This window comes from Loxodonta africana, chromosome 7 (assembly GCF_030014295.1).
Source record: "Loxodonta africana isolate mLoxAfr1 chromosome 7, mLoxAfr1.hap2, whole genome shotgun sequence".
Lineage (NCBI taxonomy): Eukaryota > Metazoa > Chordata > Mammalia > Proboscidea > Elephantidae > Loxodonta > Loxodonta africana.
Genome location: NC_087348.1, coordinates 91,880,899 through 92,449,030, shown reverse-complemented (window position 1 = coordinate 92,449,030; position 568,132 = coordinate 91,880,899). Strand labels below are relative to the sequence as shown.

The 568,132-nt window shown below is 41.9% G+C and overlaps 8 protein-coding genes across 15 annotated transcripts; 4 read left to right on the top strand and 4 right to left on the bottom strand.

Moving 5' to 3' along the window:
- Window positions 1-8,924: 8,924 nt before the first annotated feature.
- LOC100659194 (olfactory receptor 2AT4) lies at window positions 8,925-9,905 on the top strand. The gene has a single exon (XM_010599641.3). It carries the CDS (start codon window positions 8,925-8,927, stop codon window positions 9,903-9,905), a length of 981 nt encoding a protein of 326 aa, XP_010597943.1.
- Window positions 9,906-24,384: 14,479 nt separating this feature from the next.
- LOC100659475 (olfactory receptor 2AT4-like) lies at window positions 24,385-25,872 on the top strand. Its single transcript, XM_003420085.3, has one exon. It carries the CDS (start codon window positions 24,432-24,434, stop codon window positions 25,395-25,397), a length of 966 nt encoding a protein of 321 aa, XP_003420133.1. The 5' UTR covers window positions 24,385-24,431; the 3' UTR covers window positions 25,398-25,872.
- Window positions 25,873-93,978: 68,106 nt separating this feature from the next.
- Window positions 93,979-111,992, bottom strand: NEU3 (neuraminidase 3). 2 transcript variants are annotated; one of them, XM_010599579.2, is made up of 3 exons: window positions 111,661-111,992; window positions 106,204-106,415; window positions 93,979-99,088 (listed from the first exon to the last, which is right to left on the bottom strand). In XM_010599579.2, the coding sequence occupies exons 1-3, from the start codon at window positions 111,722-111,724 to the stop codon at window positions 98,009-98,011; spliced, it is 1,356 nt and encodes a 451-aa protein (XP_010597881.1). In that variant the 5' UTR covers window positions 111,725-111,992; the 3' UTR covers window positions 93,979-98,008. The 2 variants fall into 2 exon arrangements, with proteins under 2 accessions (XP_010597881.1, XP_023394709.1); XM_023538941.1 differs by having other exon boundaries at window positions 106,204-106,365.
- A 9,081-nt stretch (window positions 111,993-121,073) lies between these two features.
- SPCS2 (signal peptidase complex subunit 2) lies at window positions 121,074-140,397 on the bottom strand. The gene is made up of 5 exons (XM_064288690.1): window positions 140,265-140,397; window positions 129,601-129,684; window positions 128,839-128,998; window positions 127,059-127,194; window positions 121,074-121,374 (listed from the first exon to the last, which is right to left on the bottom strand). The coding sequence occupies exons 1-5, from the start codon at window positions 140,376-140,378 to the stop codon at window positions 121,188-121,190; spliced, it is 681 nt and encodes a 226-aa protein (XP_064144760.1). The 5' UTR covers window positions 140,379-140,397; the 3' UTR covers window positions 121,074-121,187.
- On the top strand, window positions 140,276-199,267 carry XRRA1 (X-ray radiation resistance associated 1). Of its 3 annotated transcripts, none has more exons than XM_010599580.3 (19): window positions 140,493-140,737; window positions 143,273-143,328; window positions 146,560-146,657; window positions 150,579-150,763; window positions 154,126-154,197; window positions 158,191-158,263; window positions 161,510-161,607; window positions 166,793-166,926; window positions 178,376-178,504; window positions 179,381-179,598; window positions 182,142-182,182; window positions 184,643-184,768; window positions 188,871-188,964; window positions 189,743-189,861; window positions 192,796-193,137; window positions 197,255-197,450; window positions 198,201-198,316; window positions 198,522-198,627; window positions 199,023-199,267. In XM_010599580.3, exons 3-19 carry the CDS (start codon window positions 146,564-146,566, stop codon window positions 199,265-199,267), a joined length of 2,388 nt encoding a protein of 795 aa, XP_010597882.1. In that variant the 5' UTR covers window positions 140,493-140,737; window positions 143,273-143,328; window positions 146,560-146,563. The 3 variants fall into 3 exon arrangements, with proteins under 3 accessions (XP_023394710.1, XP_010597882.1, XP_023394711.1); XM_023538943.2 differs by having other exon boundaries at window positions 140,494-140,737; window positions 184,679-184,768; XM_023538942.2 differs by lacking the exon at window positions 143,273-143,328 and having other exon boundaries at window positions 140,276-140,737.
- A 4,350-nt stretch (window positions 199,268-203,617) lies between these two features.
- RNF169 (ring finger protein 169) lies at window positions 203,618-339,928 on the bottom strand. Its single transcript, XM_003420038.4, has 6 exons — window positions 339,412-339,928; window positions 296,070-296,143; window positions 262,509-262,655; window positions 234,772-234,890; window positions 210,857-210,956; window positions 203,618-210,432 (listed from the first exon to the last, which is right to left on the bottom strand). Exons 1-6 carry the CDS (start codon window positions 339,911-339,913, stop codon window positions 209,248-209,250), a joined length of 2,127 nt encoding a protein of 708 aa, XP_003420086.1. The 5' UTR covers window positions 339,914-339,928; the 3' UTR covers window positions 203,618-209,247.
- An 18,385-nt stretch (window positions 339,929-358,313) lies between these two features.
- Window positions 358,314-395,897, top strand: CHRDL2 (chordin like 2). The gene is made up of 13 exons (XM_064289513.1): window positions 358,314-358,741; window positions 371,919-372,031; window positions 375,510-375,603; window positions 377,598-377,740; window positions 382,585-382,678; window positions 382,984-383,158; window positions 384,329-384,521; window positions 386,327-386,495; window positions 387,484-387,678; window positions 390,346-390,519; window positions 391,562-391,616; window positions 395,063-395,155; window positions 395,807-395,897. Exons 1-13 carry the CDS (start codon window positions 358,660-358,662, stop codon window positions 395,895-395,897), a joined length of 1,671 nt encoding a protein of 556 aa, XP_064145583.1. The 5' UTR covers window positions 358,314-358,659.
- POLD3 (DNA polymerase delta 3, accessory subunit) lies at window positions 386,379-495,735 on the bottom strand. Of its 5 annotated transcripts, XR_010322491.1 has the most exons (15): window positions 495,476-495,735; window positions 494,103-494,158; window positions 488,158-488,260; window positions 481,630-481,669; window positions 480,259-480,391; window positions 470,701-470,956; window positions 469,437-469,509; window positions 464,574-464,739; window positions 461,836-461,942; window positions 454,960-455,072; window positions 452,828-452,906; window positions 447,670-447,950; window positions 438,134-438,281; window positions 434,538-434,835; window positions 419,744-434,440 (listed from the first exon to the last, which is right to left on the bottom strand). XR_010322491.1 is itself a non-coding variant. In XM_010599581.3 (12 exons), the coding sequence occupies exons 1-12, from the start codon at window positions 495,533-495,535 to the stop codon at window positions 447,748-447,750; spliced, it is 1,389 nt and encodes a 462-aa protein (XP_010597883.1). In that variant the 5' UTR covers window positions 495,536-495,735; the 3' UTR covers window positions 438,298-447,747. The 5 variants fall into 5 exon arrangements, 1 of the variants encoding a protein (XP_010597883.1); XR_002783644.2 differs by lacking the exons at window positions 419,744-434,440; window positions 434,538-434,835 and adding an exon at window positions 386,379-386,473; XR_002783643.2 differs by having other exon boundaries at window positions 419,744-434,835.
- Between the last annotated feature and the right edge of the window lie 72,397 nt (window positions 495,736-568,132).

Below are 568,132 nucleotides of genomic sequence, written 5' to 3'. Positions count from 1 at the left end.
CCTGCTGAAGCCTGTCCACCATGGGTAACCCTGCTGGCATTTTAAATACCGGTGGCATAGCTTGCAGCATTGCAGCAACACACAAGCCACCACACTATGACAAACAGATGAGTGGTGGCCAGTGAAAACCTTATGAATAGCAATAGAACATTGTCTGGTATAGTGTCAGAAGATGAACCCCTCAGGTTGAAAGGCACTCAAAATATGACTGGGGAAGAGCTGCCTCCTCAAAGTGGAGTCACCCTTAATGACGTGGATGGAGTCAAGCTTTTGGGACCTTCAGTTGCTGATGTGGCACAACTCGAATGAGAAAAAACAGCTGCAAACATCCATTAATAATCAGTACATGGAAGTATGAATCTAGGTAAATTAGAAGCCGTCAGAAAGGGAATGGAATGCATAAAGGTGGATATCCTAGGCGTTAGGGAGCTGAAATGTGACTGGTACTAGCCAGTTTGAATCGAGTGATTGTATGGTGTACTATGCTGAGAATGTCAAACTGAAGAGGAATGGTGTTGCATTCATCACCAAAAAGAATATTTCAAGATCTATCCTGAAGCACAATGCTGTCAGTGATAGGATAATATCCATACATCTACAAGTAAAACCAGTTAATATGACTATTATTCAAATTTATGCACCAACCACTAGAGCCAAAGATGAAAAAATTGAAAATTTTATCAACTTCTGCAGTCTGAAATTGATCAAATATGCAATCAAGATGCTTGATAATTACTGGTGATTGGAATGTGAAAGTTGGAAAATATGGCCTTGGTGATAGAAACAAAGCCAGAGATCACATTATAGAATTTTGCAAGACCAACAACTTATTCATTGCAAATACCTTTTTTCAACAACATAAATAGCGACTATACACGTAGACTTTGTGGATGGAATATATAGGAATCAAATCATCTACATCTGTGGAAAGCGATGATAGAGAAGCTCAATATCATCAGTCAGAACAAGGCCAGGGGCAGACTGAGGAACAGACCATCAATTGCTCATGTGCAAATTCAAGTTGCAGCTGAAGAAAATTAAAACAAGTCCACGAGAGCCAAAATACAACCTTAAGTATAACACACCTGTATTTAGAGACCATCTCAAGAAAAGATTTGATGCATTGAACACTAATGACCCAAGACCAGAAGGATTGTGAGATGACATGAAGAAAGAAAAAGATCATTAAAAAGACAAAAGAAAAAAAAAAAGAAAAAAACAAACCTATTGCCGTCGAGTCAATTCTGACTCATAACAACCCTACAGGACAGAGTAGAACTGCCCTATACAGTTTCCAAGGAGCACCTGGTAATTTCAAAATGTCAACCTTTTGGTTAGTAGCCGTAGCTCTTAGCCACCATGCCACCAGGGTTTCCTTAAGATAGGAAAGAAAGAAAAGACCAAAATGGATGTCAGAAGAGACTTTGAAACTTGCTCTTGAATGTAGAGTAGCCAAAGCAAAGGGAAGAAATGATGAAGTAAAAGAGCTGAACAGAAGATTTCAAAGGGCAGCTTGAAAAGACAAAGTAAAGTATTATAATGATATGTGCAAAGACTTGGAGTTAGAAAACCAACAGGGAAGAACATACCATTTCTCAAGGGGAAAGAACTGAAGAAACAAATTCAAGCCTCAAGATGCAATATTGAATGATTCTGTGAGCAAAATATTGAACAATGCAGGAAGCATCAAAAGAATATGGAAGGAATACAGAGCCACTGTACCAAAAAGAACTGGTCGACGTTCAACCATTTCAGGAGGTAGCATATGATCAAGAACAAATGGTATTGAAGGAAGAAGTCCAAGCTGCATTGAAGGCATTGCTGAAAAACAAGGCTCTGGGAGTTGATGGAATACCAATTGAGATATTTCACAAATTGAATGCACTGGTGGAGGTGCTCACTCCTCTATGCCAAGAATTTTTTAAGACAGCGACCTGGCCAACCGACTGGAAGAGGTTCATATTTGTACCCATTCCAAAGAAAAGTGATCCAACAGAATGCCGAAATTATTGAACAAAATCATTAATATCACAAGCAAGTAAAATTTTGCTGACAATCACCCAAAAATGATTGCAGCAGTACATCAACAGAAATTCAAGAGAACTGCCAGAAATTCAAGCTGAATTCAGAAAAGGACATGTAATAAGGGATATAATTGCTGATGTCAGATGGATCTTGGCTGAAACAGAGAATACCAGAAAAATATTTCCCTGTGTTTCATTGACTATGTAAAGGCATTGGACTGTGTGGGTCATAACAAATTATGGATAACATTGCAAAGATGGGAAATTCCAGAACACTTAATTATGCTCATGCAAAGCCTGTACAGAGACCAAGAGGCAGTCATTTAAACAGAACAAGGGGATACTGCACAGTTTAAAATCAGAAAAGGTGTGCATCAGGGTTGTATCCTTTCGCCATACTTATTGCATTGGTACGCTGAGCAAATAATCTGAGAAGCTGGGCTATATGAAGAAGAACGGGGCATCAGGATTGGAGGAAGACTCATTAACAACCTGTAATATGCAGATGACACAGCCTTGCTTACTGGAAATGATAACTTAAAGCACTTACTGATGAAGATCAAAGACTTCAGTACGGATTACACCTCAACACAAAGAAAACAAAAAATCTCCCAACTGGACCAATAAGGAACATCATGATAAATGGAGAAAAGATTGAAGTTGTCAAGGATTTCATTTTAATTGGATCCACAATCAATGCCCGTGGAAGCAGCGATAAAGAAGTCAAGCGATGTGTTGCATTGGGCAAATCTGCTCTAAAAGACTTCTTTAAAGTGTTAAAAAGCAAAGAGGTCACTTTGAGGACTAAGGTGCACCTGGAGCAAGCTGTGGTATTTTCAATTGCCTCATATGCATGTGAAAGCAGGACAATGAATAAGGGAGATCAAAGAAGAATTGATGCCTTTGAATTAAGGTGTTGCTGAAGAATACTGAATATACCATGGACTACCAGAAGAACAGAACAAATCGATCTTGGAAGAAATACAGCCAGAATATTCCTTAGAAGCAAGGATGGCAAGACTTGGTCTCACATACTTTGGACATGTTATCACAAGGGACTAGTCCCTGGAGAAGGACATCGTGCCTGATAAAGTTGTGGGTGAGTGAAAAAGAGGAGGACACTCAACAAGATGGACTGACACAGTGGCTGCAACAATGAGCTCAAGCATAACAACGATTGTGAGGATGGCGAAGGACCAGGCAATGTTTCATTCTGTTGTATGTGGGGTTGCTACGAGTTGGAACTGACTGCACGGCACCTAACAACTACAACAAGAATGAAGTAGATCAGTCATAAAAAGATTCCAAGTCTTAGTATTAAGTAAAATATGTTATGCAATAAATACAAAATGATTTATCTTAAAAGAAAAACACAAAATAAAATCATGTATTTCTCTCTACACTCTTGAGTGCATGCACGCACACACACGTGTGTAAAATGCTTACAAAAGGTCTGAAAGGAACACACCAAACCAATAATAGTGATTACCTCTGGGAAAGGGAAGGCCGATGTGAAGAGAACTTTTACTTTTTATTCCATAAAGCTCTGTACTGATTTAAATATTTTACAATGAGGACCTATTTATTTCTTGTGAAATTTTAAAGAGTGTATTTAAATATTATATGTATTACTGAAAAAGCTACAGAGGCAGACGTAGAGAGCTATGGAGACCACCGGAGAGAATCAGGCAAATTAAGGCAGGAAGAGTCTATGACTCCTGGCTTTTGCCCTGCCCCGGATTGGGGCATAGAGCTCCATCCACCCTCATATTCTTCCTGCAAAACCCTCGTAGGCTCCTTGCTGCACAACAAAGGTAGTCTATTACATTCATGCAATAGGATTTTAAAATCAGAGCTCTCATTTATTAAGTGTTTAATATGTTGCAGACACTGAACTAAGCACCTTAGACCTTCTCAGAAGCCCTGTGAGATAGGTAGTATTGTTATACCCATTTTACAGATAAGGAAACAAAGGCTAAGTGAGATTAAGGGACTTGTTCAAGGTGACAGAGCTGGAAAGCACTCAGGCCTCAGTCATTAGGTGATGCATTGCTGAAGCAGAATGAAGCCTTGGGTCCAAATCCCAGCTTTGTTACGTTTGTAACTTTGGGCAAGTCACTTTACTTCCCTAGATCTCGGTTTCTGCAAATGTAAAATAGTAGGAACAATCCTGACCCAGCCTGTCTTTCCTGGCTGTTTTGAGGACCTGATGAGGAAACAGGAATAAAACTGTTCCATTGGTGGTAAAGTTCTGGGACCCATGAGGGCTGTTAACAAAGCTGTTCTCATTACCATCAAAGCCCAGGGCTAAATGCACCATGTTCCCTGCTTCCCCCAAACCCCTGTCCTAGGAATTTGTTCTGACTGGCTGGTGGATGTGGGGTCCCATAGGAAAGCCAAGTTGAGGGAGAGCGTCCCAGTAGGCCCAGCTGCAGGGAGAGGCTTTAGAGTTTAATGGGCTCAGCTTCTACCTAGCTCTTCCTACCAAGGCCATAGGAGACACCAAGGTAGACCAGGCTTGGCAGGTGAGCTGGGCTGGAGATGCAGCAGCCAGAAGCAGGCAAAGGCTGGGATGAGGAGACAGGCTCAGGGAGGCCAGGGGCATGTGGAGTCATGGTTGGGGCCTGGGAAGACACAGCTAATGTGTGAAAGGCAGGGACCCAGGATCCAGGTTAGTTAGCTGGGCATACCCAGTTTGTGTGACCTTGGGTCCAACATGCTAGCAGGCCTGGGCAGGACTGTATAGTCGCAAGCAAGAGGCAGATGATCTTGGAAGAGAGTTTCTCCAGGGAGGCAAGGCTGATGATTGTAAGAGAGGTAGAAACATTTAACAAGGCCTCTGTCAGCACTGTAGAGTCACAGGTCAGGGGGGCTGCAGTTCAGAGGGAAGGGATTTGCCCAGGATGGAAGGTGGCAGAGTCAGGGTGGGAACCCAGCTCTTTATGACTCCAAAGTTAATGGACCTAAACTCTATGCTTCACACATATCTTGTTCCTTTTCTAAGGGAACAGTGCAGGGTGGTAGAAATAGCATGAGAGGAAGAGCATGGATTGAGTTTGTAGTGAGTCTTATGTGACATAATGAACGTGAAGAACCAAGCAGGCAATTAAAAAAAAAAAACAAAAACCTCTTGCCCTCCAGTTGATTTTGACTAAGCAGGCAATATGGGCTTAAAAATGGGAAAGCCCTTGCTCTCTTTCCTTACAGGCATGGACCATGTGACTTCCATCTCTAACCACTCTGCCAAACACAGAGGCGACAGTTGAAAATATTTATTGATCTGGAGCAGATCCTGTCTTTCAAAGCGTCCATTCCACAGTTGGGAGAACTGAGGCTCAGAGGCCCAAAGTCACAAGCAAGAGAGTGGCAGAGCTGGTCCAGGAGCCAGGAGTCTGGGTTCCCAGGCCCAGGCGCAGTCGTTGGCAACAGGCTGACTCCAGGACGAGCCCTCTGCCTTCACCACCTACCAGTCTGCTTCTGTGACCCTCAGTTCTTCATTTGTTGAAAGGGTGTAGCCACACCCTGGCAGAGCTGTAGGATGAGATGAGAGGAGGCACAGGAAGTTCAGGGTCAAGTTGGACATTCCCGTTATTGGTTTTTCTGCCCTTCTTTCTCTTCCACCAGCACTGTAACTGGCATGTAGATAACCCAACAGGGAGACTGCTACCAAGGAAAGGATTCCTTAACAATACAGTCATGTGTGGCTTAATGTTCAGGATATGTTTTGTGAAATAGGATTTTCATGTGATTTGGACATTGTGCAAACACAGTATTATATGCAGGCAATACCAGGTTACATGCCCCACCCTGCCTTGCTGTGCCGCTAGCCTGAGGAACAGGAGCAGCCCACCGGCAGCCCCGTCACAGCCTGCCTGACAGACAAAGCCCATGAATTGTATCCACTGTATACAGGAGGCCAGTCTTGCAAGGTGTGCGGCTGCACACTGGGCTGGATCGGGACTTTGCGCATGTCTGGGTGCAGGGCGACAGGCGCACGGGCGCAGAGAGATGTCTCCAGCGACCGGGTGGGAAGCGCTTGTGAGGGCGCAGGGAACGCAGCTGGCAGTGGCAGCGCTGGCTGCCCAGCCCTGTTGGTGTGGCCCCTTCCTAACCATATGCAGCCGCTGCAGATGGCCCGCTGGGCCAACTCCCCTGTCAGGAGCCTATGAGCCGAAGCAGTCTCTGCCCTGTGCCAGAAGTGAACGGAGGCCCTGGAGGGATTGGGATGTGCCCTGGAGCAGCGGGCTCCTTCGCTCCTTGGAGTCTTTAAAACCATTAGAGGGAAATAATAAACAAAAGATCTGCTTTCCCTTTAAAAAAAAAAAAAAAAACCTATGGCACCACGGACATATATTTGGTCAAATGTTGCCCAAACGGACGTATGTGGCACACACCTGTACCTTTACCAACAATAAACCAAACCCAGTGCCGTTGAGTCGATTCCGACTCCTAGCGACCCTATAGGACAGAGTAGAACTGCCCCACAGAGTTTCCAAGGAGAGCCTGGAGGATTTGAACTGCCGACCCTTTGGTAAGCAGCCGTAGCACTTAACAACTAAGCCACCGGGGTTTCCCCTCTACCTTTAACCTGTACCTTTAAAAAAAAAAAACCCTAAATATTAAAAACAATATGTAATTAAAGATAAAATCACTTGTTCTAAACAACAAAATAAATGCAAAGAAGTCCAGAAAGTTTTTAAATTTTCACCATACGGCTATATCAATGCTTTTTTAAAAATCTAAATACTAAGTTCTTTCACAAACACTTTTGGGGCTCTTATTTGCTGGTACCCTAAGCACATGCTTAGTTTGTTGTTGTTAGTTGCTGTCAAGTCAATTTTGACTCAGGAGAGGAAAATGCTTCAGTTCCTTTGGGGTGAACACAAAAATCTCAACTGGTTGGTCTGTCCTGTGGCCCCCAAATAGGTAAGGCAGGCTGGGTCATTCCTGAGTCATCCCCAGCTCAAGGTGAGTTGCTAAATTCAAGCCCCACTGATGGCCCAGTTTTGGATCTGTGACCTTGGGCAACTTCTAAGCCTCCCTTCTGTGACCCATCTGCATCACAAACAGGTTGTACTTAAACTACATAATTGCTAATGGCTCCTTCATCCCAACTTTACGGTTCAGCAGCAAAATGAGGCAAGTTGGGAGAGCTGCATTCTGGCTCCTGTCTCTGGACTTTGGAGCACTGAGTTGCTGGGAGGGGTGGTGGTGTGAGGTATTACTTAATAGAAAGCAATCAGTCCCCATGACTGCCCCAATAGTGCTCCTTGGTCTGATGGAGCCATAGACACATCGATCAGCAGGGACAACCCAGTGCGATCATAGTGATGTCCTTATGTATGTCTAGTAATTTTTATTGTGAGCTAAACATTATTTATAATAGATCTATAGAGGCCCTAGGAAGCAAATTTCACTAGATAATACTTCTCCCTTTCCTCTGTTAGAGAGGGTCAGGGGTTGATCGCCTCAAGCCAATCAAGGCTTGACTTAGATAAGGGCTGAGTTTCAGTTTTAGTAAGATTTAGTCTAAATTTGACTTGTCCTTTGTTCTTAAGGTATAGTCTTCCTGGGCTTTGGACTGTGGCCGGACTGTTCTCTGTCTCCTCAGCCCTGAAAGATTGTGGGAGATTTGCTTCTATCCTTTAGAGGTTTTGAGCTTAGGTCTTTAGTGCTCCTTACCTCCATCTCCCAACCACACACAGCTTCAAAAATTTGGAGAATTTTTTGATGGAAAGAGCAGGGTGTGTTTGAGGCAAGCCCTCTCTCTTTCTAGTCTCTTAAGCCTCATGGGATCACAGGAGGTTTTATTCTGCCTTTTAGAAGCCCTCAACCTAGCTCCCCAGCCTCCTGGGCATAGTCCCAGAATTCAGAAGATGTTCCGTGGGAGAAACTTGCTGTGCATTTAGGACTCCTCGAGTTTCCAATCTGTTTTGCAAAATCTTTTCACTACCAAAAGCTTGATGGTTTCCCTTTCTCTCATCCATGTTCCTCTGCCTGGGCCAAGTCCAAGTCACTTGATAGCCCCCAAATCAGCAAACATTCTCAGAGAAGAAAAGAGCTGGTAATTGTCAGTTCACTTTGGCGGGCTCCCCTATTCTGGCATTCCATTGGTCTCATCCTGTTGCTTTCATGTTTCCTCAATTTCTTTTAAAATGTGATTTGTGTAATTTATTCCAGGTATTTCTCCTTGTTTCAATGAAAGAGTTTGGCTACCATGACCTGTTACATCCTATTCAGGAGTAAAAATCCAGACTCCTAGTTTAAACAGAGTCAAGAAGAACCACAGTGGCTCCAGGCATACAAGAGAGAAAGAAGATTAAGAAGTATGTGAACAGCGGCATATTGCAGAGAACTTTGGAGAAAGCAGCCCTTCCAAAGCAACTTGGTGGAACTTTGAGTAAGTGTAAAAGCAGAGACAAGTGCTTGAGAACTTGATTTAAAAGATCTGACATTCCAACCAGACAGTGTGGGACCTAAGATGAGGACTAGCAGATGTGTTTCCATAGCACTTTTTACAATCATAATTCAACAATCAACTGTCTAAATCTGGTTTTTCCAGTAAAATGTCAACTCTAAGAAGATAGGAATTTTGCCTGCTTCTCTTTCATCACTGTATCCCCTGAACACAGAATAATATCTTCCATTTGGTAGGTGGCCAATTAACATTTGACAAAAGAAGAGAAGTAGAAATTTTGGGTTCACCATGTGGTAGACATCAATACCACAACTCATCATCAGTTCTCTGGAGTCGGTTGTAAATAATTATGTTTATATTAACTATACAGTAAATATTATCAAATTCTCATTCCAAAATCTTTGGTGTATGTGGTTTCCAGATGCTCCTAGGGCCCACATGTCCCAGCTACCCATCTCTCAGAACTCCAGTCCTGTCTCACCATGGAGGCCACAATCTGTAATGGATCAGTGGATGCCTCACCAGTCTTCTACCTGGTGGGCATTCCCTTTCTTCCAGAGTCCCTCTTCCTCCTTGTGTTTTTTATTTTCCTCCTCTTCTACCTTCTTATCGTTATGGGTAATGCCCTGATCCTTGTGGCTGTGGTGGCAGAGCCCAGCCTCCACAAGCCCATGTACTTCTTTCTGCTCAACCTCTCTGTCCTGGACATCCTCTTCACCACAACCACTGTCCCAAAGATGCTGTCCCTATTCCTACTTGGGGATCACTTCCTCAGCTTTCCTTCCTGCCTAGTGCAGATGTTCCTTTTCCAAAGCTTTACATGTTCAGAAGCCTTCATCCTGGTGGTCATGGCCTATGACCGCTATGTGGCTATCTGCCGCCCACTGCACTACCCTGTCCACATGACCCCACAGACCAATGCTGCACTGGCAGCCAGTGCCTGGCTCACCGCTCTCCTCCTGCCCATCCCAGCAGTAGTGAAGACCTCCCAGATGGCATATGACAACATTGCCTACATCTACCACTGCTTCTGTGATCATCTGGCTCTGGTCCAGGCCTCCTGCTCTGATACCACCCCCCAGACCCTCATGGGTTTCTGCATCGCCATGGTGGTGTCCTTCCTTCCTCTTCTCCTGGTGCTTCTCTCCTATGCCCACATCCTGGCCTCAGTACTTTGCATCAACTCCCGAGAAGGACGATCAAAAGCCTTTTCCACCTGCAGCTCCCACCTCCTGGTGGTCGGCACCTATTACTCATCTATTGCCATAGCCTACATGGCCTACAGGGCTGACCTGCCCCTTGACTTCCACATTATGGGCAATGTAGCATATGCTATTCTCACACCTATGCTCAACCCCCTCATCTACACCCTGCGGAACAAGGATGTCAAGGCAGCTGTTACCAAAATTGCACGTCTTAAGACACAGGCTGTGATAGGAGCTCTTGGTTTTAGATGCAGCTAATTATGCTCTCACGTCACCAATTAAAGTGCCTAGCACAGAGTAAGAACTCAATAAAATTGTTGTGAATAAATTAATGTAGAAGGGTTTAAAAATTTAGTTAGACAGATAACTACAACAGTTGTTCCCATTCTTTGGTCCATGATTTTCCCACTGGTGCAATGAAATAATGTTAATCTTTACTCTAAAGGAAATATTACGTTATTGTGCAAAAACTGCCTCTTTACTAATACCAGAAAACTTTACAAAAATTAAAAAAAAAAAAAACCTTTGGAAGTGAAAACAAATAAAGACATCACAGGGAAAGGGCAAGTATTCCTAATGAATAAAGAGCTCATAATAATTTAGAAGAAAAAGACACCCCAATATAAAAATAGGCAAAATATATGAACAGTTTTTTTTTAATGCAATGGTCTTTAAATGTGAAAAGTTACTGTCTATCATATAAAATGAATATAAATTAAAAGTACACTGAGATGCCATTTCTCATCTAATGAGATTGGCTAAAATTCAATAGTTTGACAACATGCAAGTGGGAAAACAGAACTATCCTAACCTGCTTGTGAAGATGCAAACTGATTCAACCCTTTTGCAATATATACCCAAAGTACATACATTTACATTTTGACCCAGGACTTTTACTTCTGGGAACCTATTCCAAAGATACACTGGTAATAATTCATTGGGCTATTCGTCCGTCAATAGGGGGCTGGTTGAATAAACTATAACAATGTACAGTGCAGTTATAAAAAGGGGATGAAGGAAGGAAGCTCTTTATAGATTGATAGGGCATCATCTCTAGGATATTGCTGTTAAGAGCTTGTTGAGAAAAAGCAAGCTGCTGAACACTGTTTTTGTAAGAAGAGATAATTTGTTTAAAGTTTCAAGAAAAAAAATAGGATTAAACTCCCAAATTCATAAAGATGGTTAGCTATAAGGAGAAGGAGGAAATGAGGTAGAGGAGACAGGGATAGGAGCAAGATTAACTGGAATGTACATTCTGACTTGAGATGTATGTAAATTTTTACATAATTAAAAGAAATCAAGAAGGAAAAAAAAAACCTAATTTAAAATAAACAGAAATATTTGATCCTGGCTGTCTACCAAGTTAGTGGCATGACCACACAAAAAATTACGCTAAGCGACTTTAACACAGTGCTTTAACTGTACATCCTGAACCGAAAAAAACCCCAAAACTCATTGCCATCGAGTCAATTCTGACTCATAGCAACCCTATAGGACAGGGTAGAACCACCCCATAGAGTTCCCAAGGAGTGCCTGGTGGATCTGAACTGCCAACCTTTTGGTTAGCAGCCATGGCTCTTAACCACTATGCAACCAGGATTTCTAAATATTCTGAGAGGGGTATGTTAGAAAGAGGGGGAAAAAATCAGAAAGTCATCTTAAACATCATTGAAGCATCTGTTAAAAAAAAAAAAAACTTTTAGTTTTACTTCCTTAAAGCAGATTAGATACAAATTAACACATTTCTATAACCAGAGCCATTTGTTTAACATTTCTCCAGTTTTTCTGCTAATGTCCTCTTTCTGTCCCAGGATCCAGTCCAGAATATTATATTGCATTTAGTCATTATGTCTCCTTAGATTCAATTCACTGATCTTTTTCTAACTTCTCAAGATAAAAGTCAACATTATTGATTGTCAGTTTTTACTTTCATCATTCTATAAATTTCCCTCTGAGTACTGCTTAGTTCTTAGTACTGCTTACTTCGTCTCACATATTTTGGGCGTGTTGTCAGGAGGCATCAGTCCATGGAGAAGGACATCATGCTTGGTGTCATGGATTGAATTGTGTCCCCCCAAAATATCTGTCAACTTGACTAGGTCATGATTCCCTTATATGATCGTATGATTGTCTACCATTTTATCTTCGGATGTGATTTCCCTATGTGTTGTAAATCCTAACACTATGATGCAATAACTTGGATTAGTGGCAGTTATACTGATGAGGTGTACAAGATTAGGTAGTGTCTTAAGCCAATCTCTTTTGAGATATAAAAGAGAGAAGCAAGCAGAGAGACATGGGAGTCTCATACCACCAAGAATGCAGCGCCAGGAGCAGAGCACATCCTTTGGACCTGAGGTTCCTGAGCTGAGATGCTCCCAGACCAAGGGAAGACTAATGACAAGGACCTTCCTCCAGAGCCGACAGAGAGAGAAAGCCTTTCCCTGGAGCTGGTGCCCTGAATTCAGACTTCTAGCCTCCTGGAATGTGAAAGAATAAGCTTCTCTTTGTTAAAGCCATCCACTTGTGGTACTTTTGTTACAACAGCACTAGATGACTAAGACATTTGGTAAAGTAGAGGGTCAGCGAAAAAGGGTAAGACCCTCAACGAGATGGATTGACATAGTGGCTGCAACAATGGGCTCAAGCATAGCAACGATTGTGAGGATGGCACAAGACCGGGCAGTGTTTCGTCCTATTGTACATAGGGCTCCTATGAGTCAGAACCAACTTGACGGCATCTAACAACAAGAGTTAGTACTGCTTTCGCTGTTTTATCTCGCAAGTTTTACTATGTCATATTTTTATTATCATTTATTTCAAAATATTTCAAATTCCCTCTGTGATTTCTTCTTTAATTCATGGATTATTTATTGTGTTGCTTCATTTCAAAGCATATGCAGATTTCTGTTACCTATCTGCTTTTTATTTCTGGTTTATTTCCACTATGGTGATATAACATACTTTGTGTGGTTTTAATTCCTTCAAAAGTGTTGGAATTTGCTTTAAGACCCAGCAGAAGGCTTCTTTTGATAAATAATTCATGAACATCTGGGGAGGGGGAGAGTACGGTGCAGTTTTGAAGTGGTGTATGCTATGTATGTCAATTGGGTCAGGTGTGTAAAATTGTGTTGTTCAGATCTTCTATATCTTTTCTGATGTTGTGTCTGCTTAGTGTGTTAAGAGCTCCAACCATGGTTGTGGATTTGTTTTACTTCTCCTTTTAGTTCTGTGAAATTTTCATTACATAATTTGAAGCTATGTTACTAGGTGTGTATAAGTTTAGGGTTATTTCATCTTTTTATTTAATTGACCTTTTATTTTTTTTTTGAAATGTCCCTTTATCTACTTCTTGCCTTAAATTGTATTTTATTTTTTATTATTATAGTTATTTCTTTTGGTCATTATTTTTATGGTATATCTTTTTCCATTATTTCAATTTCTAACATTTTGTGTCCTTACAGTTAAAATATTTATCTTATAAACAGCATATGTCTGTGAGTTTTCAAAAATCCACCTTGACAATATTTGTCTTCTACTTGGAGTATTTATTTTGTTAATCTATTTTTTTTTTAATTCTCAGTTTTATTATTCCTTTAGTTACCATATAAATTTTTTTAAATGCATCCTTAAATTTATTAGAGAAAACAAAAGTTTATACTTTAACCATTTCCCAAATAATGCAAGGGCCCTAAAACAGTTTAATTTCTGTTACGTGCCTCCTACCCTTTGTGCTATTGTTGTCATATATTTTTCTTTTATAAACTTTATATACCCTGCAAGGCATTATTATTATTGTTATTTTGAATAGTTGATATTGACTTACTTACCTTCTCTAGTGCTCTTAATTCCTTTTTGTAGACTCAGATTTCTATCTGATGTCATTTTCCTTCAGACTGAAAAATTTCCTTTAGTCTCTTTTTATTGTGCAGATCTGCAGTTGACAAATTCTCTCAGTTTTTGTTTGTCTGAACAAGTCTTTATTCTACCTCTTGTTTTCTCTAGATATAGTTTTTTTTTAAATCAACTTTATTGAGGCGTAATATCCAAATAATAAAATGCACCTATTTTAAGTGTACAATTTAATGAGTTTTAACAAATGTGTATACCAACAGAAGCATCACTACAATCAATAAACAGAATGTCTTCATCTACCCTGTTCCCTTGTGTCCCTTCCCAGTCAATCTCCTCTCCTACATCTATCTACAGGTGAACCCTGATCTGATTTCTGTGACTATAGATTAGATTTGCCTTTTATAGAGTTTCGTATAAGTGGAATCATGCAGTAGACACTTTTTTGTGTCTGGTTTTTGCCCCTGATGCTTTTGAAATTCATCTATGCTGTTGTATGTATCAACAGTTCATTCTTCTTACTGCTAGAATTATTCTCTTGTATAGATACAATGTATACATATTCATTTACCAGTTGATGGATGTTTGGACTGTTTCCAGTTTTTGAATATTTAAAAATAAAGTTTCCAAGAACATTTTTGTACATATGTTTGAAGGTATGCTTTCACTTCTTTTGGATAAATACCTACAAGTAAAACTGCTGGGTCATATGGTGTTTGTTTAATTTAAAAGTAACTCTGCAACTACTTTCCAATGTGGTTTGTACCATGTTACATTCCAGAAAGAATGTATTATCATTCCAGTGGCTCCACAGTCTCATCATCAACTTCGTATTATCACTCTTTTTTTAATTTTAGCTGTTCTGATGAGTGTGTAGTAGCAGCTCATTGCAATCTTATTTTGCACTTTCATGATGACTAATGAATTGAATTGTGTCTCCCAAAAATATGTGTATCAATTTGGCTAGGCCATAATTCACAGTGTTGTGTGATTGTCCACCATTATTAAGGAAATGGCTCACGCAGTTGTAGAGGCTGGAACGTCCCATGTCTGTGAGTCAGGAAGGAGGCTTCTCATAGCTGCAGGGGCTGGCGAATCTAAGATCTGCAGGCAAAAGAACAGGGCTGTTGCTTACAGGCTGTGAAGACTGACAGATCCCAAGATTGGCAAGCAAGACCACAGGTAAACTGCTGGCTGAAATCCCAAGAACTGGAGGTCAGACAAACAGGAGCCAGCTGCAGGATCCAGAACCAGCAAAAGCCCCAGCAAGGAGAGAAGGAAGGGCTAGGCAGTGGAGGGTGGAGAGATGAAGGCTAAGGGGGGCTGTGAGCTGCCACAGGCCCCACTCCCACCATTACCAACTTACAGCAGATTCTATCATGGGGGTGATCACATATCAAATTCCTGCAGGGAAGTGATCACAACATTATAAGACTGCCAAAACACTGAGAATCACAGCCCAGCCTAAGTTGACACATAATCTTAACCATCACACTATTTCTCTCTTCTTGGTTTTTGCTCATTTGGTCTTATATTTTTGTTTTGTTTTTTGCCTTGCCTCATACTTTTTGATTGGATGCTGGAACTGAAGATGAAACATTTAAAGCTGTGGGTGATTTATCTTCCTCCAAAAAGTGTTGTTGGCTTCTAGCAAACAGAGTACCAGTGGATCATCTTTCTTGTGTGTTGGTTTTAGGCTACATTAGACCTATATTTGCCCTTACACTATTAGAGTTTAGCCCTTACTCATAGACTCTGGCATTTCCAGAGTCTCAGTTGAAATCATGGAGTGCTTACCAAGGCCCTTCGCTTGGATGGGTCTTGAACTCCAAACTCTGGCCCCACAATATCATGTGACTGCTAAAATCTTTTCACAGCTCTTTAGTCTTCCAGCTGCTGTATTATGCTGGGTTCTTGAAGTCTTTCGCTGTGCATGAACACCTTATGAGTTGGTCAATGACTTGGAGAAAATTTGTGTACAGATTTTAGGGTTCCTTCTCTGGAGTACCCTCCACTCCAGGATTTACCCCTCAAGTTCTAGCCACTTTGGCAATCAAAACTCCAACCTCTGTCTCTTCAGCCCAATTTGACTGCTTTTTCTACTTGGGCTCTAGTCTCCCATCTTGGGTTGAGAAATGCCCTCAGGCAAAACGCTGCGGTCATGTGGAGCTCACCTCAAAAAACCCCCTTCTCTCAAAGATTGCAGTCCTTCAAGGCCTACTATTGGTTGTCCTCTGAAACTATCAAACAGTTGTTTCACATATTTTGTCCAGTTGTTTCAGTTGTTTTTGGCAGAAGGATTAATTCCAAACAGGCTACTCTGTCATAGCCAAAATTTAAAAGTCCTCTTTGAGTTGTTGAGATAACATACACTATTATTTTAGTGCACTGTTCTGACTTATTTATAATGTATTCAAGGTTGCCAGTTTTTAATGGGAACAAAGCAAAAGTTGGTTCTGCAGCAGGTATATGCTTTAAGATAAGCTACTTGAGCCTGTGACCCAGTAGAGGCAATGGGGTATAAAGTGTTGGTGGCAGAGATGGATATTGTATGGGGCTTCTGCAAATAGTTCTTCAAAATATGCTGTCACCACCCAAAAGTGAACTACTGTTGCATTACAGTCCCATTCAGGAAGGCCCCAAGAGATCCTAAAGAAGGTAAATCTTTCTGGTGGGCAGAACTTTGGGCAGAACATCTGGCTTTTTACCTGGTAAGTTTATCTCAACTGGAAGGTGAAATGACAAGAGGTATGGATCTGTATCAGTTTACGGACAGTGGCTAATGATTTTGCTGTAGATACTCAGGAACTTGGAAAGAACAACATATAAGGATTGGTGAAAAGGAAGTCAGAAGATTTAACATGGTAGACCTCTCAGAATGAGCACAAATTGTGAAGATATTTGTGTCCCATGTGACTATTTATGCCCTCCGGTAGAAAACTGAGGTCCTGTAGAGCTCACTTGATGAACCTCCCTTCTCTCAAGGATTGTGGAAAGAGCATCCCTTGCAGAAAAGGCACTCCAAACTCAGCAAGAGTAAGCAAAATCAGGTGGACAAGATGATCCATCCCAGGGATATCAGTCAGGCTCGTTCTCAGGCACCCCAGTTTTTGCTCAGTGGATTAATAAAAAACTGGCCATGGTGGCATGAATTGAGGTTATGCATGTGCTTATTAAGACTGATCTGGCTATTGCTTCTGCTAAGTACCCAGTAAGCCAGCAACAAAGACCAACACTGAGTCCATGACATCAACCATTACTCAAGAGAATGAGTAGCTACTGGGTGGCAGGTTAATTACACTGGACCCTTCCATCACTGAGGGGACAGCAATTTGTCTTTATTGGAATAGTCACCTTTTCTGAATATGAATTTGCCTTGCCTGCTTACAGTGTTTCTGCCAGCATCATCTTCTACAGATTTAATAAATGCTTTATGCATCAAGATATCCCATAGGACCATAGCAAAAGAAGTGAGGCAATGAGTCTAACACTCGTAGCATTCACTGATCCTATATTGTGCTCCATCACACAGAAGCAGGTGTGTCTTAGGCTGGGTTCTCTAGAGAAACAAAACAAGTGAAAGCTCTAGATAGACAGACAGATTTATCTCAAGGAAATGGCTCACATCATTGTAGAGCCTGATGGGTCTGACATCAGGCTGGAGGCTTCTCGTAATTCACATAGCTTCAGGGGCTGACGAATCCCAAGATCGGCAGGCGATACAAAAGGCAGCTGGCTCAAGTCCCAAGAACCAGAGGTCAAATGATGATGACCCAGATGCAGCATCCAGAGCAAGCAAGTGAACTTTGCCAGAATATCCATACATATATTGGATGCAGGCCACACCCCCAAGAAAACTCCCCTTACAACTGATTAATCACGTCAGATAACAACAAGAAGGATGAATACATCATTACATAACTGCCAAATTACATCATTACATAACTGCCAAACAACTGAGAATCATGGCCTAGATAGGGGTGAAGGGGATAATGATTTTACTGGAGATGGTGGCTTAGCAGACAAACATGGAACTAAGAAGGCTGGTTCTGTTGGAGGAGTGATTTAATGGAATTTAGGGGCTCAATGTCCCCAGCTTCCTGATTATCTGACAATATGTCCCCATCCCAAGTTTCAGGATTCCACTTCTTCCCAATCAATGCACTCACTTTAACTTCAGACAACTCTTGAGTTTGGCAACTGAGTGGTGTTTTAATTCAGCCACTCTTACAATAAGACTCTGGGTTTGGTTTTTGGGAATATCAGTTCTGTTACTAGAAGAAATAAGGCTTTCAGAGCACAAGTGGGAACTTTGAGGTCTTTTATGTGGCACTTGAGCTGTGATTTTGAAGCCTTGAGCTCATCTCTTTCTTTCACTAGTCTTTATAGAGAAAGTAGGACCAACCAACCAGCTTCCCTGTACTTCTCATTCAGACATAATTGTAGAAAAGTATCAAATGTGCTCATCCATACTTGATCTATTGGTGGTGAGCTTTTGTGTATTAATATTGTCATCTGTGATGGTTAAAGTTGTATGTCAACTTGGCTGGGCCATGATTCTCAGTGGTTTAGCAGCCGTATGATGGTGTGATCACTTCCACCATGAGATTTGATATTATGTGATCGCCTCCATGATGGCATCTGCTGTGAGTAGCCAATCAGTTGAAAGGGAGTTTTCTTGGGCATCTGGCCTACATCGAATATTAAGTGGACATTCTGGCAAGGCTTGTGGGCTTTTGCTTATTCTGGATCCTACAGCTGGCTTCTGTTCATCTGACCTCCGGTTCTTGGGACTTAAGTTAGCAGCTTACCTGCAGTCTTGCGTGCCTCTCTTGGGATTCGTAGATCTTTGCAGCCTGTAAACAGGAGCCCTGCTCTTTGGCCTGCCGATCTTGGATTTGGCAGCCCCTGTGGCTTTGTGAATCAGGAGAAGCCTCTATCCTGACCCAGAAACTTGGGCTGTTCCAGCCTTTACAAGCATGTGAGATGGTTAATCGATACAAATCTCTCTCTATATATAAATGTTTATATGCTTTACTGGTTTTGCTGTTCTAGATAATCCAGCCTAAGGCACCACCTCACTCCATAAATTAGCAGTGCCCTCTTTACTACTGGAGGCAGAATCATCAATGCCTTAACTAGTCAGACTTGAGAACCAGTCTAGAAAACTCATCCTTATGATTTTGTTTCTGTAGAATCACTCTCGGTACCAAATGTCTTAGGCTGGGTTCTCTAGAGAAACAAAACCAGCGAAGTGTATATATGTATATCTGCATATATATACAGAGAGAGAGAGAGGGAGAGAGATTTATCTCAAGGAAATGGCTCATGCCATTTGTAGAGGCTGGCAAGTCCCAAGTCTGTGGTTCAGGTGTCAAGCTGGAAGCTTCTCCTGACTCACGTAGCTGCAGGGGCTGACAAACCCAAGATCAGAAGGTAAGAAGGCAGTCCACTGGCTCACAGACTGTGGAGGCTGATGAATCCAAGATTGGCAGGCAATATGGCAGGCAGCTGGCTCAAGTCCCAAGAACTGGAGGTCAGATGATGACAAGCTGGATGCAGGATACAGAGCAAGCAAGTGAGCTTTACTAGAATGTCCATATATATATATATTAGACACAGGCCACACCCCCAAGGAAACTCCCTTTACAACTGATTGGTTAATCACATCAGATCACATCATGAAGGATGACTACATCATTACATAACTGCCAAGCTACATCATTACATAGCTGCCAAACCACTGAGAATCATGGCTCAGCCAAGTTGACACACAAACTTAACCATAACAAGGTGGCCCAATAAATTGGAGGAATGGCCTATTGAAGACTCAGTTTTAGGTACTTGCTGGATGACAATACTTTGCAGGGTTGAGGTGCTGCCTTACAAGTTGAGATATATACTCTTAACCAGCAATCTTTACATAGAGCAGCTTCCTGCCTAGTCGGAAGACATATATCTGGAAACCAAGATAGGAAGTGGGAGTGCTTCTTCTCAATACCCCTAATAACCCAGTTCCAAAATATGTACTTCCTTCTCCTGAGTTTGATATTGTGCTGGTTATACGTTTTAGTTACAAAGAGTGGAATGCATCTACTAGAAAAATGATTTCATTGAACTGGAAGCTGAGATTGCTGCCTGACCTTATGGGGCTCCTCATGCCACTGAATCAACAAGCAAAGAAGGGCATTACTAATATACCCAAATTAGAAAGAGGAAAAAAGTTTGTTGCTATATAGTTGGAGCAAGGAAAAGTATTTCTGGAACTCATTGCATATTAGTACTTCTATGTCCAATGGTAAAAGTTAATGGAAAACCAGCAAACCAACACAGAAGGATCTTAATAGTTCCAGACCCCGTCATCTTGACCACAATACAATACTGTTGTAAAGGTCAAGGCACTGACCAAGGAATTGAGTCTGAATTCCAGCTCTGCCTCTAGTCACCATTGTTAACATAGGCAAGTTATTTCACTTCTCTAAACCTCATTTCTTTCTCTTGGACTTTCTATATCCTCGGTTATTACTTCCTGTCTTCTCTACTGTTGTGAGGCTCAGAATAGAGACTACATCACTGATGTAAAGTTCCGGACTTTTGAAAGCTGTTAATGATGCCCTTCTCATTACCAGCAAAACCCAAGGGCAAATCCCACTCCCTCACATACATGTTCTAGTAGATGCTTAGAAGTTGATCCCTGATGGGTGGTGGGTGTGGTGTCCCACAGGAGTTCCATCCTGAGGTAAGGTACCCCAGGAGCCCTGCTGAAAAGAGGAGCCAGAGGGTTTAAGGGGCCATAGCTCATGCCCAGCCTGGTTCTTCCACCAGGCCTCACACAGAAACATCAGTGTGGACCAGGCTCAGCAGGTAAGCTGGCTGAGAATGGAATACCCAGAGGTACGCAGCAAACAAACCTGGGGTTGAGAGATAGGGGCAGGAAGGTGGTGCAGGATCCAGAAGGATGGATTGGGTATGTACAAGATGATCCAGGTTGGCTGTGCCTACATGGGCTGGGAGGTCTTGAGCCAGATACCCTGGCAGGCCAGAACAAGGAGTGTGCTCACAGGCAGGATTCAAATGGTTATGGCCAAGGGCTTCCCATAAAAAGGCAAGACTGCTAACAATAGTAATCACTGGAAACACTAGCAAATATTGAGTGCTTACATGTTCAAGGCTCTGGTGTGAGAATTATTTAGGTATTCTCTCCTCAAAACTTAAAAAATCCTATGAGGTCACAGATGACCAAAAAAAAAAAAGACTCAGAGAGGGGACAATGACTTGCCTAGATCACATAGCTAGTAGGTGGGAGCAGGGATTGGAATCCAGTTCCTCCTGACTCCCATGTCCACACCCGTTTAACCTAATGATGACATAGTGACAGAATGAAGGCAAAGAACCTGGCTTGCGGCAGTGGTCACTAAATGGGAGAGCCCTTGCCCTTTCCTTTGTTGTTTGGTGCCATGGAGTGAATTTCCAACTCAGAGTGACCCCCACAGGATGTTCTTGGCTATAATCTTTATGGAGGCAGATTGCCAGTTCTTTCTCCTGCAGAGGCTCTGGGTGAATTTGAACCTCTACCCTTTCAGTTAGCAGCTGAGCACTTAACCATTGCACCATCAGGGCTCCTTGCCCTCTCCCTTAGGGGAATGGATATGTCATCTGTCTCCAAACCTCCACACTGCCAGAGGGGACACTAACAAAATTGCCTGTTGAATTGGAAACACTGCAGAGATCTTTTCCTCCAAACCGACACTGTACAGATGGCAAAACCAAGGCTCAGGGGCCCAGAGTCACACAGCAAGTGAGTGGCAGAGTTGCCTTAGGAGCTAAGACTCTTGGTCCCCAGGCCAGGGCACAGTCATTTGCAGCAGGCTAGCTTCAGGCTGACCGTTCTGTTCTCACCTCTTACCAACCATGGTGTTGGACAAGGGACTTTCTTTCTCTGACTCCTCATTTGTTGAAGGGGCATAGTTATGCCCTGGCACAGTTATATAATGAGATGAGATGAGGTATATAAAGCTCAGCATCAGGTTGGGTATTCAGGTTATTGGTTTTTCTGTCCTTCTCTCTCCCTCACCAGCATTGTATCTGGCACATAGACAATCCTAACAGGGAGGATCTTCTGGGGCAGATTCTGTCCCCTGGGAAATAGTGCCCTTCATTGCCTAAGCACAGGGCTGCATTATTCAGATGTAGTACGTAATTCAAAAGAAAACAGGAGTACTAACCTGTAAAAGAGCATAAGAAAGTCCAGCCAAATTCTGATAGTCCTCATGATGGATGGCTGGAATGGTGTTTTGCAATACCAAAGGCTAAACTATTTTGGAAAGTATTTTTGGTGCCCCTGTTTTGCTGGAGAGCCAAGCACATGCTTGGTCTGCCTGTTCAACAGTCCAGCACCGCCTGACAATAGAAATCCATGTGCAATCTCCCCGCCCGAGTCTCAGCAACCGTATCACCATCTGTAAAGCAGTGGGGTGGGGAGGGAGGGAGCTGTACTTGATGGCCTCTAAGGGCCCTTCTGGGTTTGGCCTTCTGAGCTTCTGCCTCTCAAATCCCCCAACTCAGCCTAACCCAGGAACTGTCAGTCCTTGACTACCCCTAAGTACAGCCATGTCCAGGGCAATGTGATTTACATCCCTTTGGGCATGGAAAACTCCAGTGACTGAATCTCTCAGGATGAGGTTCTGGTTATCTGTGGGATAACCCTCTCAGTTTGTGACAAAGCAGGTTCATTCTCTCGTCGAGCCCTGGGGCTGCCTTCTGGGATATTATCTCACAGGAGCATTCATATTACCAGACACCAGCTCCCGGCCACCACATAGAGACTCAGGAAGAAATCTGAACTTTAGGTTTGTCTGATGTCAACTGAAAAGAAAAACCAGAAAGGGAAATAAAATCCCAATATTTTCCTTCTTTGGAAACTTGAACTTCTGGATTCTCCAGGTGTCATGGATTGAATTTTGTCCCCCCAAAATATCTGCATTTTGGCTAGGTCGTGATTCCTAGTATTGTATGATGGTCTATCATTTTGTCATCTGTTGTGATTTACCTATGTGTTGTAAATCCTATCACTATGATGCTAATAAAATGGATTAAAAAAAAAAAGCAGCACTTATATTGATGAGATCTACAAGATTAGATAGTGTCTTAAGCCAATCTCTTTTGAGACATAAAAGACAGAAGCAAGCAGAGAGACATGGAGATTTCATATCACCAAGAAAGCAGTGCCAGAAGCAGAGCACTTCCTTTGGACCCAGGGTTCCTGCACAGAGAAGCTCCTAGTCCAGCGGAAGATTGAAGAGAAGGACCTTCCTCCAGAGCTGACAGAGAAAGAACGCTGACGGAGAAAGAACGCCTTCCCCTGGTGTTGATGCCCTAAATTTAGACTTGTAGCCTACTAGACTGTGAGAGAACAAATTTTTCTTTGTTAAAGCCATCCACTTGTGGTATTTCTATTATAGCAGCACTAGATAACCAGGACACCAGGAAACATAATACAGGAGAAAGAGCCTGGTCCTGGGAATCGAAGACCTGAGTTCTAGTCTCCCGGCCAACTGAGTGCTTGACCTGGGAAAGCCCCTGTCCTTTCTGTGCTCAGCCTCTGGCCTGTGGGAGGAAAATCCACTGGGCTTGGGGGAAAAAAAAAAAGTTGTTCCAGTTTTTTACCTTAGTGGTTTATGGCATGAGAAGTGTTTTGTTAGAAGTGTGGGAAATTACAGGTAATTCCAGGAAAATTATGGGGAAACTGCTCATGGAATCATTGGATTAACAAAGCAACAATGGCAGTTACAGATGTCAAATGGACTTGGCCTGATCATCACTTAGTCTGAAGGATAAGCCTACAGTAGAGGGTGAATCAATTCTTTTCCTCAGCTCAAACTCCCGGGTCTGTGGATTGAAAGCACTCACACATGATCCCTCCCGGGCGGGATTTTTTTGCCTTTGAGTAGCTACTGCAAGCAGATCTCCAGTTTGTCTTTATCAACAATGATTCCCAAGGCTTTCTATGGCACTGTGGCTCCTTCTGACCTGGTAGTGGGCATAAAATGGTTAAATAGGCATATCTGGCTGAGCTGCAGGAGCCAGTAGGGAGGAAAATACAAGGGAGTTACACAAAGACTACCTTGGTTTCTCTGCTGCTGCCCAAATGTGGGAGAATCCATTATCGATTCAGATTCTAATCAGGAATGACTCTTCCCTCCAAGGGCATTTTTAACATCACTCCCTTCACTGACAAAGAGCCGCACACCCAGAGACAGTATACAGAGAACTCAACTTAGATGGAGACAGGCAGAGCCACTGCACCAAGCAAACAAGACAGAAAGGAGTCATTCCTGATCAGTAATCAAGGTAAGCAGATAGCATGTTGCAGGAAACCTTGGAGAAATCAGTCCTCCCTAGCAACATGGTGTCACTTTTTAAAAACTTAAAGCAAATGTTAAAAGAGACAGGAGTTTAGGGGCCTGGTTTAAGAGGTCTGACATCTCAAAAGGATACTTTGGGACATGGAAAAGAGTACAAGCAGAAGTTCTTCTACAACACTTCTCACAGTTGCCATGAAATAATTATGTGACTCGTTGCTTAATGTCGTTCTATAACACTAGAATTTCAGCTCAGTGAGGGTAGAGACCTTCTCTGTCTTGTTCAGCTTCACTATTATATGCATAGCACACAAGATATGGCTTTGTATATTGTAGGCACTTTTCACATGCTTGATGAAAAAAGGAAAGAGAGAATTCTAACATAGGATGAAGAATTCAGAGACAGGATGGAGCCCATCATCTGTCCCCCAGAGTTGGTTGTAAATAATTGTGGCTACATTAATTATACAGCAATCATTATGTAATTCTCATTCCAACCTCCCTGTTGTTCTGGTTTCTAGATGCTCCTGCTACCCATCCCTGGATTTTAATTCACCTGCTTTAATTCACCATGGAGACTATAACATGTAATGGATCAGTGGACTCCTTGCCTATTTTCTACCTCCTGGGCATCCCCTCTCTGCCAAAATCCCTCTTCCTTCCTATCTTCTTTGTCTTTCTTCTCCTCTATCTGCTCGTCCTGGTGGGTAATGCTCTGATCTTAGTGGCCGTGGTAGCAGAGCCCAGCCTCCACAAGCCCATGTACTTCTTCCTAATTAACCTCTCCACCCTGGACATCCTTTTCACCACAACCACTGTCCCCAAGATGTTGTCCCTGCTCCTACTTGGGGACCACTTCCTCAGCTTCTCTGCCTGCTTCCTGCAGATGTACCTCTTCCACAGCTTCTCCTGCTCAGAAGCCTTCATCCTGGTGGTCATGGCCTATGACCGCTATGTGGCTATCTGCCGCCCACTGCACTACCCTGTCCACATGACCCCACAGACCAACGCTGCACTGGCAGCCAGTGCCTGGCTCACTGCTCTCCTCCTGCCCATCCCAGCAGTTGTACAGACCTCTCAGATGGATTTTGACAACATTGCCCACATCTACCACTGCTTCTGTGACCACCTGGCTGTGGTCCAGGCCTCTTGCTCTGATACCACCTCCCAGACCTTCATAGGCTTCTGCATCGCCATGGTGGTGTCATTCCTGCCCCTTCTGCTGGTGCTTCTCTCCTATGCCCACATCCTGGCCTCAGTACTTCACATCAACTCCCATGAAGGACGCTCAAAAGCCTTTTCCACCTGCAGCTCCCACCTCCTAGTGGTTGGCACCTACTACTCATCTGTTGCCATAGCCTACATGGCCTACAGAGCTGAACTGCCCCTCGACTTCCACATCATGGGCAACATGGTGTATGCTATTCTTACACCTGTCCTCAATCCTCTCATTTACACCCTGCGGAACAAGGATGTTAAAGCAGCCATCACCAAAATGGCATACGCCCAGGACTCAAATCATCCTGGGAAACCCTGATTCGTAGGTGTAACTTGATCTGCTCACAGACACCAATAATAATAGAAGGAAATGTGGAAAATTCAGGCAGCTAGGTAATTACAAGGAAACCCTGGTGGCATAGTGGTTAAGAGTCATGGCTGCTAACCGAAAGGTTGGCAGTTCGAATTCACCAGGTGCTCCTTGGAAACCATCTGGGGCAGTTCTACTCTATCCTTTAGGGTCGCTATGAGTCAGCATCGACTCGATGGCAACAGGTTTGGTTTTTTGGTTTTTAGGTTGTTACATTTCTATTAATTCAAAATAATTTTGATTCTCAGAGATTCCAAGTACTTCACTAGCAAGAAATTCAGTCTTTTTCTCTTGGGTCTCTTAAACACTTTTGAAAATCTCCAAGATTGCTGACATAATTGTGAATCAGCTTTGTCCTTTTTGGTGCCTATTGGTGGACTGGAAGCTTAGAAACACCCCTCAAGGAAAAAGTCTGAAACTGGTAGTATCTCAATCCTTGTTGCCTGAAAATTCACTGCCCATATCAACATTTCAAGGAGCCTTGGTGGCACAGTGGTTAAGAGCTCAGCTGCTAACCAAAAGGTCAGTGGTTGAAACCCACCAGCTGCTCTTCAGGACAAAGATGTGGCAGTCTCCTTCTATAAAGATACGCAGCCTTGGAAACTCTATGGGGCAGTTCTACTCTGTCCTACAGGGCCACTATGAGTCGGAATGGACTCGACGACAGTGGGCTTGGTTTTGGTTTGGTCAGCATTTCAATGCTACTCACACAGGAAATTCCTCTTTGCTATCCAGACTCTCATGGAGTCATCAAAGAAGAGTATACCCTCTCTCTAGGTAATGCTCAGGCAAGGGGTGTCCTTTAACAAAACTATCTGGTCCCCAAAGCATCACAGTCCTTTTAATTTTCAGCCACACTGTAGTTTCCCCATCTGTGACACTGGGTGGCTAAGTAGGAAAGTTTCCCCTTATCAGTATGTCGTGCACAGGGCCACCACTCTTTCTCAAAATATAGTCCTAGGTATTTCTCTTTCTGGTTTTAGCTACTAGCCTAGGCTCCTTATTCTCTTCCCCTATGACAAGTTTCCTCTTGAAGACTTGTCAGATTTGTCCAGCCAGGGACATGTAGAACAGCGAAAATGTTTGGGGGGAACCTAAGTGACATATATCTTCATCTCTACCTCTTCACAGAAATTCCCTTTCCAATTTCTAGGGTCTCAGTTATTGCCAATCAAGGCATTAACTTTAACCATCTTCTCATTTCATAAAACACAATGTAGCTGGGAATTTAATGATATAGTTCAACAAAGGATCTGATGTTTCTGGGCTCAGCTTTCAGCAATCCCAGAGATCTTGCTATAGTTGGACGGGGCTTCTTGAAGCAGAGTTAAATAAAGGCTCTGAGTTTCCTTGTTTACTGACCCTGGGCAAGTAGGATTGGAACTCATCTTCTTTCACCTAAACCTTATTAATTCTGCAGTACTTATACTCCTCAGTCCCTTGAAATAAAAGTCTAGGCTTCAGTGGGACCACAAACCTCAAAGTCTAAAATAGACAACTTATTAAGTTGCCTTGCCCCTGAGTTCCACAAACTATTAGAATTTAACCTAAAAATATGGAAAGAAATTTTTCTTTGCTCTCTATTCCACTACCACCAAGTAAACAACTCCCAAAGTACTCCATGGTATTACTGAAGTCATGTTTTGTGCAACCACACTTCTGTATCAATTTCAGTTTTAGGACTTTGGTTTACTGTGCCCCTGGATCAGCCTCATGACATCCTTTCATCTTCAGTTCACCTTCTAGATGGAACAATGGATTAATCACATAGACAGTGAATTGTGGATACAGATACGGAATCCCAGGCTAGTTCTACCCTCACTTCTATTTTCCAATCCTTTACATACCCTGGGCTTCCTAAACCCTCATCATAAGTAGGATGAAGTAATAATAACAACAACAATAATTAATAATGTCTTTCACCTGCAGCCTCACCTGCTAATTGGCACAGCCCCTCAGTATTTCTTAATTTAGAAAATATTGCTACGACTCTGATTAGTTCATATCATAGTTTTACAGCAGGTCATAGGTCACAGGTCTTGGAGTAGCCTCAAGGTTGACCATCCTTTTGTCAGAATGTCCACTCAGCAGAAGTATGGAATTCAATCATATGGTTTAACAACCACACCTAAAAATCTGTGGGTGCGGGTGGAGCAGTTTACCTTAAACAGAAAAATGGAAGAACAGTTTTTTGAAACCTGATATACTTAGCGGGGTCATATTACCCATGTGAACCTCAGTATCCCTATCTGTAAAACCCCTCAAATATTTATTGTGAAGATTTGAGTGTGACTGGTTAATTTCTTCTCTTAAATATCTTTGGACTACATCTGCTCCTCTCCATCCTCACTTCCCCCTGCTGCAGATGTCATTGCCATCTCTCTCCTGGATGAGAATGGTCTCTGCCTGTGTGCCCAGCCTCCATTCCATTTTCCATAAAGTGGTCAGAGTGGGCTTGGGCTTTCTGACATCTGAATTTGGTCACATTACAGCCCTTAACAGAACTTAATGACCTAGCCCCAGCTGATCCCTTTGGTCTCAAGTCTTGCCATTGCCTCCCTCGTTGCAATTCTGAACTTCTTTCAGTTTCTTAAACACACCAAGTTCTCATTTTCACCAAAAACTCACTCTTTTCATTCCTGAAGAATTCTTCCTTCTTGTCCATTTCACCTGCTTAAATCTTATTCAGGCTTCACCTGAAATATCACCTTCTCTGGGGGCCTGCCCTAGCCACATCCTGAAATGTGCTCCCATAGCACTTTCTTCTTGGACCTTAGAAGAGAGCTCAAAGTGCACTATACTCATTAGTCTGTGCAAGCCCCTTGCTTGTTTTGTTTATTTTTCCCTTTATTCCCAGTCCCCCAATTCCCATCCCATTCCCCTCCTCCACTTAAGCATACATTCTAATGTGTTGAATGTATGTTCATAAGTATGAGTGTTTCTTTATAAAACATACAGTGTTCGTGTGGGTGCTTTGATTTTACATAAAAGGAATTGTGGTACATGTCTCATTTTATTTCTTTGTTCACTGAATTTTTTTTTAAATCTAACTACACTGATATTTGTACATCTAGTTTCATTGGTTTCAACTGATGCTTAAATTTCTATAGTGTGATTTCATCACATTTTACTTTTTTATTCTCCTATTACAGGACATCTAAATTACCTCCAATTTCTTTCTACCACAATGTCTTAATGAACATCCTTGTACATGTCCCTTCATGAACTCAAGGAGGATTTTCCCTAGACTATTATATACCAAGGAATGAAATAGATTAGTCATGTTGTTGTTGTTGTCAGGTATTGTCAAGTCAGTTCCAGCTCATAAGGACCCTATGTAAAACAAAACAGAACACTGCTGGGTCCTGTTCTATCCTCAAAACCGTTGCTACATTTGTGTCAATCCATCTCATTGAGTGTCTTCCTCTTTTTCGCTGATCCTCTGCTTTACCAAGCATGATGTCCTTTCTTCTCCACGGACTTGTTCTTCCTGATAGTATGTTCAAAGTACATGAGACAAAGTCTCACTATCCTCACTTCTAAGGAACATTTTGGCTGTACTTCTTCCAAGACAGATTTTTTCATTCTTCTGGCAGTCTGCGGTATAGTCAGTATTCTTCACCAACACCATAATTCACATACATTAATTCTTCTTCAGTCTTCTTTACTTATTGTCCAGCTTTTGCATTCATAAGCAGATTAGTCATTGTTGTTGTTGTTAGGTGCTGTTGGTTCCGACTCATAGCAACCCTATGTACAACAGAATGAAACACTGCCTGGTCCTGCGCCATCCTCACAACTGTCGTTATAACATTTATGTATTATTACATGCATAAATGTTACTTAGCTAAATGCTTTGAGATTGTTTCCCAGAATGGCACCATATCCCGACATCCTCACGAACATTTGGAATTATCCAACCTTCTAATGTTTCACCATTGTTATCAGGCTAAAGAGATAACCTCATTCTGTTTAATTTGCACCGCTATGATTACTAACGAATATAAATTTCTCTTTAAAAAAAGCAACTAGCATTTACCCTTCTGTGAACTGCTTATTGAAAAATTTTGCTCATTTCTTTGGGTTTCCTGTTTTATTTTATTGCTTTACAAGACTTTTATATGTTTGTTCCTTGTCAACTTTAAATACTACAAATATCTTTTCCAAGTTTGTAACCTTTCCTTCATTAGGCAGAAATCTTTAATTTGATATAGTCAAATTTATCACATTTTTTACCTTATGGTTTGGGGCTTGTAGCCACTTCTCATCCTTATGTCACCCAACACTTCCTTTCATTGGTTTCATATTTTTATTTTCCACATTTATATCTTGAATCCTTGTGAAGTTCATCCTTGTTTAAAGTGTAAGATGTGAAATGTGTTTTCTTTTTCTTCATATTGGAAGCCGTTTCTTTCCAAATCCATTTTTTAAAAAACTATTCTTCCCTCATTGTTTTATAGTGCCATCTTTATCAAGTCCCTGTCTACTTCTGATCTATTCTGTTCTATTATCAATTTGTCTGTTGTTATGCCAGTACCATACTATTTTGATTTTTGTAATTTAGTAGTATATCTTTTGCACGCAAAAGCTGGACAATGAATCAGTAAGACCAAAGAATTGACGTCGTTGAATTGTGGTGTTGGCGAAGAATATCAAATATACCATGGACTGCCAAAAAAATGAACAAATCTGTCTTGGACGAAGTACAGCTGGAACGCTCCTTGGAAGCAAGGACTGCGAGACTGTGTCTCACGTACTTTAGACATGTTGTCAGGAGGGATCAGTCCCTGGAGAAGGACATCATGCTTGGTAAAGTAGAGGGTCAGCAAAAAGAGGAAGACCCTCAATGAGGTGGATTGACACACAGTGGCTGCAACAACAGGGTCAAGCATAGCAATAATTGTGAGGTTGGCACAGGACCAGGCAGTGTTTCATTCTGTTGTGCATAGGGTCACTATGAGTCAGAACTGACTCAATGATACCTAACAACAACAACAAAAAAAACAGTATATCTTCATATTTATCTGATACAGGAAGTCTCTCTCCACCTTCTATATATTCCAAAGTTGACTTAGCTTTTCTTTTTTGTCTTTACTCTTCCATTTAAATTTTGGAATAAGTTTGTAAGTCCCTCAAAAATCTGGCTGTAATTTTGTTTAGAATTGCATTATGCTACCCCTTCCATTTGTTTGACACAGCTGCCCATTTATTAAAATTTTCTTTTATGTCTTTTATTCAAGTTTTCAATAAATATCTTAGTCATCTTTGATAACCACTGCCACCAAGTCAATTCTGACTCATAGAGACTCTACCGAACAGAGTAGAACTGCCCCATAGGGTTTCCAAGGAGTGGCTGGTGGATTTGAACTGCCGAACTTTTGGTTAGCAACCGAATGCTTAACCATTGCACCACCAGGGCTCTATAGTGTAAACTTTATCATGTGACTATTATGAAAAGATTTTTTGAACAGTGGGATGCAGACCCCAAATTCTCATAAAAAGACCAGACTTAATGGTCTGACTGAGACTAGAAGAATCCCAGCGGTCATGATTCCCAAACCTTCTGTTGGCCCAGGATAGGAACCATTCCTGAAGACAACTCATCAGACATAGAATGGACTGGACAATGGGTTGGAGGGAGATGCTGATGAAGAGTGAGCTACTTGTATCAGGTGGACACTTGAGACTGTGTTGTCATCTCCTGTCTGGATGGGAGATGGGAGGGTAGAGAGGGTTAGAAACTGGCAAAATGGTCATGAAAGGAGATACTGGAAGGAGGGAGCAGGCTGACTCATTAGGGGGAGAGTAAATGGGAGTATGTAGTAAGGTGTATATAAGTTTATATGTGACAGACTGACTTGATTTGTAAACTTTCACTTAAAGCATACATAAAAAATTTAAAAAAAAAGATTTTTTTATATTTTCCAATTGTAATACTATAAATTAAAAAAATGGTTTCTAACCAGTATAGACATTTCCAATCTTAGCCCTTTATCACACTGAATTGTAATTACCTTGTTACTTGTTTGTATCCTTCATTAGACTCCAAGACATGTAAGGATAGAAATTGGGTCTATCTCTTTTATCTCTGTATTCCCAGCACCTTTCATAGGGCTTGGCACACAATAGTGCCTTAATAAATAATATAACCGCTGGCACATGGTGGTCATTCAGCATGAATTCCCTCCTCCTCTCTGAACAATCATCTCATCAGATGCATATTGTATAGATGGATATACTTATGCCCAAAGAGAGAGAGGATCAGTTTCTCAAGAATCCAGAGTAAATTAAAGAAAAAACTGGAGTCAGAGCCCAGGTCTCCTGGTTGAGATCCATTTCATTGCCATTAAGCTGCCTTTGCTAATTGCCTTATTCACAGCCTCTATTTCAGATGCTGTCTCCCCAACCCACCTTGCACTCCCCCACCTGATCCCAGTATGTTAAAAGCCTAACGCCCTCACTTTATTCCTTGTTGAAGATCTTGTATTCCCCCTTCAGATCTGACACTTCAGATCTGTATCAGCTTCCTTATTTGATTATGCCCCCTACTTTACTCTTCAGCTATTTGCTTCCCTCAGTTCTGCTTCATCTTCTAACTGTACCTGTGTCCTGTCCTCATCCCCCAAGACCTGGAGGTAGAGACCAAGTGTGATTCATCTGAGTCCTTGCAGCCCAACATGGCGTCTCATTCAGAACCAAGGCTAAATCTTGTGATTGAATAAACTGTGGATAGTAGATTTTCAATGGCTGTTGGTTAATTGGCTTTCCAACTCTGTTCATTTAACATAGATATTTCTTGGATTAATTTGTTGGTGACTTCCAGGTTTAAACAACAACAAAAAAAAGGAGTCTCTGTTCCCAATACCTAAATGGAGGAAGATAATAAATACATAAGAAAGACAAAGATTCATTTATCATAAGACAACTTAATGTCCTTGAAGTAGAGAACCTAATGAATGTAACAGAGAAAGTATTCAAAGACAAGTAGCAAGAAAATTCCCTGAAATAAAGAACTAATTCTGAAGCACCAAAGGACGCAGCATATTCCAAGAAAAAATGGTGGAAAATTAACACCTGTACATACTTGATTAAGTTTATCAAATTTCAAGGATAAATAAAGAATATTTCAAGCACCCAAGAAGAAAAGGTAAGCCTTGTATTTCTCCCCAGCATGATTTGATGTCACACCATGATGGAACAATGTCTCTGAAGTGCCAAGGAAAGAAAGTGCGGTGAAAAAAATATTATTCCTAACCAATATGTCATTCAAGCATAAAGGCAACAGTCAGATACTCTCAAACATTAAGGAACTCAGAAAGTATGGCATCCATGAGTCCTTCATGAAAATCCTACTAGATAAAGAAATTCAGACAACCAAAAGATGAATCCAAAAAAAAAAAATTATGGAATGGAGAAGCAGCGATAAAAGAAGGATGAAGGGCGCTAAATAATCTATTTAAATGTAGAACTAAGACTAAAGAATACTGGGAATTATAACACAGAATAGAAATTAACGTTATAAAACTGTCAAAGTAAAACTAATGTTATAACTAACATTTTTGAGGACTGTAAAAAATATAAATTTTGCATTATGAGAACAGAAGGAGTTCTCTTACTCATGACACTAAAGGTCATCTTGTTCAATGTCGTTTGAAAGCTATGCACTGCAATGAATAAATAACCTTTTACCTAAACGATAACCTTTAGAATAGTTCATTTTGTTACACAAAATTGTTTCTAGGTGGCCAGGCTCACTGAAACCAAAGAGGCTAGTTTCATTATTTATTAACTCTCACTTGAAACTTATCTTTTCAGAAAACAACCAAAATTAATGAATATATCCTGTTGTCAAAACTTTTGGGGTCTTGTAACCATGACTCATGATTACAAGACTTGTGATTGTCTCGTAATTGTTTAACAAATTTTTATTTAAACGTGAACAATATTTGAATGCATAATTTTTTTTAACATAAATCTCTGTCAATCAGAAATTTTGGTCAAAGTTCCTGATAACTTTCTGTATATGCACTTTAAGAATCCTGATTAATCAGTGCACTCATTTACTTGGTAAACGAAGTGTTGCCCAGTTGTGAATTGTCTGTTAAACCCACACAGCAATCTTTTAATGGTGTTCGAGTTGTTTATTTTTTACAAGACTGAAGGGAAGTGAGAGCAAGTGTATGAAGTTAATATCTTCTATAATTGAAATGAGAAATTAAAAAATAATGACTCCAATCTCTTAATATTTTTCATAATCTTTTTTTTCATAATTTTGATCCTTATTTTAGGAATTAATATTTCTTCACCTGAAAATACATTTATCAGATGTTCTTCAGTTACTTCACTTCCTTTTTCTTCTATTAAATTCAAATTAAAATTTGTTTATATTTTTAATGAGACTTGTATGTATAATAATAAAAAATAAGAGAAACTTCATTTTGAAAATAAATAACAGGGCTCTGACCCAGTCACTGAACTGGTCTGGCTTTCCCTCATATGTATGGTCTGATATTACTAAATCGATGCCTCCTGGGGAAAATAAGCCCATAGACTAAAATAGCAAGACATTGGAGGAGAACAACCACGTAAGACAAAAATGATATATTGGTATAGTGAGTAGAATGGTGGCTCCCAAAAAAGGTAAGTCCACGTCCTAACCTCTAGAACCTGTGAATGTGACATTTTTAAAAAAAGGTCATTGCAGATGTGATTAGGTTAAGGGTCTCAAGATGAGATCATCTTGGTTTATCCAGGTGGCCCTAAATCCAATGACAAGTGTCCTTATTCAATGAGATGGATCACTTTTGTGTGGCCTATCTCGCCATGGTCTTGTAACTCTCCTCCAAATGATTGGGCAGAACTGTGTGTTAGGGTAATTGTGGCCCACCAAAGGGACTGGTCAGTTTTCCACCCGATTGGATTTGAAATGAACCACCCCAAAGACAGAAAAGAGAAGATACCACCACCACCAAGGAAGAACAGCCAAGAGCCAGCACCTCCTTTGGGCCCAGGATCTCTGCACTGAGGAGCTCCTGGACCCAGGAGACAGAAAGCTATAACACTGAAGGCAGGAAGAAGCGGCAGCAAAGACACAGCAGCAGAGACTCAGCAGCAGGAGATGGAGTGTTGGGCTTCCCGGCCCATGGAGAGAGAAGGCTGAGTGCCTTTGGGCAGAGGCCAAGGGCCAGAGAGAGGCATGCCTATAAGCACTGCTGGGAACAGGCTGTCGTAATAGAAGAACTGTATTCTGAGTTTTCCAGAGTCTGAACTATAACTGATACTTCCCTAATAAGCCCCATAATCATGAGTATTGTCTGTAAGTTCTGTGTGGCCATTGCAATGAATTATCAAATCCAGCAGAGAATTAGAGTGCCGTGGGGGTGGGGAAGACAACTGGTGTCAGAACTGGTAAAGATGGCATAGGGAGAAGGCATGTCTGGCCTCTGCCTCTTAGGAATCAGCCTCGGGCTGTTGATCTTGATTCTCCTTCCCCCATGCAAAGTTAGAGGAGGTCAGACACCACCTCCGTGACATTTTTACACCTTATAATACACAGAAGAGGAGAAGTCCATGTGAAGATGGGGGCAGAGATTGGAGTTGTGCAGCTACAAGTCAAGGAATGTGTGCAGCCACCAGAAACTGGAAGAGGCAAGGAAGGATTCTCTCCTAGAGTATTTGGAGGGATTGCAGCCCCGACAACACCTTGATGCAGGCTTCTGCTCTCTAGAACTGTGAGAGAATACATTTCTGCTGTTTTAAGCTACCAAGTTTGTGGTAATTTGGTATGGCTGCCCTAGGAAACTGATATAACTGGGTTACAGATTCCAACAATAGCAAAAGTATTAAAGAAGTGAGACCAAGAATTAAAGTTAGCTTACTAAACATATTTATAATGATGAGGTAAGACATTACCAAAGCATAACACAAACAAGGAAACACAGGAAAACTCCAAGCAGCAATAGTAAGGATGAAAATGTAATAGTTGAAATTAAAAAAATATATATATATGAAATTAACAGAATAGATACAGCTGAAAAGTAAATTCACAAATTGGAAGACCAGATTGAAAAAAATGCCTAGAACCAAAAAAGGACAAAGACAAAGAAATGTTTAATATTAAAATATTTTTAACATCCTTAGCAATGTAGAGAATTTAAACAGAGAATAGCAAATTATGATAAAAAACCAAGTAGTAATTATAAAATTGAAAAATACAGAAATTGAAATTAAAACCCAGTCAATGGGTTTAGTGAAAGATTAGACAGCTGAAGAAAAAGTAACTGGACTAGAATGTAGATCAGAATAAAATATTCAGAATTAGGCATGCAGCAACAAAAGCTTAACATTGCAAAAGAGAGTATAAGAGGTTTATGGAATGGAGAAAAATGATCTAACACATATTTGGAGCCCCAGAAGCATAAGAAAGAAAACATGGAGAAGAAGCAGGATTTGAAGAGCTAACGATTAAAAATTTTCCAAAACTGATTAAAGACATCAAGCCATGTATTCAAGTAACCCCATAACCTCTAATCAGAATAAATAAGCCTATCATAGTGCAATAGCTTTGACAACTTCAATCTTTTCTCCATTTATCATGATGTTGCTCATTGGTCCAGTTGTGAGGATTTTTGTTTTCTTTATGTTGAGGTGTAATCCATACTGAAGTCTGTGGACTTTGATCTTCATTAGTAAGTGCTTCAAGTCCTCTTCACCTTCAGCAAGGAAGGCTGTGTCATCTGCATAACGCAGGTTGTTAATGAGTCTTCCTCCAATCCTGGTACCCCGTTCTTCTTCATATAGTCCAGCTTCTCAGATTATTTGTTCAGCATACAGATTAAATAGGTATGGTAAAAGGATAGGATGCTGACGCACACCTTTCCTGACTTTAAACCAGTCAGTATCCCCTTGTTCTATCCAAACAACTGCCTCTTGATCTATGTAAGTGTTCCTCAGGAGCGCAGTTAAGTGTTCTGGAATTCCCATTCTTCGCAGTGTTATCCATAGTTCGTTATGATCCACACAGTCGAATGTTTTTTGTGTAGTCAATAAAACACAGGTAAACATCCTTCTGGTATTCTCTGCTTTCAGCCAGGATCCATCTGACATCAGCAATGATATCCCTGGTTCCATGTCCTCTTCTGAAACCAGCCTGAATTTCTGGCAGTTCCCTGTCGATATACTGCTGCAGCCATTTTTGAATGATCTTCAGCAAAATTTTGCTTGTGTGTGATATTAATGATATTGTTCTATAATTTCCACATTCGGTTGGATCACCTTTCTTGGGAATAGGCATAAATATGGATCTCTTCCAGTCAGTTGGCCAGAAAGCTGTCTTACATATTTCTTGGCATAGATGAGTGAGCACCTTCAGCGCTGCATCTGTTTGTTGGAACATCTCAATTGATATTCCCTCAATTCCTGGAGCCTTGTTTTTTGCCAATGCCTTCAGTGCAGCTTGGACTTCTTCCTTCAATACCATATGCCACCTCTTGAAATGATTGAATATTGACTAATTCTTTTTGGTATAATGACTCTGTGTATTCCTTCCATCTTCTTTTGATGCTTCCTGCATCATTTAATATTTTCCCAGTGGAATCCTTCACTATTGCAACTCGAGGCTTGAATTTTTTCTTCAGTTCTTTCAGCTTGAGAAATGCCGAGCGTGTTCTTCCCTTTTGGTATTCCACCTCCAGCTTTTGCACATGTCATTATAATACTTTATTTTATCTTCTCAAGATGCCCTTTGAAATGTTCTGTTCAGTTCTTTTACTTCATCAATTCTTCCTTTTGCTTTAGCTGCTCGACGCTCAAGAGCAAGTTTCAGAGTCTCCTCTGACATCCACCTTGGTCTTTTCTTTCTTTCCTGTGTTTTCAGTGACCTCTTGCTTTCTTCATGGATGATGTCCTTGATGTCATTCCACAACTCGTCTGGTCTTCGGTCACTAGTGTTCAATGCATCAAATCTATTCTTGAGATGGTCTCTAAATTCAGGTGGGATATACTCAAGGTCATATTTTGGCTTTCATGGACTTGGTCTGATTTTCTTCAGTTTCAGCTTGAACTTGCATATGAGCAATTGATGGTCTGTTCTGCAGTCGGCCCCTGGCCTTGTCCTGACTGATGATATTGAGCTTTTCCATCGTCTCTTTCCACAGATGTAGTCAGTTTGATTTCTGTGTGTTCCATCTGGCAAGGTCCATGTGTATAGTTGCTGTTTATGTTGGTGAAAGAAGGTATTTGCAATGAAGAAGTTGTTGGTCTTGCAAAATTCTATCATTCAATCTCTGGCATTGTTTCTATCACCAAGGCCATATTTTCCAACTACTGATCCTTCTTCCTTGTTTCCAACTTTTGCATTCCAATCACCAGTAATTATCAATGCATCTTGATTGCATGTTCGATCAGTTTCAGACTGCAGCAGCTGATAAAAAATCTTCTATTTCTTCATCTTTGGCCCTAGTGGTTGGTGCGTAAATTTGAAAAATGGTTGTATTAACTGGTCTTCCTTGTGCGCGTATGGATATTATCCTATCACTGACAGTGTTATATTTCAGGATAGATCTTGAAACTTTCTTTTCGATGATGAAGCAACAGCTTTCCTCTTCAAGTTGTCATTCCCAGCATAGTAGACTATATGATTGTCGGATTCAAAATGGACCAATGAGCAACATCATGATAAACAGAGAAAAGATTGAAGTTGTCAAGGATTTCATTTTACTTGGATCCACAATCCATGGAAGCAGCAGTGAAGAAATCAAAAGACATATTGCAGTGGGTAAATCTGCTGCAAAGGACCTCTTCAAAGTGTTGAAGAGCAAAGATGTCACCCTGAAGACTAAGGTGCGCCTGAGCCAAGCCATGGTATTTTCAATCACATCATATGCATGTGAAAGCTGGACAACGAATAAGGAAGACCAAAGAAGAGTTGATGCCTTTGAATTGTGGTGTTGGTGAAGAATATTGAATATACCATGGACTGCCAAAAGAACGAACAAATCCATCTTGGAAGAAGTGTGGCCAGAATGCTCCTTAGAGGCAAGGATGGCGAGACTGCATCTTACATACTTTGGACATGTTGTCAGGAGGGATCAGTCCCTGGAGAAGGACATCATCCTTGGCAGAGTACAGAGTCAGCGGAAAAGAGGAAGACCCTCAATGTGGTGGATTGACACAGTGGCTGCAACAATGAGCTCAAGCACAACAACGATTGTAAGGGTGGTGCAAGACCAGGCAGGGCAGTGCTTCATTCTGTTGTACATAGGGTCGCTATGAGTCGGAACCGACTCGACAGCACCTAACAACAACAAGTACAATAGCTGAAAACTAAAGGCCGATATAAAATCTTAAACAGCCAGAGACGAAAGTCAGATTGCCTTCAAGAACAACTTTTATACTAACAGCAGATTTTTTAACAGGAACAATAGGAGCAAGATACTGTAATAGTGTTTCAAAGTGATGCTAAAAGTTGCTTATGCATTCAGGAATCTCAATGCTGTTAAAAAGGACTGCTTTCAATGGCCATTCTGAATTAACTACTTTCCTCACTGTCCTTTCCTGTAAATCAAATTGGTCAGCATTCACTCATTCAGCAAACAACCATGAAGAAAAAATCTATGAGATAGGCATAGGAAATAGATCCTGTCCTCGTGGAGTCTACATTCAAATTAGAGCACAGACAACAAAAAAAGTAAATAAATAAACAAGATAATTATAAATATGAAGTGCTATTACTTAAATAACCCACCAGACACTTAGGTTGAATTCCCAGCTCACTGTATAACTCACAGTATAATTTCAAGTAGGTCATTTTCACATTATGGGCCTCATTTATTTCTCTGTGGAAGGAGGATACTAATACCTGTCGTACATTTTCAGGCTAGTGAGAGATCAAGCTGAGTTGTTGGAGGGAAACACACCCATGGTATGGCTGAGGAGGGAATACTCACACTCAGGACACAGTGGGAGGACAGTGTCACAGATTGAATTGTATCCCCCCAAAATATGTGTCAACTTGGCTAGGCCGTGATTCCCAGTATTGTGTGATTGTCCACCATTTTGTCATCTGATGTGATTATCCCATGTATTGTAAATCCTACCTCTATAATGTTAATGAGGCATGATTAGAGGCAGTTATGTTAATACAATTAGGTTGTATCTTAAGCCAGTCTCTTTTGAGATATAAAAGAGAAGCAAGCAGAGAGACATGGGGACCTCATACCACCAAAAAAGTAGCGCCAGGAGAAGAGTGCATCCTTTGGACCCAGGGTTCCTACACTGAGAAGCTCCTAGTCCAGGGTAAGATTGACGACAAGGGTCTTCCTCCAGAGCTGACACAGAAGGGAAGCCTTCCCCTGGAGCTGATGCCCTGAATTCAGACTTCTAGCCTGCTAGGCTGTGAGAGGACAAACTTCTGTTTGTTGAAGCCATTCATGTGTGGTATTTCTGTTAGAGCTGCACTAGGTAACTAAGACAGAGAAGAAGGAACCAATATCACTGAGCACTAGCTCTTGGCCATGCACTGTTAGGGGTTTTAGGTTGTTGTTGCTAAGTCTCACAACTAACCGGCCATATAGAAATTTCTGTCTCCATTTTACAGAGGAAGAAAATGAGGCTCTGAGAGGTGAAATGACTTTACAAAGTGAAAGGAAGACGATTTAAGACCAGATTTCCCTGAATCCAAATTTGCTGCAGATTCAGACAATCAGTCCTTTTATCCTGAAGATCCGGAAGACAGAGCTCAGGGCCGCTATAGCCTTTAGAAAGTTAAGGGTAGGCTATCCCAGAAAGGAAAGGATCAGAGATGAGAGACCCTAATTCTGTCTACAAACTGCTCAAGTCTCTAGCTGACTCTCAACCAGGAATGTGTGGGGCAGAGTCAAAGCAGCATGCAATTAAGTCTAAAATAACTGAATTTATGTTTGAGTTGCTACTCACTGAAGGCAAGACAAACCTTACAGTTTGAGCCCAACAAAGTTAATTGCCTGCTTAAAAAAATATATCAACTGAATGATGTTGCCAGGAATGGAGGAGTAGACAGCTCCAAGGATCTATCCCCCCACTGAAGCAACCACTAAGCTGGTGAAAACTGTCAGAACAAACTTTTCTGGAACTCTGGAAATAAAAAATTTTCAACAAACAGGAGAGGACTTAATGAAGAAAAAAGTGCTAAATTTCAGCATTTAAAGAAATCTCTGTCAAGTCACTGGCTGACTGCTGAGCTAACAGAATGGAGAATTCAGTGACTACCATGACAAGGAATAGTCTTTCCAAAAAACAAAAAGTTGGAAAAATTTACTAAACTAATGGACAGTTGCATCCTACTATATCCAATAACAGCAAACCCTTGGGAGAGGGAGGAGAATCTGATTTCCAGAGTTACCAAATTAAAACATTAAAAATGTCCATTTTTCTACAAAAAAAAAAACAGGAAAGTATTGCCCATTGACAGAAAAATAAGAGTGAATATAAACCACCCCTGAAGACATTGGACTTACTAGACAAAGACTTTAAATCAACTATCTTAAACATGCTCCAAGAGTTAATGGAAACCTTGGACAAAGAACTAAAGCAAACCAGTAAATTATGTCTCAACAAATAGATTACTAATAAAAATATAGAAATCATAAGAAGAAACCAAATAGAAATTCTGGACCTGAAAGGTATAATAATTGAAATGAAAACTCACTAGAGGGATTCAACAGCAGATTTAAGCAGGTAGACGAAACAATGAGCGAACTTGAAGATAGGCCAATTAAGATTACCAATCTGCGGCATAAAAAGAAGGAAAATGAACAAACCTAAGAGACCCATGAGACATCATCAAGTGTGCCAACATATGCATTATGGGATTCCCAGAAGGAGAGGAGAGAAAAGGGCACTGTCCTGGTTATCTAGTACCGCTATAACAGAAATACAGCAAGTGGATGGCTTCAACAAACAGAAATTTATTCTCTCACAGTCTGGCAGACTAGAAGTCCAAATTCAGGGTGTCAGCTCCAGGGGAAGTCTTTCTCTGTCAGCTCTGCATGAAGGTCCTTGTCGTCAGTCTTCCCTTGGACTGGGAGTTTCTTCATGCTGGAACTCCGAGTCCAAGGGATAAGCTCTGCTCCCAGTGCTTCTTTCTTAGTGGTATGAGGTTCCCATGTCTCTCTGCTTGCTTATCTCTTTTAGATCTCAAAAGAGATTGGCTTAAGACACTATCTAATCTTGTAGATCTCATCAATACAACTGTCATTAATCCATCTCATTAACATCAAAGTGGTAGGATTTACAACACATAAGGAAATAACATCAGGTGACAAAATGGTAGACAACCATACCATACTGGGAATCATGACCTAGCCAAGTTGACAGATATTTTGGGGGACACAATTCAATCTATGACAGCAGAAAGCAAATTTAAAGAAATAATGGCCAAAAACATCCCAAATTTGATGAAAGACAAAAATCTACACATCCAAGAGTCTCAAAAAACTCCAAGTAGGATAAGCTGAAAGAGACCCACAACAAGACACATTAAAATCAAATTATCGAAAGACAAAGAGAGAATTTTGATAGCAGCAAGAGAGACTTGTAACTTGTCCTGTACAAAGGTTCCTCAGTAAAATTAATAGCTGATTTCTCATCAGAAACCATGGAGGCCAGAAGGCAGCGGAATGAAATGTTCAAAGTGCTGAAAGAAAAATAAATTGTCAACCAAGTCTTTGTCATCTAATTCCAACATCTTGGTCATCATGAGGTTAATCTCCATTGACTGAATTTTCTCTCAAAATGGGTCTCACTTTCTGGGATCTTTTTTTTTTTTTTTTTGGTCTGGATCTTGGATGTTGTAAATACTATATTGTGGAGACTCTAAATTATGTTGTATTCCTCCAAAGAGGATTGATTTTTTTATTGCAGTAAAATACACGTAACATAAAATTTACCATTAGTGACATTTAGTACATTCATAATGTGTGCAACTGTTACCACAATCTAACCCTAGAACATTTCCATCACCCCAAAAGAAATCTAAACCAAAAAAAAACCCATTGCTGTCGACTCGATTCCAACTCACAGCAACCCTATAGGACACAGTAGAACTGCCCCATAAGGTTTCCAAGAAGTGCCTGGTGGATTCGAACTGCTGACCTTTTGGTTCGCAGCTGTAACTCTTAATCAGTATGCCTCCAGGGTTTCTAAATCTAGTGCCTATTAATTACTACTACCCGTTGCTGTCTAGTCGATTCCAACTCATAGCGACCCTATAGGACAGAGTAGAACTGCCCCATAGAGGTTCCAAGGAGTACGTGGTGGATTCAAACTGCCCACCTTTGGGTTAGCAGCTGTAGCACTTAACCACTACACCACCAGGGTTTCCACCTATTAATTAGTAATGGCTCATTCTTACCTTTTCCAAGCCCCTGACAACTACTAATCTGCTTTCTATCTCTATGGATTTACCTACCCTGGACATTTCATACAAATAGAATTATACAATATGTTGCTTTTATGTCTAGTTTTTTTTCATCTTGTTTTCATGTTCCATCCTTGTTATAGCATGTATCAATCTTTCATTCCTTTTTATCGCTGAATAATATTCCATTGTATAGATATAAAAAAGAAAAAAAATCTATATACCGCATTTTATTTAACCATTCATCAGTTGATGGACATGTGGGTTTTCCCCCACCTTTTAGATGTTGTGAATAGTGCTGCTATGACCATTTGTGCACAAATTTGTTTGAACACCTGTTTTCAATTCTTTTGGGCATTGAGTAGAATTGATGGGTCATATAATAATTCTGGAAACCCTGGTAGCATAGTGGTTAAGAGCCGCGGCTGCTAACCAAAAGGTCGGCAGTTCAAATCCACCAGGTGCTCCTTGGAAACCGAATGGGGCAGTTCTACTCTGTCCTATAGGGCCGCTATGAGTTGAAATCAGCTCGATGGCAATGGGTTTTTTGGATAATAATTCTATTTTTAACATGTTGAGGAATTTCTGAACCGTTTTCCATAGTGGCTAAACGTTTTACATTTTCATCAGCAATGTATGAGTGTTCCAACTTCTACATATTCTTGTCAATGCTTGTCATTTTTCACTTTATTAAATTATAGACACTTTGGTGGGTGTGAAATAGTATCTTATTGTGGTTTTGATTTGCATTTCTCTAATGGCCAGTGATGCTGAGCAGCTCTTCATGTGCTTGTTGGCCATTTGTATCTTATTTGGAGAAATGTTTATTCAAGTCTTTTGTCCATTTTTTAATTAGGTTGTCATTTTGTTGTTGATTTGTAAATAATTATATATTCTGGATAGTAAGCCCTTAACAGATACGTGGTTTTAAAATATTTTCTCCCATTCTGTGGGTTATCACTTCATTTTCTTGATTGTATCCTTTGAAACACAAAAGTTTTAAATTTTGATGAAGTCCACATTATCTATTTTTTATTGTTGTTGCTTGGGCTTTTGCACCATATCCAAGAAACCATCACCAAAGCCAGGGTCATGAAGATTTACCTCTGTGATTTCATTTAAGAATTTTATAGTTTTAGCTGTTACATTTAGGCCTTTGATCCATTTTGAGTTAATTTTTGTATACAGGAGGTCCAACTTCATTCTTTGGCATGTGGTTATCCAGTTGTTTCAGCACCATATGTTGAAGAGACTATCCTTTCCCCATTGAGTAGTTTTGACACCCTTGTCAAAAACTAATTGGCCAAAGACATATGAGTTTATTTCTCGATTTTAAATTCTATTTCATTGGTGTATATGTTTGTTCTTATGCCAGTATCACACAGTTTTGATTACCATAAACTCATAAAGTAACTTTTATTTTAATATTTGTAGCAACTTTTGATATTGGGAAGTGTGAATGATCCAACTTTGTTCCTTTTTCAAGTTTATTTTGACTATTGGGGATCTCTAGGAATTCCATATGGATTTTTTTCTGCAAAAAAAAAAAAAAAAAAACACAGACTTTTGATAGGGATTGGATTGAATCTGTAGATCACTTTGGGTAATATTGCCATCTTAACAATATTAAGTCTTCAAATCCATGAACATGGGATGTCTTTTCAATTATTTAGGTCTTCTTTAAAAATTTTTTTAGCAGTACTCTATAGTTTTCAGTGTACAATTATTGCACCTTTTTGATTAAATTTATTTCTAAGCATTTTATTCTTTTCAATGCTATTGTACATGGAGTTGTTTTCTTACTTTCCTCTTCAGATTATTCATTGCTAGTATATAGAAATACAACTAATTTTTGTGTGTTGATCTTGTATCTGCAACTTTGCTGAATTTGATTATAATCTCTAGTAGTTTTTTTGTTGCTGCTGATTCTTTATGATTTTCTATACAGAGGATCATATAATCTGTGAATAGATGTAGTTTTACTTTCTCGTTGATTCATTAAGACTGAACTCACAGCCAACAGCACTATATGCCTGAAAGAAGCTCATCTAACATGTATTTTCTCCATAAGCACATGACAGTTGTTTTGCAATTACAAACACTAGACAGCACTTCAGTACTATGCTTGAGGACCATTTTAAACAGCAAAATTATCAATTAAAAATATGGAAACATGGCACTAAATAGAGTGTGAAAAAGGACACTTATTTACAGCATGAGAGCTGAAACAAGAAGGCAGAATGTCACACAGTTTGACCTCAGCTGGGAACATGTGCACCAGGTGATTCAAATTCTTTGCTGCTCTGGGCATTGTTGAGGAAGTATAATTAAAAACAAAATCTCCTGCCAACCCAGACAAACTCTCCACAAAAGTAGTAGAGAAAGAAAACACTTTTATTATTGAATATGCATTAAGCCAGAATATGATGTGCATTGCAGGCAATCTGCTAAGCAAATTGCAAAGACAGAAAGGATTTTTATCCTTTTATATAGCCAAGTGTGGGGGAAAAAATGTGGCAGTCTGCTCCCATAAAGATTTACAATCTTGGAAACCCTACGGGGCAGTTCTACCCTGCCCTATAGGGTCGCTGTCATGGATTGAATTGTGTCCCCCCAAAATATGTGTCAATTTGGTTAAGCCATGATTCCCAGTATCGTGTGGTTGTCCTCCATGTTGTGACTGATGTAAATTTCCTATGTGTTGTAAATCCTAATCTCTGCCTCTGGTTAATAAGGTGAGATTAGACTATGTTAAAGAGGATTAGGGTGGAGTATAACACCCTTACGTCACATCCCTGATCCAGTGTGAAGGGAATTTTCCTGGGGTGTGGCCTACATCATCTTTTATCTTATAAGAGACAAAAGGAAAGGGAAGTGAGCAGAGAGTAGGGGGAGCTCATACCTCCAAGAAAGCAACACTGGGAGCAGAGCCCATCCTCTGGACCCAGGGTCCCTCTGCTGAAAAGCTCCTTGACCAGGGAATATTGATGACAACGACCTTCCTCCAGACCCAATATAGAACAAAAGCCTTCCCCTGGAGCTGACACCCTGAATTTGAATTTGTAGCCTACTAGACCGTGAGAGAATAAATTTCTCTTCATTAACACCATCTACTTGTGTTATTTCTGTTATAGAAGCACTAGATGACTTAGACAGTCACTATAAGTCAGAATCAATTCCATGGCAATAGGTTTGGGTTTTTTTGGTTTGTTTATTTTGGTATATAGCCAAGTAGATGCAACCCATTTCATGCATGTCTTCAAGATAAATGAGAACTAGTTTTCAAGTAAGAGAACTTGACAGCATCATTTGTCACACATAGTTCATCCTAAATTTACCTGGTAATTGGGATAGCCACATGTGTTTGCTAATTGTCTTTACTCAAAGAAAAAAACAAATATCTCGTATATTTATGACTAGAGGTAGGTTTTCAGCTTGGATCCACATGCCAGCTGAAGTTAGATGCCTGTCTTCCCAGAAAACTGGGAGATAGAGGTGTTATCTTCCTTGATTGGTTACTTTCAAAGAGATGGCCTCCAGGTCCTTGAGGAAACATTCCTGGATTGTAAAATTGGCAAGAGGCTTTTCAGCCTTTAAAAACAATTGCATACATTTCAAAGAGGCAGTGAAAAAACATAACTACAAGTTTTCCAGAGTAAAGGCTCTAAGAAAAGGAAAAGTGGAAGCTTCTTCCTTTTTTCAACAGGGAGAATTAAATTTTTCTCTTTTTTCTTTCTTTCTTATTTCTAATTTGTACTTGCCCTCACAGAATGTCCACAAATAACTGCAAAATTATCATGAGTACCAATTTTGCAGGTTAAAAATAAATTTTACTGAGTAGGTAAATTTGCAGAAATGAAATCTGCAAATAATGAAAACATATGAAAAAATTATCAGAATTATCAGAATTAAAGAAAGAAATATACATGTCCACAATCATACTAGGAGATTTTAACACTCCTCCTTTAACAGTTAAAAGAACAACTAGAGCAAAAATTAGTAAACATAGGTGATCTGAACAACACTATCAATTACCTTGACCAAACTGATACTTATAGAAGACTACACCCCACATTGGCAGAATATACATTCTTTTCTGGTACATTCATGAAGATAGACAAGTCACAATAAATCTTAAAGGATTGAAATCACACAACATATGTTCTCTGACCAAGCAATGAAATTATAAATCAATAGCAGTAAGATATCTAAGAAAACATCAAGTATTTGAAAATTAAACAACACACTTCTAAATAATAAAAAAAAATACATAGGTTAAACAAGAAATCACACAGGAAATTGAAAACATTTTCAATTAAGGGACGGTGAAAACAAATACCCAAATTAAAGTAAACCCAAAATAAGTAGAAGAGAAAAAATAATAAAAGTAAAATTAGAAATCAGTAAAATAAAAAACACAAACAACAAAAAAATTAAAAACTAGTAAAACCAAAAGTTGGTTCTTTGAAAGATCAACAAAATTGACAAACCAACAGCTAGACTGATCAAGGGAAAAAGGAAGATGAGCACAAATCACCAAAATCAGGAATGAAAGACGGGATATCCTGTGGATCCTATATATATTAAAAATAAAATAGGAGAATATTATGAACATACTTAAAAACACAATTTAGTTGATGTGGATAAATTCCTTGAAAAATAGAACTTAACCAAAATTGACAGAGAAGAAATGAAAAATCTGAACAACCCTGTATCTATTAATACAATTAAATTTGTTTTCAAAAACCTTATCACAAAGAGAACATCTGGTCCAGATGGTCTTAACAGTAAATTTTATTAAACATCCAAGCAAAAAATAACACCAATCTTGCACAAACTCTTTTAGAAAATAAAAGAGGAGGAACACTACTCAACTCGTTTTATGTGGCCAGCATAACCCTAATACCAAAATATGACAAAAACACTACCAAAATAAAAAATTACAGACCAATATTCCTCAAGAACATACACTTAAAAATTCTTAACAGAATACTAGCAAATTAAATTCAACAACATGGAAAAAGGGTATTATATCATAGGGTTTATTCAAGAAGCGCAAGGTTGAGTTAACATTTGAAAAACTAAAACAGTGTACTTCACCATAATAACCAATTAAGAGAGAAAAACTATGTGAACATCTCACTAGATGCAGAAAAAGCATCTAACAAAATCATTATCTGTTCAATTCTCAGCAAACTAAGAATAGAAGAAAACTTCCTCCATGAAAAAAAACTAACAACTAACATCATACTTAATGGTGATATACTGAACATCCTTCCCCCACTAATATTAGGAACAAGGCAAATATACCTGCTCTCAACAATTTTCTTCAACATTGTACTGGAGGTCCTAGCCAGTGCAATAAAGTAAGAAAAAGAAATAAAATTCTTAAAGAGAAAAAACTAAAATATTTCTCTTTGCAGAAAGCAGGAGTGTTTAGGTAGAAAATCCTAGAGAATTTTTAAAACACTCACAAGAACTAATAAGTGAATTTAGCAAAGTTTCAAGACGTAAGATTAGTATGTAAAAAAAAAAAAGTTATATACTGGCAGCAAACATCTGGAACATAAAGTTTTTTTGATTTATTTATGATAGCATTAAAAAACTAGGAAGATGTGCAAGACTTTTACCCTGAAAAATACGAAACATTGCTGGGAGAAATTAAAGAAGACATAAATAAAGAAGTACACCACATTTATAGATTGGAAGCATTATTAAGATATCAAGCCTCTCCAAACTGATCTATAGAGTCTCACAATCCAAATCAAAATTCTTGCAGGCTTTTTTTTTTAGAAATCGACACACTGATTTTCAAACTTAGAGGGAAGTGGAAAGGAACTAGATGAATCATAGAAATCTTTTAAAAGAAGAATAAATTTTGAGGACTTACAGTGTCATACATGATTTCAAGACTTACTGTAAAACTACAGTAATTAAGATACAGTAGTATTGGTAAAAGGCTAGAAATATGAATTAAAAAAACCAGAATTTCCAGAAATAGATTTATACCTATATGGCCAATTGATTTTCTACAAAGGTGCTGTTATGAATTGAACTGTGTCGCCCCAAAAGTTATGTTGAAGTCCTAACTATTGTACCTACAAATATGACCCTGTTTGGAAATAGGGGTTTTCTTTTGTTATGTTAATGAGACCATACCAGAGTAGACCGAAATCTAATCCCTTCTGAGTGATGGCTTATAAAAAGAGCAAAATAGACGTAGACACACACAGGTGAGACATCATACGACCGTGAAGGCAGATGTATCTGTAAGCAGCAAGGAAACAACAGAAACTAGGAGAAAGGTCCACAGAAGGAATCAACACAGCTAACACTTTGATTTGGACTTTTAGCCTCCAAAACTGTGAGATAATAAATTTCTGTTCTTTAAAGCCACTGATCTTGTGGTATTTTGTTACAACAGCACCAGATAACTAAGACAGGTGCCAAGGCAATTCAGTAGAGAAAGAGAAGTCTTTTCAGTAAATGATAATGGATCAAATGGATGTCTATATGGAAAAAAAATACTAAAACTTCAACCCTTAACTCATACCATACACAAGTTAGCTTTAAGTGGACCACAGATCTAAATGAAAAAGCAAAAAATTTAGAACTTCTAGGAAAAAACATAGGAAGATACTATTTTGCAAAAATAATGAGGCAAATGTTTCTTAGATAGCATGGAAAAAATTGATAAATTAGACTCCTTCAAAATTAAAAATGTTTGCTTTTCAGAAGACACCACTAACAAAACAAAAAGTAAACCACAGAAAAGGAGAAAATAGCAACCACACATGCAATTATCAAAAAATATTGGCAAAATAGATAAAGAATTCTTACAACTCAAAAAACAAAACCTCGATATGAAAAAAGGTAAATACTGGAACAAGAATTTTACTGAAGAAGATACTTAAATGGCAAATAGGCATGTGGAAGATACTCAAAATCATTAGTCATCAGGGAAATGCAAATTGAAATCACAATAAGATAACACTATGCACTCATTAACCTAAAATTAAAATTAGGCTATGTATAGTAAAAGGAGTTCCTGAGTGTCACAAACAATTATGGGATTGTCTATAAACCAAAAGGTTGTTGTTTGAATTCACCCAGAGGCACCTCAGAAGAAAGTCCTGGCAATCTACTTTTGAAAGGTCACAGCCACTAAAAACCTTATACAGTGCAGTTCTACTGTGAACACATGGGGTCACCAGGAGTCAGAATGGACTCAGTGGCAAGTGGTTACGTGTAATAAAGGGGTAACTCAGCAGGCGGGTTGTCCAAGCCCTCCACATTTCAAAGGTCTTCAGGACTGGCCCTTGATCAGCTCTTAGGAAATAACCTCTAAGTCCTTGAAATATTCTGCCTGATAGAGTGTCTTTTTATACCTGGGGCCTTGGGTCACACCAGGTAGTTTATACTAACAATGTGATTTATGGTGAACACCTGTTTTTGTTTGCCTGGGGCCCTCGTCCCTGGGGCATCCTATATTGGTTTTACTTCTGGCGGGTTGGAGACTGAGTAGCTGAGATCAGTCGTGTGGGTGCTACAAGCCTATCTGACTGACACCCAATAAAAATCCTGGACACCAAGACTGGCGAACTTCTCTGGTTGGCAACACTTCACATGTGCTGTCATGCATTGTTACTGGGAGAATTAACCACAGTCTATGTGACTCTTCAGGGAGAGGATAACTGGGAGTTTGCACCTGGCTTCTCTTGGACTCTACCTTATGCACCATTTTCCTTTGCTTATCTGAATTTGTATCTTTCCACTATAATAAATCCTAAATGCAAGTACAATAGCTTTTCTGAGTTCTGTCAGTCCTTCTAGCAAATCATCGAACCTGAGGCTAAAATTTAAAAGACTGACAATGTCAAGTGTTGGTGAGAATCCAGAGCAATTGGAACTGTCATCCATCGCTGGTGATAATGTAAAATAATACTACCAACATGGAAAACTGCTAGGCAGTTTACTAAAAAGTTAAACACCATACAACCCAGCCAGTCCACTCCCAAGTATTTATACACACATCCAAGAGAATAAAAACATGTCCACACAAGAACTTTTACACAAATGGTTCATAACAGCCTTATTCAAAATAGCCAACACTCAAAACACCCCAAATGTCCATCAATAGGTAAATGCATAAACAAAATGGGATCTATTCATACAATTAGAATACTACTCAACAATAAGAAGAACGTACTATGGAAATGTGCAACCACATGAATGGATCTCAAAAGTATTATGTTGAGTGAAAGAAGCCAGACAAAAAAAGAGTACATGCTGTATGATTACATTTACATAAAATTCTAGAAAGTGCAAACTAATCTACAGGCAGAAGCCAGAGCACAATGGTCCTCTTGTGCCTAATGAGAAGCTTAGAATATTACTGCTGTTGCTGTTGTTAGGTGCTGTTCAGTTGGTTTCGACTCATAGCAACCCTACAACCCTACGTACAACAGAACGAAACACTGTCTGGTCCTGTGCCATCCTCACAATTGTTATACTTGAGCCCATTGTTGCAGCCACTGTGTCAATCCATCTCGTTCAGGGTTTTCCTCTTTTTCACCAACTCTCTACTCTACCAAGCGTGATGTCCTTCTCCAGCGACTGATCCCTCCTGATAACATGTCCAAAGTACGTGAGACATAGTCTCGCCATTCTCGCTTCTAATGAGCATTCTGGCTGTACTTCTTCCAAGACAGGTTTGTTCATTCTTCTAGCAGTCCATGGCATATTCAATATTCTTCACCAACACCATAATTCAAAGACTTCAATTCTTCAGTCTTCTTTATTCATTGCCCAACTTCCACATGCATATGAGGCTACTGAAAACACCATGGCTTCTGTCAGGTGCACCTTAGTCTTCAAGGTGACATCTTTGCTTCTTTAACATGTTAAAAAGATCTTTTTGCAGCAGATTTGCCCAGTGCAATGCATTGTTTGATTTCTTGACTGCTGCTTCCATGGTCATTTTACTAGCTCTTTATATTTTACAAACACACACACACAACTCACAGATATGAATAGCAGAGTATGGTAGAAAGAGCATGGACTTTGGCATCAACGGGTTTGGATCCCAGCCTTTGGCTTTGTAGCTGAGTGACCACATATAAGTCGTCATTTCCATTCTCTGAGTTTCTATTCTCTAATACATAAAACTGGGAAAGCAATTCCTATTAAAAAAAAAAAAAATTCCTCTTACCTAGGGTTATTTTGAATTTAAAATGAGATCTGCTCATTTCCAAGAGAAATGAAAACATGCCAACACAAAAATTTGTACACAAGTATTCATAGCAGCATAATAGCCAAAGAGTAGAAGGAACAATTCAGCTGTTCACCAACCGATGGACTGATAAACACAATGTGGTATATCCAAAAATGGAATAGTATTCAGCCATAAAAAGGAATGAAAGACTGACACATGCCACAACATGGATGAGCCTTGAAAACATTGTGCTAGCCAAAAGATGCCAGACATACATGACCACATATTATATGACTCTATTCATATGAAATGTTCAGAATAGACAAATCTATAGAGACAGAAGGTAGGCTGGTGAATGTTTAAGGATAGGAAGTTGAGGGGAAGAGGACAGAGACTCCTAACGGGTATGAGTTTTTTGGGGGGGATGATGAAAATATCCTAAAAGTGACTATGGTGATGATTGTATAACTCTGTGAATATACTAAAAACCATTGAAGTGTACACTGCACATGGGTGAATTGTATAGTATGAAAATTATATCTCAATAAAGCTGTTTTTAAAAGTGAGATCGTAAGTGTCAAGGTCTAGCCTAGGGCCTGGCCCCTAGTAAGCACTCAGCACAAAGCAGTTACTACGGAGGTAAGGGTGGTTTCTGTGATGATGATGATGATGCATTTCATAGATCACAGCACTACAGTCCGGTTCTCAGGCGATGAAAACAGTTCTGTGATTATCTTTACACTTGTACTTTTCCTGTAAATGGACAGGGGACCTCTACGGTCTACCAGTCCCCCAGAGGGACCCAGTCCAAAGGGAAACAGATGCGCCTGCCTTGAGCACATGCCTACCTCCCCTTCCCCCACCTCCCAAGCATCCAGTTACCCTAATTGGCCTCCAGAGGGGAAAAAGATTTCATTGAAGGGCGCTAATTAATCCCTAGGAACCTGGGTCCCAATATTCTCCTCTTACCCCACCACAACTCCCCAGTTATTCATTCCAGACAAGAAGAAAACTTTGCAGACTCCCTAAGGAAAGAGAGGCCTTGGGAGGGGGCCACATGTGTGGTCTATGCTGACTGTAGTAATGAGGCCTCAGAAGACCTTGCCTGATCAAGGCAGACCAAGCACTTGGAAACTTAATGCTAAATGCCCATCCCTAGCCCCTGTGGAGGGAGCTGTGGATGCATGCCCACACTCACATTTGTGTTCTCATCTGGCTTCTCCATGGGCAGGCAGCGTAACTTTGGCATCACTGTTCACAAGCACTTTATGTCCCATGGTTCTGCAGGCATGGTCAGTGTCACTGCCCTGGCAAGGTGTCCACCCTGGGGGTCCTGCTTTCACAAAGGCCACCTCACACACTCCTGTGAAGGTTTAGTCAGGTGCCAGACAGGCCACCTTGTCTTCCTGGGGTGTCCACAGTTTGTGACCCCTAGCAGAGCTCTTAGCACTGCAGGCCCTGGAGAAGAACTGGTCATGGATCTATCACTCTTCCTGGCCGGACCTCAGATCTGGAAAGTGTGGAAGCTGGATCTGAGATAGAAAAGGCCTCCACCTCTAGTTCTACCCTACTATGGTCTTTATTCCACAGTGTTCTGCAACGTATTAATAGCTGTTATTAAAATAATGGGTTCTGTAGTCAAATAAAATTAGGAAACATTGGGTTAAACAAAAGTATGAGGTTTTCTTACTGTAGAACTCCTAGAACTCCTTTACTATGCTGATGTACGTTGTGGATCTCTGAAAGGGGTAGGTATGCAACAGCTCCTAAATTTGACTACAGAATTTTTTATCTCCTGAGTATTTTATGGAACCGGTATTCTGTGGAATCACTCTGGAAATTTCTGACCTAGATTTCAATCCACATGTACACAGTACAATTGGGGGGGAAAAGCGATTTAGAGCTTCACTGTACACTACACACCAAAATAAACCCTATTGTTGTTGTTGTTAGGTGCTGTCTAGACAGTTCCAACTCATAGCGACCCTATGTGCAACAGAATGAAACACTGCCTGGCCCTGTGCCATCCTCACAATTGTTGCTATGTTTAAGCCCGTTGTTGCAGCCACTGTGTCAATTCATCTCATTGAGGGTCTTCCTGTCTTTTGCTGACCCTCTACTTTACCAAGCATGGTGTTCTTTCTCCAGGGACTGGTCCCTCCTGATAACATGTACAAAGTATGTGAGGTGAAGTCTAGCCATCCTTACTTCTAAGGAGCATTCTGGCTGTACGTCTTCCAAGACAGATTTGTTTGTTCCCTGGCAGTCCATGGTGTATTCAGTATTCTTCGCCAACACTATAATTCAAAGGCATCAATTCTTCTTTGTTCTTCCTTATTTATTGTCCAGCTTTCACATGCACATGAGGCGTATGAAAATACTACGATTTGGGTCAGGTGCGTGTTAGTCCTCAAGGTGACATCTTCGCTTTTTAACACTTTAAAGAGGTTTTTTGCAGCAGATTTTTAAGAGGGTTTTTGCAGCAGATTTGCTCGATGCAATACATAGTTTGATTTATTGACTGCAGCTTTCATGGGCATTGATTGTGGATGCAAGTAAAATGAAATCCTTGACAGCCTCAGTATTTCTCTGTTTATCATGATGTTGCTTATTGGCCCAGTTGTGAGGATTTTTGGTTTCTTTTTGCTGATGTGCAATCCATACTGAAGGCTGTAGTCTTTGATCTTCATCAGTAAGTGCTTCAAATCCTCTTTGCTTTCAGCGAGCAAGGTGTGTCATCTGTCTATCACAGGTTGTTGATGAGTCTTCCGCCAATCCTGAAGCTGCGTTCTTCTTCATATAGTTCCAATTCTCGGATTATTTGCTCAACATACAGATTGAATAAGTATGGTGAAAGGCTACAACCCTGACACACACCTTTCCTGATTTTAAAACATGCAGTAATCCTTGTTCTGTTTGAATGACTGCCTCTTGGCCTGTGTACAGATTCCATATGAGCACAATTAAGTTTTCTGGCATTCCCATTCTTTGCAATGTTAGCCATAATTTGTTACGATTCACACAGTCAAATGCCTTTGGTCTGGAAACTCCACTGAAACCTGTCCACTATGGATGACCTTGATGGTATTTGAAATGCTGGTGGCATAGCTTCTAGAATCACAGCAACACACAAGCCACCACAGTACAGCAAACTGGCAGACGAGCAGTGAGTGAATTAAACCCTAGGTGGATTAAATAATTAAACATGAAGACAAAACTATAAAAACTAAAGGGAAATATCTGCCCAGACTTTGGATTCCCAGACGCTGGCACTGAGCCTAGCCCACTGTGACCTGTAAATATTTGTGGAATGAGAATAGGATTTATGATGGCACTAACAGACATGTGATGTTGTAACATTCCATTTTACTTCTTAAATAGGCTGCTTCAGCTATTAGACTGACAAGATTCGTTGTGACCATTCTCCTCTTATGAAATTATATCTAGGAAACTAGTAACCTCATGCCTGGAAAAGCTCCTGAATGGTGGCACTTAGTGTGATCATCACATTGGGACTTCTGTTCACTGTTCAGGCATAAAATAGTATTTGATGCAAAATAGTGGCTTCAGATCTGAACTGCTGGTTCTAGGAGGTGGAGAGGGACCTGAAGAGAACATTCCAGGCCCTTTCATGCTATTAGGACATAGTCCTTCTGATCAGGACTCATCATCTTGGAGGGCCCTGTGGAGGGTCCCAGAAACAACCCATGAGGACAGGGGAATTCTATGCCCCCATCTGGCCACCTTCACCACTGGGCACCCAGGACCCTGGACATCATACATCCTTCATCCTAGAAAAAAAAAGAAAAAAAAATTTTTTTTTTCATCCTACTGGCCAAAAATTCCTACCAGTTCTGCCGCCTGTCATCATCCCTCCTTTCCACTCACCACCACTGCCACAATTTAGCCTCAACTTCTCTCCCCTCAAGCGGCCCTGTCTCCTACCTCTTGAGACTGAGAGCTACTCATGGGCAAAGACCAAGTGTCCACAACACCCAGGAGAGGACCTCATATTTCTGCAGGGTTGGCTATACCTGGACAGGATCCTAACCAGAGATGGGTATCAGATCAGAGTTGGAGCTTCATTGAGGTCAGGCTCAAGGGTGCACAAAAAGTGCAACTGGAAAAGGTGCCTACACAATATCATGAAGCTGTCAATGGCTAAGACTTGTAACTTTAACACTGATCTCCAGGCTGGGTGGAAATTCTCTCTCCCAAGCCCCAAGCCCACCTGACTAATAAGAACTTTCTCAGAAGACATGTCAGCTAATCTCATCTATCATCTTCCTATGGGCAGAAACCAGTGACAAAGGTATTGTTGGGGTAGGGCGGTGAGGGAGAAAGGTCTGTCTCTCTGGGCCCAAAGGAACAGAGATCATCACCAATTGTCTTTTGAGTCCCCAACATATGGAGGCTTGGCAAAGGAGGAGGACTTAGTGAGTGTTGGATGGAAATATGGCTTGATGGATGGCTTGATGGCTTGATGGATGGATAGATGTGTGAGTGAGTGAATGAGTGGGCAAATAGGTTAATGAGGTGACCTCAGGATTGGCCCAGGTCACTCCCCTATGAGGAAGGCCACTTTCTAGGACTCTCCTAGCCACCACCTCAGTCACCTAGGTCAAACCTAGGCCTTACTCTTAACTTCAGTTCCTCCTTCCAACAACCAGCTGTTCATCAGGGGTTGTACATAACTGTTAGAAGATCTCTCAAACCCATAATATTCTCTTCATCGCCATGGCCTCTGCTCACGACCTTAAATCTTATTATCTTTCTCTGGGATCATGGCCCCAGCCTCCTCCCTGGTCTCCCTGTATTTTGTGGCTCCCTCCAATTCACCTTTCTTGCTAAAAATTAGAGATCTTTCTAGAACATAAGTGTGACCATGTCGTCTCCTGCATGGAAATCTTCATTGCATTCCCATTTCTTATGAAATAAAGTCTGAGCTCCTTGGCCTGGCACTCAGGGCCCTCTCTGGCCTGGCTCTTGCTCCAAACAACTAATCTACAGGTATTCACATATTCTAGGTCACCGGTAGCCTTTACTGCAACCTTTATGTAAATCCCCTCATGGCAAATTACTTAAAAAAAAAAGCCATCTCTCCTGGTGGATGAACTAGAAAAAGATGGCATTGAGAATAGATACATCCAGATGTACATACATACACACATATACAGAGAGAGAGAAAGGACTTTCTGAGTGGAGCAAAGGTTGGATGGGTGAATTTGTGAAGTGCACAACTGTGGCTGTGGTCCTATTGTGAAGCATGCACCATTGTATAGGGAGGGATTAGGAAGGTCCTCTCTCTAAACTTTGTGCTCCTGCAGGGTAGACCGTGACCATCCCTCTTAATTGAGCACAAGCCCTTCTCAGCAGCTGTTCCCTCTCTGCCTCTGCAAGACCTGGATGCAAGTCCCCTACCCGCTACTCCATTGCCACAAAGTAGAAGTAGTATGATATGCCTGGAACGCTTCTGGCTGGGGACTTGGGGACTTGGGGCCTTGGATCCTGGTCTCAGGTCCAACCTTAATATGCTGTGTGAACTGGACAAATCCTACCCTTCCCTGGGCCTCAGTTTCCCCATCTGCACTCTCTAAGGATTGTTTTTTGTGCACTGGGAGTGGTCCAAAAACCACATCATCTGATAATCAATTGAGCCTGGAAAAAAAAAGTCCTGGGGGGCCCCTGTCTCTCTCCTAATTTCTGCAAGGTGATGCTAGGCCCAGGAGAACACACTGCAGGGAACCTCAACTTCCCCTGAGAAGTCCTCAGGCTTCAGCTGAGAGAGAGCAAGGTCTTTTGCCCAAGCCAAGCTGTCCCCCAAAGGAAGGTGTTGTTTTAGGAGGAAGTGACTTCTCTGTCCCTGGGGTGTTGGCAGGATGTTGCAGAGGTCCCTGAAAGATAGATGCTCACGAATCCTTGTTCTTAGCTGCTTTGATTCCCTCCTAAGCTCAGGAATGTGGACATTGGCCAGGAGGTAAAGTTCAGGGGCCTGTAGCCCTTCATGGATCAGAACCAGCAGGCAGCCCAACGAGGGTGGAAACTTATCAAAAGAAGCTTCTTCCTTCTCCCTAGGTCTCTTCTGCTGAGCTATCTCACCCCCTTGTCCCCAAACTGAAGGGAGAGGTGGGAGAGTCATGGTGTACCCTCTTGCCCAAGGTCCTGGAGTGTTCTGTCTTTTCTGCAGTGCTATGCCAGCTTAGTGCTTCCTACCCCAGATAGCAGGCACAAAGCTCTGTACTGACTTTCTATGTGACCACTGCCCTTCTCTGGACCTCAGTTTTCCCATCTATATAATGGGGGGGGGGGTTTATAAGAGGTCACCTCTGAGTCCCCTTTACTCAGACTTTCTCTGGTCTTCAGCAGCAGGAAGGAGAACAGCAGCATCATTCACCCCTGAGACCTGGGGACTCCGTGCAATAAACCATCTGTGGGGCTTGGACTCCTGGAAGCTGCTGGAGAACAAGGCCTAGGCACAATGCTGACTCTATCTCCCACTGTCTTCAGGGCCACAGGGCCTTCTAGTGACCAATTTGAGAAGTGGTCTCCCAAGTCTGGCCACGAAGCCCTGGTGTCAGAGCTGGCGAGAGGGCAAAGGGGAGGTTTCTGGAAGAACAGCTCCAGCAGAGGCACAGAAGAGGGCAGTAAAAAGGCCAACCTGAATGGTGCAGACACTTGTGGGAGCAGAATGAGTTGAAGAAGAGACAAAACAGGGCCAGCTCATGAAGGACCTTAAATACCAAGCTAAGGAGCTTGACTGAGGGCAGTGGGGAGCCCAGGGAGGTTTTGGTGCAATGGAGGAGCATGGTCATTAAACCACTTTAAAAGGTCTCTCTGACTGGAGTATGGATGGTGGTTTGAAGGGGGGAGGGGCAGGTGTAGACTGGAGACCAGCGAAGAGGCTACTTCACTGGTCCAGGAAAGAAAGACAAATACTGAGGTGAGGCAAGTGGCCATAATCAGGGTAGACGGAGAGGAGGGATGGACTGGAGGACATTTAAGGGGAGAGAAGACAGACCTTGGCAACTGGCTGCCTCTGGGTTGGAGGCCCTGGTTGCCTCATAGACCATACTCAAGCCGTGTAGATAGGAAAGCTGAGACCTAGAGATGGCCAAGGACCTACACAAGGTCACAGATGAAGACAGTGGTGAGGCTCATTCAGAACCCAGGTGTCTTAATCATCTAGTGCTAATATAACAGAAATACCACAAGTGGATGGCTTTAGGAAAGAGAAATTTATTTTCTCACAGTCTAGTAGGCTAGAAGTCCAAATTTAGGGTGTCACCTTCAGGGGAAGGCTTTCTCTCTGTTGGCTTTGGAGGAAGGTCTTTCTGGTCAATCTTCCCCTGCACTAGGAGTTTCTCTACACAGGAACCCCAGGTCTAAAGGACGTGTTCTGCTCCCAGTGCTTCTTTTTTGGTGGTATGAGGTCCCGACTTTCTGCTTGCTTCCCCTTCCTTTTATCTCTTATAAGATAAAAGGTGGTACAGGCCACACCCCAGGGAAACCCCCTTTACATTGGATCCGTGATGTGACCTTAGTAAGGGTGTTATAATCCCACCCTAATTCTCTTTAACATAAAATTACAATCACAAAATAGAGGACAACCACACAATACTGGAAATCATGGCCTAGCCAAATTAATACACACATTTTGAGGGGGGGACATAATTCAGTCCATGATACCAGGCCTCTTGGCTCCCAGCCCAGGACCCTTTCCCCACAGCGGCACAATAGAGGTAGAACTGTGCAGATCTCAGAGAGCCTTGCCTGCCAGGCCTGGGAATTTGGATCATTTCTATGAGTAATTGGGAGCCATGGCAGGTTCTTAATATTTAGCAGCATTTCTTGTTTCTTTGCCTTTTCCCAAAAGGGAGTATTCTAGTGCTGTTGCTAAAATGCATTTTTGAAGCTAAAATGCTTCTAGGCCAACTGCCTCAACGTTCATATAGAAGAAGGAGGTGTCCTGTCCTCTTTACAAGGTGGAAGCAGAAAGCCCAGAGAGGAAAAAGGGATTCACCTAGAAACTCACAGCAAGTCAGTAGCCCAGATTTTCCCTAAATCCCAAAACAGCTCTCCCATACCTTGGTAATAAAACCCAGAAACAAAAAAATTACGCACCTGGAAAGGGAAGGTCTTGCCCAAGGTCATTACAAGCGGGTGACAGAAGCAAAAGCTTGGTCAGACCCCTGGGGCCAGTGCAGCAGCCAGCTGGCTGCCTTGCCTCCCCTTTCTTGGGCTCCTCTCCACAGCTGCAGTTCTGTGAGGAAGTCTGTGTCCTTCCTCCCTCCCTCCACAGTCATTGTGCCCCCATCTGTCTTGTCGGGGGCCAGGGCTGGGACATCTCCAGGCTGCCTTCAATTATGAGCCAATAAATATGAGATGTGCTCTGAGATGAGAAGCTGCTTGGGCCGCCAACCCCCACCCCGCACCCCACCCTGCCAGCCTCTGCACCAGGGAAGATTGGATTTTGTGTCGTTCATTTTTTATCTCTAGACCATGTCGGATGGGGAGATACAGGATGTGGGCAGTGGATAATTTTATCCTTCCCCCACTTATTGAGTGCAGGGCTGCGATAGGGTGCGTGATATCCTCATGTTGCCTGCTGCCCTCGCATGTGGAGCTTCCCCTACCCCCAAGCCGCCAGCCCTGGCCCCTACTCTCCACTGGGGGGAAAATGACATGTGTAGAGGAAAGAGTCCTGGGCAGAAAGACAAGAGACTTGGGTTCAAGCCTTGACACTACTGCTGACCCACTGTGTGACCTTGGACAAGTCTCTGAAAACTTCTGGTGAGCCCATTCTCTTCACCAGCCCTGTGCAGGCAGGGGGGGCCACAAATAAGAGCCAAGCCTGCTCCCTGCCCTCAAGAAGTTGACTCCAAGTAAACAGAATCTCACCCTGAAGGGCTTGCAGACATTGGCACTGGGTTGAAAGGATGAAGGATTAGCCACGTAGGATGTGATGAAAGGGAGAAAGGAAAGACATTCAGGCAGAAGCAGAGGAAACAATTTGAGTGAAATGTAGCAGAAGGGAGTGAAAGGCCAAAATATTCTTAAGGACCTACACATAGGCGTGGGGTAGAGGGCAGATGGTATATGGGGAAAGAAGAGTTTTAAACAGGTAAGTGTTATGATCAGATTTGCATTTTAGGAAAATCTGACTACTGGGTGAAAAACAGATTTAGAGATGGGTAATGGAGTGTGAAGGCAGGGAGTCCAGTGAGGAAGCTGATGCAATGGTCCAGGAGAGAGAAGATGATGTCCTAGATTAGAGTAAGAGCAGTAGATTCAGAAATAATAATAAACATTATCATTAACATCATTATAATGGATACTGTCATTAAGTGTTTTTATGGGTCAGGCATGATGCTTGGTATTTACATCATTGTTCCAATCTTCACAACAACTCTTCAAAGTAGGTTGTTATCCCCATTTCATAGGTAAGAAAATTAAGCCTTGAGTGAACTAAGAGAGTTGTCCAAAGTCAGAGGCAGGATTTCAAGCCAGGTCTGTCCAACCCTAAAGCCTCTACTCCTACTGTGTTCTAGTTTCTGAAAAGGAAGATGTGTTTTCCAGAGGTACTAAGGAGGCATAGAAACCATCTGATTTTTGTGATTGCTTGTATGTGGAAAGCAATAGACAGAGAGGATTCAAGGATAACGTGCAGGCTTCTGGTCAGAAAGACTGGGTAGATAGAGAGTATAGACAGGTCAGGTGTGGGAAAAAGGGATGAGTTTGATTTTAGCCAGTTAAATTAGAAGGTAGTTGGATATCTGGATCTGAAGCCAAGACCTAGGCTGCAGATTTGGGAGTCGTTGACAAATGGGTAATCACAATTATGAGAGTGGATTAAGTCACTAAAGGCAGTACACACATTAAATGGAAGATCAAGGCTGGAACCTTGGAGAACTCTAATCTCCCACTAGAGGATGAACAACAGAATAACAGTGAATCACAGTGGTACAATGTGAAGTCAGCCAAGGAGGAATGGGACTATTTCAAGAAAGTCAAGGAGTAAGTGATCCCTTATGCTGACAAGTGGTCAGTAAAGTGAAAGCAAAAAACTTCCCCTGGGCTTAGGGACAAGCAGGCAGCAGAAGTGCTCAGCTGGGAACTCTGGCAAAAGCAGTCTTCATGGGCTCAGTGTTCCCAAACACTTGGAGGTGATCTACATCCCCCTATCCATGGCCCTGAATTATCTCATGGGTGAGTCTTTTGACCCTGGCACACTAGTGACCCCTATTCATTCCTATTCAGGTGAAGGAATAGCAGTATTAGGGAGACAGCAGAGAGGTGAGAAGGGAAATAAAAATAAAAGAGTAAGAGGAAGACAAGAAATGCATATAGACTGATAGGTAGGCATGATAACTGAGACACCACTAAGGAGAAAAGAAGGAAACTTGTTTTGATGTTGTTTTCAAATAGTTGTAGCTACCAAGAAAAAAGCTACAGCCCACAATTGCTGAAATGTTAAATGAGTGAAGAAGGGTAAGAACTATGCACACCAAATGAAATTGAACAGTGCAAGTACCAGTCTGTTGCTTTGAAGGACACCTTGACTGTTGCTTTTATACTTGAATGACACCTTGGCTGGGTATAATATTACAAAGCATGTGAACAGGAAAGTAAAACTCCAGCTGGATACAGATGACTCAACTGAAGTATCATTATCAATTGAGTTACAGCAAAGCACTCAATGCTTTTTTTCCTTTTTTTTTTTTTAATCTTGATTTAAAAAATTGTTGCAAAATCATCAGAACTATAAGATGTTTTACAATGTACATATCTGATTTCATGTTTGGTTGGCAGTTTTTTCAAGCTGTTCATGGGCATAATTTTTTCCTTCATATGGTTAGGTGAAGTTAGAAACTTGAACTCCAGTTTGAAGTGGGGCGAGGAAGTGTAGACAGAAAGTGGGGACACTCTTTCAAGAAATTGGGCTGTGATTATAAGAAAAGAAAGAGTAATGGCTTTAAAGCAACATAGCATTGAGGAAGGACACTTCTGAGGTGGAAAGTCATAAACATGGTGAAAGTTAATTGGAAGGAGCTGGTAAAGAGGGAGAGCTTAAAGAGTTGAGGTGGCAACCAACAGAACGAGTTCCTGGAGGGAGTGAGCAGGAAATTAGCCCCAGGGCCTTGAGCACTCTGGCCACTGCAGTATAGTGGTTAAAAGCTCAGGGTCTGCAGCAAGATGGCCCAGATTTGAGTCCTGGCTCCACCAATTTGGTGAAATTTTGGTCAAGTTACTTAACCTAAGGCAGAGGTGTCACTTCCTTATTTCCATAGAGTATTATAAGGATTAAACAAGTTGATACACGGAAAGTGCTTAAAACAGTGCCCAGCACATATTAAGTGCTCAATATAAGTTAGTTATTAGTAGCCAACGGAGAGTAACTGTTAGCTAATTGTAAAGCTATAGATAAGGAGAAAATTATTGGTGTGGCCTATGGAAATTCCACTTGAAAGGGAAAAAAAGATGATAGAGCTCATGCCAACAGTTTTGCTCTTGAACAAAGGATTTGGAATCAGACAGAGCTGGATTCAAGTTACTTCATCATGCTAATCCTCAAGAAACTTCATTATTCATCTGGAAAAAAACTCCATCTCAAGGGAAGATTGTAAAGAATTAATAATATAAATGGGTAAATCACTGAGCATAAGGCCAGGCACAGAGGTGCTCAGTGAATAAATAGTAGCTATTTATAACTACTACCACTCCCTTTCCAATGACATAGACCTTGTTAGGAGGTTTAAGTGTAAAAAGTATTTGCTGAGGTATGGGGTGAGGAGTTCTGGAAGCTGTAGAAGGTTTGGATGGGAGGATCACCCCACCCAAGTCCAGGCTGGCCAAGGAAGGGAAGAAGGCCAAGAGAAGCTGCAGGGGGATGAGGAGGATCCAAGGCCAGAGGCCTTTGAGAAGGCAAAGGGAAGTGGGAAGGACCAAATGGAGGGTCTATGACAGGAGAGGAGGATTGCTGAGTTTCATTCAGTAAAATTTTTCTGAGCACTCACAGTATGTCAAGCGCCATGTGCAGCACTTTATATACATAAATTAATTCAATCCCAACCCCCATCCGTGATCATGGGCAGACCATAAATGGTTCTACAATCTCTGAAAAAGTTGGGCAGGAAAAATGAGCAGGGCCAATCAGATTCCCTCATGTCATGCTTGTGAATTGGGAAAGATGGGGAACCTCAGGCAGAAAGAAGTGGAAACTACATGATGGCCCAGCGGGAGGAACCATGGGGTTGAGTTATAGCCATGAGGGGCCACATGTAAGTTCAAGTTGTGCTAGAGCAGAAACTCTGAGGAAGCAGAAGCTGTGAGTCAGGGAGAATAGGCGCAGGGGAGAGGGAAGGAAATCAGACTATGAGCAATGGGAGGTGAGCAGAGCAGTTGAACAGATAGCAACAGAGACACTTTGACAAAAAGAGAGGGAGAAGTCAGGCCCAGAGTGGCCTCTGTTCCTTCCAATTTTTAGGTTTCAATTCCAGTCCTTATAGGTGGCTCCTTTCCCAACTTCCTTTTGTTGGGGATTAGCTCAAATGATTCTCAAGTGGTTTTCTAAATGGGCTCGAGTGATTTTTTTATTCTTTGTAACTAAAGAAATCTAAACGTAGTATATTCCCATTTTGCAGATGAGAAAACTGAGACTGAGAGGGAGGAATGATTTGCACAAAATCACACAGCTGGCTAGCTAAGTGGCAGAGCTGGAACTGGAATCCAATAGTCTTTCTACAAGGCCCATTCATTCTCCTTCCTTAGCTCCGAGCAAACCAGGGCTGCTTCTCTCCATGCCCAGCTCTTACCTTCAGGCCCTGTTGCCCCTGAGAGAGCAGGGTGACAAATCTCTTAAAACTCAGAGTCCTGCCAAGTGGGAGTAGAGTCAGATGCCAGAAAGAGACTCTCCTAGTTGGAAGGGTGGCTGGACTCAGGACTGATTCCCAAATCTGCCCTCTTTCTAAGAGTCTTTCCTTGGGATCCCCCAAACCGCTGTCCCTTTTTGGTTTCCCTATCCCACTGGTTTTTTAAATCCCACTGGAGAGACTTGGCATTCATGCAGAAAATGCCCACAGTAGCTGGGCATCAAGTTTTAGGGCTCTGGAGAAAGGGTGAAGCAGCTTGCAGGACCCAGGCAGGAGGGACTAGGGCCAGACCTGAGCAATGAGGATGAGAATGAAATTTCCCCTAGAGTAGGTCCCAGGTCTAAACAGGGCCTGGTAATCTCCTTGGATCCTCACTAGAAAAGTTAGCACCATCATCCCTAATTTACAGCAGGAGAAACTGAGCCTCAAAGAGATTCTCTTTTCCAAGGCCACATAGCCAGTAAGAGACAAAGCTGAGATTTTCCTCTGGCCTGCAAGTCCAGGCACCTTCTACGGCTGTACCCACCCATCTTTCTCCTGGATCAAGCTTCACTCAGAGATGTGCTCTCATCAGGCTCTGCTGCGCAATGGCTATGGCTCTGGGCCAAGTCACCTCCCTCTCTGGATCTCAGCTGAATGGGGATGGGTCCACTAGAAGATTTCTAAGGTCTGCCCACCTACTCTTCCAGTGGGGTACAGTCTTTCCACAGCTAGGCGTCATCCAGGCCACCACCCCACCTCCTCTCCCTAATAATTAATCTCTAGCCAACAGTCCCAGCTGCAGTGCTTTCATCATCCAATTACCAGAGTTGCTGGCACAATAAATCTTGGTCACACAAATGCAGGCAAATCTGCAGCTATTTTCATGCCCATTACTGTGCATAGGCCTTTGGGACTCAGGCCCATTTGCCTTTCTGACATTCAGTCCTGCCCCTGACCCTCTATCTTCCCCATTTTCTTTCATTTCTAATTGGTAGCTGCCCCTATCCCCTTCTATCCCTACCATATCCCGAGCACAAACTCTCCCCTTTCTCTCTCCTCTGTGTAGGCAGTGAGGCCAAGGTCAGAAGGCTCTGTGTGACATTGGCCAAGTCAATTCACCTCTCTGAACTTCAATTTCTTCACCTGTAAAGTAGAAATAACATTATTGACCTCACAGGGTTTTGTGAAAATTAAATAACTCAAGAGTGGTATACACTTCACTGGTGGTGCTTAGTATGTTTGTTGGTGGTTCCTGCTATTTTTCACTAGCTTTAATGCGTATTAGGAAAAAATATAGCTAACATATCAAATATGTGATTTTATGAATATTGTTTAGCATTTTATGAATATTATTGCTTAGGATACAAACAACGCCCACGGAAGCAGCAGTCAAATCAAATGACATATTACATTGGGAAAATCTGCTGCAAAAGTCCTCTTTAAAGTGTTAAAAACAAAGATGTCACCTTGAGGACTAAGGTGCACCTGACCCAAGCCATGGTATTTTCAATCGCCTCATATGCATGCAAAAGCTGGACAATGAACAAGGAAGACCGAAGGAGAATTGGTGCCTTTGAATTATGGTGTTGGCAAAGAATATTGACTATACCATGGACTGCCAGAAGAAAGAAAAAATCTGTCTTAGAAGAAGTACAGCCAGAATGCTCATTACAAGCAAGGATGGCTAGACTTCATCTCACGTACTCTGGACATGTTATCACGAGGGACCAGTCCCTAGAAAAAGATGTCATGCTCAGTAAAGTAGAGGGTCAGCAAAAAAGAAGACCCTCAACAAAGTGGATTGACACAGTGGCTGCAACAATGGGCTCAAACATAGCAAGGATTGTGAAGACGGTGCAGGACCAGGCAGTGTTTCATTCTGTTGTACATAGGGTCACTATGAGTTGGAACCAATCTGACAGCACCTAACAGCATAATAACAACATTGCTTAGGAGACATGAAACTACATATTCACATAAAATATGCTAAAGAAATTATTAAAATAATACATGGATTTACCAAAAATCATGGAGGAGGCATGTGACAGAAGCTCGAGAAATCCTAAAATAATGACTGTGTGATGCTTGGCTTCATAAATATTTTACTCTCCGCCTTTCACCTTCTCCCTTCCTCTGCTCCCCCCACCCTCCACCTGCATACCTCCTTCCTGTACAGAGGAATATGGGGAACTTCAGTGGCAGGAGACTGGTCCTGCTATGAGAGGCCCACCAGATCTAATAAAAGAGTAAGGGAAAAGTCCCCTCAGGGCCCTTCATTCATGTGATGAACCTTCCCTGAGGCCTGTTGCATCCAGGCTCTGTGCTGCATGCTGGGGGCGCAGAGCTGAAATGACAGGCCTCTGACCTCAGGGAACCCCCAGCCTCCTCGCTCCTGAACTGAACCCTTTCAGAGTCCTGAACGTAGCTGTCATGAAGTCTGAATGTAGCAGAATGTACAGTAGGACTTTCTCTGAGGGCTCAGATTTGTGGAAATGTAGTGAAGGCTCAAAGCTGAGGAGAAGAGGCTCTAAGACCACACTGGGTAAAGAAAGACACTAAGTTGCTGCCCAGGACTTAACTCAAAGACAGCAGAACAGGCCTTATTACTATCACGGGCACATGCACACACACGCAAACACACACACACACAGACTTGGGAGAGAAACGGGGAGAAGTCAGTAGTGACTTTGTGAGGACTGCTATGTTCATGCATGGTGGAGAATGGGGGGTATTCCAGAGCTCATCACAGAAATGGGGTACCTGCCAGAAGGAGAATCTAGCCTATTATATATAGTTGGAAAGCTTGCTGAGCTGGGAACCCACAGGCTCACTCTACGGCTGCCACTGAGCAGCACAGAGATTGGGAAGTGGCTATCCAGTGGCAGGAATCCCACTGAAGGGATCCATTTTAGCCAGGAGGGCTTCTAGGGAGCATGGTGAGGTGTAGCAGGAAAGAATTCAAAAGACTCCCTCCCATTTCTTGTTGGCCATAGGTAGGCAAGGAAGACTACAACCGTTCCGTGGATCCATACAAAGAAGCTCTCAAGTTAAAATAGGGGTAGGAGGCTTGGGGCTGCTCACATGGCCTCAGGACCCAAAGAAGGGTTGGGCCATGGTCCTCCTGTCCTCCGGCAGAGTCAAAGGAGAGGGCCTTGACAGCAGAGGGGAAAGAGGTGAAACTAAACTCTGTGCCAAGAGAATCATGTCCACAGCCTCCCAGTTAACAATAGGTCAGCAAAGGCCACTAGTCTCAGATGGAACCAGACTGAACCAGATCCTGTGCTCATGCACACACACAGAGCCTCTTCCTCTCTCAAGTCATCATCCCTCTCAGGACACCAGTTTCCCTTTGGGGACAACAGAGTTAATAAATGATGCCTCAGGTCAGCTCTGAAAGACCAGGCAGAGCTGTTCTGTCACCAACAACAGACACTGCCATTTACAATTCCAGGTTGCCTGTGGCATGCAGGGAGCTGGGGGAGATTGCCATCTGGTGGCCATTGTCGGTAGTGCCATGGAGCTACAGGCAAAGCACTGGTCTGGAAGTCTCCAGGCTTGGACAAGTCACTTTGCACAGAGCATAGAATGAGGACTTGAGACATCTTAAACAGATACTAAAGCAAAGGGTAACCCCCAGAAGGAAGGAGGGCCAGAGGAAGCAAGGATTTCCACGTTATCCAGAGCTCTGATCGCTATGGGCCTTGTGACGGTTAAGGTTGTATGTCAGTGTGGCTGGGCCATGATCCTCAGTGTTTATATGTGATCACCCTCATGATGGGATCTGCTGTGAGCAGCCAATCAGTTGAAAAGGAGTTTCCTTGAGAGTGTGGCCTGCATCCAAATATAAGTGGATGTTCTGGCTTTTGCCTGCACTGGATCCTCTGGTTCTTGGGACTGGAACTAGCAGCTTACCTGCCGATCTGGGGATTTGATCTTCATAGCCTGTGAGCAAGAGCCCTGCTGTCCAACTTGCCAATCTTGGGTTCACCAGCCCCTGCAGCTACGTGAATCAAGAGAAACCTCTATCCTGACCCATGGACTTGGGACATTCCAGCCTCTACAATCGTGTAAGCCATTTCCTTGATACAAATCTCTCTCCATATATATTTATACACTTTACTGGTTTTACTTCACCAGGGAACCCAGCCTAAGACATCTGGAACTCAGAGGGGTTCTAGAAAAGCAAAACCGTAAGGATGAGTTTTCTAAATTGATTCTCAAGTCTGGTTAGTCTTAAAGATGTTGATGACCCTGCTTCCAGCAGTAAACAGGGCACTGCTAACCCATGGAGTGAGGTGGTGATACAAATACACAAAATATCACCACCAACAGAACAGGTATTGGTGAAAGGCGAGGCTCTGAGTGAACACATGTATGATATTTTTCTAGAGTTTTGTCATAATGAGAAATACAAGGATTGATCCTACTTTTGCTAGACAAACTGATAAAAGAAATGCACTCAGGGTTTCAGATTTAAAGCTCAAGTGTTGCATAAATGACCTCAAAATTTTTCCACTTGTGCTTTGAAAGAAAACTTTGTTTCTTATAGTAACAGAGCTGATATTGCCAAAAACCCAGAGTCTTATTTTAAGAGTTGCTGAATTATAACACCTGCTCAATTGCCAACCTCGAGAGGTGTCTGAAGTTAAAGTGAGGGCATTGATTGTGAAGAAATGAGATCCTGAAACTTGGGATGGGGACATATGGGCAGATAATCAGGAAGCTGGAGACACTGACCCCCTAAATTCCATTGACTCGCTCCTGCCAACAGAACCACCCCATCTGAAGAGATTACTTCATGTTTGCTACACCACCCTGCGCAGAAAAACCATTAGCCCTTTTACTAAAAAAAAAAAAAATGAGATTAGCCCTCGCCCAGCTGCCTCTAAAGAGCGTTTGCCTGAATCATTACCTGGGCATCATCTGAGGAAGATGCTTTACAAGACAATGCTGAATGTTCTCAAAACAGTTCCCCACTACCAATTCTGGCTTCTAGACATATACCTAGACTTAAGTCTCAGCAAGCCCCAAAAGGTGAAGTACAAAGTGTGACCCAGGAGGAGGTACGCTACACTCCAAAAGAGCTGCTTGACTTTTCTAATATATACAAACAGAAACCTGGGGAATATGAGTGGGAATGGCTATTAAGGATGTGGGATAATGGTGCAAGGAACATAAAGATGGATCGGTCTGAGCTTATTGATATGGGTCTACCTAGCACAGATTCTTCATTCAATGTTTCAGCTTCAGAAGCTAGGAAAGGATGTAATAGTTCATTTGGTTCAGTTGCTGATGCATGGATTGTGTGATGGCCTACTCTAAATCGAGTTGAAGTACCAAACCTGCCTTGGTGTAATGTAGAAGAAGGTATTCAAAGGCTTAGGGAAATTGGCGTGCTAGAATGGATTTATCAGGTTAGACCCACGGGCCCACACATGGAATGCCCAGAGGACACACCTTTTACCACAACTGTGAGGAACAAATTTGCGAAGGGAGCTCCAGCACCCTTGAAGACTGCTATGATTGCTATTTTATGTAAATCATATTTGACAGTGTGAACTGCCCTAACTGAATTAAGACTCTTAACTACAATGGGGCTGATTGAACCTTGTGGTAGCAGGGGCCAAGTAGTAGCACTCAATCAACAAAGACAAGGTGGGCATGGCTACAGTAATAGACAGCAGAGTCAAAGTAGTAAACAGAATAGTCTGACTCATGTGGACTTATCGTGTTGGCCAATTAGTCATGGTGTCCATAGGAGTGAAACAGATAGGATATCTACTAAGTATTTACTTGATCTACACAAACGGATGAATTCTAGGTCAGGTGAACAGCAGCCTAACTCAAATCGCCAGAACAGAGTCACGATCTCTCAATCAATTCCCAGACTTGAGCAAGTTTAAAGACCCATAACCGTTGAATGAAGGGGGGCCGGTTCCCTTGAGGAAAGACTCCAATACACTGCGAAAAGTTTATACTGTTTATCTCTCTCCCAGCCTTCCCCAAAGGAATCTATGGCCTTTTATGAGAGTGACTATTCATTGAGGAAGAGGAAATAATCAGACTTTTCAGGGATTACTGGATACTGGCTCTGAACTGACACTGATTCCAGGAGACCCAAAATGACACTATGGCTCACCAGTCAGAGTGGGGGCATATGAAGGTTAGGTTATTAATGCAGTCTTGGCTCATGTCGGTATCACAGTACATCCAGTGGGTCCCTGAACCCATCCTGTAGTGATTTCCCCAGTTTCAGAATGCATAATGGGAATAGATATATGTAGCAACTGGTAGAACCCCCACATTGGATTCTTGGCAAATGGAGTAAGGGTTATTATGGTAGGAAAAGCCAAGTGGAAGCCGTTAGAACTGCCTCTATCTAGGAAAATAGTAAACCAAAAGCAATACCCCATTCCTGGAGAGACTGCAGGGATTACTGCCACCACCAAGGACTCGAAGGATGCAGGGGTGGTGACTCCCACCATATCTCCATTCAACTCACCAATTTGGCCTGTGCAAAAACAAAAAAACAAATGGATCTTGGAGAATAACAGTAGATTACCAAAAACTTAACCAGGTGGTAACTCCAATTACAGGTGCTATTCCTGATGTAGTTTCATTGCTTGAGCAAATTAATACATCTCTTGGTACTTAGTATGCAGCTATTGATCTGGCTAATGCCTTTTTCTCCACACCTGTTTTGAAGGACCAGTTTGCCTTCAGCTGACAAGATCAGCAATACACCTTCACTTGCCTATCTTAGGGCTACATCAACTCTCCGGTCCTATGTCAAAATTTAGTCCACAGGGAACTTGATCCCCTTTCCCTTCCACAAGACTTCACTCTGGTCCATCACACTGATGACATTATGCTGACTGGACCTAGTAAGGAAGAAGTGTCAATGACTCTGGACTTATTGGTCAAACATCTGCATGCTAGAGGGTGGGAAATTAATCCCACAAAAATTCAGGCAACTTCCACCTCAGGGATCCAGTGGTGTGGGGCATGTCGAGATATTCCTTCTAAAGTGAAGGATAAGTTATTGCATTTGGCTCCTCCTACAACTAAAAAGGAGGCACAATACCTAATGGGCCTCTTTGGATTTGGGGGGCAACATATTCCTCATTTAGGCATGCTGCTCTGGTCTATTTATCAAGTGACTCAAAAAGCTGCCAGCTTTAAATGGAGCCCAGAACAAGAGAAGGCTCTGTGACAGGTTCAGGCTGCTATGCAAGCTGCTTTGCCACTTGGGCCACATGATCCAGCTGATTCAATGATGCTTAAAAGTGTCAGTGGCAGATAGAGATGCTGTTTGGAGTCTTTGGCAGGCCCCCATTGGTGAATCACAGCAGACCCTTAGGATTTTGGAGCAAAGCCCTGCCATCCTCTGCAGATAACTACTCTCCTTTTGAGAAACAGCTTTTGGCTTGTTACCGGGCCTTAGTAGAGACTGAACACTTAACCATGGGACGCCAAGTCACCGTGAATTTTGAGCTGCCCATCATGAATTGGATGTTGTCTGACCCACAGAATCATAAAGTTGGATACACACAGCAGCATTCCATCATTAAATGGAATGGTATATGTGAGATCGGGCCTGAGCAGGACCTGAAGGAACAAATAAGTTGCATGAGGAAGTGGCCCAAATGCCCATGGTCTCCACTCCTGTCACGTTACCTTCCATCTTCCAGTCTGAACCTATGGCCTCATGGGGAGTTTCTTATGACCAGTTCACTGAAGAAGACAAAATTTGTGCCTGGTTTACAGATGGTTCTGCACAATATGCAGGCATCACGTGAAAGTGGACGGTGGTAGCACTACAACACCTTTCTGAGGCCTCCCTGAAGGACAGTGGTGAACAGAAATCCTCTCAGTGGGCAGAACTTAGAGCAGTGCACCTAGCTCTTTGCTTGGAAGGAGAAACAGCCAGATGGGCAATTGTATACTGATTCATGAGTTGTGGCCAATTGTTTGGCTGGATGGTCAAGGACTTGGAAGGAACATGATTGGAAATTTGGAGATAAGGATTTATGGGGAAGAGGTATGTGGATAAGCCTCTCTGTATGGGCCAAAGAGGCAAAGGTACTTGTGTCTCATGTGGATGTTCACCAAAGGGTGAACTCAGCAGAGGATGGTTTTAACAATCAAGTGGATAGGATGATACATTCTATGGAAACCAGTCATCCTCTTTCCCCAGCTACTCCCATCATTGCTCAATGGGCTCATGAACAAAGTGTTCATGGTGCCAGGGATGGGGGTTATGCATGGGCCCAGCAACTTGGACTTCCACTCACCAAGGCTAACTTGGCTACAGCCACTGCTGAGTACCCAATCTGCCAGTAGCAGAGATTAACACTGAGTCCCTTATATGGCACCATCCCTCAAGGTGATCAGCCAGCAACCTGATGGCAAGCTGATTCCACTAGACCACTTTCATCATGGGAAGGGCAGCATTTTGTCCTTACTGGAATAGACACTTACTCTGGATATGGATTTGCCTTCCATGAACACAATGCTTCTGCCAAAACTACCATCCGTGGACTTACGGAATGCCTTATCCATCACCATGGTAACCCACACAGCACTGCCACTAATCAAGTGATTCACTTCACAGCAAATGAAATCTGGCAGTGAGCCCATGCTCAAGGAATTCACTGGTCTTACCATGTTCCCCATCATCCTGAAGCAGCTGGCTTGATAGAATGATGGAATGGCCTTCTAAAGACACAATTACGGCCCCAACTAGGTGACAAGTCCTTGCAGGGTTGGGGCAATGTTCTCCAGGAGGCCGTATATGCTCTAAACTGGCATCCAATATATGGTGCTATTTCTCCCATAGCCAGAATTCATGGGTCCAGGAGTTAAGGGATGGAAATGAGAGTGGAACTGCTCATTATTACCCCTAGAGATCCACTCACAAAATTTTTGCCTGCTGTCCCTGTGACCTTATGCTCTGCAGGTCTAGTGGTCTTAGTTCCAAAGGGAGGAATGCTCCCGCCTGGAGATACCTCACTGATTCCATTGAACTAGAAGCTAAGATTGCACCTGGCCACTTTGGGCTCCTTATGCCTCTGGATCAACAGACAAAGAAGGGAGTTACCATATTGGCTGGTGTGATTGATCCTGATTACCAAGAGGAAACCAGATATTACATAATAGATGTAAAGAAGAGTATGTCTGGAATGCAGGAGATCCATTAGAGTGTCTCTCAGTACTACCATGCCCTGTGACTAAAGTCAATGGAAAACTACAGTAACCCAATTCCATCATGACTACTAATGGCCCAGACCCTTCAGGAATGAAGGTTTGGGTCACCCCACCAGGTAAAGAACCACAGCCAGCTGAGGTGTTTGCAGAGGGCAAAGGGAATACAGAATGGGTGGTGGAAGAAGGTAGTTCTAAATGCCAGTTACGTCCACGTGACCAGTTGGAGAAAAGAGGAACGTAATTGTTATAAGTATTTCTGCTTTGTATGTGTGCATCAAATATTTTTGTTTTCTTCACTTATAAAATATAAAATGTAAAAAGGGCTAGTGTGTTTTCAGTTGTATGTATGTTAGTTGTATCATGTTAGGCACAAGTATGGCTTTCTAATTGTCTTTATTCAGAGATTATGTATGGTTTGGGGAGATGTGTACAGATGCCAAGTTGACAAAGGGTGGACTGTGATGGTTAAGATTGTGTGTCACGATCTGTCTATATGCTGCCTACAAGAGACACACCTTAGACTTAGAGACACAAACAAACTAAAACCCAAAGGATGGGAAAAAATATATCAAGCAAACAACAATCAAAAAAGAGCAGGAGAGGCAATATTAATTTCTGACAAAATAGATTTTAAAGTTAAATCCATCATAAAGGATAAGGAAGGACCCTATACAATGATTGAAGCAGCAATACACCAAGAAGATATAGCCACATTAAATATTTATGCACCCAATGACAGGGCTGCAAGATACATAAAACAAACTCTATCAGCATTGAAAAGTGAGATGGACAACTCCACAATAATAGCAGGAGACTTCAACACACCACTCTTGGTGAAGGACAGGACATTCAGAAAGAAGCTCAATAAAGACACAGAAGATCTAAATGCCACAATAAACCAACTTGACCTCATAGACATATACAGAACACTCCACCCAACAGCAGCCAAGTATTCTTTCTTTTCTAGTGCACATGGAACAATCTCTACAATAGACCACATATTAGGTCATAAAGCAAGCCTTAGCAGAAGGCAAAACATTGAAATGTTACAAAGCATCTTCTCTGACCATAACGCCACAAAAGTGGAAATCAAAAAGCACGGAAAAGAAATCAAACACTTGGAAACTGAACAATACCCTGCTCAAAAAAGACTGGATTATAGAAGACATTAAGGATGGAATAAAGAAATTCACAGAATCCAATGAGAATGAAAACACTTCCTATCAGAACCTTTGGGACACAGCAAAAGCAGTGCTCAGAGGTCAATTTACATTGATAAATGCACACATACTAAAAGAAGAAAGGGCCAAAATCAAAGAATTATCCCTACAACTTGAACAAATAGAAAAAGAGCAACAAAAGAAACCCTCAGGCACCAGAAGAAAAATAGAGCAGAACTAAATGAAATAGAAAACAGAAAAACAATTGAAAGAATTAACAAGACCAAAAGCTGGTTTTTGAAAAAATCAACAAAATTGATAAACCATTGGCCAAACTGACAAAAGAAAAACAGGAGAGGAAGCAAATAACCCAAATAAGAAATGAGATGGGCAATATTACAACAGACCCAACTGAAATTAAAAGAATCATATCAGATTACTATGAAAAATTGTACTCTAACAAATTTGAAAACCTAGAAGAAATGGATGAATTCCTAGAAACACACTACCAACCTAAACTAACACAAACAGAGGTAGAACAACTAAATAGACCCATAACAAAAGAAGAGATTGAAAAGGTAATCACAAAATTCCCAACAAAAAAAAGCCCTGGCCTAGACAGCTTCACTGCAGAGTTCTACCAAACTTTCAGAGAAGAGTTAACACCACTACTACTAAAGGTATTTCAGAGAATAGAAAAGGACGGAATACTACCAAACTCATTCTATGAAGCCACCATATCCCTGATACCAAAACCAGGTAAAGACACCAACACACAAAAAAATTACCTATATCCCTCATGAACTTAGATGCAAAAATCCTCAACAAAATTCCAGCCAATAGAATTCAACAACATATCAAAAAAAATAATACACCATGACCAAGTGGGATTCATACCAGGTATTTTATGCAGGGATGGTTCAACATTAGAAAACCAACTAATGTAATCTACCACATAAACAAAACAAAGGACAAGAATCACATGATTTTATCAATTGATGCAGAGAAGGCATTTGACAAAGTCCAACACCCATTCATGATAAAAACTCTCAGGAAAATAGAAGGAAAATTCCTCAATATAATGAAAGACGTTTATACAAAGCCAATATCCAACATCATCCTAAAGGGAGAGAGTCTGATGGCATTCCCCTTGAGATTGGGAGCTAGACAAAGATGCCCTTTAACACCACTCTTATTCAGCATTGTGCTGGAGGTCCTAGCTAGAGCAAATAGGCTAGATAAAGAAATAAAGGGCTTCCAGATTGGCAAGTAAGAAGTAAAAGTATCTCTATTTGCAGATGACATGATCTTATACACAGAAAACCCTAAGGAATCCTCCAGAAAACTACTGAAACTAACAGAAGAGCTCAGCAGAGTATCGGGATACAAGATAAATAAAAAATCAGTTGGATTCCTCTACACCAACAAAAAGAACATCGAAGAGGAAACCACCAAATCAATACCATTTGCAGTAGCCACCAAGAAGATAAAATACTTAGGAATAAATCTTACCAGAGAGGTAAAAGGCTTATACAAAGAAAACTACAAAACACTTCTGCAAGAAACCAAAAGAGACCCACATAAGTGGAAAAACATACCTTACTCATGGATACAAAGTTAACATTATACAAATGTCTGTTCTACCAAAAGTGATCTATAAATTTAATGTAATTCCAATCCAAATTCCAATGACATTTTTTAATGAGATGGAAAAACAAACCACCAACTCCATATGGAAGGGAAAGAAGCCCCAGATAAGTAAAGCATTACTGAAAAAGAAGAACAAAGTGGGAGGCCTTACTCTACCTGATTTTAGAACCTATTATACCGCCACAGTGGGTGGGTTATACCGCCACAGTAGTCAAAACAGCCTGGTACTGGTACAACAACAGATACATAGAACAATGGAAAGGAATTGAGAATCCAGACATAAATCCATCCACATATGAGCAGTTGATATTTGACAAAGACCCCAAAGCAGTTAAATGGGGGAAAGACAGTCTTCTTAACAAATGGTGCTAGGATAACTGGATATCCATCTCCAAAAAAGTGAAACAAGACCCGTACTTCACACCATGCACAAAAACAAGCTCAAAATGGATCAAAGACCTAAATATAAAGTCTAAAATGATAAAGATCATGGAAGAAAAACTAGGGAAAACGTTAGGAGCCCTAATACATGGCATAAACAGCATACAAAACATTACTAACAATGCAGAGGAAAAACTAGATAACTGGGAGCTCCTAAAAATCAAACACCTATGCTTATCCAAAGGCTTCACCAAAAGAGTAGAAAGATTACCTACAGACTGGGAAAAAGTCTTTAGCTATGACATTTCAGATCAGTGCCTGATCTCTAAAATCTACATGATACTGCAAAAACTTAACTACAAAAAGGCAAATAACCCAATTAAAAAATGGACAAAAGATATGAACAGACACTTCACTAAAGAAGACATTCAGGTAGCTAACAGATACATGAGGAAATGCTCACGATCATTAGCCATTAGAGAAATGCAAATCAAAGCTACAATGAGATACCATCTCACTCCAACAAGGCTGGCATTAATCCAAAAAACACAAAATAAGTGTTGGAGAGGCTGTGGAGAGATTGGAACACTTATACACTGCTGGTGGGAATGTCAAATGGTACAACCACTTTGGAAATCGATTTGGCGCTTCCTTAAAAAGCTAGAAATGGAACCATATGATCCAGCACTCCCACTCCTTGGAATATATCCTAGAGAAATAAGAGCCTTTACATGAACAGATATATGCACACCCATGTTCATAGCAGCACTGTTTACAATAGGAAAAAGATGAAAGCAACCAAGGTGTACATCAACATATGAATGGATAAATAAATTATGGTATATTTACACAATGGAATACTACGCATCGATAATGAACAGTGATGAATCTCTGAAACATTTCATAACATGGGGGAATCTGGAAAGCATTACGCTGAGTGAAATTAGTCAGTTGCAAAAGGACAAATATTGTATAAGACCACTATTATAAGAACTCGAGAAATAGTTTAAACAGAGAAGAATATATTCTTTGATGGTTACAAGAAGGGGGAGGGAGGGAGGAGGGGAGAGGGGTACTCACTAATTAGACAGTAGATAAGAACTACTTCAGGTGACGGGAAAGACAACACATAATATAGGGGAGGTCAGCACAACCGGACTAAGCCAAAAGCAAAGAAGTTTCCTGAATAAACTGAATGCTTCAAAAAAAAAAAATTTTTTTTTTCGAAGGCCAGTGTAGCAGGGGCGAGGGTTTGGGGACCATGGTTTCAGGGGACATCTAAGTCAACTGGCATAATAAAATCTATTAAGAAAACATTCTGCATCCCACTTTGGAGAGTGATGTCTGGGGTCTTAAACACTAGCAAGCGGCCATCTAAGATGCATCAATTGGTCTCAACCCACCTGGACCAAAGGAGAATGAAGAACACCAAGGACACAAGGTAATTATGAGCCCAAGAGACAGAAAGGGCCACATAAACCAGAGAGTACATCAGCCTGAGACCAGAAGAACTAGATGGTGCCCAGCTACAACCGATGACTGCCGTGACAGGGAACACAACAGAGAACCCTTGAAGGCGCAGGAGAGCAGTGAAATGCAGACCCCAAATTCTTGTAAAAAGACCAGACTTAATGGTCTGGCTGAGACCATGGTGGTCATGGCCCTCAGACCTTCTGTTGGCCCAGGACAGGAACCATTCCCAAAGCCAACTTTTCTGACAGGGATTAGACTGGATAATGGGATGGAGAGGGATGCTGGTGAGGAGTGAAATTCTTGAGTTTCAGGTGGACACTTAAGACTATGTTGGCATCTCCTGTCTGAAGGGGAAATGAGAGGGTAGAGGGGGGTAGAAGCTAGTGAAATGGACACGAAAAGAGAGAGTGGAGGGAGGGAGCGGGCTGTCTCATTAGGGGGAGAGCAATTGGGAGTGTGTAGCAAGGTGTATATGGGTTTTGGTGTGAGAGACTGACTTGATTTGTAAACTGTCACCTAAAGCACAGTAAAAATTGAAAAAAAAAAAAAAAGATTGTGTGTCAACTTGGCTGGGCCATGATTCTCAGTGTTTATATGTGATCACCCCCATGATGGGATCTGCTGTGAGTAGCCAATCAGTTTGAATGGAGTTTCCTTGGGAGTGTGGCCTGCGTTTGAATATAGGTGGACATTCTGGCTTTCGCCTGCACTGGTTCCTGCAGCTGCCTCCAGTTTGTCTGATATCCGGTTCTCGGGACTTGAGCCAGCAGCTTACTTGCCCAGCTTGGGATTCATCAATCTTTAAAGCCTGTGACCAAGAGCCCTGCTCTCCAATCTGCTGATCTTGGGTTCACCAGCCCCTGCAGGAAGCCTCTGTCCTGACCTACAGACTTGGGACATTCCCACATCTATAATCCCATGAGCCGTTTCATTGATATAAATCTATATATATATTTATATGCTTTACTGGTTTTGCTTCTCTAGAGAACCCAGCCTAAGACAGGCCTGTTCTGGGAGCCTAACTCCCCAGGTGGGAAGGACTGACCACAGCATTGTTTGTTCACACCCACCTGCCTGAAGCTCCTTTTGAGTCTTGAGTCCTGGGCAGAGCTATGCAAGGTCTGCAGTCATCTCTGAGTCCTACTGCTGCTCAAAGATGCCTCCAATTTCAGACCTTCTGTCCTGCTGTCCCCGGACAGTCTTACAATCACACAACAGGTCCAGATTTCTGAAAACAAATTCAGATCCAATCTCCTTTGGTAAAAGAGACTAACAAAATGGGCTCCCTCCTCTATACTCAGCCCAGGTGATCTTCTGAGGCTTAGGGACAGGGTCACTTGCTATCTACCTGCAACTGCCCAACCTGCCTATCATTTTAACTCACTCATTCATTCAACAAACTCTTTCATTGCTCCGCCCCTGTGCCAGACCCTAGGGTGGGCACAGCGGACACAGGATAAAATATGGTCCCTGCCTTGAGGAGCTCACAGTCTAGAAAACGGCACATATACAGAAGTAGAACATTTCACACAGAATATTCAGTGCTGTGCTAGAGGGTGGCAGTGGGAGTTCAGAAGTGGGGTCTATCCTGATCTGGGAGTCAGGGCAGGATCCTCAACAAATGGGGCATTTAATCTAGATCCTGAGGGAGGAAATGGCATTTTCCTAGCAGAGAAGAGGGAAAAGGAGCATTTCAGACAAAACAAGCTGCACAGACATAAACAGAGGCATAAACACTGTGGCCTGTTCAGGAATCTCCAGTAACATGTATGGAGGGCCGTTTTGGAAGACGGGGGTAGAAAGATAGACTGAACCTTGAACACCAAGATAAAAACTTTATCCTGTAGATGAAGGAGTCATTAAATGTAGAGAATGGGCTGGAGAGGTGTAACAGGATGCAGGAGGAGCAGTTAGGAGGCTGGCTTGACAGTCCTGACAAATATGATGGGGCCCACGGCCTTCCCTGTCTCTAGGTCCTCCTTCGCCAGTAGTCAGGGCTCCTTAGTGGGTCACTGTGGTTCCCTTGGACATAAGAGACCCCTCACTGCTTAGAATCACTGGCAAACTCTGCCTCCCAGGCCAAGTGGCCCTGCCCAGATATGAGCGTGGGAACAAGGCAGGGAGGGAGAGAACAGGATGACCCTCTCTGTTCCAAGTGCATCACATAGACGCTGTCTGAATCTTCTCAACAGCCTAAGAGGTGTTATTACGCCCACTTTACAAAAGAGGGAATATAGGCTCTGAGAGGTTAATAAATTGCACAAGGTCTCATATAACTGGTGGAAAAAAAAAAAAAGGAAGGGAGGGTGGAGGAAGGAAGAAAGGATGGAGGTAAGGGGGAAACAAACTAACAGTTGAATTCAGGACATAGACTCTTACCTCTGCTCAATGATTTGTCTCGATTCCCAGTATAGAGCTAATTTTTGGATACTTTTGTTCTATTCAATAAGTGACATTCTCTAAATGCCATTTAACTGTTTACACTTCCTGCTTTCCAATCTTTTCGTAGAAATTTTTACTAATCTCCACCCTCAGATCACAGGTTCCGTTGTCAAGTACAGGGGCCTCTTTTGAGATTGTTCTAGAATACCCCATATTTAGGTACAGGGCAGGCATACCCCAGGCCCTCAGTGTGGGGATCTCAGCCCTGATCAACCTCTCTAGGATTCTGAGGAGGAGTGCCAGCTCTTGGCCCCAACATCCTCCAAAGAAGTCAAGTCCTGGCTCCCCAGCCCAGAGCCCTCAGGCAGCCACTATCAGCTCAGACACCCAAACCCAGGGTTTCCCATGGTTGGAGTCCTGATAGTGCAGTGGTTAAGTGCCTGGCTACTAACCAAAAGGCCATTAGTTCGAAATCTACCAGCTGCTCATTGGAAACCCTATGGGGCAATTCTACTCTGTCCTATAGGGTTGCTATGAGTGTGAATTGACTCAATGGCAATGGGTTATGGGTACCTTGTGCTAATTAGAAAAAGCTGCCTCCCCTGAGTAGTTGCAGCCCTATTGTTTTAGTTACCTAGTACTGCTATAACAGAAATACCACAAGGGGATGGCTTTAACAAAGAGAAATTTATTCTCTCTCAGTCTAGGAAGCTAGAAGTCCAAATTCAGGTGCCAGATCCAGGGGAAGGCTTTCTCTTTCTGTAGGCTCTAGGGGAAGGTCCTTGTCATCAATCTTCTCCTGCTCTAGAAGCTTCTTAGTGCAGGGACCCTGGGTCCAAAGGATGTGTGCTCCTGGCTCTACCTGCTTGGTGGTATGAGGTCCCAATGTCTCTCTGCTTGCTTCTCTCTTTTGTATCTCAAAAGAGATTGACTTAAGACACAACATAATCTTGTAGATTGAGTCCTGCTTCTTTAACGTGACTGCTACTAATACCACCTCATTAATATCATAGATGTAGGATTTACAACACAGGAAAACCACATCAGATGACAAAATGGTGGGCAATCACACAATACTCTGAGTCATGGACTAGCCAAGTTGACACACGCTTTGGGGGGACACAATTTAATCTGTAACACCTATACATACATGGCTTGGGAGCTCCATGCTGCCTTGCATTTCAAGCCCCACCTGCACCCTTGGCAGGGCAATTTTATACAGCAGCACTGCCCAAACACATCTAGCTACCTGAGCTCCTGAATAAGTGTGTCTGCAGCTCTGGATCCTTGTCAGCCTCCATCCAGCCCAACTACAACTGATGAGGCTCTGCCCCACCTCCTGACTCTGGGCTTAGTGTGAAGACTGTGCCCTCCCATTCATAACTCCTGAGGCACTGGGACACTCATGGGCCTGGGAAACAAACATAAAACTTATGTCCCAACCCTCATCCCTACCCTCCTGAGAACTGTAAGGTAACTGTTACCTTTCTCCAAGGGAGAATCTTCCCAAGCGAAGGACAGTTGACACACCAGACTCTGCCTTCAAAATTCATCTTCCCCTTTAGGTCTTAGATTGTTGCTGCCACCACCATGCTGACCTTTGGGGATCTCACTCTTCACGTTCAAGGGTCCAGGCCAAATGTGCTTACCCAACCATCCCTTAATGCTGACAACACAGACGGTGCCAGGCTGGAGTATTCAAACCCGCTCTACAGATGGAAAAGCACCCTGTGCCCAAGCTGTGGTGTCACATGAGATGGCCATGAGATTTGGCAAAAACCTCAGGAGGAGTCCCAGGCAGTTACCATGGCATGGGAAAAGTTGAATTTCTGATTAGGAAATTTGGGAACAAATTAGATACCTGTTTGGGAATTTATTCTTGACCCCACATGGGCATTAATAGTAACAGTCTCTGTTCCTTCTACCTCAAGGGGCTGGCAAGAGTGTGAGTAGGAAGTAGGAGAGAAAAGTACTGTTACATAGTGCTACTGAAAGAGTGGTTTGTGGACCTGCAGCATCAGTACTACTTGGGAACTTACTTGTTATTAGTTGCCATCGAGTTGGTTCTGACTCACAGTGACCCTATGTACAACAGAACAAAACACTGCCAGGTCATTTGCCATTCTCACAATCGTTGTTACACTTGAACCCATTGTTGCAGCCTCTGTGTCAATCCATCTCTTTGAGGGTCTTCCTCTTTTTCAATGATCTTCTACTTTATCAAGCATGATGTCATTCTCTAGGGACTGATCCCTCCTGATAACATGTCCAAAGTATGTGAGACATAGTCTTCCATCCTTGCTTCTAAGAAGCATTCTGATTGTACTTCTTCCAAGACAGATTTGTTCATTCTTTTGACAGTCCATGGTATATTCACCAACACCACAATTCGAAGGCATCGATTCTTCTTCAGCCTTCCTTATTCACTGTCCAGCTTTTGCATACCTATGAGGCAATTGAAAACACTGTGGGTTGGGTCAGGCACACCTTAGTCTTCAAGGTGACATCTTTGCTTTTAAACACTTTAAAGAGGTCTTTTGCAGCAGATTTGCCCAATGCAACATATCGTTTTGATTTCTTGACTGCTGCTTCCGTGGGTGTTGATTGGTGATCCAAGTAAAATGAAATCCTTGACAATGTCAAACTTTTCTCCATTTATCATGATGTTGCTTATTGGTCCAGTTGTGAGGGTTTTTGTTTTCTTTACGGTGAAGTGTACTCCATAGTGAAGGCTGTGGTCTTTGACCTTCATCGGTAAGTGCTTCAGGTCCTCTTCACTTTCAGCAAGCAAGGTTGTGTCACCTGCATATTGCAGATTGTTAAAGAATCTTCTTCCAATCCTGATGCCACGTTCGTCTTCATATAGTTGAGTTTCTCGAGTTATTTGCTCAGCATAGAGATTGAGTAAGTACGGTGAAAGAATACAACTCTGATGCATACCTTTCCTGACTTTAACCACGCAGTATCCCCTTGTTATGTTCGAATGACTGCCTCTTAATCTGTGTAGACGTTCTTCATGAGCACAATTAAGTGTTCTGGAATTCCCGTTCATTGCAATGTTATCAATAATTTGCTATGATCCACATAGTCAGTAAAACACAGGTAAACATCTTTCTGTTACTCTCTGCTTTCAGCCAGGATCCATCTGACACCAGCAATGATATCCCTGGTTCCATGTCCTCTTCAAATCTGGCTTGAATTTCTGGTAGTTCCCTGTCAATGTACTGCTGCAGCTGCTTTTGAATGATCTTTGGCAAAATTTTGCTTGCATGTGATATTAATGATAATGTTTGATAATTTCTGCATTTGGTTGGATCACCTTTCTTGGGAACAGGAATAAATGGATCTCTTCCATTCTGTTGTCCAGGTAGCTGTCTTCCAAATTTCTTGGCATAGACGAGTGAGCACTTTCAGTGCTGCATCTATTTGTTCAAACATCTCAACTGATATTAAGTCAATTCCTGGAGCTTTGTTTTTCGCCAATGCCTTCAGTGCAGCTTGAACTTCTTCCTTCAGTATCACATGTAAATTCTCTGGCCAGATCCCACACCTGCTCAATTAGATTCTCTAAGCTGGGGCCCAGCAGTCTTTTTTTTAAAACCTCTCCAGGTGATTCACATGTACATGTAAGTTTGAAACCCACTGCTTAACACTTTGCACACATGATGGGTTAGTGTTATTACTATAGGAAAAATCATAATCATCATCATGGCTCTATTTTTTGCACACCTACTATGTGCCAGACACTTATCTTTTATCTAAGTACTAGGCATTTTAAGTACTTTCTCTCACTTAATATTCACAACAGCCCTCGTTTTAACAGACAAAGAAACTGCCCAAGTCATTTAATCTCTTCAAGGCTCAGTTACTGAAATCCTAGAGATTTAAAAGAACTTTCAAAAGGTGTAATAAGGCACAAAGTTAAATGCATGGTATCAGCTCTTTTGTACTCCATTTTGGTATACGTTTTGTAATCATTGGATTTATATGTTTTATCTACTATTTGTAGTGTTTGAAATGCTCAAAGGTATCAGCTATACTAGACTTATAATTGGTGTTTATGTTTAAGGCAGTTTAATCAAATCTGTACTCATGTCTAACTACTTAAGGTGTTCAGTGTTTTACTGGATGAATTTAATAAATTAGGCACGGATGCTTTTGTAATAGAGCATATTCTCTCAAGTCCAAAAGCCCCTCAAACATTAAGCAGTTGAATAAAACATAAAAAATAAAAAAGACATGTTAATGTGGTTGGATCGCTGAATTTCTTTTAATGGTTATGTAAATTATTGTAAAATCATTTTTAAGAGGTAAACTATCTCTGAACCTCATTTATTCTTTTACCACTAAATGAGTCTCAGTGTTTTGATAATATACACCCATTTGAAACATTATTCCGCCATTAATTTGTTTTAAGAAAGCAGGCTATCATACTCACAGAACTTGAGAAGTTACACTGAAATATCTGGTCAAATTCGGTAGTGCCTTAAGCATCCCAATGGAACCAACAAAAAGTCAAAGAAAAACCATGAGTCAAGTTAAAGCCATCACCTCATTTCATTTAGGTAAATATTTGTGGCTTCTTCAGCTACAACTTGAGAATAACCTCAAGGTGTTTTGAAGAAAGGATAAGATGTGCAGTGACAAGCACTGGAGCTAGTGTCGGACAGTGCTGATTCTGTGCAGCCCAGCTCTCCCACTTAATAGCTGCTGTGTAACACCGTGGAATAAAACCAGTTGTGGTAATCCTGCCCTGCTTCTCTCAACAGGTGACTGTGTTCAAATGACGATGTGTGAAAGTGCGAAGGATTATTTTTTTTTAATAATTTTTATTGAGCTTTAAGTGAACGTTTACAAATCAAGTCAGTCTGTCACATATAAGCTTATATACACCTTACTCCATACTCCCACTTATTCTCCCCCTAATGAGTCAGCCCTTCCAGTCTCTCCTTTCGTGACAATTTTGCCAGTTTCTAACCCTCTCTACCCTCCCATCTCCCATCCAGACAGGACATGCCAACACAGTCTCAAATGTCCACCTGATACAAGTAGCTCACTCTTCATCTGCATCTCTCTCCAACCCATTGTTCAGTCCCTTCCATGTCTGATGAGTTGTCTTCGGGAATGGTTCCTGTCCTGGGCCAACAGAAGGTTTGGGGACCTTGACCACTGGGATTCCTCTAGTCTCAGTCAGACCATTAAGACTGGTCTTTTTATGAGAATTTGAGGTACGCATCCCACTGATCTCCTGCTCCCTCAGGGGTTCTCTGTTGTGCTCCCTGTCAGGGCAGTCATCGGTTGTGGCCGGGCACCATCTAGTTCTTCTGATCTCAGGGTGATGTAAGTTTCTGGTTCATGTGGCCCTTACTGTCTCTTGGGCTCATAGTTATCATGTAACCTTGGTGTTCTTCATTCTCGTTTGATCCTGGTGGGTTGAGACCAATTGATGCATCTTAGATGGCCGCTTGTTAGCATTTAAGACCCCAGACGCTATATTTCAAAGTGGGATGCAGAATGTTTTCATAATAGAATTATTTTGCCAATTGACTTAGAAATCCCCTTAAGCCATAGTCCCCAAACCCCCGCCCTTGCTCCACTGGCCTTTGAAGCATTCAGTTTATTCAGGAAACTTCTTTGCTTTTGGTCCGGTCCATTTGAGCTGACCCTCCATGTATTGAGAATTGTCCTTCCCTTCACCTAAAGTAGTTCTTATCTGCTAACTAATCAGTAAATAACCCTCTCCCACCCTCCCTCCCTCCCCCCCTCAAAACCACAAAAGTATGTGTTCTTCTCAGTTTATACTATTTCTCAAGATCTTATACTAGTGGTCTTATACAATATTTGTCCTTTTGCCTCTGACTAATTTCGCTCAGCATAATGCCTTCCAGGTTCCTCCATGTTATGAAATGTTTCACTGATTCGTCACTGTTCTTTATCGATGCGTAGTATTCCATTGTGTGAATATACCACAATTTATTTACCCATTCATCCGTTGATGGACACCTTGGTTGCTTCCAGCTTTTTGCTATTGTAAACAGAGCTGCAATAAACATGGGTGTACATATATCTGTTCGTGTGAAGGCTCTTATTTCTCTAGGGTATATTCCGAGGAGTGGGATTTCTGGGTTGTATGGTAGTTCTATTTTTAACTTTTTAAGATAACGCCAGATAGATTTCCAAAGTGGTTGTACCATTTTACATTCCGACCAGCAGTGTATAAGAGTTCCAATCTCTCCGCAGCCTCTCCAACATTTATTATTTTGTGTTTTTTGGATTAATGCCAGCCATGTTGGAGTGAGATGGAATCTCATCGTAGTTTTCATTTGCATTTCTCTAATGGCTAATGATCGAGAGCATTTTCTCATGTATCTGTTAGCTGCCTGAATATCTTCTTTAGTGAAGTGCATGTTCATATCCTTTGCTCACTTCTTGATTGGGTTGTTTGTCTTTTTGTGGTTGAGTTTTAACAGAATCATATAGATTTTAGAGATCAGGCGCTGGTCGGAGATGTCATAGCTGAAAATTCTTTCCCAATCTGTAGGTGGTCTTTTTACTCTTTTGGTGAAGTCTTTAGATGAGCATAGGTGTTTGATTTTTAGGAGCTCCCAGTTATCTGGTTTCTCTTCGTCATTTTTGGTAATGTTTTGTATTCTGTTTATGCCTTGTATTAGGGCTCCTAACGTTGTCCCTATTTTTTCTTTCATGATCTTTATCGTCTTAGTCTTTATGTTTAGGTCTTTGATCCACTTGGAGTTAGTTTTTGTGCTTGGTGTGAGGTATGGGTCCTGTTTCTTTTTTTTTGCAAATGGATATCCAGTTATGCCAGCACCATTTGTTAAAAAGACTATCTTTTCCCCAATTAACTGACACTGGGCCTTTGTCAAATATCAGCTGCTCATATGTGGATGGATTTATATCTGGGTTCTCAATTCTGTTCCATTGGTCTATGTGCCTGTTGTACCAGAACCAGGCTGTTTTGACTACTGTGGCTGTAGAATAGATTCTAAAATCAGGTAGAGTGAGGCCTCCCACTTTCTTCTTTTTCAGTAATGCTTTACTTATCCAGGGCTTCTTTCCCTTCCATATGAAGTTGGTGATTTGTTTCTCCATCACATTAAAAAATGTCATTGGAATTTGGATCGGAGCACATTGTATGTATAGATGGCTTTTGGTAGAATAGACATTTTTACTATGTTAAGTCTTCCTATCCATGAGCAAGGTATGTTTTTCCACTTAAGTAGGTCCTTTTTAGTTTCTTGCAGTAGTACTTTGTAGTTTTCTTTATATAGGTCTTTTACATCTTTGGTAAGATTTATTCCTAAGTATTTTGTCTTCTTGGGGGCTGCTGTGAATGGTATTGATTTGGCGATTTCCTCTTCGATGTTCTTTTTGTTGATATAGAGGAATCCAAGTGATTTTTGTATGTTTATCTTATAACCTGAGACTCTGCCAAACTCTTCTATTAGTTTCAGTAGTTTTCTGGAGGATTCCTTAGGGTTTTCTGTGTATAAGATCATGTCATCTGCAAATAGAGATAATTTTACTTCCTCCTTGCCAATCTGGATGCCCTTTATTTCTTTGTCTAGCCTAATTGCTCTGGCTAGGACCTCTTGCACAATGTTGAATAAGAGCGGTGATAAAGGGCATCCTTGTCTGGTTCCCATTCTCAAGGGAAATGCTTTCAGGCTCTCTCCATTTAGAGTGATGTTGGCTGCTGGCTCTGTATAGATGCCCTTTATTATGTTGAGGAATTTTCCTTCAATTCCTATTTTGCTGAGAGTTTTTATCATAAATGGGTGTTGGACTTTGTCAAATGCCTTTTCTGCATCAATTGATAAGATCATGTAGTTTTTGTCTGTTGTTTTATTTATATGCTGGATTACATTAATGGTTTTTCTAATATTAAACCAGCCTTGCATACCTGGTATAAATCCCACTTGGTCGTGGTGGGTTATTTTTTTGATATGTTGTTGAATTCTATTGGCTAGAATTTTCTTGAGGATTTTTGCATCTATGTTCATGAGGGATATAGGTCTGTAATTTTTTTTTTGTAATGTCTTTTTCTTTTTTTACCTGGTTTTGGAATCAGGGATATGGTGGCTTCATAGAATGAGTTAGGCAGTATTCCATCGTTTTCTATGCTTTGAAATACCTTTAGCAGTAGTGGTGTTAACTCTTCTCTGAAAGTTTGGTAGAACTCTGCAGTAAAGCCATCAGGGCCAGGGCTTTTTTTTTGTTGGGAGTTTTTTGATTACCATTTCAATCTCTTTTTTTGTTATGGGTCTATTTAGTTGTTCTACTTCTGATTGTGTTAGTTTAGGTAGGTAGTGTTTTTCTAGGAATTCATCCATTTCTTCTAGGTTTGCAAATTTGTTAGAGTACAATTTTTCGTAGTAATCCGATATGATTCTTTTAATTTCAGTTGGGTCTGTTGTGATGTGACCCATCTCTTTTCTTATTCGGGTTATTTGTTTCCTTTCCTGTATTTCTTTAGTCACTCTGGCCAATGGTTTATCAATTTTGTTAATTTTTTCAAAGAACCAGCTTTTGGCTTTGTTAATTCTTTCAATTGTTTTTCTGTTCTCTAATTCATTTAGTTCAGCTCTAATTTTTATTATTTGTTTTCCTCTGGTGCCTGATGGATTCTTTTGTTGCTCACTTTCAATTTGTTCAAGTTGTAGGGACAGTTCTCTGATTTTGGCTCTTTCTTCTTTTTGTATGTGTGCATTTATCAATATAAATTGACCTCTGAGCACTGCTTTTGCTGTGTCCCAGAGGTTTTGATAGGAAGTATTTTCATTGTCGTTGCATTCTATGAATTTCTTTATTCCCTACTTAATGTCTTCTATAACCCAGTCTTTTTTCAGCAGGGTATTATTCAGTTTCCAAGTATTTGATTTCTCTTCTCTAATTTTTCTGTTATTGATTTCCACTTTTATGGCCTTGCTGTCTGAGACGATGCTTTGTAATATTTCGATGTTTTGGATTCTGCAAAGGTTTGTTTTATGACCTAATATGTGGTCTATTCTAGAGAATGTTCCGGGTGTGCTAGAAAAAAAAGTATACTTTGCAGCAGTTGGGTGGAGTGTTCTGTATAAGTCTATGAGGTCAAGTTGGTTGGCTGTAGCAATTAGGTCTTCCGTGTCTCTATTGAGCTTCTTACTGGATGTCCTGTCCTTCTCTGAAAGTGGTGTGTTGAAGTCTCCTGCTGTAATTGTGGAGGTGTCTATCTCACTTTTCAGTTCTGTTAAAGTTTGTTTTATGTATCTTGCAGCCCTGCCATTGGGTGCATAAATATTTAATATGGTTATATCTTCCTCGGCAATTGTCCCTTTTATCATTATGTAGTGTCCTTCTTTATCCTTTGTGGTGGATTTAACTTTAAAGTCTATTTTGTCAGAAATTAATATTGCTACTCCTGCTCTTTTTTGCTTATTGTTTGCTTGATATATTTTTTTCCACCCTTTGAGTTTTAGTTTGTGTCTCTAAGTCTAAGGTGTGTCTCTTGTAGGCAGCATATAGAGAGATCGTGTTTCTTTATCCAGTCTGAGACTCTCTGTCTCTTTATTGGTGCATTTAGTCCATTTACATTCAGCATAATTGTAGATATGTGTTTAGAGCTGTCATTTTGATGCCTTTTTATGTGTGTTGTTGACAATTTCATTTTTCTACTTTTTTGTGCTGAGACGTTTTTCTTTGTAAATTGTGTTTCTCTTTTTCGTAGTATTTGACTTTATGTTTGCTGATTCGTGTTAGTTTAGGTAGGTAGTCTTGGTTTTTATTTTGAGTTATGGAGTTGTTATACCTCCTTGTGGTTACCTTAATATTTACCCCTATTTTTCTAAGTAAAAACCTAACTTGTATTGTCCTATATTGCCTTGTATCCCTCTCCATATGGCAGTTCTATGCCACCTATATTTAGTCCCTCTTTTTGAATATTGTGATCTTCTACATATTGACTTCAATGATTGCCTGCTTTGAGTGTTTTGTTTTTTTTTTAAATTAATCTTAATTTGTTTTTGTGATTTCTCTATTTGAGTTGATATCAGGTTGCTCTGTTCTGTGACCTTGTGTTGTGCCGGTATCTGATATTATTGGTTTTCTGACCAATTTCCTTTAGTATTTCTTGTAGCTTTGGTTTGGTTTTTACAAATTCTCTAAGCTTGTGTTTATCTGTAAATGTCTTAATTTTGCCTTCATATTTCAGAGAGAGTTTTGCTGGATATATGATCCTTGCCTGGCAGTTTTTCTCCTTCAGTGCTCTATATATGTCATCCCATTGCCTTCTTGACTACATGGTTTCTGCTGAGTAGTCTGAACTTATTCTTACTGATTCTCTTTTGTAGGAGACCTTTCTTTTATCCCTGGCTGCTTTTAAAATTTTCTCTTTATCTTTGGTTTTGGCAAGTTTGATGATAATATGTCTTGGTGATTTTCTTTTTGGATCAATCTTAAATGGGGTTCAATGAGCATCTTGGATAGATATCCTTTCGTCTTTCATGATGTCTGGGAAGTTTTCTGCCAACACATCTTCAACTATTCTGTGTTTTTGATATCCCTCCCTGTTCTGGGACTCCAATCACACGCAAGTTATTCTTCTTGATAGAGTCCCACATGATTCTTAGGGTTTCTTCATTTATTTTTAAATTATTTTATCTGATTTTTTTTTTCAGCTATGTTGGTGTCAATTCCCTGGTCCTCCAGATCTCCCACTCTGCATTCTAATTGCTCGAGTCTGCTCCTCTGACTTCCTATTGCATTGTCTAATTCTGTAATTTTATTGTTAATCTTTTGGATTTCTGAATGCTGTCTATGGATTCTTGCAGCTTATTAATTTTTTCACTATGTTCTTGAATAATCTTTTTGAGTTCTTCAACTGCTTTATCAGTGTGTTCCTTGGCTTTTTCTGTAGATTGCCTTGTTTCATTTCTGAGGTCATCCCTGATGTCTTGAAGCATTCCGTAAATTATTTTTTTATTTCTGTATCTGGCAATTCCAGGATTGTATCTTCATTTGGGAAAGATTTTGATTCTTTCGTTTGGGGAGTTGTAGAAGCAATCATGGTCTGCTTCTTTATGTTGTTTGATATCGACTGCTGTCTCCAAGCCATCACTAAGATATTGTAGAGATTTATTCTATATTTGCTCACTGAGTCTTTTTTTCTTTCAGTATACGTAGACGGGCTACTAGATTGCACTGTTTTGATTGTTGTAGCCCTTGAATCACTTATGTCCTATTACCAGCTGGTTTGGGCTGTTACCAGATATATAAGCCTGAGTCCATTCACTATTCTTGAGTAAAATCTGATTTTGGGTCATCAAGTGTGTGGAGCAGACTGTCACCTATCCACGTAGAGAAGTAGTGGTGATAGTTGTGTGCACCAGATTCTAGTAGCAGCAGGGGTTCACACTCCAGGGGGGGCAGGATGCTGACAGTCTTCCTCCAAGTGCCAGTGAGGTAGGTGTGTCTCTATTCCTAAAGCACCTTGGTCGGTGGGCTCTGCAGCTGTACCTTAGGCACCCAATGCAAGTATCTCTACAGATTGGTAGGTGTCATCCTCCTTAGACCCCTAAGGCAGGAGGCTAGGTGGTCTGGGGGGAGCTTCAGCCCTCAGTTCCCTGTTGTGGGTCAGTGAGGGCTCCGTTGAATATGCAGAGATATCAGACCTGGGAAACTTGTCTTTCCAGTAAATCTGCTAAAACAAATGCAGTCAGATCCCTATCAGAAATGACTTTGCATTATAATAGCCACCTTGTTCCCTGTAGGGATGAAAGCCCAAGACTGTGGATCACATATGCTTGGCTGGAGCTGGTTCTGTGTTTTTAGTCCAACTGGGGAAGGATTTTTGGTCCCTGGGTTTTTTTGTAGCTGCCTCTCTCAGGCCAGGAGAATGGGTTAGGAAAAGACCAAAAAGAAAGAAAAACTGCAAGCAGTTCACTCTCTGGCTCAGGAAATTCCAATGTTAATGAAGCCGCCTGGGAAGGGGAGGGGAGGGTTCAGATAAATAGGAGAGAGTAGCACCCCGAAATATAGACAAAGTTACTTATCTTGCTTGGGATGACTGCTTTATCTGAGATTCCCGAGGGGGGCACATTGGCTGTGTGTGCTGGCTGGGTAGAGATTGCCCCCGAGGGTCAGGCCCGCGTCCCGTGCTTGCGCTGCCTCAGAAGCCGCGGTTAGTTCCTCCGCTCCCAGTCCAAAGCCCAGCGCCAAGGTTCCCCGGCTGGGACGCCGCACTCCCAGCTCCAAAACCAGTCGCTGCCTCCCCGTGACTTCTCCTGTCAGCCGTGTTGCTGCGCTGCCCGCATGCACTGGCTGGGCTTCCCCTGAGGTCAGTTCAGGGCGCTAGGGCTGTGCCCCGTGTTTGTGCCGTCTCAGGATGCCGTGCTCAGCTCCCCTGCACCCAGTCCAAAGCCCGGCGCCAAGGTTTCCTGACTGGGATGCTGGCTCTAGGCTCCGAAAACAGTCACTGCTTCCCTGTGGTTGTTCGTTCTCAGTCTCTGTCACTCAGGTCAACTCTTTAGATCTGTGTTTGATGGTCAGGGTTCGTAGATTGTCATGTATGTGATTGATTCACTTGTTTTTCCGAGTCTTTGTTGCAAGAGGGATCTGAGGTAGCTTCTACCTAGTCAGCCATCTGGGCCCCTCCTTCAAAGGATTATTACTAAGTTTTCTAAAAGTAAAAGTTCTTATGGAAACCAAGATATTGCCTCAAATTCATTTTTGGAAAGAAGTTGGGTACAAATTAGGTATAGCTATTAGGATAATAATCGTCTTACAGTTTCCTTAACAACAATAACAGCAACAAAACCAGAAATCACCAGACTTAAGCTCTTTATTTATCTTCCTTGTTCCAGAGTCATGGTAGCTTTTACGATACAGAGAGCATTACTGACACTTGGTATCAGAGAGCCAAGGCTTGCTTTGAACACACGAGCCCCAGCAACTCCCTTCGAGTCGTGGAGCAGTGGCAGTTATGGAAAAACCATTCAGGGACAGAGGAGACAAACCAGGGAAATGAGAACCCCAGACCTCAGCTTGGTTTTAGGCATCCAGGCAGACCAAGCTCAAGCCAGAAGTACTATAGCTGACCTGGAAGCCGGCCAGCACAGAAAGCACTTATTTTGGGGTGAGTGCTAGGCAGGTTTGGAATGCTGTACAAACCATAAAGGGATGCAACATCTTCCTCCTTGGGGTAGAACTCTCCCTGGCCTCCATAATTAGATCCAGAAGGTTAGGGTCTTTGACTCACTCATTCATTCAGCATATCTTTACTGCTGTCTATTTTGTGCCAGGCCCCATGGTGGACAAAGACAGTAATTAGACTCAGTCCTTACCTTCATGGAATTTTCAGAATATGATAAAGAGCAGAGATAAGTCATTGTGATTCAAGGTAAAAAGGACAGAAAGGAGTCAGACAGCCTTGGCCCTCAATCAGTTCACAGCCTAACAGAGGGCTAGAGGCACAACACAGACAACAACACAGGGTGGCCTGTCATAAGTATCAAGGAGAGGATTAGACCGTGCAATCTGGCAGTAGAGACAAGGGTGACCTGACATCTATTTAAATAATGCAATGGGAAAAACTCACAGCCTGCTGGATAAGTGAGCAGCCCAATCTGGCCAGAGTGTAGGTTATCCAATCCTACCACCCTGGGGAGGAGGCTGCGCAGCCTCAGATTGACCTAAGTGGGTCTCTTGGGATACCCCTCCCCAAACAGGCAAGGTAATATGTCTCTAACCTATGGCTGCAGCTGTATGATACCCTGTGGACATCTGAGGAGAGACCAGTGACCAGGAGAAACAGGTCCAAATAAACCATCCAAATAACAAGGGTCTGAGGTGAATATTAGGAGCTCAGGAGTTAGGGAACCAGGGAGCATGTGCAGGACCAGCAGGCTGAATGGGTCAGGGAAAGTCTGGTCTGGGTAAATACCAGTGAAGGCTCCTACTACCTGTGCTTTTCTGTACATCTATATGTGTGTGCTGGACAGATGTAAGGATACAAGGAGCAGGATGTGTGGGGAGCACCTGGGAGCAAAGGACCACAGTCTGTGTAGTCCTCACTCCATTCCTAAGGGTTACAGGCCTCTTGTCGGCATTCCTCTTTTCTTCACAGCTGCCATCACCTACCATATCTTTTCCATTCTACCCCTAACCTGACGGTGGCTGAAATGGGCTCGGTGAGGGTACCAGTATCCTGGTATAGGCTCCTGGGCCCTGAAGGCCTTGGGTAACTGGCACAAACAGGGCTGCTGTGCCCACAGCTCTCTTTGTTGGTCACCTGGAGAAAGGACAAGTTGAGCCAACTTAAGGCTAGAGTTGGGTAGGACCTTCTCTGCAGGCCAAGCTGCTGGCCTGTGCAAGCTTCTCTTCCCACAAGTTCCAGGGAACAGCTGCAACCTGTTGTCATTTCTTCTTCACAACAGCCACCACCCACACCATCTCTCCAGCTTAGGTTTCATGTCTGTCACTTCCTTTCTCTCCCTGAAGATGCCAGGATGCCTATCTGCTCTTCTTTTTCTTCACAGCTGCCATCACCCACTGTGGTCAACTAGTTGTCATATTGGATTTTCCCTGTCCTCTAACTTTCTTTTCTTACTATTCCTGAAATAAGCACATAGGCCTTTTCCCTGTTAAGGGTTTCACTGCTATTCATTAAGGAGGAGCAAATATGAGGCAAGGGGGAAGGAGTAAGGGATGGAAATTTAGAGATGGATGAGATATCTCATGAATACTGGTATTAGATATCTCTGGTCCACACTGGCATGACTGAGGTCCTTTTCCTGGCTCTCTTCTTGAACAGTCCCAAAAAGGTCTTGATATTCTCATTCTCTTCATCCTTTAGCCCTGGTTGTAGAACTTAGCCATCTCTCTGTTCCTGTCTCTTTAGAGTATGATGCTCAGTAAAGCTTTGCTGAACAAGGAGTTTCTACTATTCGGGAGGGGACTGCCCTTTTAATCCTCTCTCATTCCCCAATTCCTCCCTTGCACCACCAACACTGTGCACCTCCAGCTGATTGCCAACTTGACCGAGGTCTTCCCTGACAGTGGGCTTCATATAAGGAAAAAGAGGGAAGTATTTATACATTATTTCACCCAGCAACTTACTGGAAGGTCCTACATGCCAGGCTAAATGTAAACAGCACTTTGAGGTAATGGGGAGCTACGGATAATTTTCAACCAGGGAATGACAATAAAAAGTACCTTGCATTATGCACAGGCACTCAGGAAATATGTAGAGAAATGCATACATCAGTGAATGAATGATCATAACTGTGTATGGGGAAGATCACTTTGGCAATATATGAAAGGCTAAGGGAATTTTAAAAAGCCATGCTAAGCCACAGGCTTATGCAACATGCTGAAGTAGGTGCAGTTAATCTCTACTTGCTTCCTATAAGACCCTCCCCCATCTTACTGGTGCAACTGCAACCTCTAGCCTGCTAGACTATATTCCACTACTAAGACTTGCTCTCTGTGGTCATTACCCAGTTTAAGGCATTATCATCCTAAAATAGGGACAAAAGAGCTCTCCTACCCAAAGGAATAAATCTCTCATGATAGAATTTCTATCATAAGAACAATCTAAAATAGGAGCATCCAATCTAGTATCATCTGAGAGACCTAGCACAGGCTAAGTTCAGGACCAAAACTATAAGACAAAGAGGCAAACATACCTCACAAACAGTGATTTCAATAGATCAAAAAGAACAGGCCCAACTCAGAGGCTTGGGTTCCAGAGACCTTCCTAATGGTAAGGCTGAAGAACTTCTCCATGGATTAAAGAATGGCTGGGGGAGGACAACATTCTAAACTTGGGCGAAACTGCACAGCCTGGACAAGCCCTTCGGCAGGTGACTCCGGTCACGCTGGAAATGCAACAAAGGCAATGACAATAAGTGCCACCATCACCCCAACATCTACAAACTACCACACCAGGGGTATTTTCTCCCTCATCCTACCCTATAAACTGTAAGCTCCTTGAAGGCAAAGGTTGTGGCAAGTTTTGTCCAATGTTTTAAGTCCTTCAGGAACCATCCAATAATGGATCTTCAGGTTCATCTTTCATAGCAGTGATGCCATCAGAAGAAACAAGCACCATTATCAAGTACCACTGGCACTGAGCTGCTCATTTTCTCCCAAGGAAATGATGCATTCTGGATGAGGAAGGAAAGACTGAGCAGAGCAGCAAAGCTGGAGGAGGTAGGTGACTTCATCATTCTACTATTCTGCCCAAGTCCTCTAGGAGAGAGAGCCTACAGAGCTCTGAGCATGATTAGTAGGGTGTAGGGGGTTTTTTGTTGTTGTTACTGAAAACAGAACAAATTATCCAGATCTTCCTTCCTGCCATGACACCTCTTGTAATCTCACACTTGGATAAAGCCAGAGTCATTTGAAAAGACAAGTCCTCTGATTTCCATTTGAGATCAGAGTCCTATAGGCAGCCAGGATTTGCTAATCATGGAGCACCCAGGTACTCTGCCTCTCCTAGGGATGGGAAGAAAAGAAATCACAGAACTAATTCTCTCATTTTATAAATGGAGATCTGAGACCCAGGTAGGTCAGGTGATATGTCCAATGCCACAAAGCAAGTCAGTGGCAGTGTAAATATCATATCAGGATCTCCCAACTCCCAGTTCAGTGTTCTTTCCACTGCAGTAGCTATGGTAAATTTTCCATTTTGCTCTTTGGAGGGGGAGGAGTGGATACTCTGTGCCAGGATAGGGAGCAGAATATTAAGCTTTTGGATTCTCTATAGACTTCAGTAACTTCTGTTATCTTGGCCTCCATTGTCCCGGCGTTGGTTCCCACTCCCTTCTACGAGTCGGGTCCTAAGAAGTCAATTAGTCTTGAGCTGGCTTAGGGTTCCTACTAGGGCTGGTGCTGTTGCCTTGCACGTGGCCCAGGATCTCACGGTCTGTAAACAGACGAAAGGCAATCTGCTCATACTCCCGCTTGATTCCACACTCAAATAAGCACCCAAACAAGCCCTCCTCATCCACAGCAGCCATATCAGAGTAGCCACAGGGCCCACAGTGCAAGATCCAGGGGCGGGACCAGCAGGCGGCCTCCAAGGGGGCCTGGTTGAGGTAGATGCCTAGGTCGACCCTCCGTTTCTTATTAGTTGGGTGTGAGTACAAGAGCCATGATTCCGACAGTGTTCCAGCTTCCTGCTCCAGCCTCAGTGAGCTGTCTTGTGGAGGGCTCTGCTGAACAAAGGCAGCATCTTTGCCATTAGGGTCCTGGCAATCATGTGGGATCTCCGTGGGCCAGAAGCTCACCACGCTGCCTTGGCAGCCATGTGGGGGCTCACAGAGCTGTTGGCTCAGGGCTGATCTCTGAAAGCATTCCCCATGGTCAATGCTGACAGCCTCTGCCCGGTGTCTATTTGGTGTCCGGGCACTGCAATACAGCACCGAGTGGCCAGACCTCCCAGTCACCTCTGCCACCTCGCACTCCACTGTCGCCATGGGCCTAATGAGCCTGCCATGATGCCATGTGACACCTAGGTCATCACTGTAGATCATCAGTGAATGAGGTCTGACTTTACATGGTAGCCGGAAGCAAAAAAAACAGTAAGGGATGTAGTAGGTGTATGCAGGGATGACCAGCCTTCCCGACTGTAGCTGGATGCCGTGACCTGGGCCCACAGCAAATGTGGCCCAATGCTTTATCTCTGGGCCAATGACCTCCTCAGTTATGTCCCTTACCTCGCTCCATGAGCAGCCAGCATCCTGACTGCAGATGAAGCAGAGGCGGGCAGCATTCCTGCCTAACACAATCTGTTGCTGCTCGGTGACATGGTCCAACACACAGATGAAGAACAGGTACACACGGCCTCTCTTCCTCTCCCACACAGGACAGGGATTCATAGTCCGGTGCCCAGGTAATGTAGCTTTCATTAGTGACTCCAGGGGCCCCCACTAGACAAGAGGAAGAGAGAACATGAGTGAGAGACTAATAGGAAGACGTGAGGCTCGTTAAAAGCATTAGTACTTTGAGATAAGAAAAAAAAAATGAAATCTATAAAACCATTAAGGGCCAGGTAGTCAATAAGTTCTCAGATATTATTAAATGCCTCATGAAGCTGGAAAGAGGCAATGCTAGATACTATACGTGTTGTCCCCTGTCTGGAATGCTCTTTCTCACTCTATCTGGACTCCCAATTCAGCCTCCAACATCTAAGTCAAGAGTAACCTCCTTTGCAAAGCCTTCCACAAAACTCCTCCCGTCTCCCACTGAAGGCAATCAGTTGCTTCCTCTTTGTACGTACATTTAGCACTTACTATATACCATTGTGATTTTTTTATGTAACTGTTCCTTCCTAGACTATGCACTTTTTGGGTGTAGAGACCAAATCTTACTAATTTTTTATCTTCAGCACCTGGCTCAAGACTGAAACTAAATAAAGATTTTTAGAAAGAAAAAGAATAAAATTAAGAAGAGCAAAGTAAACCAAGGTGGGCAAATAGGGAAGTTTTAGGCAAATAAAGGGAATTTAAGATAGATTTTTTTTTTTCCCCGTACTACCCCAGGGAGGCAGTTCATAACAGTGTCATTAAAAGCTGAAGTGTGGAGTCAGAGACACTCTGGCCTCAAATTCAGACTCTGGCTTCATCACTTACTGTATCCGAAAACCAAACCAAACCCAGTGCCGTCGAGTCAATTCCAACTCATAGTGACCCTATAGGACAGAGTAGAACTACCCCACAGAGTTTCCAAGGAGCGCCTGGTGGATCTGAACTGCCAACCCTTTGGTTAGCAGCCATAGCACTTAACCACTACGCCACCAGGTTTTCCACTTACTGTATAACCTTGGGCTAAAAGTTACTTAATATTACTTTACCTCAATTTTTCATCTGTGAAATGAAGACTTATTTAATAGCATCTTTGCAAAGAAGGTGTTGTAAGGATTAAATGAGACCATGCCTAAGCACACACAGCACAAACAAAGGCCTAGTGTTGTGTGCCATCAAGTTGATTCCAACTTGCAGTGGCCTTACAGGACAGAAAACTGTCCCCTAGGGTCTCCAAGGCTAGAATCTTTATGGAAGCAGACTACCACGTGTTTCTCTTGCAGAGCAGCTGGCGGGTTCAAACTGCCAACCTTTTTGTTAGTAGTCAAGCACTTAACCACTGTGCTACAAGAGTTAATCTCCTTAACATATTAAAAAAAAAAAAAGGCAACTAGAAGTAAGAAAATTTCCAGAAGCCCAATAGAAATGAACAAAGGTCAAGATCAGACAATTCACAGAAGGAGAAAAAAACAAATGCAAATATGCTCAACATCACATATAAAAGAGAAATGCAAATTAAACTGACAGCATTTTTCACCTAACAAATCGGCAAAATCATAAAGTTTGACAACACTCTCTTGGCAAGAATGTAGAGAAGTAGGCACTCTTACATATGAGCTGGAGTGCACAATGCTTAAACCCTTATGTAGGATCAAAATTACAAATGCGTTTATCCTTTCCCAGCATTCCCAACTCTGGGAATTTATCCTAAGATATATTTGCTCATCCAATTAAGTATATGCAAGATTATTCACTATAGAATTGCTTGAAACAGTAAAGTGCTGGGAACAATATTGGTCCCCATAGTGAAAACACGTAATGCATGGAGTAAAAAAGAAAAAGGAAGCCCTCTATATATTGATCTGGAAGGATCTCCATAATATATTGTTAAATGAGCAAAGTGTATATATGTTACTTTTTGCATAAGAAAGGCAGAGGAAAGAGACTTTCAGTTATGAAAAGCTAGGTAATATGGTCCAATCCTTCCACTGAGAACTAGAAAAGATGGATAAAATATTAAAATGAAAACACAAACCTCTACCTGAAAGCACCAGAGAACAAACAAGGCAATGTAGAATGACAGGCCAAGAACTGAGAGAAGGTCATTCAGAGAGGTCAATCTGGTATCTGCAGTCCCTTTTCTCCTCGGGGTATTCCTATTGTTCTTAGCTGCAGTACAGTCTGGCCTCCCCTCCCTGCTCATGGCAACCCGTGCACAACAGATGGAAACATTGTTGTCCGTATGGTTTTCATTGGCTGATTTTTGGAAGTAGAACACCAGGCCTTTCTTCCTAGCCCATCTTAGTCTGGAAGAACTGCTGAAACCTGTTCATCATCATATAGCATCATGCAAGCTTCCACTGACAGAGGGATGGTAGCTGCATATGATGCACTGGCGAAATCAAGCAGGGTCTCCGGCATGGAAGCGAGAATTCTACCACTGAACAACCACTTCCCCCAGGGTATCTCTACTAATTCTCAAAGAGGCAACTGAAAGGCTGAGAAGCTTAGCAACTCATCATTTGAAAGCTTTATGGGCCTAGTGTATGTTATACAACCCTGACGCACACCTTTCCTGACTTGAAAACAAACAGTATCCCCTTATTCACCATACTTATTCAATCTGTATGCTGAAAAAATAATCTAAGAAGCTGGACTACATGAAGAACACCACATCAGGATTGGAGGAAGACTCATTAACAACCTGCAATACGCAGATGACACAACCTTGTTTGCTGAAAGTGAAGAGGACTTGAAGCACTTACCGATGAAGATCAAAGACCACAGCCTTCAGTATGGATTGCAGCTCAACATAAAGAAAACAAAAATCCTCACAACTGGACCAATAAGCAATATCATGAAAAACGGAGAAAAGACTGACGTTGTCAAGGATTTCATTTTACTTGGATCCACAATCAATACCCGTGGAAGCAGCAGTCAAGAAATCAAATGACATGTTGCATTGGGCAAATCTGCTATAAAAGATCTCTTTAAAGTGTTAAACAGCAAAGATGTCACTTTAAGGACTAAGGTGCACCTGACCCAAGCCAAGGTGTTTTCAATCACCTCATGTGCATGTGAAAGCTGGACAATGAATAAGGAAGACCAAAGAGTTGATGCCTTTAAATTGTGGTGTTGGCGAAGAATATTGAATATGCCATGGACTGCTAGAAGAACGAACAAACCTGTCTAGGAAGAAGTACAGCCAGAATGCTCATTAGAAGCGAGGATGGTGAGACTACGTCTCACATACTTTAGACACGTTATTAGGAGGGACCAGTCCCTGGAGAAGGACATCATGCTTGGTAGAGTAGTGAGTCAGCGAAAAAGAGGAAGACCCTCAACGAGATGGATTGATGCTGTGGCTGCAACAATGGGCTCAAGCATAACAATGATTGTGAGGGTGGCGCAGGACTGGTCAGTGTTTTATTCTGTCGTACTGAACAGTTCGCTCTGCTATACTCATAGGGTTGCTATGAGTTGGAACTGACTCGATGGCACCTAACTGCAACAACAACATGGGGCTAGTAGGACAACTGGAAGAGTTGGTAGACTCTCTAAGCTTTGAATTCAAACCATAAAGGGCTAGATCCTACAAGTAAGGATGAAACTGAAGCAGACCAGCCCTTACAGGAACCACTCTAGAAAACTGGCATTAATCTTCTGAAGTTAAATACACACATACCCTATGATCCAGTAATTCCACTCCTAGATATATACCCAACAAAAATGTGTGCATATACTATGAAAAACCACGAACAGGAATATTCATAGCAGCATTATCCATAATCATAATAGCTAACCCAAATATCTACCAACAGTAGAATGGACAAATTGTAGAATACTCATAAAATGGAATATTATAAGACAATGAAAACAAACACATTACAGCTGCACACAACTTGCATGAACCTCAAGAATACTGAACAAAAGAAACCACACATAAAAAATACATACATTAAAAGCAAGCAAAACTAAGCTTGTGGTATCAAATCAGGATAGAATTACCTTTGGGGAAGGGAAAGGGGGCATAAGAGAGGCTTCTGAGGTGCTGGCAATATTCTATTTCTTGAGCTGGGTGGTGATTTCACAAGCGTTGGCTTTGTCATAATTCATTGAGCCGACATTTGTTTTGTATACTTCTCTATCATATGTTATCACCTCACATTAGGAAAAGTTTTGAAAAGAAGTAATAAAAATATATACTTGTATTTCTTTATTAGGAGCGCTGGTGGCGCAGTGGTTAAGCACTTGCCTGCTAACCAAAAGGTCAGCAGTAAAGATTTACAGCCTTGGAATACCTATAGGGCAGTTTTACTGTGTCCTATATGTCCCCTGTGAGTTGGAATCAAATCGATGGTAATGAGTTTTTTATTTCTTTGCTTCTGTATGAAGCAGCACTGGAAGGATACACAAGAAACAACAGTAACTATAGGAGGTAGAAGAATGGGAAAGAGATGTATACCTTTTCGTATTGTTTACATTTTTCAGCTATATGTTATGTGTTATTTTATCCAAACAAAAAAGAGTAAAAAAATTTTTTTTTTTATCATTATTTAATTACTGCATGAACGGACAAAACAAATTACTAAGCAAAGCTTAGATCACGGACTGTCAGAGCCATAAGAGACCACAGGGATTACCATTGCTAATTCCCACATTACAGAGAATTCTCCTCTTACGTCTTCTGGATAAAGGCCATTCAGTCTCTTGTTGAACTAGTCTAGTGACAGGGAGCTCACTACCTCTGGGGCAGCCCACTATGTACTAAAATGCCTTGTGCACGGTAAACACTTCAAAATATGTGATAAAGCCAACTTAATTTTGGGGGGCATTTAGTTTTGGGAAGTCATAAGCTCAGTCATCCTTAGTGGCTGAGGGAAAAAAATTATTTGGACCAGATATGTCTAATATAAAGTTGACAAGAAGCTGGAAGAAACAGTAAACAAAGTATGAAAGCATTAGGATCTAAGATGATCTCGACCAGGTGGAGCAATGGGACATATCAGACAACCTCAGATTTGTCAGGAATAAAATAGGTCTTGGGCTTAAAAGCCTGAATGAGGAAACCTGATTAAACAACAACAAGTGTGAAAAAGACTTGGGGGTTTTAGCTGACCACTGTTCAGTATTCGTCAACCGTGTTATGTAGCTTCCAAAAAAGTAAATGCCACTTTATCTTAACACCACTGCCAACTGCCTTCAAGTCAGCTCTAACTCATGGCAACCTCATGTGAGTCAGAGCAGAGCTGTGCTCTAAAGGTCTTTTCAATGGCTGATTTTTTCAGTGGATCACAATTCTTCTCTTCTGAGACATCTCTGAGCGGACTCGAACATTAACGTTTCATTTGGAAGCCGAGCGTGTTAGCCATTTCCACCACTCGGGGGCTTCTACTTTACCTCGGGCCGCTTTAGAAGGATGCATGATAGGACAGTCCAGACATGGCTGAGCTGGTCAGTTCACCCTTAGAATCCTAAGTTCAGTTCTGAGTACCACACCTTGAAAAAGGACACTGACATTCCAGACCAGGTCCCAAGGACAGTAATCAAGTTTTCAAGGGACCAGAAACCAAATCAGGATTGTGGTCTGAGGAACCACTAAAATAAGTGAAGCTATATTTTTATTTAGGCCAGCAAATAGAATACTCAGAGGGCATGAACATAGTTTGGGTACTTCAAAGAGCAGTTTTCTAGAAAGCGCATTTTACATTACGTATAGATCAACTGTCCCAGTAGATCTCTCAGTCTAAAAAAAAAAAAAACTTTAACAGCTGGCACAGGATTAGGGTCCTCATTACTGGCAGTGTGTAAGTACGCCATTTATGGAAAATGACTAATGTGGAGTTCTGACTATGTGTGATAACTATTATTTATTACATGTGGCAGATGATGAAACAAACAGTCAAGTATCCAGGTCACACGGCCAGTAAACTGTAGGTCTTCCCTGACTCCAGACCATGTGTTCTTAACCACTAAGCTATTAATACCTACAAATGGAATATAGAAGATTTCTATATTGGGAAAGAAGTTGGGATAGATAATTTTAAGATTCTACAATTAAGTAAATCTGAGAATAAAAGTGAATAAAATAAAGAGAAGACAGATGAGCTAAATTGGACAAGTTTGTGAATGTGTGTGACTACTAGGTAGTGAGGTTATGCAACAGGTGTGGTCTGATAAGAACTGCTTAATGGCCCAACTGTCTGTGGTTGAAAGCAGGGAAACACGACCACAGGCAGTATCTGTCCTCCAAAAAAAACCAAACACGTTGCTGTCGAGTCAATTCTGACTCATAGTGGCCCCACAGGACAGAGTAGAATTGCCCCATAGAGTTTCCAAGGAGCGCCTGGTGGATCTGAACTGCCGACCTTTAGGTTAGCAGCCGTAGCACTTAACCACTATGCAACCAGGGTTTCCAGTATCTGTCCTGGAGGAAATGAAAGAGCCTGAAGTCCATGCTCCCCTTGGCTGCAGGACCGGTCCTCTATGGAAAGTCACAAGGAAGACTCATGACAAGCTAAGGTAAAAGAGGGGCGACCGGCGATTCCCAAAGCAAAAAAATTCCCCACAGGGAAATGTGAGCCAAATTGTCATTAAAAAGCAAGGATGGGGTTGCTGGCAAGGCCCACCTTCAGCAGAATAGCATTTGCACTGTAACAGCAGAACAAGGCATCAGCTATGGATTTGAAGCTTTAATGGTGAGATTTCAGACATCTGTAGGTAGAAGAGCAGGGCAGGTTAGGGGGATTAAAGTACTTATTATAAAATCATTTATATAGCACTTCAAAGTTTACAAAAGACTCTCATTTGATCCGCACTGCAACTCTGGGAGATACAAGAAGGCAACGTGAGAAAAATGGAGTACCTATGTCACAAAGTGGCTATGAGGATCCAATGAGATAACACGTATAAAATGCTTTAGTGCAGCCCCTGACACACAATTGCGTTGTGTGTGATTCCAACTCCTAGCAACCCTATAGGACAGAGTAGAACTGTCCCATAGGGTTTCCAAGGAACAGCTGGTGGATTCGAACTGCCAACCTTTTGGTTAGCAGCCTGAGCTCTTAACATTTCGCCACACAATTAGCCCTCAGTAAATGAGAGCCCTTGTATTTACGTTTCCCACCCCCTCTTCAGCTCTCCACACAGAGCTTTTCTTGCGCTGAAGGGCAAAGGCACAGACCTTGAGATATTCTAGACAGAAAATGACGTTCTGGCCCAAAAAAGGGATAAAGAGTCACCTGTACTAAGTGCCCGGTCCTCAACCCTCGCCTCAGCACCAGGTGGAGAGCATCCTCATCCCTGCACGTGGAGCGCTTCTCTGCAAAGGCCAGGAAGGTTCGGGCAGGGGGGATATAGAGCAGGGCTGGAATCCGGTAGGTGATCCCTCCCTCGTCTTCCTGCTGGAACAGAGGGCTGTTGAAGGAGCATGATGTCACTTCGTCCATGACCTCTGCAAGGACAGGAGGCAGCTAAATGTGCGTCCATACCTAAATGCCAGCTTGCATACAAATTCTATCATTTGACTTCTGCAGACCTTAAGGGAGGCACAGGTGTATTCAAATGTTTATTTTTTTATGCAAAGGTAACATCATGTTCCCAATAACTCAAAGCAAGCAGTATACATTCTCATTTAAAAAACCTATCCTCCTGACTCTGTGGGCATCCTACACAGCCTGTGTCAGGTGTGTCTCCCTCCAGAGAGACTGAGCGTTTGCTTCTGCCAAGCATTCCAGGTATATCACCGCCTGGGAGGGTTTCTAATTTCAGTTACTTGTCTTGGGGTTTCTAAGCCATTCAGGTAATGTAAATATAAACTCAAATCCATAAAAAGGAATGCCTGTGGCTAAGAATGCTCAGGGGAAACTTTTTTCCCTCTACTAGAACCTAGGCTAAGAGGCAATCTTCTTTGTCATCTTCCTGAGTCAGTAGGGGACTTTTCCCCCCAGTTCATCCTATAACAGAGGGTGTAGATTTTCAAGGAACCTAGCTTCACGAGGGATCTGTTCCAACAGAATTCTAACCCTTGTGGGCCTGTGGCTTCATTTGCTGTAGCAGCAGGTCTATTAAAGCCCAAGCTTCTAGGTAACTGAGACTAGCAAACACTCAAGGGATTTGAGGTCAGACTGAAGTGCTAACTACTCTGGTTTTCAGTTTGCTCTTGGTTCCTAAACCCCCAAGGATTTCTCTTACTTTCTTGCAAATTCAGCTATAAAGAACTTCGTTGTATTGAATCCATTACTTTACAGGTAGCTAGCCTGCCACAGGGGGACAGTGGTTAAGAGCTCAGGGGCTAACCAAAAGGTCGGCAGTTTGAATCCACCAGCCACTCTTTGGAAGCTGTGTGGGGCAGTTCTACTCTGTCTTATAGGGTTGCTATGAGTCGGAATCAACTCGATGGCAACAGGTTTGGTTTGATTTTGCACTGTAATGCTGACAATGAAAGTCTCCAGGTACTCTTCTTTAGAAAACCAGGTGGTCTACTTCTCAGAGGCCGAAAAAGGGAATCAAGCCAGTGACAGACAGACCCAGGTTTAGAATTCTTTTTTTTCCCTCAAACCATCTGCTATTCAAGTCCTATCTTACAACCCATTTGTAAAAATGATCAGGCTGCAATAACTAGGTCTATAAGGCCTTATTAATTCATTCAATAAATATTTCTGAGTACTCAGTGCTGAGGAGAAGAAGAATCAGCAGTCCCTACTCTCAAGAAACCCACATCCTAGTGAGGGAAACAGACATATACATGGACAACTATGGCGTAATAAGTGCTACTTTAGAGGTAAACACAAGAGCATGTAGAAAATCAGAGCATCAGGGTAGTAACTGAGTCAAGTGAGCTTCTGCCTCATTGTCTTATACTCTGCCTGGAACACTCTTCTCCCAGACAGCCACGTAGCTGGCTCCCTCACCTCCTTCAGCTTTGTTCAAACATCAAATAATCAGTGAGGGCTTCCTTGACCGTTCTCCTGCCCTTTCTCTGCTCTTTTCTCCATACCACTAATCACCATCTGTTACCTTATACTTGTTTTAATACAAACTACAGAATATTCAAGCTCCATAAATGGCAGGGACAAGTCTACTTTACCACTATACCCCTAGAACCAAGTTGATTCCGACTCATAATGACCCTATAGGACAGAGTAGAACTGCCCCATGAGGTTTCCGAGGCTGTAAATCTTTAGGGAAGCAAACTGCCACATCTTTCTCCCCTGGAAGAAGCAGCACAGTTCGAACTACCGACCTTTTGGTTAGTTGCCAAGGGCTTAACCACTGTGCCACCAGGGTTCCTTGGTACATGATAGGCACTCAATAAATATTTGTTGAATGAATGAATGAGCTGGATCTTAAAGAATGAAGAGTGGATAAGCCAACTGAAGGGTAAAAAGCATATAGGCAGTAGAAACATAGTGAGCTGTGGGGACTACAAATAGTTCCACGTGGCTACAGTGAGGCAGTGTGCTAGAGCTGTGAGCAGAGCTACGACTGGAGGGGCCAGCAGAGTCCAGAACCTGGGAGGCACTGATGTCTCGTTAGTGTTTTATCCCCTAATAGGGAACCGCTCAAGGGTTTCTGGGCTAGAATGGCATGATCAAGTATACATTTTAAACTGATTTCTCAGGCAGCAGTATGGACAACGAATTAAAAGGAAAGGTTACCCCAGTTTTAGCTACATTCTTCTAGTGTCGATTAAAAGAAATTTTCATCAATAGCATATGAATGATTCATTTAGTAATATGTTCCTAAATGAGAGACAAGAACCATGACTAACTCTCATGCGGGTAGTGGAGCACATGGCCACCCCTCACCCCAGTCTTGGGCTCTCAACAACAGAATCAAAACAAAGGCAAAGATAGATTGTCTTCTTCATAAGAATACTAGAGGACAGCTCTTTCCCCAGTTCAGGCTGTCCTGCCAGGGGGGTCAGCTTTCTCCTAAGATCTGTCCCCAAGCCAGCCTAGTGTAATGGCTAAGAACATAGGACATAGACCAGGCCAGGGCTACATGACCCTGGGCATGTTATTTAACTTCTCTATGCTTCAGGATCCTCACCTATAAAATTTAGTGGAGTGGTTGAGAGAACTAAATATAAAAAGTTAAATGGCTGTTACAGGACTTGTGACATAGTATGACAGTTATTGTTATTTTTGGACTATCAATCAGATTATCACAAAACCCAGAACAAAAATGTTCTTGTTCTGGGTTTTGTGATAATCAGATTATCACAGAATATTTTATTTTTATATTCCATGAATCTTTTAGGCAACGATGATAATAGCAATTACAACTGCCCTTCTTAAAAGCATTTAAATCCCTCTCTACCCCTGGAAGAGATCATACTTTCCTGAGTCAAATAGTTATGAATTAATACCAACACTATTAATCATCAGCCAACACATGTTTATTAGTTCACATCTAAACAAGAATCCTCTGGGCAATAGATAAGAAGAATGCAGCACAGGATGGGCATGGAGTGAGGAGGAAGAACTAGGAAAAAGCAAAGGTACAAGAAGTGAGGAAAGCACCAAAGAGGAAGCACAACTTGTCGTATGGGACCTGGATTCAAGTCCTAGCTCCACTTCTTACTGTGTGACCTTGCACTAAACCTGTTGCCGACAAGTCGATTCCGATTCATAGCGATCCTACAGGACACGAGTTGAATTGCTCCAAAGGGTTTCCAAGGAGCAGCTGGTAGACCTTGCACTAGTCATTTAATATCTCTAGGGTCTGGATTTCTCACTTATAAAACACGGACAATAATAATAGCTACCTGAGAGGATCAACATGAAGAGCCACTCTAAAGAGCTTTATAAACTCTAAAGCACTATAAATATGTAAGTCTTTATTATTAATGTTGATGTCTTCACAATTTCACTTATGGCTCTGCTATCGCTAGAACAATTAGATCAAATACTGTTATGATTATTCTGATCATGCTGATGACAATGATAAGTAACATGGATGGTAGCTTTGGCACTGACACCCAAACCATTTCACACATATCATCTACTGGAAACTGGGACAGAGAAGAATCAGATACAGGCCTGTTTTGGAGCTGTTCATTTTAGCAGAGAATTCAAGTTACCAACTGCTGTTCCATAATATCACCTTTCAATCAAGTCCTCGCTGCTCTCTTCTTGGGAAAGAATATAGTGTAGCATGGACTTTTAGGTCTACTTGGCTTTGACACTTGTAAGCAAGTAATTTTATGTCTGAACTTCAGTTTCTTGAGTTGTAAAATGGGGATAATACCACCTATTTCAGAAGCTATAATAACTCTGTAATTCAACAGCCTCCAATTAATCTACTGCAGCAGGCAATCTCCAGTGAACCCCAAGAGAAGGCCTGTCTATCTCATTTATTTACCCTAGTACCTCTTCCTCAGAAACTCTGGTGGCATAGTGGTTGAAAGCTATGGGTGCTAACCAAAAGGTCGGCAGTTTGAATTCACCAGGCGCTCCTTGGAAACTCTATGGGGCAGTTCTACTGTCCTATAGGGTAGCTATGACTTGGAATCGACTCAACAGCAGTGGGTTTTTAACAGCTAATATTTAAGTAGTACCTATATGTAAAGTAAAGAGGAAACCCTGGTGTGGCAGTGGTTAAGTGCTATAGCTGCTAACTAAAGGGTCGGCAGTTTGAATCCACCCGATGCTCCTTGGAAACTCTATGGGGCAGTTCTACCCTGTCCTATAGGGTTGCTATGAGTCAGAATCAACTCGATGGCACTGAGTTTGGTTTTTTGGTTTTATACGTAAAGGAGTCCTGTGGCGCAGTAGTTACAGCACCGGCTGCTAACCAAAAGGTTGGCAGTTGAACCCGCTAGCCACTCTGTGGGAGAAAGATGTGGCAGTCTGCTTCCATAAAGATTTACAGGCTTGGAAACCCTATGGGGCAGTTCTACTGTCCTGTAGGACCGCTATGAGTCAGAATCAACTTGATGGCAGCGGGTTTGGTTTTTACCATGTGTCAGGACCTGTGCTATGCAATGAGGACAAAATGTTAAAGGCAGAGCCTAAACTATAGGTGATGTAGTGGTTAAGTGCTACAGCCGCTAACCAGAAAGTCAGCAGTTCGAATCCACCAGGCGCTCCTTGGAAACTCTATGGGGCAGTTCTACTCTGTCCTATAGGGTTGCTACGAGTCAGAATCAACTCAACTTTTTTTTTTTTTTTTTAACCTCTAGGAGCTCAGTGTATATCACAAGTGTAGATGGTGTCTGCATTGAAAGAGCTTTTGGAGATTCAAATGCCCCTTGTACAGATGGAAACTCAGGTTAATAGAGGGAGGAAAATGTCACTCGATCAGTCAGTAGGAAAACCTGGACCAAGATCTAGGTCTCCTGAGTCCCAGCTCAAGGCTCTTTCTGCTGTCCACAGACCCCTGTCTTCCTAGGGCTCTTCCCGTTGCCCACACAACCCTGTCTAGCAGGAAGAGATTTCCCAGTCTCTGTTCCCCTTCATCTCTAAAACGCTAGCTCTAAGGTTTATGTCTGGCTTCCATGGAAGGAAAACAAAAATAGAACTGGCCAAAAATACTCTCTGGCTATGTCTGAGATGCCAGCAGAGTGGGTGGCTCTGACTCAGTATTCCCACGAAGCTGCATTTCCTAAACCCAAATGGTACTGCTGAACCTGTCCCCACAGTAACAATGCCCCACTTTTCAGGGGGGCTCTCCCGTCTCCCAGCCCCGCTCACCTGCGCGGGGCGCCGCCTCCTCGGTTTCTCTCGGAGCAGAGTTGGGTGCCGGGTGCTCTTCCATGGGGCGCGGGGCAGGCCCTCAAATCTGGGACACCGAAGTCCCTGAAAATGGCCGGCACCAAGACTGGGCAGAGTGAGGCAGGACAGCGAGCGACGGAGACAGCAGGAGAGAGATGGGGAGGTACAGAACAGAGACTGAGGGCATGAAGACAACCAGAAGTAAAGAGCTGGTAGCCGCCAGACCGGAAGACCAGCAGACGCGGGGTGAAAACCCAGTAGGAGAGCGGGAGGCGGCGACGCGGAAGGCAGGCTCGTGCAGCCTGTAGCCCGCCGGCCGTTGTGACGCGCCGTTGGTCGGCTCCCGCAGTCGGCCCCGCCCACCCGGCCGCGCGGCAGCTGAGGCCCCGCCCCCCGCCCGCCCCCCAGTCAGGGCCGCCCCCTTCCTCTCGCCGCCTGTTCTGTCCCATCCGCTGCGTGGAACCTACCTCTACCTCTCCGACCACCACCGCCACCTCCTCCAACCCAGGCCCAAGCTTAGTTCAGGCCCTGGACGTACCGCCGCCCCCAACAGCCGCTCACCTGGGCCCCGGGCTCCGCTCCCTTAACCTCTGATTTACTGTCCCTCCAACCCGCATGCTCGCATCTATTGGTTCTTCGTGTGTTGACGGGTATCCCCGCCTAAAATTTCCCTGGACAGCCTCGGAGCCAAGCAAAGGTTCCGGCACTCAGAGGAACCGCTACAAAAAAGACCCGGGCGACGCTACGCCCCCTTGCAAAAAAAAAAAATGTATATATATATGTATTAACATATATGCAGTTTATTTTTACGTATGTGTATAAACCGTTGCCGTCGAGTCTGTTCCGAATAGGATAGCGTAAAACTGCCCCATAAGGTTTCCAAGGAGCCGGTGGATTCCAATTTGCCGATCTTTCGGTTAGCCGCTGAGCGCTTAGCCGCTGTGCCACCAGGGCTCTGTACATGTATTTGTCCACTCATGTCCCAGTCAAGGAACTAAGGCCCCCAAAGGAGAAAAGACTCATCCAAGGTCACTTTTAGTTAGGGCCAAATATAAAAATGCCAGTAAACGGTGACAAATCAGAGAACGTAAAAATTTTAAACTTCTCTAAGTTTGAACTCATAATGATCTCATTAAAAAGGAAAAAAATAGGTTGATTCCAAGGCTGGGGCCAGGAGAAATACGAGTCTGAAACATCCTGTGGTGCCATAAAGTGAGGAAGAGCTCACAACAGGGTGGAGTTTTCTCGAACACAGGAACCAACCTAAAGGGGCTCCTAATGGTCAAAGCTGGCACAAACTGAGTAGGAAAATAAATAATGATAATATTAGATTATAATAATAATTTAATAAATCATAGTATTAGATTATAATAAATGGTGGTACTAGATTATAGCCCACAGAATAAAATTAAAATCCATGGTATGAACAATATTGAATAAATAAATGGGGGAAATAACTCTTCCTTGCAGTAGAATTCCAATTAATAAATGTAGAAGAAGAAAATAGAAAATCATCAGTAGCTTCCCTTTAAAGGAAACCCTGGTGGTGTAGTGGGTAAGTGCTACAGCTGCTAATCACAAGGCCGGCAGTTCAAATCCACCAGGCACTCCTTGCAAACTCTATGGGGCAGTTCTGTTGTCTTATAAGAGTCAGAATCAACTCGATGGCAAAGGTTTGGTTTTGGTTTTTCCCTTTAAAGGCCTGGCAAAGAACTTTGTTTATGCTAACAAGATGACACGTAGAAATATAACTCAGTACCCAAGCATCCTAACGTGATTGATGGGCGTCTTTCAGTGCTTCATTCTAAGTCTGAGACTCTGCTATAGGGATTTGTTGATTGTGGTTCCCTGCTGTGGTGGACACTGGGTTCCCCCTTTAATGAAGAACTTGTAGCCCCAGCTGCTGGGAGTACTATCAGAAGAGAGTCTTCAGCTGTCACATCCTTTAACTACAGATGGCTACTTTCCTAGGATGGCCCACATCCAATATCCAGTAACTAATCCATGTGAGGGCAAAAAGGCCTAGCCATCTTGGCCCAATTTGGGAAAATTCTGAAGAGCCATTCTAGGTCCAGTGCAATCCAAGCCACTGGCTGAGGTTATTGTTAGGCCTGTATCATAGTTCAACTTCTCCCTCTACCCAATCCTGCTGCCTTCTCACTTCCGCAAATATTAACCCCAAGGGCACTCCCTAATAAATATCCTGCTAAACTCCATCTCAGAGTCTGCTTCCTGGGGAACCCAACCTGAAACACCTGAATGGTAACTGAGTTATCTATGGGCTGGCTCCAAATTTTTAAATACAGTTTCTAGGCACAGAGAACTGGTCTGGTGGTACCTGGTCAATGTCAGGACGGACTATAGTTGTAGGGTGATCTAGCTGGTTCTTTCTGCTATTTGGAGGGCTTTTCTATCATAACTTGGTTCTGAGAGTTTTAAGATTATCACTAAAACTAAAGGCTCAAACCTAATTGAAGTTTGCAACCACCTGACTGTCATTTTCATATTGAAATTACAGCTGAGGTTGAAAGAAAGGAGCAAAAATCCCCAGGCAATAGAAACTAAAAACAGATAGCTAGCTGTCTAAGGGTATTTGTTGACATCCTAAAATTAAAGCAGTGTTCTCAACCCTATCAGGCCCCATGCCCCATTTTTATTAAAAAAAAAAAAAATGTGTTTGTGTATATATAGGAAACCCTGGTGGGGTAGTGGTTAAGTGCTATGGCTGCTAACCAAAGGGTCAGCAGTTCAAGTCTGCCAGACACTCCTTGGAAACTCAATGGGGCAGTTCTACTCTGTCCTATAGGGTCGCTATGAATTGGAATTGACTCGACGGCACTGGGTAGTAGTAGTATATACATATATTTTTTAACACCCACTTTACTATCTTGAAGTCAAATTCATAAATAAGGTGGTCTACCTATACAAATAAATTTTAAATCAATGAAATAACTATAATAAAGGGGAAATAAACATCATTTATGGTAAAATATTTCAATATGCCAATTCTCCACTATGACTACACTAGAGAACATACGTAGTCAGATGACTGCATCAAGACATAGAATTACTATGAATCTGACAGCTATAAATGCAGCCAGAAGTGCTGAGAAATTCATATCTATTAACAGTTCCCAACAAATAATTCTCAAAAATTGATGTATAATTACCCCCACCTTCTTTGTCCCTCAAATATGATCATTCTGAAGCATGTGTTTTGCACTGTTTCCCAAAAGGATTAAGCTCCAGTCACCCACAGTACTAACTTACTAATAATGCATCCTTTCTTGGCCACCTTCTCTTCCCCGTCTCACTTTTACACTTTCTTACAGTGCTCCCTGCACCTCTACTGCCATTCAAATCCTGGCCTCAGAATCGGCTTCTGGGAGAATCCAAACTAAGTCACTTACATCAGAAAAATGTAAGAGCAGACTATTAATAATTGAGGGTCTAACTTAAGAATTTAGAAGGACAATAGACTAACCCTCCCCCCAAAAAAGTAGAAAAGGAAATGATAAAAACAAGAGCAGAAACAAATGAAAATAGAAAACAAAGATACAGTAGAGGGGATCAACAAAATCAAACCTTAGTTATTTGAAAAAACTAACAAAATGGACAAGCCTCTAACAAGACTGATCAAGAAAAAAAGGAAAAAGGTATAAACAAACAGTACTAAGAATGAAAAGGAAGGTATAAGTATGGGTACCATTTTTATGATATGGATGATTACAGTGATCAGAAATAATAAAATACCATACAAACTTTATTCAGTAATTTTGCAAATATAGATTAAATGCATGTATTCTTAAAAAAATAGAAGTTACCAAACTGACTCACAAAATTATGGATATGTGAGGCCGTATTGGGTATAACTATTTAAAAAGCTTAGTCAGTATTTAAAAATCTATTCACAATAATAACACAACATACCCACCTAGTTTTTTAGTTGCATTCTATCAAATAAGTCAAAGAACAATTCCCATCTCATTTTTCTGTCATTAATGGTGGGAATGTAAATTGGTACAGATACTTCGGAAAGAAATCTGGCAATACTGGAAAAGCTAAAGACGACAACAAAAACAATGTCTACCTTTGAAAGCCAGGTGGCATTCTTAAGTTTCTGTAATGACCTGTGTACTTAGCCTAGGGCATTTATCTAGGTATAACAGGAAGTATTAGAGGTTGCACAAAAGGAAGTCTAGGGCAAGTTTATCATCCACACCAAAATTGAGTGAGTTGAGGCTGAACTATATGTCTTCCAGTGCTGAGGTGGTGTTATTGACGACTTCAGCTAAAGTCAGGAACAAATTTCATACCAACGTTTCTAACAGCATGACTCTCAAGGTAGGAATAACCACCCGTAAGGTGTACAGGAAGCTCCCCTCTGTAACCATAAATAGCTTTGTTTTGGAGCAATCTCCGAAGTCATCTGAGGGCTACGTGATCTAGTACTGGTGGTGGTTCATTAAACACTTGAAGGTCACTTACAATCACTCCTGAGGTGTAAGTTACCAGGAGGAGGCAACTTAATGCTTGGTTTTCACAAAAATACAGTTCCAGGGGCATATACAACACCCCTGAAAAGAAAGTGTTGTTCACAACTGTTGGGACCTCCCAAGTGGGACACAGGGTGACAGTGTCCCTAATGTGGCCTCCTGGCTACCTGGTAGGCCTTAAGAGTTGCCAGCTCAATAATAATTGAGACTCATCCTTGCTTTTGGAAACACCGCCTGACAACAGTCACATATCAACATCTCCATCAAAAGACTAAGAAATAACTGTGGGAGTGGGGGTACAGAAGACCTCTGGAAGTCGATAAAGGTTTTGTGTGGCAGTGCAGGAGTTGGAGGTGCACCTGATTATTTCCAACAGATTTCTCAGTAAACTTAAGGGGAACGGCTGTCAAATTGTAGTCAGAACCATCTGGCAGGGAATAGCAGATCCAGCAGTCAAGTTAAATTTAAGGTGCTGAAAGACAGTTTGGGAGAGTCACACCAGGACATTTTCCTTTGGGAGGAAGGTTTCAGGAGGTTACTTTTTTTCCAGTCATGATCCAGGAGCGTGTCAATCCAATAAGAGAATCCAGGTGGCCAAACCAGAATTAAACGGGACTACTCTAAAAACTCTAGACCCTCTTTTGGTTGTGTCACTACCTAGAGGGTGTAGCAACCAGGCTGGCCTGAAGATGCTGTTGGTAGGGGAAAAAAATGCATCACGTCCAGTGATGGTCAGGGCAGAATACCAAATTTTCAAAATAAATCTATATAAACCTCCCGCCTCACCCCTCTCACTCTAACCATTACTTAGTAAGCTGCCAAGAAGAAATGAACCTTTTCTGGGGACAGGCACATTCAGTAGCCAAACTGGTCTACTAAGGTATATAAACCAGGACGAAGTAAAGGAGGTAGAGTCAGAAATCTTTTGCATTCATTTTTGAGATGCTTGTTTCAACATTCAACAATACCAGATGCTGTGGTTGGTAGGGACTGTGGAAGGGCCATCAAATGCCTTATCAGACCATTGTTAGGCAACTTTTACAATAAAATGTGTACCATTGTCAAGACTGAAAATGACCGAGAAAACCAAATGGCGTAGCTGGAGTTGGCTGATCAGACTGTAACAGCAAGACTATAACCTGAAAAAGCATCAACAGTAGTGATGCACTACTGAAAGCCCAAAAAGGGCATGAAAGGAATGTGACCATGCCCCATGTTATGCGATCTCACTCACTACTACATAAATGGTCAGCTCTAGGCGGGAGTCACAAGTCTGCCATGAAGCAGTAGCCTCTGCATGAGAAACAGTCCTTTACTTTGTACTCAGTCTATGAGTGGATACATTGCCATGTCTGGTACAATGACGGAGCCAGGAAGCAATGTGGCAATCTGAGGGGTGCAGGCTCAACTGGTAGCTTGACTACAGTCAGTCTTACCAGAGAATGGGCCCTCATGGTGGATATCCATGTGAGTGATACAGAGAGTTTAGCTGACAGTTGAAATTCATTTCCAGTTTTTTAAAGAGTATCTTTAATCTGACAGTCTGTAGCCTTCCAAATGGCAGACCAGAAGACTAGGCTATTGCAATAGCCCAATAGTTAGTAAAAATGTAACACAGTGGTCCTTAAGGTTACTGTCTAAAGCAAGCGTAACAACTTTTAATTCAGCCCATGGTGCTGACTGGTCCTTACTGCAGTCTTTCAGAACTGTCACTGGACACCAGCAGCTTTTAATTTAGCGGAACTGTCAGTGAATCAGGTCCAAGTATTTGGGGATGTCTCTGTGAATCAAGGGCCCCATGGAGCCAGCAGCTTTACTTAAGGCAGCAGAGTAGCAGATATATTTCTCCCAAAGGGCTAGCTGTCACTTTTCATGTAAAACCAAGATGGTCAAGCCAGCTGCAGCCCCAAACACATCATTTTTATTTGACCAGGGAAGTCTGCCGGGCCATTTTTCATTAGACATCAAATCTGAGTTAACTTAGACTAAAACGGGAATGTTAGGCCAGAGCTACAAGACTTCCGTAAGTCAGAATTCAGTTTTGACAAATTGGAAAAGATTGTTTTGCCTCTGTAGGAACACACACTCTGGAGCTAGATTACCCTGATTTAAATCCCACTTCTACCACCAACTGTGAGACAAATTATTCAACTTTTGTGCCTCAGTTTCCTCACAGTAAATAACAGGACTATTGTGGGCATTAGTGGGTTAATACCTGTAAAGTACTTGGAACACTACCTGGTGCGAAGTACTGAGTGTTGTTGTTATTGTTATCAATGGAGAGCTGAGTTCCTGAAACGAAAGGAATCTATAGTATTAAGACTGTTAACACTTGCTGCTCTGTTCCTTCCATTAAGACTACTATGACTCCACTTTTTCACATCTTCTTTCCTTTTATTGAAAAAAATTTTTAGAAAATGGCAGTTAATAAAGGGCACAAACAAATCAACAGGAATATACTAGTGGTAAACATACACAATATAAAACTATAAATGCCAATTACTTCTTTAATTGGTTAAAAGCACATAATGTAACAGGCATAAGGTTTGTTTTAAGCAAATTAAAAAGTTTTTTTTAAAGTCTCCCCAAGTCAAATATATACACACCCACAAAAATGCTGTATGAAAGAAAGCTGTCATACACAAGAGGTTGTATCCTGAATTCCTAAGTGGAACAGCTGTTGTAACAGGAATTAACACAGTAAAGTCAACAACAGGTTAACAATTTAAAAAACTGATTCTTCCTTATCATCATCTGATATTCTATTATGTATTTACTTATTGTGTATTGTCTGTATCCCCTTATTAGAATGCAAACTTCATGAAGCCAAGTGTGTATCCCATGAATCTAGAATAGTGCTTGGCACGTGGTACATGCTCAATATTTGTCAAATAAATGGATGGATATTTAGAAAGTAATAGTGATATAATACACACTTGTAAAAAACAGGCATAGAAGCAACTGAAGAAAAAATAAGCATTTGCCAGGTACAGAAGTAGGAAAGAAAAGTCTAGGTGGAGGGCAAAAGGAAGTCAAAGGCATAATGATGTCAACCAGAATCTGATCTAATATATGACAATAGGACAGAAAGGGACTGAATAGGATGATACTTTGATTAAAACAAAGATGATCTATGACTGAACCTGGAGGACATGAGAGAGCAAGCAGTTCAAAGTTTTGAGCTTGGCTAGCTGGGTATATGCAATGTTATTAGCACTAAGAGGGACTGAGTAAGAGAAACAGGGCTCATGACAAAACATAATGAGTTCTGGACGATGTTCAGATAAGGATGCCCAATATACAGCTAGAAAATGGATCTGAAGCTCAGAGTGGATGAAACCACTACAGGAAAACACACCAAGTGAGAAGAGCAGAGCACCAGAGGAATTACAAACCCACATCCCGTTGTCCTAATCTAGCTGTAAACCAATCTGTTGCCTTCAAGTTGATTCCGACTCATGGCAACCCTGTGTGTTACAGACTAGAACTGCTTCACAGGGTCTTCTTGGCTATAATCCTTATAGAAAAGAGTCCTTGTAACGTAGTGGTTAACCACTAGGCTGGTAACCAAAAGGTCAGCAGTTCAAACTCATCAATCGCGTCATGGGAGAAAGGTATGGCAGTCTGCTTCTGTAAACACTACAGCCTTGAAAACCCTACCGGGCAAGTCGACTCTGTTCTATAGGGTTGCAATGAGTAGGAATCAACTGGACGGTACACAACAACGATCTTTATGGAAGCAGACTGCTGGGCCTTTCTTCCATGGCACCACTGGGTGGGTTTGAACCAGCAACCCTTATGTTCTGACAAGCACTCTCTGGAACAGATGGGTATACGTCCATGAAATAAATAAAAGCTGGGCCCTCCCCACGAAGTTTGAGAAGCAGTGTTTTTATTCACCACAGCCCTCATCAAATCCCTGACTTTCTGTACCTGAGACTTCAAACATTTATGTTACCTGCTTCGATCATTTGGGCATTTGTGTTTATGACCTCTGAGCTTAAAGAGTAATAGCTAATAAGAAGATAATAAAAGACACTGACAGTGAGTAATCATCTAAATCAGTAGAGAGAGAAGTCAGGAAAGGGACACTGACACCCTGTCCATGGTTCTTAAGTTATTGTCATTATTACCTTTCGGTTATAATCATAGCTATTAATTTCATTTCTGAACGCTGAGACTTAACACTGATTTTAATTGATTCTATGCATGCATGCACGCACACGCGTACACACACACAGGCACGCAAACATACTAAGTCAGAGTCAAAGTCTAGCTATAAATGAAATCTGAGATAGAAGGCGGCAGAACCAGGGCTCAAACTCATATCTAAGACTCCAGAGCCTCAACTATTATTGCCTCTTTATAGGTGTGGGGGAATGCACGTACACTCATGCACAAATACTCGTTTCAATTTTGTGAAGCCAAACAAATATAACTTTCATTAACCACAGGCACCTCTTCTATGGAACGACAGTTTAATCTTTAGTTATTTCTGTTTACAAATGGCTCTGAAAGAGTTTCTCTTTCCCCAACGTGTGAAATTTCCTCCCAAGAGAGATAAAAAATAAATAGAGCTGGTTCACGGCACTTGTAAATTTGTTAACATTTTCTACATACACTATCCGGTCATCTGTTAATAGTTTCAATGCAAAAACAAAAGTTGATATGACGAACGTTGCATGGCACAAAGCTACATTATATAAAGTACTGCTAGGTATGAAGGAGGAAGTCTGTACGGCTTTTGGCAAAACAATTTTCAGAAGAACAAATCAAAACAACGCAATCAGCGAATCAAGGAGGCTACAGCTAGACATTAGACCTACAACTTCTCATATTGTTGCTAGAAAATTCTATTTATCCAGAATGGACTAAATTTTCAGGAAAAACAGGGGCTTTTTTTTTTTTTTAAAACAACTCTTACTTTACTCATTTCAAGTTCTGTTTCTTCTTCACGCCACTCCATAACTGAGCGTGATCCAGCAGAAAGACGCCTACTTTTAGAATTGGCTATTTTATTTTTCTTTCTGTGGCAAGACTGTCATGCAGCCTGGATATTTCAGGCTCATATGCATCCATGACCAGTGTCCCGCTGTGGTCAAAGAACTTAGCAATGGACCTGGTGAACTCAGCTTCCCGCTGCTGCTTTGTTCTCCCACTGATGAAGGTCAGCTTCAGGGTGTATTTGTCATCAAACCTAAGTACCAGGGAAAAGATAACAAATTAACCAAACACAGTCAGAGATTCAACCATTAACAATACAGCAAGAAAAGGGCTGAGCTATGTGCTGGTAATATAGAGAACACACAGATCTATGCTTTTTAAAAACTCCAGGGGTACCTCACTGCCTTCATGACACTAGTTCAGATTCTAGAGTGCTGACATGTCTTCCCTGGTTTAGTTACTGTGTACCTCTTTTACCTGGCCATAGACTGTTATGTCATACGAACTATCTTCTCTCACCTCTGGGCTCTGCACTTGCTCTGTGCTCAAAGGGTATACCTAGTAGACTCTTCTCTCCTATCACATCTGGCTAGTTCTCACTTATTGATAATCTAATTGGGCATGAACTTTTCTGGGAAAGCCTTCCTAAACCCTCCCAATCTGGGTCACACATCCCTCCTTTGTCTTCCACAGCACCGGCAACCAATATTCAGCTCAAATACCGAGTGCCAATCATATACCAGGACTACTGATACACCCTCATCTCTATCAATAAAATTATTGATCTATTGAGATGACGTTTGTATATTTGTGTTCTAGGCTAAAAGGTTCTTGAGGCCAAGGACTTTGTCTTATTTGTTTTCTATTCCTAGCTTGACACATGGTAGACAGTCAAATCTTTACAAGTAAATAAAGGACCCTTACTTTTGGGGCTGGCCCTCCATTCCAGGTGCTTTGTCCTTGCGTGCTGCATGCCGATCACTTTACTATATGAACTCTGAAGATTATTCAGCTACAGCTTTAGGTGCCCTGAAGACCGTTACTATCTCCGCCCATTCAAGAGGGTTTAATGACACCAACTTCTGGCAAGCTGACATCCCCCCATTTCTGTCTCCATTCAACAAGGGCATATTCAGTGGGTTGTTAAACTGATATTATCTTTAGACAAAGCATTTTCTTCTTTGTTTCTGCATGTCCACGATGGGAAAACCACCACCTACTTTTCAGGATTACTGTCATGCTTAGAACAGGACCCAGCATAACTGGTGCTCAGAAAATTACAGTTCCTCAATAAACTACTGGTCAAGCCACTAACTCCGAAGATGGCTTACTAGGACCTAAGGACAGGTAGGAGTGAAGGTCCTTGAACTATTTTCAACACTTCGAAAGATCTTCTCAAGCTTCAACTAACTACTATTGACACCATGGGAATTTCTGGACTTTTGGGCCCAGTTTCATCAGCAGCTACATGGCTTTGATGACAGGACATAATCTGACGATACGGTACATTTTAGGAACAGTTATTTATTAACTCAACAAATATTTATTGAGCCCTACCTACATGTGCCAGGCAGTTTTAGATGCTAAAGATATATAGCAGTGAACATAATAGACAAACCCCTGCTTTTTGAAACTTTCAATAACAAACAATAATAAAAAAAAAAAGTTCCTTTAAATATGGTGGGCAGGAATGGCTTCACTAAGAAGCAGATGTTTGAGCAGAGTCCTAAAGGTGGTGAGAGTATGAGCCATCTGGAAAAAGAATATTCCAGGCAGAGAGAATAGCAAGTACAGAGGCCTTGAGGTAAGAACATGCCAGGAAGAACAGAAAGGAGCACTGTGAACAGATGAGTAGGAAAGGATAACGGCCAGATGAGGTAATGGGTGTGTTTGCATACACGTGTGGGCTGCAGAGAACAGATACATATGGACTTCAAAGTCATCCTAGGATTCTGGCTTTTTCTCTGAGTGAGACAATTTTGAACAGAAGCCTAAGTTGATCTGATTTGTTTTAAAAGGATCACTCTGCCTGCTGTGCTAGGAACAGACTATGGGTGGGAGAACAGCTGAAGAGGTCCCTTAGGACATTATTAAGTAATCTAAGTGAGAAATGGCGGTAAGAATGAAAATGGCTAAGTGGTCAGACCGAATATATTTAGACAGGACAGCTGGCAAGATTTGCTGACTGAAGGAAGATGGAGAGAGAGGAATCAAAAACTGCAGAGTTTCTGGCCTGAGCAACTAGAAGGATGGAGCTGTCATTTATTGAGATAGGAAAACTGGGAAGAGCAGGTCTGGATGATGGATAGCGGAGTTAGGTTTTAGATATGTTAATTTTGAGATGTCTAACAGAACCCTGGTGGCATAGTGGTTAAGAGCTACGGCTACTAACCAAAAAGTTGGCAGTTCGAATCCACCAGGTGCTCCTTGGAAACCCTATGGGGCACTTCTACTCTGTCCCATAGCATCACTATGCATCAGAATTGACTTGACGGCAATAGGTTTATTATGATCAAGTGGAAATGTCTAATAGAGAATTGGGATATATATCTAAGTTCAGAGTAGAGGTCCAGGATAAAATATATAGAGATCTTCATCATATAGCTGGTATTTAAAGCCTTGAAAGTCTAGATAAGATCCCACCTAGAAAGTGAATACAGACAGAGAAGAGGTTCTAGGAACAAGCCCTGGTGGCATATCAAATTTAGAGAAAGGGGAAATGAAGAATCGCAAAGGAAACTGGGGAACAGATATCTTGGTAAGAAGAAAACTGGAAACAGTGGGGTATCCTAGAAGTCTGAAAAAAAAAAAAAAAAAGAAGCATTACAAGGAGGGAGTAGTCAAATGCTGCTAACAGGTCAAGTATAGTGAGGGAAGAAATGAAGACGAGACCAGATCCAAAAGCTAATGGGAGGAGAGGAAAAGGGAAGGTCATATGAAGAAAATAAGGAGAAAGGAAACATTTTTTTTTTAGTTGGGAAAAATTATGTTTGTATGTTTGTATGCCAGAAGGAATGATCCAGCAGAGAAAGAAAACATCAAGTAAGCGAGAAGGGACAGAACCTAATGGCAAATTAGGGTAGGCTTTAGATAGGAGCTTGAAAAGAGGCACATTATAATGGGCATTAATTCAAGTAGGCGGGTAATGATGGAAGACTTCTGATTGCTTCTACCTTCTAAGCAACAAAAGCGGCAAGGCCATGAACTGAGAGTAAAGATGGGGGAGGAAGGTTTGAGAATAGAGGAGAAAGCATAACGAGATAATGAAAGGGGAAGGAGGACGGTGAAAAGGTAGTATGCTCATTGGATTATAGACGCCATTAGGGCTGAACAACCGTTATCTACCAGGAGATAGGATAGTAAAAAAATAGGAAGTGAAGGTCAGAGAGTGGGATACTTAAAACCAGTATTATTGAAGATAATTTGTTACTAGTAATACAGCTAAGTTATGATTGTGAAAATAAGTACCTTAAGACACGACCAAAAATTACATAATTAGAGGAGAGGAAGTAGATAAACTTAGAGGCCAAGTTACTTAGAGGTACTAGAATAATAACCTACTTGGAGGCTGAAATCACCAAGACTTATGAAGAAATTATGTTAGAGAGAGTACTAATGAGCCAGGAGCTATCTTCAAGGAACGAGGGGGAATGACCCATGGGTCTGTGCTTAACTGCAATGAGGAAGACAGGTGGCAAAATGTGATAACACACAATTCAAAGTGGTGGCTTGCAGAGAAGAGATACCTACAGTCCCAGTAGTATGAAGACTATGTGAGAGAAATCAGCCACCACTTGAAATCTGCAGGGGGAGCATGTCCTTGGGGGTTAGTCAGGTTTCATTTACAGTAAAAAAAAAGGCAAAGGAATGTTCAAAGAGGAGGCTCAGTTACAGGGAATTTTGTGGGTGGCTGACCATGACTCGATTGGAGGCAGAGACTGATTAGGAGGTCAAGGCTGCAGTCCAGGCCAGGCGAGTTCCACTCATTCACCCAACAAAAATTTCTGCAAATTTAAGCTGTGCTAGTCCCTGGGCAGGTTCTGGGGACACAGAGGTGAATGAGCTAGTCCCTGCCTTTGGGCTTGGAGTTCTAGTGCACAGTGAACAGTAAAGGAGCTTATACTTTTGGGGAAGCTCAGCAGAGGCATGGAGAAGCAAATAATTATAGCATCATGTGACCAGTGCTAACAGAGGTTAGCATAAAATGCTCTTAAGAATACCTAAGAGTACCTAATCCAGACCAAGGTACGTCAGGGAAGGCTTCCTAGAAGAAGTGACAAGTAGGAGTTAGCTAGATATTCGGTCCTAAAAGAATATGTCCAATGGCACAAAATCACTTGGAACCTGGAGAATTTAGCAAGTCGCAAATTCTGTAATATTGCGAGAGTAGGAATATGTATGGGTTCCTTTTGGGAGGGGTATGAAATAAAGCTGGAGATGTCACTGGGGCACAGATGTTGACTTTGGACAGTATACTGGATGTGCTGGGCAGTAACTGAATTGGGCTTTTGAAGGCAGTCACATAGCTTGTGATAAGGATGTTTGCAGGTGGCAGCTACTAGTCTATGAAACCTTTCATTACCATTTTCACATCATGTAGCCTGGCAGCTATGGAACAAGACATCTGAATCAGGTACTATTAGACTACTAAGTCACTCTTTATGTGGGGATGAGGATACTTCTTCTCTATAAGCACCAACAATATGGCAGTTGGTTAAAAAAAAACAACAAAAAAACAGAGAAGCCTAATCCCAGAAAAGGGTCAGTCAACTATGAGTCAAAATACATAAATCGGAATGAAAGTGACAAAACTAAGATGATGCTAGGATCTGGAATTCTGAATCTCTGCTTTGGTGGCCTGCTGGAGGGTACAGATTGATGATGGCTGAGCCAAAAGGGCAGCAGGGAGCTGAGATAAGCAAGAAATTAGCTGCAAAATCTGAAGGAATAAATGTCTGTTCTTCTTCTTCCCCACAGGCATCCTCATAAATTGGCAGCAAGAGAGCCTGCCAGCACTGACGTTATACCTACCTTTATGGGTGTCAACACGTGGACTTACAATCTGAGAGCCGACTGTATGCTAGGAACTATACCATGTGCTCAGACTTGGGCTGGAGTTCCTGCTATGCCACTTTTGGCTGTATGACACCAGAAGAATTAATTAAATTCTCTGGCCTGCTTTCTTTTCTAGAAATTGGGTTGCTCTAGAGCTTAAATGAGATAATGCACTTGGAATAATACCTGCTATACGGTAATCAATAAACATCAGCAATTCTTATAACTGGTATCTCATCTTCCCAGCAACTCTAGGAGTCATTTTTGACCTTACTAAGGGGTCATTTTTGATCTACTAAGGCTCAGATAGCTTAAACGATTTACCAAAGGTCATAGAGCTAGAAAGAGACTGAGCTGGAATTTGAAGGCAGTTCTGGGTGCCTAAAAAGACCTTATATGTTGGCTGCACGAAGTTATACCCACTGATGGTCAGAAAAAGACTGAATTGTGCTTCTATGAGTTCCCCAGCCCAATGCTCCAGAGATTCTTAACTGGATTCACACAGTGAGGTCAGGGTCATAAAAGAGAAAAAGCTAATGGGTTTTTTTATGAAGATAACTGACCTTGCACCTTTGGCCTTATAGTCCTATACTCTAAATGGCTGGGTTAATTGGCCACAAGGAAAAAAAGAGACTCTCTCTTCATTATTTCACCAAAGTACTTTCTCCCATAGTTCATCCTCAGAGCACTTCTGTGATAATGCAATCTCAGAAAGGCATTGCTAAGAAAAACCTTCTAGATCATTCATAGTCCTTTCTTCATTTTATATGACTAGCACCATGATCTGCAGAGTAGGCAGACAATAGTCTGCTGTTGATAATGACTCAATTGTCCAGGGAAACTCCAAAACCAAAATTTAAGAATCTGTGAGGACAGTCATACCTTTTGAGACTGGAGGACAGTTGCCAAATATCATCAGGGTCCATGCCTGTAGGATCTTTCCTGTGGGCCACGAGAAAGATGCTCTTCTCCTTATATGAGGTATAAATGGTCAGGATCCCCATCATCACAAAATAGGTTCAAATAAAGTTAAGGGAAAAACACACAAATATACACACGAAAGAGAAATACCACAAACTGACAAACAAGGGTTATGAACACTTTCATGACTGTTCTACAGAACACAGTCAGTTTATCATGGTATAAAAACACTAAAAATTTAGTTATTTCATTTTCGTACTTATGTTTATATACCAAGAGAAGCAAGGCTCTATCTGGTTAAGTCCTCAAAGAATATCTCAAAAAAAAAAAAAAAAAGGATAAGATTAAGTACAGGGCATAAACTAGCTCTCTTCTTTGATGTTCAAGGACAAAACATGTAAGAAGATCCCATTAACTAGTTTATCAAGACTTTGTTATAATTGCGCTTCTTTCTCTATAAAAAAGAAAACTAATGATCACGGTGGAGTTGATCACGGTTAACCAATTTAAGGCTCATTAAAAGAAAAAAAGTTACTTCAGTCAGTATTACTATAAAATAACTACTTCCTGTATATGTATCAACTCGCCAGCAACAGGGCTTTTTGTATATATGTACAGGCTTATTATTATATTCATTTTTTATAATACAGCTACCATACCTGAGTACCTACTATGTGCCAGTTTTGTGTACACTGTATTATTTGAACTTTATGAAAGGGATAGGCAAGAAAGTATAGTACAAAGTGTATGGGCTTTGGAGTGAGGCAGTCCTGGATTTGAATCTTGGCTTTTAACCAGTGTAACCTTGACAAATTACTTACCTTTCCCAAGTCTTAGTATCTTTACCTCTAAAACAGGATAGAAACATTGGTGGCGTAGCAGTTAAGAGTGCGGCTGCTAACCAAAAGGTCAGCAGGTCGAATCCACCAGGCGCTCCTTGGAAACCCTATGGAGCAGTTCTACTCTGTCCTATAGGGTCACTATGAGTGAGAATTGACTCAACGGCAATCGGTTTGATTTTTGGTTTGAAATGGGGATAATACCGATTTTCTAGAATTGTTATGAAGTTTAGAGATTGTGTGTATATACAGAGTGCATAGCACACAGAAGACATTCATAATGGTGGTCACTACTATTACATATAAAACTGATATGATTATAAAGAAAACAAGTTCTTTTCTTGTTTTGTTCTAAACAAATATAACCAAACAAATGAAGTACCAGCAAGTAGTTCTCTTGAGAGGCCATGTATTTGTAATAATGTTGATATCACTGAAACTCTTATGGAAAGTGCCTCAATTGCGAAAAAATTAATTACTGTAATGATTTATCAGCTCACTGAAGGGAGTCAAGGATCATCTGGTGCCAATTCTGAGGGATATGACTTGGGCTCCATTCAGGTAATACCACTTTTGATAAAAACCAAAAACCAAACCTGCTGCCATCAAGTCGATTCCGAGTCACGGCGACGCTACTGGACAGAGCAGAAATGCCCCATAGGGTTTCCAATGAGCGGTTGGTGGATTCAAACTGCCAACCTTTTGGTTAGCAGCTGAGCTCTTAACCACTGGACGTACTTTATATTTGACGGTTTGCAATTGCTTCTGAAGGTAAATCCCCAAAGTGAAGGTTTCAGAAATATTTCAGGTAGCGGTAACTTGTTTTTTGCAGGGAGGAGTGTTGGTGGAGCTTTTAAGAAACAGTCATTAGAAAACAAACCTGACCATAAAGAAAGGATATGATATGACACACAAAGCCAAAACAGGCTTTGACTCTGGAAAGGGGTGCATATAATCCCAAATCAAAGCCACGATGGCAAAGAAACAGGAGATGGTACAAATGGTGAGACGGCCATCGATCAGATTAAAATTCTCCACATACTTGTACTTTTCCAGAAGTACCTAGTGAGAAGAGAAAGGAGCCAAGTTAACAAGAATGCTCCCTTCCCTTCCCAGTACCTGCTTTTATTCTTAATCTCCATGATAAAAGTTATATTAAGAACTGTGTGAATTACCTGATAGTTCTCTCCAACTGGGATTTTATCACTCCAAGCAAATAAGACGCAAGCCATTTAGAAAGGATCCCAGAAAAAAAGTTCACCAATTCTTCAAATAACATTTATCTTTTTAAACCCTCAACTTTTCCCCTCGTATGCAGCTAAAATTTTCTTTTTCTTTCCTAAAAGGAAAGATAACCAAACCTGGATGAATGTTCAAGCTTCCCTTGACACTCTCAGCTACAGGCTAATTAACCTCAAAAACAAAAAATTACCAGCTCTCTAGAATTCACAGATTAGAGAGTCTGAGAAGGAGCCTTAAATAGCTAACATTTATATCTTAACACATTTTCCCCTACTTTTACTGTACTGTCTCAATTTTAAATACTGCTTTCTGGCTCCATTTCTAACACTGAAAACTAAGGTCATTTCAAGTTACAGAAGAAAGATTCTCCAGCTGGGCCATCAGCTGTATACACGCTAACAGACCCCTCCTCATGAAAGCACCTTTTTGGCAGAATCATCCAAAGAGTTTTTCACAGCTGATCCATCCCACTTGTCAATTTTTACAGGCTTATCGTCAATCTTCCACTGTAAAACAAAAGAGTTGTACATCAAGAGACTTGGCATTTTTTTGAAAGTAAAATGAACGACTTCCTTAAGAGCATCCTTAAGTACATATAAGTTACTCTTCCTCTTCTGGTGTTGAAGATCTGAAAGACAAAACACTAAAAAAAAAAGAAGTTGACCTGAAATCCCTTTTAACTGAAAGTTGGTTAACTCAAAAAGTAAAGAATTTTGCCCCTGAGAACTGCACTCTTAAAAAAAAATACCCACATGAGACCAAATGGACAACAGTCATTCTAAAGCATAGATGAGAAGGCTGGGGGGCAGTGAGACGATTAGTGGGAGTGTAACAACCGGAACGGAAATGAGAATGTTGACACAAACTGAAGAATGTAACCAGTATCACTGAACAGTATATATAGAAATTGTTGAATGGGAACTTGTTTTGTTGTGCATACTTCCACCAAAAATACAGTATTATTTTATTTAAAAAAATGAAATTGAAGGAAACTAGGTAACTAGAATGAGGGGGTACTTATGTGATGTTGCCAGTCACCATGCCAAGAAGCCAAAATCTACCAGCCCAAACAGAATACTTATACTGGAAGCAGAACTATAGTGTAAGCTCTATAGCCTATCCCCATTTTACCCAAACGTGGGTATAGAAGGGACTCCATATCCTCATCCTTTTATTCTGTGACCACAAAACTCAGAAAATGTAGACACATGAACCTACATTATTAACAAACGGGGAGGGTCTCCTTTAATACACTGCTGTCAGCTAACAGCTCTAATATTTTACCAGCAATGTCTTAAGAACATGGCAAATCCAGTATGGTCTGTTGGAAAGAACACAAAATTTTGACCTAAAAAACAAGTCCTAGACCTCCCATCATCAGTTATGCAACTATGGACAAATTGAGCTTCAATTTCCCTTATTTACTGAGGTTTAGAAAGTTTCCCAAAGACTGTGTGTGCTATTCAGAGGCAAAAGATTCACACATTACTGGTAGGCATTCAAAATGGTACAGCACTGATGGAAGTCAATTTAGCACACTGGATTCAACTTCCAATTCTGGGAATTTTTGTATGTCTACATACATATGAGATAATATAAAAAGCTATTCACTACAGTAGTGTGTATAGTATCAAAACTGTGAAAGGAACTCAAGGGCTCATCTTTAGGAGGCTGGTTAAACAAACTGTGGTGTTACACCCAGATATCCCGCAAACGTGGAGGGACATGGGTGGAGTGAGACTTCTCAATATATGCCTTTTTAATTTTTAACCATGTGTATATATATATTTTTTTTTTATGTATTACACAATCAAAAATTTTCTTAAATCCAAGTGATTAGTAGAACATAGGTTAAGTTGAATGGAGTGCTACAAAAATTTTGATAAACTTGCCTTTTATAAATCATAGTGGCCATCTGTTGATTTTTTACATCAAGTGAACAAATACTATACTTCATAAAAATTACAAACCAGGAGACAATCCAAAATTCATCTGGCTTTAGAATGGATTATCTTACTGAAGAGAAGAGAGCCACCTATTTACCTAATGAGCACAAGTTCAGAGATGCTGCATACGAGAAATAGATGGGATAAATATCGGTTAAAAAAAAAAATTTCAAAAGATTTTAAAGGAACATAGAAATTTATTTCACTGAATTTGATTGTTTTTCTTAACTGTGATTCGTTTATACTATTACACACACACAGAGTTTGTTGGGGGGAAAAACATGAAGGCAAATCATCATACTTTAAGTGATTAAAAGTCCATCAAGTTTTTTTTTTCTTCTTCCCCTTCTGATAGTTTATAAAAACAAGAGTATTGGTTTTATGACAGCATGTTGCAATATTGATGCTCACACCCGACCAGCCTACAATTTGAACCAAGAAGAAATTAATGAGTTTTCTAGTTAACAGCTCATTTACACTGTCAAGTAAATCTCATTTTGATAACAGCAAGCAAAAGAAGCTGTACAGCCAGAACCCACAAGATAATTTGAATTACTTGTGAAATAAAGTCATTTAAAACTTCAGGTCATTCCAAAAAGAGAAACTGTATTCTCAGAGAAACTCAGCCACACATCACTGCCTGCAAAGCATTACAGAAAAGAAACTTGCCTCTACAGCTCACAGAAGATAATTTCTTGGCACTCTTCAGGGATAAAACGCAGATGTAGTCACCACAGACTGTGCTGGAATAGTCTCAGCTCTAACTGCACTAATACTTAAAAGCAATCTTCAGCAGATGGAATAAGAACATCTCCAGTGAACTCCATGAATCACAAGAAAGTCTCTCATTTGATTTCCGAAGCGATGGGAACATCATCCATTTTGTGTGCATGAAAAACCTGAGCTCATTTCAAAGCAAACAGTACTAGCATTCCAATTTCTCCGCATCCTTGCCAACACGTTATTTTTCTTTTCTTTTTTTATTACAGCCATCCTAATTGGTGTTAAGTGGTACCTCACTGTGGTTTTGATTTGCATTTCTCACCCACCCCAGCTGCTTCTTTCATTTACCATGACGTTTTCTCAAGGTTCATGCACACTGTAGCATGTATCAGTACTTCATTCCTTTTTGTGGCTAAGTAATACCTCAGTATGTGGATATACTACAGTTTATCCATTCATCAGTTGATGGACATAGGTTGTTTCCACTTTTGGCTATCATGAATAATGCTGCTGTGAATGTACTAGAAACATGCTACATACAAGTTTTTGTTCGAACATCTGTTTTTAATTCTCTGCAGGAGATAGCCCTGGCAATCTCCCATAAAGATTACAGGGCAGAAAACCCTATGGGGCAGTTCTATTCTGTCACATGAGGTCACTAGGAGATACAATCAACTAGAAGGCACCTAACAGCAACAACAACAACAGTGACTAATGTTGAGCACCTTTTCATGTGCTTATTGGCCATTTGTGTATCTCCCTTGGAGAAAAGTCTACTTAAATTCTTTGCCCTCTTTAAAAATGAGTTGTCTTTTTTATTATTGAGTTCTAAGAGTTTCTTTATATATATTCTAGATACTAGACCGTTACTAGATAGAGGATTTGCAAATACTTTCTCTCATTCTTTGGGTATCTTTTTCTTGATAGTGTTCTTCAATACACACAAGTTTTTAATTTTGATGAAGTCAAAAATGAGTTTTGAGACATTATTAAAGTTCCATTTGCAGAACAGTGTTAAAAAGCCAGGATCTGGTTTCTTTAAACACACAGACACACACACACATTTACACTAATACCATAAAATCATTCCTTTGCTTTAACAGAGCTGGGTCACAGGGTACAAGCATGTCACCCAGAAGTCTGGCAAGCTAATATACCATCAAGGAGAATACAAGAGGATGAATGACCTGTCTAAGGCACATGGCTGATGCGTGACAAAGCCATGGCTTCAGCCTAGGTCTTCCAACCTTAAAACTGATGTTCTTCCCACTATTATGTCACATAGCACAAGGCCCACTCTGGCATGGGGGGCAAAGTATTGAGTAAGAGCGCAGGTTCTGCCACTGTTACTAACTCACTGTGTGGTCCTGGGCACATTGTTTCATCTTCCTCTCTCCAACTGTGCCCATGTCTATAAAATGAGGAGGCTGGAACAAATGAGCCCTAAAGTTGCTTCATTAAACACTTTAGAGAAACCACTATTGATTACGCGAAATAGTTTAAGAATCTGATTCAGGTCTGTGATGAGGTCCATAAATCTTTTTTAATTAATATCAAGGGAGTTTGATATAGAGGGTATGCATATCATGTAATGAAAACTATCTATCTACGGAGGCTGGAGTCCAGAGTAACTGGCTAGTTAGTAGCAGCTATATATATTTTGTTGAGTGCTCACTGGGTGTCAAGTATCACTTTATAAGGTAAATACTATTATTATCCCCACCTTATAGTTGAGGAAACTGAGATGCGAAGACATTTATTAACTTGCCCAAGGACATACATTTGTTAAGCGGCAGAGCCAGGATTCAAAGCCAGACAGCCTGGCTCCAGAGCCTGTGTTCTCAACTACTAAGATATGAAAGCTGTGTTTTAGGATTAGGCAACAGCCCAGCCAGGAGACAGAAATTCAGGTATGAGGTTAAAAGAGTCTGGATATAGCTTCCGGAAAGCATGGTTTAATACCACATATCAACCTTAATAGCCAAAAAAATTAAGCAAGCAGCTTTTCTTTATAGCCTGCCATGTAGAACAAAATACCCTAATGTATTTTGGGAAAAGTAACTTACTACACTGATCTAAATGAAGTTATTCTGTGATGGAGGCTAGGAAATTATCTTTGTATACCTATTTCTAAGGCAGGAAACAAGAATTGCTTTGTTCTTAAAGTCAGTTTCATAGGAGCAGAAATTCACATCTGCTTAGATAAAACTAAAAGTATATTTGCATCTCTTTATTACATTTCTAGATGGCAAGTGAAAAATATAGCTGCAGGAAATAAAATACCCTCCCCCCCTCCAATCAAATTAAAGACATTCTGCTAAAGGTAACAGCCTCTCATTCCAACAGAGCACAAGCCTCTTGCTCCAGTGAGGATTAACATTTTTCCCCATGTTCTCTCCCACAGTATCTTCAGTTTTACGCAGTTAGAGGCACCATCCTCTAAAGCTGTTTCTGAAGACCGAGGTGGCAGGTCTGAAATTTTTTCTCTGTTAAATTCGATGCTGCAAGTACTTATTCTGTGTTACTCACTACAGAGAACCACAGCAAGCCCTCACAGGAAACTGGCAAATACAAATCCGTGGAACAATATAAGAAAATATATCACATTAAGTGACAAGTTAATTCCCATGTATACCAAAAAGCCAAAAAAAAAAAAACCAAACCAGTTGCCGTCGAGTCAATTCCAGCTCATAGAGACACTATAGGACAGAGCAGAACTGCCCCACAGAGTTTCCAAGGAGCACCTGGAGGATCTGAACTGCCGGCCCTTTGGTTAGCGGCCCTTTGGTTAGCAGCTGTAGCACTTAACCACTACGCCACCAGGGTTTCCTTCCCATGTGTATTAAGTGCTAAAAGAATTTAGAGGGGAAACAACTGGCTGAAATTAAAAAAAAAAAAAAAGCACCTAAGCAGTTTTTCACTGTATGCTCTCTCCTGTCCATCACTTCCTGGATAATTCTATTAAGAGCTCCTTTGATATGCCTTTTGCCTGCTCCTGCTACTCTGGTTGGGGTTCTCATCACCTTGTCATTGTTACTCCTAAGAACATTTACCAATATTATACAGTTTAATCCTTACAACAAAGCCTATAATATGTATCAGCATTTGCATTGTTTACATAAGGAAATTTAGGCTGCGTAATATTAAGTAACTCATCCAAGGCCTTGCAGCTTTTAGTATGTTGCACAGGAGCTCAAATTTGTTTCTTTTTTTTTTTTTTAATATTCCTATACAGCAACTGGTTTTTTTTAATACACATACACTAGCACAGTACATGACCTTATTGGAAGGCTTCTGAATTTCCTAAACTCACTTTACATAATTTAAAAAACCTTCAACAGCCTTCTACTCTTTACTTTAGGAATCCATGCCCTCCCCAATCTAATTCTACCTATCACTATAGTTCTCTTGGAGAACCTTCCAGTCAATTCATTACCTGAGAAACACTGGCACCATCAACATCTCTGTACGAGAATTGTTTTATTTACTTTTATTAAATTAATTTTGTAGTTGTCAAGACTATACACAGGGAAACATATACCAACTAAACCATTTCTAAATGTACAATTCGATGACACTGATTACACTCTTCCAGCTGTGCAACCATTCTCACCTCCTTTTTCTAAGGTGTTCCCTCTCCATTAAAATAAACTCACTGCTCTGTAAGGTCCCTATCTAACCTTCTGAGTTGCTGTTGTCACTCTGATCCCATAGAGAGAGTTCTTAAAGGAGCAAAAAGCTCAAGGCATACATTCTTTACTAGGTTAGCTAAACTACTGTTTGGTTTTATAAAAACGTCAGGGTATATTTTTGGTTTCAGTTTTAAAGATTATCTCAGGGCAAGAGTTTCAGGGGTTCATCCAGCCCCAGAGCTACAGAAGTCTGTGGAATTGCTTTGTTCTTAAAGTCAGTTTCACAGAAGCAGAAATTCACATCTGCTCAGGTGAAGTGGCACAGTGGTAAAAGTGATCGACCATTAACAGAAAGGTCAGCATTTCAAAACCAGCACAGGTCCGAGGGAGAAACGTGGCAGTCTGCCTCTATAGAGATATACAGCCTTGGAATTCCTATGGGGTTGCTATGAGTGGGACAGCAGTAAGCAGGTAAAGCTAGAAGTACATTTGCATCTATTTACTACATTTCTTAAGGATACATTCCTACCTGGTATGTCTTCCCTTTCTCTCTCAAAAAATAAGATCCTGGAGTGTGCTGTCACATTATAGGGATTGCAACTAGGGTCATATAACAATACGTGTATAAATTTTTGTATGAGAAACTAGCTTGAACTGTAAACTTTCACCTAAAGCACAATAAAAATTAATAAATAAATAAGGTCCCAGCTCCACTCTCAAGCATGAAACCTTCCCCTGGGGCCCTCATCTTTATTATTTACATCTCAGGGATCACTCTCTCTCTCATTTGAACTTCCTTTAAAAGTCTGCATTTGGCATATGCCGCGTGTTATGTGCCGTCGAGTCAGTTCTGACTCATAGCCCAGTCCTGCGCCATCCTCACAACTACTATGCTTGAGACCATTGTTGTAGCCTCTGTGTCAATCCATGCTGTTGAGGGTCTTCCTCTTTTTCACTGGCCCTCTACTTTACCAAGCATGATGACCTTCTCCAGGGACTGATCTCTCGTGATAACATGTCCAAAGCATGTGAGACGTAGTCTCACCATCCTCGCTTCCAAGGAGCATTCTGGTTGTATGTCTTCCAAAACAGGTTTGTTCGTTATTTTGGCAGTCCATGGTATATTCAATCCTCTTCACCAACACAATTCAAAGGCGTCAATTCTTCTTTGGTCTTCCTTATTTGCTGTCCAGTTTTCGCATGAATATGAGGTGACTAAAAACACCATATACTTCCTTAAATATATTTAATGCTTGTGTATTCCAACTCCTCAGCTATATTGAATGAACTCTGACAGTAGGACTCTTGATTTATTCCTTCACCATCACACATCTATACTGGACACTACGGGTTCCAGAGATCATTCACATATATAGCCTCATATGATTCTCCCAACAACCCTGTGACGTAGGTGCCAGCAACCCTAATATTACAAATGAAGAAAAGAAGTTGAGTAAGGTAACTGACTTCCTAGGCTTCATAAAGTTTGAAAGTAGCAGAGCTACTTCAAAGTCCAAATCCTATGATTCTCAAGTCCAGGCTTTTTCAGTAACACAATAATGCCATATACTTTTCAGTCATCACTGCCTGAAAAGAATGCCCTTGCTTAACATTTGCTAGTGATAATCCAAGGAGTGCGAATAGCAAGAGCAGTTAGTGGGATAGGGTGAACCCAGAACACTTAAGGACTGTGAGGTGCTCACCTAGCAGGAAAGCAGCATTTGTGTAGCAAATGTTATCACGTCCCAAGACTCAAGTCTTAGAGCAATCTACCATAGCAATCCTCAGAATACATTCTTGTCTCTTAAGAGGGATCAAGAGTATGAGAGCTGTATAATTCAAAACCAATGACACCTCAAAACCCGTTGCCATTGAGTCAATTCCAACTCATAGCAACCTTATAGGAAGAGTAGAACTGCCCCATAGGGTGTCCAAGGCCGTAAATCTTTACAGAAACAGACTGCCACATCTTTCTCTCTTGGTGCAGCTGCTAGGTTCAAATCACCAACCTTTCAGTTAGTAGCCAAGCGCACAACCACTATGCCAAGATGTGGATCTGAATCCCTCCACAGGATCACATATTCACTTCTTAAACACTTACCATTTGTCAGGCACTGCGAAAGTCGGAAAGCTGTTTTCAAGTAAAAAATTCTGACTGTTTAACTATATTCAGGACTTCATGCTTAACACTTCTTAGCAAATTGGCCCAGGACCCTGCTGGAACTGGAAGGCACCTTAGTTTACATTAAGCTAAATTCCTCGCTTTATAAATGAGGAAATACAGAGCGATGGCAGCATATTTCAAGGTTACACAGCTAATCAGAGCACCTTCCAAGATGCTGCACAAAGAGCAAGAAAGACCAATCCAGGAGTCTTCTCTTTTTAATGCCCTTGTTTCTAGGCTTGAAGTAACCAAAAATAAAGGATGAGTGGAGGGAGAAAGAGACAAGCATTAATGGGAGGCAGCCTCAAAAATCCAATTTATCCATAGTGCCTGGGGTCTTAAAAGCTTGCAAGAAGCCATCCAAGGGATGATAATTGGTCTCTATTCAACTGGAGCAAGAAAGGAAGAAGGAGAGCCGGGAATGGACCAAAAAACTCACTGCTCTCCAACTCACAGGGGCCCTACAGACAGAATAGAAGTGCCCCATAGGCTTACCAAGGCTGTAAATCTTCATGGAAGCAGACTGCCACATCTTTCCCCCTTGGAGTGGCTGGTGGGTTTCAACATCAACCTTTTGGTTAGCAGCTGAGCGCTAACTGTGCCACCAGGATTCCTTGAGTGAGGAACAGGAGGATGTGGAATGTGTGGCTAATTGCCTCCATGAAAACTGCCTCCTTTGCCATGAGTCCAGAAGAACTGGATGGTGCCCGGCTACCACTGCTGAACATTTTGGTCAAATATTCTACAGAAGAATCCTGATCAAAATGAGGAAAATGCAGAACAGAATTTCAAATTCTCATAGACTCCAGACGTTCTGGAGCCATGGGGGTTAGGTGAACCCCTGAAACTACTGCCCTGAGATAATCTTTAAAACTTAAACCAAAAATACCCCCTGAAGACTTCTTAAAACCAAACAACATCGTTGTTATTAGGTGACATCATATCTGTCACCTGTGTACAACAAAACGAAACAATGCCCAGTTCTGCACCATACGCATAATCGTTGCTATGTTTGAGCTCATTGTTGCAACCACTTTGTCAATCCATCTCATTTAGGGTCTTCCTCTTTTTCACTGACCCTCTACTTTACCAAGCATGATGTCCTTCTCCATGGACTGGTCCCTCCTGATAACATGTCCAAAGTATGTAAGACAAAGTCTCGCCATCCTCCCTTCTAAGGAACATTCAGGCTGTACTTCTTCCAAAACCGGTATGTTTGTTCTTTTGGCAGTCCATAGTATATTTGATATTCTTTGCTAATACCAGATTTCAAAGGCATCGATTCTTCTTCAGCCTTCCTTACTGTCTAGCTTTCACATGCATATGAAGCAATAAAAAATACCATGGCTTGGTTCAGGCATACCTTAGTCCTTAAGGTGACATCTTTAGTTTTTAAAACCAAACAAGAGGTTAGCTAAACTAGTTAAAGATGTCCGCCTTGAAAATTATGCTCTCTTAAGAACTATATATACAGGAGTAAAGACAGCAGCTCAAAACATTAGACAGGAACCTTAGGGGGCAGTCAGTTTATGTTAATGGGGAAGGAGCAGCTCAGAAAAGGAAGGTGAGAATAACTGTACAACTGGAAGAATGGACTCAGTATCACTGAATCGTACATATAGAAACAGCTGACTTGGTGTATGTTTTGCTGTGTATATTATATTCCCAACAACAAAATAAATTAAAAAAAAAAAGAATCAGATAACATTTACACATCTATTTGACTCAGCTGCATTAGTTGACATCTTGAAATTCTTTTCTGAGCTTTGGTATTATAGCAAGTTTTTTTTTTTTTTGGTAACCACTTCATTGAGATATAATTCACATACCATACTAGTCACCCATGTCAAGTGCACAATTCAATGGTTGTTTGTATATTACAGAGTTGTATAACCATCACCACAAAAAATTTTAGAACATTTACATCACCCTGAAAGGAGGTCCTATGCCTTTTGGCAGTCACTACTCATTTCCTCACAATTTCCTCAGCCCTAGGAAACAACTTCAAAAAAAAAAAAATCCAATTTACCTAGTGCACTTGGTGACAGGTGGAGAAAAATGGGGGGAAGTCGAGAGGAAATACATAAATCTTACATGATTCCTTCCTGCCAGCCCAGTAGCGGAGGTCAATGCCCAAATAAATAACTTCAGTGTTCGGCGTACTGTCATAGAAAGTTCAGTAAGCAAAACGACACGGAAAGCTTTGGAGACCCTAACTGCATGCAAGAGTGCAGTGGGGCAGGTGGAGATTTGGAGAATGTTGACTTTGAGTAGATGCTTTTATACTTTCGGGCTTCAGTTGTCCCCGTCGTTGAAATGGACACATTTAACAGTAGCACCCAGCACCACTGGGGAAAAGCGATGACTAGCACTTAAATGTAGCAATAATCAAGTTGCCCAAAGAAGCTATGGTAGGCAGCGATAAAAGCAGGAACAATTCCGAGAAGGAAAGAATATCTTCAGAGGAGAGGGCCAGGGTCTGACGTGCCTACCAGGTTCCCACGGCCGGCCAACGAGGTACCCCCGCCCCGAAAGGCCGCAGAAGGGGGGCGGGGACGGAAAGGTGGGCTCACCGCCTCCCGGGCCTCCCCTGATCTCGACCGCGAAAGCTAGCTCCTCACCTTATCCAACAAGCCGCTGCGGTTACTGCTTGTCCCGCAGCTGGGGCCACCGCCAGCCCCACTACTGCCTCCGCCACCACCACCTCTCCCACCCTGTGCAGCCGCCGCCGCCATCTTGTCTGCCTCTGCTTCTCCCTCCCCACCGACTTGTCGGAAGCCTATTGGCTGAAGTTGTCGGCGTATCGCGCCTCGCGGAGGCCATCGGGGGATCCGTAGTTCCGGGTTGCTGACGCGAGTTTGCAAGCGGAACTGGCCGCGCGGCGTGCCGGGACTTGTAGTTAGAAGCTCCGGCCGCCGGTTGCCGCCTACACGGCCAGCCGCCGCATCGCGGTTACTAAGAGGTGGGGAAGGTAGTGGCAGACGCCACCGTGGAGCGACTCCGAGATCGCCGGGAGGTTCGCAGGCGCTTATCCCGCCTGACAAGGACGTCGCCTCCGCGGAGGGCTCGGAGGCGGAAGCGACGCCGCAGGCAGGTATGGCTGGAAACTTAGTTTGCGTGAGAGGTGGGCGGGGGGGGGTCTTCCCCCGCCCCAGGTATAGCGTTTCCTAGAGGGTGGGGAGGAACTTGTCCTTCAGCCTTGTTACTGCACTTCAAATTATTTTTTCCAATGACTGTCATTTTGGCTGCTAGTAATGTTTCCGTATTATAGAGAATTCACGTTTACTAAATGCCTACCGAGTGCCAGGCAGTGTGGTACGTGCATTTACATCCCGTAACAGCCCTGCCAGATGAAGGAACTAATTTAGCCAAGGGCAGTTAGCATGTATCAGAACCAGATTTTGAAGCCAGGTTTTTCTGACATCAAAACCCATGGTATTCCCCCTCTGTCGCAATTTTAGAATATAGTAGTAGTCTAGATTTTCATTAATTATTAATTCGTGTATTTTTTTTTCACATATATTTCTTGAGCATCAATATTGCCAGGCATTGTGCTAAGGGTCACAGGAGGATCAAGACAGATTTGGTCCCTGCTCTCCTGGAACTCCTACTGTAGTGACCCACAACTATCACATAATGGGATTGTATTGTAGTATGCTCTGTTATATTGCATCACTTGTATTTTAACCACATGAATCCCCCATAGGTATCCAAATGATTGAATGAGTACTCATTTCATACCTACTGTGTAGCAGTCGGAAACCTGGTGGCACAGTGGTTAAGAGCTCAGCTGCTAACCAAAAGGTCAGCAGTTTGAATCCACCAGCCACTTCTTGGAAATCCTGTGGGGCAGTTCTACTCTGTCCTGGAGGGTCGTTATGAGCTGGAATCGAGTCGATGGCAACAGGTTTGGTTTTGGTTTATGTAGCAGTCACTGTTCTTCTAGTCACCAGGGATATATCCTTGAATGAAACAGACAGCCAACATTCATGCGATAATTATTGTCACTAAATAATGTTAGTTGAGATCTCTTCACCTCTGAGAAGCGATCCCTGGCCACTCCAGTCAGATGCTCCTGTAGCCTTTTGTTGTCGTTGTTCATCTTTTATAACTTCTCACCTTTCCAGACTCAGTTCTAATGTCATCTGCTCTGTGAAACACTCCCTGGTCCTTACAGCTTCCTTCTTTGCAGACAGAATGAAGTGCTCAGAGCATTTTTTGATGGTTCAGTTTAGTTGCAATGAACACTCATGGAGCCTTGTCAATGGGCCAGGCACTGTATGAGGTGTTGGGGATAGAGAGATGAATAGGACGCAGGCTGACGTCTCTCTCTCTCTCTCTTCTCTCTCTCCCCCCTCTCTGTGTTCTAGCTGGGAAACACTACAGTCAGATTGGCATTAGCTGCCTCCAGTTTGAGATGGAAACCAGAGGTAGCTGAGGCTAACCAGGCAGGCAGCCTCCAAGTCTAGAACTTGAATTTTGTTTTTTCTGCCATGTAGATTAAGTCTACATTTCCCTTAGGGTTGAATTTTGTTTTTTCTGCCATGTAGATTTAAGTCTACATTTCCCTTAGGGTTACTTTCTAGGTAATATAACCTGGGAGTTATGTGCCTTTCTTAGCCTATTAGTTCCATACCTTCTGTTATGAATTGAATTGTGTCCCCCCAAAATATGTGTCAACTTGGCTAGGCCATGATTCTCAGTATTACGTGGTTGTCCAACATTTTGTGATCTGATGTCGTATCCTAAGTGTTGGAAATCTTAACCTCTGTGATGGAGGCAGGATTAGAGGCAGTTACATTAATGAGGCAGGACTCAGTCTATAGGAGTAGGTTGTTCCTTGAGTCAATCTCTTGAGATATAAAAGAGAATCGAGCAGAGAGGAGAGGGACTTCCTACCAACAAGAAAGAAGAGCCGGGAGCAGAGTGCGTCCATTGGACCCACGGTCCCTGCACTGAGAAGCTCCTGGGCCAGGGGAAGATTGATGACAAGGACTTTTCCTCAGAGCCAACAGAGAGAGAAAGCCTTCCCCTAGAGCCGGTGCCCTGAATTTGAACTTCTAGCCTCCTAACCTGTGAGAGAATAAATTTATGTTTGTTAAAGCCATCCATTTGTAGTATTTATGTTATAGCAGCACTAGATACCTAAGACACCTTCTCATCTAGTATTCCTGATAGGGAACTGGAATTCCTATGATGAGTTGTGCTAGCCTGAGTCTGATTCATCCTTTGTAGTATACACGTAGCAAATAACTTTGCCAGACTACATTTTAGCTTTAAACTTTGTCTTTGCTATTTTTATTCTGTGAAATTTATCTTTATGTAAATGATCATATAAATGATCCTTTCCTTACTGATTTGTATTTTGCACATCTTCTTTCAGCACTTCAGCCCCACCCATTGTTATAAAATTATTCTCCTGTACCACCTTCCCATCAATGTCTCCATCTCTGTCTCTGTCTCTACATCTATATCCATCTATTTCTGGAATCTTTAGTCCTGTGGTACTTTTCTAGGCCCCAGAGGAGACAAATTTTGGAGTTGAAGCCTTATGGTGGGATATAATTAATGAGAAAGTTCAAGATCTTTGAATGGCAGGCTAAGAAGAAGTGTAATATCTATTTTACAGGTGAAGAAACAAAAAAAAAAGGAAGTCAAGGTGACTTTCCCAAAGTCAAAGATCAAGTAAGTACCATGTAGACCAGAAGCCAGGTCCCCATCTTCTGTACGTTACTGAGGCTGAGGCCTTCTCCAACAGTCATCATCTCAACAATTCCCAGCCAGCAATTTATTCATTCATTCACCTCCCTAGCAGATAGGTGTGGTTGGTCATGAGAGAGATTTCCTGAAAGACAGATTGACTCAGTGTAAATCTGTGCCCATCCATCTGTCTATCCACCCATCTATCCATTCATCTTCCCAACAAATTGTTATTGAGCTCTAGCCTCTGTGCTAGGCACTGGAGTTACCTAGGTGACTAAGGTAATCATTGGCCTCATAGCAGGTGAGAAGTTGATGAGGAGAGCAAGCAGTTATAATAAAGGGGTGAGTAGTGTACAACAGGGGAAGTGTGGGGTGTCATAAGAACACACAGGAGGAGCTTCTAACCCTTTGTGGGGGAGGTCAGGATTAGGAAATTCATACTGCCCTATGTTGGACCAAGGGAAATGTCAACATTCATTTCTTCCTTCAACAGATACATGTGGACTCTGTTATGTGCCACGTGCTGTGTTCGGTACTAGAAATAAAGTCATAAACACCATAGATATTGTTCTTCCCCTCGAGGAGCTTAGAGTCCAGTTAGGGAACATGCAAACGCACACACACCCTTGGGCCCTGGAAGTGCTGTCGTAGCCTTCATTTGGCTCACACGTGTTTATTGCGTGCTTCCTGTGAGCTAGGTTCCAAGGGTGGAAGAGAATCAGATGAACTGGTAATGTTTCCAATCCATTGAAGGAGCTCCCTCAAGATTGTTAATAATGTTAATGAGGTAGGAAGGGCTCTGGACCATGAAAGTGATACAGGAGAAGTACTCAAGGGCTTAACAAAAACTGCATTTTTCCCACCAGAAGGTTTAATGAAGGCTTTCTGGAAGCAGTAGCATCTGGATGGGGTCTACAAAGATGCTTTTTATCCATCTGTTACCTCATTTAATTCTTCCTGTGATTTTCTGAGGCACAGGATTTTTATCCTCATTTAAAATGTGAGAAATCTGAGGCACAAAGAGGTAAAGTGACTTACCCAAGGTCCCTCAGCTTAGTAGTAGAACTTAAACTTAAGCTTCCTATTCTCAAAAGTATTGCGCTTCCTACTGCACCACTCTGCTTTTCATATTTGTCACCCAGAAAACATTTTGTCTTTCCTTTTATTGACTCTCTTCCCAGCCAGGGTTTCAGAAACTTAGCTCCTTGATTTATTCAAAATGGAGGTGGTATTTAAGCTGAATCTTAAAGGGTAACACCAGCTGGGTGAACAAGATGGAGAAGGGTATTTTAGGCTGAAGGAACACCAAGAACAAAGGCAAGCCTCCTTCCTCTCAGTCTATAGATATAGTCAAGTCTCTCTCTTCCTGTTAATAATCTTCATTATAGAAAATGGTCAACATACGTTAGCCACATGCCAGATGCTATTATAAGCCCTTCAGAAACATTTTCTCCTTTAATTGTCAAAACAACCCTACGAAGTATGTACAGTTATTGTCCACATTTTACAGAAGAAGAAACCAAGGCTTAGAAAAGTTAAGTAACTTTCCAAGGTCACGCGGCTAGTAAGTGGTGTAGCTAGGATTTGAACCAATGCAGTGTGATTCCAAAGCCTGTGCTCTATAATGACTGTTCACAAGGGCTGGGACTAGGGTCGAGGCAAGTACTGACACTGCCTTTGCATGACTCTGAGAGAAAGCCTCCTTAAATGACCCCCCTCCCCCTACCCCGACCCTCAGGTCCTCACTGTCCTTATCCTAGTTGTGACCCTGCTGTTCACTCCTCCCTTAACTTTGTTTTCACAGCCTAGCTTCTTGAAACACTTACCTACCTTCACTTTTTGCACTTCCTCACCTCCCATTCACTCTTCCATACACAGTTAAAGTCTGACTTAACTCTGCCCTTCACCTGAAATTGGCCTCCTACTTCTTACGGCCTGTTTTAGGTCCTCACCTTACTTGACTTCTCTGCCAATCTCTCCTTCTTTTGTATGGCTTTCTCTTCCCTTGGCTTATCTGACAGCTTCCTGTCTACCTCCACCTCCCAATTCTTTTCCTACTTGTCTAAAATTTCTTCCTGAATCCTCCTTTTTTGTCCACAGCTTAAGTACTCATGCCTTCAATTGATCTTGTTCCACTTTTTCTTTTCTTGTTTCCTTTCTCCCCTTCCCCTTCTCCCTCCTTTCCTCTTTCCTTCTTTCCTTGCCTCCTTCCCACCCTCCTTCCTTTCTTCTTTCTATTTCTTGGTTTTTCTTTCTCTCTTTAAATCTTCAGGTTCTTCACATGGACCCTCATCACTCACCCCTGCGTTGCTACAGTAGCCCCTAACTGGAATCCCAGTTGCCAGCCATTTTCATCTAGCTGTTAGTTTTGTCAGATTAATCTTTCTAAAACAGCTTGGAGCATGACTCTCCCCGGCTCAGAAATCGTCCATGGCTCTCAGTCACCTACAAGATAAAACCTAAGCTCCTAGCTTGGCACAGAAGGCCTTTCACGAGCAGGTACTATCCTTCCTATCCAGCCTGATTGTCCCAGACTTCGAACATACATCCTTCTGCTTCTTCAGTCAGATTGTCTCTTCACTGCCCCAAGGATATGCCTACTACCAACCTCAGTCCTATGGCCCTTTTTATTTAGAATGCTCATCCTTCTTTCTATCAGCAAATTCAATTTATCCCTCAAATCCCATTTATTCAGTCAAATCTCATTATTTGCACATCTTCTTCCCTAAAATTTGAGCTCTCTCTCTTCTAAATTCTGTTAAAACAAAGAAAACATTTAGTGAGCACTTACTATGTGCCAGGCACTCCCTTTCTCACTTGATCCTTTCATTAATCTATTTAAGTAGGTATTATAACCACCATTTAACAGGTAAGAAAAATGAGACTCAGGGGTAGAGCAACTTGCTTAATCATAAAGTGAGAAAAGACAGAGCCAGAATTCAAACCAGGTCTGTCTGAGCCCAAAGGTGATACCTTTTCTAGTATTCCAGTGACTTGGGGTTGATTTGAATAGAAAAATCCAGGGCAGTGTCCTTTCTTCGTTTAAACAGCCACCCTATTTCTGAAGCAGGGCATTGTCCTCAAGGGCCTCAAATACACTTTTCCTGACTCGGATGGGAGAGGCCTGGTGGGCTCACAGCCTCATTGGTGTGGGAGAGCTCTGCAGCACCTTCTCACTGTTCTGCTTCCTTGCTTTTCTTGCCCAACTCTCAGGGAGATGGCCTCCTCGGGAATCTACAAGCTGGATGATGGGAAGCCTTACTTGAACAACTGCTTTCCAGCCAAAAATCTGCTTCGGACGCCTGAGGAAGGTCAGGTGACTTCCATAATTGGTACCTTTCCCTCACACCCAGCTCATGCTTTAGAATGTCTCCCATACCATTCCTTCCTCTATAGCCCCTTTATTACTGGTACCTGGCTCACCCGGCCGTATCACCCCAATACATCTTCCCATAGCCACCCTGGTGAGCCTTCCAAAGACCACATCTGACCATAGGTTCTGTTCCCCTATACTCAAGGAGTCCTCATTGCTGACTCTTTAACCTGGCATTCCATGTCATTCTTACCCTCTGCTATAACCCCACTCCTTTATTTATGCCACATTCCATCATGTTCTCTTTTCACCCAGCTTTTTTTACTTACCCAGAACATCCCAGCTTTCATTTCAGTTAGCAAAACCTCTCCCATCCCACAAAGCCCAGCATTCCTGCCCACTTCTTCCAGTAGGCCATGCCTCACTACCCTAGCCCACAGTATCTATTGTCATCCTCTCTGTGTCTCATAAATAAAATGGCTTAAACTCTTAAAGATTGTTCTGGAAGTACTCTATCAAATATTTATCTGATTTAAAACTCCTCCGGGTCAAGGATTCCTCATAACACTGAACAGAGCCCTATAAATGGAACACTGTCTACAAGTATGAGTTCACTGGATTAGATTTGTTGCTTCAAAAGCACGAGAGAGCTCCTTGTTTACCCCAGATGATGTGACTTGCTGGTCACTCTGTACGTACACTATTAGAAGAACCTTCTCCTGCAGTCTGTCTTTCCCAATTTTAGAGAGTGGTTTCATTTTTGTACATAGAGACCTTCCTGGCCACCTATTTGTTCGAAACCCTCTTGTGGAGGTATCAGTATGAACTTACGGCTACACATGTACACACACACAGATGGACAGATACAGAAATAAATAGAGATGGGTGTATGCTTGTCTTAGTATACATACCTATATTTCCTAGTTTGATAAGAGGGCCTAGAAGCAGTGACACCTCAGTAACAAAGAGTATACCTGGCATTTAGAGCTTGGTTTCTAAATACCATTCTCCAATAAAAGGAACTAGGGCACCTTAGAGAAATGATTGTTTGCAGGGCTTGGGCAGGGAGAATACAAGTTGAGCCTGGAAAATTGAATGATGCCATGATGCCAGAAAGTAAAGAAGTGCTCAAAAAATGATGGGGCATGTCAAGAGGATGTTTTAGCCAACTCGAAGGAGCTCCCAATCACCAAAACTGGGATAATTTGAACAGCAGGATAAATAATGATGGAATTGGATCATAAACCATAGAATGAATAAATATTCGTGAGTCTATACTGATATTAATAAATGTTTGAATACACAGCTTAGGGCAGGAGAAGGAATGAGGAAAATAGAAAATCACCTTTAGAACATCAGAGTAGTAATTTTTGCAGGCAAGAACCATCTATGGATGCTACAACTAGTGGGTAAAAGTGTGATAAGAAAGAGGACATTTACGTTATTTCAAAGCCTCTTCAAGATGTTTATTAATTTCAGAGGGAAAAATAGTGACTTCACAGCAAGGACATCAGGCAGACACTGCCTTAAGCAAGTGATCAAAGTTAACGTCAGCAGTAATAAGACATATTGACATCATATACCCCCTGATATGCACAGCATCACTTCTGTGGTAGTCTTGCCAAAGCGTAAAGCCTTAATGTAATCATGAGAAAGCATCAGACAAACTCAATTGAGGGATATTTTGCAAAATAATTGACCAGCATTCTTCAAGAGTATCAAAGTAATACAAGACAAAGAAAGACTGGGGAACTGTCACAGACTACAGGAGATTAAGCAGACATGATGACGAAATGCATTGTGGATCCTGGATTTGCTTCTGGAACAGAAAGGGCACATTAGTGGGAAAACCGGTAGAATTTGAAGAAAGTCTGCATATTAATTACTAATATTGATTCAGTGTTAATTTATTGGTTTCAGTAATTGTATTATGATTGTGTAAAATGTTAACATTAAGGGAAATTGGGCGAAGGCTGTATGGGAACTCTGTGTACTATTTTTACAACATACTGTGAGTTTAAAATTATCTCAAAATAAAATATTTTTTAAAAAACAGCCCTTCTATGAATCCCCTTCCTGCTAAAAGTCTGCCTCCTTAAATTCAAGCTCCTTATGCTAATCCTCAAGACCTTCATGATCCAATTCTGCTGACCTCTCTAGCCCCATCTCTTTTCCCTCATGTTGATCTCATGACGTACTCTGGGCCTTCCTTCTTGGCAATGTTGGGGATTTTGACAGCAACTCAGGTTGGATTCTCCAGGAGTGAGGACTATGGGGAATGGGACAAAGAAGAACCAAAATGCATGTCCCAGATGGTGGCAGCCTTGGGAAAATGGGATGCCTTGAGTGTCATCTAACACTAGGGACAAGAAGTGGCTCACATCAGACATATGGCAAGAACTGCATCCAAGGGCAGGATCAGCAGCAGTGGTCAGGTGAGCCAGAGCAAGCCCCTGAGTGGTGGTAGTGGGCTACGTGGGCAGTAAGCAAGTGATCAGAGGCAGCAAGCTGGTTCCCACAGCTGTGTGCTGTTCCTCTACGTGGCCCTGATCTTTCATGCTGCCAGGTGTTTCTTGTACTCTTTCCTCTGCTCAGGCTGCCTGTTTTTCCCTCTCCTCCTGATGACCTTTTTCAACTTACAGCTAACTTGTTCCCTAGGCTGGTAACTCCTTTCTCTGGGTTTCCATGGTACCCCCTATGTTATTGAGCCCTTTTGGATCAAAAACCAAACCAGTTGCCGTTGAGTTGATTATGACTCGTGGTGGCCCCATGTGTGTCAGAGTAGAACTGTGCTCCATAGGGTCTTCAGTGTCTGGTTTTTCAGAGCTTATGTTATTCATCCCTGTGGCCCCAGGTCGTGGCACAAAGTAGATGATCAGAAAAAGTGTGAATGGATGCTGTGTGCACAGGGGAATGACTAGAGTTCATTGAGTCATTCATTCAGCAACACTGACAGTGACAATGTGGTAAGCTCTGTGCAGGTCCTGGGAATACTGAGATGAATGGACCAAAGTCCCTGCTCTCATGGAGTTTCTGCTCTAAAGGGGGTGATAGACAATAAATAAATGAAAAAATAATTGCAGATTGCTTTGAGTGCCATGCTCAGCCATGGTCAAAGAGAGAACAGATTCCAGAATGTCAGGATTTTTGTTAGGTGGGCTTACTAGTAGTAAACTTCGTATTCTTTTTTGCTTACATGCGTTTTCTACAATGAACATGTTTTTGTTTTAAGTAAAGACTGTCCTGTCATTTTCTTATCCTGAGTTTCTAACACAACCTTTCCCCTATAATGATGGAATCCACAGTAAGGTCTGGGAACATGGAGCCTGTTGAGGTCAGGTATTGGGCTTTACCTGAAAGATGACAGATGGGGGAATAGCTAACTGGCACAGGAAGCATGATCAGCTCTGCTGATGGAGTTAGGGAAGGCATCACAGAACAGGAAATACTTGATCTAGGGTCTTGAAGGAACAATTACAGCTTGGAGACAAAAGTTTTGGAGGAGGAAAGTTTGAATCTTAGCCTTTTCATCTGTAAAATGGGGACAGTAATGTGCCCTTCATTGGGTTTTCGGGTGAATTAAATGAAATACAGCGTGTAGAGTTCCCCTTCCCTGCTCTACCGGTAGAAACCCTGGTAGTGTAGTCATTAAGTTCTTTGCCTGCTAACCAGTAGGTTGACAGTTCGAATCCACCAGCTGCTCCTTGGAAACTCGATGGGGCAGTTCTACTTTGTCTGTAGGGTTGCTGTGAGTTGGAATCAACTGGACAGCAGTGGGTTTAGCTTTTGGTTTTTGACTCTACCAGCACAGTGTCTGGTATATATGAGGTAATAGGTATTATGGATAATTACTCTGTACTTGGACTAGTTGTGGCTTTAGAGGAGTTTGCCCCTCTCACTCTTCTGATCTTCTTAACAGGCCGAGGACACTGGTTAGTATCTCGGAAATCTAACCTCAAGAAGAAGCCCAAGGGTGTGAATGAGGCATCAGCTGAAGGTCAGGACAGCCGGAAGAAGAGTCTTTCAGAAGTTGGGGGAAAGAAAGGGTCTCAGCAGGAAAACCAAATGGCTATTCCTGGACATGTCCTGGACCGGGCTTTTCTGGTGAGAATAAATACATTCTGGAATGGCTGGCAGCATCAGCCAACGACTGTCCTAGTGGGGAACGAGGACTTGCCCAGCTCTGCCCTGACACAGCTACCTCCAAGCCACTCCATCTTCCCACTATTAGAGTGGTGTTGGTAGATTAAGTACAGTGAGGATGATGAAGGAACTCAAAGCTTTCCTTACAGGTGGAAGGATTGAAGGAGACCTATGTGTTGCATACCTCTTATCACAACCACATTGTGAGTTATGTGTTACCATCTACATTATATTGTCACTATTATGCAGATGAGAAAACCCAAGGCCCTGAGAGATAATTTGAATTGGCCAAGGCCCCATAGCTAGTAAATGGTTGGGCTAGGATTAGAACCCTGGTCTACTGACTTCAGAGCCATACCAGGTAAAAACTCTTGAACTTAAGTTGGGGGGTGGGAACAGTCAATTGAAAAATTCCATTCCAGCTCCTAGCACATTGTAGACATTCCTGCTCTGCTTTGCCCTGGGGAGATCTCTTCAGAGCAGGCAGGATTGGGGAGGTCTGATCTTTGACAGCCTTTTTCCTTTTTAGCGTCTGGCTGAAAGCCAGGGTAGCTGATCAGACGTTACCCAGTGCCTGTTGCAGACTTTATGAGGAGGGCTGGGTACCTGTCTTAGAGATTGGCCAGGTAATTTCACATTTGCTGTCTGCAATGCCTTGATGGCTCTGTAAAGACATATTTTGTAAATTAATATTAATGTGCAGCTCAATTCTCATAGCTGCCTAAGAAAAACTATCTGGCAGCCCATTTTGTTCCCAGACTCTGCTTATGGTTCCCAAGAGATTGGTTTCTGCACAAATCAAATGTTGAAAGAGAGTTCAAGGAGGCAGTTGGTCTCATTTCACCCCCAAGTGGGTAGTGTAAGCTTTTGGCAGAGTCCTGTGGAATTCATTTCATGATTCCGTCCACTTCTCATTGAGGGTGAGGAGGAATAAAACAGTTTACTTGTTATTTCTTTAGTACTGAGGAGGGGCAGAAACACTTCCGTAGTGTTCTTTTTCCTTTAATTGTTTCCAAAGCCATATGCATTCCCACAGTAGAGATGGCTTGCTAACCGTGTTGCCGCTTGATGGCCAGCAATGCTTTCCAGAGTAATAGTGCTTCCACCTGCCTGTTGGATAGTCGCACTTGAATGTTTCACTGGCATCTCAGATTGAACTACTGAGATGCCCCTACACCAAGTCCCAAAACATACCTCCTTTCTAGTGTTTACTGTTTCTATGATGGCACTACTGTCAACTCAGTCACTAAGCTAGTGACCTGGGGTTATCCTTGACCCTTGCCCTCATCCTCAGGCGCTGACACTTTTATTAAATAGTTCTCAAATCTGTCTTCTCATCTCCACTGACACCACCCTAATCTGGGGCACCATCATTTATTGGACTAATTCAGTAACTTCCTCACTAGTGGGAACCAAATTAGGATGCTTTTAGCCACAGATAACAGAGATAATAAAGACATATATTATTTCACATAAATAGATGCCAGAGGGATTGTTATTCCAGGGTAAGTTAATTTGCTGATTTAACGACATTTGCCAAGCCCCGGGTTTCCTCCATTTTTCCTGCTCTGCCATCCTCAGCATGTTGACTTGTCTTCTTGGGATGATTGCCTGCATGATTCTGAGATGGCTGCAGCAGTTCCCGTCATCACATATAGAGAATAACATCCAGGGATTTTCACAGTCTTGTGCCTCTTTTTAAAAGTAAGAAAATGCTTCCAGAACTGTCCACCTCCTGCTCCCAGTAGCCATTGGCTCATTGGTCAGACTTATATCACATGTACAAACAGTCATTGGTAAAGGGAATGAGACTTCTGTGATTGGCTCAGACATGTCAAGACGTAGACCTTGCAGCTGGTTTAAACTTTCCAGAAGGGCTTATCTACTTGGAGAAACGTAAATAAAATTGGGGTTCTTTAGCAAGGAAGAAGTAGAGAAATGGCTGTTAGGAAGGTAATTAATCATGTACGATATACTAGTCTGTCCCCTTCCTCTCTTTTCTTACCCTTTCTATACATATGAAACGTAGTAGTTTTACAAAACACAATCTGATTCCATCAGCCCCCTGCCTAAAAACCTGAATGGCTTTCTGTTGGCTGTGAAATAAAATCCACACCTTTACAGAGCGAACATGGACCTACAACTGATAACTGCCTTTCTAGCCTTGTTTTTCATCCTCTCAAAGGCATCTGCTTTTTCTTGCCTCGGTGGCCTGAAATACCTTCACAGCCCCTACTACTCAGTTTCACACGACCAACCGCTTCTCAGCTCTTAGGTGTCAGATGAAATATTACTTCCTCAAGTAAATATTTCCTCACTTTCATACTGAGATTGGGATGGCCTATTTTTGTCTCCCATAGCATCTTAAATTTTTCTTTTGAGATGTTTATCGTATTTATAAGTACTTGCTTAATACTTGGCTTCTTGTGAGATTGTAAGTTCTGTGAAGGCATAGAGTGTTTCTGCTGATTCCGCATTGTCTTCCCAATACTCTTCAGTGCCTAGACATAATAGGTATCATAAGTAGATGATTGACAGAAAAGGGAATGAGGTTTGAGTACACAGAAATAGAAGCTCCAAAGTTGAGAGTTCCTTCTTAGTTTTTACTTTTGAGAGGTGATATATAGTAGGTGAAAGAGCACAGAGCTTGGTAATTAGATTTGTATTCAAACCATAGATACATAACTTATTAACTGTGGAACCTAAGGCAGGGCACTTAGCCTTGGTTTTTTATCTTGAAAAAAGGGGGATAAACTTTCACTTAAAGCACAATAAAAATTAAAAAAAAAAGGGGGGGGGATAAACTCTATGTCAAAGAGTTTAGTTAGGATTAGAAGAAAGTTTGTTTATGTGTTTAGCACAGGACATGACCCAGAGTAGTGCTCAGTAAATATTTGGTGAATGAATGAATGAATAAATGAACAAGCAAACAAATTGTGACCCTGTTTTTGTTTATGAGATTGCCCAATGAGAGAAAACAGAACAAAAATAGAAGATATTGAAGATAAAGCCCCAGAAACACAGATTTTCTAAAGGGCCTGGTAGAGAAAGTGGGGCCCAGAAAAGATAGAAAAGAAACAGCAGTAGAAGGATAATTCTCCTAATAACCTCGTAAAGTCCATATCACTTTCCCCATTTTATAGATGGGAAAATAAGATATGGAAGAGCTGAAATGGCAAGTTGGTTCTGAGCAACTCAAAGCCCATGCTCTTTCCATTATACCAAGCTGCCGCCCTCAATGGAGAGTCATTTGTTGACTTAGAAAATTATATAAACTTTGTTGGGGCTTTGAGAGCTAGAGCTGACTCTGTTCTATGTTCCAGCTGAAGCACCACTGTGTGAGGAAGCCATCAGACCTGTGCACCGTTAATGTGAGTGGCCTGAAGTTCTCCAAGGTAAGGCCAACCAGCAAAGATATTATTGGGGTGTGTTGGACCTGAGGTGGAACCTGGCTGTTTTGGCTTGTCCATTGCAACTCTAGAGTCCCTGGGGGCTAAAAATCTGTTCATGTGGGAAGAGGGAGGGTTAGACAAAGATTCGCTGAGTAGAAACAGTATTTAGCAGTTTGGTATTACTATTGCTCCATGTGAAGTGAACTAAAGAAAATAGCCATATGAAATTGGTTTTGAATTTGCAGTAGAATTTTGTTGGGGCATTATTGACTATGGGACACTGAGTTCCCATTACAAGAGCCTATAAGAAAATTTTCTTTCAAATTTCATTGCCAGGAATGGTTACGGGTCTCCCAAGAAGCTGGTTTGTCCTTAACTCATAGGGATTGTGACTTATATAATGAATCATGTTTCTTTGGATTGGCTGATAGGCAGCTTGGAGGCAAATTTGTGGCAAACTATTTGCCAGGATATTGTGCCATATGTTTTGTATAAAAACTACTCTCCTGGTTTGTAGGACTTCCATGGCATACCAAGAGGTTGCTTGTATAAATCAGTCCCATGGAGTAGGGTTATGAGCCACAGGATGGCCAAATTAGTGGTGAAACAGCCTGCTTCACTTCATTTAGCCCTCATATTTTCAGATCAGGGCCCTGGAGGCACAGTGGTTAAGAGCTCAGGGGATAACCAAAAGGTTGGCAGTATGAATTCACCAGCCGCTCCTCGGAAACCCTATAGGGCAGTTCTACACTGTCCTATAGGGTCTCTATAAGTCAGAATCAACTCGACGGCAATGGGTATTCTCAGAATTGAGTCATTTAGGGACAAGTCAGCCATAGAAATGTAGTCATCTGGGGCTGAGAGGCCTTCAAGAACAGGCCAGCACACTGATGCCCCGAGATGTTAATATATAATTCACGTATAATTGTAAGACAAAGCAGAAGATATCAAGAGTCTCTCTCAGTGCAGTTGTTGAGGATCTCAACATGGGCTGGCCAAAACTCAGCCTGCCCCCTGTCCATTCTTACTGCACTCACCCACTCACTGACTCAGTGACTCACTCATACACCTGCACACCAACATTACTGAGGCCCAGTCTGGCTCTGTGCTATTTACTGAGGGCACAGAGGTGGCTCAGACACTGCCCTTGTCCCCCTGGAGCACATAGTCCAGTGGGGAGGAAGGAGGACGGGCTTAGACAGAAATGGAAATAGACACATAAGTAGACAATGACTAGTTAATGCAGTGCATGAGGGAAACATGAGAGCTGTATTAGCTCAGAGGATGGGTCCCTAACTCAGCCTTATACTCAGGGGAAGCATCCCAGAGAGGCTAATACCATAGTCGAGCCCCAAAGTATGAGTGGGAGCTTGCTAGCGTTGAGATTGCTGTCTAGGAGCGTCCATGCTATTCTTTCCCCCTGGGAAAGTGGTGAACACCATCAAGTTAAAAGGACATGTGGAGGCACCCAAGGAATGTGAAATAAGGTTAGCTATTTGTTGTATGAAAAGTAGGCTGAGTCATTACAGGCAGCACTTTTGCTAAGTGGCACCGAGTTTGGGGGTAAGAATGCCCTAAGGCCTATATGGCCCATCCCAGGCCTCAGGACCTAGCCCTTGTAACTAAAGAAGTCCTTCAGGGAAGGAATGAATTCTTAAACAAGACACAAAAGCTTAAACCATAAAAGAAAATGTTTATAAAGCTTAATTAAAATTAAAAAATCTAGCTTAACAAAAGGCAACATAAACAAAGACAAATGATAAGCTGTAGACTAGGAGAAGATATTAGCAATTCATAAACCAGAAAGGATTAAGACTGAGAGTATTTAAAGAATGCCAACAAACGTCTGGGGTCTTAAATGCTGGCAAGCAGCCATCTAAGATGCATCAGTTGGTCTCAACCCCCCTGGATCAAAGGAGAATGAAGAACACCAAGGACACAAGATGATTACGAGCCCAAGAGACAGAAAGGGCCACAGGAACCAGAGACTACATCATCCTGAGACCAGAAGAACTAGATGGCGCCCAGCTACAACCGATGACTGCCCTGACAGGGAACACAACAGAGAACCCCTGAGGGAGCAGGAGAGCAGTGGGATGCAGACCCCAGATTCTCATAAGACCAGACTGAATGGTCTGACTGAGACTGGAAGGACCCCAGTGGTCATGGCCCCCAGACCTTCTGTTGGCCCAGGACAGGAACCATTCCCGAAGCCAACTCTTCAGACATGGATTGGACTGGACAATAGGTTGGAGAGGGATGCTGGTGAGGAGTGAGCTTCTTGGATCAGGTGGACACTTGAAACTATGTTGGCATCTCCTGCCTGGAGGGGAGATGAGAGGGTGGAGGGGGTTAGAAGCTGGTGAAAAAGACATGAAAAGAGAGAGTGGAGGGAGAGAGCAGGCTGTCTCATTAGGGGGAGAGTAATTGGGAGTGTGTAGCAAGGTGTATATGGGTTTTTGTGTGAGAGACTGACTTGATTTGTAAACTTTCACTTAAAGCACAATAAAAATTATTTAAAAAAGAATGCCAACAAAGCATTAGAAAAAAATAATAAACCACCTGGCAGAAAAGTAGGCAGCCAACACAAATATATTAGATCATAGAAGAGTAAACATAAAAGGCCAATAAGTACAGGAAAATTCAACCTCACAAGTTATCAGGGAAATGCAAATGAGGTGCTATTTCACAGTCATCAGGTTGGTAAAAATGGTAATTTTATACTGCAAGGATTTGAAGAAATTGGAATCCTCGTACACTGTGGGCAGGCCTGTGAATTGATTTAACTACTCTAGCGAGCAATGTGGCCTGATCTAATAAAACCGAAGATGTATATTCCCTGTTGTTAGTTGCCTTCAAGCTGATTCCAACTCATAATGTGTGCAGAGTAGAACTGCTCCACAGCATTCCTAAGTCTGTGACATCTTGGAAGATGGCCCAGCCTGTCTTCCGAGGCACCTCTGGGTAGGTTTGTATCGCCAACCTTTCAGCTAGTAGTTGAGTGCTTAACCGTTTGCGCCACCCAGGAACTCCTGTGCATTCCCTGCAACCCAGCAATTCCCCTTCTAGGTATATCACTAGAGAAACTCTTAGGGTAAAGAGGCATGTACAGAAATGTTCGTTGCATCATTGTTTATAATCATGAAAAATTGGAAACAGACAATATGCATCGACAGGGAATGAATAGATAATTCGTAGTATACTCGGATGATGAAGTACTATAGAGCAATTAAAATGGATGAACTAGACCTACATATAGCAACATAAGTAAATCTCAAAAGAGCTATGTGTATCAACACAAGAAAATTTCAAATGTGTTGAGAGTTGAATGATATCTACAATATGCTTGTATTTAATATAAAGTTTTAAAGCATGTAAATAATACTGTTTATGGTTTGTGGGCACATATATGTAATATAAGTACAAACGCGGTATGGGGATGATAATCACCAATTCAGGATGGTTGTTACCCACAGGGAGAGAGGGAGAAGGATGGGATTGGGGAGGAATGCATGTGGGATCCAAACCAAAGAAACCAAACCTATTGCCATCAAGTCAATTCCAACTCATAGTGACCTATAGGACAGAGTAGACCTGCCCCATAGGGTTTCCAAGGAGCAGTGGTGGATTTGAACTGGTGACCTTTTGGTTAGCAGTCACGCTCTGAGAGCGCCACCAGGGCTCTGCATATAGGATGGGGTGGGGGGTTTAGCTCGCTCTAATGTCTTATTTCTTTAAAGAAATTTGAAGCAAAGACAGCAAAATATTCAGATTCATTAAAGCTGGATAGTGGTTACACGGATCTTCAGAGTATCATTCACTACACTTTTCTGTATATTTGAAATATTTCAAATAGAAAAAAGAAGCAAAAGTCCTTGCAGCTCTCAACAAATGGCTGCCTTAGGTCTTTGTTTCTTCTGACAGCAGCTTTGGAGCTTCAGCAAGACTTCCAGGAGAGAGCTAATCTTGTGTTTCCTCTAAAATACCTTCCCACAGGCTAAGGAAAAGGACTTCAAGCATTTCCATTCCGTTATTTACATCAATGCCTCAGAAAACCTGCTGCCTCTAGGTAAGCGTTTTCTTTCTGAAAGCTACCTTCCGCCTCCTGTTTGGCACAGCCATTCACTAGTGATCGGATCTGCCTGTTGCTGCATCCAGGACTGACCACGCGTTTCCTTTCTGGAACACAGTAGGCTGGTACAGGAGAACACAAAGAGCTGGATTCTAGCCCTGGCACTGTCTACTTAGAACATTTTCTTTGAGCTGCTGCTTCTCTATCTGTAAAAAATAAAAACATGAGGATAATTCCCTTCTTCTTGTCCTCCCCTTGCAGGGTGCTTTGCAGACTCAGTTGAGATAAAAAAAAAAGTTGAGATAGATGTATAAAAATGTGTTTAAGCCAGTAAGTTTCCTACAGGAACATAAAGCCTGTTGGTTTTCTCAGCAGATCCACAGCACCCCCTGCTGGGTGTCAGGCCTCTGTGATGGTTGGCTTTTAGACATGAGCTCGGTTCGTGTTCTGGCGAGCTTACAGTTTGGTGGGAGAGATGAGCACAGATACAGACAGTTAGAGCAGAATGTGGTAAGTGTAACAATAGAGGGAATTAGAAAATGCTACACAAGCACGTAAGTGGGCCTTCAACCCAGGCCGGGGTGTCAGGAGAGACTTCTGAGGAGCACTTAAGCCTAGCCCTAAAGCACAAATAGGAATGACTCAGAAATTAGACAGTCAGAAGGCATTTCAGGCAGGTGGCGCAGATGTGAAGCAGCAACACCTAGTCAGAGAGTCAAAAGAGCTTTGTTATTTGTGAAGGAAGCTTTGTTATTTGGGAGAGAATTGAAACTAGAGAGGTTGACAGGGACTAGATACGTCAAGGGCCTTGAGTGACTTGGACTTGATCCTACAGGCAAAAGGGAGCCATGGAAGGCTTTTACATAGAGAAGCTCAGCGGTGACGGTGAGGAGGATGGATTATGAGAGAAGCTGGAGGCCAGGAAACCTGGGAGACTCTTTCAGTTATCCCGGGGAGGGAGGATGAGGTCTGAACCAGGGCTGTAGCAGTGGGAGTGAAGGGGATGGAGAGAGAGGTTCAGGAGGAGGTAGAAATAGCAGGACTTGGTAACTGATGGGAATGTGGGGAATGGGGAGAAGAAGGAGCCAAGGGGATCTCCACTGACACAGAGAGCACTAGAGGAGAGGTAGGTTTGGGGGAAAATAGGATGAGTTCAGTTTTGAATGTGTTGAGCTTTAGGGGTGTTTTTTAAAAACATATAATGAGGTCCTTGCCCTTGAGGAGACAGTATGATCTGTCTAGAGCATGGGCTTAAAATATAAAGATCTATGTTGTTGGGTGCCATCGAGTCAATTCCAACTCATAGAGACCGCATGTGGCAGAGCAGAACTGCCCCCCTAGAGTTTTCTTGGCTGCAGTCTGTACGGAAGCAGATCACCAGGTCTTTCTCCCACAGAGCGGCTGGGAGAGTTTGAACCACCAACCTCTCATTTAGTAGCCTAGCACTTAACCATGGCACCACCAGGACTCCTTCCTTAAAGGCCAAAAGACATATGAAAAGATGCTTAACCTCACTAATGATTAAAACATCATCAAGGTACTATTTTCTGCCTGTCACACTTGGCAAAAATGAAAAGGACTGATGACAGCCAGCATTGGAAGGGAAATAGATACACTCATATTCAACAGGTGGAAGTAAGAATTGGTGCAACATCTTTGGAAGGTAATTTGGCAATGTCCCTTAAAATTTAAAATAGTCATTGCCTTTAATATAGTAGTCCCACTTCCAGAAATTTATTCTACAGACATATATCTGCACAGTGATGCTTGTTGGAACCATCCTGAACACCTACCAAGCAGGCTTTTTACTAGGCTCTGCTGAACATTGAACATTCTGACTCACAGGACTACTGTAGACCACCCTTGTTACCAGATTCACTTAGAAGGCTCTTAGTAACCCCACACAGTACGCCAGCAGGACAGCCTCAGGACTTCCTCTTCAGTGGAGTACTCACAGCGGTTCAAGTAGCTGTCCAGAGCCACTCTCTGCCCCTCCTCCCACCCCTAGTGTCAGCTCAGGTGAAAGGCAATGAGACTCTTCATTGGGTGGATGCAGGAGCCACCCTGGTTAGAAACCTCATGCCCCACAGGAGCCAACATCCCTTGTAACACTCCATAGGCATAGCTCCTAGAATTCCCACAAGGGACATGTTCAGTTACAGGAATCACTGCTTTCAGAGAAGCCCAAAGCTTTGACACCCCCTTCAAGTATTTATGGAAACCGTGTTGGTGTAGTGGTTAAGTGCTATGAGCTGCTAACCAAAAGGTCGGCAATTCGAATCCACCAGGCGCTCCTTGGAAACTATATGAGGCAGCTCTACTCTGTCCTGTAGGGTCGCTATGAGTCAGGATCGACTTGACGTCAATGGGTTTGGTTTTGGGTTTCAGGTATTTATAGTTCATTTATAGCTTTTCCCAGTTCAGATGCAATTACCAATTTGGGATCATTTTTACCACAAGCAATATTGCCTAATGACAGTGTTAACATATCGCTTATTTCAGGTTGCCAGGGGAACAGGGCTAGAAATTTAACCCAAGGTCCAGTTCTCATGCAGAAGGGGAAAAGTTTGCTTATAACATATCCATATAGCCTAAACTCCATCAATAGGGGAATGATTAAATAAACTAGGGTATGTCTATACTATAGAATTTAATTCAGTCCTTAGGCGTATCTGTATGTTTTGACATGGAACATCTTTTAAGTCATACTGTTGAGAGACAAAAGCAAGTCACAGTACAATGTGTATTCTATGATTCCATTTTTGTAAAAAGTCTGGATGTGTTTCAACATACACATGAGAAAAAGTCTAGAGTATTAAACATGAAACTTTCAATGGTTACATCTGGATATTGGGATTAAAGCAAACTTTTTTGTGATGTTTGACTTTTTTGTAGCAAACATGACTGACTTTCATAATCAGAAATAATAAAAATAAATTTTAGCTGGGCTTTGGAGTCTGGCCGACTTAGAGTCAATCCTTAGCTCTTCTACTTACCAGCAGTGCCACCTGCAGCAAATCGCTCAGCCTGGGTGAGCCTTGGTTTCCTCAGCTGTAGAATGGAGTTTCTATTTTTCAAGGTTGTGAGAGAATTAGAGGCCATGTGTGTAAAGCACCTTATGAAGTGTCTAGCCTAACTGGGGAACCCAGTAAATGGTCTTTGTTAATATCTTTCTTTTTTGTAATATCTTTCTTTTTTGAAGTCGTTTACAAACTGCAGATTCTCTTTCTCTTCCTTGTGTAGAGGCATTTCACACATTTCCAGCCCTAAAGGAATTGGAGCTCGCATTTAATGGCATCAAAACAGTCTACGTGAAATATGGAGACTTTAAGTGCTTGGAAGTAAGTTGGAGGTAGGGAGTTTTTGGTGCCCACCTGTTCTGTGACGAATGGATGTAGAGTTATCTAGTGATTACAACTGTTTGGAGGGGACTTTCTGAGCCTTTACAGCTAGGCCCTTGCCTCAGGGCTGGCCTCTGGGGAAGGTAGAGGGGCGGAGGCTATGGGTGGTGGTGGTAGCATTGGTGGTGACAGCAGGGACAGCAAGTAGATGAGACTATATCATGCCTGTGGCCATAGTAGGGGCAGTGGTGGTTCAGTGGTAGAATTCTCACCTTCCATGCAGGAGACAAAGGTTCTATCCTTGGCCAATGCAGCCACTACCTCTCTGGCAGTGGAGACTTGCATGTTACTATGATGCTAAACAGGTTTCGGCAGAGCTTCCAGAGTAAGACATAGTAGGAAGAAAGACCTAGCCATCCAAAAAATCAGCCAGTGAAAACCCTATGTATCACAACAGTTAGATCTTCTTGTGCGTGGCGTGCATGGGGTTGTCATGAGTCAGAGGCTGACTCAACAGCAGGTAATAACATGGCCATGGCACGTGGTCCTGGAAGATAAATGCCGAAGATCATATTCCAAGGAGTCTGTGCAGAAAAGTGAATTTAAACAGTGTCATAGGAAGGAAAGTTTGAGAGGAGATCAGGGTCCAGTGATAGTTGAGGAGTTTGGAGGTAAAAAGCTAGGTACAGCAGACTGGACCAGCTGAATTAGAATCATTATGGACTGATTCTAGAGACCTGTTCTGGTCTGAGTGAGACAGATGGGTTCTAGTGGGTTGGGATAGGGCAGGCCCAGATATGAATGTAAAATAAAATAGGGCTCTTACGAATTTTACAGCAGACATGAAATTTGTACATCCACAGATGTCTCCCAAGCCCCAGATTTGAGAATATTAAAAAGTTTAGGTTATTGACTTTCTCCTAATTGAATTTCCCATCAGTTGTACGTTTTCCATGATGTCTTTATACTTCAAGTTTATCACCTCTTCACCTTTTATGAAAGTTTTTTCTCTCACTTTGGGTCCACTTTTCACAAAGGAACAAACTTTTGCCACTACCCGTGAGTCACTTGCACATGTAGAGAGTAGAAAACAACAGAGCTGGACTAGGACGTGGGGGTGGGCATTTGGCCAAGCTCGCTCACAGAATGATGGACTCTTCCCACACGCTGGCCTCAGTGTAGACGTGTTTCACATTCAGACCTCAGCAAAATGTCTGCATGTCATGAGCCTTGAAGTTGACTTCATAGTATTGGTAACTTAAATGATTTCATCAGCAAACACCAAGGGTCATCCGTGTCTCACAAAAGCCTCACTTAACCTGGTCTTGTCAGAGAGGGAGACCTTCTGCAAGACTCAATTTTTCAGTTAACGCCTTTTATATGCCAAAGTTTCAGAAGTTTTAACCACTTGAGATGGCAGTCTTCCTGAAGTGGATTATGTGTCCTTGCATTCTTAAAGCATCCTATACTGAATGTAATGATACCTTATCTCCATGGTTTCAAGTCACATTGAGGGTAACAGTGATCATTCAAACAGAACAAGGGGATACTGTGTGGTTTAAAATCAGAAAAGGTGTGTATCAGGGTTATATCCTTTTACCATACTTGTTCAATCTGTATGCTGAGCAAATAATCTGAGAAGCTGGACTAAATGAAGAAGAACTCAGCATCAGGATTGGAGGAAGACTCATTAACAACTTGTGATATGCAGATGACACAACCTTGCTTGCCAAAAGCAAAGAGGACAAGAAGCACTTACTGATGAAGATGAAAGACTGCAGCCTTCAGTATGGATTACACCTCAACATAAAGATAACAAAAGTCCTCAAAACTGGACCAATAAGCAACATCATGATAAACAGAAAATATTGAAGTTGTCGAGGATTTCATTTCACTTGGATCCACAATCAACACCCATGGAAGCAGCAGTCAAGAAATCAGATCATGCATCGCACTGGGCAAATCTGCTGCGAAAGACCTTTTTTTTTTATTGTCCCTTTTTTTTTTTCATAATTTTTACTGAGCTTTAAGTGAAGGTTTACAAATCAAGTCAGTCTGTCACATATAAGCTTATATACACCTTACTCCATACTCCCACTTACCCTCCCCCTAATGAGTCAGCCCTTCCAGTCTCTCCTTTCGTGACAATTTTGCCAGTTTCTAACCCTCTCTACCCTCCAATCTCCCTTCCAGACAGGAGATGCCAACACAGTCTCAAGTGTCCACCTGGTACAAGTAGCTCACTGTTCATCAGCATCTCTCTCCTACCCATTGTCCAGTCCCTTCCATGTCTGATGAGTTGTCTTTGGGAATGGTTTCTGTCCTGGGCCAACAGAAGGTTTGGGGACCATGACCGCCGGGACTCCTCTAGTCTCAGTCAGATCATTAAATCTGGTCTTTTTATGAGAATTTGGGGTCTGCATCCCACTGATCTCCTGCTCCCTCGGGTTCTCTGTTGTGCTTCCTGTCAGGGCAGGCACCATCTAGTTCTTCTGGTCTCACGAAAGACCTTTTTAACGTGTTAAAAAACAAAGATGTCACTTTGAGGACTAAGGTGTGCCTGACCTGAGCCATGGTATTTTCATTCGCCTCATATGCATGCAAAAGCTGGACAATGGATAAGGAAGACTGAAGAAGAATTGATGCCTTTGAATTATGGTGTTGGTGAAGAATAGTGAATATACCATGAACTGCCAGGAGAATGAACAAATCTTTCTTGGAAGAAGTACAGCCAGAATGCTCCTTCTTAGAAGCGAGGATGGTGAGACTTTTCTCACGTACTTTGGACATGTTAACAAGAGGGACCATTACTGGAGAAGGATATCATGCTTGGTAAAGTGGAGGAGTCAGTGAAAAAGAAGACCTTCAATGAGATGGATTGATGCAAGGGCTGCAACAGTGGGCTCAAACATAGCAACGATTGTGAGGATGGCACAGGACTGGGCAGTGTTTCATTCTGTTGCACATAGGGTCACTATGAATAGGAAGGGGCTCCACAGCACCTAACAACAGGACAAAAGTGGCTCTCAGACTTTTCCAAGAAGCAAAATTCTTGAAAGTCCCATAAAATAGAAAGGAAACTTAAAACAACTGATGTAATTTTGTGCTATGTTAAAAAACATTTTAACTAAGTTTTAGTATGTTGTTGAGTGGAAACAGGTTGTAGATGCTGTAGAGATAACAGGGAGCTATTTCCCTGACCACCAGGGCTGATTGGTTCTTCAGAATTTCCATTTATTTGGTTTTCGTTTTGTTTCGTTTTTTACTTTTTCAGAACATAGTTATTGAGCTCCTACTCTGGGCCATGCATTGTGCCAGGCATTGTATGCCCCCTCCCTCACATCTCAAACTCCAATTTCAAATGCCAGCGGGCCATGGGGAGGGTCCAGGACTCAGGCCCTGACCCTACAACTGACTAGTTTGGAGCTACTGGGTGATCACGATTGACTTTTTTGGAGTTAGTTTGATAACATCTGAGAGAGATTTTTATCCAGCTTCACCCAAGGGAATTTATTTAAATAAGAGAGACTAAAGTCAAGAAGCAGAATGTAAATGAGAAGAGGAAATCTGGCCAGTCATTAATTTTCATCTCTGTGATTTGCAAGGGCTCTCTCTAAGAAAATGCATAAACCTGTCAAGTGTCCTGAATTTGCAGCCCACAGTAATGAATACTTTGTTGTGTAATAAAACTTGGCATGGCTATGCATTATCAATGAGACATTGTTAATTCTTAAGTTCCCTAATCACTGAAACAATGTGTTACTGTCTGTAAATGAGTGAAAGAAGAATTTTTGTGAATCTAAAACCAAAAAGTCCAAACCTATTTCCGTCAAGTCAGTTCCGACTCATAGTGACCCTGTGGGACAGAGTAGATTTGCCTCACAGGGTTTCCAAGGAGCAGCTGGTGGATTCAAACTGTCAACGTTTTGGGTAGCAGCCGAACACTTAACCACTGCACCACCAAGGCTCCCTTTTGTGAATCTAGAAAAAAAAAAAAAACTTAGCAGATGTAGTAGCCAGATTGGGAATCTTCTGTCCTTGTCTGCCAGAAAGGCTGCCACAAAATAAACAGTATTGCCAGGAAAGCCCACAGTAGAATTCTTCAGAAGCCAATTTTGAAAAACTTAACTTTGCCATGATTCGATTCTCTGAGTGCAGGTCTGTAAAAAGTTCAGCTGGGCCCTGCCCTGGGAGTTCGGAGACCTTGTTTTTAGCCTTAGTCCTGCCGATACCCTGCTATGTCTTCTTGGCCAAATAACTTACCTTCTCTGGGACTTAAGTTCACCATCTATAAATTCTGGGCCAGCTCTGAAGTGATTCTAAGATTATTCATTTCTTTGAGCTGCCCTTAATTCTATGGAAAGCAAATTTGAATCCAACGTTAAATAGCCAAAGCAGCTAGAACGGGGGTTGGCAAATGTTACGTAAGATACCAGACGGTAAATATTTTAGGCTATGGGCCATACGGTCTCTGTCATAACTAGCCCACTCTGCTGTAGTAGAAGGAAAGTAGCCATTAAAAAACTTGTTGCCGTCGAATCAATTCCAGCTCATAGCCACCCTGTAGAACAAAGTAGAACTGTCCCATTGAGTTCCCAAGGCTGTAAATCTTACAGAAACAAACTGCCGTATCTTTCTCCTGAGGAGTGGCTGGTGGGTTAGAACCCTCAACCTTTTGGTTAGCAGCCGAGTACTTAACCACTGCACCACCAGGGCTCCTTTGAAAGTAGCCATAGACAGTATGGCTGTGTTCCAAAAAAACTTTACAAAACTGGAATTTGAATTTCATATAATTTTCATGTGTCATCTTTTTTTTTCTTTTTTATGGTTGAAAAAAAAAAGAAGACTGGCACTCCTGCTTGAGTGAAAAGCATGAGCCAAAGTCAGTAGGTGGGATGGGTGAAAGAATGAAGAGAGGTCAACGTGGCCAGCACCACAGAATAAACAATGGTTTGCAGTGGGATCTGCGGCTGGAAAAAAGATTGGGAACTGACTGTAGTAAGCCTTGAATGTTAATCCAGAGAGTCAGGAAGGCTTTATACTGGTGGTGAGGAGGCACCCCAGGAGGTTAAAAAAAAAAAAAGAAAGGCTAGCTCCCACTTTATGTATGACCATCACTGTTACATGTAGTGCTTCTGTGTTTCTCACACCCTCCCGCCTTGTTGTTTTTTTTTTTACGTGGAAGTTCCTGGACCTTTCCTTCAACAGCCTGACTGGGGAGGCCATTTGTGATCTGGGGATTCTGCCACATCTCCGTGTCCTGCTCCTCACAGGAAATGGGCTCACCTCCCTTCCTTCCAATTTGGCTGTCACAGAGCAGTAAGTTCTGCATCCTTGAATCCATCCCATGTGTTTTCACGTGAGCCTTTGTCTGAGTGTGCAAGTACCTGAGGAAATAGCCTAAAGAAGCTGGGAAGTGCTGTAAAGATAGGCTGTGTGTGCTCAGAGCAGGGAGAAGGCCACCTCCTGAAGGGCCCAGAAAAGGCAACCACAGGAGCAGGGCCCCAAAGGACCAGGAGACCTCCAGTGGGCATCCTACTTTCCTCTGTGCTATTAGGAGACACCCAGGTGCCTGGCAAATCATAACCTTGCACTGATTGGTCACTTGTAAATTGTGGGTCTTGCTCTTGCCAGACTACTCCCCCTTCGCGAAACCTCGTGACTGCTTTACTCTAGATTTGTTCCTCCTTCCTATGAGCATCTGTTGAGTTTAATGTTTCCCCGGTTAGTTTAGGTACTTAGTGTGTTCTACTCTGACTTATTTCATGTGTGTGTATCTGTGTGTGTGTAAAATCTCCCCAAGTAGATTGTGAGCCCCTTGAAGGCAAGGGCTGGCTTACTCATCTTCAATCTGCAGCACCTTGATTAGGATCCAGTAGTTGGTGGTTGCTCAGTTGCTCAAAGGGACTGGGGTAATAGCAGTCATCATGTGAGGGGTTTCATTAGTCAGGACTCTTCGGATTGAAATCCAGTTCAAGCTAGCTTACACCAAAAGGGAGGTTATTGGCTCATGTATCTTACAAGTCCTGAGGTGGATCTGCAGGATTCACTGTGGGGGATAGAGGTACAGAGGGTGTTATCAGGGCTCCATGGCATCTCTGTCTATTTCTTGGGCATGAGTGCAGCCTCTATGTCTGTCATGCACTCTGATACACGCACACGTCTGTTTCCTCAGGGCTAGCTTTGTTCTTAGGCAGGCTCTCTTTCTCCATGACAAACATATGTATCAGGGTCTAGTCAGGAATATAAAAACTACTCAAGATAGTGCAAATAGATGGGAGTTATACCCCCACCCAACCCCACCCTAGATTATTTTTAAGAAGAATGTCGTCATATAATTTCTCCTTTAAATATGCCAGTATGTACCTTTAAATGAAAAAGATTCTTTAAAAAAAAAAATCATAACTGGAGTGCCTGTATTTTATCTAAAATATTACCAATAATAAAACAAGGGAATTGGTTACATGGAAGGGCTGGAAGGGCAAAAAGGAGAAGAAAGATATGGGAAGAGCAGAAAAGGAGGAGGGTTGACACTCAGCAGTCAGAAGCTGGTAACACTGCTGGACTGGAGCTCACGAGCCTGCATGTGCTGCTGAGCTTTTAGAGAGGTTGTTGCTGTGCTTCTAAATCTGCTGAAGATGTGCTGCCTCACCCGGGGCTGGAACCCCAGCCGACATAGTTGCCGCTGCCATGTCAGTACTGCCTTTGCTGCATTGTTGTTGCCGCTGCGCTGTCACTGTTGCTGGCCAGGAGCACTGTCAGAAACCAAAAGCTGCAAGAGTTGCTTCTTTCCCTCCTCAGGCTTTCCAATCTATTCCAGTCCCTCCCAGTTACAGTCTCTAACTATAAGTCAGTTGGAAAAGCAGTCTGGAAAGTGTAGTTTGGAGGCAAGACTCCAGTCCCCTGCAGTACATAGTTGAGCATAAAGGGAAGAAGTGAAAGCCAAGAGCTAATAGGCAAATGACTGACACCATCTAACCCTTGGAAACTGAACACCTACTCTTCCTTCTCTCCATATTTAATTTCCATACAACATAGCAACTACAACATGCTTTTGTCTAACATGAAACAGCGTTTCCACTAACAATGACGGCACTTTCATCCTCTTCCAAAAAGGGATGAGACATAATTCCGTCAGTCACTATGTAGACCTCTAACCAAAACAAACAAACCCAGTGCCGTCAAGTCAAATCCTACTCATAGTGACCCTATAGGACAGAGTAGAACTGCCTCATAGAGCTTCTAAGAAACGCCTGGCGGATTTGAACTGCCAACCCTTTGGTTAGCAGCTGTAGCACTTAACCACTATGCCACCACTCTAGATGATGTTATTTTCCCTTCTAAAGTAGTCACAGTCCCACCTGGACGTTTTATAACCGAAAAAGCTGTGAAGGCAATCACCACACACAGTTTACACACACACACACATGAAACAGACACATACCCACATGAAACAAGCAAGGATGAAATTGGACATGAAAATATACAGAATTGCTACAATCATCTTAACTGGTCAGGAGGCCATAATGAATATTTATAAATCCTTCTTCCATTTCCTATTTAATGTTGCCTTTGCCCTCATCCAGTACCTTGGCTGGTCAAGGTTCTTTAACTGGTGTGGGGTGCTCACCTTCATCCCTGAAGGATCTAAGTCCTTCATGGTCCTGCTTTTATTATTTTCACTAATGCACATGGAACTTCTAAGAGGAGCACTCTTTGTATATATATATATATTTTTTTTTTTTCACTAATTAATGCTCTTAAATTTATTTTCTACTTGATTGAGTTTTTTTGCTGTTCTTCCAACTTCTAGAATAGATGCTTGGCTCATTAAATTTCTGTCTTTTCTAATAAAGGATATGATTTTCCATTTAAGATGTGGCTTTCCCTCTAACTACTGCTTTAGTTTTATCCCACAACTTTTCATGTGCAGTGTTTTTTTTAATTCAGTTAAATTTTTTTTTTTTTAATTTCTAAGGGTTTGTTAGAAATATGTTTCTTAATTTCCAAACATCTAGGATTTTTTAAGTTATGTTATTGATTTTTGGCTTAATGGCAATGTCAGTAAATATGCTCTGATTTCAATCCTTTGAAATTTGCTGGACTTTGTGGTCCAGTTTATAGTTGATTTTTGTAAATGCTATAAAAGTGCTTGAAAATAATGAGTATTATTGAATTTTGGCTCCAGTGTGTCTACTAGGCCATGTTTATTAATTATGTTGTTCAAATCTCATATATCATCACTGATTATTTTGATGACAGGATTAAGCCCGTAAGAAAACTTTAATTCTGTGTACTCCCTACTCCTGACTTATATGCTGTTGTGTTGTTGTTCTCATTGGATGCAGTAGAGCCAGTTCCTGTGTACAACAGAAGGAAACGCTGTCCCGCCTGAGCCATCCTCACAATCGTTGTTATGCTTGAGCCCATTGTTGCGTCACTGTGTCAGTCCATTTCATTGAGGGTCGTCCTCTTTTTCCCTGGCTCTCTACTTTATCAAGCATGTTGTTCTTCTCCAGGGACTGATCCCTCCTGATAACATGTCCAAAATATGTGAGACATAGTCTCGCCATTCGTGCTTCTAAGGAGCATTCTGGTTCTACTTCGTGCAAGACAGATTTGGTCACTCTTTTGGCAGTCCGTGGTATATTCAGTATTTTTCTCCAACACCGCAATTCTGAGGCGTCAGTTCTTCTTCAGTCTTCCTTATTAATTGTCCAGCTTTTGCATGCATATGAGGCATATGCTATTATGGTGTACTTTAATTCTGTCTTTTTATTTTAACCCAAGACATTATTATTTTTTTATGCAGTCAGTGTTGATTTAAATATATGGACACTTTCATTGTTCTTTATTTCTTCTTGTGTCTCATAGCTTCTTCCTAACTTTTCTTGTGGCTGAATTTTCTTTAGTGAAAGTGTCATGGTGATTAAGGCTCTCAATTTTTATTTGCATAACCAAAACCAAAACCAAACCCATTGCCATCAAGTGGATTCCGACTCATAGCTTGTGTTAATTGTAACACATATAGAAAGGTGCAGAAACCAAAAATATACAGTAAAATCACTTGTCACCAACCTAGCACATGTAAAACCATCTCCTAGGAAAAGAAAAACAGAACACTGCTTATAACCCAGCAGCAACCCTCACTTATGCCATCTCCCAGTCACTGTCCTCTCCTGTGTTCCTAAGGATAATGTTATGGATTGAATTATGTCCCTCAAAAAGTTATGTTGAAGTCCTAACTTCTGGTACCTGTGAACATGATCTTGTTTGGAAATAGGATCTTTGAAGACATGATCAGTTAAATACCAAGGTCATACTGGAGTAGGGTGGGTTCTAATCCATTCTGAGTGATGTTCTTAAAAAAGAGAAGAGATACAGAGATACAGAGGAAGAATATCATGTGATGAGGTAGTTATGCTATAGCTTCAAGCCAAGGAACACCTGGGGCTACCAGTAGCTAGAAGAGAAGCATGGAGTAGATTCTTCTGCAGAGTCCCAGAAGGAATCAACATGGCTGACAGCCTGATTTTGGACTCCTAGCCTCCAGAACTGTGAGACCCTAAATTTCTTTTATTACAAGCCACCCAATTTGTGATAGATTGTTAAGGTAACCCTAATAAACTAACACAGGTAACTTGACTTTTAACACTATTTTACATTTTCTCCTTTTGAACTATATGTAAATAAAATCATATAGTGTGTATTATTTTGTCTGACTTTTTTACTCCACATTGTATGTGATATTTATTCATGTTGTTACATACGGCAGAAGTTCATTCATTTTCCTCCTGAATAATATCCTATAGTATGACTATACTACCATCATTTATCTATTCTATTTATGATATTGGCATTATTTCCAGTTTCTGTCTATATGAAAAATGCTGTTGTAACATTCTTCTACATGTTGCTTGGTACACATTGGAAATGTTTCTGTTTGGTATATACCTAGGAGTGGAATTTCTTGGTGATATGGTGTGTTTGGCTTTAGTAGATAATGCCAAACAGTTTCCCAGAATGCTTGTGTTACAAATATGCATTCCTGCCAGCAGTAGATGAGAGGTCTTGTTACTCCACATTTTCATCAGCACTTGATATTGTTGGTCTTTATAAATGTTAGCTACTCAGCTACTCTGGTGGGTATGTATTTGTGTATCACTGTGGTTTTAATTTGCATTTCCCTGATTGCTAATAAAGTTGAGCACCTTTTATGTGTTTACAGGTCATTTGCATATCCTGTTTTGTGAAGTGCCTGTTCAAGTCTTTTGCCCATTTTTTAATTGACTTGTCTGTGTTTTGTTTGTTTTTATTTGCTGGAGTCCTTTATATATTCTGGATACAGCCTTTTGTTGGTTGCGTATGTTGCAAATACCTTCATCAAGACTGTGGCTTGCCCTTGTACTTTCTTCACAGTGGCTTTTGATCAACAGTCATTCTGATTGTATCCCTGCCCTGCAACTTCTCAGTGTGGTAAAGATAAAACCCATTAACATTGCTCACAAAGCTTTGCATGACCTGAGTCTGTCTATTGCTTTATTCTCCTTTCTCTTCAGTTTTTTCCCTTCCATGATATACCTTATCTATTCTGAACTATTTGTATCTCTCACTTCTAGGCCTTGGATCACACAATTAGCTCTCTCTGGGTGAGCTAGAGGAATCATATTTGATTCACTCCATTTTTACTTATTTTGAGCTGAAATTTGATACTTTGACTTTCCCATTAGGCTTATTCCCTTTCCCCCTTGGACCACACAAGTCCGCTCTCTCAGGCTTGACCAGTATACAGTGGAGAGAGATTGTTAGCTCTTTTTTTCTAAGCATTGTGTTCCTAATAATGTCATCTAAAAGAGCACTAGCTTTTTATCAGCCACATCATAAGTCCTCTTTTTACACAAGCAAGCTGTTAAGCCATGTCTCCCTCACCCTTTGTTTGCACAGTGGGTTTTCTGTATCTTAGCATAGAAGCTGATCTGACATTTGAACTGACATTTAGAGTTTGTTAAGTTTGCTGCAGCCCTTGGTTTAGTCTACTGAGCATTGTTTTTTAGTCTAATCCAAAGTCTTACAATGTAAAGCTAAAAGAAGCTGCCCCCCACCTCCCCCGCCACCTCCCTGCCCCCCCCCCGCCCTTCAGATAGAGAAACTGGGCCCAGAGATGCTCAGCACCATCCAGAAGTCACACAGCAAGCAAAGCAGCAGCAGCACTGGTACCAGAGCCCAGGCCTGATCCCCACGCCCATGCTTTTTCTAATACGGCACATGACTCCCCATTCCTGAATCCAACCACTGGGGCATGCTCTTGACTTCTAAAAAATGAAGTAAAACCTGTCAGGTTTTAAAAAGTGTAAATTTGTTTTGGCAAAAGGAGATATAAAAATAGCACCTCTCTGAACAGGTAGAAACTTGGGCTTCTTCACTACTGACAGACTCCTGCCTCTTCAAAGCGCTCGTCCCCTAAAACCGCCATGGGAAGAGCTCAGTAGGAGAGCCTGATGCTTTGCTCTGAAGCCTGACATCTTGTCCTCCTCACCTGCCTATTGACTGCCCCCCTATTTTAAGACATAGATTTTAGAGACAAAAGAAAACTCTTATATGTTATAATTAGGATGGAACTTTAAAAAGAAAAAGCAGTGTAACTTGTCACAAGAGACAGGAACAGAGCCGGCTTCTCCATTAAGGGGCTCAAGAGGAATTTTCCAAAGGCTTATTTCTCAGCTGTTTCATATTTCACTGGAGTTTTTTTTTTTTAAAAAAAAAAAAGATTGGCTAATTAATTATGAATCAGCAGGGCTGCTCTGCACCCTCCTATAATTGACCTCAGACAGAGATTAAAAATTCAGTGTATGAAAGTTGGTCATTCCAGGAAAAGGAGGAGTTATCTGTAACCTTGGAATACTATGACCTAAAGGCTTCCTTCCTCCTCTGTTAACTGTCTCTGGTCTTTGGTCTTCAACCCTATTCCCCTACCCTGCTGCCAAGGCTCTTTCTGACACCATTTCTAACTTGTCTCTTTTTTAGTCAGAACTGTCATGGTTATAACCTGTAGAAGTCCACCAGTGTTAGAGTATGCCCAAAAGGAGAATTTTTTATAAGGATATTGGGGGATCTCAAACCCATGCCTTAGGGACATAATGTGGGGCAGCCTGGATGCCCTGTTTCTCAGCTTTCAGATCTGCTGCTCTGTGTGACTCGCCACGTTTTTCTTTATAGGTGAGTTGCCTGCATGGCTCTCTGAGGCACTTGATGGGAAACATGGCTGCCAAAGGTTTTTAAATATATTACAGATCTGGCCACAAAGAGATGGTATTTCTCCCTGTTACTCTCTCTCCCTCACAGTAGTTAAGAACAAGGCAAATTCCCTCTCTGTTCTTCATGGTTTAGCTTAAACACTATCTTCTCTGAATCTACCCCACCTCCACCCCAGAGTGGGTGATACCCACCAAGCTTTGTACCTGCCTCTGTTATAGTATTTGTTCCTCCGCGTGCTGTGTGTTCACCTCCTCCACGAGACTATAAACACCTTGAGGGTAAGGATATGTTCTTGTTTTCCCAGTACCTGGTCCATAAGTGTAAGTTAAAGAAATTTATGAGTATGTGAATGAATCAATGAATGAATGACTATATATCCTTTCTAAATCCAAATTTGAAATATTCCTGACTTCAGGGGTACTGTAGCAGATTTCAGTTACATACAGTGATGATCTTTGTGTACCTTGAGGGACTGTTGACTGCAGTACTTGGCAAGGGAAGTTGTTGATTCTACTCTTAAGGCTTCTTTTGATAACACTTCATTCATTCATTCAACAAATTGGAGAGGAAGAGGAAAAAGGCCAATTAAGAGGCTGTGACAGCAGTTCAAACAGGCAGGCATGAGACTTGAATGGAAAGATTGATCATGGGTATTCAAGAGATATTTCTAAGAGAGAATTGACAGGACATGGATGGTAGAGAATTGAGGAGGAGAAGCAGATTTGGGGAGAAGATGATGAATTCAGTATTGAACACATGCATTTGAGATATCCACGGAGCATCTAAGTGAGGCTGTCTAGGGGGAAGCTGGACCCAGAGGTACAAAGCTCGGATGAGAGGGCTGGTGTCATGGATTGAATTATGTCCCCCCAAAATATGTGTCAACTTGGCTAGGCCATGATTTCCGGTATTATGTGGTTGTCCACCGTTTTGTGATCTGATGTGGTTGTCCCATGTGTTGTAAATCCTAACCTCTATGGTACTAATGAGGCAGGATTAGAGGCAGTTGTATTAATGAGGCAGGACTCAATCTAAATGATTAGGCAGTATCTTGAGTCAATCTCTTTGGAGATATAAAAGAGAGAATTGAGCAGAGAGGAGAGGGACCTCATACCACCAAGTAAGAAGGGCCAGGAGCAGAGCGTGTCCTTGGACCCAGGGTCCCTGCACTGAGAAGCTCCTTGACCAGGGGAAGATTGATGACAACAACATTCCCCCAGGGCCGACAGAGAGAGAGCCTTCTCCTGGAGCTGGTGCCCAGAATTCGGACTTCTAGATTCCTAAACTGTGAGAGAATAAACTTGTTTGTTAAAGCCATCCTCTTGTGGTATTTCTGTTATTGCAGCGTTAGATTATTAAGACAGCTAGAGATTAAAACTAGGGATATCAGCAGAAAATCCATAGAAGAGGGTGATGATATTGCTTCGAGTAGCTAGGATAAGAAGAAATGGATCTAGGTCAGAAATCCGGGAACATTAATGTTTTAAGGCACAGGCCAAGGAAAAGGGACTGCAGATAGACTGAGGGAGAGTGAAGTCTAGGAAAGAGAATGCTTTAAAGAGGAAGGAGTGGGCCAGTATGTGAAGACAGGTCGCCTGGGTAAGAACAGTTTCTGAAGAGCAGTGGGAACAGAATCCAAAGTGCCATGGGTTGAAGGTTGACTGTATGTCAGAAGCCAGGCCCAGCACCTGTCAGGCACTTCGGGGATGCAGAAATAAAAGTAACTGGGAGCTAAAACCAGAGCCCTGGTGGTACAGTGGTTAAGAGCTCAGCTGCTAATCAAAAGATCGGCACTACAAATCCACCAGCCACTCCTTGGAAGCCTTATGGGACAGTTCTACTCTGTCCTATAGAGTCCCTGTGAGTCAAAATCGACTCGATGGCAATGAGATTTTTTTTGGAGGAGAAGCCAAAAAGTAAATATGCAACGACTAGACAATCAGCAGTTGTACTTCTGGGCATTTATCCCAAAGAAGTGAAAACTTACGGTCATGCAGAAACCTGTACATGGACGTTCACATCAGCTTTATTTGTAATAGCCAAAAATTGGAATCTACCCGATGTCCTTCTACAGGGAATAGTTACACTGTGGTATATCCATACCATGGAATACTATGCAGCAATAAAAAGGAATGATCTATTGATACACACAGCAACTTGGGTGAATCTCCAGGAAATGATGCTGAGTGAAAAAAAGCCAATCCCAGAAGGTTACATACTATATGATTCCATCTATATAACAATTTTGAAATGTCAAATTTTAGAAATGGAGGAAAACCCAAACCAAATCAAACCCATTGCCATCGAGTCGATTCTGACTCATAGCAGCCCTATAGGACAGACTAGAACTGCCCCATAGGGTTTCCAAGGAGCACCTTGTGGATTCAAACTGCCAACCTTTTGGTTAGCAGCCATAGGTCTTAACCACTACACCACCAGGGTTTCCAGAAATGGAGAACAGATGGGTAATTGCTGGAGATTGGGAGGGTCAGAGGGGAGGTCGTTGTGGTCATAAAAGGGCAACACGAGGGATTCTTGTGGTGTAGGGGCTGTTCAGTGTCTTGACTGTGATGGTGGATACGTGAACCTACGCAGGTCATAAACTGTATAGAACTTAATACACATGCACAAACACAGGTAAAACTAGGGAAATCTGAATAAGATAGGTGGGTTGTATCAGTGTTAGTATCTTGGTTGTGATGTTATAGTATGGCTTTGTAAAATGTTACCATTGGAGAATACTGGGAAAAATGTACAAGGGGTCTCTCTGTATTATTTCTTACAACTGCATGGAAATCTACAATTATCAAGTGAAAAAACAAAACAAGCTAAAAGATAATAGTTAAAAGCCAGCGGGAGCAGACAGCAGCCCCTTCCCAGTCATGCTCCCTGAGCTCCTGTTGCTGCGTCAGCCAGGCCTGCATGTTTGATCCTCTTTCCGTTTCTGGCTCCTGTTTCTGAAGGCCCCCAGCCCTAGGGTTACATCAGCCTTCCTGCTTGGACTGTTAAGGCTCCCTCTCCTAGCTTTTGAATTCACTGCCCACCTTCGTCACGCTTTCTCTGGCCCAGGCAACAGCTACCCCCATCATTTCCTCACCTTTTAATCCACATGGGCCTTAAAGATGTGAATGTGAGCGAGAGGTGGTATGGGGCAGCAGAAAGGGCCTGGAGTTAGGCAGACCTGGGTTCTAGTTGGAGCTTTACCACTTTTTTGACTATGAGACCTCAGGCAAGTCACTGAGCTTGAATTTCCCATCTGCGAAAATAAAGATAATACCTCTCCTTCTCGGTGCCTTTCTGAGATGACATACATAAAACACCTAACACAATGCCAGGAATACAATAGGTGCTTAAGACATGTTTCCCTTCCTCTCCTTGTATATGTGTTTGTGGTTTATATATGTGTGCGTGTATTTGTGCTGTATGTCTGTGTGTGTTCATTTTGGTGCGTGGAGGAGATGAAATGTGAAATGTTGAGGGAGGAATGAAAACGTGATTTGAGTCATCTGCCTGCGTGTTGTTAAATAGATCTCATCTACCTGGAGCCACAAATGAGGTCGCATGAATGGCAGTAACTAAAATGCTTCCACCTCCTGCCCCACCTGTGTAATTCACGACTTCAACTCCTTAAATTCCACTCTCAGGTGTTTCTGGGGATCCTCAGAGAGTTTGAGCTTAGGAAGAGGCTTCTCAACCCCCCACTGATGTGTGCATTTTATGGAGTCACCTTAGAGGAGAGCTTCACTGCTGTCAGGGATGGTCCTTAATCCACCCTTCCCTACCGCACATGGTGGCAAAGCTGTGGTCCGTGTCAAGGGCTCTGTCTCCTGGTGCTGCCCTGGTTACCATTCCTTGGGATGACAGGGCATACCCAGGAGTCTGCCCTGAGCCAAAACTGTGCGGTATTCTACCTGCAGAACGCTCCTTCCCAACTCCGTCATGCCTTACTCAACCTGGTATTTGCCATGAGCACTGCCAGTGCTTCACCTCTTGTCCCTGTCCAATCAGCTTGTGCATGCAGTTTTTCTCCATGTGCGGCTTCAGACTTATGTACCTGGGACTGCAGCTGGAGTCACTACCTGAAACATACATTTCTATTCTCTTCATCTATTTCTCTCCCAGATACATCCATAAAACTTCTTCTTTGCCTCCTCTCCCCTCTGTAGACCTATCCATGCAAATAGATCCCTGTGGCCCATCTCCATCTAAATTCTAACAGCAGGCACTGTTAGGGCTCAGTCTGAGATAAATTCCCCCAATCTGCACATTACACAGACAAGAAAGGACACTGGTACAGAAAGCTATGTATTATGAGTGGGGGGGTTGAGGACAGAGCCAGTCAGGGAGGGAGTTACACCTTCTGTTCCCTTTCTAAAGGCCCCTGCCTTGAGCACTAGAGAAGATCCCAAGTTGATTAGGCTTCATGATTGATTCCCTATCCTCCGTTTCTTCCTGGGGAGAGTGGAGCTTGTCCTCTGCCCTTGCTCATTACCCAAGATCTTTGCGCTCACAGGGAGGCATCCATAACAACACTGACGAGCAAGAGGTATATCCTGAGGTTCCCAGCGCTGGAGACACTGATGCTGGATGATAACAAACTCTCCAACCCCAATTGCTTTGCCAGCCTGGCCGGACTCAGGAGGTAAAGCCACAAGCCCCTCTGCAGGGCCCTCTGTAACCCCCAGCCTTGCTCACACCCTGAGTGCTGCTCTAGAAGCCAAAAAGCCTGGGTTCAAACCCCAGCTCCACCACTTATCCCTGCTTTGTGGCCATGGGCAGGTCACTTCTCCTCTCTGAGCTTTAGCTTGTTCATAAAAGGACATCTCTGATCGTGTGACTGGGTTAGAAGCAGAAAGAGAAAGGAGGGTAGGAAGAGGTACAACTGGAGACAGGATCCTGACCCTGAGAGAAGAAACCAAAAAACCCAAACCCACTGCTGTCGAGTCGATTCCGATTCATAGCGACCCTATAGGATAGAGTGGAACTGCCCCACAGAGCTTCCAAGGAGTGCCTGACAGATTCGAACTGCCAACCTTTTGGTTAGCAGCCATAGTACTTAACCACTATGCCACCAGGGTTTCCCCTGAGAGAAGAGACGGGAAAAAAACAGAACCTGAAAGAAGTTTAACCACTGTCCACATGAGGAAGCATTAAAAACCTTTTAAAAAGAGCTCTATTTGGTTGAAGTAAAGAAAATGAAGGCATTTAAATAGTTAAGCTTTAGATCCCTGAAAATTTTACTATGGACTCAGCTATGATACACTAGACAGTACTTTGTGCCAGGCCCTGTATATATTATCTCATTTAATCTTCACAAGAACCTTGAGAAGTTGATATTATCATCCTTATTTTAGAGATGGGGATTTGATCCCCAGAGAGGATAAGTCACTGGCTCAAGGTCACACGAGAGGAGGAAGTGTCCAAGCCTGATTCCATGTTCTTTCCCCGAAGTTGCTGGGTATATGTCCCTGAGATATCATTATTGCTTTGATTCTGTATTCACTTTCCTTAACTGAAGACTGAAGAAGTTAAGCCTGGATCAAAACAGGATTTTCCGGATCCCGTACCTACAGCAGGTTCACCTACGTGAAGGCTCAGGGGACTGGGCTGGAGGCAGGGGGAGTCCCCGGAAAGAGCACCAGTCCATGCCACAGCCCAAGTCGTGGGTGTATGAGGCCTCAGACAAGCAACCGGACTATACTGTGCTGCCCATGAAAAAGGATGTGGACCGGACAGGTGCGTGATGCCCCTTGTTCCAGAGACTCTAGCCCCAGGGTGGGAACAAACTTCAGAGAGTTTATTCTGAAAATCTGTGGCTCCCTGGGGAGCTGCTGCATTTAAGCAGCTGGGCCTGGGGAGTTGGAGGTCTCACAAGAACTATTTCAGTGCCTTCCTAACTGGTTCTGTCAGTTAAGATGCTTTTGAAATCCAACTAAAAGTGGTTTAAAAACCTTTTTTTTAGAAGCTTTCCAGGGATGGTGCATCAGTGTCATCGAGGGACTCAGATTCCTCCCATCCTCTTCTCTGCCTTCCTTAGCCTGCTCCCTTATCCTTTTAGGCTGGATCCCACTGGGGTCTCAGGATGGCTGCCACAGTTCCAAGAATCGCATCCAGATGGCAACATTCAGAAATAGAAAAAGAAAGAAATGCTTCCTTTATTATAAACCAAAATCCCTTTAATATCTGAGTATATTTCTGGATTATATACTGTCTTCCATTGATCTACTGCCACCACCATGCTGTTTTGCTTTTTATATTTACTTTAAATTGGTAAATAACTCACATAGAATAAAGTACAGAAATCTTGTCTAGAGTGTCCATTACGCTATAGAACAGTGCTAGCAGCCCATATGGTACCCTCGCAATCAGCACCTCCTCCCAGAATAACCACTATTCTGACCTCTACCATCATAGGTTAGTTTTGCCTGATTTGAAATTCATGAGTATGGAATCATACAGCATGTGTTCTTTTGTGTTCGATTTACTTCACCCAACATTGTATCTGTGAGATTCACTCGTGTTGTTGCATTTATCAGTAGTTCACTCTTTGTCATTGCTCTTATTCATTACACTCATACCATAATTTATTTACCCTTTCTTCTGTTGATAGACAGTTTGGTAGTTTCTAGTTTTAGGCTCTTCTGGATAAAGCCGTTATGAAGATTCTTTTGTATACTTTTTGGTGGACATTAACACTCGTTTCTGTTTTGTACCCAGGAGTGGAATTGCTGGATCGTAAAATACAAACGTATGTTCAGCTTGGAGAAATTTTATTTCTTCCTTTCCATTCTGTGCAGTTTTCTTTTGAAACCCCGTCAGATGGCAAAAGTTTTAGGATCTATCCTCATTTCCTCTTTCGTGTCATACTTTGTAGGTCTTTGCCTTTTACACAGCATTCTGAGAGAGTCTCTCAACTGAGTCTTCCTTCCATTTTATCAATTAGCTCTTCAACTGTGCCTGTTCTTCTATCCAGTACATCTAGTAAGTCTGTCATTTTGGTCATCATATATTAAAGTTACAAAATTTCTAGTAGTTTCTCTTTCATAAACCTGGTTTTGTTTCAGAAAGGAACTAGCCTTTTAAATTCCTCAGAGGATACTAATCATTCTATTTTAAAGTTTTATTCTATTTGCTAAATAAACCCTATTCTGTTTTGTTTTCAGGTCCTACTTTTTTTTTTTTTTTAATATTTCATGACTTTTTTTTCCATATTGTTAGTTTTCCTCAAAGATGAGTAGATTCTTGGTTGTCTGTTCATCTTTTTGTTTAAGAATCCCCAGTCAGAACCTTGGACTGTAGGTTCTGCTTTCTGGAGTTTGCTTCCTGTAATGGGGGGGCGGGGGCGGGGCACGTATTCAGGCAGAGTGTGCCATTGCTTGTCTCTCTAGGTGTGGGCACTTTCTGTCCCCAGAGGATCAGTGCTTAGCACCCACGCCTGCAGCCACAGCCCATCCCCCTGTGAACTCCTACTTCGTCATTGCACAAACCTCTCCCAAACCCCTTCCACACTGTGGGAGGAGTTATTTAGACCACGTGTTGTTCCTCTGCCTAGTACTGTTTCCTTCATTTTCATGTGACTTTTCTGACTATGCCATCAGTAACATGTGGAAAGGGTCCCATAACCAGGGCAACAGTGAGTGGTACCGGCACAGGACTCAGTCCCCACAGATGCTCTGCTTTATTTGGTTGAATTCAACTGTTTATCGGCTCATCTTTTATGGTTCCAAGAACATAATCACGCGGCAGCCTCCTCTTACTGTGCTGGCTGCCATTGGTATCTCTCCTGATTTCACTGACTTCACACATTCTGTATGTAATAAGACAACAAGTAGTATTTTCAAATCCTCTCACAGAATAGCTTTTATATACATTTCTCTCTTCTAAGAGAGTTGATTTCTCTTCTGATCAATACTAACAGCCGAATAGTTGTGAGACTAGAAAGAGCTTGCATATTGCAAAGTCAGAAAGACGGTCAATGTGGCTGGGATATAGTGAGTGAGCGGGAGGGGGCATGAGGCGAGACTGGGGAGGTAGTCGGGCCAGGTCACGCAGGACCTCTAGGCCTGGCTAAGGAGGTAGGGTTTTATTCTGAGTGCAGAGGGAATTATTACCTGACAGATGTCACAGCCAGCTCATCTTCTAGTTTGCGCTGGAGCCGGGAAGTCAGACCCCCTCTAAGGCATCCTGCTGTGCATGCTGGGTGGCCGACCCAGACTCTGGCCTCCCTGGGGGCCCATCAGAGCTCTTACCACCTCCGCTCTGTTTCTCTTTTGTTTCAGAGGTTGTGTTCTCATCCTACCCTGCATTTTCAACCTCACAGGTAGGAACTGCCTACTTTATATTTGTGTCCTTAAGTTAGACCATTAGTGTAAATAAATGTAAATAAGTTCATGGAGCCATGAGGAGCCTTGCTGTATATCACACTGAGGAAAGCCATTCACTGGGGCACCTCCCATGTGCCAGCCACTGTGCTGGCCACTGGAGGTACAGCCATGAACTAGGCAGCCACGCCCCTGCCCTCACACAGCCCACAGGCTGCTTCCATTGTTCACAGGCACTGTTCTGGAATAATCGTTTCACCTCCAGTGATAGAGCTGGCAATGAGGTGGGGCCGCCACCAGGATGAAGCTTATCTGCCCCTGACAAGAGGCTCAAAAGCTGGAGTGATGCTTGCCAGATGCACTACTCTCCAGGGCCTAACCCTTAGTATTTCAAGTTTAGACACTTGATTTTCATCTGTACAGAATATTGATTTTTCTCTCATTTTGAGAAAATCTCAGATGGATTTTTCTTTTTGGGTGCTCAGGGTAGATGCTCACTAACCAAGCTCACAGTGACTGATGCACATAAATATTGATTTATTCATTTACAATAAGAAGTGTAACTACACATTTAGCTAGCCTGCATCCTTGAGAGGCAGCTCAGTACGTCCCCACCCGCAGATACAACTATGTAAGAAATTGTATCAGTCAACTACTGCTGTATAACAAGCCAACCCAATACTTAATGACTTCAAACAATAACAATTTAGCGTTTCTCACATTATTTGGGCTGGCTAGGTGGTTCTGTAAGGAGCCCTGGTGGCACAATGGTTAGAACACTTGGCTGCTAACCAAAAGGTCAGTGGTTCGAATCCACCAGCTGCTCAGGTTTGGGTGGGGGAAGGGCTCAGGTGGACCACTGGCACATCTTTGCATCTCCTTCTATGTGGTCTTTCCATCTTGAACTTCTTAACAGGATGGCAGCATCAGGGTTCCAAGAGAGCAAGAGTGAATTGCAAGACACTGAAATTCAGTGTCACTTCTGCCACATTCTGTTGGTCAAAGAAAGTCATAAGTGTAGCTTCAAGGGGGTAGAGATACAGACTCCACCCTGAATGGGAGATGAGCAAGGTCATACTGCAGTAGAGCATGCATACTGGGATAGGAGGAATTTGTAGCCATTAAACAATCTACCACAGAAGAGTTAATTGGTAGGTTGCTCAGTGCTCAGATCCCAGCTGTCTAACATCTCAGAATCTAGGGAGTTAGCTGGATGCCTGAGACATGTAGTGGCCTCTCTCTGTGAAAGCCAGATGCATCTCTCTTTAAGACAGGGCCGTCTCTGCCCTCAGCAGGACCAGCCTTCCCTCAGGTCAGTACTAGACACCCTCCAGCTTGACGCTCTGGCTTTCTCTTTTCTGTGCTTTAGTCTGACTTGCCCACTTCAGCTCACAGAGCCTTGCTCTAGGTAGGGAATTGCACAGTTGAGGAGAGTGCCTTGCCAGACTGCCACTACATTTCACTCTGGCCTCTTGGAGATTGCATTCAGATCGCCTAGAGAGAAGAGTTCTATAAGTTCCCAAATACCATCACTCAGGTCCTTGTGTTTTACGCTCACCCATTCCTGACCTGTCCCACGTGGTGGCTTTACTGGCTGAACTCCAGGAGGGCACAAAATACTTGATCCAAAGTAGGTGCTCGGCAAGTGTTCATTGAATGAACAGATGAAATTTAAGTGACTTGCTCAAATTCACACAGTAATTAATAGAGCTAGGAACAGAATCTAGTTCATCTGAAGCCAATCGTTAACCCAATATCTACCCTGCAATTTCCTTTGGTCTCAGCTAAACTTAAGAAATCAGTGAGTAAACTGAGCTAAGATATAGTTAATGCAGCAATTTCCACTTTCTGCTCGATCAGACATGTTGACCCTGAGGCAATCTGGGTTGTACAGAGAGACCCCGACTCCACACATGACCCGATGTACTGTGCCACATCCAAGCCCCAGGCCTGGCTGAAGTCATTTAGGACTTAGCTGTTGTTTCATCCTTGAATGAAGAGCCTCCACTGTAGATAGACGTAGGCTAGCCCATCAGAGCTCTCCCCACTAGGAAAATCCCCCTGCCCTTGCAAGCAGCTGCCCCTTGCCTTCCGAAGAAATTTTAGCCCAACTGTGTAGAAGGGCCAATTCATGATAAGCTGTTCTAGGACAGAGTATGAGAGGTGGGAGTAAAGAACCTCTGAGGCAAAGAACTACCTAGCCGCCATTACTGTCTTGTCCTGTGACCTCAGAGAACTTTGGTTGTAGGAAAATTAACTCCCCATGTGACCTCAGAGAACTTGGAACCAGACCCTGGACCCTTGGCAACATCTCTCCTTATGACCCTAGATGTCTTTTGGCCAAGTCTTTCTAGAACAGACATTCTGTCCACCAAATTCCGTAGGAAGGGTCTGTTGGCCCTTGGAGCCTCAACTTCTTCATCATGAGAGCACTTTGACTTTTTTTTGTTTCTCCCAAGATAACCAAAGTATGTACACTTCCTCCCATATTCGAGATTCTTCCTGTGAAGTCACTGAAGGCCAGGAACCAGACACTGGCTCCACCCTTCCCAGAGCTGAGGTACCTTAGCTTGGCCTACAACAAGGTAAATCACTTCTTCTCTACCTATTTCCTCAGGGGCACAGATGGGAGGGTGGGGTACAGGCTGCTATAGTCTGAAGGCCAACCCTTCCATTCCCAATTAACAGGCATGTGGGCTCAGGTAATCTGGGGAAGGGGGAGCGAAGGGAGTGCAGGCCGAGGCAGGCGTCCACCCATTCAGTCACAGATATTTGTTTAGCACTTACTGTTGCCAGGAGGCACTGGGCATACAATTATAGAAAGAGATTTGGCCTGTGCCGTTGTGGTGCTTATAGCCTATAGGGAAGACTGATTCTAGACAAGTAATCACAGTATTAGCGTGCTGTGAAGAAATACACAGTGCTATGGTGTACATGTCAGGGAGTCTAACCTCATACTGGGGATCAGGGAAGGTTCTCAAGGAAGTGGTGTTTGAGATCTGAATCAATGAGTTTAGCCAGGTGAAGGATGAGGGTATAGGGTGAAGTGAGAAATAGTGTTCTAGCCCCAGAGAGCCGCAAATGTAAAGTCCATGGGACATTTTAACGGTGAGGGCCAAGTGTTTTTCCTATATTTTTCTAATATCCGTGTCCTGTTTAATTTTCTGTCAGCCCCACTAAATGAGCCTACTCAAGTCTGAAATGCAGGAAATTTTTAAAATACTTTGCTTACATTCCTTCTAAGGCAAGCAGTTGGTGCAGCTAAGGCAAGCAGTTGGTACAGTTGTAAAAGAATGTTAAAATGGGATTCCAAAACTTCTTTATGCACTGATTCCTTAAGGGACATTTAAGTATTTCTATTTTGGGCCATTATGAATAAAGTTGCGATGATCCTTTAAGGATAAGTCCTCGGTAGACATATGTTTTCATTTCTCTTGGGTAAACACTTGGGAGTGTAATTGCTGAGTGGTACATAGCCGTATATTTAACTTAAAAAAAAAAAGAAAGGCAAAAAAACTGCCTAATTGTATTCCAGTGTGTTGTACTACTTTACATTCCCACCAGCCACATATGGAAATTCCAGTTACTCAACATCCTGGCCAATGCTGGGTGTTACCAATCTTTTCAATTTTACCCATTTGAATGGATATCTTGTGGTTTTAAATTTGATGTTGAGTATCTTATCACCTGCTTATTGGTGACTCATATATTTTCTTTTATGAAGTATCTATTTAAAATGTTTGCCTATTGTTTATTGGGTTATTTGCTTATTGAGGTAGTAGAGTTCTTTATATATTCTGGATACAGGTCCTTTGTCAGCTACTTGTATTACGAATATTTTCTTCATTTCGTGGCTTGCCTTTCCATCTTCTTTCAAAAGAATTTTTTAAATCTTGATAAAGTCCAATTTATCAATTTTTTTATGGTTACTGCTTTTTGCATCCTGAGAAGAATTTGCCTACCAAAGGGCACAAAGACTTTTTCCTAGAAGTTTTATAATTTTAGCTTTTAAAATCAGGTCTATGATAAATTTGAAGTTATTTTTTATATGTGATTTGAAGATTCAATATTCATTTTTTTTTCTCTGTGGATATCCATTTGTTCCAGTACCATTAGTTAAAGAGACTTCCTTTTCTCCATTGAATTGCCTTGGCATCTTTGTAAAAAAAAAGAAATCAATTTACCATTCCATACCATCATTTACTCTGTATTCTGTTCCATTGATCTAGAGGTCTATTAACACACCACTTTGTGCTTTTGGTGTCATCTTTAAGATGTCCAAGATTTTTTGTGCTTCAATAGCAAAATCAAGTCATTACAACAGAGACCGTATGGCCCACAAAGCCTAAAACATTTATTGTCTGGTCCTTAACAGAAAAAGTTTGCCAGCCCCTGATCTAGCCATCAAATGTTAGGGTCCCTCAAGGTCCACTCCTAGTTCCTTTCCTCCTCTTTGTAACCTCACCCTAGGGATGGCTCTAGATACTCACTGGCCCATGAATAGTGACTCACAAGTTTATAACTTCAATGCAGACATCTCCTGTACTTCAGACCAGCGGATCCATTGCCTACTTGGCACATCTACGTGGAGGTAACAAAGGTACCTCCAAAGGGCACATATCCAAAGTGAATTAATAATGTTTACCTTCAAATCTGATGCTCTTCCACTGTTCCCTGTCATAGTGAATAGCTCCATCATCATCTTGTTTTATTCAAGCCAAAACCTGGTTGTCATCCTTGATGCTTCTCTCATTTACACCACCACCAACCCCTTATCTAATTCATTACCAAGTCTTGTCAAATTTATGTCTCACATCTCTAAAATCCATCTAATGGGTTCCCTAAGGACCAAAATCTTTAACAAGTTTTAGTCTGACCCCACTTGCATCTCCAGCCTCTTTCTAGGTACCTTGCACCCCCTTTCTATCTGCTTTTAGTTACCCTGTCCTTCTTTCAGTTCCTTCAACAGGCTTTTCTCCTTTTTTCCATGGGATCTTTCACACATTATTCTCTTCGCATGAAACGCTTTTCCCTCTCTACATTAGTTAATACTAGCTGCTGCAATAAACTTAAAAATATCACTTAACATAATAGAAGTTTATTTCTTGCTCTTACAAAGTCCAGTGTGGATATTCCTGGTTGGCAGTGGCCTTCCACATGACTATTCAGAGGCCCAGGTCCCCTGTAGCTTGTGGCTCTGCCATCCCTTAGGGTCTTAGAGTACTTTATTGGATCCGTACATCTGGTGGCTAGATGGTCAGGCTGCAGGAGGGTCGTGAGACATGTAGACGATCCTGTGGGAAGTTTTGAAGGGGCTATGCCTGGAAGTGGCATTTATCACTTCTATCCACATTGCATTGGCTAGAATTGAGTCACATGACACCTAGCTGCCAGGGAGGCTAGGAGACAAGAGTCTGGCTGTGTGCCCAGAAGGTGGAGGAAATGGTTTAATAGATACCAGCTGGCTCTGACACAGACTCCACCCCCTGCACATTCACTATTACCTCCTACCCATCTTTCAGATCTCAGGGACTCACACCTCTGCTTACCTCCTTCACTAGGTCTAGTCACCCTAGTTCTTTGTGCACTTTTGTTTCATGGTACTTACCACAATTGTAAATCTACCCTCCTGTGTGTTACTTTTTCTTCAGTGCCTGTTTCCCACTGGGCAGTTCTCCTTGAGGGCAGGAATAATATCTGTTTTGCACATTCCCAACACTGTACTTGGCACGTGTAGGCTCTCAATAAATACTTACTTAATGAACAAAACTGAAAGAGAATGTATAATAGCAGTGCAGCTCCAGGCAAAGGCAAACTGAAGTGCCCTACCTCTTCCAGCCCTTGAGAGAGCCTTCCATGGCCTGCATCTGACCCAGTACCCCTCAGTGTGCCCAGGGGTCTGAAAGACCATTGTCCCACTCATAGCCCCTCAGATGGCTCTGATACTATTCCCTTGCTAATAGATACCTTCCCCAAGGTAGTCCCTAGATGTTCCAGCCACTCCGCTCAATAAGGATTGTATATTTTTTTGCCCTTCAGAGGCTGGCTTGGCCAACCCGGCCACCCCCTGCAGGCTGGCTTCACAGAGTGGAGCAGCCTCTAGGCCCCAAACAGCCATGAGGTCTCCCTTAGCACTGGCTCTGATTATCCCTTTGATGGGTGGGTCCCGCTAACCTCCTGTCCCTCCCCTGATCAGTGCCCAGGACAGGCCTCAATGAAGGGGACCATCAGCAGTTCTGTTGACAGACTGAGGGGGTGTGTAGTAGCTTGAATTGAGGAAGGTGAAGCAAACATCACACAGATTGCAACCTGAAGTCAAAGTCAGTGCCCAGCCAGATTTCCAGACCCCTTGTGAGAAAAGTGCTATGTGAGTGCTTGTTCTTATTATTTTGTCATCAACATCCCCAGTAGTTGGTGTCAGCTACATACCCAGTGTGAAGAAGGGAGAAGAGTTCTTAACTTTCAAACATGAACCAGTGGTGGTGGAATTTCAGACAGGAGGGGCAAGGTATTCTGGGTGTGATCAGGGATAAAGCACAGCTTAGCAATGAGCCCATCTACAGCAGCATCTGTTCCCCAGCCACCCCGATCCTAGCAAGTATAGAGCCCTGCATTGTGGGGCCTGGAGACACCTGGCAGAGGTGGGGGGCAGCGCTGACCCAAAACTCTCCCCTGCATTTGTGGCAGATCGCGAGGGAGGATGCTCTGCTGCCGGTAGCTCTCTTCCCATCTCTCTGCGAGCTCATCTTTCATAACAACCCTCTGGTGGCGCACACACGAGGTACAGTGGTCACAAACCTGGTCCCACCCACCCCAGTGCCCAAGGAGCAGTGTGGGCACCCCCAGCCCCACATCATTGGTGCCATGCTCTGGCTTTTCCCTGCCTAATGGGTGGAGGAGGCTCACGGTACACTGGAAAATGGGAGAAGACAGCAGGCACTGCTGAGTAGCTGCTCTGCACATCCTGACAGCAACTATAAGGCAGGCATTATTGCCCCCATTTTACAGTGAGGAAACTGAGGCTCAGAGAGGTTTACAATCTGCCCATGGTCATACAGCATGAAAGAGGCAGAGCTGGGAATGGAATACAGAATTATCTAGATCCTGTGTGAGCTCTTTAAGCTATACTCTGCCCTGTACAACAGGCCTGTTGTGGCCTCCTCCTCCGTTTCCCAGGTCGGGAGGAGTGCAGGGCCCGCTCAGGTCCTCCCCTTCCCAAGCACACTGACTGCGGTGGCTGCTACATCAGCAGCGGGGACTGCTGTGCAGGGTGCCGCAGCTGGAGGCATGGCAGAGTCCTGGGCTCCGAAGCGATGCCAGTGGAGTTCTCATCCTTGTTCTACACCATCATTGTCACCTTGGGCAAATTCCTTAACCTCTCTGTGCCTCAGTTGCCTCATCTACCAGATGAGGATAAATAGGTACATAGCTCGTAGGGTTGACATGAGAATAAATTACATTAATACATGGAAAGTAATTTGAGCAGTACCTGGCACATGTTAGTCCCCCAGTAAACGTTGGTTAAGATTAATCTTATCATTTTTTCATCATGGCACTAGGGGTCCCTCCACTGCTAAAGAGTTTCCTCCAGGAGCGACTGGGGATCCACTTAATTCGAAGGAAGATAGTTAAGGCTAAGCACCCACGTATTTTGATGCCTCGGAAGGACACACGGAAGGTAAAGACTTTAGGCAGAAGACCCCAACCTCAGATGGAGTGGAGCCTATTTTGATGTGTGCAGATTGACCTGGAAACAGAGCTACTCAAGCCCACAGTACCTGGAAGCCTTTCATTATGTTCATATTGTCTTCTCTCCTTGTTCTGTTAGATACAGATATACCCAAGGAGGGACAGGACAATCAGTCAGAGACCCCAAAAGCAAAGTAGGGAGGAGTCTTGGAGGTCACTGAGTCTGGCCCCCTAATTTTATAGAAAAACTGAGGCCCAGAGAAGGAGATGTGGGGAGAGCACCAACCTTGAAGTCAGAGGACCCAGCTACGAGCTTGGCTCTGTCACCTTCCATAGCTGCCTCACCTTGGGCAAGAGCTTTGCCTCTCTGAGCGTCAGTTTTCTCACCTCCACCACCTCTCAGAGCTGCTGAGAGGACTGGATGAAACAACAGATGTGAAAATACATCATAAAGCCCAAATCCCCGGGCCAGTGTAAGTCATAATTATCTATGGTGATCATGAGTGCTACACTAGGGCTAGACTGAATCTTAAGGAAGTGCTTCCTCATGCTGAAAGAAATCTGCTTTCTCTCTAACTCTCCCAGCCAGTGGTCTTAGACTTGCCTTTTGGGATGCCATAATGTAAGTCAAATCCCTCTCCCATCTGGAGAATATCAGAAACTCCTATGGAATGCTTCCCCCTCCTGAACTTTAGTCTTCCTGCAGTCAGAAGCTGGACTGTTACTGATCCCAGAAGTCAAATACAGTTTTTCCTTTACCACTCCCTCCACAGCTCGCCTCTGTCCAGCGAAGCTCTTACCTGGAACTCTTTGTCTGGAGCCCTCAGAGGATCAGAGCAAGCATTTAAAACCAGAAATAGAAATAATTCAAAGGGTTTCCATCATCTTCCCCCTTGTCTTTCATCCCTGTAAAGATCCTACTACCTCCCTTCCCATCAGCTACCTGGGGAGGTGGCTGAATCAGAGTGAGCCAGACGCTGAGTACATTTACTGTATGTTCCCCTTTACAGAACATCCGTGCCCGGTCTTTGCTGAGCACTTACATGTATGCTGTCTCATAATTCTCAAACTCTGTGAGGTAGGCACTGTACAGATGAGGAAACAGGCTCAGAGAGGTGAACTGACTAGTGAAAAGTTAGTAATGGGGTCTAGGGTGCTCCTCGCCCCTCTTCCCCTCTAAGTTCTGACTAATAGAGAATAAGCACAAGTAGCAATAGCCAAATGAGAAACAAATCACTGCTTTGTTAATCTGGGCAAGCACCTGCTAACTCCCAATGCAGGGTAGACTAGAGGATGTGGCTCAGGTCTGAAGTCACACTGGTGATGCCTACCTACCCCATTGCCAGAACCTGAGGCCTACATGTCCCCAGTGTGCTGACAGAGATGGGGTTAGATATGCAGAACAGACTCCTGCACTTCTCAGTCAGTTACGTGGACGAAGGGTGCATGCCCTCCCTCATAAGTAGGCATGGACAGAACAGGGGAAAATGGAGAACCTTCCAGAGCAGGTTCAAAGCCACCTGACATGCAGCCAAGAAGCTGTGTGAGCCTTTTGCTTCTGAGAACACAAATGGAAGATGAAACGGCCTGCTTCTGATGCCCAGTAACGCAGCACACCACTGAAACAGGGCCCAGTCACTATCAATGTCTGGCCAATTAGACTATCCACTCTTCCCTTGGGAGGTGGGCTAGGAATGGAGTGGTGGGATAAAGAAAGACCACAGAGTACCCTCTAGCACTCCACCATCCAGAAGAAGGCACCAGCAGGCAACCCACAGATCTGTGAGAGGGAGGGATAAACGTTCCCCCTTCCCCACCAGCTGGTCAGTGATGGCACTGGGTGTCTTGGACACTGAAGCATGGTGCTGCTTGTTCCTGTGTCATGGGTTCCGAAAAAAGACTCTGAGTCCCTCAGGCTGCAAGTCTAGACACTGAGAGGTTAATGTATTTCCAAAAAGGAAATAGTTTCTTAAAAAAAACTTATTTTATAAACGTCATCCTTCACACTCCTTAGTTTGCTAGGTACATTTGCCCACATTGTCTCATTTGAGAGAACTCTGCATTCTAGGCAGGACAGGGACTCTTGCCCCATTTCATGATGAGGAAATGGAAGCTCAAAGGGGTGGAACTGTATCCAGCCCATGTTTTCCTAACTGTACTGTTTTGGATCTTTCCACTACACTACACAGTCTGTAAAAGTACGGATTTAAGTGGACCAAATACTTTTGACAAAGAATTTTGTAAAAATAGGGAGGGGAGACAGCTGAGGGACATTGAACATGTGGACACCAGACTTAGCATTGACCCTCCTGGCAGCTGAGGCAAAGGAGGGCGATTGCGGTGACAGGCTTTTGCTAATTAAGGTAACTGAGCAGTTCAGCAGGAAGGAAGTTCTTTCCTTGGCTCTGAACCCTGAGAGATTTGCCCTATGGATCTTTATACAAGGCACAGGGACCTGCATCCTGAAAGGGACCTGATAGTATCACTCTCCAGAAAATACAGGAGCTTCCCTGAGTTTGAAAGTCAAGGGCAGTGTGTTCAACAAAAGGCCAGAGTGATACAGTCAGGTATGCAGAATGAGGCCTGGCGCCCAGGACTGGATTTGATAGTCCACACTCTGCCAGAATTACTCTGTTATCCTGGACAAGTCATTTTGCCTCTCCGAGCCTGGTTTCCTCATCTTTAAAATGAGGATAATTACTCACAGGTAGTTTTGAATATAAAGAATACAGCATATATGTCATGCACAGGGTATATTGTAGATGCCCAGTAAGTGTGAATGTCCTCCCCTTCCTTCCCCCATGAGTCCTTACCCAGTGCTCTGATCACTGTACCAAGTGGTCTTAGGCTAGTGAAGTCCAAGAAGAGGGACTCCTGATTAGGGAGCAAATCCAACCCAGCCTTTTTCTCATTCGCATGACAGGTGAAAACCCAAATCCCAAAGGTGCTGAAGCGGCCTCTGATGCTCCAGTACCCATCTGTGACCTCAGTCGAGCCTCCCCCAAGGAATGTGCCAGAGGCAGGGCCCACCGAAGAGTTGCCCATTGCTAAAAGCACTTCCATGGAGTCAGAGAGGCCCATCGAGGGCCTTGAGGGCCTTTCCATGTCCCGCCGGACCTTCGTGCCGCTGCCTCCTATCTGCTCAGACTCCACCGTGCATAGCGAAGAGACCACGTCCCGCCCGAGCGATGTAGCTGGCCGCCTCAGCCCAGAGCATCCATCAGACGAGGACACCAGAAGCATAGAGTCCATCTTCTTGACCCAGGTGCCCGGATCCACCTGCCCCTGCCCATCTCTCCCAGCTCCTGCAGGCTTCTGGGTAGCCCTTAGATGGCTGGACTGCCATAGGTGGCTGGGAGCAAGCATAGGCAGGTCTAGAAACCAGAAAGCAGTGCCCCTGGCAGGGCCTGCAAGTCCTTTCTAGGAGATCCACTGACCCAAGGCACACGCATGAGGACAGTCATGGTTCTGTGGCACAGGCAACATGTGGGGTCTGGCTGGGGTGTGATTCTGACCAACTTTTGGGGACAGCTTGCTGCTATCTCTGCCTATCTGTTTAAGGTCACCTCACTTCTGAAGCTGCCTCTGGAACCTGGGAACATAGATGGATCAGACGTGGGTCCTGCACTCGAGGTTCTCTCCATTTAATAATGTAGACGGGCAGGAACAATATATGGAATCAGTGCTGAGACTGAGGAAAATCCAGGGCTTTGGAACCTACAGGAAGGAGGGATGCTCCTGCCCCAGTCCAGGAGGGCTTCTTGGAAGAGGTTCAGATGAGCCGAGCTTTGCAGGAGTTAATGAGGAGAAAACATGGGCAGCAAGCTCTTTCTGGGTAGAGCAAACAGTATGAAGTGCAGGGTACAGAGGAAGGAACTTAAAATGGCGTGTGCAGGAGCCACAAATGGTTCAGTGTCAGGGGAACAGAAGGGAGACATGTAGGAAAAGGGGAATACAAGCCTGGAGGAGTTGGCAGGGGCCCCCTTGAACTTTATGATTGTACTGCCCCCCTCATTGATCTCCCTGTCTCTAGTCTTGCCCACTGCTAGATCTTTCCAAGACGTATATCCATCTATACATTTATGTCTAACTCTTTCTGTTCATCCATCTCTTTATTTCACAGATTATTTACAGTGATATATAAATTCATACAGTATAAAAGTACCTGTATGAACTATCTCAGAACCTCTTGGGAACAAAACAGAGTGTAAACAAATAAGTATTAAAAGTAAACAATTGAGAAAGTTGGATGAAAGGAAAATATGGAATGGTAATTCTGTCACTCAAACATTCATACCATGCACTGCTGTTCTTGTAACAGAGGTGTATTGCCAAAATGCAATTCTGAGCTTCCTGGCAGCCAAAGCAATCCAGTCAATTAGGAGTCATCATGTCATTAGGGGAAAAAATATTTTGTTTTCTTTCTTTCTTAATTTCCCAAGCTAGAACCTCTAGAACAATGTTGAATGTCAGAGAACACACATTCTTATCTTGTTTCTGATCTTCAGAAGAAAGTTTTCAGTCTTTCATTATTATGAGTATGTTAGTTGTGGTTTTTTGAAGATGCCTTTTATCAGGCTGAGGAAGTTCCTTTCTAGTCTTGGTTGAGTTGGAGGGGGCGATGGGGAGGACGTTGTTTTATGGTGAAGGGATATTGGGTTTTGTCAAATGCTTTTTCTGCATCCATTGAGATGATCGTGTGCTTTTTGTCCTTTATTCTATTCATATGGTGTATTACATTAATTGATTTTCATATGTTAAACCAACCTTGCATTCCTGGGATAAATCCCACTTGGTTATGGTGTATAATCCTTTTTATGTGTTGCTGGACTTGGTTTCCTAGTTTTTGAGAATTTTTGCATTTGTATTCATGAAGGATATTGGTCTCTAATTTTCTTTTTTTGTGATGGCTTTCTCTGGTTTTGATGATAACCAAAAAGTATAGAATGAGCTGGGAAGTGTTCCCTCCTGTTCTATTTTTTGGCAAGTGTTTGTGAAGGGTTGGTGTTAATTCTTCAAACATTTGGTAGGCTATACCAGTGAAGCCATCTAGGCCCGGGCTTTTCTTTGTAGAAAATTTTTTAAATTACTAATACAATCTCTTTACTTGTTATACGTCTATTCAGACTTTCTATTTCTTCTTGAGTTGGCCATAGTTTTAATAAAGGATATAACTGCATCCCTATATGAAATACAGGTTTCATATGGATGTCTCTTATAAAACCATTAGATGATGGATAGATGATAGATAGATAAATAAATAACTGCTGTCAAGTTGCTCTGACTCATGGCAACCTTATATACAACAGAAAAAAAAAACAACAACAACAACTTTGCCCTCTCCTACGTCATCCTCACAATTGCTGGCATGTTCAAGTCCATTGCTGTGGCTATTGTGACAATCTGTGTCACCAAGGGTCTCCCTTGACCTTGCTGGCCCTCTTCTTCACCAAACATGAAGTCTTCCTTCAGCGACTGATTGATCCCTTCTGATGGTGGTCCAAAGCAAGTGAATCAGATAATATTCTATCGTGCCCATAAGGTTTGCACTGGCTGATTCCGGAAGCAGATCCCCAGGTGTTTCTTCTTAGTCTGTCTTAGTCTGGAAGCTCCACTGAAACCTGTCCACCATGGGTGACCCTGCTGGTATTTGAAATACCAGTGGCAGAGCTTCCAGCATTACAGCAACACACAAGCCATCACAGTATGACAAACTGACAGATAGGTGGTGGATGAAACCATTAGGATGGGCTAAAAATGTGAACTCAGACTAGTTCACTCACCTCCTTGGACCTCCTTCGTGGCTTGTCACGACAGTGAAGTTAAAGAAAATATGGACAAACAAAAACAAAACCAAAATAATGCTTACGATTTTACTACACAAATGAATCTGTTAACCTTTGTGGAGATTTCCTTCTTGTCTTTACCGTTTTGATGCTTAAAAAACCACATCTGTATAATTGTTATTATTTTTTAAGTGTGCAATGCCATTGTGGTTATGGCTTATTTGTTTTTTAAATAAGAATCTTTATTCTGTATTTGTTAGAGACACACTGAAACATCTATGAATTACATACTATGATGTTTGGAAGAAAAAAAAACACCTTCAGCTTGGCATTTAAAGGTCCTTATCGATCTGACTTGAAGTACTTACTGATGGTCAAAGACTACAGCCTTCAGTATGAATTACACCTGAATGTGAAGAAAATGAAAATCCTCACAATTGGACCAATGAACATCCTCATGATAACTGAAAAAGAAACTGAAGTTGACAAGATATCATTCTACTTGGATCAATGATCAGTGTCCATGGAAGTAATAAGTCAAATGACATATTGCATTGGGCAAAGCTTCTGCAAAAGACCCCTTTTAAGGTTTTAAAAAGCAAAGATGTTACTTTGATGACTACGGTGTGCCTGACCCAAGCGATGGTCTTTTTAATCATCTCATACGCATGCAACAGCTGGACAGGGAAAAAGGAAGACAGAAGAAGAATCGACCATTCAAATTGTGGTGTTGTCAAAGAATATTGACTATACCGTGTGGAATTCCAGAAGAACAAACAAATCAGTCTTAGGAGAAATAGAGCCAGAATGTTCCTTAGAAGCAAGGATGGTGAGACTTCGACTTGCTTACTTTGGACATGTCATCGGGAAAGACCGATCACTAGAAAAGGACGTCATGGTTGGTAAAGTGGAGGGTTAGTGAAGGTGAGGGAGGCCCTCAGTGAGAGGAACTGACACAGTGGCTGAAACAATGGACTCAAACATAGCAACGTTCATGAAGATACTGCAGGACCAGGCAACGTTTTGTTCTGTTACACATAAGGTTGCTAAGAGTCTGAGTTGACTGGACAACAGCTAACAACAACTGATCTGGGCCCTGCTTATTGCTCCAGCTGCCTATCTCTTCACGTTGCACTGTAGCACTACCAATTCTTAATTCCTCATTCCTCAGAAGAATGCCCAGGCCCTGCAGCACATGCTGAAGCATCCACTCCTCTGCATCTTTGCCTAGACTGTTGCTTGCCATCAGCCTTTCTCATCGCCTGCAGCCCGCTCCACTCCCCACCTCTGCCCCCAAATAGTTCTAATTCTTCAAGATTTAGCTCAGGCGAAGGCATCACTTCCTCCAAGAGGCTTCCTGGTTCCCCAGGCTGGGTTAGGGCCTCCTCTGGGTTCACCCATGCCTTTGTGCTTTCTCCTGTTGTTGTATTTATTGAAGAATATCGTCATTGTTTTCACATCTGCCTCCTCTCACCCAGTCTGTGAACTAATGGGGGCAATGAGTGTCCCCAGGGCCCAGCCTGGGAACCAGCACAGAGTTCAGTCTGTTATGCTTGTAAGTGTTAACAATGAATGTGTTTTTCCTTCTGAGCACAGGTGAGTGGGCTGCCTACCTCCATCCAGAAGGATGACTCAGAGGTGAAGGAGAAAGACCAAAGGAGACCATCAACAGCACCCAAAGAGGTGAAGAGGACTCGGAAGAAGCCCCCATCTGCCTCCATCCCCAAAAAGTACCACGGCTACGAGGAGCTGCTGACAACTGAGCCTGATCCGGACTTCATTGAGCCAAAAGGTATGTAAGAAGGCTAGGTCCAGAGCAAGGGACCCTCTCTACAGCCCAAAATCAATCAGGGCCATGCCAAGGCTAGAGCCAAGCCTTCTTTTCTCAACCATTTCCTGTCTTAAATGTCTATCAAAGGGGACCCCTGACCTGGCCTGGGCCTTCACTGGCTTTTGGGGAGCTAAGGATTGTTCAGAGATTCCACTTGGTCTGGACCCAGCTGCTTTGGTTGGAAAGGTCTCTCCTAAGGAAGGGTTTAAACAAACACCCAGATTGGCCCATTCCTGAGAGCCTGCCCAGCACAGGTAAGACCCAAAATGAACATCCAACTCCCGCTCTGCCCCCATTTGGTTTGGGACAATGCAGGCAGCTGCCTCTCTGAGCCCCTTATTTCAGACTGATGTGTTAACAGTATCTGTGCTCCCAGAAGAACTGGCACTCAGCTGGGCTCTTTTGGGTTTCACAGTTCCTGTAGGGCAACCCACTGAGGTTCATGAGGTCACATTGGGTCACTCCCTCTCCCCACTCCAGTGCTAATTTTCCATTAGGATTTGTGTTCACAGGGGACAAGTATTCACTGAATGAATGATGGAACTTCAGGCACTGTGACAGGTTGGGTAGATGTCTGGGAGCAGTGTTTGCTACTTGGGGCCTCTCAAATCCTTTTACCCAGGGCTGCTATGAGACTGCGGAATGGAGCAATCAGGGGCGGCATCGAGGAGGAGGGTGTCGCCTTGACTCCACTTTGCCTTCCTGCCCTAGGGATCCAGAAGAATGCCCAGGCCCTGCAGCACATGCTGAAGCACCCACTCCTGTACCGCTCCTCCAAGCCCAAGATGGACACTTTTCAGAAACCCTTCCTCGCCAAGGAAAAGCGGGTAAACATCCACCTCACTGACTGTGCCAGTAACCCCTCAGGAGCCCTACAGTTGCTGATGTGGCTGTCATCTGGAGACCCTCTAAGGACCATGCTTTCCCAGTGCCCCCAACTGTTCCCCTGCCTGTGGCTGTGACTGTGAGGGGATGAGGCCAGGAGAGTCTGAGCATAAACCTGGGGTAACATCCTCTCTCACCTTCTGTCAGTCCCAGAGGATCTGTGTTCCACCCCCGCGGAAGACTCGAGCCCAGCTGCTGGACGATATCCTCATTCGCATGCGCGACCCCCGGAACATCACAGAGGCTCCACTAGGTAATGGCTCTGGCCCCCGGGGAGCCGCAGGTCTGCTGCTGGGAGGCAGAGGGCTATGTTAGAGCAGAAAGAGCCCAGAGAAAGCATTTGCTCCAGTCCTTTCCATGTACAGATGGAGAAACTGAGGCCCAGGGCAGAGCAGCGATTTGCCTAAAGTCACCCAGGGTGTTAAGGACAAGAACCAAGGCTTGAGATAGAATCAGGAGGGGACACTGCTGACTTCCCACTGCCCCAAGCTGGAGATGTCATTTTCCGTCCCCTTAATATCCTCCTTCCACCCCATTCCCACTTTCTGGTGGGCTCTGGACCCAGCCCTCGGCGCTTCGGGTGGTGTGGGACGCTTGGGGCCCCTCCGCGGAGGCGGCCGGCACCCAGGCGGGGCCTCTCTCCCTCAGGCACGGTCCTTCGAAGGCGGGCGGAGCAGCGACTGGTGAACCAGAAGCAGTACCTGGAGGCCAAGCGGCTGCTGAAGGAGTTCCGGGCGCGCTACCGGCAGCTGGTGCGCGGCTCCATGCGGGCGGTGTTCGGGCAGCCCCCGCCGCGCCCCGCACTGGGCGAGAGCCAGCCGAAGTTAGGCCGCTTCCTCGAGTTCATGGATGAGTTCTGCCAGGAGCCCCCGGCCGGTAACTCGAAAGGGTAGGGCTGGGCACGACGCCGTGCGCGCGACCCGGCCTGCGCCCATCTCCTTCCCGAGGGATCTGCGCCCCAACTGCGCCTCTAGGCGGGCTGAAACGGCTGCGGGGTCTCGGAGCTCGGCTCGGTCTCGCTTGCTGGCCGCGGGACAGTGGGGAGCTCGTCAGGACCTCTCTCAGGGCCGGGCAGGACCCGGCGCCTGGCCCAGCAGCAATAAAGAATGGGTGCAGAGAGCAAAGTCGCCACGCATTCTTTCTTGGAACTCGGGCCAGGGCCACTGCTGCGTTGTTGTCATACTGGGGGAAAATCCCTGGCTGATGCGTGCGTCCCAAGAGTCCTGTGGGAAGCTTAGTCACACACGTACAACAGAGCTGCGGTAAGTGCTAGGATAGAGCACAGGGGGTGGATGGCGCAGAGAAGCTGCAAGGAATCTAATACTCAGCGAAGTCCACTAACTTGCCCACAGCCGATAAAAGCGGGGTCCGGGGTGGGGCGCAGTGTCAAAACCAGGCCTCCAGACTCCAGAAATGGTGCTTTTCTTGCTGAGCAGCTTTTTCCACTGGGGGTGGGGGGCTGGGGGAGAGGAGATTTGGGGATTCCCTTCCATCAGATGGCCGTGGCTACAAAGGTGGGACAAGCGGGCAGGCGTGGGGGGGGGGGGGGAGGTGGTTAAGGGGAATTTCACAAAGTTCTGTAATCCGGGACACAAGCTGAAGTCCCATAAGCAGTCACGTTGGGCTGTGGTTGTAAAACGGCCCCTGGGACTGTCCAAGTCAGCCTAGGCTCACAGTGTAAACCAGTTCTGGCCTAGGCTGTCCTCCTTGGTGAGTGTCCAGTAGCCAGCACCTTCATAGAAGAGTCTGGAGAAGCCCACTGGGGCTGGATTCCAGGGATGCACATTTGGGGATGGCTGCTGGGGGTGACCTAGCCTCCCAGGCTGCCCTTGCTCCTAAGGCTCCTCTCCTGGGGATGCCTACAATTCATACCTGGGTAGCAGGCAAACAGTTCCCAGGGTCCACGAAGCAGTAGCACAAGGATAAAAGGTCCTCAGCACTGCACAGACTCCCACAGTCTAAGTTGCAATTAAAGTGATTATAGAAATACAGCCTTATAGCCACAGGCCTGACAGACATCAGGTTTGACATCTGTTCGATGAGCACAATGGAGAGTCTGCTGTGCTGCATTCCAAGGGTGAGACACTCTTAGGACACAGGGATATCTGCACACCATCATACTCAACAGCACAGTCACACCTGCGGCCGGTTAAATACTTAATACACAGCTATGGGCACACCCAGCCACACCACACATTCAAATCATACATTGACACGCACGGGTCACACTTACCAACTTATAAAAATCTTACCATTCACACAGGGACTTGAAGAACAGATGCAGGCAATGTATTGTTACCCACAGCAGCAGTCATGTGCAGAGGCCCAGCATGTTGCTGACTCACCAGTTGGATCTCCAGGGGCCCCAAACCACCCCTCCCCTATCGTTAGGAAGGATAAAATCACCCTGACATTCACACTGTAAGCCTTGCTGGGTTCTAGTTCTGGAGAACCATCTGGACTGCTCCCCTCAGCCAGAGACACTGTCAAACCGTAGTCTCTCTGGCTTTAAAGGCTCCTGGGAACATCCCTATCCCAACCTCAAGGCAGGGAGCCTCTTACAATGCCTCCTGCTTGTACACCTAGTAACAGGGGGCTCATCCACTTTAAAGGCTGCCCTTCCTTTGTTGCGAAAGCTATTGGGCAGTTCTGGCCATTGAACTGTCTTCCTAAGCCCCCCAGTGATCCTACCTCTGCCTTTTGAGCCAAAAGTGTCTCTGTCCAGCCAGGCCAACCCTTCATCAATGTAAGAACATCCTGAAGACACTACATTTCTTTAGGCCAACCACTCCTAAAACCAATGGTATTACCCCTTTGCCTTTATTGAGCCTTTATCATACAGACTATTAATATCCAAACTATCTTCCCTCTTTTATACTTGAAGTTGACTTTTGGTATCTAACGCAGGATTTTTTACATCTCATCATCTTAGTCTCAGCCCATAGTTCCAGGTTAATGGGATCATTCTGAATTCCTGATCAGATTAGCTTGCCCACTTTGAAGGCTGTCTGCAGAGTGGGTATAGACTGCTGGCTGCCTTTCCCTCATATAGAACCAAATACTGTCAATGTGGAGCTCCCAGGAAGGAAGCCAGTGACCCTGCCACTCTTCTGGGAAGAACTAGGTTAGACCATATGGGAGCTAATGTTTCTTACTCATCCTTTGAGCCTCAGCTCAAGTGTACCCTTGAACTCTTCTCCCAAGCTGAAATGAGCTTTTTGTGTGTGTCCCTATGATTTCATTTATCACACTTTATTGCATCAAGAACTGGCTGTATCTCTGGTGCTCAGCCCAGGTCCAGGAAGTAAGTGCTAAATAAGGCTTACTGAATGCATGTGCTGGAAAGAATGGGCAATGGCTTCTGCCAGCTGTCTGTGGGATTATAAACCATTATACACAGCTATGGCTAAGGATGGTAGAAGCCAGTGCTGGGCATGTTCCCACAAGCGCTGCTTGGGCATACAAAGGATAATCGCTCCAGAAGTATGTCCCTGGGGGCCCTCCTCATTCCCTTAAAAACACCACGATCCCATCAAGAATAAACAGCACCCAGGGTAACCAGCCTGCCTGCTGTTTCAAGTATCCTGAGGCAGAGTATCGGACGGTCCACTATCCACCCTCCCATACAACTGTCTTGCTGCATCTTTGGAGGCTATATAGCCATTTACTAGTTCTGTCCATTCTTTTCTATCCTGGAAGCATCTGGACTTAGATTACCAGGGTTCAATTTTTAACCTTGTTTTATTTGTGGTATGACATAGGGCAAGTTATTTAACCTTACCCATAGCATCAATGGAGATTTCAATTTCCACAGGCCTTTATGCTGTTAAAAACACACTGAGGGTTCTGGAGTGAGCAAACTCCAGTTCTCAGATTCCTCGGTTTTTTGAAGAGACATGACCTAGTCAGTCTCAGTGAGTAAAGTCTCAGACTAGATTTGTCAAATGGATAAGAATTCATAACTAATCAAAATATCCACCCTCCCTGTTATCAGCAGAGTCACTCTCCCCAGTACATCTGATCTGCCCTGGACACTTCATTCCCCCTGTGCTGGCTCTTACCCAGAGACCCCTTCTTTCCCCACTGGCAAATGGAAAGTTGGCTATCACCCTCTTTTGAGCCTTCTCCAAAAGCAAACCAGAAGAAACAGTTCCTCCCAACTAATCTTCAAGATTAGGTAGTCCCATCTTGTTTTTCTAGTCACTTGCCCAAGATGCCAGTGAGTATGAGAGCCAGGTGTGGCCAAAGGAGAGATAACTGACTTGGATGGAGATCGTGTCTCCAAATTTCTTGCTGCTTTGGGATACCTCCTACTCTTAAAGTGGTTGCAGAAGGAAGACAAGAGTCTGGTCTCTCTAGTTCTGCCAGCCCCAATCCAAGAGGAATGGATCCAACCCAGAAAGCAAGTGGAACCACTGTTAAGTAAAGGCAGTGGTGGAGCATAGCAGTGCAGCAGAAAAAGCAATCAGTGGCTCTGGACTCAGAAGACCTGGCTTGCAGGCTATGAAGAATTCTCAGGACCAGAGTTTCCCATTTGTGAAATGACAGCCACACCAGGCTATAAGGGAATTAATAAGTGGGATATGTACAACATGTTGTCACTTTGGGGGCCAAGGGACAATCAAGTTCCGTTCTCATATCTCCAACTAACGGCACTGTTTATTGCAAATCATGTTAACAGCCCTCCTTTTGAAGGGGTTGTACCAAGTGCTGGTTTACCATGTATGGCATGGACTCTTACAACAGTCTTTCAAAATGGTTTTCCAAGTTTAGATGGAACAGGGATACATTTGTTCTCTGCTGGATGAGAAACTGACACAAAGGGGATTTTGGTGAATTCCTAAGCAATGGTTCCAAAAAAGAATTAAAAAAAAAAAAAATCAGATGTTTTGAGTATGGCCATAATGTGCAAAGACAATATCATTCTGTATATTCGTTCTTTACTCAAACTTTCTTGGTGCTTTCATTAGAGAGATGGATGGTTGAGGATGAGAATGACAGTCATCAATTGGAACTATCTTAGAGCTCAAAAGAAGAAGCTGTTCATCATGGAAAACCCATCCCAGCTCCTTATCTCTCCCATGACTGTGAATGCCAAAGCAAGACATTCTAACATGGGACATTTCCCAAAGATAGCATCAAAAAAAAAAAAAAAAAAATCAAACAATACACATAGTCTAAGCTTAGCTCAGGTCTGTCTGAGATTATTCTCCAGAGACAAGACTGTGACTAGAAACAGAACATTCACTTTTATGAGTTTACTGTATTCTCAATTTAGTCTTCTCCTCAAGCAGGCAAACATACATTGAAGAATGGACTTTGGTACTGTTTAAATAACGCATCATCCTGCTTGATTCCACGCCATGTTCTTGTTGGCAGAAGCGTCCTTGACAGGGCATGCCCTGTTCTGAGTCCTCTGTCTTTGTCAAAATGCTCTTTAAGATGAGCCGAAGACGAAGCAGCCTGCAGCGGCAGTCCACAAGGGTCTAGGCCCCTTCTCAGGTTCTAATGCAGAGAGCAGGATGAATAAAACCAATACACAACCCATTTTCTATTTCTAGGCAGGAAGAGAAAAGGCCTGAAGGACGACAGTATTTGTACAAAGAGTTGAAAGTAAATAGCAAATCAGGTGGAAAAAAAAAAAAAATCCATTAGTTGGCATTTAAGATAATCATTTTTTCCCTTGCATAGTACCTATTCTCTTACTAGGACTTTAACTGTTCCTGGAGGCTAGGGGTTGGTGGCCTCATGTTTGATACAAACTTGAACCCATTTAGTCACTGCTCCCATTGGTAGCACAGCTTGGGGATGGGCGGTGCAAACAAGGGGAGAGAGTCTGGCTGCTGCCTGTTAACCCAAAGCCAGCACCCAAAAACTACTCTTGAGCTCCAACAGCTTGATATTTGAGGAGCGCCTTGGCGTAATATCTCTTTTCAAATGAGAGGACAGGAAGATGAACAAGCCTTACTTTACCCTGGCTTTGTCCAACTATTTCTTAATTTAAGACACCAGTGAAAGTAGTGAGGGAGCCTGCCCAGAGTTTGGGGTCACAAGAGGAAGGCTGTGAAAAGTTGCCCTCTTAGTTACAAGACATTTAAGGAAGCATTTACTCATAAAGCAGAGTGAACAGATTTTTCTCTTAGGAAGAAAAAAATGCTAATACATGGGACAAGTGTGCACATTCAGTCTTGGCACTGTTTCCTTCATCTAATTTATCAATCTCTAAACCAGTGGCTTCTGCATTTTTCTAAGTCTCTTTTCTGCAGAAGAGTCTTCCTCAGAAAGCTACACTAGGTACCAATCATGTGTAAAGATGCATTTCTGGATCATCCTTGGAGGAAAATCTATTCAGCTGCCCTTTTCTCTAGTCACACTCCCCACAAAAGAAACTGGCTTTCACATTACGTTGCAAGAGACCAGGCCAAAAGATCATTCTTTTGAGTAAAAGGCTCGATGAGAAAAATTTGAGTCCCCTAAGGAGTTCTTGATTTTCAGTGAAAAGTGAGGTCTGGGTTTTAACCCTTGGTAGTAAAATGATAATTATTTCAACCAAAATATTATCACTTCCCAAAACTCCATATTCACATGACTCACACCGTAGGGGTTTTCTCTATCTGAGTGTGTATTCAAGAGATATAGAGCCCACTGCCATCGATTCAAGAGATACAGGTACATTTTAATTCTAACTGAAAAAAATCAGGAAGAAAAATCTGTTAAAAAGCTTCCTAAATCACTTGGGTGTCTTCCTCATTAACAAATTGGGTATGTGATTCTAAGGACTATTTAGTCAGACCCTAGAAAACTATAGTATAAAATAAACCACACGGCACTGAACCTCAAATTCCTCATCTGCTAAAACAGAATAGGGGGAAGGTTAACGTTGGTAATTTCCATGACCATTCCAGCTGTAACCTTCTACAGTTATGATCCAGTATTCTAGTCCCCCACCCCACCCCCCTTGCTGATCCTCCATCTAAATGAAAACCCAGGCAGAAAAAAAGAAAAGAAACCCCAAGCTGCTGCCAGCTCTGGTGAGAGATCTGGTTGGGAAGGAGGTTAAGAGGTTGCTAAGTCGAGGTGTGAGCTTCCTCTGCCCACATCAGTGACACACACCTGCCTCATTTCCTGGGGCTTAGGCTCAGAACAGCTCCCAAAGAGATGTTATTGTTCTATAATCACTGGAGGAGGAAATTCATTCTGCTCTGGTAAAATCACTGAGGAGATAGCAGTGTTGTGATCTAGCTCACAAATACTGACTGATCGGGTCTCTCAAATGTGCAAGGCAGCATGCTGGATGCTACACAGTATCCTGAATGGGACTATCCAAGATCATCACTATGAAAAAAATGACCTTTCCACAAAACCATTAATAAACTCTCCAGCCATATACACATTCAAATACATTCCATTAGACTCAAAGCTCCTCAAAAGCAAGGACTGTCCTTTCCATCTTTGTGTCTCCACAACCCAGCAAAAGGTTGGCACAGGAGTCTGAAGCTCAGGAAACGTCTGTCAAATGGAACGAAAAGGATGAACAGCACAGCCTTCAGTCATGAACTTCATCAGTCAAGCACAGTGGCAGCTTCCCTTTTTAGTTTTTTGTTTGTAATCAGACAAATTAATTAAGCAGCTTTAATCTCTTAAGGGCCTTTTTCTTCAGGAAAATTAACAACAAAAATAGAAGGCATTCATCACTAGTGCTTCCTCCAGGCAAAAACAAAATAAATTTGTAGAAAAGTAATAAATGAAGTCACTTATGAAAGGTTTTCCTAGCAAGCCTAAACTGAGAATTAAACTTTAAAAAAAAGAAAAAGAAAAAAAGAGGCAATTATATGAAAGGGGCCAAGGGCCGAATGCATAATCCCAAATTGACACCAGCTCAATGGGCCCAGGTGACTTCTTGCAGCTGATACAATCAGTGGGTCATCAACACGTTCCCAAAGCCTCTTTCCTACCCTACAGAAAAGGACTGAGAGCCTCCTCCTGGGGGCACCACATTTCTTGGACTTCCATCCGCCCTCCCCCCTCTCACAGCCTCCCTACTTTAATAAGAAAAAAACACCGAATGCATATACACCAGGATCAGAGTTAGTAGGATGCAGGAAATTTGTATGGTTAATTGGACTCTAGTGACTTGTGAGAAACAGATTTTGGTATTAAGTATGGGGAGCATCTTGAAATACAAATAATACCTTAGTGGTTTCTTCCTCCTCCAGAGCCAAGCAGATTAAAGATCAATCCTATTCCCTCTTTAACCTAAACTCCTTTGCCTATATTTGAGGGCCCACTGCTCAGCAAGAGGTTTGGAAAATAACAACCATGTATACCATTTAGGCACCACATCAGATGCAAGGGAAAAAGACAAGCTGGACCTAGCATTTGGAATATTTGCTTAACAAGAAGTAGCTTTTCATTCTGCACCTGAAGCTAAAACTTGTTGCTACTACTACACAATTTCTTAAAATTAAAGTATTACTCTGGGGAAATATTTAAAATATATATCTTTATCTATTAAAAATATTTTTTTTTCCTGAAAACAAAATTTAGTTCCAACTGAAAAGCATTTTTCAAATTATTGGAGATATAGAAAAAGGTGACAAGTGGAAAAATAAGTGTCTTTGCTATTACCAATGGGACTAGCCTTCCAATAATATCTACTAAGATCAAAAAGGAAATACATGAAATGGCAGTAACGGATGCCTTCTCTAGAGGCATTTAGTTAGGTCACCCTCCCTGCCCTCTGCAGACCAGTGCCAGCTCTTCTATCTTGGGTACTAACATGCCCTCCAGCAGCCCTTGGAAGGCATATGTTGCTGGTATGACCTAGAACTGAAGTGGTATGAATATAAAGAGAACGATGTATGTTTTTAAGCATACATTTGCACGTGGGCGTGTGTACACACACACACAGAGCACAGAATACATACATCCAGGTGAGTGATGTTCCCCACCAAAGCAGTCACTAAGGAGGTTCCACATATCTCAATGATGACCACAATACTTAAGACATCTCAGGAACTTCTCTTGGGGAACTGGTTATGAGCTACACAAGAAAATGGTTCTGAGTGCTGCTTTATAGCTGCTCCTTATTTGTGACTCCAAACCATCTCTGCCCTCTGAATAACCCATCTTCTTTTCCAGAGGTTTCAAATGGCTCTAACTAGTTTAAAACTTTAAAACTTTTCTCTCTTTTAGCCCCAAAAGGCTATGATTTGCCCTGAGAAAAAGGGCAAATCTCCTGAGAAGAATCAAAAGAAGGTGCTACAAGTAACTCCCTACTCACCTTGATCAGTGAGTCACTGTTCTGGATCTTAGCCTCTGCCTTAGGAAAAGGAGGAGGTTGAAACCGATGACCATTAAGGCCCCTTTTACTTCTAAAATTTTAAGAGTATATGTTTCTAGACTTTGAGGACAGTTCCAGAAATGTTTTCAGCAATGGCAACATCATTGGAAAAACTACATTGTATGCTGCTGGGACTACTCAAAGGGGACAATGTACATTGGGATATATAAGCTCTGGTAAGTTTGTTAAAATGCCAGTCACATGACTTTATAGTAACAGTTCATACATGCACAGGGAATGCCAGCCCATCTGAGATTCCCTAAAATCATACCTTAATCCCTATTCTCAATGAGCCCACGTGGGCAGAAGCACCAAGCACCACTAGGGATGCAAAAGACACATGGTGTCAGCTGCTAAGGAAAATAAACCCCAAGGTCCATGGGACTGAATTTACCAGCTGCATCCAGCTAGATACCTTGTTTCCATAGTATGGAGTTTCACCATTGTTCTTTGCCTGACTTCCCGGCGAATTTTTAGGATTTAGATCAACACTGCAGATAACCTTGGCCATGTGGAGAGTAATAACAAAGGCCGACTGTACTCTGCCTCACAGGCTGGAGCGCCCAGTAAAACAGAAGGCCACAAACTGTGGGGGATAGGGACAACCATACAGTATATTTTTATACTTCCTGTCAATCTCAATTATTTACACGTGGATTTTAAGACTACGGTGTTCAATGCCCAGCCAGCTTTCTCTAGACTCCCCTGGCATGCTCCTGGGTTACAGTCCATTAGGGCAACTCTTTAGTGTGGAAAATCCATGGGATTTGTTGTCAGGAGACCCAGCAGTCAGTCTGGGCTATGCCACTTAGTAGTTGAAAGGATTGGAACATCTGCACTGCAGTTTCTTCATCTAATACTGGGGCTAATAGCACTTACATATTAGGTCTCTTGGGAAGACCAAATTAAATGACTGTGAATGTGCTCTGTCAACAATACGGCATTAATCAAATGTTATTTTTTGAACAGGGAATGTGACTTAGTATTTGTAGCAGCATAAGCTCAACTGATGTAGGTAGGTATATTTATCTGTGGCAGGAGGAGGAGAAGGGGGAACATAACCGTCTATCATTTGGATCTGCCAAAGAACTACACTGTTCCGTTCCTCTGAAAAGGATGGAATTAATTTTTATCTGCAAGGCTGATTTAAAACAAAGCCCTACTGAATGAAGCCAGGAAGGCTATCAGTTTGAGAAGGTATCCCCTCTTTCCTTTACCATTTCTAACTGGCCACTGTGCTCCTGAATGAGGCCATCCCAAACCTCACTCCAAGCAGGTGCTGCCAGATTTGGCCCAGAAGCCCTCAGGGATGGGTCACTCTGGGGATGGGCAGTGCTTCCAGCCTGGGTCACAGAGAGGCAGAGACACAGTTCCCTTGGATAATGACTACAAAGACCCTGGAACCTCACAGAACCATATAAAACAGTGTTTTACCATCAAGAGAAACCCAAAGTGAGAATACTCAGCTCTTCAGGATAAATGATCAAGCCCAAAGACCTTGAGAAAATAGGTAACACTGTCCTTTAAGTGCTACTTGGCCCCAGCCATGTTGCTGGACCGTAAAAGATACTGATCCACGCTTCCTTTTCGCCGGCTCACAGTCCGCCTCTCGTTGTCAAACATGCGCTGCAACTGCAGAGCCAACTGTCGGTCCTCTTCCTCTTGCTGCAATTTCTGCTCCATCTCTCGTAGTACTGGGTCTGTCGGGGCCAGACCCACCTCGCCACTGGTTTGTCGCAGTTTCTTAAGGGAGCCATTTTGTTCCAAGTGCTTGGTCTTACAGTGTCTTTTCCGTCCCCGGCGTAAGGAAGGAAGCGGCTCCTCACCTAGATTGTCTACCAGTAGACCGTTAGGTAAGTCAAAATGATTCAATGTCTTCAGCTGTTTCTTTGTTTTCAGGACCCCACCCAAAACATTGTTTCTGGGTAGCACTGAATTAACTGCTGAGATTTTCATGGCCGCACTTATACAGGGTTTATCTAACTTGGCATCCGGGGTTGAACCTGACCCCTCAAACTGCTCTCTCTCTAAAGAAGTCTCACTGGCTCCCCCTTTGAGTTCTGAGGAACAGCAGGTTTCCAATGGAATCTCAATATCCCTTTTACTATCACTGCCCCGTTCTACTTTTGTCTGGCTAGCAGAGGGGAAAAAATCAAGGTCAGTGGGGGTGGGCCCAGTAGACTGCGAGAGTACTTGCCCGCTGGACAGCCTTGTATTCAAAGCCAAAACTGGCTTCTCTTTGCTAGAATGGGTAACTTCAGAGACTAATAAGTCTTCCCCTGTTTCAGGAGGCTGGGAAGTAAGAGTAGCTTTTGAAAGGGTCTTTTTGATCTGCCGCTCCTGAAAGATCTGTTCCCACTTTTTGAGGATCCTTGGACTGGCCTCATAAGAAGTCTGCTTCTGCAGGCTTCGGTTGAGGTTGCAGGGTGTGGATTTGATGATGAGGGGACTTAGCACACGGCCATCAGGGAGTCTCTTCGGAGGAGTGCATGGTGAGCAGACAATGGGCTTGAAATGGTTTAGTTCTTCAGAGATGCTGTCATTGCTCTCAGGGCTGATAGAACGCTCTGGCTTATGCAGGGAAGCCAAGGATGAGAGGGAGCTGAAGGGCAGGCGCTTTTCGATGGTTAAGTCAGGGGCTGAGAGGCAGCGGTTGTTTTGAGTGGACAAGAGGACACCAATTATAGGGTTGGATGCTGGGGTCACAGTTGTTACCTGGAAGAGATTTAAAAAATTATATGTATATATAGTTGTAATTCCTTTATGATGGCAGCAGGATAGGGAGGAAAGGACAAGAAAAGGGATGAAGGGTGATGTGAGCCTAAGAAATGGGGAAAATCCCTAACCTAGAAAACACACCATTTAGCTGAAATTCCTATACACTTAAAACATAAAGTTGAAAATCTGAATTTAAAAAAATACATATAGAGCTTTTAAAAAGGTTCATTGGTGGCCCTAATTCTACCCATCTGGTTACTATATCCTTCTTCATATCCGTTTGTAGAATCCTTCAACCTAACTAATGTGCCCAGGATCCCTTCTGCCTCTTTTCATCTGGAGTAGTTTCTTTTGTGGCTGTGTGCAGAGGCAGTTATGGGACCAGACTAGAGAGGCCCCAAAGCCCGTGTCTGTGGTATACCTTGGCTTTGCTGGCTGGAGCTGCTCTGAGTCTGCCCTTTGTTCTGTCCTGAGCAGTGTCATTGCAGCTCTGACTCCTCTCCACTTTAGAGTTTAGATTCCTAAAAAAATAATTAAATAAATATTAAAAGACAAAGAGTCACAATCATTCTGTCAGTCATTTAAGGAAAAAGGATGACAATCTCGTCTAGAATCCACCCTTTGCTCTTTCTAACCCACCCACCAAGAAAGACAGCTTTCTTTCTATTGGGCAGCTACAACAGAAAATGAGTTAACAAAGCACATTCTAAGAACAAGCTCTGTCGAAAGAGAGAGGTCTCCAAACCAGACCTTGTGTAGATGAGGCAAGGCCGAAGACTATTCTGTACGTACTTAGAGCAATACAGGGATACTTCACCTCTTCATAGGGTGAATACAGTGTTAAATCACCTTTACAAGCAATAGATTTTTCCTTTTATTAGGCTCCAAGCTCTCCTCAAGCAATCTAAATCAGTCATGAAACAAATATTTAAGCACTTACAAAATGCACAGGAGTGCACTGGATTTTTATGAACGGAATCTAAGTTACATGTAGCTCCTCCCTTAATCCATTATTTTTGAGCTTCCAAAGGCCTAAATCCTGGTGATTTAAGACCTTTCAAAAGAATACATGTCTTATGCACCTCATTATGATTTTACAACCCCAACCAAACTCCCTGGTATCTGAACTGTAACATTAATCTCACTGTGTTAGAATTATGTGTGACAATTGTCACCTATCCCATAGACTATTAAGTAGGGATTCTTGATTAATTTTATCACTCACCTTTCTTTCTCACTCCCCAATTCTTGCCTCGTACATGGCTGGTTTGCTATTGATATTTTACCTGTGCTAAACTCTTCCTCCCAGTAACCACCACTAAACTTCTGTCACTATGCAGGTGCCTATTCTAGATTCTAGATATTTCATATAAGTAAGATCATGATATTTTTCCTTTTGTGTCTGACTTATTTCACTCAGCATAATGTTCTTAAGGTTCATCCATGTCATAGTGTGTATCAGAACTTCATTCTCTTTATGGCAAATGATATTCCACTGTATGGGCACACCACATTTTGTTTATTCCTTCATCTGTTGTTGATGGACACTTGGGCTATTTCTACCTTTTGGCTATTGTGAATAATGCTGCAATGAACACTGGTTCACACGTATCTGTTTGAGTCTTTGCTTTCAAGTCTTTTGGGTATATGTCTAGGAGTGGAACTGCTAAGTCATATGGTAACTCTATATTTAACTTTTTGAGGAACTACCAAACTGTTTTCCACAGTAACTGCATCATTTTACATTTCCTCCAGCAATGGACAAGAGTCCCAATTTCTCCATATCATGGCCAACTCTTGTTATTTTCCTGATAGTAGCCATTCTAATGGGTGTGAAGTGTTATCTCACTTTGGTTTTCATTTGCATTCCCCTAATGACTAATGCTGTTGAACATCTTTTCATGTGCATACTGGCCCTTTGTATATCTTCTTTGGTGAAATGTCTATTCAAATCCTTTGTCCATGTTTTGATTGGGTTGTCTTTTTGTTGTTGAGATGTAGGAGTTCTTTACATATTCTGGATATTAAACCCTTATCAGGTATATGGTTATCAAATATTTTCTCCCATTCTCTTCATTTTATTGGTAAACTCCTTTTGATGCACAAAAGTCTTTCATGTTGAAGAAATTTAATATATCTCTTTTTTCTTTTGTTACTTGTGCTTTTGTGCCATATCTCAGTATCTACTCTCCAAAACAAGATCTTAAAGTTTTACCTCTATGCTTTCTTTCAAGAGTTTAAAGTTTTAGTTCTTACACTTAGGTCACTGATCCATTTTGAGTTATGGTATGAAGTATGGGCCCAACTTCATTTTTTTGTATGTAGAGATCCATTTGTCCCAGCACCACTTGTTGAACAGACTATTCTTTCCCCATTGAATGGTCTTGGCACCCTTGTTGAGAATCAGTTGGCCACAGAAACATGGGTTTATTTACGGGTTCTCAATTCCCATTCCACTGATCTGTAAGTCTATCCTCATTACCAGTACCACACTGTCTTGTTTACTGTAGCTTTATAGTACATTTGAAATTGGAAAGTGTCTTCCTACTTTGTTCTTCTTTTTCAAGATTGTTTTTGGCTCTTTGGGGACCCCTGCAATTCCATATGAATTTGAGGGTTGGCTTTTCCATTTCTGCTAAAAAGGCCACTGGAATGTTGATAGGAATTGCACTGAATCTGTAGATAAATTAGGGGAATAGTGCCATCATAACAATATTAGGTCTTCCAATCACTGAACGTGGGATATTTTCCCATTTATTTAGGTCTATATTCACAAGGGAAATCCTGGTGGTATAGTGGTTAAGAACTACAGCTGCTAACCAAAAGGTCATCAGTTTGAATCCACCAGGTACTCCTTGGAAACCCTATGGGGCAGGTTCTACTCTGTCCTTTGGGTAGCTATCAGTCGGAATCGACTCGATGGCAACAAGTTTGGTTTTGGTTTTTTATATTCACAAGAGAAGTCCTGGTACTGCAATGGTTAAGTGCTCAGCTGCGAACCCAAAGTTTGGCGGTTTGAATCCACCCAGTGGCTCTGTGGGAGAAAGACCTGATGATCTGCTCCCATAAAGATTACAGCCTAGAAAATCCTTTGGGACAGTTCAACTCCATCACATGGGCTCACTATGAATAAAAAACTGACTCGACAGCACCCAACAACAACATACAAGGGATATTGTCCTGTAGTTTTCTTTCCTGGCGATGTCTTTATCTGGCTTTCTTATCAGGATAATACTGGCCTCAAAGAATGAGTTAGAAAGTGTTCCCTCTAATTTTTGGAAGTGTTTGTGAAAGATTAATTTTCTTTAAATGTTTGGTAGGATTCACCAGTGAACCCATTTGGTCCTGGACTTTTTTTGTTGTTGTTGGAAGTTGTGTGATTACTGATTCAATTTTTTAACTTAACAGAGGTCTACTCAGATTTTCTAGTTCTTGAATCAATTTTGCTAGTTTATGCGTTTCAAGGAATTTGTTAATTAGTCTAGGCTATCTAATTTGTTGGCATACAATTGTTCATAATATTTTCTTATAAATCTTTTTTTTTTTTTTTTTCTATAAGGCCAGTAGTAATGTCCTCACTTTCATTCCTGGTTTTAGTAATTTGAGTCTTCTTTTTTTATTGGGCTAGCTATCAGTTTGTCAATTTTGTTGATCTTTTCAAAGTACGAACTTTTGATTTTGTTAATTCTCTCTATTCTTTTTCCACTATATATCTCTGCTTCAACCTTTATTATTTCCTTCCTTCTGCTTACTTCGGGTTTATTGTGCTTTTCTTTCTGAGCCCTTATGGTGGAAAGTTAGGTTACTGAGTTAAACTTTTCTCTTTTAATGTAAGCATTTAACACTATAAATTTCCCTCTGAGCACTGCTTTCACTGCATCGCATAAGTTCTGGTATGTTGTGCTTTTGTTTTTATTCATTCAAAAGTATTTTCTAAATTTACTTATGATTTCTTCTTTGACCCACTGGTTAACAATATGTTGTTTAATTTCCACATATTTAGGAATTTTTCCAGATTTCCTTTTGTTACTGATTTCTTACTTCATTCCATCGCAACTGGAAAGGCTGGAAAAGATACTTTGTATGATTTCAATCTTTTTAAATTTTCTGAGATTTGTTTTGTGATCTAACATATGGTCTATCCTGGAGAATGCTCCATGTGGACTTCAGAAAAATGTGTATTCTGTTTTGGGGTACAGTGTTCTATATCCCTGTTAGGTCTAGGTGTTTTACAGCATTTTTCAAGTCTTCAGCACCCTTATTTATCTTTCATCTACTTGTTCTATCTCTTATTGAAAGCAGGGTGTTGAATTCTCCAACTATTGTTATTAAACTGTCTATCCTTTCAATTTTGTCAGTTTTTGTGTCATATATTTTAAGATTTGTTTGTTAGGTGCATATATTTATTATTGTTATATCTTCTTGATGGAGTACCCTTTTATCATTATATAATGTTCTTCTTTGTCTCTTAAAACAATTTTTGTCTAAAACCTATTTTGTTTGATACTAGTATAGCTATTCCAGTTCTATGGTTACTGTTTGCATGGAATATGATTTTTTTATCCTTTTACTTTCAACCTGTTTGTGTCTTTGGGTCTAAAATGTGTCTCTTGTAGATAGCATACAGTTGGATCACGGTTTTGTTTTTTTCCCCATTCTACCAATCTTTGCCTTTTACTTGGAAAGTTTAATTCATTTATATTTAATGTAATTACTAATACCTAAGGTGAACTCAGGGAGGAGAGAAACCTCCCCCTGGATCAGAAGAGGAAAAGCTTGCTTGATCTTGATTTTCGGTATGAACGCAGACTGTAAAAGATAAAGAAGAATTTATTCTACCATTTTGCTATGTATTTTTTACATATACCTTTTTTTATGCCACAATTCCTTCATTACTACATTCTTTTGTGTTAGGTATTTTCCAGTGTACTATTTTGATTCCCTTCTCATTTCTTTTACTATATAATTTTTAGCTATTTTTTTAGTAGCTGGCTTGGTAATTACAATTAACACCTTAACTTATAACAATCTTATTTGAATTAATGCCAATTTACTTTCAATAGTATATAAAAAGGTTCCTGCATAGTACAAACAATTTGAGCTTGGCTACTTGCCAAAATGTTGACAGTTTTAATCCACCCAGTGGTGCTATGAAAGAAAAACCTGGTGATGTACTTCTGAAGATTATTGTCACTGAAAACTCTATGGAGTACAGTTCTACTCTGACACACATGGTGTTGCCATGAGCTGGAACTAACCTGATAGCAACTTTTTTTTTTTTTTTTAGTATATAAAAACTTTGCTCCATATAGCTCCTCCCTCTTTTATGTTGTTACGTTGCAAATTACATCTTTATAAATTGTGAGCCCATCAACATAAAATTATATTGTTTTATGTAATTGTCTTTTAAATCATATAGGAAAAACAGAAGTTACAAAGGAAGAATACATTTTAATACTGATTCTTACATTTATCTGAAGAACCTTTACCACTGTTCTTTATTTCTTCATATGGATTCAAGTTACTGCCTGGTGTCTTTTCATTTCAGCCTGAAGGGCCTCCTTTAGTATTTCTTGTAGGGCAGAGACCTAAAAGGGACAATATCTCAGATTTTGTTTATCTGGGAATGTTTTAATTTTTCCTTCATTTTAAAAGACTTATAAGATTGTTGGACATAGTATTATTTGATGACAGGTTTTTTTTTCTTCTTTCAGTGCTTTGAATATGGTATCCCACTGCTTTCTGGCTTCTGTGGTTTCTGATAAGAAACCAACAGTTAATGTTATTGAGGATCCCTTGTATGTAAGGAGTCGCTTCTCTCTCGGTGCTTTCAGGATCTCTGTTAGACTTTCAAAGTTTGATTATAATGTGTCTTGATATAGATCTCTTTGACTTTATCCTACTTGTGATTTGCTGAACTTTTTGAATGTGCAGATTCATGTCTTCATCAAATTTGGGAAGTTTTCAGACATTATTTCTTCAAGTATTCTTCCCTTTTTTAAAAAATTAATATCTTATTGCGTTTAAGGTGAAAGTTTACACAGCAAATTAGGTTCCCATTTAACAATTTCTATACAAATTATTCAATAATACTGGACACATTTTTCATCATGTGTCATTATCCTCATTCATTCTCTTCTGGTTATACCATTTCCAGTATCCTCTAGTTTCCCTGCCCCCTTACCTTCTCATCTTTGCTTTAGAGTAATTTTGACCATCTGGTCTCCTGTAGATGATTTTTGTTAAAGAAGTTCATTACCCATGGGTAACACTCTTTATTTTGTAAGCCAATCTATTACTTAGCTAAAAGGTGATCTCAAGGGATAAATGCAATTTAAGGTTTAAAGTATATCTCAGTACAGTAGTCTCGGGGAGTCCTCTAGTCTCAACTGGTCCAGGAAGTCTGGACTTTTTAAGTATCTGAGTTCTGTTCCACATTTTTTTTCCATTCTATAAAGATCCATCTACTGTGGTTTTGATCTGAACGCTTGGTAATGGTAGCTGGGAATCATCCAGTTCTTCTGGTCTCAGAGCCAATATTCTTTCTGCCTCTTTCTCTTCTCCTGATTACATATGTGTTGGTATACTTGATGCTGTCTTGCAGGTCTCTTAGGCTCTGTTGATTTTTCTTCATTCTTTCTTCTTTCTGTTCCTCAAATTGGGCAATTTCAACTGACCTATTTTTAACTTCATTGATTCTTTCTTCTGCCTACTCACATCTGCTATTGAACTGCTCTAGTGAATTTTTCATTTCAATTATTGTACTTTTTAGTTCCAGAACTTGTACTTGGTTCCTTTTTATAATTTCTATCTGTTTAATGATATTCTCTATTTGTTGAGACATCATTCTCATGGTTTGTTTTAGCTCCTTCAGCATATTCAAAGCAGTTAAAAGTCTTTGTCTAGCAAGTTTATTGTCAGGGCTTCATCTGAGATGGTTGATACTAATTTTTTTCTGTGTTTGGGCCATATTTTGTTTCTTTGCATGCCTAATAGCTTTTGTTAAGAAAACTGGGCACTTTGACTATTACAATGTGTCAGCTGTGAAAATCAGAATCTGCTCCCTCCACAGGATTGTGTCTGCTTGTTATAGTTGTTGTTTGTTCAGTGACTTTTCTGAACTAGTTTCTTTTTTGTGTGTGTGTGTGCTTTAAGTGGAAATTTATAAATCAGGTCAGTCTCTCATACAAAAATTTACATACACCTTGCCATACACTCCTAATTGCTCTCCCTCCAATGAGACAACATAGTTCTTCCCTCCACTCTCTCTCTTCGTGGCCATTCGGGTAGCTTCTGGGCCCTTCTGGCCTCTCATCTCCCCTCCAGACAGGAGATGCCAACATAGTCTTATGTGTCCACTTGATCCAAGGAGCTCGTTCTTCACCAGTATCATTTTCCATCCCCTATTCCAGTCCAATCCCTGTCTGAAAAGTTAGCTTTGGGAATAGTTCCTGTCTTGGGCCAACAGAAGGTCTGGGGACCATGGCCTCCGGGGTCCCTGCAATCCCAGTCTGACCATTAAGTCTGGTCTTTTTATGAGAATTTGGGGTCTGCATCCCACTGCTCTCCTGCTGCCCTTGTCAGGGCAGTCATCAGTTGTGGCCAGGCACCATCTAGCTCTTCTGGTTTCAGGCTGATGTAGTCTCTGGTTTATGCAGTCCTTTCTGTCTCTTAGGCTCATAATTTCCTTGTGTCTTTGATGTTCTTCATTCTTCCTTGCTCCAGGTGGGCTGAGACCAATTTACGCATCTTAGATGGCTGCTTGCTGGCGTTTAAGACCCCAGACGCCACTCTCCAAAGTGGGATGCAGAATGTTTTCTTAATAGATTTTATTATGCCAATTGACTTAGATGTCCCCTGAAACCATGGTCCTCAAACTGAGCTAGTTTTGTAAAGTCTGCGTTCTCTGTTATGTGTGGCCACTGACATCTCTGTTAGCTAGTAATTCTGTAGATATTTCCTTGATTAAGCATCTGCCTGCTTGCTGTAAACTTTTGATCAGTTCCCAGAGTTCTGATAAAGCTGATTCTGGCAGTTTTTGCCAGTTTATTTACTGCTTTGGTGGAGGGACGAACTTTTGGAGTATCCAAAACTTTTGGTGATGCCATTTTTGCTGGCATCTCCAGGAGAGGTACCTTTTAAGATACAGATGAGATATAAATGATAAGGCAAGAAAGGGGTATTATTACCACGGCACTGGTATGAAACCCAAGAAGTACTTCTACAGACATGGGGTTTTGAATTCTGACACAGTCACTAAAATCATGAAGTCAAAAATACTGTATAAGTCATAAACATACTATACAGGTATTATTACTATTACTGTATCACTTGGTCAGATTAAGAGGCTTCAAAATGCTGCAGAATTGTCAATAGCAGTGAACTTGGTAATGCTCTTAGGACTGAAAGAGCGCCAACATTACCTTCTCTAAAAAATGGGGGAAGAGACTACTCCTGTTTCTTTATGCATATCCTTTTCTGTATCCCCAAACCCTAACCCAGTACCTGGCACACAGTGGGTATAGTCAATAAATTTCTGTTAATGAATAAAAAATAAACAGAAATGACTCTCTCTCTCCCGTAAGGAAAAAGAAAGAAAACATTCCTATTTATTAGGAACCTACTATCTACTTGGATCCATAATCAACAGCCATGGAAGCAACAGTCGAGAAATCAAAAGACACCCTGCATTGGGTAAATCTGCTGCAAAAGACCTCTTTAGAGTACTGAAGAGCAAAAATGTCACAAACTGCATAAGTATGGTTAAATAATACAACCCTGACGCACACCTTTCCTGATTTTAAACCACGCAGTATCCCTTTGTTCTGTTCAAACAACTGCTTTTTGGTCAATGTACCGGTTTCTCACGAGCACAGTTAAGCGTTCTGGAATTCCCATTCTTTGTAATGTTATCCATAATTTGTTATGATCCACCCAGTCGAATGCCTTTGCATAGTCAATAAAACACAGGTAAACATCTTTCTCCTATTCTCTGCTTTCAGCCAAGATCGATCTGACATCAGAAATGATATCCCTAATTCCATGTCTTCTTCTGAACCTGGCCTGAATTTCTGAAGTTCCCTGTTGAAGTATTGCTGCAACTGTTTTTGAATTATCTTCAGCAAAATTTTATTTGTGTGTGGTATTAATGATATTGCTCAATAATTTCCACTTTCTGTTGGATCACCTTTCTTTGGAATGGGCGCAAATATGGATCTCTTCCCGTCGGTTGGCCAGGTAGCTGTCTTCCAAATTTCCTGGCATAGACAAGTGAGCATCTCCAGAGCTACATCCATTTGAAACATCTCAACTGTTATTCCGTCAGTTCCTGGAGCCTTGTATTTCATCAAGGCCTTCACGCAGCTTGGACTTCTTCCTTCAGTACCACTGGTTTTTGATCATATGCTGCTTCCTGAAATGTCTGAACATTGACCAATTCTTTTCGCTACAGTAACTCTGTGTATTCCTTCCATCTTCTTTTAATGCTTCCTGCGTCATTCAATATTTTGCCCATAGAATCTTCCAAAATTTCAACTCAAGGCTTAAATTTTTTTTCAGTTCTTTCAACCTAAGAAATGCCAAGTGTGTTCTTTCCTTTTGGTTTTCTAACTCCAGGCCTTTAAACGTTTCATTATATTTTACTTTGTCTTCTCAAGCTGCCCTTCGAAATCTTCTGCTTAGCTCTTTTACTTCATCATTTCTTCCATTCACTTTAGCTACTCAACTTTCAAAAGGAAGTTTCAGAGTCTCTTCTGACATCCATTTTGGTCTTTTCTTACTTCCCCATCCCTTTAAGGACCTTTTGCTTTCTTCATGTATGATGATGTCCTTGATGTCATCCCACAACTCATGTGGTCTTTGGTCATTAGTGTTCAATGCATTCAATCTATTCTTGAGATGGCTTCCAATTCAGGTGGGATATACTCAAGGTTGTATTTTGGTTCTTGTGTATTTAATTTTTTTCAGCTTTAACTTGAATTTGCATATGAGCAATTAACGTTTTGTTTCGCTTTTTGAGCTTTTCCATTCATGTTGAGCTTTCCATCATCTTTTTCCACAGATGTAGTGAATTTGATTCCTGTGTTTTCTATCTAGTGTGGACCACGTGTATAGTTGCTGTTTACATTGTTGAAAAAAGGTATCTGCAACAAACAAGTCTTGCAAAATTCTATCATGCAATCACCAGTGTCATTTCTATCATCTAGGCTATATTTTCCAACTACAGATTCTTCTTCTTTGGTTCCAATTTTCATATTCCAATCACCAGTAATTATCAATGCATCTTCGTTGCATGTTTGGTCAATTTCAGACTGCAGAAGCTGGTAAAAATCTTCAGTTTCCTCATCTTTGTCATTAGTGGTTGGTGCATAAATTTGAATAACAGTTATATTAACTGCTCTTCCTTGTAGGCATATGGATATTATCCTATCACTGACAACACTGTACTTCAAGATAGATCTTGAAATGTTCCTTTTGACAACGAGCATGCCTCTTCAATTTGTCATCCCTGGCATAGTGGACCATATGACTCTCTGATTCAGAATGCCCAAAACCAGTCCATTTCAGCTCACAAATGCCTAGGATATCAATCCTTATGTATTCCATCTCATTTCTGATGGCTTCCAATTTTCCTACATTCATACTTCATACATTCCACGTTCTGATTATTAATGGATGTATGCAGCTGTTTCTTCTATTTTAAATCGTGCCACATCAGCAAATAAAGGTCCTGAACGCTTGACTCCGTTCGCATCATTAAGGTTAACTCTACTTTGAGGAGACAGCTCTTCCCCAGTTATCTTTTCAGCCTTCCAACCTGAGGCGCTCATCTTCTGGCCCTATATCAGACAACATTCCACTGCTATTTATAAGATTTTCACAGGCTTTTTTTTTTTATTATTGTGCTTTAAGTGCAAGTTTACAAATCAAGTCAGTCTCTCATATGAAAATTTATACACACCTTGCTATGTACTCCTAGTTGCTCTACCCCTAATGAAACACTCCTTCTCTCCACCCTGTATTCTCCATGTCCATTCAGCTAGCTTCTGTCCCCCTTTGCCTTCTCATCTCCCCTCCAGACAGAAGCTGCCCACATAGTCTCATGTGTCTACTTGATCCAAGAAGTTCACTCCTCACCAGTAACATTTTCTATATTATAGTCCAGTCCAATCCCTGTCTGAAGAGTTGGGTTTGGGAATGGTTCCAGTCTTGGGGACCATGACCTCCGGGTCCTTCTAGTCTTAGACCATTAAGTCTGGTCTTTTTAAAAGATTTTGAGGTCTACATCCTACCGCTCTCCTGCTCCATCAGGGATTCTGTCACAGGCAAATCTTTTCAGAAGTAGATCACCAGGCCCTTCTTCCCAGTCTGTCTTAGTCTGGAAGCACCACTGAAACCTGTCTACCACAGGTGATCCTGATGGTATTTGAAATACCTGTGGCATAGCTTCCAGCATCAAGGTAACATGCAAGCCACCATAATACTACAACGGACAGATGTGTAGTGGGTGCTTTAAATATACTGTGTCTCATCTAATCCATGCAGAAACCCAATGAGATAGGTATTATCATTCTTACTTTACAGAAAGAGAACTGAGATAAGTGATCGTTCTCAGATCACATAGCTGAAGCCAAGATTTAAACCTATATCTCTATGATTCTAAGGCCTGTACCCTTTCCATCACAGCTGATCTAACATTCTCTGCTTTGCCATAAAGCAGACCCAACACCTCTAGGGAAGCTCTATCCAAACACATAATGAAGTCATAATCAGGAGAAAGCAGTATTGTCTGAGAGGCAACTAGCTTAAAATTTCCACTGCCAAGAAACCAGATGGTTTCTGGGATGTCTAGTTAGTCTAAAAATACCCACAACCACAATGAGTCTGGCTTAACAAAGAAAAGCAGGGGCAGGCAGTATAAATATGCAGCTGGAGAGCTAGATGATTTAATGCTTACAGAATACTGCTTAAAGGGTTTCACATGGTAGTACATGATATAAAACGTTAGCCAGCTCATGCTCTTGATTGCTCACTGACCACACTCTCTGTGCCTCACATTCCACATTAAGAGTCCCACTAGGAAACTAAAAGCTAGAGAGGATCATCTCCCTAGCCTCCAGCATGAAAGACCCTTCCCTCCCCATCCCACTCCCATACTTGGGTAAAAACCAGTAGCTTTCCTAGTCTTAGGAGCAGCTGCCGTGCACTAACAAATAGGTGAGATTTTGTTGCAACCCTTCCTTTGTATATTTATCATAAGATCTGCCTTGTCTACATTACTTTTCTTTTTTTTTTTAAGAATACAATTCAACCAAAAGGTCTGCAGTTCAAATCCACCAGGTGCTCCTTGGAAACTCTATGGGGCAGTTCTGCTCTGTCCTATAGGGTTGCTATGAGTTGAAATCAACTCAACAGCAATGAGTTTGGTTGATTTTATATTTGATGGAGAACCTTCCAGAATTAAAAATAAAAATCCTCAGACCAAAGGAACACCAAGCAGATTAAAAAAAAAAAAAAAAATTACAATTCAATGGTTTTTAGTAAATTCAGAGTTTTGTAACCATCATGACAATCAATTTAAAACCTTCATCGCCTCAAAAAGAAATCTTGTACCCTTTAGCTATCACCTCCCAACCTTTTCTACCTCCTTTCCCTGTCCCCACCCCAGCCCTAAGCAACCACTGATCTACTTTCCATTTCCCAAAGTTTTACATCAACCCAAACAGAATCTCAGTATCTCTTCAGCAATAATTCTCCCCATAGCCTCTGGTAACCACTAACAAACTTTGGTCTCTATGCATCTGCCTATTCTAGATATTTCATATAAGTGGGATCATACAATGTTTTCCTTTTTGTCTGACTTATTTTACTCAGCATCATGTTTTCAAGTTAATTCCATGTTGTAGCATGTATCAGAATTTCATTTCTCTTCATGGCTGAGTAATATCTTATTGTATGTATATACCACATTTTGTTTATTTATTTGTCTTTTGATAAATACTTAGGTTTCCACCTTTTGGCTATTGTGAACAGTGTTGCACCAACAGTGATGTACATGTATTTATATCCCTACACTAGTATTCTTTTGTAGATGGACAAGAACACTCTGTTTCCATACTCTATTCTAAAGAACCTAGCATAATGCAAAAGGATTTGAGTTCCCTCAAACAGCAGGATAACTGACAGCTTCTTACCCACCTCTGCAGCAACCCTGTATTATCTGGAACAAGGCCCTGTATAAATTACTAAACAAACAAAAGAAAGGCAGCTTTCTGTTGCAAAGGGAGATCATTTCATAACAAAGATCCAAGAGCAGGGCCTCATCACAGTGTTCTGATAGAAAGACCACAGGTTTCAATCAGAAAGACCTGGGTTCCAATTCCATCTCTTATACTCTACTGAGTTGAAAGATTCTTGGGTGAGTTACTTAACCTCTTTGAGCTTCAGTTTCCTCAGCTGTAAAATTGGAATAATATTCAAATCTTGCAGAATCAAAGTGAAGACTGAATGAACTGATGTATGTAAAGCACCCATCATGTAGTGAGCACCAGTAAGCACAAAAAAGGCTAGTTCCCCTGATACTGCCCTTCACCATCCCACCAAACCTTTCTGAAAATTACCAGAAAGTTCCACTTCTAAAATTGCAGAAATATTACCAACAAATCTAAAACCTGCCACTCTTCTTAAGTTCCACATCACTTCTCTTTAAGCTATTTTTCTTTTTCCAACCATATTCCATTACTTTGAACAAGATCTGTCCTCTTAATAACCAGGCTCATAACCAGCTGATTGGTCAATTTCTTTATCTCCCCTTTTACCCATCCCCCACAGACAACCTGCCCCAGGCCACCATCAAGCCTTGCAGGTTTTGTTTTTTTTAAATCACTGCTTTATCTTTCTCCTTTCTCTCATAGTCTCCCCTCCCTATGGTCACTGTTGTTACTATTCCCCACACATGCCTTGCTACATCTAAACTTTAGATTTTTAAGGAACTTTTTATCTGGCTTCATTTCTTCAACTCTTCAAACCTCTACTTTAAGCTCCCTCTAGGCACTTTGATTTTAGAGATGGAAAGATTCTTAAGAAATCAACAAGTAAAACCCTCTGCCTAGCAAGTGGGTAGGGCACAAAAAGCTGCGTTTTACATAGATGAGACATACAGAAGGAGGTAAACTGATTTTGCTAAAGGTCTCTCTGCTACTTCTTCCCAGACCACTTGCCTATTCCCCACATCTCTGGCTTTGGTTCTTTTAATCAATGTATCACTTATATGTTTGTTTGGTTTCTATTACCTGGAAGCTTCTGTATTTTTACTTGTTCATTTCAGGAAGAAGAATCACATCTGCATATTTTAATGCACTCCAACAACAGGCATGCATTTAACATTGCCAAGTCTGTCAGTCAGTCTTTGCCTATCTCTCCCCCACATACACACACTTTATACAAAGCATAGCTATTTCAGGTCTCTTCTGATGTGCCCTACTCTGAACCACAGACTCAGGCTTAAAGTATCTGGACATTAGAAAACAGAATAATGCAGCTATGCCTTAATTTCCACAGAGTGGGACAGACAGCTTTCTTTTACAGAATCTTTTTTTTTTTAAAAAATCATTATAAGCTATTGCCAAGGCATTAAAAGACTGAAGGCAGCTTTATAGTATAAAGTCTTATTAATGTGGTCACTTTACATCCCATATTAATCCCATGGAATCTAGTCTAAAATATAGCCACCAGCCAATCTGTTCCTTCCCAGCTCCCTGAGCCCTCCCAGAGACCCTATGCTGCAAGTTTGACAATCAATTCTGACAAAGCCCCAGTTTAACCCACCCACAGGCACAAGACCTCTTACTCAAGCATTTCACAAATATTTACTGAGTCCTTTCAATGTGTTTGACGCTGGAGTATTATGAATATAATGGTAAGTATTATGAATATAATGGCGAATAAGATGTTGTCCCTGCTTTCAACAAGTTTATAGTTCAGTGGGAAAGACGAGCAGAGGCCACACAGGGATCTAAAAGGTCATCATGGGGGACAAAGGTGTAGTTGAAAGAGCAGTGGACAAAGAGCCAAGAAACCTCAGCTATACCCAGTTTCCTACTGTTCCAACAGTCTATGCTTTAGTAAGCCAGCTTCCTTTGGGTTTTAGTCTTCCCAACCATAAAACAAAAAGGTTGGATAAGATGGTATTTAAAGTTCTTTTCAGGCTCTAAGAGTCCACGTTCTGAAAGAAGATAACAAAATAGCAGCAATGTTCACTGAAGATTTATCATGTGCCAGAAATCTTTCTAGTCACCATTTACTTAAAATACAATTTTTGTACTAAATGGCAGTATTGGTATTATTGCATTACTTTTTTTTTTTTTTTTAACTGGAAAGAGGATGGCTTGTTTGATTATATTCCTTTGTATGATTATACGCTATTTCCAAGAAAAATCTGAAGTGATTTACAACAAAAATACATAAAGACTGAGCCTTAAAGACTAAATTAAATAACATGTGAGAAGTGAATAATAAAAATTATTTTTTTTAATTATAATGTTGGAAAGCCATGGTGACTGAATTAAAAATTTTGTCCTAAACTCCCTGATAGCTAAAGCAAAGGGGAAACTGCAAACAGGACATGTAACTCTTAAAAAAAAATAGACAGTAGCTCAACAAGAGAAAGTTTTTCTAGGCTGGGCTTTAAGAAGAATTTGCCATCAGGTTTTTTGTTTGAGTCTGTGTGATTTGTGGTTTCGGGTAGAGGGGAGAATGAGGAGTGAAAGGAACGAAAGGAAGAAAGGAGAGAAAGAAAGAATGAAAGACAGACAGTTTTTCTGGTATTGAAAATAAAAGTTTAACTTTACAGTAATATTTCGTACTTTTCTTTCAAGTTAATTTTTTTCAATTAACAAATATTTTGTGATTAACTTAGAATTTATAAGAAGTTTCACTTTCAAAGGGCTATAGAACATTATTAACATGGCTCAAAGCCCCCTTCTTTACTTTCCAAATGAAAATATACTGAACTGCTAGCAAGACTCACAGCCAGAATCTGTTGATCCTATCAGTTATCCCTATTCACCCTTACCTCCATGCTTCTGGGCTTAAAAAAAAAAAAAACTTTTATTAAGTAGATGAGTAAAACAAACGATTGATTTGATTCAAACACAGATACAAAAACTTTAAAATTATATATGAACTCTCTTTAGGAAAAGAATTTACAGAGAAACAAAACCTATTCTTCTGTTGTTTCTTAACAGATAGAAAAAAATTCTTATTAAATATCAAAAACCATGAACAATGCTAATTCTGTTTTAATATATCCATATGCTACATCTTATTGTCAGCATAATTTCATATTGTTTTCCTAAATATAATTTGGAACTGAAACTTAATATTTTCTTATCTAAGGAAAAAAGCATATTGACTAAATAATACACACAAACCACAGTATTACCATTAATAGATTTTCCAATCTAAGGTTTCCATGACATCAGCAAACTATTGCCTAAAAATGTAACCTTATCAACTAAATCCAATTATGTGTTGTAATAACTGTACTAATAACTGAACTCAACCCACAACCTTGGATATTTGGAAAAAATGAAGTCTGAAGTCCAGAAATGTGTTACTGCAAACACATCTTAACTCTCAAGTGAGTATTTTCCTAGAAGTTAGTCCTACTGTGGTCCAATGATATAGGTTAAGGGTAAAGGTAGCATAAGAAGCAAGAAAAGAAGATGTATTATGTATGTTCCAGAGCCATATATAACAAATGCAAAGGCTTTCATTCTGCCCTTCAGAGAAGAATTTCCTAAATTTCTTGGTAGGCATTTCTAAGTAAGAGTATATTAACCTGGTACTCCCTCAAAAGAATGAACTACAATGGTAGAGACTAGAATTGGTGGTAAGTTACTCACCCATTCAATTTCTATTCCAACAGATTGGGACAATTCACCCTTGGTATCATATTTGGATTTTAATGCAAATTTCATTTGTTCTAAGTCATTTCAAATTATGATATTAATTAACTATTCACAGATTGCCTAAAGCAACATTTATTAGTGTCCAGTCAGTTGCCATCAAGTAGATTCTGACTCCTGGAGACCCCAAGTGTATCAGAGTAGAGCTGTGCCCCACAGGGTTTTCAATGGCTGATTCTTCAGAAGTAGATCACCAGGGCTTTCTTCCAAGAGATTTCTGGGTGGACTTGAACCTCCAACCTTTCAGTTAGTGGCCGAGCACGTTAACCATTTGCCCTACCCAGGGACTCCTTTATTAGCTTCCAAACCAAAAACCAAACCCAGTGCCATCGAGTCGATTCCGACTCATAGGGACCCTGTAGGTCAGAGTAGAACTGCCCCATAGAGTTTCCAAGGAGAGCCTGGCGGATTCAAACTGCCGACCCTTTGGTTAGCAGCCGTAGCAATAACCAGTACGCCACCAGGGCTTCCTTATTAGCTTCAGGGTATATTTATTATCACTTTTGAATAAGTGATATGATCTTTTTCTTTCCAGTAGATCTCTCTCTTATAATCATTAAGATATGCCTGCTATAAATAGAAAAAAAAAATCTATGTCTACACAATTAGCAGCTGACAGTTCCTAGTCATGTAATCTTGAATTTTTCAGCTTTAGAGGGCATTTCAAACTCATACATACAATGCAAGAGTCCTATCTTCATCACAAATGGAAAGGACCTTACTTAGTGGGTCCTGGTTAAATCAATCAAGCCTAAGTGGCTACAATACAGTAGCCATTCAGTAAATGTCAAATGAGTAAATAAATACTCGGAGAAGGGGCCTTCCTGGAAGAAGGAGATGCCAATACCTAAAGAAGGGAAGGCATTTACAAAAAAGGAAGGTTTAGTGAATTTTATTCTCAGAAATAACAGGAAAATCAGACTGCTCTAAAAGAACATATACAAAAGGGATTCAGAAAAAAAACTACATCAGGGGTCACAATTTATAAAATTCTTAAAACTGTGGTAGTTTTTTTTTTTTTTCTCATTTCACTAATGATTAGCAGTAAAAGCCTTAAGATAAAAAGGGTCCAGGTATATTCATAGGGAAATCAAGGAAGAGAAGTCTATTACATAGTGCTGGGGGGAGAGGAAGAGAGGAACAATAGGGATAAGGGTGGGTAATGCCAGCTTTAAACAAAAACAAACAAACAAAAAAACAGCAAACTATGGTAAAGATGGTGTCTTCTCATCTCTCCATTAAACAGTATGTCACATAGTAGTTGTTTACAAAATATTAAAGGAATGAATGATTCCTTCTTTCCTTCCTTTCTCCCTTTCATCTACCCCACCATTATCCCTCCATCATCCAAAATCCATCCATTCCCTCCTCCCCTCCTCCAAGTATGGTGTGATTGTCCACCATTTTGTTATCCCATGTGATTTTCCATTGTGTTATAAATCCTACCCCTATGATGTTAATGCAGTAGAATTAGAGGTAGTTATGTTAATGAGGCAGGACTCAGTCTACAGGATTAGGTTGTATCTTGAGTCAATTTCTTCTGAGATATAAAAGAGAGAAGGGAGCAGAGAGACAGAGAGACTTCATACCACCAAGAAACAAGAGACAGGATAATAGGGCATCCTTTGGACCTAGGGTCCTGCACTGAGAAGCCCCTCGACCAGCAAAAACTGATGAGAAGGACCTTCCCCCAGAGCCAACAGAGATAGAAAGCCTTCCCCTGGAGCTGGCGCCCTGAATTTGGACTTCTAGCCTCTTAGACAGTGAGAGAATAAATTTCTCTTTGTTAAAGCCATCCTCTTGTGGTATTTCTATTATAACAACACTAGATAAATAAGACAGAATTTGGTACTGAGAGTTGGGTGCTGCTCTGACAGATACCTAAAATGTGGAAGAAGTTTTGAAACTGTGAATGGACACAGGCTGGAAGAGTTTAAAGTGCCTAAGAGTAAAAGCCTAAACTGCCTTGAAGAAACTAGGCAGTTGGTGGAATTATGGACATCAGACAATTCTGGGGACAACTCAGAAGGAGATGCGGAGTGTTGTTACGCTAGAGACAGTACAAATGGCGAGACGCAGCAGCAGAACTAAGAGACCAGCTCAAGAAAGCGGTGGAACTGACCCACGGAGCAAGAAAGCTGAGAGCCTTTGCACAGGAGGCTTCCTGGCAGAGTTGGGTGCCTCCAAGCACTTATCAGTGGAGCCAGGCTTGCCAACCCAGAGTAAGAGAGCTGACTACCTTCCAGCTCTCAGAGTAGAGTAGAACGCCTCCAGGCACTTATTGGTGGAGCTTAGCTAAAGACCTTTGGAACACTGACCCCAGCAAGGCAGACCCAGGCTATGAGGGCTGAGGGGCTGAGAGGCCAAGGAACCGCGAACCAGAAGCTGAAGAGACAAGGACCACAGGAAGCAGAACTGCTTCAGTCTCAAAGGGTAGGGGTCTTAAAGGGTGGAGTTGCCACTCAGCTGGACTAGGAGAATGGGGCCACCCAAAGCCCAGGGAACAGAGTTGCCATTCCAGTGGGCCAGGAAGGCAGAGGTGAAGCCCAGGGCCAAGAGGCCTCCACCCAGAAATCCACAGAGTATGGCCAACACCCAGAGTCTAGAAGGCAGGGCCACTACCTAAATGGTTTCAGATAACAGAAGATTATTTTCAAGCTTTGAGAGCGAGCATAAAGTGTTCTGCTAACCTACTTAGTATCTGTTATCCCTTTTTCCTCTCCAATTTTTCCCGTTTGTAATGGGAATGTCTACCTTGTGCCTCCCCCATGTCTGTCAGTTTGTCACACTGTGGGGGCTTGTGTGTTGTGGTGGTTCTAGAAGCTATGCCACTGGTATTCAGGTACCAGCAGGGTCATCCACAGCGGAAAGGTTTCAGCTGAGCTTCCAGGCTAAGACAGACGAGGAAGAAGGACCTGGCAGTCTACTTCCGAAAAGAATTAGCCAGCGAAAACCTTATGAATAGTGGCAGAACATTGTCTAATATAGTGCCAGTAGATGAGCCCCCCAGGCTGGAAGGCACTCAAAATATGACTGGGGAACAGCTGCCTCCTCAAAGTAGAGTCGACCTTTATGACATGGATGGAGTCAAACTTCTGGGACTTTCATCTGCTGATGCGGCATGACTCAAAATGAGAAGAAACAGCTGCAAACATCTATTAATAATCGGAACTTGGAATGTACAAAGTATGAATCCAGGAAAACTGGAAATCATCAAAAATGAAATGGAACACATAAACTTTGATATCCCAGGCATTAATGAGCTGAAATGGACTGGTATTGGCCATTCTGTATGAGACAATCATATGGTCTACCATGCTGGGAATGACAACTTGAGAAGGGATGGCGTTGCATTCATTGTCAAAAAGAACATTTCAAGATCTATCCTGAAGTATAACACTGTCAGTGATAAGATAATATTCATATGCCTATAAAGAAGAACACTTAATACACCTATCACTCAAATTTACACACCAATCACTAAGGCCAAAGATGAAGAAACTGAAGATTTTTCCCAACTTCTGCAGTCTGGAATTGATTGGACATTCAATCGGGATGCATTGATAATTACTGGTGATTGGAATTCTAAAGTTGGAAACAAAGAAGAAGGATCGGTAGTTAGAAAATATGGCCTTGGTGACAGAAACAATGCCAGAGATAGCATGATAAAATTTTGCAAGACCAATAACTTCTTCATTGCAAATACTTTTCAACAACATAAACACTGACTATACATGTGGACCTCACCAGATGGAATATGTAGGAATCACATCAACTACATCTATGGAAACAGACAATGGAAAAGCTCAGTATCATCAGTCAGAACAAGGCCAGGGGCCAAGTGCAGAAAAGACCATCAATTGCTCATATGCAAGTTCAAGCTTAAACTGAAGAAAATTAGAACAAGTCCACGAGAGCCAAAGTGTGACCTTGAGTATACTCCACCTGAATTTAGAGACCATCTTAAGAATGTATTTGACACATTGAAAACTAATGACTGAAGATCAGACGAGTTGTGGAATGGCATCAAGGACATCACACATGAAGAAAGCAAGAGGTCATCAAAAAGAAAGGAAAGAAAGAAAAGACCTATCAGAAGAGACCCTGCAACTTGCTCTTGAAAGTCAAGTAGCTAATGCAAAAGGAAGAAATGATGAAGTAAAAGAACTGAACAGAAGATTTCAAAGGGCGGCTTGAGAAAACAAAGTATTATAATGACATGTGCACAGAGCTGGAGACAGAAAAAAAAAGGGAAGAACATGCTCTGCATTTCTCAAGTTGAAAGAAAGAAAAAATTCAAGACTCAAGTTGCAATAGTGAAGGATTCTATGGGGGAAATATTAAACAATGCAGAAAGCATCAAAAGAACACAGAAGAAATACACAGTCATTATACCAAAAAGAATTGGTCAACATTGAACCATTTCAAGAGGCAGCATGTGATCAGGAACCGATGGTACTGAAGGAAGAGGTCCAAGCTGCACTGAAGGCACTGGTGAAAAACAAGCCTCCAGGAATTGATGGAGTATCAACTGAAGATGTCTCAACAAATGGATGCTGGACTGGAAGTGCTCACCCATCTATGCCAAGAAATTTGGAAGACAGCTACCTGGCCAACTGACTGAAAAAGATCCATATTTATGCCTCTTCCCAAGAAAGGTGATCCAACCGAATGGAGAAATTATTGAGCAATATCATTAATGTCACATGCAAGCAAAATTTTGGTGAAGGTCATTCAAAAGCTGCTGCAGCAGAATATTGGCAGGGAACTGCCTGAAATGCAGGCCTGATTCAGAAGAGGACATGGAACCAGGGATATCACTACTGGTGTCAGATGGATCTTGGCTGAAAGATGAGAATACCAGGAGGATGTTTACCTATGTTTTATTGACTACACAATGGCATTCAACTGTGTGGATCATAACAAATTATGTATAACATTTCGATGAACGAGAATTCCAGAACACTTAATTGTGCTGATGAGGAACCTGTACATAGATCAAGAGGCAGTCGTTCAGACAGAACAAGGGGATACTGCATGGTTTAAAGTCAGGAAAGGTGTGCGTCAGGGTTGTATCCTTTCACCATACCCATTCAATCTGTATGTTGAACAAACAATCCAAGAAGCTGGACTATATGAAGAGGAATGGGGCATCAGGATTGGAGGAAGACTCGTTAACAACTTGTGTTATGCAGACGATACAACCTTGCTTGCTGAAAGTGAAGATGACTTGAAGCACTTACTGATGAACATCAAAGACCACAGCCTTCAGTATGGATTACACCTCAACATCAAGAAAATAAAAATCCTCACAACTTGACCAATAAGCAACAACATAAATGAAGAAAAGATTGACGTTGTCCGAGATTTCATTTTACTTGGATCCATGGAAGCAGCAGCCAAGAAATCAAAAGATGCATTGCACTGGGCAAATCTGCTGCAAAAGACCTCTTTAAAGTGTTGAAAAGCAAAGACGTCACCTTGAAGACTAAGGTGTGCCTGACCCAAGCCATGGTATTTTCAATAGCATCGTACACATGCAAAAGCTGGACAAAGAATAAGGAAGACTGAAGAAAGAATTGACACCTTTGAATTGTGGTGCTGGCGAAAAATACTGAATATACCATGGACTGCCAAAAGAACGAACAAATCTGTCTTGGAAGAATTACAGCCAGAATGCTTCTTAGAAGCCAAGGATGTCAATACTTCTTCTCACGTGCTCTGGACAGATTATTAGGCGAGATCAGTCCCTGGAGAAGGATATCATGCTTGGTAAATTACAGGGTCAATGAAAATGGCGAAGACCTTCAAGAGATGGACTGACACAGTGGCTGCAACAATGGGCTCAAGCATAACAATTGTGGGCATGGCGCAGGACTGGGCAGTGTTTCATTCAGTTGTACACAGGGACGCTATGAGTCAGAACCAACTCGGTGGCATCTAACAAGAACAACAACAACCCTATGCCTGTACCACTATTGTACTTTGGAATCAGATAACTTGTATTCTACATTTCACAGATGAAGAGGAATTTTTAGATTTTGGTCTTGGAGTTGAATTAAGACTTTTGCTATGATATGATGGGGTGAATATGTTTTACATGTGGCAAGGGATATGAATTTGGGGGAGCCAAAGAGTAGAATGTCATGAATTGAACTGTACACCCCACAAGTATGTGTCAATTTGGTTATGCCATGAGTCCCAGTGTTGTGTGATTGTCAACCATTTTGTCATCTCATGTGCTTTTCCTATGTGTTGTAAATCCTACCTCTATGATGTCAATGAGGCAGGACTCAATCTACAAGATTAGGTTTTGTCTTAAATCAATATCTTTTGAGATATAAAAAAGAGAAGTGAGCAGAGAGGCAGGGGGACTTTATACTACCAAGAAACAAGAGCCAGAAGAATAGTGTGTCCTTTGGACCAGGGGTCCCTGAACTGAGAAGCTCCTTGGCCAGAGAAGATTAATGACAAGGACCTTCCCCCAGAGCTAACAGAGACAGAGAGAAAGGCTTCCCCTGAAGCTGGCACCCTGAATTCGGACTTCTGGCCTCCTAGACTGTGGGAGAATAAATTTCTCTTTGTTAAAGCCATCCACTTGTGGTATATCTGTTATGGCAGCACTAGATAACTAAGAGAAGGGCTAATTCCTTCATGAACGACTACCTCCTTTGCCATGAGATCAGAAGAAATGGTTGTTGCCTGATTACCATTACTGAACATTCTGATCAAGGACCCAATAGATGGATCCTGATCAAAAGGAGGAAAAATGTGGACCAGAACATCAAATTCCTATGGAAACCAGACTTACTGGATCCATTAACACTGCAGGAACCCCTGAATCTATTGTCCTGGAACAATCTTTAAACCCTGAACCAAACTATCCCATGAAGTCATCTGTAAACAAAACAACTATTTAACTCAATTAATAAAGGATGTCAGCCTTGAAAATTTCAGTCTTTTAAAGAATTATCTATATGTGATCAAATTGACAACAACAACTCTAAAGCACAATCAAGAATTTAAGGGGAAGAGAATGTAAAAGCTAACAGTGGTGAGACAACATGCACAGCAATAGTGAGAACGGTGATACAATGCAAAGAATGTAACCAATGGCATTAATTTGTACATGTAGAAATTATAGAATGGGCTTATGTTTTCTGGTGGATATTTTCACCGAAAATAAAAAAGTAAACACAATTCAGGGCAGCCCTTTCTCCCTCCCCCATATTTGAAAACCAATTCCCACCTCTTTTCTCCTCTTCCACCTCCCCAAAGTATCTGTAACAAACACCTGAGTTCCACAGTCCCTTTTGTCCCATATCCCAAAGTGAAAGAATGTTGACCGAATTCAGTATCAGTCTCTCACCCTGCCAGGAAAGTTAAGGAGTAGGAGTTGTTCTTGGAAACAAATGCTGAGCGATGTGTCTGTATCGTCTTGCCTCGAGAAGGTTCTTCGTTCTCTGAATCTGAGAGACGTGCAGGACACTGGGAGGGAGACAAAAGAGACAAGACTGTTCATCTGAGGTTATCATGGAATCTTCCCCCTAGCTAGAGTTTCAAATCTCTCTGTATGTCACATGTCTCAGATCTGTTTCCAACTGCCCCCTGATATCCCAATCTGGATATCCTAAAGGTAGCCCAAACTCAATACATCTAAAATCCAACTCTCTCTCTCTCTCTCTTATCTAAGCCCAACCACCAGCTGCTAACTCCACCAACCCAGCCAGAAACCTCAGTGTCCATCTACGCTTCTTTCTTTTCCCTTACTCCTAAATCATAACATTTGCATAGAGCTTTTGGGTACCTCCAACACTTGTAAACATTTTATTTCATTTATTCTTACATCAGCCCTACTAAGCAGGGACTACTATCATTCATCTTTTACGGATGGCAAACTGAGACTCAGAACAGTTCATCTGTCTAGGATTATAAATTAGAAAACCTTATGTGGAAGTTCTAGTCTATTACATAGGGTTGCTGTAAGTTGAAATCGACTAGAAGGCACCTACCAAAAAAAAACAACAACATAGAGCTAGTAAGTGGCTCAAGTTGGTACTTAAATCCAGAGCTTCTCTCTCCAAATTGCCTTCATTCTTTTTCCAGTATTCAATAAGCAATTCTACTCCTAAAATGTCTCTTAAATCTAACTCTTTCCATATATACTCACTGTCATTGCCTCACTTTAGATTCTCATCATCTTCAGCCTGGTTTACTGCAACAACCTACTTACTGGTCTTGCTTTCTTCAGGCTTTCTTCCCTCCAATTCCTCTACATACTGCCAAGAATTATCTTTCTAACATACAGAGGGAATCCTATCATTCACTTGTTTACCTGCTGGTGACGTCAGGATAAAGTCTAAACACTTCAGCATAATACAATGCTTTTCCAAACTAGACCTCAACCTTCCTTCACAGCTTTGCTCCCACCAGTCCCCACACATGAAATCATTCAGCTCTTGCCACGCCAAACTACTTTCTACTCTCCAGAGGTAACACAGTCTTTCAAAACCTCTATGCTTCTGGATTATACTATTCCCATTGCATAAAATTCTCCTTCCCTGTTCTTTAACTATAAAATACTCATTGGCCTTTGAGAGTCACCATAAATGTCATTTTTTCTGCAAAGGTTTCCAAATACACCTACCGTCAGTTTTTTCAATCTCGTCTGTACTCATTCATTTACCTTCATTTGTTTTTGGAGCTTCTTTTTAGTCTTTTATTTTAGATTTGGAGTCTTTTTTAGATGTACCTTTTGCATATAACATATAGTGAGGTTTTGCCTCATAATTCAATACGAGAGTCCTTCTTTCCATGGGTAGCAACTAATTACACTGAACTATAGCTTCTTATTTAAGGGGTCTGTCTTCCACTTTAGAAAATTAAGCTCTGCAAAAGCAAGGGATTGTCTGTTTTTCAATTCCCGATACCATCAATAGGTAAACAAAAAAAATGTCTAATCATTTAATTAACTGTTATCTAACTCAATGGCAACTAACAACAAATAATCAAATCATTATAATAAAGTCAGAGTTGTAGACATACAGAGGCTTATGCAGACATAAACATGGCTATAGGGTCGCTATGAATCAACTCGATGGCAGTAGGTTTGGTTTGGTTTTATAAGTACTCTGCATTCCATAAATGCTTTGTTATTCTCTTGGCTTACAGGCACATATATATAACAGGCTGTGTTTCTTATTGGATAGCCTTTGAGGGACAGTTGAAGGATTACAATTTACATAAAGGCTTTTCAATTGCGTAGGGTATCACTTTTTATAGAGCCCTGTCATAGAAAATACTCACTGAAGAAACTTTAATAGCACTAATCCATTATTGAATTTTATATGATATTCTCTTCCCAACTCTAAGGGTGGGGGGGAAGCTTTGATACTCATAGACTCAACAGGGAACAAATAATGGCAATTTCTGTCTATTTAGGCTGCCTGTCCTTCACAATCAATTTAGTATCTAGGAAAAGAGTGTTCAAATCCCAGCTCTACTACTTAGCTAGCGCTGTCATTGTAGGTTACTTATCTTTCTGAGCCTCCATTTCCTTATCTGTAAATTAAAGATGTGGTAAGTCACAATAAGCCACATAGATTGTTGTAAGTCATTAAAAACATCTAGTACATTACCTAACAAGCAGTAGATGCTCAACAAAAAATAGATTTTTGTTTGTATTAATTTAAGTACTATTAATTTTTAAGAAGAAATTTCAGTATTATCATTGATATATGACAAGTTCCTTTAATTACTGAAAAGTAAATTATATTATAAATAATTAGTTCATCATTTAGACAGAAGCTACCCTGCCCTTTTACCTTTATACACCCCCACGAAGCCTAGAACCATTAAGATATAAAAATGTTTACCTCTCAGTTTTCACCTTGGATAAAAATTAGTCTATAATACTATGCATTCCTAAAGCAGTATAAACAAAAATGAAATCCCTAAAGTGATATCTAAAAAATTAAAAGAATGATAATACCCAGAGTTGGCAAGGGTGTGAGAAAATTAGTTTAGTATTCATGTACTGTTGGTGGGAGTACAGCTGTGTACAAGCTTTTTGGAGAACAACTGAGTAGTAATAAATACTAAAGGCCTTAAAAAGTATATTCCCTTTGACCTGGTCATCCCACTTCTAGTGATTTATTCTAAGGAACTTATAAGACAGTAGTGTTTAACAAAATATCAACAGGAGGTTAATGAAATAAACTAGTTAAATAAATTCAAGGGTCAAGAATACCAGGAAACCATTAAATAATGATAGGAATTCTTTATTTACATGGAAAAACACCCATGATTTAGAGTTAGCTCAGAAAAGTTTGCACACTGGGCTGCATTTTCTGAAAAGAAAAACAATGACAGTGTGTATACATATGTGCTAAGAAGTCTGGAAGAATATTTACCAAAATGTTTATAGGGGTTATCTCTAGGTTATGGGATTACAAGTAATTTTCACTTTCTGCTTTATAATTTCTGGTAAGACTGTAATTGCTTTACCACATTGTTTTCTAACAATTCACATGGTACTACTTTTACCATAACAAATTAAAACACTATACCCATTTTATTTCCATTTTGAAAAAATAACAATTGATGACCTGTTTCTAGAATAAACATTTTTCCTTCCACTATAATTCAATTTAACAAACATGTGTAGGAGATTTTAAAACAATTTTTTTTTAATGGGCAAGACACATTTTCTATACTCAACAAACTTACAATCTAGTAAATAAATAATTGTAATGTATAAGGAAGAATGAAATAAATCCTGTAAAAATTACAAAGGAGGAGACAGAGGAAGGATGATGGGAGTGGAGAAGCCAGTGAGGAATCCCTAAAGGTTCCATAAAGGTGACAGCTTTTGAACTGGACATGGAGAGATGAGTAGTAGCCTTTCAACAGGTAATCTAGGGATCACTTCATGACATGAAAATTCATGAGTAAGTGCCCAAGAAGGAAAAGCATAAAGTGTCTGTATGGGAGAAAGCAAACACCTCTGCTCCCTGGCATTCTAGGGTATAAAGCAAGGACGGAAAGATAAACTGCAAGTATACTAAGGAAAGCTTTGAATGGTAGGGTGAAGAGTTTACATTTAATTCCACAGGTAATGGGAAGTTACTGAGATTTTTTCGACAAGAGAGTGAAATAATTAGTCAAGCTCTAATCATAATACTCCCATATAAAATACAGTCTTTAAGCTGGCTTTCCACGACGGCCACTTCAGCATCTCATGGTTCCCAATTTAAATGTAGCCTTGGCTAAAATAAATAAAATTATTTTCTCAACACCAAGAACTCTCAGGAAATAGTAAAGCAAAATTAGAGCCTTTAAAAAGCCCTTGAAAATATAAAAATAGAGAGGCGGGGCCAAGATGAAGAAGCAGTCACATGCTTCCGCTGATCCCTCTTACAACGAAGACCCAAAAAACCAAGTGAATCGATAATATATATGACAAGCTAGGAACCCTGAGCATCAAAGGCAAAGCTGAGGAATCAGACTGAGTGACGGGGGAGGGAGAGATGGTGCAGAAGCAGCGAGGAGGTGCCGAACCCGTGATAGTACAACTCTGATTCCTTGGCACAACTGCGGCGGGGCTGACAGTAGTTTCCTAGGACACGGCGGCTTCAGCGAAAGAAGGCAGTTCGAGTAGCACACCCCTGACCCTGTGGTGTGCTTACAGTGGGGCTGGCTGCAGCGTCTAGAAACCAGCTGCTTTAGCAAAAGAAGGCAACTGAAGTGCCGGCACCCTGACCCCTTGGTGTGATGGCTAGCAGGGACGCAGCCCTAATCCCATGGGGTGATCTCGATGGGGACCCAACCAACGCACACAGGCTACACACACCTCTGGAACAGCACTCTCGGCACAAGATAAGTGATTTTGTCTGATTTACCACGCGCAGATCTAATAGCTCCTTCTTTTGAAAGAACTCTCTCCTATCTATCTGATCCCTCCTCCCTCTGCCCCAACTGGCTTCATTAACAGTTGATTTCCCTGGGCCTGAGATAGGACCTGCTGTGTCCCCTGAGCATTTCTCCTGGCAAGGGAGAAAGAACAAATTAACAAACAGGGGAAAAATACTTTGCCGACTCCACTAATCTAGAAGCTTAGGGCAGAAGTGGCTCCAGTCCAGGCACAAGCGATCTACAGACTTTGTCTTTCACCCCTGCATGGATCCAGGTGGCTAGTATATTGCAAGGGCAAATCTATTTGAGGCCTGACTGCAAGTGTTTCAGCTCTGTGGTGGAGAGGCAGGTTTTGGAGGTTTGATACCACTCTGCCTATTAAACAGGGCCTTCACGTACCCACACAGGGGCCAGACAACTGGAGGCTCCATCCATGCCACCTAGCCACCTGTGAAAGGAATCCAAGCATAGTGGTGCCTACCAGTCCTTACAGGTATAAGCACTGGGTTCCTAAGGTACAGTGGCAGAGCATACCAACCGGAGCGCTCTAGAGAATGGGGACACTCTTTCCTCATTGGCACTTGAGTGAAGGCTGTCAGCCCCCTGCCTTCCTCAGAGTGTAAACTCCTGCCACTACCAGAAACCTGTGCATACACCCATCACCACTGCTCCTCTAAGATAGTAGGTGAGAGCCTACACCACACACTAGGTGACTATCAGGACACCTGAGCTGAATCTATACAAGAATAACAAATGGACTCCTAGGATCATATACCTGGTAACAGCTCTAGCCATCTGGTGACAGGACATTAGTGCTTCAAAGGCTCCAATAATCAAGTTAGCTCACGCTAGTAGCCTATTTGGGTATATCAAAACAAAACAAAGGAAGAAACTAGGACACAGTGAGCAAACATAAAATGACACAATAATGTACACATGGCTTGGAAAAAACAGTCAATATCGAATTACATAAAGAAGCAGACCGTGATAGCTTCAAGAAACTCCCAAAACAAAGAATCAAGGACTCTGACGGATGAAGATGTATTCCTGGAATTACCAGATGTAGAATATAAAAGATTAATATACAGAACTCTTCAAGACATCAGGAATGAGATCAGGTAACATGCAGAAAAAGCAAATGAACACACAGATAAAGCAGTTGAAGAAATTAAGAAGATATTTAAGAATATAACGAAAAATTTAATAAACTGCAAGAATCCACAGAGAGACAGCATTCAGAAGATTAATAATAAAATTACAGAATTAGACAACTCAATAGAAAGTCAGAGGAGTAGAACTGAGGAAGTAGAAGGCAGAATTAGTGAGACTGAAGATAAAACTCTTGGCAACAATACACTCAAAGATAAATCAGATAAAAGAATTTTAAAAAAATGAAGAAACCCTAAGAATTATGTGGGACTTTATCAAAGGGAATAAACTGTGAGTAACTGGAATACCAGAACAGGGAGGGATAACAGGAAATACAGAGAATTGTTGAAGATTTGTCGGCAGAAAACTTCCCTGACGTCATGAAAGATGAAAGGATATATATTCAAGATGCTCACTGAAACCCACACAAGGGAGATCACAAAAGAAAGTCACCAAGACATATTATAATCAAACTTGCCAAAACCAAAGATAAAGAGAAAATTTTAAGAGCAGCCACGGATAAATGAAAAGCAGGCTACAAAGGAGAATCAATAAAAACAAGTTCAGACTACTCGGAAAAAAGCATGCAGGCAAGGAGGCAAAGGGATGATATATATAAAGCACTGAAGGAGAAAAATTGCCAGCCAAGAATCATATATCCAGCAAAACTGTCTCTCAAATATGAAGGCGAAATTAAGATATTTACAGATAAACAGAAGCTAAGGGAATTTGCAAACACCAAATGAAAACTACAAGAAATACCAAAGGAAATTCTCTGGTTAGAAAATCAATAATTTCAGATATCAACCCAACCACACAACACAGAACAGAGCAACCAGATATCAATTCAGATAGGGAAACCAAAAAATAAATCAAGATAAAAAAATCCTCAAAACAGGGAATCAGTGATGTCATTATGTAAAAGATGACATTAAATCAATAAAGAGGGACTAAATAAAGTAGCCATAGATCTTCCATATGGAGAGGAAATCAAGGTGATATAGAGAGATACAAAGTTTGGTTTAAACTTAGAAAAATACGGGTAAATATTAAGGTAACCACAAAGAAGACTAATAACCCTACACTTCAAAATAAAAAAGAAAAACATAAAGACTCAGCAAAAACAAATTCAGCTACAATGAAAAAGAGGAACACACGTTACAAAGAAAAACTTCTCAGCACAAAAGTAAGTGGAAAAATGAAACTGCCCACAACACACAAAAAAAAGGCATCAAAATGAAAGCACTAAACTCATACCTATCTATAATCACACTGAATGTAAATGGACTAAATGCACCAATATAAAGAGACTGAGAGTTGTAAAATGGATAAAAAACCAAGATCCGTCTACATGCTGCCTACAAGAGACACACCTTAGACTTAAAGACAAACTAAAACTCAAAAGATGAAAAAAATTTTATCAAGCAAACAACAATCAAAAAAAAGCTGGAGTGGGTATACTAATTTCTGACAAAACAGACTTCAAACTTAATTCTACCACAAATGATGAGGAAGGACACTATATAATGATTAAAGGGACAATATACCAGGAGGATATTACCATATTAAATATTTATGCACCCAATGACAGGGCTTCAAGATACATAAAACCAACTCTAACAGCACTGAAAAGTGAGACAGATAGCTCCACAATGATAGTAGGAGACTTCAACACACCACTTAAAGTGAAGAACAGAACTAACAGGAAAAAGCTCAATAAAGACACCAAAGACCTAAAAGCCAAAATTAACCAACTTGAACCCATAGACATATACAGAAAACTCCACTCAACAGCATCCAAGTATACCTTCTTTTCCAGTACACACGGAACATTCTCTAAATAGACCAATATTAGGCCATAAAGCAACCCTTAACAGAACGCAAAACATCGAACAAGGCATCTTCTCTAACAATAAAGGCATAAAACTAAAAGTCAGTAACTGAAAAATCAGGGAAAAGAAATAAAACACATGGAAACTGAACAACACTTTGTTCAAAAATGACTGGATTATAAAACAAATTAAGGACGGAATAAAGAAATTCACAGAATACAACAAGAATGAAAACACTTCCTGGGTTGGAAAGGGATGCTGGTGAGGAGTGAGCTTCTTGGATCAGGTGGACACTTGAGACTGTTGGTATCTCCTGCCTGGAAAGGAGATGAGAGGGTAGAGGGGGTTAGAAGCTGGTGAAATGGATACAAAGAGAGTGGAGGGAAGGAGCAGGCTGTTATCATTAGGGGGAGAGTACTTGGGAGTATCTAGCAAGGTGTACATAACTTTTTGTGTGAGAGACTGACTTGAATTGTAAACTTTCACTTAAAGCACAATAAAAATTATTTTTAAAAAAAGAGAGAACACCTCCTATCAGAACCTTTGGGACACAGCGAAAGCAGTGCTCAGAGGTCAATTTATATCAGTAAATGCACACATACAAAAAGAAAGAGCCAAAATCAAAGAATTATCCCTACAACTTGAAAAGAGGGCAACAAAAGAAACCCTCAGGCACCAGAAGAAAGCAAATAATAAAAATTAGAGCAGAATTAAATGAAATAGAAAACAGAAACAGAATTAAAACAGTTAACAAGACCAAAAGCTGGTTCTTTGAAAAGATTAACAAAATCCATGAACCACTGGCCGGACTGACATAAGAAAAACAGCAGACTAAGCAAATAGCCTGAATAAGAAATAGGATGGGCAATAATACAACAGACTCAACTGAAATGAAAAAAATCTTAACAGAGTACTATGAACAGTTGTACCATAACAACTTTAAAACCTACAAGAAATGGACAAATTTCTAGAAACACACTACCTACCTAAACTAACACAAACAGAGGCAGAACAACTAAATAAACCTATAACAAAAGAAGAGATAAAAAAGTAATCAAAAAACTCCCCAAAAAGAAAAGCCCCAGCTCTGACGGCTTCACTGGAGAATTCTACCAAACTTTTAGAGAAGAGTTAACACCACCACTACTGAAGGTACTTCAGCGCATAGAAAAGGATGGAATACTCCCAAACTCATTTTATGAAGCCAGCATAACCCTGATACCAAAACCAGGTAAAGACTCCACAAAAAAAGAAAATTACACACAAATATTCCTGATGAACTTAGATGCAAAAATCCTCAACAAAATTCTAGCCAATAGAATTCAACAACATAAGAAAAAAATAATTCACCATGACCAAGTTGGATTCATTCCAGGTATGAAGGGATGGTTCAAAATTAGAAAAACAATTAACGTAATCCATCACATAAATAAAACGAAAGGCAAGAACCACATGATTTTATCATTGATGCAGAAAAGGCATATGACAAACATCAACACCCATTGATGAAAAAAATCTCAGCAAAATAGGAATACAAGGGAGGCGGGGCCAAGATGGCTGACTAGGTAGCCATCTGACTAGCTACCTCGGATCCCTCTTGCAACAAAGACTCAGAAAAACAAGTGAATCGATCACATACATAACAATCTATGAACCCTGACCATCAAACACAGATCTAAAGTGTTCACCTGAGTGACAGGGACTGAGAACGAACAACCACGGGGAAACAACGACTGCTTTCGGAGCCTGGAGCCAGCGCCCCAGACAGGAAACTTTGGCGCTGGGTTTGGTCTGGGCGCAGGGGAGCTGAGCACAGCATCGTGAGACGGCACAAACACGGGACGCAGCCCTAACCCCCAGAAGTGACCTCGGGGGAAGCCCAGCCAGTGCACGCAGGCAGGAAGCGCAGCGACGCGGCTGACAAGAGGAGAAGTCACTGGGAGGCAGAGACTGGTTTTGGAGCCTGGAGTGTGGCGTCCCAGCCGGGAATCTTGGTGCTGAGCTTAGGCCTGGGAGCAGAGGAACTGACCACGGCTTCTGAGACAGCACAAGCACAGGACGCGGGCCTGACCCTTGGGCGCAGTCCTGACCCAGCCAACGCACAGAGGCTACACACCTTTGTCTTTGTCTATATTCCGGGGTGCTACTCTCTCCTATTTGTCTGATCCCTCCCCTCCCCTTACCAGGCGGCTTCATTAACATTGGAATTTCCTGAGCCAGAGAGTGAAGTGCTCTGTGGTTATGCTTTTTTTTTTCTTGGTCTTTTCCTAACCCATTCTCCTGGCCTGAGAGAAGCAGCTACAAAACACCCAGGGACCAAAAATCCTTCCCTAATTGGACTAAAAATACAGAACCAGCTCCAGCCAAGCATATGTGATCCACAGTCTTGGGCTTTCATCCCTACAGGGAACAAAGTGGCTATTATAATGCAAAGGCAATTCTGATAGGGATCTGACTGTAATTGTTTTAGCCGATTACTGGAAAGACAAGTTTCCCAGGTCTGATATCTCTGCTTATTCAACAGAGCCCTCACTGACCCACAACGGGGAACTGAGGGCTGACGCTCCCCCAAGACCACCTAGCCTCCTGCCTTAGGGGTCTAAGGAGGGTGACACATACCAATCTGTAGAGGTACCTGCATTGGGTGCCTAAGGTACAGCTGCAGAGCCCACCCGCCAAAGCGCTTTAGGAATAGAGACACACCTACCTCACTGGCACTTGGAGGAAGACTGTCAGCATCCTGCCCCCCCTGGAGCGTGAAACCCTGCTGCTACTAGAATCTGGTGCACACAACTATCACCACTACTCCTCTAGGTGGATAGGTGACAGTCTGCACCAAACACTTGATGACCCAAAATCAGATTCTACTCAAGAATAGTGAATGGACTCTCAGGCTTCTATATCTGGTTAACAGCCCAAACCAGCTGGTAATAGGACATAAGTGATTCAAGGGCTACAACAATCAAGCCAGCGCAATCTAGTAGCCCATCTACGTATATTGAAAGAAAACAAAACAAGATAAGACTCAGTGAGCAAATATAAAATAAATCACTACAATATCTTAGAGATGGCTCGGAGACAGCAGTCGATATCAAACCACATAAAGAAGCAGACCATGATTGCTTCTACAACTCCCCAAACTAAAGAATCAAAATCTTTCCCAAATGAAGATAAAACCCTGGAATTGTCAGATGCAGAATATAAAAAACTAATTTACAGAATGCTTCAAGACATCAGGGATGACCTCAGAAATGAAATAAGGCAATCTACAGAAAAAGCCAAGGAACACACTGATAAAGCAGTTGAAGAAATCAAAAAGATTATTCAAGAACGTAGTGGAAAAATTAATAAGCTGCAAGAATCCATAGAAAGACAGCATTCAGAAATCCAAAAGATTAACAGTAAAATTGCAGAATTAGACAACTCAACAGGAAGTCAGAGGAGCAGAATCCAGCAATTGGAATGCAGAGTGGAGGACCTGGAGGACAAGGGAATTGACACCAATATAGCTGAAAAAAAAATCAGATAAAAGAAGTTAAGAAAATGAAGAAACCCTAAGAATCATGTGGGACTCTATCAAGAAGAATAACTTGCGTGTGATTGGAGTCCCAGAACAGGGAGGGATAACAGAAAATACAGAGAGAATAGCTGAAGATCTGTTGGCAGAAAACTTCCCTGACATCATGAAAGACGAAAGGATATCTATCCAAGATGCTCATCGAACCCCATATAAGACTGATCCAAAAAGAAAATCACCAAGACATATTATCATCAAACTTGCCAAAACCAAAGATAAAGAGAAAATTTTAAAAGCAGCCAGGGATAAAAGAAAGGTTTCCTACAAAGGAGAATCAGTAAGAATAAGTTCAGACTACTCAGCAGAAACCATGCAGTCAAGAAGGCAATGGGATGACATAGACAGAGCACTGAAGGGGAAAAACTGCCAGCCAAGGACCATATATCCAGCAAAACTCTCTCTCAAATATGAAGGTGAAATTAAAACTTTTACAGATAAACACAAGCTTAGAGAATTTGTAAAAACCAAACCAAAGCTACAAGAAATACTAAAGGAAATTGTTTGGTCAGAAAAAAAATAATATCAGATACCAGCACAACACAAGGTCACAGAACAGAACATCCTGATATCAGCTCAAACAGGGAAATCACAAAAACAAATTAAGATTAATTTTAAAAAGAAAAAAACGCTGAAACCAGGGAATCATTGAAGTCAATATGTAAAAGATCACAATAATCAAAAAGAGGGACTAAATACAGGAGGCACAGAACTGCCACATGGAGAGGGAAACAAGGCAAGATAGGACAATACAAGTTAGGTTTTTACTTAGAAAAATAGGGGTAAATATTCAGGTAACCACAAAGAGGTATAACAACTCCATAACTCAGAATAAAAACCAAGATATACGTAACGACTCAGCAAACATAAAGTCAACTACTATGAAAATGAGGAACACACAATTTACAAAGAAAAACGTCTCAGCACAAAAAAAGTAAGTGGAAAAATGAAATTATCAACAACACACACAAAAAGGCATCAAAAGGACAGCACTAAACACATATCTATAATTACGCTGAATGTAAATGGACTAAACGCACCAATAAAGGGACAGAGAGTCTGAGACTGGATAAAGAAACACGATCCGTCTATATGCTGCCTACAAGAGACACACCTTAGACTTAGAGACACAAACAAACTAAAACTCAAAGGATGGAAAAAAGTATATCAAGCAAACAACAAGCAAAAAAGAGCAGGAGTAGCAATAATAATTTCTGACAAAATAGACTTTAAAGTTAAATCCACCACAAAGGATAAAGAAGGACACTACATACTGATTAAAGGGACAGAAGACCAGGAAGATATAACCATATTAAATATTTATGCACCCAATGACAGGGCTGCAAGATAAATAAAACAAACTTTAACAGAACTGAAAAGTGAGATAGACACCTCCACAATTATAGTAGGAGACTTCAACACACCACTTTCAGAGAAGGACAGGACTTCCAGTAAGATGCTCAATAGAGACACGGAAGACTTAATTGCTACAATCAACCAACTTGACTTCACAGACTTATATAAAGCACTCCACCCAACAGCTGCAAAGTATACTTTTTTTTCTAGCACACATGGAACATTCTCTAGAATAGACCACATATTAGGTCATAAAACAAACCTTTGCAGAATCCAAAACATCGAAATATTACAAAGCATCTTCTCAGACCACAAAGCCATAAAAGTGGAAATCAATAACAGAAAAATTAGGGAAAAGAAATCAAACACTTGGAAACTCAACAATACCCTTCTCAAAAAGACTGGGTTATAGAAGACATTAAGGAGGGAATAAAGAAATTAATAGAATGCAACGAGAATGAAAACACTTCCTATCAAAACCTCTGGGACACAGCAAAAGCAGTGCTCAGAGGTCAATTTATATCGATAAATGCACACACACATAAGGAAGAAAGAGCCAAAATCAGAGAACTGTCCCTACGACTTGAACAAATAGAAAGCGAGCAACAAAAGAATCCATCAAGCACCAGAAGAAAACAAATAATAAAAGTTAGAGCTGAACTAAATGAATTAGAGAACAGAAAAACAATTGAAAGAATTAACAAAGCCAAAAGCTGGTTCTTTGAAAAAATTAACAAAATTGATAAACCATTGGCCAGACTGACTAAAGAAATACAGGAAAGGAAACAAATAACCCGAATAAGAAACGAGATGGGCCACATCACAACAGACCCAACTGAAATTAAAAGAATCATATCAGATTATTATGAAAAATTGTACTCTAACAAATTTGCAAACCTAGAAGAAATGCATGAATTCTTAGAAAAACGCTACCTACCTAAACTAACACAATCAGAAGTAGAACAACTAAATAGACCCATAACAAAAAAAGAGATTGAAAAGGTAATCAAAAAACTCCCAACAAAAAAAAAGCCCTGGCCCAGAGGGTTTCACTGCAGAGTTCTACCAAACTTTCAGAGAAGAGTTAACACCATTACTACTAAAGGTATTTCAAAGCACAGAAAATGACAGAATACTACCTAACTCATTCTATGAAGCCACCATTTCCCTGATACCAAAACCACGTAAAGACACCGCAAAAAAAGGAAACTATACACCTATATCCCTCATGAACGTAGATGCAAAAATCCTCAACAAAATTCTAGCCAATAGAATTCAACAACATATCAAAAAAATAATCCACCACAACCAAGTGGGTTTTATACCAGGTATGCAAGGCTGGTTTAATATTAGAAAAACCATTAATGTAATCTACCATATAAATAAGACAAAAACCACATGATCTTATCAATAGATGCAGAAAAGCCATTTGACAAAGTCCAACACCCATTTATGATAAAAACTGTCAGCAAAATAGGAATTGAAGGAAAATTCCTCCACATAATAAAGGGCATCTATACAAAGCCAACAGCCAACATCACTCAAAATGGAGAGAGCCTGAAACCATTTCCCTTGAGAACGGGAACCAGACAAGGATGCCCTTTATCACCGCTCTTATTCAGCATTCTGCTAGAGGTCCTAGCCAGAGCAATTAGGCTAGATAAAGAAATAAAGGGCATCCGGATTGGCAAGGAAGAATTAAAATTATCTCTATTTGCAGAAAACATGATCTTATACACAGAAAACCCTAAGGAATCCTCCAGAAAACTACTGAAACTAACAGAAGAGTTTGGCAGAATCTCAGGTTATAAGAGAAACATACAAAAATCACTTGGATTCCTCTATATCAACAAAAAGAACATCGAAGAGGAAATCACCAAATCAATACCATTCACAGTAGCCCCCAAGAAGATAAAATACTTAAGAATAAATCTTAGCAAAGACGTAAAACACCTATACAAAGAAAACTACAAAGTACTAGTGCAAGAAACTAAAAAGGACCTACATAAGTGGAAAAATATAGCCTTGCTCATGGATAGGAAGACTTAACATAGTAAAAATGTCTATTCTACCAAAAGCAACCTATACATACAATGCACTTCCAATCCAAATTCCAATGACATTTTTTAATGTGATGGAGAAACAAATCACCAACTTCATATGGAAGGAAAAGAAGCCCCAGATAAGTAAAGCATTACTGAAAAAGAAGAACAAAGTGGGAGGCCTCATTCTACCTGATTTCAGAACATAGTATACAGCCACAGTAGTCAAAACAGCCTGGTACTGGTACAACAACAGGCACACAGACCAATGGAACAGAATTGAGAACCCAGATCTAGGTCCATCCACGTATGAGCAGTTGATATTTGACAAAGGCCCAGTGTCAGTTAATTGGGGAAAAGATAGTCTTTTTAACAAATGGTGCTGGCATAACTGGATATCCATTTGCAAAAAAATGAAACAGGACCCATACCTCACACCATGCACAAAAACTAACTCCAAGTGGATCAAAGACCTAAACATAAAGACTAAAACAATAAAGATCATGGAAGAAAAAATAGGGACAACGTTAGGAGTCCTAATACAAGACATAAACAGAATACAAAACATGACCAAAACTGACGAAGAGAAACCAGATAACTGGGAGCTCCTAAAAATCAAACACCTATGCTCATCTAAAGACTTCACCAAAAGAGTAAAAAGACCACCTACAGACTGGGAGAGAATTTTCAGCTATGACATCTCCGACCAGCGCCTGATCTCTAAAATCTATATGATTCTGTTAAAACTCAACCACAAGAAGACAAACAACCCAATCAAAAAGTGGGCAAAGGATACGAACACGCACTGCACTAAAGAAGATATTCAGGCAGCTAACAGATACATGAGAAAATGCTCTCGATCATTAGCCATGAGAGAAACACAAATGAAAACTACGATGAGATTCCATCTCACTCCAACAAGGCTGGCATTAATCCAAAAAACACAAAATAATAAATGTTGGAGAGGCTGCGGAGAGACTGGAAATCTTATATACTGCTGGTGGGAATGTCAAATGGTAGAACCACTTTGGAAATCTATCTGGTGTTATCTTAAACAGTTAGAAATAGAACCACCATACAACCCAGAAATCCCACTCCTCGGAATATACCCTAGAGAAATAAGAGCCTTCACACAAACAGATGTGCACACCCATGTTTATTGCAGCTCTGTTTACAATAGCAAAAAGCTGGAAGGAACCAAGGTGTCCATCAACGGATGAATGGTTAAATAAATTATGGTATATTCACACAATGGAATACTACGCATCGACAAAAAACAGTGACGAATCTGTGAAACATTTCATAACATGGAGGAACCTGGAAGGCATTATGCTGAGTGAAATTAGTCAGAGGCAAAAGGACAAATATCGTATAAGACCCCTATTATAAGATCTTGAGAAACAGTATAAACTGAGAAGAACACATACTTTTGTCGTTACGAGGAGGGGAGGGAGGTAGGGTGGGAGAGGGTTATTTACTGATTAGTTAGTGGATACGAACTACTTTAGGTGAAGGGAAGGACAATACTCAATACAGGGAAGGTCAGCTCAACTGGACTGGACCAAAAGCAAAGAAGTTTCCGGGATAAACTGAATGCTTCAAAGGTCAGCAGTGCAAGGGCAGGGGTTTGGGGACTATGGCTTAAGGGGACTTCTAAATCAACTGGCAAAATAATTCTATTATGAAAACATTCTGCATCCCACTTTGAAGTGTGGCACCTGGGGTCTGAAATGCTAACAAGCGGCCATCTAAGATGCATCAATTGGTCTCAACGCACCTGGATCAAGGGAGAATGAAGAACACCAAGGTCACACGATAACTAAGAGCCCAAGAGACAGAAAGGGCCTCATGAACTAGAGACTTACATCATCCTGAGACCAGAAGAAGTAGTTGGTGCCTGGCCACAATCGATGACTGCCCTGACAGGGAGCACAACAGAGAACCCCTGAGGGAGCAGGAGATCAGTGGGATGCAGACCCCAAATTCTCATAAAAAGACCAGACTTAATGGTCTGAGTGAGACTAGAGGAATCCCGGCGGTCATGGTCCCCAGACCTTCTTATGGCCCAGGACAGGAACCATTCCCGAAGACAACTCATCAGACATGGAAGGGACTGGACAATGGGTTGGAGAGAGATGCTGATGAAGAGTAAGCTACTTGTATCTGGTGGACACTTGAGACTGTGTTGTCATCTCCTGTCTGGAGGGGAGATAGGAGGGTAGAGAGGGTTAGAAACTGGCAAAATCTTCGCGAAAGGAGAGACTGGAAGAAGGGAGCGGGCTGACTCACTAGGGGGAGAGTAAGTGGGAGTATGGAGTAAGGTGTATATAAGCTTATATGTGACAGACTGACTTGATTTGTAAACTTTCACTTAAAGCACAATAAAAATTATTTTAAAAAAAAAGAACCTCTTGCTTCTGGCCTGGCCGGGTCCAGATTCCCTCCAGGAAATGATCTCTTTTGTTAATTTCTGCCAAGATGAGAAATTATTCAAATTATTTTTTCTTTTGCTGCTGCCATCTTTAGAATAGAAATCAGGTGCATCAACTGAATTTTAATCTTAAGAGGAATCCCATTTAAAAAACAAAAAAACATTGCGGTTGAGTCAGTTCCATCTCATGGTGAACTTATACCACAGAGTAGAACTGCCCCACAGGGTTTATAAGGAGCTGCTGGTGTATTCCAGCTGCCTACATTTTGGTTAGCAACCTGAGCTCTTGGCTCCTAAAAGGGAGCCGCCAGGGCTTGTAAAAGGAATCAGGAGGTGCAAATTCTCAGATTTGTTTTAGTTGGTATAGCCAAATTCAGCAAACTATCCATACAAAAACATATTGAATAAACTTTGATGTATGAATATTTCACGTTTCAGGTTTTTGTGTTTTTCCCTTTTCTCTGATTGTTTTTATATATATATCTTATTTTTATTGTGCTTTAAGTGAAAGTTAACAAATCAAGTCAGTCTCACATACAAAATCTTATACGTATCTTGCTGTATACTCCTAGGTGCTCTACCCCTAATGAGTCAGCACATTCCTTCTCTCCACCCTGTATTTCCGTGTCCACTTAGCCAGCTTCTGTCCCTCTTGGCCTTCACATCTCCCCTCCAGACAGGAGCTGCACATGTAGTTTCATGTGTCTACTTGATCCAGGAAGCCGACTCCTCACCAGTATCATTTTCTGTCTTATTGTTTAGTCCAATCCCTGTCTGAAGAGTTGGCTTCGGGAATGGCTCTTGTCTCAACCTAACAGAAGGTCTGGCGACCGTGACCTCTGGGGTCCCTCCAGTCTCAGTCAGACCACTAAGCCTGGTCTTTTTATGAGAATTTGAGGTCTGCATCCCACTACTCTCCTGCTCCATTGGGTATTCTCTGTTGTGTTCTCTGTAAGGGCAATCAGCGGTTTTAGCCGGGCACCATCTTGTTCTTCTGGTCTCATGCTGTTGTAGTCTCTGACTTACATGGCCCATTCTGACTCTTGGGTTCATACTTACCTTGTATCTTTGGTGTTCTTCATTCTCCTTTGCTCCATGTGGTTAAGACTAATTGTTGCATTTTAGATGGTCGCTTGCTAGTGTGTTAAGACTCCGGACACGACTCTCCAAAATGGGATGCAGAATGTTTTCTTAATAGATTTTATTATGCCAGTTGATCTAGATGTACCCTGAAACCATGGTCCTCCAAACCCTTGCCCCTGCTATCCTGGCCTTCGAGTGTTTATTAAGGAAACTTCTTTGTTTTGGTTTAGTCTAGTTGTGCTGACCTCTCCTGTATTGTGTGTTGTCCTTCCCTTCATCTAAATTAGTTCTTGTCTACCATCTAATTAGTGAATCCGCCACTCCCTCCCTGCCTCCCCCTTCTTATAACCATCAAAGAATATTTTCTTCTCTGTTTAAACTATTTCTTGAGTTCTCATGATAGTGGTCTCATACGATATTTGTCCTATTGCAACTGACTAATTTCACTCAGCATAATGCCTTCCAGATTCCTCCATGTTATGAAATGTTTCACAGATTCACCATAGTACTTCATCGATGTGTAGTATTCCATTGTGTGAATATACCATAATTTATCCATTCATGCATCGATGGGCACCTTGGTGGCTTCCTTCTTTTTTCTATTGTAAACAATGCTGCAGTGAACATGGGTGTGCATATATCTGTTCGTGTAAAAGGCTCTTATTTCTCTAGGATATATTCCAAGGAGTGGGATTGCTGGATCGTATGGTAGTTCTATTTCTAGCTTCTTAAGGAAGTGCGATATCGATTTCCAAAATGGTTGTACCATTTGACATTCCCACCAGCAGTGTATTAGTGTTCCAGTCTCTCCACAGCCTCTCCAACATTTATTATTTTGTGTTTTTTGGATTAATGTCAGCCTTGTTGGAGTGAGATGGAATCTCATTGTAGCTTTGATTTGCATTTCAATAATGGCTGATGATTGTGAGCATTTCCTCATGTATCTGTTAGCTACCTGAATGTCTCCTTTAGTGAAGTGCCTGTTCATCTCCTTTGCCCATCTTTTAATTGATTTATTTGTCTTTTTGCAGTTGAGTTTTTGCAGTAACATGTAGATTTTAGAGATCAGGCGCTGATCAGAAATGTCATAGCTCAAAACTTTTTCCCTATCTACGTAATCTTTTTACTCTTGGTGAAGTCTTTGGATGAGCATAGGTGTTTGACTTTTAGGAGCTCCCAGTTATCTAATTTCACTTTTACTGTTTGTACAGTTCTAGTAATTTTTTTTCCAATTTTTATTGTGCTTTAAGTGAAAAGTTTACAAACCAAGTCAGTCTCTCATACAAAAACTTATATACACCTTGCTATATACTCCTAGTTGCTCTCCCTCTAATGAGACAGCACTCTCCTTCCTTCCACTCCTTTTTGTGTCCATTTGGCCAGCTTCTGACCCCGTCTGCCCTCTCATCTCCCCGCCAGACAGGAGCTGCCCACATAGTCTCATGTGTCTACTTGATCCAAGAAGCTTATTCTTCACCAGTATCATTTTCTATCCCACAGTCCAGTCTAATCCCTGTCTGAAGAGTTGGTTTTGGGAATGGTTCCTGTTTTGGGTTAAGAGAAGGTCTGGGGACTGTGACTTCTGCGGTCCTTCTAGTCTCAGACCATTAAGTTTGGTCTTTTTACAAGAATTTGGGGTCTGCATCCCACTACTCTCCTGCTCCCTCAGGGGTTCTGTGTTGTGTTCCCTGTCAGGGCAGTCATCGGTTGTAGCCAGGCGCCATCTAGTTCTTCTGGTCTCAGGCTGATGTAGTCTCTGGTTTATGTGGCCCTTTCTGTCTCTTGGACACATAATTACCTTGTGTCTTTTGTGTTCTTCATCATCCTTTGGTCCAGGTGGGTTGAGACCAATTGATGCATCTTAGACGGCCGCTTGCTAGTGTTTAAAACCCAAGACGCCACTCTCCAAAGTGGAATGAAGAATGTTTTCTTAACAGATTTTATTATGCCATTTGACCTAGATGTCCCCTAAAACCATGGTCCCCAAACCCCGCCCCTGCTACTCTGGCCTTCGAAGTGTTCAGTTTATTCAGGAAACTTCTTAGCTTTTGGTTTAGTCCAGTTGTGCTGACCTTTCCTGTATTGTGTATTGTCTTTCCCTTCACCTAAAAGACTTCTTATCTAGTGTTAGTAAAAACCCCTCTTTCTCTCTCCTTTCCCCCTCTCATAGCCATGAAAGAATATTTTCTTCTGTGTTTAAACTGTTTTTCGAGTTCTTATAATAATGGTCTCATACAATATTTGTCCTTTTGCAACTGACCAATTTCACTCAGCATAATGCCTTCCAGATTCCTCCATGTTATGAAATATTTCACCGATTCATCATTGTTCTTTATCGATGTGTAGTATTCCCTTGTGTGAACATAGTGTAATTTATCCATTCATCCATTGACAGGCACCTTGGTTGCTTCCATCTTTTTGCTATTGTACACAGTGCTGCAGTGAATATGGGTTTGCATATATCTGTTCTTCTAAAGGCTCTTATTTCTCTAGGATATATTCCAAGAAATCGGGTTGCTGGATCGTGTGGTAGTTCTATTTCTAGCTTTTCAAGGAAGTGCCAGATCAATTTCCAACGTGGTTGTACCATTTTACTTTCCTACTAGCAGTGTAAATGCTCCAGTCTCTCCACAGCCTCTCCCACATTTATTATTTTGTGTTTTTTGGATTAATGCCAGCCTTTTGGAGTGAGATGGAAATCTCATTGTAGTTCTGATTTGCATTTCAGTAATGGCTGATGATTGTGAGCATTTCCTCATGTATCTGTTAGCTACCTGAATGTCTTCTTTAGTGAAGTGCCTGTTCATCTCCTTTGCCCATTTTTTAACTGGGAAATTTTTCTTTTTGATGTTGAGTTTTTGCAGTATCATGTAGATTTTAGAGATCAGGTGGTGATTGGAAATGTCATACCTAAAAACTTCTTCCCAGTCTATAGGTAATCTTTTTAGTCTTTTGGTGAAGTCTTTAGATGAACGTAGGTGTTTTATTTTTAGGAGCTCCCAGTTACCTTGTTTCTCTTCTGCATTGTTAGTAATGTTTTGTATATCGTTTATGCCATGTATTAGGGCTCTAGCATTGTCCTATTTTTTTCTAACATGATCTTTATCGTTTTAGGTTTTCTATTTAGGTCTTTGATCCATTTTGAGTTCGTTTTTGTGCATGGTGTAAGGTATGAGTCTTGTTTCATTTTTTTGCCAATGGATATCCAGTTATGCCAGCACCACTTATTAAAGAGACTGTCTTTTCCCTGTTTAACTGACTTGGGGCATTTTTCAAAGGTCAGCTGCTCATATGTGGATGGATTTATGCCTGGATTCTTAACTGTTCCACCAGTCTATATATCTTTTGTTGTACCAGTACCAGCTTGTTTTGACTACTGTATAGTATGTTGTAAAATCAGGTAGTGTGAGGCCTCCCACTTTATTTTCCTTTTTCAGTAATGCTTTACTTATCCGGGGCCTCTTTCCCTTCCACATGAAGTTGGTGATTTGTGTCTCCATCTCATTAAAAAATGTCACTGGTATATGGATCAGAATTGTATCTGTAGATCGCTTTGGGCAGAGTAGACATTTTTATAATGTTGAGTCTTCCTTTCCATGAGCGAAGTATGTTTTTCCACTTACGTAGGTCTCTTTTGCTTTCTTACAGTAGTGTCTTGTAGTTTTCTTTGTAAAGGTGTTTTCTGCATCTCGTTAGATTCATTCCTAAGTATTTTATCTTCTTAGGGGCTGTTGTAAATGGTATTGATTTGGTGATTTTCTCTTCATTTCCCTCTTTGTTGCTGTAGAGGAATCCAACTGATTTTTGTATGTTTATCTTGTACCCTGATACTCTGCTGAACTCTTCTGTTAGTTTCAGTAGTTTTCTTGAGGATTCTTTTACGTTTTTCTGTGTATAAGATCATGTCATCTGCAAACAGATTCTTTTACTTTTTCTTTGCCAATTTGGATGCTGTTTATTTTTTATCTAGTCTAATAGCTCTGTCTAGGACCTCCAGCACAATGTTGAATAAGAGTGGTGATAAAGGGCATCGTTGTCGGGTTCCCGTTCTCAGTGGGAATGGTTTCAGACTCTCTCCGTTTAAGATCATGTTGCTTGTTGGCTTTGTATAAATGCCCTTTATAATGCTGAGGAATTTTCCTTGTATTCTTTTTTTTTTTTAATAATTTTTATTGTGCTTTAAGTGAAAGTTTACAAATCAAGTCAGTCTGTCACATACAAGCTTATATACACCTTACTCCATACTCCCACTTACTCTCCCCCTAATGAGTCAGCCCGCTCCCTCCTTCCAGTCTCTCCTTTCGTGACGATTTTGCCAGTTTCTAACCTTCTCTACCCTCCTATCTCCCCTCCAGACAGGAGATGACAACACAGTGTCAAGTGTCCACCTGATACAAGTAACTCACTCTTCGTCAGCATCTCTCTCCCACCCATTGTCCAGTCCCTTCCATGTCTGACGAGTTGTCTTCGGGAATGGTTCCTGTCCTGGGCCAACAGAAGGTTTGGGGACCATGACCGCCAGGATTCCCCTAGTCTCAGTCAGACCATTAAGTCTGGTCTTTTTATGAGAATTTGGGGTCTGCATCCCACTGTTTTCCCGCTCCCTCAGGGGTTCTCTCTTGTGCTCACTGTTAGGGCAGTCATCGGTTGTGGCAGGGCACCATCTAGTTCTTCTGGTCTCAGGATGATGTAAGTCACTGGTTCATGTGGCCCTTTCTGTCTCTTGGGCTCATAGCTATTGTGTGACCTTGGTGTTCTTCATTCTCCTTTGATCCAGGTGGGTTGAGACCAATTGATGCATCTTAGATGGCCGCTTGTTAGCATTTAAGACCCCAGATGCCACATTTCAAAGTGGGATGCAGAATGTTTTCATAATAGAATTATTTTGCCAATTGACTTAGAAGTTCCCTTAAGCCATAGTCCCAAACTCCTGCTCTTTTTTGCTTGTTGTTTGCTTGATATATTTTTTTCCATCCTTTGAGTTTTAGTTTGTTTGTGTCTCTAAGTCTAAGGTGTGTCTCTTGTAGGCAGCATATAGACGGATCGTGTTTCTTTATCCAGTCTCAGACTCTCTGTCCCTTTATTGGTGCGTTTAGTCCATTTACATTCAGCGTAATTATAGATATGTGTTTAGTGCTGTCCTTTTGATGCCTTTTTGTGTGTGTTGTTGATAATTTCATTTTTCCACTTACTTTTTTTGTGCTGAGACGTTTTTCTTTGTAAATTGTGTGTTCCTCATTTTCATAGTAGTTGACTTTATGTTTGCTGAGTCGTTACGTATATCTTGGTTTTTATTCTGAGTTATGGAGTTGTTATACCTCTTTGTGGTTACCTGAATATTTACCCCTATTTTTCTAAGTAAAAACCTAACTTGTATTGTCCTATCTTGCCTTGTTTCCCTCTCCATGTGGCAGTTCTGTGCCTCCTGTATTTAGTCCCTCTTTTTGATTATTGTGATCTTTTACATATTGACTTCAATGATTCCCTGGTTTCAGCGTTTTTTTCTTTTTAAAATTAATCTTAATTTGTTTTTGTGATTTCCCTGTTTGAGCTGATATCAGGATGTTCTGTTCTGTGACCTTGTGTTGTGCTGGTATCTGATATTATTTTTTTTCTGACCAAACAATTTCCTTTAGTATTTCTTGTAGCTTTGGTTTGGTTTTTACAAATTCTCTAAGCTTGTGTTTATCTGTAAAAGTTTTAATTTCACCTTCATATTTGAGAGAGAGTTTTGCTGGATATATGGTCCTTGGCTGGCAGTTTTTCCCCTTCAGTGCTCTGTCTATGTCATCCCATTGCCTTCTTGACTGCATGGTTTCTGCTGAGTAGTCTGAACTTATTCTTACTGATTCTCCTTTGTAGGAAACCTTTCTTTTATCCCTGGCTGCTTTTAAAATTTTCTCTTTATCTTTGGTTTTGGCAAGTTTGATGATAATATGTCTTGGTGATTTTCTTTTTGGATCAGTCTTATATGGGGTTCGATGAGCATCTTGGATAGATATCCTTTCGTCTTTCATGATGTCAGGGAAGTTTTCTGCCAACAGATCTTCAGCTATTCTCTCTGTATTTTCTGTTATCCCTCCCTGTTCTGGGACTCCAATCACACGCAAGTTATTCTTCTTGATAGAGTCCCACATGATTCTTAGGGTTTCTTCATTTTCTTAACTTCTTTTATCTGATTTTTTTTTCAGCTATATTGGTGTCAATTCCCTTGTCCTCCAGGTCCTCCACTCTGCATTCCAATTGCTGGATTCTGCTCCTCTGACTTCCTGTTGAGTTGTCTAATTCTGCAATTTTACTGTTAATCTTTTGGATTTCTGAATGCTGTCTTTCTATGGATTCTTGCAGCTTATTAATTTTTCCACTACGTTCTTGAATAATCTTTTTGATTTCTTCAACTGCTTTATCAGTGTGTTCCTTGGCTTTTTCTGTAGATTGCCTTATTTCATTTCTGAGGTCATCCCTGATGTCTTGAAGCATTCTGTAAATTAGTTTTTTATATTCTGCATCTGACAATTCCAGGGTTTTATCTTCATTTGGGAAAGATTTTGATTCTTTAGTTTGGGGAGTTGTAGAAGCAATCATGGTCTGCTTCTTTATGTGGTTTGATATCGACTGCTGTCTCCGAGCCATCTCTAAGATATTGTAGTGATTTATTTTATATTTGCTCACTGAGTCTTATCTTGTTTTGTTTTCTTTCAATATACGTAGATGGGCTACTAGATTGCGCTGGCTTGATTGTTGTAGCCCTTGAATCACTTATGTCCTATTACCAGCTGGTTTGGGCTGTTAACCAGATATAGAAGCCTGAGAGTCCATTCACTATTCTTGAGTAGAATCTGATTTTGGGTCATCAAGTGTTTGGTGCAGACTGTCACCTATCCACCTAGAGGAGTAGTGGTGATAGTTGTGTGCACCAGATTCTAGTAGCAGCAGGGTTTCACGCTCCAGCGGGGGCAGGATGCTGACAGTCTTCCTCCAAGTGCCAGTGAGGTAGGTGTGTCTCTATTCCTAAAGCGCTTTGGCGGGTGGGCTCTGCAGCTGTACCTTAGGCACCCAATGCAGGTACCTCTACAGATTGGTATGTGTCACCCTCCTTAGACCCCTAAGGCAGGAGGCTAGGTGGTCTTGGGGGAGCGTCAGCCCTCAGTTCCCCGTTGTGGGTCAGTGAGGGCTCTGTTGAATAAGCAGAGATATCAGACCTGGGAAACTTGTCTTTCCAGTAATCGGCTAAAACAATTACAGTCAGATCCCTATCAGAATTGCCTTTGCATTATAATAGCCACTTTGTTCCCTGTAGGGATGAAAGCCCAAGACTGTGGATCACATATGCTTGGCTGGAGCTGGTTCTGTATTTTTAGTCCAATTAGGGAAGGATTTTTGGTCCCTGGGTGTTTTGTAGCTGCTTCTCTCAGGCCAGGAGAATGGGTTAGGAAAAGACCAAGAAAAAAAAAAGCATAACCACAGAGCACTTCACTCTCTGGCTCAGGAAATTCCAATGTTAATGAAGCCGCCTGGTGAGGGGAGGGATCAGACAAATAGGAGAGAGTAGCACCCCGGAATATAGACAAAGTTACTTACCTTGTTGGGTGATGACTGTCTTATCTGAAATTCCCGAGGGGTGTGCAGCCTCTGTGCGTTGGCTGGGTCAGGACTGCGCCCAAGGGTCAGGCCCGCGTCCTGTGCTTGTGCTGTCTCAGAAGCCGTGGTCAGTTCCTCCGCTCCTAGTCCTAAGCCCAGCGCCAAGGTTCCCCGGTTGGGACGCCACACTCCAGGCTCCAAAATCAGTCGCTGTCTCCTGGTGACTTCTCCTCCTGTCAGCCGCGTCGCTGCGCTTCCTGCCTGCGTGCACAGGCTGGGCTTCCCCCGAGGTAAGTTCAGGGGGCTAGGGCTGTGCCCCGTGTTTGTGCCGTCTCAGGATGCCGTGCTCAGCTCCCCTGCACCCAGACCAAAGCCCAGCGCCAAAGTTTTCTGACTGGGACGCTGGCTTCAGGCTCTGAAAGCAGTCGTTGTTTCCCCGTGGTTGTTCGTTCTCAGTCTCTGTCACTCAGGTCAACTCTTTAGATCTGCGTTTGATGGTCAGGGTTCGTAGATTGTGATGTATGTGATTGATTCACTTGTTTTTCCGAGTCTTTGTTGCAAGAGGGTTCCGAAGTAGCTTCTACCTAGTCAGCCATCTTGGCCCCGCCTCCTCAGGCTCTTTTTATTGGAGAAAATTGGTGGAGGGTGAGCTCCCTCTGCCAAGATTGGTTGTCCTATAAAACTGGGTCCTTCTGGGCTGTTTGGAAACCCTGGCAGCGTAGAGGTTAAGAGCTAAGAGCTACAGCTTCTATCCAAAGGTCGGCAGTTTGAATCTACCAAGTGCTCCTTGGAAGCCCTATAGGGCTGTTCTACCCTGTCCTACAGTCAGAATCGACTCAGTGGCAATAGGTTTGGTTTTTGGTTTTCTGGGCTGTTTTGCCTGAGGGCCCTGCTGAGCAGTCCTATTGGGGTAAAAAGGTAGAGCTGAAATCTTTAAGAGACTACAGACCACAGCTAGGGCTCCTAGTCAAGACAGACTAAATGCATAAGACCATCCTAGCTAAATTATATCCTCTCTAGCAGCAGCCTTCTGCCTTTTGTAGTTACCAGTGTACAATGCACTAATGAGTATACAAGCACTTCATGCTTGTTAAACTGAATCTTTTGGAAGAAATTAATAATTTGGCCAAGGTTGTACAGTCTGTTACAGTGCTAGGACCTGTCTAGAAAGGAAACTTCTGGTCCAGAGATTTTTTTTTTCCCCTACTCTACGTTGCCTGCCTTTATATATGGTAAAACCTCCCCCCCAAAAAAACCCAGTGCCGTCGCTTCGATTCCGACTCACAGCGACCCTACAGGACAGAGTAGAACTGTCCCACAGAGCTTCCAAGGAGCACCTGGAGGATTTGAACTGGTAAAGCTTTATTAATTCTGGCTAATTAGAAAGATTAACCTGAAATACTAAGAAGCCTGAATCACAAAATATTTTAAAAGATATGACTCTAAAGGTATCTCGAGTACACACAACAAGCAATAGCAGATGTTCAATCCAATATGACTTACTAAAGAAATAAAATTCAATTGTAATTATCCATTTAAGTGTTATCAGTAGACCCTCCAAAAGTACTTTCTTACACAAGTTAAATATACCTCTTACAAGCTTTTACAGTAATTTGCCTGGTAAATAAATAATGAAAAAAAAAGTCAGGCAACATTTGGCCCAACTAGAGGTCTAATTAAATTAATTTTAGACTAGGTTTCTAATCTAATATTTAGGACCTATCTTATATCTAGTACTGTGCTGCTTAGAACATTATAAAATACAAAGTAAAATACAAGCCTTAAGGAAACCCAGTTGAGGATATAAGATGTATAAAAATTAAATGTCAAATAACACCAGAGTAAAAATGACAACAATCATAAAAAAACTTATCACTAGTAGTACACTATACTAAGTTTTTCCTCTCATTCACCTTTTTTCCTCCATTGTTCCCTGAATCTTCCCATACAGGTCTCACTGTCCCACTCATAAATTATTTTCTCCAGCTCTCTATGGACTCTAAGCTCTTCACTATTCTTAAGTTGTGCAATCAGTCAGTGACTGTTAGTGGTTTCATAATTCATCAACATAAGATTTTCAGATCCATGTCACCTGGGCTAGTTGCTAATTCTGAGGCAGATTCCATCAAAAGGTGATCTACTTACATGTTCCAGATTTGATTTCAGTGCTAATGGCTCATCTCTTCTTTTCTGTTCATCCATTTTCCTTTTCCCTGTTTCCATATCCTCTGGTAACAGCTTGTGGCTTTGATCTTCAGAAGTTTTCTCCTCTTGTAATTTTTCTTCCCTCAACTAAAAATACAAATTACACCAAGACAGTAGAGTTTAGTCAACTGTAAACTTAAAAATATATTTTACTAGCAGTCTATTTAGAACAAACAGATCACATGGCATTTCGAGACTATTTTTCTTATCTGTTACAAAGTCCTCTTGATTTTAAAGTCTGCTTTTACTTGGCTCTTGCCAAACATATGCTTCATGACTTAAGATCTAACTGCTCTGCATTCTTGAGCAATATGAAACCATAAAAGCTAAGATAATACACATAATCAAAAAAATAAGGTTTATTCACTCAGCCAAAAAAGTCTGAACTTAGAAACTTTCCTTATTCTCATAAGCCAGATATTACTGCCTTGGATCAGAAGAGCAGAGATGAAGTCCACAGAGAGTTAGAGAAGCTGGGACTAGGCAAGACAGGTCTTTATGCCTTATTGGCAACAGAAAAAATGACTTACCACAGTCACAATGCCCTACATATTATGCTATGTAGGGTCCAGATGGTAGGTCCTGACAGCAGTCTACAAAGAAGTTTAAGGCAGAGGTACATGCTCCTCATTTGGGGGCAACAGCATGGCATTGTGAAAATAGCATGGGCTTTGGAATAAAAACCTCAGTTCCGATGGTTCTGTCACTTACTTAACAGCTCTATGATCTTGGACAAATGAACTGTCATATGCTTGCCTACAAAACAGGGAAACTACTACTTACTTTGCAGATACTGTCGTAAGGAGTGAGTTAAGAATATAATGCCCAGTACTGTCTTCCTGTGCATTTACAGTATACCACGAGTTCCCTTTCCTTATCTCCCTTCTTCCCCCCTTTACTGCCCAGAGTTTTAATAAAATTTAAATGAGATAACATATGTCAAAGCAATTATAGACTACTAATATTTGAAATGCAAGCTGGATTCAGAAGAGGACATGGAACCAGGGATATCACTGCTGATGTCAGATGATCTTGGCTGAAAGTAGAGAATACCAGAGAGACGTTTACCTGTGTTTTATTGACTATGGAAAGGCATTAGACTGTGTGGATCATAACAAATTATGGATAACATTTCAAAGAACGAGAATTCCGGAACACTTAACTGTGCTCATGAGGAATCTGTACATACATCAAGAAGCAGGCATTCAAAAAGAACAAGGGGATACTGCATGATTTAATATCAGGAAACGTGTGCGTCAGGGTTGCATTCTTTCACCATACCTATTCAATCTGTATGCTGAGCAGATAATACAAGAAGCTAGACTATATGAAGAAGAATGGGGCAACAGGATTGGAGGAAGACTCGTTAACAACCTGCGTTATGCAAATAACACAACCTTGCTTGCTGAAAGTGAAGAGGACTTCAAGTACTTACTAATGAAGATCAAAGACCACAGCCTTCAGTATGGATTGCACCCGAACATAAAGAAAACAAAAATCCTCACAATTGGACCAATGAGCAACGTCATGATAAACGGAGAAAAGATTGAAGTTGTCAAGGATTTCATTTTACTCGCATCCACAATGAACACCCACAGAAGCTGCAGTCAAGAAGTTAAAAGATGCATTGCATTGGGCAAATCTGCTGCAGAAGACCTCTTTAAAGTGTTGAAAAGCAAAGGTGTCACCCTGAAGACTAAGCTGCACCTGACTCAAGTCATGGTGTTTTCAATCGCCTCCTATGCATGTGGAAGCTGGACAATGAATGAAGAAAAACTGACGCCTTTGAGTTGTGGTGTTGGAGAAGAATACTGTAATATATATCATGGACTGCCAAGAGAATGAACAAATCTGTCCTGGAGGAAGTACAACCAGAAGGCTCCTTAGAAGCAAGGATGGTGAGACATCGTCTCACATACTTTGGCCACGTTGTCAGGAGGGATCAGTCTCTGGAGGAAGACATCATGCTTGGTCAAGTAGAGGGCCAGCAAAGAAGAGGAAGACCTTCAATGAGATGGACTGACACAATGGCTGTAACAATGGGGTTAAGCATAGCAATGATTGTGAGGATGGCGCAGGACCAGCCAGTGTTTCATTCTGCTGTATGTAGGGTCACTATGAGTAGAACTGACTCGATGGCACCTAACAACAACAACTACAAAAAAAATTAGTCTACCAAAGAAATAAGTATTGTATTTTTGATTGGTTGGTACCTCAGGGTTAAAAACAAAAACAAGCACAATAACAATGAACAACAATAATGCCTTAGTTTTACCTTCCCAATTTCTATAAGCCTGAACTAGTCTTCAACATTTTGAGTCAATTCAAGAAATTATGCATATGCAAAGAACACCATACACAATGCTATGCCAGGAGATTCAAAGGAAACAGTGTACTCCCAACTCCACCCAATTCAAACAAGAATGCAAGATGAAGAGCTGAGGAGAAAGCAAACCTGAGGTCTATGCTAACTGCTCACACAAAAGTATCAATGCCTTATGAAGATCCTAATGAGAAATTCTTGTGAACATGCTCACAGGCTACACAAAGTGGTGTTTCACTTTTAGAGGGATAGAGAGGCAGAGTGGCACAAGATAGAACAGGTTTTAGGGTCATAATAATTGCTATTATTTACCTAACTCTATGTGTCAGATACTGAGCTAAGTACTGTACATATATTATCTCACGTACTAAAAAAACTAAGGTTAAGAGTTACGCAACTTGTTCGAATTCACACAGCCATAGGTTCTAGAGGTGGAATTCAAATCTTGGTTTATCTCAGTGATTCTCATGGGGGTGATTTTGCCCCTTAGGAGACAGTTGGCAATGTCTGGAGACACTTCGGTTATCACAACTGGAGGGGATGTGGGGGGTGCTACTGGCATCTGGTAAGTAGAAGCCAGGGACACTGCTAAACATCCTAAATTTACAGGACAGCTGCATCTCCCAAATATATACATAAACTGATGTCCCTATTTTTTTAAATATTAAATTTCCTGATTCATATGTTTTAGTGTCATTTTGTTTAGTGAGTAATGGTGTGTACATATTATGTCCTCCAGCTTTTTTGTTTTAGAATGTATCATTCTGCCTCCTAGTAAGTTTTACTGCAGCTCTCAAAGTTTCTGACAACGGACCTCTGTTGTTGGCAAAACCACCTTTTTATTGCAAAGGTGAGCTGTTGCCAATAGAGCATCATTTTAACAAAGCCAAAATTTACAAAGGTTAAAAACCATTTGAATCCTCACCTGAGTCATGCCGATGTTTTCTCTCCACTAGGTTCTGTAGAAGAGTTATTTTTATTGCCCCTTTTAGTGGTTATTTATAAGAATTTGAGAACCTGGTCTCTAGGAGTTCTTATACTGAAAAAAGCCTCAGGGAGTGGCAGAAAGTAGCATATATACCTCAAAGAGAAATAGTTGCCGTTTGTCATTATTTGCTTTATACGGCTCCCTAAGAGCTCTGATTTAAAGACACAAAATAAAGACCAAATGGATATTTCCCAAAGTCAACAAAGATTAAATAGCGAACAGCTTGGATTTTAAAAAATACCTTTGGCATCAGAAATCCAGAGTTTCTCAACCTCAGCACTTTTTGGGCTAAATAATTCTTTGTTGTGGGAGGCTGAGCACGGTGTGAGAAGAAGGCTTCTGCAAGAATGCTTTATTGGGGTGCAGGAGTCAAGGACAGGATAGTATAATAGGGAAGGATGGAGTCAATACAAAGGAGTGTAATCATTGGCCCAAGCTATTTAGGAGACAATATGAGAAACTGTATGAAATCCATCTCAAGACTGTCAGTCCAAGGTAAGAAAAGGGGAAGCAAAAGTCTACTGGCCCCATCTCTCACTGATCAATGTTTGCCACTCTAGGTGTTAATACAGTAAAAATGGCATCTGACCACCTCTAACTTCACAACGGGGAGAGAGGATCAAGATCAACAGCATCAGCCCAAGGTTGACTTCTATAGGAATTTACCAATTCTGACACTAGCCATCCCTCCCATGGCACTCTCTACTTCTCTGCTGGGTGCAGTAATAAGTTGCAATCACCACACAGAACTCACAGACAATACTAATGATTATGGGGTTTACTAGGGAAGTAGCAGGTTACAATTCAGGATCAGAAAGGACTCAGGATACAGTTCTCCAAACAAGACAGCCTCTTCTCATCTGTGCTCACAGAGAGGCCTCTCTCTCTGGCCCTCAGCCCCTTGGCCTCTGTCCTGCTTGGCCAAGTGTTATGAATCTCTTTAGCTCCACGAATAAATGCCCATGGACACCCTATTCTACCAGTAAGCCTCAGTCTGAAGGCAATAAGCTCTCTTGCTCCGTGGGTTGGCAAGCCTAGCTCCACCAAGTGCCCAGGGGAAGTCTCCTACCCAAAGGTACTCAGCTCTATTGCTCTGCTCCACGGGTCAGCACACCCACTGTAGCTGCCTTGCTCTGTGGACTGGGAAGCCCATTGCACTCTCTCGCACTGGTCCCCTGGCTCTGCTGCTGCCAGTTCTCTGCTACGCTTGCCGCCGCTTCTCACCATCTTGTACCATCTCTGGTGTTAAAGCGCTCTATCTCTTGGGTACTCAGCCATACTACCAAGATTATCATGCAATTTTGTTCTGAAAATATATTTTGCCCTCATTAATTTCTAAAAAAAAAAAAAAAAAAGCCTTTTATCAAAGTACAACATACAGAGGCGGAGCCAAGATGGCGGAATAGACAGACGCTTCCGTCGAGCCCTCTTTACAACAAAGCCCTGAAAAAACAAGTGAAACGAGTATATTTGTGACAAGCTGGGAGCTCTGAGCATCAAAGGCAAGCTTAGACAACGTACTGAGGGGCAGGGGAAGGAAGAGACCATTCAGAAACGGAGAGGAGTTACCAGACCTGAATCACGGGGAGCCCTCAGGCACCATTCCCGGAGCAGCAGCGGCGGTGGGCTGGTCCTAGCATTGGGCCGCAGTTTCCTAAGGGAGAAGCAGCCAGCCACACAGCCCACTCACACCTCCAGAACCTGAGGAGAAGGACGCTCTCGGCAAAAACTAAGTACTTGCATATATTTTACCGCGCCCCCTCCCCCCAACCCCAAGCCAGCTTCAGCAGCTGAATCCCTAGGCCTGAGACAGACCCGGGTGAGCACCTGGAGCCGTTCTCCCAGACTTGGGGAAGGAAAAAATTTGCAACTGGGGGGAAAAGATAATTTGCTAGCTCCATTAACCGGGGGAGCTCAGGACAGAAGTGGCTCCTGCCCAGGCATAAACCGTCCATGGACCTTGAGCACCTTTCCCTTCTGCATGGACCTGTGTGGGCCTATTTCAGGAGAATAGGCCCTTGTTGGCAAACTCCAACCATTTCAGTTCTGTGGTGGACAGGTGGGTGATTGACATTTGACATTGCTTTGCCTATTATACAAGGTCCTCACCTACCCACAACAGGGACCTAAGGACTGGAGGCTCTACTTGGGTCACCCAGCCACCCGCGACAGGGGTCCAGGGATAATTGGTACTCCCAGTCCTTACGACAAAAGCTTTGGGTGCCCGTGGTCCCTCGGCAGAGCCCACCCACCAGCACGCTGTAGGGAACAGAGATGCATTTTCCTCAGAGACACTTGGGGGTGGTTCTCAACCCCCTGCCTTGTTCAGAGCATGACCCCCTGCTGCATTCAGATATGGGTATATATGCCAATCACCCCTGCCCCTGTAAGACTGTAGGACAGAGCCTGTACCACACACTTGATATCACCTACCTGGAAACCTGACTTGAATTCATACAAGAAAACTGAATGGACTCCTAGACTGATATACCTGGTAACACCTCTAGCCAGCTGGGGACAGGACACCAGAGCTCCAAAGGCAAAAATAATCAAGCTAGCTCACTCAAGCAACCCATAGGGGTATACCAAAACAAAACAAAGCAAGCAGCTATGACACAGTAAGCAAGCATAAACTAATACCATAACTTATAGATGGCTCAGAGACAACAGTCGATATCAAGTCACATAAAGCAACAGACCATGATCCCCTCAACAGGCTCTCAAAATAAAGAATCCAGGGATCTTTTAGATGAAGGTGCATTCCCGGAATTACCAGATGCAGAACACAAAAGTTTAATATACAGAACCCTTCAAGACATCAGGGATGAAATGAGGCAACATGCAGAACAAGCCAAGGAACACACAGATAAAGCAACTGAAGAACTCAGAAAGATTATTCAGGAACATAATGAAAAGTTTAATAAGCTGGAAAAATCCACAGACAGACAGCAATCAGAAATTCAGAAGATTAACAATAAAATTACAGGATTAGACAACTCAATAGAAAGTCAGAGGAACAGAACTGAGCAAGTAGAAGCTAGAATTTCTGAACTCGAAGATAAATCACTTGGCACTAATATATTTGAAGAAAAATCAGATAAAAGAATTAAAAAAAATGAAGAAACCTTAAGAATCATGTGGGACTCTATCAAGAGAAATAACCTACGAGCAATTGGAGTACCAGAACAGGGGTGGATAAGAGAAAAAACAGAGAAAAGTGTTAGGGATTTATCGGCAGAAAACTTCCCTGATATTGTGAAAGATGAGAAGATATCTATCCAAGATGCTCATCGAACTCCACATAAGGTAGATCTTAAAAGAAAGTCACCAAGACATATAATAATCAAGCTTGCCAAAACCAAAGATAAGGAGACAATTATAAGAGCAGTGAGGGATAAAAGAAAAGTCACCTACAAGGAAGAGTCAATAAGAATAAGCTCGGACTACTCGGCAGAAACCATGCAGGCAAGAAGGCAATGGGATGACATATTTAAAAAATTGAAGGAAAAAAATTGCCTGCCAAGAATCATATATCCATCAAAACTATCTCTTAAATATAAAAGTGAAATTAAGACATTTCCAGATAAACACAAGTTGAGGGAATTCGTAAAAACCAAACCAAAACTACAAGAAATACTAAAGGGAGTTCTTTGGTTAGAAAATCAATAATATCAGGTATCAACCCAAGACTAGAACATTGGGCAGAGCAACCAGAAGTCAACCCAGACACGGAAATGCAAAAAAAAAAAAAAAAAAAAGCCCAACACAGGTTAACGGCAATGTTATTATATAAAAGAAGACAACATTAAAATAATAAAGAGGGACTAAGAAATGTAATCATACACCTTCCATATGGAGAGGAAGATATGGCAATACAAAGAAATAAAAGTTAGTTATAAATTTAGAAAAATATGGGTAAATAATGAGGTAACCACAAAGAAGACAAACTATCCTACTCATCAAAATAAAATACAAGGGAAAAATACAGACTCAGCAGACACAAAATCAACAACAAATATGAGAAAAGGACAATATATAAAGAAAATCTACTCAGCACATAAAATCAAGTGGGAAAAAGAAGCTGTCAACAACACACAAAAAAGACATCAAAATGACAGCACTAAATTCATACCTATCCATAATTACCCTGAATGTAAATGGACTAAATGTACCCATAAAGAGACAGAGAGTGGCAGAATGGATTAAAAAACAAGATCCGTCTATATGCTGCCTACAAGAGACACATCCTAGACTTAGAGACACAAACAAACTATAACTCAAAGGACGGAAAAAAATATATCAAGCAAACAACAATCAAAAAAGAGCAGGAGTGGCAATATTAATTTCTGACAAAACAGACTTTAAAGTTAAATCCATCAAAAAGCCATATAATGACTAAAGGGACAATACACCAAGAAGATATAACCATACTAAATATTTATGCACCCAATGACAGGGCTGCAAGATACATAAAACAAACTCTATCAGCATTGAAAAGTGAGATAGACAGCTCTATAATAATAGTAGGAGGCTTCAACACACCACTTTCAGTGAAGGACAGGACATACAGAAAGAAGCTCAATAAAGACACAGAAGATCTAAATGCCACAATCAAGCAACTTGACCTCATAGACATATACAGAACACTCCACCCAACAGCAACCAAGTATACTTTCTTTTCTAGTGCACATGGAACATTCTCTAAAATAGACCACATATTAGGTCATAAAGCAAGCCTTAGCAGAATCCAAAACACTGAAATATTACAAAGGATCTTCTCGGACTATAAGGCCATAAAAGTGGAAATCAGTAACAGGAAAAGCAGGGAAAAGAAATCAAACACTTGGAAACTGAACAATACCCTGCTCAAAAAAGACTGGATTACAGAAGACATTAAGGATGGAAAAAAGAAATTCATAAAATCCAATAAGAATGAAAACACTTCCTATCAGAACCTTTGGGACACAGGAAAAGCGGTGCTCAGAGGCCAATTTATATCAATAAATGTACACATCCAAAAACAAGAAAGGAGCCAAAATCAAAGAACTGTCCCTACAACTTGAACAAATTGAAAGAGAGCAACAAAAGAAACCCTCAGGCACCAGAAGAAAACAAATAATAAAAATCAGAGCTGAAGTAAATGAAAGAGAAAACAGAAAAACAATTGAAAGAATTAACGAGACCAAAAGCTGGTTTTTTTGAAAAACTGAACAAAATTGATAAACCATTGGCCAAACTGACAAAAGAAAAACAGGAGAGTAAGCAAATAACCCAAATAAGAAATGAGATGGGCGATATTACAACAGACCCAACTGAAATTAGAACAATCATAACAGAATACTATGAAAAACTATACTCAAATTTGAAAACCTAGAAGAAATGGATGAATTCCTAAAAACACACTACCTACCTAAACTAACACAAACAGAGGTAGAACAACTAAATAAAAAACTAAATAGACCCATAAAAAAAGCAGAGATTGAAAAGGTAATCAAAAAACTCCCAACAAAAAAGAGCCCTGGCTCGGAGGGCTTCACTGCAGAGTTCTACCAAACTTTCAGAGAAGAGTTAACACCACTCCTACTAAAGGTATTTCAAAGCATAGAAAATGACAGAATACTACCTAACTCATTCTATGAAGCCACCATATCCCTGATACCAAAACCAGGGAAAGACACCACAAGAAAAAAAAAAATTATAGACCTATATCCCTCATGAATGTAGATGCAAAAATCCTCAACAAAATTCTAGCCAATTCAATTCAACAACATATCAAAAAAATCATTCACTGTGACAAAGTGGGATTCATACCAGGAATGCAGGGATGGTTCAACATTAGAAAAACAATTAATGTAATCCACCACATAAATAAAACAAAAGACAAGAATCACATGATTTTATCAATTGATGCAAGAAAGGCATTTGACAAAGTTCAACACTCATTCATGATAAAAACTCTCAGGAAAATAGGAATAAGAAGGAAAGCTTCCCAACATAATAAAGGGCATTTATACAAAGCCAACAGCCAACATCACCCTAAATGGAGAGAGCCTGAAAACATTCCCATTGAGATCGGGAACCAGACAAGGATGCCCTTTATCACCACTCTGATTCAACATTGTGCTGGAAGTCCTAGCCAGAGCAATTAGGCTAGATAAAGAAGTAACGGGCATCCAGATTGGCAAGGAAGAAGTAAAAGTATCTCTATTTGCAGATGACATGATCTTATACACAGAAAACCCTAAGGAATCCTCCAGAAAACTACTGAAGCTAATAAAGAGCTCAGCAGAGTATCGGGATATAAGATAAACATAAAAAAATCAGTTGGATTCCTCTACACCAACAAAAAGAACATCGAATGGAGGGGAGATGGGAGGGTAGTAGAGAGGGTTAGAAACTGGCAAAAGGGTCACGAAATGAGAGACTGGAAGGAGGGAGCGGGCTGACTCATTAGGGGGAGAGTAAATGGGAGTATGTAGTAAGGTGTACATAAGCTTATATGTGACAGATTGACTTGATTTATAAACTTTCACTTAAGGCACAATAAAAATTATTAAAAACATTTTTTTTAAACAGTAAAAAAAAAAAAAAAAGAACATTGAAGAGGAAATCACCAAATCAATGCCATTTACAGTAGCCCCCAAGAAGATAAAATACTTAGGAATAAATCTTACCAGAGATATAAAAGACTTATACAAAGAAAACTACAGTACACTTCTGCAAGAAACCAAAAGAGACTTACGTAAGTGGAAGAACATACCTTGCTCATGGATAGGAAGACTTAACATGATAAAAATGTCTGTTCTAGCAAAAGCAATCTATACATTTAATGCAATTCTGATCCAAATCCCAGTGACATTCTTTAATGAGATGGAGAAACAAATCATCAACTTCATATGGAAGGGAAAGAAGCCCCAGATAAATAAGGCATTACTGAAAAAGAAGAACAAAGTGGGAGGCCTTACTTTACCTGATTTTAGAACCTATTATTACCGCCGCAGTAGTCAAAACAGCCTGGTACTGATACAACAACAGATACATGGACCAATGGAATAGAATTGAGAATCCAGACATAAATCCATCCACATATGAGCAGTTGATATTTGACAAAGGCCCCAAAACAGTTAAATGGGGAAAGACAGTCCTTTTAACAAGTGGTACTGTCATAACTGGATATCCATCTGCAAAAAAATGAAGCAAGACCCATACCTCACTCCATGCACAAGAACTAACTCAAAATGGATCAAAGACCTAAATATAAAATCTAAAATGATAAAGATTGTGAAAGAAAAAATAGGGACAATGTTAGGAGCCCTAATACATGGCATAAACAGTATACAAAACATTATAAAGAACATAGAAGAAAAAAAAAATTTTTTTTTTTCTAACTGGGAGCTCCTAAAAATCAAATACTTATGCTCATCCAAAGACTTCACCAAACAAGTAAAAAGACTACCTACAGACTGAGAAAAAGTTTTTAACTATGACATTTCTGATCAGCGCCTGATCTCTAAAATCTACATGATACTGCAAAAAGACAAATAACCCAATTAAAAAATGGGCAAAAGATATGAATAGACACTTCACTAAAGAAGACATTCAGGCAGCTAACAGGTATATGAGGAAATGTTCATGATCATTAGCCATTAGATAAATGCAGATCAAAACTACAATGAGATTTCATCTCACTCCAACAAGGCTGGCATTAATCCAAAAAACACAAAATAATAAACGTTGGAGAGGTTGTGGAGAGACTGGAACACTTCTACACTGCTGGTGGGAATGTCAAATGGTACAACCACTTTGGAAATCGATTTGGCACTTCCTTAAAAAGTTAGAAATAGAACTACCATACGATCCAGCAATCCCACTCCTTGGAATATATCCTAGAGAAATAAGAGCCTTTACACGAACAGATATATGCACACCCATGTTTACTGCAGCACTGTTTACAATAGCAAAAACATGGAAGCAACCAAGGTGCCCATCAACAGATGAATGGATAAATAAATTATGGTATATTCACACAATGGAATACTACGTATGGATAAAGAACAGTGACGAATCTGTTAAACATTTCATAATACGGAGGAACCTGGAAGGCATTATGCTGAGTGAAATTAGTCCGCTGCAAAAGGACAAATATTTTATAAGACCACTATTATAAGAATTTGAGAAATAGTTTAAATGGAGAAGAAAACATTCTTTTGTGGTTACAAGAGGGGGGAGGGAGGGAAGGTGGGAGAGGGATATTCACTAATTAAAACCAAAAAAACCCACTGCCGTTGCTCTGACTCATAGCGACCCTATAGGACAGACTAGAACTGCCCCACTGAGTTTCCAAGGAGCGCCTGGCGCATTTGAACTGCAGACCTCTTGATTAGCAGCCATAGCACTTAACCCCTATGCCACCAGGGTTTCCATTCACTAATTAGATAGTAGATAAGAACTACTTTAGGTGAAGGGAAAGACAGCACACAATACAGGGGAGGTCAGCACAACTGGACTAAACCAAAAGCAAAGAAGTTTCTGGAATAAACTGAATGCTTCGAAGGCCAGCGTAGCAGGGGCAGGGGTCTGGGGACCATGGTTTCAGGGGACATCTAAGTCGACTGGCATAATAAAATCTATTAAGAAAACATTCTGCATCCCAACTTGAAGAGTGGCATCTGGGGTCTTAAACACTAGCAAGCAGCCATCTAAGATGCATCAACTGGTCTCAACCCACCTGGATCAAAGAAGAATGAAGAACACCAAGGACACAAGGTGATTACGAGCCCAAGAGACAGAAAGGGCCACATGAACCAGAGACTACATCATCCTGAGACCAGAAGAACTAGATGGGGCCCGGCTACAACCAATGACTGCCCTGACAGGGAACACAACAGAGAACCCCTGAGGGAGCAGGAGAGCAGTGGGATGCAGACCCCAGATTCTCGTAAAAAGACCAGACTTAATGGTCTGACTCAGACTGGAAGGACCCCGGAGGTCACGGCCCCCAGACCTCCTGTTGCCCCAGGACAGGAACTATTCCCGAAGCCAACTCTTCAGACGTGGATTGGACTGGACAATGGGTTGGAGAGGGATGCTGGTGAGGAGTGAGCTTCTTGGATCAGGTGGACACTTGAGACTACGCTGGCATCTCCTGCCTGGAGGGGAGACGAGAGGGTGGAGGGGCTTAGAAGCTGGTGAAATGGACACGAAAAGAGAGAGTGGAGGAAGAGAGCGGGCTGTCTCATTAAGGGGAGAGTAATTGGGAGTGTGTAGCAAGTTGTATAAGGGTTTTTGTGTGAGAGGCTGGCTTGATTCGTAAACTTTCACTTAATGCACAATAAAAATTATTTAAAAAAAAAGTACAATATACATACAGAAAAGTGTATACATTATAAATGTACAGCATGATGAATTATACAAAATGAACACATCTGTGTAGCAACTACCCAGATCAAGAAGCAGTACATCACTAGTACCCTATACTCCCCCCCTTCTGTCTACTCCTCACCCAAAGGTAACCAAAATTCTGGCTTTTAACACCACAATTGTTTTACCTACTTCTAAATTTTATATAAATGGAATCTTACATGTGTATTGAACCTGTCTTCCCTCATTCAACATTCTATTTGTGAGATTCAGCCATACAGGTACAGAAAGGAGTAGTGTATTCCTTCTTATGTGGTATAGCATTCCATTATTTGACTATAAACAACTTGACCATTCTATTGTTGATGGATATCTGGGCAGTTTCTCAATTTTGGCTATTTACAAATAGGCTGGATTATGTATCCCAGCACACGTTTTGTTCTGTGGGGTATATTCTAAAAGAAAAACTGCTGAGCCATGAGGTATAGGAATATTCAATCATTGCCAGATTGGCTGTACAAATTACACTCCTACTATCAGGGTAGGAGAATGGCAGTTGCTCCCACCCTTGCTAACACTCACTATCTATTTTAGGCATTCAAGTAGGTGTATATTGGTATTGCCTTATGACTTTAATTTGCCTTTCCTTAATAACTAAAGATGACGAGCACCTTTTCATAAGTTTATAGAGTATTTGGAAATTCTCTTTAATAAAGTGCCTTCTCATGTATTTACTTTTTTTTCTTTTAGGTGTTTGGTTTCTTCCCTAGTAACTTGTATGAATTATTTTTTGGATATGAGGCAACTGTCAAAAAAAAAAAATATGCATGCATACATATGCATACAATATACACATAATATATGTATTTTATGTATGTATTAAGTGTACACATACATTTACACATTTTTTTTTTTCCTCACACAGTAGCTTGCCTTTTCAGTTCCTTAGTGGTGTCTTTTGGTGACAAGAGGTTCCAGATTTTAATACAGTCTAATATCTCAATCAGGAACCCTGGTGGCACAGTGGTTAAGCACTCACCTGCTAACGAAAAGGTTGGCACTTCAAACCCACCAGCCACTCCACAGGAGAGGATGTGGCAGTCTACTTCTGTAAAGACTTATAGCCTTGGAAACCCTATAGGGCAGTTCTACTCTGTCCTATTGGGTCATTATGAGTGAGAATCAACTCACCAACAATGGCTTTTTTTTTTTTTTTTAATGTGTCAATCTTTTACTTCTTGGTTAGTGCTTTTTATATTCTATTTATGAAGTTTTTTCCACCCCCAGGTCATGAAAATATTCTTCCATGTTATCTTTAAGAAGCTTACTATTTGACCCATCTACTTAGAATTGATTTTTCAAGGCATAATCTACAGACGACAAAATGAAGACATACAGAATGCATAGTTCAATGAGCTTTGACAAATGAATATACCCATGTTACCACCTCCCTAATCAAGATTTAGAACATTTCCACCACCCCAGAAAGTCCTTTCATGCCTATTTGCAATCCATCTCCACTCAACTCAGCCCCAGGCAACCACTAATCTGATTACTATGACTACAGATTAGTTTTGCCTGTTATAAAATCATACAGTATATATTCTTTTGTATCTGGCTTCATTCTCTCAGCAAGATGTTTCTGATATTCATTACCGTTACTAAGTTTACTATATACGGGGCATCTGTTTAAATTTATAAAGCAACTGACAAAATGTTTCCCATGGTAGTTATACCATTTTACACTCCCAGTAGCAATGCATGAGAGTTCCAGCTGAACCACATTCTCACCAACACTTGGAACTGTCAGTCCTTCAATTTTGGCCATTCTAGACCACGTGAGGTAAAATCTCATTATGGTTTCAATTAGTATTTCCCTGCTGACTAATTACATTAAGTATAATACCATCTTTTTTGTGAAGTATCTGTTCAAACCTTTTGCCTTTCTTTTTTTTTAACTTCATTATTGAGTGCAAAAGTTCTTATACTCTGGATACAAGTTCATTGTTAGATATATATATTTTTTTTTGAGAATATTTTCTTCCAGTCTTTGCACTGCCTTTTTATTTCTTTGATGATGTCTTTTGAAGAGCAGAAATATTTAACTTTGATAAAGTCCAATATATGAATCTTTTCTTCTGTGATTAGGACTTTTTGTGTTCTGTCTAGAAAATCTTTGCCTACCTACCCCAAGATCAAAAATTTTTTATTCTATATAGATTTATCTTTTACATTTAGGTCTATGATCCATTTTGAATTAATTTTTGTTTATGATGTAAAGTAGGGATAAAGAGTCACTTTTACTTTTTCATAGGATATTCAGGTTGTTCCACCCCCACTGCTGAAAAGACTATCCTTTTGCCATTGAATTACTTTTGTGCCTTTGTGAACATCAAGTATATGTGATTAGGTCTATTTCAGGACTATATTCTGTTCCATTGATCTATACGCCTTTTCCTTATGCCAATTCTACAGGCTTGATTACTACAGCATTATAGTAAGTCTTGAAACCTGGTACTGCAAACAAAACCAAATCCGTAGCCATCAAGTCGATCCTGACTCATAGCAACCCTACAGGACAGGGTAGGACTGCCCAACAGAGTTTCCCAGGAGCATCTGGTGGATTTGAACTGCCAACCTTTTGGTTAGCAGTGGTAGGACTTAACTACTATGCCACCAGGGTTTCCTCTGGTAGTGTGAGTCCTCCAATAATAACACTGTCATCATTCACAGATAACATGATTATGTAGAAATGTACTGAAGTCACAAAAAAAACTTACTACAACTACTAAATGAGTTTAGCAAGTTTGCAGATCAAAATTTTAAGATCAATTGTATTTCTATATATCAGCAACAAAAAATTAGAAACTGAAATTTTAAAAATACCATTTATCGTAAGTTAAAAATCTGTAAAATACTTAAGAAAATCTAACAAAAGATATGCAAGACTAAACACTGAAAACCACGAAGCACTGCTTAGAGAAATTAAAGACCTAAATAAGTGAAGTATATACTATGTTGATGGATCTGAACACTCAACAGTATTAAGATGTCAATTTTCTCCTAATTGATCTACAGAGTCAATGCAATCCCAATCAAATTCCCAGTGGGCTTTTTTTGGGCAGAAATTGGCAGGCTGATTGTAAAAATCATCTGAGTATGCAAAGAGCTGAGAATAGTCAAAATAACTTTGAAAAAGAACAAAGCTGAAGGATTAACACTACCAGATTTCAAGACTTACTACAAAGCTACAGTGATCAAAACAGCATGATATTGGCATAAAGACAAACAGATCAATAGTACAGATAGAATAGAGAGTTTAGAAATAAACTCACAGGTGTATAGACAACTGATTTTTGACAAAGATACAAAGGCAATGCAATGGACAAAGGACAGTCTTTTCAACATATGGTGCTGGAACAACTGGAACATCCATATAAATGAAAAAGAACTTAGATCCACACCTCACGCTTTATATAAAAATTAACTCAAAATGGATCATAGGCCTAAATGTAAAACCTAAAACTACAGAACTTCTAGAAGAAAACACTGGAGAAAATCTTTCTGACCTTGGGCTAGGCAAAGAATTCTTAGATGTAACATCACAAGTACAATCCACAAAAAAAAAATTTATAAATTAGACCTGATTAAAATTAAAAACTGCTTTCAAAAGACACTGACAGAATGAAAAGACAAGCCACAGACAGGGGAAAAAATCAATGTAGTGCATATACCTGATAAAGGACTTGTATTCAGAATATATAAAGCTCTATCAAAACTCAACAATAAGAAAACAACCCAATTTTAAAAACAGGCAAGAGATTTAACAGACATGCCACTAAAGAAAATATACAGAAGGCAAAAAAACACATGAAAAGATACTCAACATCAATTCATTAGGGAAATGCAAATTAAAACCACATAATTTTTTTTTTTTAATCCTGTGAGGTAGGTATCTTTATTATCCTCTTTACACATGAGGAACCTGAGGTGTACAGAGTGATTAGCTTAGCCCAGGACTCACAGCTGGTTAGTGCGGAAGATGAAATTCAAATGCGGCAGTCTAGCCCAGAAGTTGGAGCCAAATTCAACCTAATGCCTGTTTTTATACAACCTGTGAGCTAAGAATGGTTTGAAAAATCGTAAGAAGAATGGCATTTCATGACACATAAAAACCACATGATTAGAAGCCCTAATACAAGGCATAAACAGGATACAAAACATTACTAAAAATGACGAATAGACACCAGATAACTGGGAGCTCCTAAAAATCAAACACCTATGATCATCTAAAGACTTCACCAAAAGAGTAAAAAGACCACCTACAGACTGGGAAAGAATTTTCAGCTATGACATCTCCGACCAGCACCTGATCTCTAAAATCTATATGATTCTTCCAAAACTCAACCACAAAAAGACAAACAACCTAATCAAAAAGTGGGCAAAGGATACGAACACACACTTCACTAAAGAAGATATTCAGGCAGCTAACAGATACATGAGAAAATGCTCTCGATCATTAGCCATGAGAGAAATGCAAATGAAAACTACGATGAGATTCCATCTCACTCCAACAAGGCTGGCATTAATCCAAAAAACACAAAATAATAAATGTTGGAGAGGCTGCAGAGAGACTGGAAATCTTATATACTGCTGGTGGGAATGTCAAATGGTGCAACCACTTTGGAAATCTATCTGGTGTTTTCTTAAAAAGTTAGAAATAGAACTACCATACAACCCAGAAATTCCACTCCTTGGAATATACCCTAGAGAAATAAGAGCCTTCACACAAACAGATGTATGCACACCCATGTTTATTGCAGCTCTGTTTACAATAGCAAAAAGCTGGAAGCAACCAAGGTGTCCATCAATGGATAAATGGGTAAATAAATTGTGGTATATTCACACAATGGAATACTACGCATCGATAAAGAACAGTGACGAATCTGTGAAACATTTCATAACATGGAGGAACCTGGAAGGCATTATGCTGAGCGAAATTAGTCAGAGGCAAAAGGACAAATATCGTATAAGACCACTATTATAAGACCTCGAGAAATAGTATAAACTGAGAAGAACACATACTTTTGTGTTTACGAGGGGGGGAGGGAGGGAGGGTGGGAGAGGGTTTTTTACTGATTAGTTAGTAGATAAGAACTGCTTTAGGTGAAGGGAAGGACAATACTCAATACAGGGAAGGTCAGCTCAACTGGACTGGACCAAAAGCAAAGAAGTTTCCGGGATAAACTGAATGCTTCAAAGGTCAACGGAGCAAGGGCGGGGGTTTGGGGACTATGGCTTAAGGGGACTTCTAAGTCAACTGGCAAAATAATTCTATTATGAAAACATTCTGCATCTCACTTGAAATGTGGCGTCTGGGGTCTTAAATGCTAACAAGCGGCCATCTAAGATGCATCAATTGGTCTCAACCCACCTGGATCAAAGGAGAATGAAGAACACCAAGGTCACACGATAACTAAGAGCCCAAGAGACAGAAAGGGCCACGTGAACCAGAGACCTACATCATCCTGAGACCAGAAGAACTAGTTGGTGCCCGGCCACAATCGATGACTGCCCTGACAGGGAGCACAACAGAGAACCCCTGAGGGAGCAGGAGATCAGTGGGATGCAGACCCCAAATTCTCATAAAAAGACCAGACTTAATGGTCTGACTGAGACTAGAGGAATCCCGGCGTTCATGGCCCCCAAACCTTCTGTTGGCCCAGGACAGGAACCATCCCTGAAGACAACTCATCAAACATGGAAGGGACTGGACAGTGGGTAGGAGAGAGATGCTGATGAAGAGTGAGTTAATATATCAGGTGGACACTTGAGACTGTGTTGGCATCTCCTGTCTGGAGGGGGGATGGGAGGATAGAGAGTGTTGGAAGCTGGCAAAATTGTCACGAAAGGAGAGACTGGAAGGGCTGACTCATTAGGGGGAGAGCAAGTGGGAGTACAGAGTAAGGTGTATATAAACTTACATGTGACAGCCTGACTTGATTTGTAAACGTCCACTTGAAGCTCAATAAAAGTTAATAAAAAAAAAAAAACACATGAAATTCAAACTTCAGTGTCCATAAGTAAGATTTTATTGGAACACAGCTGTTGGCTATTCATTTACATATTTTCTATGACTACTTTTACACTGCAACAGCAGAACTGACTTGTTGTGACAGAGACCGTATGGATCACCAAGTCTAAAATACTTGTTTTCAATTGCTATGCTGCCTCTCTAAGTAAAAAATGTTTGAACATTCCCATGTGTACATATTTATTTAAAATTATATGTAAATATATACTGCACTAACATATTAAGTGATACATATAAATACTCAGAAGTAGAAATGTATAAAATGTATAAAAATGAGAAAAACATAAATATTTTTCAACACTGTACAAATTTTTCTGCTTCCTACCTACACGTTAACAAATAGCTCAACTAGACATGTAATGATGTATCATTAGTTGTCTATATCAACCCCACTGTCAGTGAGCTTCTCATAGGGCATATGTTGTCTTTGTATGACATTTTTGCTCCTTCAAGGCTGCCTAGTAATTATTTTAACCAGATTTCATATGGCTAAAAATGGTAGTCACTCACAGTACAAAATATTCTAAGGCTCTGGGGATTATCTATTCCCTGAGGCAGAGCTTATAAGTGCTCTGTAGAAACAGCAGTCGGACCACCTTGTCCATTTCTTTTACTACAGGTTGCAAACAGAATTAAGCCAATGATTCACAGTTTAGTGTTCACAGCTTTTTGGTAGCTATCAACAGCCTCTCAAAGTTTGAGACTCTTGGTCTCCTCCTTAACAACCTTGTCACTAAATTAGAGGAAACAAATCTGAGGTCAAATTCTGCCATACATTCAAACATTTATTAGCAAGTAGGCACAAAAAAAATAAAAAGAAAAAGGAGCTGTGGTGGCACAGTTAAGTGCTCGGCTGCAACTGAAAGGTTGGTGGTTCAAACCCACCAGCTGCTCCATGAAAGAAAGATGTGGCAATCTGCCTCCATGAAGATTTATAGCCTTGGAAACCCTATGGGGCAGTTCTACTGTCTGTCCTATGGAGCCACTATGAGTTGGAATCAACTCGATGGCAATGGGCTTGGTTAGTCACAAAAAGTCATACAACCTGTTCCACAAGCATCACGAATATAAGCCACTATTCTGTCATTTTAACCACTACAATAAGCATCTTGCATGACAGGTTCACTTAAGGCATTATTTTAGCATCAGGATTCAACTAATCTTGTTTGGGATAAAAAAAGAACCCCAAACCTATTGCCGTCGAGTCGATTTCGACTCATAGCGACCCTACAGGACAGAGTAAAACCACCCCATAGAGTTTCCAAGGAGCTCCTGGTGGATTTGAACTGCTGAGTTTTTGGTTAGCAGCCATAGCTCTTAACCACTATGGAACCAGGTAGATGAATTTTCCATTAACAGCTAAACACAGAGCTAAACAGAATTCCTAGCCAGAGGGCAACCTTCCATAGAAGTAACAGGCTATTGGGCTCACTAAATTCTTAAACCCTGTTCATGCAAGGGCAGAAATGTCTGTTCAATATTTCTAGCTAATTCACATACCTTGAAAAACACTCATTTCACCACAAAAAAATATTTAACTTGATAATTGTTGAATCTAGGTGATGGGTATATGAGGGTTCATTTTATTCTTCTATCCACTTCTGTATTTTTTTATTATTATAAAAATCTTAAATCCACTATGCTAGTTAACAAACCTCAAACGCTGAGTGATAATAAAAATAATTAAAGGGTTTAGAGGAGTCTATGCTATGAGGATCCTGTTTTTTTATGCTATGAGGATCCTGCTTTTAGTCTTTCAAATGCTAAGTACATATTCCTTATTAGAGTACTTCAAATGTTAACTAGTCATCTTTAGAGTTATAGATTAAAACTAACACACATATATATCACACTATTTCAAATGAAGTATTTTAAAATATATTTCGTAACACTCAGAGCATATATCTCTATCATGAACTTCCAACATAAATTACATGTGTTCAGTTACTTGTTCTCAAATCTCTCTCCCCTAGACACCATGAGGTTCTTTCAAACAAGGACTATGCCCTATTTGTCCCTGAAGTCTTCTCCCCTACTTGAGTTCTAAGCTCAGAGTCTGAGTTCAATAAATTCAACTCTGCAAATATTTACAGAGCACCAGATTCTGTTTTTCAGGCACTATTTTTAGTGCTAAGGATAAAGCCCTGACCAAAAATGACAAAGCTATTCTCATGGGGCTAACATTCTAGTAGAATGCTGTTGAAGTGAATGATGAGGTTGGACAAACTGATCTTTAAAAGGTCCTTCCAACAAATATTTTCTGTGACACAAACCACACCATAATACCCCATGCTTTGGGGAACCTCTCTCAATTCCTCTCTAAGAATTAGCCAGCCTGACAGTGCCTTGAGCACAGGGCTGGTGGGAGGCATGCTGCCTGATGGCAGTTTAAAGACTAGAAGCTCAGGCACCCATCATTTTTCCATTTCCTTCTCGACGGCACTGGGTCTGGGTTATCCGAAATGGTAAAATGGTCCACTATGCAATGACTATAGACAACAGAAATAACTTGTAGAGTTGTAGGACCATACAGCTCAAGGTATTAATCTTTTCCCTGACAGATTACAACAGATTACTCTTATAAAATAAAACAATGCATGTGAAAACATTCAGTAAATTATACACATTATACATATTTAAATTGTCATTGTTTTCTACCATTTTCTCCTTATCTCTGGGCCAATGGTTCTCAAACTGGGATCCCAGGCCCTGAGGAGTATCCACAAGGATAGTAATGGGAATGTTTAGGTCATTCTTCAATATACTTTTAAAAATCTAACAAATCATATGCTTACAGTCCATAAGGTTGCACTGACTAAATACCACCATCTCAATACACAGGTTGAGTATATTTCTGTTGCTGTCTACGGCTTGTTCTTTAGTAGAAAATATTTAAAAATACTTCACACTCGTATGGGAGTGACAAAAGGAATGTAATACAAGCTGGTAAAAAAGTTGGGGGCCACTGCTTCAGAACCATCGCTTCAGAACATGATGAACTTGTTAGATAATCAAATTAGTGGTAGAATATTTCAATCTACTTCGATACATAGAGCAATCAATGTTTTACATCTTCTGTCTGGTTTCCGGACTCTTATTTGGCACTAACATTTATCAATTCTATAGGATCTAATTGGTGACTACTTCTGATGCTGCCCCAAAAAGAATGTGTTTTGGGATAAACTAGGACTACTCTCAGCTTCCATTCCACAACATCCTGAAATCACAGCAAATGAGTTCTTGCATACAAGCCTAACGCATGGCTTCTACTTGAGCAATCAAAGCAATTGATTTCCCCTTACGATTCTTACATAGTTTTAAAGAAATCACATTGATGATACTATGCTCTCTTCACTTTAAATTCTAGAATACCTTTCGATTTAAATGTTACATTTAGAATTAGGCATATCTAAATACTTATATCAAATAACATTTTACAAATTTTCTCCTTTAAGTAAGAAGATCAGGTTTTTGAAATTACTTCAACAGATTTTAAATTATTACACCTATTACATAGAAATACATATAAAATTAATTGCAGGCCTTAACACTGACACATAAATAGAATCAGAAAATACTGCATAAGTCATGTTTAACTGCCATATGGAAAGGGCACTCACGAGATGTAGAAGAAAGAGCTCTAAGTAATTGTTTGTGAACAGAGATAGGCCTTTATAGCCTAGAAAAATAGAAATTCCCTAATCATACCACTAACTCTCCAGCTCCAACTTTGACTTTTTGACACTGCCATTTCTTACACAAACAAATGGTAGCAATGAAGGGTACTTTGTTACATTTTTTTTTTTTTAATTCTAAATTTTAAACAATAATAGTTAATTCTTATGTGCCAGGCACTATTTCACAATAATCCTATAAGCCAGGCACTAGGTGTTCATTTTACAGGCCAGAAAACTATGACACGGACAGGTTAAACAGCTTCACACACTAGTAAGTGACAGCTCAGATTTAACTCAGTCTACCGGCTCTCATCATACTCCACTTGCTGCTCCTCAGCTTAGGGCAAAATAGCCACATCATCTGTAGTATTTGTTAACCACATGCATTGTTTTAAAAAAGTCTGAGATAAACAAAAAAGCTGGGTCTCAGATGTAAACAGTAAATAAGACCTAAAACTCCAGAAAAATATAACCAAGCTTGCAATTTCAAAGGAAGCAATCATTACTGAAAGAGGACTACGTGTGAATTTTTACACAGGTTTGGCTAGAGATGGGAAATTTTTAAAATCTTGTGGCATTTTTATATATATATATATATTTTTTAAGTTATTTCTGATTCTTGCTTGAATTATTTTAGCTTTAGGGGAAATACTGGCATACATGTGATATATTACAATTATATTTTCTATAATTCTATGCAGCCATTAAAAACGCTGACATGGTTCTATAGTTATTGATATGGAAAGCGTCACACAATGTGCTAAATAAATAATAGCATGTATAGTGTGATCTCAAATCTATTCCTTTTTTTAAGTCTTAAGGTTAAACTGTAGTAGCCCTGGTGGCACAATGGTTAAGCTGGTTAAGCGCTCAGCTGCTAACCAAAAGGTCAGTGGTTCGAACCTACCAGCAGCTCCGTGGGAGAAAAGGCCTAGTGGATTGCTTCCATAAAGATTAAAAAAACCAAAAACCCATAAAGATTACAGCCTAGGAAACCCTATGGGGCAGTTCTACTCTGTCCTACAGGGTCACTGTGACTTAGAACTGACTTGATGGCATACAACAACATGGTTAAATTTACGACAAGATCTTTAAAATGGTTATTAGATGGTAAGATTTTCTCTTCCTTCCTCAAACTTTTCTGTATAACCTGAACTTTTTTCTTTTCCAATGCGCAGGCTACTTTTATAAGCAGAAAAAAAGACAATTTATTAAGTCTTACTACTCAGATATTTTAACAAAATATTTTATTTGGTATGAGATAGAATAGTTAAACAGCTGCTGCTAAATTCCCTAAGTTTACTTTCAAGTAGCATTGAAATAATTTTATTTAAACTATTCTCTAAACCATATAACCAGTCATACACTAAGCTTGTAACTACTGATCCTCCTCTGTCATAAATGAAAGAGACAGGGAAAGACTGCATATTGCAGAAAAAACCTGAATAATCTGCTATTCTAATTAAATCTGATCATGCTCTGAACTTCCCAAATGTGTTATTTTCTTTGAGAAGTATGTTACTTGATAAAGTTGTTTCTGCTCATCTGGGTACTTGCAAATAGCAGAAAGAGAAAACAATGGTATCTAACACTTTCAGGCTTTAAGTATCCTATTAGGCTGTCTGCCCTCCTGCAGTCAAAATTAAATCTATTTCAGGCAAAAAGTTGGAAAACTTACTCTTTTGAGAGTTCTTCCTTCTCTTCAGTTCCATACAGTTTGCCTGTCCTTAAAGATGTACTGTGAGAGTCTGTACCTATTTCCTGGTTCTAGAAAGAGGCATGTCAGCACATGCCTAAAGTGAACATTTCCTCAAAGATTATATCATAATACTTCAGAGGAAAGAATAATAAATAAATAAATAATGTAGAAAAAAAACTCAAGAAATCTTTACATAGGTTATTTCTCACAAAATAAGGGGCTTAGAAACTAGATGATCAACAATTCAATAAGCATTTGGACAGTACCTAGGTGCAATGGAAAATTAAAAGATACGAAACAAACAGAACCATCTGGAAAGATTTTACAATCTAACGGGAAACATTAAAAAAAGGAGCAAACAACCTGATTCTCCTTTCAAACATATTTTCAACTTTCCATATAAATACAAGCTTCTTTCAAAATAAGTAAATAAAAATAAGGGAAAAACATATTTTCAACTTTCCAGATAAATACAACCTTTTTTTAAAATAAGTAAATAAAAGTAAGGGAAAAGCCAGCTCAACGTTCAGCTCACAATGCATCGCACAGCCAAACAGACTTAAGTGAAATGTTCGAGTTTTAATAGAATACATTATATTCAACAGTTCAAAGCAGAAAGATAACCCAAGGTATAAAAAATATCATTTCAAAGATAATTAGGTCCTAAAAGCTTATCTACTTTAAAAAAAAAAAAATCCTTCACAAAAGTTCATGCCTGCCTTACAGAGACATCACTCACTTTAGTAATCCACTGATGATGTCTGATTACTCCGTTCTCTGTCTGCAGACTAAGAACTACATGCTTACCACTTGAATAATTTAGTCAGCAACGGGAAGAAAACAAACCAGTGGGGAAGGAGGAAAAAAAGAAAATGGATAGGTCAGCAAACCAATTCAGAGAAAGCTTAAACCACTCATGTGATCCACAGAATTATCAAAAGCAGTTCCTCTTTCCCCGCTCCAGAAACCGGGGAGATAAGCAGTCTAGAAACAAAGGCTGTTTTTTTCCCCTACCTTCAGAGTCCAGTGATTCAAAGAAGACAAACAAGAGCATGCTGGATTATGTATTTCCCAACTCTAACATAAAGCAACTGTTATTTAAGCACATGGTCAAAGTACCTAACAAACTGTATAGGCAGAAGAAACAATGATGTTAATAATATAAGCTTAATCCAACCAATAAACAGAATTTATAGGGATCAATGAATCAATTATTTCAAAAGACAAAAATGACTAACAGTCTTATGTACAATGGAAACATAAAGAGATCAACATTGAAATAACTTCTCCCTAAAAATCATATTTTCATTTTAATATACATTTACTGCAGACTTGTACGTAACAAGAATAAAACAAAATTCTCACCCTTAAACAATATATCAAGATGGAGAACTGAGCACGTTAATACTCTCCTTCCACTTGAAACCCCATAAAAGTGCCATAAAACCCCCATTTTAATAGAATAAGTATATAATAGCATAGAAAAACAAAAATGCATGCCATCATCAGTCAATATTAACCCACTGCCATCAAGTCAATTTCAACTGATAGCGACCCTATAGGACAGAGTAGAACTGCCTGATAGAGTTTCCGAGGAGCGCCTGGCAGATTCGAACTACCGACCTTTTGGTTAGCAGCCGTAGCACTTAACCACTACACCACCATGGCTTCCCAGTTAATATTAGAAATACCCAAAAGATGGAAAGCAGGCTGGTTTTCACATCTAAAGGTTAAAAACAAGCAGTTCATATACAACGTATAAATGGACAATAAACATAAGCTACTCCTTAGTAGTAGTCAGGGAAATGTGATACATTATAATTACAATGTGATTATTTTATCTGGCAAATTAGCAAAATATTAAAAACAATGATAAAAGTTTAGCAAGGGTTTGAGGGAAAGGGACTGTCTTTTACTGCTGGTGGATAGTAGGTTAGTAAGATCTTTTTAAAAGGCAATTTGTTAATATTCATCAAAATATAAAAAGTGTATATACTCTCTGATTCTGCACTTTCATTTCTAGGAATCTAACCTAAAGGGAATCTTTACTCATGTAACAGTCATGAATCACATAATGTTAGTTCAGGCAAGCTTCCAACTGCATATATGTCTGTGGTCTCATAAATGAAAAAATCCAGATTGGAGAACGGGATGTAGCAGGTATAACCGGATGTAGCAAATGCAACAGCTTTCTGCACACAACTCGAGTATCTCATGTCTCTAGAAAGTAACTGCGCTGCCAGGCATATAACGGTACAGTATATTATAACCATAATACACATCTTCATAGTCATAATAAACACGTTACTGGCTTATGTATGTACTATAATGTATTTTTATTGTTATTTTAATGTGAACTTCTCCTACTTAAAAATAAAAAGTTTACCATATAACAGTGTATGCTCTGACTCGTAGGCAGCAGCATCCAATCTCATGTGTCACACGTTTCTTGAGTGTTGTAGCATTACCTCTGTTTAATTTTCTCTCGAACATATTACCATGAAGTGCATCCTGGCTCCCAAATGCAGCAGAACCAGTGCTAGTGATACAATATGGTGTTCGTACAACATCCAAATCACATAACGTTCTATTTCACAGAACATACCGTGGACGTTAAGTGATGCATGACTGTACGTGGGTATTTAGCGTTGCATCTCTTTAGAATTGGGAAACGGGAAACAATTTAAATGATGAATGATAACGAAATGGTTAAGTGAATTATGCCTCACTCATACTATGAAATATCATGCAGGATGAAAAAATACCCAAAGTACCTACATATCTCAGCACAGAAAGATACCTCCCCCCAAAAAAACCCCACATATCGTGCAGTGAAAAAAAGCAATTTACAGACAATACATCATATTAATTTTCAAAAAATCTGGCTTCTTTTAAGTATTTATCATCACCCTGTATCACCCACTATCACTCTTTGTGGTAGTCACTTACCTATCTCTATGTCACGCCCCTTCACTCACAGAAAAACTCAACATGTTAAGTTTTGATCTCTGTCCAATTACTCCAGTGATCATTCCTGGCGATTTCAATATCCTTGAACCCTCTTGGTTCCTTGACCTTCTTACAAATCTTTTCCTCCAACCTATTTCAGTTATCTGCTCCCAAAATCACACCCTAAACCTTGTGATGTCCAAAAACTAAACGACTTCCTATGTCTCATTTTTAAGCCTCCCGCATTTAGACCGGAATCGACTTAACGGCAGTGGGTTTACATTTAGACAACCACTTTCTAGCTTTCCAACTTTACTTCTATACTAGTGAACAATTCTTTGTCACTGCCAAAACTTTCAGTCCATTGACACTACCACTCTTTCACTGTCCATTACATCCCTTACTCCCTCAATTCCTTCCTTAAATAACCTAGGTTTTATGATCCAAAGGTATAAAAACTTCCTTCAAGTCCACTTGCATCTATCATAATTCTGGCAAAACCCCAACCTTGGTTAAACTCAATACATTGCTTACTCCAAAAGTCTCTTAACTGGCCTTACTTCCATTCTACCTCATCTGACCTAGACTGCTAGTGGCCTACCCAGTAACCACTCTCTCCCTCCTTATTAAGAGAACCCTAATTTTCTTCAAGAAGTTAGTGTACCCAGCTAAAATACTGTTTCCCAATCCCTCTGGCAGCTAGAGCGAGGAGTTTGTGACACTGGACTCTAAAATGTAGATGAAGTCACTGGGTGCGGGTTTAGAGAAAGCTCTTTAAAAAGACCCAATTCAGCTGGCATGTGCCCTTTTGCCTTCTGGCCTTCTGCCTGGATATGATGCTAGAGAAGAATCAGTCATCTCATACCACAAAGAGACAGGCACATCTGAAGATGTCTAAAGAGAAAGATAAAAAAAAGCCTAAACCCCTGATGTCCTGAAGCTGCCATATCAGCCCTGGACTGCCTACTTCCAGTTTTTTTGTTACCTAAGAAAAATAAAATTCCTCATTTGTGTGAGTCATTGTTCTGGGGTCCCTACTGCCATAGGGTGGCTATGAGTCAGAATTGACTCGACAGCAACGGGTTTTTGTTTTTTTTTTAATTGTTCATAGTAAGGAACCCTGGGGGCACAGGGATTAAAGTCCTCAGCTGCTAACCAAAAGGTTGGTAGTTTGAATCCACCAGCCACTCCATGGGAGTCTGCTTCTGTAAAAATTTACAGCCTTGGAAACCCTATGGGGCAGTTCTACTCTGTCCTATAAGGTCACTATGCATCAGAATTGACTCCAATGCAGTGGATTTGGTTTTCTGGTTCACCGTTCACAGTAAATACAATCCCTAACTTCTATGCCCATTACAGTTTATTTCCCACGTGGCAACCAAAAATCTTTAAAAAACATAAATCAGATCACATTAATGGCTTCCCATAACACTTAGAATAAATTTAGGCTCTTTACCAGGTCAACTAGACCTTTCCTGATCTGGCCCTTCTATCTCTCCCAACTCAGCTTCTACCATAATCTCCTCACCACCCCTCCACCCCCTACTTACAAACTCAGCTCCAGCCACACTGGCCTTCTTGTTCCTTGAACAAGCCAAACTTGTTTCTGTCTCAGGGCTCCCTGGTGGTACGGTGGTTAAGATATCAGCTGCTAACCAAAAGGTCAGCAGTTTGAATCTACCAGCCACTCCTTGGAAATCCTATGGGGTAGTTCTGTTCTGTCCTATAGGGTCTCCTTGAGTTGGGATCAACTCAACAACAATGGGTTTTGGTTTGGTTTGTGTGGGATGCTTTCCTAATATCTTTACTTGGTTTGCTTCTTTGCTTCTTTCAGGTCTCTACTCAAATGTTGCTTCCTCTGAGAAACGTTCCCTGATCACTCTATTTAAAACAGTCTGTTGCATCTTCTCAAGTTTCCTTCCTACTCTCCTCCAGCTCTCCTTACTCTGCTTTATTATTACACATTAAATATTTGTTTGCTTATTTACTGCCTGTCTTCCCACTAGAATGGAATCTCCCTGAGGGCAAGGGCCTTGGCTGTCTTCTTCAGCACTGTATCCCCAGTACCTGGCACACAGTAGGGGCTCAATAGATATCTGATGAATAAATGAAGAAACATCAGGAGGTCATTTACACTGAAAAAGGCTAAAATGTATATGTAAGCACATAAAGGGGCCAGCTAAGATGACCACTAAACTGCTGACACTAGTTACCTCTGGGGAACAGAATGAGAAGTAAGGTGAGGAGTGACTTTCACATTTTGCTCCACATATTTCTGCACTGTTTTTCTTATGTTAAAAAAGACAATACTACTTGGCTTAGGAGGCACTGAGTTTCTGTTAATGGTGGTGGAATAATTTGGAAACAGATAGTAGTGATGGTTGTACAACATGATGAACATCACTGATGTCCCTGAAGTGTACATGTAAAAAATGTTGAATTGGCAAATGTTTTGTTATGTATGTTTTTACCAAAATAAAACAAATTTTTAAAATAGACAAAATTAACTATAACATATAAAATAGGAGAAAGAAAATTTTTTAACATATTTAGAAATATAAACCTATTCATAAAATCATAAAATTTAAAAGCTCAAAGTAACTTTAGTAAGCATTAAGAAAAACCAAAGTCTTCGACACCAAAAGCACCAGCAACAAAAGAAAAAAATCAATAAATCAATAAAAACTTTTATGCATCAAAGGATTTTACCAACAAAATGAAGAGACAACCTATAGGATGGGAGAAAATAAAGTATTTGATAACCATATATCTGACAAGGGCTTAATAACCAGAATATATATAAAGAATTCCTACAATTCAACAACAAAAACACAAACAAACCCCCCCACCCACAAAAAAGACAAAGAGCCCAACTAAAAAAGGGCAAAAGACTTGAATGGACATTTTTCCAAAGAAGGTATACATATGGCCAGTAAGCACATGTAAAGATGTTCAACATCATTAGTCATTAGGGAAATATAAATCAAAACCACAATAAGATACCACTTCACACCCATTACCAAAAAAACCAAACCAAACCTGCTGCCATTGAGTCGATTCTGACTCACAGCAACCCTTATAGGACAGAGAAGAACTGCCTCATATAGTTTCCAAGGAGTACCTGGTGGATTCGAACTGCCGGCCTTTTGGTTAGCAGTGTAGCTCTTAACCACTATGCCACCAGGGTTTCCTCACACCCATTACAATGGCTATTATCAGAAGAAAAGGAAAATAACAAGCATTCATGAGGATGTGAAGAAATTAGAACCCTTTCACGTTGCTAGTGGGAAAGGAGGATGACGCAGCTGCTTTGGAAAACAGCTCAGTGATTTCTCATAAAGTTAAAGATAGAATTATCATACCACTCAGCAATTCCACTCCTAAGTATATGCCCAAAAGACTTAAAGCAGACACTCAAACAGATACAATGTTCACTGCAGCATTATTCAAAATAGCCAAAAGGTAGAAACAGTGCAAGGTCCATCAAAAGATGAATGGATAAACAAGATGTGGTATAACCATACAATGGAATATTATTCAGCCATAAAGAGAAATGAAGTTCTGATATCTGCCACAACGTGGCTGAACCTTCACAACATTATGGAGAGTGAAATAAGTCAGACACAAAAGGACAAGTATTGCCTGAACCCACTTAGATGAAATGTCTATAACAGGCAAATGTATAGTGACCAAAGTTTATTAGCCAATACGAGGGGCTTAGGAAAGAGGGAAATGGGGAGTTATGACTTAAGAGGTACCGGAAATTTTTTGGAAACGTATATTAGTGATTGCTGTACAATATAGTGAATTGTACACTTAAAAATTATATACCTAAAAATAGTTAAAATGGTGAATCTTTTTACATATATACATATACACACATACATATATACATATACACACATATATATATATACATATACACACATACATATATGCATATATATGAGCCCTGCTTGAACCTAATAGCTTCCTATAACCTGGTTCAGTTCCTGACAAAACTCATTTTTTTCTATAGTAGTCTACCACTCCAAACTGGTTTATTCCTAAAATTCTCCATGGGTAGAAAAATCTATGATCAAATAAAACCTTTTACAATAACTAGAATAAAGGGGAATAAAATTTCTTGTTAATTTTTTACAACCCTTGTAATCGTTTTTACTGTCATAATTACTGATGATGAGTTGTACAGAATTAACTTCCACTTACTATCCATTCACTGGAAAAAGTTATAAAGATATCCCTTCCCTAGGGATTCATCAGGTATCCCTAGGTGGCACAAATGGCTAAGCACTCACCACTAGCCAAAAGGTTGGTGGTTTGAACCCCCCCTCAGACAGGCCTGGTGACCTGCTTCTGAGAGATCACAGCCTTGAAAACCCTACGGAGCAGTTCTACTTTGCACACATGGAGTTGCCATCAGTTGGAATTGAGTTGACAGCAATTAACAACAACAGGGACTCATCCAGATAATTATGAATTTATTTTGCTTTGTTTCAGAAAACAGGCATTCTAAGAGACATCTTTATCTCCAGTGGTTCCCCATCCAAATGTTTAGTGCCTTTTAGTTTTTTGGCAACTTTTTTGAGGCATATTTTACATATCATATAATTCAACCTTTTTAGGTACATAATTTAATGATTTCTAGTAAACTTCCCAAGTTGTGCAAAATCAGTTTCATCACTCTAATAAAATCTCTCATACCCATTTACTGTTAATCCCTGTTCCCATCTCCTGGTGTAGTCAACCAATAATCTATTATCTGTCTCTACAGATTTGCCTATTCTGGGTGTTTTATATAAATCTAATCATACAATATGTAGTTTCTTGTGTCTTGCTTCTTTCACGTAGCATCTTTTTGAGGTTCATCCATATCTTAGCAGGTATCAGTGGATCATTCCTTTTTATTGCTTAAAAGTACTCCATTGTATGGATATACCACATTAGTGCCTTTTGATTTTAATTTTCCAGATCGTACAATGGATGAAGGATAACTTGCATGGTTGCGGGGGCAGGCAGGGACCTATAGCTAGCTTCTATTTGACCCATTTGACAATCCAGTTTATACCTGATGAGAACACCCTAGCTTGACACATTATACCATCAGTCCCTTTTAAAGCCACCTTCCCATCCCTTCCTCCTAACAGGAACAGAAGTTCTTTCTCTCTCCCAAGGCTTATAAAAACCTCTGCTCTTACTATGCCTTCTGCTTTACTGCCTTTTTCTACCTCTAAATCCTTGTTTTTTCTCTTTAAGACTATCTTCAAAGGGAAAGCTTTAAAGTTTCCATGTTCTCAAAGTTTCTGAAAAGGTGTATTAGAACTAAGTAACTGCATATTGTAGAATTTTATTTAGGAGGAATCTGTGGTTCTTTTAATGTGGTCCCTGAACGTAATTTCTTTCCATGTAGAAAAAGCTTTGAAAAAAAAAACAAAAAACCCCACACTACAAATCTAAGTGCAGCACGAGGATCCAAGTGAACATGTGACGCCCTCATTTAAAAAGGAAGGTCAAAGGATATGTAGTAATTAAGTACAGTTTTCCACTATCTTTTCTCTTTAATGTGACTTTGTTAAATTTCAATTTTTCATTCTGTATAAAATGCCACAATAACATTGTTGTCTTGCTGTTCTTGTATGATAACACCTGCTTCAGATTAAGTAAATTTAAATATCTACATATAGAATAATTACCTAATCAATTATAAAGATGACTGAGAGTTAGTGGTGCACAGAAGGCTGGGGAAAAATAATTCAAATCCAGCAACGTATTTCTAATCACTAAACTTTTAGAAGCCTTAATTCTCTAGGTGATTCCCAGACAATTTGTTTGAAAACATCAAAAATACAATGATATGGATACAGTCTGAACCTTTCCCAAAAGCAAATGTTCTCCAACTAGGAAGTACCCCCTTATTGGCCTAAGTTACAGTTTTTTTCTGGAATACCTTACAGAGTGAAAGCAATAAACGATAATATCAGCTACATGTAATTAGAGGAGCCTTGCAAGACAAGGAAAAATAATATAAGCTATTATGATTAAGGGCACTTGTTCAACATGCCAAGAGTAACTCTCTTGGTGGCCAGTTATTGCAGCACGTGTGTGAAAAGCCTTGTGAGCTACATTTTCACATCTGAAATGGCAGCTGAAAGGAGTTCTTAGTTGAGGTTTACTCTACTTCCATTATAGTTACCCAATCTAACCCAGCAGAATATAAGGTAGCGTGGGATAAAGACAGGCTCTGCATTGTAAATAAGAAAACCAAACCACATCAGGTGCCATAAAGTGGAGTCGATTCCTACTCATGGTGACCCCATGAGCTGCAGAGCAGAACTATGCTCCTCACCAAGCATTCTTTAATTTCATTATCAATTTAAGAAAATGAATGTCACAATAATTTGTATACTCTACCTTTCTCAGACTTTCATATTCTTCACGAAGCTCCCCAGGCTTGCTTAATTTGATTGGTGCTCTGAATATAAACTCTGGAGGAAAGGAAAAAGAAAACACTTTTTAACGGGCCTTTCTAGGAAGGAACATTTTCCCACTGCTCCCCACACATTATAAACCACATGAAAAACTGTGGCCATTTTAATTTGCATATTCATTCATTTAACAAATATTTACTAAAGGTTACAAACCAGGGACTGTTCTAAGCACTGGGAGAAGCACTGAAGAAATAAAGTCCTTGCTCTCATGGAGTTTACAATTTTGTGGAGGGAAACTGATAATAAGTGTGTATATGATACAACTGGTAGTACTAAGTGCTATGGAGGAAGATAAAATGTAGGGTGGAGGAAAAAGGTTATTTTGTATAGGGTGGTCTGGAAGAGCCTCACTGATAGAGCAACATGTCAAAAGACCTAAAGGAAAAACTGTATCTAAAGCTATTAGTTCAAAGTTACCAAGTAACATTTTAAATGAGTTAAAAGTTTTATTCCTAGTACCCTATTTTTCTATTTCTTTCTTAACACTGACAGCAAAATATTTCCTAAAATCAGGTCATATCAACTCATTTTTATCCTCAAAAACCTTTAGTGGTTTCAATCAGCCTATAGAATAAAGTCAAAATTCTTCAACAAGTCATACGAGGTTCTCCAGAGACTGATCACAACTTTATCTTTCTAAAGCACTGTTACCTCTCTCCACCTACGACTATCCCGGTACTATACATATGCCATGTATTTTTAAGGCTTTTTGCTGTTTTCTCAGCTGAAATTCTGTCTTCTCCCCTTCTCTGTTTATATTTTTATATTGGAGACATTCGGGCACACAATACACGTTGGGTACATAACAATAAACAGATGACAATGATTAAACAACAGGAATAAAATATAAGCCCTAAATCAAAAAAAGGGCGGGGGGGAGTACACACTTCTGACTCCTTAGGTACATAACATTTCTATATACCCTTGGAATCAACTCGACAGCAGCAGATTTTTTGGTTTTGCTATGTATATTTAGTGGTCTAAATATAGTGTTGATTTTAAGATTAATAACTCTACGGAGCCCTGGTGATGCAATGGTTAAGAGCTCAGCTGCTAACCTAAAAGTTGGCATTTCAAATCCACCAGCTGCTCCTTGGAAACCCCATAGGGCAGTTCTACTCTGTCCTATAGTATAGGTTGCCATGAGTAGGAATCGACTCGATGGCAAACAGTTTAATAACTCTACATCCCATTAAGGTTGGTAAATATTTGTTTTAGATAAGAAGTAGGTGGCTCAAAAAGTTGCCTTTTGTCCTTGTTCAACTGTCTCAACTATGTTAGAAAGTAAGACTCTTACTTAGTATACCTGAGGAATGTGGAAAGATACTTAGAAGCATTGGACCTAATGCAAAAAACAGTCACTTGAAGCTCTACTGAGTACTACAGAATTATTAGCCTCTGGGTTTGAGAGGTAAACATTCCATCACCTTAACCCACTTGAAAAAAAAAAAAAGTCCTGATGATTCTTTTAGCCATATCCCTTAAGCATATTTCAATTACGAACAAATAATGTTTAAAATTAGATGCTTTAAAATTAAAATTAATAATGGTAATGAACACTGAATCACTACAATGAATAAAACATTTAAAGAGCGTATACCAAACCAAACCCACTGCTGTCAAGTCAATTCTGACTCATAGTGACCCTACACAACAGAGTAGAACTGCCCCCAAAGGGTTGCCAAGGAGCTGCTGGTGGATTTGAACTATTGACCTTTTGGTAAGCAGCCGGATGGATCGGATGGATTGCTTAACCACTGCATTAAAAAAAAAAAAAAAAAAGTTAAATGTTACACACATATCGCATTTTTACGCAAATAACATGCGCCTTGCCAACCACTCCCTCCCCCATGAGGTATTTTCATAAGCCCTCCATGCCAATTTTTTTCTATCTGAGGAATGAAGGCTACAGACTAGATAACTTCTAAAGTGAATGATCTGGTAACAACATTTTTATTTTCCTTTCATTTCCCACTCAGTAGGTTTCTTTAAATTCTGAAAAACTCGAAGTTTAATACTATGAGTAAAATGCTATTATGACTGTAAACTTAGAGTAAGCTATAACATCAAAATGATTTATTTGAAACTTTCTGAAACACAGCTTTTCAATCTACGTGGACTATATGAGAAACTGACCAGAAAAAGGCCAGAAAAATGAAAATCTCCCTTTTTAATTAAACCCTTTCACAATGTCTCTTAAAGCCGAATGGAGGGCATGCATACATTCAACATTACTAATTATACTAAGACACTTATCATTATTAATCTCTCAGGTTCCCTATTTTTAATAAAGAACAAATAATCATTTGCAATAAAACGGTTTCTATCTTCTGACATGGAACTTTGCTTTTCTTGTCTCTTTATTTCCTTGCACCTTCCAAAGGTCACATGTCAACTTCCTCCACCCCAAAAGAGGAAACTGTGGTTGAAACGCCTGTAGTACTATCACAAAAGGAGAGCAACAAGAAGTCAAGTTAGAACCAGAAACGGCAACACCATCCTTCTTAGTCCAGAGGAGTCAGGCGCAAACCCAACCAAGTCCTCCATCGGCTTTTACAGGGATTTCCAAGTGTTTCAGTAGCACAGAAACGATCACTCACCTTTCCTTCACCTCACAGAAAACAAACTCTAGAAATTGCGGTAGGTGTCATTGAGATGCTGAATATCTTGACACCTGTAAATGAATCCAATGGTTGAAGTATTTTCATGATGCCTGTCCTCTGATTACTACTTTGTTTAACAGGAAAAGAAACTAAGAATATGATGCCCTAAGAATGACACACACTTGTGACCAGTAACTTAAGCTGAGTATTGCATTTAGCCTAATATGAACTGTGGGAACAACTACACTTCCCTGAAGGTACTTCCTTAAAGATCCTTCCTGAATAAGGATTGTCTGTGGGGTGGGGTAACTGATTATTAATAAAAGCAAACAGAAATTCATAGAATGCAACGAGAATGAAAATACTTCCTATCAAAACCTCTGGGACACAGCAAAAGCAGTGCTCAGAGGTCAATTCATATCGATAAATGCACACATACAAAAAGAAGAAAGAGCCAAAATCAGAGAACTGTCCCTACAACTTGAAGAAATAGAAAGTGAGCAACAAAAGAATCCATCAGGCACCAGAAGAAAACAAATAACAAAAATTAGAGCTGAACTAAATGAATTAGAGAACAGAAAAACAATTGAAAGAATTAACAAAGCCAAAAGCTGGTTCTTTGAAAAAATTAACAAAATTGATAAACCATTGGCCAGACTGACTAAAAAAATACAGGAAAGGAAACAAATAACCCGAATAAGAAAAGAGATGGGCCACATCACAACAGACCCAACTGAAATTAAAAGAATCATATCAGATTATTAGAAAAATTGTACTCTAACAAATTTGCAAACCTAGAACAAATGGATAAATTCCTGGAAAAACACTACCTACCTAAACTAACACAATCAGAAGTAGAACAACTAAATAGACACATAACAAAAAAAGAGATTCAAATGGTAATCAAAAAACTCCCAACAAAAAAAAGCCCTGGCCCAGATGGCTTTACTGCAGAGTTTTACCAAACTTTCAGAGAAGAGTTAACACCACTACTACGAAAGGTATTTCAAAGCAAAGAAAATGACGCAATACTACCTAACTCATTCTATGAAGCCACCATTTCCCTGATATCAAAACCAGGTAAAGACATCACAAAAAAAGAAAATTACAGACCTATATCCCTCATGAACATAGATGCAAAAATCCTCAACAAAACTCTTGCCAATAGAATTCAACAACATATCAAAAAATTAATCCACCATGACCAAGTGGGAATTATACCAGGTATGCAAGGCTGGTTTAGTATTAGAGAAACCATTAATGTAATCCACCATATAAATAAAAATAAAGACAAAAACCACATGATCTTAGCAATTGATGCAGAAAAGGCATTTGACAAAGTCCAACAACCATTTATCATAAAAACTGTCAGCAAAATAGGAATTGAAGGAAAATTCCTCCACATAATAAAGGGCATCTATACAAAGCCAACAGCCAACATCACTCTAAATGGAGAGAGCCTGAACGCATTTCCCTTGAGAACAGGAACCAGACAAGGATGCCCTTTATCACCGCTCTTATTCAACGTTCTGCTAGAGGTCCTAGGCAGAGCAATTAGGCTAGAAAAAGAAACAAAGGGCATCCAGATTGGCAAGAAGGAAGTAAAATTATCTCTATCTGCAGAAAACATGATCTTATACACAGAAAACCCTAAGGAATCCTCCAGAAAACTACTGAAACTAATAGAAGAGTTTGGCAGAGTCTCAGGTTATAAGAGAAACATACAAAAATCACTTGGATTCCTCTACATCAACAAAAAGAACATCGAAGAGGAAATCACCAAATCAATACCATTCACAGTAGCCCCCAAGAAGATAAAATACTTAGGAATAAATCTTAGCAAAGATGTAAAACACCTATACAAAGAAAACTACAAAGTACTACTACAAGAAACTAAAATGGACCCAATGAAGTGGAAAAACATACCTTGCTCATGGACAGGAAGACTTAACATAGTAAAAACGTCTATTCTACCAAAAGCCATCTGTACATACAATGCACTTCCGATCCAAATTCCAACGATATTTTTTAATGTGATGGAGAAACAAATCACCAACTTCATATGGAAGGGAAAAAAGCCTCAGATAAGTAAAGCATTACTGAAAAAGAAGAAGAAAGTGGGAGGCCTCACTCTACCTGACTTCAGAACCTATTATACAGCCACAGTAGTCAAAATAGCCTGGTACTGGTACAACAACAGGCACACAGACCAATGGAACAGAATTGAGAACCCAGATATAAATCCATCCACGTATGAGCAGCTGATATTTGACAAAGGCCCAGTGTCAGTTAATTGGGGAAAAGATAGTCTTTTTAACAAATGGTGCTGGCATAACTGGATATCCCTTTGCAAAAAAATGAAACAGGACCCATACCTCACATCATGCACAAAAACTAACTCCAAGTGGATCAAAGACCTAAACAGAACGACTGAAACGATAAAGATCATGGAAGAAAAAATAGGGACAACCTTAGGAGCCCTAATACAAGGCATAAACAGAATACAAAACATTACCAAAAATGACAAAGAGAAACCAGATAACTGGGAGCTCCTAAAAATCAAACACCTATGCTCATCTAAAGACTTCACCAAAAGAGTAAAAAGACCACCTACAGACTGGGAAAGAATTTTCAACTATGACATCTCCAACCAGCGCCTGATCTCTAAAATCTATATGATTCTGTCAAAACTCAACCACAAAAAGACAAACAACCCAATCAAGAAGTGGGCAAAGGATATGAACATACACTTCACTAAAGAAGATATTCAGGCAGCTAACAGATACATGAGGAAATGCTCTCGATCATTAGCCATGAGAGAAATGCAAATGAAAACTACGATGAGATTCCATCTCACTCCAACAAGGCTGGCATTAATCCAAAAAACAGAATAAATGTTGGAGAGGCTGCGGAGAGATTGGAACTCTTATACACTGCTGGTGGGAATGTAAAATGGTACAACCACTTTGGAAATCTATCTGGCGTTATCTTTAACAGTTAGAAATAGAACTACCATACAACCCAGAAATCCCACTCCTCGGAATATACCCTAGAGAAATAAGAGCCTTCACACAAACAGATATATGCACACCCATGTTTATTGCAGCTCTGTTTACAATAGCAAAAAGCTGGAAGCAACCAAGGTGTCCGTCAACGGATGAATGGGTAAATAAACTGTGGTATGTTCACACAATGGAATACCACTCATCGATAAAGAACAGTGACGAATCTGTGAAACATTTCATAACATGGAGGAACCTGGAAGGCATTATGCTGAGCGAAATTAGTCAGAGGCAAAAGGACAAATATTGTATAAGACCACTATTATAAGACCTTGAGAAATAGTATAAACTGAGAAGAACACATACTTTTGTGGTTAGGAGGAGGGGAGGGAGGGAGGGTGGGAGAGGGTTTTTTACTGATTAGTTAGTAGATAAGAACTGCTTTAGGTGAAGGGAAGGACAATACTCAATACAGGGAAGGTCAGCTCAACTGGACTGGACCAAAAGCAAAGAAGTTTCCGGGATAAACTGAATGCTTCAAAGGTCAACGGAGCAAGGGCGGGGGTTTGGGGACTATGGCTTAAGGGGACTTCTAAGTCAACTGGCAAAATAATTCTATTATGAAAACATTCTGCATCTCACTTGAAATGTGGCGTCTGGGGTCTTAAATGCTAACAAGCGGCCATCTAAGATGCATCAATTGGTCTCAACCCACCTGGATCAAAGGAGAATGAAGAACACCAAGGTCACACGATAACTAAGAGCCCAAGAGACAGAAAGGGCCACGTGAACCAGAGACCTACATCATCCTGAGACCAGAAGAACTAGTTGGTGCCCGGCCACAATCGATGACTGCCCTGACAGGGAGCACAACAGAGAACCCCTGAGGGAGCAGGAGATCAGTGGGATGCAGACCCCAAATTCTCACAAATAGACCATACTTAATGGTCTGACTGAGACTAGAGGAATCCCGGCGGTCATGGTCCCCAAACCTTCTGTTGGCCCAGGACAGGAACCATCCCCGAAGACAACTCATCAGACATGAAAGGGACTGGACAGTGGGTAGGAGAGAGATGCTGATGAAGAGTGAGCTATTTGTATCAGGTGGACACTTGAGACTGTGTTGGCATCTCCTGTCTGGAGTGGGGGTGAGAGGATAGAGAGAGTTGGAAGCTGGCAAAATTGTCACGAAAGGAGAGACTGGAAGAGCTGACTCATTAGGGGGAGAGCAAGTGGGAGTACGGAGTAAGGCGTATATAAACTTATACGTGACAGTTTGACTTGATTTGTAAACGTTCACTTGAAACTTAATAAAAGTTAATAAAAAAAAAAAAAAAGGAAACAAACTACATTTTGCTATTTGTACCAAAACCCTCAGGAATTAAATGTCATTGTCAAAGCACCCACACTCAATGCAAAATCAGAAAAAGAACCTCACTCAACTGTATTGGGAAGATGCTACTCTAAAAACTCTCAAATGCAAAAGTACCCTGATACTTGGTTATGCTTGAGTTTTCACCTTGCAGGTTCAATTTCTCACCAGTACAGCGGAATGAAAAATAACTTTGGGCCTAGAGTCCCAAGACACAGATCCTAATTTGGATACTCCCACTTGCAAGCTATCTGTCTTTGGGCAAATAAAAAATCTCTTTGCACTTGAGCTTCCTCATCTGTAAGTTGGTAATTAATACAGCCATAGCTCAAACCTATAAAAAAAATAATAATGAATTTGAAAGCTTTTCAACTGTTCAGCATTTGGTGAACTATTTATCACTATACAAATAGATGGTTATATTAATATCTGCTTTAAAATAGTTAACTGAGGACTATATATTTTCTTTAAACATACAGAGATAATTTTCTGTAATCAAGAGTTAGTTATACACCATTTATATTTCACTATAACATAACAGGCCATCTACACGACCTGCCCTCTGCCTCCTCCTACAGCTTCATCTCATTTCACTCCTTGCCTCATACTTTCCAACCCATAAACAGCTTATGGTTCCTCAACCAAAGTATGCTATTTATGCCTCCATGCCTCTGCCTGACATGCCCAAATCTACCATTCTGAGTCTCCACAGCCACCTTTGTACCAAGCTAGAAACAATTCCTCCTTAAAACTCTACTTAAATTTCTGCAGGACATAAAATAATCAAAGCCAAAAGATAAACTTGAAAAAAATACACATGCTATACACATAGTAGATGGCTAATTTCCACCTCTGTCACTATCACCATACCACCATCACTGCCAGGACTGGCAGTTATGTACACTTATTATGTACCAGGCTTGACTGTAAGCATTTGATTTTGTATTAACTAATCTAATCTTCAAACAATCCTATTATGGTAGGTGCTGTTACAACCACCATTTTAAAGATGAGAAAACAGAGGCACAGAGAGTTTAAGAAACTTACCCAAGCTACACTGCTGTAAATGAAAGAGTTATGATTTAAACTGAGGCACTCTGACTCCAGGGTCTATACTCTTACCCCCTATGCCTAATTACCTCTTTATAGATACAATATAGGCAATTCAATAAAAGTGCCTAACAAGCTCATGTAACAATGGGCAAGGGGCACAAACAGGCAATTTATGGAAAAATAAATTCAGATGACTTCTAAGAAAATTAAATTTGTTTAATTTCATTCATATTTCAAGATATAAAAAACCTGAAAAACAAAACACTTTTATATGTCAGATTGGCAAAGATAAAAAAAGTGTGCTGAAGATGAGAGTTAGCAAGGGTATCCTTTATCATAAATATCACACATGTGTACAAAGATATATGTACAAGAATGTTTACTGCAGATCCCTTATAATACTAAAGAATGGAAACAATCTAAATGTCTTTCGATTAGGGACTGATTAAATAATTAGATGACTATGCACCTTACTGTTGATATATTTTTAAAAATTAAAATATATTCAAATTTTTTAAAAATCCAATTTAATCGTGGTATAATCTTATTTATGTATGTGTGTGTAGCCTTTTTTAAAAAGCTACACGCACATATGGAAGCCCTGGTGGTGTAGTGGCTAAGAGCTACATCTGCTAAACAAAAGGTGGGCAGTTCAAATCCACTAGACACTCCCTGGAAACTCTATGGGGCAGCTCTACTCTGTCCTATAGGGTCACTATGAGTCGGAATCAACTGGACGGCAATGGGTTTGGTTTTTGGTTTACATGCACATATAATGCTACTACATAAAAAATATATATATATACATGGAAGGATATACAAGAATCTGGTAACTATAGTTAACTCTGGAGATAAAGACCAAAAACATGGGACAGGGAACAAATTTACTTTTCACTGTTGTTAGCTGACATCAGTTGACATGTGCAGAACAGAACTGCTCCACAGGGTTTTCAAGGCTGTCGCCTTTCCAAAGGCAGATCACCAGACCTGACTTCAGAGGCACCTGTGAGTGGGTTTGAACCACCAACCTTTCAGTTAGTAGTTCAGTGCTTAACCATTTGTACCACCAGGGGCTCTATTACTTTTCACTAAATATCCCTTATTACTATTGGTAATAATATGAATCTATCACTTATTTTTTTCATCATGAATCCTCTCTGTAGGAATATGACATCATCCAGAGCCTCTGCAGTTATTTATACGCAATGAATAGCATTGTAACAAAAATAACCAGGTAAACCAAGAAACCAGATCAGGAAAAAAAACAGACAATACAGAAACAGATCCTTGGTGTCCCAGTTATCAGACTTATTAAATATAGACTTTAAAGCAATTATGAATAATTTGTTGAAGAAAATATGTGACAAGATGGAGAATTTCACTAGAGAACTGGAACTTACACTGCGTATGAAAGGGTCTCCTATTTCTGTTTTTACACTTCATCTAAATGGCATGATTTTTCCTCTCAACAATCCAATCAGGACATCAACTGATTCAAGGCTGGCTGCAGTCTCTGTAAAACTTATTCTATCCTAGTTTGTAGCCCCCCAACAGTGTAACTATGAGCTTGGGGTTTTAACAAGCCTATCCTCCTTGGAAGGTCCTGAACATTTTCTTCCTCAACACTGAAGTACTGCCAAAAATTCTGCTTTGCTTTCCAGTAGCTTTCTGCTAGGCTCCTTAGCTTTTCACCCTGCACTGGGTAAGAATCCGCCAATGCCTCGAGGAAAAAAAGCAGGTGGGGGATGGGTTCACTTCTTTGCAGCTCTCTTCTCTCTGGGAACATGGCCTGTCAAGCCCTGGTTTCCTTGGCAGCCCTGAACTCCGATTTTTTTTTATTGCTAGGCCCATGAAATTGCTGAAAGCTCTGCTGACTGCTCTGCCTCATAATAGCTGCTCTCTCCCTTTGCCAAGAATCTACAAATGTCTCAAGTTCTGGGTGCCTTGGCAACTTACCAATGCCTTCATATTGATTTTTTTTTTTAACCAGGCTTTTCTAGTTACTCTCAGCAGGAGTTTCAGTGTGCTATAATCTACTTTGTCATAGCTAGAAGCAAAACCTACACACTCCATAACCAGTGGAAAAGATAAAGTTTATAAACCAACAATCAGGTAAAACCATTTTTAAAGTATGAGATGAAGCGTATCATAATGCAAACGCACATGCTGAAGTAAATCTGAGGGGGGAAACTGGATCAATAACGGCTGACATGATGAGGGAAAGGCTTCATGGAGAAGGTAAATTATGTTAGACATAAAGGAAAAGAACTGGCAAGAAAAAGAAAGCCAATCCTGGCAGAGGAAACTGCACAAGCAGAAGCAAAAATGAGTCTGTTGTATCTGATGGAACCAGGACAGGGTGGAGAGCAGTGGGAGATAATGGGTGATTGAAGACCTGGGACCAACTGACAAGAGGGCCTAAAAGCCCAGTACTGGAGCCTGAAGTAATTCCAGAGGCAAAACCAAAGCAAAACAAAGAACAAACTCAGTGGCGTGAGTCGATTCTGACTCATAGCAACCCTACAGGACAGAGTAGAACTGCCGCATAGAGTTTCCAAGCAGCGCCTGGCAGATTTGAACTGCCGACCCTTTGGTTAGCAGCTATAGTGCTTAACCACTACGCCACCAGGGTTTCCAGAAGTAAAAGAATCACCTGTATATTCCTGAACCTAAAGAGTATGGAAGAAGTAACACGAAATTCTTTTCTACAATTAATCTAAAAATGATTAAAAAAAAAAAGAATTGAATGGAGTTGAGGAGAGGGCAGGACGATCAATTACTGATCTAATGTCATAATAATGACATAAGGTAAAAAGAAAGAAGTATGAAAGAAGAAACAGGTCTAACAGTATGAAATAACTGAGAGGATAAGATAGTTTTAAAGGGGCTAAAATGGTCGTAGTGAGGACAGAAATGAAGACGCTAATAAAGAGATCCTACTGGAGTCTTATCCATGCTGAAGCTCTGATGAGAAAGGACAGCAGAGTGAAGACGTTTGTGGGCAGCTGAGTACAGCACTGGAACTAAGGCTAACAGGGTTAGATCTACATTATTTACATATTTTTGGTTTCAATTAGAAATGTCACTAAGAGCTGTAAGAGCATATAGGCTTGGCTAAGACCTCCAAAGGAATAATCAAAGAGAAAGAAAAGAAGACTAAGGGACTTCCAAGTCAGGTAAGGAGAGATAAAGAACCAGAAAAGAATACAACGGAAAAGAATAGCCGGCACAGCAAAAACTTAAAACACAGACACATGCATACACGCACACACAAGATACTGTTTATCAACTATACCAGAGAAATCAAATGGATCTGGCTAGGAAGAAGTCCTTATTAAGAAACCCATTTGAACAATGGCAACAGTCACCAGCGATTAGGAGGTTAAAGAGGGAATGAGCGGTGATGAGATGACAAAAGTAGAGAACACTCCTTTGAGAGTCAAGATAGGGAAATACTAAAACAAAGCATGTGTGTGCTCCACATCCTAAAGAAATTCACAATCTTACAAGAGAAGAAAAAACAAACTTAGGTGAAACAACTGTAGAACATGAATAAACACATGACAAACAGTTATAAAACTGAATGTCTAAGCGCTGTATAGAACAGCAAGTGGTGGAGGTGCATAAAGGAGACAGTGACCCGAAGTACCTCTCCTGCACTGTAATGCACTTGCAGAGTTACACAGGGAACAAGAGGTCATTCTCCATATTAATGCCAAGGTTACCTACTTATACTATCCACCAAACATCTGAGCAAGCACTGTTAAATGGAATCTGCTAAAGAAGTAATTTTTTATTGTGGTGAATATATATGTAACAAATCGTTTCTGTCCTTACTACCACCAGTTAAACATTCTTCATGTGTACAATTCAGTGACATTATGTTTATCACATTGTTCAACCATTATCACGATCCATTTTCAAATTTTCCCATCACCCTCAACAGAAGTTCAGTGTCCCTCAAGCAGTGAGCCCACCTTTCCCCTCCCTCCTGCCCACTCCTGGTAATGATCAAGAAATTTTGGTCTCTATACACCTGCTTATTCTAGATGTTTCATACAAGTGGAAACATACAATACTTGTCCCTTTGTGACTGACTTATTTCACTCAGCATAATGTTTTCAAGCATCATCCATGTTGTAGCAATTCAGATGAACCACAAAGCATGAGCAAAACTGTGATGACTAGATAATAAATATGTTCTATTAGAGCAGGAAGTTAGTATAGGAGAGTTGTACAGGCCGGAAAGGTAGGCTGGGGTCAGATAATAGGAAACCTTCAACAACAGGATAAGGCATCTAAATTTCATCCTGTCAGCAATACTACTACTACTGTATTTAATCTTAATAATATGGTAAGACACTTAAAATACAATGACATCTAGATTATCCAGCATGGTTGCGGAATAGGGTGTTCTCTAAATCTTATGTGATAACAATGCCAAATATGGGTAGTCTCCCCCGCATACAGCATGAGGGAGCTATTGCTGGAACTTTATCAGGAATGCCTAGTCGCCTGTGTTAATCACTCAGGTAAACATTTTTTCTTAATTTAGCAGTTTACCAGCTACATGATTATCTACTGTAAGTAGAAAGATCCTGGGCTTTTGAGAGAGATTAGGTTCTATTACTTATCAGTTGTATGCCAATGGACACACTACACCCTCTATAGCCCTCAGTTTACCCATTTCTCAAAAGAATAATAATACCTTCCTCAAATGAACTATTATGAATGAGATAATTTAATGTAATGTGCTTGGTAAAGTGATGGGTATATAGCTGATCCTAAATAAATGTTAGGTATTTCCCCATAAGGAAAGAGAAAACCACTTAATCCTCTCAGGGATAAAGATTTCTCAGAACTATACGAAATTAAAAGGAATTCAATGAAAAAATGATAGGAGAAGTTTTTCTGTACACAGTGGGGCAACTGGAAGGTACCCATGAAATTAATTGCTAAAAAATTACGGATAATATTCAAATTTCAAGTTACATGTTACTCCCTCAGCTTAAAGGATAAAACTGACTTGTACCCTGATCTGGAAAGAGTAATGGAGGGTCCTAAACAGCCTGACACTGTGTAGACTCATGGCCAGATAGTAAACACTTTAGGCTTTGCAAACTATAAGGTCTCTGTTACAACTACTCAACTCTTCTGTTGTGGTGTGAGAACAGCCAGAACAGCCATAGATAATAGGTAAATGAATAAGCATTGCTGTGTTCCAATAAAACTTTATTTACAATAAAATGGGCAGCAGGCAGGATCTGGTCTGCTGGTCATAGTTTGCTGACCCCTAGATTAGAGATAAAGAAGCTCTGATGGTGCAATGTTAAGTGCTCAGCTGCTAAACTAAAAGTTGATGGTTCAAAGCCACTCCAGCAGCTCCACAGGAGAAAGACCTGGCAATCGGCTTCCATAAAAGATTACAACTATCAGCATAAAAGATAAACATACAAAAATCAGCTGGATTCCTCTACACCAACAAAAAGAACATTGAAGAGGAAATCACCAAATCAATGCCATTTACAGTAGCCCCCAAGAAGATAAAATACTTAGGAATAAATCTTACCAGAGATGTAAAAGACTTATACAAAGAAAACTACAGTACGCTTCTGCAAGAAACCAAAAAAGACTTACATAAGTGGAAGAACATACCTTGCTCATGGATAGGAAGACTTAACATGATAAAAATGTCTGTTCTAGCAAAAGCAATCTATACATTTAATGCAATTCTGATCCAAATCCCAGTGACATTCTTTAATGAGATGGAGAAACAAATCATCAACTTCATATGGAAGGGAAAGAAGCCCCAGATAAATAAGGCATTACTGAAAAAGAAGAACAAAGTGGGAGGCCTTAATTTACCTGATTTTAGAACCTATTATTACCGCCGCAGTAGTCAAAACAGCCTGGTACTGGTACAACAACAGATACATGGACCAATGGAATAGAATTGAGAATCCAGACATAAATCCATCCACATATGAGCAGTTGATATTTGACAAAGGCCCAAAGCAGTTAAATGGGGAAAGACAGTCTTTTTAACAAATGGTGCTGGCATAATTGGATATCCATCAGCAAAAAATGAAACAAGACCCATACCTCACCCCATGCACAAAAACTAACTCAGAATGGATCAAAGACCTAAATATAAAATCTAAAACGATAAAGATCGTGGAAGAAAAAATAGGGACAATGTTAGGAGCCCTGATACATGGCATAAACAGTACACAAAACATTATTAAGAATGCAGAAGAAAAACTAGGTAACTGGGAGCTCCTAAAAATCAAACACCTATGCTCATCCAAAGACTTCACCAAAAGAGTAAAAAGACCAGGAGTAAAAAGACAGACGGGTAAAAATTTTCAGCTACGACATCTCCGACCAGCACCTTATCTCTAAAATCTACATGACACTGCAAAAACTCAACCACAGAAAAACACAAAACCCAATTAAAAAATGGGCAAAAGATATGAATAGACACTTCACTAAAGAAGACATTCAGGCAGCTAACAGATACATGAGGAAATGTTCACGATCATCAGCCGTTAGAGAAATGCAAATCAAAACTACAATGAGATTCCATCTCACTCCAACAAGGCTGGCATTAATCCAAAAAACACAAAATAATAAATGTTGGAGAGGCTGTGGAGAGACTGGAACACTTATACACTGCTGGTGGGAATGTCAAATGGTACAACCACTTTGGAAATCGACTTGGCGCTTCCTTAAAAAGCTAGAAATAGAACTACCATACGACCCAGCAATCCCACTCCTCGGAATATATCCTAGAGAAATAAGAGCCTTTACACGAACAGATATATGCATACCCATGTTTACTGCAGCATTGTTTACAAAAGCAAAAAGATGGAACCAACCAAAGTGCCCATCAACAGATGAATGGATAAATAAATTATGGTATATTCACACAAGGGAATACTACGCATTGATGAAAAACAGTGAGGAATCCGTGAAACATTTCATAACATGGAGAAACCTGGAAGGCATTAAGCTGAGTGAAATTAGTAGTTGCAAAAGGACAAATATTGTATAAGACCACTATTATAAGAACTTGAGAAATAGTTTAAACTGAGAAGAACACACACTTTTGTGGTTGCGAGAGGGGGGAGGCAGGGAGGGTAGGAGAGGGGTATTTACTAAATAGACAGTAGACAAGAACTACTTTGGGTGAAGGGAAGGACAACACTCAAGACAGTGGAGGTCAGCACAACTGGACTAAACCAAAGCAAAGCAGTTTCCTGAATAAACTGAATGCTTCAAAGGTCAGCGAAACAGGGGCAGGGGTTTGGGGACCATGGTTTCAGGGGACATCTAAGTCAATTGGCATAATAAAATCTATTAAGAAAACATTCTGCATCCCACTTTGAAGACTGGCGTCTATGGTCTTAAATGCTAGCAAGTGGCCATCTAAGATCCATCAATGAGTCTCAACCCATCTGGATCAAAGGAGAATGAAGAACACCAAGAACACAAGATAATAACAAGCCCAAGAGACAGAAAGGGCTACATGAGCCAGAGACTACATCATCCTGAGACCAGAAGAATGAAATGGTGCCCGGCCACAACCGATGACTGCCCTGACAGGGAACACAACAGAGAACCCCTGAGGGAGCAGGAGATCAGTGGGATGCAGACCCCAAATTCTCATAAAAAGACCAGACTTAATGCTCTGACTGAGACTGGAAGGACCCCAGTGATCATGGCCCCCAGACCTTCTGTTGGCCCACTACAGGAACCACCCCCGAAGCCAGCTCGTCAGACATGGATTGGACTGGACAATGGATTGGAGAGGGATGCTGGTGAGGCATGAGCTACTTGGTTCAGGTGGACACTTGAGACAATGTTGGCGTTTCCTGTCTGGAGGGGAGATGCGAGGGTACAGGGGCTTAGAAGCTGGCAAAATGGTCATGAAAAGAGAGAGTGAAAGGAGGGAGCGGACTGTCTCATGGGGGGGGAAGTAATTGGGAGTATGTAGCTAGTTGTGTACCCGTTTTTATGTGAGAGACTGACTTGATTTGTAAACTTTCACTTAAAGCACAATAAAAATTATTTTTTAAAAAAAGCTGACCACCACATCTTTCTCTCACAGAGAACCTCCAAAGTTTTAGTTAGCAGCCGAGCACTTAACCACTTCTCCACCAGAGCTCGATATGAGAAGAACCTCCAAAGTTTTAATTAGCAGCCGAGCACTTAACCACTTCTCCACCAGAGCTCGATATAATAGCTAACATTTATTAGGTATTTGTTTTTTCTAAGCCATGTGCCATCCCATTTAATTCTCACAAGTCTACAACATACCCACTATTATCCACGTATTAGAAATAGGGAAATCCAGACACAGAGTTTAAGCAACCTACCCATAGTCACACAGCTAAGTGGTAGAACCAGTATTCAAACTCAGATCCACTGAACTGCCAAGCCTATGCTCTTTCCAGAATGCTATTTAGGATGTAAAATGTTGTTGCATAAAGTATTTAATGAAAATGATTATTTATCATGCAGGCACTTTACCAACCCTCAATCTATTAGAGCCATAAACATATAAGAATATATTACTACTCTGCCTGGAATTCAGTAGGTGAAACACTGAGAGGCAAGCTTAAGGAAAACTGTGGCCTAATGGTTTACAGAAAAAACTACCATTCTCCCTCCTTCCATACTTAGCTTATACTATACAATTAACACCTTATTTTTATTATCCTATTATTAAATAGTACTATAAAATTTAACACTTGATTATGTCACCCAAGCTGACAGATGCATGTAAAAGGTCCTCTAATATTATCAGCGAAAGAACAACAGAACAGTAGATCTCAGTCCATGAATCAATCATATTGATGTTAAAAATTAACTAGTTGGGAAATCCTGGATTGAGGCTACAATAAAGTAGTTTATTCCATTCATCCCACCAACATTTAAGAACCTACTATATGCAAAGTACTGTGGTGTTTTTTTAGGTGCCATTGAGTCCGTTCCAACTCACAGCAACCCTAAGTACAACAGAACGAAACCCTGCCTCGGTCCTGTGCCATCCTCACAATTGTTGCTGTTTGAGCCCTCCATTGCAGCCACTGTGTTAATCCCTCTTGTTGAGGGCTTTCCCCTTTAAATCTAGACTATCTTCCCCAAATCCTAGTCCAGGTGTCAGCACTTCAGATCAAGCCTCCCAGTCACTGAAAGTTTAGACTAAACTCTTAGCAATTAAGAAAACTTTTTCACTAGCGACTCTGATAAAACATCTTCATTACTGGATTCCCAAACCAATATGTATCTATTTTACTTGATAGTACATATCCAAAATACATTGAAAATTACTACTGGTGACATACTTGGACCACTGGATCGTGCCAAGCCAACAGCTTTCAAACTTTTCTTACTGCCGCGCATACTAAGAAATACACTTTATATCACTCTGCAGTTTACACCCCAGTTCAGGCCCAAATACACATGTAAACCTGAAACAAATGGTTTACTATACTATGTTAATATCTATTCTAATCTTTTTTAAAAGACTGTCTCACTGCATTAACCTGATTTTACAAACCATTCTTTAAATATCATTGCTAAGCACTTTACACTGATTATCTTCTTTAAACTTTGCAACAATCCTTTGAGGCTGTTATCATTATCATCTCCATTTATACACAGGGTAGCTGGGGCTCAAAAAAACTAAGCACCACATTCAAGGTAAAAAGCCAGTAAAGTAAGTGAAGGAGGAGAATTTAAACCAGGCTCTGTCTACAGAGGTCAAAGGGTAAAAAGAGTTACACACTATAGGGCCTAACGCAGCTTGGTCTTATCCATAAAGGCAAAATAACAACATATCTAGACTGAGTCAAAAGTGTTAAAGTGTTAATAAGCCACTTTGAAGACTAAGGTGAGCCTGATCCAAGCCGTGGTATTTTCAATTGCCTCATATGCATGCAAAAGCTAGGCAATGAAATAAGACTTAAGAAGAACTGATGGCTTTGAATTATGGTGTTGTCAAAGAATATTAAATACACCATGGACTGCCAGAATAACAAGCAAATCTGTCTTGGAAGAAGTACAACCGGAATGCTCCTTGGAAGTGAAGATGGTGAGACTTCATCTTACGTACTTTGGACACGTTATCGGGGGCACCAGTTCCTGGAGAAGAGCATGATGCTTGGTAGAGGGTCAGTGAAAAAGAGGAAGACCCTCAATGAGAGGGGCTGATAACAGTGGCTGCAACAATGGGCTCAAACATAGCAACGACTGTGAGGATGGCACAAGAGCAGGCAGCATTTCATTCTGTTGTACACAGGGTCGCTATGAGTCGGAACCACCTGGACAGGGCCTAACAACAGCAGCAGGCTGAGTCACATAAACACTTACCGAATGCCTAAGTGCCAGGCACTGTGCTGTGTCCTCACATATGATTCTTATTTAAGCCTTTAAACAACCCTGTGTGGTCTCTGTGGTATTTACTTTTTACAGACCAGAAATCTCCAACTCAAAGAAGTTAAACAGCTTTGCCAGAGTCAATCAGAAAAAAGGCGGCAGAACTGAGATTCAAATCCAGGTCTTCTGACTCTAAATCCACTCTTCTTTCCATCAACTACATGACCTACGTAAAAAAAAAAAAAAGATGCAGTCTTCACTTACATTAGGTAAGCTAATCCCAGTCACTAGTGAGAAAGTTTCAACGTTCTGTTTTCCAGGCTGGTTTACACATTACAGAAGCATTTGCCACAAGGCTGAATAGTCAGCAGAGCCATAGACTCAAAAGTAAGCAACGGGGTTAGCAAAGTTCAAGACACTGCATAAAACTAGCCAAAACCTGCATTAAGTGATGGCAAAAACAACATTACAACTAGTCATTTCCCAGCAAGTAAATTTTCTGACTGTATGGCTAAGGATCAAGAGGGCAGATGGTAATGTGTAAAAAACAGGATGAAAGGGAATAATGGGTAAAAGAAACCTGGAATTGTAATGTTAGGGTTACTGACTAAATTGAGTTATTACAGAACTTTATTCTCCCTAGTCATTTATCTAATGGAACCACACTAGCCAAAGGCTCAACGTATGCAAGGTACTATCTAAAACAGGAAATAAACATATCCATACACATTACTCATGGAGGAACTACAAGTGGTTATTCTGGAAAAAAACAAAGAGCTACTGGTAGATATGTTTAGATGTCAATAACCACGTTATCTCATAATTTAAAAATTTGGATGGCCACCTTCCGTTTCTACAGCAAAAATAAACAGCTTCTGTAATTGCAGGCTTGGGCCTCACCTATTATAACTCTTACATCCATGACTTGCTTTCTACCAAGATGACATAACAAATACTTTCAGACACTGGAAAAACGAGCAGCAATTTATAACTAAATTAGCACTTTATCGTTCCTACAGTATACCATATTTTTATGCAAACAACACACACACATTATACATTTTTTGCCAACCTCGCAACCCCCTCGAGTGTTATTTTCCCAAGTGCAATATGCACATTATATGCGTGCACACATTATTTACGTGGGCACGCTATTTGCAGAAAATACAGATCAAAAGAGAAATATAACTTCTATCACTTACATTTTCAAGTTCTGCCCAAGCCCCAGGAATGCAGTGTCTCCAAAAGTATTTTGAGTTTAAATTCTGAGTAAAATCTGTTCTCCCCTTGGTTTTGTATAATTACATAATTGTTCTCTCATGCATTCTTTCCATTTCCTTCCATTCATTATCAAGCTCCTTGAAGGAGTAGTCTCTATCAGCTGATTATTTCTTCATTTCTCATTCACTTCTTAATCTATTGCAATACAGCTCCTACTTCATCCAGCTAGTGAAATTATTCGTACTAAAGTGTCCAATATCCTCATTACCTAATTCAATGCCCCGTTTCCAACAACCATCCTAGCTTCCATGGGACATCTTACATTATCCTTCTTCCTTTCTGAAGCTATGTGCTCATCGACTTCTCAAACACAGTAACTCTGGGTTGGTCCCCCAAACTTCTAATGTTTTCTTTCCAATTTCTTTCAATGGCACTTCTTTCATCTGCCCCTCAAAAGTTATGACCCTAGTAGGATTTAAATCTCAGGTATCTCCCTTCTGACTCTTCTATGGGCATTCCATACATTCTCCTGGCTTCAAGGACCAAATCTATGCTCATAACTTCCAAGTGCTCATCTCCAACCCAACACTTCCTGCTGAATTCCAAACCCCTTATTTTCAGCTGTCTACCTATCATTTGGCATAGTGGTTAAGAGCCATGGCTGCTAATCTAAAGGTCTGCAGTTCGAATCCACCAGGCGCTCCTCGGTAACCCTATGGGGCAGTTCTACTCTGTCCTATAGGGTCGCTATGAGTCGGAATCCACTCAAGGGCAATGAGTTTGGTTTTGTTTATTTTTTTTTACCTACAATTTGAATGTTTCTCAGTGCTAAAACACTCTCAAAAGACAGTCTTCAGTACTTTTGGAAAGCAAAGACAATAGCACTAAAGCATATCAAACTCAACATGTTCAAGTCACAATTTCTTATCTTTCCCCTTAAATCTGATTCGCCTGTAATTTTCCCATCTTGGTTCATAACAGCATAGCTCATTCACCCACCCAAGCTAAAAACTTCATATAATAACATTTTATTTTTTCCCCTACACAGATCAGTCACCAAGTCTGCGTATTCTATCTCCTGATACTTCTCTGAAATTCATCTTTCCCTAGCCCTTCACAAACTTCTTAGAAGAGTAATCTTTTCATCGTTTTTTTCTCACCTCCCATCTGATCCTTCAAATCCCTATCTAACTTACCCACACGTACCAGATTGCCACTGAAAAGCCTTGCTAGGATAGCTAATGACCTCCTAAATGATAAGCCTGGGGGCTACCCCTCCATCTTCATTTTATTTTATCTCTATATGAACTTTGGAGTCCCTGGGTGGTACAGTTAACACACTCAGCTGCTAACCAAATGGCTGGAGGTTCGAGTCTACCCAGAAGGCCTCAGAAGAAAGGCTTGGTGATCTATTTCTGAAAAATCTGCCACTGAAAACTCTATGAGGCACAGTTCTACTCTGACACACATGGGGGGGGTCACCATGAGTGACAAAAAACATGGACTTTGACATTATTAACCACTTCCATCTTCTTGAAACTTTCTTTCCTTCACTTCCAAGACACTGTTCTCTTTGAGTTTTATCTCTCCGGCTGCTCCATAGCTGTCTTCCTCTACCTACTTCTTAAATATTGGTGGTCCCCAGTGTTCTCTGTCCTTGACCCTCTTCTCATAGCATATACCTCTCTGGACTGTGGCTACAACTACCACTATATAGAGAACTTCCAAATCTAGATACTGAATACCAATCTTTACACTGAGAAGATTCAACAACTGTCTACAAGATACTTCTACCTAGAAGCCACACAGACATCTCCAATCCAACATGTCTAAATTTGAACTCACAATCCATATCCTCACAACCTGCCCCTTCTTGTATTTCGACCCGTTATTGGTACCACTACCTACATGGCAGCCAAACCAAAAATTTGGAATTTATTTTAGGCTTCTCCCTTATCCTTGCGTTCTGTATGCACTTATTTATTATATTAGTCCCCTAAGATTTCCCAGCCTCAGTCTTACTCTCTTCTAATCCACTTTTTTTAATGTTTTAAATTCTGCATTCAAACATACAAAACCATACAGAATACAACAACTGTATAGCCACCACAAAGAGTATACATGTTAACATTCTGCCATACTTTTTTCTATATAAGAAAACATCATGGATACAACTCAATTCCCATCCCCACACTTTCCCCATTGCTCCAACCCCAGAAATAACCACCTATCCTCACATCTGGACCAAAAGCTGCCACCTTCCTCTCCTCTGGCCACACTCTTTCCCATGAGTTAAGGGGTCTGTTGAGCAAAGCGGGCATGCCCACTTGGAGTCTGAGACCCCTCAACTTGAGACCCTAGCATTTCCTGCCTAAATGATTTCAAGTCTGTTTCTAAAGCTTGCCAGGGCCTCTTTCTTAGGCCCATCCTCCCAAGTGCTAGCTACCCTGCCCATGTGTGCATATCTTGGCTCAAAGGGTAGCCAAGGGTGTTGTGGATGGTGCTTGGAGACATGAGCTGGAGTAGTTAGCTAAAGGGAACACACATGTGCACAAGGCGCCTCAAAGAAGCAGAACTGGAGATGTGAAGACAAGAAAGTTGGTTCTTCTTGCAATTGCCTTTCTCCATTTCTTGGGCTCTGTGGACTCCAAGAACTCTAAACTCAAACCTGCTCTTCCAAATGGTTGTTAAGACGTCTTTGTCAAAGTAGAATAGAAAATAATTTAGCAGTTTGCTGGCTTGATTTATAATTTTTAAACAGTTAAAAAAAGGTATGTGGACCTCTATTTGCCCAATTGCCCGGAGTACCACAAATGTTAAGGGCAAATCTGGTTGATATTTATCTTTCTTCTCACACATGGTTTTGGGTTTTTTTTGCTATTGTTTTTGTTTTCTGGTAATGTCTACTGCATCAGTAAGCTCTATGCCGTTCTTCTGTATTTCATTTCCATAAATGGTATCAACTTTTGCAACTTTTTCACTTAACATTTTTTGAGATTTATTCATCTTGACACATAAAGACCTAATTCATTTATTTTTACTACTGAGAGAATCATATTTATCCCTTTATCCCTTCTCCCAGCAAGAACAGCTGTTTTAACTTTTTCCAGTACTATAGTGTTGTAATGAACATTTTTTATAACTCAATGCGTATGTGTGTGTGTGTGTGTGTGTGTGATTTTCACTAGGACAGAACCCTATTAATGGAATCCCTGCATGGCAATGAATGCATCTCTTCAACTTTAGTAGGTATGGTTATATCACTCTCCAAAGTGATTATACCAATTTATAATCCCTCAGCAATGCGTAAGTTCCCGTTATTAATTCTAGTTAATCCTAAATTATGTCAGTCTAATGGTACCTCAGAGCCCTGGTGGTGCAGTGGTTAAGAGTTCAGCTGCTAACCAAGAGGTCAGCAGTTTGAATCCACCAGCCGCTCCTTGGAAACCCTATGGGGCAAGTTCTACTCTGTCACATAGGGTCGCTACGAGCTAGAATCGACTTGAAGGCAGCTAATTTTTTTGTTGTTTAAGGGTACCTCATCAGTGATTTAATAAGCATTTCTCTGAAAACTGGTGAGGTTGAGCATCATTCTGTATGTTTACTGGTCTTTCAGTTAGACACTTCTGTGAAATGCCCATTCAAATCCCCTGACAATTTTTCTACTAGGGTGTCTGTCCTAGCAATTTGTAGCTCTTCATGTCATTTATTTCATTGCAAATGTTTTCTCCCAGACTGTGGCTTATATGGAGCCCATGGGTGATACAAACTGTTAAGATGCTCCGTTACTAACTGAAAGGTTGGAGGTTCAAGTCCACCAGAGGTGCCTCGGAATAAAGGCCTGATGATCTACTTCCAAAAAATCAGCCACTGAAAACCCTAAGGAGCACAGCTCTACTCTGACATGTGTGAGTTGCCATGAGTCAGAATCAATGGCAAATGGCTCGGGGTTTTTTGGTGGTTTATCTTCTTTATGCTATCTTTTATCATACAAAATTTGTTTATTTTAATGTAGTCAAATTAGCAATCGTTTCCTTTATATTTTGTGTTTATTATTTAAAGAATCTTTTCCTACCCTGTTATCAGAGGTTCTCTCAGTATTTTCTAAGTTTTATACAATAGTTTGGCCTTTAATTCATTTAGAGTGAATATTTTTGTGTGAGGTAAAGATCTATTTTTTTCTTGGTTTCTATAAAGTTAGCTAACTATTCAATACAACTGAAAACAACATTCTTGCCCCACTGATTTGCAATTCCACCTATGTCATCACCAAATTCAAATATATTTGAGAGCATATTTCTGGGATCCTCAATTCTGTAACTTTCATTTTTCAACTACCCCGACACCAATACCTCACTTTTTTTTTTAATTAATATGACTTTATGTAATACCTTGATACTTGATAAAACAAGTCTACCCAACATTCTTCTTCAAAATTGTCTTGAATATCCTCAGCTATTAATCACCTTTACTGTCAATTTCTATTTTTAAAAAAAAAAGTAAGTTCCTCTATTCCTAGTGTTCTAGTTTTTTTTTTTAATAATAAATGAGTGGTAAATTTTATCAAATGCTTTTTTGAGCATCCATTGAGGTGATCATATGATCTTAGTTGTAAAAGGACCCCAAAATTAGTCTGGAAACATTTTTTTAATTCCCTGGAACAGACTGTATATTTGGGTAACCTGTAAAACCATGTGTGCCTGGTGCTTCTTCAGTAGATAGATACTCTCCTTTTTGCTTTTCATTACGGAAGTTTCAAACATTATAGAGACCAGTGTAACAACCCCCACGTATCCATCACCCTGCTTCAGCAATCGACTCATGGCTAATCTTATGTCATCTATTCCCCTTATCCCTTACCTGCCTCCTCACCTTGAATGAATTATTTTGAAGTAAATCTCAGACATCGTATCATCTTACCTACACATATTTTACTATATATATCTTAAAGGATTCTTTTAAAATATATAATCAAAAAAATATTATCACACTAAATATTTAATCTGCAATATCAATAAATATCCAGTCAGGGTTCAAATTTTCCCAACTATCAAATGTTTTTGTACAGTTTTTTTCATATTAGGACTCAAGTAAGCTCATACACTTAAATTGGTTGATGTGTCTTTTAAACCTCTTTTAATCTATAGGTTTCCCCTCTACTCTTTTTTTTTCCCCTCTTCTTCATGCAATTTATTTGTAGAAGAATTTGGGTCATTTGTCCCGTAAACTTTCCAACATTCTAGATTTTGTTCATTGTATCTATGTGATATTACTTACTGGGTAGATTTTACAGGTTATTTTTCTAGAAAATTGACTATTTCATCCAAATTTTCAAATTTATGGGTATAAAGTTGTCTGTATTATATACTTATAGGTTTTTTAAAATCTTTATTATTTCTATAGTTGTTTTCTCCCTTTTCATTCCTAACATATGCCTTCTTTTCTTTTTCCTTTATCAATCTTGCCGGAGATTTGCCTATAATGTTCTATATTAATATTTTCAATGAATTGGCTTTTGGTTGTTAATCTTCTTCACTGTTTTCTATTCTACTGATTTTTGCTCTTTATTATTTCCCAGCTTCTACTTCACATGGGATCACCACGAGCTGGAATCGACTCAACAGCAACAAACAACAACACTTTCTTTGAGTTTAAACTGTTATTTTTCTAACTTCTTCAATTGTACACTTAATAATGTTTAGCCTTACTTCTATTTAATACCTTATAAATTTTAGGACACTTTTTTTTTTTCATATTAACATCTCTGAAATCAAGATGATTCTCACAGTCTTACAATCACTGTCAAGTAGGAAGCAACAATGACACAGTTGTCATTGCCTGTATATGTACGAACATGGACAATTAAAGAATACGCTCACAGAAAAATATAGCAACTTGGTCATTATCCCTGGTGGCATGACTGGACAACCTTAACCTCTCAATGTCAGCCAGCAAACCATTTACAGACCATCCAAGGAAGAACTATAAATCTCATCTAGAAACCTTTTGTTGATACCTTTTGGCAAGCTAATGCAAGCATTAACATCAAACTTGATGAGTGTCAGAAGTTTGAAAGGAAATCCCCACAATAGCTGTGAAGCACTCTTAAGAAATGCTGTATCAACAATGCTCTTGATGACGCAGTAAGCAATACTATCTATGCAAACAAACACACACATCTATGAATCAGTTGAAAAGTGATTTAGAAGAGTCAGACTCTGAATGTTAAGTTACAGGAATATTCTATGAATGTATTATTTCATTTCACATGAGTGATCTGATAAATCTGTATCTAAACAAATTCATAAGAGCTCTTTCACTACCAGCAAAAAAGTCTATGTGATAGGAAAGCATTGTATCACAGTTCAGTTAGTAGCATTTCTTCTTTATGATTTGAAAATAACAGTACATCTTACAATTGATGGCATCTTAAGATTCAACAAAATATGGTATAGACACTTGAATTTTCCTCTAAGTACTCCTTTGGCTGTATACCACAGATTTGGACAATGTTTTCATTGTTTTTCAATTCTTAATATTTTCCAATTTCCATTACTTTGTTCTCAGCCCAATTTTTTTTTTTTTTAATTTCCAAACATGGACTGGAGGAAGAAAATTATGTTTTTTAAATTAATTTCTAATTTTACTGCATTTTGGCCAGATGTGATTTGCATGATATCAACCTGATATTTAACTTTCTTTGTGCATAAATTATGTGCTTAGTTTTTTTTAATGGTCCACATTTGTACGGTTCTATATATGTGCAATATTTTTCTTTTAGCAGCTACCTTTACATTTTTAATACGCATCTGACTTAAAGTCTAAAGTTAATCACTATCTCTACCCTTCTCCTGAACTTATACAGACCCTTATAACTCTGTAACTGATCACTGTCCCTCTCAGCTTACCTTTCATCAGCATATTACTTTAGTTCCACTTTGTTTTAGCCCTCCACCAATAATCATTTGTGTTTTTTAGTCAATAAAAGCTTAGTTTATCGACCAATGTCTGTGTTCACCATGACTTTTCATATCTTATTCTCCCCTAAGTTTCATTTTTTTTCTTTCTCAAGTATATTCTTTACTATAATAGTTCTTTTAGAAACAATGTGGTAAATTCTCTGTATTTTTTATTTTCTGAAAATATTTTTATTTTACCCTCACTCTTGAATGATAATTTATTTGAGTATGAAATCTGAATCTCTCTCAACACTTTGAAGATACTTGTTTTTTTTCCTGACCTAAGTTGTTGCTTGTAACAAGTCTGTTCTCAGTCTGTTGGTCGTCTTTCCTTTATGGCTGCTTTTAAAAGTGTCTGGTATTCTGTAATTTCACTGTGACGTTATACGGTCACTACAAGTAGGAAAAGACTTCACAGCACTGGGTTTGGTTTGGTTTTGGGTATTTAGTTATGAAAAAAAGTTTTTTTGTTTTTTTTTAATTCATGCGAGGGTTTCATGGTTCTTAAATCTCAAGAATCATGTCTTTTTACTAATTCTGAAAAATTCTAATCATCTCTTCAAATTTCATCTCCCTCATTTCATTTTTCTCCTTCTATTAGATGTTGGATCTTCTTGATTTGTCCTTCCTATCTCTTCACCACTCATATTTTCCTTCACTTTAGCTTACTGTTTTACTCAGGAATTTCCTCCTATCAATCTCCCAGCTTACTGACTTTCTCTTCATTAGTGTACACTATTCTTCAACTTATCACTGAGTTTTTTAACCTCACTGACTACATTTTTCATTATGTTTAGTCCTTTTTCAAATGTGCCTGATTCATAATTTCTTTTCCTGGCATTTCAATTAATTCTTTGAGGTCTGCAGTCAATTAAGACATGCTAATTAAAATTACCTTTCAGGCTGCCATTCTACTATCCCAGTTCTTGGAGCTATAATCCTCCTACTTGTTACACCTGCTGAATCTCATTTGTGGTACAAAACTGTTTCCTCACACATTGTTATTTTTAATTTTAAGTTCATCTTTAGTTGGGATTATTTCTTCTGTAAGAATCACCTGTGGCCCATGGTATGGAAGTGCCCCTCAGAGTCATGTTTTTCATTTCTCCAGGTGATCCAGGGGTATCACTAGCTTGGGGCCAGTTTTTATATTAATAACTCAGCTTGTGGATACCTGAACCATATAATTAATATAAACTGAGATCCCAAATATGAGCAAGTCATAGATCTGGTGCTTCAATTTCTCAAGAGAGTTTGTTTTTAATTATTTTCCCTTTTGCAGAGAGCAAGGCAAGACAAGATTTCTTGTCATCTCCTTGTGTCAGTGAAGATTCTTTCTAGCCTGCCCTTTCACCTAGGATATAACACATGAAGAGTCTCAGCTTAATGCATAAGTCCTAGTTGTGGCTCCTTTTTCCTCATGGTTAACATTCAATCCCCCAGGAACAGAGAACCGGAAATGACCCCTCACTCCACTCCCTCACCCTGCTCCAGGGAACACCACATCAGCTGAAAGGCTTACAGTTCTGGTTTTTACTTCTATTTTTGCTTCTGGAATCTGTATATTTTCCTCTCTTTTCTGAGAGCTCGGGAATGCATTTAATAGAATTGTTGTTCTACATTACCAAGCTTTTCTAGATATTTGTAGCACAGAAGTTTTCAACTTATCTTAGACAGCCATCTTGCTAAAAGAGAATTTGAGTTCTCCAATCTATTTGCTATATTACCCCTATAGGAATGGCCTCTCTAAAATGCAAAGATGAATGCAAAGATGAACCCCTCTTTAAAACTCTTTAGCTGCTCCTCTTTCCTTAGTATGGCATTCAAAGTCCACCATTACCCAGCAACTGCCCACCTCTGCAATTTCACCTCCTAGCATTCTCTCACGTACACCCAAAGCTCCAACTACTCCTACTTACGATCCCTAGAACTCCATTTGTTGTTTCATGCTCCCATGCCTTTCACTGTACTAATTTCCCTCTCTCTTCTTCATCTTGCCCTCATCTACCTACTGAATATCTGTCTTTAACTAAAGCCTTTCCTGACCCAACTAAGCCTCCTCCTTTGTGAAAATAACAAGTATTGAGCCTTTTACATGCAAAGCATTATAATAAGTCATTTCGTCTACATAACAACTTTATGATTCTGGTACTAATGTTGTTAGGTGCCATCAAGTCAGTTCTAGCTCATAGTGATGCTATACACAACAGAATGAAACACTGCCTGGTCCTGAGCCAGACTCACAATCATTGCTATATTTGAGCCCATTGTTGCAGCCAGTGTGTCAATGCTGACTCTCTACTTTACCAAGTATGATGTCCTTTTCCAGGGACTGGTCCCTCCTGATAACATGTCCAAATACCAGAAAGATGTTTACTGGCTATGCAAAGGCATTCAACAGTATTGGTCATAACAAATTATGGATAAGATTGTTAAAAATGTTAATTTCAGAGCATTTAACTGTGTTCTTGCAGAACCTGTACACAGACCAAGAGGAAGTCATTTGAACAGAACAAGGGGATACTGTGTGGTTTAAAATCAGGAAAGGTGTGCATCAGGGTTGTATCTTTTCATTATACTTATTCAATCTGCATGCTGAGCAAATAATCTGAGAAATTGGACTATATGAAGAACCTGGCATCAGGACTGGAGGGAAAGCTCATTAAAAACCTGTGATATGCAGATGACACAAAACCATGCCTGCTGAAAGCAAAGAGGGCTTGAAGCACTGATGAAGACCAAAGACTGCAGCCTTCAGTATTGCTTACACCTTAACAAAAAGAAAACAAAAATCCTTACAACTGGACCAATAAGCAACATTATGATAAACAAAGGAATGACTGAAGTTGTCAAGGATTTCATTTTACTTGGATCCACAATCAACGCCCATGGAAGCAGCAGACGGGAAATCAAATGAGGTACTGCTTTGGGCAAATCTGCTGCAAAAGACCTCTTTAAAGCGTTAAAGAGCAAAGATGTCACTCTGAGGACTAAGGCATGCATGACCCAAGGCATGGTATTTTCAATCACATCATATGCATGTGAAAGCTGGGCAATGAATAAGGAACAGTAAAGAAGAACTGATGCACTTGAATTACGGTGTTGGCGAAGAATACTGAATGGACAGTGGACTGCCAGAAGAAGGAACAAATCTGTCTTGGAAGAAGTACAGCCAGAATGCTCTTTAGAAGTGAGGACACCAAGACTTCATCTCATGTACTTTGGACATGTTATCAGGACGGAACAGTCCCTGGAAAAGGACACCATGCTTGGTAAAGGAGAGAGTCAGCGAAAAAGAGGAAGACCTTCAACAATGTAAGGGATTATCACCATTTTCCAGATGAGGAACCTAAGGTACAGAAGAGTTAAACAATGTGCCCAATGGCACACAGCTATAAATGGCAGACCCCAGGCAGGCAAACTCCAGATCCTGCTCTATTAATCACTATACCATGATGCCTTCTACAATTACATTTTGCATTTGTTCAAACTGCATTTATTATACCATATTTTGGTAATATGTTTCCATATTCAATCTTCCCTAGGACACATTGTCTTTAAGAGACACCATAATGCTTTTTTTTTTTTATTTTTATTGAGCTTCAATTGAACGTTTACAAATCAAGTCAGTCTGTCACATATAAGTTTATATACACCTTACTCCATACTCCCACTTGCTCTCCCCCTAATGAGTCAGCCCTTCCAGTCTCTCCTTTCGTGACAATTTTGCCAGCTTCCAACTCTCTCTACCTTCCCATCCCTCCTCCAGACAGGAGATGCCAACACAGTCTCAAGTGTCCACCTGATACAAATAGCTCACTCTTCATCAGCATCTCTCTCCTACCCACTGTCCAGTACCTTCCATGTCTGATGAGTTGTCTTCAGGAATGGTTCCTGTCCTGGGCCAACAGAAGGTTTGGGGACCATGACTGCCGAGATTCCTCTAGTCTCAGTCAGACCATTAAGTATGGTCTTTTTGTGAGAATTTGGGGTCTGCATCCCACTGATCTCCTGCTCCCTCAGGGGTTCTCTGTTGTGCTCCCTGTCAGGGCAGTCATCGATTGTGGCCAGGCACCAACTAGTTCTTCTGGTCTCAGGATGATGTAGGTCTCTGGTTCATGTGGCCCTTTCTGTCTCTTGGGCTCTTAGTTATCGTGTGACCTTGGTGTTCTTCATTCTCCTTTGATCCAGGTGGGTTGAGACCAATTGATGCATCTTAGATGGCTGCTTGTTAGCATTTAAGACCCCAGGCGCCACATTTCAAAGTGGGATGCAGAATGTTTTCATAATAGAATTATTTTGCCAATTGACTTAGAAGTCCCTTTAAACCATAGTCCCCAAACCCCCACCCTTGCTCTGCTGACCTATGAAGCATTCAGTTTATCCCAGAAACTTCTTTGCTTTTGGTCCAGTCCAGTTGAGCTGACCTTCCCTGTATTGAGTATTGTCCTTCCCTTCACCTAAAGCAGTTCTTATCTACTAACTAATCAGTAAAAAACCCTCTCCCACCCTCCCTCCCTCCCCTCCTCCTAACCACAAAAGTATGTGTTCTTCTCAGTTTATACTATTTCTCAAGATCTTATACTAGTGGTCTTATACAATATTTGTCCTTTTGCCTCTAACTTCGCTCAGCATAATGCCTTCCAGGTTCCTCCATGTTATGAAATGTTTCACAGATTCGTCACTGTTCTTTATCGATGAGTGGTATTCCATTGTGTGAACATACCACAATTTATTTACCCATTCATCCGTTGACGGACACCTTGGTTGCTTCCAGCTTTTTGCTATTGTAAACAGAGCTGCAATAAACATGGGTGTGCATATATCTGTTTGTGTGAAGGCTCTTATTTCTCTAGGGTATATTCCGAGGAGTGGGATTTCTGGGTTGTATGGTAGTTCTATTTCTAACTGTTTAAGATAACGCCAGATACATTTCCAAAGTGGTTGTACCATTTTACATTCCCACCAGCAGTGTATAAGAGTTCCAATCTCTCCGCAGCCTCTCCAACATTTATTCTGTTTTTTGGATTAATGCCAGCCTTGTTGGAGTGAGATGGAATCTCATCGTAGTTTTCATTTGCATTTCTCTAATGGCTAATGATCGAGAGCATTTTCTCATGTATCTGTTAAGTGCCTGAATATCTTCTTTAGTGAAGTGTGTGTTCATATCCTTTGCCCACTTCTTGATTGGGTTGTTTGTCTTTTTGTGGTTGAGTTTTGACAGAATCATATAGATTTTAGAGATCAGGCGCTGGTTGGAGATGTCATAGCTGAAAATTCTCTCCCAGTCTGTAGGTGGTCTTTTTACTCTTTTGGTGAAGTCTTTAGATGAGCATAGGTGTTTGATTTTTAGGAGCTCCCAGTTAATCTGGTTTCTCTTCGTCAGTTTTGGTCATGTTTTGTATTCTGTTTATGCCTTGAATTAGGGCTCCTAATGTCGTCCCTGTTTTTTCTTCCATGATCTTTATCGTTTTAGTCTTTATGTTTAGGTCTTTGATCCACTTGGAGTTAGTTTTTGTGCATGGTGTGAGGTATGGGTCCTGTTTCATTTTTTTGCAAATGGATATCCAGTTATGCCAGCACCATTTGTTAAAAAGACTATCTTTTCCCCAATTAACTGACACTGGGCCTTTGCCAAATATCAGCTGCTCATACGTGGATGGATTTATATCTGGGTTCTCAATTCTGTTCCATTGGTCTATGTGCCTGTTGTTGTACCAGACCAGGCTGTTTTGACTACTGTGGCTGTATAATAGGTTCTGAAGTCAGGTAGAGTGAGGCCTCCCACTTTCTTCTCCTTTTTCAGTAATGCTTTACTTATCCGAGGCTTCTTTCCCTTCCATATGAAGTTGGTGATTTGTTTCTCCATCACATTAAAAAATATCATTGGAATTTGGATCGGAAGTGCATTGTATGTATAGATGGCTTTTGGTAGAATAGACATTTTTACTATGTTAAGTCTTCCTATCCATGAGCAAGGTACATTTTTCCACTTAAGTAGGTCCTTTTTAGTTTCTTGCACTAGCACTTTGTAGTTTTTTTTGTATAGGTCTTTTACATCTTTAGTAAGATTTATTCCTAAGTATTTTATCTTCTTGGGGGCTACTGTAAATGGTATTGACTTGGTGATTTCCTCTTCGATGTTCTTTTTGTTGATGTAGAGGAATCCAAGTGATTTTTGTATGTTTATCTTATAACCTGAGACTCTGCCAAACTCTTCTATTAGTTTCAGTAGTTTTCTTGAGGATTCCTTAGGTTCTTCTCTGTTTAAGATCATGTCATCTGCAAATAGAGATAATTTTACTTCCTCCTTGCCAATCCGGATGCCCTTTATTTCTTTGTCTCGCCTAATTGCTCTGGTTAGGACCTCTAGCACAATGCTGAATAAGAGCGGTGATAAAGGGCATCCTTGTCTGGTTCCCGTTCTCAAGGGAAATGCTTTCAGGCTCTCTCCATTTAGAGTGATGTTGCCTGTTGGCTTTGTATAGATGCCCTTTATTATGTGGAGGAATTTTCCTTCAATTCCTATTTTGCTGCGAGTCTTTATCATAAATGGGTGTTGGACTTTGTCAAATGCCTTTTCTGCATCAATTGATAAGATTATGTGGTTTTTGTCTTTTATTTATATGGTGGATTACATTAATGGTTTTTCTAATATTAAACCAGCCTTGCATACCTGGTATAAAACCCACTTGGTTGTGGTGGATTATTTTTTCGATATGTTGTTGAATTCTATTGGCTAGAATTTTGTTGAGGATTTTTGCATCTATGTTCATGAGGGATATAGGTCTGTAATTTTCTTTTTTTGTCATGTCTTTACCTGGTTTTGGTACCAGGGATATGGTGGCTTCATAGAATGAGTTAGGTAGTATTGCGTCATTTTCTATGCTTTGAAATACCTTTAGTAGTAGTGGCATTAACTCTTCTCTGAAAGTTTGGTAGAACTCTGCAGTAAAGCCATCCGGGCCAGGGCTTTTTTTTGTTGGGAGTTTTGGGATTAAGGTTTCAATCTCTTTCTTTGTTACGGGTCTATTTAGTTGTTCTACTTCTGATTGTGTTAGTTTAGGTAGGTAGTGTTTTTCCAGGAATTTATCCATTTCTTCTAGGTTTGCAAATTTGTTAGAGTACAATTTTTCATAATAATCTGATATGATTCTTTTAATTTCAGTTGGGTCTGTTGTGATGTGGCCCGTCTCGTTTCTTATTTGGGTTGTTTCCTTTCCTGTATTTCTTTAGTCAGTCTGGCCAATGGTTTATCAATTTTGTTAATTTTTTCAAAGAACCAGCTTTTGGCTTTGTTAATTCTTTCAATTGTTTTTCTGTTCTCTAATTCATTTAGTTCAGCTCTAATTTTTATTATTTGTTTTCTTCTGGTGCCTGATGGATTCTTTTGTTGCAGACTTTCTATTTGTTCAACTTATAGGGACAGTTCTCTGATTTTGGCTCTTTCTTCTTTTTGTATGTGTGCATTTATCGATATGAATTGACCTCTGAGCACTGCTTTTGCTGTGTCCCAGAGGTTTTGATAAGAAGTATTTTCATTCTCGTTGCATTCTATGAATTTCTTTATTCCCTCCTTAACGTCTTCTATAACCCAGTCTTTTTGAACAGGGTATTGTTGAGTTTCCAAGTGTTTGATTTCTTTTCCCTAATTTTTCTGTTATTGATTTCCACTTTTATGGCCTTGTGGTCTGAGAAGGTGCTTTGTAATATTTTGATGTTTTGGATTCTGCAAAGGTTTGTTTTATGACCTAATATGTGGTCTATTCTAGAGAATGTTCCATGTGTGCTAGAAAAAAAAGTATACTTTGCAGCTGTTGGGTGGACAGTTCTGTATAAGTCAATGAGGTCAAGTTGGTTGATTGTAGTAACTAGGTCTTCTGTGTCTCTATTGAGCTTCTTACTGGATGTCCTGTCCTTCTCCGAAAGTGGTGTGTTGAAGTCTCCTACTATAATTGTGGAGGTGTCTGTCTCACTTTTCAGTTCTGTTAAAATTTGTTTTTTGTATCTTGCAGCCCTGTCACTGGGTGCATAAATATTTAATATGGTTATATCTTCCTGGTCTTTTGTCCCTTTTATCATTATGTAGTGTCCTTCTTTATCCTTTGTGGTGGATTTAACTTTAAAGTCTATTTTGTCAGAAATTAATATTGCTACTCCTGCTCTTTTTTGCTTATTGTTTGCTTGAGGTATTTTTTTCCATCCTTTGAGTTTCAGTTTGTTCGTGGCTCTAAGTCTAAGGTGTGTCTCTTGTAGGCAGCATATAGACAGATCGTGTTTCTTTATCCAGTCTGAGACTCTCTGTCTCTTTATTGGTGCGTTTAGTCCATTTACATTCAGTGTAATTATAGATAAGTATGTGTTTAGTGTTGTCATTTTGATGCCTTTTTATGTGTGTTGTTGACAATTTCATTTTTCCACTTTTTTGTGCTGAGACGTTTTTCTTTGTAAATTGTGTGTTCCTCATTTTCATAGTATTTGACTTTGTTTGCTGAATCGTTACGTTTCTCTTGGTTTTTATTTTGAGTTATGGAGTTGTTATACCTCTTTGTGGTTACCTTAATATTTACCCCTATTTTTCTAAGTAAAAACCTAACTTGTATTGTCCTATAGCGCCTTGTATCCCTCTCCATATGGCAGTTCTATGCCACCTGTATTTAGTCCCTCCTTTTGATTATTGTGATCTTTTACATATTGACTTCAATGATTCCCTGTTTTCAGCGTTTTTTTTTTTTTTTTAATTAATCTTAATTTGTTTTTGTGATTTCCCTATTTGAGTTGATATCAGAATGCTCTGTTCTGTGACCCTGCTGGTATCTGATACTACTGGTTTTCTGACCAAACAATTTCCTTTAGTGTTTCTTGTAGCTTTGGTTTGGTTTTTACAAATTCTCTAAGTTTGTGTTTATCTGTAAATATCTTAATTTCGCCTTCATATTTCAGAGAGAGTTTTGCTGGATATATATCCTTGCCTGGCAGTTTTTCTCCTTCAGTGCTCTGTATATGTCATCCCTTTGCCTTCTTGCCTGCATGGTTTCTGCTGAGTAGTCTGAACTTATTTTTATTGATTCTCCCTTGTAGGAGACCGTTTTTTTACCCCTGGCTGCTTTTAAAATTTTCTCTTTATCTTTGGTTTTGGCAAGTTTGATGATAATATGTCTTGGTGTTTTTCTTTTTGGATCTATCTTCAATGGGGTTCGATGAGCATTTGGATAGACAGATATCCTTTCATCTTTCAAGATGTCAGGGAAGTTTTCTGCCAGCAGATCTTCAACTATTCTCTCTGTGTTTTCTGTTATCCCTCCCTGTTCTGGGACTCCAATCACACGGAAGTTATCCTTCTTGATAGAGTCCCACATGATTCTTAGGTTTCTTCATTTTTTAAAATTCTTTTATCTGATTTTTTTTCAGCTATATTGGTGTCAATTCCCTGGTCCTGCAGATTTCCCACTCTGCATTTTAACTGCTTGAGTCTGCTCCTCTGACTTCCTATTGCGTTGTCTGATTCTGTAATTTTATTTTTAATCTTTTGGATTTCTGAATGCTGTCTCTCTATGGATTCTTGCAACTTATTAATTTTTCCACTATGTTCTTGAATAATCTTTTTGACTTCTTCAACTGCTTTATCAGTGTGTTCCTTGGCTTTTTCTGTAGATTGCCTTATTTCATTTCTGAGGTCATCCCTCTTGTCTTGAAGCATTCTGTAAATTAGTTCTTTATATTCTGTATCTGGCAATTCCAGGATTGTATCTTCATTTGGGAAAAATTTTGATTCTTTAGTTTGGGGGGTGTAGAAGCAGTCATGGTCTGCTTCTTTATGTGGTTTGATATCGACTGCTGTCTCCGAGCCACCACTAAGATATTGTAGTGATTTATTCTATATTTGCTCACTGAGTCTTATCTTGTTTTGTTTTCTTTCAATATACATAGATGGGCTACTAGATTGTGCTGGCTTGATTGTTGTAGCCCTTGAATCACTTATGTCCTATTACCAGCTGGTTTGGGCTGTTACCAGATATATATGCCTGAGTCCATTCACTATTCTTAAGTAGAATCTGATTTTGGGTCATCAAGTGTGTGAGGCAGACTGTTACCTATCCATCTAGAGAAGTAGTGGTGATAGTTGTGTGCACCAGATTCTAGTAGCAGCTGGGGTTCACACTCCAGGGGTGGCAGGATGCTGACAGGCTTCCCCAAAGTGTCAGTGAGGAAGGTGTGTCTCTATTCCTAAAGCACCTTGGTGGGTGGGCTCTGCAGCTGTACCTTAGGCCCCCAATGCAAGTACCTCTACAGATTGGTAGGTGTCACCCTCCTTAGACCCCTAAGGCAGGAGGCTACGTGGTCTGGGGGGAGCTTCAGCCCTCAGTTCCCTGTTGTGGGTCTGTGAGGGCTCTGTTGAATACACAGAGATATCAGATCTGGGAAACTTGTCTTTCCAGTAAATCCGCTAAAACAATTGCAGTTCAGGTCCCTATCAGAAATGCCTTTGCATTATAATAGCCACCTTGTTCCCTGTAGGAATGAAAGCCCGAGACTGTGGATCACATATGCTTGGCTGGAGCTGGTTCTGCGTTTTTAGTCCAATTAGGGAAGGATTTTTGGTCCCTGGGTTTTTTGTGGTTGCTTCTTTCAGGCCAGAAGAATGGGTTAGGAAAAGACCAAGAAAAAAAGGAAAAGAAAAACCACGGAGCAGTTCTCCCTCTGGCTCAGGAAATTCCAATGTTAATGAAGCCGCCTGGGAAGGGGAGGGGAGGGGAGGGTTCAGATAAACAGGAGAGAGTAGCACCCTGGAATATAGACAAAGTTACTTATCTTGCTTGGGATGACTGTTTTATCTGAGATTCCCGAGGGGCGCGTCACCTGTGTGCGCTGGCTGGGTAGAGACTGCCCCCGAGGGTCAGGCCCGCGTCCGGTGCTTGCACTGTCTCAGAAGCCGTGGTCAGTTCCTCCGCTGCCAGTCCAAAGCCCAGCATCAAGGTTCCCTGGCTGGGACACTGCACTCCCGGCTCCAAAAACAGTCGCTGCCTCCCGGTGACTTCTCCTCCTGTCAGCCGCGTCGCTGCGCCGCCCGCGTGCACTGGCTGGGCTTCCCCCGAGGTCAGTTCAGGGGGCTGGGGCTGTGCCCCATGTTTGCACCATCACAGGATGTCGTGCTCAACCCCCCTGCGCCCAGTCCAAAGCCCCGCGCCAAGGTTCCCCGTCTGCGACGCCGCACTCCCGGCTCCAAAACCAGTCGCTGCCTCCCGGCGACTTCTCCTCCCGCCAGCTGCATCGCCAACCGGCTGGGCCCCCTCCCGAGGTCAGCTCAGGGGGTAGGGTTGCACCCCATGTTTGCGCCGTCACAGAATGCTGTGCTCAGCTCCCCTGCACGCAGTCCAAAGCCCAGCGCCAAGGTTTCCTGACTGGGATGCTGGCTCCAGGCTCCGAAAACAGTCGCTTCTTCCCCGTGGTTGTTCGTTCTCGGTCTCTGCCACTCAGGTCAACTCTTTAAATCTGTGTTTGTTGGTCAGCGTTCGTAGATTGTGATGTATGTGATCGATTCACTTGTTTTTCCGAGTCTTTATTGCAAGAGGGATCCGAGGTAGCGTCTACGTAGTCAGCCATCTTGGCCCCGCCCTCACCATAATGCTTTTTTATATTTCACTCCAGTGCATTGCACGCAGAAGGCCTCGAATGGTTATTAAATTAATGAATGACTAAAGAAAACTTCTCCACAGACACTGCTTTAGTTCAGCCTCTCTTCATCTCTTGCCTGAACTACTAAAATAGTACCTGCCCTAAGGGGACTCACTGCCTCCAATTTCTACTCATGTCTTTCCTTCAAACTGCAACCAATATTGTATTTGTAAAGCACATTATGTCTACTGTCATCCACTACTTAAAAATCTTTAAGGGCTCCAGACTGTCTATAGGATAAAGTCCCAAATTCTTTTAGCATGACATACAATGCCCTTCATGATCTGACTTCCTTCCCCACTCCAGTCTCACATTCCACCTATATTTAACTTCTTGCCTGTCCCTGAACATGCCAAGTACCTTCATGCCTTTGTATGTGCAGGTTCTTCTGCCTGGAATGGCCATTCCCTACTCCTTTACCTGGTAATTCCTACTTATTTTTCAACCCACAGCTCTAATGCCCTCCTCAGGTTTCTTCCAGACTGTGTTATCCCGTTCCGATACTCTACTGGTATTTATGCATTTATCTCACTTAGCACTTTGTATTGTTATTTGATCAGGTACAAAAGTGTTCTTCCAACCAGAGCGTGGAGGCTCGAAGAACAGGGATCATGTCTTACTCACCTTTTTTATTGTATCATCTTGCATACTCTGTGCCCAAGAAATGCTCACTAAATTATGGTCAAATGAAATTTGACAAACATATCCTACATTCAAGCAAACTCAAATATAAATGAATGCAAGGTAGGCAACTCTTCCAAGATTAACTGGCAAGACAGAGAAAGGAAATATGAATGAACAAAAACAAATAAGCTCATAAATGTGAATGAATCCTAAGTTTCTGCTGCTCATTCTGAATTCTGCAGACTGGCACAGGCACCATTCCTTCAATGGTAATTACTGTTTAGTTGGTAGAATACACAGTGAGGTAATCTCATCATGAGCTTTAAAAAATACATAAGCACAGACAAATGTTTCCTGCATTAGGATAACACATAAAGACACTCAAATTCTGGAATATGCGTCATTAAGGAGCAAGAGTTGAGTAATTTTATACATTTTAAAACAAATCCTTACAGACCAGGGAGATTCCTGTCCTTTCACACTACAATCACATGGTTTCATTATTCATTAGTCCTAAATGCAATTTAGGCTGCACACATAGCAAACATTGTCTGCCAAATGAGTAGGAAACCAGAACTACTTGCTTCTTGGTGGCGCAGTGGTTAAGATCTACGGCTGCTAACCAAAAGGTTAGCAGTTCAAATCCACCAGGCACTCCTTGGAAACTCTATGGGGCAGTTCTACTCTGTCCTACAGGGTCGCTGTGAGTTGGAATCTTTGGGTTTGGTTTTTTGGTTTACTTGCACTTCACAGAAAGGGGGACTTCATTAAATTAGTAAATGTAACCCTAAGTAAACAAGGGGGTCGGGGTGGAATAAAGGAAGGGATAAATGAGGAACTATTTTTTTTAATCTGTTCAATTTTTGAAATGCACTTCTACCATGTTTCAAACTCAAAGAGATTATGATTTAGAATTATTATCCTTGATTTCAAGTCAAAACATGAAATGAATTCTTAAAATTCATTAATTATTATCCACGATGTTTAAGTGTTGCTGTTGTATATACTTCTAAATCTACCTATACACACGCGTGTGGTAAATGTTTTTTCTATCAAACGACAAGGACTATCTCTAAATTTAAAATATAAACTCCATGAGGAAGGGATCTTTGAATATTTTGTTTACCTTTGTCTCTCAAGCACCTTGAATACTGCCTGGAAGAGAGTACGCACTCATTTAACACTTGCCGAATATTGTTCATGATGGTCCAAGTACTTAATATGTCTTTATCCTGGTGGCACAGTGGTTGAGAGTTCAGCCACTAACCAAAAGGTCGGCAATTTGAATCCACTAAGGTGCTCCTTGGACACCCTATGAAGCAGTACTACTCTGTTCTATAGGGTCACTACGAGTCAGAATTGACTCGACGGCAACAGGGCTTTTTTATACAGGAGTTGCAGATTCTCAAAAAAAAAAAACACATGAAGTAGAGGTATAGGTTCATCTTGAAGTGATCACTGCCTAAGCCCTCACATACACATTTTCACAAATCAAGAACTGGTATTTTATCCAAAGCAAACTAAAAATGCGTATAAGAATAAGGTAAGGAGTTTACATGGGGGTCACTTAGGTTTTGAAACTTAAATGAGTGCCAAGAAGCTGGCAAAAAACAAAAATGTCTCCAGAGCAACCAAAATTTTCAACAAGTGCAAAACTCTTGTGCTTTTTTTCATACAAAATCCAATTCCAAAAGATATATGGAGCTTCGACAAAAAAATATATATATATAAGAATTTAATTTAAACACAGGGCATTTATTACAAAATTTTATTTCAAGTATTATAAAGCAGGCCTGACCTTTCTTTTACCAACTGCCCTAACTATGCCAAACTCTGAATATTCCTAAAATTGCTTATTCTCATTTCCCACTCATAAAAGTACAATATATTTACAAAACTGGTATTTTTAGTTTTCCCTATTAAAAGCAATCCTGAGCATTTCACTATTAATCAGGCTATCTGTATTTCAGCCCTTGTTTATCTGTTACTAACTCACCATGGCTTTTAGCTGATAACTCTGTTCTGGGCCTCACTTTTCTCTATGATAGAATGAGGGGCCTGAATTAGAACAATGACTCTCAACATTACTTTGAGGCTGTAGTGAAAGCTAAAGATGACCTTCTCTTCCTAAAAATGCACATACATATTTATATAATGATGGTACAAATACATACATTAGCAAAAGAATGGAAACAACCTAAATGTTCACCAACAGACGGTTAAGTAAATTATGTCATATCCATTCATTGACATTTTGTGCAACTGTAAGAAGAACAAAAAAACCTTTCTATATACGGACGTGGAAAAATTTGTCATGTACTCTTAAATGAATAAAGCAAGTTACAGAACACTGTGTATAATATGCAACCCCCTGCATATAAAAAAGTCAAAAATAAAATAATTATACTTGAATTTTCATGTCTACACATAAAGAAACTATGGAAGAATAAACAAGAATCTTTTATGGGAATGGGAAATGAGGGATGGGGTGGGAGGGAGGGAATCTTTTCTTAGTGTACTTTAAAATTTTAGTTTGAGTCATGTAAATTTATATTAAAATACACTGTATATAACTTCAAGAGATTCAGACAACCTGCTGAAGCCCAGGGATTAGAAGATAATCCCCAAGCCCTGTTCAGCAATATTCTTCCACAATGCTTTGACTTAATAAGTACATACCCAACCATCCAACAGTAATAACACTTAAAGAAAAATATTTTTCATTACAATCTTCATATGAACACGTAGCATAACTGCTGGTAGATACTAAGTGGACTCAATAGATCCTAATTTGGAATCTCATTTTGGGTAATTTTCCTTAATCATTGATACACTTAATCTATGACAGAAAATTTCTTTAAGGGAAAAAAGTTTGAAGAAATCCTCACGACATATTCCATTCTCATGGTTCAAATTTCAGATCTGTTATTTCGCAAGGAATTCCAAGCTTAAGAAATAAAAATTTCTATCCTATTCGACCAAATAATTAACAGTACTAATAAGAAAATCTGAGAAACATTCGGTCTTATGCTGTGGCCATCATCTCAGAATTTCAAGCAAATTAAACAGCCTCTGGGATCACCAGACAGCATCCACAATTTAAACAATGCCTGAGGAGGCCTTCATCCTCACAACCCCAGAAATAAAAGCAAGGTATCCCAGGATGCTGGCAGGTAACCCCGACTGCTTGAAGCAAAAGATTGCATTCTGGAACCTATAGTTTCTAGGGGCTGCACTTTCATACATAAGCAACATCTCCCTTTCCCTACTGAAAATAACACATGGCAGACTTAAAGGTCTGCCAGCATAAACCATGCAAATATTTGGACTTTCCTGATTTATACTTGTTGAAAATCTCCTTCTAGGTAAGAATCTTTTGTATCAAATATATCTGTAGATGCTGTTGCATGAGTATACAGTACTGTATCCCAAAAGAGTCCTTCATTATAAGTTATTATGTTCTGTGACGGGCACTTTCTATCTCAAAACTCAGCCTAAAAGTCCCCAAAAGTGGCAGGCTCTGGGCAGTTGGAAAGGGAAAGAAGTTGAAGGCAAGAGCCCTGCAACAGACTTTTTATTAAATTACCAGAATGATAATAGAAAACCACACTGCCATGGAGAAGCAGCCCAGCCAGCCAACCAACCTTTCTTTCCAAAACTTTTAAACCTCATCCAGTCTTTTTGTCCGGCTCTTTAACAGAGCTAACTTATTAATGGTAATAATATTATCAATATAAATAGCTGTCATTTATTGTTTCCTTACCATGTGAAAGGCTTTGTGCTAAACATACGTTTTTCACGATTTTATGAGAAAAAAAAAAACTGCATACATGAGCTCCTTCTCCCAAACCACTCTACACTCAAGTCTGAAAAGCCCCCTTCGCATCCTCAAATTCAACCTGTCCCCTAACTGTACCGTAACTCCAGACACTCCACTCCCCCGCTCATCGACCCATTCAGGCCCTGGAGCCACATCTCTCCAAGCAATACGACTCCAAGCTCTTCACTCAACACTAAAACCAAGCACGTCTCCGATCGTCTAGGGCCCCTGCAAAGTTCAATGCCCTTTTCCCTCTACACACCAACTCCAACCTGCTCCTAACACGTTCCAGGATTCTAAGTCCCACTCCAAACTTCTGACTTACGTAAGGTGCGGGATTCCCTCACTGCCCCTCCAAAGCCAACGTGCCCGTACTTCATTCCGAACTTCAAAACTCAGAAACAGACACTGCCCCTGGGCAGAGCCCGCGTTCCAACCCCACGAAAACTCTCCACACCCGCTCGAGTAGGGCCTGGGACGCTCCACCCCCTAACCAGGCCGGGGCGCGCTCGGCCTCGCTCCGGACCCCAAGAGAAGGAGGGGAAGCTCCACCTGGCTCCGCGGGCGCAGCGCGCGGCTCCTGCTCCGGCCCAGGCTCCACAGCGGCCGCGCCCCCGTCCCTGCGCGGGCGGCAGCGCTCGGGGTGACTGCGGCGGACGCGCTCGCCCAGTACCTCCGCGTCTGTCTGGCTGTCGTCGCGAGCCCGACGGCGGGCCCAGCCCGGGCCGCGGGCCCGACAGCGCGGACAACCAGGGCCCGCTGCGTCGGCGGCGCGTTGGGCGCAGCCTTGGCACAGCGAATGGCCGCACGGCAAGGCCGCTGCTTCCCCCGGCGTCTCCAGGCACCCGGCGCAGCTCGATTCCTCCGACCTAGGAGGTAGCGACGGTTGCAGCAACGGCGGTGGAAACACCAACAGCGCGGGACCAGAGGCTGGGCCCGGGGCCCCGGTTTTTGCGGCCGCCATCTCGTCACAGCGGCCCCGCCGACCCCGCCGACTCAGAGCCGCCGCTGCTGCCGCGGAAGAGGCCCGAGTACTGGGGCCTGCCGCCGCCATCTTGTTTCCCGTGTGAAGGGAGAGTCCGTTGCGAGGGAGAAGAGTAGCGGGCGGGGCCCTGGGCGGCTGGCAGCGGATCTACATATTTATGAGGGGGTGGGGCTCCTGTGAGCGCCGGGAAGGTTCTCCTGGGACCTGGTTGGCAGGAGGGGGAACCTGATTAATATTTATTAATTATCCTTTATCTATCAGGTCTTCAACTTTGCAGCTTCCTCTTATAGAATCAAATGAGGGTGACACCTGAAGGGATTTATTTGTAAATGCTGAGCGATATTAAACTTTAATTATGAGTTATACTTATTTGATCCTTATGAGTTATACTTATTTAATCCCGCAGTACCCTCATAACTGAGGCTGAAGTGAGTGAATTATCCAGAAACCTGTTTTGAGGTGCGCGCCTGTACCCTGCGATCATTATTTCCTAAGGATTAGGGGAACTGTTGTGACTGAGACAAGGCCTATTGTGACCAGCATTCTCCAATCAGTAACTACCAAAAGTAACAACCTCCTGTCAGTCCTCATCTCCTCATCCTTCCTTTCCACACTTTTCCCGAAGCTCCCTTCCTTTGGTTGGCAAAACCATACCTTCCCTTTTTTTACGCCCCCCCCCCCCCAGGTCTTTCTCAGATTCCTTTCTTGAATCCTACTCCTAGTTTTGTGCTTAAGTGTGGTGTTCCTCTAGGTTCAGGCCTCAGTTCTCTCCCTTTGCGTGCTTCCCCTGTGCATCTCACATTTTCTCCAGTCTGAAACTCCCAAATTAATATCTGCAGGCCAGACCTCCTGAGTCCAGTCCAGCACATTCCACTGCCTGATGGAACGGATGTCTGCAACCCTCATGTACAAAACTAAAGTCACTGTCTTCCACCCTCCTTTCAAAACAGCTCTTCTTCCCATTCCTTAATTCTTTCCCATCCTCCCAGGCCCTCAAGCCCCAAACCTAATCGTCTTTAACTTCTCCCTCCCGCTTCCTGTTAGCTACTTGGTCCTGCCAATTCTCCCATCAAAATATCTATTTTCCCACCTGTCCTCTCCTCATCCCATTCCCACTGTACAATTCAGGTTTCATAATTTCTCACTTAGATTATTGCAGTAGCTTATATATATGGTCTCCCTATCCACAGCCTCGCTCCCTCTCAGCCATCCTTCACAGCTCTGACCATGTCATTCCTGCTTGGGCTAGGATGAGGTGCTTAGATTTTGATGCCAGCCCCCTTTCTGGATGCAAAAGGTTTGGGAGAAAGAAAGGTTCCCCTCTGATGGAGAGATGGCTGTACTGTAGCAATTATCCGACCCTTTGCTTCATTTGCACTAAGGCAGATTTAGAGCAGAAAAACATTAAACAAATGACATTTCCTGTTGGGAATCTTTATTTTATAGGAAAGCACAAACTTCGTAAGGAGAGCAAAATCAAGACAGCAACATAATGTAATAGAAGGTGCCTGTGAGACTGCGAGAGAATAAACTCTTTGTTAAAGCCGTCCACTTATGGTATTTCTGTTACAGCAGCACTAGATGACTAGGACAAAATTTGGTACCAGGAGTGGGGTGCTGCTCTAACAGACACCTAAAATGTGGACACAGTTTTGAAACTGTGAATGGATAGAGAAGTGGCAGTGGCAAAGGGCCAGCAGTAGAAGAAAACCACCAGCAGCAGAGAAGCAGCAGCAACAGCAAACTGGCAGCAGCAGATCAAGGAGACCAGCACCAGACAGTGCTGGAGCCGGCCCATGGAGCAAGAAAGCTGAGTGCCTGTGTGCAGGAGGCTTCCTGGAAGAGTGGAGTGCCTCAGGGCACTTATCAGTGGAGCTAGGCTTGCCAACCCATGGAGCGAGACAGCTGAATGCCTGTGCACAGGAGGCACAGGGCAGATGTGGGCATGAGGCCCAAGGAGCCGAGAGGTCAAGAAACCAGGAAGCAGAAGCTGAAGAGACAGCACAAGAAGCTAAGCTGCCTCAGTCTCAAAAGGTATGGCCAGAACTTCTGGGGTTTCAAAGGGTGAGGCCATGGCCTCTGGTGTTTCTAAGGGTGGAGTTGCACTCAGATGGACTAGGAGAATGGTGCATCTAAAGCCAAGGGAGCAGAGTTGCCATCCCAGTGGGCCTGGAAGGCAGAACTGAAGCCCAGGGCCGAGGGGCCTCCACTCAGAATCTGGAGAGTGTGGCCAATACGTAGAGTCAGGAGGGCAGGGCCATTGTGTAAATTGTCTCAGAGAACAGAGTATTATTTTCAAAGCCTTGAGGGCTAATGTAGTGTGTTCTGCTGACTTGCTTGGTGCCTGTTATTGCCTTCTTTCCCTCCAGTTTCTCCCATTTGTGACGGAAATGTCTAGCTTGTGCCTGTTCCTTTGGAAGCAGGTAACTTGTATTCTAGATTTCACAAATGGAGAGGAATTTTTGGATTTGGGGCCTTGAAGTTAAGACTTTTGCTATGATGTGATGGGATGAGTATGTTTTCAGCTGCAAGAATGTGATTTTTGGGGGGCCAAAGGATGGAATGTCATGGATTCAATTTTATCCCCCCAAAAATGTGTGCATTGTCTTGGTTAGGCCATGGGTGGCTGTCCTCCATTTTGTGATTTTCCTATATGTTAATAAATCATAATCTCGGCCTGTGGTTAAAAAGGATTAGGGCAGAACACCCTTGCTCAGGCCACATCTCTGATCCACTGTAAAGAGAGTTTCCCTGGGGTATGGCCTGTACCACCTTTTGTCTCTCAAGAGATGAAAGGGAACCAAGTAAAAAGCTGGGAATCTCATACTGCCAAGAAGGCAGCACTGGGAGCAGAGCATGTCCTTTGGACCTGAGGTTCCTGTGCTGAGATGCTCCCAAATCAAGGGAAGATTGGTAACAGAGACCTTCCTCCAGAGCCGACAGAGAGAGAGAGCATTCCCCTGGAGCTGGCGCCTGAATTCGGACTTCTAGCCTACTGGACTGTAAAAGAATAAACTTCTCTTTGTTAAAGCCATCCACCTGTGGTACTTCTGTTACAGCAGAAATAGATGACTAAGACAGAAGTATCAGAAGCCTTGGTTTTGATGAGATTACCCAGAAACAGTGCCTGAGCTGGTGGTAAACCAGTCCAAGGCAGAGTGATTGGTCAAAGTCAGCATAACAAAGAGATGAACTCCCAAGATGAGGACCAGATCACTAGAGGACAGTCAAGAATTGAAGAATGGTCAATGAGTAAGTGAAACAAAGGAGTGCACACAGGCCTAGACTGTGAGATTCCTGCAGGACATGGAAGTATAGCCCCAGCTGTCCTTTATCCATGGGTCCTCCTCACATTCCTCCCCTGGATCTTGAGGACATCTTGCCCAGATTCTGACAAGGGAGGACTGTGGTCCAAAGATCAAGCTGACCACCAAAAGAAACAGCCCCTTGTGTGGTCTGTTCACTCTTGAAGTTTGGGACTGTTAATACGAAAGACTTGTTTACTATTGGAGGAGCTGAGCCACAGAAGAGTACCATGCATTTTATACGTAGATACAGATGAAAATAGGGAAGTTCCTTTCACAGAGGGAAAAGGCAATAGGTCTGGATAGCACTGGGCCAGAAGCCAGGAGACCGGGAACTGGTCCTGACCCCTTTTGTTAACACACCATGTGATTTTAGACAGGTAGCTTGTCTCCAAGCCTCAGTCTTCTCATCTTTAAAACGAGCGTATTGGGATTCAGCAGTTCTCATCCTGGGATGCACCTCAGAAACATCAATCAGTATACGTGCCAAAAACAGGCTGGGATGCCAGTATGCACATTTTTTAAAATGCCGTGGAAATTCTAATGAATCCTCCTAGCTAGGACTCCTAGAATAGATAAGTTCAAAGGTCTCTTCCAGCTCTAACATTCTAGAAGTCTGACTCCCAATTTCCAGTCTCCTCTGTATGCTGTTGCCAAAGTAATCTCCCTGAAGTAGTAATCTTACTAAAGCAGTAGCAGTGACAGAAGGCAAGGCAAATCTAAGGAACCTAGAGCACTATTCACTATGTGGGAAAACAAGGGAGATTAAAATGATTCTAAAGTTTCAAGCCTAGGAACCTGGGATTTTGATCACAATTGACAATCTACAGACACAGAGAAATGGGAAAGGAGAACCAGTGTGGAAGAAGATGAGGAACTGGGCATGGTGGACATTTTGCTTTGTTCAGTTTACCATCAGCATCCAAGCCTCCTTCCTTTTTCCTTTTTTTTTTTTTTTTTTGAGGAGGGGAGAGGTGGGCAGAAATTCCCCAATTCTATGTAGTATTTATGAGACTAGGGAAGCCAAAGCTGGAGATATTCTCCCTGCCGCCTACCAGCTAAGACATAGTCTATGATCTGGACACTCTTCTCTGAATTTTGAATTTCATGCAGTGACACAAACACATAGAGGCAAATTTTAGAAATTATTTATGGCAGCAGAGACAGTAGGTATCCAACAACAGTGAGTCCCTGGTAAGGGATCGGGGGGTGTCCCGACCATGGTGATGGTGGTCATGCCAGATTGTTCCTGAGGCACAGACTTGGTGCCTGGCCTTCCTAGGTGACCCCTTTTCCACACCTGACTCTGTAGCTTTCCTGTCAACTCTTTGTATCTTTTCAGCAAATTTCCCTTTTTTTTTCACTTAAATTGCAATACCTGTTTGCATTGAAGTTCTCTGACCAAGACATTGTCTTGTTGTTTCTGAAGAGTCACCTGAAAGTGGTCATCAAGGGTGTGTTGTAAATCATAAAATGGTACAAGAAGCTTAGGTTGACAGCCTAGAGTAGAGCAAATCCCAAGCTGTAGGTGTTGCTTTTTTTCTAAGCCCCACGTGTACCACAGGCCACCAGGGAAAGGGACTCACAGACCCACTTTAATGCAGTCATCAAGGATGCCAACTAGAACAGATAGCAGTGCAGCCACCCTTACCCATGCTTCCTCCCCAGCTGCTTTTGATGCTGTTATTCCTGCCATGGTGGTGCAGTGGTTAAGGGTTTGGCTATTAACCAAAAGGTCAGCAGTTCAAATCCACCAGTCACTCCTAGGAAATCCTATGGGGCAGCTCTACTCTGACCTATAGGGTCGCCATGAGTTGGAATCAACTTGACAGCAATGGGTTTTTGTTTTCATTCCTGCCATACTGCCTGAGAATTACATTACTGCCATCCTTCACACAGTGCCTCTACCCCAATAGCTCTCCATGGCTCCATACCTCCCCTAACCCTCCATCACTCCTTATCACATCACTGCAAACCTTCTGCCTTCCATCTAGCTGGTGCCTCCAGTTCTCCCTGCTGGATTGAAAGACTCAGATGTGAAGTAAGGCCATTCAATCTAGTTTCAGGTGGAGACAAGACTATTATTTCCTGTAGGCCCTAAACCCCTTCCTGCTAGCCCAGGGATGGAGTCCATCCTAAGACGGTACCCTTCTAGGAAGGAAGAAGATCAATCCCTCAAAGCACACCAACTCCACTTCTCTTTTACCCTTCTCATCTCTTTGGGTAGCATCTTATTCCTGTACCCTTCTCCGGAAAACCATATTTCCCCTAGAGATTTGGTCCATTCTCTTTTGAAGATTCTTGCTACATTCTTACTATCATTCCTCTTCAGTTCCTCCTTTTTTTTTCAAATAAATAAGTAGCATTTTTGCAAAGCTAGCCTCTCTACCTGTGTTTCTCATTTCATCTTTCTGACCTCCCCCAAACTGTTCCAAACATTCTACAAATAAAAATAAGACTTAGCCCTTGCTCTCCTCAAGGCCACAGCCTAAGGGACAGGCAAAAGTAGAAATAATAATTATAGAATTAGAAGTGCTAGAACTGAAATACATACAGAGTGCCATGGAAGCAGAGAGCACAGAGGCGGTGGGGTTGGGGAAGGTTTCACAGAGGAGGGGACATTTGAGTTCCATTTTGAAGGATGAGGAGAAGTTTACTAGCTAGAGAAAGGGAAGGCATTCTAGGCAGAGGGAAAACAAGAGCAGAAGCACAAAGATATAAAGGTACAGGATCTATGTGGAACTGATAAGGAATTCAATGTGGCTAGAACATTAAAAGAATTAGTCGATATTCAGCCATTTCAAGAGGTGGCATATGATCAGGAACCGATGGTACTGAAGGAAGAAGTCCAAGCTGCTCTGAACACATTGGTGAAAAACAAGGCTCCAGGAATTGATGGAATATCAATTGAGATGTTTCAACAAACAGATGCAGCGCTGGAGGTGCTCACTCCTCTATGCCAAGAAATATGGAAGACAGCTTCCTGGCCAACTGACTGGAAGAGATCCATATTTACGCCTATTCCCAAGAAAGGTGATCCAACCGAATATGGAAATTATAGAACAATATCATTAACATCACACGCAAGCAAAATTTTGCTGAAGATCATTCAAAAATGGCTACAGCAGTATATTGACAGGGAACTGCCAGAAATTTAGGCTGGTTTCAGAAGAGGACATGGAACCAGGGATATCATTGCTGATGTCAGATGGATCCTGGCTGAAAGCAGAGAATACCAGAAGGATGTTTACCTGTGTTTTATTGACTATGCAAAGGCATTCGACTGTGCAGATCATAACAAACTATGGATAACGCTGTGAAGAATGGGAATTCCAGAACACTTAATTGTGCTCATGAGGAACCTTTACATAGATCAAGAGGCAGTTGTTCAGACAGAACAAGGGGATACCGATTGGTTTAAAGTCAGGAAAGGTGTGCGTCAGGGTTGTATTCTTTCACCATACCTATTTAATCTGTGTGCTGAACAAATAATACCAGAAGCTGGACTATACGAAGAAGAACGGGGCATCAGGATTGGAGGAAGACTCATTAACAACCTGCATTATGCAGATGACACAACCTTGCTTGCTGTAAGTAAAGAGGACTTGAAGCACTTACTGATGAAGATCAAAGACCACAGCCTTCAGTATGGATTGCACCTCAACATAAAGAAAACAAAAATCCTCACAATTGGACCAATGAGCAACATCATGATAAATGGAGAAAAGATTGAAATTGTCAAGGATTTCATTTTACTTGGATCCACAATCAACAGCCATGGAAGCAGCAGTCAAGAAATCAAAAGACGCGTTGCATTGGGCAAATCTGCTGCAAAGGACCTCTTCAAAGTGTTGAAGGGCAAAGATGTCACCTTGAAGACTAAGGTGCGCCTGACCCAAACCACGGTATTTTCAATCACATTCTGTACATGCGAAAGCTGGACAATAAGTAAGGGAGATGGAAGAAGAATTGACGCCTTTGAATTGTGGTGTTGGCAAAGAATACTGAATATACATACCATGGATTACCAAAAGAACGGACAAACCTGTCTTGGAAGAAGTACAACCAGAATGCTCCTTAGAAGCAAGGATGGTGAGACTGCATCTCACATACTTTGGACATGTTGTCAGGAGGGATCAGTCCCTGCAGAAGGACATCATGCTTGGCAGAGTACAGGGTCAGCGGAAAAGAGGAAGACCCTCCACGAGGTGGATTGACACAGTGGCTGCCACAATGAGCTCAAGCATAACAACAATTGTAAGGATGGCGCAGGACCAGGCAGTGTTTCGTTCTGTTGTGCACAGGGTCACTCTGAGTCAGAACCGACTCGATGGCACCTAACAACAACAACAACAACAGAACTTTGGTGGTGCAGTGGTTAAGAGCTTGGTTGCTAACCAAAAGGTTGGTAGTTGAAATCCACCAGCTGCTCCTTGGAAATTCTATTGGGCAGTTCTACTCTGTCCTATAGGGTCACTGTGAGTTGGAATCGACTCAATGGCAAGGCGGCTTTACAGGTAGAACTTTGGGTTGGAGATGAGGCTAGAAAATTGGAGAAGAAAAGGAAATAGAATCTACTGAGCATCTACCATGTGCCAGGCACCATGCTAAGCGATAATATACCTTATCTCATTTAAATCTAAAGTAGCCCTGTGAGATAGGCATGTTGTTATCTCTATTTTACAGAGGAATAAACCTTGGATCTTGGGAGATCCTAAAAAAGATTTAAGATTTGGACCAAGGAAGTGTTACATATGGATTTGTACTTTATAACGGTAACTCTTAATCCTAAAGTTATCAGTGAGGAATAAAAAGAAACTAAGCCAACTTGAACCAACCCCCAATGAGTTGAGATATCACTGGAGAAAGTATAGGAAAGCTAGCATTCATTCATTCAAAACCTATTTATTGAGCACCTACTATGTGGCAGGAAACCCTCGTAGCATAGTGATTAAGAGCTATGGTGGCTAACCAAGAAGCCGGCAGTTCCTTGGAAACTGTATGGGGCAGTTCTACCCTGTCCTATAGGGTCGCTATGAGTTGGAATCGACTAGACGGCAACGGGTTTGGTTTTTTGGTTTTACTATGTGGCAGGGACTAATCTGAAGACTCAGCAGCGAACAAAGCAGACAAGGTATAGATGCTGAGCCAGCTTTGGTAGAGCCAGTTGTGGGTACAGTAGGCACACTCCAAAAGCTATAGAATGATCGAATGTTTATCTCCTTAGTTATGCCTTTACACATTTAGCAAGGTTTGAAGTACAGTGCATTGTCAGAGAAGACAAAATTCTATTCAACAGTTAAGCAGTAGCACACTGCAAAACAGTCCTTTAATTTCCCCTTCCAGAGCCTATAAATTTACCTAGACCTGGCATCAGGGGGCCCCTCCTCTCTGTTCTCACTTACTCTTTGCACTTCCCTTTCATCCCCTCATTCTTTCTTCCTCTCCTTTACTCAGAGTCACTATCTTCTTCCTCTAAGCTCCATCCCAAGATTCCAAGCAGCTAGTTCCATCTTTGCTTTAGCTGTTCTTTTTTTGAGGGGGTAGTGATGACCTTAAGTAGTCCTTTAGGTTCAACATATAGAGAATAAGGAAATAAAGTTAGGGAAATGGCCCTACCCAGCCCCTCCTCAGAATGATACATCTAAAGGATAGGCATTGATAACCTTCAACAGAGTAAATCATATGTCTTATTTTAGCAAAATCTGTCTCTTTTCTTGGTCTAATCAAAGAATTCCTACCACCTTTGCTTGGTCTGGGCCAAGTCCTCAAGAAAGAATGGTTCACAGCCCAACCTCAGGAAGAGTGAGAGGGAGAGAAAACCCCGCTTTGCCATAAATAAATGGATGGATAGTTATACTTACCAGAATGAAGAATTTGCCTCAAAAGAGGGCACTGTGATGGGAGCAGAAGAAAAAGTCAGAGGAGCTACAAAATAGCCTCCCAAAGATTGACTTAATCTTGTTTGGAAAGAGCAGATAAAAGATGGGTTCAGCTGGAGACAAAAGACAGAGATCATAATCTCCCAAATTCCTTCATCCTGAAGGGGATAAGATTCCATACCAATCTACCTGTGACTAGCAAGAAACCTGATTGGTTCTGCCCTAGAATGGTCATTGTCCCACAGTTCTTTGTTTACTAGGCTTTGAGCTCTGCTATCCCCATCCTTGGGTTAAAACCTATACAGTAAGTCTCCCGGGATGTGATGTGGACGGAAGACCACCAGGGGGCAAACCGAGACTACTGAGCTTTACCCATGGTCTCCACCACATAATTTCCACGGAGCCAAACTCTGAAGGTCAGAGATGGAGCCGGCTTTAGAAATCACCAAAGGCTTCTGACCCAACCTCTTTGTTTACAGAGAGGAAAACTGAGGTCTAAAGAGGGGAAATAATTTGTCAAAGTTACCCAGTGAACTCATGGTAAAGCAGGAACTAAAAACTACTGTACTCAGTCCACCGCACTAAGCTTTCTCTTGTCTCATTTCATTCTAGAATACTCTGGTTTTAAATGATATCTTTTTTAGGAAAAAGACTTGTCTCCCCGATCAGATTGTATAGGATCAGAGACCATGCTTCTATCAGCATTGTACATCTTATCCTCCACCACCTAGCACATTGCTCTGCATGCACCCTACACCCGATACAAGGTTGATGATTTCAACACGTACTGTGAAACTGCTGTGGGACAGGCCCTGCAATGGTTTCTGGGAACACAGAGATCGAAATATACTGTCCCTGCCTTCAAGGAGTTCACTGTCTAGGGGTGAGGGATAGGCAGACATGTCAACAAATAACTATAATTCAGGAGATGAGTTTTTAATAGTATATACAAAGTGATAAGGAAGCCCAGAAGAGGAAGTGACTAACTCTACCTGGAAGGGATACAAAATTGGGTCCTCAAGGGAGAATGAGAACTCATCAATGAAAGGGCATGGAAATTCCAAACAGAAAGAACAGCGAAATAAACCAAACACAGAGACATGAAAAAACGTGGTGTGTTAAGTGAAAATGATTGGTTCCGAGTAGGTGGAACATAATATATATAAGAAGCTGGCCTAGCATGTTTGGGGGAAGGGGGTGGTAGTGACAGCACTAGAAAGAAAGTTTGTGCTCCGCTATAAAGCTGCTGTTCATTCATTCATTCTGCAAATAATAAGCACCCCTAGGTACCATGCGGCACTGCTGTTGATGGTGATGGTCCTGTGCTGATAATAAAAGTTATGGTGGTGATAATAAAGACGAAAATATTAAATTGGTTGAATTCCAAGGATTTGGGGTTTCAAGTGTCTGGCATTCAGTCCTCACCTGAATCAGGTAATCCAGACAAACATTTCATCATCAATTTACTTTCTTCATTTATCAGAAATACTCAGAAAGCCTTAGGTACTATTTATTCTAGGAGCTAGGAATCCAGCAGTGATCAAGAATGAAGGTTCAGGCTGTCATGGACCTTTCATGCTCGTGGAGGATACAGATAATAGACAAGTGAAGAAATGCTTTTCAGATAATGACAAGTGACATGCAAAACGAGGCAGCCATTAAAAAAGCAGTTGCAATAAAATAGAAAATGACTAGAGGGGGGACATCATTAGATAGGTTGGACTGGGGAAACCTCACTGAGGAGGTGACTTTTTTTTTTTCTTGTGCTTTAAGTGAAAGTTTACAAATCAAGTCAGTTTCTCACAGAAAAACTTACGTACACCTTGCTACCTACTCCCAGTTGCTCTCCCCCTAATGAGACAGCCCTCTCCCTCCCTCCACTCTCTCTTTTCATGTTCATTTTGTCAGCTTCTAACCCCCTCTACTCTCTCATCTCCCCTCCAGGGAGGAGATGCCAACATAGTCTCAAGTGTCCACCTGATCCAAGAAGCTCACTCCTTACCAGCATCCCTCTCCAACCCATTGTCCAGTCCAATCCCTGTCTGAAGAGTTGGCTTTGGGAATGGTTCCTGTCCTGGACTAACAGAAGGTCTGGGGGCCATGACCACCAGGGTCCTTCTAGTCTCAGTCAGACCATTAAGTCTGGTCTTTTTATGAGAATTTAGGGTCTGCATCCCACTGCTCTCCTGCTCCCTCAGTAGTTCTCTGGTGTGTTCCCTGTCAGGGCAGTTATCAGTTGTAGCCAGGCACCATCTAGTTCTTCTGGTCTCAGGATGAGGTAGTCTCTGGTTTATGTGGCCCCTTCTGTCTCTTGGACTCGTAATTACCTTGTGTCCTTGGTGTTCTGCATTCTCCTTTGATCCAGGTGGGTTGAGACCAATTGATGCATCTTAGACGGCCGGTTGCTAGTGATTAAGAAGGAGGTGACATTTTTGCTGAATGAAGAGGTGTCAGCCATGGGAAAAGCTGAGGAAAGAGCATTTCAAGCAGGGGAAACAGCAAAGTGCAAAGACCCAAGGAGGGCAAAGCAGCTTGCTATATCCCAGACACAGAAGGGAGGCCAATGTGCTGGAGCATAGTGAAATCAGAGGGTAGGAAGGTCATGGAAGTATTTACAAATTATGATAAAGGGGTTGGATTACACAATGGGAAGGTTTTAAGCAAGGAAGAGACATTATTTATGTTTTTAAAAGATAACTCTGGGGGCTCCTCATTCCCATCTTTGGGTGGATCCGATGCTTGCCACCATTAGGCTGTGTGACCCAAGTTACGTGGCACCCTTCTCTGAAGCTCTAGCTACATCTTCACAGACCTATTGAAAGAAGTCTCTGAGGACAATCTGCTTTTTGAAAGTCCCTCTGAGCATGGAGGAGGTGGGAGCAGAAGTTCCATTCTCCTTGGTGTTTGGTGAGTGATGATGCCTGCACTATAGACGAGGCCTCTGGTCAGGAAGTCAGAGCTTGAGTTCTGAAATGAAGGATAACCCCACATCATGTCTTCCCTTGAAGGTACTTTGTCCCCAGTTTTCCTCATGAGGGATCTTTTAAAATTAAGGGCTATGTATGTCCCCATCCTGGCTGCCTGATACATTCTCCATCATTCTATCTTTGTGCAGGCTATCCTAAGAAAAAAAGAGGGCCCACTGAGGGTGGGGTGAAGCATAGCTACATAAAAGTCCACACAGATAAATACAGGTAAGTCTCACGTTCACCCATTCACCCATTCAACTGATGCACCAGACACTATTTTGGGTGTGAGGATTCATTTATCCATTCTACAAACATTTATTTAGGCCAAATATATGCACAATATCGGAAGATCCAAATGAATATGTCCTAAAATAATGTTGTTGTTAGGTGCTAACAAGTCAATTTTGACTCATGGCGAGCCATGTGACAGTGTAGAACTGTCCCATAGGCTTTTCTAGGTTGTAATCTTTACAGGAGCAGATCTCCAGGTCTTTCTCCTATGGAGCTGCTGGGTGAGTTTGAAATGCCAACCTTTCGGTTAGCAGCTGAGCACTTAACCATTGCATCACCAGGGCCCCTTCCTAAAATAATACAAAAAAAAAAAAAAACCGCTACCGTGGAATCAATTCCAACTCATAGTGATCCTATAGGACAGAGTAGAACTGTCCCTATAGAGTTTCCAAGGAGCACCTGGTGGATTCGAACCTCCGACCTTTTGGTTAGCAGCTGTAGCTCTTAACCACTACGCCACCAGGGTTTCCAAAATAATAATAGATTTTAAGTAAAGATGAATAACTCATTAAGTACAGATGAGTAACTCTGACTTGGTTAAGAGGTGGGAGTGAGGAGGGGGCTGTTCACTTTACAAAGAAATTCTCTTTGGTAGTTCCGTTAAACATGGCTTTCCTCCTAGTGTATCTAAATAGGATTCAGCTTTAAAGAGCCCGTTTGTTCCCTTCTCACGATATCATCAAGTGAAGACATGTACTGGAACTGGCTTGTACTGGCTCAGGAGATCCAACTGTTTAATTTTCAGGAATTTTGCAAGCTAGTTGTTAAAGACAGTCATTACTAAAAATTGAACTATATAAACTTATAGTTAACTAAGTTATATCAAAAACAGAGGTAATAAATACTCAAAACTCATCACTTTCTAATTATTTTACTATTTTCAATGTACTTGAGGTTATTTTCTATGATACATTTATGGTGAAATCCTATATAATGATGCACTACCGCACATCTCTTCCCAACTCCTCATTCAGTGGCATCACATTGGTAGCTTGAAGTGGGCCATGCTGGGAGCATTCACACCATGGAAATTGGCAACTGCTATAAACCAAGGGCTTTTTTTCCCTCAATAGCCAGTTGTTAAACATTTATCAGCATATCGTTGGGGTAAAACCCAGTGCCGTCGAGTCGAATCCGACTCATAGCGACCCTATAGGACAGAGTAAAACTGTCCCATAGGGTTTCCAAGGAGCACCTGGCAGATTTGAACTGCCAACCTTTTGGTTAGCAGGCGTAGCATGTAACCACTATGCCACCAGCGTTTCCAATCTTTGGGGTAGAGCCTCTATTATCTCTTATATTACATCTTGTGATGAATTTGATATTAGAGTCTTATTGACAGAGTTAAGCACATTAGGTTAAGAAGTCTTTCCTTAACTCTGATTCTTACGATCCTTATTGTCTTGCTTATGTCACGTAATTGAGCAGCTTGCAGCCGAGGAGGAGCCCTAACCACAAATATATCATAAGAGTACTGTTTGAAGGAACTAGGGATATTATTCAGCAAATCTCTAGCAACTATTATGTACAAAGCTCTGTGCTGAGGCCTGGGAAGGTATTAGGTAAATAGTGGTCTGTGCTCTCAAGGAACTCAGTTTAAAGGAGGTGACTCAAATACCTATTGAAAATACAATGTGATAAGCGCTATAATGGAGATACAGAAGCATGGAGGACAGAGAAGCTAACTTAGAGGCCGTCACAGAGACAAGACAATCTGGACTAAAAGCATCAGTATCTATCTTGTTCTCTGCTGTGTCCCTAGCACCTAGCACAGTGCCTGGCACAGAGCTGGCAGTCAGTAATTGTTAGATGAATGAAGGAGGTGGCAATTACCTTGCTCCTTGGAAAATAAGCAAGTTTGCCAGACAGATAAGAGTGGGTAGAGGGAAGACATTCCAGACAGAAGAAACAGTATATGCAGAGATGTGAAGGCTAAAAGAGCTCAGTATGCTTAAAGAATTACAAAGTTTGACTGGCAAGAGTGGTCCAGGGGTTGGGACTGGTAAGGGTGAGAGGATGGAGGATGCGTCCTCTGCCTCAAATCTCTCTGTAAGGCTCTCAAAGGACAAAAGGAGTTGGCTTGTTCTGTGTAGCCCTGGGGGCAGAGCTAGGAGCAGTGTGGGAAGTCACAGAGAATCAGATTTCAGCTTAATATAAAGATCTTTCTAACAGTCAGAGCTGTCCAACAGTGGAATGGGCTGCCTTGGAAGGCAATGAGAAAGTTCCCTATCAGAAAAGCAAGCAGGCGCCAGACAACCTCTTGGCGCAACAAACTGATATGTGTGGATACATTTTTTTCCTGACTAGATTTTGAAAGAATTTGTGAAATCTCCGTTTATAAGGATATTAGATAATATATGGACAACATCTTCAACAGCAATTCTACAGTAGACCCAGAAACTTTAAGTGATTGTCAATTGTGATTAATGCTGAGGTCAGTTGAGGAACTGAAGGCACTCCCATGGGAGGATAATGCCTTCTTTTCAAAATCACTTGTCATCATTTCATGTGGCAATTATTCATTTAGTATCTTTGTGTTAGCCACTTTGCTATGCTGAAGATACAGACATAAATGGGGGGGGGGGAGCCACCTGCCCTCACAGTTGAGTGTTGTTGTTAGGTGCCATCAAGTTGCTTCCAACTCATAGCAACCCTATTGAACAGGGTAGAACTGCCCCATAGGCTGTAATCTTTGTAGGAACAGATCACCAGGGACTAGATCACCAAGTCTTTTCTCCTGTGGAGCACCTGATGCATTCGAACCACTGACCTTTAGGTTGGCAGCTGAGAGCTTTAACCATTGTACCATCAGGGCTCCTTCACAGTTGAGTACAGGATAAAAACCAGAACCAAACCCGTTGCTGTCGAGTTGATTCCGACTCACAGCGACCCTATAGGACAGAGTAGAACTGCCCCATATGGTTTCCAAGGAGCGCCTGGTGGATTCGAACTGCTGACATTTTTTTTTTTTTTTTTTTGTGGCAGCCATAGCTCTTAACCACTATGCTACCAGGGTTTCCGAGTACAAGATAGACATGCAAATAAATATTTATACCCCAATCGCTGTATACAATGGGCTGTAGGAAACACTGAAGGGGCAGGAATTCACTTAGTCTAGGGGAAACAGAGAAGTCTTCAGAGAGGATGTGACTCTGAGCTGACTTGTGATTCACTAGATAGAGGAGGAAAAACAGTCTACGCAGAAGAAAAACATATACAAAGACATGGAGGCATAAAAATGCGTAGGCCAGTGTAGGGTGGTAAGCAGTTGGTGAAAGTATACAGTAAGTGACAATGGTAGACAGGGACTTGAATTCAAAGCTAAAAATTCTGGTTTTTAATATACAAGCAATAGGAAACTACAGATGAGTTTTAGGTGGGAAAGTGATATGATCATATTTGTCAATGGAAATGATTAGAATAATTCTTCTAGCAGATGTGAGAAAAATAGATGGGAGGAGCCAGACTAGGGGTAGGAGACCTGCTAAGAGGCTGCTTGGAAAGTCTAAGTAAGAGATACTGATGGCCTGAACTCTGGGGATGATGGGATGGAGAGGAAGCATGAGACAGTAGAGACCTCTTATGAAGCAGGAGGGGCAGGACGTAGGGGAGGCCAATCTCACACTACCTGTCACACCTAAGACATGAACATATGTGCAGAGCAGACTTTAAACAAAAATGGGGAAAGGAAAAGATCTCTGTTCCAAGTCCTTGGGATATTTTTCCTGTAATTAAGCATTAAATTTAACCCTGAGCCCCTGAAACCAAGGCAAAAAGGGAAGCACCTAGCTCTCATTCATTGTTAAAGTGAAGTACACTCAAGGAAGAGGAAGAGACTGGACAGACAGAGCAAGAGAAGTTAAGTCTAGATGGCACCTAGGGGCAGGCCATGTTTGTTCCTGATCCTGAGAGTCCTGGGGAAATGTTGTTTCTGGAATCACCTCTTTCTGGTTCCTCTTACTGCTCTGTTTTGGAGGTGGTAACCTGGCAGCAAAGTGGAAGGGGGAGCCCAACCTCTGTCCAGGAAGCTATCTTTATAGACAGCTAGTTAAGAGTGTTTTAACCTGGAAATCTGGTTCCCTACCATCCCATCATGGTAAGTGGCTCAACAACCCATCTCACTTCTTATTTCTCCCAGTGTTCTCCCCCCAACATTCACTAAAGTCTCCAGTAGCTCTGCAAGAGAAGCTGGGAAGGAAATTGAAGTCCAAAGGAAACTGACCGTATTTACCCAAAGTGGCCCAGCAAGTTAGGGAGAGAGCCAGAACATGGACTTGCCCTTTTGAATGAAGAGCCTGGATGTTTCTGGTCTGGTCAGAGCTGGTTGGTCTCTTCATTTAAAAAAAAAAAAGAAAGAAAGAAACTCATTGCCAGTGAGTCAATTCTGACTCATAGTGACCCTATAGGACAGAGAAGAGTGGCCCCATAGGGTTTCCAAAGCTGTAACCTTTACAGAAGCAGATTGCCACATCTTTCTCCTAGTGGAGCTGCTGGTGGGTTCGAACTGCTGACCTTTTGGTTAGTAGTCAAGCTCTTAAGCACTGCCATTCGAGTCTATTCCGACTCATAGTGACCCTATAGGACAGAGTAGAACTGCCCCATAGGGCTTCCAAGGAGCACCTGGTAGATTCAAACTGCCAACCTTTTTGTTATCAGACAAGCTCTTGACCACTGTACTGTGCCACCAGGGTTTCCATTCTCCTCTCAGGTCCTAGTAATTCATGTACTCATTCAACACAAGGCATATAGCAACACTGTGGGGTGGGGAGCCAGGGATGGCTGAACACGACCAACGCTATCAGAGAGGTGTCAGCCTTACCTACAGAGGCAAAGGAGAGAGCATGTCCTGCCTCAGGAAAGAGAGAAGGAAAGCATGAGAAGACTTCCCAGAGAAGGGTCAAAGGATCCGGCTGGGCTGGATTTTTAACAGGGGAGTGGCAGGTGGAGGTACAGAGGAGAACTGGGAAGGGCATTCTAGGCCCCTGGAATTATGACCCCTTCTCTTTGGGTTTTGAGTGTTTTGACTTTCATTATCTCATTTGATCGTATGGTGGCGCGGTGGTTAAAGCGCTCGGCTGCCAACCGAAAAGTCGGCGGTTGGAATTACTAGCTCCTCTGCGGGAGACTAAGGCTGTGTCAGTCTGCTTCCGTCGACATTACAGTCTTGGAAACCCTATGGGGCAGTTCTACTCTGTCCTATAGGGTCGCTGGGAGTCGGAATCGGAATGGACACAACTGCAGTGGGTGGTGGGTGGTCTCTTTGGGATTTGAGTGTTTGACTTTCATTAACTCATTTGGTCTTCACAACAATTGCGGTGAAGATACAAAAATACTCATTTTAGAGGTGCAGAAACAGAACTAAGAAACAAGTGCCCTGATTCCATTTGGATGCTGAGCTCTGTGCACGCACGGCCTAGCGTCCTACCCTGAGCTCCTCCCGGATCCCGCAGCCCCATTCCCCACAGGGACCCCGGCATCTCATTCATACCCACCCGAAAGTTTCGCCTGAAGTCTATCTGGGTTCCATCCTCCTGCGCTCTGGGCGTTGCGGGGAGGCAGGGGTTAAAACTCGGGGCCCGGGTGGCCCCTTCCCCCTCCTCAGCCCCCTCGCCTCCTCCCGGCGCCGCGCCTGGGGCGTCTGTCACCGAGACCCGCATGAGAGAGGAGGGGAAAAAGTGGGCCTGTTTCTCGGGTGGCCAATCCACCGAGCCCGCGGTGCCCCAGAGGAGGCGCCAGTACGAGGCCAGCGCCAGGCCGGGGCTGCCTGCTTCCCGCGGCAAAGTACAAATGCGCCCGAGCGCCGCTCCTGGAGCCCTTGGCGTGCACAGCCGGCCCGCGCTCAGCCAACCCCACCGCCGCCGCGCCGCTGCCGCCGCCGGTACCTTCACCCCGCTGGGCCCCAGGACCCCAAGGCCAGACCCCGAGCCTGCGGAGCAAGGGGCGTCGGCCGCCTCTAGCCCAAGCGCCCGGAACACAGTGGTGGTCCCTCGCGCCTCGCCAGTTGCTGCGCGCTCTCCAGACCTGTGCCCTCTCCCCGCTCTTCCTTCTGCTGCTCTCCCTCTCACCTTCTCCTTTTCTTTTATTGCTTTTACCTCTTGCCGAACCTTCCTCCGTTTCTCCATCTCTTTCCCTCCTTTCCCATTGCTTTCTTTCCACTTTCCTCTTATTCCCACCTTGGACCTCCTTCTCTTCCTTTTCCCCTCACCACTTTCCTCTCGGCCCTTCTCTGGCTCTCCTCTGTAGCAGCAACTCTCTCTGGATCTGTGGATTGTTTTGTGACCCTGTGCCTCAGTGCCCTTCCCATCTCACTTTCTCCCGACTCCCCTTCCGGCTCAGCGCGTGGCGGCCTGGCCCTGGGGGAAGGAAGTATGGTTCCCGAGGTGAGGGCCCTGTCCTCCTTGCTGGGACTCGCGCTGCTCTGGTTCCCCTTGGACTCCCACGCTCGAGCCCGTAAGTAGATGGGGAGGCTGGGCAGGCAGAGGAGGGGCCCCGGGACCCTAGGATTGGGAGGCAAGTGCCAAGACCTAGGACCCCCAACTGTTCTAACAGCCATCCAGGCAGCACCTGTGCAGGAGGGGTGGAGACTCCTCTGCGACCAATGTGAGCTGATTAGTTGGGTGGACTGTTGGCAAGATTCAGAGCAAAGGGGCTGCCGGCATGGACTTGATGATAGGGGTACCGAGAGCAATGGGCAAAAGGGCAGGCACTGTGCTTTGGGGGAAAGGGGCTTACTATTCCTAGCAGAGAGTTCGGTATGTTTGCCTGCAAATAAGGAGTGTGATGACCACGAAAAGGCTATTGCATTTAGAAAGAATGTGTCAAAAGAAATAAGAGCTAAGATAACTTTCCCACTCCTTTATCTCTTTTGATCTCACAAGGCTCCAATAGGTGGATACTACCATTTTTATTTTACAGACGAGAAAAGCTGAGAGAGAAGAAGGAATTTGCTCAAGTTTACAGAGCTAGTAAGCCATCCAAAGCCACAAGTCTCTAATATCAAATCCTATATGTTTCCCCTGTCCCACAGTATCTGGGAGGAACCCTGATTCCGAGTTGTGAGACTCCAGGAAGCAGCATGGCACAGTGAGATAGACCAACGTCTTCATTTTCCCAGCCCCACTGAATACCAGCTGATGGGAGGCAGGTAGAGAGGGCACCTCTCTGAGCCTCGGTTTCCTAATGTATAAAATGGGAGTAGAACCCCCAGGACTGTTACAGAGATTAGAGAAAATATGTAAAAAAAACTATCACAAGGCTGTTGCAACGTAGGTTCTTGAAAAATGTATCAGTTGCCAAATTGATGTTTTTCCATTTAGATACAGTGTGACCTCAACAAGTTATATACTCTCTCCGAACCTGGGTTTCCTCACTGCCCCCACAACAGGCTGGTAGATTTCAACTCAGTCCTTGAAAATCCCTTAGAATGCTGTGAGGATGAAAACCAAACCAAAGATTTTCTTCTCATTGAGAAGGGAGGAGCTTAGCTCAAACTCCAATAAAGAAACTGAGGCCAAGGAGTGGCAGTGGCTTGCTCCAGGTCACACAGGGCAGAGCCTGAGACTAAGACTCCAGTTTCCCAACTCCCAGCCTGGTGCTCTCTCCTCTCCACGGCTCAGCTCTCCCCTCTATGCCTTGCTTTTAGCATGTGACTTTCTGGAGCTGGTATTGCTGTATTTTGTTTCAGTCTTGTCTCTGCACGTGAGGGCAGGGTGCGTGTCTGATCATCTCAGGCTTGCCAACAACATAAGACCTTAGCAAAAAGTATGGGAACAACTAAGTGTTGGGTTCAAGCCCTGACTCCGTCTCTCATTAGCTGTGTGACTTTTCATAAGTTCTTACTCTGAGCCTCAATTTCTTCATCTGTCAAAGAGAAGTACTAACGTATAATCTGGAGGGTTCTTGGGAGGGTTAAATGAGGGGGCACGAGTAAAGTGCTCAGCACAATGCCCCATGCTCAGTAAATGTCACCTCCTTCTCCTTGAATCTTGGGGGTTTCTTACTAACACCCACCTGTTGTTTCTTACATGAGTCAGCACAGGATGCAGGCCTCTCTGTTCCACTTGGTATCTCCTTCTTAGTCCCCGGCATATCCTAGAATCAGACCATTTTGCACGATTGCTCATATCCTATCCACATCCCTCTCTTTGCCTCCCATATCTTGACAGCCCATTACAGCCTTGCCCAGGTCACCCCTCTTGTGGCAAATTCTCTTTGACAACCTGATCCACTCTGATCTCCCTTCCTCCGTGTCTTCATTGGCCTTCAGGTCCATACCTCTCACTGGGTCCTGCCAGTATTCCGCCTTCCCTGACAGCCTAGTAAATAGAGAGCTCTTACCTGTCTAGAGATTCAAGAAGAAAAGCTCCGAGCAGACTTGTTACAGTGAGGTGGACTGGCATTCAAAGGAAGGTGTTCAGATTCAAGGACGTCAGAGCTGGAAGAGCCCATGAAAATCATCAGTGTCGGCCCCTCAGTTTACCTATCCTTATAGTTAAACTGAAACCCAGAGAGGGGGAGAGACTTGCCCAGGGTCACACATCAAATGTATTAAAGAACTCGTACCAGTTGCCATCAAGTCAATTCCAACTCATGACAACCCCATGTGTGTCACAGTAGAACTGTGCTCTTAGGGATTTCGGTGGCTGATTTTTTAGAAATAGATTACCAGGCCTTTCTTCCAAGGCACCTCTGGGTGGACTTCAACCTACAACTTTTTGGTTCACAGCCAAGTGCCTTGACCATCTGCACCACCCAGGAATTCCTATTAAAGAACAGAGACCTGGATTCCAGTCCCCAGTCTATCGTTTATTGGCTGTGTGAATTGGGACAAGTCACTTTCCTTCTCTGAGCCTCATTTTGTCTGATGCTGACAATCTATGAAGCTAGAAACAATCCTATAGTCACTTGCCAGGTTCCTATTTAAAGGTCTCTTATGAAGGTCCTCATCTCAATTTAAATAAGATCTCAAGCCTATTGTGGGTAAGAAATCTCCTGGTGACATCTTAGGTGTTTTCAGAAGTGGTACCAACACATGGAAATTCTCAAGTCTGTGTGGTGGCAGACTCCTGAGGTGGCCCAGTCCTGCAGAATGCCAATGGCCTGCAAGCATGGATGGCAGTAGGCTCCTCAGTTAAAGTGCCAGCCTAGTCGAACAAAAGTTATTCTATCCTTGGCTCTGTTTCCTGTCATAGACTAAGCTCTGATGCCAACCCAGACTGAGTCTCAACTCCAGCCACAGGCTGAGCCATGACCCTCTGACCCTGACCACACATTGAACCCCAATTTCCTCCCTGGGCTAGATCCTTTCCTTAGGCTGCATCCCTGACCTGGTCACTGGCCAATATTGATCCCAGCTCTGGGCTGAGCCACATATACTTGGGATGTTGGTAACTTCGTGCACCCATCCCCTCTGTGGGGCAAGAACCTGACTAGCCTCTTGACTCTGTGTCCTGTGCTCTTTCTCCTATGTCAGTTCCTCTCCTTTACTCACTTCCCTTACTAATTGTGCCGCCCCCCTCCCCACACATATATATTTCCCTTTAAGGTGTCTAACACGATTCTTCTTTCTCTTCTCTCCCTCCACCCAGTCCTCCTTTTAGGAAAGACTCAGTTGCCACAGTAAAAACATCAGTCCCTCTATTCTTTTTCCAAGGGTATCCAACAGGCGCTCCTTGGAAACTCTATAGGGAAGTTCTACTCTGTCCTGTAGGGTCGCTATGAGTCGGAATCAACTCGACGGGCACTGGGTTTGGTTTTGTTTTGGTTTATTTGTATTCTGGGAATTGAAGCTTTTGTTCTCAGGTAGAAGAATTTCAGACATCAGAGCAGGGATGTGGTGGGTAGGGAGCTACCCATGGTATGATATGGTGCAGAGGGCAAACTTAGAAGTTCTGGGCTCCAACCCTGGCTCTGCCATCAGGTCCCACCATGACCCAGGGTAGGCTGCCTTTCTCTGCCCCTCAGTCTTCCCAGCTGTAAAACGAGTTGGTTTAACTAAAACTGGTGATCTTGGAGGGCCATTCCAATTTTAACAGTCTGTAATTCTAAGACTCTAAGATCCAAATATGTCGCTGCCTTGGTTCTGAGAGTCCACTACAGCCTGTGGGAAAGGGAATTGGGGTAGCATGAATCTGCAGCTTCGTGCTTCTGCCCTGTCAGGAAGGAAGGGTCAGACAGTCAGACCCTCAGACGCCAGGAGATTGTACCTGGAGGGGTAGTGGGGACCCTGTCCTAATGTTCAGCTTAGTCGCATCCCCCATTCACCTGCCCAGATGTGTGTGGGGTGGGGGTTGGGCACTGAGTCTGGCTCCAGGAGGCCCCTCTTTCATGCGGCGTTCTGCACTTCCTCTCTCCCACCAGTAGAGGTCTCCGCCTCACCCACTGGCTCGTAGGCTGCAAAGCGGAGCTGGGCAACAGCTGCGCAGCCGCTCCAGCTGTTGCACCTGTTCCAGGACTGGCCTCTCAAGTTCCCCCAGCCGTCTGCCACGGCGCCTGGATCTGGGAGAGGAAACTTGCATCCTTTGGACTCCCAAAGACAAGGACTGGTGTGAGAACAGTGCCCTTGGGAGTGTGGTACAGTGGTCATTTCAGGCATCCCCTTGCCTCTGTGAAGGACTGTATCCCAGGGAAGACTGTCCCGCAGCCTTCTTCTGTTACCCATTCTTGGAGTTAGGAAGTTCTTCCCTATGTCTCACCTGAATCCTTTTGTTTGCAATTTAAAGCCGTTTCTTCTGGTCCTGTTCCTTAGGGGATGGGTGTCCCTAAAAGCACCCTCCCCAGAGCTGAAGGTTAGCATTGTAGCTTGTACTAACATGAATCCATGATCTTAAGCAAGTCCCTTTCCCTCTCTGGGACTCAGTTTCCACCTCTGGAAAATGAAGGGATTGAATGTCTTCTCTAAATCCCTAACATTCTAAGATTCTATTAATCTAAGCATCTGCATTCAAGGCAGAATAGAATGTAAACAGCCCCATCGTTGCCCCTGTCCCTTGCCAGATAACAGCTACCTTTCCTGGTTTGACGATTCTCTCCTTTGAGGCTCTTTTTGCTCCTGTATGTCTGTCATGCGCCAGATATGGGGAGTTGGATTCAGAGAAGTGAAGCCCCTTTCCCCAGTTTGCCCAGCTTGGCCACTGAAGATCTGAGGTTTTTATTCTGATTCCCTTAAGAGGCCTCTTCAAGCGTGTGTCAGAGCCCAGAGCAGAGCTTATGTCTCAGATGGGAGCAAATTTGTTTGTGTGAAGAGGGGGACTATAAATAAATAGAGAAAGTATGGCTCTGTGGGTGTGAGGAGAGAGATGTAAACGTCCTCACATTCCTATGCAGCCTGGCTCGCTCAGGTTTCCTGAGTTCTTGTAGGCTGGGGACAGGCCAGCCATGATCGCAGCCTCTCTTCTCACCCTAGCCCCTCCTGGTGCTATTTGGTGCTATATGGCCCCACCCAACCTCCCTTCCAGCCCAAAAGCTCCTTTCTGGTAGCCTTTTCTACCTCCTATTGGGAGAATTCCCAACCACACTACCCACTCCTAACCAGCCTCCTATGTCCTTTATCGTAGCACGAGGGTTTCAAGTCAGACTGCAGGACGAACTGGGATGGAGACAGTTTAGAACTTTTTTTTAATTGTGCTTTAGATGAAGGTTTACAGAGCAAATTAGTTTCTCATTAAACAATACACATATTGTTTTGTGACACTGGTTGCCAGCCCTATGATGTGTCAACACTCTCCCCTTCTTGACCTTGGGTTCTCCATTACCAGCTTTCCTGTCCACTCCTGCCTTCTTGTCCTTGCCCCGGGGCTGGTGTGTCCATTTAGTTACATTTTGTTTTATGGGCCTGTCTGTCTAATCTTTGGCTGAAGGGTGAACCTCAGGAGTGACTTCACTACTGAGCTAAAAGGGTATCTGAGAGCCATACTCTCATTTTCTCCAGTCTCTGTCAGACCAATAAGTCTAGTCTTCTTTTTTTGTCAGTTAGACTTTTGTTCCATATTTTTCTCCTGCTCTGTCCAGCACCCTCTATTGTGATCCCTGTCAGAGCAGTCTATGGTTGGTAGCCAGGCACCATCTAGTTGTGCTAGACTCAAGTCTGGTGGAGCCTGTGGTAGTTGTGGCCCATTAGTCCTATAGACTAATCTTTCCCTTGTGTCTTTGGTTTTCTTCATTCTCCCTTGTTGCAGATGGGCTAGGACCAGTGGAGTATCACAAGCTTTTAAGACCCAGGCACTACTCAGTAGGATGTAGAACAATTTTTTAAAAATAATTTTTGTTGTGCTTTAAGTGAAAGTTTATAAATCAAGTGAGTCTCTCACATAAAAACTTATATACACCTTACTACATACTCCCAATTACTCTCCCCCCGATGAGACAGCCCGCTCCCTCCTTCCACTCTCTCTTTTTGTGACCATTTTGCCAGCTTCTAACCCCCTCTACCCTCTCATCTCCCCTCCAGACAGGAGATGCCAGCATAGTCTCAAGTGTCCACCTGATGCAAGTAGCTCACTCCTCATCAGCATCTCTCTCCAACCCACTGTCCAGTCCAATCCATGTCTGATGAGTTGGCTTCGGGAATGGTTCCGTTCTGGGCCAACAGAAGGTTTGGGGACCATGACCACCGGGGTCCTTCTAGTCTCAGTCAGCCCATTAAGTCTGATCTTTTTATGAGAATTTGGGGTCTGTATCCCACTGTTCTCCTGCTCCCTCTGGGGTTCTCTGTTGTGTTCCCTGTCAGGGCAGTCATCGGTTGTGGCCGGGCACCATCTAGTTCTTCTGGTCTCAGGATGATGTAAGTCTCTGGTTCATGTAGCCCTTTCTGTCTCTTGGGCTCGTAATTACCTTGTGTCCTTGGTAGAACATTTTCTTTATAAACTATGTTATGCTGCTTGAGCTAGATGTTCCCCGAGACCATGGTCCCCAAAGTCCCTAGCCCAGCAGTTCAGTCCTTCAGGGAGTTTGGATGTGTCTATAAGGACAGTTTAGAAATTTTGACTTACATCATGGAATCGCTCATCTTCCCCTTACCTGTTCCAGGCTCCTGAATTTTTATTCATCCTGTTGTTTGATCTGGCAGGTGTTTTGGGAGTTCAGATGGCAAGAAGCAGGACAGGGGAGGTCAAAATCTAATTCCTGAAAGTTGGCAAGATGAAAGTCCTGAGAAAGGTTTGGCTCTCCTCTCACATAATAAAGTTCTCTTTTTGTTAAAGACAGAGGTTTCCAGGATTAAGGACCATCAATCACCTCCTCTTCCAGAGCCCCTCCCTCTCCATGGACTCTACTCAGTTATTGTGCATTCATCTATCCAGCACCAATTCTATGTGAGGAGCCCTGGGGGTGTAGTGGTTAAGAGCTTGGCTGCTAACTAAAAGGCCAGCAGTTCAAATCCACCAGCCACCCCCTGGAAGCCCTATGGGGCAGTTCTACTCTGTCCTATAGAGTTGTTATGGGTCAGAATCTACTCAATGGCAATGGATTTAACTCTGTGTGGGTGCTGCACTGAGCACTGGAGATACAATAATGAGATCTGGGCCTTGCCTTCCAGAAGCAAATGGTTTGGCGAGGGAGAAGAACTCATTTAACAAGTACTTCTAATTCAGTATAATGAGAGCTGTAGTAGAGGGCTGGTGGACTCATTTCTGGGGGAGCCCTGGGGAAGGAGAGGTCAGTGGTCTGGGAGGTTGGGTTAGCTTCACTGAAAGGGTAGCATCTGAACTGGTTTTTGAAAAATGAGAAGGAGTTGGTCAAACACTGGAGATGGGGAATGGCATTCTAGGTGGAGGAAACAGCAGCGGGAAGGCACAGAAGTGTAAAGGAGCATGGTAAGGTGGTAGAAGTGTGAAGAATTCAGCAAGAGGAGGTGAGGCTGAAAGCAGGGCCACCACAAAGAGTTTTGCTGAAAAAGCAGGTAGGACAGCTCATGACAGGCTGGGGATGCCACAATAATATTTGGAGTTTATCTGATTAACATGTTTTTGTTAGCTGCTGTCGAGTTAGCCCCAGCTCATGGTGACCCCATGTACAACAGAACAAAACATTGCCCAGTCCTGTGCCATTCCCATGATTGCTTGCAGATCAGACCATTGTGACCCATGAGGTTTATACATAAAAATAGCTGCTCTGAATTCAGATTAAAAACCAAACTAAACCCATTGCTGTCATAGAGACCCTATAGGACAGAGTAGAACTACCCCATAGGGTTTTCAAGGATTGCCTGGTAGATTTGAACTGCTGACCTTTTGGTTAGCAGCTGAGCTCTTAACTACTGTGCCATCATGGCTCCAAATCAGATTAGATCAATTAAATTCCATCATTTTAAGCCAGTGTCAAAATAGGTAAAGAGCTTTGGCTGTGGCCTGTTCGGATAGACACTCCCTAGCACCCAGCACACCCCAGCCACTTGCATTTTCCTGCATAAACCATATTCACACCCACCTCTGTGCCACTGGGCTGTGAACTTCTTGAAGGTGGAGACTGTGTCTTATTTAATCGTACAATCAGGTCCAAGGATGTGTATCAGACTTGATACATAAAGAGCTCAATAAATGAATGATTAACAGGAAGTGATATTACTATTACTAATGATAATGAAGTTCACTGTTTATTGAGCTCTGACGTGCCATTTGTTCAGGGTCAAAACTTCAATTCTGTCCTTGACTGCTCCTTCACCCTCTCCACCCATATCCAGACCATCCCAAAGTCTTCCCACTGTACCTGTTAAGTGTTCCTCAAGTCAGCACACTTTTGCCCATGTGTACTGTTTCTATCTTGGTACAGGCCACCATTATCTCAAAATGGGATGACAGCTACTGCTCTCTTTGGCCTCTCTCTCTCCATTTTGCCCTCTAATTGATTCTCTATTCTTGCCGCTACAGTGAAGATTCTAAAATGCAAACTTGATCACATAACTCACCAGTTTAAATCTTTTCCATGGCTTTCCCTTGCCCTCCAGGCTCACAAGGCCCTTTGTGACCCTTGGCCTCTCTCTCAAGCCTGATCTCTTGCCTCTTCCTCCTGCCACCCTCTCACTCTCCCTCCAATGGTTCTGAACTGCTTCAGTCTGTGTAGTCCAGCCCTGAGGTCAGATCCTTGTTGGAAAATGGCCGTGTTGAGGGAGATTGGCCTAGCCAGTGGGCAGGGATAGGAGAGGGGGAGGGGAGCCACAGGAAACAGGAGTGGTGAGGTTATAAATGAGATCTGGGGGATTTGACCTCAGCGGTGGTACTATGGAGCCACAGCAGCTCCCTGAGCAGGGGTCTCAGCTTGGTGTTCCGGTCCTAATAGCTGCCTGGGGCCTGCCACATAGAACTCTAGGAGTAAAGGAAACACCACAGCAAATACACTGTTAAGGAAGTTTGGAGTCAGTGCTTAAATCTGTTTTTTTGTCTATTTGTTTGTACCTACTACTTAATTGAACATCTAATATGTGTGAGGCACTAAGCATATTACATATATCATCTGATTTAATTTCACAATAACTCCAAGAGGTAGAGATTATTACTAGTCCCATATAACAGATGTGGAAACTGAGCCCTGGAATGGTTAAGTAATGTGCCCAAACTCATGCTGAGAATAAAAGCTAAAGCTACAGTATGAACCTTGGCTATCTGACTCCAAAACCAGGGTCTTAACCACTGTATGTATATACATGTCCACCAAGTGAGGGGCGTTGAGAGGTATGAGACCTGTCCAACTTTAATTCTTTCCCTCCTTCTCTAAGGCCTAAAATAGGCCCAACTGTCCTCCCCAAACTAAAATCTTCCCCACTACAGTTTTTTTCCTGGGTTAGACATCAGAGCCAGAGGGCATTAACCACAGAAGACTCCTGAGAAATGCACACATGGCCTTGAGTTGGGAAGGGGAATGTGGGCACAGGTGGTAGGGAGAATCCAGGGGATGAGATATGCGGTGGGGAAGGGAGAGCAAGCAGGGCAGGCTCAAGGCCCAGATACAAGTTGGGAGGCCACTGAGGGACCAAATGGGTATGTGGCCAGGGAGGGCGATGTGAGAGGTAAGCATTGCCTCCTTCACAGTGTCACTTAGGATTGGCCCCACCAGCTCCCTAAACCTCATCCTAATCCATCTTGGAGCCCCCTGAGAGTCTAAGATATTAAGAGACCATCAAAACATCATGGACTCTTGGAATGATCATATCTCAGAACCACAAAACCATAGAATTCCAGAAGCTTCATGTTCTAAAGAATTGTAGGCTCTTAGAAACATAAAATTCTCAAATCCTGAATCTTAGAATCCTAGAAGCTTGGTGTCTTGGCCTTTTTAAATCATGGATTCATAAACTATCTAAACAGAAAACCTCTGAAGATCCTAGTTCACCCCTCTTAATTTGCAAATGGGAAACTGAGGCTCAGATAGGAAAGGGTCTTCCTCAATGTCACAGAGTGAATTCATGGTATAAAGAACAAGAGCTCCTTCTATCAGCCATGTACAGGGATTAAGGCTGGCACCAGGACCGCAGGAACTGAGGAAGCCTGCCGCCTGGCAGTTCCTCCTGCCCGCCTGGTTTTGGCATGGCCTTGGGCACTCACCTCCCTAAAGGGAGACGGAGCTCCAGGCAAAGCCATCCTTCCTTATGCCTCTCACCTTAGAGGGTGGGGTGGGGTGGGGATTGTGGTGGGTAGGAGGCCTCCTGGTCTGAGGGACAGACTGCCAGGCCCCCCACATTCTCAATCTTTGCCAGGTCTATTGGTGGGGGGGAAGGGGACCTCCTGGCCTGGGCACTGGCTGAGACATTCTCTCTGTCTTCATGCTCAGAGCAGGCAGCAGGGGTGGGGGTGCCAACTGGCATAGGGGCCGGGGCTATGAGGCCACCCCAAGGAAGGTAGGTCAGGATTTCTTCAGCAACTGGGCTAATAACTAAGGCCGAGGCAGTGTTGCAATCAGCTCTCTGTCTAGAAGGGGGAAGGGACAAGGAAGAAAGACATTATTCACTCCTTGGAGAGTTGGGCTGGCTCTGACAAGCACCCCAGCTGGGCCTGTGTCCCACCCTCTCTGCCAGCGGCGGCTGAGAGATAAACACAGCTCATTTGATACGGGCCAGCCGGGGCCTTGCTGGAAACGGGATCTGCTGTCTAATCCACACCCCCCCTCACTGAACTTTGGGGGGCTGGAAAGCGGGTGGGGAGGGAACTAAGCTGTGTGTTCCTATGGTCCTCAGTAGCCATCAAAGCCCAGTCTCTGAAGGCATCATGACGATGGCCTCAAATCTTTGCCCTTGGAGAACCAAGAGGGGAGAGCAGGAGCAATGTGGAGAGCTAGAGGAAGGCAGATTTAGGCTTGTTTTAAAGAAAACTTTCTAGCAGTTGGGAATGTCCCATAAGCTCCTCTTCCCAGGAAGCGTGTGCTTAGGGGCTGAGTTCTGGCCCACCCCCCAACACTGACTGAGAGGGAATTCCTCAAAGGGTGTGAGCCCTTCCAACTAATATACTGCTTCTAATGCTGTGAGATTCTGTGAGTTTCAATGTATCAGAGAATGTGATTCAGAAAGTGTGAGACTTCATGTCTTTAAGATTCTTGACTCTAGAAAATTGGAGGGAGGAGGCATAAAAGGCAACTACTAGGTTCTGGAATGATGGAGGTGAAAAAAAAAAAAAACCTGTTGCCATCAAGTCAATCCTGACTCATAGTGACTCTATAGGACAGAGTAGAACTACCCCATAGGGTTCCCAAGGAGCACCTGCTGGATTAGAACTGTCAACCTTTTGGTCAGCAGCTGTAGCTCTTAACCACTGTGCCACCAGGGCTCAACAAGGGTTTGGGAGAGAAAAATAGGAAATGGAGGTTGATGGCCAATGGAGCAGAAAGAAAAGAATGAACTCGAGCCTTTAGGCCTTGGGACTGGGTAAAAAGTCATAAGTGGTGAGGTGAACTGGAAGGAGCTCGGCTTTGAAGCCAGGGGTCCTAGGTTTGGATCAGCAGCTAAGTGGCTTAGGCAAGTCACCTAGTCTCTGTGAGCCTCAGTTTTCTCATCTAGTTTTCTAATAATTATGATACTGCAAGATGGGTATTATTATCTATTCTACTTTTCAGTGCAGTTGTGATTGCTATCATATTTATCATTATCATAATATCATTCAACTAAGCAGCAGGCACCAGGCTAAGTAAGTACTTTATAAGCATTTCCTAATCTAATTCTCAAAACAGTAGTGCTACTGAGGTAACTAACAATTTATGTAAAAAGTTCAGCACAGAGAAGGGAGTCAATAAATATTGGTTCCTTCTCTGCATTTCGATCCCATTTAACAAACCTATGTGACATTTGGAAACCCTGGTGGCATCGTGGTTAAGTACCACAGCTGCTAATCAAAAGGTAGGCAGTTTGAATCCACCAGGCACTCCTCGGAAACCCTATGGATCAGTTCCACTCTGTCCTACAGGGTTGCTATGAGTCAGAATTGACTTGACAGCAGAGGGTTTATTTGTTTGATTTATGTGACATTTGTGCTGGGTGCCTAGGGACAGGTGGAGACAAATCAAACCCAGTCCCTCCCTAAAAGAGCTCCATTAAAAGGGTTTTTATTGTTTAGGTACTGGAGGGTTTCGCATAGGAATGGTAACCTCTCTTCTGAAATGTAAAGACCACCTAGGATCTGTGTGGAGGATGGTTAGCAGGGATAGGGCAAGAGGGTGCAAAGCTGGACTGGAAGGCCTGACTCAGGGGAAGCCATGCATGGGTAAGAGGTGAGGGCAGGAGTGTTTTCGACAGAGTTCTGATAGGCTGAGCAATTGACTGGCTGTGAGAGAGAGATGGAGGTTTCAGGAAAGCAGGATTATAGAAGAGATGTCTAACGCATCCAAAGAAACAAAGGATTTCAATGCTTTTAGAAGCAAGCACTCACCTACATACTGACAACGGATATGCAAATTACAAAAATAATAGCAATGACTATTTTTAAGGATATATTAAGGTCAGTTTTCTAACAACCTTTTACTAGGTGGTGCTTTGTTTGCCCAATTCAAGCACTTTCCACCACGGCTTCCTGAGATATAGGGACATAGTATAGTATGAAGGCAGGAAAGCTGGCTTTATTCAAAAGGTATGTGACGGGACCCAGAGGGGGTGGGTGTATGTGAGTGGATGGGGAGATAGGCTTTGGAAATACAGTAAATAAATAAACAAACAGGGACAAAGGAAAAGGAAATGAGTGTGCATATGCAGGTGGAAGGAGTACTGGACCGAGTCAGGAGGCTTGGGCTGTCATCTCTGCTTGGTGACTGACTTCCTGTGTGGCCTTAACGGTGTTATTTATCCTCTCTGGGCCTCAGATTATTCATCTAATCATAATAACTCACATTTATGCCATTAAATCCATAAAACATTTTCACTGCTTGATCCTCTAACTGCCCAGTGAGATAGGCCTTAAATCATTATTCCCCACCCGACAGATGAGGAGATTGAGGCTCAGAGAGGGGCAGTGGTGTCACACAGCAAGTGTGTGGTCAAGCTGAGATTCAAACTCAGATATTCTGACCCCCTGTCCAGAAGAGCATGAACAGCAGATTCTCTTGTGCCTAGGCGATCCAAATTATATCCTTCCCAGAGCCAGAAAGAAAGAAGGATGACGTAGGGTCTTTGGACTAGAGCCTCCTAGGACTAACCTAGCACTGATTTGTTTTCTAGGTCCAGACATGTTTTGCCTTTTCCATGGGAAGAGATATTCCCCTGGCGAGAGCTGGCACCCCTACTTGGAGCCACAGGGCCTGATGTACTGCCTGCGCTGTACCTGCTCCGAGGTAGGTTCCTCTGGCCACCTGAGTCAGGTATGTCTGGGACACCTCAAGAGAAGTCACCATGGGGTGGGGGGTGGGGGGAAGGCAGCGAGAAACTCTGGAGGTCAGGAGCACTCTGGAACCAAGGCCCCTAGAAATGTGCTGCAGCTGAGGGACTTGGGGCAAACCACTTCACTACTAAGTACTCAATATATGCATAAGAGTAGATGGCTACTGTATATCTCCCAGAAATAAGTCACACAATGTGTCAGTGGCTGGGCTGGGATGAAGACCTGGGTCTCCCATCTCTCATCTCAGCCTTCCTTGCACCTGGAGCTGGTGCCAGCTTCTCTGCCTCCTTGTGCAGTGGAGTAGACCTTACCTCCCCTTCCTTCCTTTTCATGTACCATTTCCTCCAGCCACCTCTCCTGCCACCCTGCTTTAGGATGCCTTCCTCCAACTCCACTGGTCCAAATATTTATTCTTTAAGGCTTCATCCAATGCCACCTCCACCAGTAAGCCTTATGTGATTCCTCAGCTGGCAGTGCTTCCTTCTTCTGGGCTTGTGTATAAGTTTCTGTCTCTTCTTCTCACTGTGTATATATGGTCACTGTGTTGTCTGTGTGAGTTACTGCCCCTCCTAGACTGAGTCCCTGAGAACAGGTCTTCCTGGCCCTCACTCATGCCTAGCATGGTGCCCTACTGAAGGCTGAAAACAAACTGGGGCAAAGACCATGTCTTTTTCACCCAGCATCTTCTACAGGGCCTTGCCTTGTGAAATAAATGAGATCCCCATATGGTCCAGAATTCTTAGGTCAGGCATGAGGTTGGAGGAATGGGGAGTAACTTCGGATGTTTGAAAACCCCTGGCTTTAGCCTGGTGCCCAGTCTAGTTGGTATGAAGTCCTCAGTTCTTTCTGTCCAGGGGTTGGTGCTTGAGGGGAGGTACACAGCTCCCAACCGAAGCCTGACCCTTAGCCCCATCTCTTTCCCTTCACAAAGCCAAGACAGGAGTGCAGGTGGCCTATAAGAGCCTCCCTTGTAAAAACAAAGTCAAAATCCTCTGAGGTGGGAGCAGAGAAGAGCTCCTGAGCAGATACTGGGAGTGGGTGGGCCAGCCCCTCTCCTGACTCTGACCACTGCAGTCTCACTCCTCTTGGGATCTTTCCCTCTGATTCCCCACTGTTTCTACCATGTTGGCCCCGGGTAGAACTCTGACCCAAACAGGAACATAACCCTGCTCAGCTGCCTTGGTTTTCCTTAGCACATCTGAGGCCAATCAGCCTTTTCAGAAAGAACTTTATGAAATATAGCCAGAGAACAGAAAGGAAACCATAACAGAAAATTCCAGACACATCACATGGTTCAGTAGACAAAGTCTAAGTTTTGTGACCCATTGGAGCTAACTCATTTCTCCCTTCCCCAGAGTTCACACACACAATTTCTGTCCTCAACCAAAAGTCCTGTTGCCAATATCTCCAAAACACGCCCTGAATCCCTCCCCTGCTCTCCACTATGACTGCTCCCCCTAATCTAAGCCACCTTCATCTCTTGCCTGAGTTGCTACACGAGCTTCCTAATTGGTCTCCTTGTCCCCCCTTCTAAATACCTTCTCCATACAGCAGCCAGAGTTATTTGTTTCTGAACACAAAACAGACCGTGGCGTTCTTCTCTTAAAAGCCCCCAATAGCTTCTAAAGTAAAATCCAATTCCTTTTGCTGTGGGCTACAAGGCACTGAGTGATCTGGCTTCTGCCTTATCTGCCAACCTCATTTCATACCTGCGCTCTGTGCTCCAGCCACTCTGGCCTTCTTTCAGTTCTTCCAGCACTTCAAACTCATTCCCACTTGAGGACTTTGCAGTTGTTCTTCCCTCTTCCCAGAATGCTTTTCCTGGGGTCATCTCACTCGTGGCTCCTTCTCATCTCGCAGCTCTTAACATAAAGGTTACCTCCTTATGAGGGCTTTCCCAGCAGCTGTTTCTAAAATAGTCTATCCCTGTCAACTCAATCTCATTACCCTGTTTTATTAGCATCGTGAACTTAACATCTGAAGTTATCTTGTTCCTTTACTTGATTACTTTTTTATAGTCTATTTCCTGCTGCTAGCATATAAGCTCCATGACAGTACAAATCATGTCAATTTTATTCACTGCCATACGGTCGCTATGAGTCGGAAATTCCATGACTCGACGGCAATGGATGGGTGGTGGTGATATCCCTGGTGCTCAGAGAGAGCCAAGTGCCCAGTAGGCATGCAGTGAATATTGAGTGAATGAATGAGTCCATGCTCCACCCACCAGAGGCAGTTCAGATTCATGGAAAATACATGGACCCTGCTTACCAGCTGTGTGGCGTTAGGCAATCTACTTAACCTCTCAGAGCCTCTTTTTCCATTTGTAAAGTATGGATAATAGAACCTATGTCTAGGGTTGTTGCAAAGATGAAGTGAGATAATAAATTTATATATAATGACCCTATCTAGTAGCCACTTGATAAATGGTAGCTATGATTTCCTGAGAGGGACCCTTCGGCTGCAAAGGGCTGTTATCACCCGGCTGGCGGGCCTCCAGCCCTGCCCATGTCCTCTCAGCTCCACGGCTATCTCCATCTTAGTTCTTGCTGCAGAGTTGCTGATCATCTCCATCCCTTGGCTCCTCCAAGGCTGATATCAGGAGAGGGATTCTAACTCTTAGACCACACAGTCCCTTCCACTGCATCCCAGTTCCTCATCTGAGGGGCTCTGTTCACCCTGTCGACTAGATGGTGACCCTCGTAACAAGGGGAAGAGCAAGGCGTGAGAAGCCAGAGGAGGGGCCAACAAACTGTCTGGCAAGCTGAGTTGGGAAGCATTCCAAAAGGGTGGTGGTTCCCCCCGCCTCCAGCTTCTCTGTTTCTGCTCATCTCTCTCTGTGTTTCTCTGCCCCATTCTTTGAAGTACTTGAAAAAGGTAAAGAACTTTGGGGCCCTTATTCTCTGGTGCCAACTCCAAAGGCTTTGTCCAGGGTTACCCAAACCTCTCAAAGATTTAGGGAGTGGGATCATAAAACCCTGCGTCTTCTCCGCATCAGGTTTTCAGTTTTGTCTCCATCCCAATCAGCTTCGGCAGTGTGTCACATTCCTCTGTTAACCATAAGGCACAGGCCCAGAGTTAAAAGAACAAAGCTCTGGAGTTAAAATAACAGTCAAAGCACCAAGATCAATGTCAAAAGAACTCAAGCCCTTTACTTATGTTTCTCAAATGCTGTGAAAGGGACACAAAGTCCGAGCGAACCCATGAATGGGTTTGCCCTCCTCTGATGGTGGGTAGGAGTGCAGATGAGTGGACCAAGCAAGATCCCCTTAGTGGGCAGGGCAAGGGAAAAGACTGGAGACATTTGTTTGTTTTTTTATCCCATCTCAGGGCAGTGGTCAGCAGTTGGGGTGATAGTTTTGAGAGAGAGCAGGTAAGGGTGGGAGGCAATGGCTCTTTGGAACCAGAATTGACCCCTGTGTCCCCTTTAGAGTGCCCATGTGAGTTGTTACCGCCTCCACTGCCCACCCGTCCACTGCCCCCAGCCTGTGACTGAGCCACAGCAGTGCTGTCCCAGGTGTGTGGGTAAGTAGCCTCCCTCCTCCCCTTTCTTCAGCCTTCCCATTGCCCAGCAAACCCTTATCTCACTCCCAGTGCTGTAGCTCTGGCAGAGGGAGGCCCATGGAATGAGAGGAGCAGTCTCTACCCCTCAGAGGTATGGAAACACAAAGATGCTCAGGGGAAAGAACATCCTGGAGGGCTGGGGTAGAGGCAACTTTCTAAGTCTTAAGCAGGTGTGCATGGCAGGATGAGGGAGAGAACGTGAGAAGGGGCTGAAAGAAAGAGGGGCTTGTTTGACCTGTTGATGGGCACACTTGGGCTCCAGTCTCTCTTGGGCTGGCCTGATTTGGAGGGAGTGGATGTGCTCTGTGGAACTGGAGGTGAGTGGGCTTGGGCTGGGAGCCCTGCAGAGAGAATGCCAGGGGACTGTCACCCTAGGCTGAGAATGATCCAAGGAATTGCAGTAGATGTACCCTGAGATTTCTCCCAGTGCTGAGATTCTGGGACTCCATTGGTCCTGATGCTAAATGTTTATGATTCCATGATTTTAAGATTCCAAGAGCCTCTGAGACTGGGATTCTAGGAAGTAGAGGTAAGAGAGAAGAGGTGGCATGAGAAAAAATTGGCCTATCAAGTAAACGGCCAATGAGGGTCAGCCGGTGGGGAGGCAGACTTAGAAGTGGAAACAGACGTTGAGAGGACGATTGATGTTGAGAAACATAAAGAGGGTGATGAAAAGGGGACTCCTGAGATTTACCTCAGCTCTAGGCTCTGGAACTAGGACTTTCCTGGTGAGCTGGAGACCCCTGTGGAGTATATCTGTGGAAGGGCTTATTTTTCTAAGTGGGACCCCGGTGGGGAGCTGACAAAGGCTCTGACTTGTGTCATAGAGATTCCTGGCTCTGGGTTTCCTTGTGGAGCAGGGCTTCTGAGGTTTGTCCTGCTCACTGAGGGGGCATCTCACCTCTATGTCTGAGGCTTACTCCAGGGTGCCCTTACCTCTACTGGCTGACTTTGGGACTTCCCCCTCTGTGCCTTGGCCTAGGCCTCTTCTTCCTCAAATGCTCTTCACTCCCTTTCTCTTTCTCCCATCTGTCCCTTTACCTGCTTGGGTTTACTTGTTCTTCAAAACTCAGCTTAACTGTCAGCCCCTTCAGGAAGTGTTCCCTGACCACTCCATTCCCCAGCTGAGTTAAAAGCTCCTCCTTTGTGCTGCCACAACTTCTGTGTTTCCATCTTCCCTAGCCCTTACTGTACTAGTGTCATTACTCATGACTTGTCTCTCTACCCAATTAGATTGTGAGTTTCTTGATGGTGGAGGCTAAGCCTCATGCACCACTCCATTCCCAATGCTAGTATGGTGCCTGGTACGGAGAAGGTGCTTAGTAAAGGTGTTGAATGAATGAACAAGCCTCAGATCTGTAGTCCTGTCAGAACTGGAGGCTTACTTCTCTCCCCTGCAGGAGGAAGACTGACTGATTGGCAGGTGATAGGGAGAGTCTCTGGTGACCACTGAATAACAGGAGCTTACACCACGCACGGGGGACAATCTAGAGCACCCCAGCTGACTCCACTACAATGTAACTCCACGAGGGCAGAGACTTTGAGTTGTTCACTGTTGCCTTCCCACTGCCTACAACAGTGCCTGGCACTAGGAGGTACTCCATGAGCACTCGTTGAATGATGAGTGAACTCACTGGAGCCCCACATGCCAGTGGAGCTAACGCTTCTGGCCTTTCCTTTTTGCTGGTCAGGGCTGTCTCAGACACTGAGGAGCTGAAAGGCCATGTTGGGGAGGCATGGGAGGGAGTGGCATGGTCAGTAGTAGATATCAGCAGGATCTCTTGCTTTGCTCCTATGGGGAATGCCTGGGATGGCTGAGACTAGAACTTCATTGAAATGTCAAGATGGACTAAAATGCAAACTCTTCAGAAAAGTTGTCTGGTTAATTCTGGCAAAGCTCTTAGATCCACATGAAACCTCATTTTCTTCTTCCTTCTGCCCCTCCTCACCTGCAGAGCCTCACACCCCCTCTGGACTCCGGGCCCCCCCAAAGTCCTGCCAGCACAACGGGACCATATACCAACATGGAGAGATCTTCAGTGCCCGAGAGCTGTTCCCCTCTCGCCTGCCCAACCAGTGTGTCCTCTGCAGCTGTACGGTAAGAGCTTCGACTTTTCCTTTAGCTCAAGCCAGTGGTCCACGGTAGTATGGACTAGGGGGAGATTGTTACCCCTGGTTTAGGGTACAGTAAGAATGAACGGGCTCACAGGGAAGGGAATATCTGGCAGCTGCGGTTTGAGGTGTCCTGCCCCTAGCTGAGTCAGGTGACCCTCCTCTGGGCTCCCGCGCTCTCTTAAACTTCCTCTGTTACAGTGCTGGTCACCTTGCAATGACATTTGCCACTTCTGTTTCCCTCACTAGACTCTGCACTCCTTGAAGGGAAGGAACAGACCCCATTCACTTCTGTATTCTCTGCTGTTTCCGGGCCAGGCCCTGGCACACAGAGGATGACTGTAATGATTGTTGAATGAATGAATAAATGAATGAATGATAAAGTGAATGATCAGTTATCAGTCCTGGGGCCCAGAGACAGGGCCTAGCTTGTCTCTAACAAAGAGAATTTAATCTGAAGCTGCTTAAACACCACCTGTCTGTGGTCACAGTGGGCCCAAAGCCAGGCAGGGCTGACTCTGCTGTTATCAGGGGACAGAAACTGCAGCCAACAGGACCTAATCAGGAAAGTCTTCACTCTCCGCCTTGGAGGATTCTAGGCATGGCCCTACTGCAGGTTTGCAGGTGGCTTTCAGCATGCCACTCCTTCCCTCTGGACTTAGGTCCTCATCTTGCACTGGCGGTAGAGACACCTGCCCTCTCGATTTTCTCACTATCTGATCATCAAACTTCTCTGGGCCTCAGTTCATAAGGGATCTCTAATGTCCTCTCTGTTTAAAAGAATCATTTGATATAGCAGTGATGCAGGGCTAACAGACCTAGACTAAGTGTTGAGGGACCCATGTTTGAGCTCCAGCTCTGCCATGATTCATTGTATGACCTTGAGCAAGTCACTTCTCCTGTCAGGGCCTGCCTCCCCAACTTTTTTATTGTGCTTTAAGTGAAAGTTTACAGTTTCAGTTCGTTTCTCATACAAAAATTTATATATACATTGTTATATGACCCTAGTTAACTCCCTATAATGTGACAGCACACTTCTCCTTTCTACCCTGTATTTCCTGTGTCCATTCAACCAGCTCCTGTCCCTTCCTGCCCTCTCATCTCACCTCTGGACAGGAGCTGCCCATTTAGTCTCATGTGTCTACTTGAGCTAAGAAGCACACTTTTCACAAGTATCATTTAATGTCTTATAGTCCAGTCTAATCTTTGTCTGAAGAATTGGCTTCAGGAATGGTTTCAGTTTTGTGCTAACAGAGAATCCGGGGGCTATGTCTTCTGGGGTCCCTCCAGTCTCAGTCAGACCATTAAGTCTGGTCTTTTTATGTGAATTTGAGTTCCGCATCCCATTTTTCTCCTGCTCCATCAGGGACTCTCTGTTGTGTTCTCTGTCAGGGCAGTCATTGGTGGTAGCCAGGCACCATCTAGTTCTTCTGGTCTCAGGCAGATGGAGTGTCTGGTTTATGTGGCCCTTTCTATCTCTTGGGCTCATATTTCCCTTGTGTCTTTGGTGTTCTTCATTCTCCTTTGCTCCAGGTAGGTTGGGACCAATTGATGCATCTTAGATGGCCACTTGCTAGCTTTTAAGACCCCAGACACCACTCACCAAAGTGGGAAGCAGAATGTTTTCTTAATAAACTTTGTTATGCCAGTTGATCTAGATGTCCCCTGAAACCATGGCCCCCAGACCCCCACCCCTGCTACTCTGTCCCTTGAAGTGTTTGGTTGTACTCAGGAAATTTCTTAGTTTTTGGTTTAGTCCAGTTGTGCTGACTTTCCCTGTATTGTGTGTTGTCCTTCCCTTCGCCTAAGATAATTCTTGCCTACTATCTAATTAGTGAATACCCCTCTCCCTCCCTCCTCACCCTCGTAACCATCAAAGAATGTTTTCTTCTGTGTTTAAATCTTTTCTTGAGTGGTCTCATATAATATTTGTCATTTTGCGACTGACTGATTTCACTCAGCATAATGCCTTCCAGATTCATCTGTTATGAAATCTTTTGCTAATTCATTATTGTTCTTTTATCATTGCATAGTATTCCATTGTGTGAATATACCATAATTTGTTTATCCATTCTTCCGTTCATAGGTACCTAAGTTGTTTCCATCTTTTTGCTATTGTGAACAGCGCAGTAATGAACATGGGTGTGCATATGTCTGTTCCTGTGAGGGCTCTTATTTCTCTAGGATATATATTCCAACGAATGGAATTGCTGGATCATATGGTACTTCTATTTCTAGCTTTTAAGGAAGTGCCAAATCATTTCCAAAGTGGTTGTACCATTTGACATTCCCACCAGCAGTGTAGAAGTGTCCCAATCTCTCCACAACCTCTCCAACATTTATTATTTTGTGTTTTTTGGATTAATGCTAGCCTTGTCAGGGTGAGATAGTATCTCATTGTAGTTTTGATTTGCATTTCTCTGATGGCTAATGATTGTGAGCATTTCCTCATGTATCTGTTAGCTGCGTAAATGTCTTCTTTGGTGAAGTGTCTGTTCATATTCTTTGCCCATTTTTTAATTAGGTTATTTGTCTTTTTGTTGTTGAAGTTTTGCAGTATCTTGTATATTTTAGAGATTAGATATGGATCGCATTTGTCGTAGCCAAAAATTTTTCCCCGTCTATAGGTTGTCTTTTTACTCTTTTGGTAAAGTCTTTGGATAAGCGTTAAGTGTTTGATTTTTTAGGAGCTCTCAGTTACCTAATTTCTCTTCTTGCCTCCCATCTTTTTAATGAAAACAATCTGTTGTGGGTTTAAATGTGTTCCCCAGAAAGATAAGGTGAAGTCCTAACACATGGTACCTGTGAATGTGAAATAGGGTTTTTGTAGATGTGATCAAGTTAATTTAAAGTCATTGGGGTGGGCCCTGGAGCCCTGGTAGTACAATGGTTAAGCACTCAGCTGCTAACCAATATGTCAGCAGTTCAAACCTATCAGCCACTCTGTGGGAGAAAGATATGACAGTCTGCTTCCATAAAGATTTACAGCCTTGGAAACTCTATGGGAAAGTTCTCTGTCCTACAGGGTTGCTATGAGTTGGAATCGACTCAGCTGCAGTGGATTTGGGTTTAGTTTGGGCCCTAATCCAATACGACTGGTCTCCTTATAAGAAGAGAAGAGATACAGACACAGAGTGAAGACGGCCATGTGAAGATGGAGGCAGAGATTGGAGTTAAGCTGCTGCAAGCCAAGGAACACCTGGGGCTATAGGAAGCTGGAAGAGACAAGGAGAGATCTTCTCCTACAGGCTCTGGAGGGAGCATGGCCCTGCCAGCACCTTGATTTTGGACTTCTGGCCTCCAGAACTGTGAGAGAAGACATTTCTGTTTTAAGCCACCCAGTTTGTGGTACTCTGTTTCAGCAGCTGTAGGAAAGTAATTCTGGGCTGATCTGCCTGAGGCTTAGAATCTGAAGGTATCTGGGCTGCAGAGCAAACACTTACAAATAGTGGAATGATTACTTATAAATCAACCTAATGAATGAGTTTTGCAGGACCTGAGCTTCTTGCAATGATTTAGTATATTGTACCTGTTGTAACCCTACTGCCATCAAGTTGATTCTAACTCATAGCAACCCTAGAAGACAGGGTAGAATTGCTCCATAGGGTTTCCAAGGAGCAGCTGATGAATTTGAACTGCCAACCTTCTGGTTAGCAGCCAAGCTCTTAACCACTGCACCACCAGGGCTCCAATCCAGGTTCATGGAAATGCTTTGTGTTTACAAACAACATCTCATTAACCCTTAGAAGGATATCATTATTCATTATACTCTGAAATTGTGGCTCAGAGTAGTTAAGTGACTAGCCTAAGGTCACAGAGCTGGTAAGCAGCAGAGCCGGCATTCAGACCCAGGCCTACATGACTCCAAAGCCCATGCTCTTTTCTCCACACTGTGCTGTTTCCTAAGGAGTGACATGGGGCTGGATTACGAAAGGGCTGTGCAAAGAGACAGAAATGATGGTGTTGGGGGTGGTGAGGTGACAGCATTCTTTGACTCCTTTGTTCCTCCACTCTGGATACTTGGGTCTCCCTGTCTTTCTTCTCATCCCTGTTTATATGGGACTGGCTTGACTCCTGGCTGCATCTGAGAGGTCAGAATGCTTACTTCTCGGGTTCATAGGAAAAGGACTTAAGGGAATATCACTTCCTCCCAGGTATATTGTGCCTTACAGTTTAAAAAGGGTTTTCACAACCATTCCCCTCACTTGATCCTCACAACCCATCGGGGAGTGCTCCCATTTCACAGGGGAGGGAACTGAGGCCCAGAGAAGAGAAATGACTCACCAGAGGTCATCTGGCCTCCTGGTTCCCAGAAGTAGTCTTGCCTTTTGAGGTTGGGTCCTAAAGTTAGAGGCCTAGGCGAAGATGAACCCAAGGTACTCACCTTTCTCTCTCCCTTATGCTGGACTTGCTGTTCACACAAGGGGAGAAGGACATGAATTTCTATAGGAAAAGCCTGAAGCCTGGGCTCTAGTCCATTTTGCCCCAACTGTCTCTCTGATCTCAGATGGTTCATGCCCCTCTTCAGGATCCCCTCACCTGTAGGATGGGGAGATTCCCACCTCACTAGTTTGCTCTAAGAACCTAGAGAGAGATTGGGGGTGAAGCACTTTGAAAGCTGAAGAATGAATGTTACCTTCAGGACCTAGAATGGGAGTGGGAAGGTATAGGGGACTCCTCTTCCCAGTGGGCCAGGTGTTGCCCAGCAGGCCCCCCCGCTTCCCCACCTCAGGGGAGGCCACCAGCCCATTTGCCCCGAGGGAAGGGAGTTCTCCAGTCCCCCAAGGCTGGCATCAGAGGTCATTTCTCAGCCCCTGTTTGCTCTGTCAGGAGGGCCAGATCTACTGTGGCCTCATGACCTGCCCTGAACCAGGCTGTCCTGCACCCCTCCCGCTGCCTGACTCCTGCTGCCAGGCTTGCAAAGGTGAGTCTACCCTGAGATCTGGCAGTGCACAGCCTCACCCCACAGACCTAGCCATAGGTTGTTAGAACATCAAGGGATACACATCAAGTGGCAGGCTATTCCTTCCTCAAGGGCAATGTCTTGAGGCCTCCAGAAAGGAAAGCTTGAGGTGGAGGCTGAGGTACCACTTATTTTTGATTGGAATCCCAGGGAGCAGGAATGAGGGGAAAAGGAAGTGAAGCAGGAAAGGAGGGAGAGACAACACTCGAATGTGTTTTGGAGCTGGCCTCCTCTAGACAACAAGTGTAACTGCTTGCTCTAAATAGCCTTCTGCTTCTCAGAAGAGCCTGGGGGTGGTAGAGGAAAAGGTAAGAATTTATCCATCAGCCATCAACTCCCACTGGCCAAAGGTTCACCCCAAGGTGTTAACTTCTCATACTGCCCTGTTCTGCATGCATGTGTGGGTTCTTGGAAGCCCTGGGAGCATGAGGCAGGAGTGGGGTGAGAAGGGAGACTGGGGTGGGATAAAAAGTTGGAGGTGGGAGACACCGATATGAGGTGCTAGCCTGAGGCACAGGCATGAACGGAGCTGCTATAAGGTTGAATCTGAAGGAAGCTGGTTGGAGGCCATGCAGAGCTGGGCACTGCAGCAGTGACTGCAACAAGTGGACAAAGTCTCTGAAATCAGATGAGGCCAAGAGAATCAGCAGTGGCACATGGGACAGGCAGGAACCACGTCTCCTACTCCTGTCTTCTTCATGGCAGGGCTGGGCTCATCAGGGCTCAGAGAGTATCAGTCAAGCTGAATCCAGGTAGATTCTCTGTATAAAACAGAGAGAGGCCACAACATTATCTAGTGAAGGGTGAACTAGGCTTGAATAGAATGAAGTGCACAGTTGGCTAGACTCTTCCCTGTGGGCTGGGGTAGATCAGGAAAGCCTCCTGGAGGAGGCAGGACTCGGGTGGGGGGTGCACCACAATAGAATGCTTCCACAGATCTTAGTGTTATGGAAGGGGCACTGGACCAGGAGTCAGGTCCTGGTTCTTCTAGCTAGCTCCCGCAAATCCGTTCTTATTCTGGACCTCAGTTGCTCCACGTATACACTGAAAAGTTAGCCTTGGTGATTTCTGTTGGGCAGTCTAATTCCAATGTTCCGGGTCTTTGAGCCAGGAATGCTCAGTGGGAGCCAGACTATATAGTGGGGCAGGGACTAGGGAGAGAGAATCCTACTCAGGGCCTTAGGAAGCTGCAGGGCTCCAAAGGGTTTTGTGTACTGGTTTTCAGGGGAATGAGAGACAGGGGGTTTGGGGTATTAAAATTGGAGGGGCAGAGGGGCTAGAGGTCAGGACCCTGGAAGTGTATGGTGTGTAAAACCCAAGCCTGGTGACTTCAGTGTGGTTACCTGGGAGACTAGCTGCAGGGATGGGAAACCAGGCCCTTGGGCCATCTATGACAGGCACTGAGGGGCATGGCCTGGTGTCCCAGAGAGGTGACTTTTAAGTAAGAACTGAGGAAGATGCTCTGGTTCAGCCAAGCATTCAGTCCTAATGGTGACCAGGAGGTCAGCTTGGGGAAACCAAGGAAGCAGCCCATTTGTAGGGACTCAGTCAGCTCAACAGGTGGAGGGGGGCTGTAATGAGAAGCAGGAACAAGTCCTTGCTGGGGCAAAGGGACCTGCTGGAGATTTCGGGTGACAGAAGTGGCTTTAGGCCTTGGAGGGGCAAGGCCTATAGGTGGAGATCTGCAGGGCTCCAACCAGCAAGGCTGAGGAGGCCCAGGCTGACCCAACTTCCCTTTGGGTTTCCAGATGGGCCAAGTGAGACACCAGCTGAAGAGGACCCCATGCAGTCACATCGTGAGGTGGTGAGTGCCGGCTTTACTGACAGGGTGGGGAGAAGAGGAGATGGAGGAGCAGGTCTTCAGGGCCTAAAATTTCCATGACTCTAGAGCAGGCAATACCATTCATTGTCCTCATTTTCACTTATCCTCTGGGTTAGCTACATTAGTCTCCACTATGTTCCATATGCTCTTCCTAGCCTGGCCAGAATATGGCTGATGGGCTAAGAGGGGCCTGGGAGAAAAAAGGTCGCCCACACAGGGCAGGAGCAGGCCCCAAACTTTGCGATTTACCTCCTGGAAACTTCTTGTACACTCTTCCATCCAGGACCTGTGTCTGGTCTTAGTTCAGGCCACCTCTAGGAGGCACATTCCCCTGGGGAAATGGCCTCTGACTTGGACCAGCCTTCCCCGCCCAGCTCCTGACTCTGTCTGGGTCTAACTCTCTGTTCCCCTCTATCTTGGCCCCTCTCGGTCTTAGTCTAGAGTTTATAAAAGGAGTGGTAGTCTAACTGCCCAGCTCTCTCCGGTCTGAGAAGGAAGAGGTGGGAAAATGGACTCACTCACTGACTCAAGTTCTGTGCTGTGTCTACAGTTTGAACAATTCCACCTGCTCTTGCAGCCTGGGTTACCTGCTCTTGCATCTGGGCTCCCTTTCCCAGAAATTCCCAAGGGGTCTGAGCAAATTCACTTCTCCTTCTTCCTCTGCCAGCTCATAGCTCCTTCCCAGGCTGGCCCTTCTTGGCTAGGGGCCAGTAGTGCAGAACCTGTGCCATTCTACTCCCTCTGCTTCCCATCCTCTCCCTAGGAGGCATTGTGTTAAGTAAAACTCGCCCAGGCTTAGTTCTGGGCCCTGATCAGCTACTTACTGACCTGCTGGATGACTTGGGCAAGCCACCTTTGGGGACTGGGCTCTTCAATACCTTCTTGCCTACATTCCACTCAACCAGAATTTCCTGGGAGCCTCCTATGTGTGTGGGCCTGTGCTGGGACCACTCCAAGGAGGTCTTGTGTGCTCAGACTCTGGGCCATCAAAGGACTGACTCAGAGGCTGGACAGGGCAGGAACAGGCTGAAGAAGAAGAATGTGAGTAAGTCAGAGTCAGTGAGGAAGGCAGGAAACCTTGCCCCTTAACCCCAACCCACTTGCTTGTCTCTCATGGCCTGGCACTACCCAACCCCTGGATAGACTTTCTTTCACCACACAAATTTAGCTGTCGCTGCCATCCCTCCTAAAACTTGGGTCCTAGAGGGAAAGGGCCTTGGGGTCTTAGATTCTAGGGGCTCAGGAAAGGGGGCCCCGGGCTCTGGAGATTCTTTGTCTCTGGATGGGGCCGGCTCTTAGTCTCCCCACTGTATGGGATTCTGGGACATAGTGAGATCTTCAAGGCCCATCCGTCCCCTTATCTCATCACCTAAATCTCAGACAGAGAAGAGTTTCCTGACTCTAATCCTCACTATATTCTTTACTTTCTGTTTCCTAAATATTAAACTGTCAAGGTCCCTGATCAGTTATATTTCCAAGATCAAGACCTCAGCAACCCCCTCCTATCCCACCCCAAGGCCCTGGCTCTGACAAGGCCTGAGAAGGGCTTGGTAGAGGCTGGATTTCCAAATCACTGTCCTTTGAGCCTTTTCAAAGATGCATTATCTGAGAGCATCTTGGGCCTCCTCGGAATCTCCTTTCTGTGCCCAGACTATGCTCTCTCCTCACGGCAAGTCCTGCTGGGTCTGCCCTCAGGCCTCCTGCTGCAGCCTCTGTCTTGCTGCTCCTCAACCTACCAGTGGCCCCTGGCACTCATTAGTGATCTTCATACTTCCTGCCATTTGCAGAGACATTCCCAGGATCTGTGCTCAAGTGACGGTGGGAGAAAGAGAGGCCTGAGCACCCCAGCACCCACTGGCCTCAGCTCCCCTCTGGGCTTCATCCCTCGCCACTTCCGACCGAAGGGGGCAGGCAGCACCACAGTCAAGATTGTCCTGAAGGAGAAACATAAGAAAGGTGGGAACTGAAAACTCTCCAATCATGAGGTGGGAAAAGGAGCCCCAACTCCTCTCACGTCTCCCCCCTTTACACCCTCCATTCAGCAGTTCCCCCTTCACCCTGCCACCCCGCCATCCCTGCTCCCTACACCACAGCCCTATGGACTCACAGAACATGAAAACAGAAATAATCCTTAAGGTCATCAGATCTAAACCCCCATTTGACAGATTAGGACACAGAGGTTCAGAATATTGAGTTAGAGTCAGAACAAAGACTAGAACTGAAGTGTTCTGACTACTGGTCAGTACAACAATACTTTTTTGAGCATCTCCACGTCTTTGCTGGGAAATGGGAGAGACAGAACAGAGAGATGAAAAATTATCCCTGCCCTTGAAAGGCTCATAGATTAGTCAGGAGACAGACATAAATAAATGACTACAATATAAGGAAGTGCTGTGGGAACATTTTTCAACAAAGGAAGGAGGGATCGTGCTGGGCAGTAGGAGGCCAGTCCGGATGGGGCAGGGAAGGAGGCCATGTGGGCAGCTGTGGCAGCAGAGGGGAGGAAAGACGTCTCAGAGCAGTCTGGCTGGTGGAGCAAGAGAAGCCATGGAGGCTACTGAATCGCATCCCACTTTGTCCTGATGGAATACTAAGGCTGAGAAAGGGAAAGCAACTGGCCAGAGTTTGTTCACACAGCCAGGTAGCAATAGAACTTGACCTGGCTTCTCCTGACTGCCAGGCCTCTCCTTACTCCACTAGAGGTGGCTTGTGAAAGACAGAAGGAGGATTCTCCGTCTTCAGCAAGCACTTACCCTGAGTGCTGAGATAAGGGGGATGTCAGCGATGGGGGAGGGTTTCATACCCTGGCCTCTATTCGCAGGCACTGTGACTGGGCCAGACAGTGGAATGGGGGCTCCTCAAGGCCCCACCCACTGGTGGACCACAGGCTCTGGCCTAGGTTTGAAGCACTGACCCTCCTCCCTTTCTGTCCTCCTTGGCCCAGCCTGCGTGCATGGTGGGAAGACATATTCCCACGGGGAGGTGTGGAACCCAGCCTTCCGCTCCTTCGGACCCCTGCCCTGCATCCTGTGTACCTGTCGGGATGGTCACCAGGACTGCCAACGTGTGACCTGCCCTACCGAGTACCCCTGCCATCACCCTGAGAAAGTGGCCGGGAAGTGCTGCAAGATTTGCCCAGGTAGAAAGAGGCACTGGGGCCAGGGGGACAATGGGCACTGGGGACAGGGAGGGCAATGGCCAGAATAAGCCCCAGGTTTCTCTGCCCAGGGCCGCAGACACTTGGAACATCTCAGACATGGAAGGACATGGACTCAGGGTTTATAGAAGCACAGAACATCAGAAACACAGAAGTGGAAAATGTCAGACTCAGAAAATACTAGATTTATGGAACCATCAAATGTTATAGATCCAGAGTCTCTCACACAAACACAGAATCAGATAATGTCTGGGACTCTATGTAGTCATGAAGTCTTAGGCTACTGGAACTTGTAAGCATAATCTCCAGTGTTCACTGAACACTTAGAGTGTGCCAGGTAGGTATTCTACAGGCATGAATTAATTTAATCCTCACCATAGTGGACAGAGTAGGTATCTTTATCTCCATTTTACAGAATGGGAAGATAAGTACCTTGTCCGAGATCACACAGCTGTAAGTGACAGAGCTGGAACTTGAACCAAGGTCTGTCTTACTCTAAAGCCTATGCTCTCAACCACTAGTATCTTCCTTTCTCATTCAACTCTCATCTGCATATGGGAAAATTGAGACCAAGAGGAGAGAAGGGACTTTCCTAAGTCACACAGCAAAGTAGCAGTAGAGCTGGAACTAGAACTCAGGCCTCCAGGCTTGCTGGTGGGTTCTTTCAACAATGTCATGTGACTCTAGGGTTAACAGGTCTGTAGGAGAGACCCTCAGAGTGTCTCACTGAGATGAGCAGCTTGTGGTTTTCCACAGCACCTACTGGCAGAATCAGGCCCATTCTCTCAAACCAGGAAGGAAGGCAGGTGAGTTAGAAGGCAAGAGTTGAGGTTGGGGCCTGACTGCCTCTGCTAGAAGGTTAGGTTGGCAAAGCTGAACGGAAGGGGGTGAAAAACAGTTGCCCTCAAGTCAATTCCAACTCACGGTGACCTCACATGTGTCGGAGTAGAACTGTGCTCCACAGAGTTTTCAAGGCTGTGACCTTTTGGAAGCAGATAGTCAGGCCTTACTTTGGAGGTGCCTCTGGGTGGGTTTCAACAGCCAATCTTTCGGTTAGTAGCCCAGCACTAACCGTTTGTGCCACCCAGAGACTCCTGAAAGGAAGGGAAGGGGGACAAAAAAAAAAAAAAAGAGAAAGAGAAAAGAAAAGAGGAAGGAAATGTACACCAAGCACCTACTATGTGTCAGGTACCGTGCTGTGATTCACACATGCTGTTTAATCCTCACCCCTCAGTTATATCACAAATGAGATAACTGAGTGATTAAACTTATCTTAAGTCTCCATCTGTCCTAGAATTTAATGTCAGGATATTTGAGTTGCTTACTTTCTTATTTACTTCCCCAACTTACTGTTGTGAGTTCAGACAAGTTACTTTACCTTTTTGAGCCTCAGACACGGCGTTGAAGAAAATGCTTTGTGGATTATAAATCAAAATCCAAACATAAAAGATCATTATTACTTATCCGAGTAGTATGCTATTAGGACAGGTTCAGGGGGAGCATAACAGGAACGGGGCAGGAACACAGCAAGGAGTGGGGAATTCAACTTGAATTCTCTTTGAGACTGGCTTGCCCCTGGGCTCCTTCGAACACTCCTGGTCTTGCGCTCCACCCCAGATCCCAGGCCCTTTCCCTTTAAAAATATCGAGACTGTAGCCTGACAGGTCTTAGCTAGACATCTAGGAGGACTTCCTAACTAGTAAGAGTCTAGAAGCGAGGTGTAGGGACTTGGTCCTTCAGTCCCTGAAAGATGGTCTAGGGAATGTGGGTACACTGAAAGTCCTGGGGAATGTCCTTGGATCGCCAGCACATCAGGCTTTAGAACTGGATCCAATCTGGCAGCAAAAACATCACTACCACCATTATGGTCACTATGATCATGTTCACGGCCACCTCTCCCATTACCACAAACCATCACTATCACTACACTATGGTCACTATAATCATGGTCACCGCCACCTCTCCCATCATCACAAACCATCACTATCACTACTGCCATCATCGCCTCAATGTCCCAGATTTTCATTCTATTCATTGAGAGCCTACGCTTAGTGGTGTGTGATTCAAAAGACAGAGGTGATGCAGTTCCTGCCCTTTACGTAGTGGGTCTCTTTTAGAGCTAAAACATACCCGAGAGGAATAACTATAAGGCAATGCAAGGCAGCATGGGTTTGGGGGTGTGAGTGAGTGGCATGAGCAAGAAGGTTTTTTTTCTTTTTTAATATATTTCTTAATAGTAAAAATACATATAACACAACATTTGCCAATTTAATGTTTTTCACATGTACGATTTAGTGATATGAATTACATGAATCATGCTGTGCAACCATCACCAATATTCATAAGCAAGAGGCTATTTAAAAGCTATGATGGGAGAAATCAGGGTGGGCCGAGCTGTTCCAGGTGGGGTGCTGGAAGAGGCTGAAGGTGAGCTGAGCCCTGAAGGGTGAGAAGTTTTCCGATGTGCTAATCAAGGGGAGGTGAATGGGGGAGATGCCCCTTCTTGCCTCCCCAGAGACCTCCTTTTCTTCCCAGGGGTACTTTACCAAAGACCGTAGAACCTCTGAGGGGGATGTCAGACCTGGGGCCCTCTTCCTGGACCTACTAGGGGTGGGGAGACAGCGTTCACGAGCTCTTTGTCTCTCCCAGAGGACAAGGCAGACCCTGGCCACAGTGAGATCAGTGCCACAAAGTGTCCGAAGGCGCCCAGCCGGGTCGTCGTCCACACGTCAGTGTCCCCAAGCCCAGACAGCCTGCGCCGCTTTGCCCTTGAGCGTGAGGCCTCTGACCAAGTGGAGATCTACCTCTGGAAGCTGGTAAAAGGTGAGCATTGGCCCATTCCCAGCTGGATGTGCCTCAGGCCTGTCCCCCTCCCTGTACTCCAGGCCCCACATGGGCCTTTTAGATGTCATGTTGATCAGGTGCCTGTGGTCTAGGAAGACCTGCCTCTAGCTGCCCTTCCAGGTTTAAAAGACTCTGATTTTAATACACAGGAAGATAATAATTCTGAGTCTGTGGGTCTCTGACAGCTCTGATAAGTTCACTCACTCTGAGATGCCAAGGCCTCAAAGTGCTCCCTCTCCTGGGAGGAAGGAGTTGTAGCACCTTGAAAGGAGTCAGGAGAGGCTGATGCTTGCCCTGATGAAATGAATAGATCTCTAACGGTAAAATTTTAGCACTCTGTCAGCTGGGGAGATATTTTCATGCAACAGTGCCCACACAGCACCCTCAAAGCCGGAGGGCCTTGAAGCTTTGCTACATGGCAGATTCCACCACTCCAAGTTAAGCTGATATTACAGTATATTTCTCATTCTGTGAGAAAGGCACCCTATTCAACAAGCTACTCATATCACCAACTGAAGATCAAAAGGGAATTACTGAGAGTTCAGCCTTGAAAACAAAGGCCCCTGGGTGACACAAACAGTTACGCGCTTGACTACTAGCCCAAAGGTTGACGGTTTAAACCCACCCAGAGGTGCCTCAGAAGACAGACAGTTCTGCTTCTGAAAGGTCACAGCCTTGAAAATCCTACGGAGCAGTTCTACTCTGCACACTTGGGGCTGAGGGCAACTAGCAACAATAACAACCTTTAAAACATAAATCCCCTCGGTAAAGTAAAACGTTAAGCCATGATCCAAACTGAATCCTTTGGTGTAAATTAGCTCTAAGGTTGCTTTCCCTTACTGATGGGTTTGGCTGGGGATCAGGGTGGGGGTGGAAGAGGGGGTAATAATAAGAATGATGATAATGATAATGACAGCCAATGTGTGTAGCACTTTAGAGTTTACAAAGTGCTTTCACATTCATTATCTCATTTGATCCTCAAGGATCCTGAGAGTTAGGCATTATTATCCTCATTTTACAGATGAGGAAACTGAGGCTCAGAGAGGTGAAGTACCTGGCCCAAGGCCACACAGCCAGTAAGTAGAGGAGCGGGAGCTAGAGCTCATGTCTTGTGACGTCAGATGTGGCTCTTTCCCTGCTCTACTCTGCCCCTGTCATAGGAAGAATGGACGAAGAAAGTGGAGCTGTTCAGCCTGGAGAAGAGGACTCAGGGGGACAGGACCGCTGGCTTCATGGCTCTGAAGGGCTGCCCCAGGCAAAGGGAGCAGCCATGTTCTGAGTGACCTCAAGGATCAGAACAACAAGCAGGGGCTTTGGAATCAGACAGAGCTGGGTTCAAATCCTGGCTCTGCCATATCTTAACTGCGTGGCCTTGGTCAATCACTTGATCTTTCTGGGCCTCAGTTTTCTCTTCTGTTAATTGGGGAGGAGGGTTTTGGGAGGATTAAATGAAGTAACATACGTAAGCCCCTGACAAATAGTAGGCAGTAAAAATATTAGTATCCTTCTCATTCCACCCCACCAGTTGATTGGAGTTGTAGAAAGGCAGGTTTCAGCTCAATGAGATGAAGAACTTTTTCATACTTAGAGCCTTCCCACAGCGGAAGAGAGGGAGTGAGAAATGTGTACCTTCAGGGGATGTGAGCAAGCAAGGGCTGGGTGGGGATTCTGTCAACAGCTGGGGAGTTCTGGTCAGCTACCCTCATGAGTCTCTTCAGTCATGAGATTCTATCCATCGCTGGGCAGGCGCTGGCGGCACTTTTACTCTGGGCTTGCTGAGCTGGGCAGGGAAGGCTTCATGGAGGATGAGCTTGGGGCTGGATAGGATTTAAAGAGGCAAAGAGCGGTACATCACAGGCAGGGTGGTAGCAACAGCCTCCAACTCTGGCTCTAGAGCTCCTACACCCTGTGCTCTCTGTTTGGTATGTCACAGGCACCTTGTATAATGTGCCTCATTTAATCCTCATAATAAATCTGAGGGGTATCCATTAATGCCCTCATTTTGCAGATAAGAACACTAAAAGGTAAAATGACTTGCTCAAAGTCACACAGTTTAAGCAGTAAAGCAAAGATTCAAACCTAAGTCTGGCCATCCTCAGAGCCGCCTCTGTACCCAGGACCAATCTATCACTTCCTTTCAACAAAGTAGTGGTGGCAATGCCAGGTCCCATCATCCTGTCTATAGCAAACCTCCTCTGCATCTCCTGACCCCCAGGTTACCTAAATGCCCCATCAGCTGCCTCATTTCTCCCTGCACCAGACCACGAGAGTCAAAACAAACACTCCCTAGGTCTGATCCTCAGTGGGAACTGCTTGCTCTGTTTACTCACTTAAAAATCGTGGAGACAGTAGGCTTGAGGGCTGGGAGAGGAAAGGGAGAGTTGGGCTGGAAACAAAGAGAGCAGATGGATGCTGAAACCCGTTTAAGGCTGGGCCATGCCACAGTAGGGCGGGTCTCAGCAACCAGAATCTGAGCAGAGACTTGGTTTAGGGTTAGGGGCCTTTTAGATTCCTAAGTTTTAGAGTAGAGGGGGCCTCAGGAGCCTCCATTTCAATCCATGCCTAGGAAGGAAGTTCCCTACAGCTTCCTTGATGGTCTCTAGCCTCTGATTGCACACACCTTCACTCCTACCCCAAGACAGGTTATTCATTTCCAATACTGCGAATGGCTCCGCCCAGAGAAGGATTTCTTCACACTGAGCTGAGCCTGACCTGGGACTCATCCACCAGTCCCAGCTTTGCCCTGGAGGTCCACAGAGCCAAACTGCCCCTCAGACTTGGTACAGCTCTTCAAAGGGCAAGAGACACAAACATGACCCTTGGTCTAGTTTCTGATTCCAGGCCAAAGAGCCCAGTCCTTTCAATCATGCTTTACAGCTGCAGAGTGGGGACCTGCCATCATCCTTGTCACCTCCTCTCCAGTCTGTCTAACTCCTGGGGCATGTGCAGCCCCTGAAGCTGACTCTGTGCTCCAGCAGAGTCTGAGTGGAAGGCCTGCCTCAGAAGTACCTGTCCCCAGCTCATGCTCTTTGCCTGACTTTGTGATGCAGCCCCTGGGTGTCTGAATGAAGCTAACTCTCAAGTGTGCACTCCCCTTGCCTTTGAAGCAGGTCTCCTCCATGTCCTCAATCTTAGTATCTGTGGCGGGGGTCCCAAGGGCAGTGTGGGCATTCGCTGATTCCTGGAACTAGGCCCAGGAACAGTGCTGTCTGTGCTGCCCTTGGTGGGATCCCCTTCTGATTCCCATAAGCAGGGCCAGTTCTTGATTTTCTTGAGGGTGGTGTTGGCCTAGCAGAGGCCTTGCTGACTGCATCTGTTCTTTCTGGCCACAGACCCTAGTAGTAACAGCTGGAACGATCTTACAGCCCATGTGCTCCAGTCTCAGTGCCATGTGTGATGCCAGTGGCATCCTAGTGGCCAGCTCCCCATGGGATACAAACATCAGGGGATCCAGTTAACACCTCTTTCCTCTTCAGAGCCTGGCCTAGCCACACATATCTACCCATCCATCTATCCATCCACCCAGGGATTCCCTCATTTATTCTACATACCTAATAATGTGGGTCAGGCTCTGACAGCCCAGTGAGGAACGCCCTCCAGGGGTTCCCAGTCTGGTAGGGGGAGCAGGAATAGACACAATGATAAACATTAGAAATAGGTACCATGATAGATAGAAGCCAAGTATTGTCGGTACCCCAAGGAGGAAGTTCTAACTGCCTGAGGAGGTGTTAAGCTAAGTCTCGGGGGATGAGTACGAGTTTTGTCGGGTGGACCAGGGCAATAGTTGAAAGTGTTCCAGCAGGGGGAGTTGCATATGCCAAGGTTGCCCCCCTCAGGGGACTTTGGCTGGAGCCAAGTTGATTTTGGCTGGAGCACAGGCAAGGCCACTTGGGGGCGTTGGGGTGAACTGACCATTGGACTGAAAGGGGGCTAGAACTCAGACACTTGTTAGTTTTTTGTTGTTTTGGTATCTGAATAAATGCACTGACTGATTTTTATCGTAAGTTCTATGCCCAGAGAAAAGCTTGACAAAGTCATATGGGTTGGTCCTTCCTTCCTTTCCTCCTTTCCTCCCTCCCTCCCTCCCTCCCCATCCCCACCCTTCCTTCCTTCCTGCACCATGGACAGAGGAACTGTGTGGGGACGGAAGGGTGATTGTGACAGGCGCGTGGGTGACAGAGAGAGGAGGCCAACATGCATGGCCTTTACTGTGGAGGTGATGGGAGGTCAGGGAAGGATAGTGAGAGGGGAGCATGCCCATTTTTGAATGACTGTGGTAAAAATTATGGATTAGAGTGGTAAAGGAGTTAGGAGTCTAATGTCATGACCCAGGTGAGACATGATGGGGATGGGAGAAGAGAGAGATTCAAAACATTTAAGAAGGTGAATCAACAGGATTTGGCATCTAATCAGAATGGGGGTGGGGAGGAAAGAGACCAGGTCAGGTTCGTGTCTAAGTCACCCTGTTTCACTGACCAAAAAGTTCTGCTATTCTTGCTCATGCCCTTGTCTCTGCCCCCAGGAATCTTCCACTTGATTCAGATCAAGAAAGTCAGGAAGCAAGACTTCCAGAAAGAGGCACAGAACTTCCGGCTACTCACCAGCACCCACGAAGGTGGGACCTGGGCTGAAGAATGGGGCCTGGACAAGAGCAGGGATAGAGGCTGGAGCCTCTCGTTAGTTCCCAGGCTGCCGGTGCTGGGAGGAGGGGCCGTAGGGGGGGAGCTGTCAGCCACAGACGTCAGTTCCCGGCATAGGAATCCAGTGGGTGTCTGAGCCAGAGATTTCCCAACTCGGTGAGCGGGAAGGTGAAGCAGAGCTGGCTGAATTTGGACTTAGGGGTGGCGGGAAGACAGGGCTGCAGAAGGGGAAGCCTGAGCCCTCCAAACCCTGGTGCTGCCTATTCCCTCTCTATGGGCACATTTCCCATAGGCTGGTGGAGTAGGACACCTGAGACCCTGCTAGTCACTTTCATAAAAAAAAAAATTTTTTTTTTTTTTTTTTTTACTTACACTTAGGAAGACAGACCCTGCAGGTGGGACAGGGAATGACAGGTGTCAGGAAATCAGCCCAGCCCACAGAATTAGGGTGTTTGAAGTTCAGGTCATGTGCCAGAACTGTGTGATGGAGACACTCATCTTCTTTCTCCCTGTGGGTTCCAAACCCTGGCCCATTCAGTTCCTCCTTGCTCTAAGCTTGCCCACCCCCACCCACTCTGCATCTGTTGTACACATTCTCACACACAACTCTTCTGCCTTCTATGCAGGTCACTGGAACGTCTTTCTAGCCCAGACCCCAGAGCTGAAGGTCACGGCCAGTCCAGACAAGGCAACCAAGACCTTATAACAAAGACCTAAACAGTTGCATATATGAGCTTCATCATTTTTGTTATTATATATTAATAAATAAGAAGTTGCATTACTCCTTAATTCAGCCTGCTGTGTTCATATCCAGATGCCTGTGTGTTCTCACAGTGACTTCGCAAGGCAGGCCTGGTTATCCCTATCTTGCAGGGGTGGAAACAGATCCAGAAGGGGCAGAGACTGGCCCCAGTCCTCACGGTGAGTCATAGCTACAGCCAGAGCTAACTCCCCAGCCTCCCAGCCCAGGCCCTTGTCTGTCACCATGCCTTCATCCCCTGAGTTCACAGCATTTGTCCCTAGACCCTCAACCATGGCATCTCCTTTTATGGGCAGCCCCCTTCCATAGTTCTTTTGGTACTGAGCCTAAGTAGGAAGGCAGGCTAGTTAGCCAGGAAAGTGGGGGAATGGAGCCTCAGAGCACTTTCCCAACCAATATTCCAGGGATCCTTACAATTGCCAGGCACACTTTACAATGAAGAAACTGAGTTTTGGGAGGAACAGTATTTGCCTGAAGCCACAGAGCTGGTTAGTAGCAGATTTGGAGTTGGAAGCCAGGTCTCTTACTCCAGGCTAACACTCTTTCCCCTGTTCCACACTGTGACCAATGTTATAAGCCCAAATATCCTCGACTCAGAGGTTTTCCAAGACTTGGCAGCCAGATTTCCAACCCCAGCACCATGGTCTGGGAAAGCCTAACAATGACAGTTAAAGACAACATAAACAGTTTATCCTTCCCAAGTGTACAATTCCTTGCAATTTCAAAGATGTTTTAACACCCATGGTTTGACTTAATTCTCACCATAGATGAATGGTGTGTAGGAATTACCCACATTTTAGAGAGGAGAAAACAAAGGCTCAAGATCAGCAAATGTCTTCCCCAAAGCCTCATGGTGATGAGTGGTGAAGCCAGGACTAGAACCCCGGGCTACTGACTCCCAGGCTGATATTCCCCAGTACCGATTGTCTAAATTATCCCTCATCTTATGGTTCCCCCTCCCCAATCCTGACTGGAAACCCCAGAGAGTGGTGGAGAGTGGCCTATTGGTTGGAGTTCTGCCAGTTGCAGCCACTTAGAGCGCCCTGGATATTTTCCCTCTAGCCTTGGTCTTGTCCCTGGGATTTCTGAGGTCCAGCGAATCTTCTAAGCAGCCCACCTAATGCCACCCTCACTGACCAGGAACAGGCGTCACCCCTTCCCCAAGCTCCCTTTGCCAACTCCCAGGAGCCTGGTTTGAGGAACACGGTTGGAATCTTACCTTGTCCTCTGAGTAGAAAGACATCCACTTCCTCCCCCTTACAGCTTCCACCTGTCCCTCATAGAGAAGATTCATCGTTTTAGCCTTGCTTACTTAGTGAGTTAACTTGGGACTCTGGGGTTAGTTCTTTTTTTTTTTTTCTAAGTAGGTATTTTTTTGTTTTTAATTGTGCTTTAAGTGAAAGTTTACAATTCAAGTCAGTTTCTTATACAAAAACTTATGCAGACATTGACATGTGACCCTAGTTGCTCTCCCTACAATGTGACAGCACACTCCTTCTCTCTACCCTGTATTTCCCATGTCCATTCAACCAGCTCCTGTCCCCCTCTGCCTTCTCATCTCACCATCAGACAGGAGCTGCCCACATAGTCTCATGTGCCTACTTGAGCTAAGAAGTATACTCCTTACCAGTATCACTTTATGTCTTATAGTCTAGTCTAATTTTTGTCTGAAGAGTTGGCTTTGAGAAGGGTTTTAGTTTTGAGCTAATAAAGAGTTCAGGGACCATGACCTCTGGGGTCCCTCCAGTCTCAGTCAGACCATTAAGTCTGATCTTTTTACTAGAATTTGAGGTCTGCATCCCACTCTTCTCCTGCTCCATCAGGGATTCTCTGTTGTGTTCCCTGTCAGGGCACTCACTGGTGGTAGCTGGGCACCATCTAGTTCTTCCGGTTTCAGGCTAATGGAGTCTCTGGTTTATGTGGGCCTTTTTTTCTCTTGGGCTCATATTTTCCTTGTGTCTTTGGTGTTCTTCATTCTCCTTTGCTCTGGGTGGGTTGAGACCAACTGATGCATCTTAGATGGCCACTTGCTAGGTTTTAAGACCTCTGGGGATAGTTCTGAGGCTTTTAAAGTGTGGGAATCCGAAAGCTCAGTCATTCACATGGTGAACCCCAGCCATCCTACAAACTAGCTCAGATATCTTCTCAGTGACGCCTTCCCAGACACCCTGTTCCACCTCTGCCTCCTGCACAATGGCCTCTCCTCTTTCTGGAGAATGGGGTTGGAGGCCAGAATCTGTAATCAGAGGCAGCTCCAAGGTCTCATGACAGGAATGGATTTCCCTGTATACTTTTCCCAATGGTGCAGGCCAAGCTGCCTCCCTGGCTTCTCTGATGGGCTTACCTGAAGTCTATAATGTTTATTCCAAACCGTTTTCACCATGGGAGGCATGTTCAGCACATCAACGCCTCCTGACTTTGGTCCAGAACTTTCTAAGTGTCATTAACACAAAACTTGCTTTGTAAATTTTTAAGTGGATCTACCATAGTTTTCACTGCTCTAAGTTGTTGTCTGTTTCCTTCCATATATTTATTCATAAAGCATCTTCTGAGCTAGTCCGGTGTAGGCCTTATGGTAGACCTCTGACAAAGTGAGAGAAACTCGTATCGCCCTCCCTGACGAAAGGGAGCCCAAAGTTTTGAGGAGGAGACAGAGGCAACACATAATAATGATGAGTGCTAAGCGCTGGGACAGCAGGACCAAGGGGAGGCTGAGAACACCTAAGGTGGCTCTAAGGGATGAGTAGGAGTTAGAAAAAGGTAAATGGAGAGAGAGGAGGGTGGGTGATGGTATAGGAAGAGAAAACTGCATGAAAGATTAAAAAAAATAGCATATTATGGGGAGAATTACAAACAGCTCACTGTTGCTGGTTAATAAAGTTTGAGGCAAAGAGCAAAGGAGGTAAAGCTGAATATCCAGCTGAAAAGCTTTGGCTTCATGCTGAGCCAGCAGGGAGCCTTGGAAGGGTTTCAAATCCTTTGGTCAGATTTGTGTTTTCCAAAACTGGCTGGGTGAAGAATGGCCTGGCAGAGAGAGACTAAGGCCAGGTAGACTGTATTGTAGGAATTCATGACAGATGACAATGGCCTGGGTAGGAGAGAAGCAATGGGAATGGATAGTGGAGAACAGAGTTGATGACTGACTGGACATAGTGTTGAGAAAGAGGGAGATTCTAGTGTGTACCTGGGTGTCTCACTTAGTTGACTGGTACAGAACACAGGATAAGTTTCAGCTGAGCACACATTGAGTCAGAAGTGCCTGGGAGATACCTGAGAGGAAGTATCCATAGCCCTTTGGATATATTATGGGTCTGAAGAAAAGCCTGAGCTAGATATGGGGATTTGGGAGCTGTCGGCCTGTGGGTGGTAACTAAAGCCGGGAGAGGGGAGGACACTGAGTTGAAAGAGATTATAGAGTGAAAAGAACAGGACAGAACCCTGGAGCAACAGCAAGGGAGGCAAGCGAAAAAGCAAGGAGACTGGTGGCTGAGAGGTCCAATAAGATACGGCCTGAAAATGGGCCTCCGCAGGGACAAGGAGGCTTCTGGGAACCATGGCAGCAAGCAGTGTCAGGAGAGCTGAGTTGCAGAAGCTGGCACTGAGCCAGTCTCTAGGAGGTGAGGAGACAGAGACAAGACTTCTAAGAAATTTGACAGAAAACAAGAAAACAGAGGCAGGGCAGTGGCTAGCTGTGGACATGAGATGGCAAAATGGGATGGGAGAGACTTAAGCAAGTCCTGCTCATGAGAAGAAGCCACAGGAGAAGGAAAAGTAGAAGAAACAGAAATGAAGATGGAGAAAAGCAAGGTTTAGGGACAAGTCAAAATCTACTCTTCCTCTGCCACTAACTTGCTGTGTAACTCTGGCTGGTCTCTCCATGAGTGTGATGAGACAGAGGGAGGGGGCGGTCTCCAAAGATTGCCCAGCTCTGCCCCTCATGGGGCTGCCGAGGCTTCAGCAGGGAGTGTCCATGGGATCTACTGTCCTGCTTGGTGGCCAGGCTGGGCACAGCCCTGGACTCCAGATGAGGTGGTCACATCCCTTCTTAGGTGCCTGGTCATTAGTTAACAAAGTACATTCAAACCCATTGTTTCATCTGATGCCCAGGACAACCCAGAGGTGGGGATTATTACTCGCATTATAGAAACGAGAAAACTAAGGCTCAGGAAGAGGAAATTACCTAACCGGGATCACACACTAGTAAATGGAGTTGCTGGATTCCAACTGAGGTCTGTGATTCTACATCCTATGGGTCTCAGAGCACTGGACGGGTCTGGCTAGGCCTGGGAATGGGGCAGGTACAGCTGACCTGGGCTCAGACCCACTAATGGCTTGACCTCCCCAGGTAGCTTCCTGGCCTTAAAGTTTAGTCATCCTATTACGATGCCAGTTTCCTGGGGAGGCTTCCTCCTTCTCCTCCAGCAGTTGTAAAGCCCCCTCCCTCCACTCCCCATGAATCCTGGGCTCTGGGAAATGGTAGTAGTTCCAAGAAACAGGACGTGGCCTGTGGTTTGGGACTGGCCTGGGGGTGAGGGAAGGCCTGGGGCTCCAACAGGCACAATGGCATCTCTCTCTGGGGCTGGCTCAGCCACTCTCCTTCCCCTCACCCTGGTCCCTGGAAGATACCCCCTGCCTGCCTTCTCCACAATCAGGGTCAGTTCGTGGAGATGAGTAGGAACTGCTGTAGGAAGTTGGCTGAGGTTGGAAGGGAGGTGGGTGGTTGTGGGTTTCTGTGTATAGGAGTTGCCTCAAACCTTCCAAAATGGGAATTAGAACCTAGATCTCTGAATCGCAGTTCAAGAGCATTTAATGAGCACATAACGTTGAATTTCTCTCCTCAGTTCCACCTTAAATCCACCTGAATCCTGATCAAGTTGGGATGGATCTGGGCTTCAGGAAGACTTGAATCCGGGACTCTGACACCATCAGGATGCTCTCTTACCATTCTTAACTCTGCTGCATATCAGCTCCTTTCTTTCCAAGCCACTCCTTTGAGAGGCAGACAACACTCCATGCACAGTTCAGCATTCTAATAGCTCTCAACTCGATAGGGTAAAAAGGATCACCCCTTCCAACTCCCCAGAAGTTCGATGGGTAAGGACTCTGATTAGGCCATTTTGAGTGATGTATCTATCACCTGTCCTGGGTGTTCAGGTGATGTGGTACTAAAATCATATGTTTGGAGTAGGGGAAGAGCAGTTCCCCAAAATAAGGGGGTGGTAGATAGCAAGCACAGTTTCTGCCTGTAGTACTTCAGCTTATCCTTTAAGACCAGGATTTCCCTGGTCTTCTCTGTGGCTGCAGCATTGTAGGCTCTTCTATAACTGAACACATCCTTCTGTGCTGCAATGATCTCTTAATGAGACTTTCTCCGAAGGGACAGTAAGCTTCTTGAACCAGAGACCACATGCTATACTGTGGGTAGGGATGCAGCTGAAAGAGGGTCAAAGCGGGGCCTTCTAGAGGGCATGGCCCAGGGCAGGGGTCCCTCTTGCCTGAGTCTAAGGGTGATCCTGTCCTTCCCCACCACGATCACACCCTACTACTAACACATAGGTGATGCAACTGTTTGTGTCCAACCGTGTTCTCAAAAAGTTTCCAGTCTGGTGAGGGAGAAAGACACATAAACAATGACAATAGACGCAATAAGTACTCTAATAAAAGAAGGCATGGGGGAGGCAGAAAGAAAGCTTCCTGGAAGAGGAGATACCCAAATAGAGACCTTAAGGAATTAGCCATGGACACAAAGTAGATAAATCATATTCCAGTCATAGGACGCACCATGCTCAGAGGCCTGGCAACAAGCAAGAATGTGCTATATTTGGGGAACTACAAGTTCAGTCCGGCAAAAGAGTAGCATTGGACATTGGAGGTGGGGTGATACAGGAAGCAGGGATGGGGGAACAGTCTCTAGAGATAAGCCTAGAGTGGTAGGCAGAGGCAAGCTTACCCTGGGCCATGAGGGCACAGCTGATATTCAGGAAGGATATACTGGCCTAGTTGTCAATGGCCAGTGTCTATTCTGATTGGCCAGGGCCTATTCCAAACCAGTGGTTATTTTGAATATCACCCTTATTTTTGAGCCTGGAAGGATTTCAAGCAGGAATGTGACTCAGTCAGATTTGTATTTTAGAAATATCCCTCAGGCTTCAGTGGGAGAAAGGCTTGGAGGAAGCCAAGAATGGAAGTGGAGTGAGAAGTTACTGAGCTATTGCAGCTATCAGTGAGGGAAATGACAGCAGGATGAACTAGGTGTGGCAGCAGAGATGAGAGAAGCAGGTGAGACTGAGAATTATTTACAGGGGAGAATCAACAGAAGCAAGGGTAAGTCAGAACCTACGGCCCCTGCTTTCAATAAGCTCACAGTACAATTGAGAAGAAACAGCATAGGCATAACTAGTTAAAATCAGCATTGCTATTGTGCTTTGTAGATTACAAAAACCATTCACATGCATGTGGTCTCATTTAATCCTCACCACAAATGTGGGAGGTAGGTATCAATACTCCTGTTCCACAGATGAGAAAGCTGATGCCCTGTGGCAGACATTGTTGGGTGTCCATCCAGCAGCCATTCTTTTACTTCCTCTTCACTAGCAGAACCTCACTTGGTTGGGTGCTCACCACCTGGGATGCACCTTGATTTATCTAAACCAGCCTTGGTAATCAACTCTTCTCTGCTGGTGACTGGTCTAGAGTTGGGTAGATAACCCAGTTCTGGTGGGATATGGAGGAAAGCTTCCTTCCCACAGGAGAGTCCCGTGAAGAGAAAGCTTTTTTGCTGTTGCCCTCCCCTTGCACCCTGCTTCAGATGCTACCAATTGATTACATGAGACAGGGAGCTGAAGCAGCCATCTTGTGATCTTGAGGCTGAAGATGATGAAAGCCAACATGCTGAAGAAGGCTGGAGGGAGCTGAGTCCTCAATGACATCAATAACCACACTGAACCATTCCAGAGACCACCTACCTCCATGTTTTTTATTAAGAACACAACAGATGTCCTATAGTTTATGCCACGGTAGCAACGCTATCAATGACCCTCCCATAATCCCTGTGGTTCCTTTACTATTTCGCACTGGCTCCCTGTATGCTTTCACTCCAACAGCCAGCACCTGCTTCTCTTTGTGGGGGGACTGCTCACTTGACCTGTAATCATTTATACCCCCTTGGGCATTTATACCCCCACCCCACCCCAGGGCTGGCCTTTAGCCAATTACCGACCAGTATGAAGGCATGAATCCTCCAGCTCCCTTGCACTGATCTGGATAACTCAGCTTTAAGGGGTGATCCACACTGTCCCCAGAGCTCATCTGCAGGATTGAGCCAAAGCTCCCCTCTTAGGACTTGGTTTGACATCACACTCTTGCCTTACCCTCTCCCCTTCCCAGTCCCACTTCTCCACTCCCCTACCGGTTTTTCTTAGAAACACTTCCTAATACATCACTTTCACATGAATCCTAGTCTCAATTTCTGCTTCTAGGGATTCCGACTTAAGACAGCCACCACTAGTCAGGTATTCGGTATTGCCAGCCTAAAGCATCCTGATAGACACAGGCATGGCAAAATCAAGGTCTCTCAGCAAGTTTGCTCAAATGTAGCTTTTCTGCCTGCAAATCCTATGCTTTTACAACACACACTAGTTAATACGCTGATGACCAAAAACTTGTTTTTGTAGGGAGGGGGAAAGGAACACACAATGATTAGAGGACACTGAGCTTCTGTTAAAGGCGAAAGAGAAACTTGAGAACGGTTAATGGTGATGGCTGAACATCATGATGAACATAATTAATGTCACTGAACTGTACATGTGAAGATTGTTGAAATGGCACGTGTTCCATTACCTACTTACCAAAATAAAAAAGTCAACTAAAAAACCTTATTTTTATAAAGTATTATATCCTAAACATAATAATGAGGGCAGTCAATTACTACCCCAGGCACCAAGCTAAAGCGTTACTCAGTGACCTCATTTAATTGTCACCAGAATCCTACACCCTTGGAAAAACAGTCTGGTGATCTACTTCTAAAAAAAATAAGCCATGAGTCAGCGTTAACTCCAGGAAGGCAAAGAACCTTATAAGGTGGATACTATTTGTATTTCCGTTCTATGTTGTTGTTGTTGTTAGGTGCTGTCCAGTTGGTTCTGACTCATAGTGACCCTAGGTACTACAGAATGAAACACTGCCTGGTCTTGCGCCCTCCTCACAATTTTTGTAATGCTTGAGCCCTCTGTTGCAACCACTGTGTCAATCCACCTTGTTAAGGGTCTTTCTCTTTTTTCTGGTCCTCTACGTTTTTTTTACCTTACCAAGCACGATGTCCTTCTCCAGGAACTGGTCTCTCCGGATAGCATGTCCAAAGTATGTGAGACGTAGTCTCACCATCTTTGCTTCCAAGGAGCATTGTGGTTGTACTTCTTCCAAGACAGACTTGGTTGTTCTTTGACAGTCCATGGTATATTCTATATTCTTCGCCAATACCACAACTCGAAGGCATCAATCCTTCTTCAATCTTCCTTACTCATCACCCAGTTTTTGTATGCACATGAAGCAATTGAAAATACCATGGCTTGGGTCAGGCGCACCTTAGTCTTCAAGGTGACATCTTTGCTTTTCAACACTTCAAAGAGGTCCTTTGCAGCAGGTTTGCCCAATGCAATGCATCTTTTGATTTCTTGACTACTGCTTTCCATGAGCGTCGATTGTGGATCCAAATAAAACGAAATTCTTGATGACTTCAATTTTTCTCTGTTTATCATGATGTTGCTTATTGGGCCAGTTGTAAGGATTTTTGTTTCTTTATATTGAGGTGTAATCCATACTGAAGTGCTTCAAGTCCTCTTCACTTTCAGCAAGCAAGGTTGTGTTATCTGCATAATGCAGGTTGTTAACGAGTCTCCCTCCAATCCTGATGCCCCGTTCTTCCTCCCATAGTCCAGCTTCTTGGATTATTTGCTCAGCATACAGACTGAATAGGTATGGTGAAAGGATACAACCCTGATGTACCTGACTTTAAACCACGCAGTATCCCCTTGTTCTGTCCGAACAGCTGCCTCTTGATCTATGTACAGGTTCTTCATGAGCACATTTAAGTGTTCTGGAATTCCCATTCTTCTCAATGCTATCCATAATTTGTTATGATCCACACAGTCAAATGCCTTTGCATAGTTGATAAAACACAGGTAAACATCTTTCTAGTATTCTCTGCTTTTAGCCAAGATCCATCTAATATCAGCAACTATATCCCTGGTTCCACGTCCTCTTCTGAATCTGGCTTGAATTTCTGGCAGCTCTCTGTCGATACACTGCTACAGCAGTTTTTGAATGATCTTCAGCAAAATTTTACTTGCGTGTGATATTAATGACATTGTTTAATAATTTCTGCATTTGGTTGATCACCTTTCTTGGGAATAGGCATAAATATGGATCTCTTCCAGTCAGTTAGCCAGGTAGCTGTTTCCCAAATTTCTTGGCATAGACAAGTGAGCACTTTCAGTGCTGCATAAAACCAAAACCAAACCCAATGCTGTCGAGTCGATTCCAACTCATAGCGACCCTACAGGATAGAGTAGAACTGCCCCCTAGAGTTTCCAAGGAGTGCCTGGTGGATTTGAACTACTGACCTCTTGGTTAGCAGCCCTAGCACTTAACCACTACGCCACCAGGGTTTCCTCAGTGCTGCATACGTTTGTTAAAATATCTCCATTGATATTCCGTCAATTCCTGTAGCCCTGTTGTTCGACAATGCCTTCAGTGCAGCTTGGACTGTCTATGCTATGTAACAAATTACCACAAACTTAGCTGGTTAAAACAATACACGTTTGTTATCTCAGTTTCTGTAGGTCAGAAGCACTGCTTCGAGCCAGTTCAAAGGAGTTCAGGCATGGCCGTCTTTAAAAAGAGCAGCATATGTGTTGCATAGCAATTAAATCTGTTGCCCATGCGATTTTGACCCGAGTAGGAAACAAACGTAAACCCTGGTGGTGTAGTGGCTAAGTGCTATGGCTGCTGACCAAAGCATTGGCAGTTCAAATCCTCCTGGCCCTCCTTGGAAACTCTATGGGGCAGTTCTACTCTGTCCTATAGGGTCTCTATGAGTCGGAATCAACTCGACGGCACTGGGTTTGGTTTTTAGTAGGAAACAAACAGTGGTGCCCTGCTCAAAGATGGCAGCCAACCATGCCGCTTTGAATGTGTATCCACAGTCCTGCCAATAATCCAATCTCCCAGATCAGGTTCCTGAAACATTCGAAGTAGCAAGTTTGGCCGCCATCTTTGAGCAGGACACCACTATTTGTTTCCTACCGGAGACAAAATCCGATGAGCAAAAGATCTGGTTGCTATACAATGTGTATGATGCCTCTGTTTACAATGGCCATGACTGAATCATTTCAAACTGGTTCAAAGCCCGGGTCAGAAGTCCAGGCACAGCTTAACAAGGCTTTCTGTGTTAGGGTCTTGCCAGGCTGCAATCTGGGTATCAGCTGGGGCTGTGATCTTAATCAGAGTCCTGACTGGGGAAAGATCCTCTTCCAAGCTCCCTCAGGTTGTTGGCAGAATTTAACTCTTTGTGGTTGTAGACCTGAGGTCTCCATTTTCTTGCCAGCTGTCAGGCAGGGGCCACTCTCAGTATCTAGAGGTTGCTGGCAATTCCTTGCCATATGACTTTCTCATAGGCCCTCTGTCATGGACTGAATTGTGTCCTCCCAAAATGTGTATCAATTTGGCTGGGCCATGATTCCCAATGCTGTGTGATTGTCCACCATTTTGTCATCTGATTTGATTTTCTGATGTGTTGTAAATCATACCTCTATGATGTTAATCAGGTGGGCTTAGCAGCAGTTATGTTAAAGATGCAGGACTAAATCTCCAAGATTAGGTTTTGTCTAAAGCCAATCTCTTTTGCGATATAAAAGAGGGAAGAGAGCAGAGAGACATGGGGACCTTATACCACCAAGAAAGTAGATACCGCCAGGAGTGTGCATCCTTTTGACGCAGGGTCCCTGCACTGAGAAGCTACTAGAGCAGGGGAAGATTGATAACAAGAATCTTTCTCCACAACCGACAGAGACAAAGCCTTCCCCTGGAGCTGACACTCTGAATTCAGACTTCTAGCTTCCTAGACTGTGAGACAATAAACTTCTGTTTGTTAAAGCCATCCACTTGTGGTATTTCTGTTATAGCAGCACTAGATAACTAAGACGCCCTCTCACACACAACATGACAGCTTACTTTTTCAAATGTAGGAAAAGTGAGAGAGTTTCTGACTCTGACTTAAGGGAGGACCCAATTCCTCTTTTAAGGGCTTTTACCTGTTTAAATAAGTCCTACCCAGGATAACCTCCATTTTGAGTAACGCCGAATCAACTATTTGCCTTTGACATATTCCACTGGCCAGAAGCAAGTCACAGGTCATGCCCACACTCAAAGAGAGGGAATTATACAGGGTGTGAATATCATGGGAGCCACCCTAGGGCCTGTCTGCCATATTATTATTATCCAAATTATATAGTTGGGGAAATTGAGGCAAGGAGGGGTTAGGCAGTCTGACTCAAAGCCATACTGCCAATGATAGGGGATGAAGAGTGGGTTCAAATCTATGCAGTCTAGTTCAGAGTCTACATTCTTAATTGTGACCTTGTATTGACTAGTTACTGTCCCCAAATACTTTCCCTTTCTTATGTCCCTGAATCCCCTCAACAATCATGAGGATTAACAGAGACTCAGAGAGGTTAAGAGACTTGCCCATGGTCACACAGTGGTGGAGTCAGAACAACAAACCAGTTTTATCAAACCCTAAAACTCAAAACCTTAACCAGTTTAAAAGGCGATTAGTGCTTTAACAGAGGAATAGAAAATGGTATGGGGGTTCACAGTAGATAAAGAGCACCCCTGCTGAGATGCTCATTGTCTAAGTCATCTAGTGCTGCTAACACAGAAATACCACAAGTGGATGGCTTTAACAAAGAGAGGCTTATTTTCTCACAGTCCAGTAGTCTAGAAGTCCGAATTGAGGGCGCTGGCTTCAGGAGAAGGCTTTCTCTCTCTGTCGGCTCTGGGGGAAGGTTGTAGTGATGCATGTCTTCCTTTGGTTTGGGAGCATCTCAGTGCAGGAATTTCAGGTCCAAAGGACATGCTCTGCTCCTGGCACTGCTTTCTCGGTGATACGAGGTCCCCCTGTCTCCTACTCCTCTCTTTTATATCTCAAAAGAGATAGGTTTAAGACACTATCTAATCTTGTAGATCTTATCAATAAAACTGCCACTAATTCATCTCATTACATCATAGTGATAGGATTTACAACACACAGGGGAATCACATCTGATGACAAAATGGTAGATAATCATATAATACTGGGAATCATGACCCAGCCAAGCTGACAGATATTTTTGGGGGACACAATTCAATCCCTGACACTCATGGAGGGAATGGGGAAAGGGGCCTTTCAACAGGGTCATAAAGAAATAACAGAATTTGGCTATTTGAAAAAGGGGGGGGGGGCGGAGGGGAGAAAGCATATTTCCAAGTAAGGGATAGTTTGGGCAAAAGCAAGGAAGCAGGAGAGCAGAGGTGTTTGGGATGGGGTGGAGGTTGTTTTGGACCTGGATAGGGGACTGTGAGAAAGGATGCTGGAAATGTGAACAGGTCCCTATTTGCAACACCAGGCAAAGGAGTGGGGACTTTATTCTGAAGGTAATAGGGACCCACAGGAGGGTGTCGAGCAGCAGCAGCCAGGCACATAAATGCCTTTAGAAGGGTTCCTGTGGAAGTGTGTGGGAGAGGGGTCTGGTAAAGGTTTTCCTGCCTCTAACTGCCTTTCCCAGTCAAGGGTACCTTTGATTCTCCCACAGCCCTAGGAGGGAAGGTGGGTGAGTGAGGTTGTGCCCATCTTATGGGTGAGAAAACTGAGGTTCACTGAAGGACATGGGGCTCTGAGGGGAATGAGGCTTAGTGGTGGGGTCAAATGTCTCCACTTCAGACATGGTGCTGGCGACATGTTGTTAGGTGCCATCGAGTCAGTTCCGATTCATAGCGATCCTATGTACAACAGAATGAAACACTGCCCAGTGCTGTGCCATCCTCACAATCATTGTTATGTTATGCTGGAGCCCATTCAAAGCTCAGTAGGAGAACTGGCCCACGATCCAGCCTTACCTCGCAAGGCCATTTCTTTCTCCCCCTCCTTGGTCCTGCCTTAGCCCAACTCTTACCTCATCACAAGCTACTGCCTCAGTCTCAGCCCCTTCAGTCCCTCCTGTACAGAGCTGCCAGAGTGAACTTTCCAAAGAACAAATATGACCTGTTACTCCAGCTCAAATTGCTTTCATGGCTCCCAATCACCCACAGGTCAAAGTCCACCTCACTGCCCTGACCTCTCTGGTCCAGCTTTGGAGAATGCAACTTGTTTCCTCTGCCTAGGGTGCCTTTTCCTGTGCCCCTGGTGACGCCTCCTCAACTTTACCTAGACTTCACTTCCTCTCTCATAAGAAGATTTTCTCTCCCTTGCTCCCAGGGCTAGCATATGTTTCCTTCCTTCGTTCCTTTCTCCCTTCCCTTATTTTTAAAATTTAAATCTTCATTCAGCTGACTGGCTGAATGAGATGAGTGCTATCATTAATGGGTAAACTGTGGCTCGGAATACCAATAACTTGCCCCAGTTACCGCAGCAGTAAGGGGCGAGATTCGAACTCGAGTCAGCTGCTTCGGGATGGCTCCACTTCCCGCGGCTGCCAGCAGGGGTATGTGGAGCCCTGGGGATCTGGGAGCAGGAGGCGGGGGTTCGGGGCGGGGGCGCTGAAAGAACAGGGGCTTTGATTCCCATCTCCCGGCGCAGACCCAGACGCTAATTAAAATCGCCTGGGCCGCGGGGGCGGTGGGGCGGGCACAAAGCCGGCTTTGACCCGGTGGCGGCGGCCCTGGCGGGCGCGGGGCCGCGCCGCACAGGGGCCGCTTGTGGGACGTGTTTGTTTTTGCTCGTAAAACGCAGCAGCCGAGCAGTGCCCAGGCGGGGAGGGGGGCTGGAGCCGGGCGAAGGCCCCTGATGCCACGGCCTGCCCGCCCCCGCTTGGCCCAGCCTCGCTTGGCTTCAAGCTCTCTCAGCGGCCCTTGGCCCCTTTTCCACCGACCCCGGGGCGACCTTGGGCAAGTCCGTTCCCCACTGGGAGCCTCAGTTTCCCCATCTATTACACGGTAATGATGATAACATAGTACTACTAAGAATTAATATTTATAGAGCACTTACTGTGTTCCAGGCCCTGGGCTGAGGCTTTTCCCACTTCATCTTATTTAATCCTCCCAACTCTATTAATATACCAATTTTACAGATGAAGCCCAGAGAGGCTGAGCACCTTGCCCAAGGTCACACAGTTCTAAAGGGCAGAACTAGGCCTGGAATCCGGGACTGTGACTCCAAAAGCTACAGGGAGCCACTTTCCAGAAAAGGGGAAGCAGGGCTGGGGCCCCCTGGGAGGGTCACAGGACAGAGGGTTTTAGCAGGAAGAACTTTTCTGGTCAGAGCCTGCTCATCACCTATCAAGCTGCCTATTGGAAACTGAGCTCCCCAGTGCTCAGGGATTTAAGCACAGCTCTACTCTGTCCTATAGGGTCGCTATAAGTCGGAATCAACTCGATGGCACTGGGATGGGATGAAGCAAACCTAATGGTGGCTGTCTGAGGTCCCTCCCAGCGGACTCTTCAGGATCCCTGGCTGGGCAGAATGACACTGCCCTGCAGAAGAGGCACCTTCCATGCTGGGGTATGCTAGGGATGGGGATAGTACCTGTGCCTGCAGGGGTAATGTCTGTGTGGGTGTGTGGGTGGGTGGGGGCCAGAAAAAGTTGGAACCTTCCCCTTGGGAGCCCCTGCTGTGGGAGGGATGCCCGTGGTGGGAGGGATGCATTGGCCTCTATGGTCACAGAATCATAAAACCTTAGGCTCATGCTCTCATCTCACAGCCTTTGCACTTATTCCCACCACATGGATCTCTCTTCCACCCACTTTTCACCTGACTTCTACTCATCCCTCAGTTCTCAGCTCCAAGCTCTCAGCACCTACCACTTCTTCTGCAGAATGCTACCCATCACACTGGTAATAACAAGATCAAGGCCTTCGCCTTCCCATCCCATATATGGGCTTTGTTCACCTCTCTGCCCCAGTTCTCTTCCTTTATGAACTGGGCCAGGAAGAGGCATTGGGTAGTATTTCCTCTGGTGCCTCTAAATCAAAATTCAGCCTAGGCCCAAAGAGGGCTCAGTCAAGACCTGGCTGTGGGACTGGACATGGGGGTGGGGGTCATCATAGAAATACAGAAGCCTGGAGTAGGGGGAGACAAGCTCACAGACTTAGAGGGTGCCACACTAGGCAACTTGTTCCCATGCAGTGACATGAGTAAGGCTGGAGGTCCTGCCTTCTCAGACTGGGCTTCTTGCAGCCTCAGCTCCAGGCTCCAGGCCTCCCTCCAGGCCCTCACCCCACCCCATTTTCTCTGTGTCTGCCGATGGGTAGCTGGGGAGGACTACAACCTGGATGGGAGGCCCCCACTGATCCCAGCCACCTGTAAGGAGGAGGAGAACACAGAGGGAGGGAGGACTTCTCAAGACTCTCTCCCTCCCTTAGCCCTGGGAGCCAAAGCCTGGACAGAGACACTATTAACACAAAATTTGCAAACATGGCTTCTAAAAATAGCTCCAGCTGGCAAGGTCCACCTGGCACAGGCTGCACCTTTGCGGCTGCTGGCCTACTCCCCCTTGGAGTGCCAGCCATCAGTCTGTCAGCAAGTGTGTCACTCTGCCCTCCCCCACTCGTTGTGCGGGGTGGCCACAACCCTGGGCTGGACCAGGGGAGAGACCCAATGTGAAGATGAGGCTTGTCTCAGTGAGATGGGGGGAGAGAAGGATGTGTAGGCTTGTGAGGGGGGAGACAGTGTTGCCTATAAGGTGGGTGGGGAAGACAGCTCTGCTCAAAGGGAGCTCCCAATACAGAGGAGGGGTAGGAGAAAACAGGACAAATATGTAAAAAACCAAAGCAGCATTTAAAGTCTTGCAAATAGCCCAAAAGTACAAAAAAAAAAAAAAAAAAAAAGCCTGACTGAAGTACAATAACACCAAGAAGACAAAGAAAGAAAGCATGAAGGGGGGGTGGCAGGGTCAGGAGAATGGTCCCATAATCAGCATAAACCCTGTTGGGGATGGGTACCTGGTCATCCCCCAGCAAATCCTCAGGAACTCAGAGCCAAGAAGAACCTGAGAGCTCATCTTGTCTAACCCTTTGACTGAACAAAATGAAAAAACTAAGGCCCAGATTGGTGATGTGGCTTGCCCCAGGTCCCTCCGCAAGCCAGTGGCAGGGCTGGGCTAGAACTCAGGACTGCTGGCCCGAGGCCCTTTCCACAGGTCCCTTGGCCTCCCTCTCTGTTGGCTGATGGAATGATCATAATTAATAATGGGTCTAAAAATGCTCCTTTTCCACTGTCAGTTTATTTAGAAAAGACTGAGCACTTATTGTGTACCACACACAGGGTTCACAAAGGTGAACTGGACAGGCATGTCCCCTGCTTTCTGGTAAGCTCCATTACAGACTAATGGCAATACCTGCTGAGGTGTGCACAGTACACAGTGTTCAAGGTGCTTTCACAGAAACTCAGAGAACAGAATACATACTGTGTTTCTCAGTTCACAGCTGAGGAGACCAAGGCCAGTTAATAACTTGTCAAAGCTGGAATTGGAGCTTCCCCATGTTGCCACAGGAGGCCTTGGGTTCCCTCTGCATCAGCGGGGACAGCTATGTATGAGACTCATCAGTTGCTCCTGGAAGCCTCCTGTTCTGGATGCTCCCATGAATAAAAGCTATGAGGGCATTGAGAGGCCTTATAACCAAGAACACCAGATTCCCCTAAAGGGCCTTGCTTTTGGTTGGGCTCAGGACTGCAGTGGTGCCCCCAGAACACATTACACAGGTAGATCCCAGCCTTCATAGCTCATGGGGAAGCCTGGCTTCTCCCCATTAGACTGCTTCTACTCTGCTCTCCCCAGCCCCCACCCCGCCCCATGAATTGATCAAGCCAGACACAAATGTCCATTCCTGGAATCGGAAGGTAAAACAAGGGTGTAATTTTAACGACCCTTCACACAGGTCCCCTTCAGTGTCTACAGATGTGAAAACACGTGACCTCCCTCGAGGTGGCCTGGCTGTGCTGGGCCCCTCACAAAGGCTCTCTGGTCATTGCCTGAGGATGTGGTCAAAGTCAAGTTTCAGGCCAGCCCTGGAGTCCACTTTGGTCTCCAGGATCCCCAGGCCTCAGCCTGTGTGAGGAATTGTGCACCATTTCTTCTTCTCTTTTGACATTATGATGAATTCTTCTCTGAAGGGGCTCATTCAAGGGGAGCTTATTTGGGGCCTACCCATACCCGTCAACCATTTCCCCACACCCACAGAGGCACGTCACCACATCTACACTTCCCCACAGGCTTCCCAGAACTTTCCAGGACACCATGATGCAATGCTTGCCTTGAGTTCACCCATCTATCATATACCTTGTGAGCTGACAGGGCTCTGACCATGGACCCAGGGAATAACTGGCTGTTCTGCTCTGCTCACAGACTCTGGAGACCCATTTGCAACGGAGAGGAATCGCCTGCCTCTGACAGCCTGCTAGCCACCAAAGTCCTTTCTGATGAAAATGGTCATTCTGGACACATAACTTGAATTTTTGAGTGATATGCCCTTCTGCCCTAGCCATACCTAAGGCAAAGGCAACTGTCTTTAGGCTAGACCTAAGATAGACCAGCAGTCTATGAGGTAGCCTGGCTTGGGAATACTGCCCCCTAGGGACACTCCAGGGTAAGTCAAGTACCAATCAGAAGTTGGAGCCCTGGTGGTGTAGTGGTTAAGAGCTACGGCTGCTAACCAAAAGGTCAGCAGTTCAAATCTACCAGCTGCTCCTTGGAAACCCTATGGGGCAGTTCTACCCTGTCCTATAGGGTCACTCTGAGTTGGGATCGACTTGACAGCAACGGGCTTTAATCAGAAGTTACTAAGGATGTTCACACTTCACAGCCCTGCCTCCTCTAACATTTTCTTCTGGGGAAAAAGCATCCCCATCCTCTTTCAGGGAAGCAGTGCTGGGCAGGTCTTGGCCAGAGGAGGCCACTGATAGACCAGAAGTGGGCTTAGCACTAGGCTACTGGCTCCCTGAGCCCCCAGGTGGCCCCTGCGAGGGGTCACCTGGTGTTGTGCGTAGCTCAGCAGTGATTAGCTCAGCCGATCCGAAGGCTCCCTCCGGGGATCTGGACTCAGAGCACTGGGCTGAAGAAGTGGAGGAGGATGGAGCACGTGGGTGGGCTGTTTTGGTGTCGGGGCCCTTTACACTTCCAGGCTATGTGTCTTCCCAGAGAAAGATTCCTAAGGTGGCCTGAGAGGGACTGCGCCCCTTGCAAGTAAAATGCTGGTCTAGCTAACGGATTCTGTCTCTTAGGGAGCTTCAATGGGGGCAGGAAAGAGAAGTCAAGGTCACAGGAGGCTGAGTCATGGGGTCCAGGGGTGGTTAAGGTAGGAGCTGAGGATGCTGCTCTGGAGGGCACTGGGCCAGCAGAGCTGCAGTTCACATACTGAGATCAAACAGGCTGTGCCACCTGAGAAGCCTTTTTGTGCTCCCTTACTGTCCCCACAGAACCTTCAGTGAGTCTCTGCTCCTTGCAATCTGAACAATCTGAATAAACTGACTGGGAACCCTTGGACGGGAAGGGAGAAGTCCCAGTCACAGCATTAACTGCTGGGTGACCTAGATAAGTCATTCAGCCGTTCCCAAGCTCAATTTTCCCATCTGGGAAGTGGGCAGACCAATCTCAGTTACTCTGTATCCTCCCACAAGACACCATGTTGGCAGGGGGTGGGGGTTGTGAGACTAAAATGATATCACAAATTGGAAAATCACACCGAGACTAGGCATCAAATTACAAGTGATTCATCATTTATGACCTCATCTGCGTGAAAACACCAAATGGCAAATCCTTGCTTTCTTTCCTCCCTCAGGTTAGAAGATTATTCGGTCATTTTGTCAATGGATACTGAAAAAGCCTCACTGGGATGCCCAGCACCATTTGGGGCTGGTCGTGGGCTACAAGAAAAAAAGCTCCAAGGGCTCACAGTCTGTATGGGAAGATGAGATTCACACAAAACATAATCACCACCATGTTCACTGCCGTTTTTCGGAGCACAACTCTATGCTAGCCCTGCTTTATATATAATATTTCATTTAATGGATCAACCCCAAGAGGTAGGTGGTATTATCCCCAGATTACAGATGAGGAAACGGAGATTCAGAGAGATTGCTGGGGAGACTTGTCCAACTTTGCAGTTAGTTGTGGTGAAGTTGGGCTCAGGATAAGCTGATTCCAAGGACTGCACTCTTTCCTGTACCCCGGCTCCCTGTGGACACTGTAGAGAGGGTCCTGGGTGCACTCTGAGGGGCTGCCTGATAGTCACTCCCTGGAGTCTGTTCTGGCCTGGCCCAGTGCTGGGCACTGGGATCCAAAGCAGAATCTTTAGCTTTTAGCCCTGAAAAACATGAGGGGTGGGCAGAGCTGCCTGTCAGCTCACCATCTCCCACGGCTGCAGTCCAGTATACCCAGCCCCCATCCTGCACATCTGAGCCCTCACCAGTAAGAACTGCAACTCCCGTGTGTGCACACAATGATCTCCTCAGGACTGTGAGCTCCACTCTACATCTGACAGGTTAGACAGAAGGAATCCCTCTCACTTTTGACCCTGCTCTCAGGGTCCTTGTACCTGGCATGGAGTCAAGCACAGGGTGGGGTTTCATAAGATCTAAGGAAATAGGTCCAGCTCAGGGTCTTAGCAACAGAGTCCAACGTGAACCTAGAACATCTGCAGGACTGCTGTTTACAATTTCTGCATTGTTTTATTTAATCTGCTCATTAAATGTTATTGTTATCCAATTTTACAGATGAGGAAATAGAAGCTTAGAGAAGTTTAGTGACTTGCCCATCGTCACACAGCTCATAAATGATAGTACTGGGCCTCTATCCCAACTCTCCTGACTTCCTACCTCCCATAGCAGCCTTTGGATAAAGCTCAAATTCTTCATCTGGCATTCAAGGCTTTTTGCAAGAGGACCTCAAAACCATCAGATAGACTGGTCTCCCTCCTCCCTGAGCCCATAAGCAGGCCTACTCATTCCCACCTGCACACATTTGTTCAGGCCCTTCCCCACTGTAGCTCTCTCTCTGCTCCTCCCCATCCTGAGGAACTCTAGCACATAAAGGGTGGGGGCAGCAAGCAAGAGAGGTTGAGCAGGAGAGTGAGGAGGGGAGGAAGGAGAATGTGGTGTCTTAGAACTTCAGAAAGGAACATATGAACACAGAAGAGAGGCCAGTATCTCCTCAAAGGCTGTGTGGGTCTTTCTCCCGGGCACCACGCTGGTGTGAACACCCATTTAATGTAAGTCATTTAACTGAATGCCACAGATTGTGTATGTTACCCTGGGCAAAGCTCAGTCCCACTCTGAACTTCAAGGTCTTCCTTTCCAAAAGGAGTGGGTTATAGATGATCTCTAAGACCTCACTCGCTCTGGCACTCTTCCCCTGAATGGAGGCAGCAGCAAGGCCTTCTCCCACTCACTCCCTCTCCTGCTGCAGTTTCTCCCTCGCCCCAGTGAGTGGGGCCTTCTCCCACTCACTCCCTCTCCTGCTGCAGTTTCTCCCTCGCCCCAGTGAGTGGGGCCTTCTCCCACTCACTCCCTCTGCTGCTGCAGTTTCTCCCTCACCCCAGTTGGGGTAGCAGTGGTAATACTGTGCCTCCACACCCCTGAAGCGTGGCTGCAGGGAGGGGTCCAGTCCTGATAGGTGCTAAGCAGTGTAGACGTCTCAAGAACACTGGAATAAGAGGCAGGAAATCTGGGTTCAGGTTCTGCTCTGTCATCCACTCTGCTGAGTGATGTTAAGCAGATGAGTTCTCCTCTCCTATTTCTTCATCTGTAAAACTGGAGTGGGCTGGGTTAGATGCTTCCAACTGTGCTTCCAGCTCTGATAATCAATGAGTTTATGAATAAAGCTGAAATGAAGGATTCCAGGCACTGGTGAGGAAGATAACCCAACCAGTTGCTGTGGAGTCGATTCCGACTATGGCAATCCCAGGTGTGTCCGTGTAGAACTGTGATCCATAGGGTTTTTATTTTGTTGTTGTTGTTGAGAATATACACAGCAAAACATATACCAATTCAACCGTTTCTACATGTACAATTCAGTGACATTGATGACATTCTTCCAGTTGGGTAATCATTCTCACCTTCCTTTTCTGAGTTGTTTTTCCTCCATTAACATAAAACTCACTTTCCCCTAAGTTTCCTATCTACTCTTTCGAGTTGCTGTTGTCACTTTGATCCCATATAGATAGGTCTTAAAAGAGCATAGTGCTCTGATACTGCAAAAACTCAACTGAAAAAGGACAAATAACCCAATTAAAAAAAATGGGCAAAAGATATGACTAGACACTTCACTAAAGAAGACATTCAGGTAGCTAACAGATACATGAGGAAATGTTCACGATCATTAGCCATTGAGAAATGCAGATGAAAACTACAATGAGATTTCATCTCACTCCAACAAGGCTGGCATTAATTCAAAAAACACAAAATAATAAATGTTGGAGAGGCTGTGGAGAGATTGGAACACTTCTACACTGCTGGTGGGAATGTCAAATGGTACAACCACTTTGGAAATCAATTTGGCACTTCCTTAAAAAGTTAGAAATAGAACTACCATACGATCCAGCAATCCCACTCCTTGGAATATATCCCAGAGAAAGAAGAGCCTTTACACGAACAGATATATGCACACCCATGTTTATTGCAGCACTGTTTACAATAGCAAAAAGATGGAAGCAACCAAGGTGCCCATCAATGGATGAATGGATAAATAAATTATGGTATATTCACACAATGGAATACTACACATCGATAAAGAACACTGAGGAATCTGTGAAACATTTCATAACATGGAGGAACCTGGAAGGCATTATGCGGAGTGAAATCAGTCAGTTGCAAAAGGACAAATATTGTATAAGACCACTATTATAAGAACTTGAGAAATAGTTTAAACTGAGAAGAACACATACTTTTGTGGTTACGAGGCGGGGACGGAGGGAGGGTGGGAGAGAGGTAGTCACTAATTAGTAGATAAGAACTACTTTAGGTGAAGGGAAAGACAGCACACAATACAGGGGAGGTCAGCACAATTGGACTAAACCAAAAGCAAAGAAGTTTCCTGAATAAACTGAATGTTTCGAAGGCCAGCGTAGCAGGGGTAGGGGTCTGGGGACCATGGTTTCAGGGGATATCTAAGTCAACTGACATAATAAAATCTATTAAGAAAACATTCTGCATCCCACTTTGAAGAGTGGGGTCTGGGGTCTTAAACACTAGCAAGTAGCCATCTAAGATGCATCAATTGGTCTCAACCCACCTGGACCAAAGGGGAATGAAGAACACCAAGGACACAAGGTGATTACGAGCCCAAGAGAAAGAAAGGGCCACGTGAACCAGTGACTACATCATCCTGACACCGGAAGAACTAGATGGTGCACGGCTATAACCGATGACTGCCCTGACAGAGAACACAACAGAGAACCCCTGAGGGAGCAGGAGAGCAGCGGGATGCAGACCCCAAATTCTCATAAAAGACCAGACTTAATGGTCTGAGACTGGAAGGACCCCAGTGGTCATAGCCCCCAGACCTTCTGTTGGCCCAGGACAGGAACTATTCCCGAAGCCAACTCTTCAGACAGGATTGAACTGGACAATGGGTTGGAGAGGGATGCTGGTGAGAAGTGAGCTTCTTGGATCAGGTGGACACTTGGGACTATGTTGGCATCTCCTGCCTGGAGGGGAGGTCAGAGGGTGGAGGGAGTTAGAAGCTGGCAAAATGGATAAGAAAAGAGAGAGTGAAGGGAGAGAGCGGGCTGTCTCATTAGGGGGAGAGTAATTGGGAGTGTGCAGCAAGGTGTATATGGGTTTTTGTGTGAGAGACTGACTTGATTTGTAAACTTTCACTTAAAGCACAATAAAAATTATAAAAAAAAAAAGAGCATACTGCTCAAGGCAGACATTTTCTACTAGTTAAGCTAAACTTCTGTTTGGTTTTAAGAACACTTTAGGGGACATTTTTGGTTTAATTTTTTTTTTTTTTAATTGTGCTTTAGGTGAAAAGGAAACCCTGGTGGCGTAGTGGTTAAGAGCTACAGCTGCTAACCAAAAGGTCAGCAGTTCAAATCCACCAGGTGCTCCTTGGAAACTCTATGGGACAGTTCTACTCTGTCCTATAGGGTAGTTATGAGTCAGAATCGACTTGATGGCAATGGGTTTGGTTTATTTTTTCAGTTGAAAGTTCACAGCTCAAAATAGCCTCTCATTCAAAAATTTATACACAAAATGTTTTGTGACGTTGGTTGCAATCCCCACAATGTGTCACCACTCTCCTTTTCCCTTTCCACCCTGGGTTCCCCGTGTCCATTTGTTCAGGTTTCCTGTCCCTTCCTGCCTTCTCGTCTTTGCTTTTGGACAGGTATTGCCCATTTGGTCTCGTATGCTTGATTGAACTAAGAAGCATGTTCCTCACGTGTGTTCTCGTTTGTTTTATATTAAAAAAAAACCCCAAACCCAGCGCCATCGAGTTGATTCCGACTCATAGCGACCCTATAGGACGGAGTAGAACTGCCCCATAGAGTTTCCAAGGAGCGCTGGTGGATTCAAACCGCTGACTCTTTCGTTAGCAGCTGTAGCACTTAACCGTATAGGCCTGTCTAATCTTTGGCTGAACAATGGTAGGCTCCAGCAGTGGTTTCAGTCCTCAGTTAGTAGGGTGTCTGGGGGCCATAATCTTGGGGGTCCTTCCAGTCTCTGTCAGGCCAGCAAGTCTGGTCTTTTTATGAATTTGAATTTTGCTCTACATTTTTCTCCTGCTCTGTCCGGGATCCTCTATTATGATCCCTATCAGAGCTGTTGGTGGTTGCAGCAGAGCACCATCTAGTTCTTCTGGGCTCAGGCTGATGGAGGCTGTGCTACATGCAGTCCATTAGTCTTCTGGACTAATGTTTACCTTGTGTCTTTGGTTTTCTTCATTCTCTTTTGCTCTAGACGGGATGGGACCAATAGATGTATCTTAGATGGCCACTCACAAGCTTTTAAGGCCCCAGACGCTACTCACCAAAGTAGGAATGTAGAACATTTTCTTTGTGAACTATGTTATGCCAATTGACCTAGATGTCCCCCGAGACTATGGTCCCCAGGGCCCAGCCCCAGATACTCGGTCCCTCAAAGTGTTTGGATGTGCCTAGAAAACTTCTATGCTTTTGCTTAGGTCCAATTGGTTTAAGCTTTAAAGATTATTTCAGGACAATAGTTTCAGGGATTCATCTAGCCCCCTTGGCTCCAGAAAGTCCAGAGTCCATGAGAATCTGAAATTCTGTTCTCCATTTCCCCCCTTTTGATCCAGATTCTTCTATAGAATCTTTTATCAAAATGTTCAGTAATGGTAGCCAGGTACCATCTAGTTCTTCTGGTCTCATGTTCATGGAGGCAATTAGCCACACATTCCATATCCTCCTCCTATTCCTGACTCTCCTTCTTCTTCTGTTGCTCCAGGCAAATAGAAACCAACTGTTGTACCTTGGATGACCACTCGCAAGCTTTTAAGATACCAGGCACTATGCAATGAACTAGGAGGTAGACCAGAAGCACTAAATATGTTCTCCATAGGGTTTTCAATGGCTTATTTTTTGGAAGTAGATCACCAGGCCTTTATTCTGAGTCAACTCTGGGTGCGTCTGAAAGCCAATCTTTTGGATTGTAGTTGAGCACTTAACTGTTTGCATCACCCAGGACTCCTGGTAGGGAAGATAGGAAGAGCTTTATAACTCTTGGGAAGCAGAGCCTCTGGGGGCACCTGGGGGAAGCTTCTTGGCCTGGCTGAGCAAAACCTAGAGGAAGAGCAGAGACATAGATGAGAAGAGGTACCAGCAGAGAAAGGAGATGGAGATAACAAGGGAAGGGACTGATGAGACAAGGCAGTGAGGCTGAGAAAGAAAGGGAGAGATGAAGAGAGACAAGAAGGTTGAAGAGCATGGAGGTCAGACAGCAGGGAGAGGGACAGGGAGCAGCCTGCACAAATCAGGTTCACAGCTGCACACCTTGGACAGGAACCAGCAGATGGAGTGACACTGCTGGGCCACGTGTGGGAAGGCCAATCCAAAGCAGCTTTCTTTTTTCATAAGAAAAATTTTGGAACTAGTATGTGTGGGAGGGTTGGGGACCTTAAAGGTCATCTGGTTCAATCCACCCCTCTGTGGCTCCTCATTGGGCTTCACTCAAACAATTCCCTAAAGTTGGCTTCCTTTGCCTGCATTCTTTGGTCATAGACCTTAGCGTCTCACAAACTTTCTGACTAGGAAGTTCCCCCGGTGTCTCTCCTGAAGCCTCCTCCCTGGTACAAAATTGTAAAATCACAGCCACATCAACTAATCAAAAGAAATATGTATAGAAAAAAAAAGCCTGGAAGGGCTTCTTGTCAAGCAGGGAGGGGAATACTTTGGGAAACACTTAGGAGGGATTTCAATTATATACATAACATTTTATTTCTTAAGCTGGATGGTGGGGACATGGGTGTTCATCATATGCTTTTTCATATGTTGAAATATTTTATGTTTTAAAAATCCCTGTAAAGGAATTTGCCAAAATGTTAACAGTGGTTCTTCGGGTGTATGGAATTATCATTAATGTTATTATCTTCTTTTCACTTTTGGTATTTTCCAAATATTTTACATTGAGTAGATATGAAAAAAATAAGTAAACCTTTTAGAATAAATAGATAAACTCCTCCTGCTATGACCATAATTTTAGTCATCAGTGGAAATGAAATGCGAATAGCTGAGCCATCTCACCCTCATACCTATTCACAGGCTCAGTAAATCACCAACCCCTCCATCATTCTCCATCTCTACTGTAACGCTGCTGCACCTGTTTCTCCAAAGTAAGGGTTTCCAGTTCTCTCAGTTCCCCAAGCCCAGCAACCCCCTAAGGACAGAGGAAAAACATTAGCTTTATAATAAGAAAGAGCGAGATTTGAAACCCAGCTTCAACACCTACTGGTGTTTGAACCACTCTAAATCTCTGTTTCCCCATTTGTGAAGGGGGATGATCCACGATTTTTGTGAGGACCAAATGAGATAATACATACAAAGCATTCAGCATTAGTTACCAGTGCCTGGCAACATAGGAAGTACTTAATAAATGGTCATCAGCATCACCATCTTCTTTATCACTGATGACTGTGCCTCCCACTTTCTCTAGGAAGCCTTCTTGACGAAAGAAATATTTCGGTCTGAATTGGGAACCAACCTGGCCTTCTGGCAAAAGACCTGGGTCCTAGTCTCAGCTCTAACACTAACTGTGTGACATTGAGTAAGCTCCTTTTCCTTTCTTTGTCTCAGTTTTCTCATCTGCAGAATGAGGGCTTGGTCCTCCTACTCTAATAGTCTGTGACTTGGGTAACCATATAATTTATTCTTCAAACTAGAATATTTTTGAAAATGAAAGGTGGTACTATCAGTAATTACCCCTGGATGACAGGCTGAAACCAGGACAGTTCTGGGCACATTGGGAAGTCTGTTCACTCTACCCTCTCAACAGATCCATTACCTCCTTGCCCACCGGTGTGGTTGACATAATAATGCCCCCCTCCCAAAGACGGCCACTTCCAAATCCCTGGAACTTGTGAATATGTTAGGTCACATGGCAAAGGTGGATTAAGGTTACAGATCAACTGCCCTTGATATGGGGAGATTACCCTGAATTACTCTGATACACCCAATGCAATCATACCAAAAACTCAAACCCACTGCCACTGAGTCAATTCTGACTCACAGTGACCCTGTACGGTTTCCAAGGCTCTAAATTTCCACGGAAGCAGATTGCCACATCTTTCTCCAGTGGAGCTGCTGGTGGTTTCAAACTGCCAACCTTTTGGTTAGCAGTCATGCTTTTTAACCACTGCACCACCAGGGCTCCTTCAGTGTAATCACAAGGATCCTTAAAAATTGAAGAGGAGGCACAAGAGGGCATGTCAGAGTGATGTGATGTGAGACAGACTCAACTGGCCATTGCTGGCTTTCAAGATGGAAGGAGGCCATGAGCCAAGGAATGAGGGTAGCCTTTACAAGCTGAAGAAGGCAAAAGAATAGATTCTCTCCTTGAGCATCCAGAAAGGAAGGCAGCCCAGCCAACACCTTGATTTTCAGCCCATTGAGCCTCATTTTGGACTTCTGACCTCCAGGACTGTAAGATAATACATATGTTGTTTTAGGCCACTAAGGTTGTGGTGATTTGTTGCAACAGCAATAGAAACTAGTACCCCCAATATGGCTCAGCGGGTCCCTTTGGCTGGCTGGAGCACAAGAGAACCAGCCTATGCTCTAGGAGAGCAGGATTCTAGTCCCTGTCCTGATACTACCTCACTTTTGGACCTTGGACAGGTCAGGTAACTCCTCTTGGGCCTCAGTTTTCTCTCTGTAAAATTAGGGCTAAAATCCCTCCTGAGATTCCTGTCTACGTTGGAAGAAGGGGTGTCCAAAATTCTATGCTCAGCTCTGTACTGGGGCCTGGGATACTAAGATGAGCCAGACCTAAACCCAACCCCATCTCTGCCTTTGAGAAGCTCCCATTCTAGATGGGGAGACAAACATGTAAGCAGGTAGTTATGATACAATGTGATGAACTCAAAAATAGATTATTATGAGTGCACACAGAGGATATATAGCCCTACATGTTGGGACATGGTCAGGGAAGACTTCCTGGGGAAAGTGATACCATAGCAGGGACTTAAAGGATGAGTAGGAGTAAGCCAGGCAAAGCAGATAAGGTGGGTGGAGAAGGAGGAAAGAGCACTATAAGCAGAGGAAACAGCAGAAGCAAACTCCCAGAGTTGTGTATCAGCATGGTGTGTGGCACAGAGGTACAGACAGTTTGGTGGTGTTGACTCAGAAAGCATGAGTGCAAAGGGGATGCTGTGTGGATTAAGTGGGATGATGGGATGAAGGCATTACATTAGCGGTGGGTTGCATTAAGAGGCTGGGTCAGGAGATGGTCTGTAACATAACATTCCCCTTGACCTGGCTTCCAGTGAGCTCTCCTGGTTACCTCATTCTCACATTCCCTCCACCTCCCCCCAGATATGTGCGAAAGGCCTGGCAGCTTCCCCAACCCACTGGGGGGAATGGGGCCGTGAAAAATCAGAGCCACTGCAAAGAGGCCGGCGTGACCTCAGGAGCTGGGTTTCATCATTCTGAAATCATGTTCCTGGCCTTAGAGCTGGAGAGGTGGGGAGGACAGGGTGGGAAAGTGGAGTGTGTGGTAGCAGGTTTGGGCAAGGTGCCGGGGCTAGAGAAGGAAGCAGCTGGGACCAGCAGGGGGAGACACTCCAGTTTGGAGACCATCATGCTGTGTGACCTCAGGCCAGGTCCTCGACCACTCTGTGGTTCTCTGGGCAACGTGGGTCCTTGGTACTATTCCCAAGGCCTGTTTCCACTGGAGCCTCCTTGTGGAGGGCAAGAACCTTGGTGCTATTTCTGATCATTCCTGTTGGTGTGACTCTCTGTGGGTGAGAGAGAGCCCCTGTCAGGCCCTAAGGGGTCTGAAGCATGGCTCCAGCAGCAGGCTGCTCAGAGGCACCCATACTTCTGGGGGAGCCATGCCTTTGTGAATCCATGTGAAGCTATCTGACTTCTGTCAGGGTCAAACCTATGTAGATATTGCTAAGCTTTGGGTTGCCCAGCCCACAGTGCCCACCTATGCTCCCATTTGCATTTGGCATCCTCAGCTAGTTCTTTTAAGCAGTAGTTCCTGGGTGAGGCTGGAGCTTTTCTAAATACAGATATCTGGGCTCCTCTCCAGAGATTCTGAATGTAAGCTCCACAAGGGCAGGGGCTATATGCCTATTACACTGTCCAGCACATAGTAGTAGTTGTTAGTTGCTGTCAAGTCAATTCCGACTCATGGACACCCCATGTGTTACAGAGTAGAACTGCCCCATAGGCTTTTCTTCACCGTCATTTTATTCCCTGGGTGGCACAAATGATTAAGCTCTGACCTACAAACCAAAAGACTGGCAGGTCAAACCTATCCAGAGATATCTTGGAAGTAAGACCTGGCCATCTGCTGCCGAAAAATCATAGCCTTGAAAATACTATGAAGTACAGTTCTACTCTGCGCACTTGGGAGCATCATGAGTTGGAATCAATTTGATGGCAACTAACAACCACCACAATCATAACAGAAGCAGACTGCCAGGTCTTTCCTTCCATGGTATTGCTGGGTGGGTTCAAACTGCCAACCTTTGGGTTAGCAGTCAAGTGCAAACTGTTTGTACCGAAGAGGGACCTGCACACTTGATCATATCTCTCCCCCGCTCACAACTTTTCAATGGCTTCCCCATCGATAAATATTTGTGGAATGAATGGATGATTTAGTAAGTGTGGGACAGGGCCCAACTGATCGCCATTTAGAAAGTTACGTGGTTGATTGTGATGTACACCTAGGGAAGAAATCTCCTGAGATATGATGGTGTTTCATCCTTCCTGTTCATGGATGGGAAGTGTAAGGACTAGTAAGGAAAAGAAATACCAGGCCTGGCACTCCACAAAGAACGTGGGCATGCTGGACCTGCCCCTACCACCTCTCCGGATGGCCCAGGACATGAGGAAAACGGTAGGATTGGACTTGGTACATCCAGACTCCTCAATTCTAGTCCCCTGGCCTCTACCCTGTACGCCAGAAGGGTTTTCAAAAATGCACGCTTGATCACATCTCTCCTGCTCACAACTTTTCAATGGCTTCCCCATCATAAACAGGATCCAGTCCAAACATTAGCCTGCCTTCAACCTTCTTCACATGCGACCTCTGCCGCCTCCTTGTCCTAGCCTCTCTCCTGCTAATCCGTGCATACCCTGTGATCTAAGCCACATTCAGTCCAGAACTCTACCCTCAGCCCATCATCTCTCTTACCTTCTATTAGTATAAGGTTCCTGGGATGCCTTTCCCTACTTTGTCTGCCTAGGAAATGTCTCCTCATCTTTTAAGACAGCGGGTGAGGGGAAGCAGCATCTTTTGAGCCTCCGGAGTGTCTTGTTCTTCCCTCTATTATAGTGCTGATCACACTGGTGGCAAACGCCCATTCTGATGTCTCCTCCATCAGACTGGGAGCACCTGAGGGTAAGGTTGAGTGAGTCAGTAGTATCTCTGTTCTGGGACTATGCACAGGGCATGGCACAGAGTCTAAGCCCTCCCCAAGGTTTTGCTGAATGCACAATAAATGTTGAAGGAAAGAACAAATGCCCTGAGGGGACACAGGTGGGTGGGAGAAGATCCAATACAGGGTCTCAATGGAAGAGTCGTTTTTCAAAAGGTGGCATTCTTTCCGTGCCCTCTGACACCCATTAGTGGCAGAACTGGACCTGGCTGCAGCTCCTGACCTAGGCTTCTCCCCACCCCCGCTAGCCAGGAGACTTTTCTGAGACAGTATCTGGGCTCCTGGAGCTGGCCACTACAGAGCGAGCAGAGATGGGGGAGCCGAACCTTAGTCTCGGGTGGACACCTCTGAGCTTGCAGGGCTGGTGAGGAAGCTCTGAGAGAGGTGAGAGGGCAGCATCGCCAAAGGGAAGAGACTGGAAAATACCAGTAATGGGGAGAGAGGGAGGATCTGGAGAGATGGATGCTGAGAGGCCAAAGACCTGACTTCTGCTCCCAGTTCCATCAAGCCTCCTCAGAAAAGTTCCCTGGCTCTGCCCCTTGAGCAAGTCCTTGCCCTTTCTGGGCCCAGGGTCCTCAACTGAATATGAAGGGGCTGGGTGAGATGCTCACTAAGGTCCTCTCTAGCCCTAGCCAGGAAGATTTGGCAAGAGTGTGGCCACCTTAAAGGTACTATTTGAAAGGACTGTCCCCAGGCTGGCACACAGACTGCAGGGGCTCATATCCAGCCAGGCATTTGGGAGGACATGTCTATGGGCCTGAAAAGAACTGGAAGCAGTTTCCCTAAGCCTCCTGCACTGGACCCTGTCCCGAAGTTCTGGCAGATCCAACGTGGCCCTCAGCACTAAAAAGGCCGGCCACCTGGGGAGCTGAAGAAACCCAGCCTGGCCTATTCTATGGTGAAACCATGGTCACTTCTCTGCCTAACCCTGAGGTGATGCTTCTGCACATGGCCTGGGGGCTGGGCAATGCCCTTCATGGGCCATCTGGGACCCTGAGGAGCACATCTGGCTGGGCTTCGCCTGAAGGAAGCTCCAAATTGCAGAGGTCCAGGGACCAGGGCCCTGGCCATGTGGACAACCTCTGCTGGCCCTGCACTCCCTGGGTCCCTCCCCCGCAGGACAGGGCCTGCTCTCCTGGGCCTGTGCCTGCAGCCATTCCCCAGGCCATCGTTTCAGATTCATTTGGTGAAGACAGGCCTCCTGGGATGAGCCAGTTGGCCCCCTCTGTTATTTGCTTCTCAAAGTTGGAAAAACTACACTGTGCACCTGGCAGTACTTGCTGCTGCTGGTCTCTCTCTCTCTCTCTCTCGAAAGAAACAGAAAGTAACGCCTGTGCTTACTGTAACCAAATCCATTTTATTGGTCTCCTGCATCTCCCATTGCAATAATAATTTTTTACATGTGATTAGTCTTCTACTGCTTATTTACAAAACATTTTCTTATGCACTCTCCCTTTTGGTCAGCACGATGATTTTGGAAGGGAGAGAGGGCTGGCATTATTGCCCCTGATTACAGGTGAGGAAACTGAGTCCCAGATAGTAAAGTCTGCTGTATAAGGTCACACAAAGAATGGAGGTCCTCTGACTCAAGCCCTCCGTTCTTTGTCCTGTCCTGCTCCACACACCCCTCGTGTCACCTGAATGCCCAGATCTTCAGACAGGCTCGTCCAGAAACAGGAAAGAGCAGGAGGCTCTGACACCCACCTTTGTTCTTTTTTGTTTCTGATTTTTTTTCCCCTTAGTGAGTAGGAATCAACTTTCAGCAACGGGTTTGGTTTTTTTTTTTTTTTTCAGGGAACTTAACTATCACCTGTAGCTATCATCTCAAGGCCAATGACTCCTAAATCTGTGCTTTCTTCTGGGCCTGAAATCTCCCTCAGACCCTACCCTGACTTTCCAACTACAGGCTGGACACTTCCACTTAGTGCTCCAAAATGTTTATTGAATGAAACTGAATGTCCGGCCATCAGCTAACAAAATGGCATATGAACAAAACAAAAACCCACCCTATCTCCCCTTGTCCCCCACAGGCCCCTTCTCCCTCCTGACTGCTCCGGGCCTCTCTAATGTTCCTGCCTGCCACTCACTCACCCAGCTTAGAGCACTCAGCAGTACTTTGGTCTTATTTCTCCTTCACCTTCTAAATCAGCCAACTGGCCAAACGGACCAAATGCTGTCAGTTCCACCTTCGAAATCTCTCTTGTGCTTCCTTCTCCATTTCCATCCGTGTACACACCTGGATCACAACAACTGTCTTGGAATCTTGGGGAATGTTGGAAGGAGGTTAATATTCTGAAGGCCTACTGTATATATGTGAGGCATTTTACTTACCAACTAGTTCATTTATTCATTTAGCAAATTCTGAGTGTATGGTGTACCTGTGCAGTTTACTCTGTGTCTCATTGCTGGCTTACACTGCACATCAGTACCTTTTTCCTCGTTGACTTCTCTCCAGTGCCAGGCACAAAGGTCAGCAGTTGCTGATTGGTTTTGTTTGATCCACACAATTTTTTAAAAAAAATTTACTTTCTAGAAGGCACATGATTCAAAACTGAAGGGCACAAACAGGTGGCAGAGAAAAACGAGTCTCCACCTCATTCCCAGCCACTCAGTTCCTCTCCCCAGAGGCAATCTATACCCCCTGTTTCTTGCACATCTCTCCAGAGGTGCTCTGGGCAAACACAAGCATGGATGATACAGAGCTTGTTATATACACCAAGGCACATACCCTCCTGATGTCATTTCCCACTACTCCCGTTTATCTCGTTTTGGCTTCTTCATATCAAGATCACCTGCTGGCTCCTTAGGATTTGGGTTTTCAAATCTCCAACCTAGCACTAAGTTGTATAGGGTGGGCCTCCTCCAAATATTTGTTAAATCAAGAACAAATATAGTGGAAATTGATACCAAATGTTGACATTCCTTGTTAAAAACCCAAAAGAGGGTCCAAAATGTTTAAAGTGCTTAGGTTTTGAAGCCACATGGTCTAAACTGGATCCCAGCTCTATCATTTTTGTTTTCTTAACCCTTCAATTTCTCTTTTTAATTTTTAAGAAACTGAGGTATGATTTAGATACAGTGAAATGCACAGATCTTAAGTGTACAGTTTCCATACACCTGGTATAACTAACCCACAACCCTAGTAAGATATAGAACATGTGATCACCCACTAGCTGCCCATGTTCCTCCTGAGTCAACCTCACCATCCTCAGGCAACCACTGTTCTGATTTTTTTACACCATGATTTTGTTCTGCCTGTTCTAGAACAGACGATATAAATGGAATTATTCAGCATGTACTCTTTTGTATGTGGCTTTTGTTCAGCTTAATGTTTTTGAGATTCATCTAAATTGTTGTATGTATTAGTAGCTCATTCCTTTTTTTCAAGCTATCTTTTTTTGTTTTTAACACCTTGAGATATAATTCACATACTGTATGTTATGGGTTGAATTGTGTCTCCCCAAAAGACACCATTCCTGGTATCTGTGTGACTTTATTTGAAAATAGGGTCTTTGCAGATGTAATCAAGTTAAAATGAGGTCATTAAGGTGGGCCCTAATCCAATATGGCTGCTGTCCTTATAAGAAGAGACACAGAGACAGACACACAGGGAGAATGCCATGTGACAACAGGGGCAGACTGGAGTGATAGGTCTACAAGCCAAGGAACACCAAGGATTGCTGGCAACACCAGGTGCTAAAAGAAAGGCATGGAACAAATTTTCCCCTAGAGCCTTCAGAGACAACATGGCCCTGCTGACACCTTGATTTTGGACTTCTAGCCTCCAGAACTGTGAGAGAATAAATTTTGTTGTTTTAGGCCACCCAGTTTGTGGTAATTTGTTACAGCAGTCCTAGGACACCAATACACCATACAATTCACCCATTTAAAGTGTACAACTCAATGGCTTTTATTATATTCACAGAGTTGTGTAACCATCACCACAATCAATTTTAGAACATTTTCATCAACCTATAAAGAAACCCTGTACTCATCAGCAGTCACTCCCCATTTCCCCTGAACTCAGGTCTACAACTCTAGACAACCACTAATTTACTCTGTCTCTATAGACTTACCTATTTTGGATATTTCATATAAATGGAATCACAATAAGGTTTTTTGTAACTATCTTCTTTTACTTAACATAATGTTTTCAGGGCTCACCTATGTTGTAGCACGTATCAGTACTTCATCCCTTTTTATGACCGAATAATGTGCCATTCTATGGACATACCACATTTATTTATCAGTTGGTGGACACTTGGGTTGTTTCCTTGTTTTGGCTACTATGAATAACACTGCTACAACCATTTGTGTACAAGTTTTTGTGTGGATGTATGTTTTTATTTCTCAAACTGCTGGCTCATATGGTAACTCCATGTTTAACATTTTGAGAAACTGCCCAACAGTTATCCGAAGCAGCTGCACCATTTTACATTCCGACCAGCAACATATGAGGGTTCCAACTTCTTCACAACCTGGCCAACACTTTGTTATTATCTGTCTTTTTGACTGTAGCCACCCTAGTGGGTACGAAGTGGTTTCTCTCTGTGGTTTTGATTTGCATTTCCCTGAGCACCGATGATGTTGAGCATCTTTTCATGTGCTTATTGGCCATTTGTATATCTTGTTCGTATTTCTTCCTTGGAGAATGTCTGTTCAGATCCTTTGCCATTTTTCAGTCGAGCTGTCTTTTTATTTATTTTTGTGTTATTTTTTCTTTTTATTTTAAGTGAACGTTTACACATCAAGTCAGTCTTTCATACAAAACCTTATATACACCTTGCTATGTACTCCTAGTTGCTCTCCCCCTAATGAGACAGCACATTCCTTCCCTCCACCCTGTGTTTCCATGTCCATTCAGCCAGCTTCTGTCCCCTTCAGCCTTCGTATCTCCCCTCCAGACAGGAGCTGCCCAGATAGTCTCATGTGTCTACTTGATCTAAGAAGCCCACTCCTCACCAGTATTTTCTGTCTTGTAGTCCAGTCCAATCCTCGTCTGGAGAGTTGGCTTCGGGAATAGTTCCTGTCTTGGGCTAAGAGAAGGTCTGGGGATCATGACCTCCGAGATCTCTCTGGTCTCAGTCAGACCATTACGTCTGGTCTTTTTAATAGAATTCGGGGTTTGCATCCCACTGTTCTCCTGCTCCCTCAGAGATTCTCTGTTGTGCTCCCTCTCATGGCAGTCTTCGGTTGTAGCTGGGCACCATCTAATTCTTCTGGTCTCAGGATGATGTAGTCTTTGATTTATGTGGGCCATTCTGACTCTTAGGCTCATACTTACCATGTACCTTTGGTAATCCTCATTCTCCTTTGCTCCAGGTGGCTTGAGACCAACTGTTGCATCTTATGTGGCCGCTTGCTAGCATTTAAGACCCAGGAGCTGTCTTTTTTTTATAATTTTTATTGCGCTTTAAGTGAAAGTTTACAAATCAAGAGAGTCTCTCACACAAAAACTTATATACACCTTGCTACATACTCCCAATTACTCTCCCCCTAATGACACAGCCTGCTCCCTCCCTCTACCCTCTCTTTTCATGTCCATTTCACCAGCTTCTAACCTCTCTACCTTCTCATCTCCCCTCCAGGCAGGAGATGCCAACATAGTCTCAAGTGTCCACCTGATCCAAGAAGCTCACTCCTCATCAGCATCCCTCTCCAACCCATTGTCCAGTCCAATCCATGTCTGAGGAGTTGGCTTCGGGAATGGTCCCCATCCTGGGCCAACAGAAGGTCTGGGGGCCATGACCACTGGGGTCCTTCTAGTCTCAGTCAGACCATTAAGTCTGGTCTTTTTATGAGATTTTGGAGTCTGCATCCCACTGCTCTCCTGCTCCCTCAGGGGTTCTCTGTTGTGTTCCCTGTCAGGGCAGTCATCGGTTGTAGCCGTGCACCATCTAGTTCTTCTGGTCTCAGGATGATGTAGTCTCTGGTTTATGCGGTTTTCCGTCTCTAGGGCTCATAATTACCTTGTATTCTTGGTGTTCTTCATTCTCCTTTGATCCAGGTGGGTTCAGACTCATTGATGCATCTTAGATGGCCATTTGCTAGTGTTTAAGACCTCAGACCCCACTCTTCAAAGTGGGATGCAGAATGTTTTCTTAATAGATTTTACTATGCCAATTGACTTAGATGTCCCCTGAAACCATGGTCCCCAAACCCCTGCCCCTGCTATGCTGGCCTTCGAAGCATTCAGTTTATTCAGGAAACTTTTTTGTTTTTGGTTTAGTCCAGTTGTGCTGACTTCCCTGTATTGTGTATTGTCTTTCTCTTCACCGAAAGTAGTTCTTACATACTACCTAATTCGTGAATACCCCTCTCCCACCCACCCTCCGTCCCCCCTCTCACAACCACAAAAGAATGTTTTCTTCTCAGTTTAAACTATTTCTCAAGTTCTTATAATAGTGGTCTTACACAATATTTGTCCTTTTGCAACTAATTTCACTCAGCATGACGCGTTCCAGATTCCTCCACGTTATGAAATGTTTCACAGATTCATCGATGCGTAGTATTCCACTGTGTGAATATACCATTATTTATCCATTCATCCATTGATAGGCACCTTGGTTGCTTCCACCTCTTTGCTATTATAAACAGCGCCGCAATAAATATGGGTGTGCATATATCTGTTCCTGTAAAGGTTCTTATTTCTCTAGGATATATTCCGAGGAGTGGGATTGCTGGATCGTATGGTAGTTCCATTTCCAGCTTCTTAAGGAAGTGCCAAATCGATTTCCAAAGTGGTTGTACCATTCTACATTCCCACCAGCAGTGTATAAGTGTTCCAACCTCTCCACAGCCTCTCCAATATTTATTATTTTGTGTTTTTTGGATTAATCCTAGCCTTGTTGGAGCTGTTGGAGTGAGATGAAATCTCATTGTAGTTTTGATTTGCATTTCTCTAATGGCTAATGATCATGAGCATTTCCTCATGTATCTGTTGGAGCTGTCTTTTTATTGTTGAGTTTTAAGAGTTCTTTATATATTTTGGATACAAGTCCTTATCAGATATGTGATTTGCAAATATTTTCTCCCATTCTCTGGGTTGGCTATCCATTTTTTGATGGTGTTCTTTGAAGCCCAGTTTTTTTTTTTTTTTTTTGTCATTTATGCTTTTGGTGTTGTGTCTAAGAAGGTTTTGCCTAACCCAAGGTCATGAAGATTTATTCTTATTTTCTTCTATGAGTTTATAGTTTTAGCTCTTATATTTATGCCTGTAACCCATTTTGAGTTAATGTTTGTGTATGATGTAAGGAAGTTTTTCATTCTTTTGCATGTGGATAGCCAGTTGTTTCAGCATCATTTGTTGAAAAGACTATTCTTTGCCTATTGAATTTTCTCGGAACCCTTGTTGAACATCAATTGGCCATAAATGCAGAAGTTTATTTCTGGACTATAATTCTGTTCTACTGATCTATATGTCTATCCTCATGCAGTATGATACTATCTTGATTACTGTAGCTTTGTAGTAAGTTTTGATATCAAAGTTTGAGTCCTTCAACTTTGTTCTTTTCTAGGATTGTTTTGGCTATTCTTGGGCCCTTGCATTTCCATGTGAATTGTAGGATCGGCTTGTCAATTTCTGCAAGAGAGCCAGCTGGGATTTGGATAGATATTATACTGAATCTGTAGATCAATTTGGAAAGTACTGTCATCTGAATAATAAGTTTTCTGATCCATGAACATAGGATGCCCTTCCATTTTTAGGTCTTCTTTAATTTCTTTCAACAATGTTTTATCACTTTCAGAGTATTAGTTTTACATTTCTTTTGTTAAATTTCTTCAGATTGTTATACTTTTTGATACTATTGTAAATGGAATTATTTTCTAATTTCATTTCAGCTTGTTCATTGCTAGTGTGCAGAAATGTAGTTTATTTTTGTATACTGAGCTTAAAAGAAAGCCCATTGCCATTGAGTTGATTCCAACTCAGAGTGACCCTATAGGATGAGTAGAACTGCCCCACAGGGGTTCCAAAGCTGTAAATCTTTACAGGAGACTACCACATCTTTCTCCTGTGGAGCAGGTGATGGGTTCAAACCACTAACTTTCGGTTATCAGCCGAGCACTTTAACCACTGCATCACCGGGGCTCTCATCATTGAGTTATAGCCTGTAATTCTGCTGAACTTGTTTATTAGGTCTAATAGTTTTTTAGTGGATTCCTAAGGATTCTGTCTTAGGCTGGGTTCTCTAAAAAAAAAAAAAAATTTTTTTTAGAGAAGCAAAATCAGTAAAGCATATAAACATATACATAGAGAGAGATTTATATCAAGGAAACAGCTCACACAATTGTAGAGGCTGGAACATCCCAAGTGCACGGATCAGGATTGATGTTTCTCCTGATTCACGTAGCCACAGGGGCTGGCAAACCCAAGATCAGCAGGTCGGTGAGCAGGGCTCTTGCTCCAGGCTGTGAAGGTTGATGAATCCCAAGATCAGCAGGCAAGGCCACAGGCTTCTCCTAATTCATGTAGCTGCAGGGGCTGGAGATCCCAAGATCAGTAGGTTGGAGAACAGGACTCTTGCTCACAGGCTGTGAAGATTGATGAATTCCAAGATCGGCACGTAAGCTGCTAGCTCAAGTTCTAAGAATCGGGGTTTGGACAAACAAGAGGCAGCTGCAGGATCCAGAGCTAGCCAAAAGCCTTGGCAAGGCAAGCAGGAAGGAAGTAGGCAGTGGAGGGCAGAGAAATGAAGGCTGAGGGGGCGGTAAGCTGCCACAGGCCCCACCCCCACAGGCCCCTCCCCCACCGGTACCACTCAGCAGATTCCATCATGGGGTTGATCACTTATCAAATTTCAGCAGGGAAGTGATCACAACATTATACAACTGCCAAAACAGAATCTTGGCCCAGCCAACTTGACACACAATCTTAACTATCATGGATCCTGTATATACAAGTTCATGTCATCTGAATATAGAGATAGTTTTAACTTATTCCAATCTGGATGCCTTTTAGTTCTTTATCTTCCCTAATTGCCCCAGCTAGAACCTCGAGCGCAAGATGAATAGAAGTGGTGAGAGTGGGCATCCTCGCTTTATTCCCATTGCCCTGCACATTAAATATATGTTGAATTAACAAATTACTGAAAGCTCAGCCTGGTTCTGAAACACATCCAGAGCACCTTCTCTGTGCAAGGTACCGTGGCAGATAAAGATACAGGCCCATCTCACCAGCTCTGGGGACAAGCCAAGCACAGAGGTAACAACCACCAAGATATCTGACTCTTGGGCCTGTGTCCCCACTTGCTATGCTAACAAGCCCAGGCTGATACTCTCACCACACTCTGCAGGCTCACTGCTCTCCCCACCAACTTAGCTTCTGCAGGAGAAGAGTTTTCTCCCTTCTCAGGCACTTTTAAGGTCCTCAATCCACAGAGTTCTATCAGCCTTACAGACCCTGGTTTAAGTCTCCAGGAACCACATCAAGGCCTTGGTGCAGCAGCCACACACACAAGCGTGCCTCCATTAGTGAACAACCAGACTCCATGCCTCCCAGGCATGAGCCTTTGGCCTCGTCCTATCCCATGAGGAGTTTCTTGCCTCTCTTGGACACTATGTCTATAGTTTCATCTTCTTTCCTCAACTAGAATTGTCAAAGCCTGGTGGTATTTCTGTCTCTAAATGAATAAAATGGCTGGAAACTCAGCTTTATTCAGTTTTGCTTAGGTTAGATTGGATTGGTCTGTTACTTGAAGAAGTGAGAAGGTCACTTTCAGATACTGATGATATGCATAAATGTTGGTACAACTTTTGGGAGGGCAATTTGGAAACAGGAACCAAGAGTTTTTAAAAAAGACTCAAATCCTTTGACACAATGATTCTACTCCTAGAATTCTCTCCTAACAATAATCTGAAATGCACCAAAGATTTAGTTGTAGTTACCAAAAAGCAAGCAGAATGATCATGAAGAATTTGTCTCTATCAGACTTGCTTAAAACCTGTTTACAAGATACCCAATTTTCAAATGAGCATTATTATTACAAGGCATTTAGGTAAAAAATGTAGCCATCTGGAGGATTTGATAAGTTATTTGAGGAATAAAAATGCTCTCAACTCTGTACTGTGATGGGGTATTAAGTAGAGTAGACTGAATTTCACAGGTCAGGTTCCACAACTGACTTGCTGAGTGATCTAGTAAGTCACCTAAGCTCTCTGGGCCTGTTCCCTCATCTGCCTTTGACAGGAAGTAAGGAGGCTCCAGCCTTTCCCTTTTGTCTGTACTAGTGAGGTCTCTGTAATGATAGGAATTACCTTCACTGACTTCCCTTTGTCTTTAGAATGACAGAATTCTTAACACAACCTATAAGGTACTAAACAGTGTGGCCCAGCCCATCTCTCCAGCCTCACCCTGGGCATAATCTCTCTGCTGGTCAGTGTGCTCCAGCCACACTTCCCTGAGGGCCCTCACATACCCTGTTCCCTCTGCCTGATGTAATAATGCACCCCTTTTGCCTGGCCAACTCCTACTTATCTATAAAGTCTGAGCTTAAATGTCACACCAAGAAATCTTCCCTGATGATCCTGACATGGTGCACTCCCCCTATTACATGTTGCTCTAAAAAAAAATTAGCATAGCGTATTTACAAAAATACCTCGCTAGGGGAGGGCACAGTTGGCAAACAAACGTAGAAGGCGAGCATTATTTGCATAAAAATGTGGTGTATCCTCTCATGTTGCCCTCTATAGATCTCTTGCAAGGCTCATCACAAGGTCATTAAATACCTGCTTATACAATTATTTATGTGGTTGCCTCTTCCCTTAAAAACTCCATGAGGGCAGGTTCTCCTTCTGATTTGTTCATGACTTTATCTTCAGGGCTTAGCAGAGTACCCAGCACACAGACTTGTGGTAACTGGTTAAATGAATGAATTCTTACAATCTTTAGAATCTCAGGGATAGAGGGGCCTTTTAGAAATCTAATGCCTTCATTTCAGAGCTGACAAAACCGAGGCCAGAGAGGATAAATGACTTTCTCAGAATCACACGGCCAGCAAATGGAAGAGGCCATTTCAGAATTAATTCCCTCAATAAATATATTCTAAGACCCTACTATGTTCCAGGCACTGTCCTAGAGGTTGGACATACAATGATAGACAAGACAAAGTGCCTGACCTCCTAGAACTTACATTTGGTGTAAGAGATGATAAGCAGATAAACAAATAGATAATAATATCAGAAGGCAGTGATCAATGCTATGAAGAAAAAGAGGTGCTATGAAGAAAAAAAATCACATAACTAGTGAAGATGCAAACCCATGTTTTCTGGTTCCAAGTGTGGGGCTCTTTCCACTACACTACGCGGCCTGCCCTGAGTAAACAAGCAAAACCATAATTTATGAGCTCCCTCAGCTGCCTGTGTATGCACTCGGTGGGGTGAAACCCTAACGCCGTCCATGAAAAGGGGCCAACATCATCAGAAGCAGCAGCTGACTGGCTTGCCTGCTCAAGCAGGTGTCATGGCATTAGCCAGCCTGGCCTCTACTGTCTTGAAACTTCACATCTGGCACCCAAAGAGAGAGGGAGTGTGTTTAAATAAAACAGCTATTGAACTGAGTGGACTGAGAAGGGTTAGAGTTGGCTGGTCTCTGGGAATGATGCAAACCACAAGGGGACAGTACTCAGGAGGTGAACAGAGAAAACAGATGGGCTCAAACTACAGGCATGACTATTGCCTAAGCACCCCATACATCAGTGGGGGAGACGGGGAGACCTTCTTCTCTGCTGGAGATCTGTTTGTTTTTTCATTTATAAAGGTACCCTCTTATGTTTGTATGTGGGGAAACAGAATGTACACTCAGACCACCGGCTTTAAACCGTTTTGAGCAGAAATATGGTTGAACCAAGAGTACAGAATATACATAGAATGGTCTGGAAGCTCACCTGAAAGGTAGTGGTGCTGGTGAATCAAAGTGGAGTCATGGATTTGAGAGGTGAGCAGAATCACAAGGATACCCACTGAGACACTGGTTCCATTAGCACTCCTGTTTCACTTGGTTATAACATCAGTTTTGAAATTCCGATGTGTTGCCTACAACACAAAGTAGGCATGCTAATAAAGGTTAGTTGAAAAAAAATAATAAATGAAGGATGACAACTCATTTTCCCACATTGGTAAGATTAAATCCCAAAGCATTACTCTGAAAATAATAATAGTTATTTACTGAGCAAGTACTACGAACTAGACACTTGGCGTTCATTATCTCTAATCCTCACGATAGCCTTGATGTGGACATTATCTTCGTAATTACAGATAGCAAACTGAGGCTCAGGGAAGTTAAGTGACCTTCTATAAGTCAAATGATAGTACATGGAACTGTGCTCAGCTCTGACTCGTAAGTCCAAGTACTTTCTACAAAACCAAGCAGTGACAACCGCTTGCCTACTAGTATAACGCAACTACCTCTAGCTGCTCTGCTGCTTCTATTTTGTTGTAAGCTGGGAAACCAAGTACCTCATATTGTGAACTAGGCACAAATTTAAGTAGAGTAGAGGGGTTTTATGCAGAAGCTTCAAGATAGTTGTTCTCATATCTTAGGGGTGGAGTTTGGGGTTTGTAGCAAAAATCTTACTGCTAGAGAAGTATATTATTATATAGTCCCAACTGCTTAGCAGAATGTCTGCTATGAACCCTAATTATGATATTCAAGACTGCTTACTGCTGGAAAAGAACTCATGTCAAGGATAGATGACAACAGGACACTCACAGTCTGCCTCTCAAATCCCAGGCCTTCCATGTACTCGCTGGGCAGCCTCTTTGCCTTTCAGTTTCCTAATTCATAAAATCGGGCTGATATCTATACCTCACAAAATTGTTGGAAGGTTCAAACGATATAACGATATAGAAGCACCTGGCATAGGATAGGTGTACAATAAATATGACTTGGGATGACTTTAGCTGACCAGTCTGGGACCATGGGTCATTTTGGCCCAAAGAATTCCAGGGAGATGTGGTCAGTTCCAGGTCTAAATCAGAATGTGTTTTTGTGCGTCACAGAACTGCCTACATGAATCCTTAGTGGAACCGTGGAACCAATGCCATCTCCATGGTTTAACTAGGACCATGGCTCAGGCAAGAGCCAGAGGATTTCCAAGCATGAGATGACCCAGCAAAAGGCTATTCCACATTTGAAGTCATTCCTAATGCTATCCTGTCCTAAGTTTCCAAGGGGATCAATAGAGTCATTCTCCTGCAAGCTGGACTAAATCTGACCTCAAATTATTTTCCTCTGTTTATTCTATCACAAGATTCAGGCGCAATTTAGCTGTTATGACTTATTTCATACTGGTAATTCTCTCTTCAGGTTACAAAGGGTGATTTTTCTAACGTACAAATCTGACACGTTAAAGCTCTTCAATGGCTTCTCATTGCCTATAGTATAAACAACTTAGCAAAGTCCTCTGTGATCTGGCCCGTCTACTGATTAGAACTGATAACCTACCATTCCTCCTCTCACTAAACCACTTCTCACTCTCTACTAAACACTCCACACTTTCTCATGTGTCCATGCCTTCGATGAGCTCTTCCTTCTGCATGGGATGACCTTCTCACTTCCCATTTGGAAAACTTTTCTTCTCAAGACCTCAGCTCAAGCACACCCTCCTCTGTGAATCTTTCCTTAAAGGCACCCCTTCTCTGGGGCCATACCAACCTGTGGGCCTATACCTCCATTACACAGTAGAAGGAAGAGCACGGTACAGTAGAAAGAATACAGGCCTCAAGTCAGAAAAGACTAGAGTGCAAATCCTGGCCCTTGCTCCAGGCAAACACCAAACATCAAAAGAGAGAATAAAGAGTTTTAGTCTCTACCCTAACATGTAGCTCACTGATGTGGTTTTTCTTATGTGGAGGTAGATGCAAGGGACTGTAGCCAGAAGACTGTGTCCTCAACCACTGGGAAGCTCATCCTCTATCTTGGATTGACAATTTTAAAGGTGTTCCAACTTCCATGTTCACTCACACACCCGTTAAGACTGGAAGTCAGCTTCCTATGCAGGGTTGCTAGTCATAGCATCCAAGTATTCTAGTTGCTCTGATTTTTTTATAATAAAATTATAAACTGGCATTCTAGCTTTATTAAAAATAAACATGCCCCACCGTTGCCACTTATTGGGCAAATCACGTGAACTCTCTGAGCTTCCCTATCATCGTTTATAAATAAAAGGTGTTATGAGGATTAAATATATTCAAATAGCTAGCACAAATTTGGGCCCATGGTAAGCACTCTACATAAATATTATTATATATACATACCCATTGCCGTCGAGTTGATTCCAACTCATAGCAACCCTATAGGACACAGTAGGATTGCCCCATAGTGTTTCCAAGGAGTGGTGGTGGATTTGAACTGCCGACCTTTTGGTTAGCAGCTGTGTTCTTAACCACTGTGCCACCAGGGCTCCAAAACTATATCTGTGTCTCCCTCTATCCCCACTAGACAGCAAATTCCTCAAGGGAAGAAATTCATCTTTGTATCCCCACCATCTAGCCTAGTGCCAGGAATGTAGTAAACTTTTTACGAAAGTTTAGGAAATGCACAAACATGCTGTTTTGCCCTTTCAATAGACTGTCAGTTCCAGGAAGGTGGAGAAATTGTCATGTGCTTTTCTTAGATCCTCCACAGCAGCTGCCATGGTTAGGCAAATTAGTAAGCACTGAAGGAACATTTATGAGTGGACCAACACATCCTTCTTCCCAGGGGGTGCTACACAATGGAAAAGTCACACAATTCAAAGTCAGAAGAGCTAGGTTCTAGCCCTGGTTCACTTCCTTATTGTGAGGTGTTGGGCATACTAGCTAAACTCTCTAAGCTTGCTTTCTGCATAACAGGGGATAGAAAGACCTTGCGGCTTATCACTAAGATAAAGTACCATACAAATAAAGGTACATTACAACTAAGAGGGACAAGGGAAACCCTCATATCAGGCTTTATGGTTTGCAGGAAATGGTTCTGCCTCATGCACATCTCACTCTAGGAGAGAAGAGCACGGCAGCATGATTAAGCGATGTTTATGTAATCTTCACACATAAGCCTGGAGGAGATATCCTAGGAAAACATGGTTTCGGCATTCAAAATAGACAACACATCACTGGGCAATAACCGTCCTGCAGCCACTTTTCTGTGAACCTGTGGCATGACTTAAATAGAACAAAAAAATGCCAAATTTCCACCTGAATTTTTTACAGCAGCTAGTTCAAAGGCAAGGCCAAGTATTGGACAATCTTTTTCAAGGGAAACAGTGTTCTTGACTTAAACTGAAACCAATTAAACGGATTGCTTAGGGAGCTGTATTTAGACGAGTTTCCTGGTGGTCTAAAATCAATTAGAAAACTTAATTTTATTCTAGCCTCTCTTTAAATTCTTCTTAACATTAGTTTACCTATCAAACTTTGTAATTTAGTTAAGTTGGGCATACCAAGCATAACTGAATCTTTGTTTAATGATTCAAGACCACTTGGCAGGGATACTCTAGATAGAATTAAAAAATCAGATGAGTGACTGACATAAACATTAAGATTTCCTTCAAATCTGACAATCTGTGATCTGAACACCTAGTTGTACTTTCACTTATATTTCACATATTGGACAGTATGAAAATGTGCATATACCGCCAAGAGGCAGTATAATATAGTGGTTAAGACTACAGGAATTGGAGCCAAATTGTCAAGATTTATATCCTGGCTCTGCCACTTGCTAGTTCTGTGACTTGGGACAAGTTACTTAACCTGTTCTCTCACGTGTAAAATGGGAATAAAAGTATCTAAGTGGTAAGAGCTCTGGCTGCTAACCAAAAGGTCAGCAGTTCGAATCCACCATTTGCTCCTGGAAAACTTATGGGGCAGCTCTACCCTGCCCTATAGGCTCGCTATGAATCAGAATCAACTCAATGGCAACAGGTTTTTTTCTTAAAATATAGATAGGTACTATGAGGATTAAGAGTTAATACATGTAACATGCTTGAACAGTGCCTGACACATAGTATGTGCTCAAAAAATGTGAGTATATGTACCTTGGTGGCGTAGTGGTTAAGAGCTACGTCTGCTAACCAAAGGTCAACAGTTCAAATCCACCAGGCTTTCCTTAGAAACTCTATGGCACAGTTCTACTGTGTCCTGAAGGGTCACTATGAGTCAGAATCGACTCAACAGCAATGAGTTTGATTTTTTTTATGTGTGCCAAAATACCAGGGGTCTTTCATGCATTATTTTATTTAAGTCTTAAAGCACTCCTTTGTGGTAAGCGGTAGGAAACTGAAGTTCAGAGGTTTGATCAAGGGCCCTCTGCCTCCCAAGCCTGTTTTTCCATCATAGCACCCTTCTTTCCCACTATGCCAAAACTGCTGTGTACAAAACTGAATTGAATTTATGCTGACCCAGTATACATCCTATAAGCTGCTTTATGAAATAATCCCTGATACCTGCTCGCTTTCGTCAATAGTCTCCTTCGTAGAGTAGGACAGAAATAACTCCATTAAGGATTCACTTAATCATGGTTTAGCTACACATGAATGTGTAAATGATGAGTGGGGTTCAAACAGTTAAAACTCACTAAAATGATAAAACTTCCTCAGTCTGTTTCTTGTCTTAAATCATTTGTTGCTCTTTGCACAGGACTGTGAAATTGTGCCCATATGACTGCCCTAGTTCTTAAGTAGGAGTCCCCACGGGTGGTGCGAATGGTTAATATACTTTCGGGCTACCCGAAAGCTTAATGGTTCAGTCTACCTAGAGGTGCCTTGAAAGAAAGGCCTGGTGATCTACTTCTGAAAAATCAGCCACTGAAAACTCTATGGAGCACAGTTCTACTCTGACACACATGGGGTTGCCATAAGTTGCAACTGACTGAATGGCAACTGGTTTGGCTTATTTTTTTTTTCCTGAAGTATTAAGGCCCTTGTTGTCTATACTCATCTAAGCATTTTCTCAACGGTTATTTAATGCTATTCGCTGTGTATGCTCTATCACTCCAAAATGGTAACCTCTGAGCTATTGCAATCCTTAAGTATCTTGCTGGAGCCCTGGTGGTGCAGTAGTTAAGAGCTCGGCCATTAACCAAAAAAAGGTCGGCAGTTTGAACCCACCAACCACTCCTTGGAAACCATATGGGGCAGTTCTGCTCTGTCATATAGGGTCGCTATGAGTCAGAATCGACTCAAAGGCAACAGGTTTGGTTTCTGGTTTTTAAGTATCTTGCCCAGGACTAAATATAACTAGCAATCAACAATTTTTGGTGCTTTGGCTTTGAATGATCCAAAGCAGATACTAAACAAAGTGGTTTTTCCATTCTTCAAGAGCAGTCCACTAAAAGACATGCCATATGGAATAAGCAGCCTGGGAAAGAAAGTCTAAAAGACTAAAAGAAAGTAGTTAAACAAGGACTAGCCATGAAGAACTTTGAGTATAAAGAAGAGGGCAGGGGAGGCTAGGTGAAGCCTAAAGAAACAAGGAGTCTGGCAAGAGTAAATAAGGAAAAAAAAGGGGTGGGGTGGTGGGTATGTGGGGGAGCCAGACAATATTTAGGGTTTCAAATAGAAGCCGAATTCTACAGTCAAGGTGGGTTTACCAGACAGAAAAAGTACTGGAGAGAAGCCTTACCAAGCTTCTTTGGCTAAGGAGCCTGGGTGGCAATCTGTGGGTGGCCCACACTTAAGAACACAAGAAACTGGACACAGATAGAAGTGGAGAGAAGTGTCATGCAGCAGGGAGTGCAAAGAGTCAATCCTAAATGCAGACATTTGGGTACAATGTGCCCTTCAGAGAGAGCATGGTGACAGCATGGGCTAATTTAGAGAGCCGCCAGGGCAATAACTCAGAAAGCAATACTGCCTTCTCACAACAAAACGAGGCAGCCCCAGAATGTTTCATGGTGGTAAAAAGCTGCGTTACAGCATACTGAGATCCCGTAACCAATGAAAGGAGACAAGTTTACCCAAATGAGTCTTGACACAGAGTACATTATTATGCACTCATTCTACTCATGTCCTGGAGAAACTATTTGGTTTCCTTATATGGCCCTTCTCTTCAGCTCTCTCCTGTATAATAACGAATGTCTTCTTAGAGAAACAAAGATAGAAAAGGAATAGAACTATTCCACTCATCCCCCCACACCCTCAGATTTTTTTAGGGAGGTGAGTGGAGGCTCGTATCACTGAAAGCATCACAGAAGAACTACCAGCTTTTGAAATCACTTTTAAAAAATGGATTCTGCTACAGAAATTCAGGTTGATGGGGGGAAGACAAAGGACATACATACATACATACTGCAACCGACCATGCTGATTGCCAGAGCTAAGCAAATGTTTATTAACCATGATACTTTTCTTTTATCCTGTTAGATTTTAAGATACAACGTGCATGCATATGTAGAAATATTCACTATCATGGCAAACAAAACCAAAGAAAATGCCAGTGGTCACTCTTAACTGAGAATCAACTTCTCATGTTACTTCTTAAAATTCTTCAAGAGAGCTCTACTGTATTCAAATAATATCCAAACTGCTTAACTTCATTTCTCAATACATTTTCCTCACTATTCCTAAATTCCAGAGTCCATTTCCCCAAAAAAGCTATGCTTCTCTGACTGGAAAACGCTTTTCATCCCTCTTTGCATGGAAAAATTCAACACATCCTCTATGAAACTGCGTAGCTTCCTCTCTCCCGAGAAGACCTCTGACACCCACCCTCCTATGAGCTGTCAAGACCACATGCTTACCTGTTGGCACTGCACTCACTACGTGGCATTGTAATTTCATCTTACTGACCTGTCTCTTCTGCTAGATCCTTGAAGACAAGTGCCAAATTCTATTTGACTCTGTATTCTCTCGTGTCCAGGTCAAAGGCCTGACACATAGTAGAGACACAATAAATGGGTCAATGAATAGTAAATACAGCCATCAACTAGTCTCATTTTCTTTTGATAGGAAAATACCCACTCTCCTTAAAGGCTTTCATCAAAAAAGACAACTTTCTTCCCCTTTTGATCACACATACACAGCCAGAGTGATGGCTTTAAATGAGAATAACATCTGGGTCATATCTTTGAGGACTGACTTCAGGAAGTCAGTAAGTAATTGTACCATTTATGACATCAGGAAGGAAGCCACTTACTTGCAGAGCACCTATGTGCCAGGCACTCTGTACCAAATTCATGCTCTCTGTATATTACCTCAGTCTTGACTAGCCATGGTAAGTCATTTTAGCTCTATTTTTATAAAGAACCTGAGCTCAGAAACTTGCCCAAGGTCACACAGCCAGCAGGTGATGAAGCCAAAATAATATAATGTGCAAGATCAGGACTAGGTTTTCTTCTAAATGAACTAAAAAATGAAGTTGGCTGAAACTAAGATTTCCCATAGGACTGAAAAAATGATGAAGGCAGCAAATAGCTTGTCCCTCTCAGACGATGGGTATGCAGTTTTAACAATATAAACTGAAAACCAGCCTTGTCCCTGTTCAGAGTCTAAATAATTGCATACACTGCTGCCATCCTGTCAAATAACAGACCCATCAGACATTCAGTCTGAAGCACTGTTTTAAAACAACTTCTCCAATTTATTTAACTCATGTGGCTAACACAGCAGAGTCTTGTACAAAAAGCAGAAAGAAGCCCCCACTCAATACGAAGCCTAGCAGACAGCTCAGAGTTTAGGCAGCAATGCATACGGGGCTTAAAGAGCACGGGGTTTGCATTATCCCTGGAAAAACGGAGGCCCAACCAGCACCAGATTTCTCCAATTCAAAAAGCAGTTTTATTAGAGATCCCAGCATTAAAAAAATAAAAAGACTGGGTTGTTGCTTTTTAATTTTTCATTCCTATTTAGAAAAATAACTAAAGGCAATGAAGCACACACAAAATTTTAAAGGGACCCCTCCAGACATTCTTTGTCAAGGTTTAAGTCCAAGCTTTCCATCTTTCTCCCCATCCATTTTTTTATTTTTAAAAAGGGTTTTAAACTATGTGAACCTTTACACAGCTTGATACACAAAGCCTCAGCTTTCTCAAGTCCTAGACATAACGCCAGAAATCCTCTCCCAAACCTCTGATCTTCATCAGCCTGTGGAGGTGCCTGGCTGGAAAGTTCTGGGTGACAGTTGCTAAAGATGCTCGTATAAATCCCAAAGCCACTCATAATCCTAACCTTAAACAGTAGTCCGCTGACTGAATCCCTTACTGCATACATCAGGCTTAGGTGGAGGGAGGAAGTCAGACATCCTTTGTCTGATCCTCCTGAGTCACATCAGCAGTCGAGCCAAGCTCCCTTCACCAGAGCTCACCGTGCAAGGTCACTGCCACACCAGCTCAGCCCACCGAGCTCACCACCCGTCCAGGCATAATGGAGCCACTGACAAACCACCATTGCAATAGATGATCTTCCATAAGTAACAAAAACGCTTTATTTGCTATTTAGACCTACTAACAACTCGGTCTCTCCGTCTCCTTCTTGGGGAGTTAAAAATACAGAAGAGCAACATCTATTAGAAATGCGTGCCTTATCTCTTCCTCACAAGCCTCCTGGAGAACTGCTATCTCTGAATGCTTGGCTTCCTTGAGAAGGAGAAATTTTACGTAACTTGTACACCGTATGCAGGAAGGGATTTCTCTTTTTAGCCTTCATTTCTCTGTACGGGTTTCACTCTCTAGGTATTGAGGGGGCGGGGGTACGGAGGAGGAGAAACCACAAGGAGTAGTATAAAGCACACACTGTGTCAGCAACATGACAACTCCTCTAATATCGTCAATGCGGATTCTAAGTATTAACTTCTTGGGGAGCTGAATACATCATTAAATTTCTATTTGCGCTCCGCCTGAGGCTTTTCTCTAACCACTAATTGCGAGTGCAGGTCTAGAGAACTTTTGTTAAAGAGGCAGAGCACAAGTAATGTGCTGGTCTGGAGCCAGGTGTCAGTGTACTTTATAACGGAGGAAAAGGGGATTACAGCGAGATTTTTGTTTCAGTCTTTAGTCCAACCAAGACTTTAAGACTTAAAGAAAACTACTTCACAGGGATAGGGGACAGAAAGCGTGGTAGTGGTGGGGGGCTAGAGGGGGAGTGTTAACACATCCAGTAAAAAAATACCAACACAAGTTCACAGAATACAAGGGAATAAGAAGGAGCACTTCCTGAGTCATAAGCGGATCACGGCATAGGGTGGGTGGGCCACAGTAAATCAGCCATTAAATGGCATTCAGTGATAATTCTGAAACCTGTTCCAATTTATTTTTGGAGTGAATTCTTCTCCTGGACAGGTTAGATTGTGCTTTGAAAGTGTTAGTAGAAGGTAACAGGTTTTAAATACTCTTTTGCCTCTTGCTTCCAGGTGATTTCCTTTTGGTTAAAAACCAGAAACAATGAAAACCTCACATGGATGGAAGAAGAATCTTTTGATACAGGTGAGCTGAGGAGTTGGAAGAACTTACACAGTAAGTGAGAAAGTCTCTATCTCTTGGTCTTCTCCCTTGACCATTCCAAGTCTCTGACCTAACAGAGATGACAGTTTATTTCCTCTGGAAGAAGCCGGTAATGGATGCTTGTCTGTTGGCTTTGCCCAGAGCAACAGTCCCTTTCTTGGGGCCCTTTCGTTCCTCTTTGGGTTCTTTCTTCACAGTCAAGGCAGGAGGTCTGTGCACAGAGGATGTCTTCATCTTAAATTCCTCTTCACTATCTGTGCAGGACTCACTCTCGTAGACCTTCTCAGTCACTGGTAGAATAAGGAAAAAAGAGCACATGAGTGGGTTGAGTCAGAACACTATTTTGTCAAGGGGAAGACGTCTTGCTCAGACCCCTGCTTGAGGCAGGTGTGCTCACCTACTGCCAAAGCTCTCTCCCAGTGGGCAAGCAGATCTAGCCTCAAGTAGGAAGCACAGAAGGATCCTGGGCTCATACAGCCTCTAGCTGGGGCTCAGAATTAACACCCACCCTTACTCCCTCGCTGGTTAGGTCACATACTTATCATTTAATTGCCTCAATCCTTTACTTGGGTCTTGGTCTATGATAGCTAACCTCCTGAACTTTAGATCTGAACTGTCTATATCTTCAACATCTATTTTTACTGTCATGCTTTGATTGATTTCTATAGTCTAATCTCCCTGACCCACAGTACATGCCTATTTCTGCTGCTATTTTTCCTGGTCTTAATCTCCGGTCTACTTGTCAGCCCCCATCCTGTCTACTTTGGACCCTCATGGTTAGCTCTATTCTAAAGTCACCCACTTGCTGAACGTCCTAAGTACAAAGAACTGGAGATTACTCAACTGTTCTGAATGACTGCTCATTAACCCAAGATTTGGTAGTGGTCTACATCATAAGGATAATTGTCCCAAGCAAACTCTATTAGATGGCAAGGAAACTTGATAGTTTCAAGGGAGAACAAGGAAAAAATGAGAAACAAAGTTACCAGTTCTCCTACTCTCTATTAGCCAAAAGCATATTTGGCCTTTTCCACTGAGAATAAAACTAACTGAACCCTCCCCAGTGGAAACTTTAAAAAGAACTGTAACAGTGAATAGTCATTATAAAGAAGCCTCGAAGTCATTATAAGGCACAGTCACAATAGCGGTTTCTAACAATGATGTTACAGAACTGATGTCTCCAGTATTACTACAATACATACACAGCAACCACAAGAAACAGTACAATGCCACCTTCCTGCGACTTTAGAGAACTGTAGCAGCTATATAACCAGTGTCATCTAAATTCTTAGCCCTCCCGGTTGGAGCCAGTAATGCAGAAACAATGAATTTTCTTACCTGAACTAGTAACCTAATTTGTTTAATAAAAGCTCAAAAGATGCAAGTGAAGGGCATTTTTTTCCATTAAAGGAGAGTAATAGTTTTAAGCTGTTAATTATCAATAATTTCTAAATAAAGCATATTTGTCAAATTGTTCCAGAGGCACAGGCTTTGGAATCAAACATATCTGTGTTCTAATACCTAGTTTACCACTTACATAATCTCAAACTTAAATGTGTATCAGAATCCCCTGGAGAGCATGTCAAAGCATAAATTGCTGGGCCCTACCCCCAGAGTTTCTGATTCAGTTGGTCTGGGTTGGGACCACAGAATTTGTTTCTCAGGTATGCTGATGCTGCTAGTATGAGGATCTCACTGAAAATCACTGTTCTTTACTCCCCTATGAGATGAGGATAACACTACCTCACAGAATGTACAGCTGTCCCTAGTAGGGTTTGACAAGTTCTATTCAATGCTATTTTTCACCTCACCATGGACAATGCTGGAGGTCAACTGGCTACTGCCATTCATGCATTCCTTATCCCTCCGGTCCCACTAAGGTTGCATAACTAACAGTCCTTGGTGGCATACTGGTTAAGTGTTATGGCTGCTAACCAAAAGGTCAGCAGTTCGAATCCACCAGGCGCTCTTGGAAACTCTATGGGCAGTTCTACTCTTTCCTATAGGGTTGCTGTAAGTCAGAATTGACTCAATCACAACGAGTTTGGTCTTCCCAAGAGTTCCATTTCCCATTACTTTCAATCAAGAGCCCATAATTCACTTTGCTAACTCCTGCCAACTTAGAGGCTAAACAACACAAATAAGCTTTTTTTTTTTTTTTTTTTTTACAGTAAGTATTCTCTAAGGCCTTATGGGAGCCCTGGTGGTGCAGTGGTTAAGAGATCACCTGCTAACCAAAATATTGGTAGTTCGAATCCACCAGCTGCTCCTCGGAAATCCTACGGGGCAGTTCCACTCTGTCCTATAGGGTCTCTATGAGTTGGAACCGCTCGAAGACAATAGCTTTGGGTTTTTTTTTGTTTTTTTTTTTTGGTTTTAAGGCCTTACTACTCAAACTGTGCTCCAGAGACCAGAGGCATTGGAATGTCTTGTGAGTTTATTAGAAATGTGGGATCTCAGGTCTAATCCCAGGCCTACTGAATCAGAATTTTAGTTTTAACAAGATCTTCAAGTGATGCATATACTCAACAAAGCTTGAGAAACGCTGCACTAAAATATTTGGGGAATTTTTGTGGCGTTAACTATTTGTTCTCAGCAATTATGATTCCAGAATACCAGCCCCATCTTATACACATCTTCAAAAGCATTATGTAACTGAATTACTAGGATAAAATCATGAGCTGTTATTTACTCAGTATCTTAAATTACGGAAGTCTGAAAAGCCACCTGCAGATACAGAAAAGAAACAGTTTTCTTGTAGTTGGTGGCATAAGACTGCTCCTACATAAGCTATGTTCTGTATTCGAATGGCAGCAATTCTAAAAATTAATTACACTCCAAGATCAGTGAGCTTGTTATTTCATTACTTATTAAACCTCTGGGGTTGCCTCATTGACAATTTTAAACAATGCATTGCTTGGGGGAGTTAAAAACCAGTTAGGGCAGCACCAAAGAATTTCTTAAGCAGCACATCAGGTGTACTTTAAGAGGTAAAAGGCACATTTCCATATTCAAAGCTATAGTTACTTCAAACTACAGGACGAAGGAGGTTTCAACTTAAAAATACAGGACCTTTATTTTAACTGGGCCCCGGTGGCACGGTGGCTAGGCGCTGGGCTGCAAACCAAAATGTCGGCAGTTCAAATCCGCAAGTGGCTCCTTGGAAACCCTGTGGGGCAGTTCTACTTTGTCCTATACGGTCACTATGAGTCAGAATTGACTCAATGGCAACGGGTTTTATTTTAACTGAAAAACATGCCACTTTCCTAGGCTGCCATAAAAAAGGCCTAGTTTGTGTGCATAAAGTCAGATTTCTTTTCCATTCAGCCACTTTACTCTTAGAAATCCACCCCCTTGTCCAGCAGTCCATCCTAAATCTCTCTCAGGGGCCTAACTCCCAGGTCCCTGCAGCGAACGCACAGAGAGAGGTCAGCTTTTTACACTGGCAGAACAACTCTGAGCCAGCACAGGAAAGGGCAAGCCCCCTGTGTGGGTACATCTGGAGCAAGCTGAGCAGAAAAAAGAAAGCAGAGCTCCTTTGTTGGTAATAGGAGCCAAGATTCATTAGGTTGAGCTTGGACTAAAAACCTTAAAAAAAAAAAGTGCTATGTGAGCAGTTTTCATTGTTGCATCCAAGGCTCTTAATAGTCCTGTCTGGCAGCAGGAGCGCAAAAAAGCCCACATCCCACACCTGGCCAAAACCTGGGTATGGTGTTTTGAACAAAGCAGTAAGTAATTAGCCACAAAGCCTCAATGGGCTCTCACAAAGATATATTTTATGTTTTTCTTTTGGGGTATAAGGAGCAGGAAAAAATTAGCCCTGATGCTTTTGTCTTAAATTTAAAAACAAAGAAATTAAACAGTAAATACATATATTACCACCAACGGACAAGCACTGTTAGAAGACGGAAGACAAAGAAAAAAAAAAAGACCACTTAAAAGTCCAGAGTTCATAGGCTCACAAGAAATTCACACTGAAAAGACAGAGTTTCCACATGCAAGGAACTCTATTCCTCAATAGCATGCTACAAGTAAAATGGCAGAGGCATTTTCAGGGGAGTGAAAGGTGAAGAAGAATGGGACAGAATGCATAACCAATGGGATGTCTTCACTAATTTTAACAACGATTCTGCCTAGAAAAAATTTATTCTTCAGAGTCAATCTTTGAGACAGAAATTTGGGCTAGAATAGGAAAATTGAGGAAAAAAACTTCTCTAAGAGAGGCAAGCTGTAGCAGGTGCCACAGGAAAGCAGAAATGACAATATGAGCTATCTAATTTTCAAGAAGTTTAAGGGCTACATCCCCAACTCGTTCCAAACAGAAAAATACAGTACCAGGATCTCAGCATCCCATCAGGCATCGAGTGCTAGATCCATAAAGTCCTCACAGAGAAGACAGTGTGGTTCAATTGGGGAAAGGGTAAAACAGGGCTGAAGAATCTTACTGCTAAGATTAAGATGTTTAGGATGGACTCACTGACTTACTCTTTTGTTCAAAACACAGTACTCATGGCCTGAATTCTACTTCTCCCCTAGGCCTCCCTAGGAAGCACGTGCTTTTATATAACGTGGCTTACAAACAGGAATCATAAAAGAAGTGATTTAGACGAATCACACCCCTCTGAAGAACAAATGGGACAAAACACCAAAGAAGACTTGATACTTTCTTTAGAAGTCTAATTATCAATAAGGTCTTCATTTCCACTGATTAAATAGATAAAGCCATTCTAAAAAGACAAATGCTTCCCAGCGTCTACGATAGCAGTAACTTAAGTTCATACTGTTTCCAATTTGAAGGTGTTTTCAGGTATACTGCTTCACTTGAATTTTTACAACAACCTCATAAAAAAATAGATGGGCAAAATGAGTATTTTACCTCCATTCCACAGATCAGGAAACTTCTCTCAGAGGTTACATGACTTTTAGCCAAGATCTCGAAGCTTATTTTTATACTGTACAGCTTAAACAAGACCCTGGGTATTCCGACATTAGTTGCACTGTTCTCTATGTCCTTACTACTCCAAGCGTGGGCCTCAGACAAGCAGCAGCACTTGGGGGTGATTCATGTGTACATTACAGTCTGAGACACATTACTCTATAAAGCATTAGGGTGTCTCTCTATGATAATAACTCTACTTCTGGATTTGGAGCCAAAATTTTTTCTTACCTATGCAGCCTTCCTCATCCACATAGGTTTTAGATTTCAGTACGCGCTTTCGTTTTCTCTTGTTTTCTCCACTCGAGCCCTAAAAGATCAGAACATAAACGTTAAGGAGACCAATGAAGCTATATCAAAAAAAAAAAAAAAGCTTTTTAATTTATAACAATTACCTTCCAATATTCCATTTTGATAAAAAGTCGAAAGAGAAACTCTATACATTTCCTTTTTAAGGGACCAGCCCTATGACACAGACTAGTTATGCTCACTGTATGTGCAGGCTTGTTATTTCATTGTTTATGAGAAGGAAGGTAGGATGTTGAACAATGAACTGTATTCACTGAGTCAACAAACTTTTGCTGGGTGGCTCAGGCACCATAGTTAAAAAGACAAATAGGACAAGGTCATTACAGTCTAGTGGAGGAAAAAGCCAAGGAAAACTAACCACTGTGATACACTGTACTAACTGCTTTGATGTAGTACTACAGCAGGTATTATGGGAGCACACAGAGACAGCCCTGAAGCCAGACAAGGGGTTTCTACAGTATATCCCTTGCTCTAGACACTTGTGGTATATATTCTTGCTCTAGACACTTGGGAAACCCTGTTGGCATAATGGTTAAGTGCTATGGCTGCTAACCAAAAGGTCTGCCGTTCGAATCCACCAGGTGCTCCTTGGAAACTCTGTGGGGCAGTTCTACTCTGTCCTATAGGGTCACCGTGAGTTGGAATTGACTCCACAGCAGTGGGTTTGGTTTTTTGGTTTGCTAGACACTCGATACTTCAGCCTTGACACTTCAACGTTACACCCATCTAATTTAGTCTCAAGGAGCTCTGGTGGCACAGTAGATAAGTGCTTGGCTACTAACCAAAAGGTCAATGGTTTAAGCCCACCAGCCGCTCTGCAGGAGAAAGATGTGGCAGTCTGCTTCTGAAAAGATTACACCCTTGGAAACCCTATGGGACAGTTCTACTCTGACCTATAGGGTCACTATGAATTGGAATTGACTCAACGGCAATGGGTTTGTTGTTGTGGTAACTCTTTCTAACATTTTAAGGAACTGACAAATTGTTTTCCAAAGTGGCTGTAACCATTTTATACTCCCACCAGCAACGTATGAGGATTCTAATTTCTCCATGTCCTTCGGAAAAAACCAAACCCACTGCCATCTAGTTGATTCCAACTCAATGTCCTTGCTGGCCCTCTCTGTTATCTTTTATTTTAGCCATTCTAATGGGTATGAAATGGTATCTCATTGTGGTTCTGATTTGCATCTTCTTAATGACTAATGATGTTGAGCATTTTTCATATGCTTATTGGGGTGAGTGGTGGTGGGGGCCAAAATTTAGTCTCAGACAAAAAAACCAAACCCGTTGCCATCGAGTCAATTCCAACTCATAGTGACCCTATACAACAGAGTAGAATTTCCCAAAAGGATTTCCAAGGAGCGGCTGGTAGATTCGAACTACCCACCTTTTGATTAGCAGCTGAACTCTTAACCACTGTGCCACCAGGGCTCCAATATCATTTTATCTAGTATCTCTTCAGCAAATGAGGAAATCAGCGCAAAATTTAAATGATAGCTTTACTACACTGAATTAAGGAAAATTAGTAGTCACAAAGAAGAAAAACATCAGCATCCATTTTCTCAGCTCTTCAGTCTATAATTAATAGACGTAGGCAAGATGCAGCTGAGGATCATTCAAACTCTATTTCCCCCATCTGTTGCCAACTTTTACATCCAGCCCTTTTCCAGGAGAACTTCTGAAAAGCAACAAATGTGAATGAGTTAAGTTTGTTCTACTTTATCTATCACTCTTTGTTCTGATAAACATGCAGGACCTCTTTTTGCACAATTCCAACAGGAGTTGTGAAGCACAGCAGCCCTGATGCCAGAGGTCATGAAAATCAAAACAACCCCCCGGAACCACCTCTGCAACCCTCCTAAGACTATGCCCTATAGCTGAAATCTGTAGAGGGAATGCCCATTCTGTACAACCTATAGGAGAGCAGAATGGAACAAGAGCCATCTACTGGCATTTATGAAGTATACAACAAGTGAACTGAATTAGTATAACAGTTTTAGATCCTTGGGCAATAAAGAACACTTTGAAATTCAGGCATCCAGGTGAAGTTTTACCTTGGTGGAAGGAGGCTCTGGCTCAGTCTCTGGCACTGGTTCAGGAAGCAGAGAAGCTGGAGAAGGTGGGGATGGTGACTCAGCTTCATAAGTCCTAGGAGAGTCTGGTATGTCTGAAATAATGAAACAAGGCTTAGACAGAAGAACTACATGCACACTCTGGTACACTACCTTCTCTCCACTGGCACTCTAAACTTCCATGTCCAGCAAAGGGCATTTTGCAAGCAGTAATTCATGTCAACCAAAGACTCTGCAGTTACACAGTTATCTTTAAAATATACACCTTATTAATTTTATACAAATAAAATCAGAGAATCAAGAATTATTAGACCTGGCATGTATCTTAGACAGCATCTTAGCTAAGCTTTATCTTACTGATAAGTCAAGGTATGAAGTTGTTTCATCAGTATCTACTGGTCACCTACCAAGTTGTCAGGTATTTCACTTACATTGTTTCATTTTATCCTCACAACAACCCTAAGAGGCAGATATTATTATTCACACATTACAGCTGAGAAAACAGAAGTTCTGAGAAGTTAATTAACTTGCCAAGGTCACGGAGCTTGTACCTGAGGCCGGAGGTTTTAAACCCAAGTTGGTCTGATACCCCAGTCTTACTATTCCAACGCTATTACGTTGCCTTGTCATTCAGTAAATTTTTTTAGACATTTTTTCTCAAGATCAACTAAATGGAGATAATCAACAGATTATACCAAATGTTTTATGCTACTGCCTCTGTGAATGTTTTCTGAAGACTATATGCAATCACCTGAGATGTTTCTTAGACTGAAAGTTTCCAACTAATGTTAAGAGCAGAAGTTTTGGAGGGAAGAAAATTACATTTGAAATCGTGATCACAATTAAAACTCTAACAGCTAAGATCTATATAATATTTTATATAGAAATTTTTCTACTGATTGCCCCACTGATGAGGCTTGTTCTGCTACACTGAAATTTGCAAAGAACACTATTAGGGAAGAAATACTGCTCTGTAAGTAGTAGTACCTGAGAAGAGGGCAGCATCAGATGGATTGCCATCATTTCTGAATATAGGCAGTCCCGGGTCACCAATGTCCGTACAACCCATAGTTATGAACCAATTCCCATAAAGCCTGTTACATTAAAAATTCGAGGTACATATAATGATTCTTAATAACAAATGGGTGCTACTTTGTAATGTGGATCCAAACATTATTATTATTACTGTATCATTATGTTAAAGATGTTTTTAGTGTATCTGGAAGTGCTTCTTTAATGTTTTTTATACATAGAAAGATATATTATAAACTAAGACAAACATCTGACTAACTGACGAACTGTACCTAACTGTTTCGACTTATGTACAAATTCGACTTAAGACAGACTTAGGAATGGGTCTCGTTTGTAATCCGGAGACTGCCTGTAGTTTCAGAAACAGCGGTCTTAACATAAGGCCCATAAGAGGTGAAGTGAAAATCCTCAGCTGACCTATTACTTAATCACCACAGTGAAACTGCTGGTCAGGGAACTGAGTAGCTGCTTAGCCTCACCTGCTCCCCGAAACTCCTGGCTGTATTCAAATTCTTACCACAAATCTTGGATCTGAAATTCTCCCAACTGATTAGGTCAGTGTTAAAAATTATGACAGTGGAGGGTTCAAGGCCAAATGACCTAAAGAGGTGAAGCAGAACAAAAGCCAGAACAAAACAATAAATTATACACTTCAAGTATGAAATGGGCCTCAAAATTTTATAAGCTCTGGGAAACAAAAGACAAACATGAAAGGAAAGTGGTCCAGTTATTAACCCAGTACTGGAGGGCTAGAACATGATGGAAACTCAAGCAAGAGAAAAGTCAAACTTCAGAACCAAGCATCTATTTTTCAGAGGGTATAGCTGTTAAGAAAGCTGTGCCGTGAGGGTAGATATATTGCATGGTAGGAGGAAAGTTTATGCAGTGGGGAAGACAAAGAAAAGGAATTCTGAGTACTCACAGTAATAAATTTAGGAGTTCTTATTTTACTTCCAGTTCTGTAACTTCATGATCTACCCAAGGAAAACACCTAATCCTAGCGGCACCCTCTAAGACCCCTCTCACTGTACTTTATGCAACTGTTTATCTAGATTCCTCCTCCAGGCGCTAAGCTCCATGGAGGCAGAGATACCACTATTTCCCTGACACTGAAAACACTGTAACAATAAATCACTTTTTTAATAAAGGAAAACAATCACTTTCCAAGCTAAATTTAGAATGAGGGCTTCCAGGTCACGAAGGACTGGGCATATACATCCTTCTCTCCTCCACACCCCTCTCTCTTCCACACTCCCCCCCAACAAAAGAAGCGTGATGATAATAAGGGCATGTCAAAACCTAACCTGTTGCAGTTGAGTCGATTTCAACTCACAGCAACCCTACAGGACGGAGCAGAACTGCCCCATAGGGTTTCCAAGGAGCTGGTGGATTCAAACTGCCAACCTTTTGCTTGGCAGCCAAGCACTTTACCACTCCACCACCAGAACTCCAATAAAGGCATAAAATATTATTCCCTATAAGAGAAAAGAGAACAGAAGAGGAGCCATGAGTCCATAATGAACAAGAAATTTCAACAAATTTCCAGAAGATGGACGGCAGAAGGGAAAAAGTTCACAAGAAGCATCATTTAGGTAAGTTGGATAATAACAGTAGTTGAGGAAATGTCTATTTCATCTGATTTTAAAAACTGTGCGCATGTGTCACAGAATTGCAAATGTAAAAAATTGCTGAAATGGCAAATGTTGTTAACAACACATATTTACCACAATTTAAAAAAATGTGTGTTTACTTTAACATTTAAAATAAAATATTTTAAGAAAGGACAGGGGAAACTAAAATTTACTGGACTTTACAAACACTAATCATTCATTCTTATAAAAATTCTACAAAATCACTATTACTATTATTTGTTATATATCACTGAGGTTCAAAGAGATTAAAAAATACCCACCCACATTCATACTCTAGAATCTAGGTCTATCTCCCTTAAGTCTTTATCATCAAGTCAAGCATTCTGCCTCAATACATTTTTAGCGACAAAAGCATAGGGAATGTTTGATGCATTGGTATATTCTAAATATATCTGTTGCCAATCTACAACTCCTCAGGTGAAAGAGACTCAAGTAGTGAAACATCACTTATCCTAGGACAGCAGTCTTTGTAGGGGCAGAATAAGAACTGAGGTAAAACTAATTTCAGGGATACAGCAATACAACCACTTGTTTGTCAGAGAGTTTTCTGGCAGACATGGGTAATTAAATTCCTGGAAATCATTCATAGCTTCTTAGGACTCAGTTTTTTTAAACTATCTATCTTTACCTTAAAAGATGTACATTTGCTTAACGTTCTCCGTAAGCAACTTGCAAGGGCTGAAAATATTAGCAAAGGCTTAAACATATTGGTTAAAACTGTATTTCTTCTTAGCAATACAGATAATACTCAATGTTATTTCTTTCTGAGTCTGGCCTTTTTTTTAATTCACAAAGAAAGTTCATTGAACTGTTAAAGGTACTTATGACTCTGCCAGGTTAAAGGAGAAAGGATATTCCCTGGGGAGAGAATGAGGGATATGAAGTTGAAGGAAATTTCCTGAAAGTACTTCCAAGTGTACCTTGCAGAACACTTCAACAGGAAAAGTGGGGTGAATAATAAGAAAACCTAGTATGTGTCAAGCACTACTCTAACACTTTCGACACATTATGTTAGATAATGTTCATAAAAAGCCTACATGGTTTGTGATAACATCCCATTCTAGAGATGAGGAAACTGAGCATTATAGTTAAGTAATTTGCCTAAGGAAACCCTGGTGGCGTAGTGGTTAAGTGCTACGGCTGCTAACCAAAGGGTCAGCAGTTCGAATCTGCCAGGTGCTCCTTGGAAACTCTATGAGGTAGTTCTACCCTGTCCCATAGGGTCGCTATGAGTCGGAATCGACTCGACGGCATTGGGTTTGGTTTTGGTTTGAATCTGCCTAAAGTCACATAGTAAGTGGTAGATATAAGATTTAAATGCAGGTCATCTACCTCCAAAGTCCTTGCCATTTCCTCTACTCTTGCTGCTCATCTGCTAACTTCTAGTTTAAGAGAGCATTATCGAATTAGTATCACATATTCAGTGTTAGAGAAATAAAACAATAACAGGTTAATAACTGGGTGGGGCTTAAAATAAAATTCCACTGGCCTTGAGATAAAAAAGAAATTTAGGCATAAAATGGCAGAGGTTTATGTATTTAGCCAGATGCCAAAATGTATCTTTGCCAGAGAAAAAATCTGAAAGCCTCTGCTCTACATCATGTTATTATAGGTAGGTTGTCTACCTCGATCACATTTCTTCTCACTACTTTCCAAACTAAATAACCCCACTGATATTTCTAATCACCCACAGGTATTATTTTTGCAGCTCAAGCTTTTCACCACTGGTTCTCAAAGAAGGCTTTTCGGGATAGAGTCAACTGACCTATTAGTTCAACCCCGGTGTCTTTCTCATACCCTTTTTCTATACATTTTCCTTTACACAATTCCACCTGACTTAGAACTGACTCCTTCACTAAAACTAAAGTATCTGATGTCTTCAAACACTTTTTCAGAATCATCGCCAAGTTCTTTTCCTGCCTAGATATATGGCAGACTGTCCCCATCAGCATATATTCCTAAATATACTTCCTAGTTACTTTCTTACACGTCACGTCTGCATGGAGTTGCCTCTACTCCCTCAGCTCTTAACTGGTCAGAATGGTCCCTGATGATTTTAGCCAACCTTATTTGGCCAAATTACACTATCTGTAGCATTAGTATAAAAGTCTTTTAAATAACTGAGTACATAATTTACATTAAGGGAATTTTTTTCAATTGAAATGTCTTATGATCCCCTGATTTTAAAAATACACTCCAAGATTATAACCTACTAATTTTAGTCTTTAATGCAACCCTAGGCTATATTTGCAAGAAAGAAAATTAAAAAAAAAAAAAAAACGCAACCCTAGGCTATATTTGCAAGAAAGAAAATAGTCCCACTGTAATCAGAACTTGTCACTTCACACCTGGAATATTTTGTGTACACCTGGGTACCAGGCAACAAGAAAGATATTCATTCATTCATTCAGCAGTTGTTTATTCAGCAGCTGCCAAGTATCTGGTACTCTTCTAGATGTCAGGAAAATAGCATTTACAAAAAAAAAAAAAAATTCCTGCTTATGGATCTTACATTCTAGTGGGGAAGACAGATGACAAACTAGATAAATAAGCATCTACACACTCGGAAATCTTCCTTTCAGTGGCCTTGGTCAAACCATTCTGATAAATGGTATGAAATGAGTATACGGCAACTGTCCCTCTGGGATGCTCACAGTGCCCTATCCCTACCCATTCCAAAGAACCATTAAAATTCATACTTCTGAAGGGCACTGGGCCTTTTATAGCAATGAGGCTGTAAGCATGACTAGTGGGATCTAAATCCTTGGAGGAGTCAAAGATGGCACCTCTATCATAGACAGATTTGACTTCCTTGTACTATTTCTTAGCTCTGTTCTTTTTCATTACTGTCAGCTGTATACATAATTTGTTTTTTCAGTCACTTATTCAGTTGAGCTAATGCGTTTTTATGGTTGTTCCCATTTTTAGTTCTCACAGCAGTTTTCTGGTAAAAATTTAACAAGTTTAATTTTGTCCTTCAACAGCAGAGCAGGCCCCTTTTCTGCATCCATTATTCTTTTTTAATCCCTTATCATCAGTTTGTTTACATTTGTCTATATACCTTTATGTGAAGCCTGGTGGCACGGTGCTTAAGAGCTTGGCTGCTAATCAAAAGGCTGGCAGTTTGAATCCACCAACCACTCCGTGGAAACCTTATGGGAAACCTCATGGGGCAGTTCTACTCTGTCCTATAGGGTAGCTCTGAGCCGGAATCGACTCAACGGCAACAGGTTTGGTATTGGTTTATATACCTTTATATGGTGCAAAATCCCTTTAGATTAGATTTCCTCCTCAAATTTAAATTTCTTTATACCCTCTATGCCATGAATTCGTGGAGAATTGATTACAGCAGCTCAAGCTTTTCACCACTGGTTCTCCAAGAAGGCTTTTCAGGGTAGACTCAACTGGCCTATTAGTTCAACCCGGGTGTCTTTCTCTTACCTTCTTCTCTTTCTATACATTTTCCTTTACACAATCTGCGAAGTGATCTTGGCTCTTAGAATACTTGATATTTTTTAAAAAAACACATTAATTTTCCTGGCAAGAATCTTGCCCTTATTCTGTTTGCTTATCTTACAACGGTGCCCACAGCCAAAAACTGGAAAGGTTTACAGTGTCACTTCCTTTCAGCAATGACACTGTAGATTCTTCCAGTTTTACTTATGTGGTGCAGAACATCACCAACGCCTTTGATGCCTTCAATATTATCCTTCTTAAAAAATCCACATGAAAGCAGCCCCCAAAATAGCTCAACTTTTTTTCTAAGAAAAAATAAAAACAAAAACTGTTGCTGTCAAGTCTATTCCAACTCATAGTGACCCTACAGGACAGAACAGAACTGCCCCATAGGGTTTCGAAGGAGTGGCTGGTAGATTCACACCGCCGACCTTTTGGTTAGCAGTGGTAGCTCGCCGTAGCTCTTCACCACTGTGCCACCAGGGCTCCTCTTCTAAGAAAAACTCTTAGATAATACCGAATCCTTATTCTCTCTCTTTCCCTTTGTGTTATTTTGGCAAACTACCAAAAGATCATGGTTCTGCAAACAGAAATAGGAGCTGTCTCTCAATGCTAGGATTACTACTCTCATTGTGATCTATAATAAATTTACTTTTTAGTTCCTTGAGCATCATATGAAGAATTAATCCCACAGCCCAAAATTAATAGTAATGCCCACCTTCATCTTCACTGCTATCAGACTCAGGAAGCTTGATTCGTCTCCTCTTTTTCTTTACGGTTTCAGTTTCTTTTGTCTCATCATCAGGTAACTCCACTCGCTTCCCCCTGTTGCCACCCAGGAATAAATTGAGCATGTTACAGAGAACAGAAGTGTTAAGTATTCATATGCCACTATGGGTCTTGCTTCATAGCTCACAGTCAGTATCAGAGGGTAGAAAAGAAGAGTCAAAGTGGACCAACAAGGATTTTTTTTTTAAAGGATACTCTGCTAACTGACCACAACTAGGTCACTCTATGGGGTGGCCACAATAAAAAATTTCTACAGATCTCTATAGGCCAATGGAGGCTATAACCCCGTCACCAAGAATTTTTCCAAATTCTTCTTACAATCATTTGGCAAGCATTAAATAAGCAGCTACTACCTAAATAGAAAGGAGCTCTAGTGGCACAACAGTTAAGTATTCTCTGCTGCTAAGCTAAAAGTTGGCAGTTCGAACCCACCCAGCACCTCCACAGGAGAAAGACCTGGTGATCTGCTCCTGTAGAGATTATAGCCTAGAAAACTCTATGGGGCAGTTCTACTCTGTCACATAGGATCACTATGAGTTGGAATAGACTTAATGGGACCTAACAACAACAACCTACATACAAGGCTCTTTACTGACACTGAAGATGCAAAGATCAAGAAAGGGATATTGTTTTCAAGAAGCTCTGGATCTGGCAGGAAAAACAGAGATAAAATATATTAAAGAGAAAGAACAATATGAGCAAAGGCATAGACACAAGACCTTAAGAGGATTCTAATGACAATAGAAAGCCTAGACTCCATCTTGACATTTTTTAGCTCCTCTGTCTGGATTTTCCATCACACTGCTCATCTAAGCAACAAATAATTTATCAAGGGCCTACCAATTATTAGAGAAACAAATATGTACAAAACACAGTTTCTGTCTTCAATACCTTATTTCTTACGTAACTTTAAACATCAACTTTTTTTCTACCTTGAACTAGACAAAGAACACTTTAAACCCAAAGTAAGTAGAAGAAAATAATAAAGAGCAGAAATCAATGAAATAGAAAACAATAGAAAAAATTAACAAAGCTAAAAGTGTTCTTTAGAAGATTAATATAATTGATAAACTTTTTATGAGACTATTAAAAAAGAGTTAAAATATAAATTATCAATATCAGGGATGAAAGAATGAAACAATTTGAAATGATAAGTACAGATTCTATGGATGTTCAAGGAAAAAAGCTACATTACAAACAACTTTATACCAATAAATTAGACAGTTTAGGTGAAATGCATAAATGCCTTTAAAAACACAACTTAAAACTGACCCAAGAAGAGCTAGAAAATCTAAACAGCTCTCTATTAAAGAATCAGAATAAAAAACCTTCCTATAAAGAAAACTCCAAGCCCAGATTCATTGGTGAATTTTATCCAGGGAAAAACAATACATGTCTTACACAAACTCCTTCAGAAAACAGAGGGTGGACCTCCTCCAAACTAGTTTTATGAAGCTAGCACGGCCTTAATATTAAAACCTAACAAAGACATTACTAGAAAAATTACTGTCCAATAGCCATCTACTCTGTCCTATAGGGTCGCTATGAGTTGGAATCAACTTGGCGGCAATGGCTAATGGCTAGCCCTCAGAAACATAGAAGCAAAAAATCTTTAACAAAATATTAACATTTCAAATCCAGTAATATATAAAAAGGACAACCTATTATGACCAAGTGGGGTTCATCCCGAGAATGTAGAGTTGGTTTAACAATTGAAAATCAATGTAATTCACCACATTAGAAGAAACACCTAACCATCATCTGATTAGATGCAGAAAAAGCATTTGTCAAAACTGAACACCCGTTCATGATAGGAACTCTCAGCAAACTACAAATAGAAACAAATTTCCTCAATCTGCTAAAAGCCATCTGCTAAAAGCCTAAAGTTAACATCATAATAGTGAGATACTGAATGCACTGCTGGCATTAACCATCAACATGAGTGGTTCACCCATGCTTGGGGACATGTTAATCCATCCATATCACAAATTCCTAGGTGAGGCCCATTGGACAGTGCCCTAACTATCTGAAGCTGCAACATTTGGTTGACACCTTCTGCTAGATTAGCCCCAACTTTGCCACAAAAGTGAAGTCTTTCTGGGCCTATCAGTGCTGACAGTGTCCTTTAGAATTTCTTTCAACAGACTAATTCCTACCAACTATGAGGTAGTGTCTCAAATTCCTGGATCCATTTTTAACAGCTTGTGTGCTTTTTATTTTCTTTTCTAATTACATTTTACCACTTGAAAAATAAACTCATTGATATAAAAAGAAAACAAAGAACTTTTCTCTTAAATTTGATGGAAAACAGTAACCCCTCATTTGGCAACTTGAAGTGAAAACCAGGCACACACACACAATAAAGCACACGTATGCCATGTCGAAAAATATAAAATGAAGTAAGGGAGAAAAGACAATCAATTTAGATCAACAGGGCCAAAAATACTGACTTTGGGCCCCAAATTCCAAACTGATTCCACAGTCTTCCTACTTCACAAGATAAGCTATTGAGCCCCTCTCTTCATTTTGGTTGTATAGTTGCAGCTTTAAGGCATTAAGTCAGATTTAGTACTCAAATTGAAAACTGCCTGCTGTCAATACGCCCAGACAGGCCTCCTCACCCCCAGCAGAGACACTCTTCCCCCGCAAGCAGCAGAATTTTCCTACCTTTTTTTTTCCTGCTGCTGCATCTTAACAGGCTCTGCTTTTTTGCTAGATTTCTTCAGGCCTTCAGGTGCTGCCAGCTTTGGTTCAGTGACAGGCACTGGAGGTTGCTCCACTATTTTCTCTTCTTTCACTGCTTGTTCTGAATCCAAATTGACCTTAAGTTTATCTAGAAACAAAGTATAGCAGATGACATAGAACCCCATTGTACAATACTATTCCATCATTCTTTTGACAGACGACTATGTGCCAGGTGGTATGTCAGGGACTATAGAATGTTAGGAGCTAAAGGGAATAAAACAGTCCCTGTCCTAATGAAGCTCACAGTCTATTCAGAAAATATTTCTCCTTTCCAGCTACCATCCTAGCTATAACTGTTTTCATGTCTGAGTCCTGTTAACCCCTCCTTATATCACAGTCCCCAAGCAAATGACAGTAAATCCAAGGCTTAGAAAAAAAACGAATAGAACTTTAATATCACCCTTCTCATTTTTCAGATGAGGAAACTAAGGGTCACAAGGACTAAGAGATTTTCCCCAAGAATATACAACTTACAAATGTTGACAAGAGAATCTGCACCAAAGCTTTAGTCTCTATACTATATTCTACCTTTCTATGCCTGGATACTCTTTTATTATCTCAATATTACCTTAATGATATAATTGAAAGACTTCTGTAATAAGAAATGTTTGGCTTATGCCCTGCTTCACTCTGGACAAAATATCTGAAAGTCAGTCTTCTCTGTAAAAACTGGGATAATATTTACAAGATTATTATAAGGATTAAAAGAGATCAGTATGTGAGGTTAAGTGACTTACCCAAGGTAACACTGATAGAAAAGGTAAGAGCCTGGATTTGAACCTAAGTCAGCCTAACTCCCCAAAGTTTTTGCCCTTTTCCATACACCAAGATGAAAAACACACAAACAACTCCTGTGAAGTGTGGACGAATAAGAAATGGAAAGCAGGCTGGGCCTGGCCATCTGAGAAACTATAAAAGCAAATAATCTAGCTTTCATACTACACTCAATTGAAAAGCTTTTTTCAAGAAGTCACAAAAATACTCTATGAAAGCTATGAACAGCATGAGGCACCTCGGTAAGAAGTTTTGGTGACACATTGTAAAATAGCTTAAACCATCTACAGTGTAGAAAAAAAAACTATTGATATCTGAGTCTTGGCTGTTACACACAGCTTAATAATTTATAAAAATTTGAAAGAGTAAATGACAAAAGTGAAAAACATGCAACCCATTATGCTTTATTTTTTGAAGACTTTAACTTGAACGGGAAATTTGAATGGTGAAATTCACCAACCCAGTGGTGAGGTATTCTCTTGTGGTGGTACACTGGTGGTATACCAACAGCCTATAGTCAGCATGTTGTTCTCATGTTTCAGCGCTTCTTACACTTTTCTACCAAAATATCCCAAATCATATAGGACTAAACATGTATTTCCAGGGGGAGTCTAAGAATCTTAAGCAGACAACCCAAGAAACAGTTCTGTGAGTCGCACATCTTTCTTTAAAATTTATGCACATTTTGCATTTTGTTACATAATTTATATCATTTTAATGGCACTTGTTTTAAAATTAGTATATCATTATGAGAAAAAAACCTCTAAATACTTCCTACCCACCTTATGGGTTAAGGAAAGAAAGGCTATTGCACTGAGTCTACCAATTTCAGAAAAACGATCTGAATTAAAGCACCACTGATATAATATTAGATTCAGTATCCAGAGTTTCTGGAGCCCTGGTAGTGCAGTGGTTAAGCACTCACCTGCTAACCAAAAGGTCAGGGGTTCAAACCTGCCAGCTGCTACATGGGAGAAAGATGTGGCAGTCTGCTTCTGAAAAAATTATAGCCTAGGAAACCCTATGGGGCAGTTCTACTCTGTCCTATAGGATCAATATGAGTCAAAACCCGACAGCAACAGGTTTTTGGTAAGCAGCACTGGGTGCAAAGGTGAAGCACTTGGCAGCTAACCAAAAGGCTGAGGGTTCGAATCCACCCAGCTGCTCCATGGGGGAAAGACCTGGTAATCTAAGTCCATAAAAATTACAGCCTGGAAAACCCTGAGTCAAAATCGACTCAATGGCGCCAACAACCTATATATACATGTGGTTACAATTGGCCAGTTAGCTGGTAAAGAGGTAGTTCCATGAAACATTTTCAGGAAACTGTTAAGGAAGCTTTAGTCACATTTTCTTGTTATCTGAGAGATGAAGTCACTTCTATCAAATGACTCATTAAAAGTATCTCCTTTTAATACTCAAGAAAATATGGAACCTTTTCAAGCAAAAAAAAAAAAATCTAACTGATGACAACTTTTTCTTACTGATGCAGCAATTTTTATTATGTATAAACCATTAAGTTATTTTTATTGAGCTATAATTCATAGACCATAAAATTCACCCTTTCAAAGTATACGAGTCAACGGTTTTTAGTATATTTAAAAAGTTGTGCACCCATTACTACTATCTAATTTAAAGCATTTGTATCACTCCAAAAAGAAACCCATACCCATTAGCAGTCACTTCCAACTCACCCCACCTCCACCCCCGGCAACCGCTAATCTACTTTCTCTATAGATTTGCCTATTCTGGACATTTCATATAAATGGAATCACATAATATGTGGTCTTCTGTGTCTGGCTTCTTTTACTTAGTATAGTTTTCAGGGTTCAATCATGTAGCATGTATCAGTACCGGATTTCTTTTTATAACTGAATAATAAATATTCCATTATATGGATATACCATATTCTGTTTATCCATTCATCAAGTGATGGGTTGATGGGTTGTTTCTATATTTTGGCTATTATGAATAATATTGCTATGAACATTTGTGTACCAGTTTTTGTGTGGACATACATTTTCATTTCTCTTGGGTAATTTTTTTTTTTATATACAGCTAGGAGTGGAACTGTTGGGTTGTATGCTTAGATTACGTACGTTTAAACTTTTGAGAAACTGCTGCGTTGTTTCCCAAAGAGGGTGCACCATTTTAGATTCCCAGATGCAATGTATGAAGGTTCCAACTTCTCTACATCCTTGCTAACACTTGCTATGGTCCAGCATTAAGTTTTAAATGGTTCAAGTCCCCACAATCAACTCTCTTCACCCAACTCTTAAAACTTCAATTTCATTGTAATGATCTTGTCATGTGTCCAATAAAAACATTCATAATTTTACTCTAAACACTCAGCCTTGAAAAAATATCTGCTAAATAAACCAACTCTGTAGCCATTCTTTTTATGGGTGAACAATTAATTATTTTATCGAGGTTTTCTCCCTCCTTCTATTACATTCTATCGTTACACCCTGTTTACTTTCTGCCTAGCAATTACAATCATTAACTTTTTTTTCTGTATTTGTCTTCTCTCCCAGTAGAATATACGGGCCACAAGGACAGGGCTTGTTTGTCTTATTCTCCATTGTATCACCAGTGCATAATAGTGCTAAGTATATAGAAGGGGCTCAAAAACTATCTGGTGAATGAATACATTAATAAATAAGTGTATACCCTGCATAGTCTGAATTTCTCCTTTTTACAATGAGTAAATATTCACATCTTATATATTTTTAAATAATTTTTTAAAAATCACTGGTTTGTAAACAAATTCATATAAACCAAACAATTAAACACATGGTCTTCTTTAAGGCTGCCAAGAAACCACACGATCTGACTAGGTACAGTGGGCTAGTACCAGCTACCCAGGCCAGGGATGTTAGCATGATCTGCGTACCGTGGTTGCAGTAATACAATTGTGCTCCTCAATAACCTGAAAAGTATCAAATTTTCCATATACTTCAGAACACAAGAATGTTCCTGTCTGATAGCTTTTATGGAAAATTAAAAACTATGACTCCAACCCCCTTCCTCAACACCAATTTGACCATCATGAAAAAGCAGAATTTTGACCAATTTTGCTTGCACAGGCACATAACAAAACTCTTTCCCACAAAATCTTGAAAAACTGTTGCTCCAAAAAAGTTTGACATAATTATTCTGTGGTTCCTAATTTCTTTCTGGTATTCTGCCACATACCCTCATGGGGTGTGTACTTGATATAAGAAGTACAGTGAAACGTGGGAAAGCCGGAACCTGTGTACAGCAGAAACCTGTCAGAGAAGGAAAACTCAAATATTTTCCACTGAAACGAGAAATTGAAAAGTGGTAAAGCTGCACCCTGTCAAAGGTGGAAAACTTGCAAGACCCAGAAAAACAAGGTAGTCCCGCCGAGTTCTGGCTCTCACAGGCTTCACTGTATAAAGATATGTGACTATTGATTTTTTCCATATGAATAAATTATTAAAATTTTTTTTTTCAATAAAGAGTTTGCTTTCTCAAAAAGTATTATTTTAAAACGGTCATCTCTACCTGGACCCTTCTAATTCACAGTGAGGTCTAATCCATTACTGTAAGTAATCTGCAAAAATAACTAAAGAAAGGCAAAAGATTTATTTCTACAGCTCCTTGAGAAAGTAACAAAAAGTCACACTGGGCAAACTGATCCCACTATTTATGATATTAACCTCAAAACTACACTACATCACCAGGCAGACTCTCTATGAAACAAGCATCTAAACCCGTTTTCCTAGTGAAGAAGGTAAAGTAGGAATGGTAAACTACCTTCTAAGAGAACTAAACTGAGCCCAGTTCACCCAGTAAAGTCACTGTTCCAGTTGGATTATGTTCATCAATAATACTGGTCACCAAACTGCAAATTTATGTTAGGATGCAAGAATAATACATGTTAGTCTCCTAGATAGGCAAAAACTAGACAAGGTGGCTTTCACTTCAAATATAATATGTTATTACACTGTCATTGATTTATTCAAAGGAAAGTAAGAACATACTTACTCACAACAGCCTTTCCAAAAAAATTGCTCATCACATTCCCTTTCCCTGGGGCCTTGCTGCCTGCCGAAGATGCCTAAAAGAAAACCAAACCCAGTGCCGTCGATTTTTTCTAGTGTTTAGGTTGCTTCTGAAGTGACACAGTCTCAACCAATCTCTTCATTACAGCACACTGTTGTGATGGTACAATTTTTATGTAACCATGCCAAAATGTGTAGTCCTTGGATATAAGAACAAATCTAGATCAATAACCCAGACAAGACAGTATCTGGTGTTAATCTCCAAAGCTTAGTTTTTCAGACTTCCTATAAAATTATAATCCGTGAATGTTTTAAAACTTTCCTTGAGCATATTTAAAAATTACTTAGTTTCACAGAATTAAAACAGATCAGAGGCAGTATGGAATACAACGGGGAAAAAAATTCTAAAATATTACATTTGTAATCATCAGAAGTGGATCTGAATCCTGGTTCTACAACTTTATAGCAATACGACCTCTGGGCAAATTATTTAAGCCTAGGCTTCAGTTCACTACATATAAAATGGGGATAATAATATTTCCCTCAGAGAACTGGGAAGAAAAAATTAAAAAAAAAAAAAATCAAACTACTGGCACACAGTAAAAGTTCAATGAATGTTACTGTTTTCTCTGTACCCTTCCTCTCCTTTCCCAAAGCAGAAGCTTTGAAATGACAATGATGGTATTAATAGTAATAACAATAATTATACTTTATTGGGTTGTTTTTAGCAGTTATCTTAATGATACTTAAGTCAATGCACTTAAGTTAGTTCAGATGACGAACAATAACAACAACAACAAAGAGAACAAAGGCGAAAAAATCTTGAAAAATGCATAAGATAGAATGTTAGATACATTAGGAAGCTAGGCAAAAATAGCAAAGTCCAGATTATAAGACCCCAAAGTGACATAATGCTAATATACAATTCTTTATACTTAAAGTTTTTCAAGGTATTCTCACATGCATGATTTCAACTGGGTCTCATAACAATTTTATGATATGGACAGAGCAGGTATTACCATTTTACAGAAGGGGAATCTAAGGATTGGTGAGAAGCATTATAAAAAAGAAAAAGGACTGTTTCAGATGAGAATAATGAGTGTCAAAGGGTTCAAACTATAGTAGTAAAATCAGAACTAATATCGGAATCCTATTTTTTATATAATTAAAACACTACCACTGAATGTGTTTCTAGTTACCCATTACGAGCTGTAAAGGCCTAATCTTTTAAAAACATTATTTGTTACCTCTTTAGCCTCTGTTTTGCTTTCCTTGTTAGAGTCTTGAGTTTTAAAAGCAGCTTTGGTGGCAAACATTCCCATAATTCCTTTGGGCTGCTGGGAGACCTGCTTGGAGGCAGGTGGGCCATGACCATTGGTGGTCAACCCGTTATTGGCTTCTGTCTCATTTGATGCCTGAAGATTTGGCTGCTCAAGCTTTTCCAAAGATGAGAACTCAGTGGGAGCTCTAGGGACTGCAGCTGCACATTGTATGGCACTAAATCTGCAACAGAAATGTTAAAGTAATGTCAAACCTTATTTTCAAACTCTTACTTCTTCCCCAAAATACTTTCTAAGCCTAATACTATAAAACTAGAGAATTTTAGTAATGGAATGGATGTTAGAAATTATTTTGTTAAAAACTCTCATTTAGATAAAAAACAAGTATTTTGAGAGAGTGACTTGTCCTAGGTCATACAGCTAGTCAGAGTTCCTGAGTGGTACAAACAGTTAACATGCTCTATTGCTAACTGAAAGGTTGGTAATTTGAACCTGCCCAGAGGTGCCGCAGAAGAAAGGCCTGGAGATCTACTTCCTAAAACTTAGTTATTGAAAACTCTATGGAGCACGATTCTACTCTGACACACATGGGGTCACCATGTGCAGAATCAACTCAAAGGCAACTGGTTTTTATACAGCTAGTTAGTAACAGAGCTAGAGTTGAAATCAGGTGTCTTCTATCACACCATAATGAATATTCTTGCTCTTCTGAAAAAATGCATTCTAATTCAAAACACGATTAAGAACCAGGGCTTCGAACTGGTTCATTTCAGTTCAAACTCCTGCTGGGAATTTGCATTCCTAACAAGTTCCCAGGCAATGCTAATGATGATGCCGGTTACGGACCAATTCTGAGAACCAAAGGTGGAGCCAACCCAAACCAAACCCACTGCTGTTGAGTTGATTCCAACTCACAGTGACCTTATAGGACACAGAGTGGCTGGTGGATTCTAACTGTTGACCTTTTGGTTAAATGCCAAGTTCTCAACCACTGCGCCACCAGGTCTCCACTAGGAGAGCAGTGGTTTTCAAAATTTATCATACATAGGAATAACCTGGGAATCTTGTTAAACTGTAGATTCTGATTCAGTTTATCTGGGGTGGAAATGCACATTCTCAGCAGGGGTTCGAACTGGAACAAACCAGTTCAAAGCCCTGGTAAGAATACACCAAAAAAAAAACAAAGATTAGTAATTTCACCATCCTTGGGAAACCAAATGTTTGTCTTTTTAATAAAAACCTTCACCTTTGAGGGATAGATATGTAGTAAGTACTGACTGAATCAAGATTAAGAGCTTTAAGTATTAACAAATCTCCTGGTAACTCTCCTAGTCAGAGCAAGTCATGCTTTAGAACACAGAGAGACCTGGGAACAGGGCTACTGGCTCCTATAACCGGTGGTCCTTTACAACCATTTGTTAATAAATTCCTAATAATACCAATGAGCAGCACCAGACAAGTAGCTGGACCAAGGCAAAGTGAAAAAATGTGATGCAACAGTTTGCAAGGCATATTAAAGGAAGTATTCATCTCTTCTTCCCTAATCGTTATAGATGCACTTGTTTCATACAACTCTATAATGTAACATCCCACACTGGAAGTGGATCACTGATTCAGCCTTTTCAAAGGGTTGTACCTAAAACAAAGTTTCCTAACAAAGAAGAACATTTTATTTCCCTCAGCCTTTGGCTCATTGTGGTTAAGGGAGAGCTCCACAAAGGTACGCAAGTATTTGTCTTTTGTATTTCAAGCAGTCAACACAAGACCTGGCACATAGCAAGTGTCAGGAAATGCATGTTGAAAGATTGACTATTTAGGTCACTAAAGGGAAGGCTTTCTCTCCCTACATCTCAATTTGGGATGTGAGATAGGGGAAGTTACGAAACCATGTGGTGATAACAATTATCTTAGAAATCAACCAAGCACAACTTCAAGATTAAGTGATAGAATACCTGGCCTAAGAGCAAAATCCCTGATGAATCATTTAATGTCAGAAGTAACTTTAAACTGGGCAGCTAGAGTCTACAGCTCTAAAAATCTCATTGATTTATTATGGCCCACATCAGAAAGACCTATGTTAACACAAATATCTTGTGCATCAGAGTTAAGAACAGATGGAAATCATTTACTTCCACCTACTGCTCTTCCTATCTGGCCCTGCAGTGCTTCTATGTACAAAGAAAATAGCAATGTTTTATTTCATTGTCAACATCTCAAGTTGGCCCTGAGTCAATGCTTTCTCCATTTGGTCTGCATTCCACACCTTAGGGTCAGGACCAGGAATTGGCAATGAGGATGAGACCAAGTTAGGTTGGGAACATGTCTGAAGAGAGAAGAATCTCTGCTCAATGCTAAAATTTCAATTTCTTCCTGTCACAGCACTTCTTGAAACACACGAAACAATGAGTCAGATCTCAGTTGGCCCATAATTCTCAGGATCAAATACAAACTTCTTAGAGCTAAATTCTTCACATTTCTACCAGGGATACTTTTAGTATTTAAGTAAAGTTTCATTACAGTGCTTCCTATTACATTTCTACTTGCTATATTTATTTTAATGGTCCCTGTGTAAATTTCGTTTTGAACTTTTTGAGTTACTTTGCTTCTTGTTTGCTTACTTGCTAGATACAAGAGAGGAACACATTTTCAGAGCTTGGCATGCCATGACTAGATTTTACTACAGGTTATACGTGAAACCTAATAAGATATTCTACATAAACTTACCAAGGCGTTAACTTTATTACTCTTTGGCTATGTCATTATATTTACTTATTTATTTAATAAATATTTGTATGCCTATTACACTCAAAGTTTTGGGCCAAAGGGGAAAAAAAAACTAACACCTATCATTAATTCATTCAACAGTTACTTACTAAATGCACTCCTATGCCAGGCACCATTTTGGGTATACAGTGATAATCAAGAGACTCAATCCGTATTCTCATGGAACTTACAGAAACCATGGTAATTCTATATCTATTTCTATTCCAGGACCTAGCTCCATCAGTGATTCCATCTCCTCCTACGTCTTCAACCTTTTCTATCTTGTGACTCTTTCCTAACAACACAAGTTGAAGTCATTCTCAACTTTAAAAATGTATATATCCTTCCTCAACCCCAAGTACCTCTTTAGCTACTTTTCCTCAATTTTATAGTCACGTTTCCTGGAAAGCGTTTCCTCATCTGCTGCATCTCTTCCTCATGCCCTATTCACTCCACCGAAGATGCTCTTACCTACCATGCTCATGGACAGAAAGACTCGACATTGTGAAAATGTCCATTCTACACAAAGTGGTTTACACATATAGTGCAATACCGATCCAAATACCAGCAGCATTCTTTAGCAAGATGGAAAAACTAATCCCTAACTTGATATGGAAAGGAAAGAGGCCTCAGATAAGCAAAGCATTACTGAAGGGGAAAAAAAAAAAAAGTAGGAGGCCACATACTACCTGATCTCAGAACCTACTATACAGCCACAGTATTCAAAACAGCCTGGTACTGGTACAATGACCGACAGATAAACCAACGGAATACAATCCAGAACCCAGATGTAAATCCATTCACTTATGGTCAGCTGATTTTTGACAAAGGACCGAAGTCCATTAAATGGGAAAAAGACAGTCTTTTTAGCAAACGGTGCTGGCAAAACTGGATGTCCATCTGTTAAAAAAAAAAAAAAAAAAAAACAGGACCCATACTTCATACCATATACAAAAGTTAACTCAAAATGGATCAAAGACCTAAATGTAAAGCCTAAAATCATAGAGATCATGGAAAAAAAAACATAAGGACAGCACCAGGGGCCCTAATACGTGGCATAAAGAAATACAAACCATAAAGAGAATATAAACCATAACTAACAATGTACAAATACCAGAAGATAAACATACTCATCAAAAGACTTTACCAAAAGAGTAAAAAGAGAACCTACAGAACAGGAAAAAATTTTTGGCTATGACTCATCTGTCAAGGCTCTTATCTCTAAAATCTATAGAATACTTCAAAACCTCAATAACAAAAAGGCAAATAATCCAATTTAAAAAAATGGGCAAAGGATATGAACAGACACTTCACCAAAGAAGAAATTCAGGCAACTAACAAGACACATGAGAAAATGCTCACAATCATTAGCTATTACAGAAATGGAAATCAAAACTATAATGAAAACCCAATTAAAGAATGGGCAAAGGATACAAACAGGCACTTCACTAAAGAAGACATTCAGGTAGCTAACAGATACATGGGGAAATGGTCACCATCATTAGCCATTAGAGAAATGCAAACCAAAACTACAATGAGATACCATCTCACTCCAACAAGGCTGGCATTAATCCAAAAAACACAAAATAATAAATGTTGGAAAGGCTGTGGAAAGAATGGAACACTTATACACTGCTGGTAAAAAAAAGAAGGAATGTAAAATGGTACAACCACTTTGGAAATTGATTTGGCACTTCTTTAAAAAGCTAGGACTAGAACTACCATATGATCCAGCAATCCCACTCCTTGAAATATATCCTAGAGAAATAAAAGCCTTTATACAAACAGATATACGCACACCCACGTTCACTGCAACACTGTTTACAATAGCAAAGAGATGGAAGCAGCCAAGGTGCCCATCAACGGATGAATGGAAAAATAAACTATGGTATATTCACACAATGGAATACTATGCATCAATAAAGAACAGTGATGAATCTGTGAAACATTTCATAACATGGAGGAATCTGGAAGGTATTATGCTGAGTGAAATTAGTCAGTTCCAAAAGGACAAATATTGTATGACACCCCTATTATAAGAACTCAAGAAATAGTTTAAACAGAAAAGAAAATATTTTTTGATGGTTACGAGAAGGGGGAGGGAGGGAGGGAGGGAGAGAGGATTCACTAATTAGATAGGAGACAAGAACTAATTTAGGTGAAGGGAAAGACAACACGCAATATAGGAGAGGTCAGTACAACTGGACTAAACCAAAAGCAAAGCAGTTTCCTGAATAAACTGAACGCTTCAAAGGCCAGCGTAGCAGAGGTGGGGGTTTGGGGACCATGGTTTCAGGGGACATCTAGGTGGACTGGCATAATCTATTAAGAAAACATTCTGCATCCCATTTTGGAGAGCGGCATCTGGGGTCTTAAATGCTAGCAAGTGGTCATCTAAGATGCATCAACTGGTCTCAACCCACCTGGAGTAAGGGAGAATGAAGAACACCAAAGACACAAGGTAATTATGAGCCCAAGAGACAGAAAGGGCCACATAAACCAGAGACTACATTGCCCTGAGACCAGAAGAAATAGATGGTGCCCAGCTAAAACTGATGACGGCCATGACAAGGAACACAACAGAGGATCCCTTAAGGAGCAGGAGAACGGTGAGATGCAGACCTCAAATTCTCATAAAAAGACCAGACTTAATGGTCTGACTGCGACTAGAAGGACCCTGGAAGTCATGGCCCAGGCCTTCTCTTAGCCCAAGACAGGAACCATTCCCAAAGCCAACTCTTCAGACAGGGACTGGATTGGACTACGGGATAGAAAATGATACTGATGAGGGCTGAGCCTCTTGGATCAAGTAGACACATGAGACTATGTGGACAGCTCCTGCTCTCCAGAGTAGAAATGAGAAGGCAGAGGGGGACAGGAGCTGGCTGAATGGACATAGGGAATACAGGGTGGAGAGAAGGAGTGTGCTGTCTCATTAGGTGGAGAGCAACTAGGAATACAAAGAAAAAAAAAAAAAGGAGTATATAGCAGGGTATATATTAAGTTCCTGCATGAGAGACCGACTTGATTTGTAAACTTTTACTTAAAGCACAATAAAAATGAAAACAAAACAAAACACTACAATGAGATACCATCTCACCTCAACAGTACTGGTACTAATAAAAAAAACAGAAAATAACAAATGCTGGAGAGGTTGGGGGGAGACTGGAACTCTTATACACTGCTGGTGGGAATGTAAAATGCTACAACCACTATGGAAAATGATGTGGCACCTCCTTAAAAAAAAAAAAGAGCTAGAAATAGAAATACCACATGTTCCAGTAATCTCACTACTAGGAATATATCCTAGAGCCATCATACAAATACACATACGCACCCCCATGTTCACTGCAGCATTATTCACAATAGCAAAAAGATGGAACTACCTAAGTGCCCATGAACAGATGAATGGATAAACTTATGGTACATATATACAATGAAATACTACACAACCACAAAGAACAATGATGTATCTGCAAAACATCTCACAACATGCATGAATCTGGAGAACATTATGCTGAGTGAAATAAGTCAATCGCAAAAGGACAAATATTATATGAGACCAGTAAACCCAAGAAAAGGTTTACACGCACACACACACACACCAGTCTTTGATGGTTCTAAAGGAGAAGGTGGGGAAGAGAAATCACTAACTAGATAGTAGACAAGCATTAACTTTGGTGAAGGGAAAGACAACACACAATATAGGGGAAGTCGGCACAACTTAACCAAGGCAAAGTCACAGAAGCCTCCTAGACACATCAAAATAGCTTGAAGGACCAAGTTACTGGGGCTGAGGGCTGGAGACTATGGTTTCGAGGGATATCTAGGTCAACTGGCATAACATAGTTCATAAAAAAAAAATTCCACATCCTACTTTGTTGAGTAGTATCTGGGGTCTTACAAGCTTGTGGGTGGCCATCTAAGATACATCTCTTGGTCTCACCACATTTGGAGCAAGGGACAATGAAGAAAACCAATGACACAAGGAAAATATTAGTCCAAAGGACTAGTGGACTACATGAACCACAGCCTCCACCCCAGCCTGAGTCCGGAAGGACTAGATGGTGCCCTGCTACCACCACTGAAGGCTGACAGGAATCAACAATAGAGGTTTCCGGACACAGCAGGAGAAAAATGTAGAACAAAACTCAAATTCACAAGAAAAGACCAAATTTATTGGTCTGAAAGAGACTAGAGGAACCCCTGCAGTTATGGCCCCTAGGCACCCTGCTAACTCAGAACGGAGGCCACTCCTGAAGTACACCTTTCAGACAAAGATTAGACAGGCCTATAAAATAAATAACACACATGAGGAATGTGCTTCTTAGTTCAATCAAGTATATGAGACCAAACGGGCAAGAGCTGCCCGAAAGCAAAGGCGAAAAGGCAGGAAGGGACAGGAAAACTAGACAAATGGACACAGAGGACCCAGGGTGGAAAGGGAAAGGGAGAGAGTGCTGCCACACTGCAGAGATAGCAACCAATGTCACAAAACAATTTGCGTATAAATTTTTGAATGAGAAGCTATTTTGCACTATAAGCTTTCACCTAAAACACAATATAACTTTAAAAAAAGAAAGAAAATGCTCTTACCAAGGCCACCAGTAAATCCAACAAACACTTTTCAGTTCCTATCTTACTTGGTTTCTCAGCATCATCTGACGTTATTGGCCAGACCCTCCTTCTCAAAACTCTTCCCTTAGCTACTGAAACATCATAAACTCTCGTGAATTACCTCTGATCTTGGACTGCTCTCTCTTGGGCCCCTCTTTTTCTGTCTATTCCTGAAAAACGGTTATCACGTAAACATGGCCATGTACTGTTCTAATGTTTTATATACATTAATTCATTTAATTCTCTATAACTCTACGAGGTCGATACAATTGTTAGCCCCATTTTACTGATAAGGAAACTGAAGCACAGAGGAAACTGAAGCCCAAGGCACACAGCTAGTAATTGTAGCCTAGAGTTTTATTTTCTGCCCTTTCATTCTATACATTCTCCCTGTATGTCTGCAACTATTGATGTGACCCAAGTACTTTATCTATTTGCTCTGATTCCAAAATCTCCATTTTGCCCTAGGTTTCTCTCCTTAGCTGTAGACTCACCTATTTAACTCAATGGACATCTCCACTTGGATTTCCCACATGCTTCTCAAACTCAACATGCCAAAAACCCAATTCATCATTTTTCTCTGTCCCAAAGTCTGCTCTTCCTCTTATAATCCATCTAGCTGCCCAAGTCAGAAACATGGGCATCATCTTTAACTCCATGAACAATCCCCACCCGCCCCGCACACAAACATACATCTCGCCCCCAACCACTACTCCAACATCCAGGTTTTGATGATTATGACTCTTTATCCTTCATACCACTCCATACCCAACACCACAAATTTACTTCAGGTAACCATATTCTCTACCCTGGATCAATGCAACATTTCCCTGACTCCATCAAATCACAACAGACAAATTTTAGGTTCCATGAGGAGAGAGATTATGCCTAACTGATCTACATAAACATTAAGCAAGTGATCTTTCTAAAATGCTATTCTGATTGCTTCACTACATCTGCTTAAAAATCTTCAGTGGCTTCCCACTGACCTTGGGATAAAGTCTAAGCTTCTTATCTTAGTAGTCAAAGCACAGAATGATCTGACTCCTGCTTGCCTCTTCAGTCTTGTATCTAATTATTTCCTACATCTTACTCTAAGCTCAGCCATAGGAAACTATTGTGGTTCCTCACAAGCACCATGTTTTCCCTCAGCTCTGTCCTCACCCTCCCATTTTTCCTTTGTCTAGCTACTTCTAGTGGATCTTTAGGCCTCCACTTAGATGTCAGACTCTCCAAGAAGCCTTCTCTGTTCTGTCTCCTCATACCCACCCAAAAGTGTGGGATAAATGAACTTCCAACAACTCCCCTTGCTATTACTCCTATTATAGCACTCATCATTATAGCACTGTCACATTGTACTATAACTTCCTGTCTCCCATCAGACCACAAATTCCATAAGCAGGTACCGTGCCACAATCACCCTATAGTGTGAGGCATATCATAGGTTCTCATCAGAGATCTGCTGAATGAATTCAATTCTCTTGCTTAGTACCCATTAAGGAGTAAGTGCCCAATATATGTTAGTGGAACTGACTTAAACCCTCAAAATAACCCCACAATGTAGGCATTTCTATATCCAATTTAAAGATGAAGAAACTGAAGCTCAAAGAGTTTAAGTAATGTGTCTAAAGTCAGTGAGCTATTAAGAAATGCCACAATTCCAGCCCATGACCATATAATGTAATTCCAAAATCTATGTGTGTTATAGTCCAATACCTCCTTGTGCTGTGAAGGATACAAAGATGAACAAGAGCTAATCCTGGCTACAGAAGCTCAAGAAAAAGTTACTTTTGGATAGAAGGTAGAGAGATATCAAATTAGGAATAGCTGTTGAAGGATGGCTAGGATTCAGACAAGCCGAGAGGTGAAAGGGAGTAATGAGGGGCTCAACAAATATTTCTAGTGGCAGTGACAGGACCAAAATAGGAGAAATAAATTTATGGGGAGTCCACTGGGGTTTTCAATACGGGTTGTGGCTGCTATTTTTCACCTTATGATGTACTAATAAAGCCAGGCATGTGTCTTACGACAAGATAAATGGGGTTTTACTAGACTTGGCATTCACTCTAAAGAGGCAGCCACTGTGTAAACATCTTACAAAATCAATTAGTACAGAAGCCCACAAGGAACATTTAATGAGCTCACTTGCTGCAGTTCTGCAAGTTGCTTTTAAGGATGTCATAGTCAGTATTGAACAGAGGCCCACTGTCCTTTAGCATGGCTTTCTGGATGCTGTAGACATGGATGCTGGCAGTCACAGCTAGCTTGGACTTCACAGCTACAAGTCAACAGGAAAAGCAGTCTGTTAATATACAAACTTCATAACATGTAGAGACTTTAACAAGAAACCCTTCTGCATTAAACCATTTGCAGCCTGTGGTGGTCTAAAAGGCCCTAAATGGCCAAATAGCCACATATATAGTATAACATCAAATTATCTGTCTGCAACAGGAACATTATGACCAGGTAGGTGGTGGTGAAGTCAGTTATAAGTATAGCACCTGTAATGGTATCACTCATCCAGTGGATACTCAGTAAATATTAATGATTAATGATTACCATGATGTCCTTTTTCTCAGTCAGGGAAGAACTTTACACTCTAGCATATAATTAAGAAGAATAAGTAATGTCCATATGAGAAGACTCACTTATGTATTTCAATTTTAGTTTACAGAAAGCAACTCTGTAACAAAAACACTATCAAACAGATAAATCTGCAGAGAAAATACACAAGAGAGTATCAAAAGGGATACATTTTAGGTTCCATGAGGGGAGGGATTATGCCTAACTTGCTTAGCATCTTCAGTGGTTAGCATAGAGTTTGGCACATAGTAGATGTTCACTATGTATCTACTGAATAAATAAACATTGCTTTGCCTACCACTGTGGGAATTCAGAAAAAGAAAAGTGGACATCAACACGCTGAATACCTCTAAGGTAAATATGGTAAGAAATGACCTCCACTGGCAGGATCCTTTATATACAAAATCTAATAGTATAGGTTTTGTCTTCAAACATAGATTTAAGATCATGAAGACTCTGACTGTTAAAAATCCCTCTGAATTGGGTTTTTAAACAGAACTGCATTAATAGTCTTAAAAAGGTTTAAATTTTTAATTTAGTAGTTACATTCTTTCTGATTTTTAGAAAACTGTTATTTTCTTCCTTAAAAAAAAGCTGTTAGGAAACATAACACAATCTCTAGAGGCTACTATCTTTTTATAGCTGATAAAGTATTCTATGGCATTCGTGACAGTATTTTGCATGTCTGTCACAAGTTTCTAAATCCTGTGATAAAAATGCTTTATAAATGTCGGTTGCTATTAGCCTTTACGAATGAGAAATGAGGCAAATATGGTATCATATTTTCACTTCAGAAATTACTAATAAAGGGAAGATAGGGCTCTTCAGTTAAACAGTTAAAGATATTATATGCAGACGTTAGGGGCAGATTTTTTATTATACCTACACTGGTGCCATAAGAGGAAAAACTTGCTAAATCAATCGAACTCTTACCTTCCAACTTATCTTCTCTCACTACCGCAACCTTGTGGCACTGTAAGGAAATAACAGTTTTGTTTCATTACTGCTTAAAAGCAAAATGCACAATTTTAAAGTTTTCCTTGCTAATAAGTCAATTGTACTTGGAAATGAAATTAGGAAAACACTAGGTATCCCTTAAAATATATGTTACAGATTAATAAAGTCAGACGCATTTTTAACTTGTTTACTTCAAAATTTCTCAGTCGGGTTAAGGAGAGTGGTAAAATATAGATATCAATACTACAATGAAAAAGCATACAGCATCTCAAATCAGTGTGGGGAAAACAGTACTTTTTAATAAGTGATGGAATGAGAATTACTGTATAGTTAAATGGAACCAGGTAAAATTGGATCTATCCCTCACACCAGATGCCAGAATAAATTCTAAATGGATCAGATATTTAAATATAAAAAAAAGAAACCATACACGCACTAGAAGAAAACATGGATGAAATCCTCTATAACCTGATATAACACGAGAATAAGGAAAACTTTTCAAACTATAATTCAAAATCCAGAGAATATAAAGGAAAACAATGACAAATTTGACCCCATAAAATCTAACATACAACTTTACAATGACCAAACCAAAAACTTTAAGTACAAAGATAAATCACGACATGGGAAAATTATCCGCAACCTATATCACAGAAAGTTAATATACAGTTTCTAAAAACAGAGACAGGAGAGACTAACAACCCTTTAGAGAAATGGACAAGAGTTGCAAACAGCTGGTTCACAAAGAAAGAAATGCAAAATGCCCTGAAACCTGAAAAGATATTCAACTACACTCAAAGTAAGATGCATAGTAAAACTAGACTGAGTTATCATTCCTTACCTATGAGACAGACAAAAACCAAAAGCTTGACAATATGTGCTGTGTGGAAACAGGCACTCTCATACATTGCTGGTGGGAATGAAAATTAGAGAGGTATTTGGCAGTACCCAACAAAATTACACAGACATTTACCTTTGGATCCAGCAATCCTACTTCTAGGAACACAACCCTAAAACACACTGGCACACATACATTGAGAACTTTACTGCAGCACTATTTGTGATAACCAAAGATTTTAAGTAACTCAAATGTCTATCAGTAAAAGACGGCTGAATTAAGTATGGCATATCCACTAATGTCATACTATGTGGCTGTAATAAGAAATAAAGAATATTTCTAAAACTGCCAAGGAGTGATCCTCAGCATCTACTGTTAAGAAAAGAAAAGCACAAAACAGGGCATATAGTATGAAACTTTTACCTAAGAAACAGAGGTACTATGAATATATATTTGCTTATTTTTTTTTTTTTATACACAACACATAGACAAGAAGGTTAGGGAGCAGGGAGTTTAAGTTAATGGCAGTGAAACAACTAGAACATAAATAATGAAAATATTGACACGATGTGAAGAATGTAACCAATATCACTGAACATTCTGTCTAGAAAACTGCTGAATTGGAACGGGTTTTGATGTGTACATTTTCACCAAAAATATTACTAAAAAAATTATATATACATCGTACATATACATATATACATGCGCACACGCACACACACACACAGGGCCCTGGTGATGCAGTGGTTAAGCATTTGGCTGCTAACCAAAAGGTCGGGAGTTCGAATCCAACAGCAGCTCCTTGGAAACCCTATGGGGTGATTTTACTCTGTCCTATAGGGTCGCTTTGAGTCTAAATTGACTTGACAGCAACAGGTTTGGTTTAGTTTCTGGTTATACACACATACAAAACAACAAAAAACAATGAAAGGAGAAGGCAAAACTAACAAGAATGGTTATCTGTAAGGGAAAAGAGGGAACCTAAAAATTAAAAGCAAAGTGAAAAAAAAAAATTTAACTATTCAGTTGGTGACTTAAACTATGTTGATGTTGTTAGGTTCTGTTGAGTTGATTTTCAACTCATAATGACCCCATGTGACAGAACAGAACTTCCCAATAGGGTTTTCTAGGCTGTAATTTTTACAGGAGCAGATTGTCAGGTTTTTCTCCCACTGAGCCCCTGGGTGAGTTCGAACCACCAACCTTTCAGTTAGCAGCCAAGCACTTAACCATTGCATCACCAGGGTTCCTTGGCTTAACCATAAAAAAGCCAAACCCATTGTTGTGGAGTCAATCTTGACTCGTAGTGACCCTACAGGGAAGAGCAGAACCGCCCCACAGGGTTTCCAAGACTGTAATCTTTAAAGAAGCAGACTGCCACATCTTTCTCCCAGGAAGCAGCTGGTAGGTTTGAACTGTTGATATTTCTCTTCATAGGTGAGCATTTTAACCGCTGCACCACCAGGGCTCCATGACTTAGCCATAAACCGAAAAAAACCTAAACCTATTGCCTCTGAGTCGATTCCCACTCATAGGAGCCCTGGTGGCACAGTGGTTAAGAGTTCAGCTGCTAACCAAAAGAATGGCAGTTCAAATCTTCCAGCCACTCCTTGGAAACCCTACGGGGCAGTTCTACTCCGTCCTATAGGGTTGCTATGAATTGGAATCAACTAGACAGCAACAGACTTAACCATAGAGGGGAATTATTTCAAATAAACTCTAAAACACAGTAATTTGACTATACCCTTGTATGGCATGTTCTACAGACCAAAAAAAAAAAAAAAAAAACCTGTGAAAAATTTTAAACTGTTTTCAGTAATGATATTGTTAGCAATAATATTGATATTGCTTTGCTAAAGCAATACAAACTACCAAGATTCACAACATAAGAGATCAATTTAAAGTCAAATAAGTAAAATGCCTGTAATTATAAATTTGAATTGCAGATATTTGTATGTTTTCTCTCAAAAAAAAAAAAAAATACAGGCATTTAAAAAAAAAGTCACATTCTGCAAAACTGCAGAATTACAGAGCTTACAGGAAAAAGAACATTAGAGACTAATCACTCAAAATCTAGGCAGCTTTGTAATAAGAGCCTCAACAACAAAATAATTGGTACCTCAGGAGAAAACCTAGACAGCCCAGACAGACAGCTCAATGTGGCTGGAGGGGCTGCCTGAGAGGGAACTGTAAATTCATAAAAACAACAGAGTGGAAATGCTGGCTTGCTGGTGCTAAAACGATGCAGGAAGTGGAGCTCTGATTCCATGGGTTTCTGTTAAGGTGGTTACAGGATTAAGTCCACAAACCCAGAGCCTCCAGCTGGGGGTAAACGACCCGAGCTTTTTAATAGTGAAGGTGAAAGGAAAAATATGGCTAGGTGATGAAATAAAGTCCTTCTTTAGACAAAAATTCCAGCTAGTAAACATAGATGGAATGACATTTTATAATCCCTAATGAAATAATGATCAGGACGATAAAAATCAAGGTCAGCCCACTATTTTAAGAACTCGAGAAACAGTTTAAACAGAGAAGAAAGTATTCTTTGATGGTTACGTGAGGGGGGAGGGAAGAAGGGTAGGAGAAGGGTCTTCAGTAATTAGATAGTAGATAAGAACTACTTTACATGCAGGGAAAGACAACACACAATATAGGAGAGGTCAGTACAATTGGACTAAACCAAAAGCAAAGCAGTTTCCTGAATAAACTGAATGCTTCGAACACCAGTGTAGGAGGGGCAGGGGTTTGGGGACCATGGTTTCAGGGGACATCTAAGTCAATTGGCATAATAAAATCTTAAGAAAACGTTCTGCATTCCACTTTGAAGAGTGGCCTCTGGGGTCTTAAACGCTAGCAAACAGCCATCTGAAAGATGCATCAATTGGCCTCAACCCACCTGGACCAAAGGAGAATGAAGAATACCAAGGACACAAGGTGATTATGAGTCCAAGAGACAGAAAGGACCACATAAACCAGAGACTACATCAGCCTGAGACCAGAAGAACTAGATGGTGCCTGGCTACAACCAATGACTGCCCTGACAGAGAACACAACAGAGAATCCCTGAAGGAGCAGGACAGCAGCGGGATGCAGACCCCAAATTCTCATAAGACCAGACTTAACGGTCTGAGACTAGAAGGAACCCAGTGGTCACGGCCCCCAGACCTTCTGTGAGCCCAGGACAGGAACCATTCCCAAAGCCAACTTTTCAGACAGGGATCGGACTGGACAATGGGATGGGGAAGGATGCTGGTGAGGAGTGAGCTTCTCAGATCAGGTGGACAGTTGAGACTATGTTGCCATCTCCTGTCTAGAGGGGAGATGAGAGGGTGGTGGGGGTTAGAAGCTGGCAAAATGGACACGAAAAAAGAGTGGAGGGAGAGAGCGGGCTGTCTCATTACGGGGAGAGGAACTGGGAGTAGGTAGCAAGGTGTATATAAGTTTTTGTGTGAGAGACTGACTTGATTTGTAAACTTTCACTTAAAGCACAATAAAAAATTTTTAAAAAATCAAGGTCAGCTAAAAACAGAAGAAAAGCTGACGGGAACTTTATAAAGGATGAGTCAGGCTGACAATCCCTAATATCACAAAAAAAAGAATCAACCAAATATTATGTGCCTCCAGATATGATACCACAGGATGTACAAGGGATTCTTGCTCGACAGGCCCCCTCCCAACCAAGCCTGATCTGATCAAGCTCTAGATTTAACTATCATTTACAAGAAATAGAAAACAGGAACATGTTAAAGGACACCACAAGGATGCAATCAGCAAAATCTAGGATATGGGAAATTCTATAGGACAAATGACCTGGTTTCTTCAATAAATTGGGAGGAAAAAAAAAAAGACTGTGGTCAGAAGAACCAATATATTTAAAGACTCAAGAGTCAGATCAAATATAATGTGTGGCCCTTGTCTGGATCCTGATTTGAACATATCAACTGTAAAAAAAATTACAAAATCATCACAGAAGTCTGAACACTGATTGGAAACTAGAATTTTAAGTAATTTTTGTTATTATTTTTAAGTGTGATAACAGTATTGTGGTTTTATTTTTAAAATAATCCGTATCTCTTCAGAGTTTCATACTTGAGAATTTATTGATAAAATGCTAATGATGTTTGAGGTCTGCTTCAAAATGATCCTGTGGTTGGGAGTAGGGAAGTGAGAGGTGATATAGTTATCATTTGCTTATAACTGCAGAAGCCAGTGACTGATGCATGGGGGTACATTATACTGTGCTCTTTACTTTTACATACATTTGAATGCATACATGACAAAAGGTTAAAACAAAGATAGTAAATAAAATGAAACAAATGTAACAATTTAAGAAAGTTTCACCAGAAATGAATAAACTGTTTTATTTTCTCTATAAAGAAACACAAATGACTCTCACTGGGAAGGAAAAGGGCACTTTCTGGTGGGATGAAAATGTTCTATATCCTGATCTGGGTGGTGGTTACATGAATGTACACATGTGTAAAATTATGCCTCAATTAAAACATAAAACATATATATATGCACATATACCACATACACACAAATTTTAATAAGATTGCAAAGCATGTTTGGACTGTTTGCTGATAACCTCTGAAAAGGACTTTCTTGTGTGTGGGGGGGAGCTTAAGAATGAAAAATACGAAGTGAAATAGCAATTTTGAATTACTAAACTGACATTTTGGTTTTAAATCTCACATGCTTAGGACTCTATTACTGAAAGACAAACTCAGTCCATATTTTTGGCAAATCAAGGTTCTGGACCCGAGTCTGAGGAAAAGTCAAAAGGGAAGGAGAAAACTTACATACTAGTGGATATCTGAAAACAGGCCCTGATATGGCCAAGTCCTATGGGACTGGTGAAAATTCATTTGGGAGCAAAAGAACCTTCAAATAGGAGGTTTGGGAACATGAGAACAGAGGAGGTATATCTTACTTTTGGGAGGAAGGCAGGGAGGAGCAATTTTCAAAGTTTCCAGGGCTAAGTCTCATGCAGAAGACATGGGAGAGGTAAATGATCCCTGTGCCCCTGGGAGTGCCATGAAGGTAGCTTAGGGAAAGTCAGCAGACCTGAGAAAGCTTTGTAGTTGGGATGGCAAAATCACAGCAGTGACCTGGGATGATGGATGACCAGACACCAAACAGAATTATACACAGAAGATGCATGAGGACAAAGATCTTCCCAGCCCATGCCTCTGCGCTGCATTAGCCCAGGGCCCTGAAAACCTCCCCCATCCTTCAGCCACTTCAACAGAAGCCTACCAAAACGAATACTCAAAATTAAAATCAAGTTCAGTTAAAAAAATAAAAATTTTTGAATCCCTGAGTTTGTGGCTTGAAATGTGAACAGGCTGGAAATACACCACTATTGTCCCCAATACACCTTTCAAGAGGAATAAAGAAGAATAGGGAATAAGAGAAAAAGTCTCCTAACAGCTTGTTGCCTCAGAAAATGACATAATAAGGATACAATCTCTGCATTACAGCTGAGATATTACCCAAGCTTCTAGGAGTTTTAGATTTAGTGTAAAAATCCAAAATAATCATCCCCCTGGAATGGCTTTTTTAAACTTTCCTAATACTGAACATTTTTTTTTCCTGTCATAATGTCATATAACAGTTTATAGCTCAAACACATTTAAGCTCATTTTGAGATTCTAAGAACTTACGGAATATCCATTCTGAATGAGACTGCCGGACACCAAATAGGTGACGTGCAGTTGGGCTCCTGAATTTTCCTTTCGCTTCCTTTCAACATAATCGTACAACATCCTGTTCCAAATAAAAGAAGGCACAAGTCAGTCCTTAGTAAGAGTTTTAACTTCATCAACTCTAAACTCATAACTTAAAAAGTTAGATATATTAAATTTGAGAGTCCATCATATTTTCTAAACAACAGAATTTTTGCTACATAGGAACCAGTTTAGGACAGAGAGCTAAAAACATAACACTTCAGATGGGACATGAGGATTGGGGTCAATTTGTATTGAGTTAGTACAGTGACCCAGTAAGTGTCTTAAAGAAAATAAGTCTAATAGGCCAAGAGGGATTAAACCTGCATTAAAATAGTGGCAATGGGATTCAATGGAGAGACCACTGAATCAAGAGTAAGTTCAGTTACCATCTTGCTATGTGATCCTGGATAATTAATTTTCTAGGCCTCTTAATATCCTGAGGTATAAAATAGGAAGGCTGTACTAGATTTGTGATTTTCTTAACCTAGGATCTACACGCCCATCTCTAAGGCCCCACTTCTAAAATGTAAGCAAAACGTATATGTGCTTTTTTGGAGGGAGATGGTTCAGAGTTTTCAACAGATTCTCAAGAGAGTTTATTACTCCAAAATATTAAGAATCACTACATAGATGATCACAAATGTCCCTTCCAGCTCCGAATTTCCAATTTTATGATCACTCAGATTCAATGCTGTTTCAGAACTACAAAATGAATGTAGGAACGTTTCTAAAAGCAAAATTATTTCTGCATTGGGTGTTTGGCAATCTCAGGTTAATGAATACTCTGAATACTAGGCAGCTTATTCACACTGCCTAGCGTTCAGAGTATTCATTAAACTGAGACTGCCAAACACCCAGTGCAGAAATAATTTTGCCTTTAGAAACATTCCCAAATTTGTTTTTATGTCTATGATCCAGCAAGTATCAGAAATTGGCTCCTTCCACCACTCAATAACTTACAGTTCAAAACTTTGCCCCTCAAGAATTATCATGTCTTTTATTTCAAGAAATGTTTACTGAGCCCTATGTCATACTTCTGCCACAGACAACTAGAAACTCATTCTAAGAGAAACTCAACTCGCATTATTGATCATCTTCTTCTTGAAAACATCCCCTCTCCTTGAAACATCCATAAAACCATGCCCCACTGAGAGTCTCCTCCTACTCTTCTAACAGCCTCTTCTCCGTTTCCTGCACAGATATATCTGCCTTCTCCCTTTGGTGCTCTGTCTTCAACTATCTTTTCATTCTACATATTCGAGTGACCAATCATTCCAGTTTGCCGAGGTCTAAGAGGTTTCCTCGGTTGTGAGACTTTCAACGCTAAAACCAGGACAGTCCTGGACAAACCAGGACTGTTGGTTGCCCTCCTACATACTTTCCTTGGTTTCTTTCATTTATCCCTATAGCTTCTATCCTCAACAACATCGTCTGCTCAAATCACCCAAGCCAGAAATCTGGGAGTCATTATCCTTCACTTCTGCCTATCCAGTGAGTTGCCAAACCTCTCAATTCTCCCTCTCAAGAAATTCTTGACTCTGTCCTTGCCAAATCACTTGACTGAACTACTTCAATCCAAGTGTCAGTTCTCTTCCCTCCTCCTCGATTCATTAACCACAAAGCTACCACAGTTTTTAAAAAGGCAAATCAAGTCATTCAATGAACAAAAATTTACTGAGTTTCTATTTATGTTCTAGACCTTGGAGATGGAGCAGTCAACCAAACAGCCCAAGTTCCTACCCTTTTGGAGATTACATGCTAGAAAAGAGACAAACAAGTAAGTAAACATATCATGCCAGATGGTAGTAAGTCTATGGGGGAAAAAACAGATAAGGAGGACAGAGTGCCTGAGAAGTTTTGCTATTCTACATAAGACGATTAAAGAAGGCCTCAGTAAAAGACCCCTGCAGGAAGTGACAGAGCCACCAATGTGGAATACCTCAGGAAAGAATGTTCCAGGCATAGAAAACGGTAAATGCAAAAGTCCTGAGGCAAGAATGTAAGCAAGGTCCAAGGAACAAAAAAGAGCCCAGTGTGGCTTAAGTGGAATAAGGAAGATGAGTGGCTGGAGAGAGATCAGAGAGCCAAACATGAATGAATTTGTGGCTACTGTCAGGAGTTCGATTAAGAAAGAAAGCCATTAGAAGGCTTAAAGCAGAGGCATGAGAAGACCTCCCTTACGTTTTAGAGGATCCCTGACTGCTATGTGGAGGATATACTGTAGAGGGACAAGTGGGGAAGTAGGGGACCCAGTTAGGAGACTATTATAATAATTCAGGCTAGAGATGACGGTGGCTTATACTAGGGCGGAAGCAGCGAAGGTATTAAGTAGTGGATAAATTCTGGGTCTATTTTAAAGGTAGAAACAACAGGATTTGCTGATAGACTGATTGTGGGGTATGAGAAAAACAGAACTCAAGAATGATTAGGCTAAGCAACTCTAAGGATGAAGTTCATTGAGATGGGGGAAAAGCAAAAGAAGGTGTTACAGGGAGAAATCAGGAGTTCGGTTTTTGGGCATGTTAAATTTGAGATGCCCATTAGTTATTAAGTGACAACAAAAATGTAATCGGGTATTGTTGTCTGGAGTATTAGTCCCCTGTTCAAAAATTTTTCAGTAGCTCCCCATCTCCTAAGGATAAACTCCAAATCCCTAAAAATGACATAAAAGACCCTTCTTGTTCTGGCCCCAACATACCTTTCTAAGCTGCATCACTTACCATGCCTCCACAGCGATTCTACTTTTAGCTTTATGGAACATTCTGCAGTTCCTCTCATCCCTTTGTACATGTCCCTCCCTTTGTCTGGAACACTCTTCTCAGGCCATATCCATCATCCATTCCTCATCGAGACAGCAGCTCAGTAATCATCTCTATGTGAAGCCTTTCTTAACATCAAGTCAATAGGGTGGTCCCTGCCTCCTAAACTCAAACTGAATGTATCCCACGTCTTTTATTATAATACTGACCACACTTTAACTTAGTTTATATATCCACCATCCCTACCCCTTTAAAGCAAAAATGTGCCCCAGTCAGCATTTTGTTGATTACCCTGCCATGCTCTCCTTAGGGTTTCCCTCTATGCATCAATTATGTCAGAAGACGGAAGAGATAACACAGATTCATGAACAGTTTGGCTTATTTACGCTAGTTAGGATCATGCTAGTAAAAGAAATAATAGGTAGGTACCATGTCCAGAATGCTCTCAAGCTTGCTAGCTGAATGTATTGCCTTTTATCGGTAATTCATACTCTTGCCATTGTCCCCTATCCACTTGTCTCCACAAATCAACCCCAGTTCTTCTCTTTTACATTAACAAGGTCAAAACTGCATAAATTCTTTTAAAAATAACTTCTACATGCTTCTCGAGTTTCTAAAGACATGTTCACCTAGTTCAATTATGTCAAAACATTTTTTACTAATGAAATGTACAAAATGTTCTTAAATATGCATAACACATAGGACTTCTTACAAAATACACTTCCTGCACATATAATTAATATCTTTCACTTTCATTCATTAATTTTCCCTCCTGATGAGTTCCACCCATAGTTTTTCCCCAGAATGAGTACAGTCCACACTGCCTTCCCTCACCCATCTAGTCTTTATCTCTCATATTGTTCAATTTAATTCCTTCACAGTATTTATTATAACCTAAAACTATCTTGTTTAAAGCAATGAAGGCAGGGGCTTTGTCTGCAAGGTTTTCTGTTTTATGACACAGCCTAAAATAATGGTTAAAAACACAGTAAGAACTCAAAAAGTACTTCCTGAATGAAGCCAAGTAAATTGTTAACAACCATGCCCACTCACTGTCCCTCAGTGGCCACAGTGATAATGTAAATGCTTCCGCTATAAGCAAAGAAAAAAAAGGTAAGAGAAGAATCTCTAACTCTCAGTTTTCTCATCTGTTGAAAGAGGTCAATAAAACCCATCACAATGGATTGTTATAAAGATCATGAAATAAATGTTTGTGAAAATACCTACCATAGTGCTTACTATCCATTCAACAAATATTTAATGACACCTATTATGTGCAAAAAAAAAAAAAAAAAAATTTTTTTTTTTTTTTTTTATTATTATGTGCCAGGCACTGAAAATATCATGATGTAGCATATGGTATTTTCCAAAGATGGCTACAACAGTATCTCCCATCCTACATGCTCTTCTACATCTTCCCTTGAAGAGGTGAAGTCCACCTCACCCCCTTGACTCAGAGTGACCATGTAGCCAGAGTAGAATGCCCCATGGGGTTTCTAAGGCTGTAATCTTTACGGAAGCAGACTGCCATATCTTTCTCCCGCAGAGCAGCTGGTGGGTTCAAATTGTTGAAGTTTCGGTTAGGAGCCGAGAGCTTTAACCACTGCACCACCAGGGCTCCTTTAGATCTCAATAAAGCTGTTAAAAAAAGAATTATGAAAGAAATTAACAGAGTGATATGACAAACAGGGAGGGGCTGGAATACGTGAAATAGAGCATTAGGGAGGACTTGTTAGAGGAAGTAATAAGTGAAATTTGAGCTGAAATCTGAAAAGATAGGGACAGCTGGGAGAAGAGCATTCCAGGTAAAGGGAACAGTGCAAAGATCCTAGAGTGAGAATGAGCCTGGCATATCTGAGGGACAGAAAGGCAAATATGGCTAAAGTACAAGTGAGGCAGAGAGTGATATGGGATGAAGTTGAGTAGAGAGGCAGGGGATAGACAATGTGATAATGCTATAAAAATTACAGATAATCATGGCAGCTACCGTAAGATTGCAGGCAACTTGATTTCACCTTCCGGGAACGCCAGTCTTCAGTCATGCGTTGTTAACTCAACAACCCTAGAACAGCTACCTTATTTCATATTTGAACACGCATAACTGCAATGAACAATAACTCTAAAAGATATCCATTCCCACAGCTACCTGAACCTCTTGGGTTTGGGCCAGAACTGGTCTTAGCAACAACAATCTCAGACAGTCAAAACCAGTACAAATCCATCCCTGGGCCAAGAGTTTCAGGTCTCAAGGGCATGAAATCACAGTCAAAATCAGACTCCTAGGCCTGTCAAATAGCAACCCAAACAAAGCCAAAACAGCCCATTCTAGGGAGCAGCAGTTTCCTAAGACTTACAAATTATTCCTATGACTCTAAGAAGGTTCCTACAGAGAAAAACCAGGTCACCCTTAGGAACAAAACAAACTAAATGGGTATTTATATATACATATATACATATATATATATACATATATATATATGTATATATATATGTATATATATATAATGTCCTCATCATTTCCTCCCTTTGGAACACAGATAAAATCTGTACACTTTTCAGGTCAAAAAATGTTAAAATTAATTCAAAAGCTTTCCTTTTCACTTCTGGCCTCAAATTGGACCACAAATTTCAGCAAAGAAAGGTGACATGTCAAAATTCAAGAAGAGAAATACTCTGCACCATCCTTTTTTAAATAATTCTACCATCTTACACTGTTACACAGCTTGTGTCAAACACCTGTTGACCTCATTATAGAAGTGTTTCAATAGCATTCAGAGATGAGCCTAAAGAGCTTATGTGAAAACGTAATGGAAATGTAAGCTAAGAGGCAATATAAATCTAAGATGTAAACAGAGTCGGTTGCCCCATTTAATAAATGCAAAATAATTAAGTGATGCTAGCCAGAGACTGTAAATAAATCCAGTAAATTTATCACCATATATTTGTGTACCAATTCACCTACCTCTTAAGATAAACAAAAGTAGTAAAAGGTGGTAAAAATGGTATCCTTTCCCATTCGCCTGGGGTGGGAAGGGGGGAATAGCTCTAATCTAGAGGCTACCTGTAGAGTTAAAAACAAAACACTACAATGTATTAAAATCAGTAGTAAATTGGACTTACTGTTTGGCCTGGTTAACATGAACTCCTAGTGTATAGCTCAGCCATTTGTATGTCACCTGCAAAAAGGAGCAATTTTTAAAACGTTTTATTAGATGACTCCAGAGTACAGATTAGTCCCAAGGGTCTGCTCTTAAAGTGTCCTGTTTTCAGATGATTATGCCTTATAAATTATGATAGCTTACACCCTAGTTTTGCCAAGAACCATTCATTTGGTCAGAAAGAATCGGGATATTTATCTTACAAATACTGAGAAGCTTGTTGCACAGACTAATTAGCACAAAAGAAGCTTTTTAAAAAGGCTGAATATATACAGAAGGAAAAAACTCCTTTTCCTCCCCACACTCCTAGTTTTACCAAGATCCTTCTTCACATTCTGTGAAATCCTGGGGTCACCACCCAAAACTATCCTAAAATTCATCTAGAAGTTAGATTACTTCGAAGTGTATGACTCAGTAACTTCTAAACAAAGTTGCAGGTTACAAACACTAAAGGGTATAGGTGGTGTAGGGATCAGGGAATAAATTAATAAAGTGGATGAATATTGTATCAGAGGTCAGATTGGGGAATGGCTGCCATCAAACCTTGATCTTCCTTCCACCCTTCCTTGACTCAGTATGTCTGTCACTCTCTTCTCAAAGTCTATTCCAATTCTAAATGGCTGAGCTTACAACAGTTATAAGACCTACATAGGTTAGACAAAGGCAGTGTAATGAAGAAGAAAACACTGGCGGCAGAAATCTAGGTTCGAAAACTTACTACCCCTTATTTTGCCTCTCTGCCTCAATGCTGTCTTTTAAGGATACTATCACGACCTCTCAATGGCTCGCTGTAAAGATTACATGCAATGTGTATCCAAAGAGCCCTAACTCACACTCCACATGCAACAGTGGTTTGCAAAGTACATTCACATCCATCGTATGGTTCGTTTCCAGCAACGCTGTGAGGAGGGCCAAGCCTACATCAATACCGAGCTTTTTAGCAGGAGTAAACCGGCTGTTGGTTAAGCTTGTCACCTAAGCCGGTTAAGGCACAATTTATTCAACTGCAGAACTGGGGCTTTAAACGGCAACCACCTTGCAAGATAAGTGTACGGACGACTTAGAAAAATGTGCTTAGCCAACGCCCCTCCCTCTGCGACCCCTGCCCGGTGCACAGTCCCCACACGCCCACCGAAGGGGCTCCGACTAGCGCGCGCGCGCCGAACGGCCTCTCCCGCGAGCCTTCGCGAGCCCTGGGGCACTAGTTGTGGGGCCCTGCCTTCCCTAAACCAGACCCCACGAGGCCCCAAGCAGAGGGGACCAAGGCCCCAGGCCGCCTTCGCCGAGCGCAGGACCCCAGTACCCTGCCCGCACTCTCCAGCCCTAGCTTCTCACAATCTTGTTTTGGTCCATGACGAATTCGTCTATATTTTCCAGATAAAGCTGGTCCGCCATAGCGCAGAAGCTCTGCGCCCCGCCGCCTGCGGAGGCCCTCACGCCACCACAATCGCAACTCCCGCCGGCGGGAAACGTCGTTGCACTCTCCCTTCCAGGTCTGGGGTCGTTTCCCACGGCAACGGAGGAAACGCACTACGGCGGCCGCCGGAGAGTCAAACTAGTTCCGGAGACCGCGCCGGAAGCGGGCCGGACCCGGCGGAAGAGAGGTACCGGAAGAGGAGGCGTGGTCTGGGAGAGAGTGTATATCGAACTTGGGTTTCAGGCTCTCGACTACCGTTTAGTGATTGACCCTGGGCAAAATATCTCACTTTTAGGAGCCATAGTCATTCCACCGGTAAATTGATGAAACAATTCATGCCCTTTCATGAATTTTTAACAAATATTTATTACTAAGTACCTATCTTTTTTTGTATTATATACGGCACTGGGTTTTGGATTATTATATTTCAAAGGACCCCTGGCGGCGCAGTGGTTAAACGCTAGACCGCTAACCAAAAGGTCGACGGGTTGGAACGCACCAGCCTTCCCGCGGGAGAAAGATGTGGCAGTCTGCCTTGGAAACCCTATGGGGGCAGTTCTACCCTGTTTTGTAAGGTAGCTGTGAGTCTCCATGGCAAAATGGGTTTGGGTATTGTATTTTAGGCACTTCTTAGGCACTGAGGAAACAACAGTGAACAATAGATGCAGAGAAATAAACAATTTTAGGACAGAGTGATGCCAGCTGCGATAAAGTACTGCCTGTTATGATCCCTTAGAATTGAGAAACTAGGAAAGGTTTTCCAGATGGGATAAAAGAGGGGGAGTGATTCCGGTAGAGGCAGGGGTAGATTGTCCAATAAAAAAAAAAAAAAAAACAGACAAAGGTAAACTTGGTGCTTACCTTGCTTACCAGATAATTTGTAGTGAATAATTTCACATTTTTTTCACATCTAACATTCTGCTTCTAGGTATGGCTGGCATCTGTCTCTCACCCAACCCCACAGTACCTTCCTACAGAATCAAAGTCACTTTTTAAATTTACAGTCCCGGTAAACGAGGTATATGGATATTGGCTATAAGCAGAGAATACCAGAAAGATGTTTACTTGTGTTTTGTTGACTATGCAAAGGCATTCAACCACGTGGATCATAGCAAATTATGAATAACACTGAGAAGAACAGGACTTCCAGAACACTTAATTGGGCTCATGAGGAACCTGTACATAGACCAAGAGGAAGCCATTCAAACAGAACAAGGGGATACTGCGTGGTTTAAAATCAAGACGGGTGTGTGTCAGGGTTGCATCCTTTCACCATGCTTATTCAGTCTGTATGCTTGGCATATAGTCCAAGAAGCTGGACTATATAAAGAAGAATGCAGCATCAGGATTGGAGGAGGACTCATTAACACCCTGCAATATGCAGATAACACAACCTTTCTTGCTGAAAATGAAGAGAACTTGAAGCACTTACTGATGAATATCAAAGACCACAGCCTTCAGGATGGATTGCACCTTAATGTAAAAAAAACGAAAATCCTCACAACTGGACCAATAAGCCATATCATGATAAACATATATTGAAGTTGTCAAAGATTCATTTTACTTGGATCCACACTTGATGCCCATGGAAGCAGTAGTCAGAACATCAAATGACATATTACACTGGGCAAATCTGCTGCAAAAGACCTCTTTAAAGTGTTAAAAAGCAAAGATGTTACTTTGAGGACCAAGGTACACCCGACCCAAGCCAGGATGTTTCCATTTGCCTCATATGCATGGGAAAGCTGGACAGTGAATAAAGAAGACCAAAGAAGAATTGATGCCTTTGAATTACGGTGCTGGTGAAAAATATTGAATATACAATGGACTATCAGAAGAACGAACAAATCTATCTTGGAAAAACTACAGTGAGAATGTTCCTTAAAAGTAAGGATGATGAGATTTCATCTCGCATACCCTGGACATGATATTGGGAGGGACTAGTCCCTGGAGAAAATCATGCTTGGTAAAGTGGAAGATCAGCAAAAAAGAGGAAGACCCTCAAGGAGATGGATTGACACAGTGGCTACAACAGCGGGCTCAAACATAACAATGTGAGGATGGCATGGGACCAGGCAGTGTCGCATTCTGTTGTGTGTAGGGTCACTATGAGTTGGAACTGACTGGGCAGCACCTAACAACAACCTAACATTCCTTAAGGATGAGACTTGACACCAGTGCCCAGAATTGAGAACAAAAGCAGTTCTCCAGAAACTAAAACAACCAACCGAAGTATTTGCTAACCAAATGAGGCCAGACAAAACTGTTGGGGATGCCAGTGTCAGGTGATACCAGCAGTGGGAGCCATAGGATCAAGACTCTATAGCACCTAAGTCTCAAAAAGGAACCTAAGGTTGGTGTTAGAAACCTTAGGTTGGTGTGTCCTGGCCCTCCCCTTTCTTTCTCTCCATCCCCACTTTATCCTAGAAATTATTGACACCGGAGAATCTTAATGATCCTGACATGGGGTGGGAAATATAGATAGGGCTCAATATCAGAGTGGGGGTGAAGAGTGGTCAACCTATATGCAGACAAGAACCCCAGACTCAGGGTAGGGGAAGGGGGCCAGGCCTCTGACCGAAAAAGGGGATCTGTTGTAGCAACCTAGGATTCTCATCAGCCAACTGGGCTTTAGGGCTGCCATAGGTCTCTGGTAGGTAGCATTCCAGGCAGGGTAACAGGTCCAAACCAGGGAGTACAAGATTAAGATTTATGACTCAGTGGTCACATAACTATCCAAGGGTCATTCCAGAGGCCCGGGACTTACTGACCAAGGAATTTAGTCATTTGATCATTCATTCATTCAACAAACATTACTAAAGGGCTGGTGCATACCAGGCCCTATGTGCCTAATGGGAACACATCATGGTCTTTGTCTCTGGAAGTTTACAGTTTCTGTGAAGGGTCAACAGCAATACAGTGTTAAAGAAGCTCAGGGTGCCATGGGAACCTGGAGAAGGCACCTAACCCAGCCTGAGGATCAGAGGAAATATGGGGAAAGCTTTGGACTTGGATATCCAGGGCTAGACACCATGTAATCCCTCTGCTTACTTTAGGCAAAAATAAGAAATGTATTCTGAGTATTGTCATTGTTATAGTTTTAAACAACACACAACAAGCCTGTATTTTCCGCTTTTATGAGAACATGTGTATCTTGTATAGACTGTTTTGTGGAATGTACAGCCTCCTCTAAGGCCAGGACACACCAACCTCCAGGTGTGCTTATTCTAAAACCTTATCAGTTCTATAAAAATCAGTGTAAAATCCTTCAGTTACCCAAACAAAGTGGATAAGCCAAGACAAGACAACACTCAGACACTGGTTCCCCTGTTTCACACGCATGGCTACCCCATCCTACCCCCAGAAACACTCACACCTCATTCAGCCTCCTGATTCATTAGCTCAATCACCAGAAGTTCACACTTCTACCTTTGCTGACTCAGACTTTCAGAAAATGACCAGGAGGACCCCCACCCCCACCTCCATCTTGCAGTTGCTTTGTATACTATTTTCCTTTCTCTCTTTCCTTGGGGGCTGGGAGAGTGTTTTGGAATGATGATGGTGAAAGTAAAAATGACAAAATCAGCTATGAAAAATTTTCTCTTAAGTAAATCATTCCTGGATCTAATAAGTATGGGGGCTGGCACTCAGAGATAGAAAGAAGCTTATGATCCTACCCTCAGAGACCATTGCTCTCTGGCCTCCAAACACTGCTGGTTAGGAAGATTTCCTGGCGAAATGTTATGTAGGCTCAGCTTGAGTAGTGAGCAAAGAAGGGGCAGATGCCATTCCAGACACAGTCTTGATGGGCCAGGCTGGTCTCTTTGCCTCATCGTTTCTCTCTCTCTCCTGGTACCGTTGCTTCGCCCTCTTATGACTTTTCAGTTTTCTTCTTTGGTTTAACCACAGATTCTACGTCCTCATAATTTTAATTTAAAACAGCTGTAGGTTGCCATGGCTTATCTCAACTTCTACCTCTGGCTTTTGCCTTGTCAGTAACTTTAGATTTTCTCAACAATTCTCCATTTTGTAATTCCTAAATTAATGAACATGATTAGCTCAGCATATCTTTTTATCTCTGATTATCAGTATCTTTTTTCAGAATACTGAACATCCAGTGGACAGGTTCCTCATTCATTCATTCTTCAATTGTTCATTGAGTTCCTTCTACTTGTTCTCTCTCTCTCTATGAAAAACAATAGAGTGCAAGACACATATGGCCCTGGTTGGAGACAAATAAGTTAATAGACAGTTACAAAACCATGTCATAAGAGAAGAATAGGACTCACCCAGCTAGAGATGTTCAGTAGGCTGTGGGATATATGTCTGTGCTTAGGCACAGACTTAGATTGGAGACCCACAGCATATAGACAGTCACTGAGGCCATGAGAGGCAATGAGATCACCCAGGGATAGAGTTGAAAATTGAATCCCAGGGAACATCTGCAGTTAAAGAGGAAAGGCCTACAAAGGGAACTGAGAAGGAGAAGGAAGGGGTAGGAGGTGCAGTGTGGAAACAAGGAGAAGTAAGTATGAAGGAGGGAGTTATCAACAGTGTCAAATGCTTCCCCCAAATGGTGTTAGATAGGAATTGAGAGAAATACAATGGATTTGGAATTGGGAGGCCTCTGGGGACCTTAGCCAGAGAAGTGAGAGGCACAGAAGGCAGATTGGAGTTAATTAAGGAATGAAGAGTGAGAAGAGGAACTGAAGACACCTCTGGCCAATTAACTTTGTGGAAATGAATAGTGGGTGGGGGTGGGGGTGGTCATGAAGTTTATAATATCTGTCTAAGCAACAGGGTTGGAAGTGGTGGTGGGTGTTAGAAAAAAGTATGACAGGCATTCTGGGGTCTCTTCCGCCTAGAATATCCGCAGTCAGGATTGCCTCAGAAACTGCAGGCCTGGATCTATAGGAGGGCATGCAGTAGAGCCTGAGTTCCCATGGAATCAGAATTCTTCAAAGGTCTTTTGACCCCTGGATTTCCAGCATCCAGCGTGGCCATAGCTGGCAAGAGGTAGGCCCTTAGCAAATATTTGTTGGCTGTTGACTGAATGGCTGAATGAATAGATGGATGGATGAAATTGAATTAAATATTGTTCTGCTCTACAATGCCTTTTGTTGTTCTACAGAATATTGTTTGTGGAAGGCGTTGTCTACCTTTCCCTCAACCACTGAAATTGTTAAGTGGTCTGTTATCAGAGTGAACATTAAGATAGTTGGGGAAATCCAGCTTCCTTCAAAGGCTCAGTGATTGGAAATGGGGGGAGAGGTGTGACCTTTATGAACAAAAGTTAAGACCAAGACCAAATCCTAAACAGGCATGGGAAGCAGCAAAGAGCATTGCAGCTGGAATTCCTATACATTAAGCCTTTACACACAGCACTTCATTGTGTAAACGCTCCATACATCTTCAGCTGACTAATTCAGTGGTTAAGAGCTCGGATGCTAACCAAAAGGTCAGCAGTTTGAATCCATCAGCCGCTCCTTGGAAACCCTATAGGGCAGTTCTATTCTGTCCCATAGGGTTACTATGAGTTGGAATCCACTTGATGGCAACAAGTTTTTTTGGCTTACCTTTCAGTATTTCCTTCCAAGACTCTGGAGTAAAAGACAAAATCAGGTGGTAGATTTCCCCCAAACTAATTTTTCTCATTTCCCCTTTCTCTGTCCCATGGGGAGGTGCCTCTATCGTGCCCCTCTAACTGCCCCATTTTAAACTCTCACTATCATCACTCTTTATTTTAAGTTGCTTTTCTGCTAATAAAAGAAATTCATGCTCATCCTCATCTTCTCTCCCCTCATCTCTGCTCCAGTCTTGCCCTCCACTGGTCCATCTTTAACACCAGTTTCAGGATGATATTTCTAAAATACAGATCTGATAATGTTATTCTCCTTCTTTAAAACCTTCAGTTGGCTCCCCGTCGATTTGAGGATAAAGCCCCAACTTCTTTAGCAGAGGAGGATGGAGCATTCAAGGCCCCTGAATCTGGTCCTATCCCACTCCCTTTTCAGCAATGTCAGACTGCAGTATTGCCAGCGTGCACCTGCATCCACAAGCCTTTGCTTCCTGCTTTTCCAGCTGCCTGACACTCCTGTCCACTCTCTGTTCTCCTCCATTCCTGTATATGTCTGAAAACTCTCCATCCTCTTTCATGGCATCTCTCATAGCCTCCTGCTGATTGTGCATAGAACCCAGCTGGTGGTGTTCCTCATCTGGCTCAGCCTGATTCCACAAGACATCCGATCACATCAGGCATTTGGAGATTTTGGTAGTGTACTAAAGATGTGAGGGGTGTGGAGAGGGGCCACGTTGCATGGCTTACCATGTTTCGCACCTAAAATTTCCCATCCAGATTTTCTTTTCTGAAACTCTTCTTAGCCGGCACCCCAGGCCTGGGCATTCTCATTTGCCCCCTCCTCTTGTTAGGAACAAGCATAGGTTGCCTTGTCTCATGAAATCACATTCCACACTCTCTCTTAGCCCAGGCACCAGGTGGCCACAGGCCCTGGCCGTGTACCCACAAAGTGGCCTATCGTAGATTCTCCTAATCTCTTCTCAGCATAGTTTTTGTACAGTTGCTAAAAAAATGAAAGCAATGTCAGCACCTTACGTTTCTCTCCCAGAGTTTACTGTGAGCTCCTCAAGGACAGGCCTATGTCCGATGCATCTCTGGTCCCCATCCCAGCCCCAGGCCTGCGGCAGAAAGGAGCAGTAAATGCATGTTGAGCAGCATTGTCATGGCCAGGCTGCAAGGGAGTCTCCTGACTGTGGTTTGGCCAGAGGGGCCAGGAAGTGTGGGATCAGTGAGGAGTGCCTCATCTCCTGTTCTGGAGGGTTGGATTTCTAACTTACCAGCCCAGACTCCCCACATTGTTCTCAGAGTTGACATATACCCAGAAGTACATCCTCAGCCTGTCAACATCTCTGCCTCTCAGAACCCCACTAAGCCACACAAAGGGACCATTTATCTTCTGGGCAATTTCACCATGTACTTCTTCCTCCAGGAAGCTGGCCTCCCTATATAGCAGTCCCCAGGAGCCATGGTTCTCACAGATCACCCTTCTTAAAAGCAGGGGTCAGGTTTGGTCCCATCCTTGCTGCTACTCCCGGAGCACAGGCCTGGCCTTCTCTCAGCCTTACTTTTACCACAGCCTCCCCACTGGTCTCCTTGTCTCTGGTTCTGCCCCCTCCAGCCCGTCCTCCACATTCCCCATCGGAGAGATGATTCTAAAAGGCCAATTTGACCATGACGCTCACCAGATTAAAATTTCTCCTCTGGTTTATTTTAATAGCTTTCCAAAATAATAGCTTTACTGAGGATCAATTTACATACCATAAAACTCTCCCGTTTTAAACGTGCCGTTGGATGAGTTTTAGTAGATTTATACTGTTGTGCAGCCATCACTGCAATCCAATTTTAGAACATTTATATCACCCTAAAAAGTTCCCTCATCCCCTTGATCCAGGCTTGTGCTATCAACCCCAGCTCTCATCCCTGGCAACCACTAATCTGCTCTCTGTCTCTATAGTTTCGCCTTTTCTAGAAATTTTCTATGGATGTAACCATACAGCATGTAGTTTTTTGTGCATGGCTTCTTTCATATAAAATGAGGTTTTTAAGATTCATTCATGTTCATGCAAGTATCAGTAGTTCATTCCTTTTTATTGCTCCATTTTCATTCACCAATTGATGGACATTTGGATTTTTTCCAGTTTTGGTGCTAAAACTGCTGCTAAAAACATTTGTGTACAATTCTTTTGGGGGCATAAATTTTCATTTCTCTTGGGTAGATCCCAGTGCTTTTAAGATCACATTTAAGCTTCTTACCTCTTCACCTTCCCTTCTTACCCCTCCTTGCTTCTTACTTATGTTCTAGCAACATGGATTGCTGAGAAGCCCCGCACACACTATGCTGTTTTGCACTTACAAGCCTTTGTGTATGTGCCTCCTGCCTGAAGTGCCTTCCCTGGTTTTCCTTTGCCTTTAAGAAGACAGTGCCTTCTCTGACTCCCAGGCTGATTTAGAGTTCCTTTTTTTTTTTTTTTTCTCTTCGCTGCCATAACTCTCTTCGCTTCTCTCTACCATGGGAGATCACAATGTCGATTTGCTGTCTCTTCTACTAGGTGATGAGTTCCTTAAGAAAAGGGATGGTGTGTTATTTAATTTGGTATTCTCAGTGTCCAGGGCCTATCACATAGTTGGTGCTCAATAAATGTTTGCTTAAAAAGTGAATAGTTGAACAGATGATTCAGTCATTTGACAAGTCTGTACCAAGTGTGTTTAGTACAATGCTAGCCACTATGGGGGCCACAAAAGAAGTAGAAGGTATGTTCTGAGTCCTCCAGAAATTTTTAGTTAAGTTGAGGAAATAAGACCCACACAGGAAAACTGACTAGAGAACAAAGCAAATAAAGAATCAAGTTGCTGAAGAGAACTAGACAGAGAGACCTCTGTTCAGATTCTGGCTGTATAACCTTGGGCAAGCCACCTAACCTCTCTGGGTTTCAGTTTCCTCCGCTGTGAAATGGAGTTAATCAGACATACTGAGTTTGAGGTGCTAGTAAAATACAGTGCTAATAATTCAACAACATCTCTCATCTGGACAGTGCTCTGTAGAAGTTTATAAAGCTGATGTCTATCCCTTTTCAACTCTGTGAGATCGATCGTCAGGGATTACAGTTTAGCAGCTATGGCAAAAAATGACCACAAACTATTCCCTACCCTCTATCGATACCCTTTGAAAGTGCCCTTCCACACTGACTCTGGGCTGGCTTTGTGACTTGGTTTGACTAGAAACATGTTTGAGCACTGGGGCTTGCCTTCTCTTATTGGTCTTGGATTCCTAGACCACCATGAAAATAAGCCTATGCTAGCCTACTGGAAGATGAGAGGCCACATGGAGGAGAACCAAGGTTGCTAGCGGACTGCTTGCCAGTCAGTAAATATGTGAGTGAGGCCATGCTAGATCATCTAACTTGACAGCTGACCCATAAGGAAGCCCAACATAGATGAGCTGGCCAAGACCAGAAGAACTACCTAGCCAATCTATTGAATTGTTAGCTAAATAAAATGTAGTTTTCAGCCTCTTCATTTTGGGGTGGTTTGTTTTATACCAAAAGCTAACTGATACAGCAACTAAGAGTAATAAACCTTTGAACTGCCTCCTTTGCCTTGACACCAGAAGAGCTGGATGGTGCCTGGCCACCATTACTAAACATTTTGATAAAGATTCTGTAGAAGAATCCTGATCAAAGGGGGCGGGATGCAGAAATGAATTTCAAATTCTCACGGACTCCAGACTTACTGGAGCCAAGGGGGCTGGATGAACCCCTGAAGCTATTGCTCTGAGATAATCTTTAAACCTTAAACCAAAAATATCCCCTGATGTTTTCTTAAAACCAAACAACAGTTTAGCTTAATCAGTAGAAAATGTTAGCCTTGAGAATTATGCTCTTTTAAGAACTATCTAAATGAGATCAAATTGACAACAGCAACTCAAAAGGTTAGATAGGAAGTTTAGGGGGCACTGAGCTTATGTTAATGAGGGAGGAACAACTAGGAAAAGGAGGGTGAGAATGGTGACACAACTTGAAGAATGTAATCAGTGTCACTGAATTGTCTGTGTAGAAACTGTTGAATTGATGTGTGTTTTGCTGTGTATATTTTCAACAACAATAAAAAATTAAAAAGTAATAAAGCTTTGGAAATAAGCAATCTGGATCTGAATTCCAGCTCTGCCACTTACAGCACTATGTCGCCTTGGGAAAACTATTCCATCACTCTCAGCTTCAGTGTCCTTATCTGAACAACAGGGATAGTAGTAGTACCCATCTCATCAGGGTGTGATTCTTCAATAAGCTGTTAGACATTAGCTCATGTACAGCTTGGCTCAGTGTAACTGCCTCATACAAGGAGTCATTGTTATCATTTCCCCATTGTTCAGCTTTTTTTTTTTTCCAGCTAAATAAACTGAAGTTCCCAGGTATTTAATGACTTGCCCTGAGATCATATGGCCAGAAAGTGACAGAAGTTGGGACTCACACCCAGTTTCTTGGCCTCCACTAGTCCAAGATCCCTGACAGGCGAGTGAGGGAGATTGGTTGGGGGATGAGGAGAAGGATTCAGTATCCACCTCACAATGGATTGCCTGTGTCCTGGTGCCAGTATGAAGCCAAAACACTTTGGAGTTAATGAATGGTTAAATGGAAGGCTTATAGAGATTAATCGATAGCACAAAGTGCAACTCACTGGCAGGCATTGGCAGTCTAACCCCTTCATTTTCATGATCCACCAAGTCTGACTGTGTTCTTTCTGCACTGTTTTTCAAATTCACTCTTTTCTCTCCATGTTCTTACCTTAGCCTTTACCCCTTTTCTGGAGTTCTGCAATGGCCCCCAACTTCCTTTGGCAGCTCCCTCTACCATCCTTTCACCTCTCCCCCATCCTTCCCTGTCACACCCCTGATGCTTACTGGAGGACAAATTCTGCTCGTGGATTTTCCCCATTAGCTGGCTGGATGGTTTCTGGGTATTAAAAAAATTAGGATGTAAGAACTCCATGTGCCTCAGACACCCCATTCGTACGATGAGGGAATGGGGCAGGTGGACAACTACCATCACCAGTCCTTCCAGAGTTGACATTTAAGGAGTACATTTTTTTTTTTTTTTACAGCAGCATCCAGAGGAGCCCTGGTGGCACAGTGGTTAAGCGCTTGGCTGCCAACCAAAAAAAAAGGTCAACGGTTTGAACCTACCAGCTATTCTTCAGGGGAAAGTCTGCTTTTATAAACATTACAGCCTTGGAAATGCTATAGGGCAGTTCTACCCTGTCCTATAGCATCACTGTGAGTTGGAATTAACTCAGCAGCAATGGACAGTGGTGCCTGAATCCTAATCAAGTCCTGGCAGGTACCGCCAATGAGCAGCAGATGGCAGAGTCACCCTCCTTTTGTCTTCCTCTATCAGGAGCTGCCAGTGATTCTTCCATGCGTTAAGATTAACAGTGAAGGCAGGGCATCTACAGTCAATTTAAAAACGTTCTGTGGGCCCAACTTTAATTGATTTAATTGCCTGAACTTAAAGAATAGGAGATTTCACATTAAAGTAAGATTTCAGGCTTAAAAAAAAAAAAAAACCCTAACACCTGGCTGTCATCTTTTGTCAAGTCGTGAGCTCTACAGTGGGCCTCAGTCCTCATCACTCTCAGTGATCTCAACACACAGGCTGAGTGTCTTTTGCCATATAATAGTACAAATATCTTTTGTACTATTATTTTTCTTAAAATTTTTTCTGGTATGTGAAATATTTCTTGACCATGTCTTCAACAAAGGTAAGAAAATAACAGCTAAATTGAGGGGACCACAAATTAAAAAAAAATGGAAAAGAATATATTTCTTTATGAAAATGAAGCAAGCCCAGTGTCTGTGTTGAAATAACACAACCAAAGATGCCATTAAGAAAATAAAGCACAATAAGAACTATGAGATGATGGAAAAGATGTGAGATGAAAAAGCAACAAGATAGAAAAAAAAGGAATAAAATTTCAAAAGAATTTGTTCTTTTGAATGCAAATTAGTGTTTCTGCTGTAAACTGTAAGAGAGTAAATTGTAAGTGAACAAAATGTAAATGAATAAATGAAACAGTAACATCCTCCAGGCCAGTAACACTGGCCCTACCCCCAGGGAACTCACTCTGCGGGGCGGGGGATGGAGTGTTATGGGTCCCACAGTAAAAATGGAAACCCTGGTGGCATAGTGCTACGTCTGCTAACCAAAAGGTTGGCAGTTTGAATCCACCAGGTGCTCCTTGAAAACTCCACGAGGCAGTTCTACTCTGTCCTATAGGGTCACTATGAGTTGGAATTGACTCAGTGGCAACGGATTTGTTTTTGTTTTGTTTTTTTTTGTACACTAAAAGTATAAGAAATACAACAAAGTACAACAGGCACACAAAGGAGGAACTGGTCAATTCTCCATGGAGAAGAGGGTCAGAAAGTCGTTACAGAGGAGATGACCTTGAGGAGAATCTTAAAAGTTGAGTTCGTTCTGTGAAATAAAATTAAAAATAGATATCTTACTTTGATTTCAAGGGGTTTCTCTTACCGGAGCCCAAAATTGAAAAATAAAAGCCAGACCCACAACTGCAAAAAAGTTCTTGCCTGCAGCTTTGCTAATTTGTTTTTTACCCAAAACTGCTAAGCTACATTGCTGCATTGTTAACTTCTTTTTTCCAGCCAAAAGAGTGTTAATAACAAGGAAACTGAGGCCCATTTTGACACAGAGATTAAATCTTTGCAAACCCCCTTTGTGACAAAGACATTTGTTAACCATAAACTAGCTCAGAGTTTATCTAATGCAAAGAATGTAACTTTAGGTAATTTCCCTTGCTTCCTGAAAGATAACAGCTGGAATTCCCTGAATAATTGAAGTAACTTTAATCATTTTTAAACCTCCAGACTACAACTAAAGAGTTGTACAAATGAATCCCCCACACCCCCAGGCCAGAGACCCCCTAGCAACCTGATGCCAACTGGTCTCATTAAGGGAGGGTGGGGGACGTAGTTCAATCAATTATGTTAAGATTAGCCAGTGGATAATTTTCTATTCTACTCCCGCCTCTTCTCTTTAAAAGCTTCATTGTAACTAGCTTACATTGAGCCTTTTTATTTTTTAGAAGCAAAATGGTCTCCCTGTATGCATGTAGCATAACTGCTCAATAAATCCTATGTTTTGATTTCTTTGTGTTTTGATTATTTTTTAACAATTCCTTACCAGGCAAAATGGAGGAAACAGGGGCATGGACCAGCCATGTGAATTTGGGGAAACCGTGGGCAGTCCTCTGTTGTGGGCACCTGGGGCGTGAGGTGGGGCACAGCAAGAGAGGGTCAGCAGAGGTCAACAGGAGTGAGATCAGGAAGTGCTTTGGAGCTCAGACCAAGAACGTTGGCCTTCCCTCTTCTCTAGAGAGAGCTGTTGGAGCATTGTGGGATACTTTGCATTTAAAATATCATTTTGATGCTGTGTAGAGGATGAACCAGAGGAGAGATTGATTTAAAAGATCAGATAGCAGCCTGCTGCCATAGTCCAGATGTTAGATGGCAGAAGAGGGCCTGGACTAGGGCTATAGCAGTGGGCTTAAGGGAGATAGAGACAGATATGAGAAATAATGAGGAGTAAGGAGAATGTTGGTCTACCTTAACCAACAACCAACCCAGTGCCGGCGAGTCGGTTCCGACTCATAGTGACCTTATACCTTGTCATAATTTCTTAACCACTGTACAACCAGGGCTCCTGCCTTGTCATAATTTCTTAAGTGAGAGCAGGACCCTGAGAACATTGTATCCATTCATATACTCATCTGTCCATCTACCTATCTGCTCACTCATTTATGCCCCCAGCATTTACTGGTGTGTATCTGGGGATACAGGATTGGTTTCCCACTTTAAAGGGGCTCTGTCTAGAGGAAGAGATAGGCATATAAACAGACATTTACAAAGACTTCAATGGCTGCTACAAGACAGCTGGATACAAGATGCTGTGGGAACACTGAGACCAGGGAGTCCAAGGAGGACTTCACGAAGATAAAATTTGAGGCCTGTTTTAAAAGATCAGGAGGGGATGGCAAAAAAAAAAAAAAAAAAAAAAGCCTGGGGAAAGAGGCACTGCAGGTAGAGAGAAGAGGGCCATGAAAATGTGGCTTGCAGACCTCGAACTACAGCAGTGGAATTAACCAAAGTTCCCACCTAGTTTATGCTGATGCCACACTTCCCTCTGGGCTGCTCCCAGAAGGACTGAGCACAGCAGGGATACTAAGGTAGGCATATTCCTGAGAGAGACCAGACTCCTCTGACAGCCAACTTTGGCTCCATGATTACCCAATCCTCCTTAGACTACACAGCAGTCTAGGATGCTTCCCACCCCTGTCCCCACCCCCACCCTCCCACACACACACACACACACACACACACACACACACACACACACCTGCCTTCCCTTGCTCCTCCACTTGGGGTCAAACTTGCATTGTGGGACTTATACTCAACCTTTTGCCCCAACAGGTGATTCTACTAAAAAAAAAAAAAAAGAATCCTTATGCGTTAAATCTCGTCTGGGCTCTGCTTTTCAGAGGACCTGAACTAACACTCTTGTGTAAAGTTACAAAATCTTTAAGGACTTTGGACTTCACCCCAGGCTAATTCACAAAGCTTGCGATAGTTTTAATAAGGCCTATTGAGACAAAATAGAATTTGAAGTTTAGAGGGTGTGAGGAAATTAGAGAAGGGATGTGATAGCAAATACTTGTCCTTGTTTGGGGCTGCCTAGCTTCGTTGTTGTTGTTGTTAGGTGCCGTCCAGTCAGTTCCAACTCATCAACAGAACAAAACGTTGCCTGGTCCTGCTCCATCCTCACAACTGTTGCTATGCCTGAGCTCATTGTTGCAGCCACTGTGTCAATCCATCTCATTGAGGGTCTTCCTCTTTTTCACTAACCCTCTACTTTACCTTGCTTTAGGACCTCTTTTTCATGTCAAAGAAAAAATTGGAGGGAGAGAGGTCTTTAGGGCACCAAAACCTTCCTTTTTTAGCCACTCCATCTCAAGCCCAGCTTGATCTCAGGGGCTGGTGTTGGGAGGGAGATTCCACAGAGAAGGGCAAAAGTTGGGCCCAGTCCCAGGGCACTGGCTTCTCCAGAGCAGCCCCTGGCGGATCACAGTGTTTTGTTTTTTCACTTCACTGAAACTTTCTGTTTTTACAGGGTAATTAAGCCTTTCATGGTTTATCCTGTTTATATTTTGCCTTTGTGTTTTGTTGTACTTATGAATGAAAGAACAATTCAACCTTCCTAATCCAAACTGCTTGACGCTTTACAGCAGGTGTTTCTGGGTCTTGAGTAATAGCATTACTATAAATACTTAAGGAGGTGGGGGCATTCTTTGCCGAGCCAGGGTCAGAAGCAGAGCATTTCTCAGATGCTGATGGGTAAGTTTTCTTGGGTTAACCTTAAGATCAAGCTTCCTTTCTGCTCAGATACGTCTGCAGTTTCCCTGTCTTACCTCCCATCGATCCAACATCATGCTTTACTTCAAAAAGGAGTTCAAAGGCTGGGGTGTGGTTTCTAATTCTGTTGCTTATAAGCTGTGTGACCTTGACAATTCCCTTCCCTCTCTGAGGTTCAGTTTCCTCAGTGGTCACATGAAAGAATCAAATTATCATTCCAGAACACTGTAATTACTTATACACATAATTAAATTCCTGCTGAAGGCAGGCTCTGGGCTAGGTGGTGTGTGCGAGTAGGTGTGAATATGTGAGAGTGTGAATGTGAGTGTGTGTGCACACAGTTGTCCTCAAAAAAGATATACCCAGGGCTTGCTTGAAATTCCAGCTCCCGTTAAACCCCCTCCACACTACTCCTACCTAAGTCTCCTGAATTGTTTTTGCAGACTCAGCTCTTGCATAAGGTGCAAACTAAAGGCATTTTCTGGGGGAGGCAGCACTGTGGACAGGAAGAACCATTAGTTTTGCAGTTAAACTTGGGTTTGAATCCTGGTTCTACCCATTACTTGGTATGTAACAGTCAGCAAGTTACTTACCTAGGCCTAAATTTTTTTCACAGTTACACGGAGCTAATGGTTCCTAACTCAGCTAGTTCTGAGGCTGGATTGAGATGAGTATGTAAAGTACCTAGCATAGAACCTGACACATGGGACCCAATGAGGATCAGCTACATAATTTGTGGGGTCCAGTGTCAAATGAAAATGCAGGTACCCTCATTCAGAAATTATTAAGAATTTCAACACAGCAAAAGCAGGAGAATATAAATGAATACACACCGTACAGTCCCACTTAGATGAAGTTCAGAAACAGACAAACCTAATTTGTGAGATTAGAAATCAGGATAGTGGTTACCTTTGCAGGGTAAGTGATGGGAAGGAGGCCTGGAGGAGCTTCTGAGGTACTGGTAATGTTCTAGGTCCCCATCTGGGTGTTGGTTACACAGATGTGCTCACTTTGTGAAAATTAACTGAGCTGTACACTTATGATTTGTGTGTTTTTCTATGTATGTTATACTTCAATTTAAAAAATGTACTCCGATGGAGGACGTATCAAAAGGCATGTTGAAATTAGCATAGGATCCTTTCAGTCTATTTACTGTCTCTAAATAAAGCTTAAAAAAAAAATGTATTCCAACCACCCAAATGTTCAACAGATAAGTGGAGAAACAAGATGTGGTACATCTGTACAATGGAATATTATTCAGTCATAAAGAAAAATAAATTTCTTATACATACTACAACATGAATGAACTTTGAAAACATTATGCTGAATGAAGTAAGCCAGACACAAAAGGACAAATATTGAAAGACTTTTTTCTTGAACTATCTAGAACAGACAAATGCATAGAGACCAAAGTAGATTAGGGACTACCAGGCATTCGGGGGAAGGAAGAGCAGGGAGCTATTGCTTAATGGGCACTGAGTTTCTGCTGAAGGGGTGATGAAAAGCTTTTGGAAATACTGGTGATGGGTGCATATTACATGTTGATGCAATTAATGCCACTGGATTGTCCACTTTAAAATTGTTAAAATGGAAAATTTTATTGATATATAGTATACCACAAAAAAAGTTTTTTTTTTTTTAAATACAGTCCAGCTACTGCATGGATTGGAAAGAGCGACTCTGGAAGTAGAGAGCTCCCTGTGGGTAGGCTGCTGGAACAACTGAGGCGTCTCCTTGTTTTTCTGTTTTCTCCTCAGTATAAAACCAAAACCAAACTGTTGCCATTGAGTTGATTCCAAGTCATAGCGACCCTACAGGATAGTAGAACTGCCCCATAGGGTTTCCCAGGAGCTGCTGGTGGATTCGAACTGCCAGTCTTTTGGTTAGCAGCCAAGCTCTTAACCACTGTGCCACCAGGGCTCTCTACTTATTGCGGCTGCTGCATGCTTTTTGGTGACCGTTTCTTTCAGGCAAGTTAGCTGAGCTGTTGGGAGAAAAGCGATGGATGGAAGGGAGTATCACAGGTAAGAGTCCCAAGATAATTCAGGAAGCAGAAATCGAGGCTTGAAAATATCTTCTTCATCCCCATTCTCACACCTCAAAACCCTGGACTTGGGAAGGGATAGACAAAGGTCAGTGCAAGTGAGTCACTTGCTTTCCTAACCACCTAGAATATTTTTCCCACTCTGTGAATTTAGCTTCCCTCCCTCCCAGACAGGGAGGCCAAGCTTCAGATAAGACATCGTGCATCCTTTCCCAGAGAGACAGTCTTCATTTCTTTTACCTCTTTTACGTCACATAAGTCCTTCTGGATCCCCAGGAAAGGAACTGAGTGCCTGGGGCTCAGTGACAAGGAAGGAGTTGTGAGGGAGGTCACTGTCCATTGGGTAGAAGGAATCCTCCAGACCAGAGTATTACTGAACACTTGGAAGCTGGGAAGTCAGCCAGCGTTTCATCTTTTGTTTTTTCCTCCTGGGGCTTCCTGTCCCAGAGGTGGATGGAGAGGGGCCATGGGGGACTTCCTGGCCTCTACAAATAAACCTTTCCGTTGTCGTTGGTTGGGCTGAACTTCCAGGCCAGACAGACCAGGTCGGTAGGCAGTAACAGAAAGAGAGCAATGCCTGCCATAGAGGAAGCTCTACCCTAGTTCCCTCAAAAGTCCTTTCAAGAGGAGGCCATACATTGCTGAGGTGGAAAGGTGGTCGTGTTAGAGGCCATGGCTGACTTCCCATTGTTGGGGGTGAATGGGAAGTGAGCTGAAAAGATGAGAAGCATCTGAGAATTTGAAGGTGGAAGACCCTCAGAGTTTTTCTCTGCTGATTCCCAATGCCCAGAAGAGTTCCTGGCACATAACAGGGGCTCAATAAGCATTTACTAAATAAATGAGTGTATCTAGTCCAGCATCTTCAAGGGAAGATGCAAGGGAAGCAAGGCCCAGAATGGAAAGGAAAGTTTCCCAAGGACACACAGCAAGTTAGTATCAGAGCCCAGGCTAGGGCTTAGGGCTCCTGAGTCCCATACCAGTGTTCTTCCCATTGCATGACAATCAGTGCATAGGAGAGGGAAGGACTATTCTGGTCACTCTTTAAACCAAGAGAGAGAGGGGACTTCAAGAAAACCACTCAGCTTGACATGTGACCCTGAAGGTTGGGAATCATAAGTACAGTGTTTGACATGCATCTGAGGAATTTAAAAGATGAGAGATTGAATGGAACTTGTAGGACAAGGAGAGAGATGGTAGTGCTGAGAGCAAACTCTTCTCCTACTAGCCATGGGGCAAAGATAGGTGTTTCCTAGGGACTGCTGTGAACCTGAAAAAAGGGAGTTGGGGTCTTTTTCAAAGAATCGCATGGAGTGCACTGTGACCCCTGCAGATAGGATGGACTGCTGGGAGCTCAGAAGCTAAGTGAGGAGTCAATATGGACAACTAGAGGGGAGGATTTGCCTTGTCAAGGAGAGCGCAGTTGGAGGCTGGAGAGGAAGATCTTCAAGGGATCCCCTAAACCGTTCTAAAGAGAAAGAACTGGTTTTGAACATTTGGCTCACAAAATACCAACTTCATATTGCAATTGATGCCCATTGTTCCTCATCTTCTCTCCTCTTTGGAAGCGGAAATGGATTTTAATTAAAACTAACACAGCTTAAGCTTTAGGTCCCCTCACTTGCATGGGCCCCTTTAGGTCCATAAATTTTGTACTTACAATTTTGTATTCTTTTTCTTTAAAGGTGTATTCATTTTTTTATTGATATATTACAAATTGCTACAAACTTGCAACATAAAACAATACAGATTTACAGCTTCTGTAGGTCCTAAGTCTGAACATGGGTAACTGGATTCTTTGCTCAGGGTCTCCCGGGCTGAAATTAAAGTATCAGTCAGGTCTTGGGCTCAGGGTCCTCTTTCAAGCTTACCAGTTGTCGGCAGAAATTCAGTCCCTTAAAATTGTAGAACTGAGGGCCACATTTTCCTGCTGGCTGTCTGCCAGAGACCATTCTCAGCTCCCATAGGCCACATGCAGTTCTTTGCCATGTGGCAGTTCACAGCACAGATGTTTGCTTCCTTCCAGGACAGCCAGGGTACATCTGTTTGATTTCCTCTTCTGCAACCAGCTAGAGAAAACTCTGCTTTGAAAGCCTCACCTGATTAGGTCAGAGGCCCCCAGGATAATCTCCCTTTTGCCATTTAACATAATCATGGTTGATATCTCAACACATTCATAGCTTCCACCCATGCTCAAGGGGGGATTACATAAGGGCAAGGGTCGTTGGGGGTCATATTAGAATTCTTCCTACTATAAAGACAGCTTCCCAAATTCTATAAATTTTTGTTCCCACCTAACCTGAATCCATTCTGCCTGTAAAACATCATAAATAGCTGCTATGGAGCAGAAAAGGAAGTGAAGGAGGGAGAAAGAGGTTTTGCACGCTTTCTCCACCATAAACGCTTTCTCTGAGATATTAAACAGGACTAGATTGGAGTTATGTGATTATATAGACTGGAATGGAATCTTAAAAGGGACTAGAGAACTTTCATTACTTGAAGACTAAAACAAAATAAAACAAAAACACCTATGGGATCTATCCAAGATTTCATCTAGTAGCAAGGAAAGACCTATTAAGTAAAGTGAGTTTAATAGGAGTTGGTGGGAATGAATATGCTTTTCTGTTTGCCAAGAAACCAAAAGAGACCTATATAAGTGGAAAAACATACCTTGCTCATGGATAAGACTCAACATTGCAAAAATGTCTATTCTACCAAAGTGACCTATAGATACAATGCAATACCAATCCAAATTCCAATGACATTTTTAAATGAGATGGAGAAACAAATAACCAACTTTATATGGAAGGGAAAGAGGCCCCGGATAAGTAAAGCATTCTTGAAAAAGAAGGCATTGCTCTCTCTCTCTGTTACTGCCTATTTTAGAACCTATTATACCGCCACAGTAGAGAAAACAGCCTGGTACTGGTACAACAACAGATACATAGACCAATGGAACAGAATTGAGAATCCACACATAAATCCATCCACATATGAGAAGCTGGTATTTGACAAGACCGAAAGTCTGTTAAATAGGGAAAGACAGTCTCTTTAGCAAATGGTGCTGGCATAACTGGATATCAATCTGCAAAAAAATGAAACAAGACCCATACCTCACATCATGCACAAAAACTAACACAAAATGGATCAAAGACTGAAATATAAAATCTAAAACAATAAAGATCGTGGAAGAAAAAAATAGAGACAACGTTAGGAGCCCTAATACATGGCATTAACAGTATATAAAACATTGCTAACAAGGCACAAACACCAGAAGAGAAACTAGATAACTGGGAGCTCCTAAAAATCAAACACTTAACGTTCATCCAAAGACTTTACCAAAAGAGTAAAAACACAACCTACAGACTGGGAAAAAGTTTCTGGCTATGGCGAATCTGATCAGCGTCTGATCTTTAAAATCTACATGATACTGCAAAAACTCAACAACAAAAAGACAAATAACTCAATTAAAAAATGGTCAAAGGATATGAACAGGCACTTCAGCAAAGAAGACATTCAGGTAGCTAGCAGATACATGAGGAAATGCTCACGATCCTTAGCCATTAGAGAAATGCAAATCAAAACAATAATGAGATACCATCTCACTCCAACAAGGCTGGCATTAATCTAAAAAACACAAAATAATAAACGTTGGAGAGGTTGTAGAGAGATTGGAACACTTATACACTGCTGGTGGGAATGTAAAATGGTTCAACCACTTTGGAAATCAATTTGGTGCTTCCTTAAGAACCTAGAAGAAGAACTACCATATGATCCAGCAATCCCACTCCTTGGAATGTATCCTAGAGAAACAAGAGCCTTCACATGAACAGATATATGCACACCCATGTTCATTGCAGCACTGTTTACAATAGCAAAAAGATGGACGCAACCAAGGTGCCCAAAATGGATGAATGGATAAATAAATTATGGTATATTTACATAATGGAATATTACCCAACGATTAAGAACAATGATGAATCCATGAAACATCTTATAACATGGAGGAATCTGGAAGGCATTATGCTGAGTGTAATTAGTCAGTTGTAAAAGGACAAATATTGTACACGTCCACTATTATAAGAACTCAAGAAATAGTTTAAACAGAGAAGAAAATATTCTTTGATGATTACGAGGGAGAGGTGGGAGGGAGGGGGATATTCCCTAATTAGACAGTAGACAAGAACTATTTTAGGTGAAGGGCAAGACAACACACAATACAGGAGAGACCAGCACAACTGGACTAAAACAAAAGCCAAGAAGCTTCCTGGATATAATGGAATGCTTCAAAGGCCACAGTAGCAGGGATGGGGGTCTAGAAACCATGGTTTCAGGGGACATCTAGATCAATTGGCCTAACAAAACGTATTAAGAAAATGTCCTGGATCCCACTTTGGTGAGGGCGTCTGGGGTCTTAAATGCTAGTAAGCAGACACCTAAGATGCATCAATTGGTCTCAACCCATTTGGAGCAAAGGAGAATGAAGAACACCAAAGACGCAAGGTAAATATGAGCCCAAGAGACAGAAAGGGCCACATAAACCAGAGACTACACCAGCCTGAGACCAGAAGGACTAGATGGTGCCTGACTACAACCAATAACTGCCCTAACAGGGAATACAACAGATAATCCCTGAAGGAGCAGGAGAACAGTGGGATGCAGACATCAATTTCTCATAAAAAGACCAGACTTAATGGTCTGAGACTGGAAGGACCCTGGAGGTCATGGTCCCTGGCCCTTCTGTTAGCCCAAAACTGGAACTATTCCCAAAGCCAACTCCAGACAGGGATTGGACAGGGCTACAATACAGAAATTGATACTGGTGAGGAGTGAGCTTATTGGCTAAAGTAGATACATGAGACTATGAGGGCAGCTCCTGTCTGGAGGCAAGATGAGAAGAGGGGGACAGGAGCTGGTTGAATGGACACAGGAAATACAGGGTGGAGAGGAGGAGTGTGTTGTCTCCTTAGAGGGAGGGCAGCTAGGAATACATAGCAAGATGTGTGTAAGTTTTTGTATGAGAGACTGACTTGATTTGTAAACTTTCACTTAAAGCACAATAAATTTAAAAAAAGAAAATGATTTTCTGTCTGCAACATTATGAATCCAGCTTGTTCAATAAACTAGTAACATTATAGCAGAGGAGATATAAATACGATTGAAAAAAGATACCGCACAAAAACAAAAACACGTAACAGTTTAAGAAGAGGCCAAAGTAGAGAAATTCCTAGAATGGAAAGTGGGAGATTGGGTTGTAGTTCTGATTCTTTCGTTAACCACTGAAGTGACAGACAGTGTAGAATGTATACAAGACACACAGGAGATACAAACAGACATAAAAGTATGCAAAGATGTTCAAACCCAATTTGTAAGGGAAATGCAAATTTTCAAAACAGGATACAGTTTTCAACAACGTAAATGACAAAATTAAAATATTGAGAACACCCCAATCTAGTTTAGAGACTAGGGAAATGGGCACCACTACACATAGACGAAGAGGCAGTTGTTCAAACAGAACAAGGGGATACTGTGTAGTTTAAAATCAGGAAAGGTGTGCATCAAGGTTGTATTATTTCACAACACTTATTCGAACTGTATGCGCTGAGCAAATAATCCGAGAAACTGGACTATATGAAGAAGAACGGGGCATCAGGATTAGAGGAAGACTCATGAACAATTTGCAATATGCAGATAACACAACCTTGCTTGCTGAAAGTGAAGAGGATTTAAAGCACTTACTGATGAAGATCAAAGACCATAGCCTTCAGTATGGATTACACCTCAACATAAAGAAAACAAAAATCCTCACAACTGGATTAATAAGCAATATCATGGTAAAAGGAGAAAAGATTGAAGTTGTCAAGGACTTCATTATTCTTGGATCCACAGTCAACACCCAAGGAAGCAGCAGTCAAGAAATCAAATAACATATTGCATTGGGCAAATTTGCTGCAAAAGACATGTTTAAAGTGTTAAAAAGCAAAGATGTCACTTTAAGGACTAAAGTGTGCCTGACCCAAGCCATGGTATTTTCAAGTGCCTTATATGGATGGAAAAGCTGGACATGAAGACCAAAGAAGAACTGATGCCTTTGAATTATGGTATTGGTGAAGAATGTTGAATACACCATAGACTGTCAGAAGAACAAACAAATTTGTCTTGGAAGAAGTATAGCCAAAATGCTCTTTAGAAGTGAGGATAGAGAGACTTTGTCTTACTTTGGACATGTTTTCAGAAAGGACCAATCCCTGGAGAAGGACATCATGCTTGGTAAAGCAGAGGGTGAGTGAAAAAGAGGAAGACCCTCAGTGAGATAGACTGACACAGTGGCTGCAACAGTTGGCTCAAACATAGCAGCAATTGTGAGGGTGGTGCAGGACTGGGCTGTGTTTCTTTCTGTAGAACGTGGGGTTCCTATGAGTCAGAACTGACTCGATGCACCTAACAACAGCACACATTGTGATGTGGGTGTAATATTATACCATAATCTGTTTAGAAAGTGTTCTGGAAGAATTTATTAAAATTCTCAAAATATATGTACCTTTTAACCCAGTAATTTCTCTTTTAACACTCTACAGTATTGAAATAATATCAGTACTCAAAGATATATGTCCAAGAATGCCTATGGGAGCATTGTTTATAGTGGCAAAAAACTGAAAATAACCTGAATTGTCCAACAGTAGAGAAATGATTGAATACATTTTTGTGTCTTATACTATGTAATATGATATAGCTATTTAAAAAATAAGTTAAATCTATATGTACCAACCAGGAGGAATGACTATAAAATATTGTTATGTGAAAAAGCAAGTAAATATGTACTGTATGTTCTCTTTTTTTTTTTTCTTAGTTAAAAGGAAAAAACCTGTTCTATTTGCCTGGAAGAGCAGAAGAAGAAAGAGAATCAGAAATAGGAAGAGAATATGGAATGTCTAGCTAATTACTTCCATGAATAACAGCTTCCTTTGCCATAAGACCAGAAAATCTGGATGGTGCCCAACTACCATTACTAAACTTTTTGATCAAAGATTCCATAGAAGAATACTGACTAAAAGGGGGAAAAATGCAGAACAGAATTTCAAATTCTTATGGACTCTAGACTTTCTGGAGCCATGGAGGGTGGATGAGCCCCTGAAACTATTGGCCTGAGATCATCTCTGAACCTTAAACCAACAATATTCCCTGAAGTCATCTCAAAACTGAACAATAGCATGGCTTAACTAGTAACAAATGTGTGCCTTGAGCATTATGCTCTTTTTAAGAACTGTCTATATGGAATCAAATTGACAACAGCAACTTGAAAGATTAGACAGAACCTTAGGGGCCAGTGAGTTTCTGTTAATGAGGGAGGAACAACTCAGAAAAGGAGAGTGAGAATGATTGCACAACTCAAAGAACATAATCAATATTACTAAATTATACATATAGAAACTGTTGAATTGGCATATGTTTTGCTGTGTACATTCCCAACAACAAAATAAATAAAATTTAGGAAAAAAAAAAAGAAACCCCTTTGTATATGTATATGTTTTTATCAGCATAAAGCAAAGTATGAAAGATTACCACAATGTTAATATTGTTAAACTGGCAGGGGTGAGGGGAAGGGACTGCGGTGAGGCAGTAGTGAAGCTATTGGAGGGAAGTGGGGGAGCCTCATATGTTTTTCTATTTTTGACTTTTCTAATTAAAAAAAAAAGTACGTGTAAAAAATTAAAAGAGAAAAAGCATATGTGTAGCCATCAGGAAAGCCTAAGTTTGCATCCCAGCTGTATTACTTACTAATTAACCATGAACAATATATTTAAACCTTTCTCGGCATCACTTTTCTCATCTGATAAAACGAGGGTAATACGTATTCTCCAGAGTTGTGAGGATTAAATGAGATATTGCATTTAAGTGCTGAACACATAGTAGATACTCAAATAAATGATACCCCTGTTGGCACAGTGGTTAAGCACTCGGCTCCTAACAAAAAGGTCAGTGGTTTGAACCTACCAGCCACTTCACAGGAGAAAGATATGGCAGTCTGCTTCTGTAAAGATTTACAGTCTTGTAAACCCTTTGGGGCAGTTCTCCTCTGTCCTATAGAGCCACTATGAGTCAGAATGGATTGGACAGCAGTGGGTTATTATTAACCCCTAGTCCCTGGATGGTGCAAACAGTTAATCCACTCAGCTACTAACCAAAAGGATGGAGGTTTGAATCTACCCAGAGGTGCCTCAGAAAAAAGACCTGGCAACCTCCTTCCAAAAAATCAGTCACTGAAAACCCTATTAAGCACAGTTCTACTCTGAGCTATGAGGTTGCTATGAGTTGAAATCTACTCCACAGCACCTGGTTGGTTGGTTGGTGGATTGGTTATTATTAGCCCCACTCAGGATCGGATTGAGGTTTGTCAGAATCCTGAGCAGGTTAATAATTTGGCACCTTGCAGCAGTTTGGTCTCTTGTTGTTGTTGTTAGGTGCTGTTGAGTTGGTTCTGACTCATAGTGACCCCATGTACAACAGAAGGAAACACTGCCTGGCCCTGTACCACCCACACAATCGTTGCCATGTTTGAGCCCATTGTTGCACCACTGTGTCAGTCCATCTCATTGAGGGTCTTTCTCTTTTTTGCTGACCCTCTACTGTATCAAGCATGATGTCCTTCCCCAAGGACTGGTCCCTCCTGATAACATGTCCAAAATATGTGAGATGAAGTCTTATCATCCTCACTTCTAAGGAGCACTCTGGTTGTACTTCTTCCATGACAGATTAGTTTGTTCTTTGTTCTTCTGCAGTCCATGGTATGTTCAATATTCTTCCCCAACACTGTAATTTGAAGGCATCAGTTTTACTTCGATCCTCCCTATTCATTGTCCAGCTTTCGCAAGCATGAGGCGAATGAAAATACCATGGCTTAGGTCAGGTGTACCTTAGCCTTCAAGGTGACACCTTTGCTTTTTAACACTTTGAAGAGGTCTTTTGCAGCAGATTTGCCTAATGCAATGGGTCTTTTGATTTCTTGACTGCTGCTTCCATGGGTGTTGATTGTGGATCCAAGTAAAATGAAATCCTTGACAACTTCAATCTTCATTTATCATGATGTTACTTATTGGTCCAGTTGTGAGGATTTTTGGTTTTTTTTATGTTAAGGTATAATGCATACTAAAGGATTATACCTTTGATCCTCATCAGTAAGTGCTTCAAGTCCTCTTTACTTTCAGCAAGCAAGGTTGTGTCATCTGCATTTTGCAGGTTGTTAATGAGTCTTCCTCTAATCCTGATGCCCTATCCTTCTTCATATAGTCCAGTTTCTTGGATTATTTACTCAGCATACAGATTGAATAAGTGTTGTGAAATGATACAACCCTGATGCACACTTTTCCTGATTTTAAACCATGGAGAATCCCTTGTTCTGTTCCAACAACTGCCTCTTGGTCTTTGTGTAGGTTCCTCATGAGCACATTTAAGTGTCCTGGAAATCCCATTCTTTGCAACGTTATCCATAATTTGCTACGATCCACAAAGTCAAATGCCTTTGCATAATCAATAAAACATGGGCAAACATCTTTCTGGTATTCTCTCCTTTTAGCCAAGATCCATCTGACATCAGCAATGATATCCCTCACCTCTTAGGAAAATGGAATTCACACTAATTACATCAGCAGAGATAATTTATTGTAGGGATATAGTTAAATAGATATTGTTGTTAGTAGCCATAGAATCAGCTTTGACGCAGATATTAAAAAAAACCATTGCTATTGAGTCCATTATGATTCATTGGGATATTAACACACTGCCATCAAGTCGATTCTGACTCACAGCAACCCTATAGGACAGAGTAGAACTGCCCCATAGAGTTTCCAAGGAGCGCCTGGCGGATTTGAACTGCTGACCTGTTGGTTAGCAGCCATAGCACTTAACCACTACGCCACCAGGGTTTAGAGGAGTGAAAAATGAGAACAAGGAGATGACAGAATAACTGCATTAAGCAGCTACCTCCCCCAGGAATGGGGAAACAAAGGTAAGAGTTTGGGTTTTCAAAACCTAGAAACTTGGAGTTTGGGCCTGTTCTGAGAGAGCTCAAAAAATCGGGAAACAGGCACCAACTATTGTCAAGGTGAATGGCCTTTGCTGGGGTGATGCTGACAGGAACAGGAAGCAAACAGGAAGGAGCAAGTCCCATCTCCCTCCCCTTGAATTTCAGTCTTCCTCTAATGTTCCTTTTTGGGTGGAGACTAACAGAAAGCCAGCTGGCAAAGGTGTCACATGGTTTGCAGAGTCCCAGTTTCTGCATCTCAGAGTTTGGAAATGTTAAAAAATAATCAAAACTCATAGAAATTTGAATATAAGGTTTCTTGTGAGCAGTTATTCTACGTGCATATCTTACTCTGGTTTTAAGGTTTTTCTTATCCATGAAACCAAATATTAACCAGCAAAAGCCTGCCAGAAACTGCTTCATAACAATGTAAATTTGTCTTACCCTGCTAGAAAAGGATAGTCAACAAACCATTACCTCAATATAAATCTCAAAAAAATCTTTTGGCTGCAGGTGGGTGGAGGTCCAAATTATTAGTAGCCAGGCCCAGAAGTTAGCTGTTATCAGATGATCTCAGTAAAGGAGGAAGGCAGGTTTCATTAATCATGTTAAGATTAGCCAAAGGTTTATCTTCTGTATTTCTCCCTCTTCTTCTCTTTAAAAGCACCTTTATATCTATCTTCTTCAAGCCATTTGCTTTTTCTGGAAATTGGCCTCTGTATATGCATTTACAAGCAAACGAAAAAACCAACCCACTGCCATTGAGTCAATTCTGACTCATAGCAACCCTAATGCCCTGGTGGCTGCTAATCAAAAAACCTATGCAGTTCGAGTCCACCCTACTCCTTGGAAACCCTATGGGGCATTTCTACTTTGTCTATAGGGTCACAGTGAGTCGGAATCGACTCGACAGCAATGGGTTTATGGTTTTTATATGCATATAGAATAACTGCTCAGAATAAACTTTGTTCAAATTTCAGAGAGTTTTGATGATTTTTTAACAGAAAGGTAGATTTGTAGCCAAGAGACATTACCACACCCCCTTCAAATCAGCTTGCTTTAAATATTGCTCAACAATTATTTAGAAGACAGTTGAGGGCTGCAAGGGAGAAGGGCAGGAAAGAGAATGGGGGGAGGTGGGCAGTGCAAATTCTCTCCCTTATTATCCTGGGCAATTTAGCTACAATCGAAATCTACAAATTCCATTCTGTGAAACAAAAGGTCTTCATTTATCCAAACTAGCCCCCTTAGTAAGCTGTTGAGTGAGTATTCTTTGTTACTTATCTCCATCTTAAATTGCAAATTGAAGTGTTTCTTAGTAGAGTACTCTGCCCCAGAGGAGTTCTAACAGACACGATTCTCCCCACCTTGTTTTCAGCAATATATTGGTAACCAGTGTGTTTTGGCACCCCTTATACATTGGGGCCACAAGCAGCTACTCAGCTGACCCACCCCTTACTCCAGCTCACATCCCCATTGTGTAACCCTGGGCAGGTCACTTTATATGTTTGGTCCTCAGTTTCATCTGGTTTAAATGAGAACTTTAGGCTAGATTATCCCTAAAAAAACCCATTAAAATCCCTAAGATTTATCAAAATTCCAACATTCTTATAATTTTGTCTATTGTGATGGTTAAGGTTGTGTGTCAACTTGGCTGGGCCATGATTCTCAGTGGTTTGACAGTTACGTAATGATGTAGTTCGGCAGTTAGGTAACAATCTTGTTACCGGGTAGAAACCCCAGGTTCTTGCTCAGTATGACTGGTATTGGCCAATAAACAAGAGACCGAGATGGGAGAAAAGGAAAGACACCTTTATTTCATTATAAAAGGAAAAGGAGTCAGTCAGAGCTGCTGCTACCAAAACTGCTCCCCAAGTGAGCACAGGCAAGTTACTTTTAAGGGGTTTACAAGTAGGGAGTTTATATAAGTTATGTTAGCAACATTCTTAATCATACTACACAGGTGCAATGGGGTTTACATATAACCTCCAAGCAAAAGCAGGATTCAAATGCAAAGCTGGGGGTGGGGAGGGGTGGAAGCCTAGCAAAGAAAACATGATTTTTAATACAACACTGTGAGGACTTTGTCTCAATGTAGTCATCCTCCATGATGTCATCTGACGCCATCAGGCACTCATTTATAAGGGGAGTTTCCTCAAGGGTGTGAGCTCACCCAATATACATATATATGGACAGGTCCAGCAAAGCTCACTTGCTTACTCTGGATCCTGCATCCAGCTCTTTATCATCTAATCTCCAGTTCCTGCGACTTGAGCCAGCTGCCTGCCATGTTGCCTGCTGATCTTGAAATTCGTTAGCCTCCACAGCCTGTGAGCCAGCAGAGTGCTGTCTTACCTGCCGATCTTGGATTCATCAGTCTCCATGGTCCGTGAGCTAGCCACCTGCCGTCTGACCTGCCAATCTTGGGTTTGTCAGCCCCTGCAGCTATGTGAATCAGGAGTAGCCTCCAGCCTGATACCTAACCCATGGATTTGGGACCTGCCAACCTGTACAACCACGTGAGCTTGAGATAGATCTCTCTCTCTCTATATATATATACTTGTATATATATATATATATATATATATATATATATATATATATACGCATCACTGGTTTTGCTTCTCTAGAGAACCCAGCCTAAGACATCTATGTTACCAGTAAGATGAATCACGGCTCTTTTATTTTTTAAGATTAATAAACTAAAAAAAAAGTGTTAAGAGAGTTAGCATTTGAGGACTTGAGGCTAAGGTTAAGTTTTCTTATTGTTAATGAGACTGGCAGCCTGCCTGCCATTTTAAATAGGCAAAGGGCTGTGCCTGCCATCTTCTGTGATATAGGAACTAACTGCCTGTCTTTAAGCTATTTCCTTATTTAGGTATGCTTCCTGTTTCTGGTCAAGTTGAGGAAAACAAGAGACTGGGGTCACAGGACCAAATGAAACAATCAAAAACTAGATCTGGCCTGCCTGACATGCATAGAACCATTGGCCCTGTCCTTTGGGTAACCCTGAAACTCTTCTATAACTGGACAAAACCAAATTTTAGTGGCCCAAGACTGGGGAGGCTTTCAGAACTCAGGGATCTGAGCATAAGACCTAGTTTGAAAGACCCCCGCCTCCTTTTTAGACTGAGCAAGTGCAGAAAGGCCTTAGTGCCCAAGGAACACCTTCTTGGGCCAGACCAATCAGTAAATTGGCCCCACCTCGAGGTGTTCCTGAAGACCCCAGATCCGATTTACATCACTCATATAAACCCCTTGGGCTATTGTTCTGGGAGCCATCTCGGCAATGCAAGTCCTGGTGTTCTCCTTGGCTTGGCCAACCAAATAAAGCCTCTTCTTTCACTTTCACCCATTTTGTGTCTCTCTGGCCATGCCAAGCAAGCCTGGAACAGTCTGGTTACATTACTACATTTAGGTTAAAACTAATCTTTGACGAAGGCAGAGCCAAGATGGCGGAATAGACAGATGCTTCTGGCAAGCCCTCTTTACAACAAAGACCAGAAAAACAAGTGAAACAAGTATGTTTGTCACAAGCTGGGAGCCCTGAGCTTCAAGGGCAAGCTTAGAAAACAAACTGAGGGTCAGGAGAAGGAAGAGACCGTTCAAAAGCGGAGAGGAGTTACCAGACCTGAATTGTGGGAGCCCTCAGGCACCATTCCTGGAGTGGCGGTGGCAGGGGTCTGGTACTAGCGTTCGGCAGCAGTTTCCTCAGGGAGAAGCAGCTAGCCACACAGCCTACTCACACCCCCAGAACCTGAGAAAAACGGCACTCTCGGCAAAAGCTAAGTACTTGTGTATGTTTTACCGCGCCCCCCCCCACCTCCAACCCAGCTTCAGCGGCTGAATCCCTAGGCCTGAGATAGACCCTGATGAGTACCTGGAGCCATCCTCCCAGCCTTGGGGAAGGAAAAAACTTGCAATTGTGGGAAAAGATAATTTGCTAGCTCCACTAACTGGGGAAGCTCAGGACAGAAGCGGCTCCTGTCCAGGCATAAACTGGCCGTGGATTTTGAGCACCTTTCCCTTCTGCATGGACCTGTGTGGGCCTATTTTGGGAGAATAGGCCCTTGTTGGCAAACTCCAGCCATTTCAGCTGTGCGTTGGAGAGGTGGATGTTTGATGTTTATATTTGACATTGCTTTGCTTATTAAACAGGGTCCTTATTTTTTTTTTTACCTACCCCCATCAGGGACCTAAGGACTGGTGGCTCCACTCAGATCACCCAGCCACCCTCGACAGGGGCCCAAAGATAACTGGCACCTCCCAGTCCTTACAACCAAAAACTTTGGGTGTCCATGGTCTGTGTGCAGAACCCACCCACCTGCATGCTGTAGGGAACAGGGAGGTGCTTTCCTCAGAGACACTCGGGGGTTGCTTCTCAGACTCCTGCCTTGTTCAGAGCCTGACCTCCTGCTGCAATCACCCCTGCCCCTCTAAGACTGTAGGACGGAGTCTGTACCACACACTTGATGACCAGCTACCTGGAAACATGAGCTGAATTCATACAAGAAAACTGAATGGACTCCTAGACTGATATACCTGATAACAGCTCTAGCCGTCTGGGGACAGGACGTCAGAGCACCAAAGGTAAAAATAATCAAGCTAGCTCACTCAAGCAACCCATAGGGGTATACCAAAACAAAACAAAGCAAGATGCTACGACACAATAAGCAAGCATAAACTAATACAATAACTTATAGATGGCTCGGAGACAACAGTCAATATCAAGTCACGTAAAGAAACAGACCATGATCACCTCGACAGGCTCTCAAAGAATCCAGGGATCTTCTAGAAGAAAGTGCATTCCTGGAATTATCAGAGCCAGGATACAAAAGTTTAGTATACAGAACCCTTCAAGACATCAGGAAGGAAATGAGGCAATAAGAAGAACAAGCCAAGGAACACACAGATAAAGCAATTGAAGAAATTAGAAAGATTATTCAGGAACATAATGAAAAGTTTAATAAGCTGGAAAAATCCATAGACAGGCAGCAATCAGAAATTCAGATTAACAATAACATTACAGAATTAGACAACTCAGTAGAAAGTCAGAGGAGCAGAATTGAGCAAGTAGAAGCTAGAATTTCTGACCTCGAAGATAAATCACTTGGCACTAATATATTTGAAGGAAAATCAGATAAAAGAATTAAAAAAAATGAAGAAACCTTAAGAATCATGTGGGACTCTATCAAGAGAAATAACCTACGAGTGATTGGAGTACCAGAACAGGGAAGGATAACAGAAAATACAGAGAGAATTGTTGCAGATTTGTTGGCAGAAAACTTACCTGATATCATGAAAGATGAGAAGATATCTATCCAAGATGCTCATCGAACTCCACATAAGGTAGATTTTAAAAGACAATCACCAAGACATATTATAATCAAACTTGCCAAAACCAAAGATAAAGAGAGAATTATAAGAGCAGCGAGGGATAAACGAAAAGTCACTTACAAAGGAGAGCCAATAAGAATAAGCTCAGACTACTCAGCAGAAACCATGCAGGCAAGAAGGCAGTGGGATGACATATTTAAAAAATTGAAGGAAAAAAATTGCCTGCCAAGAATGATATATCCAGCAAACTGTCTCTTAAATATGAAGGTGAAATTAAGGCACTTCCAGATAGACACAAGTTTAGGGAATTCGTAAAAACCAAACCAAAACTACAAGAAATACTAAAGGGAGTTCTTTGGTTAGAAAATCAATAATATCAGATATCAACCCAAGACTAGAACACTGGGCAGAGCAACCAGGAGTCAACCCAGACAGGGAAACACAAAAAAAACAAAGCAAGATTATAAAAAAAAACAACAACAGGGTAATGGCAACGTTATTATATAAAAGAAAACAACATTAAAATAATAAAGAGGGACTAAGAAATGTAATCATATACCTTCCATATTGAGAGGAAGATAGGCGATACAAAGAAATAAAAATTAGGTTTAAATCTAGAAAAACGGGTAAATGACAAAGGAGACAAACTATCCTACTCATCAAAATAAAATACAAGGGAAAAATACAGACTCAGCAGACACAAAATCAACAACAACCAATATGAGGAAAGGACAATATGTAAAGATAATCTACTCAGCACACAAAATTAAGTGGGAAAAAGAAACTGTCAACAACACACAAAAAAAGACATCAAAATGATAGCACTAAATTCATACCTATCCATAATTACCCTGAATATAAATGGACTAAATGCACCTATAAAGAGACAGAGAGTGGCAGAATGGATTAAAAAACAAGATCCGTCTATATGCTGCCTACAAGGGACACACCTTAGACTTAGAGACACAAACTAACAAAAACTCAAAGGATGGAAAAAAATATATCAAGCAAACAACAATCAAAAAAGAGGAGGAGTGGCAGTATTAAGTTCTGACAAAATAGATTTTAAAGTTAAACCCATCATAAAGGATAAGGAAGGACACTATATAATGATTAAAGGGACAATACACCAAGAAGATATAACCATATTAAATATTTATGCACCCAATGACAGGGCTGCAAGATACATAAAACAAACTCTATCAGCATTGAAAAGTGAGATAGACAGCTCCACAATAATAGTAGGACACTTCAACACACCACGTTCGGTGAAAGACAGGACATCCAGAAAGAAGCTCAATAAAGACACAGAAGACCTACATGCCACAATCAAGCAACTTGACCTCATAGACATATACAGAACACTCCACCCAACAGCAACCAGGTATACTTTCTTTTCTAGTGCACATGGAACATTCTTTAGAATAGATCACATGTTAGGTCATAAAGTAGGCCTTAACAGAATCCAAAACATTGAAATATTACAAAGCATCTTCTCGGACCATAAGGCCATAAAAGTGGAAATCAATAACAGGAAAAGAAATCAAACGCTTGGAAACTGAACAATACCCTGCTCAAAAAAGACTGGATTATAGAAGACATTAAGGATGGAAAAAAGAAATTCATAAAATCCAATGAGAATGAAAACACTTCCTATCAGAACCTTTGGGACACAGCAAAAGTGGTGCTCAGAGGCCAATTTATATCAATAAATGCACACATCCAAAAAGAAGAAAGGGCCAAAATCAAAGAATTATCCCTACAATTTGAACAAATAGAAAGAGAGCAACAAAAGAAACCCTCAGGCACCAGAAGAAAACAAAGAATAAAAATAAGAGCTGAACTAAATGAAAGAGAAAACAGAAAAACAATTGAAAGAATTAACAAGACCAAAAGCTGGTTTTTGAAAAAATTAACAAAATTGATAAACCACTGGCCAAACTGACAAAAGAAAAACAGGAGAGGAAGCAAATAACCCAAATAAGAAATAAGATGGGTGATATTACAACAGACCCAACTGAAATTAAAACAATCATATCGGATTACTATGAAAAATTGTACTCTAACAAATTTGAAAACCTAGGAGAAATGGATAAATTCTTAGAAACACACTACCTACCTAAACTAACACAAACAGAGGAAGAATAACTAAATAGACCCATAACAAAAGAACAGATTGAAAAGGTAATCAAAAAACTCCCAACAACAACAAAAAAAGCCCTGGTCCAGATGGGTTCACTGCAGCGTTCTACCAAACTTTCAAAGAAGAGTTAACACCACTACTACTAAAGGTATCTCAGAGCATAGAAAAGGTTGGAATACTATCAAACTCATTCTATGAAGCCACCATATCCCTGATACCAAAACCAGGTAAAGACACCACAAGAAAAGAAAATTATAGACCTATATCCCTCATGAATGAAGATGCAAAAATCCTCAACAAAATTCTAGCCAATAGAATTGAACAACATATCAAAAAAATCATTCACCGTGACCAAGCTGGATTCATACCAGGTATGCAGGGATGGTTCAACATCAGAAAAACAATTAATGTAATCCACCACATAAAACAAAAGACAAGAATCACATGATTTTATCAATTGTTGCAGAAAAGGCATTTGACAAAGTTCAACACTCATTCATGATAAAAAAAACTCTCAGCAAAACAGGAATAAAAGGAAAACTCCTCAACATAGTAAAGGGCATTTATACAAAGCCAACAGCTAATATCACCGTAAATGGAGAGAGCCTGAAAGCATTCCCATTGAGATCGAGAACCAGACAAGGATGCCCTTTATCACAGCTCTCATTCAACATTGTGTAGGAGGTCCTAGCCAGAGCAATTAGGCTAGATAAAGAAATAAAGGGCATCCAGATTGGTAAGGAAGAAGTAAAAGTATCTCTGTTTGTAGATGACATGATCTTATACACAGAAAACCCTAAGAAATCCTCAAGAAAATTACTGAAACTAATAGAAGAGTTCACCAGAGTATCGGGATACAAGATAAACAAACAAAAATCACTTGGATTCCTCTACATCAACAAAAAGAACACTGAAGAGGAAATCACCAAATCAATGCCATTTACAGTAGCCCCCAAGAAGATAAAATACTTAGGAATAAATCCTACCAGAGATGTAAAAGACTTATACAAAGAAAACTACAGTACACTTCTGCAAGAAACCAAAAGAGACTTACATAAGTAGAAGAACATACCTTGCTCATGGATAGGAAGACTTAACATTATAAAATGTCTGTTCTACCAAAAGCGATCTATACATTTAATGCAATTCCAATCCAGATTCCAACAACATTCTTTAATGAGATGGAGAAACAAATCACCAACTTCATATGGAAGGGAAAGAGGCCCCGGATAAATAAGACATTACTGAAAAAGAAGAACAAAGTGGGAGGCCTCACACTACCTTATTTTAGAACCTATTATACCACCACGTAGTCAAAACAGCCAGGTACTGGTACAACAACAGATAAATAGACCAATGAAACAGAATTGAGAATCCAGACATAAATTCATCCACATATGAGCAGTTGATATTTGACAAAGGCCCCAAAACAGTTAAATGGGGAAAAGACAGTCTTTTTAACAAATGGTCCTGGGATAACTGGATATCCAACTGCAAAAAAATGAAACAAGACCCACACCTGACTCCATGCGCAAAAACGAGCTTAAAATGGATCAAAGACCTAAGTATAAAATCTAAAACAATAAAGATCATGGAAGAAAAAATAGGGACAACGTTAGGAGCCCTAATACATGGCATATAAAAAAAAATACATGGCATAAACCGTTTAAAAAACATTATTAAGAATGCATAAGAGAAACTAGATGACTGGGAGCTCTTAAAAGTCAAACACCTATGCTCATCCAAAGACTTCATCAAAAGAGTAAAAAGACTACCTACAGACTGGGAAAAACTTTTTAGCTATGACATTTCAGATCAGCACCAGATCTCTAAAATCTACATGATACTGCAAAAACTCAAGTACAAAAAAACACATAACCCTATTAAAAAATAGGCAAAAGGTATGAATAGACACTTCACTTAAGAAGACATTCAGGTAGCTAACAGATACATGAGGACATGTTCACGATCACTAGCCATTAGACAAATGCAGATGAAAACTACAATGAGATTTCATCTCATTCCAACAAAAAAAAACAAGGCTGGCATTAATCCAAAAAACACAAAATAATAAATGTTGGAGAGGCTGTGCAGAGATTGGAACACTTAAACACTGCTGGTGGAAATGTAAAATGGTACAACCAATTTGGAAATAGATTTGGCGCTTCCTTAAAAAGCTAGAAATAGAACTACCATATGATCCAGCAATCCCACTCCTCGGAATATATCCTAGAGAAATAAGAGCCTTTACACGAACAGATATATGCACACCCATGTTTAATGCAGCACTGTTTACAATAGCAAAAAGATGGAAGCAACCAAGGTGCCCATTAACAGATGAATGGATAAATTATGGTGTATTCACACAACGGAATACTACGCATTGATGAAGAGCAGCAATCAATCTGTGAAACATTTCATAACGTGGAGGAATCTGGAAGGCATTATGCTGAGTGAAATTAGTCAGTTGCAAAAGGACAAATATTGTATAAGACCACTATTCTAAGAACTTGAGAAATAATTTAAACTGAGAAGAAAACATTCTTTTGTGGTTACGAGAGGGGGGAGGGAAGGGAGGGTGGCAGAGGGGCATTCACTGATTAGATAGTAGATAAGAACTACTTTAAGTGAAAGGAAAGACAGCACACAATACAGGGGAGGTCAGCAAATATGGACTAAACCAAAAGCAAGGAAGTTTCCTGAATAAACTGAATGCTTCAAAGGCCAGTGTGCAGGGGCAGGAGTTTGGGGACCATGGTTTCAGGGGACATCTAAGTCAATTGGCATAATAAAATCTATTAAGAAAACATTCTGCATCCCACTTTGGAGAGTGGCGTCTGGGGTCTTAAACGCTAGCAAGAGGTCGTCTAAAATACAACAACTGGTCTCAACCCACCTGGATCAAAGGAGAATGAAGAACACCAGGAAGACACAAGGTAATTAAGAGCCCAAGGACATAAAGGGCCACATAAACCAGAGACAACATCAGCCTGAGACCAGAAGAACTAGATGGTGCCCAGCTACAACTGATGACTGCCCTGAGAGGGAACACAACAGAGAACCCCTGAGGGAGCAGGAGTGCAGTGGGATGCAGACCACAAATTCTCATAAAAAAACCAGACTTAATGGTCTGACTGAGACTAGAAGGACCCCAGTGGTCAGGGCCCCCAGATCATCTGTTGGCCCAGGACAGGAACCATTCCCAAAACCAACTCTTCAGACAGTGATTGGACTGGACTATGGGATAGAAAATGATACTGGTGAAGAGTGAGCTTCTTGGATCAAGTAGGCACATGAGACTATGTGGGCAGCTCCTGTCTGGATGGGAGATGGGAGGGCAGAGGGGGTCCCAAGCTGGCCAAATGGACATGAAAACAGAGAGTGGAGAGAAGTTGTGTGCTGTCTCATTAGGGGAAGAGCAACTAGGAGTATATAACAAGGTGTATATAAATGTTTGTATGAGAGACTGAGTTGATTTGTAAACTTTTGCTTAAAGCACAATAAAAATTTTTCAAAATATATGATTACTCATAAGGCAATGAAACTTGATAATAGGCCCCAAAAATTAAAGATGATGGAGACAGTGGAGAACAACAGGAAAATTCACATATAAGACTGACCTACCAAATTGAAATGCTGTGTGGAGTTTTATTAACTACTTATGTAATGCATCTATTAGTGCCTGGAGCTGGGTGATCAGGATGAAAGGGCAGGTTTATCCTCCACCATCACCCTATACCTCTAGCACTATCTCCTAGGTGCTAGGAATGTGTTTTGGAAGTGACCAAGACTCTCAGGAAAAACGAGCTCTGCCTTTTTTTTTTTTTTTACTGGTGCAACAGACCTTGCGTGAATACCCTTCTTGAGGCTTGTCTGAATACCCATTCTACACAGCTTGGTTCAATCCCCAGCTCCTATTAGAAGCCTCCCCAGTGGGTGAAACATTGTCACACAGTGATCTATCCTCTCTATTGAATGAATAGAACTGACTTTAACAATATCTGACTACCTGTACCCCACTTCCTGCAGTCTACAATTCGCCATCACCTCAAAAGCATAAATAAAATGCCCGTAACATCTGGGAGGGTGTGTGAATGCAGATCAGATCCAGGAAACATCTTACCATGGGTATTATGCATATACACAAGGTCCAGAGGAGGGAAAAAATATTTAATTTCTCAAGTACCCCTCTCAGTCTATAGAGGATTGGCATATGAGAAGTTCTCTCTCTCTCCCTGGCCTCACTCCCTTTCTCCTCCCTGACTAATTTTCTTGGTCTCTTTAAACCTGTGCTCCTTGTATGGTCCCCCTACCCTGGAATAGGAAGCATCAGATCCTTGAGAAGATGTTCATCACTGGAAGAGTCTGAATGGAACATCACAAGACAAACAAAGCCTTCTTTTTAAGTATTGACTAACTCTCAAAACATAAATTCATTGTTTTACTAAGCAAAAATGCCTCTATCTCCTTACTCCTTCCTTCCAAAGACCACTCTCCCCTGTTGGGAAGAGAGAGAGGGAAAACCCAGATTTGGCCCTGTTATTGTTGTTAGGTTCCACTGAGTCGGTTCCGACTCGTAGCAACCCTATGCACCACAGAATGAAAAACTGCCTGGTCCTGCACCATGTTCACAATTGTTGTTTTGCTTGAGCCCACTGCTGCAGCCACTGTGTCAATCTATCTCGTCGAAGGTCTTCCTCTTTTTTGCTGACCTTCTACAAAGCATGATGTCCTTTTCCAGGGACTGATCCCTCCTTACAACATGTCCAAATATATGAGACACAGTCTTGCCATCCTTATTTCTAAGGAACATTCTTGTTGTACTTCTTCCAAGACAGATTTGTTTGTTCTTTTGGCAGTCCATGGTATATTCAATATTCTTTGCCAACACCACCATTCAAAGGCATCAATTCTTCTGTCTTCCTTATTTATTGTCCAGCTTTCACATGCATATGATGCCAATGAAAATACCATGGCTTGGGTCAGGCAACCCTTGGTCTTCAAGGTGACATCTTTGCCCTTCAACACTTTAAAGAGTGCTTTCGAAGCAGATTTGCCCAATGCAATGCATGTTTTGATTTCTTGACTGCTGCTTCCTTGGGTGTTGATTGTGGATCCAAGTAAAATGAAATCCTTGACAACTTCAATCTTTTCTCCAGTTATCATGATGTGGCTTATTGGTCCAGTTTTGAGGATTTTTGTTTATGTTGAGGTGTAATCCATACTGAAGGCTGTGGTCTTTGATCTTCATCAGTAAGTCCTTCAATTCCTCTTCACTTAAAGCAAGCAAGGTTGTGTCATCTGCATAATGCAGGTTGTTAATGAGTCTTCCTCCAACCCTAATGCCCTGTTTTTCTTCATATAGTCCAGGTTCTTGGATTATTTGCTCAGGATACAGATTGAATAGGTATGGTGAAAGGATATAACTCTGATGCACACATTTCCTGACTTTAAACCATTCAGTATCCACTTGTTCTGCCCAAACTACTGCCTTTTGATCCATGTACAGTTTCCTCATGAGCACAATTAAGTGTTCTGGAATTCTCATTTGCAATGTTATCCATAATTTGTTATGATCCACACAGTCCCATGTCTTTACATAGTCAATAAAACACAGGTAAACATCCTTCTGGTATTCTCTGCTTTCAGCCAGGATCCATCTGACATCAGCAATGATTTCCCTGGTTCCATGTCCTCTTCTGAATCTGGTCTGAATTTCTGGCAGTTCCCTGTTGATATACTGCTGCAGCTGCTTTTGAATGATCTTCAGCAAAATTTTGCTTGCGTGTGATATTAATGATATTGTTCTATAATTTCCACGTTCGGTTAGATCACCTTTCTTGGGAATAGGCATAAATATGGATCTCTTCCAGTCAGTCAGCCAGATGGCTGTCTTCCAAATTTCCTGATGAGTGAGCACTTCCAGCACTGCATCCATTTGTTGAAACATCTCAGTTGATATTCTGACAATTCCCGGAGCCTTGTTTTTCACCAATGCCTTCAGTGCAGCTTGGACTTCTTCCTTTAGTACCATCAGTTCCTGATCATACGCTACGTCCTGAAATGGTTGAATGCTGACTGATTCTTTTTGGTATAATGACTCTGTGTTGACCCTGTTGTAGGCTCAATAATGGGTCCTAAATCAAGGACAGATTACCCAGTAAGTAAGGTAACCATGGGCTCACTTGTGTTTACTGACTAATCTGTAGTGATCAATTTCAGTATGGATTACACCTCAACATAAAGAAAACACAAATCATCACAACTGGACCAATAAGCAACATTGTGAGAAATGAAAAAAATATTGAAGTTGTCAGGGATTTAATTTAATTCGAATCCATAATCAATGCCCATGGAAGTAGCAGTCAAGAAATCAAAAACGACCCATTGCATTGGGCAAATCTGCTGCAAAAGACATCTTTAAAGTGTTAAAAAGCAAAGACGTCACCTTGACAACTAAGGTGTGCCTGACTCAAGCCATGGTATTTTCAGTTGCCTTTTTGGTTTTTATATGCATGCGAAAGCTGGACAATGAATAAGGAAGACCGAAGAAGAATTGATGCCTTTGAATTATGGCAAAGAATACTGAATATACCATGGACTGCCAGAAGAATGAACAAATCTGCCTTGGAAGAAGTACAACAAGAACTCTTCTTAGAAGCAAGGATGGCAGGACTATATCTCACATACTTTGGACATGTTATCAGGAGGGACCAATCCCTGGAGAAGGACATCATGCCTGGTAAAGTAGAGGGTCAGTGAAAAATAGGAAGACCCTCAACAAGATGGATTGACACAGTGGCTGCAACAATGGACTCAAGCATAACAACGATTGTGAGCATGGCACGAGACCGGGCAATTTTTCATTCTGTTGTACACAGGGTTGGTATGAGTTGAAACTGACTCCAAGGCACCTAAAAACAGCAATTTATGAATGTGTCCTGCTTCCCTTCAAGAGCAGGAAGTATGTTTCTTTACCTTAGCATATAGGTCACTGGGATACTTAAGTAGTAATTGCTGATGGTGATCATCTGGTCTGAATCCACCACCTCAGAGAAAGGAAAATTTCACAGACGGGAAATTACACATGGACTTGGTGGAGCACTTCGAAAAGTTTGCCAGCCTCTATTGTAACCTTCTGTGGAAGCCAGACGGCAGGTACCCTAGAGCCAGCTATGACTCCATCAATGTTAATGAATTATTCAGAAGAACAATTCCACAGGCCAAGGAATCTCTTTACTTGATAGCAATCTGTCTACAGTTCCTGGTAAAATGATTTGCAAAGTCCAGAAAGGAGCAAGTGCACTTGCCCTGACCTCCTGGGAATATTTGGGGACTTAGAGAGCTCTCTGACACAGGTGCCATCGCTTCTTGGTCATGTCATATGTGCAGCACCCAGCACAGCCCTGGCACCATGTAGGCAGTTTTTATGAAATGAATGAATAAATAAAGCTAAATTCTGTGCCAGACAATAATTCTAGGCCAGAAACAGAATCTGTGAGGAAAACTTTTAAAATAGAAAAGCTTCAGCCTTTCAGGAGAAAACATCGGAAGAAGATGTAATACTCATTTTTCGGTTTTTATAGCCCTCGTTTGCTAATTTCCAGGGTGTAAATACTCCTACCATGGCTGATTTTAAACTACCAATTTGCACGTAATCAACTATGACAGCCAGTTTAATACTCCTGGACAATAAAGTATTTCAATGCTGAAGCACACCTGTGTGGCCACATTATTTTTCTATTTCTGTTTATACCTCTCCAGCCTCTCTAACTACTTTGCACCTTGAGCTCCATAATCTCTTTCACCTCCAGTCTTTTCCTAATTCCTAACTATAGGGTCGCTGTGAGTTGGAATCGACTCGATGGCAATGAGGTTTGTTTTTTGTAACTTCCCATGTCGTTTAAGGAAACACCTCCTTTGAACAAAGCCAGGTTTTGACTATCCCAGCTGAATTAGGTGCCTCCCTTTGCATTCCCACAATCCCTTACTGTTCCCTTTGTCACAGCACTTATACACTTGTATTGTTTGGTTTGCTCATTCCTCTTCCTGCCTCTCCCTCCATGCCCACCATGTAGTATGTTACAATATACCTTCCCCTTAGTTAGTCCAAGGAAACCCTGGTGGCGTAGTGGTTAAGTGCTAAGGCTGCTAGCAAAAAGATTGGCAGTTCTAATCCACCAGGCACTCCTTGGAAACTCTATGGGGCAGTTCTACCTTGTCCTGTAGGGTTGCTATGAGTTGGACCCAACTTGACGTCAATGGGTTTGGCTTTGGGTTTTGGTTTAGTTAGTCCAAGGAGCAGAATACAAACCAAGTTAGATGAATTTGAGTCCTGTTGCAGGATTTTTTTTTACCTGAAGCTGCAAAATTAAGGTTGTGAGGTTTGAAATAGGAATTTTTGGTGGCCATCAGGGGGCAGCTAGACTGAGAAAATAAATTCGACATGCAAAATAAAATAGAAATGGGTAGGTGGATAGATACACAATAAATTAGATATAGCAAAACATTAACAGTTGTAGAATGTAAATGGTGACATATGTGGTCTATAAGTCTTTCAATTTTTCTGTATATTAAAATTTTTTATGAATAAATTATTGAAAGGGTGGAACAGAGGCAAGAGTTAGTGAGTAAGAGAGTCTTGGGGCGATTCCTGCCTCTGAGTACAGTTGTTCTAAGGGCCCATCTGCTTTCTGGCCCTTCTTGTGATTACCCCGGCAAAAATTCCCTTTTACTATGCAAGCTCAAGTTGGAGTTCTATCACTTGCAATTAAGATTAAAAGAAAAATCTATCTATTTTCACACTTGTTTCCTCCACTAAACTGTAAAGTCTGAGAGGCAGAAATCCTGCATTATCCATTTTTGTCATTCCAACCCTTATGCAATCACTAGAATAACAAAACAAAGGATTATAGCTAATACACCAATAAAGAAGATAACATGGAAACATAAAAAATATTTAATTATACCAAAATAAGGCAGAAAAAGAGCAAAAGGAAACAAAGAACAGATGAACAAGTAGAAAACAAGTAAAACAAGTAACAAAGAATAATATCAGGGACAAAGAAGGTCATCTCATAATGATAAAGGGGTCAATTCATCCAGAGAACATAACAATCCTAAACATTCATGTACCTAATAACTGAATTTCGAAATACATGAGGCAAAAACCGATAGCCCTACAAGGAGAAATAAACAAATCCACAATTTCAGTTGGAAATTTTAACATCTCTCTTCCAATAATTGATAAAAAAAAAAATGGACCAAAAATCAATAAGGATATAGAAGATTCATGTAATAGTGTCAAATAATTTGCTCAACTGACATTTATAGAGCACCCCAAAACAGCAGAATATATACTCAGCTCATGAGTACCTGGGACATTTGCCAAAATAGATCACATTCTGGGACATAAAATAAGTCCTGATAAATTTGAAATGATTCAAATTATACGAAGTATGTTCTCTGACCACAATGCAGTTGGATTGAAAATCAACAACAGGAAGATCTTTGGGAAATCCTCTTATATTTTGAAAATGTAATAACACATCTTAAGCCATGGGTAAAAAGAGAAATCAAAAGGGAAATTGGAAATTATTTTGAACTGAATGAAAATGAAAATACAACTTATCAAAATTTTAGGAATGCCATTTATGATGGTTAATTTTATTTGTCCACTTGGCTAGGCTTATAGTTCCCTGTGGTTTGGTTCTGCTTCCTTTGGGTTTAGTTTACTCTTCTTTTTCTGGTGTCTTCAAGTGGAAGATTAGGTTATTGATTTGAGATTTTTCTTCTTTTTTAATACAGGCATTTACAGCTATAAATTTCCTTCTAAGTGCTGCTTTAAAGTGTTGAAAAGCAAAAATGTCACCTTGAAGACTAAGGTGCGCCTGACCCAAGCCATGGTATTTTCAATCGCATCATATGCATGTGAAAGCTGGACAATGAATAAGGAAGACCGGAGAAGAATTGATGCCTTTGAACTGTGCTGTTAGTGAAGAATACTGAATATACCATGGACTGCCAAAAGAATGAACAGATCTGTCTTGGAAGAAGTACAACCAGAATGCTCCTTAGAAGCAAGGATGGCGAGACTGCATCTTACATACTTTGGACATGTTGTCAGGAGGGATCAGTCCCTGGAGGACATCATGCTGGGCAAAGTACACGGTCAGCGGAAAAGAGGAAGACCCTCAACGAGGTGGATTTATATGGTGGCTGCAACAATGAGCTCAAGCATAACGAGGATTGTAAGGATGGCTCAGGACCAGACAGTGTTTCGTTCTGTTGTGCATAGGGTCGCTATGAGTCGGAACTGACTCGACGGCACCTAACAGCAACCTAACAACAAGTACTGCTTTAGCTGCATCCATTGTTTTGACATGTTGTGTCTTTATTGTAATTAATCTCAAAGTATTTTCTGATTTATCTTGTTATTTCTTCTTTGACGCATTTATTATTTAGGAGTATGTTAATTTCCACATTTTCATGAATCTCTCAAATTTCATTTTTTTATTTGTATCAAATTTCACTCCATCGTAGTCTGAGAACATACTTTGTATTATTTCAGTCCTTTTAAATTTATTAAAGCTTGTTTTATGGCCTAGCATATGGTCTGTCTTGGAGAATGTTTCATGTGCACATTAGAAGAATGTGTATTCTGCAATTTTTTTTTTGGTGTCAATTGATGTCTGTTAGATCTAGTTGGCTTATAATGTTGTTCAAGCCCTCTATATCCTTACTGATCTTCTGCCTAGTTATTCTATCCACTGTTGATAATGGGAAATTAAAGTCTTCAAATATTATTGAATTGTCTATTTCTCTGTTTAATTCTGTCAGTTTTTGCTTCATGTATTTTGGGGCTCTGTTGTTAAGTGCATATGTTTATAATTGTAATATCTTCCTCATGGATTAAGCCTTTCATCGTTATAAAACATCCCTCTTTATCTCCAGCAACATTTTTTGTTTTAAAGTCTATTTTGTCTAATGTTGGTATAGCCATTCCAGTTCTCTTATGGTTGCAGTTTCCACGGTATATCTCTTTCCATCCTTTTACTTTCAACCTTTTTATATCTTTGAATCTAAAATGTGTCTTCTATAAAAAAAAAAAAAAATTGGACCTTAGTTTTTTGTTTTTGTTTTGTTTATCTGAACAAAGATGCAAAAGGCAATTTACTGGAGAAAAGATAGTCTTTTCCACAAATGGTGCTGAAATAATTAGATGTTATCCATCATCCAATGCCAAAAAAATGATCTTTGATCCATACTTGTCGCCATACACAAAATTATACTCAAAGTGGATCATTTGCCTAAACGTAAAAACTGGAAGTAAAAAACATTTTGAAGAAAACATAGAAGACATAGTTTTGTGACTTTGGGTAGATAAAGATTTCTTAGATACTGTACCAAAAATACCCTCTATATAAAAAAAAAAAAGTATGTTGGACTTTATCAAGATTAAACACTTGTGCTCTTTAAAGACACTGATAAGATAATGAAAAGACAATTCATAGACTTAGAAATAATACTTTCCAGTCACACATCTAATATAGAACCTGCATCCAGAGTATATAAAGAACTCTCAAAACTCAATAATAAGAAAATAATTAACTCAATAAAAGAAAATGGGCAAAAGATTTGAACAGTCACTTCACCAAAGAAGATATACGGATGGCAAACAAAATACTCAATGCAAATTAAGTCCACTATGAGAAACTACTACCTTTCTACTAGAATGACTAACATTAAAAAACTCATCCTGCAAAATGTTGGTGAAGATGTGGAGCCGTTGGAACTCTCGTACACTGCTATTAGGAATGTAAAATGGTACAACCATTTGGAAAACATGTCAGCAGTTTCTTTAAAAACTTAAATATGGAACTACCAAATGATCCATCCATTCAACTCCTATGTATTTTCCCAAGAAGAAAGAAGGCATATGCCCATATTATACACATGGCAGCTTTAGTTGTAGCAGTCCAAATGGAAAAAACCCAAGGGTCCATCAACAGGTAAATGGATAAACAAACTGTGGTATATGCATACAATCAAATATCACTCAGCAACAAAAAGAAATGAAGTATTGATACATGCTACAACATGGATGAATCTCAAAATAATTATGCTGAGTAAAAGAAGCTGTACAAAATGTACATATTGCATAAGTCCATCTATATAAAATTCTTGAAAATGCAAGCTTATCTACAATGATAGAAAGTAGAGTAGTGGTTGTTTGGGAATGAGTGAAAGGGTGGGAGAGAGAGACTAAAAACTGGCATGAGGAAACTTTTGGAAATAATGCAAATGTCCATTATTTTGATTGTGATGGTGGTTTCATGGGTGTATAATATGCCAAAACTTGTCAAATTATACCCTTTAAATATGTGCAGTTTCAACAACAAAAAGACAACCCAATTAAAAAATGGGCAAAAGATAAGAACAGGCACTTCACTAAGGAAGACATTTAGGTAGCTAACAGATACATGAGGAAATGCTCACTATCATTAGCCATTAGAGAAATGCAAATCAAAACTACAATGAGATTTCATCTCACTCCAACAAGGCTGGCATTAATCCAAAAAACACAGAATAATAAATGTTGGAGAGGTTGTGGAGAGACTGGAACATTTATACACTGCTGGTGGGAATGTCAAATGGTACAACCACTTTGAAAATTGATTTGGCGCTTCCTTAAAAATCTAGAAATAGAACTACCGTACGATCCAGCACTCCCACTGCTTGGAATATATCCTAGAGAAATAAGAGCCTTTACATGAACAGATATATCCACACCCATGTTCATCACAGCACTGTTTACAATAGCAAAAGATGGAAGCAACCAAGGTACCCATCAACGGATGAATGGATAAATAAATTATGGTATATTCACACAATGGAATACTATGCATCAATAAAGAACAATGATGAATCCGTGAAACATTTCGTAACATGGAGGAATCTGGAAGGCATCATGCTGAGTGAAATTAGCCAGTTGCAACAGGACAAATACTGTATGAGACCACTATTTATAAGAACTCAAGAAATAGTTTAAACAGAGAAGAAAATATTCTTTGGTGGTTACAAGAGTGGGGAGGGAGGGGTATTCACTGATTAGATAGTGGACAAGAAATGTTTTAGGTGAAAGGAAAGACACACAGTATAGGAGAGGTCAGCACAACTGGACTAAACCAAAAGCAAAGAAGTTCCCTGAATAAACTGAACGCTTTGAAGGCCAGCGTAGCAGGGGCAGGGGTTTGGGACCATGATGTCAGGGGACGTGTAGGTCAGTTGGCATAGTAAAATCTATTAAGAAAACATTCTGCATCCCACTTTGATGAGTGGCATCTGGGGTCTTAAACGCTAGCAAGTGGCCCTCTAACATGTATTAATTGGTCTCAAACCACCTGGAACAAAGAAGAATGAAGAACACCAAGGACACAAGGTAATTACAAGCCCAAGAGACAGAAAGGGCCACATGAACCAGAGACTGCACCATCCTCAGACCAGAAGCACTAGATGGTGCCCGGCTGCAACTGATGACTGCCCTGACAGGGAACACAACAGAGAACCCCTGAGGGAGCAGGAGATCAGTGGGATGCAGACCCCAAATTATCATAAAAAGACCAGACTGAATGGTCTGAATGAGACTAGAAGGACCCTGGAGGTCATGGTCCCCAGACCTTCTGTTAGCCCAACACAGGATCCATTCCCAAAGCCAACTCTCCAGACAGGAATTGGACTGGACTATTAGATAGAAAATGATACTGGTGAGGAGTGGGCTTCTTGGATCAAGTAGACACATGAGACTATGTGGGCAGCTCCTGTCTCGAGGGGAGATGAGAGGGCAGAGGGGGACAGAAGCTGGCTGAATGGATATGGGAATACAGGGTAGAGAGAAGGAGTGTGCTGTCTCATTAGGTGGAGAGCAACTAGGAGAGACTGACTTGATTTGTAAACTTTCACTTAAAGCACAATAAAAAAAGACCTCAGGCAGTAAAAAAAAAAAAATTCATTTTAGTCCATGTTAACTATTCTTCAATAAAGCTGCTAAAAAAATAAAAAGTAAAATGAACCAACCCTTCATTCCACGTGATACAGAAATCCAGAGCCCTCCAGAATATCTCCAATGTTTTCAAGGGGTTTTAGCTTCTTCTCAGTCAGTCCAGGTTGCACTGACTTCTTGCAACTCTGCTGTCTCCTGCTTCTGGCCATTGCTCTTGGCCCTTGGAACTGCTGTTGTCTATCTAACTCCCTTTGCCCCACACTGGATACCACCTCCCTTCCTTCTTTCTCCCAAAAAGGCAATAACACAAGGTTGTTACTGAAGGTTTACAGGCAAGGGAGGGAAATTACAGGACAAACAAGAAAGACATTGACTGTCAAACATTACTTCTCTAAAGATTTATTAGCCATTCCCTATCACAAGGATTTTCTCACTGGTTACATCTTCCCGTAGGCTCTTACTCACTCTTTAAAGCTCAAATATTTCTCCTTTCTCTGTTCTTAGGCTTCTCAAGACTTCTCAAGCTGCCCGTGAACAATACCTGTTGTTGTTAGTTGTTGTTGGGTCAGCTCTGACTCACAACAGAACAAAATGTTGCCCAGTCCCATGCCATCTTCATGATCATTGGGATGCTCCAGTCCATTATTTTGGCCACTGTGTATCTGTGTATTTTGAGTGCTTTCCAACCTAGGGGATTCATCTTCCAGCACTCTGACAATATTCTGTTGTGACCCATAAAGTTCTCACTGGCTAATTTTCAAAGTAGATCACCAAGCCTTTCTTCCTAGTCTGCCTTAGCCTGGAAGCTCTGCTGAAACTTAGTCATCATGGATGACCCTGCCGGTATTTGAAATATTGATAGCATAGCTCCCAGCATTATAGAAACACACGCCACCACAGTACAACAAGCTGACAGACAGGTGGTAGTGAACAATACCAAAGCTCTCATTAGTCTCTTATACCGTGTAATTTATATCTTTCCTGGTTTTGCCTTCTCCTTCCAGATCATACCCTATTCCGGGGTAGGGGAGAAGGGCTCACCTTTCACATTCAAAAAGGTCCATCGAGGTATTTTTCTAGACAAACAAAATCTTGTCTGTACTGATGAATATACTGTTCCCTGGAAAGAAAACATGACTATGTTAAGTTTTTGTTTTCAATATCAAAATTTTCCCCTTCTTGCTACAATTCATGAACATTCACTACAATAAATGTAATCTCAGGAAGTGACCTATTCCAAAAAGCTTCATCTCATCACAGGTCTCATGTAGATGCTCCAGCTAGAGTTTTAGAAGTATAGAATGTTAAAGATGAGTCAGGCTTTGCCAAGCACCAGTTCCACACAAGTGGCCCCCTCCCTCCCCCCATCTTACAGAGTGTGAGGCCCAGGGAGCTCAAGTGACTTGTCAGACACTGCAGTCTCAGGGCAGGAGCTGGAGCCCAAATGTCCCAGCTCCATTCAATTCCGTTCAGTACAACAAACACTAAATGAGTCCCTGGGGACCTGGCCAAGGAAAAGGAGTGGTGGAGGTTTTCTGGGAAGGGGATCTGGATGTGGGTGACTTCAGTGGGTGGGGGCTCCAAGCCAGAGTACATTTGATTGTTCCCAGACTCCTGATTAAACTGTCTCCCATCCCCCACCCTGCAGAGGGTATATCCTGGGGAAACTAACCCTCATGATACAAAGCTAGATTAAATTCCTACAAGCAACAAGGCCAAGGAAAAGGTATGAGTAGATGCCGGACGAGCACTTAATTCTGGTAAAGGTCTTAAAAGACAAGCAGGATTCCCAAAGGTGGAGTTGGCAGGGCATGAGTATTTGGGGCAATGGGCAAAAGCAAGGCAAGTGGCCTGTTTGAATCCCAGTTCAGCCATTTGAGCAAGTCCCCTTCAGCTCTCTGAGCTTGTTCCTTGAGTTTTAAATTAAGATCGATGGCACTAGTTTTTTTTTTTTTTTTTTTTATCTCCCTTGCAGGCTTGTCCCAAGGGTTAAATGAGATAAATCAGAACTATTATCATTGTGTTCCAGGAACATGCCCAATTAATCTTATGACAACTCTGAGAAGTAAGGTAGTATTATTATTATTAGCACGACTGTTTTACAGGTAAGGACACCGGAACTTGAAGAGATTAGGGAATTTACCTACGTCGTTCAGCAAATACTGCTCAGGTATCAACCACTATGGCATGGCTAGGCAGAAGGTTCATATCGGGGGCAGGGCAAAGTGGGAAAGTACATGTCGGGTGTGCCCAGCTGAGGGGAACGCAATTATTCCCTAAAGGTCCTATGGACCTGTTTTGAACTATGTGATAATAGGTTGTGGTTCATCTTTTTGGAGGTCATTTTGACCTTAGGTGGCAGGAGGAGACTCTCATTAAACTCAAGAATAAATTCTTAACAAAGAGGATTGTTCTCCAAGCAGCTACCAGTGTTTCTCAAACTCAAGTAATGGATGGTCCTCATTTAAAGGAAAGCAACAAATTCTCACAGACTCATTCCAAAGTTGACATATTTTTATTTTAATGCCATTTGACATATTACAAGCACAAAACTCAGTATAAATTCCTGATGCTTATACTAGTTCTTACACACTCTAGATCAAAACAAATGGAAAACAAAACTACAAAGCCTATAAAATTCAAATAAAAATTTTAACTTAACATGACAGGAAATGTTCTTTTCTAATGGATCTTTTTTTTTATTGTGGTGAAAATATACTCATCTAAGCATTCATTAGCAACAGCTTCCACATTTACAATTCAGTGACATTGAATATATTTTTCATGCTGTGCCACCATTGTGCCACCATTATCACTATCCTTTTCCAAAATATTCCACCCCCACTAACATAAACAATGCTCCCCAAAGAAAAACTCCCTTTCCCCCTTGCATCCAGCCCTGAAAACCATTAAAAATCTTTGGTTTCTATGTATTTGCTTACTTCGTATAAGTAAGATCATATTGTATTTGTCCTTTTGCAATGGACTTATTTCACTCAGCACAATGTTTTCAAGGTTCATTCATGTTGTGGCATGCATCAGAACTTCATTTCTCTTATGCACCCCCACCGTACCTAAGATGAGGCCGCGTAATATTCCATTCTATGTATATACCACATTTTACTTATCCATTCATCTATTGATGGATATTTTGGCTGTTTCCACCTTTTGGCTATTGTGAAAAGCGCCACAATGAACATTGGTGTACAGGTTTCTGTTTGCATTCCTGCCTTCACTTCTTCTGTGTATATGCCTAGGATTGGGATCGCTGGGTCATATGATAATTCTATGCTCAACTTTTTGAGGAAGCACCAATCTGTTTTCCACAATAGCTGTACCATTTGAAGATGTTGTATTTGCTGAAATCAAATTGTTGTTCAAAACCTGAGTGTGGTACAGATCGCTAAGGCACGAATTCTTTTGAGTCCGCCACACCCATAGCACTGTACGCTGCAGGCATGTCCCACCATGCTTCTCTGGTCATATTCGTAGAAAATCGCTTTCATAGAGCATCGAGACCACATTTGACTTTCATCTGGCACAGAAGCATCGTCTATTAAGTCCACCTCCCTACTTTTCTGGTTCCCTCCACCCACCTCATTGCCATCAATTCTGACTCACAGCAACCCTATAGGACAGAGTAGACTTGCCCCACAGAGTTTCCAAGGAGCTCCTGCTAGATTCGGACTGCTGACCTTTCAATTGGCAGACAAACTCTTAACCACTGCAGCACCAGGGTTTCCATTTTTCTGGTTAGGCTATAACAATTAACATAGTATTACTTGGGACCAAAGTAGTCATAAACTCACGAGTAAATGCCAGTGTCATGGCAGATGGTGGTCTTCAGATAATTCAGAATATGCTTATTTTAATTTGTTTCGATTATCACCAAAATTAAATAAAACATTTAAAAGTTCTTGTAGACGAGTTTCAGGCTCCTAATAATACATCTGTTAACCCTGAGGAGTCTACAGATTTGGGTTTGAGGAACTCTGGTCTAATCATTTCCAAAGCCCTGGGATGTCTTTCCCTGAAGAGCCATAACATTGGTTCCCCGGAATTGGTAGGGTTGTGTCACACAGCAGTACTTGTATATATGCTGCTTTGCTGTTTCCCCTTTATCTACCTGGTGAACTTGTCCTTCAAGTAGATTCTTCCCTTGGAAGGCTTTCCTGGCTTCCTCAAGCTTAACTGATCTCACTCGCTCTGCACCCCTACCATACCTTCTACATCACTCTGTCCCCAACTCATAGTAGAGGGTAGTATAATCAATCATTCATTCTCCTGTCTCACCCCTGGGTCATCCCTTCTCCTAGACTGTGAGCTCCATAAAGGTAGGGTCTGAACCTGATCCATTTCTGGTCCTTACTGCCCTACACAGTGCCAGCACAGAGTTTTTGCTCAGGTAGAAATACTGAATGGATGAATGAATGAGCCAGGTAACCTCTCAGATTCTCCTCTAAAAACCAAACTCATTGCCATCAAGTCGATTCTGACTCACAGAGACCCTATAGAACAGAGTAGAACTGCCCCATAGGTTTTCCAAGGAGTGCCTGGTGGATTTGAACTACTGACCTTTTGGTTAGCACCCATAGTTCTTAGCCACTATACCACTAGGGCTTCCAATTCTCCCTTAGCTCTGGGGTATTCAGCTCCGCCACCCAGCTCAGCGTTTTCCTTCCTCTCCCCAACTCCCATTGTTGTTCTCTTCAAGGGCTTAAAAAAAGTATATCCTAAAGACTCAAAAAAGGTTAACGGTAGAAGAGCCCTTAGGGGTCATCTGGGGACTCCCCTCATTTTGTACATGATACAAGTGAAGTGCAAAGAGGGAAAGTGACTTGACCCAGGCACCCAGCTAGGATGTATGTAAAAGCACACGACTAGAAGTCATTTGCCCTATTCCCATTTCAGTGTTTCTTTAACGACATTATTTATCATTTATTTTTTAATTTATTTTTGGTCAGGCTGCCTTGGGGAAAAGTAATGTTCTCTTGTGGCCTCACCTCCCCATGGCAGTGTTTTGGGAACAAACTGGATTCTCACGGTTCTCCCAATGGTGGCAGGGTGCCCATGTCAAGCAAGGCATTTTTCATAATGAAAAAGAAACAAAGATAGCGTCAGACCTCATGTGTAATTTCCCCATAGCAGCTGGAATCCCAAATCTCTTTGTTTCCCTCTTAGTTTATTATGTTGCCCTCATCCTTAGTAACGTGGAGCAAAAAGTTGGCATTGGGGGCTTTTAAGAAATCTGTACCTATTTATTTACGTATGTATTTATTTCTGGAAGCATTTCTTTTTGCAACATAGGCCAATATGGATATCCTGCAACTCCTGCCACCTTTCCTCCTTAATTTAGACTACTCACTGCTTTCCTAGGGCCAAAAGTACTAGTGTCATCCCAGAACCCCGGACATCCTTCTTCCTTCCAGGCAAGGCTGCAGCCCACCTTTTCGTGCCTGGCCTTCTCAAAGGGCCATCCTGGCTTTGACCCCAAAACCACCAGATCCTTGTTCCACATTTAATCACTTCCTCTCCCATCACCCACCCTGCTTTCCCTCATCCTGCCTCTTGACTATGGTCCTGTAACCCAGGTGAAGAGAAATTCAGAAGGAAGGAAAAAGGAAACTCAGACACACCTAGCATTCACTGTGTACTTAGGACCATGCTGAACACTGTTATTTCATTCAGTCCTCATATCCACCTTATGAGGTAGGTGTTGTTATCTCCATTCTTACATCTGAAAAATCAGAGGCTCAGAAAGGTTAAGTAACTTCCCTAAGGTCACACAGCTCATAAGTGTCTAGGCTGAGATTCATTTCCATCTGACCCTGCTCCTCCATTCTTTTCATTTATGCGTCTTTTTCAGGCTGTGAGAGGGTGAGAAATGACATGGGAGGAGTGGTCTTTGCCTTTAAGGAGCCTATTCTTTTGAGAAGACCAAATTTAGTTGGTCTAAATGTATAGCTAAATATGTATGGAGGCTATAAAGTGACAGTGGCACTGCAGTACAGTCAACCCTCTGATTCATCATCCATTCCTTCAACATTTACTGGGAAATTGTTCCATGCCAGGACCTCAGCTAGGCCCAGAGAGTCACTAGGGCCCTGCCACTGACGTGAAGGAACTTTCACAGCCCAGTGTGGGAGGCAAGGATTTATACAGAGATGTACAAGGCATGGTGCTCTCGTCTATGTGGAGGGGCCGTGGAAGGCAAAGCATTAGGCTGGACATCTCAGAGGAGAGGAGGCATGTGAGCCGGGCCCTGAAAATGGAGGGTGGAGAGTGGAACAAGGATCTGGTAGTTTTGGGATCAAAGCCAGGATGGCCCTTTGGGAAGGCCAGGCACGAAGAGGTGGGCTGCGGCCCTGCCTGGAAGGAAGAAAGATGTCCGGGGTTTCGGGATGACACTAGTGCAATATTCTTTCTCCAGCCCAGAGCTCTCCTCTCCTCTTCTGTCCACGTATTTAACTTTTGTTGAGATTTCCACTTGGACGTCCCATAGTCATCTTGAACATTTTATTCCCATACTAAACCTATGTACAAGAGAACAAAACACTGCCCAGTGCTGTGCCATCCTCACAATCATTGTTATGCTTGAGCCCATTTGTTGCAGCCACTGCATCAATTCATCTCATTGAGAGTATTTCTCTTTTCCGCTGACCCTCTACCTTACTAAGCATGATGTCCTTCTCCAGGGACTGGTCCCGCCTGATAACATGTCCACAGAACATGAGATGAAGTCTCACCATCGTCACTTCCAAGGAGCATTCTGGCTGTACTTCTTCCAAGACAGGTTTTTTCGTTCTTTTGGCAGTCCACGGTATATTCAGTATTCTTCACCAACACCATAATTCAAAGGTATCAATTCTTCTTTGGTCTTCCCTATTCGTTGTCCAGCTTTTGCATGCATATGAGGCAACTGAAAATATCATGGCTTGGGTCAGGTGTACCTTAGTTCTCAAAGTGACATCCTTAAAGTGATAAGTGTTGGCAGAGGTACAATTTGTTCTGGGAAGAGATGGGGGAGACATTGTGAAGGAAGCAGCCTTTGAGATGAGCCTTGTGCCTTAGGTTTAGATTTGATTCAGCATGCCATGGGATATACTTTTTTGGGGGGTGATAGTAGCCAAATATAAGTCCTCAGGTCTTGAGAATTTAGTGTCAATAGAGGTCTGGAGGCCAACTTGACCCACTGTTTCTTTTATGGCAGAAGAAACTGAGACCTGAGTTTTTTAGTTAACAAATCACTCATTCATTTTGTGAATATTTGCTAATGACTTACTGTGTGCCCAACTCAACACTCAGTGGGGATCCACGGATAAAACTATGTATTACCTACACTGAAGGAGCTCAAAGTTTGAATAAATAATGATAGAGACAGAACACCAACTCAAATCCCCAGCCTCTTAGGTCTTCTGTATCCTTCCACTTCACATCAGGAACTCTCTTAGGACAGAGCACTGAATCCATCTTCTACTGGAACTAAGTGGTTTGAGCTACTCCCCCCCGCTCCCCCCCACACACGTATTTATTTATACACTGTATGTGTCCTGGGACAGGGTTTTGTGTAACCCAACCTCTCTTTTTTCCCTCAAAGGCCCTAGGCTATCTAAATGCTATGTTTATTTTTAAACAACAGCGTTGCCATTGATGACTCACAATGACTTTTGTAATCTGCTCTGAAACCTACCATTGTATATGCTTGACCATGTTATTTTGGCTCCCTACCCCATTTCTTGGCCCTGAGCCTCATTCTGTTTGTTATTCTGTCTGCTCCTGCTTCCCCTTGTGCCCCCTCCCCTCCCTTATTTCCCCAACTACATAAAGATGAGTCGATATTTATGTTTCAGTGTCTACAATCCCTTCGCTCCACAAATTGTATACTGACTTTAGCCACACACTCTTTTGCAGGGGTTATCTTCCTTTCTGGGAGAGGGGCTGGGCTGAAAGAATCCCAATCCCCTCTTGGGTTCTCTCTTTGTTAGTGGGTTAGCAGTCTCATCATTCTTAGGAATCTTGTACCCATTGGGTACCACAGGCACAGCACTTAGAGCTGGGAAGCTTTTTAAGGGTCTAGGAAAAAGTTTAATATCTCCTCTAAATTAAAAAAAAAAATAGAATCCAACATACCAAAAAAAAACTATAAAATCGAAACTAATATTTAAATAAAGGTCTATCAATATAAAATTTATATCAACTTCATTAATTGTTCAATTTGTGACAAAGACTGCCACATGTCCCCTTCTTCCTTTAGTAATAGAACTCATGGATTTTAGCAAGGTCACCCAGCAAAAGAGTACTTCCCAGCCTCTCTTGAAGCTAGATGTGGCTGTATGACTAAATTCTAAACACGGGGAGTGAATACAAGTGATAGCCACGACTTCTGGTCATGCAATGGGTGTGAGCTCTTCATTCCTTTTCCCCACTCACTGGCCAGGGCTGTTGCATTGTACAACTCCAGTGGGCACATTGACATTGTAGTCTTTGTGGACGGTGCTCCTCATAATTGTGCAATGTGGCACCTCTGCCCCTGACTGTGGCACAGACCTTAATGTAAGAGCTAGAGCACCTTGGACACTGAGGTGGAAGCCTTAAGTTGAGGAGTGCAGAAACGACTAGCTAGTCCTATACAATCCAGCTCTGGACTCTTTGTTTTTAGGGATCTCTTTGTATTTAGAAGTCTCTTTGCTACAGCAACTTAAACTGTACTGAACGAATATATTGGTATTTATAAACATTTGATTATATTTGAACAGAATTTTTAAATTAGATTTTCTCACTTTGAAAACATTTCACACATGGACTATGATTGCCAAGAAATTGAATCATATTATAATTTGAGCACACATAGCCTAGTGACACTGTTTTTTTTTTTTTTTTTACTGGGTAGCCTAATGACTTAAGAAGTAAAAAAAAAAAATTAAATCCTTTAAGAATTGTTCAGCAAAGAAATAATATCTTATATGGGATACAGACACATTTTAATATGTTACTATGGTATGGAATAGGACTTACAAAAGGATCAATGAAGTCCTTAGAAAAGCCTTGATCATTCTCTCAGTCCCCCAAGTTGAAATTTTGGAATCATCTTTGGTTCTTTCCTATTCATTCATTCAACAAATATTTTGTGAGCAATTCCTTTTGAACAATATATATAGTGGATAAGAATACCAACGTTGTCGTCAGACGTAACTAGGTTCGAGCCTTTGTTCAGACTTAGTTGTGTGAAAGCAGTTGTGTGACTGGTTATCTGTAAAATGGAAACAATATAATGCCTACCTCATATGGCTGAAAAGATTAAATAAGATAAAATGTATAGAGCGCTTAGCATAGTCATGGCACTTGAGACTGTTGTGAACCAGATACTAGCTAGGCTTGGGATATAGTTTGTCCATTTTTATTGCAAACAAAATCCAACAATATATAAAAATAATTATACCCCATGACAAAGCAGCATTTATCTCAGGAATGCAAGGCTGGGTGGTCAACATTGGCAATCAATCAATGTAAGCCACCACATTAATAAGCTGAAGTAGAAAAATCACAGGATGGTATTACTCAATGCAGAAAAAGTTTTTGACAAAATTCAACACTTATTCGTGATAAAAACTCTCAGAAAGACAGTAATAGAGGGGAACTTCCTCAACTTGATAAAGGGGATCTGCAAAAAACCTGCAGTGAATATTTTACTAGACTGTGAAACACTGAGTGCTTTCCCTTTAGGAATGGGAACAAAGCAAGGGTGTCCACTCTCACCACATTTAACATATAATGGGAAGTTCTAGTCAGTGCAAAAAAAAAAAAAAAATCCATTGTTGTTGAGTAGATTCCAACTCATAGCGACCCTGTAGTCAGTGCAGTAAGGCAAAAAAAGAAAATAAAAGGCATATACATCAGAAAGAGGAAGAAATATAATAACTGCCTGTATCTGCACATGGGTCGCTATGAGTTGGAGCCAACCTGACAGCACCTAACAACAACAATTTGCAAATGACATGATTGTCTACATAGAAAATCACAAAGAATCTCAAAAATAAATAAATAAAACCTCCTGGAACTAACTAGTGAATGAGTTCAGCAAGGTCGCAGTATACAAAATAAACATACAAAAGTCAGTTATATTTCTGTATACTAGCAATGCACATACAAACACAGAAATTAAAAATACAATACCATTTATAATTGCTCAGAAAAAGAGAGAGAGAGAAAAAGTTAGGTGTAAATCTAATAAAACATGTATAGGACTTGTGTGCTGAAAACTACAAGACTCTGATGAAAGAAATTAAAGAAGATCTAAATAAATGAAAAGACATACCATGTCAACATAGTAAATATGATAACACTCCTCAAACTGATATACAGGTTTAACACATTTCCTATCAAAATCTCATCAAGAACTGTTATAGATATAAGTAAGATTATCTGGAATTTATAGCTAAAGCAATTTTAGGAAAAAAAAAAGGAATACTGTGGGAGGAATCAGTCTACCCAATTTGAAGACTTATAATACAGCTACAGTAATCAAGATTGGGTGGTATTGTCAGAAAGATAGACACACAGATCAATGGAACAGAATATAGAGATCCCTGAAATAGACCCACCCAGATATGCCCAACTGATTTTTTAAAAAATAATTTTTTTTTTCTGTAAAAGTGTACACAGCAAATTAGGTTCCCACTGCCCAACCGATTTTTGACAAAGTTGCAAAAGCAATTCAATGGAGGGAAGATATTGAAAAAATTTGTGCTGCAGCAACTGGATATTCACAGGCAAAAAAAAAAAAAAACTCAACTTTCACACATAAATTAAAAAATTAACTCAAAATGGATCAGGGGTTTAAATGTAAAATATAAAACTTTTAGAAAAAAAATAGGAAAAAATCCTCAGGACTTGGAGCTAGGCAAAGAGTTCTTAAACCAAAAATGCACCACCATAAAAAGGAAAAATTAATAAATTGGAATTTATCACAATTTAAAACATTTGTTCTGCAAAAGACCCTGTTAAACAAAAAATGAAAAGGCAAGTTATAGATTGGGAGAAAATATTTGTAAACCACATATTTGACAAATAACTAGTATCTAGAATAAAGAACTCTCGAAACTCAACAGTAAAAAAACCTAACCACTCAATTAAAAAATGGGCCAAAGACATAACAAATATTTCATTGAAGATGATATACAGATGGAAAATATGCACATGAAAAGGTGTTCAACATCATTAAACACAAAACAACCCAGTGCTGTCGAATTGATTCCGACTCATAGTGACCCTATAGAACAGAGTAGAACTGGCCCATAGAGTTTCCAAGGAGCGCCTGGTGGATTCGAACTGCCGACCCTTTGGTTAGCAGCTGTAGCACTTAACCACTATGCCACCAGGGTTTCCATTAGCCACTAAAAAGAACCAAACCTGTTGCCTTCGAGTCAATTCTGACCCATAGCGACCCTACAGGACAGAGTAGAAGTGCTCCATAGGGTTTCCAAGGAGTACCTGGTGGATTCGAAATGTGGACCTTTTGGTTAGCATACATAGCTCTTAACCACTATGACAGCAAAGTTTCCCAAACACTGATTTCAGCCTCCCCATCAGGGAACCAAACCCCAGTCTCTGGCATGACAGGCGGGGACACTCACCACTATATTAACGATGACGGCAGTTGCTATCCACTAGGGAAATGCAAATTAAAACTACAGTGAGATACCAATACGTATGTATCAGAATGGCTAAAATAAAAAAACAGATATAACATCAAATGCTGGTGAGAATGCAGAGAAACTGGATCACTCACATATTGCTCGTGGGAGTATAAAATGGCACAGCCACTCTGCAAATAGGTTTGACAGTCTATAAAAACCTAAACATGCAGCTACCATACAATTCAGCAATTGCACTACTGGGCATTTATCTTAGAGAAATGAAAATTTATGGTCACACAAAAATCTGTACACAAATGTTTATAGCAGCTTTATTTGTAATATCTGAAAACTGGAAACAACCCTGGGATCTTTCAACAGGTGAATGGTTAAACAAACTGTGGTACATTCAAACCACGGAATACTACTCAGCAATGAAAATGAATGAATTACTGATGCAGGCAAGAACCTGGATGAATCTCCAGAGAATTATACTGAGTGAAAAAATCTTATTCCAAAAGGTTACATATTGTATGATTCTATTCATATAACATAGATTACAGGTAGTTCCCAGATTACAAACAACTTCCATTCCTACATCTGTCTTTAATTCAAATTTGTATGTAAGCCTGAACAGTTAGGCATGGTTTGTATCTAACGTAAGTTAGTCAAATATTTGTCTTAGTATATAGTTTGTAGTGTACCTTTCTATACATAAAAACATTAAAGTATTACTTCCAGATACACTAAAACATCTTTAACTTAATAATGCAGTTATAATAATAATAATTCCCACTTGTCTGGCAGTTTGTCACACTGTGGTGGCTCGCATGTTGCCATGATGTTGGAAGCTATGCCACCAGTATTTCAAATACCAGCAGGGTACCAACGGTGGACAGGTTTCAGCAGAGATTCCAGACCAAGACAGACTAGAAAGAAGGACCTGGTAGTCTACTTCTGAAAAAACTGGCCAGCAAAAACCTTAGGAACAGCAGCAAAACATTGTCTGGTATAGTGTCGGAAAATGAGCCCCTCAGGTTGGAAAGCCCTCAAAATACAACAGGGGAAGAGCTGCTCCGCAAAGCAGAGTCGACAGCTGCAAACATCCGTTAATAGTTGGACCTTTGTTGTTGTTGTTTTTGTTAGGTGCCCTTGAGTAGGTTCTGACTCATAGTGACCCTATGTAAAACAGAAGGAAACACTGCCAAGTCCTGCGCCATCCTCACAATTATTGTTATGCTTGAGCCCATTGTTGCAGACACTGTGTCAATCCATGTTGTTGAGTATATTCCTATTTTTCACTGGTCCTCTACTTTACCAAGCATGATGTTCTCCAGGGACTGATCCCTCCTGATAACATGTCCAAAGTATGTGAGACATATTCTCACCACCTTTTTGCTTCTAAGGAGCATTCTGGTTGTATTTCTCCCAAGACAAATTTGTTGTTTTAGCAGTCCATGGTATATTCAGTATTCTTTACCAACTCCACAATTCAAAGATGTCAATTCTTCAGTCTTCCTTATTCATGTCCAGCTTTTGCATACACACAAGGCAACTGAAAACACCATGGCTTGAGTCAGGCTCACCTTCATCTTCAAGGTGACATCTTTGCTTTTTAATACTTTGAAGAGGTCTTTTGCAGCAGATTTCCCCAATGCAACATGTCTTATGATTTCTTGACTGCTGCTTCCAAGAGTGTTGATTGTGAATCTAAGGAAAATGAAATCCTTGAGAATTTCAATCTTTTCTTCATTTATCATGATATTACTTATTGGTCCAGTTGTGAGGATTTCTGTTTTCTTTATGCTGAGGTGTAATCCATACTGAAGGCTGTGGTCTGTGATATTTATCAGTAAGTGCTTCAAGTCCTCTTCACTTTCAGCAAGCAAGGTTGTGTCATCTGTATAACACAGATCGTTCATGAGTCTTCCTCCAATCCTGATGACCCATTCTTCTTCATATAGTCCTGCATTTTGGATTATTTGCTCAGCATACTGATTGAATACGTATGGTGAAAGGATACAACCCTGACACACACCTTCCTGACTTTAAGCCACGCAGTATCCCCTTGTTCTGTTCAAACAACTGGCCTCTTGATCTATGTACAGGTTCCTCATAAGCACAATTAAGTGTTCTGGAACTCCCACTCTTTGTGGTGTTATCAGACCTTGGAAAGTACAAAGTATGAATCTTGGAGAACTGGAAGTTGTCAAAAATGAAATGGAATGCACAAAGATTGATATCCTAGGCATTAGTGAGCTGAAATGGACTGGTATTGGCTATTTTTAATCAGATAATCATATGGTCTACTACGCCAGAAATGACAAATTGAAGAGGCATGGCATTGCATTCATCATCAAAAAGAACATTTCAAAATCTATCCTGAAGTACAACCCTGTCAGTGATAGGGTAATATCCATACACCTACAAGGAAAAGCAGTTAATACAAGTATTATTCAAATTTATGCACCAACCACTAAGGCTAAAGATGAAGAAACTGAAGATTTTTACCAACTTCTGCAGACTGAAATTGATCAAACATGCACTCATGATGCATTGATAATTACTAGTGGTTGGAATGGGAAAGCTGGAAACAAGGAAGAAGGCTCTGTTGTTGGAAAACATGGCCTCGATGATAGTAATGACACCAGAGATGGCATGATAGGATTTTGCAAGACCAACCACTTCTTTATTGCAAATACCTTTTTCTACAACATAAATGGTGACTATACACATGGATCTTGCCAGATGGATTTTACAGGAATCCAACTGAGTACATCTGTGGAAAGAGATGATGGAGAAGTTCAATATCATCAATCGGAACAAGGCCAGGAAATGACTGAGGAACAGATCATCAGATGCTCACATGCAAGTTCAAGTTGAAGGTGAAGAAAATTACAGCAAGTCCACAAGAGCCAAAATACAACCTTGAGTATAACCCACCTGAATTTAGAGACCATCTCAGGAATAGATTTGATGTATTGAACACTAATGATCGAAGATCAGACGAGTTGTGGAATGACATCAACGACATCATACATGATGAAAGCAAAACATCATTAAAAAGACAGGAAAGAAAGAAAAGACTAAAATGGATGTCAGAAGAGACTCTAAAACTTGCTCTTGAACGTAGAGTAGCTAAAGCAAATGCAAGAAATAATGAAGTAAAAGAGCTAAACAGAAGATTTCAAAAGGCAGCTAGAGAAGACAATGTAAAGTATTATAACACTTTACATTGAGACTTGAAGTGAGAAAACCAAATGGGAAGAACACACTCAGCATTTCTCAAGATGAAAGAACTGAAGAAAAAATTCAGATCTCGAGTTGCAATTATGAAGGATTCTATGGGCAAAATCTCTCTGAGATGTTTCAACAAACAGATGAAGTGCTAGAAGCGCTCACTTGTCTATGCAAAGAAATGTGGAAGACAGCTACCTGGACAACACTGGAAGAGATCCATGTTTACGCCTATTCCAAAGAAGGGTGAGCCAACTGAATGCAGAAGTTATAGAACAATATCATTGTCTTAGGCTGGGTTCTCTAGAGAAGTAAAGTCAGTAAAGAATATAAATACATATATATAAAGAGATTTAAATCAAGGAAACAGCTCACATGATTGTAGAGGCTGGAATGTTCCAAGTCTGTGGATCAGGATAGAGGTTTCTCCTGATTCACGTAGCTGCAGGGGCTGGCAAACCCAAGATAGCAGGTCAGAGAGCAGGGCCCTTGCTCACAGGCTGTGAAGGTTGGTGAATCCCAAGATAGGCAACCAAGACCACAAGGCTTCTCCTGATTCATGTAGCTGCAGGGGATGGTGAACCCAAGATTGATAGGTTGGACAGCAGGACTCTTATTCACAGGCTGTGAAGATCGATGAATCCCAAGATCGGCAGGTAAGCTGCTAACTCAAGTTCCAAGAACCAGAGGTCAGATGAACAAGAGGAAGCTGCAGGATCCAGAACCAGCCAAAAGCCTTGGCAAGGCGAGCAGGAAGTGGATGGTGAAGGGTGGAGAAATGAAGGCTGAATGAGCAGAGAGCTGCCATAGGCCCTGCCCCTGCTGGTACCACTCAGCAGATCCCATCATGGGCGTGATCACATATCATATTTCAACAGGGAAGTGATCACAACATTATACAACTGCCAAAACACTGAGAATCATAGCCCAGCCAAGCTGACATGCAATCTTAAACATTACAATCATTAATATCACACACAAGTAAAATTTTGCTGAAGCTCATTCAAAAGTGGCTGCTGCAGTACATCAAAAGGAAGTGCCAGAAATTCAAGCCAGATTCAGAAGAGGACTTGGAACCAGGGATTTCACTGCTGATGTCAGATGGATCCTGGCTGAAAGCAGAGAATACCAGAAAGATGTTTACCTGTGTTTTATCGACTATGCAAAGGCATTTGACTGTGTGGATCATAATAAATTATGGATACCATCGTGAACAATGGGAATCCCAGAACACTTCATTGTGCTCATGCAGGACCTGTACATAGACCAAGAGGCAGTTGTTCGAACAGAATAAGGGGATGCTGCGCGGTGTAAAATCAAGAAAGGTGTGCATCAGGGTTGTATCCTTTTATCATACTTATTCATTCTGTATGCTAAGCAAATGATCTGAGAAGCTGGACTATATGAAGAAGAACGGGGCATTGGGATTGGAAGAAGTCTCATTAACAACCTGCATTATGCAGATGACACAACCTTGCTTGCAGAAAGTGAAGAGGAACTGAAGCACTTACTAAGGAAGATCAAAACTACAGCCTTCAATATGGATTGCACTCCAACATAAAGAAAACAGAAATCCTCACAACTGAACCAATAAGTAATATCATGATAAATGAAGAAAAGATTGAAATTGTCAAGGATTTCATTTTACGTGGATCTACAATCAGCACTACTGGAAGCAACAGTCAAGAAATCAAAACATATGCTGCACTGGACATATCTGCTGCAAAAAACCTCTTTAAAGTATTCAAAAGCAAAGATGTCATTTTGAAGACTAAGGTGCGTCTGGCCCAAGCCATGGTGTTTTTAATTGCCTCATATGCATGCAAAAGCTGGACGATGAATAAGTAAGATCAAAGAAGAATTGATGCCTTTGATTTGTGGTGTTGGCAAAGAATATTGAACATACTATGGACTGCCAGAAGAATGAACAAATCTGTCTTGGAAGAAGTAAAACCAGAATGCTCCTTAGGGCAATTAGTCTAGAAAAAAGAAATAAAGGGCATCCAAATTGGTAAGGAAGAAGTAAAAGTACCACTATTTGCAGATGATATGACCTTATTATGACCTTATACAAAGAAAACTCCAAAGAATCCATAAGAAAAGTACTAGGACTAATAGAAGATTTCAGCAAAGTATCAGAACAAAAGATACAGCAAAGTATCAGGATAGAAGATAAACATACAAAAATCAGTTGAATTCCTCTACGTCAAAAAAGAGTATTTTGAAGAGGAAATCACCAAATCAATACCATTTACAGTAGCCGCCAGGAACATAAAATACTTATGAATAAATCTAACCAGAGACGTAAAAGGCCCATACAAAGAAAACTACAGGACACTAATGCCAGAAACCGAAAGAGACTTACATAAGTGGAAAAACACACCTTGCTCACAGATAGGAAGACTCAACATTGCGAAAATTTCAATTCTACCCAAAACTATCTACAGGTACAATGCAATCCTGATCCAAATTCCAGTGACATTCTTTAATGAGATGGAGAAACAAATTACGAACTTCATATGGAAAGGGAACAGGCCCTAGATAAATAAAGCATACCGAAGAAGAACAAAGTGGGAGGCCTCACACTACCTGATTTTGGAACCTATTATACCGCCACGGTAGTCAAAACAGCCTGGTACTGGTACAACAACAGATACTTAGGCCAATGAAACAGAATTGAGAATCCAGACATAAATTCATCCACCTCTGAGCAGCTGATATTTGACAAAGACCCCAAGTCTGTTAAATGGGGAAAAGACAGTCTCTTTAACAAACGATGCTGGCATAACTGAATATCCATCTGCAAAAAAATGAAACAAGACCCATACCTCGCATCATGCACGAAAAATAAATCAAAATGGATCAAAGACCTAAATATAAAATCTAAAACAATAAAGATCATGAAGAAAAAATAGGGACAACACTAGGAGCCTAATTCATGGTATAAACAATACAAAACATTACTAACAATGCACAAGCAACAGAAAACAAACTAGATAACTGAAAAAAAAAAAAAAAAACTAGATAACTGGGAGCTCCTAAAACTCAAACACTTATGGTCATCCAAAGACTTCACCAAAAGAGTAAAAAGACAACCTACAGACTGGGAAAAAAATTTTGGCTACGACATATCTGATTAGGGTCTAATCTCTAAAATCTACAAAAAAATCTACAAGATATGACAAAACCTCAACAACAAAAAAGACAATTAACCCAATTTAAAAAACGGGCAAATGATATGAGCAGGCACTTCACCAATGAAGACATTCAGGCAGCTCATAGATACATGAGGAAAACATCACAATTATTAGCCATTAGAGGAATGCAAATCAAAACTACAATGAGATACCATCTCACCCCAACAAGGCTAGCATTAATCCAAAAAAACACAAAATAATAAATGTTGGAGAGGTTGTGGAAAGATTGGAACACTTATACATGGCTGGTGGGAATGTAAAATGGTACAACCACTTTGGAAATCAATTTGGTGCTTCCTTAAAAAGCTAGAAATAGAAGTATCACATGATCCAGCAATCCCACTCCTTGGAATATATTCTAGAGAAATAAGAGCTGACACATGAATAGATATACGCACACCCATGTTCACTGCAACACTGCAAACAATAGCAAAAAGTTGGAAACAACCTAGGTGCCCATCAGCGGATGAAGGGATAAACAAATTATGGTATATTCACACAATGGAATACTACGCAACCATAAGGAACAACCATGAATCCGTGAAACATTTCATAACAATGATGAACATGGAAGGCATTATGCTGAGTGAAATTAGTCACAAACGGACAAATATGTTATAAGACCACTTTAATAAGAACTCAAGAACACAGAAGAAAACATTCTTTGATGGTTAGTAGGGTGGGGAGGGAGAGAGAAGGGTATTCACTAACTAGATAATAGACAAGAATTATCATAAGTGAAGGGAAGGACAACACACAATACAGGGGAAGTCAGCACAACTGCACAAAACCAAAAGCTAACAAGTTTCCTGCATACAACGAAACACTTCAAGAGACAGAGTAGCGGGGGCAGGGGTTTGGGGACCATGGTTTCAGGAGACATCTAGGTCAACTGGCATAACAAAGTTTATTAAGAAAATGTTCTGCATCCCACTTTGGAGAGTGGCATCTGGGGTCTTCAAAGCTAGCAAGTGGCCATCTAAGATGCATCAATTGGTCCCAACCCATTTGGAGCAAAGGAGAATGAAGAACACCAAAGACACAAAGAAAATATTAGCCCAAGAAACAAAAAAGTCCACATAAACCAGAGACTCCGTCAGCCTGAGACCAGAACTAGATGGTACCCAGCGGCTACCACCAAGACTGCCCTGACAGGGCACACAGCAGAGAGTCCCTGCCAGAGCAGGAAAAAAGTGGGGTGCAGACCTCAAATACTAGTAAAAAAAACCAGACTTAATGGTAATGGTCTGACTGAGACTGGAGGAACCTCAGAATATAAGGCCCCTGTACTCTCAGTTAACCCAGAACTAAAACCGTTCCCAAAGCCAACTCTTCAGACAAAGAAAAGACTGGACTATAAGACATAAAATGATACTCGTGAAGAATGTGCTTTTTAGTTCAAGTAGATAATAAAATAATAGAACATAAGACTAAATGGGCAGCTCCTGTCTGGAGGTGAGATGAGGGGACAGAAAGGGACAGAAGCTGGTTGAATGGACACGGGAAATTCAGAGGGGAAAGGAAGAGCGTGCTGACATATTGTAGGGATAGCAACTAGGGTCACATAACAACGTGTGTATAAATTTTTGTATAAGAAACTAACTTGAGCTGTAAACTTTCACTTAAAGCAGGGGAGAAAAAAAAAAAGAATGTTCCTTAGAAGCAAGGATGGCGAAACTGCGTCTTACAGACTTTGGACTTGTTATCAGCAGGGATCAGTCCCTGGAGAAGGACATTGTGCTTGGTTTTTGGACTTGTTATCAGCAGGGATCAGTCCCTGGAGCTTGGTAAAGTAGAGGTTCAGCGAAAAAGAGGAGGACCTCAACAAGATAGACTGACACAGTGGCTGCAACAATGGGCTCAGGCATAACAAAGATTGGAGGATGGTGCAGGACTAGACAGGGCAGTGCTTCCTTCTGTTTTACATATAGTTGCTATGGGTCGGAACCTACTCGATTGCATCTAATACAACAATAATATTTTGATACACATCGCAAAGTAATTTCCTGTTTGTGCTTAAGAACCATTGTATGTACCTAAAATTTTTTATATGATAGGCTTAATGGGAGTTATTTTGGAAACCCTGGTGGCTTGGTGGTTAAGTGCTACGGCTGCTAATGGAAGGATCGGCAGTTCGAATCCTCCAGGCGCTCCTTGGAAACTGTGGGGCAGTTCTACTCTGTTCTATAGGGTCGCTATGAGTCGGAATCGACTCGACAGCAATGGATTTTTTAATGGGTTGGGAGTTATTTTATAACTACAAGTTGTCTGTATGTGGGATGTTCCTAACCTGGGGACTGCCTGTAGTAATTGCAGAGGCTAAGTAGGGGGTGCCAGCAAAGGGAAGTAGGTGAAGCTATAAAAGCGCAAAAGGAGAGATCCTAGTGGTGATGGGAATGTTCTGTATTTTTACCGTATCAATATCAGTATCTCAGTTTTCATACTGTACTAAAGTTTTGCAAAATGTTATCATTGGGGAAAACTGATAAAAGGGTACACGGGATCTCTTTGTATTATTTCGTACAAATACATGTGAGTCTACAATGTTTTCGAAATAAGAATTTAATTAAAAATACTAATTTTGTGGTCTCTCTGGTATGAACCTTGATTAATGCAATGCCCTTTTTTATTAAAGGATTTCTCTTTTATTCCCATTTCACTGAGAGTTTTAAACAGGATAGGTATTGATTTTTTGCCAGCTGCTTTTTCTGCATCTATTGAAATAATTGTATGATTTTTCTCTTTTGTGGTGAATATTATTTGATTTTAGAATGTAAAAACAACCATGCATTTCTGGGATAAACACTACTTGGTCGTGCTGTATTAATACTTTTATACATTGCTGGATTCAATTTGCTAATATTTGCTTAGGATTTTTTTTTCTTTTTTAGTTTTTTATGTGCTTTAAGTGAAAGTTTACAAATCAAGTCAGTCTCTCATACAAAAATTTATATACACCTTGCTATATACTCCTAGTTGCTCTCCCCCTAATGAGGCAGCACACTCCTTCTCTCCACCCTCTATTTCCCAGTCCATTCAGCCAGCTTCTGTCCCCCTCTGCCTTCTCATTTCCCCTCCAGACAGGGGCTGCCCACAATCTCAATGTGTCTACTTGATCCAAGAAGCTCACTCCTCAACAGCATCCTTTTCTATCCTATAATCCAGTCCAATCCCTGTCTGAAGAGTTGGCATTGGGAGTGGTTCCTGTTTTGGGCCAACAGAAAGTCTGGGTACCATGACCTCCGGGGTCCTTCTAGTCTCAGTCAGACCATTAAGTCTGGTCTCTTTATGAGAATTTCAGGTCTGCATCCCACTGCTCTCCTGCTCCCTCAGGGGTTCTCTGTTGTGTTCCCTGTCAGGGCAGTCATCGGTTATAGCCAGGCACTGTCTAGTTCTTCTGGTCTCAGAATGATGTAGTCTCTGGTTTATGTGGTCCTTTCTGTCTCTTGGACTCATAATTACCTTTTGTCTTTGGTGTTCTTCATTTTCCTTTGCTCCAGGAGGGTTAAGACCAATTGATGGATTTTAGATGGCCGCTTCTTAGTGTTTAAGACCCCAGACGCCACTCTCCAAAGTGGGATGCAGAATGTTTTCTTAATAGATTTTATTATGCCAATTGACTTAGATATCTCCTGAAGACATGTCCTGAAACCCCCGCTCCTGCTACGCTGGCCTTTGAAGCATTCGGTTTACTCAGGGAACTTCTTTGCTTTCAGTTTAGTCCAGTTGAGCTCATCACTCCTATAATGTTTGTTGTTTTTCCCTTCACCTAAAATATTTCTCATCTATTACCTAATTACTGAAATCCCCTCTTCCTGCCTCCCTCCCCACTCTCATAACCATCAAAGAAATATTTTCTTCTTTGTTTAAACTATTTCTTGAGTTCTTATAATAGTGGTCTCATGCAATATTTGTCCTTTTGCAACTGACTAATTTCATTCAGCATAATGCCTTCCAGATTCCACCATGTTATGAAATGTTTCACGGATTCATCATTGTTCTTTAACGATGCGTAGTAGTATTCCATTGTGTGAATATACCATAATTTATCCATTCATCCATTTATGGGCACCTTGGTTGCTTCCATCTTTTTGCTACTGTAAACAGTGCTGCAATGAACACGGGTGTGCATATATCTGTTTATGTAAAGGCTCTTACTTCTCTAGGATATATTCTAAGGAGTGGGATTGCTGGATCGTACGGTAGTTCTATTTCTAGCTTTTTAGGGAAGCACCAGATCGATTTCCAAAGTGGTTGTACCATTTTACATTCCCATCAGCAGCGTATAAGTGTTCTTGTCTCTCCACAACCTCTCCAACATTTATTATTTTGTTTTTCGAGTTAATGCCAGCCTTGTTGGAGTGGGAAACCCTGGTGGCATAGTGGTCAAGTGATACGGCTGCTAACCAAAAGGTCGGCAGTTCGAATCCCCCAGGCACTCCTTGGAAACTCTATGGGGCAGTTCTACTCTGTCCTATAGGTCGCTATGAGTCGGAATCAACTCGACTGCAGTGGGTTTGGCAGTGGGTTTTTGTTGGAGTGAGATGGAATCTCACCGTAGTTTTGATTTGCATTTCTCTAATGTCTAATGATCGTGAGCATTTCCTCATGTATGTTAGGTACCTGAATGTCATCTATAATGCAGTGCCCATTCATACCCTTTGACCATTTTTTAATTAGGTTATTTGTCTTTTTGTTGTTGATTTTGCAGTATCATGTAGATTTTAGAGATCAGATGCTGATCAGAAATGTCACAGCTAAAAATTTTTTCCCAGTCTGTAGATAATCTTTTCACTCTTTTGGTGAAGTCTTTGGATGAGCATAGGTGTTTAATTTTTAGGAGCTCCCAGTTATCTAGTTTCTCTTCTGGTGTTTGTGCATTGTTAGTAATGTTTTGTATACTGTTCATGCCATGTATTAGGGCTCCTAACGTTGTCTCTATTTTTTCTTCCATGATCTTTATTGTTTTAGATTTTATATTTAGGTCTTTGATCCATTTTGAGTTAGTTTTTTGTGCATGGTGTGAGGTATGAGTCTTGTTTCATTTTTTTGCAGATGGATATCTGGTTACTCCAGCACCATTTGTTAAAGAGACTGTCTTTTTGACATTTAACAGACTTTGGGCCTTTGTCAAATATCAGCTGCTCATATGTGGTTGGATTTATGTCTGTATTCTCAAGTCTGTTCCACTGGTCTACGTATCTGTTGTTGTCCCAGTACCAGGCTGTTCTGACTACTCCAGTGGTATAATAGGTTCTAAAATCAGGTAGTGTGAGGCCTCCCACTTTGTTCTTCTTTTTCAGTAATGCTTTACTTATCCAGGGCCTCTTTCCCTTCCATATGAAGTTGGTGATTTATTTCTTCATCTCATTAAAAGATGTCGTTGGAATCTGGATTGGAATTGATTGTATCCATAGATCGCTTTCGGTAGAATAGACATTTTTACAATATTAAGTCTTCTTATCCATGAACAAGGTATGTTTTTCCACTTACATAGATAGCTTCTGGTTTCTTGCAGTAGTGTCTCGTAGTTTTCCTCGTATAGGTCTTTCACATCTCTTCTAAGATTTATTCCTAAATATTTTATCTTCTTGGGGGCTACTGTAAATGGTATTGATTTGGTGATTTCCTCTTCGATATTCTTTTCGTTGGTGTAGAGGAATCCAACTGATTTTTGTGTGTTTATCTTGTATCTTGATACTCTGCTGAACCCTTCTATTAGTGTCAGTAGTTTTCCTGAGGATTCTTTCAGGCTTTCTGTGTATAAGATCATGTCATCTGCAAATAGAGATACTTTTACTTCTTCCTTACCAATCTGGATGCCTTTTATTTCTTTATCTACCGTTATTGCTCTGGCTAGGACCTCCAGAACCATGTTGAATAAGACTGGTGATAAAGGGCATCCTTGTCGGGTTCCAGATCTCAAGGAGAACGATTTCAGTCTCTCTTCATTTAGGATGATACT

What these genes read in the sequence shown, in the direction of transcription:
- XRRA1 (XM_023538942.2), top strand. Translation starts at nt 146,564, where the DNA reads ATGGCCTCCTCGGGAATCTACAAGCTGGATGATGGGAAGCCTTACTTG. An exon ending in TCCTGGACCGGGCTTTTCTG is followed by an intron (nt 150,764 to 154,125) that starts GTGAGAATAAAT and finishes TCTATGTTCCAG; the next exon opens with CTGAAGCACCACTGTGTGAG. An exon ending in TCTGGTGGCGCACACACGAG is followed by an intron (nt 188,965 to 189,742) that starts GTACAGTGGTCA and finishes TCATGGCACTAG; the next exon opens with GGGTCCCTCCACTGCTAAAG.
- POLD3 (XM_010599581.3), bottom strand. Translation starts at nt 495,535, where the DNA reads ATGGCGGACCAGCTTTATCTGGAAAATATAGACGAATTCGTCATGGAC. An exon ending in TTTTGGAAAGGCTGTTGTGA is followed by an intron (nt 464,740 to 469,436) that starts GTAAGTATGTTC and finishes CTTTGTTTCTAG; the next exon opens with ATAAACTTAAGGTCAATTTG. An exon ending in CAGAGCCTCCTTCCACCAAG is followed by an intron (nt 452,907 to 454,959) that starts GTAAAACTTCAC and finishes CTGATCTTTTAG; the next exon opens with GGCTCGAGTGGAGAAAACAA.
- RNF169 (XM_003420038.4), bottom strand. Translation starts at nt 339,913, where the DNA reads ATGGCGGCGGCAGGCCCCAGTACTCGGGCCTCTTCCGCGGCAGCAGCG. An exon ending in AATATGAAAGTCTGAGAAAG is followed by an intron (nt 262,656 to 296,069) that starts GTAGAGTATACA and finishes TTGTATTTTTAG; the next exon opens with TTGAGGGAAGAAAAATTACA. An exon ending in TGAAATCAAATCTGGAACAT is followed by an intron (nt 234,891 to 262,508) that starts GTAAGTAGATCA and finishes TCTCCCTCCCAG; the next exon opens with TGTCCTGCACGTCTCTCAGA.
- LOC100659475 (XM_003420085.3), top strand. Translation starts at nt 24,432, where the DNA reads ATGGAGACTATAACATGTAATGGATCAGTGGACTCCTTGCCTATTTTC.
- CHRDL2 (XM_064289513.1), top strand. Translation starts at nt 358,660, where the DNA reads ATGGTTCCCGAGGTGAGGGCCCTGTCCTCCTTGCTGGGACTCGCGCTG. An exon ending in GGACTCCCACGCTCGAGCCC is followed by an intron (nt 358,742 to 371,918) that starts GTAAGTAGATGG and finishes TTTGTTTTCTAG; the next exon opens with GTCCAGACATGTTTTGCCTT. An exon ending in CTGCTGCCAGGCTTGCAAAG is followed by an intron (nt 382,679 to 382,983) that starts GTGAGTCTACCC and finishes TGCTCTAAATAG; the next exon opens with CCTTCTGCTTCTCAGAAGAG.
- NEU3 (XM_010599579.2), bottom strand. Translation starts at nt 111,724, where the DNA reads ATGGAAGAGCACCCGGCACCCAACTCTGCTCCGAGAGAAACCGAGGAG. An exon ending in GGAGGCGGCGCCCCGCGCAG is followed by an intron (nt 106,416 to 111,660) that starts GTGAGCGGGGCT and finishes CTGTCCTTGCAG; the next exon opens with AGGTCATGGACGAAGTGACA. An exon ending in GGACCGGGCACTTAGTACAG is followed by an intron (nt 99,089 to 106,203) that starts GTGACTCTTTAT and finishes CCTCTTGTCTAG; the next exon opens with TGGGGGCCCCTGGAGTCACT.
- LOC100659194 (XM_010599641.3), top strand. Translation starts at nt 8,925, where the DNA reads ATGGAGGCCACAATCTGTAATGGATCAGTGGATGCCTCACCAGTCTTC.
- SPCS2 (XM_064288690.1), bottom strand. Translation starts at nt 140,378, where the DNA reads ATGGCGGCGGCGGCTGCACAGGGTGGGAGAGGTGGTGGTGGCGGAGGC. An exon ending in TGGATGATTCTGCCAAAAAG is followed by an intron (nt 128,999 to 129,600) that starts GTGCTTTCATGA and finishes TCTTCTCACTAG; the next exon opens with GTACTTCTGGAAAAGTACAA. An exon ending in TTTGGCTTTGTGTGTCATAT is followed by an intron (nt 127,195 to 128,838) that starts CATATCCTTTCT and finishes ACTTTATTTGAA; the next exon opens with CCTATTTTGTGATGATGGGG.